This window comes from Canis lupus, chromosome 8 (assembly GCF_011100685.1).
Source record: "Canis lupus familiaris isolate Mischka breed German Shepherd chromosome 8, alternate assembly UU_Cfam_GSD_1.0, whole genome shotgun sequence".
Lineage (NCBI taxonomy): Eukaryota > Metazoa > Chordata > Mammalia > Carnivora > Canidae > Canis > Canis lupus.
Window position 1 is genome coordinate 13,894,605 of NC_049229.1, and position 484,847 is coordinate 14,379,451.

The 484,847-nt window shown below is 38.9% G+C and overlaps 7 protein-coding genes, 5 long non-coding RNA genes and 2 pseudogenes across 25 annotated transcripts; 7 read left to right on the forward strand and 7 right to left on the reverse strand.

The window, feature by feature from the left end:
- Nucleotides 1-28,083: 28,083 nt before the first annotated feature.
- Nucleotides 28,084-35,413, forward strand: LOC119872836. The gene is made up of 3 exons (XR_005363133.1): nucleotides 28,084-28,139; nucleotides 32,865-32,986; nucleotides 35,171-35,413. It is a non-coding gene; the product is annotated as an uncharacterized LOC119872836 (long non-coding RNA).
- LOC608513 lies at nucleotides 34,119-111,961 on the reverse strand. 4 transcript variants are annotated; one of them, XM_038544489.1, is made up of 9 exons: nucleotides 111,766-111,961; nucleotides 85,881-86,056; nucleotides 52,603-52,724; nucleotides 50,855-50,993; nucleotides 47,527-47,648; nucleotides 45,677-45,787; nucleotides 39,648-39,754; nucleotides 36,067-36,157; nucleotides 34,119-34,479 (listed from the first exon to the last, which is right to left on the reverse strand). In XM_038544489.1, exons 3-9 carry the CDS (start codon nucleotides 52,684-52,686, stop codon nucleotides 34,363-34,365), a joined length of 771 nt encoding a protein of 256 aa, XP_038400417.1. In that variant the 5' UTR covers nucleotides 52,687-52,724; nucleotides 85,881-86,056; nucleotides 111,766-111,961; the 3' UTR covers nucleotides 34,119-34,362. The 4 variants fall into 4 exon arrangements, with proteins under 4 accessions (XP_038400417.1, XP_038400415.1, XP_038400414.1 ...); XM_038544487.1 differs by lacking the exons at nucleotides 85,881-86,056; nucleotides 111,766-111,961 and adding exons at nucleotides 63,086-63,295; nucleotides 67,722-67,902; XM_038544486.1 differs by lacking the exons at nucleotides 85,881-86,056; nucleotides 111,766-111,961 and adding an exon at nucleotides 67,722-67,901.
- Nucleotides 68,318-105,251, forward strand: SRP54 (signal recognition particle 54). Its single transcript, NM_001003272.1, is given in 17 exon segments — nucleotides 68,318-68,524; nucleotides 73,410-73,546; nucleotides 77,565-77,675; nucleotides 80,652-80,743; nucleotides 81,673-81,757; nucleotides 85,472-85,576; nucleotides 87,236-87,302; nucleotides 87,381-87,438; nucleotides 91,371-91,521; nucleotides 92,589-92,737; nucleotides 93,263-93,363; nucleotides 93,870-93,956; nucleotides 97,523-97,596; nucleotides 97,812-97,920; nucleotides 100,330-100,500; nucleotides 103,785-103,880; nucleotides 104,753-105,251. Coding segments are annotated over 15 exon segments (1,515 nt in total). The 5' UTR covers nucleotides 68,318-68,524; nucleotides 73,410-73,546; nucleotides 77,565-77,597; the 3' UTR covers nucleotides 104,845-105,251.
- Nucleotides 111,962-112,126: 165 nt separating the features above from the next.
- FAM177A1 (family with sequence similarity 177 member A1) lies at nucleotides 112,127-130,242 on the forward strand. Of its 4 annotated transcripts, none has more exons than XM_038544492.1 (6): nucleotides 112,127-112,254; nucleotides 112,350-112,473; nucleotides 118,164-118,337; nucleotides 124,625-124,691; nucleotides 125,992-126,089; nucleotides 128,195-130,242. In XM_038544492.1, the coding sequence occupies exons 2-6, from the start codon at nucleotides 112,378-112,380 to the stop codon at nucleotides 128,399-128,401; spliced, it is 642 nt and encodes a 213-aa protein (XP_038400420.1). In that variant the 5' UTR covers nucleotides 112,127-112,254; nucleotides 112,350-112,377; the 3' UTR covers nucleotides 128,402-130,242. The 4 variants fall into 4 exon arrangements, with proteins under 4 accessions (XP_038400420.1, XP_038400423.1, XP_038400421.1 ...); XM_038544493.1 differs by lacking the exons at nucleotides 112,127-112,254; nucleotides 112,350-112,473 and adding exons at nucleotides 113,204-113,344; nucleotides 113,763-113,850; XM_038544495.1 differs by lacking the exon at nucleotides 118,164-118,337.
- A 372-nt stretch (nucleotides 130,243-130,614) lies between these two features.
- On the reverse strand, nucleotides 130,615-153,308 carry PPP2R3C (protein phosphatase 2 regulatory subunit B''gamma). 2 transcript variants are annotated; one of them, XM_038544483.1, is made up of 13 exons: nucleotides 152,888-153,299; nucleotides 148,467-148,594; nucleotides 146,149-146,253; nucleotides 145,411-145,523; nucleotides 144,675-144,772; nucleotides 143,127-143,197; nucleotides 140,924-141,056; nucleotides 140,478-140,533; nucleotides 140,325-140,400; nucleotides 139,357-139,493; nucleotides 137,131-137,268; nucleotides 134,584-134,643; nucleotides 130,615-131,229 (listed from the first exon to the last, which is right to left on the reverse strand). In XM_038544483.1, exons 1-13 carry the CDS (start codon nucleotides 152,943-152,945, stop codon nucleotides 131,041-131,043), a joined length of 1,362 nt encoding a protein of 453 aa, XP_038400411.1. In that variant the 5' UTR covers nucleotides 152,946-153,299; the 3' UTR covers nucleotides 130,615-131,040. The 2 variants fall into 2 exon arrangements, with proteins under 2 accessions (XP_038400411.1, XP_038400412.1); XM_038544484.1 differs by lacking the exon at nucleotides 137,131-137,268 and having other exon boundaries at nucleotides 152,888-153,308.
- Nucleotides 152,846-275,035, forward strand: PRORP (protein only RNase P catalytic subunit). Of its 2 annotated transcripts, none has more exons than XM_038544481.1 (8): nucleotides 152,846-153,737; nucleotides 154,101-155,376; nucleotides 156,900-156,947; nucleotides 157,646-157,778; nucleotides 203,523-203,630; nucleotides 270,570-270,718; nucleotides 273,025-273,220; nucleotides 274,717-275,035. In XM_038544481.1, the coding sequence occupies exons 2-8, from the start codon at nucleotides 154,394-154,396 to the stop codon at nucleotides 274,846-274,848; spliced, it is 1,749 nt and encodes a 582-aa protein (XP_038400409.1). In that variant the 5' UTR covers nucleotides 152,846-153,737; nucleotides 154,101-154,393; the 3' UTR covers nucleotides 274,849-275,035. The 2 variants fall into 2 exon arrangements, with proteins under 2 accessions (XP_038400409.1, XP_038400410.1); XM_038544482.1 differs by having other exon boundaries at nucleotides 152,900-153,737; nucleotides 154,101-154,173.
- On the reverse strand, nucleotides 216,037-291,573 carry LOC111096992. 4 transcript variants are annotated; one of them, XR_005363137.1, is made up of 7 exons: nucleotides 290,618-291,573; nucleotides 282,027-282,164; nucleotides 233,544-233,651; nucleotides 229,892-230,059; nucleotides 225,293-225,403; nucleotides 224,312-224,385; nucleotides 216,037-217,518 (listed from the first exon to the last, which is right to left on the reverse strand). It is a non-coding gene; the product is annotated as an uncharacterized LOC111096992 (long non-coding RNA). The 4 variants fall into 4 exon arrangements; XR_005363135.1 differs by lacking the exons at nucleotides 216,037-217,518; nucleotides 224,312-224,385; nucleotides 225,293-225,403; nucleotides 229,892-230,059; nucleotides 233,544-233,651 and adding an exon at nucleotides 275,858-276,846 and having other exon boundaries at nucleotides 290,618-290,662; nucleotides 290,793-291,509; XR_005363136.1 differs by lacking the exons at nucleotides 216,037-217,518; nucleotides 224,312-224,385; nucleotides 225,293-225,403; nucleotides 229,892-230,059; nucleotides 233,544-233,651 and adding exons at nucleotides 276,490-276,529; nucleotides 276,675-276,846 and having other exon boundaries at nucleotides 290,618-291,530.
- LOC100686876 lies at nucleotides 246,652-248,044 on the reverse strand (annotated as a pseudogene).
- Nucleotides 278,709-305,954, forward strand: PSMA6 (proteasome 20S subunit alpha 6). Of its 2 annotated transcripts, none has more exons than XM_038544491.1 (7): nucleotides 278,709-278,858; nucleotides 297,263-297,357; nucleotides 297,860-297,941; nucleotides 298,805-298,960; nucleotides 301,755-301,933; nucleotides 303,683-303,777; nucleotides 305,729-305,954. In XM_038544491.1, the coding sequence occupies exons 1-7, from the start codon at nucleotides 278,840-278,842 to the stop codon at nucleotides 305,784-305,786; spliced, it is 684 nt and encodes a 227-aa protein (XP_038400419.1). In that variant the 5' UTR covers nucleotides 278,709-278,839; the 3' UTR covers nucleotides 305,787-305,954. The 2 variants fall into 2 exon arrangements, with proteins under 2 accessions (XP_038400419.1, XP_038400418.1); XM_038544490.1 differs by lacking the exon at nucleotides 278,709-278,858 and adding an exon at nucleotides 291,059-291,238.
- A 10,965-nt stretch (nucleotides 305,955-316,919) lies between these two features.
- LOC111096993 lies at nucleotides 316,920-323,450 on the reverse strand. Its single transcript, XR_005362833.1, has 4 exons — nucleotides 323,320-323,450; nucleotides 322,020-322,265; nucleotides 317,524-317,578; nucleotides 316,920-317,045 (listed from the first exon to the last, which is right to left on the reverse strand). It is a non-coding gene; the product is annotated as an uncharacterized LOC111096993 (long non-coding RNA).
- A 30,223-nt stretch (nucleotides 323,451-353,673) lies between these two features.
- On the forward strand, nucleotides 353,674-364,617 carry LOC111096994. Of its 2 annotated transcripts, none has more exons than XR_005362835.1 (3): nucleotides 353,674-353,876; nucleotides 359,276-359,463; nucleotides 364,424-364,617. It is a non-coding gene; the product is annotated as an uncharacterized LOC111096994 (long non-coding RNA). The 2 variants fall into 2 exon arrangements; XR_005362834.1 differs by having other exon boundaries at nucleotides 353,676-353,876; nucleotides 359,276-359,415.
- A 3,392-nt stretch (nucleotides 364,618-368,009) lies between these two features.
- NFKBIA (NFKB inhibitor alpha) lies at nucleotides 368,010-371,279 on the reverse strand. The gene is made up of 6 exons (XM_038544496.1): nucleotides 370,925-371,279; nucleotides 370,236-370,344; nucleotides 369,682-369,892; nucleotides 369,308-369,396; nucleotides 368,916-369,176; nucleotides 368,010-368,594 (listed from the first exon to the last, which is right to left on the reverse strand). Exons 1-6 carry the CDS (start codon nucleotides 371,149-371,151, stop codon nucleotides 368,547-368,549), a joined length of 945 nt encoding a protein of 314 aa, XP_038400424.1. The 5' UTR covers nucleotides 371,152-371,279; the 3' UTR covers nucleotides 368,010-368,546.
- A 17,111-nt stretch (nucleotides 371,280-388,390) lies between these two features.
- LOC100688811 lies at nucleotides 388,391-388,868 on the reverse strand (annotated as a pseudogene).
- Nucleotides 388,869-442,918: 54,050 nt separating this feature from the next.
- LOC111097206 lies at nucleotides 442,919-447,458 on the forward strand. The gene is made up of 3 exons (XR_005362836.1): nucleotides 442,919-443,112; nucleotides 446,725-446,990; nucleotides 447,240-447,458. It is a non-coding gene; the product is annotated as an uncharacterized LOC111097206 (long non-coding RNA).
- Nucleotides 447,459-484,847: the final 37,389 nt, after the last annotated feature.

A 484,847-nucleotide genomic window follows, 5' to 3' on the forward strand; every position in this document is an offset into this window, starting at 1 on the left:
TAAACTTAAGATTGTAATGGCTACATCCTATATTAAAAATTATTGTATGTGTTATTATATTGTTAACAAGATAACTACAGCATGGACAATTTAAAAAGCAGATTTAATTCAATAAGACACTTGTTGTTGATTGTATTTCATAGGCTGAGGATACTTTATACCACAGCATTTGTGGGAAAGAGAACTGGACTGGCAGCTGATTTTCAAAAACAAAAAAAGGGGATGTTACCAGGAGGAGCCAGCTCTAAAGAAGAGCGGTGTGCTTCAGCAACGGGTAATGGGGACCACCGATGTCAAGATCCCTGTGCTGGGTTATACCATTAGGGACTTTTATAACTAGGGAGCCTGGGTGGCTCAGTGGTTAAGCGTCTGCTTTCGGCCCAGGGCATGACCCTGGAGACCCAGGATCGAATCCCACGTCGGGCTCCCCGCAGGGAGCCTGCTTCTCCCTCTGCCTGTGTCTCTGCCTCTCTCTATGTGTGTCTCTCATGAATAAATAAATAACATCTTAAAAAAAAAAAAAAGGACATAACAAGAAACTGGAAGAGTCTTCTAAAGCTCTGTGGAATAAAGGCATTCCACAGCAGATTATTTTTGATTTCTGCTTAATGTTAACCCTAGGCCCCTGACCACTCACCCAGGGTAGGTGACGACCCTCCCACTGGGCAGTCAACCAGTCAACGTACCTCCAGCCTGGGTCTGCCGGTATTTTCTCGCATTCTCGGTGCTGGCCACCTGCTGCTCCCCAAGAATCTCCTCCCAGTTCTCACCCGGCTGGTGCCAGCCCTCGGGGTTGTGCCCCTGCCCTGAGGGGAGCTGCCGGCTGGAACAGCCCTTCAGATCTCTTCGGGTCACCATGTATGTTCCAGGACAGGATTTCTGCGGGAAACATGTTGAATGACTCGCAGCAAAAAGAGTAACAAAACACTTGTGAGAAGACTCGAGTTCTAAGTCTGCCTTTCCCACCAGCGGAGCTTCAGAAGGGGCAGGTGGCTGGTAGAGAAAGGAGCTGGGGCCGGGCAGGGGCAGGGCTGCGGGGGAGCCCAGGGCACCTCGCAAGTTTGCACGCCTAGCGCTCGGGAGGTTATGAATGGAGCCGTGGTCAGGCCATTGTGACACACCGAGTGTGACAATTACCTACCTGGTCGCCTACACAATACTGCCTTTGACTGAATGGTACCTTTCCAAAGCAGACGCTCTAGCTACCTCGGTAAATACGTTACATGTGAGGTAGATATCCTAAGTTATAAACCTAAGTGAGAAGTGGACTGATAGTAATTAAAAATTTTAAAAAGTGGAGACTAACCTTCAGATGATTATGCCCAAAAGTCTGCTTACAGACTGGCTAAAATTATTTAAAACATTTTATCTTTTTTAAAAAAAATATTTATTTGACACAGAGAGAGAGCCAGAGAGCACAAGTGGGGTAGGCAGAGGGAGAGGGAGAAGCAGGCTTCCTTGCCCAGCAGGGAACGGGATCAAGGGCTGGATCCCAGGATCCCAGGATCCCAGGATCATGACCTCAGAGGAAGGCAGACACCTAACCGACTGAGCCACCTAGGTGCTCCTGAAATGCATTATCTTCTTGAAGACTCCTAAGGATGGAAATTCTAAAAGCTTATTTAGATAGCTCTTATATGAATGTAAATGAAGCCCTTGTACTAGTGAGGCAGCAGGATGTAATGAGAAAAATCTAGGACTTGGAATTAGGGTTCTGCCTCCTTTTTTTTTCTAAGTTCCACACCCAGGGTGGAGCCCCATGGCAGGCTTGAACTTGTGACCCTGATTCAAGATCTCAGCTGAGATCAAGAGTCAGGTGCTTAACCACTGAGCCACCCCAGGCACCCATCTGCTTCTTTTTAAATGTGTGAACCTAACCTAAGGCAAGTTACCTAACCTTTCCCATTCTTAATTTCCTCATGTTTAAAATAGGAATAATAATAATAGCATCAATGTTATAATAGTGTTATGAGAAATAAATGAGATAGAGTGTATGAAAAGTATATTGTAAAGTGCTATGCAAATGTTAATCTTTCAATAAATTTGTGTTTTGTAAACAACTTGTACAAAAGGTCATCCCTTCTATGGCCATGTATTTCTATTTTTTTCTCTTTATGGTCAACATTGACATCTTTCCTTTTCTCCACATCATTATATTGGTCACTAGACATCACTTTAAAATGGCTATTTCTTGTCATGTTAGATTTAATTTTGGTAAGGCCAACCTTATAAAAATGTATCATTTTCTGTGAGCCATTATATTTATAATTCAGATGCCACCAAGTGGAAGGTGGTGCCTGGTTTATAGTTGCATGGGCTTACTGTTTAGTCTATTCTCTGATTTGGATAAGAGAATATAGAGTAGCATATAACCCAGCCAATTTTTTCTATCATATCTGTTTATTAAGAATAATAGTCTTGGGGAACACCTAAGTGGCTTAGCCATTGAGTGTCTGCCTTAGGCTCAGGATGTGATCCTGGAGCCCCAGGTGGAATAGCGCTTTGGGCTCCCTGAGGGGAGCCTGCCTCTCCCTCTGCCTGTGTCTCTGCCTCTCTCTCTCTCTCTCTCTGTGTGTGTGTCTCTCAGGAATAAATAAATAAAACTCTTAAAAAAAACAATGAATAATAGTCTTGGGGTGCCTGGGTGGCTCAGTTGGTTAAGTGTCTGTCATTGGTTCAGGTCATGATTCTAGAGTCCCATGATGGAGCCAAGAGTCAGGCTCCCTGCTCAGTGAGAAGTCTGCTTCTCCCTCTCCCTCCATACCCCCCACCCCAGCTCGGTTCTCTGTCTCTTATTCACTCTCTCTCTCTCAAAAAAAAAAAAAAAGAATAATAGTCTTAACATGAACAGACATTTCTCCAAAGAAGACATACAGATGTCCAACAGATACATGAAAAGATGCTCAATATCACTCATCATCAGGGAAATACAAATCAAAACTACAATAAGATATCACCTCACACCTATCTGAATGGCTAACATAAGAAATATAAGAAACAAGTGTTACCAAGGATTTGGAGAAAAAGGAACCCTCCTGCACTGTTGGTGGGAATACAAACTGGTACAGCCACTGTGGAAGATAGTGTGGAGATTCCTCAAAAAGCTAAAAATAAAACTACCCTATGATCCAGCAGTCGCACTATATAACACTAATTCAAAGTGTTACATGCACCACTGTGTTTATTGCTGTATTATATACTATAGCTATGGAAGCAGTCGAAGTGTCTATCAATAGAAGAATGGATAAAGATGTGATGGAATATTATTTAGCCATAAAAAGAATGAGATCTTGCCATTTACAACATGGATGGAGCTAGAGAATATAATGCTAAGCAAAATAAGTCAGAGAAGGACAAATACTGTATGATTTCACTCATGTGGGATTTAAGAAACAAATGAGCAAAGGGGAAGAAGAGAGGGAGAGAGACAAACCAAGAAACACATTCTTAACTACAGAGAACAAACTGATGGTTCAGAGGGAAGGGGGTTAGGCATGAGAGAAAGAGTAAGGGGGATTAAGAGTACAACAGAATTATTGAATTACTGTATTGTACAACTGAAACTAATACAACACTGTATGTTAACAAACTGGAATTAAAATTAAAAACTTAATAAAAATAGAATAATAGTCTTCAAGTATGACCTCCGTAATTATTAATGACGTATGTTGAACATCAAATTCAATAAGACTTAGAGAAGCACAAGCACTCATATACAAAATGCTCCCTCAGTTGATTTCAACTCTTTAATAACACCTTGCCAAAACCACCAAAGGTTATTTTGGAGCTAAAATCAGAGCTGGAATGTTGCACCCATTAGGATGGGTGAAAGGTGAAGGCAGCAGAGGGCTGCTGGAGTGGTTCATTCCCAAAAGCCCTGAAGAACAGGTGGGTCAAGTTGCCAAGGTAGAGCACATAGTGTAGGAACCAGAAAGGAATTGTGGTGTTCTCTGAATTAGTCACTGGGATGTCAGGGAGAATATTGACATTAAGTCAGGATCAAAATGAGCCAGGAATTAGGAAACCCAAGAAGATGTCTCACGAGGGCAGGAATTAGGACTAAACTGAGTCAGGCTGCCATGGGGAAAAGCCAATGTATCCTTGGATCAAATCTTGTATGCAAGCATATCCCTCTTGAAAATTAGAATCTCCCTTTGGGTTGGTGGTCAAGAGCTTTCCATAATTATCTTCTTTTTTTAAAAAAATATTTTGTTTATTTGAGAGAGTGAGAGAGAACACAAGTAGGGGGAGTGGGAGAGGGAGAAAAAGACTTCCCACTGAGCAGGGCTCCATCCCAGGACCCTGAGATCATGACATGAGCCGAAGGCAGCCACTTAACTGACTGAGCTCCCGAGGTGCCATATAGTTATCCTCTTTTTAAAAAATCTGATATTTATTGAGCATCTGCTATGTATCATCAGTGTTCTAAGTACTTTGCTTGAATTATCTCTTTTAATTTTTACAACAACTCTATGGAGTAGGTAATCTACTACATGCATTTTATAGAAGAAGAAACTGAGGCAAAGAAGGTTAACCAATCAGCTTGTCCAATGTTACTCATCCATTGAGTAAAGCTATGACTTCATTTTAGACAGGCTGACTCAAGAGCCTGCACTCTAAGCCATCTGAACTCATGTTTATCATTTTGCCATTTCACCAGGCTCAGCATAGTTTTGAGAGAGATGGCTGAAGACATGCATATCAGGTCCAGATACTTTTTAGTCTAATTTTTCTTAAGAAAAATTTTATTTAAGAAAAAACTTAAAGAAGTACAATTTAAGGAAAAACATCTTTATCCCCTTTGAGATTAAAAACCCTCTAGTTTGCTGCACAAAAGCCTTGACATTTTGTCATCAGAATTCTTCATGGCAGATTTTTCTCAATTTTGGATTTGTTCCTTTATTAAAGGGAAGTTGGCCTTATTTTTCCTCCTTAAAGGAAAGACCACATTTACCTCTTTGCTGTTTAAGCCCTCATTCCCTGCATTTTTTTCCTCCCTGGGAGCATACTGGATTTAAAGGGATTTCAGTATGTCCAAATGAATATGTCAGCTAATGTGTGTAATTCGAAGTCAAGAGAAATTAGGACTAGAAATGTGAATTTGGGTATTAATAGTAAAGAGGTTATAGTTGAAGTTATGGGAAATACTTAATTAAGATCTCCCCGGAAAAATATTCAAAAAATGAGAAAAGAGGGCTCAGTCCAGGTAGGAAAGACTTTGTAGATCATTCTAGTCCAATCTTTTACACAAATCTCAACTCCCCAGAATAAAATGATCTGACTTTATTACTGTACCTATGATAATGGAAACTCATTAACCCCCTACATTAGTTTCCCCTTATCACTGCAATAAATTACCACAAATGTAGTGGCTTAAAAAGCACACAAATATAATTTTACAGTCCTGGAGGTCAAATGTCCAAAATGAGTTTCACTAGGTCAAAATCAAGGTGTTGATAGAACTGAATTGCCACCAGAGATTCTAAGGTAGAATCCATTTCCTTGTCTTTTCAGGTTCTAGAGGCTGCTTGCATTCCTTGGCTTATGGCCCTTTCCTCCAGCTTCAAAGCCAGCAACAAAACATCTTCATTTCTCCCTTTTGCTCTGGCCTTCTGCTTCCATCATCACTTCTCCTCTGATTCCTCTCCTTCCCTCTTCCATCTTTTAAAGACCACTGTTATTACATTGGGCTCATCAGGTAATCTCCCTAAATTAAGATTCTTAAATTAATCACCTCTACAAAGTCCATTTTGCCTTGTACAGCAACATATGTGGGTCTTCTGGGGATTAAGATGTAGACATCATTAGTACATCTACCACACCCCCAAAATAGCCCATCACCCTAAAGACTAGAAAGTTCTTATATTGAGCTAAGCTTGGTCTACATGTAGTTTCTGTATATTGACCCTGGTTTTGTTCTCTGAAGTCACAAATCCTAAGTTTAATATCTACCACTTAATTTTCCTTCAGGTATCTGAAAATATATAGACACTTCTCTCCCCTGGACAAAACAATTTCTTCAGCAGTTTCATAAGACATAGGTTCAAATTCCTATTATCCTGCTTGGCTTCCTGTGATACTTTTGATTTATCAATGCTTTTTTGAAACTCTAATGTTGTCTAATCAAGTAAGAATAGATAGGATCAGTGTCCCTCTGGTTCTACACACTGAATTTTAATTAATGAAGCCAATGATTGTAGTCTACCAAAATTCTTAAAAAAAAAAAAAAGATTTTATTTATTCACGAGAGACACAGAGAGAGAGAGGCAGACAGAGGCAAAGGGAGAAGCAGGCTCCATGCAGGGAGCCCAATGTGGGACTTGATCCCAGAACTGCAGGATCATGCCCTGAGCCAAAGGCAGATGCCCAACCACTAAGCCACCGAGGCGTCCCTAGTCTACCAAAATTCTTGTTCTTCCAGATACTGCTGAAAGACATGTTTACTTGAATTATACTTTTAGAGTTTATTTTTAACTGAAATGCTGGCATTTACAATGGCTTATCAAGTAAGTCGTGTCAATGGAACAGTGTGGTGAGATGCCACAGACATTTCTAAAAATTATCCTATTTGTGAAAAATATAAAAATATAGAAAAAATCCATTCTTCAGGTATCTCAATGTTTCTGCATTTGGTTAGATTTTTCAACTTGTTTTTCTAAGTTTTATGACATCTCATATTTCAATAAGAAAAAAATTTAAAACCTCTGGCACTTATAGCACCATGCTTTAAGTTAAAATGCAAAGCTATAGTATTCAAAACAATATGGTACTGGCACAAAAATAGACATACAGATCAATGGAACAGAATGGAGAGCCAGAAATAAACCCATACTTTTTTTTAATTTTTTTAAATTTATTTATGATAGTCACAGAGAGAGAGAGAGAGAGGCAGAGACATAGGCAGAGGGAGAAGCAGGCTCCATGCACCGGGAGCCCGACGTGGGATTCGATCCGGGGTCTCCAGGATCGCGCCCTGGGCCAAAGGCAGGCGCCAAACCGCTGCGCCACCCAGGGATCCCTAAACCCATACTTATACAATCAATCTATGACAAAAGAGTCAAGAATATAAAATGGGGGAAAAGATAATCTCTTCAATAAATGGTGCTTGAAAATTGGACAACTACATGCAAAAGAATGAAACTAGACCACTTTCTTATGCCATACACAAAAATAAACTCAAGATGGATTAAAGACCTAAATATAAGACCTGAAACCATAAAACCCCTAAAAGAACACATAGGTGGTAATATCTTGGACCTCAGCCTTAGCAATATTTTCCTGGATGTTTCTCAGGCAAGGGAAACAAAGGCAAACAAAAACAAAAACAAACAAGTGGGGCCACATCAAGCAAAGAGATTTTTGCATAGTGAAAAAAACCATAAACAAAATGAAAAGACAACCTACTGAATGGGAGAAGATATTTACAAATTATATATGCTTTAAGTGATTAATATCCAAAATACATAAAGAACTCCTACAACTCAACACCAAAAAACCCCAAATAATCTGATTAAAAATGGGCAGAGGACCTGAATGGACATTTCCCTGAAGAAGATATGCAGATGGCCAACAGACACATGAAAAGATGCTCAACATCACTAATCAGAGAGAAAGGCAAATCAAAACACAATGAGATATCACCTCACACCAATCAGAATGGCTAGTATCAAGAAAACAAGTAATAATAAATGTTAGTGAGGATATAGAAAAAAGGGAACACTCATGCACTGTTGGTGGGAATGTTAACTGATGCAGCCACTATGGAAAACAGTATGGAGGTTCCTCAAAAAATTTAAAATAGAGGGGTACTCGGATGGTTCAGTTGGTTAAGTGTCTGACTCTCAGTTTTAGCTCAGGTCATGATCTCAGGGTCCTGGGACCGAGCTTCATGTTGGGTTCTGCCCTGGGCTCTGTGCTATATGTGAAGTCTGCTTGGGATTCTCTGTCTCCCTCTCTGTCTGCCCTTTCCCCAACTCTTTCTGTCTCTGTAAAATAAATAAATACGATCTTTTTAAAAATTTAAAATAGAAATACTATATAATCTAGTAATTCCGCTTTTAGGTATTTACCTAAAGAAAACAAAAACATTAATTCAAAAAAATATATGCACCCCTATGTTTATTGCAGTGTTATTTATAATAGCCGAGATATGGAAGCAACCTAAATATCCATTGATAGATGAATAAAGAAGATGTCATAAATATATACAATGGAATATTAGGGAATATTACTAGCTATTGAAAAAGAATGATATCTTGCCATTTACAACAACATGGGTGGATCTTGAAAGTAATATGCTAGATGAAATAAGTCAGGCAGGAAAGAAAAATACCGTATGATTTCACTTATATGGGAATCTAAAAAATAAAACAAATAGAAACAGCAATAGGCTCATAAATACAGAGAACAAACTGGTGGTTGCCAGAGGAAAGCGGAAATGGGGGGAGCAAAGGGGAAATGGGGGATGAAAGAAATAGGTGAAAGGGATAAGGAGGTACCAACTTCCAGTCATAAAGTAAATAAGTCACTGGGATGAAAAGTACAGCATAGAGAATGTAGTCAATCGTAACATTGTACAGTGACAGAGATGGTGACTAATTGTGGTGAGCATTGAGTAATTATATAGAGTTGTTGAATCACTCTGTTGTACACTTAAATCTAATGTAATATTACATGTCAACTATTCTTCAGTAAAAAAAATGCAAAGACTATTTATTCCCTTATAATGCTAGGTAGATGTGTTCATCAGAACATAAACTCCCTAACTCTGGAAAATAGTACAGATGTTCTTCAAAAAGTTAAAAATAGAACTATCCTACGATCCAGCAATTGTACTACTAGGTATTTACACAAAGAATACAAAAATACTGATTTCAAGGGATACATGCACCCTGATGTTTATAGCAGCATTATCAACAACAGTCAAATTATGGCAAGAGCCCAAATGTCCATTGACCGATGAATGGATAAAGAAGAGGTGGTACATATATACAATGGAATATTACTCAGCCTTCAAAAAGAATGAAATGTTGCATTTTCAATGATGTGGATGGAACTAGAGACTATTATGCCAAGTGAAATAAGTCAGAGAAAGACAGGTACCATATGATTTCACTCATGTGGAATTTAAGAAACAAACAGATGAATATGGGGGAAAGAAAAAAAGAGAGGGAGAGAGAGAGAGAGAGAAAACCAGAAAACAGACTTTTAACTATAGAGAACAAACTGAGGGTTGCTGGAGGGGAGGTGGGTGGGGGCTGGGCTAAATGGATAATGGAGATGAAGGATGGCACTTGTTGGGATGAGCACTGGATGTTGTATGGAAGTGCTGAATCATTATATTGTACACCTGAAACTAATATTACACTGTATATTAACTAACTGGAATTTAATTAAAACTTGGGGAAAAAAAGAACATAAACTCCCTACACACAGAAACGTTGTGCTATTTGTCTTTGTATCCCCAGTACTTGGGCAGAATGAGTTCTGAAAATGTTTATGTAAAAACACACTCTCTTGTAGATCACCTACATGAAGAGAACAGAACGATGGCTCTCTAGCTCTCTATTTTTTTATTCACTTCATTTAGTATATCTACATTTTTACAGATGTTTGTGTTTATTGTCTCAAGGGAGCTTCAGCAATGAAATTAAGAGAATGAAGAACTAAATTCCAGTTCCATGCATTTGATTTGCTCTTAAACCGTAGTCAGTGTTCTTTATATCCCCTCACAACATGGGCCAAGTCAGTTAAGTAAAGTTATTGAGAAGTTTTGAGGGTATGTGAATTCATGAATGTGAATAACTGTTCATTTTATTTATTTTATTTTCCTTAAAGATTTTATTTATTTGAGAGAGAGAGAGAGGGAGAGAGAGCATGCGAGCTATGGGGGTGGATGGGGATAGGGACAAGCAGACTCCATGCTAAGCTTGGAGCCTGACATAGGGCTCCATCTCATGACCCCAAAATCATGACCTGAGCTGAAATCAAGAGTCAGCCAACCGACTGAGCCATCCAGGCGCTCCTAGAACTGTTCATTTTACCAGCTACATTTGTGCACATTTAAGAAAAGAATAGTGCTATGTAAATTTTATATATATATATTATATATATATAGTATATATATATAATTAGTAGATGTCATTTGGTCTATAGCCTTCTAAATGCTTTATTATCGAAGTTACAGTTCGCAATTTGTACCTGTTAATCATTAGTTAATTCAGAATGTGGTCCAGTTAGTCCTTTTGCATGTGTGCATGTTTGTGTGTATGCATTGTGTTTTTGTTCTTAAGTCAGGATTTCCCATTTGTCTCTAGCAATCACAGATAACATTGCTTCACAGAACCACTTTAGACGGCAGTTTTGAATAATTATTTAGATTTATGATCTTGTAAAGCTAGGTTTTTTTGATAGAACATATATAAGAACTTTTCTCATTAAAGTCCTAACAATAGGGAAAAGTGAGTCTTATCTCAATTTTCCACAAAAGACCTGAAAGCCATTGTAGCCCTAAGAGTTTCACTTTTTAAAAGTCCCATTCTTAGTTTAAAAAATTCAGGGACTACTTGAGGATATAGAAATGTTCATTATCTTGATTGTGGTATTGCTACAGGTCTATATGTATGTTAAAACTCATCAAATGTACAGTTTAAAAATATGCGGTTTACATAACCTCAACAAAATTGAAAAAATGTTAAGCTCATGAAAGAATGACCAAACTATAATTCTATAAAGCAATTGTAAATGAATGTCACAAACATAATGTCGAGCAAAGGAAATCAGATACAAAAGGGTACATAATATGTAATTCATGCTGAAGGGAGAGTAATGACTGAAGAAAGGTATGAGGAGGTCTTCCGAAAGGTGGTGATTTTGTTTCTTGAATTGAATTGCATGGATGCATTTACTTCATGAAAATTTACTGAACTGTGCATTTGTGCACAGGAATTTTGTGCTGATGGAACTGTCCTATACCTTGATGATGGCGGTGGTTACACAAATCTATAAAGATGTGATAAAATTGCACAGATTTTGATACACACATACAAGTGAGTGCAGGTAAAGGTGGTGAAATCTGAATAAATTCTATGGGTTTACTGATGTCAGTTTCCTGCTTTTGATATTCTACTACAGTTATGTAAGATGCCACCACTGGGGGAAGCTAGGTGGAACCTCTCTGTACTAATTTTTCAACTTCCTGTGAACCTGTATTATTTCAAAATAGAAAAAATACTATTGTGTTAAGTGAAATTTTAGTGTAAGAATGTCTGTTGGATATTATATAGGACTGGTGAGGGATCCCTGGGTGGCGCAGTGGTTTGGCGCCTGCCTTTGGCCCAGGGCGCGATCCTGGAGACCCGGGATCGAATCCCACATCGGGCTCCCGGTGCATGGAGCCTGCTTCTCCCTCTCCTATGTCTCTGCCTCTCTCTCTCTCTCTCTGTGTGACTATCATAAATAAATAAAAATTAAAAAAAAAAAAAAAGGACTGGTGAATCACTGACCTCTACCTCTGAAACCAATGATACATGTTATGTTAATTGGATTTATTTTTTTAATTAATTAATTAATTTATGATAATCACACAGAGAGAGAGAGAGAGAGAGAGAGGCAGAGACACAGGCAGAGGGAGAAGCAGGCTCCATGCACCGGGAGCCTGACGTGGGATTCGATCCCGGGTCTCCAGGATCGCGCCCTGGGCCAAAGGCAGGCACTAAACCGCTGCGCCACCCAGGGATCCCCTGTTAATTGGACTTAAATAAAATAAAATTAAAAAAAATTTAAAAAGAACATCTACTGGACTTTTACTTATTTCTCATTTCTAGATATTTCTTTCTTTTCCGTCAGAATTGTGGTGAAAGCTGTTGTGTTCAATCTAAGTGGTCCCAAATCTAGATGACGGTTGATTAGTTTAGGGACGGGCATCTGTCCTAATGTGGACCAACTAGAGCCTTTTCCTGGAATATGGCATCTGGACTAAGAGAACTATTTCTTTTTATATGTCTGGACTATAACTTTCATTTTTAAAAATATTTTATTTATTTATTTGATAGAGAGTCAGAGAGAGAGCGACCACTGTCAGGGGGTGCTGCAGAGGGAGAGGGAGAAGCAGACTCCCCACCGAGCAGGGACACTATCCCCCAACACGGGGCTCCATCCCAAGACCTGAGATCATGACCTGAGCTGAAGGCAGATGCTCAACCGACTAAGCCACCCAGGTGCCCCTGGACCATAACTTTTAAATTCAAGAGCTTCCAGGCTGTTCTCTTTTCTACAATGTGGTCAGGGGTAGCAGGAGAACCTGGAAGGTAGAATGAAACAGATGCACAAAGAGAGGGAGAGGTGGGAAAAGGAGAGCGCCTTGGACATTTGCCTTCCTGGTTCCTTATGTGCCATTGAATTTCTTCTGTCCTTGAGTTCTGGGAGATGCCTCTATAATTTATAATAAATTTGCCTTCTCATCAAAATAAAATCCATTTGGATTTCTATTACTTGCAACTCTAAAGAATCTTGACCAATACATCTAGGAAGGTGCAACGTGAGGCTTACACTTAGAGTATTTTTAAAAAATTTTTAGTAGCATGGTTTTACTGTATCTGAGATAAAGATTTCTACTTCTCCATAGTACAATTGCACACAGTGTACTAAAAATCATTTAACCACACATCTCATTTTTGGGTGAGAAAGCTGAAGCCACAGAGTTTAAGGGACTTAGGTAAAATCATACAACCAGTTTCTAGAGGATGCAACCACCACTATATCACCTGCCTCACTTTTATATTACATAGTATCTATAGTATGCTTCCTGGAGGGAAGCACCAGAATGTTCCACTGAAGGTTTTATTTGCTTGTTTTCAGTGTATTAGCTGCATAATTAATGAATCAGAATATGATTAACAAGGACCTATTTGAAATGTCAAATGAATAAGGGATAGGGTATATGGATATAAATAGAGTTATAACTACAGGCAGTGACTACTAAAATTTTAACTTTTACCATTATTAGTCATAGAGATATTCCATTTGTCACTTAGAACAGATATACGTAGTCTTCTGAGAGTCAAAGGAAACAATTTCAGGGCAGATTACTCAAACATTTTAATTCAAATAGTGAGTGTCTGGAATTGAGGGAAAAAATTTAAGCCTCTATTAAACAGGATGTCAATACTCATTTTGACGTAAACTTCCTGAGAAGTGGAGGTTTGCTCTGAAACTTCCTGCTTGGTCATAAAGAGGAACAAGGCAACTGGAACACATTAGTTTTTCTCTCTCAATCTGGTCCAATGTGGTCGATTAAAAATGCTGATTTGGGTTTATTCTTAAAAAACACAAGTTGCCAAAGCACAGCATCGTGTTGACTATTTCAGGAGGCACCTGCAAGGTGAGAAAGAAGTTATTACCCAGTTTTAAATAAAGAGAAGTTTGATAAACACGTGACTTGCTGGAAAGCAAAGCACAGAATAGAAAAAGTGTCATTTGCAGCTTTCAGTTTTATGTTCCCTTAATGGAAGTGGCTGCTCTTACCACGGCCAGGACATTGGATACTTAAAGTTGTAGCTGTCTACTTTTTGTTGAAAGCTGTCTGCCAACTCTCTGTGCTGGGGCTGTGGACGATAATCCAGCCCTCTGTTATGTACACACGTTAACTCTCACTACTCTTGTTCTCCCTTAAACCTGCATAGTGTTTTTGTTTGTTTGTTTGTTTTTAGGAACTCCTTTTATAGAGGGTCACTTTAACACGGATTTCCCAGGAGTGGAGATCCCAGCTCTGTCACCACATCAAGTGCATATGTTGCTGTCCTTGAGTTGTGTTGTTTTGTTTTTGCTGCCAACCCCTACATCCAATAATTGGTCAGTCAATGATGCTGCATGCTGTTTCTTTGTGATCTCTCCCAGCGCCACAGGTGGCCAAGTGCCATTCTTAGTCTTTGGATCTCTTTTTGGCTTTGCATGCTGGTTTGGCTTCCATCTCTCTCTTTCTTTCTTTCTTTCTTTCTTTCTTTCTTTCTTTCTTTCTTTCTTTCTTTCTCTCTCTCTCTCTCTCTCTCTCTCTCTCTCTCTCTCGATAGGTAAAGAGTCTATAACTCTCTAATGACCACCCCCAAAGTTGAGGGCTCCAGGTCCTTGGTCTTCATCTACTGGAGCCAGGGTACCCGCTCATTGACACGCTTGATACTTCAAAATCTTTGAGCTAGGGGGAAAGAAAAAAACTTTTCTTACTACATAGTTGCCAAAAAGTAAATAAATAACTAAAAATAATAGTTGCTAGAAAAAAGAGAAGGAAGGAGCAAAAAGGAAAAAAAGAAAGATCTCTTAGTTCTTAAGATTTTTTTCTGGGGGAGGGGCTCCAACACTTTCATGTTTAGTTGTCTTCCCAATGTTCCCACTCCTTTTTGGAACATTTTCTATTTCTTGCCGGCCTAAAGCATCTTCATAACATTGTTTTGCAAACAAATGTATCATGCCTGTGACTTTGGTATTAATATCTGGCATAATATCAATTTATCCTCTCCCCCTGTGGAAATCCCCATTAACTTGCAGCTCTGTCACATAGGCTAGAGTAACAGAAGGATAAATTTATTTATTTATTTATTTATTTATTTATTTATTTATTTATTTATTTATTTAAAAATATTTTATTTATTTATTCATGAGAGACACACACACACACAGAGAGAGAGAGAGAGAGAGGCAGAGACACAGGCAGAGGGAGAAGCAGGCTCCATGCAGGGAGCCCAACGTGGGACTTGATCCTGGGCCAAAGGCAGGCGCTAAACCACTGAGCCACCCAGGGATCCCCGGATAAATGTATTTAATTTAATTTCACAAATCTTTGTTAAATGGAAAAGTACTTTGAGATCGATTGGAAGCTCATAATCCTATAACTGAAACTCTGATAAGCATCAGTTGATATCACGAAGGTACAGATAGTATATAGACACTCAGAAAGTAATGACAGAAGAGTGATGCCAAATGAGAATAATGGGATTTTAGAAAAGTAGAACTCTGTTAAAAAAATTACTATTCTTTTCTTTGATGACAAAAGGAATACCAGTTTTTCATTCTTAAAAGTTTGAAATAACAGAAAAGTGTGGGGTGCCTGGGTGGTTCAGTTGGTTGTCTGACTGGGTTGGTTTCCACTGGGGTCATGATCTTCTGAGTCATGAGATCAAGCCCCCAGTCGGGCTCTGTGCTCAGTGAGGAGCTGCCTGGAGATTCTCTCCCTCTGCCCCTCCTCTCATGGGCAAGTACTTGCATGCTATGTCTTTCAAATAAATAAATCTTTAAAAAAAAGAAAGAAAAGAAATACACAGAAAAGTGGAAAGAAAGAAAAAAGCCACCTGTGAGATAATCACTGTTTATATCTGGGCATATGCCTCTTAACATTTTAATTCATATATACATTTATACACATCTAACATGCATGTATGTAATTGGAATTTTATTCCATGTAACACTCTGTAATCTCAATTTTTCTGCATTTCAAATCCACTGCATAATCGTTGTGCAAAATACAAATTACAAGCATTCAAGAAGCATTCTTGTTCTGATGTAATGACCTATGAGTAACGATTTCAATAATTTTCAGGCCTGAGGTAATTATTAAGAAATGTCGATGTAGAGTTGTATGCCCTTTAGGAAAGAGTTAGCCAGCTATTCTCTACTGATATCTGTGAAGCTTTCTTTATTGAAACTACATCAACTCATATTCTCTACTTCTATCTATTGCTATTATGAAGATATATCAGTATTTTAATGGATTGGCACTACTTTTTCTTTAAAGACCAATTGGTATAGCATCTATTTATAAAACTCACAATGTTCCTTAGTCATACAGAATACAGAGGAATGATGCCCTAAACACTGATTTCAAGGTAACGATATCAATGTCATAAGTCAACTATGAATAGCATCTCTATTTGATTTTATTCATGTATTGTATATTACATTGTCATTAATCTTCCATGGAAAATTAGATATCCATGAATCCCACCTAATAAAGAAAGGCATTTCATTTCATATAGTTCATGCAGAAACAACCAATCACATGATTTCATATACCCTTGGAATAAATGAATTTCATGAAGTGACTTGAAGTAGAAATATGTTAATATTTGCTAGTCACAAATTTCAGGTAGGGTCAGTGTGAAAAAAAAGCACATATTGAAATTCATGATAACTGTCCAAAAATTTATCCCCTTAATCTTTTGAAGCATAATAGCATATACATTGTTTAAGAGCTTAATTTTGGATTATTCCTTATAATAAGTATTCTGATTTAGAGTAATATCACAAAAGAGTGACTAGCTTTCTGCTATGTGAATTCTGTGACATTTATTGACATCTGATTTTCAACTAAATACATTTCTATATTTTGTAACTTCGTTTTTTAACCTAACAATATACTGTGACTATTTACTCACATCCTTAAATATTTTTCTATACTTGATTGTCATTTTAGAATATAGTAGCTCTGTTTTTAATCTCTATTAAACATTTAGTTTGTTTCCAGTGGGTTTTTTTAAAGATTTTATTTATTTATTTGACAGAGAAAGAGCACAAGCAGGGGGAGTGGCAGAGGCAGAGGAAGAAATAGAATGGGCAAGTACTATACCCCATGGGGCTCCATCCCAGGGCCCCAGAAATACAACCTAAGCCCAAGACAAACACTTAACCGACTGAGCCACCCAGATGCCCCTGTTTCCAGTGTTGAACCATTATAAATAACACTGTGGTAAATTATCATACATAAATAACCTTGTAAATATCAGATTATTTTCTTAAGTTCCTAGAGATGAAACTGCTTAGCCAAGGTATTTAAACATTTTGGGGCTTTTATGACACTCCTATCTACAATATATGAGGGTCTCATATTTTGATGGGTAGAACTTTCCTAGGGGTGACAATATTTCTTGCTTGAAGCTTGATTTGTTTTGAAGATAGAGAAAATTATATAACAGATTTTCCTCCCTGGCATGCCATACCAGGAAAGAGACACAGTGCTCTCTATCTATTCTACTCTGCCAGTTTGGTGCTTGAGTGGAGAAGGGTAAATTTGTGTTTAAGGTGGTGTCATACCTTCAGTGTGTGAGGCCCAGTATATAGATCAAAGAGGAGAAAGCTCCAGGTATTTCTTCTTATTTTCAGTGGGCTCTTGCTAAATGCCTTCCCTGCAATATTAAGCAGTCTACTGCAGGTGTACAGTATATGTCTTTTTTCACCTGAATTTTCTCCCCTTCAAAGGTGAAAACTAATTTTGTTATTTTCATCAAATATTCATGACCTGAAAGATCAGGTCTACTCAAAGATATTTTCTTTTTGTATTTAATGGTAAACTAGGTAATGTTTACAGAAAGAAAGAAAAAGAAAACCAAGTGGCATTAGCTTTGATTTGAGTGTATACATGATGAGAGTTACTCCCTCCCTGTTTTAATGAATATGGCATTAAGTGTATATATCTTGATTTTTAGTGCTGTGCAACCTATCATTGGGAGATTTCAAAGCTGTTATTTAAGATGTTGATTATATAATCTATAGATGTCATAAGTTTGTGGTTTAACCTGTTAAGACACACTTAGAGAACTAAGGAAATGTGAGTATATTATTGTCACTTTATTACAAATCTGCATTAAGATAGATATGTAGTAATGTATAGGTACATATACTATGCTATATAGGTATACACACTACATGATACTATACATGGTATATTTAGTAATCCTTGAATAACAACAGATCATAGGTTATTGAAAAATATTATGCCATACAAAATTTCATTTGGTAATTTATTTCAGTCGCATTCTCCACCTCCACCCCGCCCCCAGTTAAGATTTACACCCCATAAAGACTTTGACCTTGTCTATCTTGTTCACTGCTGCATACCTGTCTTAAACAGTTTCAGATATGTACTGAAAGGTCTATAAATACTTGCTGAATGAATGAAAAATAGAGCCATATTTTAAAGAGAGTAAAAAACAGCATTGAATTTATAAAATGCTATAAACAAATGTTCCAGAGGCATCCAGTTCTAAAACAAACGAGGTTTGCCAATAGAGTTGCAAGTTTAATCTACTTCCAAACTTCATTTTTTGAATTTTTATTTTTTAAAAAGATTGATTTATTTGAGAGAGACAGAGAGAGGAGAGAGAACACAAATGGGAGGAAGGAGCAGACTCCCCACTGAGCAGGGAACCCCATGTGGGGCTCCATCCCAGGGCCCCAGGATCATGACCTGAGCTGAAGGCAGATGCTTAGCCAACTGAGGCACCCAGGTGCTCCTCTAATTCCAAACTTTAAAGGGGTAGCACGCATTACTGGTTCAACGAATGATGTAATTAGATATTAATAGGAATAGTTAAAGCTCAGAGTGAATAATAAAGGCATAGTAGAGTCCATAATACTGGTGCCAAAGGTAGCACTTGGGGTTCTGACTGCACATTTGAGAAAGGGGAGAGATCAGTCCATGCTGGCAGGTGTTTGAGCCTATGGGGGGTGAAAAAGGAGGTAATCATAGGAACAATTTATTTTTTTCTGATTATGTGGCTTCTCTTTAATGTCTAGTCTTTTTACCCTGTATCTTCCAAAATAAGAGGATTCACTAACTTTGGAGGGCCTGATCTTTCGTAAATAGGTAACTTAAAAAATTTTAGGAGAATTAAAGTATGTTGAGCTTAATGAAAGCTTAGAAAGCACATCTTTTTTCAGATGACTACTGTATGCACCCTTTAAAACTTGACTTTTCCCTAAAGTCTTAAATTTCAGAAGATGGCAGAAGCCTTGTTTGATTTTTAACTTTGTTTTTATTATAAAATGTATCATACACACCAAAGAGCATGTAAAACATAGATATAGATTTTGAAGAACTAGAGAAAAATCAGGGTATCCACTAGCTTGAGAATAACTTCTTAACTGCTTATGAGAATTGTCACCTTGATTTTTCTCCCATTGAGCTTTCACAAAATGGTGGCTGTTTATTTAGATAGATACGTCTATTCAAATCCATAGCTCTAATAATTTCCACCACAGAATAGTTATTTCCGGAATAGACCATGGTTACTACAAAGCTAGGAATATATCATTTTTCAGAATAGTGGAAAATTAGGTACTTATGGCTGGTGAAAATAGAACCTTGTAGTTTTTTAATGGAAAAGTATGACTGGAAACTACAATTCTTTAAGATTAATTTCTAAACTCAGAAGTGAGATTATGACACAATCACTTAGCAAGTATCAAAGCTTTTTCTGGGCAATAACTACCTTGAGTGGGTAAAGAATATACTTCTAGATGCCTATCAATTTCTTCTTGAGTGAAATTTGAGTTAGAAGTAAGTTATTATTTGTCATATGGAATCTGTATCAGTTTTCTATTGTTGTACAAGTTACCATTTAGTGGATTAAAGCAATAGACATTGACTATCTTATAGAGTCTATAGTAAGAAAGCGGGACATGGCTTAGTTGGGTCTTCTGGCTCTGGGTCTCTCACAAGGCTGCAGTCAAGGGATACCTGTTGCTGCAGTTTTCTTAATGCTTGACTAGGGATGGATCCATTTCTATCTCACTCAGGAGGATGTTGGTAGGATTTAGTTCCTCTTAATATGTTGTGCTAAGCACCTCAGTTATTTCTCACCAGCTGTTAATTGGAGGCTGCCCTCAGTTCTTTGCCACCTGGACCTATCCATGGAGCAGTTCACAACATGGTAGTTTCCATCACAGTGAGGAAGTGAGAGAGAAAAAAAGAGAGAGAGAAAGATGGAAGTCATAGCTTTTGTAATCTAATCTCAGACATGACTTTCCATCACTTTTACCATATTCTGTTCATTGGAAACAAGTCACTGGGTTCAGTCCACACACAATGGGAGGAAATTACAGAAAGAATATGAAAGCCAGCAGGTGGAGATCATTGGGAGCCTCAAAAAGAAGCAGAAGATGCTGTATTTTTAGGTGATTAGTGGAGGATAATCACCGTATTTCCTGCCCTTTGGCACTCTTACATGCTAACATTTCTACTATGCCTTCCTTTTCATCAGAAATAGCTCTTTGGGCTCATTTCATCCATTTGACAGGAATGCTGACAATACAGCCTTTAGGTGATTACGGTTCCAGAAGCCTGCTGGAGAGATTGCTGTATTAAAAGCCCTTTTCAGTTTGCCATGGCTTTGGTCAGCCCAAAAGTGATGATTTTTTGTTTGGAAAAAGTGAGGTAACTCATCTGAGGTGATTTTTTAAGATCTATTTTTTTTAAGATTTTAAAAATTTTTATTTATTTATTCATGAGACACACACACACACACAGAGGCAGAGACAGGCAGAGAGAGAAGCAGGCTTCATGCAAGGAGCCCGACGTGGGACTCGATCCCGAGTCTCCAGGATCACATCCTGGGCCGAAGGCAGACGCTCAACTGCTGAGCCACCCAGGCGTCCCGTGATTTTCTTTTTTAAGTACTCACAGGGGAGAATATATTTATTACTTCACTTTGAAAGTTTTCTTTTAAAAGTAATTCCTAGGCAGCCCGGGTGGCTCAGGGGTTTAGCGCCGCCTTCAGCCCAGGGCGTGATCCTGGAGACACAGGATCGAGTCCCACGTCGGGCTCCCTGCGTGGAGCTTACTTCTCCCTCTGCCTGTGTCTCTCTGCCTCTCTCTCTCTGTGTCTCTCAGGAATAAGTAAATAAAATCTTAAAAAAAAAAAAAAGTAATTTCTTCTTTCATTCTGTAACTTGTGCTGGGAAATGACCGAACTCATTTTTGGCTTCATTAGAATAACATCTGGCCACTCAAGAATTAAGTTTTATGCTCAATATCTTCCATGATTTAAAGAACATTTTTCAAATTTTACTTACAAGCACAATTGTGGTGGAAGGTAGGTTTTCAAAAAGCTGCCAGTTTAGAATCTGTTTAATACTTGAAGCCATAAAATTGAGATCTAATAAATGATTAAAAGGATTTTTGATATGTTTTCTAAAAGGCTTTAGGGTATTTAATTATTAGCTAGTGCTATGGTGGGGCACCTGGGTGGCTCAGTTGGTTAAGCATCCAACTCTTGATATCAGCTCAGGTCTGGATCTCAGAGTTGTGAGTTCATGCCCTGCATTGGGCAAAAAATTAGCTAGTGCTACATTTTGACAAAGCATCATGATTGTTTTTTTCCATTTCTCAATTGTTCATTTCAGGCTTTTTTGCCTTTCTCACTTTTTAAGCTTCCTCTATCTTGTAAAGCAATTCAAAAAACTTAAATTTGGATTATTTAACTAAGAAAATATTAGGAAATTTAAAAAATTAAAATAATTGTGGCATGATTTCTCCTACCACCAGGAACCAGAATTAGTCTCTTTCCAAAAATAATTTAGAAACTGGACAAAATGTATGAAGGCATGGTTTTCAGGGATCAAACAGCAGGCAGTGCAGGACAGCAATTTTTCAGAGAAGGAACAAACAAGATGAGTCCTGTAATTCTTTTGGCTGCAGGAGATTTTTTCCACACTGCAGCACAGGGAAGAGGAACCCAAGCAAAGCTCTAGCCCCTCTGAACAGAGGAAACAGAGTTGGGAGATCTGGGAGGTTGAAGGCATCAGAATTTCAGAGTGAAAACCACAGGAGGAGCAGCCTAAAAGAAGAGCTTGGAAGAGTTCCCCTTGAGTCTGCAACTGAATACTGATCAGCAAGGCAGGTGAGAAAACTAGTAAGGCTGGAGAAAAAAAAAAATCACTGGAAAAGAATAAGTAGAGCAAAATTTAGAGTCACATGGGACCAAGAAAAATTTTTGTTCCAACCAGATTGAGTGGAAAGACCGTCTACATGTAGGGCATTGAGTAGAGTCTTAAGAAGGTTATTGCCTCAGTCATTGGGTCAATAAGCCCCAAATTAAAGGCCGTTCTGGACCTGCCCAACAAAGCTTAGAAGTAAGACTTGAAAGGATCAAACTGTTTCCAGGTAACATAACCGTATCCCAGAACAAAGCCCCAAAATGTTTAAAGGAATACAAAAAAATCCAGCATGATGGCATGCATTCAAATAAGCAGGAAAATACAACCTATAATGAGAAGAATGTAATCAATAGAAATAGTCCCAGAAATGGCGCAGATGACAGAATTAGTTAAATTAATTAGGAATATTAAAACAGCAATTATAATACTACTCTGTATCTTCAAAAAGGTAGAAGAAAGTGTAAGCATGATAAGAAGAGGTATGTAAAATATAAAAAAGACCTAAATCAAACTTCTAGAGGTGAAAAAGAGAAGCAATGTCTGAAATGAACAATACTCTGAATGGGATTAACAGCAGATTGGACACTGCTGAATAAAAGATTAGTAGAGCGTTTGGGTGTCTTAGTGGTTGAGCATCTGCCTTTGGCTCAGGGCTTGATCCTGGAGTCCCTGAATCGAGTCCCACATCGGGCTCCCTTGCAGGGAGCGTGCTTCTCCCTCTGCCTCTCTCTCTGTGTCTTTCATGAATAAATAAATAAAATCTTAAAAAAAAATAACACACAGCAATTCACATCAAAATGCAATTGTTGAGGACCAGTAATGAAAAGAAAATATTAAAGGCAGCCAGAGAAACAAGATACAAATACAGAGAAACAAAGGTTAAGAATGACAGAAGCAGTGCCAAAGTGCACATAGAACATTCTTAAAGTATGAAAGACAAAGCCATCAACCTAGAATCCTAGGCCCAGCGAAAATCTTTCAGAAATTAAGTCAAAATACATTTTTAGACACATAAAAGCTGAGAGAATTCATCACCAGCAGACCAGTTCTAAAAACGGAAAAGAAAGTTCTTTGAGAACAAGGTAAATGGTAATGGATTGGAAATGTCGATCTATACAAAGAAATGAGGATGACTGGAAATGGTAAATGTGGGGGTAAATATAAAAGATTTTCCCCTTACTTTAAAATATCTTTTCTTTGGGGTGCCTGGGTGGCTCAGTCAGTTAAACAGCTTCCTATGGCTCACGTCATGATCCTGGGATCCTGGGATTGAGACCCATATCAGCTCTCTGCTCAGTGGGGAGTCGGCTTCTACCTCTGTTTTCTCCACTGCCCCTTCCCTGTTGCTTTTGCTTTCTCTCAAATAAATAAATAAAATCTTTTAAAAAATGAAGATAAAAATATCTTTAAAATAATGATCTGAAAAAAAATAATGATCTGTTTAAAGCAAAAAGCAATAACAATGTAGTGTGGGGTCTATAATATACATGGAAGTAAGTATTTATGACAACAATAGCACAAAGGCTGGGTGGGGACAAAGGGAAGTATGTGGTTACGAGGTCTTTATGCTGTATATGGATTAGTATGTTACATAGGGTAGACTGTGATGAATTAAAGATGTATACTGTGAACTCTAGTGAGGTCAGTTATCAAAACAAGATGGATTGCTAATAAGCAGATAAAAGAGATGAAATCATTAAAAGTGTTCTAATTAATCCAAAAGTAGATAGAACAAGAAAAAAAAAAGCAAACAAAGAAGAGATGAGACAGGAGAACCTGGGTGGCTCAGTAGGTTAAGTATCTGCTTTTAGCTCAGGTCATGATCACAGGGTTCTGGGATAGAGCCCTCAGGTCCTCTGTCAACACGTGAAGGCTGTCTGTGTTTATTTCACAATACAACAGGGGAAAAAAAAGCCACCTCTTTCCTTTGCTGGATCTCATATAATCTGAGTCAGCTCCCTGCTCAGTGGGAAGTCTGCTCGTCCCTTCCTCGGCCCCTCCCCCTGCTCCTGCTTTTTCTCTCTCAACTAAAATACAAATAAAATCTTAAAAAAAAAAAAAAAAAGATGAAACAAATAGAAAACAAAAAGAAAAATGGTAAATTTAAACTTAATTATATCAATAATCACAGTAAAAGTAATGATCTAAACACACAATTTAAGGGCAGAAATTGTCAGAGGCAAAGCATTAACCTCACATCAAAACCAGACACCGACATTTCAATGAAACAACAAGAACAACTATAGTCTACACATCACTATCCCTTGTAGACATGGATTTAAAATTTTAGCAAATCAAACCCAACAATTTACAAAAACGGTACTATGTCATGACCAAACAGGATTTATCCCAGGGATGCAAAGTTGATTTAACATTTGAAAATCAAACACTGTAGTTCACATTTTTTACAGACTTAAATCAAACACTGTAGTTCACATTTTTACAGACTTAAACTTTACAGTAATCATATGATCATCTCAATAAGGGCAGCAAAATAATTTGACAAAATCAATATCCACTTATGCTATACATCTCAGCAAACCAGGTATAGAAGGGAACTTCACTTAATTCAAAAAAAGCGTGTACTGAAAACCTATAGCTGGTACCATACAGGTGTAAGACTAAGTGCTTTCCCCCCAGCGGATTGAAAAGAAGATAAGGTCTGTTTTTACCACTTCTGATAAATATTTTGCTGGAAGTCAGATCTACTGCAATAAGGCAAGTAAGGAAATAAAAGTAAATAGACTGGAAGGGAAGAAGTAAAACTTCTGAAGGAATCACCAAGAAACCCACTAGAACTTGTAAGTGAATTTAGCAAGATTACAGAATACAGGTTAATACATAAAAATCAATTGTATTTCTATATAACTAGCAATAATCAGAAATTGAAAATTTGAAAAATACCATTTATTAAAAACATTAAAATATGAAATTCTTAGGAATAAATTTAACCAAAAAAAAAAAAAAAAGGGACAAGACCTGTACACTAAAAGCTGTAAGAAATTGCTGACAAAAAGTAAAGGCCTAAGTAAATGGAAAGATACACCTTGTTCTTGGGTCAGGAAACTCAATATTGTTTGGTTAGGTTTTTTTTAAGATTTTATTTTTAAGTAATCTTGACACTCAATGTGGGGCTCTAACCCGCAATGCTGAGACTGAGAGTCACGTGCTGCAGTGCCTGAGCCCAGAAAACTCAATATTGTTAAGATGTCATTCCTCTCCAAATTGATCTATGAATTCAATGTAATCCTGATGAAAATCCCAGCAGGATTTTCTGTGGAAATTTACAAGTGGATTCTGAAATTTGTATGGAAATACAAAGGACCTGGAATAGCCAAAAAATTTTTGAAAGAAAAAGTTGGAAGACCTACAATGCCTTTCTATCAAGATTTATAGAAAATGGTAGTAAATCTATACCACTGAACACTATTCATCAATAAGAAGGAACAAACTATTGATACATACATGAATGGACATTTAAGTCCTTAGGCCGAATGAGAAAAGCTTGAAAAGGAAGTGTATGCAGTATGGTCCCATTCATGTAAAGCAAATTAATCTATCACAACAGAAATCAAATCAGTGATTTCCTGGGGCAGGGGTCAAGGGAGGGATAGATGACAAAGAAATAAGAGAAAAGCCTAGAAGGGATGGAAATAGTTACCATCTTGATTGTGATAATGGTCTCAAAGGTGTATAAAAAGTCATGGTATACTTACTGCAGTTATTGCTGCTTATTGTGTTTTGTGTGTGTGTGTGTGTGTGTGTGTGTTGTTCATACTTCAATAAAACTGTACGCTTTGATACCAATAGTAATATTAGATGTAGTACTAAGAAGAACTAGTTAGAATTCAAAATGTGTATACTAAAGCCCTGCAAATTGGCTTCTTCAAATAGTTTTATCTGTAAAACTTGTAGTCCTTTTGCAGTAATCAAAGATGTTTTATCTGTGCCACTCCTTTTCTACTCAGCCTTCTGAGAGTTTTCAGCATGTATGCATTTATCGGTTCCAGTATATGTTCAGGAACTCTTACTAAATATAGAGAAAACAGGAGCACCTGGATTGCTCAGGGGTTGAGCATCTACCTCCGGCTCAGGTTGTGATCCCAGGGTCCTGGGACTGAGTCCTACACTGGGGTCCCCGTGGGGAGCCTGCCTCTCCCTCTGCCTATGTCTCTGCTTCTCCCTCTGTGTCTTTCACGAATAAATAAATAAAATAAAATAAATAGATATAGAGAAAAAAGGATGGCATGTGCAATTCCTTTCAGGCCTGCTGCCTCCTTGGTTTTTGGGCAGCTTGCTTTCTTTTATATCTTTTTTTTTTTTTTAAGATTTATTTATTCATAGACACAGAGAGAGAGAGAGAGAGAGGCAGAGACACAGGAAGCAGGCTCCATGCCGGGAGCCTGATGCGGGACTCGATCCCGGGACTCCAGGATCGTGCCCTGGGCCAAAGGCAGGCACCAAACCGATGAGCCACCCAGGGATCCCCCCTTTTATATCTTTGTCAGTGAGACATATTCCAGATCTTGTTTCAGGTCTATAGTCATAAATGTAAAAGTTATTTTCAGTGCTAAAAAATCTATGAAGGCTATGAAAATGCTAGACATCTATCTCCCCAGGGTCCCCAGTGGGCTTGCACCAGAGGAGGAATAGAAAACCTCTGGTTTACCCTCTTTTTAGATAACTTTATGTTCACATCTACCTAAAATAGTATGTAATAGTACTAACATGATTTCATTTCTTCTAACGAATCTACTGGGATTAGCATAATTTTTTACAAGATTTTTTTTTCTAAATTTATTTATTTATTCATGATAGACATAGAGAGAGAGAGAGAGAGAGGCAGAGACACAGGAGGAGGGAGAAGCAGGCTCCATGCAGGGACTCCAGGATCGCGCCCTGGGCCAAAGGCAGGTGCCAAACCGATGAGCCACCCAGGGATCCCCGGGATTAGCATAATTTTAAAAAAGATTTTATTTATTCATGAGAGAGAGAGAGAGAGAGAGAGGCAGAGACACAGACAGAGGGAGAAGCAGGCTCCATGCAGGGAGCCCGAGGAGGGACTCAATCCAGGGTCTCCAGGATCAGGCCTGGGCTGGAGGCGGCGCCAAACCGCCAAGCCCCCTCCTACCCCTCCCCCTCCCCCCCAACCTCCCCTCACCCCCAATGCCCGGATTAGCATAATTTTTAATGTAATTAGTTGTTTTCTGAAAATCAAGCACGTATATGTTAAACTAAGTATAGGTAGTCTTCTCACTTCATTATTTGATAATACAAACACTGCTGTGCTAGTCACCCAACTCTTTCAATGACAAAGCCACAGAGATTGCTTACAACCTAAACTAATTTTGATACCTTATCTTATTTTTTTTTAAGGTTTTGTTTATTTATTCATGAGAGACACAGAGAGAGGCAGAGACATAGGAAGAGGGAGAAGCAGGCTCCCTGCAAGGAGCTTGATGCAGGACTTGATCCTGGATCCTGTGATCACACCTTGAGCTGAAGGCAGACACTCAACTGCTGAGACACCCAGGTGTCCCCTCATTTTATTTTTTTAAACAACTTTATTGAGATGTAATTCACATACAATATACAATTTCATCCATTTAAAGTGTACAGTTCAATGGTTCTTTGCATATTCAGAGTTGTGCAATTATCACCACAATCTAATTCTAGACTATTTTTATCACCCCAAAAAGAAACCCACATCTATTAATAGTCACTTCCTATCTTTCCTCTGCTCCCCTCCCAGCTCTAAGCCACCACTAAGGTACTTTCTGTCTCTATTTGCCTATTCTGGACATGTCATATAAATAGAATTATACAACATGTGATCTTTTTTGACTGGTTTCCCTTAGCATGATGTTTTCAAGATTCATCCATGTCCTAGCATGTATCAATACTTTATTTATTTTTACTCTGAATAAATGCCATGGTATGGAATTATTTATCCACTATTCTTTATTCATTTATTAGTTGATGGATCTTTGTTTCCCCTACCTTGTTTTTTAGATATTATAAATAATGTACTATGAACATTTGTGTACAAATTTTTATGTTGGACATATGTTTTCCTTTTTCTTGGGTATGTATTTAGGAGTGGAATTTGTTAGGTCATATGGTAACTATATGGCTAACATTTTGAGGAACTGCCAAATTGTTTTCCATAGCATCTGTACCACTTTATATTCCCACCAGCAATGCAGGAAGGTTCCAGTTTCTCAACATCAACCTAAAGTTTTTTTTTTTTTTTTTTTTTTTTATTTGAGGGAGAGAGAGAGAACACAAGGTGAGGAGAGCATCGGAGGGAGAGGGAGAAGCAGGCTCTCCCTGAGCGGGGAGTGTGATGCGGAGCATGATCCCAGGACCCTGAGCTCATGACCTGAGCCAAAGGGAAACACTTAACTGACTGAGCTACCCAGGCACCGCCACATGAAGTAATTTCCAAGCTTCATTTTATCCCATAAATTGTATGTTCCATGTTATCAGAATGCAGATCTATTTTAAGGAAGCTGCTTTTCCCCACTTTGCAAAGACACTTCAAATACAATTTTCTTTCTCTAAGAAAAGAAGAGAAAGATACTTTGGTTTATCCTAAAGTATCTTCTAAGTAAAAATCTGTGCTGCTTTCATCTTCCAACAGAAAGAATGGCTCTTCTTATTTGCACCTTGCAGTTTGACCTAAATAATAATGTTTATTTGGCAGAAAAAATAAACAAAGCTGGAGTCCAAAAACTGAGTCATTGTTTTAAGTAAATCATCTATAATCTAGTTACTCTTTCTCCCTGTAAGCCAAAATCTTGGCATGTTTTCTGTCTTCAGTTGCTTTTGAAAATTTCAGGTATTATTTTATAATGTATGAGTAATTTAGTAAATGAGGGGAAAAAAGAAAGAGATTGAACCAATTGTTTATATAGGTAATTTTTTAAAAAAGATTTTATTTATTTATTTGAGAGAGAGCAAGAGAGAGAGAGAGCACGAGCTAGAAGGAAGGGGCAGAGGGAGAGGGAGAAGCAGACTCCTTGCTGAGCCGGGAGCCCCACTCAAGGGCTCCATCTCAGGACCCTGAGATCATGACCTGAGTCGCAGGCGGCCGCTTAACTGATGGAGCCACCCAGGCCTCCCTATAGGTAACTTTCAATGTAAAAACAGTCACATTAATAATTTTGATTTAGGATATTATCATCATAGTATTACTATCAATTATAATGTTAAAGCCATGCTGCACCTCTCTTTCATTCAGAAGCCATACATTTTGAACTATGACCTAGTTGTCACTTTTCCTCTTGGTTTAAGCATCTAACAGATTTATAAATCACAGCTGTAACTGGGTGGGGATATGGGTAAAATAGTTGAGGGGAATTAAGGAATGCACTTGTGGTGAGCACTGGGTGTTATATGAAAGCATGGCATCAGTATATTGTACACCTGAAACTAATATTACACTGTATGTTAACTAACTGGAATTTAATTAGTTAATTATTTTTAAAGATTTTATTTATTTATTTGACAGAGAGCACAAGCAGGGGGAGTGGCAGGAAGAGGGAAAGGAAGAAGCAGACTCCCCACTGAGCAGGGAGCCACATTTGGGGCTCCATTCCAGGCCTGGGATCACAACCTTAGCTGAAGGCAGACACTTAACTGACTGAGCGACCTAGGTGCCCCAACTAACTGGAATTTAAATAAAAACTTTTAAAGAATCACAGCTGCAGCTTATACATTAAACAATTACTCAAGCAATTCTCACATTGATGAAGAATCCAAAGGCAAAATAAGGCGGCTTCTCTCCATTTTAATCTGTTGGTTTTGTGGTTAATATTAGACTACGAAATTTAAAATACAGAGATAGCATAACAAAAGAGCACAGGCTTTGGAGTTTAGGTAGAAAATAGGATTGAATCCTGGCTGTGCCATTTACCAGCTGTAAAACTTTTGGAAAGTTTCCTACCTTCACTAAATAAAACTCAGTTTACTCATCTTAAAACTCATATTAAATAGGATTAATAGCTCCTACTTCATTGGGTTGTTGTCAGGCTCCATAGCTAAAACATCAAGTACAAAATCCATGTCAATGAATTTAGATTTTTTTCTTAATCAGAAAATCTTCCTTAAGCACTCAGGATTTAAATACATATTACCTTCCTGGTCTCTAAGTCTGTCTTTGATTTGTCAGTATGGAAGTATTTTAATAGTATTTAACTATTTCTACTTAAGAACTGATTTCATAGCTTGTGATCTTTTCCTGCCATTAGATTCAGATTTTTCGTATATTTTTTCCTTCTTAGTCTACAGGATTATATTTTCATTTATTCATATTCGATTTATCCTAGGTTACCTTGGGCATATGATTCTTTTCCTCATCTTCCTCAAAGAAAGTAGAAATTTGAGAAAATAAGTTTTGGAGAATTTAACAACCGAGGATTATTCTTGTTAGCAAAAACTAACTTGAAATGAGGATCCTTGATGCAATTATGATGATTATATCTATCAATTTTCATGAACATGTCTTTAGAGAGAGAATAAATCAATTTCAATTTGTATTCTATTTATATGCTTTTCCTTGTGTCTGTCTCAAGGTATTTACCATTCATTTAATGCACATAATACTCCTGTGAAACTCATGGCCCAAAAACATTAATTAACTTAATTTGCAAGTGGGTAAACTACAGCCTAAAGTGGTTGAGTTGCTTTAGCCATCTGGACAAGTCTAGGGAAGTTGATAACTGCCAAACAAGGCCTGTTTAATTATGTCCCAGAATTGAATTCTTCTGAAAAAGAGAAATCTTTTTCTGTGCTAGCATGTCCCCAGTGAAACCCTTAAGTTTGTTGTTGTTTCCTTTTTCCCTAGCTAGATTCTTCATTTATTTACATGAAAAATGTTTGGAACTTTATGCCCCACCCAGATCCTTCTCTTCAATGCTAATTAATATCCTTGTTTACTTTGTGTATGTGTATATGAACACACGCATGCACACACACACACACAGGGGTGTGTTTCATCCTTGGCAGGTTCCTTTTCAAGTTATTGTCTTAATTTTTGCCTCCTAGCATTCATTTTTGGCCATATACTTAGTACTTAACTAATTTTTTTTAAAGATTTTATTTATCTATTTGAGAGGGAGTGAGTGGGAAAGGGAGAAACAGACTCCCCACTGAGCAGGGAGCCCAACATAGGCTTGATCTGGGGACCCTAAGATCATGACCCTAAGCTGAAGGCAGACACTTAACTGACTGTGCCACCCAGGTGCCTCAGTATCTATTTTTTATGCTGATCGTATAAGACTGCATTCAGTAGATTCTTTGCTATTATCTTTTGATTTATTCTGTTGTAATGCCACATTTGATTTTCTTATATATCTTCATAAATGTAATTTTTAAACCCTCTTCATGTCTGGATTTATGTACTCCCTAACAAAGTACTGAGCCCTCCTAGGTACATCTTGACTCCTTTCTTTTCCCTATGTCCCTAGAGTCACTGGACCACAATATGGCTTCTATAATTTTATTCTGATCATATCAACATGCTGCTTAAAATCTTCTAATGGCTCACCCTCAGAATAAAATGTGATCTCCTTTGCTTGGTATACCACTCTCTTCCTGATCTGGCATCTATCTACTTCATGATCCTCGTGTAAATCCTTCCTATCCTGGGCTCTAGTCATACTAAAATACTCACTATCCTCTGCCTCTGCACATGGTGTTCTGTTAACCAGGAACATTTTTCCTTATCCTATATCTAAACTAACGAGTCACCCCTCTCCCTCCTTAGAGTCTGAGTTCTTTCATGGTAGAGCCAAGTGTTTTGTTTTCTCTATCTGTAGAGGCTGGCAGAGTGCCAGATACATAGTGTGAGCTTAATACATGTTTGTGTGATTTGTTTGTGTAATTAATAGCTGCATGGCTTGGAATTCACCATCAATAGAAAATATCTTATGATGACTACTATTAATGAGGTTTTCATGAGATCCTGGAGTGTTTAAACCAAATAGGACCTGGTTTGGACATCAAGGGTGTCTGCATTTAGTAGAAGGGATTGGAAGTTCGGTGAAGGAACAAGATGATCAAACTTGGATAAGCTCTATGGAGTTCAGTAGTTTTAAAGGAGCATCGGCAGAAAAAAAGGTCTAAGAAATAATTTTGTTTTCTATCAATTTAACTCTTTCATCATATTTGTCATGTATTTTATGAGCTAAAGAGCTAAAAAATTTGGACATTTACTATAATCTTAATGTTTTGAGTTGTCTGAGCACTAGTAATGCTATACGAAAAAAGATTTAGTTTTGTGTTATTTTTCATTTGGCTACTAAATACAAAAATATCTTAACTCACTGCCCTTCCTCCCCTGAGCCTTGTAAGACAGAGCAGACACTGAAAGGGCAGGAGGGAGACTGAGGCCAAGGAGTGACAATTGTCAGGATGTCTAGCTCGCTCAGTGAGTAGAACACATGACTCTTGATCTTTGGGTCATGAGTTCAAGCCCCAGGTTGGGTTAGAGATTACCAAATAAATAAATAAATAAATAAATGTTTTTCTGTAACTTTATGCACATATCTATGGAAACCACTGATAATCTGTGCTCTTCGGTGTATTCCACTATTGATAGCTGAATACTTAATTTTTTTTTTTATTAAATTAGGGGCTGGATGATACAAAACTACGTTTACAAAGAGACTTGTTCCTCCATGGTTCAGAGTATTGCTAGTATTATCTCTCCTTCTGTCCTGTCCAGGGCATTCTAGAATGGGAGTTCTGGCATTCACCCAGGGCCATAGCAGCAGATTTTGCTTTAGAGGTTCATGCTTCTGAGAACAGTCAAATAAACACTAGGGCAACTGGGAATCAGAGTTTAGGAAATACAGTTTTTTAAGAATAGGTGCATCATCAAGTGAAATTCAATTTATGTTCTATGTTTATAAGTATGTGCCATATTATTAATAAACTTATTTTTCACGCATGTTTACTGTTTGTATCTTATGTATTTGCTAGTTAGTATTGTACTTGAAATTTTTTTTTTTGTGTACTTGAAATTTAAGTGACTATATGTTATTACAATAAATCAATACATTTAATTATGTATAAAACAATCATATGAATAACAGCCTCAAGTATTTTAAGTATTGAAATATTTTCAAATACTTCAATTAATTTTTCTCCTTTTCCAGAAATCTTTTCAAAATTTCAGAAAATCTGCACAGATTCCTGGAAACATCCAACTGTTACTGAGATGCCAGGATTCTAGTAACTCCGTAACTCTGCTTTAGCTTCTTCTTGGGTGACTAGAATGGTAAGAATATTTAATGAGTTAGCAGGAATAAGTAATGCCTCTGTGACTAAGAAATTAATGGAATTCCAGCATTTATTATTATACCAGATACTAAATATGACAGATAATAATAACAGTAAAAGTTCCAAACTTCTTTTATTTTTAGCACTTTCTTTAGCTATTGAGCAATAATTTCTTGAAAAAACAAACAAAACAAAAAATAAAGGGGTGCCTGGGTGGCTTAGTGAGTTAAGTGTCCAACTCTTGATTGTCCGACTCAAGTCATGATTTTGGGATTTTGAGATTGAGCCCTGAGTCAGCTCCAAGCTGGGTGTGGGGGCTGCTTAAGATTCTCTCTTTCTCTCCCCTCTGCCCCTCCCCTCTGCCTATTAAAAAAAAACAAAAAACCTAAAACATAGATTTCCAAAAAGTTCCACAACTCCAAAATGTAGGTTAAAAAAAAGTAATTTATATATAACACTAAATATGAGATTACTAGAACTAGGTGTTAGGTGTTCTTTTGATGTTTCAGTGTACTTTTATTTATAAAATATTTTATTCATTCATTCGTGAGAGACACACAGAGGCAGAGACATCGAGAGAGAGGCAGCCTCCCCATGGGGAGCCTGATGTGGGACTCGATCCTTTGACTCCAGGACTCTGGGATCACGACCTGAGCCTAAGGCAGATGCTCAACCACTGAGCCACCCAGGTGCCCCTCATTGTATTCTTTTAAAAAAGTTTTGCTTTTCCTGATTTCAAAAGAAATCCATTCATTACAGAAAAAAACTGTAAAATACAGAAAAACATGGAAAAGAAAAAAAAATTATTAGTAACTGTTCCACCTAGACAAAATCTGTATTTATATTTTGGAGGCTACCTTTCTAGTTTGCTTTTTCCTAGCAACTGTGATTATTTTTTATTTTAATCCTTGTGCTAGCCTCTTCACATAAAGCTGGATACAAGGAATCTTACAGGATAGAGATCTAATAAATGGGATACAATGTAGCCTACTTTCCCCTATATCCTTCTCTCATGATAGAAACACCTTTTAATCCTTTTTGTTATATTTGGAATTGGTACACAGAGTTAGTGACTAAAGACATATTTATGTTTTTAAAAAGATAAAAGAAACAGGGGGAAACCAAAAATATTCAGGTAAATATTTTAATTAAATTATCACAGAAATCAAAGTTGTATATAGACACAACTATGTGTCTATACACAACTATGTATATGTACATATACATATACAACTATTTACAAATAGGTAAACATATATATAAGTCTAAAAGAAATATACAGAAGTATGTGTCCAGGTATTGGGGTGATGTTTCTTTTTTATTAATTTGTAATATATTCAACAAAACATTATGCTGAGGTAGGACTATTTTATGTTATAGAATCTTATACAAATGAATTTGTTCAAGAGCTTCTCTGTCAATATGCTTTTCTGGGTATACATCATAGTTCAGTGTTACCTCTTCAACCCAGGAAGATAATTGTATATTAATCTGAAAGAAAAAAGGTTATAAACAAACATGAAAACTGCAGAATGATTCTATTCTCTAAAGCTTCAAGAAATCATGATGAACTAAGTAACTGAACACAACAGATTTTTTTACAACAAGCAGGACTAAATTTATGTGGTTATTACATGAACGATTCTTTGTTACTACATGGTAGGTCTGTGGATTCAGGATTTAATTTATTTTGATTTTGGAATTTGAAAGAATAAAGAAAATACAGAATAGAGTAATTGTTTTAATGTAACTAATTTAATAATTATCATTAAACAATAAAAGATTAAAAAACAATGAGAATACACAGAGGACAGAGAAAACTATTCATAAACACACAGTGATGGTGCTAAGGGGTTAACTTGAGAGGGGCCCATAAATATATATGTATTTATTTTAAAGTGGGCTTCACACCTAGCAGGGAGCCCAACACAAGGCTTGAACTCAAGACCACTGAGATCAAGACCTGAGCTAAGACAAAGAGTCAGATGCTTAACTGACTGAGCCACCCACATGCCTCGTGGAGACCATGTATTTTAAAAGGCATGCTTTTATAAGCATGGAAAAGTATAGTAGGATTATACCACCCATGAGATGGGTCTCTCCTCGAAAAGAATTAAGTGGAGGGAATGGGGAAATTTTTCTTTCTTTCTTTTTTTAAAACATTTTATTTATTTATTCATAGAGACACATACACACACAGAGAGATGCAGAGACACAGGCAGAGGGAGAAGCAGGCTCCACGCAGGGAGCCCGACGCGGGACTTGACTGAAGGCGGCGCTAAACCCGCTGAGCCACCAGGGCTGCCCGAAATTTTTCTTTATATATCTTTTCTTTATATATCTCAGGATTATTTCCCTTGTTAGTTCAAACATGAATTACTTCTGTAATTTAGATGACTGACAAATATTTCTTAAGGAAGTGTTACTGATGATGGTTTAGTTTTCTTTTTTAAAAGGAAGATATAGATGCTTAAATTTGGCAGTGTTTATAGGTAAGAAAAACACCACTAAAGAAAACTATAATAATACTCCATTATTAAGAAATACAACAGTATCTTTCATCTAGGGGTCTCTAAGAACTTTATATATACCCTTTACATAAGGTCAACTGATTGGGCTGAAACCTATTAAATATGAGCCTTACTTTATATGGAGAATCTAAGGAACAAAGAAGCAGTTTGTATAAGATCCCAAACTGTACATAGTACATGGGCTTCCAGTCTACACATCTGATTCTAGAAGCCTTGAGCAACTGTATTCCTTTTGTTCTAATGGGAAAGTTATGATGTGGGTGTTCTAAGCCTCTTACAAACATTTAATAGCATTTGTTAACCTAAAACTGTAACCCTCAGGTGAAAAAACTGGGTAGAGAAGCCAAGAAATCTATATCAAGATAAGAATTACAATTTCAGAGCTCTTGAGGCCAATGAACAAGCCACAAACCAGGTCTTAGGCTTAGTTACTGAATCATCTGTTGCTAGATTCAGACAGAATGTCTCTAGAATATCCAAACAGCTATCAGGAAAAAGGAGGAGAATAGTTTTGACAGTAAAAGTGCTGGGAAAGACGCTTACATACCTGCAGGCGTGAAAGAGAATCTTCAAGACTTGGTACTGTTACTAATAACGATCCTTGTTTCCTTACATTATGGCTGATACATTCCCAGGCTCTGCAACATATTAAAGACTTATATTTTAGGTTTTACCAGACACTAAAACACTTTTTAAACAATGAAAATGACAAGAGAATATGTAGCACAGGCAATACCTACAAATCCAGATGGGCAAAATGTCTGCAGGTAATAGGACTGCAGCAAAATACTAGAAATTGGTAAATTCCTCAGTTCCTGAAGGGGGTGTTGGCAAAATTGTGATGTTACAACACTGAAGAGATTTAACAAGATGGGGATTTGTGTTAATAGCAGGTATTAAGGCTAAAGCTTAGTTTTCAAAACCAACATACAAGTCAAAGCTGGATCAGCAATTAAAGCCCCTTAAACTCTTCTGGGGTTTTTTTTGTGGGGGGAGGGGGAGAGGGAGAGAGAGAGAGTGTGTGCACAAGCATGGTTGAGGAGAGAATCCCAAGCAGGTTCTAAGCCCAGTGTAGAGCCCGCACAGAGCTTGATTCCACAACCCTGAGATCATGATCTGAGTGGAAATCAAGAGTTGAAAGCTTAACTGGTTGAGCCATCCAGGCGGCCCTGAAAGCCACTAAACTCTTGATGAAATGTGTCAAAGCTGGTTCTGCAGAACGGAGAAGGGCTGAGAGGTAGAAGTGGGGAAAAGTCATGCAGAAAGGCCATAGAAACCAGAAACCAAGTAAAGACTTACAATACAGCATAATATGTAGATTACATCTTTTAAAATAACATCAAGACTGAAACTATACTTTATTTGGTGGTCAAAAATATTTAATGGAAAGACTTTTGGACAATATGGCACCTGCGAAGTTGAGTGGGCCAGCCAGGTTGAAAGCACGATGAAATGCCATGTGCACATGTATGTGCCATAGGGCAATGTCTGACCGGTTCTGACTAACTTCAGTGCAGACGTGAACTGGATTTCTGTATCGTGCATGAGTGCTGACAGTATACCCCACTACTGGGAAGCAGTGGGTAAGCAAAGCAGAGATGTGCATCCCTTGCAATGGGCAGGTGGGCAGTGGTGTCATTTCCATTTATTTTAGTTACAGCAATAGTTATTAGGTTTAGTATTCTGGAGTTTATTAGGCAAAATGATACAAATGTTCTTTTTCCCAGGCTATATCTAAAATAATGTAGCAGTGCTTGATAACAGCCACTGTGCTTAGGCTAGAGCTATTGTTTTGATGTGGTTCCTTAAAAATGACATTTTATAAGCTTATTTAATAAGAATGAAGAAGTTAATTAAATTGGCATGACTGGTCATGACTCTCAAAATAGTATTTGCTGTTTCTGGTAAGTTGTCATTGTAGTAGTATCTGCTTCACCTACTCAAAAATGCATTGAGGCACCTTTTAAACTAACAATTACTCTACAAATCTGGGATGTTATTCTGTAATGAGACTGAATTTATTCTGAAGCCTGAGCCTTTCCTGAGTACACATTTTCTATTATTACAAAATATTTGTTTTCTCATATATATTAACTCCTACAGCAATATCATTCAATTTGTCCCAGATTCTAATTAAGACAAGTCTTTAGAGGCTATATGTAGCATCATTTTTGTCACTCAGTACAATACAGAATTAACATAGGTAAATGATCATTTTGACAGAACAATCCCAATGTCAGAATCATTTACTGTCTTCAAAACATTCTCCTAAATATTGTCATTCATGACTAGAACCTATATTTTGAACGCACTGCACTAGATTTAGGAGAAATGACTGAACAAACACATGTGGCCGATACCTATTTGCTGAACAATGTAGAGAGTGTGAATGAATGTACCAAGAAAGCTTTTAAAACAACCCAAACATTCAGTATTTCCGATGTCAAGTTCACCAGTGGCTTTCATCATTCTTTGGCAGTCAAATCTTTCTGTAATGAATCTCCAAAGACTTTATGGTGTTTTTTTCTTTTACCTTCTTAAACAACAGAAACCTGGTAATACTTCATTCTCCAACAATTATGTAATGTTTTGGCTACTGGTCATTAGCTTAAAAAGGTGAAAAGTAAATCGCACTTTGTCCACTGGAAATTAAGTTTAAAGAGGTCTATGATTAAAATTTTGCAAAATAAAACAAAACAATTTTGCTCATGTTCTGTTTCTGGTCTTCAGTCTGTGACCAAAAATTGTCACACATTCTGGCTGAACTTTGTTTTTTTTTTTTTTTTTTTTTTTAAAGATTTTATTTATTTATTCATGACAGACACAGAGAGAGGGAGAGAGAGAGGCAGAGACACAGGCAGAGGGAGAAGCAGGCTCCATGCAGGGAGCCCGATGTGGGACTCGATCCTGGGTTTCCAGGATCCGGCCCTGGGCTGAAGGCGGCGCTAAAGTACTGAGCCACCCAGGCTGCCCCTGGCTGAACTTTGATTATGAGATTAGTTTTCATTGAATTAGTTTCTTTTTAAAATATTTGTTAATTTCATGATGACCTTCACCTACTAGTAATGGGTATGTGCGTGCGTGTGTGTGTATGCATGTGTGACAGAAAATTGGGGGAAGGGCAGAATAAAGAAGATAAAAGGGTAGCAGGATAAAGAGGGTTAGCCATTCAGGATTCTACTCTGTATTAACTATATGGTCTTTACAGCCTGTAGTTATATGATCTTTTTATTTCTCTGTAGTACAAACCTTACTGATGCACTGATCCAAACATTTGTGTAATTCCCTTTCACATACATGGGAAGTTTTCTTGCATCTAGAGTACACATATGCCATTATGAAAAAAACCAGTCAGCAATCCTAACTAGCTAGAAAATCAATGTGTCAGATTATAGACCACAGTGATTTCCTAATTAGAGGAACCTTCTGGCTCTGAGGGTCACAAAGCAACAAATTGTGGCAGAGAAGTCAAAATACTGATCACAGATAAGCTAATTTTTCCATTCCCTGAATAGTGGAATATTTTTAGGAACCTACTATTACCACCTTAATATTTTTGAAGTTTGATAACTACTCACTCTTTTGGTTAATATTCTTATATCACTTACAGAAATTAATTCCCAGGATTTTGTGATAGGATAGTACACAACTTGTTTTTCTTTTTCTTTTCTTTTTTTTTTTTTTTTAACAACTTGTTTTTCAAAGAAAATAAAATGGAGACAGAAAAGAGTAAGTATAAACGCCCATTGGGAATGGTTATCTTATTGCATCCCTGATGGCTAAGCAAATGCCTGGGTCATGATATCATTTAATATATGCCACCCCATTTGGTGTAATATTTTACAAAGCTGGACAATATTTTTGTTTTATACATAACATATTTCAAGATTAACATAATCTTGTTGAGGTTGTTTTAAAAAACAGTTTACTATGAAAATATTTCTACTTTACCATCCCTTTAAAAAAAAAAGATATCTATTTAAGTAATCTTTACATTCATGTGGGGCTTGAATTCACGACCCCCAAGGTCATGCTCTACTGACTGAGCCAACCACCCACCCAACTAATCCCTTTTTATACTTTGCTGATCATATTTTAACAGATTTCTTCCTTGAATAAATAACATACCTGGCCTGTTCTGCTTCATCAAGAAAATATTCGAAGACATTATTCATTATAATAACATCAGCATTTTGCAGAAGTGAACCCTGGGTACAGATGTCTGCATGAAGCACCTAAAGAAGAATGGGTTCATTTTAAGAAAACAAAGATAACCACAGAAGAAATATCTATTGGTTCAATGATACTGTGAGGCAATATGAGAAGTTAACCCTACTTAAAATGGGAGAAGGAACAGTGTATTTAATAGTATCATCTATGGGAGATACCTTTTTTTAATGTAGACTTTAAAAAAAAAAAAGAATTTTATTTATTTACTCACAAGAGACAGAGGGAGGCAGAGGGAAAAGCAGGGAGCCTGATACGGGACTCAAACCCAGGACCCAGGATCATGAGCCAAAGGTAGATGCTTAACCGACTGAGCCACCCAGGTATCCCTCTATGAGAGATACTCAATATCTAATTAAAAACCATAAACTTGTGAAAGTTTTAGATAGATTTATGTACATAGACATATAATTATGGTCTTTCAACTCCGACTTCAGAGCTTCTTCCTCTATGACTGTATCATTAATTTTAAGAGTCAAAGGCCCTAGGTTCAGACTCTTGCTCCATCATCAACTAAATCTGTATGCTTAGGCAGTCAGTGTCCTCATAAATAAAATGGAATAATATCTGTCCTGATCCACAGAATCAACTGGGATCATATAAAAACTATAAAAGTAATTTATATACTATAAAATGTTAATACAATATGTTTATTGGCTTTGTCTGACTTTTCATCTAAAATTTATTTGATTATTTATCCAAAAAAGCAAACAAAACAATTTATTTAAAAAATATATGCCTCACACCCAAAACAACAAAACACCTAGGAATAAACTTAACCAAAGAGGTGAAAAACCTGTACTCTCAAAACTACAAAACACTGATGAAAGAAATTGACGATGACACAAAGAAACATTTTATGCTCATGGATTGGAATAACAAATATTGTAAAAATGTCTACGTTATCTAAAGCAATTTACAGATTTAATGCAATCTCTATTAAGATACCAACAGAATTTTTCACAGAACTAGATAAACAATCCTAAAATTTGTATGTAACTACAGAAGACCCCAAATGGACAAATCTTTAAAAACTGGTCCGCTACACCCAAAAGAATGAAACCTGACCTCTTTCTTATACTGTACACAGAAATACTCAAAATGGAGTAAAGACCTAAATGTAAGACCTGAAACCATAAAAATCCTAGGAGAGCACAGGCAATAATTTCTCTCACATTGGCCATTACGACATCTTTCTAGATATGTCTCCTGAGGTAAGGGAAACAAAAGCAAAAATAAACTACTGGGATTGTATCAAAACAAAAAGTTTCTGCATAGCAAAGGAAACAATCAGTCAAACTGAAAGACAACCTCCTGAATGGGAGATATTTACAAATGACATATCTGATAAAGGGTTAGAACTTGCAAAGCTCAACACCAAAAAAAACAATCCAATTAAAATATGGGCAGAAGACATGAACACATATTTCTCTAAGAAGACATATAGATGGCCAACAGACACATGAAAAGATGCTTAACATCACACATCATCAGAGAAATGCAAATCAAAACTACAATGATATCACCTCACACCTGTCAGAATGGCTAAAAACAAAAACACAAGAAACAAGTGTTGGTGAGGATGTAAAGAAAAAAGGAACCCTCACGCACTGCTGGTGGGGGTGCAAATGGTGCAGCCACTGTATTAGACAATATGGAGGTTTCTCAAAAAGCTAAAAATAAACTACCCTATGATCCAGCAATTGTACCACTGGGTATTTACCCCCAAATACACTAATTCCAAGGGATATATGCACCCCCGTGTTACTGCAGCATTATTTACAATAGCCAAATTATGGAAGCAGTCCAAGTGTCCTTCAACAAATGAATGGATAAAGATGGTGTGTGTGTATGTGTGTGTGTGTGTGTGTGTGTGTGTGTGTATAATGGAATATTATTCAGCCATAAAAAAGAATGAAATCTTGCCATTTGCAAGGATGAGGTTAGAGCTAGAGAGTATAATGCAAAGTGAAATAAACCAATTAGAGAAAGACAAATAACATGATTTCATTCATATGTGGAATTTGAAAAATAAAACAAACATGTACAGGAGAGAAACAAACAAACAAAAAAGTAGAGAGAGACAAACCAAGGAATAGACTCTTAACTATAGAGAACAAACTGATGGCTACCAGAGGGGAGGTGGGTGGGAGATGGGTGAAATAGGTGATGGGGATTAAAGAGTACACTTATGATGAGCACTGAGTAATATACAGAATTGTTGAATCACTATATTGTACACCTGAAACTAATATAACACTATATATTAAAATTAAAAACTTAATAATAAAAATTAAGACTATATACCTCAAAAAATTAACTTGACCACAATCAACAAGTCTTAAGAGTCCAGGCAAGATAATAAGAGAAAACATCTATTTTCTCAAGTGCAAAAGAAACCACTTTTATTTTAAAAAGAAGAGAAAAAGTTTAACTATTTTGTTTTTTTTTTAAATTTTTTTTATTGGAGTTCAATTTGCCAACATATAGCATAACACCCAGTGCTCATCCCACCAAGTGCCCCCCTCAGTGCCCATCACCCAGTCACCCCAACCCCCCGCCCACTTCCCCTTCCGCTACCCCTTGTTCATTTCCCAGAGTTAGGTGTCTCTAATGTACTATTTTGTATTAAATGATCTTTGGTCTTACAAATAAATAGCATTCAGAATGTTGTGGGGTTTATTTTCTTTTTTAAGTAGTAAAAATACTAAGATAATTTAAATTAGGTGGGCCTCTAGTCTCTGAAACACACCTTGGACATGTTCTTGAACACACAGAAAACAGTTAATCACTTTAAACTTTCTAAACATGTTGCTGAGATATGAAATAGGCATGCAAATTAACCTACTGATATATCACAGTTTCCTCTTTTTCCTTCCCATCTCTGTTCCTCTCTCACACCCCACCACACAGGGTAAAAAATAATCTGGCAGATCAATTCATTATGGCAACCAACAGAGTGCCCAGGGAAACCCTCCAAAATGGCTCTGGACAAGCTGGAATGCTAACAACGCAAAGGTCACAAAGCCACTAAATCAATTTAATCAATTTTCATGGGCACCTCCAATATATAAGATACTGTTTGGGGAGATACACCATGACCAATGAGATATAACATCTACACTCAAAAATGTTATATTCTACTAATAGGATGAAACAGCTATGTTGGTAACTCTAAGTGCCATTCAAGGAATAAGTAAGATACGAATAAAGGAAAATTCACCTTTAGCTTAGAGAAGATGGTGGAAAGAATTTAAATCAATGGGTCTTTCAATGTAAGGTAGTGCATAAAACACATGGCATGTATTCTTATTTCCTGAAACCCTATTATAATAACAATATAGGGTTTTTAGAAGAAAAGATGTATACCCACAAGGATGGGAGGAATGGGAAATGAAATAACAGAGATGAAATTTTGTAAGTTAAGAAAAAAAGAGGAATTAATAAGGAATTTAGGAGACCAGAAAAATCTGATTTCTAAGCTAGACAGATAGAAAGCAAAGACCCAGACTTGATTTATACTACAGAATCTCAAAAAAGGCTCACAACTGATGGTACTAGGTATCTCTGGGTGAGGGAGTAGGGAGAAATGCTAAAAATAAGGTAATTTGGTTCAAAGTCAGTTTTAAAAGCACTCAGACCCTTATACAACTTTCACATTTCCCAGCAAAAGAATAGAGACTGATTCTCTGTAAGGGTAAAACAAAAGGTCTCTGGGTCAGGGACACCAGGATAAGTTGAAAGAAAGGCTAATGTACTGTAAACAAGGGAAGTAAGGCAGACAGGATGCTGTGAATCCCTAACATTTCACTTCTTTTACTCTACCACTCTGTCCCCAGGATGTTGCTTGCCATAGCCCAAGAGGAAAGATCTTAAGATATGTCATCAGATATTCCCCTAATTAATGACCCAAACGAGATCACTTGACAGTGAAGCCCACAGTGCTCAGAATCCTCACTTAAGTGCTGAGAACTTCAACCAGCTTTTTTTCTTTTTTCTCTCACTCTCTAAGTATGAACAGACAACCAAGGACTCCTAGACTTCTGAGCAAAGTCCTGCTAAAACAAAGACCAAAAAGAACAAACAAAAAGCAGAGCCCAAGATTTAAAGGCTGATGCATTTCACCAGATAATATAAAAAATAACCCTGGAATTCCTTTCTGTTGCTCTTAAGGCCTCTCAAACACAACAACTGTCTCTCCCATTGCGGAAGGAAACTGTTAAGGTTGCCAAAAAAATGGTATAAAAACAGCTTTCTGTCATTGGGTTACTAATTGCCACCAAAGCCACAGGCCTTGAAAGTATGTGGGGTGGGCATTCATCTATATACTCCTTTGAAAAGCAAGGGGTAAAAATCTTTTAATGTGTAAATAAATGTGTTTTATATACCTTTATCATCATCTTAAAAAAATAACAATAAGTTACATGGTTCTCCCTTATTTATTAAAAGATTTATTTGAGAGAGAGAGAGAAAGAGAGGAGAGAGAGAATCCCAAGCAGACTCCCTGCTGAGCTCAGAGCCCCACACAAGGCTTGATCTCATGACCCCGAGATCATGATCTGAGCCAAAATCAAGAGTTGGATGCTCAACTGACTGAGCCACCTTGGCACTCCTTGGTTGTCCATTTATAAACTATGATTCTTAAGAGGTCAACTTTTAAACCTTAACTTCCAATTAAATTGATATTCTTAGTAGCTATGTGATTCTTATCATGCAAGAGTAACGTGTTCTTGTTCACTAAATATGGGACAGTGAGAAAAATCCATGGATTTATTAATGGACAATAAATTTGTTTCAATCATTTGCCTATTTTTTTTTAAAGATTTTATTTATTTATTCATGAGAGACACAGAGAGAGAGGCAGAGACACAGGCAGAAGAAGAAGCAGGCTCCATGCAGGGAGTCTGATGTGTGACTTGATCCCAGGTCTCCAGGATCACGCCCTGGGCTGAAGGCAGGCGCTAAACTGCTGAGCCACCCGGCTGCCCTCATTTGCCTATTTCTGAGATGAGAGATATATGCAAAGAGAAAAAAGGAAGTCTGGAAGGAGGAAGAAAAAGTTTCCTTCAATAAATAAGGGGAAGACTAGATCTTTAATTCCACCGAGATGTCTTTCAACATCTTAACACCAGAAAGCCTTAGATGCTCAATGTTTCTCTGCATTGCCATTAGAAGTGTAGGATCCTCAGTGGAAGGATAAGAATGAGCACATTAACCAAGAAATGTTCTTTCCCATTCTTGGTTATTTTTCCTCTTACATGTAGAAAAAGAGAAAAGTTTTGTGGTAGCCCAACCCAAGGCATCATTCCCCCTGAACTGCCATTCTGTGGCATCCACAACTCCTCCTGGAAGCTTAGAAAAAGGATAAAGAACTGAAAGCATTAGTTAACCTTTTTGATTACTTTCAACATAAGAGTTTAATTAAGTACATTTATGACCTACATCTAGAGATTCAAAAATGCTGCTACCAAAACTAAACTACAGCAGAGATGAAAGAAATTAAGAAAAATTCTACTTTCTAGTAAAATTGGGGAGGAAGAAAAACAGGAGTGGAAAATAATTATAATTAAATTCACATTTATTCATGTTTTAAAATACTAAGTCAACTTGATCTGTTTCTGCACAACAGCAACCAGGAATAGATTCAAAAAGATTTTCCAACTCCAATCCAGAAGAAACTTAGCTAAATTATGCAATAAAATAGATAACAGAATATATATTTAAAAGGGTATCTTTACTACAGCATAGGGAACATAGTCAATGGTATTGTCATAGCACTGTATGGTGACAGATGGGAGCTACACTTGTGGTGAATAAGCACTGTGTAAGGTATAGACTTGTCAAATCACCATGTTGTGCACCTGAAACTAATTAAACACTGCTTGTCAACTGTACTTCATTAGTAAAAAAATACATAAATAAAAGGGTACCTTTACTCTGTCAGTAAACTGGTATTTTTTTATGACCATTTCCTGCAATTGGCAAAAGTCTCCATTCAATTCTACTCCATATAGCTGCAGTGCTGAACTGTAAAGATAACCCTGAAAGAATGAAGACCTGTTATGATGCAAATGAATGAACTGTGAATTTATGTCTATATAAAATGTAAAAAATCAAACTTTAAAAAACAACTCAATAAAGTGAAAATAAAATGAAAGATAAATAATAATGTGTAATGTATGTAACTCTTAAAACTTCAAGAACTTAGACTCTTACTGATCAAGACCTTGAATGTAATTTATTAATTTCCATTATTTAAAAGTAATTATAGTTTGAAAGATTGATTTCTCACTTCTGACAAAATGGTACATTCAACCAAGTTGGAAATGAGAAAAGTGACCACATATAGAGTCTCTGTTTAATACCCTATTTCTATAATTTCTTGGAAAGTTACAGCAGGGGAAAGCAAGAAAGGAGTTAACCTGGGGGGTGGGGAATATAATGGAAAATCATTCAGAGTCTGACACTAGAGGAAGGTGGCTGGAGATGTGTCTTGTTGGTTTAGGGAAGTCAGTCTGGCGTCTGCAATCTGCCAAATGTAACTGACCAATTAGCTAACAAGGATAATCAAGAACTGACTAGATATTATTATGTATCCATTTTTGGTGGTGATCACAAAAAAATAATATGAAAGGAAAGGTCAAATCATATTCTGAATATCACTTTACATTAACATCCATGTATGAACCAAATTTATGTTTATAGCTAATGATAGATTTTTAGGATATGTTCAATGGAGCATATGCAGGTATTCAAAAATTTTCTGTCAGCTGAATCAGTAACCACTTTAATACAGAGAAAAATAAGAATATTTTTAAACTTATTAATGCTGCCACATACTTGCATAGCCACATTTTTTTCAGCTATATACTTTTCTAACAAATCAAAAAATGGACAAGAGTGGAGCAAATATGGTATACAATCGTAATCTCTACTGTTCTCTAAAAACAACCATTTGACAAACTGTATATTCTATTATGGATATCTTTCCTAATCATAGAATAAAAGCCTTACTACTGAAAAATAAACTAAGCACTAAATAGTTAACTGTTGCCGTTTAGAGCAGGCAATGGATGCTGGGAACTGATAGTGCCTGTTTCTGGCATGAGTCTCTACTGCTGTTGGCCATATGTTTTAACAAGTCTGCTAATAACAACCAGAAACCACATTTAAGTTTTCTGATAAAATCAGTTAAGAGCATTAGAAATACTCATGATTTGAAATTTTTAAAAAGCCACATTGAAGTGATATTTCAGACACAAATGTCCACAAAGTTGAATCATAGAAAATTGGAGCAAGATGTGTCCTCGGATATCATTTAGTTAGCTTACTTACGGGTGAAGAACTTGAAGCCAGGGGTGTTAAGTGACTTTGTTATGGCCACATGCAATTTCGTAAGTCAAGTAAATTTTATAAAAGCTTTAAAAAAATTTTTTTTAAATAAAAGCTTCTATAAAAGCTCTTATCAAGGCTCAGTACACTATTTTAGCACAGTATAAAGAAAATGAAATTAGGAGGTCAAAAACAAAGTGTTATGAAGGTCACCTGCTTCTGCTTTGTTGATACTCCTCCAGCTGTGTCATAGAGACTCAGAAAAGGAAATCAGAGAGCTGGCCTTTGAAATTCCAAGTTCAATATAATATTTTAACCTTATTTATTCTGTTACTCTAATAAATAAAGCCAAGCTGTCACCTTGGATGGTGACAGGCCAAACTGTTGCTAGCAGCAGGAGGAGAAAGTATTTTCCCAATGTTGATTATGTCCACAAGCTGGACTTTACCCCATAAAGGACCGTGCCAAGCCTGGAGCCAACGTCAACCAAGACTTTTCCCGACAGATCAGGGAGTACATGATGATAAATGAACTTCAATTCCACGAGGGAGAAGGAATGAGAAATAAATCCTGGAGGATTAGAACAGAATAAATATCAAATTGTGCTTAGGTATTACACATTCTATTCTGTATTTCTAATTCTTTTATCTATATTTATAAAGCATATTTCATGTTTTTCTCTTCATCAATGAAAGCCATTCAGAAATTGTTTAGAAAAAATTTATGTGATAATCTTGCACTCATTCACCTGAGCTATATTAGAGAAAATAATAATGAAGTCTCCGACATTTATTCATTTTTACTTTTTAAAGATTTATTTATGTACTTGAGAAAGAGAGTGAGAGCATGAGCAGGAGGGGCAGAAGGAGAGGGAGAGAATCCCGAGCAGACTCCACGCTGAGTGCAGAGCCTGATGCAAGCTCAGGGCTCACAACCCTGAGAGCATGACCTGGGCTGAAACCAAGAGTCACATGCCTAAACTGCTGTGCCAGGTGCCCCCAAATCTCTGACATTTAAAAGGCCTCTAGGGAATAGCTGCCCAGCAACCTGTCCCTATCCCTGTGTCCGAAGGTCCTTGGTTAGTCTTTTATTTTCCCATTTTTCCCCCTATGATTGTTATTCTGTGTGATGCTTCCTAACTCCCGTATCATCTGGCTTTCTCACCTTAGTCCAGAGCAACCATAGACTAGCCCCATATTACTGCATACAATATAGACTACCAAATGAATGACCATCTCTGGAGTTGAGCAATGTGGCAGCCCTGACCAACCTAAGATATGTTCTGGAGTGCAGGGAAGGGTGTTATGAAAGGAAGTAAAGATACTCCCAGAAATTATTATTTCCCCTAGTTTAATTGCTACAATTTTTAAATTGCTACAGACTTCCTAGCCCATCTTCTCACTCCACTGTTTCTGTAATCAAGTATCTGGGAGAGCCTGCATGTACTTTTTAAAAACTTCCTATATTATGTCCTACATAATATATTGGTCAGGAAGGGGAGAAACTTTGGCCATATCTAAACGATGATAGATGGTGGCAAAGAAAATGGAAGTAGGCAGGCTAATAATTCCTTGAAAGAAAATAAAAGGGTGTGACTGGGGGTGGGGTGGGTTTTGACCACCATCGTACTGGTCTGCCTAGAATCTTCATCTTCACTACTCTGTCACTTTAGCACTTCTGCTTTGGGTTACAGAGTCATCATTAGTGTGTTATAGCTAGACAAGCCCCATGTCATATATTGGAAGGAAAGTTCCCCAGATGATAGTTTTTTTCAGATTTACTCTACTTATATGGGCTGGCCTACATACCTAGTCACTATTTACAACATGATTTCTATGGGAAAATATATCCTAATCTTCAAAATTTTATTTGTCAAACATATATCTTTAAACTTCAATAAATCAGGGGCACCTAGGTGGCTCAATTGGTTGAGCATCCAACTCTTGATTTTGGCTCAGGTCAGGATCACAGGGTTGTAGGACTGAGGCTCATGACAGGCTCCTCACTCAGAGGAGAGTCTGCTGGAGATTGTCTCTCTCCACTCCCCCAAATTAAATAAATAAATAAATCTAAAAAACCCCCTATAAATCAGATCTGATATGATTCACTTTTTAGTTTTCCTTCTATGATTCTTATCTAAGTCCTTTTCTATTCTGTGAATTTCAACCACCTCCAATGGAAACTATAAGTGCTATCTAAAAATAGAATCTTAAATAGATCAGGAAAGTTTAATTCCCAATTATAATGTAGATACAATATACTTGTATTAGCAGCATATTACAAATTTGGCAGTAGTTAAGTAATATGAACACAAGATTACTTACCTGGAGAGCAGGCCACTCTAAGCCATTAACTCTGCATCTAAGTGACCAGAAATATTGAAATATAGCATGTCTAAAGTAATAGCCTAAGCAATCATATCCAATTTGAACTATATATATATATAAATAAAAAGATTATATAAAAGATTTATAAAAGATTTTATATAAAGATTATATAAAAGATTTTATATATATAAAAGATTTTAAAAGATTTATTTATTTGAGAGAGAAAGCATGCACATGTGTGAGTGGTAGGGAGGGCCAGAGAATCTCAAGTAGACTCCTTGCTGAGTGCAGAGCTTGATCCCACAATCCTGAGACCATGACCTGAGCTGAAATCAAGAGTCTGATGCTCAACCGACTGAGCCACCCAGGTGCCTCTTAAGGAAGAATACAGTAACAGAAGAGTTAACATATTAGCCACATGGGGTCAGTCTAGTTTCCCATTTTGGACACAGGTACTCTATCTAAGGGACAGAGATGCAGAAGACTTTTTGTCACTAGAGTTGTCCTCTGTTACGGACTGGAGATATTCTACTAGGTCAAATTATGGCCTGAATAAACTCTTCCTCAAGATCATCACTGTTTTCTGAATCCATGCCTAATCAACAGTATCTGATTACTATCTGACTTCTCAAGTAGATGCTTTTATAGGGAGAACATTTCAGCCCCCTTGTAGTTACATTTCTGTTTGTGAATTAGCATTATGGTTTATCTATGAATCTCTTTGAAGTAAGGAAAGTATAAGTTGGTTTCCTGGTTCTCAGTCACTTGTGATTAGTTTCTGGACCTGCAAACTCACCTCTGATTAAACAGTTTCTGTGAAAAGCAGAGATACCCTGCTGGGACCCCTGGGCGGCTTAGTGGTTGAGTGTCTTTGGCTCATGTATGATCACTGGGTCCTGGGATCGAGTCCTGCATCAGGCTCCCCCACAGGGAGCCTGCTTCTCCCTCTGCCTCTCTCTCTGTGTCTCTAACGAATAAATAAATGACATCTTTAAAAAATAAAAAAGAAAGAAAAGCAGAGATACCCTCCTCGGAGACATTAAGTGGCCCAGCTTCCCTGGACAATACTGCTGTTTGGTCTCCCTAATCTCAATAATCAGTAATGGCTATGCTACAGGGTTGGCCTTTTCCTTTCAAAAAACACCCAATGGGCAGCCCCGGTGGCGCAGCGGTTTGGCGCTGCCTGCAGCCCAGGGCCTGATCCTGGAGACCCCAGATGGAATCCCACGTCGGGCTCCCTTCATGGTGCCTGCTTCTCCCTCTGCCTGTGTCTCTGCCTCTCTCTCTCTCTCTCTCTCTGTGCCTCTATGAATAAATAAATAAATAAATAAATAAATAAAACAAAAAAACAAAAAAACGAAAAACACCCAATGACTTGGTCAAGAATTTGTGTTCTCAGAACAATGTAAAGTACACACAGTCGTCAGATTTGCACACTTGAGTGCCTACCTAAAGGTGCAGTCTGATGTGAGCCACACACCATACAGTAGTTTCTGCTCATTTTTCCTTCCTCACATAATGAATCAATAAAGTCTTCATCATAAAGGAATGCATCAACGTGAACTGTGGGTTCTGGCTGCTGCTCTATCTGGTGGAGAGAAGAAGAACTTCAAAAGAAACCAAGTACAAAGGAGTCTCTTTTTATTGCTAAATAAGGCAAAACATCAGTGGTTCAGATGCTAAAATTCCGAGAGCAACAACAAGGCACAGAAAGACAAGTTTCACTTATTAAAGAGCAACCCTGCTCTTCCTTCATTCTTTTTTTTTTTTTTTTCCTGAGACACCAGCAACTCTTAATTTGGTCTGTAATGATACAAAGCCTGGCTAGGGGAAATATATAAAATTTGAATTCAAGGAGTATTTATTTTGTGGCCATCTCGTCCATCCTAGGTAGTATATTTTACAAATAAAGAAACCCCCATTCAGAGATTTCTCCAAAGAAATGACCAAAAGAGGGGAAAGAATTGAAACTAATACCAGGTCTCCTGAGTCCCACACATCAGTGACTTAGCAAGTGATCTTTTCCCAGAGGCAAAGTTTTCAAATAATAAAAACATTAGTACAGTTTCATGCTTACAACTAATAGCCCTTTATTAATACTGGTAATACATGATATAATAGCCAGTGGCAACAAAGAGAAAAATGTCTGATTCCTTTTACCTTAACTATAATAATCAACTTATCCACTTAGAGATCTACAAAATTCTATCTACACCTACACACACACATCTATATTGTAAATGTGTAAAACACATGGACATACACAAGAACCAGAAGGAAACAACAGAAGATACAAATAGTTTGTTAGGAGAAGGGATTATGGGTCGACCATTACATTCAAGGAATACTTTTTTGTTGTTTCATATATTTTGGTATATCATGCTACTGATAGGACTGCCTTATGAATAATATCCAAACTATACTACAAACATTTTTGTCAGTTTTTATATTAGCCACTATTTTCCACCTTTGGGAGTACTGTGACTGGATGTTTACTAAGATTTGCTAGTGCTCACAATATGCACAGCACTGTTACAAATGTACATGATTTGGTTCCTCTGCTTAGGAATCTACGTAGTAAAAAACCACATGGAGGGGTGCTGTTTTCAGATTAGTGGGAGAAGACATTATTATTATTATTTTTGCTTTAGGAAACAATATTCTCAGTATATGTACCCGATAAAAGTTGAGGTTTAAAGGGACTTGGATGAGGGGGCGGTCTGTAGAAGAAAAATGAGAACTTATTTTAGGAATGAAGGAACAGGATAAGCAAAAACCATATGGCACAAAAGCAGGAGAAGGAAACAAAGAGATGAACTTCACCTCTGGCAAAAGTGGGGGATGTGGAACAGGAAAGAGAAAACCAGGACAATGATGGAGGCAGGGCCAGATTACCGTTGGGCCTTGTTTTTGTGTGTGTGTGTGTGTGTGTGTGTGGGAGGGGGGAGGACGTGGAGGGAAGGGGGTTGAATGCCTGGCAAACAGGATGCCCTTAAAAAAAAAAAAATTTTTGTCGAATGAATGGGGAGCCAGAGGATTATGGACTCAAAAGAACTGGGGACATCGTTGAAGCACCAAATGAAAAATTGTTTTTAAAGCCAAATTCAGGACTAATTAGACTGGAGAGGCTGCAGGATTAGGGAAGACTAGGAGAACCCTCAAGGAGCAGTAACGGTACATTAATTTAATGTATTTACTTTTCGGAGGGATAGATGTTCTGAGGACAGCATTGTGTCAAGAGGTAAGCAATTCCGAAGGTCCTCCGCTATGTTTTTCAACATAATGTCATTATTGTCTTGAGTGAATTCATCAAAATCTCCTGGAAAAAAAAAAAAGAAATCTCTTTTTTGGTTTTGGTCATACCTAGACTAAGTGAACACAACGGACATATTTTCCATTAGCATCAAATTTGTAGCAATAAATAAACCTTCTAACCAATGAAATATTCGAAGTCTAATGAATGTTCCATTTCAAATATCGAGTTTTTCCTTTTTCTAAACCATCTGAAAATACAAAACATGGGGCACCTGGGTGGCTCAGTAGCTAAGCTTTTGCCTTTGGCTCAGGTCGTGATTCCGGGATCCTGGGATCGAGGCGTGCATTGGGCTTCCTGTGAGAACCCTGTTTCTCTCTCTGCCTCTCTCTCTGTGACTCTCATGAATAAATAAAATATTTTTTTAAAAATACAAAACTTAAAAAAAATAAAAAATAAAAAAATAAAAATATAAAACTTGACTACTTCAGCCTGTTTGAGAAAAACAAAAGCAATTAAAAAATATATAGTATTTTAACTGTTTTTACTCAAGAACAGCACTGCCATTAGTTTGTAGGGTCTTTTTTTTTGTTTGTTTGTAGGGTCTTAAACTCACCAGTAAGTAGTCAAATATTCCTTCTCTGACTATATAGATCTGAGAAGTATAGGACATATCACAGAGATTATTAAAATGATAATTTAGATCTGAGTACCCCTGCCTTCAATAAAATATACCTAAGACTTCAGATAATAAGCACTAACAACGGCTGGCACCAACCATATAATAAACTTCACAATAATCATGTTGCCCTGCTGCATTTGAGCAGCAGATAAATGATCATTAAAATAGCATGTTTCTGGGGGTGCCTGGCTGGCTCAGTTAGTGGAACCTGTGACTCTTAATCTCGGGGTTGTGAGTTTAAGCCCCACATAGGGTGTAAAGATTACTTTAAAGAAAAAAGTGTATTTCTGATGGTTATGGTGTACTTTTGGATGATGTGACAAAGAGGGGAGGGGAATGGGAGGGAGAGAGAGTGTGTAGCAATAAAGATGGAGAAGATCTGGTTAAGAGATTGACAGCTGTTGCATCTAGGTGAGAGTATAAAAGTGGTGTTCATTGTTCTGTTTTTTCTACTTTTCTGTGTGTTTAATTTTTTTGGTTCTAAAACAGTATTATTTCTAAGTGGGCTCATATGTAATTTTAAATAGAATGTGACTTATCTGGAAGTAACATACTCCTAAAGTTAGCTACTGTCTGGGATGTCAAATGTAGACTAGAAAGCTCTACTAATGAAAATATTTTACCTTTCTCTTAAAAGACTTTCTTATATTGAATTTTTGCTAGAATAAAAGCACCTCAAGGGAATTGTTTATTACTCTAAAACAGAGTAAAAAACAGTTCTAAAACAGAAGGAAAACAAGGAGATCCTGAAGGGTAATGTCATCTGTGTCCATATCCCCTGCTCTCAAATCTTTGGTTATTTTTAAGTAGGCTCATGATTTTGTTCTTAAAAAATAATTCTTGTGTTGGTGCAGAATGCTATTTTCATGTCACTATTAACGAAAGTTACAAAGCAGGCCAACAGCAGCACAAGGAAATAAAATGGAGGTTTTCTATTTCTAAATACAAGTGCTCATCTTTTTAGCTATACTACTCTGTGCCCTGTATATGAAGGATCTTTTTCTGCATTAACTTCTCACTGAGCAGTCATAGTTAATACAAAGATTTGGCTCTCTGAACTGATGAGGAAAGGCATTTGAGCCGTTTTATCCTTCTTGCCTATCTAGTATAATGTTCTAAGCTGTTGCTTCAAATTATTTCTAGAAGGAGGCAGAATATAAGTTAGAGTAACAAAAATTCTATTAAAATTCATTCCAAATTGTTTTCAGTGGAACTTAAATAGCATCTGTGATACGTTTTTTTAAAAAAAAAAAAAGGCCTTTTTAACTGTATTTGTAAAATCTAATTAAATCTTCCTAAGGTGCTAATTAAACATTTATTTAAGTAATCTCAACAGTCAACATGGGGCTCAAACTCATGACCCTGAGATCAAGAGATGCATGCTCCTTGGACTGAGCCAGCCAGGCGCCCCTCAAAGTGCTAATTAATACCTAACAACCGCTTAGCTTCCTTCCCTCCATAGATAGAACACTGTCTGGGAGCCTGTGTGACTCACATTTAAGTCTAATAATATCATTCCCACTAGTGATCCTTAGCAGGTTCTCTCAATTTGTAAATGGTGAAACTAGAGGAGCCACTAAAAATCTCATTATGTGAAACTAAGATATTCCCTATCCCAACTTCTTTGGACTTAAGTCTGTAATATAAAGTCATGTTAATGAAACAGTTTTCATGTGGTTCTGCCTTATAAAATGAGTCTTAACAGTGAAAAGGGAACTAGACTATGAACGATTACCAATGGGCCCATCCTTTTACACATCTCCGATATACCTAGGATAGTTGTTTAGTTTTTGCTTGAACACTTTCAGGGCCAGCATTTCTTCCATGTGGTGGAGCCAGGATCTGCCGCTCTGTAACATTAACTCATTTTTCCAGTTTCAGCCTGGGAGGAATCATCGTCTTCAATGTAAACAACATTTACTGAATGAACACTTCTGACATGCTAGACTTGGTGTGGTGCTTTTCACATGACATTTAATCCTAAGCAACCTACAAGTGGTACTATAATCACTTCTATTTTATAACAACAGCACCAAAAAATCTAAGGTCAGAGGTTTAAGTTACTTGCGTCCGGTCATATTGGCCAGAAAGTGGTGAAGCTGGGGATTGAATGCAGGTCTAGACTAAGTTCAGACTAGAACTTTTTTTTAAGGTTTTATTTTTAAGCAAATATGTGAAAGAAAAAAAAAAGTAAATATGTGGAGCTTGAACTCAACCCCGACACTGAGAGTCATATGCTCCTCCGACTGAGCCAGCCAAATGCCCCCTTAGTCTGAACTCTTAATTACTACACCAGACAGTTCTCTAAAGTGGCAAAGAAGGTAGCTGGCTAGTAACAGTTCTCTTACCGCTATCATAGTTTTCTCTTCTCCCCACCTCTGACCACAGTTCTCCATATGACGTGCAGTCGTATCCTTTGCCATTGGCTTCCAGACTTGTTTAACAGAACCCTTTAAATGTGGCCCTGCAACCAACACTAGGCAATCTAGTTCTCTAATCCATGACTATACCTTAGTTTATTCTCTTCTATCACTTTGTAGCATCTAGGGCCCTGATCACTACCACCACAGGGTGATTAGTAGATTTGGAAGGGGGGATGGAGGCAGTGGAGGCCAAAGAGTGTCTCAAAAAGTCATATGTAAAGATTAAGGAAGCTGGAACACTGATAGATAGGAATGGCTGCTAATTTTGAACCATCATAATAGATTTCCAGCTGTCTGAAATAGGTTTGAGAGTCAACATCCTAATTAACATGAGCATCACCAGTCAGGATGAGAGATACTAAGAAACTGTATATTAAATTCAGTCATTCAAAAAAGGTAGTATTACATGAAGACTGCATTAATTTATCTCAATATGAAGGATATCAGGTGAAAGCATGAATTGGCACCCCTTACCCTGGACAATAACTCTGATTCAAACACACTCAAGGGTAAAAAGAGATTTTTTTTCAGTTACAGCAATGATTCTTCACCATGGTTCTAGTCAAAGAGATGGGATTTATGTGATTCATAAAGGGCCTAAAGTTGGATGCTTGGTTGTATACATAAATACGTATACTTTTCTAGGAAGAAAGTTCTTAAGAAATCTTCAATAATTATAGGTAATACTACTGAGCACTCTATGTAAGGCACTGTAGGAATTTTTAGTGCAAGAAGGTTAAGATTAGCTTTAGTATCTGTGGTGGCTGGCAAATAACTTCTGAAAAGAACAGCAAAACATTTCTGCCCTAATAATGGCTGTACAGGTAAAAAAAAGCATGATACGATAGGATATTACTGACATGTGTAAACACATTGTATATTTACTCTGTTATTAAAGTTCAGTTCCTTCAAACATCATTTCTAAAGGCTGTGCAATATTCTAGTATTGTCTATTTACTTAACCATCGGCTCCTTCTAATACACATTTAGATATAGTTAGAATTGTGAAAAATTAAGTACACTGCAACTTACATTTTGGCATCCATCATCTCTTTGCATTTCTGATTATTTCCTTACTATAAATGCCTAGAAGTAGAATTACTTACTATTTTAAAGGCTCTTGCTACATATTGTCAAATTTCTTTCCTGAAAGATTATACCAATTTATCTTAACAGAAAAGAATATGTGTCTCATTAAACCCTTGCAGCATTAAATATTACCATAAAAACAAACTTTGTTGTTTTAATTTGCATTTCTTTAATTACTGGTGAGGCTAACATCTTTTAACATGTGTAATAGCTATTTCAGAATGTGTGGTAACAGTATTATGCTTGGAAAAAGATTAAAGAAAGGTGTTAATCAGTTGCCTGACAGTAAAGTTTTTCTCAAATTACACATGTAGGTGGGAAGGGAGTGGAGGAAGAAAAGCTTCTCTAGAGGCGAAAGTTAATTCTTTCAGAATTTCCTAGTTATTTTTAAGGAAATATATGAGGAAACAGAAACCACCAAAATTGATGGTGTATGAATCAAATCTTACTTTTTTTTAATCTAGTCAGTATCAAGTCCTACTCCCTTTTGCTCGCAAATTCTACTTTCTCTTTATTTCCACTTCAACCACCTCATAACCACAGTCATCACCTCACACTTTGACACCTTACACCATGACAAACTCATAACTAGCTCCTTGATATTGGTCTCCCCCCACTATAAAATATATTGTACATCTATTTTAAACTAATTTCAAAAAAAAAAAAAAACTAATTTCACTTTAACCTCACTTTTTTTTTAAAGATTTTATTTTCAAGTAATCTTTACACCCAACATGGGACTTGAACTTACAACCCCGAGATCAAGAATCACACGCTTCACTGACTGAGCCAGCCAGGTGCCCCAAACCTATCACTCGTTTCCCTTAACAGGTTTTCGATATTTTTCTACATTTTAACCTAGCAAGTCTCACTTTAGATATTTAAGGTCTTCTATATCAGCAGAGTCTACCCATCCTATTTTCCACTCTCATTATCCCCTGACATAATTTCTCCTCAAGACAGGCCAATCTCTCCAGTTGTTTTCCATAGTCTTTCCTGTTTATACTATTCCTTTCAACTGCATGACCTTGTCTTTTGCAACAGGGCCTGCCCAATTTATTTTGTCTCCATGAGGTCTTACCCTCAACCTGTAGCCTTAACTCACCCACATCTTTACCTCTAATGACTTAGAGTGCATAATTAAACTGAGTTACATGTTACCTACTATTCATTCATATCACATATTACTCTGAAGTCCCTATTCAAATTTTAAAAATTTATTGAGGGGGCTTCTCGTCCCGGACAAGATGGCAACTTTCCTCACTTTCCCCTGTTCCTCCCCTATAACTATAACTAAATACCCTGGAAATAATTCAACAGGCAATTATGAAGACTCTGAAAGCTAGAAAGGTCAACTGTCTGGGTGTCTTACGATTAAAGAAAGGCCACTGCAGTGAGTTCCCTGGGTTTTCTTTTTATCTTCCATGTAGCTTAGATTGGGCACCAGAAAGACCTGCATCCCAGAACAACTAACAGACATAGGGGAGAAAAAAATAATTAAGAAAAACTTGCTATCTCTTGCCAAAAACTGGCAAAAAGGGAAGAACAACAAGCGACCTACTGAGAAACCCTAAGCCACACTCCACACGTAGGGCAGTAGCAGACTACCCAGTCTTCAGGCCCTCAACTCGAGGGTATAAACAGACCTAGGTCTGGCATCTACCAGCCATCTGCCCAGTGGTGGAGAACACAGGCCCTGAATTGCTTGTTTCCTTACCCTCACTGGTGGGAGGCAGCTCAGTGAGACAGGGCAGCCCAGAATCTTTCCCCATGCAGGTGACACCAGTATAGATTGAACAAGAACTGTAGCAGTGCCAAAGAATGAAGCAGAACTGAACAGCACTGCAAGGACACTGAAAACTCAATTGTTATCAGGCTAAGAACCAAAAGGTTAAAACTAAGGCAACTGCCTATTAAGATACAAAATCTGAACAGGAACAAGGGTCTTAGCATAATATTCAAAATATCTTGGATACATTCAAAATTATCCTAGCGTAATACCCACAATATACACGATACAATGGAAAATCAATTATCACTCAAAGAACAGGAAAAATAACCACTTGATTCATAATTTGAATCTGACAATCTCTGGATTATTTATCCAATATCCAAATGAATCAGAATTTGGATTATCAGAAAAAGATTTTAAGCAACCATCATAAAAATGCTTTAATAAAGAATTATGAGTTTTCTTGTAACAAGTGAAAAAAAAATCTCGGCAAAGAAATGGAAGTTATAAATAATGAAATGGAAATTACAAAACTGAAAATAATCAATCATCCAAATTAAAAAAAAAGCTTGCTGGAAGGGCTTAATAGCAGAGATGACAGAGGACAGAACCACTGAACTTAAGGACAAGAGATAAAATTTACTCCAACTGAACAACACAGAGAAAAGACTGAATAAAAGGTAGTTGAACAGAGCCTTAGAGGTCTGTGGGTCAATACAAAAAGATGTAACTTTGGTATCAGAGTTGCATACGTGGAAGAAAGAGTGTGGGTCTGAAAAGCATGTGAAGAAATATAGCTAACCACCCTCCCCAAATGTGGTTTGTAAGAAGCTGAGAAACTCCAAAATAGGATAGACCCAAAGAAATACACAGAAAGACATATCATAATTAAACTTCGGAAAATAAAAGACAAGGAACAAATCTTAAAAGCAACCTGAGAAACGATTCATTAACTGTAGGCAAATATCAATTTGAACAACAGCAAATTTTTCATCTGAAACCATAGGAGCCAGAGGGAAGCACAACATTTTTCAAGTGCTGGAGAAAAAGGACTGTAAGCTGTGGAGTTTATATCTTTATGAAATTGTCCTTCAGAAATGAAGGGGAAATAAAGACATCCTCAGATGAGGAAAACTAAGAGAATTTGTTGCCAGCAGATTTACCCTTAAAGAATGGCTATAGGAAGTTCTCCAACAGAAAAGAAAGAGCAGAAGGTTTGGAACTTCAGAAAGGAAAGAACAGAATGGGTAAAACTAGAGTAGAATGGGTAAAAATAGAGTAGGTATGAAAGACTATCTTTTTGTCATTAGTTTCTTACAACATATTTGATGATTTAATAAAAATTTATGAAATCATCTGATATAGTGTTCAATGTATATTGAGGAATACATAAAACAATTCAATTTAAAAAGTGGTAAAGAGACCTAAATGGAAGTAAGATTTCAATACTTCACTCAAGTGATAAGCACTGATACCAGTAGATGGTGATGAGTTATGCGTATGTAACTACAAAGAAGAGCAATCACAAAGAAAACTATATACTCAGAAAAACAAAGAATTCTAAAACTAGTTCTAGTGATCTATAGGAAGGCAGTAACAGATTAACAGAGTAACAGATAACAGGTTATGAAACAGAAGGAACAAGCAGAAAACAAACAATAAGATGCCAGACTTAAGTTCTGACATAGTAATAATTAATTTTTTTAAAAGATTTTATTTATTTATTCATGAGAGACAGAGAGAGAGAGAGAGAGAGAGAGAGAGAGGCAGAGATACAGGCAGAGGGAGAAGCAGGCTCCACGCAGGCAGCCTACACGGGACTCCATCCTGGGTCTCCAGGACCACGCCCCGGGGCTGAAGGCAGGCGCTAAATGCTGAGTCCCCCAGGCTGAGTCCCACAGGCTGCCAGCAATAATTACTTTAAATGTAAATGCTCTAAATGTATCAATTAAAAGACAGAGATTGGCAAAGTAGATTTAAAAACACAACCCAATAGAAACTCACTTCAAACATAATGACATAGGAAGAATGAATATAAAAGGATAGAAAAAATACATTGTGCAAACTTAAAAAAAATGGTAGCGGCTATATTAATATGAGATAAAGTAGACTTGAAAGCAAAGGAAATTATTAGGAACAAATATAAATATTACATATTTATTAAAGGATCAATCTACCAAAGAACCATAGTTATCCTATGTGCATCAGTAAACAATAGCTTCAAAATACATGAAATAAAAACTGATAGATGTGAAGGCAGAAAGAGGCAAATTCACAATTATAGCTGAGGACTTTAAGGCCCCAATCTTAGCAACTGATAAACTACTGCGCAGAAAATTAGCAAAGATGTAAAACTGAAAAATATAATCGACTAACCAGATGTAACAGATATTTATAAAACACTCTACTAAATAAAGTGGAAAACACAGTTTTTTCCATAGAACGTTCACCAGGATAAATTATATCCTGGGTCATAAAACAAATAATAAAAAATTTAAAATAACTGAAGTTATGCAGAGTATCTGTTCTGACCATAATGGAATTAAATTGGAAATCAGTAACAGGTAAATCTCCAAACACTTGGAAATTAAAGAATACACTTTTAAACAATAATAGTTACAGTAATCAAGAGAGTGTGGTATGGTCAGGGAGAGATACGTAAAGCAATAGAATATAATAGAGAACTCAGAAACAGATCCACATAAGAATGCCCAACTGATTTTGATAGCCTTGTCAACAAATGGTGCTGGGAGAAATGGACATCGACACAGGGATAAAAATGAACTTCAACCTAAACTTCACACCTTATGCAAAAGTTAACTTGGATCAAAGAATTAAATGCAAAAGACAAAACCAAAGTTCTCAAAGAAAACTACAACACAGAACTTGACACTAATATAGTGGTGTATAATTTTTAAAGAGGAAAAAAAATGGGAGAAAATCTTTGAGATGTAGAGCTAGACAAAGTTCTTAAAGTTGACTCAAAAAAGGAAAAGTGAGGGGCTCCTGGGTGGCTCAGTGGTTGAGTGTCTGCCTTTGGCTCAGGTTGTGATCCTGGGGTCCTGGGATCGGGTCGCATCTTGCTCCCCGAGGGGAGCCTGCTTCTCCCTCTGTTATATCTCTGCCTCTCTGTGTCTCTCATGAATAAATAAATAAAATCTTTAAAAACAACAAAACAAAAAAGTTAAAGTGAATACATTGGACCTCATCAATATTAAAAACTTCTGCTTTTAAAAACTGTGTTAAGAGGAGGAACAAATTACAGACTGGAAGAAAATATTTGCAAACTACATATATGACAAAGGGCTTATATCTGAAATGTATATAGAACTCTCAAAATGATACAAAAAAATACAATTAAAAAAGGGTAAGAGACATGAACAAGCATTTTATCAAAGAGGATATTCAAATGGCAAATAAACACTTAAACAAAAAAAGGTCAACATCATTAGGGAAATGGAAATTAAAACCCACTACAAAATTAACAGAATGGTTAAATAAAAAAATACTGATAAACAAAATGCTAGTGAGGATGCAGAGAAATTGGATTACTCATATATTGTTTGTATAAATGTAAAATGGTGTAGCAAGTCTGGAAAACAGTTTGGCAGTTTCTGTAAAACTAAAAATGCACTTACCATATGACTCAGCAATTGCACTCTCGAATATTATCACAGAGAAATGAAAACTTATGTTAAACAAAAATCTGCACGTGAATGTTCAAGTATGTTATTTGTAAGAAAGGCTTGACCAGACTAGGCATTTCAGAGGCTTCTTTACTCACATGCCTAATGCCAAGGCTAGGATGGCAAGAACAGTTACAACCTGGTTGGGTATCTTGCTCTCCATAGGATAGGTGGGAATACCTGACAGTTTGACAATCTCAAGGCAAACTGTATACATTTGGTTAGCTTCTTCAGACCAAGCATTCCAAGAAACAGAAAGTCGAAGTTGCCAGTTTCTTAAATCCTGGATCCAAAACTGACAAAGTGTAACTTCTGCTATATTCTATTAGCCAAAGCTTTCACAGAGCACATCCAGATTCAAAGGCTGAGGATACAGATAAGATCTCTCATGGAACAAGGATTAAGGAGCTTGCGGCCATTTCCAAAAGACAGCTTTATAAAAATAGAATTCATATACAATAAACTGTACATATTTAAAGTGTAGAATTACATAAATTTGATGTATGCAGACATGAAACCATCACTTATGATCAAGATAGTGGACATATCTGTCACTCCCAAGTATTTCCTCTTGCCCATCTGTAATCCTTCTCCTCTCCAACCCCTCCACTCACTCAGCTGCCAGAGACCTATTTTCTGTCACTACAGATTAGTTTGCATTTTTTAGTTTTAAATAAATGAAATTATATAGTTTTTTTTAGTATGCTTTCTTTCAGTATAATTTAAACATGCCATTGTGCAAGTAACTTCTTTCCATTTGTTTGCCAAGTAGTATTCTATTATAAAAATATATTACAAATTGTTTCTCCATTTACCTGTTCCTAACTGAAATGCCTCCCTCCTCTTTTTCTTCCGTATTGTACTGGCCAGAAGCTGTATTATGATGCTGGATAGTAGTAATGAGTGCACATTCTTGTCATTTCTGAATTTAGGGGAAAGAACTCAGTCTTTCACCATTAAGTATGAGGTTAGCTGTAGATTTTTCACAGATGCCCATTATCAGGTTGAGAATGTTCTCTTCTAGTCTGATGAGAGTTGTTATCAGGAAGAGATGTTAGATGTTGTCTAATGCTTTTCCTGGTCTATTGAGATAATAATATAGTTTTTTTTTTTTTACTTAACATGGTGAATTACATTGATTTTTAAATGTTAAACCAACAATACATCCTTGGGATAAACCTACTTGTTTATGATGTGCTATTCTTTTTATATATCATCCCCATTTTTAATACACAACAGTATGTTAAAGTACAAAAATACTTTAGAGAAAAGTATAATTGTTTCTTTTTGTTTAATGGAAAAATTTTTAAGAGGTACCAACTAAAAAGAAAAAGAGGTACCAGTACATCTGCTCAGTACATCTTTTTAGTTTTTGAAAAATCAATCTATTTTTGTTGCCTCATATAATTGATAACTTTCATAAATTCACATGGTTTCAATAAAGACTGGAATATCTTTGTTATACTGATACTTCCTCAGTGGTAATGCAATATGGACTGGCACAGTATGCCATCTGACAATGTATCTAGAAACCAGGCGTGGCTTTTTAGATTTGTAGGAATTTCAAAGAACTTCTAAAAGCTCTGTAGCTGCTGCTCACAAATGTATCCAATTTTGGTCAGGGAAGATATACTTAAAATACTTCTAAAAGTATTTTAAAATAGTTTGAAGCTTCTAAAAGCTTCTAGTCACCTACTGTTACCTTTTTTTAAGCATTAAATGATTTTTGATGATTTTATTATTTTTCTTAAAGCAAACCCTAATCTTCTATCTTTTGTAACTTGATTCTTAATAGAAACTCTTATGGGCTGTGGGCCGGACTTCCTCATTTGTATCTGCATGTCCAAGACAAAGTCAGAGGCTTCAGAATAGCATTTGTTAACAGATAGCTGTCCATATATATATATATATATATATATATATATATATATAAAATTTATTTTATTTATTAAATAAATTTAATTATATATATATAATTTATTTATTTTATTTATTTACTTATTTATTTTTTAACTAGGCTCCACGTGCAGTGTGGAGCCTAACATAGGGCATGAACCCATGATCCTGAGATCAAGACCTGAGCTGAGATCAAGAGTTAGTCGCTTAACCAACTGAGCCACCCAGGTGCCCCTCAATATATTTTTTAATATGCTTCTTAGGGATCCCACTTGCAGTTCTGGCTCTTTGCTCTCTTCACTTAATGGATTGCAGTCACTCTCCTACACTTTGAAATCTAGATCAAGAGCCCACTTTATATACATATAGGAAATAGAAGAGAACAGATGTTCTGCCACAAGATCAGAATCAATCAGCTGAGGTCCTGCTGTATTTTACTTTTATTTATTTTTGGGGGTGGGTGGATGGGTATCTTTGCGAGCTTTGCCTCTCAGACTTGATTCATCCTTCCTATATTAATGTTTGTTTCCTCATTTTTGGCCTAAGCTGTATCAAGGTAAAATGTAGCCTCCTGTTTTTATTTCTTCTATATCTTCAGTTTATCAGGCATTGACATGTGCTTGGCTCTGCCCTGGCCCAAGCTTCTGGTTCTAGCAGCCCCATTCTAAATGACCCCAGGTCTTGGTAGGATAATCCCACTATCCCTTCAGAGATCAAGAATATTCTTCTTTTTCTGTATCTAAAATTATTGTGATTTTACCTATAATGCTTTTTAGTTTCAATAAACTCCATAAAACTCAAAACTAAAGTCAAACTCAATGCCTATTGTTGTCTCTTGCTATTCCATTAAATGGTAAAAAAATTCAAGGAGAAGGGAATCCCTGGGTGGTACAGCGGTTTGGCACCTGCCTTTGGCCCAGGGCCCGATCCTGGAGACCTGGGATCAAATCCCATGTCAGGCTCCCGGTGCATGGAGCCTGCTTCTCCCTCTGTCTGTGCCTCTGCCTCTCTCTCTCTCTCTCCCTGTGTGACTATCATAAATAAATAAAATTTTTAAAAAAATTCAAGGAGAATTACAATTATTAAAGGTCTAAGGAAATGTCAGGCAAGTACTTAATACTAGAGATAGAAGATAATTTGTTTTTCATAGAAGGACACTACTTAGGAAAATAACTGGAAGAACTTTTTGTGCCCTATTTAGAGCCACCTCATAAAAAGGTATACTACGGTTCAACTCGGGAAGATGAGAAAGTTGTGGTGATAGTGATGATGGTTGCATAATGTAAATGTATGTAATGCCACTGCACTGTATACTTAAAAACAGCTTAAAATGGGGATCCCTGGGTGGCTCAGCGGTTTAGCGCCTGCCTTTGGCCCAGGGTTCGATCCTGGAGTCCCGGGATAGAGTCCTGCGACGGGCTCCTGGCATGGAGCCTGCTTCTCCCTCTGCCTGTGTCTCTGCCTCTTTCTCTCTATCATAAATAAATAAATAAATAAATAAATAAACAAACAAACAAACAAATAAATAAATCTTTTAAAAAAAACAGCTTAAAATGGTAAATTTTATGCTATGTGTATTTTACCACCTAAAAAATGGTGTACTAATAAGTTGCTTTTTAAGATTTATGTTAAAACACTCTTTTAAGCAAAGGGACACCCTCATTTCTTTTTAGATTACAATTTTTTTTAATTTTTTAAAGATTTTATTTATTCATAAGAGATAGAGAGAGAGGTAGAGACACAGGCAGAGAGAGAAGCAGGCTCCACGCAGAGAGCCGGAAGTGGGACTCAATCCTGGTACTCCAGGATCACATATTTTGAGCCCAAGGCAGACGTTCAACTGCTGAGCCATCCAGGGTCCCGACATCCTCATTTCTGAAAATACTCACGTTAATAAACATTCGCAGAAACTGAGATTATTTCTTTTTTTTTTCTTTTTAAAATTTTATTTATTTATTCATGATAGAAAGAGAGAGAGAGAGAGAGAGAGAGAGAGAGAGGCAGAGGGAGAAGCAGGCTTCACGCAGGGAGCCCGACACGGGACTCAATCCCGGGGCTCCAGGATCACGCCCCGGGCCAAAGGCAGATGGTGAACCGCGGAGCCACCCAGGGATTCCCCTGAGACTTTTTCTAAATCACTTAACAAAATCCATGAACTTCTCGGACTAACGGATATGCTGCAGAAAGAGCTTTTTAAGAAAGTAAAAGGGTACTTTTTAGCCATTGCTATTGGGTCTTGTTACAAAATTATCATCCAAAACATGCTTAGAAGTTTTCCTGATTTTGAAAAATGGAGTTCTTAAATGATGCCTCTAAAACTGGAGATTTTGATTACAAATGGTTCCACAAAACCAAAATCTTGAGGGCAAGGGTATTTTAATAATTGTGCAATTGCCAGAACCAGGCAGTAGGTGGCATTTTTGTAGGTACTCAGCGTTTTTGGAATAAAAGATCCTGAGCTGAGGAATACAGAAAAAAAAAACGGAAATTAGCACGTTTTAAAATCAATTGGGATATGATCAATAAAACTGGCAATACAAGGTTTAAATGAAGAGACAGAAGACTCAGCAATTCCTATCCTGAATCTTGTTATGTTTAAGTATGAAGCTGCCTGTCTGGTTTTCTCTACTTTTCCAGGCTAAACTTCACTATCAGCTGCTCAAGTTAATTTCAGTTTGGCATCTTAGCTAAAATGATTCTCCCCAATGGGTAATAATACCCTAACCTACTGATTGACGCTAACATCATAAAGAAAGAGAGTTCTAGGCAGATGTTTGGAAGTCATTAGCACACAGGAATATTTCAAGTCCTGAGTCTGGAAGAAAATAAACACAAGATTCAACGTTTAGGAATACAGAGGTTCGGCATAGCTCCCAAACAAGGAATACCTTATTTTTTCGTGTTTCACCAGGCCTCAATTTGCCAAAACAGATCTAACCATTCTTCAATAAGCAGACCTAATCGCTACATCTTTTCGACTCTAACTTGTGCTTTTTAGTAACACTTAATAATCAAAGTCTTGTCTCCCCCTTCTCTCTCCCTGGAAAAACTGCTATCAAATTGATGATTCACTTTAAATTTGAGAAAATAAATCCATTAGCTACAGGTGAGCTTGCTTGCAGGGTAAAAGCTTCCTGCTCCACAGACTGAAACTTATTTTGCAATGTGCTTTTTTCAGGTAGTATCTTTACTGAAAATCACAAGCTTGTGGGAGTAATAGGGACCAGGGGGAGGGCCAGGGTGGGGGTGGGGACGAAACACCCCTCTCCTTTTCCTTCGAAAAGGGTTAGGCACAAGGAGCCTCTAGTGGCTTGTCTGAAGTCTGCAGCTCAATCACAAACAACCTAGGGCCAGGTCTTCCCGCACCCAATTCCAAACTGGACTCTGAAGCTGCTACGGTTTGAGATGTGCCCCCCACAACCTCTCCTATAGCCGAGCAGGGACCAGCACAGCGACCCCTAGGAGGCCGAAGCCTCACCCTGTCTTAAGTCCCCAAGGTCAGCGGCCACGGCACATCCTGGCCCCAACCGCCTGCGCCTGGCGCTGGTCGCTTACGGGTAGTTCGCATCCACTCAATCAGCGCTGGGAGGTCTGCCGGAGCCACCGTACGCAGCAGCTGCAGGACTGCTCCCCGAGCCGAGCGGAATTCCATGTTGAAGCACAAAACAGCGCAGGGGAAGGTTCGCAACGCGCACGCGCAGGCAGAGACCGGTCCCCACGCCAGATCCGACGCCGCGGAACCCGCCCCCCCCCCCCCCCCGAGCTGCGAAATCCCTAAGCCCCGCCCCCTCGTCCAGTTCTCAAGTGCTCCTGGGGAGGAATCCCTACTCAATTGCACCATCTCATCCTTCCCCTCTTAGCGGGCAGGGCACAGCGTAACCACTTTTTCTTAAAGTGACTGATGCCGGAACTCTTTCCTGAGATCGCATCCCTAGAGGGCATCCTATCTTGTCACTTTGCTGTCGCAGTGATGGAGCGCTAGGAAACGGAATGTCAGAAAGCTAGTCGAGGCAAAGAAACATCTCAATAAACCTTTTCGGTAAAAGCACTGAAAGAACGCGGCAGGTGCCCCGGAAGCGGAAGTGTATCCTTTTCATGAAAGGCTGGACTTCGCGGAGTGGTGACGTTTCCTCATTGGGCGGAAGGTTCGGTGGCAATCGTCGGTCCTCCAGCTGGTGGGAGTTGGCGTCGCTGTGCTGGGCGCTGGAGCCCTAGTTTGTATAGTTTGGGAAGTCGGGCTTTGGAGTCGCACCTGTCTGTCTGACCCCTGCTTTCCTTGGTTTCCTTCCACGTTGCGGGGGCCTCGCGAAAGACTCCCCGGCCCCTTTGGGCCGCAGCGGTAGCGGTGCTTTTTTGCGGTAAGTGTCTTGCTTTTTCCCGCCCCCGACTAGGGACTGGCAGCTAGGGGCAGCCTCAGCCCTGCTTGGGGGCTAGAGACTCCGGAGAGAGTCGGCCACCGGCTCTCGTCACCGAGACTGAGGTGCATTGGCTCTCTTTCATCTCGCGTGCTTCATCAGAAGTTTTATTAAAAGATGCACCGTGACCCTTTTAAGTTGTTTTTAGGTTTACCCGAGCCAAAGTAGGTGTAGGCAATTAACAGGCCTGACACTCTGCTTTGCTCTTTCGGTCAAGACTTTAGATGCGGCTACTTTTCCGAAAACCTTTCAGCGTGTACCAGATTTTATTTTTCCCGTGTCCCTTGTGCTTAATACATTGCCCTGCGTGTAGTACGCGTTCAGTAAATGAATAAGGGGTATCCGTTCAGTGCCAGTGAGGACTTCACCATTGGCCATTTCTTGAAACTCTTTCTGCTGTTGGCTTTCTTGATGCTCTTCTCACCTAGTTCCTCCATAATGCTTAATTCAACAGAATATTTACTTATTCCTATCTATAAGGATACAGAAACGAATTACACAAACCTTGTCATCGAGGAGCTAACAGTACAGTGAAAGGCACATAAATACACGTTGAAGCACGATGAGTAATGAAAAACTCTAGTAAAGTATAAAGAGCTGGGAGAGCGCTGGGAACATAGATGAGAGTCCTCCTTGGGAGTTTTGGGCCCCTGAGCAAGTTGCTATTCCAGTCCAGCTTCAGTTTCCTCAACTATCTAACAAGCTCATTATGGGGATGAAAGATTAGGGGACCTGTTTCGTGCAGTGCCTAGAATATAGCAATGTTGGTGCCAAAGGAGAAAGGAATTATTTCTCTCAAAACTCTTTCTCTTGATATTTTCATGTGGTCACTTAGTATTTTCTAATTTAATTAAAAATATCTTCAAGCCTTCTTTCTTTTTTTTATTTTTTAAAGATTTATATATTTATGATAGACATAGAGAGAGGAGGGGAGAGGCAGAGACACAGGCAGAGGGAGAAGCAGGCTCCACGCAGGGAGCCCGACGCGGGACCCGATCCTGGGACTCCAGGATCGCGCGCTGGGCCAAAGGCAGGCGCTAAACCGCTGAACCACCCAGGGATTCCCCAAGCCTTCTTTCAAACAGATTATTCCTCTCACTCCACCTAACTGGAAATTCTAGACCTGCCACTGGAATTTAGTAAGATAAATGGTAGCTTAAAAACAAAACTGATTTTCTTCTGTATGCCTTTGGAGAGTGAAAGGAATTAGTAAGGGCTTCTATCCCTCCCCCCCCCTTTTTTTTTTGCCATCCTATGGTCTTTCATAAGCTCTCCTTGAGAATTTTCATCTACATCCATGGTTTCCATAGCATTATCTTTGTATGCTAACCATTTCCAAGCTTCTCTAACTTTTTTTTCCCCTGTAACTTTTGTCTCATAAGTGATATAGTTCTTTAGTTTCTGCAAATTCAATAGGTCCAAACCCAAATTTACTACCTCCACTTTCCTGTTTTTTTTTTCATTATTATATCATACATATGAGTTTTGACTCCTTGTTTCTACCTGAATTTTGTAATATTTGTATGTTCAATTTTAAAACAATAATAAAATGAATGCCTATGTGCTCACTATCCATCTTTAGTAGGACATTACAAGGTATTATAGTAGATGTGCTCAAAATCTCAATTTGGTAGAACATGACAAATACAAGTGCAATATTACAAAACCTTAAAACTTCTTGAACTTTTATTCTGTTAACTCTTTAACTTTCAAACCAGCTTCTCTTTTTTGTCTTCCATTCATTGGTTAATGGTATCCCTGGCCATCTGGTTACTGTTGGAAACCTTGGAGTCACTTTTGCCTTTTGTTTCTCCTTCATTTTCCACAACTATTTAGTCATTGAGTCCAGTAGCTTCTGCTGTCTGGGCTTGACTTGAGCCATTCTGCTTCCCTGGTTCAAGCCCATAGGTCTCCACTAGACTTTGGGAGTATGATTAGTATATGTAGCCTCCTTGCTCCCAAGTTTTTCTCCCTTCAGTGTATTGCTACATTGACTCTAATTTTTAAATTATGGAACAGATTTTTTCTTTCCCTTGTTTCCTTTGAGGAGTATTGCTTCATGCACTGATTATTAAGCCTGGCTGCACTTCAGTATAGCCAGTGAAAATTTCCAAAGTGTAGATGCCTTATTTCACTCTCCTAATCAAGAATGTAGAAGAGGCCACTTCCCCTGAAATCTTTTGATTTTACTATCCTTGGAGATTCTGATTGAATATTTAACTTTCAGCTGATAGGTGTTAGCTACATGTAGCTGAAATAACATATTCCTCCTCTTCCATGTTTTCAGTCTATGTTTTTATCAATTTCTGGACAAACTATTTCCATGGAATTCTTTTGACTTTGTTTTAATCTTGGTAACAGTTTACATAAAGATTCTTGTTATGATTGATCTGATAGCCAATAAAGTATCTTAAATGATTCTCATTGATTTTGAGTTACTACCCTTTGTTGCTAATTGATTTTTTGGTATACCTTTTCTGCTATCAAACTATGAAATGTTGTATTGGTTTTTTTAATACTAAAAGGAGTCTTAAAATTTGGAAACCGATTATTTTAATGAAGAGAGAATTTCCTGATACTTTTTGACATAATTGAGTATAACCTTTGGTGCAAAATTAAAGCAGATAAGTCAGTGGTAGTATGATGTATAATTTTTCTTCTGAAGTTTTTTTTTTTTTTTGTCTTCTGAAGTTAAGAGAGCAGTCTTGCTTGTGTTAAATTGATGTAATTTATTGATTTGGAGTTAGAACTTTTCTCATGCTGGAAAAATTCCTGGAACACAGTAGGTGTTTAATGAATGAATAGCTAAATGAATTCAAGTGGCATTTCCATTTCAGTCCTCAGTAGAATAGCACTGTAATTCTCACAAGGGAGCACTCTGAAAAATAATTTTCCCTTTGATCCAAAAAATAATAGTCTCAGTCATTACCAAAGATTTGGAAATTACAAAACGATATAAATTAAAAAATAAAGTTTACTAGTTGTTCATCATCCAGAAATAACAAATATTATTATTTCCTAATAGTTTTATTGAAATAAAGTTCACGTATCATACAGTTCACCTAAAGCATACAATTCAGTAGTTTTTAGTGTATTTACAGAGTTGTGAACCATCACCACAATCAATTTTAGAACATTTTAATCACTCCATGAAGAAACTCCATACCCATTAACAATCACTCCACATTTTCTCCCAACTCCCATGCCCTAAGCAACTATTAATCCACTTTCTATCTCTATAGATTTACTTCTGGACATTTCATATAAGTGTAATCATAGAGTATGTCACTGGTTTCTTTCATGTAGCATAATGTTTTCAGTATTTGTCCACGTTGTAGCATGTATTAGTACTTCATTGCTTTTTATTATCACATATTCCATTTTATGGATATTTGTGGATGTGTGTCTTACTTTCTCTTGGATGTACCTAGGAGTGGAATTGCTGGGTCATATACAGTAACTCTGTATTTAACATTTTGAAGAATTGCCAAGCTGTTTCCAAAAGGATGTGCCATTTTACATTCCTGCCAGCACTGTATGAGGGTTCTGATTTCTCTACTTCCTTAACATTTGTTATGTCTTTTTAACTATAGCCATTCTAGTGTGTGTGAAGTAATATCTGATTGTGCCTTTGATTTATATTTCCCTGGAGGCTAATGTTATTTTTTGATATTTGTTCATGGGCAAAAATGGATTATACTATATGCAGTTTTGTATTCTGCTTTTTGCACTTAAGCATGTTTTTAGCATTAGCAAGCATATTTACAAAAGAATTTCCCTCATTACTGCTTCCTTTTCACTCTCCCAAATCATAATTTTTGTGAAAACTTGCCTAAATTATATACATAGGAAACAAAATCTATAGGAACGTATACCAAATTGTTACTGATGGTTATCAGGGGACAAGGGTGTGAGATTAGGGGAATTATATTTTCTACCTTTAGTATTTCTGTAATGTTTGGATTTTTACAATGAACATGTATGCTCCTGTAATCACAAAACATAAATTATTATGAATTATTTCCTTGGAGGACTAAGATTCAGAATGAAAAAATATTCATAAATTTAAAAGTCATAATTAATATTATATTGTTATTCAGAAATAATAATTTTAGCAAATGTGTCTAAGCTACTTTGTTAAATAAATTTACTTTTCTGTTATGCTAGACTATGAATACATATACCGTATGGTATTTAAATATATATGCTCTTATTTAGTATTATAGTCAGGAAAGCAAGTATTGGTTTGGGCTATTGATTAGTTTATGGAAAGATATTTAATGTAGAATTTAATTTTCTAAAGGTATTTACTACTAATAATATATTTATTTAGTGTTTTGGTCTAATATTGACCCAATAAGTTAGTTACTGACTTAGAAGGGCTTAGAAGAACTTTTTTTTTTTTTTTAGAAGAACTTTTTTATAAGGCTTTTCCTTGAAATCTCTGGTTATTAGGATCTGTTTATATAACCACAGACCAGGCAAAAAGTTCTGACAGGAATATTTATGATTGTTTATATAGAAGAAAGTGGCTTTTTGGACACTCCAGCTTATGTTGAATAGTAGAATTACAGGTACGTGTAATTGGCACCAAAGATTCCTGGGGTAGCTCCTAGGTAGTGGGACAGAACTTCAGTAGAGTTGTTAAGAAAATTTCCAATTTACTTCAGATAATACTATAGGGAGAGCCAGTTGGTATTATTCAAGAAAGCAAGGGAGTTAATATTGTAGGCGCTTGCAGACAGTTTTATACTTATTGTCTCATTTAACCCTCACAACATCCCTTCAGGGTCACTACCTTGATAATGGTATTATCTCCATTTTGCAGGTGAGGAAAGTAAGGCTCAGAGAGATTAAGTAACTTGCCCAAAGTAACACAGCCAGTATGTAACAGAGCTGGGATTTGAATCCAAGTCTGTCAGACTCCCAAGCCCATGCTCTTTCCAGTACTTCACACTGCAGCAGGTAAGTATGATACTTGGCCTTGTGCTTACCTTATCAGTGCACCATAGACTTGGGCCTGTTTCCATTGCCTCACTATCCAACTCCTCTTAGAGTCCTGTTAGAACATGTGATTTGGACATAGCTCAGTCCTTAGACATCCTGATTGCAATGTCCTTATCAGTTCTTTCTGGACATTGCAACTGTTCTTCCTTGAAGAGAAGTGTGCATTTTTGCTTTCAAAATATAATTTCCTCTCTTGTAATACAGCAATTCGTCCCAGAGTTTGCCAGCAGGGGTATTCAGCCCTATTTTTTAAAGCCTCATTCATACTATAGGAACTGTGACTGTGTAGCCAGGGGACTGTGGAAGTTATTTTGTATTTGTTTTTGTTTTTGGTAGGGAACTCCATTCTCTAACCTGCTTAAATCATAAAATTGTTGTGAGGGTGGAATGAAATAATAGATATTAAACTGTATGAAGTACTATACAGTAATTTACCCTTCAGCCTTTCCAGCAGCCCCATCTAAGTAGAGAGTCCTCTTGTGAAATTCTAGTATACACTGATTTACTTCTGTTAATCTTTTTAGTTGAACAAGAGAATTTTGAGCAAGTGTTCTTGAATTGTAAATTACTCCAATTTGAGATAATAGGGTTAATAATATTAAAAAAGATGTTTTGTATTTTAGTGTGCATATTAGATCAAGGTGTAGTTAATTTTTAAGAATGGCATTGGAATTTTTTTTAGGAAAATTCTAAAAAGTTATAATAAGTAATGGCAAATGGATACTAATTGTACAATATCAATTATCTAGGTCATTGACTTTGCTTTAATTTCATTGGTTTATATTAGTGGTCTTAAAAGATATTTGTAAGGCCTTTCATACTTTGGTTTCTGTCTTGCTTTATTCCTAAAATCTTAAATACATTCATAAAGTTCATTTTTAATAAGGGTTCAGTATATAACTCTGAGGATACGTAAAGCAATGAGCTCACAGGAGAGAGCAAAAGAGGCAGAAGTCCCTGCTCTCATGCAGTTTACATTTCAGTATACTGAATACAGCCACAAACAGTATAAGTAAATCATGTGTTATTTGGTAATGGGACAATGAGAAAAAATAAAGGGAATGGAGGTTGTGATTTTAAACAAGTAATTAGCAAAGGCCTTATTGAGAATCTGCATCTAGACAACAACTGAAGGAGATGAGGGAGGGAACTGTCTTCCTCTTGACAGCCTGGGGAAGATTGTGCTAGCCAATACAAAGGCCCTGAGGTGGTGATGTGCAGCATCAACAGTAAGGAGGTCAATGTGATTAAACTGGAGAGAGAGAGAGAGAGTGTGTGTGTGTGTGTGTGTGTGTGTGTATTTGGGAGTGCTTTACAGTCCATTTTGCATTTTGAGGCCTTTACCTCTCCCTGAAATAGGAAGTCATTGAGGTTTTGAGGAGAATACTAATACCAGAGCTTTCAAAAACCCATCCTTGGAAATTGCACAGAAAATACTGTATAAATAAAGGGTATAATTAGATACCATTATTCCTCTACTGAAATGCAAGTTTTTATAATCAGGCAAATAAAAAAATTTGCTGCCAATAAATACTTATATAAGGAAAAATGTATTAGAAAACTTCACAGAAGTTTTTTTAGTTTAAAGGATCTGGTAAATGTGGGAAAATAGGTTTATTTTTAAGAGTTAACTAGTATAGCTTTTTAATATGGAGGGTGATGTGTTTATGACAGGATCTCTAACAGTAAATTATGGTGTCATAATTAGGATTGTATTGCTCTTGGTAACACAGTGGTAAAGGAGATGAACTGAGACATCTAACTCTTATTTTTTACCTCAAGAATATTTACTTAAGCAATAATAATTTAGTATAATGAGTACGGGATAAGAAAAAAAAGTGCTGGAAGTAGTTCATCTTTCGGGTGAAGTAACCATGTAACTATAAACAATTTATGGTAAGCATATTTTTTTCAATTCCATCAAGTGTTGATAATAATTTTTTAGGTTCTAAATTACCTAGTTTTGCCTGAGTAGAAGTGTAGTGTTAAATTTAGTATATGTGCTGCCGAAGCGAGCACTGTAGTGTTTAATTTAGACTTCATCCTGGAACATCTCTTTATCAGTGATAGGTCCTTGAGTGCATTTACTTTCCTGCTTCTGACTCTCCTCATCCCCTCTTTTTCTATGTTGAATGAGTCAGCAGTTTTGTCCTTCTGTTTCTCTTATTTTTAATCTCCTACATACTTTCTATATAGGAATCTAGTGTAGATTATTTTAGTTGACTAAATTTGGAAGAGTTATTATTAAAATCATTTTGAACAATGAACTTTTCTGCTGGTTTTGCTTATACCAGACAATTGATACTTAACTTGGTTTCAGAGCTCTTTACAACCTGTATTTCCTTTTAATTAGATAGCCTACTGTTCTGCCTAGAATATTTTATTTACTGTCTCCCAAATAATACATACTTGATCATCTCTAAGTCCATACGTAATGTGTATGTAAGGTATAGTATGTCCCAAGCTTTTCTGTCTCCATTTCTGCTAATGCAATATCATCTTCTTCAAAATCCTTTTTGTTGTCTTCTTCACCTATCCACGTTCTACTTCTATTTCAGGATCAAATTCATATTCAGACTTCTCTGTAAAGCCTGTTCTGTCTACTTCAGCCTGTTTTTTCTTCCTCTGAATTTTTACAGAAGTAATCATTGGCAGTTGATCATAAAGTTTTATTGTTAGCTTCAAACTGGTACATAACTGTTATTAGTCAAGGGTCTCCTCAGAAACAGAACAATAGGATACACACATTTATAAAAAATTTATTACAAGGAATTGGTTCATGTGATCATGGAGGCTGACAAATTCCAAGATCCTCCATCTTGGCAAGTTGGGAGACCCAGGAGAACTGAGGGAATGGTGTAGTTCCATTTTGAAGACTGGCAGGCTTGAGACCTTAGGAAGAGCTGATATTTTGTTTGAACCTGAAGGTAGGAAGAAGCTGATGGCCCAGTTTGAAGGCAGTTAGGCAAAAGGAATTCTCTTAGTATTTATTTTGCTGCACATTCATGTACCTTGTCTTGCCAGTTAGTAGATAAGCAATGTGAGGCCAGGGACTATGTGTCATATTTGCTTGCTTACCACCCATACTCCTTGTATGGTACAAGGACTTAGATGTAGTAGGTACATCTACATACTTTATTAAAACCATAACGTTTTAGAGCTAGAAAGGGCCTTTGAGGTTCTCTTGTTTTAAGGGTTGGGGAGTCAAGAACAGCTTTAAATTAGGAAAATTAGTAATATACTCCTTTCCTTGGTGATTGGAAGAGTAAACCAAGGTAATGTAATATGTATGAAAAGTGAAGTGTCTGATTACTTAAAACTTTTTTTTGGCTTAGAGCATGAATCAAAATAGTTTACAAAGTTCTTTTTTTTTTTTTTTAATTTTATTTATTTATGATAGTCACAGAGAGAGAGAGAGAGAGAGGCAGAGACATAGGCAGAGGGAGAAGCAGGCTCCATGCACCGGGAACCCGACATGGGATTCGATCCCGGGTCTCCAGGATCGCGCCCTGGGCCAAAGGCAGGCGCCAAACCGCTGCGCCACCCAGGGATCCCTACAAAGTTCTTTAATGTGATAAATTAGACAATAATTCTGAGTGGAGATTTCACTTTTTTCCTTCTCTTATTCATATTCACACGTATGTCCAAAATGTCCATGTTCACATTCATGTCCAGCTTTGAGGTTATATCAATATTTCCTCAAAGCATATTATTATCTGATCTATTAAATTTGCCAATTTGTATAGAATATTCCAGTTAGGTATTCAAACATAAGGCATCATAATCAAGTGGTAATTTTAGCTTTTGGACATGCCTATATTGAAACTGGAGGTTGAGGTTATATAAGTTGCAGTTACAGTATCTAAACATTAAAGTACTTTAATTTGAACTCAAACCCTCTTCTTTAGAAGTCTTCAATTATGGGAACTGGTATTGATTATTTTCAAATGTTTTTGTTTAATTTTTTTCCTTCTAGATTTTCTTGTAATCACATCTTAAAGCCTTCAAGATGGTACTAGCAGACCTTGGAAGAAAAATAACATCAGCATTACGCTCATTGAGCAATGCCACCATTATCAATGAAGAGGTATGTAAAAATGTGTGAAAGATATGTGATTGCACATCATTACTAGCACTGGGGAGATAAATTTTTAGTAATCTCTACATTTATATTTGTTTGGATGTAGATTTAATAACTAGGTAAAAACTTAAAACTTGATAAAACTAGTGTTTTTTATTGAGTTGACCATGTTACTGTTTAGCTTTCTATAAAGAATTATGAAAAGGGAAACAAAAAAAAAGCCCTGAATCTTAACTAACATGTAAAAATGACATAAATTTTATGTTCTGAAAATGCCTTAGATATGGAGATATACTTTTTCTTTCTCTCTTGACATAGGCCTAAAATGCCAGTGTCCTGCTTCTTACTTTTTGAGTAGGCATGTGTAGGCATCACACATTTTTCTCCTTCACTTTTATTTAGCACTCTCATAAAGGCTAGTATCTTCATGTTGTCTACTTTGATTCATTTTCTCTGAAATCTTCACTCAGTTTTGTTTTGTTTAGATTTTGTAAGCTGACTCCTTATATGGTATCTGAAATACTCTTCCTCCTGGCTTTCTTGTTTTAAATTTAAAATATTTCTTTCTGGGCAGCCCGGTGGCTCAGCAGTTTAGCGCCGCCTTCAGCCCAGGGCGTGATCCTGGAGACCTGGGATCGAGTCCTACGTCGGGCTCCCTGCATGGAGCCTGCTTCTCCCTCTGTCTGTGTCTCTGCCTCCCTCCCTCTCTCTCTCTCTCTCTCTCTCTCTCTCCCTCTCTCCCTCCTGTCTGTGTATTCTCATGAATAAATAAATTAAATCTTTAAAAAATATATATATATATACATATATATTTCTTTCTGAAAAAAATAAAATATTTCTTTGTCATTTTCCCCCCAAAATCTAGTATCTTAATGATTTGTCAATTGAAAAAGTTGAGAGTCCACAAGTATACTTTATATTTTGTGGTTCTAATAGGATAGTACTGTAACTGGTTTTAGAAGACCTTGTTTAGCAACCCACTTAGTAGCTTGTAATAGAAATTTGGGCAAGTCAACTTGGGATTTCTTAATGTATAAAATTAGAAAATAGACTACCTTACAAGATGGTTTTAAGGATCAAATGAAATAATAGTTAAAAGTACTTTCTAGGGACATCTGGGTGGCTCAATTGGTTAAGCATCTGACTCTTGATTTCAGCTCAGGTCATGATGTTAAGGTCATGAGATTAAGCCCTGTGTCAGGCTCTATGCTGGGTGTGGGGCCTGCTTGGGATTCTCTCCCTCTGCCCTCCCCACTCTTCTCTCTCTCTCTCTCTAAGGAAAAAAAAAAAGTACTTTCTAACTTGGAGGTCTGGAAAAAAAATTTTTTTTTTAATTAAAAAAATGTTATTCCAGTGTAGTTAACATACAGTGCTATATTAATTTCAGGTGTACAGTACAGTGATTCAACAGTTCTGTGCATTACTTAGTGCTTACTGAAAAAAATAATGCAGAATTTGTATCAATATTTTTAACAAGCTAAAGGAATTTAATAATTTGGGACCATCTTTGAGTTCAGTTAGTCCAGCCTCTCAGTTAACAGCAAAAGAAAAGTCAGTTTCACACGTTTATTTATCAGAAGAACCAGGATTAGTATCTTTTTTTCTAATTCCCTATCCAGGGCTTTTTCTAATAATTATTATTAATTGATAAATCGTAGCTTAAGCCATTGTATAGTCTTTGGAATTCAGGATAAATAAAACAACGGCTTTCCAAACAGTTTTTTCCTATTGTATAACCTTTATGCTGTTTATGTTTATATTAGAGAAAAAAGAAACCAGGGAGAAGAACTTGGTGGGAAGTAGAGTAATAGCTGTTGCTTGAATTGGCAACTTCTCTGCTCTTAGTACTGTGCTGCTAGGGAATTAATAAGAAGAAATCCCTCTAATGAAAAATCAGTTTTTGTCAGACCCCTTTAAGGAGAGATAGATCTGATAAACTTCTGTAGCATGTATGAAGTGAGTTGAAGATGGAAATTATTCAAGAAATATTCCAGGGCCTACATTTTTTTTTTTTTTTAAGATTTTATTTTTGAGTAACCTCAATACCCAGTGTGGGACTTGAACTCATAACCTAGAGATCAAGATTCACATGCTATTACTGACTGAGCCAGCCAGGTACCTGAGGGCCTACATTTTGCAGACTTTTTGCTGGCACCAGGGATACAGCAGTGACAAAACAGACTAAAATCCCTGCCGTCATGGAGCTTACAATTTAATGTGTAAATACTTACTTACATGAGCAACAGAAGCCTCATTTTTTTTTTTTTTTTTTTTTTTTTTAAGACTTTATGACCTTTTAACCAAAGTCCCGGGGCACCTGGGTGGCTCAGTGGTTGAGCATCTGCCTTTGGCTCAGGGCATGATCCTGGGGGGAGCCTGCCCTCCCCTCTGCTTATGTCTCTGCCTCTCTATCTGCATCTCTCATGAATAAATAAATAAAATCTTTAAAAAAAAAAACACCAAAGTACCTTATAACTCAGCAAATATGTGATGATAGTTATTAAGGGAGGATAGTTTTCTTTTCAACTTTGTTCTTCTGCTCCTGCTCTGAGTGGAAATAGTAAGACTGCTAGGTCAGACCAGGTCATTTTCTTTTGTTAATTTTCTCCTGGTAGTCAAATTAAGCAGATATTGTGAATATAAAGTGCTGTGTATCAGCAACAGAAGGTGTTCAATGGTAACATCCATTGTGTAATAACTTTCTTTGGCTTGCATATTGCCTTTACTGTTGTCACTTCAATATAGGAATAAAATTGTGATAATACATGGTTAAATAAAACTGAGTGTAAGATCTTATTTTGATAAAACGATTAGACATTTGATAAGATTACCTCTCTGAGGCTAATTGAAAAAATTTTTTCTCTAGCAGTGTAGTATTGTTTTTATTAAGCTATGGTAGTATATGATGACTGATCAGCCATTATTTTTATACAATCGAAATGATACACTGGGAGTGTTGAATTTTTATGTATTTATTTGCAGGTATTAAATGCCATGCTAAAAGAAGTATGTACAGCATTACTGGAAGCAGATGTTAATATTAAACTAGTGAAGCAACTAAGAGAAAATGTAAAGTAAGTTAAATTAACCAGGTAAAAAACAGGCAAACTAAACTTAGTTTACTGGGATGAAGAGCTAATTAGAAAAGTCTGCTATATCATGAAAGTTTCTGCTATACAGCATTTGAAAAGAATAGAACTCATGTTGCACGACTGTGTTTATATAGTATATTTCCATAATGATGTTTCAAAGAATAAACTACATGTGGCTTTCATTTAATTATGGATTTCTTTCCATTTTACTACTCTTTTATTTGGATGGATTTAATCATATGCAGTATAGTGTTTTAATATAAAAGCCTTTTAACAGTTCTTCATAGAAAAGTACCTTTTTATCCTCTTCAGGTCTAAAGTGACATTAATCAGCCTCCTTCATTATTGGAGAATTGTATTCATTCTTGTTCTCTTTATGGCTTTTCTGTCCATATTTGAATGAATAAATACTATGTGTCATTTCAGTTATTGTATTCTTTGGGAGAGGTACTGACTGGGGCAGGGCACGTAGAGTAACACAGGCACCTTAATTAACTGCTTGAATCCTAGCCCTTGTCATGTTCAGGCCATTTCTCCTTTTCGTACTGTTAGACTGGGTAATAAATACCTAACTACTAGCATTTAAACATTTACAACTAGAGAAAGTAATCCTATTTTTTTGCTGTGTGTAAAGATGCATAAAATACATATGCTGTAAAAATAAAATTAATACTTTGCAGTGATACAAGGACAAATTAATATTTAGTCTTTCAAAAGAAAGCCTTGAAAACTTAAAACTAACCAAGGTCTTACGTCTAATATTTCATGGTAAATTCTTTATATGCACCTCAATCAGAAGACTATTAGTGTGAATGATCGAATATTTTTACATTCTTTGGAGCAGAAACGTTTTTTCAGAGTGTCTTAACCGGCTTTTCTCTCTCCCACCCACAAAAACCATCACTACAAAGGTCTGCTATTGATCTTGAAGAGATGGCATCTGGTCTTAACAAAAGAAAAATGATTCAGCATGCTGTGTTTAAAGAACTGGTGAAGGTAAAAGTATATCAGGATTGTGCTATGATTCTCTGTAGACTCCAGTGAGTAAAAATACACTAGTCCTGCAACAGGAATACTATTTCAGAATACTTTTTTACATTTTTATAGAATATGCATCTGTATTAAAAAATATTAATTGAAGGGTTATAAACTTTTCCTAAAGGGCCTATTTTTATTATAGACTTTTCTGAATACAAAGTTCTGAATATAGATATGATAGGCCAGTACTACTCCCATAAAAATTCCCAAAGCCAGTTTACAAAAGTAAAACTTCACTACAGATGAATTATTATCGAAGGGCCTACCTTGAGTTTATTCTCTTTAATATCAGGTTTTGCTTTTTGAAGGTTCTAATTTGTACAGAAAGTCATTCTTGACAAGTGTTCTTTCCTGAACTGTTTGTTCATTGTGTACAGAATTTCCTTTGAAAAGACCAAATACCCTGATTCTTGCCTAGATTATGAGCAACTAGTGAAATTTTATTTTGCAAGTAGTAAGTAGAGCCTATTGCCTTGTATCCCTTAGAACTGATATTGCTGCTGGGTCATGAAAATTGTGGTGGAAATATTAGCTTTAAAAAATATGTATGAGTCCAATGGTAAGGGAAAAAAAGGGAAGGAACTAAAAAAATTTTTTGTAGGGCAACATGTCTGCTAGTAGTCTACTGGTATTTTTCCATTTATTGTGTGAATAGTTTACTCCTTTGGTTTCAGCAGAGCTGATTGATACTTTGAAAAAGTCTAGTATCTCAGATGGTTATGTCATTTAATGTAGTCTTGTAGAGTACTTAATAAAAAAAGAAATAAAGACCTAAAAGAGGTCAGAGAATTTATCTAGTCATACTTCTCAGTTTGCAGTTGAGAAAAATTAAATAGCTAGTTAGTGGCAGAGATAGGTCTGATCTGCAAACTCCTTGTAGGACTCCTCACGTTATTTCCAGTTTGCTTTTCATGTAGCCCCTGATCAGCGCAGGATGAGTGAAAATTTCTATTTTTAGGGTTTGGCACCTATAGGCAATTCTGGTGCATTAACTGCTTTGTTAAGAAGCATTTATTGATTACCTGCTTTATTCTAGGCAATTTACTGAGTGCCTGCTTTATTATATGCTGCTGATAGCAGAGATAAATTAGACTGGTCCCTTTACTCAGAAGCATATGGTCTAGAGCAGTAATGTGCAAAAGCAAGGTTAAAACTTTTCATAATAATACTAAGACATTATTTGCCTTTCCTGCCTTTTTTATTGTTTGATATTTGCACTAATGATGCAAAAGCAATGGTGGGCAAAACTCCCTAGCATGAATCAAGACAGTAGTACCAAACTGCACTAGGAGACATTGTACTCTTTACTACTACACCCTTGCAGGGGGAAAAAAAAAAGCCAGTTTTACTTAAGAACGCCCTTGATGGAGCAGAAGTTATTAGTTGTATTAAATCTTAACCCTTGAGTATACATGTCTACGATTTTGTGGGATGAAACAAGAAGTATATAGAATGCTTTTTTGTTGCATATTGAAATTTGATGGTTGTCTTGAGGAAGGCACATATGTGCTTATTTGATTGCAAGCTGAGCTAGCTGCTTCTTTTATAGAACACCATATTTATGTGAACAAACAGATAATCTGTGTTATTCAGACTTGAATAAGATCTTCAAGTAAAGTGAGCCTGTCACTTTAAGGCAAATAATAGTATTGTGGCCAGTGATAAAATTTGAGCTTTCCAGTGAAAACTAGAGACTTGTATCTCCACCATGAGTTTGACAAGATCCCAAAACATTTCTGATGAGATCAGTATTGATAAATAATTTTTTTGATGTTTAGTGAAATGTGTGAGTGACTAATATATGATGTCATAAAATCATGCACCAGCATAAGATCCATTCAAAGTGCAAGATAGAATAACAGATTTTAATGTAATGAAATATGAAAGTTTATATGGTTTCAGATTCTATATTGCGACTAATCTTAAAAACTACTATAATTACAAAGGAGTCCTGGACACCTGGGTGGCTCAGTTGGTAGAAGCATCTGCCTTTGATTCAGGTCATGATCTCAGGGTCCTGGGATTGAGCCCCACACCAGGCTCCCTGCTCAGCGGGGAGTCTGTTTCTCCCTCTGCCTCTCCTCACAGCTTATGTTCTCTCTCTCAAATAAATAAATAGAATCTTTAAAAAAAAATACAGAAGGAAAGGCGTCCTGAAACTGAAAAGTACTGCTGTTCTAGAGTGCAGAAGGAATAAGAGTTAGGTTTGTAAAATAGTCACTAAAATACAGAAGTTCCGAATTTAGGTTCATAGAGAGGTGAGTCCTTCTGCTGTAAGATACTGAGAATGGAGGTGAATGTAGGGTAGCATGAATGTTCTGAAAGGATCTAAGGGAGGGAGAGTGGATTTATGTTTAAGATAGATTTTGCCTATTTCAGAAGTTTCCTTAAGGCTAAGCCTGCGCCTTGGAAAGAGATGACGAAATGTGTTCTCTTTTCCTCCCTTCTCATGGCTTTCCTTGAAATTCAGTTATAATACGGACTATGTGATCTTTATGGTATGGTCTGTCATGAGCTCTAAAAACTTTCTCTTAAGGACTGGATAGTTTAGGCTTTGTGGGCCATATGATTTCTGTTGCAGCTACCTAGCTCTGCTGTTGTAGTATAGAAGTAGTAAATGAATGGGCATGGCTATGTTGCATAAAAACTTTATTCATATGTAGTTTGCTGGTCTCTGGTTTAGGACATTAACTGCAATTATGGCTTTATTATCATGTGGAGATATGTGCTGTCTGCTCTAAACAACTGACTTGCAAATGAATTATTTTTTTAAAATGAACTTTAAAAAGGCTTCATGCTTATTAGTTTGTGGGCTGTCCATATACAAACCTTAATTTCCTACTGACTCATGGAATTGGTGGTTATTTTTTACTAGCCCTCTAAATATAGTAACTTTATAGAATAGTAGGTCTTTGGCATTGGAGAACTTGACATCTGACTGACCTGGAAAGTCTTTCACATGTAATTTGTAATTTTGCTCATACATAAACATTCATTGAACATGAAGATAGGTATTGTCCCAGGGTGGTAGCAGCTAGCCCCATGTAGTTATTGAGCACTTATAATGTGGCTATACACATTATACATTGAGATGTGCTATAAGTATAAAATAGATACCAAATTTGAAGACTTGATATGGGAAAAGGGAATATAAAATATCTCATTTTTAAATGTAGGTTACATGTTGAAATGATAACATTTTAATATACTGGGTTAAATAAAGTATTAAAAATAACATGACTTATTTTCACTTTCTTTTTTTTTATTTTCACTTTCTTTAATGTCATTACTAAAACTTTAAAAGTTCATAGAGTGGTCTGCACATACATTTTTATATTTCTGCAGTGCTGATGTGGATTGCTCCTCTCAAACTTGGTCTCACTATTCACACTCCAGCTTGTTCTAAAAAATGTCTTGAGACCCTTCTCTGAATTAGGTTTGGGAGTATAGGCTTGCTTATGACTTTGCAATACATTATTTTATATTCTTACATTTCACTGTGTGTGTTCAAAGGGAAATAGTAAACATGTAGTAGAATGGTAGGATTATGGTGGTCTTTTATACTAAAATGTCTTTAAATTATTTTTACAATTTAGAAGTTGTGGAGAAAGGGGTTTTGAATGTAAGCATATGTTAACCTGATTTTATTTTTATTTTATTTTTGGTACATAGCTTGTAGACCCTGGAGTTAAAGCATGGACACCGACTAAAGGAAAACAGAATGTGATCATGTTTGTTGGATTGCAAGGGAGTGGTAAAACAACAACATGTTCAAAGGTAAATTATACTTAGTTTTAAAAAAAATCGTAGAGAAGATATGTTTGTATAAATCAAATTATATGTTAAAGCCAGGGTAGTATTGTTGTTTTACAGTTTTGTGTTTTTCAATATATCTGTTATGTTTTTGTAATAGCTTTTTTTACAATAAAAAGAAAGAATCCCAGAGTCTCCCTTGTGATTGTTTTTTGTAAGAATGGCAGACTTTTACATAATTGTGCTATTTCTTTTACCAAAGAGATTGTTTCTGTCCTTTAAAGAAGTGAGCATATGATTTTTGGAGAAGAGAACATGGAAAGCTTACCTTATCTCCTGTGGTTCAAGGCTCCCTTTTTCCAGTGTCCTGCCCAACATAATCCAGATCTTCATTTGCATATCCTTTTACTAATTTTTAATTCGTTATACCATCTCTTTCTCCAGAATTGGGTGCCACAAGCTTCTTACCAGATTTTGTTTCACAAGCCTCAACTATGTTATAACCTAGAAAAAAAGAGAAAAAGATAATTTCTTAGAGGGTTATGTTATTGTTTCTTTTTACTTAATTAACATGAATATTATACATTTTTCACTATGGTCATGTATTGCTTGATCATTTTATATCCTTTGAATGTTACTAGATGGCAGTTAGCTCTCAAGCTTTTTAACATATTTGCTGTATTCAAAAATGTAATACTGGGAGCACCTGGGTGGTTCAATTGGTTAAGTCGCCGACTCTTGATTTTGGCTCAGGTCGTAAGATTGAGACTTTTGTCAGGCCCTGCCCTGGGCATGGAGCTTGCTTAAGATTCTCTCTCTCTCTCCCCACCATCCCCCTGCATGTGCACTCTCTCTCTCTCTCTAAAAAAAAAAAAAAAAAAAAAAAAAAAAAGTAATGAGAGGTGTGTAACTTTAACTTGAATCTAGGAAAATACTATTTTTTCCTAGGAATATTCTTCAGCCATTAAATACCATTTTTATGTGAACAAACAGATAATCTGTGTAATTCAGACTTGAATAAGATTTTCAAGTAAAGTGAGCCTGTCACTTTAAGGCAAATAATAAATATTGTGGCCAGTGATAAAATTTGAGCTTTCCAGTGAAAACTAGAAACTTGTATCTCCACCACGAGTTTGACAAGATCCAAAAACATTTACACACTCACACGGGAATATTATTCAGCCATTAAAAAGAATGAAATCTTGCCATTTGCTACAACATGGAGTATTATGCTGAGTCAAATAAGTCAGAGAAAGACAAATACCATATAATTTCATTCATATATGGAATTTAAGAAACCAGATGAGCAAAAGGGATAAAAAAGACACAAACCAAGAAACAGATTCTTAACTATAGAGAATAACCTGGTTGTTCTATCAGAGAAGTGGGGGCGGGGGAGGGGATGGGTCAAACAAGTGATGGGGATTAAGGAGGGCACTTGCTGTAATGAGTACCAGGTGATGTATTAAAATATTGAATCACTATATGTTACACCTGAAACTAGTGTAATACTATTTGTTAACTAATTAGAATTCAAGTAAAAACTTAAAACAGTGTAATAATAATTACTTTCAGGAGAATGTGAGTTTATTTTAATCTTTAAGTAATAAAGGTAAACAAACAATTATGTGCATAATAATTTGTAGTTATTAATGTTGTATTTTTAAAATATTTCTTTCCCAGTTAGCATATTATTACCAGAGGAAAGGTTGGAAGACCTGTTTGATATGTGCAGACACATTCAGAGCAGGTAATGTGTTGAAATTTGAAAACTTCTCTGTAATTTTTATTTTTAAGTTTGAGGACTCATTAACTCTTTATCTTATAGGAGCTTTTGACCAACTAAAACAGAATGCTACCAAAGCAAGAATTCCATTCTATGGAAGGTGGGTTTCCGGTTTTTATTTTGATACGTATTTATGTGTCTCATCTTGTCTCAGTTTTTATTTTAGGCTGTCTGGTCACATTTTAATATCTACTTAGAAGTTTAAACCTTTCTGGAACAAAGTGGGGTATAATTAATAAAGTGTTCTCTTTTATTATTATAACATGACTCTTCTGATCCAGCCTGATATATCAGAGTGGATGTTGTTTAGTTTATAATCTGCCTATACTTTTCATCCTGCTTTGTATGCTTCTCTATTCTTATTTATTTCTTTTCTTCCTTCCTTCCTTTCTTTCCTTTTCTTTTTTTTTCTTTCCTTTCCTTTCCTTTTCTTCTTTCTTGATTTTGTCTATTTATTCATGAGAGACACAGAAGGAGAGAGGCAGACATAGGCAGAGGGAGAAACAGGCTCCATGCAGGGAGCCTGATGTGGGACTCAATCCCTGGACTCCGGGATCACGCCCTCAGCTGAAGGCAGATGATCAACCACTGAGCCACCCAGGCGTCCCTTATTGTTTCTTTTAAGACCTATCTGAAGCATTCCTTGATAAAACACACGGGTGAATTCCATACTATTTTTTTTTGTAAATAATTTTAGAAAGTTTGATCATCCTAAAAAAGCTTATAATGTATAATTATCTCAGGTAGAGATCATTGCTTTCTTTTATTTGATATAGTAGTTCAGTTAAGTAATTTATATGTTAGAATGATTAATGAAAAGAATTGAGTCTATATTGAATTTAGGACTTTTTGGGAGGATAACATTTTCTTAACATTATTCATATAAATGGTTTCTTAGTAAGGTAAAGAAGCTAAAATTTGAGGTAATTTAATGAATGGTATCATTTTGTTAGTCATGCTTTCTACTTTTTGGGTGGCGAGAAATGCTAATGAACTTTTGGCTTACCATATATTCTTTATTTAAATTTTTTTTCTTTTACTTTTTTATGATTTCATTTCTTTTTTTTAAAAGAATTTATTTATTCATGGGAGACAGGTGCAGAGACATAGGCAGAGGGAGAAGCAGGCTCCCCACAGGGAGCCTGATGTGGGACTTGATTCTAGGACCCCAGGATCACGACCTGAGCCAAAGGCAGACACTCAACCACTGAGCCACACAGGCACCTTAGTTTTTTATGATTTCTAATAGGTAGATTAAAGAATAGCATTAGGAATTTATTTTTAGGATAAGAACTGATTCTAATATGGACTTAAAAATCAAAGGATAAAAAAATATTAAGGGATAACAAACAGTTGTATCCTTTGGTTCAAAATTTGTAAGAAATTTGGCTGATAATTAACTATTGGCTAAAGCCAGAGCATTTTTTAATAGTATTCTCAATACCATTTATGAAATAATCTTTCTTTTACTCATGTAAATTTAAGAAACATAATACATATATGGAGTAAAATGTTAGTGATCATTGTTTTCTCTGGAAGGACTGAAGGGACTGGGACTGAGGAAGAATTTGAACTGCATCTCTGCTGTTAAATTTACATATTAGCATTTATTTTAGGGGTGGCATATACAGAGCTATTTGTTACATAACCATTTGTCCTGTATTTTTTTAAAAATCTATTTTATTTAAGACTTTTATTTTTTTTATTTTTTAATTTATTTTTTAAAGCAGTTCTTTTTTTAAGATTTTATTTATTCTTTTTTTTATTTATTTTTTTTATCTTATTTATTCTTGAGAGAGAGAGAGGCAGAGACACAGGCAGAGGGAGAAGCAGGCTCCATGCAGGGAGCCGGACGTGGGACTCGATCCCGGGTCTCCAGGATCACGTCCTGGGCTGAAGGCGGCACCAAACCACTGAGCCACCCGGGCTGCCCTTTAAGACTTTTAAAGTGAAAGCGCTAAAGATTTCACTTCCCAGTTACCAGTTTTTAGCCTGTCCACCTGTGGTTTATTTCAATGTCCGTGCAAATGAACACACAGATATAGACAGATAATTTTAAATTGAAATGGAGTCTTACAGTGCTTTTTACTTTGTTGTGGTAGTGGGTATATGTAAATTTGTCAGCTCTCATCAAAATGAACACTTAAAATAGTACATCTTACTGTGTGTATCAGTAGACCACTAAGGAGTTGATTACAAATGGGATCTTATGACAAGATAGTGGTTACTCTTGGGAGGGAGTGTGGTGCTGGTTATGTTGTTTCTTGACCTGGATGTGTTCACTTTGTGAAAATTCATTGCATTTATAATTTGTGCAACTTTTCAATGTAAATATATTGTACTTCATTAATACATTCACAAAACAATGAAATCTTTATTCTGAAATAGACCATATACTGTTTAAGTTAATTCCATTTTATGGCATCATTGCATTCCACTGTGTGCATTCCATTCATTCCAATATGAATTCCATCATATTTCTTTGTACATTTATAAATTTTAATTATATCTTTAGCATATTTAAAAATATCTGGTAATGCTGATCCTTTTTTTTTCAACATCCTCTTGCCTGTTTTCATCTGCTTATTTTCCTAGATTAAATTTTGAAATTCCTTATTAAGTTCCCAAAAGATTTTGATTGGAACTACTTTGAAACTAGTTAACTTAGTGAAGAACTGACATCTTTACTATATTGTAGAGTTCAGTTTAGGAACCTATTGTGTTGTTTTTGCTTTAAAAATTTATGTCCTTAAATATTGTAATTTTCTTCATTTAAATCTCACATATTCTTATTAAATGCCTTCATACCTGATTTTTATTGTTGCTCATTTAAGGAGAAAACTTTTTTTTAACATCTGTCTTTTCATTTGACAGTATTGATCTGTATAAAAAATTGCCACTTCTGAAAATAGTGCAGATTACAATGTGATCTCGTTTCTGGATTTTAAAGTTTAAAAGATTTTTGACAATTGTGAAAATGTAGTGAATTAGGAATGAAATTAAACTTTTATGGAAGACGTTTTCCTTTTAGGAACCAAAAGCCTACCCATTAAAATAAATGTAATAACATTCATATTATAAGAGTCTCAGAAAAAGAAGAGGGAAAAGGCAGAAAATTTATTTGAGGAAATAGTAGTTGAAAACTTCCCTAATCTTGGGAAGGAAATGGATCCAAATCTAGGAAGCCCAGAGAACTCCCATCAAAATCAACAAAAAAGAAATCAGAAGCCTAAATTTCAGATCATTTGATCCAATTCAAGCTGTAGGACTGTGTCATAACAATTTTCAAAGAAACAACATTATGAACTCTTTATATTGGCTATATTTTTATTTTTTATTTTTATTTATTTATTTTTTAAGATTTTATTTATTCATGAAAGACAGAGAAGAGGCAGAGACATAGGCAGAGACATAGGCAGAGAGAGAGGCAGGCTTCATGCAGGGAGCCTGACATGGGAATCAATTCCAGGAGTCTGGGATCACACCCTGGGCTGAAGTTAGGCACTAAACTGCTGAGCCACCCAGGCATCCCTGGCTATATTTTTAATACCAAGAAATTAGAAATACTTCAGATGACCAACAATAGGGCATTTATTTAATAAATGATAGCATAACATATGATGGAATATTATTTAGCCTAAAAAGTCATGTTTTACAAGAATATTTAATGGCTTTATAAAATGCTTATGAAAGGGTGTTAAATGGGAAAGCATGTGTATGTATTCTTCAATTATTAAAGAAAATATAAAAAGTATTTGAGGGAAAAAACTCATTCAGATAAGACATGCAGCAGAATCATATAGAATTTTGTAATTGGAAAACTAAATAATGCTTTCTGCTGCTCTAGAAGTGGTTTGCTATCTTTATTTTTAAACTTTTTTGTTTGCTATTTTTAACATTTATTAGATTTTATTTTTCAGAATTGAAATTGTGACTTTTTCAGAATAAAGTTATACTAATAATTGTCAAATTATTAGTATTCGGAAGTTTTGCTCTGTGGTTGTTGTTGAATCATTTGTCCTTGTTAAATAGCTATACAGAAATGGATCCTGTTATCATTGCCTCTGAAGGAGTGGAGAAATTCAAAAATGAAAATTTTGAAATTATTATTGTTGATACAAGTGGACGCCATAAACAGGAAGACTCTTTGTTTGAAGAAATGCTTCAAGTTGCTAACGCTATAGTAAGTAACTTTCAATTTAACAACATGGTAAGGACTTTGGCTAATTTAATTACAACCCCTTATTGAGTTTATGATCTATGTAAGTTATTTTTGGTTGTATAATAGATTCCAAGTAATTTATTTCTTTCTATTTTGGGTATATGTATTTGTATGGTAAGGACTTAATCTTCTCTATACTAGATATGAAATTTTCATGAATAAGTATCAAAAAATTTTCCTTTCTCACTTAATCATCTTATTGTATATATAATAAAAAACATAATTTTAAAATTAACCTTTCATATTGACTTTTCTGTAAATTATTTAAATCAAATTAGGACATTTCCTTTAGCTGAATTTTGAAAGATTTTCAAAATGAAGCATTTAAAAATGTTAATGATCATTTAGTGTCTCTTTAAAATTGTGATGGAAATAATTTAGGGAAAAGAAGCAGCTTCTAGATAATCTGTAGCACATATTTTGCCCATGAACTCAGTTTTGCCTTTGAGGAGTTGGCAGTAATTCTTTAGCTAATCAATGCTAATAAATTTCTTTTTAGCCATGCATTATTTTGACCTGGTTGAGCAGAGCTAAGGGAAATAACCTCACCTCTGTTTTATTCATTTTGGTTTTAATTCATACTTTTCTACTTTTTCCCTCTTACTTACTTTTAGTATTCTCTTGCGTAGAATGTGATTCCTCAGATCATTACATATAAAAAACATTTTTCCTCTTTATTCAGGCCTCATCTCAAATGTTATTCCAGAGAGGCTTCCCCTGGCCGCCCTATCTAAAAAAAGTCTCCCATACCTCATATTGTTGTACATCTGAAATGTTTACTTGCCCATTTATTATCTGTGTCTTCTGACTAGAATATAAGTCTCATAAGGACAAGGATTTTATTTATTTCTTTGTCTCAGGACCTAAATGGTGTCTAATATATAGTACTCCCTCAATAAATATTTATTGATTTGATAATAATAATAAAGATAGCAAATACTTATAATAAATATTTTTCTATAGCTTCTAATGATGAAATTTGCTCAAGAGCAGTAAAAATATGTATCTTTCTTATTTAAATTTTCTAGCAACCTGATAACATTGTTTATGTGATGGATGCCTCCATTGGACAGGCTTGTGAAGCCCAGGCAAAGGCTTTTAAAGATAAAGTAGATGTAGCTTCGGTAATAGTGACAAAACTTGATGGCCATGCAAAAGGAGGTGGTGCACTCAGTGCGTAAGTATTACTGATGCTATTGTTCTAAGGCTTGGGCTTATATGGGGCTTGTGTGTGTGTGTATGTATTTATAGCTTTCTATTGATCATTTAAAATACAGTCCAGGGGCACCTGCATGGCTCAGTGATTGAGCGTCTCTGCCTTTGGCTCCAGTCATGGTCCTGGGGTCATGGGATTGAGTCTCGCATTGGGCTCCCCTCGGGGAGCCTGCTTTTCCCTCTGCCTATGTCTCTGCCTCTCTCTGTGTGTCTCTTGTGAATAAATAAATAAAACCTTTTAAAAAAATAAAATAAAATACAGTCCAGTATATACCCAAATTGAAAAAAAAAAAAGATAAATTCTAGTGGCATACCTAATATGGTCTATAAAAGAATTTTAAATAAAAACAAATTTGGAGTCCTTCTGATATAGTTCTGTTTTAACAAGTGAAAAGAAACTTGAACTGTATATCTTTAATTACTTTGAAATCTGCTGGAAAAAATTTACCTTTTTTAGATTATTTCATCATTTTCCTTTTCTCTGCAGAGTTGCTGCCACAAAAAGTCCAATTATTTTCATTGGTACAGGGGAACACATAGATGATTTTGAACCTTTCAAAACACAGCCTTTTATCAGCAAGCTTCTTGGTATGTACAGTGGTGGGATATAAAAAAATCTCTAAGGAATAGCGTGGCTCTTTAGGACAGATTAGGATTTTAATCCTACTCTCTCATTGACTAATTTAGGAAAATCATTACCTTCTATGATTTATCTTCCTCACCTGTAAAAAATCAGGATGATGGTTTTCTTCTTCTTTTGGTTTGAGTGGTAGAGGATGAAGTATTAGAAAGAGTTCTTTGGAAAAGTTTTAGAGCACAATACAAAAATACGTGGTTTTGGTAATAGCAAGGGTAATGGCAGTAAAACCTTTTGTATCAGGTAATAGAGTTCGAGAGCATGGAGTTTGGAATAAAACCTGGGGCTGGAGTTCCTGCTTTGTTTTAAGTTCTTGAGGTTCAGTTTTCTCACCTCTAAAATATAGTAGGAATATCTGACCTGCTGTCTCACAGGGGTATTATCTATGTGCATGTATTTTATATAATGTAAAGCAGTATATACTGTTGTTAATTTTTTTTTTTTTGGGGTCTTATAGGTATGGGTGACATCGAAGGACTGATAGATAAAGTCAATGAGTTGAAGTTGGATGACAATGAAGCACTTATAGAGAAGTTAAAACATGGTATATGAGAAGCAAAAAGCATTTGCTCTCTGATGTCTTCTCACAATTTCTTTTTGATAAAGCTACTGTTAATTTGTTTGAAATGACAAATCTATTATTAAAGTTCAATTCGTCAAATGTTTATTTTCTACATGATTTATATGCAAATCATTTTAAATCTCAGATAATCTGTAAACAATTGTAGAATTGAGTGTTTTTATTTTCTTTCTTGTAATCAAATTGCCTGAAGGTTAAAATTGAGATTTTCATTGAATTTCATGAAGTAGAACAGGTTAAATGTAAGTTGGAACACTCTTTCTAATCTGTTTATTTACAAATTATGAGTGTGTATGTGTGTGTATATATATATAATATATACACTAAATATAAAAAAATGTAGAAGAATGAGATTAAGCACACATTTGTTTTCACTCCACATTTAAGACCACTCCTATAAAGAATATATGTTGTGATTAAGAGCTCAAATTCTAAAAAAAAAAAAAAAAAGCTCAAATTCTTAAATTTGTCATATTTGAATTTATATTTGATCTATTTTTAGCTGTATAACTTTTTCAAATTACTGAACCTTAATTTCCTTATCTGTAAAAAGTAGGTAACGCTAAGTATCTTCCTTATAAACTTGTGAAGATTAAGTCAGCTGATATATATAAAATCAGAAGTATTCATCGTATATTATTATTGACCATTTCTTTTTTTCCTCCAAATGATCTTACTCTTAGTTTCCATGGTTATATACTATCCTGCCTCTGCTCATTCTCACTTATCTTGTCAGTTACCTAAGCCTTTATCCCTCTCTTAAATGTTGGTATTCTTCAGGGACCAATGCTAGGCCATCTTCTTTCTCTGGAGCTTCAGGTTGATACCTGTTTGTTTACTAGACCATACTTGGATGTTCATAGACATTTCAGATTCAGCGTATCTGTATCTTCCCATCCTAAAGTCTCACCTCATTGTTATCATCAATGAATGCTAATGTCATTTGTCTTATTGCCAGAGGCAGAATCTTGGGTGTTGTCATGGACTCTCTTATTTCTTTCTTGCTCTGCCCATTCCTTTTCCCATCTGTCAGCTTGTCCTAGTAGTTCTACCTCCTAAATATCTTCATTCCATTCCCTTTTCTTGCAGCTCCTGCAATTATGCAAGTTTATCTCTTTAATAGGTTGTTTATTCTAAGTCTCATTTTAACAGATCTTCCTGTTTCTTGGATTCTTCCCCTTGGATCTATTTTTTATACTGCGGCGAAAATGCAAGTCTAATCACATTACTGCCTTTCTTAAAATCTTTCAGTGGCTTCCCATTGCTCTTAGAATCTTGTCAAATGACTATTATTGGGGTACCTGGCTGACTCAGTCAGAGAAGCATGCAATTCTTGATGTCAGAGTTGTAAGTTCGAGCCCCACCTTGGGTGTAGAGATTACTTAAAGTTTTTTTTAAAAAAACCCACGACTCTACCAACTAGCTCACATCTTCCATATCATTTTTTTAAGACTTTTATTTATTTATCCATGAGAGACACACACACACACAGAGGCAGAGACACAGGCAGAGGGAGAAGCTCCATGCAGGGAGCCCGATCTGGGACTCGATCCAGGGTCTCCAGGATCACACCCTGGGCTGAAGGTGGCACTAAACCGCTGGGCCACCTGGGCTGCTCATCTTCCATATCATTTTTGATGCTCTTTTCCTTAACCTTCCATGTGCCAGTCATGTCGAATTTCTCTCAGGTTCTGAAATATATGTCACCTCTGTGCCTTTGCCTGTTAAACAGGTGTTCTCTCTTCTTCATACTTCCACGCCCCTCTCCCCAGCCATAGAGGCTAACTCTTACTCATACTTCAGTCTCTCCTTCTTTAGGGGCATTTTACCTGATCCCTGGACTGAGTTAGAACTCTGCTATATGTTTCCATTGCACCCTGTAATTTTTGTATTATTCATTATAATTATTAGATATATGTCTTCCCTGTTTGAAGGCAAAGGTAAGTTCATAGCTGTGTTCCTTACATTTTATGTTTATAGTACCTAGCATAGTTTCAGGCACTTAGTAGATTTTTAATAAATATCTGTTTAATGAATGAATCTATCCCTCATTGCTGGGTGCTTTTCCCCACCTTTCTTTATACTTGAACAGCTCTACCACTGCTTCTGCCACCAAATTAAACTGGGTAATATATCCCTAGTCAGTCTACTTTTTAACTGTTAGATCTCTCCTTATGCCTGCATTTTGCTTCTGCTCTTAGCATTCTACTCATTTCTAAGGTCACCAAGGGCAAAAGTAGTAGCAGCCTTTTTTTTCCCCCTTGGTTCCCAATATTTGTTACTTTCTTTTGTTTTTGAACTTTTCATGTGGGTTCCATGACAGTGTATTTCCTGTACTATCATGGCTTCAATGGTCACTCCTGTGTAATAGCCAAATATGTATTTCAGCCTTAACTTTTTCTACCACTGTTTAATTTTACATATCTAGCTGCCTGCTATAACATTTCCTTTAAAATATTGTACTGTCGGGCACCCCGGGTGGCTCAGCGGTTTAGCACTGCCTTCTGCCTAGGGCATGATCCTGGAGTCCTGGGATCGAGTCCCGCGTCAGGCTCCCTGCATGGAGCCTGCTTCTCTCTCTGCCTGTGTCTCTGCCTCTTTCTCTCTCTCTCTCTCTCTCTCTCTCTCTCTGTGTCATTCATGAATAAGTAAATAAAAGCTTTAAAATAATATTGTACTGCCACTTAAATTCAGGATGAGTAAAACCAAATGCCTTTTCCAGTTATATCTTTAGGCCATAAATAGAAAATACTCTGGATTGTTTTTTTTTTGGATTGTTGTTGTTGGTTAATTGAAGTTAATTTACATATAATGAAATGCGTGGTTCCTAAGGATATTGTTCCAACAATTTTAACAAATGCACAGAAACACATATCCATCAGGAAATATTTCCATTAACTAGAAAGTTTGCTCATTCTCCTTCCTAGTAAGTACATCATATTGTAGGAATCCTAGTATGTCCCTTTTTCCCTACACCTGGTTTCTTTGACAGCATAATTTTTTTGACATTCATCCATTTAGTTCTATGTACCTGTAGCTTGTTCTTTTATTGCTGAGTAGTATTTCATCCATAGTCTATCATTTTCCTCTTCATGGACAGCCATGTTGTTTAGAAAATGCCAAATAATCTAAAGTGTTTTTGCCGTTTTACATTTTTACCAGTGATCTATGAGAGTTCTGCTTGCTCCATATCTTCTTGAACTTTTGGTGTTGTAAGCCTTTTTCATTTTAGTCATCCTAGTATGGTAGAGTTTGTCTGCCTTGTTTTCACGTTTTTTGTATATTTACTTCTGTCCATTTTTTCTGATAGAGTGTAAGCTTTTCTAGGATAGAATCTGTCTGTGTATCTATAAATTCTCGACTGCATTTACCATATGATCTTGCCCATAGTTAACTGCTCAGGAATATTTATTGATTAGATATTTTGCAAGTATGCTTCAAGATGAATCCATGACTAAGGAAAAGATTAATTTTATTGAATGGAAATGTACATTCTCTAACATACCTGAACCATTTATGTTGTATTTCAGGTCAGTTTACGTTGCGAGACATGTATGAACAATTTCAAAATATCATGAAGATGGGCCCCTTCAGTCAGATCTTGGTTAGTTATCCAAAAAAGTTTTTTTTCTACCTTCTTTTGTTTTTCATTAAAATGTTTAAGAATAGATGCCTTTACTTTCATTATTTTTGCTATTTGGGTAAAAAAATATTTTAAAAATTTAGTGTCAAAATTAAAGCTAGTAGTTAAATGTGAACATTCTGAACAATTTAATCACAAGCTGTTGTTAATTTTATGTTTAAATATATTTGTTTTAGGGTATGATCCCTGGTTTTGGTACAGATTTTATGAGCAAAGGAAATGAACAAGAGTCAATGGCAAGGCTAAAAAAGTTAATGACGATAATGGATAGTATGAATGATCAAGGTAAGATGGCAGATTACTTGATTTAGAGGGCAATGTTCTGAATATTTGCAAGTGGATAGTTTCACTGTGTTCTTGTGGACAAGACTGGAAAAAATGTAGACTGAAAGATTAGGTAGATTTGTAGCTGTTTTGAACTCAGAGTTCTGGTTATTGGATTGACTTCATATAGAGAAATGCGGAGTACAGTGTTTCTCCAAATGAGTTCCGTGGAAAAAACTCTCTTCAGATGATGATAGATATAGCTTGAAAGGAATGTTCTGTAGTCAAATAAATTTGGGGGGAATTGTGGGTTAAAAAAACTAGTAAGTTTATTATATATGTCTCCTCAGAGCTCTCATATGTTAACATGATTTGGGAATCTGTAAGAGAAATAGTTTAAGCAATGCTTACAAAGTTATTTTGTACTGAAACTCTCGAGGCTTCAGTATTTTTTTTAAGAGGGAGAGAGAACACGCACGAGTGGGGGAGGGGTGAGCAGAGGAAGAGACAGAGAGAGTCTTAGGCAGGCCCCACGCTCAGCATGGAGCCCAATGTGAGGCTCCCTGAGCTGAAATCAGGAGTTGGACACTTAACTGACTGAGCCATCCCGGCGCTCCTCAAGGTTTCAGTCTTATTAGAATACTGCTCTCTGTAATCCTGTATTATCACTACCTCCTCCTATACTTCCAGCCCATTAACATTTCTAGTTCCATGACCCCTTTATCTTTTTTCCAGTTTTTAAACACTCTTTCTGATTCAACCCAGCACGTATTCCAAACCTTTATCACCCCCCCCCCACCCTTAGGCTTTCAATTCTACCACTTGACCTCTGACTTTACAAAGAAACACAGGCTTTTGGCATAGAATTCCCTCAGCCTTTGGCTAACTTAGCTATAAGACTGTGACAGTCATGAACCACTCTTCAGGCTTTTTCAAGGACCTTAGATCTCCCTCAATAAAATCCTTTCCTGTCTCCAGTCTTTTCTTACCTCCTGACTTTTATTCCCCTTTCAGCATATAAACATTCTTAAGTTCACATTTTCTGGGCTCATACTTCTCCCTCATGCTTCTTTACTCTTTGTTTAGTCAAACTTCTTGGAAGAACAGTTTGTATTTTTCTCAAACTACTGAAATCTGACTTCTGTCCCTACCACTATGCAGAAATAGAATATACAAAGATTTCCAATAACCTATTGGGCTGCTCCAGTGGATCCTTTTCAGTCTTTTTCTTGACCTTTACAACAGTGGCACTTGTTGATCACCTTTTTGCTTGGCTTCTATTAGTATCGTCTTTCTCCACTTTTACTGTACCTTTCTTGTTAACTCAGTCACTTTTTTAGCCTGTCCCTAAAATGAATATATATACTACAGGTTCTGACCCGGAGTTCCTTGTTGAGCCTGGAATTGGGCTCCCTACTCAGCTGGGAGTCTCCTTCTCCCTCTCCTTTTGCTGCTACCCCTGCTGGTGCTCGCTTCCTCTGTCAAATAGATAAAAATAAAATCTTAAAAAAAAAAGGAGTTCTAAGAGGAATAGTCAAAGGAGTTGGATATTTGTAACCTAGAGGAGATTCACCAGAGACTTGGTAGCTCTCAGATATTTGAAAGCCTTTTTCTTTGTGCCTGGCAAGGAGACATGTATGCAAATAAGAAGTGCCAGGCAAATTTATTTTATTTTAATATGGAAAAGATTTTCCATAATTACAGGTATAATAGAATGGCATAGATTACTATATTTTAGATAGTGTGACATCTGGACTGAGGGTAGCTGACTATTTAATGGGAGATCTTGTAGAGAGAATGCAGATGTATTAGGAATTTTAATTAAAGTCCATTGTATTCTGTCTGAGATCATATGTAGCTAATGCCAGAAGAAATGCACCTTGTATTCTAAGAGTTATAAAAACACTGGAGGGAATTAACTCATTCTTTATCTCACAGAAAAGATTAAAATACTAGTCGAAATTATATAGAAAATATTACCGTTATTCTGTTGATGATAGAACCTACCTACTTCAGTTGCTTAGATGCCTAAATTTATGATTTAAATGTTAATAGTTATTTAGAGCTAAAGCGAGCACTTTTCTTTTTTGAATATACCTTATGCTTCTAGTATATGCTCTGAGGAGCAGTTGGAAATGAGATATGGAAAAGGTACACATAGGCTTCAAAAGTTTTCAGAATGTCCTATTTTACTTAAACTGTGGGGTGAGTACATGTGTATTTGTTTTATTGTTTTTATAGTTTATAAATATTATAGATGTTCTTTTGAATATATTTCATGTTTAAATTTTAAAAATCAGATGCAAACATGGCAGATGATAACATTTGTTAAATCTGGCGGTAATTTTATTTGTGTATAAGATAAATTTGTACATAACTTTTGATAATATTAATTGTATGTAAATGAAAGTAATTAATCCTTGTCTGCAGAACTTGACAGTACTGATGGTGCCAAGGTTTTTAGTAAGCAACCAGGAAGAATCCAGAGAGTAGCAAGAGGATCAGGTGTGTCAACAAGAGATGTTCAAGAACTTTTGACACAATATACCAAATTTGCACAGATGGTAAAAAAGATGGGAGGTATCAAAGGACTTTTCAAAGGTAAGAAAAGTATTAGACTCATCATTATTTAACATAGCGAAAGTAAAGAAAGAAATTGAGAAACTAAAATTAAAGCCAAGTAGTACTGCCAGTACTGGAAAACACATTGCCGAATTTCATGTTATATTCATGTACTTCTTGAATATGATCTGATTTATGTTTTCAGATTCAAGGTAATAAACACTAATATTTATTAAAGATAAACAATGACTTTATCTTTATGAAGATGTAATACATAGTAAAGAAAATTTAGAGAGAATAAGAAAGTATAAGAAAAAAACTTAAAACACCCATCACCTTTTCTCCCCAGGGAATCCTATCAGTCCTATTGCAAAATAGGACTATAACTAGTGAACTACTGCTTTCTTCTGAAACATCATTACTATTATTCCATATCGTCAAATATTCTTCAAGATTTAACTTTTAAGCACTGAATACTCTTCCAGTTATGATTATATCTTTGGTGCAGTGGATATTTAGGCTGATTCATCTGCTTCTGGTTAGCCGGGGATTTTGTCTCTTTTGATCAGATACATAGTTGATGCTGAATGAATTTTATAATAATTTAATTATTTAATATTTTTTTTAAATTTTTTTTATTTTTATTTTTTTATTTTTTATTGGTGTTCAATTTACTAACATACAGAATAACCCCCAGTGCCCGTCACCCATTCACTCCCACCCCCCGCCCTCCTCCCCTTCTACCACCCCTAGTTCGTTTCCCAGAGTTAGCAATCTTTACGTTCTGTCTCCCTTTCTGATATTTCCCACACATTTCTTCTCCCTTCCCTTATATTCCCTTTCACTATTATTTATATTCCCCAAATGAATGAGAACATATAATGTTTGTCCTTCTCCGACTGACTTACTTCACTCAGCATAATACCCTCCAGTTCCATCCACGTTGAAGCAAATGGTGGGTATTTGTCATTTCTAATAGCTGAGTAATATTTTATTTAATATTTTCAATTTAATAATTTCAGTTTAATGATTCAGGATATGTTTTTTAGATTACTACTCAAGTTTAACATCTCTTCATACATTTATTAGTTTGGATTTCCTTTGTGAATCATCTCTTAGGATCCTTTTCATTTGTCTTTTTTTCTCCCGTTGCTTTGTAATCACTCTTTAAAATCCTTGGCTTGGGATCCCTGGGTGGATCAGTGGTTTAGCACCTGCCTTTCGCCCAGGGCCTGATCCTGGAGTCCCGGATTGAGTCCTGCGTTGGGCTCCCTGCATGGGACCTGTTTCTCCCTCTGCCTGCATCTCTGCCTCTCTCTCTCTCTCTCTCTCTCTGTCCCTCATAAATAAATAAAATCTTTAAAAAAAATAAAATAAAATCCTTGGTTTATGTTTACAAATATTTTACCCAGTTTTCATTTGCCTTTTATTTACAGTTTTTAGTGAATGGAAGCTTTCCTTTTTAATGTAGGCAAGCCTATTTATCATTTTTTTTTTAAATTTTCTTATGCTCATAAAAGCCTTCCCCATCTTGATAACCACAGTAGTCACCTACATTTTCTACTTGTTTTGGTTTTATTTTTTAGGTTTTTAAATTTTTATCCCATCTGAAATTTATTTTGCTGTGTATCGAATAAGGTAAAAAGATAAATTTACTTTTCCAGAGTTAGTCAATTGTCCAAGCCCTCGCAAATATTTTTTCTGTATTACAAACACTATTGAAGTGAATTTATTATTTCAAACACATTGATTAGATAATCTCCAAAGATGAAGCAATACTATTGAATAGCTTTCTAAAAAGGATGAATATTTATATAATTTTTTAAATCATCTTTTTTCTTTGATGCTTTATTTTTTTGCTTGTTATATGCTATTTTTTTGTGACAGGAAGAAAAATTAGAAAACATGTTTAAGATGGGTTATAATTTCTCACATCACATGCTATTTCAGATAGTGATTTTTTTTTCAGATAGTGATTATTAAATATGTTTAACATCTTTCCCAAATAACCCTGTTTGTGTTTTGTTTTGTTTTTTGTTTTTAAGGATTTTATTTATTTATTCATGAGAGACACAGAGAAAGTGACAGGCAGAGACACAGACAGAGACACAGACAGAGGGAGAAGCAGGCTCCATGCAGGAAGCCCGATGTGGGACTTGATCCCAGGACTCCAGGATCATGCCTTGAACCAAAGGCAGCTGCTAAACCACTGAGCCACCCAGGAATCCCTATTTATTTATTTTAGAGAGAGAAAGCTGACTATTCTTGATTGAACTACTGTGGACCTGTTTATCTAAGCATTGATAGCATTGATTACTCAATAAAGGCAGAATCAAGATGAAATGGGGAGTGGATGTGACATACATTCTTGTCACACCAAGTTCTTAATATTTTTTAGAAGTTTTAATTCCTCAGAAATAATTTGTCAATGGGCAGAGTATTCACACCTTACACAGATGTATTAATCGTGAAATTTAAAAAAAAATTGTGAAATTTTTTTATCATGTTTTATAAAAAACATCTTTCATTCATATTTCTTAATTCATGTAATCTATTCATTCATGTAATTTATTCAGATTAGCCAGCCTTAATGTTCATTTTCATAATGAGAATTTCTGAGGAAATACCAGAATTAATGTTCCTTTGAAATAATTTTGCCTGAAGCAACTCTACTTGTAGTTGCATTGATGATCTGTTTTGCTTCCTGTCTCTTAAGACCACAGCAGCTTTTCTCTAAAGGATGCTCTTACCTGTTCTGCCTCAGAGTGCATCTCTTTTATTGGCTTCCTTTTTTACTGTGGAGTTTCAATTGAGTGTGTGGAAATTCATTGGTAAATGGAGTTGCATTATTTGTCTTTCCATTCTCTGAAGCCTTTCATTATTTTTAATAGCTTCTTAGATATTTGCAAATCTTCATGTTCTCTGTCTTATTCTTTCATATTAATCTACAAGCAATCCAGGTACTTTCCCTGTGAATCCTTATCTATAGTCAGGTTTTTGTTCAGCATTCTCCCATAGGACTATTAAACAACTGTTATAGCTTCCTATTAATAATCATTGGATACAATTTTTTATTAACAAAAATCATAGCCCTTAAAAAAATCCCTTAAATATCCCTTAATACAGAATTTCACTCGTTCTTTCTCAAAAATATTTAAGTAATTGAGATAAAGATGAGAAGGGAATATGTACAAATAGAAATTATGTGTTAGGGTGATAAGATTAGGAGTGATTTCTAACAAATTTTACTCAGTTCATTAAACTTTCTATACCTTGATTATATTATATTCTACATTGACGCAAAACCTTTTTTTTTTATTCAGGTGGTGACATGTCTAAGAATGTGAGCCAGTCACAGATGGCAAAACTGAATCAACAAATGGCCAAAATGATGGATCCAAGAGTTCTTCATCACATGGGTAAGTACAAAGTTGTTACCAGTTTATAATACACAGTTAATTTATAAGGGTTAAGTTTTAATAAGCCTTCTGTTGTGATATGATGAATATCTGTTCAAAAGATGTATGATTTGAGGGAAATGGTCATCTGAATTCTAAGTTGGATAGTTGTAATAGTGCTATATAATTGAGGTTTTATTCACTCTTCTGCCATCTATGTGATTTTTTAAGCAATATACTTAATCATCTTTTGTTAATGTTTGTTTCAGTGACTATTTGCCCTAGTTTAGAATCTGGGTTATTTTCAATGATAAGACTTTGAAATTATATAAGGATTTTGAAACCCAATTATACTTTTGCTAGTGACCTATGAAAAACGTTCCTTAAACTTTATGAACCTCACTTTCCTCTTTTGTAAAATCACAGATATCTCATCAAGAAATTGTGACAATTAAGTGAGCTAATATACATGAAAGCATTTAGTACAACTTTGAGCATATAGATATTTAATAAATGATGAATTCTTTTCTTCCTGGGAGTCCTTTGAAACAACTCCTCCACTCCCCAGAATTGGTTACTATTTACAACAAGACTCTTTTGGACTTCTCAGAAAAAAATTTTGTTTAGATTTATTAACTCCCTGCTGTGTAACAGGAACTAAGATCTTTTTATATATTATTTATTCCTTCTAACATGATGAGGTAGGTTATTCAATCTCTTTTATAGATAAAGATACTGGTGATAACAGATATTTTTAATTGGTATGTTCTTTAAAGCTGATGACCAAATTGCAGTCAGATCCCAGAAATTTTTTAGAAGTAAAACCATTTATTTGGTAACACCTTTCAAGTTCCACTTAATAATTATCTGATTTTACCCTATTTTTACTCTAGGTGGTATGGCAGGACTTCAGTCCATGATGAGGCAGTTTCAACAGGGTGCTGCTGGCAATATGAAAGGCATGATGGGATTCAATAATATGTAAAGAAGATGCCTTAATTTAAACTGACTCAGTTGATTACATTATTTGCTGAGACCTCAAGAGTTTCCCTCCTTTTTGCAAACAGGAAAAAAAAGTATTTTTCTTGCCTGTCTTGCCCTTTTTCTTTCTCTTCTCATCTTCTTCTTTCCTTCCTACTTCCTTCCCTCCCTTTGATATAAGGGAGGAATATATAGTTTTTGTGGAAATCATTATATTTTTGCTTTAGATTTTCTTTTCTTAGTTTTCACCATCATAATACTTCTTAAGTTAAACAAATCATGATGTAAAATCTAGTACTTAGAAGTTTCTAATTGTCTCAAAGGCCAAGCATTACATTTGTAAACAGTCCTGATCAGTAGTTATATGATGTCTCAATAAAAGTGCTGTAAAATAAACTTCAAACTCATTATAAATTAAGGGGTTGTTAACTTCCTTTATGATTTAAATTTTTCAGTGAATCACATTAAAAGGCAGATAGAAAAACCAATGGCTATATGTTACTTAAAACTAGTCCTATAGGGGCGCCTGGATGCCTGGATAGCTCAGCTGGTTTAGCACCTGACTCTTGATCTCAGGTCTTGATCTCAGGGTCATGAGATCAAGGGTTGGGCTCCATGCTGGGCATAGAGCCTACTTAAAAACAAAACAAAACCAGTCCAACAAGTGTACCTTTAATCAGAAATATGGTAGAATGACTTAACCATTAGTATTGGGAACTTTTGTTTAACTTAGAATAATTATGGTAATTTTGCCATAGAAAATCTCAGGCCTGCCATTTAAATTGAACTTAGTTTATAATAAATGTTTCATATATAGCTTCCATTTTTTTACCTCATATATTTGAAGCCTTAATGGCAATATGTTTCTTTTTTTGAAAAGCCAATTTTGTTGTTTCTTACACATGAAAAAAAAACTGACGAAATTGATGTACTTTGATACTAGTTAATGTATAGACCTCCTAATGGGAAAATGGTTACATATATTAGACTGTCACTACTACATATTAAAAATAATGAGACGATGACAAGGTTGATTTGGTTGTTGGTTACTTTGGATTTTTTATGACTCAAGTGTTTTAAAAAGGTCATATGAGCCAAAATCTCTTTAAAAAAGTAATTATAAAAAAATAAATAAAAATTAAAAAAATAAAAAGTAATTACATAAAGAATGCAGCAGATTTTCTTGTTTACTTGGTCAAAGATTTTATATCCCACTAAATTATTTTTACCAGCTAAAAATTAGCATATCCCTATAGAACACTGTACACCCTATATAAATGATATATTTTGTGTTCTGCAGAAATGTCATCATAAGGTCCAGCTATAGAAATTTGACAATGAGAAAATTTGTTTTCCAAATTAGCTTCTAATTAAATTGATGCATACCACCTTTTCTGGGCAAGGATTTTTGTGATTTCTATCCTCAGGGTACTACTTTTCACTTTGACCAAAGAAGGAAATAAGACCCTTGGCCAAACTTTATGGCTCAGGCACTATTTTTAAGTATTTTTGTATCTGGTGCAAATTATATTTTTCAGAAGCAAAAATAACAGTGGGCAGAGGACACCAGAACACTTATTCAGCTTCCATTTCTCTTTCCTCTTCTGTGAGATGAGGGAATTGGAGATGCTCTTTAAAATTCTGACCGTATCAATTCCTCAATCTGACATTTTTAGTTACAAAAGCTATCCTTCCACCCTTACAGTTTTTGTCAAAGTACTGATGTTTAACCACATAAGTACCCCATATACCAAAATCAAATATTAGACCAAATTTCCTATTTTTCACTATTGTTGAAATTGGTTCCTAAGCTTTTGTTACCTGTTATATAGGCCCTGCTTAGACTACTAGCTAGATCTAATATTGTGTAACATTGGATTCTTCTGGAATTTTATGATATTAATTAAATATGTACAAACATAAAATTAGGTGTAGTTCCTAAGCTTACAATGCTTATATAATTATAAAACAAAAACTCAGAAATTAATTTCAACAAACTATTGCACCAACAAAGGTCAAATTAATGCCATTTTGATGTGATGTCAGTATTCTTCTGGAAGTATATTTGCTGGCATGTAGGATACAAGGTAAGTGTATACAGTTCATTGCAATTTTATAGAGTAATGTTTTGGAAAAAATTAAGTATTTTCTATGTAGTAAAACGAATTTCAAAATGTGTTGTATACATTATTTTGTTCAAATAAATACAGTATATTTTAATGAGAAAAGTTCCTAGGTCTGATATGCAGTAATGTACTAATCTTGAATAGAAGTATAGTGTCACATAGCTAAAAAAGAAATCTAATACTGTCAATAAATACTTATATACAGAGGCAACAAAAGCAGGAAATTTACTAGAACTAAAGTCTCATGCATATTAGTGTAGGTAAAATTAATATTAATACTTTATTGCAGTGAATATAGAGGATTTAAAAAGTAAGCCATAATATAAAAATAAATTGAATCTCTTTTACATATAGCTCTAGAAAATACAAATATTTCAGTAAAAAATGAAACAAAGCATTTAAAATAAATGCAAAAGAATTTTAACTTATACTTGTGTATGTGGTAAAATTTAGTATTTTACAGTTTGTATGAGACAGCAACCAAGGAATCTGAATAAGCTTTAATAAAAACTATGTCAGTGAGACTCATAGCTAAATAACAATAAAATGTAAGTTTTGATATTCCTTAAAACCTAGATATAATTATTAATAAAGCCAAATAAGTTCTATCCAAAACTAGAAATCCATCATCACAGCTCGAATCTAGATGATCTTCATTGCTTGCATACACTAGATTTGAAACAACTGTCATCATCACAGTTTTGCTCTAAAATCCAATTACCATATTCTCAACATTAAGCTTGTTGCATTAAAGTTGAATCTAATATCTTCTTTGTTTTTGAGTCATGAGTTACAGGAATGATGAATTTGTATCTCATATGTTGGGGGGTTAATTCAAATTTAATTTCTAGATAGTTGTGTAGTCTGTGGGTTATTTTTGTTAAGTAGTTGATGTGATGTGAAATTTTGTTATGGTAGTTATTTTCCCACAGTTTGCAGTTAGGTGTAGGTAAGTATTTGTGCTCTGTGTTAAGTAGTTGCTAACCCTAAAATCTAGGCCTTGTCTCCTCTGACCTCTTATCTGTGATACGGGTATGCTGAGTATGAGGTAATTTTCAGATACTTTTAAAGTGAAAATACACCTTGTAAGCTGGTAATTATGGCACATTTCCTTTGATAAGAACTTTGTGCCACAGAAATTCTTTTGAGTTTGGCATGCCTAAGCTAGTGTTTACAATTTTCTCATTTTTCTCTCTCCATTTGAAATTATCATTTCAAAAGCATGTATCTTTTAACTTCTCTTGCCTTACAGAGTGCTTGGAGCCTAAAACAGTGCATTTCTTGGTACCAGTTGGATCTAAATGCAAAATATTCAAGTGATTACACAGCAGTACCTGCCTGTAACAGGGATAAGACTCCTCTGACACTGGGGCATAAATGCTTTACCTTGTCATAAAAAGCAGAAGGGAGTAATAGCCTGTGACTATGGTATGTAGTTAAACAACACATGCTCAAATTTTATGAGTCTCTTTCTAGAGAATGGTTACTTATCTGCAAGTAAGGAGAACATACAGTGTCTATCTATTTGCATATTTTAGGAACCATGCTTGCTTGCTTTTTATTATTTTATAATTGAATAAGAGAAATTTCTTCCTCAGTGACCCAAAAGAGCTGAGAGTTGTTATAGGCTATATTCATGGGCCCATAATTTTTGACTTTGGGAAATCAATTAAGGGGGTCAGAATTTCATTTCTGGCAGAAGGTGGTACAAGAAAATATCTGTCAAATTTTTGACACCCTGTTTCATAGGAAATACAGGAAGTGTGAAATCCTTCAGTTGATGTATGTCTTGATTCTCTGCAATTTCCTCCTTACTGTGTTAAACAATGGATGATCTTGCCCTGAGATAACTGCTATTTATCCCTCTCCAGTTTTCTTGAAAGATAATTGACATATATCACTGTTTAAGGTTTCAGCATGATGGCCTAACATTATCTATTGTGAAATGATTACCACAATAAGTTCAGCTAACATCCATCATCTCATGTCCATAAAATATGAAGAAGAAAAAAAAGGAAAAAAGATTTCTTTTTGTGATGAGAATTTAGGATTTACTCCCTTAAGTTTTCTAAATATTGTATATCAGTGTTAGCTTTAGTCATTGTTACATTAAATGGAAAGGCATCCTTAATTGTGGCAATCCTTATAGCTTTATACTTGTTTTTTAGATTATTGTCAGAAGACTCCTACGTTTCGACAGACTTCAGACTAATATGTTTAGCTTTCAACACTGAGATTGCTGTGCTCAGGCATAATGTACAAAGAAACTGATTTTTTTTATGATTAATGCCATATAAAAAATTCTGCTAGTTGAATATCAATAGTTCATTCCCATGACACAAAAAAAAATTTGACCAAATTCCAATTAAAAGAAATGTACTCACATGGCATCAAGTAAAACATGTTCACTTGGTATTTTCATTTGTTTGTTAAATATAGGTCTTTAAAACTTGCAAATGGCTACCTCATAATAGATTTTAAAAAATATATACTTTGAAAATTTGTATTCAAGTCTTTTCAAATATCACATTCACCTTTGGTGTAGGAATTTTCTGCCCCTAATAGCCTATTTTCTGGCATTTTTTATTCCCAGAGGAGCAGAGTGGCTGGCTAAGAGTATAGGCTCTGGAATCAGACTGCCTGGGTTTAAATCCTTGCTCTGCTGCTTACCAGCTGTATCCATGAGCAAATTTCTTAATCCCTCTGAGTCTTTGTCTCCTCATCTGTAGAATGTAGGTAATTATAATAATGCCTCTATCATAGAGCTGTTGTGAGGAAGACAAGGAAAGTCCTTCGCATAGTACCTGTCATATTGGGCTCCATACATGGAACTGCTACAATTATTTAACAATTTATGCTTAAAATCAGCCTAACGTGCATTTTGTTTTTTTGTTTGTTTGTTTGTTTGTTTTTTCATTTTTAGTTTTACCACCTTATTTTTTCTTATGTATTATTGACAGTTATCCCTTATTTGAGACATGAGGTAATCTTAAAAAGAAACTTTTTATTAAAATAGATATGTAGCTTTGTGAAGACCATAAGAAAATCTTGTTTTTTTATTTGGTGGACATTACTGGTTATTGAATTTTAGTCAGCTCTGTTTTTCCAGCTTTTCAGAGAAATAGGAAGATCTAAATTTACCTTATTTATTTATTTATTTTTATTTATTTATTTTTAAGAATTTTTATTTACTCATTCATAGAGACACAGAGAGAGAGAGAGAGAGGTAGAGACACAGGCAGAGGGAGAAGCAGGCTCCATGCAGGGAGCCCGATGTGGTACTTGATCCTGGGTCTCCAGGATCATACCTCCGGCTGCAGGCGGCGCTAAACCACTGCGCCACAGGGGCTGCCCCTAAATTTACCTTTTTAAAATCTATAATACCATTAAGTGATAAATTTAGACCACAATTATGTCTTCCAAATAGATAAGTTATATTAAAACCTGGATGAAAAAAAAGAACCTGGATGTATTTTTCTCATAGTGTTATACAACTTATACTAACAGGTGAAGAAGGAAAGATTTGATCTATTGCTTTGTTTGCCCACTTTGAGTTATGACACTCTGGAAATACTGACAAAAATATAAATTCCCAAAATAAAACTATTAGATTTTATGCTTTTCTGTTGCTACCAGTCCTTCATTTGTAATAGACTTCTCTTGAACTATTTTTGTTAGAAGTAACTCTTCTTAGGAAATACTTCCAGTTCATGTTGGGATATGACTTGCATTTTGAATTTTCGGTTAACTAACAAATACACGTGTAAACTATGAAAACACATTCTACTTCAGCATTGAAAATTGTAATTTGGTGTTTGTCAATTTGCAAAATAAAATCATGCATTTATAAACAGTCCACAAATTTTTAATACTGTTGATGTCTATAAGAGGAAAGGGATTTTGAATACAAGTAATGTAGAACTGTCCTTGTTTATGAAAACCAAAGCATAAGGTCTTTAACAACTGGCTCTTTATTTTCCTTTTCAATTTATTGCAGAATTTATTTTTGTTGTTTGGGACTGTCTCAATCCCTGCTAGTACTACCAGGCAGCATCAGGTCATATTACTAAAACCTGTTTACCTTAACAACAAGCCAACTTGATTTTTTTTTTTTTACCAGAATATGGATCATGAATTAACAACCAACTACTAAAATGTTGATGGTTTTCAAATAATCAACTTTGGTCTTTAAAAGGTTTTTGTTTTTTTGGGTTATAGTTATATGCAAGATAGAAAGTCTATAAAGACATGAACAGAGAAGAAGGAAAAAATAATTTTTGCACAGGAGAGAAAGGAATATTTAAGGTTGCAGGGGTGTTGGACCTGTTGGTGCCATCTAGAAAAACAAATCTACAAGGCCGTAGCTTTGGGGAGTATTTCTGAATTTTGATTGGCATAAAAATGTAATTAAAAGTTTCATAAAAGGCTCCCTGTGGCCAAAATAATGTATTTTATTTTTCATTTCTACAATTCACAATAACTTGTGTGAAAACTTTCATACTACAACTACAATAAAAGAACATGTACCTGGAAATGCTCCAACTAGTTTAAGTAATACTGTAATCACTGCAATCATGACTAATTTGGATGAACACAGGGAAAAATGGGCAAAGTCTGGCATACCCCTTACACACCACACACACACACACACACACACACACACACACGGCCCTAAAACATAAAATATTTCTCACATTTGCCCAAATGGACCCTTGCTGGTGCCCTTTGTTCTCCTTCAGATCTCACTTAACTTTTTCTACAGTTATAAGGTATTTCAGAGAAGTGTAAACAAAGTTTACCTTTGAGGCTCCTATTTCAAGGGTATTTTTGGCTAGACTGTCATCCATGTTAGGAAGGGCATATGCAGCAGAGCCTTACATCTTAAAATATATTTTCACAAGCCTTTGAAGCACACCACGAGGCTGTTTGATTTCTAAGTGCAGAAACCAAGGTCTGGGAGAGCATCCGCCCAAAACGCAGCGGGTGGCCGGCTGCGCCCAGATCCCGCCTAAGCCAAGCTCCAGGTGCAGGTACGAGGCCTGACGTCACCGGCGGTGCCAGGCGGCGGCTCTGGGAGCCGCGGACGTGGGCTGGGCCGGAAGCGGCGCTGGAGCCGGCCGGCCCTCGTCCCGCCCCACGCAAGCCGGTCGTCGCGCCTCCCAGGCCACGGTCCGCCGAGTGAGGGGCGAGGCGCCTGCCGGCCCCGCCCCTCAGGCCGGCCCCACCCACCAGAGCAGCCCCGCTCCTGCCGTGGCGTGGCCGGGCGCGGCGCGAGGTGGGCGCTGCCGGTAAGTCCCGTCTGTGACGGCCGCTTCGGCCGCACCCGGGTGGGGAGGCGGAGGAGGGAAATGGGCTTATCGGCCATTACGTTCTGTCTCGCTAGCGCCAGCAGCCCTGTGGCGGCGACAACGATGGATCCCGAGTCGGTGAGCCGTGCGGAAGGAGGAGAAGCGGTAGCAGCTTCGGGAGCTGCGGCTGCCGCGACGTTCGGGGAATCGGGTCGGCAGGTAAGTGGGGCCGCGGCGGGAGGCGGCGGCGCGGGGGCTGGCGCTCGGAGAGCCCAGGCTCCTCCTCTCTGCCTCGTCCGCCGGCTGCCCTCTTGGCCTGCCCGGCCTTCCTCCGAGCAGGCCGCCTGCCGAAGGTGCGTTTCGGGTTCCATCTCTCGGCAGCCCCACCCCTGCCCTGAGACACCGGCGTGCGGGAAGCCGACGCCTCCCCACAGCCGGGCGGCCCTGGCCAGCCCTCCGCTTTCGGCGCCGCAGACCCGGGGGCTTCCCGGCAGCTATTCCGGCTTCGGGTCTGCGAGCGGGAGGAGGAAGGCGTGTCCCCCCAGGTGACGGCGGCTTCAGACACTTCTCAGCCTCTCGGGGTGCAAGCGCCTGACTTGGCTTGTGCCCTTTGGTTAGCTGATAGCAACTATGTGCTGAGCGTTTACAGGCTTTATTTCACTTAATCCTAATAACTTCTGCATGATGTGGGCGTTATCCCCATTTCACCCGCGAGGTAGCAAAGGCTCGGAGCTGCCCAACAGAAACGTGATGGGAGTCACACTGTAAATTGTACATTTTCGAGTAGCCGTATTTTTAAAAATAAGATTTTACTTTTTTAATACTATATGTTGGCAAATTGAATTTTAAATACAAAATTTTAAAAATAGAAAAAAATGGATTTTGTGTGTTAATATTTAACAAAATCTTCAATACGTAATTAATGTGAAATTTAACAATTATTTTACAGTCTCTTTGGTACAAGTCTTAGAAATCCTGTGTGTGTTACACCTACTGCGCATCTCAGTTTGAACTATCCTCATTTCAAGGGCTCGTTAGCCACCTGTGGCTTGTGGTTGCTGCGTTGGACCGCATGAGTTTAGAGGGTTAGGTAACGTTCGGAGGTTTGCTTTGTTTTGCATTTGGTAGTCTAAAGTAATAGTGGAGGATCTTTGGCCAAGTAAAACTAATGTAAGTAATTGCTTTAGCTGAAACCAGCTCAGGAGTATACAATTTGGGCCATTTAAAACTTGAGTTTAAAAAAAAAACAAAAAACAAAAAACAAAAAAACTTGAGTTGCTCCTATGTAGAAGCCTTTCCACATTCAGTGAAAATGAAGCTTTTGTATTCGCTTCATTTTTGAGACCACCAGAATGTTAGTAAGACATTCGCCCCAAACTACAGATTCCTAAGGCAATAGTGCCTGAATGTGAGTAGAGCTGTTGTAGTATAAGATGCAGTTGCATGAACAAAAACTTTTTCCACGTGCTAGTTTTTATAAGGAATTTTTTGGTTTTCTACTGCTTAAGGAAAATAACCAGCAAGAAGCAATTCAGTGGAAACACTAATTGATTAGAGAGCCACTTTTCATTTTCAGTTGAGACCTGTTGCTGATAGGTACGTATGAACGGGATGGACCTTTAAGTGCTGGGTGTATTTTCCATGTGATTTTTCATTCTGTTACTGTAATTGTTTTCAACCACTGCTTCAAGGTTTGAATGGCTCTAATAGCAAAGTAAACATACCTGTATTGATTTACCAGCTAAATATTATTTGAAGAGAGCTCTGTTTTAGTGATATTAGGTTATTTTCATATTCTTGGTTGAAAAACTAAACAGTAAAGGAAGCTGTTGAAGAGAAAGTAGAATGTCACAGGAGTACTCCCATCACCAGTATGTCATATTCATGGGAAGTTTGTGTTGTAATTATTCTCGGGTTTCCTATGCATATATAATCTCTTCTTTTGTATTAAACACAAATGGGTTCCTACTATACAGACTATTTTCTAACTTTCCCTTTTTGCTCTCTCACTCACATTCCTGAAGCAGAAACATCTCTGGGACCCCAGACCAATGCTTTTGAGAACAGTAAGAGAAAAGGCCAGTGAGGTGGGGACTTCGATGGAGGGAGAGCTTGCTGTCCTTCATCGGTTTGTCAGAACTGAGAAATTCCAAGTGTAGTGTAAGGAAAGGAGTAAGAAATAGGAGCTTGGCTCTGTTTAGAATTTCACCTCAAACCAGGCTATTCACCTGTTGTGACATTTTATCAGGAAAATTCCCTGACTAGACTTTTAACCCAAATCTGAGCCTCAGTATTACTGAAGTAGTTAAAATGTAAGTACTCATTTATATAGCAGCTCTGCTACCAAGAACTTATGATGTACCAGGAACTATAGGCTATAGGATATAGCAGTGAAGGATACACACTATGCCTATTGCCTATGCTGCCAACTACCTAGTTGGGGAAGGTGATACAGAATAAAATCCATGATGTGTAGTACATGTTTTAAAGAAGTTCTTGGTGCTATGAAACTATATAAAAAGAAGATTGCCATTGAAATCAGGCCTTGAGGAACCAGATAAACATAGTTCAGTCTGGTGATTAGCCATAAAATTTGATAAAATGTGAATTGACAATGCGCATATTAATTTCCTGGTGTTAGGAAGTTTTTTTAGATCTTTGGAATTTGTTAAAATGAAATTTGTAATATTGACAATGAAATTTTTCTTACTAAGAATTTTATTGTTTATCTGTAAAAAAACATTTTCAAAAGTCAGAGAATAACTTTCATTTATAAATTGTCAGAAATTTTTTACGAAATTAATTTTCTGGTTGGTTTTATTCATCAGTGCCTCCCTTCACTGTTCCTCCCTTCTTATTCCCTAAGTAGAGGTTGGAATCACATGCCATAGATTGCCTTTCACAGATTTTTTTGCTTGCCAGCCTGGTTCCTTAAGATGAGGGGTTGACAGAACTATAGACTATGGCCCACCAGCCACTTGTTTATATAAAGTTTTATTTGAACACAGCTATACCTATTTATTATATATTGCCCTTGGCTGCTTTCACATAGTTGAGTAGTTGTGAAAGAAGCTGTAGGGCCTTCAAAATCTAGAATATTTACCATCTGGCTTTTCCTTTTTCTAAGAAAAAGTTTGCTTACTCCTGTTTAAGAGGATAAACCTAAAACTTGGGTTTTACTGTATTAAAAATTAATATTAAATTTTTAAAAGAAAGCCCTTAAGTAAAAGTCTCTAATAAAAATCTTTATATGGGATCCTTGGGTGGCTCAGCTGTTGAGCGTCTGCCTTCAGCCCAGGGCCTGATCCTGGAGTCCTGGGATCGAGTCCCACATCAGGCTCCCTACATGGAACCTGCTTCTCCCTCTGCCTGTGTCTCTACCTCTCTCTCTGTGTCTCTCATGAATAAATGAATAAAATCTTTTTAAAAAAATCTTTATACAAAATGTTACTAGAGCAAATAAAATACCAATTTAAATTCTATATTATGTGTAGAGACTGTTACTCAAAGTTTTGTTTAAATTAACTAACTTTGGCATTGGAATGAAAAATATGAATCATATTTCACCTCTGTAGGTTTTAAAAAAAAATTGGAAATAATATAGCCAAGAGTCAGAGTTAATGGAAATAGTAGCTAAGTTTATACCAATTGTTAGGACCCAGCTGAAATGTTTTGACTCTTTAAAGTTGTCTAAGGATGGTAAAATAGTTGAGTCCATGAGAGACAGTCTTTCTCCTTTGCCTTTGCTTAAGAAAGGAAAAATTGAGCCAGTGAAAAATCGCTAGAAGTAGTAGCAAGAAGCTGCTTCCTGCTCTAATTGGGGTGGTCATAGTGATGAACCTTGAAAGGTCTCAGCTCTATTCACTGACTGGAACTGTTGCTTTGGCATTAGATCCATCCAGATAGTGTGACGACTGGAGATCTACTTCAACTGCTTTGACTTTCTCTTGCTTGTAAAGGGATCCACAGAGCTAGGTAATGGTTCAAAAGGAAATGTTGATGTCAAAACAACCATAAACCAAATTTTATTCAAAGGGGAAAAGTGAGATTGGGTAGGAATGGCTCGCCATGCTTAGGGATCAGGTGAACTTGATGGACCATTTGTTGTCCATTTTGTTTGTGGACATTGTAAATGGGCTGGTCTTCCTCTAATAAAGGCCAGGATGTATGTGAACCCTCAAGGCAGGCAAGGGAGAATTATGGCTTTTTTTTTTTTTTTTTTTCAGGTTAAGCCATTGGTAGCCCATGCTGTTGAGGTTTTTATGATCTCACTTCTCTATACAGCAGTTATAGTTGATGTCAGTCATGTCCTCATGTGTCATGGAGCAAATGTGTGTGTTTTTTAGGTTGGATATACCTGAATGACTAAACTTACCTTTGGGAAGTGAAGAACAAAGAGTCATATATATTTTCTAAGACGGGACTTAGAAGTTTAAGGGGGATATGATACAAAAATGAAGTTACTTATATTTGCATAACTGGGCAATTCTAGTTGCGCTGTCTTTATCAGTATAATTCTATCTTTGCAACAGCAGCTCAAAGAACTATCTTATTGGTTGAACAACATTTGTGGGTTTAAGTTGTTTGGTCATATCTACAAATGTAAGAATCCTTATAGAGGATGAAATTTTTGAACTCTGGACCATCCTAGAAAATCTCACCAATATGAACTCCAATCGTGGCAGTCTTATAGTCCTGTATCACTTTGGTTTAGTTTTAAAATTCTATCAGTAATAGATGAACATATTCTCAGCAAAAACAACAAAATACAAAAAGGAATAACAGACCCCCTTGACTACTCCCTTACCTGTACTTCCTCCTCTGCCTGAGTATGTATCCCTAGGAGTAATACTTGCCGGAATTTTCTTCACAGTTGTACTGTGCCTTTTTGAAGTATTCTAGAAAGGAGGTGAAATAAAGACTTTCTTAGGAGTTTAAACTTGAGGCAAGATGACAGTGAGAAGCTCTTTGTCCTCTCCCACAGTATGCATTTACCCTGAGTTGGGAACATGGGTATATATGTGAGGTAAAATTAGTGTTTCCCTAGGAATGAAATTTGGATGTAATTAGAATTCATAGATTATTGTACTAAAACTTGTAAAATCTTTTTACTATCAGGAAAATTCTGTTGTCACCTATGCATTATTGACTAAGAAATCTGAAAGTTCAGAGATAGAACACTTATGGCTTGCTTTCCACATTTGATCTACAAATGAGTTTTATTTGGACAGCACAGTGCTTTAAAACATTTTTTTCAGTTTGAATGCCTTCATTAGGGATACTTTCTCCACAGGGTCTACTTTGCCTATATAGTTTGCTTATTTTGGTACCATGTGGGCTTAAAAGTGATTTTATTTTGGAACTCCTGTTTTGAGAGAAGGAGAGATGCAAAGTTAAGTTGAACTGGTTTTGTTTAGTCCACACATAGCTAAGCCCAAATCCAAAGATTTAGGAGAGTTCCCTGTCATGACATGTTATCTTATGTCTCTAATATATGTATTTGTGCATCTGTATGATTTTCCTTTGATATTACACAATCTGTAATTAGCATTATTTTTTAAAATGATTGATGTCCTGAGTATCTTCACACATTATATAGCACCAGAATTGCTATGACTTGAAGTATGATGCTTGATTTCTTAGCTGTTGACTTCAAAACAGTTTAATGGGTTAAATTTTATTTTTTACCCTCAGTAGTGAGTATGCAGATGTTCGCTTTATTATTCATTGAGCTCTACATTCATGTTATTGATACTCTTATGTGTGTATATATTTTTTAAAAAAGAAAAAGTTTAAGGAATGGTTTATGTTTCTTTAGTCCCTAAAATAAAGTGACCAATACTTTTTTTTTTGCCATATGAAAGAAAATTAACCTCACTTGAAACTCATTATCTCATTATTGACATTAGATGAATAGTGAAAGAGGCTTTGAAAATGTAGAACTGGGAGTCATAGGAAAGAAGAAGAAAGTCCCGAGGAGAGTTATCCACTTTGTTAGTGGTGAAACAATGGAAGAATACAGCACAGATGAAGATGAAGTTGATGGCCCAGAGAAGAAAGATGTTTTGCCTACTGTTGATCCGGTAGGTTTGATGCTTTTCTCAATAGTTTTTTATGAGACTGACATGCTGCCTACTGCGCTAAGAAGGCACTGGCAATTGTTTTTTAAATTGATTTATTTCTCCTTGAACATTGAATGGAAGGGGTCTTTTGAGGTATAAATCAACAATATTTTGATTATAAAATTCTGCATTGATTTTGGTAGAAAATAGTATTTTTACAAATATGGATGGAAAGATTTCTGGATTTCAGAGTCTAAAATTTCAGTCTAAAATAGCTGAGTGTCAGATTTCTTTGTCCATGTGGCTAGGTTTTTTAAAGCTTTATCTTACTAAACAGAATGTTTGAATTCTAGTCTCTCTGAATTAAGGACTAGGCTACCATAGTAGTTTCCACCTAAAACTCAGAATTTGTCAATTCTTTTTTATATTGCCTCAAGTTTTGATCGGAAGATAGGAGTGTACAGTTCCTTATGTCCATTATTAGCTAAATTTAAGAATTTGTTATACATGGTAAAACTCTAAAATTATAGGACTAGCTACACATTCTTTTTTTTTTTTTTTAAGGATTTTATTTATTTATTCACAAGAGACACAGGCAGAGGGAGAAAGAAGCAGGTTCCATGCAGGAAGCCTGATGTGGGACTCGATCCCGGATCCTGGGATCACGCCCTGAGCCTAAGGCAGACACTCAACCGCTGAGCCACCCAGGCGTCCTGACTAGTTCTACATTCTTAAAAAGGAGTGTTGCCCTAAGTAATCTTTTGAGAATTTAGTTGATCAATATTTACTGACTTTCTAATAGGTACTGTTTTAGGCACTGATGATACAGCAATGGGCAACATAAATTTTTGCTCTTATATGCTAGTGGACAAACAGGCAACATAGGATAATTAACAGACTGAAAAGTGCTATGAGGAAAATAAACCAGGGTACCAGGATAGAGAATAATTAATTTGTGTTTGATTTTAAAAGGTTATTACTAGTATTTCATCAGATTTGGCTTTTGATAGATTTTGGTTATTAAAAAATATCAGATCCAGAGTCTCTACTATAGAATATATTCAAAGGGCCATGCAGTATACTCTGATGACATTTCCAAATGCATACAGAGTATTATAGAGGTGTTTCATGCACTGGGAGAATTATTGGAATAAGTATTTTTCTTTTAAATTACTTTGTAGTGGTTAATTCTTATTTGTATACATTTGTGTCTACCTGTCTGTTTTTAAAATTCATTGTCCCAGTAGTTACTCTCTATTACATGGAAAATGATAATAAAAGCATTTCACAGTGGGGTGCCTGGTGGCTCATTTGGGCATCTGACTCTTGGTTTCGGCTTAGGTCATGATGTCAGGGTCATGGGATTGAGCCCTGTGTTGGGCTCCACATTCAGTGCAGAGTCTGCTTGTCCTCTCTCTCTCTGCTCCTCCCCCCACTCACATGCACTCTCTCTCTCTCTCTCTCTCTCTCTCTCAAATAAATAGTAAATAAATAAGATCTTAAAAAAATAAAGGCATTGTATAGAAAAAAATGCATCCTTACTACTTGACTAAGGATTACTCTTTAAAAAAAAAATTGAGATACAGTTCAGATAGCATATACAATTCAGTGATTTAAAGTTACAGTGATGTGGCTTTTACTATATTCATAGATGTGCACAACCATTACCATAGCCAGTTTTAGTACATTTGAATCACCTCAAAAGAAACTCAGTACCTTTTAGTTATCGTTCCTTATCCTTCATTTCTCTAACTCCTGATAATCACAGTCTATAGATTTCCCTATTATGGACATTTCGTACAATGAAATCCTATAACAAGTGATCTTTTGTAAGTGATCACAAGTGATCACACCCTGGGCCAAAGGTGGTGCTAAACCGCTGAGCCACCCAGACTGCCCAGTATTATTTAAATGTTTGGTAGAGGGATACCTGGGTGGGGATTTGATTTCTTTTTTTTCTTTTTAAGATTTTATTTATTTATTCATGAGAGACACACAGAGAGAGGCAGCGACATAGGCGGAGGGAGAAGTAGGCTCCTCACAGGGAGCCCCATGCGGGACTCGAGCCCTGGAGTGGGATCACACCCTGAGCCAAAGGCAGATGCTCAACCACTGAACCACACAGGTGCCCCTGTTCTTGATTTCTAATTTCACCTCATGTTGTTGAAGAACATACTTGTATTATTTTTGTCCTTTTAAATCTATTGAAGTTTGAAGTTTGTTTTATGGCCTAGTATGCGGTCTCTCTTGGAAAATGTTCTATTTGTATTTGAGAAAAATGTAGATTCTGTTGTTAGGTCACGTGTTCTGTAGATGTCTGTTAGGTCTATTGGTTCATAGGATTTTTCAAGTCTTCTATTTCCTGTTGATCTATCTAGTTGCCCTATTTATTATTGAAAATGGGGTATCAAAGTCTCCAGCTATTATTGAGTGGTCTATTCCCTTCATTTCTGTCAGTTTTTGTTCGGCTGAGCCTCTCCGTGAATTTTTCATTTCGGTTATTGCACTTTTCAACTTGAGAATTTCCATTTGGTTCTTTTTAATACTTTTTTTTTTAAAGATTTACTTATTTATTTTAGGGGGAGAGGGAGAGGGAGAGCGAGAGAAACAGACTCCTCACTGAGTGTGGAGCCCAGCAATGTGGGGCTCGATCTCAGGAACCGAGCTGAAATCAAGAGTCAGATGCTTAACTGATTGAGCCACCCAGGCATCCCTCTCCTAATAATTTTTATCTCTTTTGGTATTCTCTGTTCAATGAAACATTGTTATACCTTCCTTTATTTCTTAATTATGGTTTCCTTAGTTCTTTGAACATACTTATAAAAGTTACTTTGAGGTTTCTTCTGTTAAATCTAACATCTAGTCACTCATGGGTAGTTTCTGTTGCCTGCTTTTCTTCCTGTGTGTAGAACATACTCCTGTTTCTTTGTATGTCTCTTAATTTTTTTTGTGGATTTTAGACACTATATTGCAACTCTGGGTATTACCCTTGCCTTCTCTCCCCCCCCCCCCCCCCCATCTTGTTATTTGCTTTTTTGTTTAGTGACTGCTGTATTATTTTAGTATAGTCTGTCTCCTCCCCACCTCCTGTTCTTTGCTACAAACTAGCTATCCTATAGTTTAGCCTGTATCTTCATAGAATCTAAGAACTTCCTCTCAATTACCTTTCACCACAGTCTCCACTGATTTTGAGAGCACCCTTTGGGCTTGGATTTTTCCAGGTCTGTTGCAAATGAAGTCAGTTCATTTGGGAAGAGATTAGGAGCTATTTTGTGGCTTACTTTTCCTCCTGGACAAAATCTCTTAGAGATCTGAAGTTAAGAATGGGAACAGTGTTGTGTTCCTGTGCAACAGCCCAACTTTAGGTACTGAGTACTTGGTGGAGGTGGGGAGCAGTAGCCTTAGATCTTTTTTACTTTTTTCACTGCCTCAGTGAACTATCCCAGTATCCTCAGTGGCACCATGCCCCTGGTAGAGCCTCCATTACATAAATGGAGGCTGACGAAGAAGGAAGCTCCCAACTGTCAACTGCACTCACGTGAAACAGTCTCAGTGATAGGTGGCTTGTGGCCAGGATCAGAAATACTGATTGATGTTCTGTTGTGCAGTATTTGTCTTTCTTTAACTGGCTTATTTTATTAGCATAATATCCTCAAGGTTCATCTACGTTGTTGCCTACAGTAGGATTCCTTTTTCTAAGACTGAATTTTCCATTATATATATGTGTGTGTGTGTGTGTGTGTGTGCGCGCGCGCGTGCGCGCCACATTTTCTTCATGCATTCATTCATCAATGGACATTTAGGTTGTTTCTACATCCTGGCTATTGTGAATAATGCTACAGTGAAGATGGGAGAGGAAATATCTCTTTGAGATCCTAATTTCATTTCTTTTGGGTAAATACCAATATTGTAAATGGTAAAAACAGCAGGATAGAGAAAGTACAACAATGTTGTAAAAACATACATGCTCAGGAAAAGACTGGGAAAATATACTAAAATGTTAGTGATAATTATATCAAGGTGGTGGAAAATGGGTGACTTAGATTTTCCTTATACTTTGCTCAGTTTTCTAAGTGTTCTACAAATAAGCAATACTTTTATGGTCTAAAAGTAAGTTATTTAAAAACAAAAAAGATAGCAAGTCTGAATAGTTCTTATTAAGGAAGAGGTGGATACTTAATTATTAAGGAAGAGATTGATACTTAAATTTTTGGAGGAAAAAAATGAATCAGCTTGAGTTTGCACCATAAACTGGAAGTCTTAAAGACCAAGATCTAGGGCAGCCCCGGTGGCGCAGCGGTTTAGCGCCGCCTGCAGCCCAGGGTGTGATCCTGGAGACCCAGGATCAAGTCCCACATTGGGCTCCTTGCATGGAGCCTGCTTCTCCCTCTGCCTGTGTCTCAGCCTCTCTGTGTGTCTCTCTCATGAATAAATAAATAAAATCTTAAAAAAAAAAAGACCAAGATCTAGTCCATCTCTCTTATTATTGGAGTGTTGATGGTAATAGTGATAGTGATGCTAACAGTAATGGCAAGGTTCCAATGTAGACTCTTGAGTCATCTGTCCTTTTGATTCAATAAGAACAGTGTCTAAACAAAGAGCCCTATACATTACATTCATTCTGTGTAATTGTGTGTGATAATGATTGTTTTTCAGGGATCTTTATCCAGTTACTCAGTTCTGAAGCAGGTTTGATTTGTTAGTAGTCACTGCATGGATATTAGCAATTGTTCTGTCTAGAAACAAACCCAGGAGAATTGGTCCACTGAGAAATATATGCTTTCCCTTAAAAGGCCTGTTTAATCCTTTTATAAGTAATTTCTTGGCCCTGTCATTATCGTGTGTTACAGAAACTGGTTCCATTCCCTATATTACTGCACTGTCCCATTTGCTGTTAAACTATAAGGTAAACATCATCTCAGTAAGATGAGAGTATCTTAAATGGAATCCCTCAAATAACTCTTATCCCCACATAAGATACATACTTCCAGCTCTGAATATAGAAGATATAGTAGGTTTGATTGAAGGAGTCATAAATATACAGTATTTTTTTAGTTGAATGTATTTGTTTGCTTGGATACTCATTCTTGTGTAAATAGAGATTAAGGAGCTAACTCACTTCTGTCTTTTCAAGAATATGATCACAGAAATTCGCATCCTTACTTTTCATGGGAAGAATTTTATGTGTTACTCCCTTTTCTCTTTAGCCCATCTACCCAGGCTTATAGATAGTCTTGTGTTTGCTGTTTTAATACCCTATAATCATGAACATAATATATAAGCTAAGAAGATTATGTAATTTGATTGTTTTTCTTCTTCCTGAAAACAAGATAATAATACTATTAATAATAATAATTGTCATTTGACTAATGAAGCATGCTTATATTACTGATTTCATCCACAGAAGCAAACTGTCATCTGTGTGCAAGCTTCACAGAAGTATTCTATGGGAATTACAGGACCAAGATTAACAGTGGAGTTGTGCATCATAGATTGCCTTCTGCCATTGGTCTTGCTTTACTATATATACACTGAGCTTGTCTTGGGTTATACAGTCTAGGCCCTTCTTAATCCTTAAACAAAGAACTCACCTTGCAACTTATTGGCTACTTATTTTCCCATTATTGAAAGTTCATTTTATGGGCTCTTACTTAATCCTGCTTACTTTCTCTGAACCTTAATTTCCTTACAATACCATAAGTATATTGTACTGTATGATTTGTTTTTTTCTAAGATCTTACTTATTTGACACAGGGAGAGAACATACACAAGTAGAGAATAGGTTTAGAGGGAAAGGGAGAAGCATATTACCCCATTAGCAGGAAGCTTGACTCGGGGCTCGATCCCAGGACCCCAAGACCATGACCTGAACCAAAGGCAGATGCTTAACCAACTGAGCCACCCAGCACCCCTGTACTATATGATATCTTAAGGTCCCTTTCTATTTACTGCATATTCTGATATTGTGCTTATGAACAATGAAGACAGAAAAGCAAGACCAGAGAAGAGATCCTAGATTGCAGTTCCCATAAATAATCAAGATTATGACTTACCAACTCCATTTTAATGGTGGCTGCTTTCCTTGGTTATTCCACAGGAATAAGGTGGTGGTAGTTATGTGGGCAAATATAAAATGTATTTATGGAATTTTTTATATCAAGTTCTTACATTCTTATTTGGATTGTAGTATATAGTATTATCTATGGAATATTCTATGTGCCAGCCAAATATTTGAACTACTTCATTCTGGCCTAAGTACATAGAATGAGTTTAGGTATGAATGTTCCTAACTTGACTTCTCGTTGCAGACAAAACTTACCTGGGGCCCCTACTTATGGTTTTATATGCTTCGAGCTGCCACATCAACCCTTTCAGGTATGACTTTTCTGTTTGAATATTGCATGACTATTATAATATGCTCTAAGAACAGGAACTTTGCCAAATGGAGTGTTTCCAAAGTGGAGGAGAAACAATAAGGAGTTAGTCACTCTGTTCTCTAGCATTGTAAGATGTTAATCTAACTTTAAAACATTCTTCAGCTTCAAGTTGTGGGGTTTTTTTAAGAACTGAGAAATGGCTTTATTTATTTTATATTAATTTTTATGTTTTTGAACCTTTTCTTTTTTTAAGATTTTTATTTATTCATAGAGACACACACAGAGACAGAAGCAGAGACACAGACAGAGGGAGAAGCAGGCTCCATGCAGAGAGCCTGACGTGGGACTCGATCCATGGTCTCCAGGATCACGCCCTTGGCTGCTGGCGGCGCTAAACCGCTGCGCCACCAGGGCTGCCCCTAATTTTTATGTTTTTGAACCTTTTCTATTAGCTATTTTGCTAGGTGGTTTCCCTACTGATACTGTTCTTTTTCTGTTTTACTATTTATTCTAGAGCCTGTAGTTATGTAATTCATTTATATTTTAATTTCATTAATATTTCATATCTTAAGTTGATCTGTAACTAAGTCATATTTGAAAGAAATGAATTATCAACTTACGACTTACTCATGCTAACTTTAAATATAGGTTTTAAATTATAAGGCTTTCCTCTGTTTCCAATTTTAACTCCCGGATAGCTTCTAGCATTTTCTGCTCTTTAGTAGAGGTAATTTTGAATAATAATTCATTCAAGACACATTTACCAAGCACTCAATATTACTAGATAGTGTGGTGTAATGAAGAGAACATGAGCTTTACATTCAGACCTGGATTACATTGTGGATCTGCTTTGTCAGCCTCTCTGAATGAATCTTTTTTTTTTTTTTTCTCTCTTTTTTTTTTTCTCTCTGAATGAATCTAACCTTTCACAGTGCCTGGCATGTGGCCAGCACTCAGTGAATGTTATAGTACAAGCCATTCCTTCCCTATAGCCCATTGATGACCTCTAAGAGTATATGTTTTTCTTGAAAAAAAGTAGGTATGTAATAGATAATTATAATACATGGTGATACATGTATAATTAGAGGTATGAACAGAGTATTGTTAGGGAACCCAGAAGGAGCTACTAGTGCCTCTTGAGGATATCAAGGAAAATATACAGAAGAGATGTATTGAATGTTCACAATCTCTCTGAGGGCAGGGACTGCAACTTTCTATTCTTGCAGTGCCTTGCACATAGAAAGTGCTCAAGAAATGTTTATGGAATTGTATAAGGCATTTAACTTTTGTGTCTTTAGTGTGTGACTTTCTTGGAGAGAAGATTGCATCTGTTTTGGGCATTAGCACCCCAAAATACCAATATGCCATTGATGAGTATTACCGGATGAAGAAGGAGGTATGTCTCCTTTTTACATTTTTTTATTCACTTAGGTTTACTGGGGACTTCGTGGGTTGTGTAATGAGCATATATGTATATACATGCTCTCTAGCTGCCCAAAAGAGAGCTCCCTTAGGGTAGGCATTTCATTCTAGAGTTATTTATTTATCAAGTTAGATGTTTTAATTTATATATTTTTTAACCCTGAAATTTCCCTAGGATCTTTGTGTGAAACTAAGCTAGATTTCATTGTGCTAGGTGTTATGGAAGGTGCTGTATATATGTTATCTTATTTAAATCTTCATACATCTCTCTTTGAATTATTATTCCAATTTTCAGATGAGGAAATAGGACAGTCTCTACTTAGAACACGTAGACTAGATATATGAGAAGTGGAGGGTTTGATGCACAGAGAATTATGAGTACTAGAAATGTGTAAGAGGGCCAGCTGGTGAGGCAATTTTGTCTGCAAATGTAGTGAGGGCTTAGGGTGGGGGTGAAATGAATTTAGCCTTAAAGAGTGAGAAAAGTTTAGCTCTTAAGGGCATAGGCTGAAGAACCAAAAGGTCTGAATTCAAATTTTGACTCTACCACTTCTAATTTTGTAATCATTGGGCAAGATACTTAACCTTCATCTTTATAATGAGGAAAAGTGTGGCATCCATTTTCAGGGTTGCTCAGGATTTCAGGGTTGTTTCAGGATTAAATGAGTTGATATATAAAATGCTTAGAAAGTACCCAATGTATATTAGTGAACATGAAATAAATATTAGCATCTCTTATTATTCTTCAAGCAAATGTAGCTAAAACTACATTTAGCTACATTAGCTAAAATGTAGAGGCTTGAGGATAAGTTGCATATTTGGAAAAGTGGCAGGAGTGGTACTTTGTCACTGGAGTGGAGTGCAACCAGGGAGTGGCTGATGTGAATCTGGAAAAGGCAGCTGACTTTGTATTTGTTATATGGTTTCAAAAATGTTTTATGAGCAAATGAGTGTTTTTAACACTACCAGCCTTGTTTAGAGCCTCATTACCTCATTTGGACTATTGTAACAGGCTCCTAAATGTCTTTCTTGTTTTCTCTCAAGCAAGCTCTAAATTAATCTTCTTGACAGGTTACTTACTCTCTAACTACTCAGACTGCATCGACCAATACAATTGCCATTTCCTCCATGAACTTAGTAGTTCTGGAACTAGAAAATTTTTTAAAATATTTATTCATGAGAGAGAGAGAGAGAGAGAGAGAGAGAGAGAGAGAGAGAGAGAGAGAAGCAGAGACATAGGCAGAGGGAGAAGCAGGCTCCTTGCAGGGAGCCTGATGCGGGACTCGATCCCAGACCCTTGGATCACACCCTGAGTTGAAGGCAGACACTCAACCTCTGAGTCACCCAGGCTTCCCTGGAACTAGAAATTATTTATTCTAAGTCTCTTGTACTTATTCCTTTCTGTCTTAATATTCTTTTTTAGGTGTTATTACTTCCCTCCTAGGTTGTAAACTCGAGGGCAGCAACTGCCTTACCTATATACTAGCTGCTTAGGGGAACATTAACTATATCAGTTAGTGAATAGACCACCCTATTCCACTGAATAGGCTGATACTCTATAATTGAAGTGATATAGTATTTAGCTATTTTTTATTTAGATTAGAATTAATCTGAAAAGCTACAACCTTTGTCAAAGTTAATTCAGGACCCATCTAAGTAGTACCGTACCATGCTTTAAAAATAACTTTCCTTGGGCAGCCCGGGTGGCTCAGGGGTTTAATGCCACGTTCAGCCCAGGGCCTGATCCTGGGGACCTGGGATCGAGTCCCACATCAGGCTCCCTGCATGGAGCCTGCTTCTCCCTCTGCCTGTGTCTCTGCCTCTTTCTCTCTCTCCTCTCTGCTGTGTTGCTCATAAATAAATAAAATCTTTAAAAAAAAAAACTTTCCTTTATATGTCATAGTTTCCATTTCAGTTTGGGAACAGGGTAGGGATGTATGTCTTGTCTTAATTAGACCAAACTGAATTGGACGTGACACTAATGTTTTAGTTTAGAAAAAAAGGCACAAGCAGTTGAAGTGGGGAACAGATACTGTTCCTTTTGGGCATTTATATTTCAATTATTCTTGATTATTTTAGGAAGAAGAAGAAGAAGAGGAAAACAGGATGCCTGAGGAAGCAGAAAGACAATATAAGCAGAATAAACTGCAGGCTGATCCCATTGTCCAGACAGATCAACCAGAAACAATGGTATCCAGTTCATTTGTGAATCTCAATTTTGAAATGGAGGGAGACTGTGAAGTAATTATGGAAAGCAAACAAAACCCAGTCTCTGTCCCACCATAGAATGACTATCAAACTTCAAATTCTAGGGTTTTTATAATACCAGGAACTTTCACATTCTTTATTCAGTGGGACTTAATACAGTTATTTATATTTTAAATTATTAAGTTATCTGGAAAGGGAAAAATGTTTCTTCATTCTTAGGCTCTATCTAGCAAAAGCCAGATCTGAAATTTGATTATTCGTACTATGCTTTTACTGTGTGTCAAATTAGTGCTTTGGTTTTAGAATGTTCTTTAAAAAAACTAAGGACATTGTAGAGCCCTAATTGCCAAAAATAAGAGTTAAATTATCAAGCTTGTCTGCTGTGTTTGTAAGAAAAAAATAGTTAAATTACTGATTAAGACTAATTGGAGCTGATTTTCCTAGTCTCCGATTAAAATGAGGATTTCCCCCCCTAGATTTCTCATGTTGTCTTACATTTATATATCTAACCATTAATTTCATACTAAGGATGGTTCACTGAGTGTATAATAAAAGGAGCAAGATAAAAGCACTTTGATTTTTCTTTCCTTGAGAATATTTCATGAAAAGGTAATTGAGTTTATAATAACACCAATTCTAAGATGGGTTTCCTTTTTTTGGGGGGTTTCCATTTTTTAATGGTTTCTTACCCTTTTTTTTCCAGCAGTTATTCAAATTAAATAACTAGCTTTGAACATGTTAAAAACACTAGTTATAGGATGTATTTATTAATGTATTTGTATTCAAGTGGTAACACCTAGTGATTATCCACATGGCATCCTGATTTTGTCATTCAGTGGACCCTGAATGCTTCTTGTGGGTCAGCAGTTGGGAGGGAAGTGGGTGGGGTGAGGGACAGATGAAGATTTGACCCTTCAGGGGCATACTGTTCAATACTGTACAAGGTCCAGGGTAGCATAGTAAGGTTTCCAATCATTCTCTTCTTTGAAGTAGCAACAGTAAAAGTGGACAGTTTACTTAACCCAGGTTTGGCCTCTAGAGCCCACTGTGCCATGAGCAAAGCTTACAAAAGTATAATATGAAACTAACTTTGAAAATATTCCTAAATATATGCTTATAATCTTGAGAGATCTGTATGACTTATGACTTTGATTTATAACTAAATGTGGGTAAGGAAGAATGTATGAAATATTTCAGAAATGCTGCTCTTAAAAGCCTAATCACAGATTTAGAGCTTTCAGAGATTAAAGGTTGTTCTAAACAACATTAAGCTGTCAGTCTTAAATATTTTTATATAAAATATGGCTTCAAAGAAACTTATAGGTACAGTGGACCTATTATGAAATCTATTATCAGTGAACATGAACATTTGGCTAAGTTCTTCAACTGAAATCTGAAGGATTTAGGAAACATAATTTTTCATTTGCAATCTTCAGTTACATGGATTTGTGGTACAGTAGTTCATGCATGGTATGTGATGGTAATTTTTTGGTCATGGCTATAAACTCTTTAGTACCTTTAAGGGATTAATCTTCAGATTATGTATTTATGTCACCATAAATAGTTTACCAGTAGCTCTAAAACATGCTAACCTGACCTCTTCCCTCTAATTTGTTTTTAACTTGAGATAGGATTTCCAACTCAGATATTTATTGGGTTATCCAGTGAAGGCATGCATATCTAAAGATCTGAATCCTTTCTCCCTAGATCTGAAAGTTTACCTAGAAACTTTTCTGATTATAGTAGAAGGAAGATTATGAAAATTTTGTTTCTTAAATTTCACTTTCTTTAATTGTCCCAACAGTGGCCAGTTTGTAATGTTTATATAGTTATTCACTGTGCCTTAAATTTTTATACTTTATTTATGCAAATTATAAAATTTCCCAGAAATGAATTAAATGGTTTTGTCTTATTTTTAAGCCTCTTTTACTTTTCCTTCCTTTTCGACCCTTTTTGTAATTACTATTCCCTCTGGATCACTGTTCATATTTTACCCTCTTCTAATCTTTCTTCTCATTAAAAAAATGAAACAGAAGAGTATAATTGAGAACCTTTACACTGAATTAACACATTCTCTAACAAAATTCCTTAACAAACTGGAGTTGAGTCTTATAAAATGTAACCCTAAAAAATAAATAAATAAAATAAATTTGAAGAAAATGTAATACTGGTACTGGTTAAAAAGCTAGACAGATTTTTTTTTTTTGTACCAGTGATTTTAATGTAAAATATTAACTTGAATATTTTTATTGAAACATCCTCCAAAAAGAAATATCATCTTTAAACACATCTAATCCAGAAGTGGCTTTATTCTTACAAATGGGAAGTTTATAATCTATGATACAGATAATACTTTAGAAGACTCAAGGTTAAATGACCACATATAAACTATCCTTCAAGTATTTAAATTCTTAATGTCTAATGTCAGAAATATCCCATGAAAACTTCCTTTATTTCTAAAGATCATACACATTTGAATGGATTCTACCTTTTTGCCATATTTGAGCTAAATGGACCAAGAACTTACTACCTCCTAAAACAATATTTGGTCCTATTGCTTCCAAACTACCACAAGCAAAATTCCAATAACCAGAACATTTGCTGTGTTCTATAGGCATATGGAGTGTTTTATTTAAGCTGTTTCTAAGAATTGTGCTTAAAAGGTTTTACATGGAACATTCAAGCTTATCTTAATGAACAGTCTAGTCTTTGAGAGATCATGTATCATCAAGGTCTGTAGAGTTTTCATTGTCATTTGCAACAAGAGCTTCTCTGTTCTCGTAAGTCCAGAAGCCATTCAGATCAATTAGAATGGTGGTGACTGTGTCTCCTTGATTACTGTTGATTAAATCCTGAAGAGAGATTTTCAGAGGATCCTTTGGTTTAACCATGTCAAAGATTTCATCCTGCAAGAGAGAAAAAAAAAAAAAAAACACAATGAAATCTGTTATCAGGCAGCCCAGGTGGCTCAGCGGTTTAGTGCCGCCTTCAGCCCAGGGCCTGATCCTAGGGACCCGGGATCGACCCCACATCAGGCTTCCTGCATGGAGCCTGCTTCTCCCTCTGCCTGTGACTCTGCCTCTCTCTCTCTGTGTGTTTCTCATGAATAAATAAATAAAATCTTAAAAAAAAAAATCTGGTATCTGACCCACTAAATTTCTACCATATAGTAATGTGAAATTCAACGCTGGCACTTGAGTTTATGTAAAATTTTTTTTGTAGTTTTTTTTCCTGCTAATTCATACACAGGCAGTCTCCTTTTCTCTATGTACAATCACAATTTTATTGGAGGATTCCTTAGGTATTTAATAGCTATCCCTCATCTAAAAAAAGAAACAATGAACTATTGGGACTTCAAGATAAGAAGCGTTTGCACAGCAAAAGAAAAAGTCAACAAAACTGAAAGACAGCCTACAGAATGGGAGAAGATATTTGCAAATGACCTGTCAGATAAAGGGCTAGTATCCAAAATATATAAAGAACTTATTAAACTCAACAGCAAAGAAACCAACAATCCAATCATGAAATGGGCAAAAGACATGAACAGAAATCTCACAGAGGAAGACATAGACATGGCCAACAAGCACATGAGAAACTGCTCTGCCTGCATCACTGGCCATCAGGGAAATACAAATCAAAACCACAATGAGATACCACCTCACACCAGTGAGAATGGAGAAAATTAACAAGACAGGAAACAACAAATGTTGGAGAGGATGTGGATAAAGGGGGAACCCTCTTGCACTGTTGGTGGGAATGTGAACTGGTACAGCCACTCTGGAAAACTGTGTGGAGGTTCCTCAAAGAGTTAAAAATAGATCTGCCCTATGACCCTGCAATTGCACTGCTGGGGATTTACCCCAAAGATACAGATGCAGTGAAACGCCGGGACACCTGCACCCCGATGTTTATAGCAGCAATGTCCACAGTAGCCAAACTGTGGAAGGAGCCTTGGTGTCCATCGAAAGATGAATGGATAAAGAAGATGTGGTCTATGTATACGATGGGATATTACTCAGCCATTAGAAATGACAAATACCCACCATTTGCTTCAATGTGGATGGAACTGGAGGGTATTATGCTGAGTGAAGTAAGTCAATCGGAGAAGGACAAACATATGGTCTCATTCATTTGGGGAATATAAAAAATAGTGAAAGGGAATAAAAGGGAAAGGAGAAAAAATGAGTGGGAAATATCAGAAAGGGAGACAGAATATGAGAGACTCCTAACTCTGGGAAACAAACAAGGGGTGGTGGAAAGGGAGGTGGGTGGGGGTGACTGGGCACTGAGGGGGGCACTTGATGGGATGAGCACTGGGTGTTATGCTATATGTTGGCAAATTGAACTCCAATAAAAAAAAAATTAAAAAAAAAAAAACTGAGGTTCAGAGTTGAATCCAAGCTAGCATAGCTAATTAGTGGCAAAACTAATGCACTGTTCTTTGAATATGTGTTAAGTATCTTAAAACTTTTTTATTGTCTTCTAATTGGTGGTAAAACAAGGTCTTGCTTCCAAAGCCAAGACCGTGACAAAGCTTCATTTCCAATATAGATGTCAACCTTTTATACTCTGGATCTAAAATGGGTGGTTGGTGGGGGAGGTTCAGTTTTAAAGAATTAATCATCCAGAATGACCATGAAATTATGCTAAAATTTACTGGAACGGATGGAAAAACTTCTCTACTTTGAGGTATACTGTAGGAGTATTTATAAGGAATTCGGTATATGTTTTCTAATCTTTTTGTGGTAAAATTACTCAGGATTTAGTAGCATTTAAGGAGGCAAATTATATTTTAAAAAGAACAATTTGGGGTGCCTGGGTGGCTTAGTCAGTTGGGCATCTGACTCTTGATTTCGGCTCAGGTCATGGTCTAAGTGTCATAAGACCAAGCTCTGCACTGAGCACAGAGTTTACTTGTCACTCTCCCTTCCCCTGCTTGTGTATTTTCTCTCAAAAAATAAGTAAAATCTTAAAAAAAAAAAAAAAAAAAAAGATTAAAACAATTAGGTAAATTAAAGGTACAAGCTTTTAGTCTTGTATGTTTATGAAACTTCCTTTTCAAGCTTAGAGGCAATTTAAAATTACTAGTTCTTAGGTTGCCTATTGCATAGCTTCAGATTTGTCTCATTTATATTAAACCATAACAGCCCTTTATCTTACACTTATTTAAAATTAGATGGGTTATTTTATTACATTATTTAACCTAAATCTGTACTGGATACTGTATGTTTTTCACAGCTAGAAGTCTGACTATTAAAATGAAGTATTAGCATGTGTTTCAAATAGTGGTAGTTTTCATATTGTAGGATTGGTATCTCCTTAATAAATAGCAAGCAAGCAAGCAAGACCTTTGAAGTAAATTTAAAAAGTACCCAAACCTAAATACAGCTGACCCTTGCAAACACAGGTCTGAAATGCATGGGTCCAATAAAACATGGATATTTTTGATAAATACAGTATACTGTAAATGCATTTTCTTATAATTTTCTTTCTCAAGCTCTATTTTTAAGAATATAGTATATAAAACATATATAAAATGTGTTGTTAACTATGTTACTGTTTATTTGAGGCTTCCAGTCAACAGCAAGCTATGAGTAACTAGTTTTTGGGAAGTTCTACATGGATTTTCAACAGCATGTGGGTGGTGGTTGCCCCTAATTCTCATGTTGTTTTAAGGGTCAAGTGTAGTTACCAAGATAAAAATGAATTTTACACTGGAATAGGCTGTCAAAGGATGCAGGCTCTACTGATTCTCTTCATTTAAAATCAAAATGAATGAATGCTTCCAATGAAAAATAGTCTGACAATGCTAAAATTATAAACTATACAAATCATTAGTCCAAGTGTGGTCAGCGTTTCTAATGATTTGAATATAGATTCAGAACAAGTAACAGCAAATACTTGATTTGGTTTAGTACTTCATATTCTAGGTTTCTTTCTTACAAAATTTCATTTAATATACATGATTCTATGGTATTGTGTATGTTATTTTTTAAAAGATTTATTTAGAGAGAGTGTGTGTGCATGTGCACATGAAAGGGAAGGGGGGAGCAGATAGAGCCTGATGCAGGCTCAATCCCAGGACCCCAAGATCATGACCTGAGCCATATCAACTGGTGCCCAAACTGGTAGGTATTATGTAAGAAAAGGTAGGGGGTGCCTGGCTGACTCAGTCGGTAGAGCATGCGGTGCCTGATCTTAGGATCGGGAGAGTCCAAAAGCCCCACCCTGGGTGTAGAGCTTAATACTTAAAAGGTAACCTTGACATCTTGAAATGAAACAGGATCTTGTCCATGGATTTTCATTAGTTCCTGTATGGCCTGTATGGGTAAAAATAAGTCTGTAAATAAAAAAATAGAACACAGCCCCCTTCCTGTCCCATGTCCCCTTTCTAGTCCCACTTCCTTTCCTATCAGACCACAAGCCTTATCACTTTGACCACTCTTGCTAATGTTCCCAGCTTCCTTGACCTTGCTTCACATCCAGTTAGCAAAACTTAAACAAAGATCAGTGTGACCATCAACCTTTCTAGATCTTTATCTTGCTATTAAGAATTCCAGAAAAAAGTATACAAGACCGCAGATTATTGCTACTATATAGGAATGGTCTCCACCCCAGATGGGTCTTTACATGGCCTAGCAATTATTTTGTTATGCCCAATTCTTGCATTTTCCAGGAATGTTGTTCATACCTTCACCATTCTTTAAGATACCCAATCTGCCACCTCTGCCTCCCACCCTATACTTTGCCTTGTAGTTGACAGAAAAAGAAGTGGAGGTAAGCCTCCCTCAGACTCTCTTTTATAACCTTTAACAAAAACAACAACAACAAAAAAACACGACACCCCCCTCACCTACCCCTCCCCCCACCAAACAACCCACTAACAGAAGAAACTACTGTGATCCAGTTGGACTAATAAGTATTTTAGGCAAGAGTCATTCACTAGAAAATGTGAAGCTTAAAATTCTTGGTAAATAGTCAAATATGTTGCAGATGCAGCTACTCTGTATGTGGTGCCACTGATATCATTGTGTGCATAGGGAATCTCTTTGAAGTAGGTGAGAATCTGAGTATATACTCACAGCTACTAGTGTAGTAGACCTAGAGATAGGATCTAGAGTGCATGAGCTGGGCCAGCCTTTATCACTGGGATACTGATGTATAAACATTCTATGAACAGCTTATGACTGCAGGACTCAGCACCAGTAAGTCCTTACCTTAATCCATACAATCAGGCCTAAATACTTTGATAAAATAAATTCATGTATAAAATATTTTGAAAACAAAATTTAATATTCTAAGATACTGTAAAGAAATCCTTATATGAGAGGATTGAGTAATTTCCAAAATATATTTGTTTTTTCTAAAACTGAATTTTCATTTAATAGGTCTGCCTAAAGTGGGACATCCATATGATGAGTTGGTATTCTGAGACTGGCCACCGATTGAATTTTTAAAAAATGTATCCTAATACTGTGATTGTAATTTATCCTAATGTTTGTAGTCATTACTACCTAGGAAATCATTTTGGAAGTTTACGGAATTTAACATGAAACTATGAATTTTATATACTATGAAACACAGAAACCAAATAGTTATTTTTAAAATATCCCAAATTTTAATTTTAAAAAATTTTTAAGGTTTTATTTATTTATTTAACAGAAAGAGAGAGTACGTGCGTGCTAGCCAGAGAGCACAAGCAGGGGAAGAGCAGAGGGAGAGGAGGAGCAGGCTCTCCACTGAGCAGGGAGTCCAATGTGGGGCTCAATGCCAGGACCCTGAGATCATGACTTGAGCCGTAGGTAGACGCTTAACCAACTGAACCACTCAGGCACCCCTAAAGCATCCCAGATTTTTAAATGGAAAAGGAAAAGCCTCTGGGGAAAAATGTTTCATGACAAAGATGTGAAAATGTCATTTTTATTGTTTAAAAAAAGCCATTTCTCCCTACTGTTGTGTTAACCATATAAAAATCAGTCTTCTAAAAATTAGCTATAGAAATAAGATGAGAGAGTGAAATACTACCGTATAAAACTATGCCACCAGAGAAGTCACCAGATTTAGGAAATGATTTATCTTAAAAGGGCAGACATTCCTACTTTTATACTTTGTGTATCTGAATGCTTATCAGATAAGATACAGTAAAATTTCCTTCAAGACTCATCATGTTATTCACAAAATAAGCACTTTAGCAAATCTGTTTTCATGCTGAAATGCAGCATGCAATAATTTTAAAATTATTACAATAAGTAATTTTTATTTTGTAGCACAGCGTTTAATAGTACTACCAAAGTCTGCAAAACCTCTACCTTTTCTGAACTGTTTAATTGAAGCTTCTGAAGGATTTTATATACTAGTTTTGATCACAAAAGCACACTTTCTCATGTATGTCTCAGTCTCCAATGGCCAGTGCCCAACACATATTTTACACTTTTGTGTTCTACAACTAATCAAATCAACTTTTAGTCTATTTATATGTTTTAAAAATAGAAAAAAAAAAGACTTGATTTTCTTCCAAAATCTGCTAGTAAATTGGGGTGCCTATGGGGCTTAGTCAGTTAATTAAGTGTCTGACTCTCGATTTCAGCTCAGGTCTCAATCTCAGGGTTAGGAGTTCAAGCCCCATGTTGGACTCCATGCTGGGCATGCATGGAGCCTCTTAAAAAAATATTAATAATAAAATCTGTTACTAAACCTTTTTATTAAATTTAAACATCACAAGTTGGATAAAATTGCTACTAAGTAGATAAATAAAAAATGTAAGATATCTTAAGGAACAATGACTCATTTACAGAAATGAGACTTACCCTAAAGAAGTAATTAAGTGAAAAGACATTCAGATATCCTTTGTTCTCAATATCAAGTAATTTGAAAATATACTGCAGAGCTGCAGGTTCTTTTCGATTTTCTAACGCAAGAACAAAGTCCAGGTAGGTCTTATAATCCTATAAAGAAAAGAATAGCCTTCTTTGGAATTAACTTTTCAAGTGAATAATGATTTGAAGCTGTATTACAATCAAAGATGGCAATTTTTAAAATATGAAATGAGATACTCATTTGTATACTTAATATTGGTTTCTAAAAATTCTACATAGCAGTTAATCTATACAGGACAGTTCTGGGGATACATTTTCTTATGAGAGAGTTGCTGTCTTAAGGAGTAACTTAATTATGCCTTTGAAATGGACAAGACAGCGACTAAGCTATTATATAATGCCACTAAATTAGTATCTTCATTTCAGTGTGGTCAGTTTGGGGGAAAAAAAGTTCATCTGGAATGAAGAGAATATTTAAATAGTTATTTTGAAATTTATTTAAACATTTTAAAATCAGATGATTTCCAGTAAGAAGCCATCTTAAGACTACCCAACCAATACTCTACAGTGAACTGAAACTTTTCTCACCCAAAAAAAGGCAAAACACAAATGAAAGCTAGAAAGACATGAAGAGAATAGCAAGTTTTCTCTACAAAAATGGGATACTGGGGATCCCTGGGTGGCGCAGCGGTTTGGCGCCTGCCTTTGGCCCAGGGCGCGATCCTGGAGACCCGGGATCGAATCCCACGTCAGGCTCCCGGTGCATGGAGCCTGCTTCTCCCTCTGCCTGTGTCTCTGCCTCTCTCTCTCTCTCTCTGTGTGACTGTCATAAATAAATAAATAAATAAATATTTTTAAAAAATGGGATACTCAGATGACTTTTTTTGCATAGTGAAAAGAACACTGGAGATTCCACTAAGAAAAAATTTTATATTCTTGTATTTTTTTAGGCTAACATTAAGAATTCCTTTTTGCATAAATTGCAGTATAAAGAGCTAAAGAGATAAAGGCTCATCATGGTCTAGGTCCATCCAAAGTTGTAGCTGTACAGTTGTGACTGTATTCGCCAGAAGTCATTAGCATACTACAAGTTCCTCATTGTTGACTATAGACAGCTATAGGAGTCACAAAGCAGAATTTCTGCACCTGTTCCCTCTTTTCCTATACTGCTGGCTAAAAATGGTGTTCTTTAGAAAATGGCTGTTCAAACCAAGTGATAAAACATAAAACCCCAATTCTTTTCTGACAATATGACCATTTCTTACATATCACTGGTTTGGCAATTTATCACATCTTTTTTTTTTAATATTTTATTTATTCATGAGAGAGAGAGAGAGGTAGAGGTAGAGGTAGAGGTAGAGACAGAGGGGGGGAAGCAGGCTTCATGCAGGGAGCCTGACTCGGAACTTGATCTCCTAGATCAGGCCCTGGGCTGAAGGCGGAGGTAAACTGCTGAGCCACCCAGGCTGCCTAATTTATCACATCTTTAACACGTTTTTAATAACAAGGATGGTGATTTTAAAATGCTATTTAGAATTTCCTTAACTATAGTAGCATTGTTGTGATAAAAGGACAAGTGCATGTTAATCAGCAGCTGCTAATATAACCACTTTCAGAAAGTAATACAACCTGATTCTTAGATTTAAATCACAGCATCTGTGGTCAGATAGTGTACCTATCCTGAAAACAGTCGAGGATTTGCCAACTTCAGATTTCACACACACCCCTCTTCCCCCCACAATCCATACTTCTTAGAGGAGGTGGGCAGGGGAGATGGGCTAAATGAGTGATGGGCATTAAGAAGAGTACTTGTTGGGATGAGCCCTGGGTTACAGTTGTATTAAGTGATGAATCATTAAGTTCTATACCTGAAACTAATATTATATGTTAACTAACTGGAATTTAAATAAAACTTGAAAAATAAATAAATAAATAAATAAATAAAACTTGAAACATTAAAAAAAGAGATACACTGATAATGAAATGAACAAAATATACAAATTTTATATTTGTCCTGAGACTATGTTTTTAAGTAAATTTACCTTAAGATCAAGGACTCCAAAACTCACAATTTGATTAGTTCAGGCTTTTAAAGATACTGGTATAAAAAAACGCTGATATAAAAAAGATACTGGTATAAAATCACATCAAGAAAAAAGTTTGTGGAAACTGTGGGAGCCTAAATTTTTAAAACTTAGCAGAGATTTAAACTACTACCATTTCTCCATCATAAGTGAGACACTCCTGGAAAACGCGATCTAAGAAGACGTTGGTCATGGTTGCTGTTCCATAGCGGGAGAGTTCTTCTTTACTGAGCATACCATTGTGATCCTTATCAAGATTCAAATACTGGCCTTGGGAAGAAAAATGGTAAAAAGATATTTATGACCAAAATAAAATTCTAATTAGAGGACAAATGAATAAATACAAAAAGTTCTTTTTATTGGTTAATACTTTGGTTTTCAAACTATATTAGGGTAGTGCCCTAAGATCAGTTATCCCTGTACTCTCTATCACAACACCCCTTAAGCTTTGCAAAGCCATGACCTTTGGGGCTATTTCCATCATTATTTGTTTTCAGTTTGCAACCTTTTAGTACTTTCCTAGGTTTCAAAATTAAACAGGAGTCAATAAAAAGCACTGAAATGCTGGCTCTTGAGAGATGAAGGATGCCAAGATGAGTCAGAAGGCCACCCAACATAAGAATGTAGCACTCTAATAAAATTAAAGGAAAAAGGAAACAATCCTTAGAATACCTGCCACTGTGGACACTGATAGCAGTGGCATTTTATCACAATGCAAGATAATTACATTCTGTATGTTCTATTAAAGAGTAAGAAAATGACAAGTAAATTTTAGTAATCTAAAATATTAGCTCTTGGGCAGCCCTGGTGGCTTAGTGGTTTAGCGCCGCCTTCAGCCCAGGGTGTGATCCTGGAGTCCCGGGATCGAGTCCCATGTCGGGCTCCCTGCATGGAGCCTGCTTCTCCCTTCTCCTGTCTCTCTCTCTCTCTCTGTCTCTCATGAATAAATAAAATAATAAAATAAAATAAAATATTAGCTCTTAAGGTAATTAGAATACTTTCATCCTAAGGTAAACTAGCTTATGTATAAAACTGTCCTTTGAATACTAATTAACTGAGGAATGGATCATTCAAATTTTAGAATTATGACAGGAACCATACCATATACCCTTAGGGCAGAAGGTGCAGAAAACCAATTAGTTTCTTGACTCTCCTTGGACAGTTCCTCATCCCTTAACTAAATAAACACAGAGATATAATTAGAAGACAGTAACTGTCAAGTAATATAATTAAGTATTTAAAAAACAGACTTACCTCCAATAAATCATCTAGGAAGCTGCATGCTAAAATATCTTGAATTTTAATCTTCCCTTTAAAGAAAAAACACAATTTTAAAAAAAGAGGAAAATTTTATAAAGGTACTATTTTAGAAGAGTAATCACACAATTGACATCTTAAGCCTTCATATTTTTTATCGAGAACAAGTCTCCAGTATATTACATATCAGGGATAACAAATCATATCAGAATAACTGGCTGCTTAGAACTGAAAGGATCCATTGGTTATCCAGTTCGTACATTACTTTAGAGATGAAGAAACTAAGAGGTTAGGTGACATGGCTGGTTCTAGTTGGTGCAAGTAAATCATAAAAGATCTTTACATATTAAAGACGATGTGTTAGAAAAATGACATTTTCAAGACTTTTCACTAGTTATTGAGATTTAAATAATATCTTTTTAATATCTAAGAATTTCTTTTACCTGTTCTCAGAGGGTCTAAAAAGAAGAAGAACTTCCTAACTGCTGTACAAACATAAAAGGAGTAAAAAGACTTTTCCAGCCCATCTAATTGTGGCAAGGTAGGGATAAGTTCCAGTATGTAGTTTTCTAAGTCCTGAAAGAACAAAACAAATCAAGACATTAAAGTGTTAACTGTCTGATCTTGTTTCTTCATTAGATACTCGAATGTTGGATTTCAATCCTAAAAAGTTTCCAGTTATTAATAGTATATTAATGATAAAATCTAACTATTGTTAGTGGTAAAAACTAATATTATGTTTTACCAATTTGCTTTTTATTTCAATTTTAACATTTTTGAATGAGCAATACATTTTACATAATTCCAAATTCAAAAGGAACAAAAAAGGGGTGCCTGGGTGGCTCAGGTCGTGATCCCAGGGTTCTGGGATTGAGGCCATTATTTGGCTCCCTACTCAACAGGGAGCCTACTTCTCCCTCTTCCTCTGCCGCTCCCCCTGCTTGTGCTGTCAAATAAATAAATAAAATCTTTAAAAAAAAAAAAGGACTTCTTTTTTAAAAATAGCTATGTATTATTTCACTGTTTAGATGTACTATAATCCATTTAACTACTCTCCTATTGATGGACATTTAGGTTCTTTCTAATCTTTTGCAATTTTAAAAATAATATTATAAGGGCACCAAGATAATTTTTTATTCATAGATGTTATGAGAGAATATGGATATAATTTTTGTAAGTGATATTGCTAAATCAAAGAATGTGCCTGTTTATAATTCTGACAGGCATTGGCAAACTTCCCACCTCCCCCAAAAAGGCCACCTCCATTTTATACTCCCACCAGCAATGTGAAGGCTAAACCGACAGTTCCCAAATTGTTCCCCAGGAATGCTTCAGTAAACTCATAGGGGTGCAGCAGGATATTTAAAAAACAGTGACATCTGCCAGAGAGTACACAATATATGTTGCCATGAGCTAGAGCTATGAGCTCAAAGTAGTTCACATTTTCTTTTTTTTTTTTTTTTTTATAAATTTTTATTTATTTATGATAGTTACAGAGAGAGAGAGAGAGAGAGGCAGAGACACAGGCAGAGGGAGAAGCAGGCTCCATGCACCAGGAGCCCGACGCGGGACTCGATCCCGGGTCTCCAGGATCGCGCCCTGGGCCAAAGGCAGGCGCCAAACCGCTGCGCCACCCAGGGATCCCGTAGTTCACATTTTCAACACTAATGGAGATATATGCTTTTTTTTTTTTAAGATTTATTTATTCATTCAGAGAGAGTGAAGAGAGAGGCAGAGACACAGGCAGAGGGAGAAGCAGGCTCCATGCAGAAAGCCCGATGTGGGACTCGATCCTGGGTCTCCAGGATCACACCCCGGGCTGCAGGCGGCGCTAAACCGCTGCGCCACTGGGGCTGCCCGAGATATATGCTTTTTGATGACATCAATCTTTGCAAAGCTAGGTTCTTGATGGTTTTGTGACAAAGCAAGTACTACACAAACGTGTGGAACAGGAAGGGAGGATGACTATTCAATCTAACTGCCAGGTTTGACTGGCCATACAGTGTGCCCCCTGGGCACAGATTCCATTAGTATTTGTAATTTAAGAATGAAGCAAAAATATTACTTACTTTCAACTTCTGTGTATTTTTCTTCAAATGGCTAATATAGTAATAATCCTAATGAATATTTACTAAATTGTTTAGAACTAACAAATGGAACTTTTAGGTATTTCTTTTGACTTAGAGCCACTATGCAAAAATTACCGAGATACTAAGGGCCCCATGAATTGAGAGTTTGGGAAATCATGGCCTATTTTATATTCCCTTATTAAGCATTATCAAACTTTCTTTGTCAGCCTGAAAAATTCCTGGCCCTAACATTTATAACACTTATGAGTAACCAATAGTTTTCCTCTGTTTCTTCAATGCTTTTTAATCCTGTTAAAACATTACATTCTTTTTTTTTCTCCTTTGAAAAGCTGTTTTTAAAAGTTGGAGGAAAAATCTAAAAAGGAATTTTTGTGGTCAATATATTTTTTTTGTGGTCAATATACATTTTAAAAGATTTTTAGTAACACATTATTTGTAAAAACAAACAAAAGCAGAGAAACAAAAACTAATAATCACCTGTAATCCCAACAGGCAGTGATAACTACTGTTAAAATTTTGGTGTCTATTGTAGTTACTAAAGTAGGCAAATACTTACAGATTCCCGAAGGTACCCTTGTCCAGCAACATCATATAAACTGAGTCCTATTCTCGTCTGATGAAGCCAAACTGATAATAAAGAAGACGCAATTTTAAGATCTGTCCTTTACCATAAAAGGAGATAAATAGCTAGATTAGTGGGACAAACTAATAACTCTACAAACATACTTCTTCACACACGTTACTTATTCAGTAACCCCAAAGTTATTTGTAACAAAATAGACCAGAGGATTAATGGCAGATATCAATAATTCTACGCTGCCTAAAGTGACAATAAAATTGATGCCCCTGAAAATATTCTTTACCCACTAAACTTGGTGTTCCACCAGAAAGGGACAGTGAATGTAATGTTATGCCTATAAATAAAGGTGCATTTATTCTTACTCTACTGAGGTTAATTACTCTGACCAAAAATTAAAGATGGTACACATTAAGACTTCACAGATCACTATGGAACTTATAGGAATCATAACTCCAGGTTGTTTAATAAAAGCTCCTTGAATCTGATGCTACAATTCTGAGTTTGGAACTATCCTCTCAGGCAACTCAACCTGTAATACAGCTGACCCTTGAACAATACAGGTTTGAACTGTGTGGGTCAACTTATACACGTCCTCCCCCCTCCCATAAGTACAGTATGGTACTGTAAATATATTTTTTCTTCCTTATGAGTTTGTTTGTTTGTTTCTTCCTTCCTTTCTTTTTCTTTTTAAGTAATCTCAACATTCTATGTGGGGCTCAAACTCCGAGCCCCGAGATCAAGAGTTGCATGCTACATTGACTGAGTCAGCCAGGTGCTCCACCTCACAATTTTAATAACTTTCTTTTCTCTTGCTTACTTAATTGTAAGAATATAGTATATAATATGTATAACATATAAAACATGTGTTAATCAACTGTTTATGTTATTCGTAAGACTTCCAGTCAACAACAGGTTATTAAGAGTTTTGGGGGAGTCAAAACTTATACTCAGATTTTCTACTGCACAGGATGTCAGTGTCCCAACCCCTTCAAAGGTCAACTGTATATTGGTAAAATAGAATTACTAGCCAATTACATTAAAACTCTTCAGTTTTTGATATATAGCTCTTAGCTAGTATATTTAGGATACATGTTTTGGTTTTGTAATAATGGTTTAGAATAATGAACCCAAATTTATAGTAGAAAATCTCAGCTCTAGTAAGTTCTAGGACAATCAAAATAATAATAATAAAAAAATCTGGGTCAAAAGATAAATTCTACTATTCAGGGGCTCAGTCAGTTAAGTATCCAACTCCTCATTCTGACTCAGGTTATGATCTCTGGGTTGTGATATCCTTCTGGGCATGGAGCCTGCTTGGGATTCTCCCTCTGTTCCAATACCTCTCCCCATGCTGGGTCATGTGTGCTCTCTCTCAAAAAAAAAAAAAAAAAAAAAAAAAAAATTCTGCTATTTATTCAAACTTACTAAGAGAGTTGTTTCACATAAAAGGAATACTGTAAAAGCATGTACCAAAACTTCCTTGATTCCCAGATTAGAGTTTAAACACAATAAAAATGAAATCACCTTTTCTCATGACATAATTGAAGAACTGCATGATAGAAATTCTTCCATAAGAGTCTGTATGAAGAAGTTTAGCAAAGACTTTTGCTGTGAAAAACTGCCTAAGGAAAGGAAATAAAGATTAATCTGCCAACATAACATAAAAATGACTTCTATACTGAATTAGCAAACAAGAACATGAATTCAAACAATTAAAAATCAAAATGGGGGACGCCCGGGTGGCTCAGCGGTTGAGCGTCTACCTTTGGCTCAGGGCGAGATCCCAGTCTGGGGATCGAGTCCCACACCGGGCTCCCTATGAGGAGCCTGCTTCTCCCTCTGCCTACGTCTCTTCCTCTCTCTCTCTGTCTCTCACGAATAAATAAATAAAATTTAAAAAAAAATCAAAATGAAAAAATTCAAAGTGAGAACCACAGTTCAAAACTTAAAACATTAAGTCATACATTAAGTCATACATCTTCGAATTTTATCATCTAAAGAGCAAAAGGTTAAAAAAATCCAAAAAAGAATAAAAGCATATACTGTTGTGTAATATAAAAACATACTATATTATAAGCTATTGTTTCTTTTCATAACTTCATACCAATGTAATTTTCTTGACTAATTTTATTAAATTTCACTTATAACTCAAATGGACTCAAATTGTCAACACTGTTGACTTATATTTTCATTGACATTTATTTCATGCATTTAGAATGCTTAACATAACATACCCCTTTGTTAATTATACTATTCTTACTTGCATTTTGGTCCAGCTTTTTCACCAACCTTCAAGAAATTTTCATAATTAATCATTGCTTCCTCTCCAATCATAGGTGGTGTCTGGTGCTTATCCAGCAAAAACCATAAGTTCTTAGGAGAATTGCAAAAATGAAGATGTTACAGTTAACAAAACAAAATTTAACATTCGTAAAATGTGTTATTTCCATTAAAATGATAATATTAAATCTCTGCTATCAGACTAAGATGAATCTCATTCCCTATTATCCTTTTGATTACTAATAACATAATACAAATGGCAGGTGTTTATTGAATGACTAAAGTTTTCACATATGGTACCTTTTTAATCCATATATCTATTTGATGCAGATAAATACTGTTATCCATGTAACAGAAGAGAATGGAAGCACAGAAATGTTAAGTCCATTGCCCAAGATCACAGAGCATGGCTAGGATGTGAACCCCTGAAGTTTGAGCCTAGAGTGGTGGTTCTCGACTTTGGCACCTAGGGACTTAACAAAACAAAACAAAACAAAACAAAACAAAACAAAACAAAACAAAACAAAACACAGTATCTTTAGGAGATGGTGCACAGGCAAGCTCTGTAGATGATTTTGGTAGGAATCATTGCACAAGGGCCGGTGCATTCACCCACTCTCCAGTAGTGGCTCCATTAAGACATCCTGAGATCCTCTATGACTTTAGTACAAATAAAGAAATGGCTAACCTCCAAAGCAATCTTTAATCCTATTCTTACCTGTAATTCTTCATTATCTAACAGTTCTCTGCTTTTCCTTTGTAGAAAGACAGCTCTGGATTCCTCTCTTAATTTTTGTAGTAAGACTTCATCTTCGGCTGGCAGCTAAAAATACACTAGAGTTAATTTCTACACTTAAATTCTATACTATTATTGGATCATGTAAAATATATTCTGCCTCATAAAATAACTATATATTGCACTGCCTCAAATTACTTTTCGTATATCAGTTTTGCTTAACTTCAGGTTATCATTCATTTAAAAAGTTCATTTAACTAAAAGAAATCCACAGAGAATTCAATGATCAGCAAGGCCAGATCCCTGCCTGGAAAGAGCCCAAGTTTCACCTTACATTCTTAGAGTACTCTTTTCACTATAACCTTAGACTGACATGGAATTAAGTTAGGACTAACTGAAGATAGATGGTCTTTGCAAATATGGCTTTGAGCTTGAATGACCTTACTTCTTGGAGACAGTCAAGCCAGGGTCTATTATGTTCACCTCCTAGGCAGAGGGTCTGCCCACTGGAGTGATTTCTGTAAACAGGGCTTTAAAATGACTCATTCCAGCTTGACTTCAAATTGCTTCAAGGATTTATTTCTTCTTAGTCTATAGCTCTGTCCTATTAAATGTGACTAGCCACAGTCCAAATTGGTTCTTTCATTTCCAAAACCTAAGAAGCCATCCCTCCCATCAAAAGGAATGGAAAAGAGGAAGCATTAGGAGGTAAGGCTGGAGCTGAGACTGTGATGGTGCTCTGGTGCCTAGTCAACGAGCTAATCAGCCAAGGAGAGACGTGGTAACCAAAGATGGTAGGTGGTTTCTCCAAAGCAGTGGGAAGACAGAAGAAGAAACAGAAAGAACATCCCATAAATCCACCTCTACAGCCAGGAAATCGTGGGATCTGGAAGAGGTCACAAAGAGAAGGAAGAGACGGAAGTGGGGAAAAGGTTGGTACTGGAAGTACAGGAAAGTTGTACAGAAGTACAACTTCTGTACAGAAGTACAGAAATGTCAAGTTGTCAGTCATGTCAACATCTAAGGGCTGTTTCTGGGTTAGTAAGATACTATTTCATAATCCTGATTAAATGAGATCATGAATATAAAGTGCTCTGGAGTACACTGGCACTCAATAAATGTCAATTCCCTTCCTGCTCCCCCAAACTATTAAAAAATTTCAGTTGTTTAGTTGACTTTATAAGAAAATGTGAAACGCATAAAGCAGAAGTACATATGATATGATTCCATTGTTGTTAAATACACACATGCACAGAAGTATGGAGAAGGATTCATTTAGAAATATTTATATCTTTGTGCAATGTTATGGGAAAGTATCAGCTGTTTTTTCTCTTTTCCATGAAAACGTGGATTAGTCATATAATTCTTTTTTTCTTTTAAAGATTTTATTTTTAAGTAATCTCTACACCCAACATGGGCTTGAACTCACAACCCCAAGATCAAGTCACATGTCCTACCGACCTGGGGGCAGCTGGGTGCCCCTGGTCCTGTAATTCTTAAAAGACTGGGAAACGGTATTACAGAAAAGTTTCCAATAAAAATGGTTCATTTGGAAAAGGTTGGTACTTGAAGAAGTAAGTTATAACTATTTAGATAATTCACTTATATCAATACATTGCTCCTAAATGCAAGTAAAACAATGGTTACTTTCTTTGTAAATAATGTTATAATTGAGTTTAGAAGGTAACAAGTTTAAGAGACACTCCTCTAAAATTCCACAGTTAACTTTCCATTCTGGTCACATTTTACATAATACTAAATAGGTCTTATTCTTTTCAGTAGTCTTCAATTTCAGGTTTATGTAAGTAACTTTCTTAAGGTCTTCATGTTCTCTTTTTTTCAAAGACTTCTTTATGGTTTAATTAAAGGAAATATAATTAAGTGTAACTCTTCAAGTTTTCCATTTTAATCTATTTTTCAGTTTAAACTTCAGCAAAATGTATTACACCTTAGAACATGGGTAAAAGACAAAGTTAAAATGGTGATCAGCCAAGTAAACCTGTCTTTTGAAAAGCCTGACACAAAATCCAACAGAATACCTACTACTAATATCTTAAGAAAAATCAGGAAGGAAAGGCCTCTAACTCAAAGGGGGCCAAGTAACAACTTTGTGTTCTTACACTGATTTATATCACAACTTGAGATTTTACCAATTTCAAAACGATAAGATCAACTACAATGAAATATATAAAATTTAAATTATAATCCTCTATTTATTTATATAAAAAGATTCTGATCCCATTTTAAAAGTTACATTTCAGTTATAAACTCTGTGAGACATTTGCTTAGATACCACTTACCCTATAATAAAACCGGGGAATGGTCTTATAGAATTCATTTGTGTTTTTTCTATCTCCTTTCCATTCTGAGTAGTATTTGGTAAACAAATCCATTTCTTCATCTTTTAATTCTTGTTCACTTTTTTTTCCTGGTAACAAAACAAGTTAAAGGGGGAAAAGCATTTTTAAAATCATTATTTTTATTTAGCTTTTTATAGAGAGCAGGGAGGAAGAAAAGCAAAGAGAGAACCTTAAGCAGTCTCCACACCCAGTGCGGAGCCCAATGTGGGCTCCATCTCAAGACCCTGAGATCATGACCTGAACTGAAATCAGGAGTTGGACACCCAACTAAGTGAGCCACCCAGGCGTCCCTTAAAATCAGTATTTTTTTACTATCATGTAATTAAGGTGCAAAAAAGACGTTCAAAATTGTCTTTATACACTGAACATCTATCTTTAAACACCAAGAATCACAAACCTCCCCTGCATCTTCAACCACATCTTAGTTGCTCCCTCCACTTCTTTTTATCTCTATACTTGTCTCTTCCTCAAGTCACTACCTCTCTTACAGACCTCTGGCACATTCATGAATATTCCATCAAAATACTACTAAGTACCTACTATGTATAGAACACTCCTAGGTACTGGGGCTAGCGTGACGAGAAAACAGACATAGGCCTTGACCTCATGAAGTTTCAGCCTTGCAATCACTGTTCCTCTACCTTCCATCTGAAGCATACACCTCAGGATGCTCTTACCCTCCAGCTGGCCTGCTGCTGGCCTACAGCTGTCTCATTTAGTCAGTCCAGTGCACTGGCACACAGTGTTCTTCACCTCAAGGTCCTGCACTCGTCAAGAAAGGATAAACATTTGTGAATAACTGATACCTCAACTCTGAAGAGGGGTCACCTCTGTCACTTGGTTCCATGGCAAGACCACAGGTCTTATCTGCTCCTAAATATACTGAACTTAAATAAAATCTTTTTTTTTTTTTAAGATTTTATTTATTCATGAGAGACACACAGAAAGAGAGAGGCAGAGACCCAGGCAGAGGGAGAAGCAGGCTCCCTGCAGGGAGCCTGACGTGGGACTTGATCCCGGGTCTCCAGGATCAGGCCCTGGGCTGAAGGGGGCGCTAAACCACTGACCCACCCAGGCTGTCCTGAACTTAAATAAAATCTTAAACTCAAATATACTCAGATAATTCTTTTCCCTGGCAATTCAAAACTTGTCATAATAGCTGCACTTCAGCCTCATTGCAATCTTCAATTCTATGACCTATTTTCTTAATAGTTTATTTTCCACTTCCTGGTCTCACTTCCTTCCAACATGCTTATAGCTGTTGCCCTAAACCTCTATTATGCCCACATTTCTGCCACAGTGCCATGTTAATTTTTAACCTTAGGCTGCACTGTTGATTCATTTTCTGGCCATTCCCTTTTTGTTAATCTTTCTTCCTCATTTCAACTTTTGTAGTTTGACTTCTAAGTCCCAAATATATGTCACTACCCCAAACATTGCTTTTTTTTTTTTTTTAATTATTTTTAAAGATTTTATTCACAAGAGACACAGAGAGAGGCAGGCAGAGGGAGAAGCAGGCTCCCTGCGGGGAGCCTGCTGTGGGACTTAATCTCAGGACCCCAGGATCATGACCTGAGCCAAAGGCAGATGCTCAACCACTGAGCCACCCAGGTGCCCCTAGACATTGCTCTTGAACTCTAAACTCATACATTCAAAACAAAAATATTTTCATCCTCACACTCCAACACATCTAACATACATTGCTCACCTTACTACTCTTCTTCTAATTTCGTATTTCTATCCCCAGTTAATTGTATTTATCCAGTCACCCAAGCCCAAATCCCAAGAGCAGTTTTCATGATTTCACTCTTTTCCATCCAACATATTCTAGGGACACACATGTATATGCATGAGTGGATGTGTGCACGTGTCCATACTTACATACAGCTTTCAACAGTGTCAGGGAAAGCCTCACTGAGATGTAGTGGGGCAAAAAAACCGAAGAAGGTAAGGAAGCAGGTGATCCAGGTAAATGGAGAAGTGCATACGTACCAGGCAAGGAAATAGCCAGTGCCAGGATCCTAAGATAGGAGTGTGCCTGGTGTATCCAAGGAAGAAGAAGGCAGCCAGTGTGGCTACAGCAGAATGAGACAGAAGAAAGAGTAGATGAGGGAAGGCAGATAACAGGAGTAAACGTCACTAAGTCATTATAAAGACAGTGGCTTAAAAAAATAAATAAATAAATAAAAAATAAAGACAGTGGCTTTTATTCTGGTGAGGGAGAGAGCAACCAGAAGCAATTTGAAGGCTAAGGCAGTGATCCAGGTGACAGATGGTGGTGGCCTGGACCAGGGTGACTGCAATGAAGTGGTTTGGGAGTAAATACTCTGGTTATATTTTCTTTTAAGTCTCAGGATTTGCAGACACACAGGATGTGGGTATCAGAGAAAAAGAGCAGTTGAGATCTCCAAAGGTTTTGACCTGAGCATATGGGGAAAGCTATGTGTGAGCAAGTTAAAAAGGAGAGCAGGAGTTCAGTTTTGGACAAGTTAAGATTAAGATACCTATTAGAACCAAGTGGCCATGTCAAGTAGGCAATTACGATATATGAATCTGGCATTTGGAAAACAGACAAAAATTTAGGAGACAAAAATAAATATACGGTATTTAAAGCTGTAAGAATGGCTAATTTCACCATGAAGGTGAGTGTAGATAGCTCTTGGGCACTTCAATGCTAAGCTGTTGGGGAGAAGAAAACACAAAGACTGAGAAGAGATGGCTGGCTGGTGGGGTAGGAAGAAAACTAAAGGAGTTAAGTCTCCCAGAAACCAAGAGAGGAAAGGATGTTTAGGAGGAGAGTGAACTACTCAATCCCTGGCAGGGACTGCTGGCTGGTCAAGTAAAGTGAGGACTAAACACCGACCACTGGAACAACAATGGAGATCACTGATGATCCTGACAAAAACAGCACAGATTTAAGCAACAATCCTTTTAACAAAGCATTGGTGTAAGGCGGGGAGCAGGGAAATGAGGCAGAGCTAGAGGCCGAAATAAAGACAAGAAAGTTTCTTTAAGGTGAGAGAAATACCACCATATTCATACACTAACAGGGCTGACTGGGGAAGAAAAATTGATGCAGGAGAGAGGGGACAACTGTAGGAGTATATCTTCAAGTAGGCAAAAAGAGGATCTAGCATACCAATGAAGGAAAAGCCTTAAATACACATTGTACAACCTAAATGATTTACTTACTATTTTATCTCTCCCAACACCAAAGCTTAAGTTCCACAAGGACTTTTGTCTGTTTTGTTTACTGCTATAGCCTAAAAAAGTGCTTGGCATATAACAGGCACAAACATGCTGAGGATTTAAGAGTGAAGAAGAGGAGAGAGTACAAATACACGTGACTTTTTGGATAAGTTTTCCTATAAGGAGTGCAGAAAAATGCAGCAAAAACTGGAGATGTGAAATGAAATGATTTTTTTTTTACATGGAATTATTATAGTTTGTCAGAGCTGATGGAAATGATCCAGTACAGGAGGAAGATTTGATGATACATAAAAGATAACAGTGAAGTCACTGGATAAAAGAAAGGGAACAGTATCTAGTGTTGGAGTGGAGGAATTGTCTCAAACAGGAGTGTGGAAAAGGCAGAGTTTACAGGCATCTATGGTGGTGAAAGGGCTGACAGAAATGGTTACGTGGAACAGGTGAGGGTTTTCTTTGCTTCGACTTTCTCAAATACATACACAAGTTCATCAACTGAAAACAAGGAGCAGGTAGGACATACCGAAGAACTGGAGGTCTGGAAGATGAGAACTGCCTCAGAGTAGAGGAGAATGAATAGGGAAATGTGGAATATGTGTCAATAAAGAAGTGAAACACTTATCTGGTTAGTGGACATGAATTCAAAGTGAGGCAATTTTCCATGGTTCCGTTTTTCTCCAGCCACTTTTGGCTGTCCCAAGGGCACGTGTGGAATGAGAAAGATAGTTTTAACCCGGCTGGTTAACAAGCCAGTGTGAAGGAGAAGGAAAAGAATAAGGAAAAATAAATTATGGAATCTAAAATGGGTAAGGGAAGTGAAAAAAAAAGTGTGAGAGTAAAAAGGCGTAAGACCAATGGATTATAGGTTGTAGTAGGATTGAAGAGTTGTTGGAAGCAGGCTTCTCAATTATTCCTCAAAAGCCGAAGTCAAAGCCACGTGAGCGAGTGGTATGATAGCTCTTCTTCATTCCGGAATCCTCCTCCCGGTAAGGCTGGGTCAAACCTCTCCGTGCCCCTTAGCCACGTCCCATCTGCCTTTGTCAAGGGAGCTTTCACAGAAGCGTAAAGTGGGGCTCCCAGTAGCTTCTCCTCCCGGATCTCCCTCAGGAGTTTACGGCCGGCCTATCTCCCAGAGCAGCCCCTCTCAAACTCACTGTTTGTACGGGTGTTGGGCATCGCTAACCGCCGGCGAAGAATCTCTTTCCAGTCCATGGCTGACTCCCGCGCAGCAGCTCCTGCATTTGCTGTTTACTAACCGCTCCACCCGCTACTAGCTCAGACAGCAATCACTGCCCAGCCCCGTAAAGGTCAGGAACGCTCAACCGCCATCTTGGACATGGGCGGAAGTCGGCTACGAGGCAAGAACCGGTGACAGCCACTGCCGAGAATACGGCCATCACGTTACCCGCAGGGAAAGCCGACTTGAAACAGATGGAAAAAAATGATCTTCTATGAGGCAGGGCCAAACTTCACCAAATCCAATTTTAAAGGTGCAAGATAAGGAAACCCGCGTTTTATTTCTCTAACTTGGGACGTTGGCGCGTGTGTACCACGTGACTCAGAAGTCCTTTGGTGTTTCCGGCCGGATGGAAGAGACTTCTTGCTTCACAATATATTTTCTTTTTCTTTCTTTCTTTCTTTTTTTTTTTTGCAGTTTATTTATTTATTTTATTGGAGTTCAATTTGCCAACATATAGCATATCACCCAGTGCTCATCCCGTCAAGTGCCCTCCTCAGTGACAATTTATTTTCCTTGCTCATTGCGGATCCCTAGAAGTCCTAAAGTTTCCTTGTACGTAGTAGACGTCTTCAACAGCCCTTTCTGTCAAAACCTTCAAAATTGTCTTTTCTTTTTTCTTTTTTTTTTTTTTTTTAAATCGCCATCCGGCCCGGCGGAGCGCCTGCGTGTGGTTCAGCCACTCCCCGGTCGCCGGAGCCCTCGCTGTGCATTGTGGACGCGGTAGTCCCGCGGGGCTTATGGTTGCTTTAAACGTGAGCGCTGAGGTGAGTTGTTGAATGGAGTGAACTTCGTTTGTGATCTGTCCCTACACGGCCGGCAGTGCCCTTCGTGGACCTTCCTTCCTTACTTGAATTACTGGCTCGGCTCTCTCCCCATCTCCCCCGCCCTCATATCCTCACCTGACGCGTTTGGCGGCTTGCTGGGGTTGTTATGCCGGCCCAGGGCCCCTAGATTTTTGGCTTTTGCTGCTGCCCTTGCTCCTAGGTGTGGGGTTGGGGGCGCCGGGTAGGGGTTTTCAACTTTGCGCCCCTCCTTCAGCAAGATCCCATGGGATCCTGCCTCTTTTCAGGGGCAGTCGTGATCCATGAGAATCAAACTGGACGGACCTCCTTGTGCTTTTTCCTCAGGTTCACAGATTAGGATATATCAGGCACCGAAGGATTCCTGCCCTGTCTCCTGGTTCTGGGACTTGCGACCGAGGTCGGATTTATTTCCCCGGCTGGTTATTTAATGGAGAACTCACCAGACTCCGTTGTATTAAGTAGCTCCAAAAGCAGATCCTTGATTTGTGTCTGAGAAACTGAAGATCATCTTTTAAGAAGTTGCTGTGCTTCGATTCTCCACACCTTCACTCCCAATTCCTTAATTATTCTATAGAAATAGGGGCTTTTTGACATCTATCTGGTGCTGGTCTCACTGCATGATGACTTTCTGTTTCACTGGTATTCGAAGCCTTCCTAAGCTTTGGAAGAGCAACCCATACCTTGGCCTAGGCCCAGGACACTCTTTTCTCTCTCTCTTTCTTGAAAACTGTTATGGCATCCGGAACCAACAGAAGTGGTTTTCTCTTAAAACAGTGTCTGCACAGAATACTAAAGCAGTGAATCTGCTGATCGCCAAGGCCAGATATCTTAGAAATGAAGGCAGTAGTAAGCAAGTTTCTTCTGATACCCATCTTTTTGCAGCTGGAGCGGCTAAGAAGAGATCACAGATGAATCCTCATAGGAAAGATGATGCCTTGCCACCTATGAGGAACACTATTCAACTCCCAACAAAACCGTTGAATTCTGAAGAGTGGGATAGACTCAAGGAAGATTTCAAAGGAAGGGCTAATTTTGAAAGTTGGATCATTTCTCAAATGGCTCAATCCTGTAGCTCTGTGGATGTCGCCAAATCTCTGTTAGCCTGGGTAGCTGCAAAAAACAATGGTATTGTAGGCTACGATTTGCTGGTCAAGTATTTGTATCTCTGTGTCGTTCATAAGCAGACATCGGAAATTATTGATGTCTATGAGATCATGAAAGCCAGATACAAGAGATTAGAATCTGGAGGGTATACTCTTCTCATCCAGGGATTAATCCACTCAGACAGATGGAGAGAGGCCTTGCTATTGTTAGAAGATGTCAAAAAAGTCATGATCCCTTCAAAAAAGAACTACAATGATTGTATTGAGGGAGCCCTCCTTCATCAAGACGTAAACCTAGCTTGGAATTTGTACCAGGAATTGTTAGGTTATGATCTTATTCCTATGTTGAAAACTTTAAAAGCATTCTTTGATTTTGGAAAAAACATAAAAGATGATCAGTATTCAAATAAGCTATTTGACATTCTTTTGTATCTAAGAAATAATCATCTATATCCTGAGGAGTCATTTGCACACAGTATAAAGACATGGTTTGAGAGGTAATTTTGATCTTTCTTTATGTGTATGTTTTCATTTTGATATCTCTATCTAAAAGCAGCCACCTCCTTTTTTTGTTGTTGCTGAAAATTACGCTATTCAAATTATACTTTTCCTTCTCTCAGATTTGTTTCCCTTTAGAGACAAAATTTTTTTACTCTTAAAGTGATGACAGAAACAAGTTCTCTTCTCCATCACGTAAAAGAGAAATTGTTGGGCACTTGTATGTTTTCATGGGTTTTTTTTTTTTCTTTGTAGAAGGATCATCAGTTTTTTTCTGAGGTGTTCAATATGATGTAATTACAGATAGCACTTGTGACTGGAGTTCATAGCAAGAAAACTGGAGCTGTTTTGGGATCATATTAGTATTTAAGAAGTTTTTCCTAAACCTAGTAACTGGTATCTGTTTAATCTATGCATTTCATTAACTTGGATGGTTAGAGCAGATAGGGGGACCTTAATCAGACATGATTGATATGCAAGTGTTAAAAATGGAAAGTCTCATTGTTCCAGTTCATTTTGGACCTTTCCATCATCCATTTGCTCTCTCCAAGGCTCTCTGCTTTCCCTTTGCTTTTATTCATGTTACTGGCTCTCTGCCTAATTATTGCTTCAGTCTTTATTTACTTATTTCCTCACTACTAATTTATTCCTTTTCTGTTTTTCTCTTTTCTACTACATATCTTCTTTACAGATCTTTGAAGTAGCAACCATGCTACTTATTATTTTATTTAACAAAGTTATTGTTATTGACTATCACTGAAGGAGCTAAATTGTGAAAATTTTGAATGCCTAGGATTTTAGATTTTATTGTTACCTTGGAGTAGAGTTTTAGAAAAGTAACTGCCTAAACAAAACAAAGGGTTGGAGAGGGATTAAGATTGGAAATAGGGAGATCTATTTGGAGGCAATTATAGGTTTGAATGAGAAATGACGAGGTCTTGAATTAAGAACCAAGGAAGGAGAGAAGGCAAGCGAATCAATAGGAACTGATAGTGTATATAAGAGGAAGGAAAGGATAAGTTGATAAATCAAGTAATTTTGAATTCCTTCAAGGCACTGTGGGTGTTTGGTGATATAAAATCTCTTATGATGGAATTCACAACCTAATTGGGAACATAGTACTTGACAGTTAATAGTAGTGTCTAAGAAGATGGTATAGGGGGAGAGATTACTTTGTGCAGGAAGAATCTCCAGTAGCTTTATGGAGAAGATGAGAACTGAGTTTGATTTAGAGGTTACACTATTAATGTCAGCTTCCGAGTCCCCTGAAGGTAGATTTAGTCTTGAAGATGAGGGTTGGATGACCAGAAAAGTGAAGGGAAGAAGGGGGTCCAGAGTAGGGTACTTTGAGCTTTAGCTCTGTCACAGTGTATCACCCACTCTTCTAATTAAACCATTCTAGGGAAATATCCTAAACTTTTCAGAGCTCTTGCCTACTGGGTTTCTAAATAAAATGCCTATTTTTTGGTTCTGGAGGAATCTGACCTTCAAATGATCTGGTTTTGCAATCTTTTTTTTGTAGTGTTCCTGGAGAACATTGGAAAGGACAGTTCACAACAGTCAAGGAAAGGTAAAGCTCAATATTTAATTTTTAGCTTGCTTGATGCAGGTAGTAAGTTTTGTTGCTACTGATCAAAAAATTTTTGAGAATACATTAGAGATAGGATAATTAAGAGCATACCCCAGAGAAAAGCCATGTTTTGCATGTGGAGAACTTGTAGTGCTCAAAATGTTTTTCTCATAAGGTGGTCGGAACCTTGTGTGAAGCCTCAGAGATCTTTTCCTGTACAGATTTGGGACCTCGTGTTTTGGGAATGACTTTAAAAACTATCTGGATGCCCAGCAGTGTACTTTTTTTTTAAAGTATTTTTTTTAATTTTTATTTATTTATGATAGTCACACAGAGAGAGAGAGAGAGAGAGAGAGAGAGAGAGAGAGGCAGAGACACAGGCAGAGGGAGAAGCAGGCTCCATGCACCGGGAGCCCGACGTGGGATTCGATCCCGGGTCTCCAGGATCGCGCCCTGGGCCAAAGACAGGCGCTAAACCACTGCGCCACCCAGGGATCCCCAGCAGTGTACTTTTTTGGGTTTTCTGGCACACCTAACATGTGTTATCAGGTTTATAAGAAATTGGATGCATGTGATGATCACAAAGATTGTAATGTTCTTTTTTCATTACTTTTCAATTTCCTCTTGTTTAAGGATTATTCACTTTAGAAAAAGTTCTTTTCCGGGATACCATTTAACCCAAATTACTGTAATTACAGTGGTCAGTGTTTGGGCTGTGGAAAAACCATAGAATCTATTCACCTGAGTTCAGAAGAGTATGAATCTCTCAAGGGAAAAATCATGAAGGATGTGATAGATGGAGGTGATCTATACAAAAAGACAACACCTCAGGTGAGTCCTGAACAGGTTTTCTTTTTTGGATTGCTTGTCCAGAGTAGGATTGGCAATTTTTTTCTGTAAAAGACCAAATAGCAAATGTTTGAGGCTTCATGGGTCATATGGTCTCTTGCAACTTTTCGACTCAAAATACATTACATAAGTGAATGAGCATGGCTGTGTTCTATTAAAGCTATATTTATGAAAATAAACTATGGATTGGATTTGGCCTGCTGGCTATAATTGCCAACCTTCAGGAGAGACTGCTTAAGAATTTCTTTTTTTTTTTAAGATTTTATTTATTTATTAGAGACACACAGAGAGAGAGAGAGAGAGAGAGAGAGAGACAGAGACACAGGCAGAGGGAGAAGCAGGCTCCATGCAGGGAGCCTGACATGGGACTCGATCCCGGGTCTCCAGGATCATGCCCTGGGCTGAAGGCAGCACTAAACCGCTGAGCCACCAGGGCTGCCCTAGAATTTAATAGAATAATTGGGGTAGACTATCATCCATCTAATGGAGTCAGTCCTGTTTTATCTAGGCACAGATCCACTGAAGTCAAAGAGATAGGTGCTCATTTTCTAAGTACTTTAGAAAATTGTTCAGTAACTCCCATGAAAACATGGTTTCTCATAACTTTCCTAATCCAGAGTTTAAGGTAGCTTGACAGAATTATTTCCAGATTTTCTTAATATTGAATATGATTCTGTAAGTCATTTTTAGTAGCTTCATTTTTGCTTCAGTACTTTATATTGGTTTACTAAGATTAAGTGAAGAACTAAAATGTTTTTACCTTGGAGAAAGGTTGCTTATCATCTTAGTAAGAGCTTTTTCTTCAGGGTACCAAATAAAAACAAGAAGTGAAAATTGTTCTGCCTTCTTACCTTGACTTAAAATTGTCACAGAATGCCCCTAGATCATATGAAGACCTTTAATCTTCAAAATAAAGTCAAAATATGGTCCATATAAACATTAGCTTCATTTTATGGAGTACCTTTTAGCTGATTTTATTGATGAAATTAGAGTTAAGATGCATGAAGTGATACTAAGTACTTTACATTCATTATCTTATATCTTATTTAATCCTTATAAATGTCCTGTAAGGTACTATTTTATTTCTCTTTTACAGATAGAGTGATTGAGACTTGGGAGGTTAAGTCTGCCCAAGAACACCTCACTAATAAAATCTAGGTCTGACTGACCCCAAAACCTTTGCTGTCATACTCTATTGCTTCTCATTGTGTGAAAAGTTACAGTGACAATCCATAGTTCCTTATGCTGCCCCTCAACCTGTATCTTCTAAGAATAAGAAAATTCTGTAATTAAATATTATTATCAGGTTTCAGAACCTTAGCATTAATTCAGTGTCATTTAATAAAAGGTACATTTTCAAATTTTCCCAGTAGTCCCCCTGAAAAGTTATATTTTATAAATATAGGAATTATAAAAATATTTTATATTTTGTATAAAATATAACTTTTCCCACTCTGATCCAGGATTCAACCAAGACTTACTCATTGCTTTTGGTGGTTATGTGTCTCTAAATTGAGAACAGTGCCTTCCACACTGCCTTTTTAAGTTTTTATGACATTGATTTTTTGGAAAAGTTTAGATATTTTGTCTTGTGCAGGGCTTCTCAAACTTTGTACCTATGAATCACTTGAAAATCTGGTTAAAATATAAATTCTGTCTGAAGTGGGGCCTGAGAGTCTATATTTTGAATAAGCTCTGGGATGAGTGATTCTGGTCTTTAGACCACATTTTGAGCAGTAAGACTGTGGACTAATTGTCTGATTGTTTTCTCCTCCATTAATTCAGCATAAAAGCTTTGGGGTATATTGCACAGGTAATGTATGCTCATTGCATCACTGCAATCATATAATATCAGGTTATTCTCACTATTGATGCTAGGTTCCATCACTTAATTAGGAGGGCAACTGCCAGGTATCTCTATTGTAAAAGTAAATTTTTCCCTTTGTAATTTTTTTTAAAGATTTTTATTTATTTGAGAGAGAGAGAGAGAGCAAGAGCACATGCATAAGTGGGGGGTAGAGGCAAAGAGAGAGGGAAAAACAGACTCCCCACTGAGCAAGGAGCCCAATGCAGGGCTCGATCTCAGGACTCTGAGATCATGACCTGATCCAAAGGCAGATGCTTAACTGATTGAACACCCAGGTGCACCTCCCTTCGTAATTTTTGTAATTAAAATTTAAGTAACCTGTGAAGTAGTACTTCAGGCCTATACAGATGTCCTGTTAACTCTTCACCCAGTGTTTTTTACATCATGGAGATGATTTCTACTTTTGGAGATTGCGAAGAGTGATTTTCTAGTTATTTCATTCCTTCCACATTTTTTAACTGGTGTTATTCTATAAAAGATTTCTCCTTTTTTCTGTTCTAGACCTAAGGACTATTTTTTTTTCTTAATTAATTGTGTTAGGATCCATTATCACCATCATTATTCTTTTTTGATGCTCAAATTGCCCGGGTTTGTCCTTTGGGAGCCCCTTCAAGCCAGTTCCTGTGTCTTTTTGACATTTCCTCCACTATCAGTTTTTGCCCCCCGTTTTTGCACTTCTCTTATTTCTGGCACAAGATGTCCCAGGCTCTCACCTTAAAGTTCTTCTGTCTCAGTTATGGAATCAAATTGAATACTTTGGTTTGACACTTGTCAATGATTAAACATTGCTATAATTCCTTTTTAATGTATATCGCTTTGATTCTATCTTAATAGAAAGAAGATTTTGTTAGTTTTCTCTGTTGGCAAAGACTTAGAACCAAGAGCAAATCTTCTTGGAGAGTCTTATACTGTAAGAGGAGTTGCAGGCTCTAGACTATGGTGAGAATAGCAAAGAGTAGTCATACATTTAATTACTATAACTCACAAAGCAACTGGATATATTCACAGAAGGACTGGAACATTTTCGGTCAAGGGAAATGATTTCCTCTTTTTTTCTTTCTAGATATACTTCCCTTTCCCCTCCTGAGGGTCTCCAATCCTGTATTCCATCTCTTGTCACTGCCTTTCACCTTCAGGCTATTAACATAATAATAATTGCTACCATTTATGAAATAATTGCCACATGTCAGGCACTTCTAGATCTGTTACACTCAAAACAGCCTTGCAAGGATTTCATTATCTGAATATGGGGAAGCTCAAGACAAGCAATGTATCCATGATTAAAGAGCAGTGAAGAAAGACATATGATACAGTTGGATTGTTGAGGATTTGGTTTTTGTAGTATTAGTGAGGTAGAAGGGACAGGGATGGATCCAGAGCACTGCTGGTAGGTTGGAGTAGAAGCAACTCTTTTTCTGGGACTAGAGGGAAGGAAGTTAAGGATAGTGGGTAAGTTAAGTGTTTGGGTGCAGCAAAAATTTGAGAACATATATTCATACCTCTTAATTTCTCTGAAGAGTCTGAGGCAAATTGGTCATTTGAAGTTAAGAGAAAGTGTGAGAGTCTAAGCCTAAGGGACCTTGGGGAGAGTTTTAAGCATTGGAAGTTTGAATTATTTGTGAGAGGATTGGGGAAAGTATTGCTGGGTGATGCTGAAGCCCCAGTTGAGGCCAGAGAACGTAAGTTTGTAATGGCATTGATCTGTGAGACATTTTCAGCAGTCCTGGGCCATCCAGATGTAGGAATGGAGAAGGCAGACAGATGGGGTGATACAGGATTTGCTGGTCTGGTACAGTTGGAAAACGAGTTGAGAGTGTAGATGAGAGGATGGCTCAACTAAGACCATGATATCAAGCTTGATAGGAAGTAAAGATGGGTGGGAGCTCATGGATTAGGAAACAATAGATATAAAATTGGATTGGAGGCTCATGGAGGTTGAAGAGCAAGCATAAAAGGAGAGTGACAAGCAGGAGATTTTGATCAGTGTATATTAGAGTTTTGATTTCAGAGGTAGAATGCTCTGTAATGTAAGAGTGTGAGAGTTAAACAGCTGAAGAAGCTTAGAGCCAAAAGTGCTAGATGGTCATCCACAGATTTATTGAGTGTTTATATGATAATTTTTTTAAATAATAATTACAACCACATTTATAAAATGCTTATCAAAAAAAAAATAAATAAATAAAATGCTTATCAGATGCCAAGTAATGTGCTTTGTTACCCTAGGCTAGTGATGAAGAACTGAATCAGGTAGCAAATTTTTTATAAATGTAGAAGTGCCTGAGATGACACAAGGTGCTAGCAAAGAGGAGGAGTCATCAAACTGGCCTGCAGACCAAATCCAGCTCACCACATGTTTTTATAAATAAAGTTTTATTAGAATACAGCCACAGTGATTCATTTATATATTGTCTGTGGCTGCTTTTGTTGGGTACCTATAAAAGAGATCATGTGGCTCATAAAACCTAAACTGACATCTGGCCCTTAATGGAAAAATTTGCTGGCCCCTGATATAGATGACTATCATATAAACTCCAGTTGAGGTAAGGAGTGGAGATATAGTGACTTTGAAGGAGTAATGCGTACTAGAAGAGGGTCTCTTCTTTCTTTTCAGTCCTATAGCATGTTTTGAGAGAATGGGTTACATAAGAACTAAGTAGCTGAGAAGTTACTGATAACCTCAGGAAGAGCAGTTTCAGTTGTACATTGGGGTCCAGAGCCAACTAAGTTAGAGCAACTCAGTGAATACACATTGAGTGTAAACTATACTTTTGAGGGGTTTAGATGAAAATAACAAGAAACGGGATAGTTGTGGCTGGACGATGGTAGAGTTCAAAGGAGGATATAGGGACATGGGATGGGAGAGACTTGTGCATGTTTAGGAGAAGAAAGGGTGTCAATAAAGATAAAAATGTCGAATTAGCAGGACAGGTAAGAGAGAACGGATTACGAATGAGCAAGGTATAGAAAGAGGGGCTGCCAAAAAGAGCACAAATGGGGAAGTTAGAAATGAGAGTCCTCATTTGAGACTACAGAAAAGAAAGTGAAGATGAGTGCAGATATAAACATATGGGCAGAGGAAGAGAAGTTTGAAGGAAATGACATCTGAGTTAAATGGGTACAAGGTAATAGATTGGAATTAAGTGGAAAGTCTAGTCAACACTAGATGGGAGTCACATCTTTGTCTACTTAAAAACAAAGTATGGTGCTAGCTGACCTCCATAAGCACATAAAATGAGAATTATCAAAATTATTTCAGGCTTAGGGGTGCCTGGGTAGCGCAGTCAGTTAAACACATGCCTTCGGCTCAGGTCATGATCTCAGGGTCCTGGGATCAAGCCCTGCGTCAAGCTCCCTACTCAGCAGGGAGTCTGCTTCTTCCTCTTCCTCTGCCCCTCCCTCTGATCCTGTTCTCTCTTTATCTCTCTCAAATAAATAAAATCTTAGAAAAAATTATTTCAGACTTATGTTTTCATCAAATAGAACTCTTTTGTTCATTTTTTTTTTATTTTTTTTTTAATTTTTATTTATTTATGATAGTCACAGAGAGAGAGAGAGGCAGAGACACAGGCAGAGGGAGAAGCAGGCTCCATGCACCGGGAGCCTGATGTGGGATTCGATCCCGGGTCTCCAGGATCGCACCCTGGGCCAAAGGCAGGCGCCAAACCGCTGCGCCACCCAGGGATCCCCGAACTCTTTTGTTCAAAACAAAGTAAATGAGATGGCACCCTCTGATGAAGTGGTTTTCAACCTTGGCTACTAGTTAGAATAGCTTGGAAGATACCAAAAAATTAGTGATACCTGGACTCTACCCCCTATAGATTTTGATTTTAAGTGTACAGTTCAGTGATATTAAATAATTCAAATTATTGTGTAACCATCACCACCATCCATCCCCATAACTCTTTTCATCTTGTAAAACTGAAACTGTACCTGTTAAACAATAACTCAATTCAAATTATTGTGTAACCATCACCACCATCCATCCCCATAACTCTTTTCATCTTGTAAAACTGAAACTGTACCTGTTAAACAATAACTCACCATTCTCTCCTTCCTCCCAGCCACTGGCAACCACCACAGTACATCCTGTCTTTATGATTTTGACTGCTGCAAGTACCTCATATAAATGGAATCATATAGCATTTGCCTTTTTGACTGGGTTATTTCACTTAGCATAAAGTCCTCAATGTTTATCCATGTTGTAGCATATTGCAGAATTTCCTTCCTTTTTAAGGCTGAATAATATTCCATTGTATGTATTTTTTTAATCCATTCATCTGACAATGAACACTTGAGTTGATTATACAGGTTAGCTATTGTGAATAATGTTTATGAGCATGGGTATACAGATATTTCTTTGAGACTCTGTTTGCAATTCTTTTGGGTATATACCTAGAAATATGATCGCTGCATCATATGCTAAATCTATTTTTAATTTTTTGAGGAACTGTGTTTACAGTGGCTACATCATTTTACATTCATACCAACAGCTCACAAGGGTTCCAATATCCACATCCTTGTCAACATTTACTGTCTTCTGGTTTGTTTGGTTGTTTTATAGTATCTATTCTAATGGGTATGAGGTGGTATCTCATCGTTTTGATTTGTATTTCCGTAATGGTTAGTGATGTTAAGCATCATTTCATGTGCTTATTGACCATTTGTACATCTTTGGAGGAATGTCTGTTCAATTCCTTTGCCCATTTTTGAATTAAGTTTTTGTATTTTGTTGAATTTTAGGTAGTCTCTATATATTCTGAATATTAGTTTCTTATCAGATAATATGATTTACAGATATTTTTCCCCATTCTATGGGTTGTCTCTTTACTCTGTTGTGATAGGGTCTTTTGATATACAAAATTTTTTAAATATTGTGAAGTCCAGTTCATTTATTTTTGTTACTACATGTCTTTGGTGTCATAGCCAAGAAAATCATTGTCAAATTCAATGTCATGCTGCTTTTGTTCTATGTTTTCTTCTAAGAGTTTTGTTCTTTTAGGTTTTATGTTTAGGTCTTTGATTCATTTTAAGTTTCATGTTTGTATAGGGTGTTAGGTAAGGGTCCAGGTTCATTCTTTTTGTATGTCAATATCCAGTTTTCCCAGCACCATTTGTTGAAAAGACTGTCCTTTGCCCATTGAATAGTCTTGGCACCCTTGTTAGAGATCATTTGACCATACATGAGAGGGTCTGGGTTTATGTCTGTTCTCTTGGTCTATATGTCTGTTTTTATGCCAGTACTACACTGTTGTTTTATATGTTTTTTTTTCAAAGATATTATTTATTTATTTATTTGAGACAGGGGGTTGGGGAAGAGCATGAGCAGATGAAAGAGCAGGGGAAAAGAGACAAGCAGACGCCGTGCTGAGCGCGGAGCCTGCTACAGGACTGGATCTCAGGACCCGAAGATCATAACCTGAGTAGGAATCAAAAATTGGATGCTTAACCAACTGAAACACCCAGGCACTTCCAGAACTATATTGTTTTGATTAATGTAGCTTTATAACAAGTTTTAAATTCAGGAAGTGTGAGTTTTGTTCTTTTTTAAGATTGTTTTGATTATTCAGGGTCCCTTGAAATTCCATATCAATTTCAGGATGAGTGTTCCTATTTCTGCAAAAAAAATATTACTTGGATTTTGATAGGGATTGCATTGAATTTGTCGATTGCTTTGGGTAGTATAGATGTTTTAACAATAGTAAGTCTTCCAGTCCACGAACATGGGTTGTGTTTCCATTTATTTATGTCTTTAATTTCTTTTAGCAATGTCTAGTAGTCTTCACTGTAATGTTTTTTAGCTTCTTGGTTAAGTTACATCCTAATTATTTAATTCTTTTTGATGCTATTGTAAATAGAATTGTTTTTGTCATTTATTTTTTAGATTGTTCATTGTTAATAGAAATGCAACCCAATTTTTGTATGTTGACTTTGTAATCTACTTTGCTGAATTGATTTATTCTAGCAATGTTTTTTGGTGTGGAATCTAGGATTTTCTGGATAAAAGATCAAATCATCTGCAAAGATAATTTTACATCTTCCTTTCTAGTTTGGATGCGTTTTATTTCTTTTACTTGCTTAAATTGCTTTGGATAGAACTTCCAGTATATATTTAAATAGAAGGGGTGAAAGCAGGCATCCTTGACTTGTTCCTGATCTTAGAGGAAAAGTTTTCAGTCTTTCGCCATTGAGTATGATGTTTGCTGTGGGTTTCTCATATATGACTTTTACATTGAGATAGTTTCCCTCTATTTCTAGTTTTTGATTTTTTTAATCATGAAAGGGGGCTTTTGTCAAATGCCTTTTCTGCATCAATTGAGATGATCTTGTGTCTTTTTTTCCCTTCATTCTGTTGATGTGGCCTCTTACACTGATTGATTTCGTATGTTGAAATCATCCTTGTGGGATCCCTGGGTGGCGCAGGGGTTTGGCGCCTGCCTTTGGCCCAGGGCGCGATCCTGGAGACCCGGGATCGAATCCCACGTCGGGCTCCCGGTGCATGGAGCCTGCTTCTCCCTCTGCCTATGTCTCTGCCTCTCTCTCTCTCTCTCCCTGTGTGACTATCATAAATAAATAAAGAAAAAATATTTTTAAAAAAAAAAAAAAAAAAGAAATCATCCTTGTATTCCAGAATTAGATCCCACTTATATAGTGTGTAATCCTCTTATTGTACTGCTGAATTTTGCTTGCTAGTATTTTGTTGAGTATTTTTGCATCAGTGTTCATGGAGGATCTTGGTCTATAGTTGTATTGTCTTTCTCCAGCTTCAGTTTCAGTGTAACACCAGCTTCAATGAGTTGGGAAGTAGTGTCTCTCTCAATTTTTTTGGAAAAAGTTTGAGAGGGATTGATATTAATTCTTTAAATGTTCAGTAGAATTCACCAGTGAGCCATCAGATTCAAGGCTTTTTCTTGTTGGGAGATTTTTTACTGATTCTGTTTCCTTATATATACAGATATATTCATATTTCTTCTTATTTGTGATTATGCTTTGTTGCTTGAACCTCTGCTCAAAAGCAGCAATCAGCAGAGCATAGATCCCCAATATTTGGAGAACAGGATCTTTTTTGTCCATCCTGGTTCCCATAATGCATATGCAAGCTGCTTTAGGAACATGGTAGCTGCCTGCCATTTGGCTTGGGATGAGAGATGAGTAGCTGCTGCTGCACTAAGAGCTAAAACTGGACAAAATTAAGGATAGTTTTGCATCCAAGGCTTCCCCTGCAATTTGCAAGCCTTCCACAGACTCCAGAGTTCCAAAATAGTTATATCAGACAGTTTCTGTCAGTGTAATTGTTGTCTAGGTGGGAGAGACAGATTCCTGGCACTTCCATCTCCACCATCTTCCCTTCGGCTTGATGAGTTTTGACACATATATACTCCTGTGGAGCTGTCACCACAGTCAATATAATAATATATTTATTACCACCAAAAGTTTCATCTTGCCACTTTGTAATGGCTCCTGTACCTCATCTTGCCTCCCCCACCCCAGGTAAACAGTCAATATAATAATATATTTATTACCACCAAAAGTTTCATCTTGCCACTTTGTAATGGCTCCTGTACCTCATCTTGCCTCCCCCACCCCAGGTAATCATACTATATATTAGTGGTTTTTGTCTGTTTTTTAAAAATATATATTCAGCATAATAGTTTTGAGATTTCGTTCGTGTCTTGTGTCTCATTTTTATTCCTGAATATTATTCCACTGGGAATAAAATTCCACTGGGATATGCCACAACTTGGAAATTCATTCACCTATTGATTGACATTTGGGTTATTTCCAGTTTGAGCCCCATGTTGGGTGTAGAAATTACTTAAAAGATAAAATCTTTAGGGGCACCTGGGTGGCTCAGTCAGTTAAGCGTCTGCCTTCAGATCAGGTCATGATCTCTGGGTCCTGGGATCAAGCCCCGAGTCCGGCTTTCTACTCAGCAGGGAGTCTGCTTCTCTCTGTCTCTCTCTCTCCCCTCCCCACTTCTGCTCCTCCTCACCATTAGTTTTTTCTCTCTCTCTCAAATAAATAAAATCTTTAAAAAAATCTTTTAAAAAATTGGGTTGCTTATTTTTTAAAAAAGATTTTATTTATTTAAATAAATAAATTTATCTCTCATGAGAGAGAGAGAGAGAGAGAGGGAGAGAGGCAGACACATAGGCAGAGGGAGAAGCAGGCTCCACGCAGGGAGCCCAATGTGGGACTCGATCCCAGGACCAGGATCATGCCTTGAGCCAAAGGCAGAAGCTCAACTGCTCAGCTACCCAGGCATTCCTCTAGATACAATTCCTATGTCAGATATATCTTCTGCAAATATCTTCTCTGTGGCTTGCCTTTCATTTTTATAAAATAGAGGTTCTGATTGAGTTGTTCAGGTTTTGGGGCTTAGACATCAGGATTTTCAAAAGTTCCCAGGTGATTTTAAATGCAGCCCAGGTTTGAGAACCACTGCTTCTAATGTGAGGTTTTGGTCTACAACCATACCACCCTGAACACACGCCATCTTGTCTAATGTGAAGTTTTGAAGAGCCCTAATGATGTATGGCAGTTTTTTTTTCTACAGGATAATTTTGGGAGAAAACCTCAGAGGTAAATTTTTAGCTTTTCTGTTTTAAACCTTTGTTTATTGTACTTAGACATCACAGCCAGCAGATGGCAATAGTATAACATGTAAAAATTATTCTAGGTTTTATAGCCCGATCAATCAGGTTAAAGGATTTGAAAGATTATCTACGTCATTTTTAAGTCTGGTTAGTGATAGTAGGTAAGACAGGATGTGAATTTTAAGTGAACAAAGCAGAAATCCAAATAGTATGTATGTCCTGTGAAACTAATTGAGAGAACAATAATGAAGATCAGAAAGTGCATTCAGAGCTATATGAATACTGTTAGTTTAACATTAATAAGATATTTTCCCCTTATTAACCTTCATTCTTAGCAGTAACATTATGGTACAGATTTTTTTAAAAAATTCAACTGTTAAGGTATGAATTCAATTCTTCCTTGAATCTTTTTATTAGGGAAAATTTCAAACATATGTAAAAGGAGAGGGACTAGTATATCGACCCCCTAGCTCAATGATTATTAACTCATGGCCCCTCTTATTTTATTTATACTTCCACCTGTTGTTCCCTTATCTCTCAGATTATTGTGAAGCAAATCTAATCTTAATCATTTGTCCTATAAATTATAAATTCACTTCACTTGTTTCTTTTTTTTTTTTAATTTTTATTTATTTATGATAGTCACAGAGAGAGAAAGAGGCAGAGACACAGGCAGAGGGAGAAGCAGGCTCCACGCACCGGGACCCCGACGTGGGACTCGATCCAGGGTCTCCAGGATCGTGCCCTGGGCCAAAGGCAGGCGCCAAACCGCTGCGCCACCCAGGGATCCCCACTTATTTCTTTTACCGTTCTCAAACCTGGTAAACCTTTTACTTTTCTTTTACCGATACTTCTTTGTAGAGTGATTTTTCTTAAAGAAATACTTTAGAAGAGGGATCCCTGGGTGGCGCAGCGGTTTAGCGCCTGCCTTTGGCCCAGGGCGTGATCCTGGAGACACGGGATCGAATCCCACATCGGGCTCCCGGTGCATGGAGCCTGCTTCTCCCTCTGCCTGTGTCTCTGCCTCTCTCTCTCTCTCTCTCTCTGTATGACTATCATAAATAAATAAAAATTAAAAAAAAAAAATTGTTTAAAAAGAAATACTTTAGAAGAGCAAAAATCTCTACACTCAATGTAGGGCTTGAACTTACAACCCTGAGACCAAGAATCACACACTCCACTGACTGAGCCAGCCAGGTGTCTTAAGACCCCCTTAAATTCTTAAAAATTAAGGACTTCCTGAGAGCTTTTGTTTATGTAGGATTATATTTATTGATAATTACTGGATTAGAAATGAAAACCAAGAACCTTGGGATACCTGGGTGGCTCAGCGATTGGGCATCTGCCTTTGGCTCAGGTTGTGATCCCGGGATCCAGGATCAAGTCCCGCAGCGGACTTCTGCGAAGAGCCTGCTTCTTTCTCTGCCTATGTCTCTGTCCCCCCGCCCCCCCCCCCCCCCCCCCGCCTCTGTGTCTCTCATGAATAAATAAATAACTCTTAAAAGAAGAAAACCAAGAACCTTTAAAAAATATGTATTAATTTATTTGAAATAACAATATAAAAACTATTACATGTTAATATGACTAACATTTTCTCAGTAATAACTGTCATCCAAAACAAAAACAATTTGTGAAACAGGAGGCATTGTCATATATTTGTAAATGTCTTTATTTACTTGCCATAATAGAAGATAGCTGAATTTTTGTATCTGCTTCTGTACTCTGTTGTGATTTTGGCTGAAGCATATGAAAAAAATGGAGGCTCATTAGAAGTAAACATAGTTAGAAAAGATAAGATTATTTTATTCACATTTTCAGATAATTATGTTTATTCTTTGATATTATATCAAAACTCCTGCATACTTGTGAGCAAATGTGAAAAGGGCAGATAATATGTTAATATTATTATAAAAATAGTTTTTAACTGACAGATTTCCTGAACCACAGTGAGAACCACACTGCTTTAGAAATACTCTACAATAGATATAGTTTCCTTTTTCTCTCTTTGAAAAGTTTCAGTAAAATTTATCTCTCTCAATTATACAAACATTAACAAAAAATGTTAAAAAAAATCTCAATACTCAGCATTTTTTTCAGCATATTTTCTATTTAATGTCTTCTATTCTCTTTTAGTTCTTTTTTTTAAGATTTATTTATTTATTTTAGAGAGAGAGAGAGGAGAGCACTCTAGTGGGAGGGGCAGAGGGAGAGGGAGTCTTAAGTCAGACTCCCTGCTGAGCAAGGACACCCCCCCCCCCCCCCCCAGCCAGGGCTCAATCCCAGGACCATGAAATCATCATGACTTGAGCTGAAATTGAGCATCGGACACTTAATCCACTGTGCCACCCAGCCACCTCTTTTTCACTTTTTTTTTTTTTTTTAAGATTTTATTTATTCATAAGAGAGGCAGAGACACAGGCAGAGGGAGAGGCAGGCTCTCTGCAGGGAGCCCAGGATCAAGCCCCAAGTTGAAGGCAGACCCTCAACCACAGAGCCACCCAGGTGCCCCTATTTTAGTTCTTACTGAAACGAATTTCATCACCATCTGTCACTTCAAAATGGAAGTGTTTTTGTTCAAGGGGATCCCTGGGTGGCTCAGCGGTTTGGCACCTGCCTTTGGCCCAGGGTGTGATCCTGGAGTCCTGGGATCGAGTCCCAGGGATTGAGTCCCACATTGGGCTCCCTGCATGGGGCCTGCTTCTCTCTCTGCCTGTGTCTCTGCGTCTCTCTCTCTCTCTGTCTCTCTCTGTCTCTGTGTGTCTCTCCTGAATAAAAAATCTTAAAAAAAAAAAAAAGGAAATGTTTTGTTCTAATCACAAAATTTTTTTAAATAAAATTAATATTTATTAATTATAAAAAAATTTCAGTCAACATAGATAGGTCTAAAGAGGGAAATAATATGGGGATCCCTGGGTGGCTCAGTGGTTTAGCGCCTGCCTTTGGCCCAAGGCATGATCCTGGAGTCCCGGGATCAAGCCCCACGTCGGGCTCCCAGCATGGAGCCTGCTTCTCCCTCTGCCTGTGTCTCATGGAGCCTGTCTCTCTCTCTCTCTCTCTCTACGTTTATCATGAATAAATAAATAAAATCTTTTTTTTTAAAGGGAAATAATAGCCTACAATGGTCCTCTCATTTTGAGCTTTTAATGAAACTCTTAAACTTTAATCACAGTAGCAGTCCCCCATAAGCCTGTGATTTAAAACTTCTTAAATAAAACTTTAATGACTTGGGATTCTGTTTTCTGAAAAAGAAATTGGAAAAAAGCAAATCACCTGTAGTACATTTAATTGAATTTTGGGGGTTAAGTTTAAATCAAACCATTTGTTCTGCTTGATATCTCTTGAGTTAATTGACAGAGGGAGACCTTCTGGTGTTTCTCAAACTACAGACTTAAGACAGCACATTCACCTGAATGAATGTCAGTATAAGAACCGATCTAATGTAGGTGTTTGTTGTTGTTATTATTATTGTTTTTAGTTTGAACGGCAGTGGCAAACTTGAAAGATGTGAATTGACTAAGCCCTTTGTTACAGTATTCAGAACTTAGCACTCTCATCTTTTCTGGGTTTGAAGCTCAAGTTATCTCTAAGATGAACTATGAGGTTTCCCCCCAGTTTTAAAAAAATGTTGAATGGCAAATGACAAACTTGTGGGGTTTGCTACTTTAAGAAAAAAACCTGAGAAAAAAATGCAATAATATGCTAAGTATAGTTATATGTATATGTATGTATGTATTTTGAAGTCTCTATAAAAGTCCATTAATGAATATAGTCCTTAACTTAGGAACATTTTACCCAATGCATACTTAATTAGCTATTAATGTTATTCCCCATTCTCTCTTCCTTAGCCTTACAATTGAAAACTGGAAAATAGGCATGTCATCCTTAGATCATTCAGGGTGGTGAAAAATCAATGAGTTTTGAAGTACAGGAAGGGTGAAAACATAAAAAGAGAAGCAGATAGATTCTTTGCAGTGGCCTTGTCAATGTCAGATATTTCCCTTATATCTGTATTCTTCTTCATTTTCTCCTATATAGTACTTGCTGAAATTCTTCCAACTGGGATCAAGTCATTTTCATTAGAATTGGCTTTAAGCAGTGTATTTCCTTCTGATCCTTGCTGAATTTTGTTTTACAAGGGAATGGGAATTTTGTGTGGTTGTGGGTGTTTGTTGCCTCTGTTTTAGAGCTGGGTGGGCAATTTTTAGACATGGAGAACAGTTTTCCTGATAGATTTGTAGAGGATGCTAGAATGGGAGGTTTCATGAAGATTACAGTGCCAGAGACAAGGATAATGGCGCTTTTAGGGTGGAGATTTGAATAAGGTGGAAGTGTACAGATGAAAAACTTGAATTATTTTTTTCTCAGGCCAAAGACAAAGTCTGGTCTCTCTTACATCCTATGATCTTTTCTCCCTTAGGTTCAGGGGGGTACTGCTATTATAATGTAGCCCCATTATGTAGTTTGGCATGGAAACCAGGTCATTTCTGATAAATTTGGACTTATGGGAAAAATATTGTGAGTTCTAAATAACCAATTTATAAGTGAAGTTTAGAAATAATGTATTGGAAGTGAGGCACTACCCAGGGTAAGCACACTTTTTGAGTTTTCTTTTCCTTAGGAAATAGATGCCTCAGGTTTCTGATTCAGTTTTTCTTTCACTGTTGAATAAATGTGTCAGTTGTTATTGCCTTTTCACTTGGTCTCCCTGGAGAATAGAATAGGGACTAAGATAGATTAGAAACAATAACAAACTGGTACTGAAGACTGTTTACTTCTGAGGGAAGAGAAAACTCTCAGTGTGAAATGGCAGCAGCAGAAATGTTGAGAATAAGGGCAAAGGTCTCCTTCATTCTCCATGTGGCTCCAAACTCCTAACTCCTGATCTTTGTGAAGATGTCCCTCTAGCCCCCTTTCTTCTCTCAGTTAAATAGAACTTTGTCCTTCTGGATATTCAGATATCAAAATTGTCACTCATTCTGGACTTCCCTCTTTCTTTCCTTCATACCCTACCGCCAGCTACCAGAAAGTCCTGTTGATTTCCTTCAAAGGATTTCTGACCATTTTTCATCACCTTCACTACTACCAAGCTTTTGATCCAAGCTACTGTCATCTCTAGACCAAGCAATTGCAATGGCCTCCTAACTGATTTCCCTGTTTCCCAATGCCCAAGTTTGTTTTCAGTTAGTAATCCTTTTGAATCCATGTTGGGTAATGTCACTTCCCTGCTTAAAACTCTCCAAGAGCTTTCCATGTCACTCAGGCTGAAACTCAGTCTTTACAGTGACCTGCAAGGCCCTTTGCAATCTTGCTCCCCTTTAGCCTCTCAGATCTTACTACATTTCAGCTGTATTGGACTCCTTTGTGTTTCTTTCTTTTCTTTTTCTTTATTTTTCCTTCATATTTCTTGATCCTAGTAGATATGCTCTTACCTCAGGACCTTTGCACTTGCTATTTCCTCTTCCTCCAAATATCTTCATGATTATTCATCTACTTCTTTTAGCTCTTTTTGCATCTGTAACCCCCACACCTCACCCAAGTATTCTGTCCCTGCTTTATTAATTTTTCTCCATAGCACTTATTACCATCTACATACTATATGTTTTGTTAGTTTTTATTATCTTTTTTTTTTCATATTAGGATAGAAGCTCCATAAAATAGGAATTTCTGTGTGTTTGAACTCTGTGGTGGTATCCCCATAACTTAGAACAATGCTTGGCATAAAGATGCTCAATTTGTTGAATTAATAAATAATAGTTACCATTTACTAAATGCTTCCTGTGTATCAGGCACTGTGCTAGATCTTTGTTTTCCCTAATCCTTTTGATAATCCTCTAAAGAAGGCAACATCTCTTATTTGCTAGGCATCAGAGAGGTTAAGTGACTTTGCCAAGCCAAATTTGTTAGTTTAGTAGTAGAGCTAGGGTTAGAACCCAAGTCACTAAAATCTGAGTTCTATTCATTAACCTTACCTATATTTATAATGAAATACTGGGCCACTAAGAAATTTAATAATATTGTTTGGTGTTTTTCATTTGATAAAGGAAAGTAAGCAACATAATTCTAACAACACTTTCTATCTTGAGTTATTTTGACTTTAAAAGATTAAAATGGAATAAAGTTGGGTATTTAAAGGAGCATGCCTTAGTTATCTGGAACACTTATATTCCCTCAAAATGCAAGATAGAAGGGAGTATTTGTATTCTCGAAGAAATTCAAGAGATCTTTTACAATATTCTCTTTAGTTAGTTTTAACTATGCTTTTAAAATATAAAGCATACATTTACGTAAGGCTTATATGCTAGTCACTATTGTGAATACTTTACAACCGTTAACTCATTTAACATCTGTTTGTTTTGTTTTTTCTAGAATTATTTATTTTGTTTTAGATAGAGCTCAAGCAGGAGGGGCAGAGGGAGAGAGAATCCCAAATAGACTCCTGGCTGAGCATAGAGCCTGACTTGGGGCTCAGGCGCCCCTAACATCATCTTTATAATAACCATTAGAAAGTTACTTCATTGCAGTAGTGTTTGCTTATCCACAGTTTCACTTTCTGCAGTTTCCTGTAGTCAGTCATGGTCTGGGAGTAGATGATCCTCCTGATATAATGTCAGAAGGTCAGTAGTAGCCTAACGCTGCATCATAATGCCTGTCATTTACCTCACTTCATCTCATCACATAGGCATCTTATCACCTCACATCATTATAAGAAGGATGAGTACAATCTAATAAAGACATTTTGAGAGAGAGAGACCACATTCACATAACTTTTATATAGTATGTTATTATAATTGTTCTATTTTGTTACTATTGTCATTAATTTCTTACTATGCCTAATTTGCATATTAAATTTTGTCATAGGTATATGTATGTATAGAAAAAAACCCAGTTTATTTGAGTTCAGTGCTATTGATGGCTTCAAGTATTCACTGGGGGGTTTGGAATAAATCCTCTGTGGATAAGGGGGGACTGTTTTCTTGTTCTCCGTTTCGTCATCTTTAAACAGAGCAGATTGAACTGCATAATCTCCAAGGCCCCTTCCAGCTCTGAAATGTTGAGACTTTCTAATTGTTGCCAGGCAACCTAGCTATGTGTTAAGTAAGGTAAGGTCAACTTTTCTAGTGGGAGCAGAGATGAGGGTGGTGCCCTGAAAACGGTACAGAGTAGAAGAGAAAGTTGTGATTTAGGTGCATAAAAATGCAGAATCTGTATCTAGCACAGTGTCAGTCTGGGAAGGAAGAACGGGAGCATCAAATCATTGCTGAGGTTTCAGGGGGTAAGGCTCTTTACCTCTTTGCCTTTCAAAGGCAGAAATTCAAAGTTAAGTCTTGAGCAGAGCACTGCTTATTATTCAGTACTACTTTGTAGCTATATGTTGAAACTTGGCCAATGGTTCTTCTCCCGCTAGCTTTCAAGAAATAAGAGAGAAGAGTTTAAGAATGTGGTATGTGAAAGTATCAAACTTGAATCTGATCAAACATCTAGAGCCAACTACTGATTTACAGGAAATATAGGGAATATGTTACACCTGAAGGCTACAGTCCAAATCTAGTCCATGGGAAACTGTGAGACAACCCAGTATCTTCCAATAAGTCAATTACAAGGAGACAGAGACCAATTTGTATTATATCAATCATTTGCAGGGTATGGACTGTACTGGGCTTTTGTTTAGTTATTTTTGGTATATTTTTTTATCGGGGTTCAGTTTGCCAACATATAGCATAACACCCAGTCCTCATCCCGTCAAGTGATCCACTCAGTGCCCGTCACCCAGTCACCCCAACCCCCTGCCCACCTCCCTTTCCACTATCCCTTGTTCATTTTCCAGAGTTGGGAGTCTCTCATGTTCTGTCACCCTCACTGATATTTCCCACTCATTTTCTCTCCTTTCCCCTTTAATCCCTTTCACTATTTTTTATATTCCCCGAATGAATGAAACCATATAATATTTGTCCTCCAATTGACTTACTTCACTCAGCATTACACTCTCCAGTTCTATCCACGTTGAAGCTAATGGTGGGTATTCATTGTTTCTAATGACTAGTAATGGGCTTTTATTTATTTACATATTTTTTAAAAGATTTTATTTATTTATTCATGAGCGACAGAGAGAGAGAGAGAGAGAGAGAGAGAGAGAGAGAGAGAGAGAGAGAGAGAGGCAGAGGGAGAAGCAGGCTCCATGCAGGGAGCCTGACATGGGACACGATGAGAGAGAGAGAGAGAGAGAGAGAGAGAGAGAGAGAGAGGCAGAGGGAGAAGCAGGCTCCATGCAGGGAGCCTGACATGGGACACGATTCCCGAGTCTCCAGGATCACACCCCGGGCTGCAGGTGGCGCTAAACCGCTGCACCACCGGGGCTGCCCTGGTATGGGCTTTTAATTCCTAATTTGAATGATCAGAGAATTCTGAACACCAATTTGAACAATCAGAGAATTCTGAACATCAGTTGTTGGAAATATTAGGAAATTACTGTTTATTATTTTTTAGGTGTAATAATACTAGTGAGTTATATTTTGAAACTATATTTTAGAGTTACACACTGAAATATTAGGATTGCAGTCTGGGCTGCAGGCGGCGCTAAACCGCTGAGCCACCCAGGCTGCCCCAGGAGAACCATATTGCTTTTGCTTTGCAAAAAGATTAATGTCTGTTCTGGAGTTTTAAAAAGATCCTTTTCCTGTTAATGCATTCTGTAGTGAAAACTATAGCTGTAGTGGCAATCTGGAATGCTCCATTGTGCATCTATCTACCCCTGTCTTTAGTGCAGGTGGCAACTGCAGATTAATTCCAATGTGGTTAGGCCTTCCATGAAGGGAAATTTGAACCTGAGAGCTGATGTTCTCAGCAGTTCTAATTGGAAGATGTGGAGTAAGGGGATTTCCACTCTTTGTTAATAAGATCTCCAGGCGTATTTCCTCTTTGTTTTTGCATTTTCCTGAGCTATGAAGCAGCTGCAGGGTAGTAAAATGTGATTTCCTGCACTTAGGAGTACCGTCTTTACTTTTGGAGACTTATAATTGGAAGAGTGGAATGTTTATGGGTTGAACTACCTACACCGCTGATTTAAATGCTTGTTTTGTTTTGTTTATAAATTCACTGCATTTGTGCCAGTGGTAGGTGTTTGCTCAGTTGATTTGAAGTAGCAGATAACTCAGTTGTCCCAGAGGCAGGCATCCATCTTGATGGACCACTGCTTTTACTAACAGTATGCTTCTTTGTGAACCAGCAGGAAGACTATGAATGATAAAATTGCATTCTGCCATATTAAGAAAAATACTCTATCTCCTTTGCAGATTAATACAATATGCATGCTTGTCTTTGGGGTTGAACTGATTATTTAACCTATAAATTCCCCACAATGAGAAAAGTGAGAAGGGGGTATTTTTCAGGAAAATAGGATTAGGCCCATATGAGGTACTATGCTGGGTGCAAGGTCACTGGGAGATGAAAAGAACTTATTAGTAAAGCGAATGCTCAGGAGCTAGTAAACATAAGGTGAAAGGTAGAAGGCATTATCATAAATTAGCACCTTTTCTGCAGTCAGTATCCCATGGCCTAATAACTGTGATTCATTTTTCCAAAATATATTTAGGGGCCTATACTACATATAAACATGGGCCAGACCTTTGGCTAAAGAAATTTTTGGGGATCCCTGGGTGGCGCAGCGGTTTAGCGCCTGCCTTTGGCCCAGGGCGCGATCCTGGAGACCCGGGATTGAATCCCACGTCGGGCTCCCGGTGCATGGAGTCTGCTTCTCCCTCTGCCTATGTCTCTGCCTCTCTCTCTCTCTCTCTGTGACTATCATAAATAAATTTTTAAAAAAAAGAAAAAAAAATTTTTGAGGTGACCTCTTCCCAAGTTGCTCACTATTGTGGTAATAGTATCAGGCTTCTGTGCAGAGAAACACCAAATGATTATTAGAAAATAATAAGGGATTATTCTTTTTAAATATTTATTTTTCTAATTTTATTGAGATATAAGGGACATACAACATTGTATTAGTTTAAGGTGTACAACGTAGTGATTTGATATATGTAAGGAAATGATTGTCACATAAAGTACCAAAATAACCTGACATCACTTCCAGAAGTAGCAGAGCAGAATAATCAAATCCAAAGCACAGCATGCAGGTTCCTGACCATCAGCCGTGTTATCAGTGAAGTGAAACTAGTATTGAAATCCAAAAGGGTTTACTTTTAATTTAACATTATTGTGTTAGAATAAAACTGTTAAAGTTGAATACTCTTATAAAGGAATGATAGTAGATTTTCAGGGGAGAGGAAAAGGTCATAACTTTGCCTTTTGTTTTGCAATTAACTGGTGGTTTTTAGGTTTTTGTTCCATGGGATTCTGAGCCACCAGAAACTTCAGTAAAATTTTGTGTAAGTATGTGTGCAGTGTTTTAGGTGGGTTTTAGACTGATAGATACCACATATATATTCAAGGTAAAATTAGATTAAATTTCCTGTTTATATATCTAAGGACACCAAACTTTATCTGAAAATGGTCAAAAATGGAAGAAACAAGTGCAGTGTATTTCAGCAGACTTTCTCTAGTTCCCTGGAGTCCCAAATGGGGCTGAACAGCCAGTGACAATGGCCATTCAGGATAGGATCTCCCTATCTTAATTCACATTGCATCACAGATCTTGTAGACTTAGGCTGACACCACTGTTTACAAGGACTTAAACCACTATCTGGATGACTCCCTTAAGAGGACTTTTACGAATATTGGGCTCTCCTGGACTCCATGTCCTCTCCTCACCAGAGGAGAAAACTCATTTCACTACCATGGAATGCATTTTTTTTCTCCTGGAAGAAGACCCAGAGGCATTTTTTTTTCTCCTGGAAGAAGACCCAGAGTCCCAAATGGGATTTTTTTTTCCCACTGAGCTTTAGTGTTCCTTTGTCCAAATGACTCCCAAATTGTCTTCTTTAGTCCTGACTGTTCTTTCAAACATCAGATCAGTGTAATCAACTGTGTGACATTTATCATTTATATGTGATACGCCATTATGAACTCAAAGTCAGTGCGTCACAAATCAAGTTCTTCATAAATGCTTCTTCCCTTTTAGCTTCTGATCACACACCATTGAGTTTGTGTGTGTGTGTGTGTGTGTGTGTGTGTGTGTGTGTGTGTGTGACTTTCCTCTTTGCCACCCGGACTGAAGAGAATAAAACTGCTTTTGACTCCTCTCTTATCCTTAACCTTTGTGTCTAATCAGTCACGAATTCTCTTGTGCACTATTTCTCTTACCTTCCTCTGCTGTTCCATTTCCACTGCTTCCATCCCTCCATTGCTTCCTCAACCTCAGCCTCCCATCTGGTTTTCTAATAACACTCTCCTCCTCCTGTCTTTCTTTCATGCTATTGCCAGATTAGGTTTTTCAAAACACTAATTGAGTTGCTTATTCATTCCCTTGCCCAAAAACCTTTTGCAGTTTCCCATTCCTACCCTAAAAATAACCCCTTCTTTGGCCACAACCCACTTTTCAAGCCTCATCTCTTATTATTCTCTACAAGCAACCACTGCAGCCAGAGCTTACTGCTCACTGGCTCTGGCCCACTTTGCTGCTTTCTTCCTCTACTTTTTCTCCTTCTCTAAAATGTACACTTGTCTCCAAATCCTTTCTTTCTTCAAGGCTTCTCTCAAGTCCCTTTTCAGTCATGAAGACCTCTCTAGTCTGCATTTATCTTTTCTTTTTTTGAACTTGTAGCATTTCTGAACCCTGGCAGACACTTGGCTCCTAACCCTGTACCATATGTTCTCGTTTTAGTGCTTAGTTTTTCACACTGGTATCTATTGTCTCTTCAACCCTATTATAAACTCTTTGAAGGACAGAGTACCCTTCTTTGTATTCCCCACTATGCTTGGGATTTGGGAGGCATGCAGTAAATATTGTTATTTATACATTTCATCCAGTGTTTATTTCTTTTTTTCAATGTTTATATTTCTTCTGTAATAGCTACCATGTACCATGTTAATCAATTATATTGATTACCCTTTACAATAACTTTGAGGAAAGGAGTATGTTGCATACTCTAGAGAAGAGGAAACAGGCTCAGTGAAGTTCACAGTGTTTTAGTCATAAAGTCGGAATTCAAACTCAGATCTTTGGACTCAATTGCACATGCTATTTACCCTTATTAGTAACTCCTTCTTACTAGTTTATGCATATTTTTTCAGAGTGGAAGAGTGCTTAACACGTACCTTGCTATTACTTGCTTAATTAATGTTAGCAGAAAAAGTGTGCAAACATGGATTAGCAGTCATTACTAACAGGGATAATGCAAACAGATGCAATCTGTGCCAAGCAAACTGTGTCAGAGTTCACAGGAAAATAGAATTTCCCCTTAATCTTGTTGGTTACTGGTGGAATGACTCATCTTCCAGTTGTACGTTGTTCTTAAGTTATTCAATATTTGTGTGAGTTGGACACTGGAGGGAAAACCACTGATTAGATATACAAGACACGTCATTTGAGCTTATGAGTGTTCCTGGGATATCCCCAAGATGTCTGCCTGTGCATTCTTGCCTCCAATTTACTTCTGACTCTTTCACCTTTTGGATTTCTTTCAGAGTGAAACCACTTTCCAGTTCCTTTCTGCCTTCCACGTAGACAGCTTCAGTAGGCTACTTTTTATTATTGTGATGCACAAGCCTTTAGTAATGCTTATTTTACTGTAGTCAGATTTACTTTTGTTTACTCAGACACTAAAAATTCCAGGAATTGAAATTTTCCCTTCTCTATTCTCCCTTTTCTATTCTTGATTTTTTTTTCATTAAAAGAGGACAAAAAGACAACCCAAACTGTTTTCTTTTGTAATTAGAAATAAAAAAAGAGTATAGGTGATAGCAAATTCTGCCTCATTGGTAGTGTGAAAATTTTAAGTTTTGATGGCTTTTGCAGATACAATGTTTCTGTTTTATAAACAAAACAAATAGCTTATTCAGCTCAGTAAAGTAATGAGTTAAGTAAGAGTCAGAAATACAAGTTTTGTATTTTTTATGTAGTCATTAACTTGGTATTTTTTTCCTCTGTGTGTCTCAGTTTTCTCACAGTATTGTTTGTTTGGAGGACAAAATCAGAAGATACATGCACATTGTAAAGCATAGTTTTCGAGGATGCATGACAAGCAGTCCCAGTAGAGAACACTTGATTTATGAATCATCTGTACATGTGTACTGCAAGGGCAATCATCTGTACATGTGTACTGCAAGGGATCTAATCTCACAGTTGAGAGCCCTTCTGAAGGAGATGAGCTGAATGGTTTCCTTGGCCCCTGAATCAGAATACTTGGGAAAAAAAGAAGTATAGATATTTGTAGTATTGACTTTTTATAGTTAAATCATTTAATTTTATTGAGTCTTTATGATAGTGCTTCAAAGTAGGTAGGTGGCCCCACTTTATACCGGAGGAACTTTGAGGCCGAGAAAAGTGAACTGCTTGGCCAAAGCCACATAAGATAATGAATGGCCCCACAGAGATGATGCAAATCCAGATAGTTTTATCGCTAGTCTTATCACACTCCACGCTCTTTTAGTATCCTCACAGCTCCTCAGAGGGCTTGTACTTGTATCTGAGAAGGATAATAATAATATGGTATCTGAAAATACTGTTAAAGAAAACATTTTGAGTTTAATCATTTTTTTTAGAGTGGGCAATGAAAAATCTACAAGGATTCTTAGAAAGAGCCTTGGGTAACCCTCTATAATTGCTTTTCTCTGGGAATCTGTCTATTAAGTGCTATAATTGCTTTTCTCTAGAGTTCTGTCTATCAAGTGCTAAATTTTTCTTCAAGATTTTTCTCTCCCTTATTTGAAAAGTGTTTACTTTCTGATTTTGGGGGGGGTGTTTTTCACTGAATTTTAGCTATGCGTATTTTTATTTTGTTCTGTTTTGGGATCATCCAGTGAAAGGACTTAAATTTTCTGTGTGTTTGCTTCCAAGAAAGGAGGGCAGTTTGGCACAGTGTTGGTGCTTTAGAGCTGGTTCCTGGTTGGTTGTGAAGCAGAGGGGATTTCCAGGATATGTGAGCATGGATGAACTCCTTTAACTGAAAGCAGAATTTAAAAAAAAAAAAAAAAAAAAAAAAAGTGGTTAGCAGCATTCCTGGGAGCAGTGTTTATTGCCTTTCTTTGCCTGATTTGTTCCTTTCTAATTTGGGAGCTAGATTCTGCAATTACAAATATATTGCTTTTTTGCCTTTCTTTTAGATGTTCTTTGTAAGTTAGTCAGGAAATGATATTAACAGGAAAGAGAGTGAGATTAAAAAGAATATAGCTTTTTGTTCTCCCTGGAAATTTAATTTCTAAGCTATTTTTAAATTGATCTGAATAAGATCTATTTCCTCAAAGCCCATGCAAGATTTAAGAAATAACTGAACTTGTGAGTAAATACCATTCTGTCTCGGATATATAGTAGAAGAATCTACTTATAAAATATACTTAGCTGCTAGATAATATGTGTTGAACACAACCCAAGGTAAATGTGGACAGTGAAGAACTTTCTAGTCCTTGTTACAAGGAAGGAGACAGAGAGATAGATTCAAAGCACCGCCTCCTTGTAGGGTAAGTACAGGAAGCTTTTATTCAGTGTGTTAGGAAGCGGGGCAGGGACTTTACAGACAACTTGTGGTTCAACTGCACATGCCTAGCATGTCAACATACTAGTGTATACATCATATGTTCAAAAAATGGCAGGAAACTCTGCCCATAGGAGGAGATCTTAGTATTATAATGAGCTTAAAGGTAACTTCAGGTCAGCTTCCAGGGTGCCCTGCATAGATTCTCAACTCCAGTCCAGCTCCAACTGGCTCACGTGTAAGGGGCTACTAGGTAAGACATAGAAAGGGGCTATCAGGTGGAACACCTAATTAGTGCCTCCTTCTCTGGAACTGTTGATTCTGCAAAACAAAACACATTCCTTCCCTACTTCGATCCCTTCTCTTTCTCCTTTCTGTTTAATAGCTTTCAGCCCTCTTAGATTTTAGTAACTTTGCTTTGCATCCTAGCTAACAGAATGACCATAATTTACTTATTTTGTCTTCTATTAAGGGATTTTTAGGTTGTCTAAATTAAGTCTTACGGGATCCCTGGGTGGCGCAGCGGTTTGGCGCCTGCCTTTGGCCCAGGGCGCGATCCTGGAGACCTGGGATCGAATCCCACATCAGGCTCCCGGTGCATGGAGCCTGCTTCTCCCTCTGCTTGTGTCTCTGCCTCTCTCTCTCTCTCTCTGTGACTATCATAAATAAATAAAAATTAAAAAAAATAAAATAAATAAATTAAGTCTTACTATTGCAAAAATGCCACAGTGAATCACCTTACAAATCTGTAATTTCTCACATTTTCTAAGACAGCTGTAACATTGAATTGCCAAGGCAGTGGAAATGTATCCATTTTGATCACCTCCATGGAAATTTATCAGTATATATGCACACTGATCAGTAAAGTAAGAAAATTCTTGTTTCTCTACATCATTGTGTTCCAGTGTGTCATCAAACATTTTGATTTTTGCCTACCTAAAGTGAAAATGGAATCTCAGTATAGGACTAATTTACATTTTTCTTAAGTCATGCATCTTTTTATAGGTTCAAAACCACTGGTATTTCTTTTCTGAAAACTGCTTGCTTCTGTCATTTAGAAAAATCTACTTGTAAATCTATTTGCCTGTGTTGTATTTTAATTGTTTACTTTCCTTCCAAAATACTGGTTGCAACCTGTTAAATTGATTTCATGACCCAGTACTGGGTTGTGACCTGCAGTTGTAAAATACCTCATTAGACTTCTATGCAGGTGAAATCCCTTTTCTCTACAATAGTCATTTTTAGGGTTGAGAGAGGGAGATGAGGGATATCTCATCCTAAACAAACAAACAAACAAACAAACAAAAACAAAGACCACTTCAAAGCAAGTAGGATTTCTCAACAAAAGAACTCAGAAAGGATATTTGCATTTCTCTCCCATTGTTTGCAAGTAGGGGAGGTCATAGCCTTGATTGGCATGCCTTGCATAAGAATATAGACCACTTCTGAATGCAAATTGGTGCAGCCACTGTGGAAAACAGTATGGATGTTCCTCAAAAGGTTAAAAATAGAACTACCCTACAATCCAGCAATTGCACTACTGGATATTTACCCAAAGAATAGAAAAACACTAATTCAAAGGGATATGTGCACCCCTGTGTTTATTGCAGCATTATTTATAACTGCCAAGATCTGGAAGTAGCCCAACAGATGAATGGATAAAAAAGATGTGATGTGATATATATATATATATGTATATATCATATGTATATATATCATGTATATATCATATGTATATATGTATATATATACACATATATATTTCTGTATATATGTATATATATCCACACACAATGGAATATTATTCAGCAATAAAAAGGAGTGAAATCTTGTCATTTGCAACTACATGATTGGAGCTAGAGAGTATAATGCTAAGCAAAGTAAGTCAATCAGAAAAAGACAAATACCATGTGATTTCACTCATATGTGAAATTTAAGAAACAACACATGAGCAAAGGGGAAACAAAAGATAAGTAAACCAAGAAACAGACTTTTAACTATAGAGAAAATGATGGTTACCAAAGGGGAGATAGGTGGAGGGGATGGGTAAACTAGGTGATGGGGATTAAGGAGTGTATTTGTCGTAATGAGCACTGAGTGATTAAAATAAATACTTCTTTAAAAAAAGAACATAGAAAAAAAAAAAAAGAACATAGGCCACGTTTAAAATTAGATCTGGGGTCTTGCTATTGAGTTGTATGAGTTCATTATATATTTTGGATATTAACTCTTTATCAGATATGTGGGTTGGAGATATTTTTTCCTGTTCCATAGTTTGTCTTTTCACTTTATCAATGATTTCTTTTACTGTGCAGAAACTTTTTAGTTTGATGTAGTCCTGCTTGTTCTTTAGTTTATTGCTTTGCTTTAGGTATGATTTCCAAAAAATTATTACTAATACCCATGTCAAGGAGCTTTTTTCCTGTTTTTTTTTTTTTTTCTACAAGTTTCATAGTTTGGGGATTTACATCTAAGTCTTTCACCCAGTTTGAGTTATTTTTTGTGAGTGATATAAGACAGGGGTTAAGTTTCATTTTTTTACATGTGAATATCCACTTTTTCCACCTCATTTATTTATTTATTTTTAAAAGATTTTATTTAAGAGAGAGAAAGTGAGTGGGGAGGAGGGGCAGTGGGAGAGGGAGAAAGAGGTTTTTGTTTTTTTTTTTTCTAATTTTATTTATTAATGGAGACAGAGAGAGAGAAAGAGGCAGAAACACAGGCAGGCTCCATGCAGGGAGTCCGATGCGGGACTTGATCCCAGGACTCCAGGATCACGCCCAGGCCAAAGGCAGGCACTAAACCACTGAGCCACCCAGGGATCCCCGGGAGAAAGAATTTTAAGCAGACTCCACACTGAGTATGGAGCTCTACATGGGGCTCGATCTCATGACTTTGAGATCACAACCTGAGCTGAAACCAAGTGTCAATGCTTAACTGACTCCACCACCCACGCACCCCTCCCAGCTCCATTTATTTAAGACACTATCTTTTCTCCATTGAGTATTCTTGGTTCCCTTGTTAAATATTAGTCAGCTGTATATGCTTGGGTTTATTTCTAGGCTCCTCATTCTGTTTCATTGTCTGTTTTTATGTCAACACCATATTGTTTTAATTACTATAGCTTTATAAGATAGCTTGAAACCAGGAAGTATGATGCCTTGCTCTTTGTTCTTCTATTTTAGGATTTCTTTGGCTATTTGGAATCTTTGTGATTCCATATAAATGTTAGGAGTGTTTTTTCTATTTTTATTTTTAAAATGCTCTTGGAAACTTGATAGGCATTACACTAAATCTATAGATGGCTTTTTGGTAGTATTGACATTTTAACATTAATTCTTCCAATTCACCAATACCTTTTCATTTAGTTGTATCCTCTTAGATTTCTTTCATCATTGTATGAAAAGTGGACAAAGGGCCTGAAGAGACATTTTGCCAAAGGAGATATATTAATGGCTAACAGGTACATGAAAAGATATTCCACATCACTAGTCATTAGGGGAATACAAATTAAAACCACAATGAGATATCACCTCATACCTATTAAAATGGCCATCATCAAAAAGATAAGAGAACAAATGCTAGAGTGGGTATGGAGATAAGGAAACCCTTGTGCATTGTTAGGGGGATCATAAATTGGCAGAGCCACTATGGGAAATAATATGGAATATGGAGGTTCCTCAAAAAATTAAAAATAGAACTACCATATGATCCAGTAATTTGTTCTGGGAATACATCCAAAGGAAATAAAAACACTAACTCAAAAAGATATCTACATCCCCACATTTATAGCTTTATTTACAGTAGCCAACACAGGGAAACAACCTGAGTGTCCCACTGGTGGATGAATGGATAAAGAAGTTGCATTTTATATATATATATAAATATAAATATATATATATATATAATGGGAATATTTTTCAGTCATTAAAAAAACAAGAGAATTTTACCATTTATGAAACATGGATGGACCTTGAAGGTATTATGCTAGATGAAATAAGTCTGATAAAAAATACTGTATAATCTCACTTATCTGTAGAATCTAATTAAAGAAAACCACCAAAGTCAAAGAAAAAAAGATCAGACTTGTGGTTACCAGAGGCAGAAGATGGTGACAAGGAGATTTGGAGGAAGATGGTCAAACGATGCAAAGTTCCTGCTATAAAATAAATAAGTACTAAGTACGTAATGTACAGCATGATGACTGTAGCTAACACTGCTGTAGGACAAATGGGAAAGTTGCTAAGAGAGTAGATCTTTAGAATTCTCCTCACAAGGAGAAAATTTTTTTCCTTTTATTGTTCCTGTAAGAAATGATGTTAACCTTATTGTGGCAATCAGTTCACAATGGATGTAAATTGAACCATCATACTGTACATTTAAAACTTATATAGTGATGTATGCCAGTTATTTTTCAATACAACTGGAAAAAAAGAGCATAGACCATAATTTATTAGTATGTACTGTCCAGGAAGAAGGAAAAACTGTTACAAAGCAGGTGCCAGGGGTTTCAGGCCCACGTGAGGCTACTCTACCATCTTTAGTTGTTTTGTTGTCTTCTGGCTTTTTTGGTTACCAGCTTGATTTTTGTTGCTCTGAGATATTGTGGTGCACATGAGAGCATGACTCCTAGCTTTTGAATCCCAGGGCCACCACTTACTAGTTTGGTGACCTGCTTAACTTCTCTGTGCCTTAGTTTCCTAGTCTGTTCAGTTCCTAACCATTTTTAGGAATGAGTTAATTTTTTTTTTAAAGATTTTATTTATTTATACATGAGAGACAGAGAGGCAGAGACACAGGCAGAGGGAGGAGAAACAGGCTCCATGCTGGGAGCCCTGTGCGGGACCATAAGGCGGGGTCCCAGGATCACGCTCTGAGCCTCCCGGGATCACGCCCTGAGCCAAAGGCAGATGCTCAACTGCTGAGCCACCCAGGCGTCCCGAGAGTTAATACTTGAAAAGCACTTAGAATTCTTGTTTTTCTATATTTGGTGATCTACATGGCACTTAGAAAACACTGTAAAAGTCTTATTATTCTTATTTGGCTCGATGTAAATACAGGATTTCTTTCTTCAACCTCAAAATTAAAAATTTTATGAGAAGAGGAGGACTAGATAAATTTTTTCATTAAGTTTTCCCTGAATCTCATGAATCCTTAAAGATGCAGATTTTTTTTAATATTAGGAAAGTTTGGGGTTTTTTTTAATGATTAGTTCTGATCTTTTTGTTCTGAGTATTCCTCACTGTTGTGAGGTTTAAATTGTCTCTATTGTCTGTCCTTTGTATCTATAATTTTTTTTCTCTTAACATTCTCTTTTAGTTCTTTTCCCCTGCATTATGGTAGAATTTCTCAAGATTTGTGCTGCATTTCACCAAATCCATGTTCTCTAAATTACTTCTAATCTTGACTGCTTTTCATGGAGATTTAAATTCTGCTGGTGCATTTCACTTTCCCTTGCATTGCTATTTTATTTTTGCCAGATCTCTTGTCATTTCTTGCAGTTCTCTCCTTAAAGCTTACTGCTCTTTCTTCACAGATGCAACTGAGTTTGTCCTCAATAGTAAATAAACAATAATTAAAAAATGTCCTCTATCCCCTAATTTTTTATTGTTTCTGAGGGCTTCTTCCTTCTTCTTTTGCTACTCTACCCATTATCTCTGGCCATTTCACCCACACTGGTTTTCTCTAGCACCTGTGCACCAGTGACTCACAGATATATATAGCTGTAACCCTCACATTCTCACTGAACCCCAAACTTCCTGTTGGGCATCTCCCTGAATAACATTATTTCAGTGACAGGATAAGAGTGGTAAACTGTTTTATTCTTTGTCTGTAAATGTCTATTTGAATGATAGTTTAATTATGTAGGATTTAATATTTTCCCTCAACACTTTACAGATAGTATCGCAATATCTTCTGATATCTGTTTTAATTACTGTTGAGATATTTGCTTTCCATCCAGTTTTTTTAAAGTTTTTTATTTAATTAAATAATCTCTACACCCAGCATGGGGCTCAAACTCATGACCCTGAGATCAAGAGTAACATGCTCCTCTGACTGAGCCAGCCAGGTGCCCCATTGGTCCAAGTTTTATTCTGTATATCATTTCTATCCTCCTCATTGCTTTTAAAATGTTTTTTTTTTTTTTTTTTTTTTTTTTTTTACTCCTGTTTCATTATGATGTGTATGTATGAATGTATTTATTTTTCCTGCTTGGGATTCACTGAGCTTCCTGAATCTGAGGTTTCATATCTTGAATCATTTCTGAATAATTCTCAGCCCTTGTATCTTCAGTTATTACTTCTCCTGAAATTCCTATTAGACTTTTGTGGGACTTTATCACTCTTCACCATGTCTCTTACTCTTTCTTTCATATAATTCATCTTGTTATGTTTCTGAATTGCATTCTGGGTAACATCTTTTGATCTATCTTCTAATTCACTATTTTTTACCTCAGATATATCTATTCTCTCTACCCATTCATTTACAGGTTTTTTCCCCACTGTTTCAAAAATTTGCAGGCCACCAAATTCACTATTTTAAGTGTACAGTTCAATGATTTTGAGTAAATTTATATATTTGTGTGGCTATCTCCATGACTTAGTTTTAGAATACTTTTTTCACCCCACAAACTTTCATCATGCCCTTTGGAGAGCATTCCCTGCTCCTATCCCTAACCCTAGAAGTCATTGAGTTGCTATCTATTTCTTTAGTTTTGCCTTTATGATAAATTTCATGTAGATAGAATCATAATCTGTAATTTTTTTGTTTTTTACTTAACATAATATGTATTTGTTTTTAGAATATTTTAGATATAGTTTTAAATATGTTTTTGAGTTTATGTTACATGTATCAGTAGTTCCTTTTCATTACTGATGTATTCCAGTGTATTAGGACCTCACTGTTTTTTTACCACCACCTGACGGACATTTGGATTTTCTCCCATCCATTTAGTATCCATTATTTTAGAATTTTAACTTTAGAACTTCTCTTTCGAATTTTTTTTATTCTTTCATAGTCTATTTTCTTACAGTTTTGATTTTGTTTTTACATTTTAATTATTTTTCATACTTAGTTTATATCATCTCTTAGGTTTCTCTGTTATCATTTATCTTAAATTCTTTGGGCTTTAACCCTTCTGTTGTGCCAGAGGACTCACACGTGACATTGTTTACTCTTGTGTTTCATAATTTTAAATTGGTGACTTCAAAAAAAATAAATAAATAAAAATAAATAAATAAATTGGTGACTTCAGTTTTAGAGGGGCTTGCTCTTTCTGTGAGAATCCCTTTATTGTCTGGATTATTGATAGTGTCTCTCCAGAGAGGTTTTCTGTTTGTTTCTGCCAAGTGTCCAAGAGATATTACTGGATCAGAACCAGTTTTTGTTTTTGTTTTTGTTTTCGTTTTTTTAAGTAAGCTCTACATCCAACATAAAACTTGAACTCATGACCCTGAGATCAAGAGTCACATGTTCTACAAACTGAGCCAGCCAGGCGCCCCTGGATCACAACCAGTTTTTTTGTAATTTCTTGGTGGAGCATCATGAGTTTAGTATCACATAGTTTGTCTACATTTGTACTCCAAACCCATTTAAAACACAAGCCTGGAGTTTCTTTTTGTTCAGGGATGTCTTTTCCCCCTATTTAGATCCCTGGTAGAGATAGAGAAGGTGGTGTATTACGTTTTGACATCAGTGTTCTGTTTGTAAAGGTTCCTCTTTTATTCAGGAGTTCACTTCCAATTTCTCCCTTCATTTGTAGAGTTTGCTATATCTCAAGTTCCCATGGGGATATCAAAAGCCAAGCTCCTGTTTGCTAATACCCATCCCATTTCTTTTCTTCTCTCCTAGAAAACATTAGCATCTAACTTAATCCTTACCATTCCGATTTTCAGATTTGGCTTTATCTCTGGCACTGGGAGATTTCTTTCTTTTTCTTTCTCACAAGTTCAACCACACATAGGTATTTTTGTACAGCTGTATTTTATACAGCTTTTTAGATACCTATAGCGGGTAAGATTTGTTTTATTCTTGTTTTCATCTTACTGGAATCAGAAAAGTCAGATAGTATGATCAGATAAGATTGTAAGTATTTAAATATAAGATAGTATACTATGGTAAGTATAATTACTAAATGAAAAATACCTTCTAAAACATAACTTGCTATTAAATGAGGATAAACTTTCTAAGACTATTAGTTGTTAGATTGCAGTGACGTTTTCCAGACACATACATTAAGGCAATCATTTTAGTGTTTTTATTTAGGATTTATTTGTGCATCATGATTTAAAGAAGGCACACAAAGAAATTTGGCCATCAGAAGCAGAGATAGATTTTTTATTGTGGTTCCCATGTTAAGAGCAGTGCTTCCCACCAAAATAGCTGGTATTCCCCTGTTTTTCCATATCCATTATGACTAAAGCCAGTTGTTTTAATATTCCCTTTCTTCTAATCTTTGGAAAATATAATCTGATTGTTGTAGTACATTGGATATAGTCAACATAAATTCACTGTTTCTTTTATGATGTAAAGTTTCGAGTATAAATTGTTGTAGTCCTCCTGTTTCCCCTGAGTTGCCATTCTGGAGTAGGATGTTAACTCAATAAGATAAGTGACATAGATGTGTTTTGAATTTCCTGGTGAGATTTGTATCAAAGTCTTGGAAGTAAACCACCATAAACATGGATTATCATTAAAAAAATGGAAGATTTTTAACTTCCTCTAAGTGGCAGGGTAAAAAAGAAGTTTTCACATCTCTTTGAGTATCATTTGTTGAGAAAAGTCAGTTGCTTAACCTCTTTGCCTTCTCATCCATAATGTAGGAAGAGTAATAAATAGAAGGGTCAATTTTTACTGCCATGTATGTTTTGAGAGTCACTCTTAATTATGAAGTCAGCTCTTTGATGGCAGGTGCCAGAGTCACCTAGAGACACGTGACACCTCTAGAATTCATGTGTAAGGTATAAGCTGTCCCATTCTTTTATTTCTCTTTTGGTGCACATATTTGGATCATTTTGCTATTCATTTGTGATTAGGTTACAACTACAAAATAATAAATATTAGTTCTGCTTCTTTGTTTCTAATAAGTTGAATAAGGTAGAGAATTGAAAACTTTTGATTAGCTGTTCTAGAATTGTTTTAAACTTATTTACTCTTTCCCATATTGTACTAATAAATATTAAACATGAATTGGCTTTTTAAAATTTAAACTTAAAACATGACTTACAAAGACTTTATCCTTATTCTTTGAGGTTTCAGATTGCTCAGTTGTTCATCCTCAAACATGCAAAGCTCTTTGGTGTTTAACTAAGGGCCTTGGCAGTTCTTCCCTCTGCCTAAAAGGCTCTTCCCTCAGAGGAAGCATGGTTGACTCCTTCACTTCTTTCAAGTGTTTTTTAAATGTAACCTCATTGGAAAGGCCTTTTCCTCTCACCATATCTTAAATAGAAAGGGGCTAGGAAAAGTGGTATTAACACCCTACCCTAATTAACTTGTTTTCAAGGCACTTTTCTCTACCTAAAATTAAGTTTTTATTTGTTCTCTTAGTATTGCTTGTTCCCTCTACTAATATATAAATTTCTTAAGCTCAATGAATTTGTTCACAGTTCTGTTCCTAGGGATAAGAACATTATTTGGGGATGCCTGGGTGGCTCAGTGGTTGAGCATCTGCTTTCAGCTCAGGGTGTGATCCCGGGATCCGGGATCAAGTCCCACATTGGGCTCCTTGCATGGAGCCTGCTTTTCCCTCTGCCTGTGTCTCTGCCTCTCTCTCTCTCTCTCTCTCTCTCTGTCTTTCATGAATAAATAAATAAAATCTTTTAAAAATTATTTGGTGCATAATAGGTGCTTAATGAAAATCTATTGATTGGTCAAGTGAATATACTACAAACTTGTGGTTTGTGGGTTTAATCTAGCTCATCTCCCTTTATAACGAACCTACATTCTCTAGTTTGTCAGTCTTTATCCTTTTCTTTCTTTCTTTTTTAAGATTTTATTTATTTATTCATGAGAGACACAGAGAGAGAAAGGCAGAGAGAGATACAGGCAGAGGGAGAAGCAGGCTCCATTCAGGGAGCCCAACATAGGACTCGATCCCAGGTCTCCAGGATGATACCCTGTGCCAAAGGCAGGCGCTAAACCGCTGAGCCATCCAGGGATTCCACCAGTCTTTATCTCTTTCTATAGAATCTTGGACAGTGAGGCTTATACCATTTGCTATTTATCATTTTGCCTGCTCTGTTATGTTTTCTTAGACTTGGCCCAATTATTTATGTCACCTGCCTGGTCCCTTTAGGCATTTGAGGTAATAACCTCTGTTGCAAGTCATGGTATTTATAATTCCTATGCAGTAACACCTCTCAGATTTAAATTTGAAAGTATAAAATGAGTAAAGATAATAGAAGTTGTGACTGTTATTGAAAGAGCTATACATTGAATTTATAAAACCAATATGTTACAAAAATTAGGAGCTACCTTTAGGCCAATGAGCACATGAAATAAAGCTCAACATCATTAGTCATTTGGGAAATGTACATCAAAACCACAATGAGGTACCACTTCACACCCACAAGCATGACTTTAATAAAAAACACGTACCATAACAAGTATTTATGAGGCTGTGGAGAAATTGGAAGCCTCATACATTGCAGTTGGAAATGTAAAATGGTGCAGCTACTTTGGAAAACAGTCTGGCAGTTCCTCAAAAAGTTAAACATAGAGTTACTGTTATTACATATAGTAAGTAACTCATGACAGTTTCCCTCCTAGATACATACCCAAGAGAAATGAAACATACTTCCATGTAAAACTTGAACACAAATGTTCATAGCAGCATTAGTAACAATAGCCCCAGAGTGAAAATAATCCAAATGTCCATCAACTAATAATGGATAAATAAAATGTGGTATATCCATATAATGCAATATTATCCAGCAATGAAAAGGAGTGAAATACTGATTTATGCTGCAGTGTTAATGAACCTTGAAAATATTAAGTTGAGTGAAAGAAGTCAATTACAAAAGACCACATATTTGTATAATTTGGTTTATATGAAATGTCCGAATAAGTGAATCTACAGACACAGAGATAGTTTACTGGTTGCTTTGTGGTAGGGTAGAGAAATGGGGATTGACTGCTAATGGGTTATAGAATTTCTAGTAGGAAAGCCAGAATATCCTCAAGTTAGATTGTGGTAATATTGCACAACCTATGAATTGTGTACTTCAAAAGAGTGAATTGTATGGTATATGAATTATATATCAATAATTTTTTTTCAAAAGAGCTCCTTTTGTTAATTGAAAGATTGGTGGAGTTTTATACCCCAGATCATTAGTGAATCTGTAATCAAATACAATCTAGCAGCAGTGCTAGAAAGAAATGATTATTTAAATTTACCCTCCATTAAAATAGTTAGGCTTGCATATTTCTTTTGCCCTATATACTATAGTTAGTATGCTATCTCAATTGGTCAGCTCTTTTCTCTGTCATGCCTTATCAGCATGCATGGTCTACTCAGTGGGTTTTTTTTTTTTTTAAGATTGCATGTATTTATTGTTTGTTTGACAGAGGAGTGTGCAAGTGGGGGTTGGGGGGGAGCAAGCCAACTTCTGAGTGCAAAGCCCGACTCTGGGCTTCATCCATCCCACCATTGTGATATCATGACCTGAGCCCAAATCAACAGTCAGACGCTTGGGACACCTGGGTGGCTCAGTGGTTGAGCTCTGACTTCGGCTCAGGACGTGATCCTGGAGTTCCAGGATCGAGTCCCACATCGGGCTCCCTGTAGGAAGCCTGCTTCTCCCTCTGCCTGTGTCTCTGCCTCTCTCTATATATATATATGTCTCTCATGAATAAATAAATAAAATCTTTAAAAAAATAGACACTTAACCAACTGAGCCACGCAGACACCCCTACTCAGTGACTTTTAAGTACAATGATATGAAGTTGTTTAGTTTGAAAACTGGGCATCATGGGGACGCGGGGGCTGTATTACAAAGTAATAAACTTTTACTTCCCAACTAATAACATTAGTAAATGGAGCTTAGTAATAGAGGGAAAAACCCAACTTGACATCTTGAACTTTTCTGTGTATTAGACATGGATCAGGAGGATAATCTTTGGATGGGATTTTATTACACATTCTATGATTGTGCAGAGGCTCCTGAGACTCATCTTTCAAACAAACCATCACAAGTATACCCTTTTCCATTCTACGATTTTAAGGGATTTCCAAGTCTTGTAAAATAGAATATCACAACTGGAAGGGGACTTTATAAATTATTTAGCTTAACTCTTGATTTTTACAGATGTCCATTTTGCCAGTCATAGTGAACCACCTTAGTTTGTCATACTCCTGAGGTGAATATAATGTGGTACTAAGAGCAGCACCACAATGATACATTGGAAATATAGTGGGAAAACCTTTTCCATGTTAATTAGTGGAATCTGAATTTTAGAAATTTAATGCACTTGTTTTGTTTCCCTTGGCTCATTCAGACTGAAACAAAAAAAGGTCATATTGTATGCAATATTTTTAATTCTTCTTGATAGCTTTATTTCCACTTATAAAAAATAGTATTCCTGTTGCAACCAATATTTAGTTTTGATATTAATTGGAACTTTCTAAGCATTTTGTAGAAATATTTTAGAGCAGAGAAATTTTTTTTTTTTTTTTTTTTTAATTCATGATAGGCACACAGTGAGAGAGAGAGAGAGAGGTAGAGACATAGGCAGAGGGAGAAGCAGGCTCCATGCACCGGGAGCCCAACGTGGGATTCGATCCCGGGTCTCTAGGATCGCGCCCTGGGCCAAAGGCAGGCGCCAAACCGCTGCGCCACCCAGGGATCCCAGAGCAGAGAAATTTTTAAAAAGGTGTTTTGCTGAGTAGAAAGGAAAGAGAATAGTTCTATACGGCTGGAGTTGGCAAGGATAGAAAAGCTAATGAAGTCAAATGAGAAATGAAAGGATGCATATGGTCCAGTGCTAATTTTATTTCATTTTTATTTATTTTTAATTGAAGTATAGTTGATATATAATATTATAGTAGTTTCAGGTGGACAACATAGTTATGTGACATTTATACATTATGAAATGCTCACTGAGATAAGTAGTTACCACCAGTCACCATACAAAGCTATTACAATATTATGACTGTATTCCTTATGCTCTACTTTACATCCCTGTGACTTATTGTAAAACTGTAAGTTGATACCTCTTAAAATCCTCACCTATTTAATCCATTCTCCCACTCTCCTCCCCATTTAAAAGCTACCAATTTGTTCTCTATGTATATGAGTCTGTTTCTGATCTGTTTTGTTTGTTCCTTTGTTTTTTAGATTCCACATATAAGTAAAATCATATAGTATTTGTCTTTCTCTGACTTAATTCATTTAGCATGATACCCTCTAGGTCCATTCATGTTGTTGCAAATGGCAAGATTTAATTTTTTTTAGTGGTTGAGTAATATTCTCTTGTAATACTTTCCACACTTCTTTATCTGTTTATCTACTGATGGACACTTAGGTTGTTTCCATGTCTTGGCTATTGTAAATAATGCTGCAATAAACAGGGGTACATATATCTTTTTGAAATTCATGTTTTGGGGGTTTTTTGGGTAAATACCCAGAAGTATAATTACTAGATCACATGATATTTCTATTTTTAATTTTTTGAGGAACCTCTGTACTCTTTTCCATAGTGGCTGCACCTGTTTACATTCCTACCAAGATTACATGAGTGTTCCCTTTTATTCATATCCTCACCAACATTTGTTATTTCTCATTTTTTTTGATACTAACCATTCTTATAGGTGTGAGATGATACCTCACTATGGTTTTGATTTGCAATTCCCTGATAATTAGTGATATTGAGCCTCTTTTTTTTTTAATTTTTTTTTTAATTTTATTTATTTATGATAGTCACATAGAGAGAGAGAGAGAGGCAGAGACATAGGCAGAGGGAGAAGCAGGCTCCATGCACCGGGAGCCTGACGTGGGATTCGATCCCGGGTCTCCAGGATCGCGCCCTGGGCCAAAGGCAGGCGCCAAACCGCTGCGCCACCCAGGGATCCCGATATTGAGCATCTTTTGGCAATCTGTATGTCTTCTTTGGAAAAATATTTATTCAGGTTCTCTGCTCATTTTTAAATTGGATTGTTTTTTTGGTGTTGAGTTATATGAGTTCATTATGTTTTGATCAATGGTTTTTTTAATAAATTAATTTTTTATTGGTGTTCAATTTACCAACATACAGAATAACACCCAGTGCTCATCCCGTCAAGTGTCCCCCTCAGTGCCCGTCACCCATTCACCCCCACCCCCCACCCTCCTCCCCTCCCACCACCGCTAGTTCGTTTCCCAGAGTTAGGAGTCTTTATGTTCTGTCTCCCTTTCTGATATTTCCCACGCATTTCTTCTCCCTTCCCTTATATTCCCTTTCACTATTATTTATATTCCCCAAATGAATGAGAACATACAATGTTTGTCCTTCTCCGATTGACTTACTTCACTCAGCATAATACCCTCCAGTTCCATCCACGTTGAAGCAAATGGTGGGTATTTGTCTTTTCTAATGGCTGAGTAATATTCCATTGTATACATAAACCACATCTTCTTTATCCATTCATCTTTCGATGGACACCGAGGCTCCTTCCACAGTTTGGCTATTGTGGACATTGCTGCTAGAAACATCGGGGTGCAGGTGTCCCGGCGTTTTACTGCATCTGTATCTTTGGGGTAAATCCCCAGGAGTGCAATTGCTGGGTCGTAGGGCAGGTCTATTTTTAACTGTTTGAGGAACCTCCACACAGTTTTCCAGAGTGGCTGCACCAGTTCACATTCCCACCAACAGTGTAAGAGGGTTCCCTTTTCTCCGCATCCTCTCCAACATTTGTGGTTTCCTGCCTTGTTAATTTTCCCCATTCTCACTGGTGTGAGGTGGTATCTCATTGTGGTTTTGATTTGTATTTCCCTGATGGCAAGTGATGCAGAGCATTTTCTCATGTGCATGTTGGCCATGTCTATGTCTTCCTCTGTGAGATTTCTCTTCATATCTTTTGCCCATTTCATGATTGGATTGTTTGTTTCTTTGGTGTTGAGTTTAAGATCAATGGTTATTTTAAAGACAAAACATATGTTAGTATTAGGATTTTTTCTTTTGTTTTTTTAATCAGTTTTATAAAGGTATAATTTACATGTAATAAAGTTTGAAAGTGTACATACAACTCAGTAAGTCTTGACAAATATATACAATTGTGTAATAACCTCCATCATAAAGATTTGAGATAGTGATATCCCCCAAAAGTTCTGTTGCATTTATTGCAGTCATTTCCCCCTCTTCACTTCCTAGAACCATTTATCTACTCTCTGTTGCCAGAGTTTTGCATTAAATTTCATATCTGTGGAATCATACAGTAAGTAACTCTTTGTGTCTGCCTTTTTTTCACTTAGCATAATACTTGAGATTCATCTATGTTTTTGTGTGTATCAGCAGTTGGGGTTTTTTTTTTTTTTTTGAGAGAGAGAGCGTATATGTGTGTGTATATGTGTGTGAGTGGGGGAGGGGCAGAGAGGGTGAGAAAGAATCTTAAGCAGGCTTCATGCTGAGTGCAGAGCCAATTATGAACTGAGTCATAATCGAGTCGGACACTTAACCAACTGAGCTACCCTGGTGCCCTGTCAGCGGTTTCCTTATATTGATAAATAGCATTCCGTTGTCCGGATATACCACATTTTTTTCTGTTCTTTCCCTAGTAAATGGACAGTTGAATTGTTTCCACTTTTGGGCAATTAGGAATAAAGCCATTATTAATATTCATATATAAGTCTTTGGGTGGATGTATGTTTTCATTTATCTTCTTTGAATAACTAGAGGTGAACATTGTTGAGTTGTAGAATAATTGTAGGCTTAACTTTATAAGAAACTGCCCAATTGTTTTCCAGAGTGGTTGTACCATTTTACATTCCTTCCAGCAATGTTTGAAAGTTCCAGTTGCTCCACATACTTCTTATGGTCAGTCTTCAGCCATTCTAGTGATGTATAATGATATCTCACTGTGGTTACAAATTTTCATTTCCCTAATGGTTAATCATTTTGAGTATCTTTTCATGTGCTTATTGGCTTAAAGGGAGGAGTTCATCTCTGTAATACTGATACAATAATATTATCTAATCCATAGCTGATACTCAGGTATTGTCAGTTATGCCAATAATGTCCTTATAAACTTTTCCTTCCCCCATATCCAGTTTTCTCCAACTTTTCCTCCTGTTAACTTTCTTATTTTTCTGTTTCTTTGATTCTGTTCCTTATTATTTTGCTTCTTTGGAATTTCTTTTTTCTAGCTTAATTTTTCTAGCTAAAAATTTAGACCAATGACTTAGAAATTTTTTTTTCATTTGAGGATTTAAAGCTATACATTTTCCTCTAATTATTTACTCTTATGTAGCCCATAAATTCTGATATTTAATATTTACTATGTATCACTTTGTTGAAATATTTTCTAATTTCCTGTATAATTTCTTTATTGACTCCTGAACATTTAGAAGTATTATTTAGAAATATGGGACTTTAGGGGTGCCTGACTGGCTCAGTCAGAAGAGCATGTGCCTCTTGATCTCAGGGTTGTGAGTTCGAGTGCCACGTTGGATGTAAACATTACTTAAAAAATAAAATCTTAAAAAAAAAAAAAAAAGAAATGGTCAGCCAGGTGGCTCAGCAGTTTAGCGCTCTCTTCAGCCCAGGTCCTGATCCTGGAAACCTGGGGTTGAATCCCATGTCGGGCTCCCTGCGTGGAGCCTGCTTCTCCCTCTGCCTGTGTCTCTGCCTCTGTGTGTGTGTGTGTCTCTCTCATGAATAAATAAATAAAATCTTTAAAAAAAAAAAAAGAAATATTGGGACATTTATAGATATTTACTGCTGTTGGTTTCTGGGATTGTGTGTATGTATATGCAAACATACCTTTCAGATTTTAATATTTTGTGTTCCATGTGTATATAAAAAGAATAAATATTTTGCTGTTGGGTGTAGTGTCCTTTAGATATTAAGTCCACGTGGTTAATAGTATAGTTTGTTTTCTCTATCCTCACTGATTTTTTTCTACTTGTTCTATCAGTTATGAAGAGGAATGTTGAAATTGTCATCTATATGGACACCTGTGTAGCTCAGTGGTTGGGCGTTTGCCTTTGGGTCAGGATGTGACCCCGGAGTCCCAGGATCGAGTCCCACATAGGGCTTCCTGCATGGAGCCTACGTCTCCCTCTGCCTGTGTCTCTGCCTCTCTCTCTCTCTGTCTCTCACGAATAAATAAATAAAATCTTTAAGAAAAAAAGAAATTGCCATATATAATTGTAGACTTAACTGTTCCTTGTTTCAAGTTCAGTTAAATTTTGCTTCATATATTTCTAAGCTCTGTTCTTATTTATGAACATGACTTCCTGATATATTGATCTTGTTGTCATTATGCAGTTTCCCGTTTATTTTTTGTAATATTTCTTTTCTGGAAATCCGTTTTATCTAACGTTAATGTTATCCCTGCAACTTTCTTAAGCTTACTGATACATGGTATTTTCCTCCTAATTTTCAGTTTATCTGTACTTCATATTTATAGTATATCTGTTATAAACATTTTTTTTAAAGATTTTATTTATTTATTCATAGAGATGCAGAGAGAGAGAGAGAGAGAGAGAGAGAGAGAGAGAGAGGCAGAGACACAGGCAGAGGGAGAAGCAGGCTCCATGCAGAGAGCCTGACGTGGGACTCCATCCAGGGTCTCCAGATCACGCCCTGGGCTGCAGGCAGCGCTAAACCGCTGCACCACCAAGGCTGCCCTATAAACAACATTTTTGATAGAGTTTAATTTAAATATTTTATTTTGTAATTTATTTCTATTCAAAAAAAATTTTTTTGTCTCTTGTCCTTCCTTTCATGTTCTTTTGGGCTAATCAAGATTTTTTTTTATTATTTCATTTTATTCTTCTGTTCACTTTTTATCTATACCTTTTCTGCATTATTTTTTAATGTATGACTTGGTATTACAATAAGAACCCTTAAGTTAATCCAGTTGACTTAGAGTTTAGTTTAGATTGTACCATTTTGCGTTTTTTGTGAATGGTACCATTAGTACCATTTTTTGCTAGGTACCTAGCAAAAAAAAAAAGAAGAAGAAGTAAGTACCTAGCAGCAATAGAATTCCATTTACCACTTCCTGTCATTTGTGCTGTTGTTGTTATACATACCACATCTGCGTGTTCCATTTACCTATGATTTATCCTGCTTTGTGTTCAGCCTGCTTTGTGTTTGCTGTGCTTCTTGGGTCTGTAAGTTACATTTTTCACCAAATTTGGGGGAAATTTTGGCCTTTATTCAAGTATTTTTTTCTACTCTCTCTTTTTTATCCTCTTTCTAGACTGTAATTACCCATATGTTAGTCTGTTTGACATTATTGCACAGTAGGTTACTAAGGCTTTATCTTTTTCTTTAAATTTTTTTTTCTTTAGATTGTGTAATTTCTATTGCTCTGTGATTCGTGTTCACTGATTCTTACTTCTGCCATCCCTAATCTGCTATTAGGTACATTTTGTGAATATTTTATTTCACACTTGTGCTTTGGGTTCTAGAATGTTCATTTTTATAGTTTACATTTTTCTGTTTTCCCTTCTTTGATTTCGTTAACTGTATTTTCCTTTAAACTCTTGGATATATTTAGATGAGCTACTTTAAAGTTCTTGCCTGATGACTTCAGCATCTAAACATTGGATTGATTTCTGTTTACTTCCTTTTTGTCTTGACCATGGGTCATATTTTCCTATTTCTTCTAATGTTTATTAATCTTTTTAAAATTTTTTATTTATTCATTTGAGAGAGAGAGAGAGAGCACATGATTGGGGGTGGAGAGTAGAGGCAGAGGGAGAGAGAGAAAAGCATACTCCCCATTGAACAGGTAGCTGGACACGGGGCTCCATCCCAAGAGTCAGAGGTCATGATCTGAGCTTAAGGCAGATGCTTAACCATCTGAGTCACCCAGGTGCTCCTGTTTATTAATCTTTTAACTGTATATTGGACATTGTGGGGAACACAATGGAAAGGCAAAAGATTATTTATCTTTTTCCAGAGGTTATTGATTTTTTGCTTTGCCAGGCTATAAAAAAGTTGGTTAGACTCTGACTTCAGACTGTCATCTCTGTAGTAGATAGTAACTGAAATCTCTGCTCAGATCTTTTAAGTCTTTCATCTGTTGCTTTTTTGCTGGGTCCACAGTGTCTTCTCCATGCATGTACAAATAGGAATTAGCCAAGGATTGGAGCAGAATTATGCAAATTTTTATGATTCCTTCCTTTGTAGCATCCCCTTTCTCACTTTCTAGCCTCTCTGACAGCCCTAAATGTGATCTTCTGATTTCTCAAACCAGTAAGTCTGCAGTTTTCTGCTTGATTTCTAGCTACCTCTGCCAACCATGCTAACTGGAGAGTACCCTTTGGGAAAAAGCCATAGACAGGCAAATTTTACCTGGTGCAGTTCCATTCTTTTTTCGTTATCCATAGGTTGATAACAAGCCACCCTAATGTAGTGGCTTTAAACAGAAACATTTATTATTTTTATTATTATCTCTCATGGTTCTTGAGTTTGACTAGACTCATTTGTGCAGCTCTTGCTTGGGTATTCAGCACAAATACCTTTAGCCCCCAAATGGGGGCGGAGGTCATCTTGAAGTCTTCTTTAATTCTCACGAGTCTGATGGTTGTTGCTGGCTGTTGGATGGGACTCAGTTGGACTATTAGGTAGAATCTATACCTGGCTCCTACCTGGACTTTTTAATGATGGTTGGGTTCTAACAGCAAACATCTGGGGAGGGAGAGCCAGATGGAAACTGTACAGCCTTTTATTACCTATCCTTGAAAGTCACGTAGAGTCACTTCTGCCACATTTGTTCATAGAGGCATTCACAGAGTAGAGCTCATATTCAAGTGGAGGGAAGTCAGCTCCACCTTTGGAGTGGGGGGACAGATCTCAAAGAATTTTCAGACATATTTTAAGACCACCACAGTGTCTTTCAAATTTTGCATTCTGTTGAATTTCTACCTGGCTTTTGGTCATTCTCTAGTACCTAGAGAATCTTTAAAAAATAATAAAATAAATAAATAAATCTCCCTGGCTTCAGAGCAGGATATAGAAACTTTGACATTTCATTTTCATCATGACTGCCATGTGAGTCAATTCAACAGGCAATAGCTGGTTACAGATCAAATGCAATAGCATGTGGAAGTACTCTATGAAGTGTAAAGTGCTATGAGGTTATAAAGTATATCAGATAATTACATACAATTGCATGTATTATTCTGGTCTTTTCAGATTTAATTTTTTTTGAAGATTTTATTTATTTATGCATGAGAGACATATACAGAGAGAGGCAGAGACACAGGCAGAGGGAGAAGCAGGCTCCACACAGGGAGCCCGACGTGGGACTTGATCCCGGGTCTCTGAGATCACACCCTGGGCTGCAGGCGGCGCTAAACCGCTGTACCACCGGGGCTGCCCTCAGATTTCATTTTTAAAGTATTTTTGAGTTTGTATATTTTTAAGGGATAAATATTTTTATTTATCAGAACAATAATAAAAGTTACGGCAGTGTGTTTATAGTAAAGTCCTTGCTAAGTTCTTATTAATATTTTATCTGGCTTTTCTTTTTCAGGAACTTGAAAGATTTCAGAACTTTGTAAAATGCTGTCCTCCTTTTGATATCGTCATTGATGGACTCAATGTTGCCAAAACATTTCCTAAAGCTCGTGAATCTCAAGTTGTAAGTATAATTTTATATTGTTATTCCAAATCTCTAGAAATATTGTACTTATTTGTGATCTTCCTTGGATCTCTTAACTCCCCATTTTTCCTTCCTCTAAAAATAAACTCCTAAAGATGTCACAATAACTACTTTCTAAGATTCACTGTTTTCATCTTTGGCAAAGAAGTGGCTATTATAGGCTGGCTAAGAGTGATTAAAAAGTCTACTGGGTGGCTCAGTTGGTTAAGCATCTGACTCTTGATTTCAACTCAGGTCCTGATCTCAGGGTCATGAGTTCAAGGTCTACATAGGGCTCTATGCTGGGTGTAAAGCCTTCCTAAAAAAAAAAAAAAAAAAAAATCCACATAATAAAGGGCCATCTCAACCCTTTTTCTTATATAATTTTTAATTAACCTTCTTCTACACCTCTCCTCTTTCTTTGAGGTTATTCTAACATTTCCCTGTGAGTCACATTCCTCTATTTGAAATTTATCAACATAAACTATCAAGAGACATTAATATTTTTGTTTTTTCCAAACATAGTATGCTCGTAAACGAATCTAAGCAGTTTTCAGTAAGGTAATCATTTGTTCTATCAATTTATAAATGTCTAGTAGTTTCTAGTAGGAATATCATTATTTTTTATAGCAGTAGTGAACAATGATTTTCCTTTTTATAGATTAGAATATTAGAATATTAGAAAAGTGAAAGTGGAGGAATTGTTTACAACACATGTGACAAAGAGCTAATTTTCCTGCTGTAACATTGTCTCTTAATAAGCCTATAAGTAGAAGAGTGATTTAACTTTATTCATGATTATAGGTATACAAATAAAATCCAGATTGGTAGACTTAAAAATTGATAGTATCCAGTATTTTGAATGGTTTGGAGAGGTAGGGAGAAGAGTATCAGTACAGTATTTTTGGGGGGTGATTTGACAATTTTGAATACTTAAAATGTTGAAATGTATGAACTGATACATTGAAACAAACACATAAAGTTACATTTTCAAGCATGTTTGTTAAGCATTATTTGTAAGCAGAAAAGTCTAATCAACCTAAATGTATATCAGCCTAGGTCCATTTTATTTATTTTTTAATTTTAATTCCAGTATAGTTAACATACAGTGTTAAATTAGTTTCAAGTAGGGACGCCTGGGTGGCTTAGCGGTTGAGCTCCTTCCTGCCTTTGGCCCAGGGCATGATCCTGGAGTTCCAGGATCAAGTCCCACATCAGGCTCCCTGCATGGAGCCTGCTTCTCCCTCTGCCTATGTCTCTGCCTCCCCCCCCCCCCCCCCCCCCCCCCCCGTATCTGTCTCTCATGAATAAATAAATAAAATCTTTAAAATAAATAAATAAATAAATGTATGTATCTATGTATGTATGTTTGTTAGATAAGTTTGTATATGCCCAGAAATTTTCTAGAAACTACTCATAAAAACTTAACAGTAATAAGCTTTTTGGAGGTGGAGATAGAGTATAAGAGAATGAGAGGATTTCAGTTTTTCATTTGTTTTTTTCAAATTTTCTTTCACAAGGAATATGTATTATTTTAAAATAAAAAGCAGTCTAGGATCAGGAAAAGAAAGAAGTGAAGAGGCATTCTTGGTAAATATTCTATAATAACTACGTAATACTTTGTATCTCATGGATATTTCACAACTCTAATCATTTCCCTGTTGATCAGCATATTAGATTGTTTCCTGTTTTTCAGAATGGTAAATAATGCTTGGAAGATCTCCATGCAGGTTTCAGATTATTTATTTAAAATAGATTCCCAGAAATAGAAGTCAAAGAGTATGGGTATTTTAAGGTCTCACTACATATTGCCAAATTGCTTTCCAAAATAGTTGTAGCAAGGTATATTCTTAACAAAGCTTCCAAATAGAAGTTCCTTAAAGGTTGCTTATTATATTATTGCCGCAACTATTTAGCTACATTTGTGCAGAATCTATTAAATGGAAAGAACTGGACAATTTCCCCTTCCCCACCCCCCACCCCTGCATTTTTTAGATCAAACATTTAAAACATATGTTAACAAAACTAAATAGTCTAGAAAGGTAATATTCTTGAGTGTCTTATCTGTCCTTTCTATTTCTGTGTGCCTTAAGGTTTTTCATCTTTGTGTGAAGAAGTTTCTGGATATCTTCTGTGGAATCACGCACAGATTATTTATGTTTTTCCCATGAATTCTCTGCATAAAAATTACAAATTCTTGGTCTTTTCCATTAATGGCTAATTATTACATATCCAACAGTGTTCTCTGTAAGTCAGCTCATAGATAAAGAAAGACCAATTTTACCTTCACTATTAAGGGAGTAGCACCATGATTATATATCTTGATCTCAGAGCCTATAGCTTAGGAGTGACAGAGGTCAAGGAGCTAAAAATGTGGCTTATATATAATGTCAGCAGGAACTTGCCAGTTGCTATGTGGAGTTGAGACTTATTGGCAGTTGTCATTGCTAGGGTATGTGCAGCTTTAGCCATACGTATATAACGTGTCTATCTATCCACTCATCACCTCCATTGAGTTAGTTGTATTGGCAGCTCTATGTTGTTTAATATTAACCTTAATCTTAACTTTAGATATTTGTTGAAGGGTTTCTAACAATGCAGTAAAAGGTAGTGATAATTGACACATTTTTCAGAGTAAGGTTCAGAATTTTTAAACAAGGAGAGGTTGTTAAAAACTAATTTTTGTTGGGCAGCCCGGGTGGCTTAGCAGTTTAGCACTGCCTTCGGCCCAGGGTGTGATCCTGAAGACCCGGGATCAAGTCCCACGTCGGGCTCCCTGCATTTAGCCTGCTTCTCCCTCTGCCTGTGTCTCTGCCCCCCCCCACCCCCATGTCTGTCATGTGTCTGTCATGAATAAATAAAATATTTATTAAAAAAACAAAAAACAAAAACCTGATTTTTGCTTTTTGAAAAGCTGTCACTCAGGCTGCAAACTTCTGTCTGCCAAAACCTTCCCATAGACATTCAAGTATATAAACTTACTTGGTAAATAAGAAAATATTGTTTACAACACATGTGACAAAGACAAAGTGGCATAATTCATTGAAAGAAAAAGCAATAATCAATGTGGAATACAGGTAATACCTCAGTATTCTTCAATCTGTCTTTGCTGTTGGTCCTAAAAGTGATATAAGAGTAAAGATGAAGAACACAAATTCTAAGGAAAATGGTATGTAATATATCATCATGAGGATGTACAGAGCTGTTATGGCTTAAAGTGATTCGGAAGAGTGTTTAACTTAGATGTCAAGGTTTATATTTAAATGTTACTGTGATTCTGAAGAACGAATATGGTATGGGAAAGTAAGGGTTAATGTATGATTTTGTTCACGGAAAAAAAACTTTTTTGCTTAAAAGTTACTACTAAATAAATATTTAATTTGTTTTATCTTACAGTTTCTGATGTCTTTACAGTTACAGATACAAGATATAGTAAATGAAAATGGAGTTTGTAAAGCCCCTGACTAGATTTCCCTTTGGGCATAGTTTAGTATCTTGACCAAGTCATACCTCAATTCTTTAATATCTGCATTGGTTTTCTTTTTCTTTTATTGAGATATAATTTATAAACCATAATAGACTTTTAAAGTGTACAGTCCAGGTGCGCCTGCGTGGCTTAGTGGGTTAAGCATCTGACTCTTAATCTCTGCGCAGGTCTTGACCTCAGAGTCATGAGTTCAGGCCTCACGGTAGGCTCTACCCTAGTTGTGGAGCCTACTTGAAAAAAAGTAAACATAACTAAAAACTTAAAATGTATTTAAGTATACAGTCCAACTTGGCCTTTTGGCTAAGATAATGCATCAAGTGTACTATCCAATGGTTTTTAATATATTCCAAAAGTTTTGCAACCATTATCACTATCTAATTCCAGAATATTTTTATTCCCCCAAAGTAATAACTATACCCATTAGTAGACACTTCGAGTTCCTTCTTCCCCTTAGTCCCTTGGCAACTACTAATCTGCATTCCGTCTTCATGGATTTGCCTATTCTGGACACTTCATATTTTCACTTAGTATGATGTTTCCAAAGTTCATCTGTGTTATAACATGAATACCAATTTATTCCTTTTTATTGTAGAATAATATTCTTTTGTATAGATAGGCCACATTTTACTTATCCATTCATAGTTTGTGGACATTTGGGTTGTTTCCACTTTTTGGCTATTGAGAATAGTGTTGCTGGGAACATTTCACATACAGGCTTTTGTGTGGATATGTTTTCTTTCTTTTTTTTTTTTTAAGTTGTCTTTATTTAGACACTGAGGAATTACCTTCCTGAATGGCACCCCCAAGCATGAAGAATTATGCTTATGCTTATGTTTTCTTCTAAGAGTTCTATAAAATTTACTACTAACCTTGTAGATGTTTTTCAAGTGTAAAGTGTAAATTATGCTTATGCTTATGTTTTCTTCTAAGAGTTCTATAAAATTTACTACTAACCTTGTAGATGTTTTTCAAGTGTAAAGTGTATCCTGCTTATAATATATATATATATATATATCCAGCTTATAACATATATAACATATATATGTATATATATAGCATATATATATATATATATAGTTTCAAATTTTCAGAAGAAGGTTCTGGTTTGTATTTTTATTTTGTATTTTTGTTTGTATTTTTTATTTTGAAGAAGAGGGAAGGGTTCTGAATGACCAGCAGATTAATTAGATAGCCTCCATTTTGATAACAGTTAGAGCATCTTATCTGGGAATTACGATGTAGATTCAGTTACTGTTTACTGAACACCTATTCCATGACAGATACTTTTTTAAGATGTGAGGATATGTCTTTAGACCAATAAAAGGTAGGAATTGCTAGGAACATGATTCAACTAATGGTTATATTATCTAAACAAAACATTCGGGGTGCCTGGATGGCTCAGTCAGTTAAATGTCTGCCTTTGGCTCAGGCCGTGATCCCAGCGTCCTGGGATCCAGCTCTGCATTGGGCTCCTTGCTCAGCGGGGAGCCTGCTTCTCCCTCTCCCTCTGACCACTGCTCCCCCTGCTTGTGCACTCTCTGTCTCTGTCAAATAAATAAATAAAATCTTTTTTAAAAATAAAGTAAAAATAAACAAGACATTCATAGTATATTGTGCATGTTGTTGTGTATTAACAGTCATTCTTGTATGTGATTCTTTTCTTAAAAATTTACTAAAAATGTCAGACTAGAGAATAACGTTTACTCAAAATACTTGGATAAGAATTTGTTTTAAATAGGTATTGCAGGGATCCCTGGGTGGCGCAGCGGTTTGGCGCCTGCCTTTGGCCCAGGGCGCGATCCTGGAGACCCGGGATCGAATCCCACGTCGGGCTCCCCGTGCATGGAGCCTGCTTCTCCGTCTGCCTGTGTCTCTGCCTCTCTCTCTCTCTCTCTGTGTGTGACTATCATAAATAAATTAAAAAAAAAAAAAAAAAAAAAAAAAAAAAAATAGGTATTGCAAAACAGTTTTCATAACACTCATTTCTCCAGAATATGTTGTAACTTGGGAGAAACTAAATTTGACTAAATTTTAAATTTTGACTAACTTATTTTACTTATTTTTTAAAGATTTTATTTATTTATTCATGAGAAACACAGAGAGAGAGGCAGAGACACAGGCAGAGGGAGAAGCAGGCTCCATGCAGGAAGCCCGATGCAGGACTCTATCCTGGGACCCTGGGATCACACCCTGAGTCAAAGTGACACTCAACTGCTGAGCTACCCAGGTGTCCCAAATTTTGACTAATTTAAAGTGCCAAGTATGAACTCTTATACCATTGAACCCTTGAGTCAGTCTTTATGTAGCATGTTCATGTTACTTGCTGTAAATTAGAGTATTTTGGATTTTCTTAGGTTGCATTTATTTTCTTTTAATTTAATAAACTTACCGTCTTAGAGCAGTTTTAGGTTCATGAATCTTTTTGTAAACAGCCATTCCCCAACAACATGCTGTTTTGACTCTTACAAATAATTCCAAGGAAAAGCATTGCACAGCCATTTGGGTAGAAATTAAATTGTATTTTTTAAAGCTTAAGTGAGTAGGTAATTAGCACCACCAGCTTCCTAATTGTTTAAGTCAAAAACCAAAGATTCAAGCCTCAATTGTTCTTTTTCACTAGCCCCACATCCAGTTGGCTGGCAAGTTTTATTAGTCATATCCCCCAAGTATCCCATAATCTTATTATTTTTTTCCATCTCCATTAAAATCATTTCTCACTTAAACTCTTATGTGGTTTCCTTCCTTTTTCACCCTTGTTCCAGTGACTTTCACCTATACTTAGAATAAAATCCAAGTTCCTGATCATGGATTATGGTACCTTTCATCATCTGATCTTTCCCTCTCTTTCAGCCCCCTGTTTGTTTTTTTTCTCTCTTTCACTGAATTATGGACACTAGAATTTTTCCTATTCCTCAGATATACCAAACTTATTCCTGCCTCAAGATCTTTGTGCTTGCTATTCCTTCAACTTTTAATATTCTTTCTACATCATCAGCATCTCATAGGTCTTCCCTAGTTCTTCTAAAGTAATCCCAGTCTGCTCTCCTACCTTCTGCCTGTATCTTCAGTCACATCAACCTTATTTACTTTAGTGGTGGATTAAAAATGGCCACAGATTCTTTGCAGTTCGTCTTATCAGGAGATGGAGTCTGTTTCCTCATCTCTTGAATCTGGGCTTGCTTAATGATTTGCTTTGATGAATAGAATGTGGCATAAGTGACATTATGGAAGTTCCAGGCAAGGAGTTCAAGGGGCCATGCAGCTATGCTGTCACTCTCTGGGAACCAGAGCCTTGTAAACAAGCCCGTGTTAGTCTCCTTGAGGATGAGATGCCACATGGAAAGAGAGGGAGAGGGAGAACGAGGACAACCATCCCAGCTAAGGCTCTGACATGTGAGTAAGGTCATCTGGAACCTGCCAACTGACAACACATGGATTGGCCTAACCAATACCATGTAGACCACAGGAACTATCTAGCCGAACCCAATCCAAATTGTCAACCCTTAGTACTGTGAGAAAATAACTGGTTATTTTAACCCAAGTTTTGGGGTAGTTAATTATACAGCAATAGTTAACTTATTAAATACCTTCATAACACTTCAGTGCATGTCTTGTTTACTTTATTAATCTCCATCAGAATATAAATGCCTTAAGATTGAAGATCTTGTGCAGCTTATTCACAGTTACATTCTCAGCACTAAGGAAAGGGCCTCGCACATAATAAATTGCCCAGTAGGTACCTAGTAAATGAATGAAAGAATGAACAAGTGGATATACAGTAAATTGTATAACTTGTCAGAAATAGCATCTATTTTTCAGGATTAATTCTAAAAGACTTCTTGAGTTTCAGTCTTTGTACCCTAGTCCACTTGCTAGTGTCACTTAACCTTCTCATGCCTTATGTAAAGATTAAATCGGGTAATTCTTAAAAAGCACTGATTGCAATACCTGGCATATAGTCCAATTAATTTAAACAGAAAAGAAAAAGAACTACCTTGTGAATCCATTTAGTTGTCTATGGCCTTAAGTTTTTTTTTTTTTAATTTATTTATTTATAGAGACACAGCTAGAGAGAGACACAGAGACACAGCTAGAGAGAGAGGCAGAGACACAGGCAGAGGGAGAAGCAGGCACCATGCAGGGAGCCTGATGTGGGACTCGATCCCGGGTCTCCAGGATCACGCCCTTGGCTGCAGGCAGCACTAAACCGCTGCGCCACCGGGGCTGCCCTGGCCTTAAGTTTCTAGGAACAATAGCATGGTAGTTTTTTGTGATGTGTTTAGTCTCCTAATTTAAATAACTGACAATCTCCTCTTTTAATTTTTTTAGTTTGAGGGTCTTCATTTTTTTTTCAAGATTTTATTTATTTATTCATGAGAGACACACAGAGAGAGACAGAAACACAGGCAGAGGGAGAAGCAGGCTCCATGCAGGGAGCCCAATGTAGGACTCAATCTCCAGACTTGGGATCACACCCTGAGCCAAAGGTAGATGCTCAACCACTGAGCCACCCAGGCGTCCCAAGAGTTCTTTTTTTTTTTTTTTTTTTTTTAACTGATGCTTAGATTCTAAACTTGAGTGTCTAAATTAATGGCTTACTTTTCTATAAAATAATTAAATAAGGAATATATTAACCATATAGAGAAAATAAAAGATTATTAGTATTAGGATATGTTATGCTGCAGTAATAAACCCCAAATTTGGGTGGCTTAAAACAAATTATTTCTTGTACATGCTACATGTTCATTGTGGATCCTCTGTGTCATCATCATTCTTGTCCCCCATGAGACTCAGAATAACTTTCTGAGATATTCCCAGTCACTGTGACAGAGGGAAAAGGGAAGGTGGTAGAGCACACACTGACTCATAAAGCATCTACTCAGATATGATACCTATCACTTCTCATAATTTATTAGCAGCTAATGCAAGCTATGCAGCTACACCTTAGTTCAGTAAGATAAGGGAGGCAATCCTACTACATGTACCCAGAAGGAGAAAGAGAATTAGTATTTTTGAACAGCTCTAATGACGGCTGTACTGGGGTTGGTGATGTCTTGTTTGGTATAATGGTCAAAGTCTAGCCCAGGAGCTAGAAATGAGTTTCAACATGACCATGCAAACTGTCTTTGCCTGGGTTCTTTTTTTTCGATGTCAGTTTCCTTCACCATGGTTTTATGTGGAAAGAACTAATGCGTTTGTTGATCATTTTTTCTAGAATGATCAGGTTGAAATTCTAAAGTCTCCATGACTCATAGTTTACACATACTTTCACAACTTTCATTTTTAAGATGGGTTTTTCTTTTGAGTCACCGAGTCATCATTAATAATTGGCAATGTGAGATTGCCTGGAGAAGACAGAGGCACTTTACTAACCTTTCATCTAAAAAATAAAAGGATATAGGGGATCCCTGGGTGGCTGAGCGGTTTAACGCCTGCCTTTGGCCCCGGCCCGGATTGAGTCCCACATGGGGCTCCCTGCATGGAGCCTGCTTCTCCCTCTGCCTGTGTCTCTGCCTCTCTCTGTCTCTCTCTCTGTCTCTCATGAATTAAAAAAAATAAAAAAATTAAAAAAAAAAGGATATAAAGTGGAAAGCTTCTTATCTCTAGTTTATCTCTGTCTCCACACACACACACACACACACACACACACACACACACACAAACACACACACTCTCCTACCCATAAGTCCTAGTGTCTTTGTTCCTTGCTCCTTTTGCAGCTTGCATTTTGGGCTTTCAGTTGTTCATAAGCTCCTTTAGTAGAGGGGGTATAGGGAAAAAGTACATCATTTTAGATAATCTTACTAGCTGTTCAAAACTCTACTACCAATTTTTGTAGATAACTGAGAATTGGTTAAAATAGCTTCTGCAGAATGAAAATTTATAATGTAATTTAAAAGAATTACGACCAGAGATCAGCATTGAATGCTTTCATTCTTATAGCATGCTTGGGGCATTGAATAGAAAGCAGTTTGATGGAAACACTGCAGAATTTGTTTTGATTGCCATCTCTTAGTTGGTTTTACTACAGTGAGAGAAAAATGGAGACGTGGGTCTTAGCCATTAAAGGTCATTTGGCAGTAGCATTTACTTGGCAATGAGTTTTCTTTTTTTCCTGCCACCCAAGTTATTTTATTTCTTTCTGTTGATTTATATAACCTCTTACAAATGTTTCAATACCATAAAGAACCTAAGATACAGTAAACTATGCTTGGTGGCTTTTTTTGTGTGTGTATATATAAAATCTTGGGCATATTTTTTTTGCCCAAATTGTAGAAATACTGTGGAGTTTAACACCAACTGTGCTTGAAATTATCTTTTAATGATGTTAAAGTAGCAAAGAAACTCTTAAATACTTTACTGTGTTTGCAATGGCAAATGTTAGATTAAGTATTGAAGTATTTTTATTATACCTCTGCAACTTTTAAATACTTTTCTCCATATAATTGCTCCTCCTGCTTAAAGACTAGCTCTTAAGGTCTGGCTTTAGAGGTAGAAGGTCTTGTTCCTTGGTGTCAAAACAAGGATGTCGTGCTGCTACTGTTGCCTTCAAAGAACATGTACTACCCCCATGTTTGCTCTGAGAAGGTGTTTGAGTAATTTTTTTCTATATTGAAATCTAGAATCAAAAACTTGTCATTTTTCCCAGTTTACTTTCGTAAGTTTTATTGATTACTAATGATTGGAAATAAGTGATTGAAGATTATTTCTAAATATTTTCTTAATTTTAGTCAACTGGTTAACAAGTTTCTTTCCAGTGGAATTTAAGGAGTGGTTCTTGGGGCACCTATGTGGCACAGTCAGTTAAGCTACCGATTCTTAGTTTCAGCTCAGGTCAGGATCTCAGGGTAGTGAGATTGAGCTGAGCCCTGCTACAGGCACCATGCTCAGCATGGAGTCTACTTGAGATTCTCTCTCCTTCTCCCTCTTGCCCCTCCTGCTTGTGTTTGCTCTCTTTCTCTAAAATAAATAAATTTAAAAAGTGATTCTTTCAGTGTTTTTAAGGGCAGGAGTTATAGGAACAATTATTAATCCAGTTATTTCTAGGTTAAACTCTAATCCAGGATAGCACATTTTATTTTATCTGAATTACATATTTCTACAAATATTTATTATATTTCTTTAGAAAAAACTAACTTATTCTTAAAGATAAGAAACTTTAAAATAAATATGTAGTATTATAAACTTAACCACTAATGATTCTGCTGTATTTTAGAATATTGATTCTCAGACTTTAGTGAGCCTCAGAATCACTTTGAGGGCTTTTTAAAACAGGATGCTGGCCCTATACACCCAGAGTTCCTGATTCAGAAGGACTCAATTTACATTTCTAAAAAGTTCCTAGGTAGTGCTGATGCTGCTGGTTTGGGGACCACATTTTGAGAACCACTATTATATAAAAGCAGTTTCTCAGAAGTGTGTTCATATTGCTTTACAAAAATAAGCAATTTATAAAAGTCAAACACTCAAAATTATTAGAAGTCTTAATGATTCTTAGATTGGGAATCTCTTTTTTTAACTGACTTTATGAAACTCATTTTAAGGTACTGAAACGGTCCTAAGAATAATATACTTCTTCCACTTTCAAAATAGAAGTTTGTCTTATTTCCATAACCAACTAGTAGTATATATCAAGTACTTGTATTATAAGTATACAATTGTATATTTAAATTTTATATTATTTATAATATATTATAAATTATATATATACTTTATATAATATATACTAATTATAATATTAGAAGTATTATCAAGTAGTTCTATTAGCATTATGATGATTTTAAGGTACCTAGAGTACTCATTACACCTTCTTGACTCGTAAGAGTTCTATTTTGGCATGTGACTGCTGGAATAGTTTATACCACTTAGAATGGTTCTTACATGTACTGACTGCTAATGGGGTGTATGATCAAGTACCACATAAGTGGGTTTTGGGTGAAGTAATCAAGGGAGTAAGTAGAAAGCTGAATGAAGCCAGGCAAAATTTCTATAATGAATTTGACCTTATATCTCTTTCTTTCCAGATATCCCCAAAAGGGTATATTTTGCATGGTGTTTGAAACAAAATTTCCCTGATTGCATTAGTCAGCCAAATGATTGTATGTCTTAGAACAGCATTGTTAGGAATACAGCGTTGCCAGGCTCCCATATCTGTTTTCTCTCTGACAGAATATTAATGGCAAGTTGATTCTTCTCTTGATGTGCCCCTGATAATGTTTGTGTGATAACTACTTGGGGTGTTGTGAGATTGTCTATGTGAATCATTGTGGTATACCTTGCTTCTATGGCAGTATTTTTTTTTTTAAAGCTCCTTAAAGAGCCAGTTTTCTTTTCTTTTTTTTTTTTTTTTAGATTTTATTTATTCGTGAGAGACACAGGGTGGGGGGTGAGGGAGAGAGAGAGAGAGAGAGAGATAGAGGCAGGCAGAGATACAGGCAGAGGGAGAAGCAGGCTCCATGCACGGAGCCTGACGCGGGACTCAATCCCGGGTCTCCAGGATCACGCCCTGGGCTGAAGGCAGCGCTAAACCACTGAGCCACCCGGGCTGCCCTATGGCAGTATTTTAAAACACACTTCTTAGGAATGTGCTAGGTAGAACTACCTGTGAAAATATAATACCCACTTTAACCAAAATTTTAAAATACATATTATTAAATCTGCAAGGTAAACAGCAGTTCCAGAATGAGTAGTAAATTAACTTAACTATGTTTTTGAAGTTTTATAAATTGTTCATACCTAATTATTATGACAGTGGTACTATTTTATTAGTCATTAATTTTGTGTTAAAATATTTATTTCAAAATAACAGGTCTTTTCCCTTTTAAAATAGTTTCTGTTTCAGACTTCTAACTCTTGGAAGGCTGATTTTTCTCTCAATAACAATTAAGATGAATTCAAAGCTTAGATTTTATTGCAGTATTTCACTTAGACATTTTTTTTTTTCAAAATAGTATTAGGAAGAGTATGTAGTTCCTTCAGGTTTATCCTCCCCACTCCAGAGTAGGTACTCTTTATTTTTAGATTATTTCTGTTTTGCTTTGTTCTATGAGATAAAAGATGATTATAATGATGTATGCACTGCAAAAAATAAACTTAAAATAAGTTAAAATAAAGGTAAGATAAGAGCACAAAGGGAAAATAAGTTTAGGAAAAATTAGAAGTTTAAGGTTGGCCCACAAAATTCATACCAATGAAGTGCTCTAGTAATTTAGCTGTAAATTCTATCCACAAACTTGAAGATGAAAACGTGAGTGCCAAAGAGCAGGGATTCATCCTTTTATCTTCCTGCACATCATTCATAAGCACTCCACACTACATTTATAAACACCCTCTTTACCTAAAGAGATTCTCAAAGGGGCCAGGATGGGCTTGAGAAAGAGTTAAGATATATCAGTAAGTGGAGAAGTTTGAAGACACATAATTCTGGTACACTTTCTAAGGAAGTTATTTCCACTGTAAGATTCACTGATTTTGAGGATTCACATAGTTCATCAGATCAAATGGAAACAAACTGTTTAGAGAAAGTACCATTATTCCTAATATTTAAACCAACTAAAACAAAATAAAATAAAATAAAAAACAAAATGAGTTCTGTTGTAGGCCCTTTCAGTACAGGGCATGTGGGCATTGTGAGTGCTCTTTACAGCATCCTTGTTAGGAATAAATGAATGAAAAAAAAAAGGAATAAATGAATGGATTGTGTAAAGGAGTCAGCAGTAAAGGAGTGAGAAACACAGTTATATGAGCTTGAGAGAACAGGCCTCAATAACTCCATATCACTAGTGCTATCTCAGGTTGGTCAGAAGGCCCAGTAGCAGGACTCATGCTTATTGACCTCTTTGGAAAATGGAAAGCTGATTCTTCACTTTGGATTCACAGTAATCCGTAGCAGTACTAGACCTTGTTTTAAAAATTTATAATTTTATTGCAGTTTTAAAAAAATCTGGTCAGGAAGTATATATCCCTAATATACCTCCTATAGAGTAAGCACTCTTAAGATTTAAAGAGATACTCAGGTGGGTTGGAGTATCAGAATTGCCTTTGGTATTTGTTAAGTAATTATGGCAAACATCATTTCTTTAATGTGGGGCGGGGGAGAGCTTGCAAATGCAACATTATTTAGTCAGTAGAGCATTTTTTCACTCTGTTTTGTGTAACTCATAAATGCCTAGAAATTGCTTGTGTATATAAAGTTACAGAATTAATCTAAATTGAAGTTTTCCAGTTATCGTAGATCTCCCTCTCCAGAAAAGATCTACACATCCTATGATATGAATGGCAGGAAAACCTCTTGAAAATTTTCTCATCGGTTTAGGAAAGAGATAACAGGCAATCTTCCTGGGTTTAAGCTTAGAAGATAAATGGAAACAGCACTTCCTCTTCAAATGGACCAAAATAACCCTGCAAAATATACATAAAGTGTTTTATCAATATCAGTCTTTTACCAAAATAAGAACTTGAAAGTGAAAATTGCAAAGCCACATAGTTTCATGGTTGTAAAAACATTCTAAGTTTACCAAATTCTTAATTACTTGCCAGTGTTTTGTTTTATTAATTCCATTTCAATGTCCATCACCTGGTTATCACTCTTGACATGTCATCAGAAAGAAAAAATAACATATAGCTGACAACATCTGTCATAGGATCTCATCCAGAATACCACCTTACATTTAATTCATCATGTCTCATTAGACTCCTCTTCCCTGTGAGTTTCTAAGACTTTATTTTGAAGACCTTGACAGTTTTGAGGAGTGCTGGGCAGTTATTACATAGAATGTCCCTCAACTGGAATTTGTGTGATGTCTTTCTCATGATTAGCCTCAGATTTTAGATTTTGGGGGGAAAGACCATAAAGGTAAAGTACTGGCCCTATAACATCACATAAAAGGTATAGTATCAACATGACTTATCCTTATTGATACTAACTTTGATCACCTGGCTGAGGAAGGGTTTGTCAGGTTTCTCCAATACGAAGTTTTTTTTCCCCTCTTTTCATGCTGTAATCTTTGGAAGGAAGTCAGTGTGCAACCATGCATGGGGTGGGGGGGAATGGTTGTATGCTTTACCTCTTTAGAGGCAGAATATTTACATAAATTATTTTAAATTCCCATGTAGAAATATGGGAAATTTGTATATTCTCTATTTACTTATTTATTTAATCCTTATTTATAATAGTATGTACTCATGGTGTTTTTATTTTATATTTTGGGTTATAATCTAATATTTATTTTGTTCAAATTAGTCTGGCTTTGGCAATTGCAAACTTTTTATTGGCTCCTGTCTCTTTGACATACCCCCATCATTGTGCAGTTTTTTGAGCACTTCTTTGCCGTCTGGCACCACAGTATACCTAATTTGTACAGTGTTCTTTTTTAAAAGCTAAAAACCATAGATAATTAGGTTGGCTGCTTCAATCTTCTTTGAAGGAAAAGTTATCAAGATTATCGGAATTATAAAAAAGACTGGCTAGTATTTTTTTCTACTTTTACTCCATTTTTCAATATCTGATAATATTTGTTTCTGCCACTTAGTCTAACAGTTTTGCCCAGTCACCTTTGATTTTTTCTTCGAGGTTAGTCTTACTTATGGATTGCCTGTTTTGGAGGATCAATGTGTATTTGGGATTTTCTTTTTCCTTTTCTTTTTCCTTAGTAGTGAGTAGGAAATGTACAGCTCAAAGGAGAAATTGAAAAATCAGTATAATCTTGTTCAGAGCAGCTCTCCTATTACTATTCTCAAATAATCAAAAAAGTGGCTGTTACCCAACTGATAAACATTAGTTACTTCCGAAGGGAAAGGTTATATAGAATGTTGGTTTTCTATATTACATATTGCATAGTGTTAGAATTTTTTTAAACAACAAATATATATTTCCTTTATAATCTGGAAAAAATAAAGGTTTATTTTTAGAGTCAGTGGAAATGCAAAGAAAAAAACTTACCCTTTCTGTGGTTTGAAATGCTTTGGAACTTAAAGACTTTTCCCCCACACTGATGTTCTCAAAATTTTTGGTTATTTTTCATTAATATTGTTTACCAGTACCTGTACTAGTGAAATTGGCACATCTGTCCAGTTGTTTTATGTAATTGTAATGCCTGCTTTAGCATTTGACAATTATTTGGGGTTCTCTGACAATTGTTTCAAGTGTGTAAGACTTCTTTTTAACAAATTTTTAAATATATTGTTAGTAAAGACCGCTTTTATGGTATCTTACAAAAAGACATAGAGTTGTTTTGGTGTGTTGCTTTAGAAGGAATAGGTGGGAATCTTTCCCACTCTTTCTTTGTTCTGCTACTTGTCATGCTATCCTGAGATTTTCTTTCTTTCTTTATATCCACGGTGTTTTCTGTTCTGTGCGTGCTGACCCTTACCGCCTGAGATTCCTTCTGGTTTTTTTGTGGGTTTTTTTTTGCTTTTCTCTCTCTCTCCTTTAACCCACCAACTCAAGGACCCTGTCAACTTAAGGAAACCCCTCTCCACATTTTCCCTGGGATATGACATGGTCTCAAAATAAGAATGTCACTGCAGCCAGTAATCTGTATGTTTTCTAGCTCTAGTAGGCAATAGCTTCACTCTCTTTATTGCCTTACTGCCACATTCTACCCCTACCCCTTACCAAGAGCCCTGTGTTTAAATTCTCAATCTAGTTATGCCATTTGGAAAATAAGATATTCTAAGATTTAATAGCAGAAGGAATAAATAAAACCTTGGTAGAGTTTTATTTACATTTCTTTGTGCTACTGTAGAAGCCATAAAATCTTTTTGTCCTCTCCATGTGTTCTTATTTTTATTTCAGTACAACATAAAACAACCAAACATTTGTTTTATGTAACTCCAAACCAGAAGGTTTTCTTTTACTATGTATTTTGTTTGATGGAGTTTAAATACAGCATAGTCGCTTTCTAATAAAATCTACAAATCAACAAAAGTAAATTTAATTATCTGTGCTCAGATTCAGTTTAATAAATATTAAGTGACTATTATGTGGTTCTGGAAATGACCATATGGCTTGCCCTGAGAAAACTCACAGCTCTGAAGTGATAAGACATACACGATTCCGGGGAGGGACGGCATATGAACACCGTCAGTGAGATGTAAATAAGGAGGTTGAGGAAAGACTTCATGAAGAGGGTGGCATTTGAGATAAACTTCCTCAGGCTGAGTTAGTGGAGAGGGTATTCTAAGCAGAGACAGCAGTTTGAGTCATGAGGGTTTAGAGGCAGAAAATAAAGGCATACTTGAAGAATAGTGAGTAGACCCCTAGTAGCTGGAGCATATCTTACTTGTTTGGTAGTAGCGGGACATGAGGTCAAGAATGTTGGTTATGGGGATCCCTGGGTGGCGCAGCGGTTTAGCGCCTGCCTTTGGCCCAGGGCGCGATCCTGGAGACCCGGGATCGAATCCCACATCAGGCTCCCGGTGCATGGAGCCTGCTTCTCCCTCTGCCTATGTCTCTGCCTCTCTCTCTCTCTCTCTCTCTCTCTCTGTGTGACTATCATAAATAAATAAAAATTTATAAAAAAAAAAAAAAAAAAAAGAATGTTGGTTATGGCCCTGGTTTGGAACACCTTAAATATCATATTGTGAAGGGTCCGAATTTTCTTTCAGTTATTCAGCAGCTAGGTTGAGGATACAGTGGTAAATAAAAACAGGCATGATCATTGTCCCCATGGAGTTTTTAGCCTGACGTTATAATAATCCTAGAAATACAGGTAAATATGCAAGTGTGATAAGTGGTACCAAGCAAACAAAAAAAGGTACAAGGTCCTATGAAGACATTTAAGAAAAAAACTTGACCTAGATAAGGAGATCAGGGAAGGTTTCCTTGAAGATATAGCAAGTGAGTTAAGATCAGAGGGATGAATAGGAGTTAACTAGGTAAAGAAAGATAACAAAGAAGGATGAAAAGAGCATTTTGGGTGGAGAGAATAGCATGTGCAAAGGCCCTTACTGGGGGCTGGGTAACAGAAAAATGGAAAGTATGAGAGACTGAAAGGTCAGAATGGTAGCAGAAAGGGTCCAGACCTTGTAACTTCAAGGACTTGGGTCTTTATCCTAAGATTGCTAGAAAACAGGGAATTGACATAATCCAGTTTTCATTTTAAAAGTATAATTCTGGCTACAGTGTGGAAAGTGAATCAGTGATTTCCAATCAAGGTGGTTCCATAAATTCACACTTCGATGTACCACTTCTGCACCAAATACGTATCAATGATAGATGAACTTACAGAAACTGCAAACCAAAAGGATATTGCCAAGCTCAAAAACAAAAGAAAACATAAAGGAAATCTTGAGTAGAGCTAAAACTATTGGCCTGCTTGGTTCTGAGTCCTAGAATAGGCATGGAGACAGGGATTTCAACTCCTTTGGGATAGTAAAGACTAAAAGTGTGCAAGGTGAGATGGGGCAAAGTCAGATTTATTTTTTAGAAGTGGAGCAAGAGTGAGGCTTCTCAAAATGGCAAAAGAATCTAAGGTAAGGAGGGGGAAAAAAACCCTTATAACTACCATTTGAAGTCAATGGCCTGTAACTCTCTCTCAAAACAATAAAAATAAAGTACGTTTTATATGCTCAGATTCAAATTAATATATTCCATTTAAGGCAAACAAGAAAATATTAAATAAAAACAGGCAGAAATGAAACAAGAACCAGATGAATGTTTAAAAGAATCAGTTAGAATTCTTGAATGAAAAATAGTCATTGAAATAATTCAGTGATATGATAAACCCTAGACTGGCCACAATTAAAGAATTTATTAATTGGAAGTTGGTACTGAGAAACTCACCCAGAATAAAGCATAGAAATATAGATTTAGAGAGGCAGAGACTAGTTGGAAATGGATGAATCTTCAGATATTTAGGAAATAAAACTGAGAGAATTTGATAACTGGATGGGAGTATGTGAACTGGAGAAAGAGATCAAGGATGACATCAGCATATGGATTTGTTTAACTGGTTGGAAGGTGATGCCCTTTACTGAGAATTTGAAAGACATTTGGAGGGAAAATTGTGAGTCTGGCTTTGGATGTATCTAGTTTGATGCTTCTAGGGTATCCAAAAGGAGATACTTAATAGATAGTTGGGCATATAGCCCTAGAGTTCAGAAGAGAGGTCTGGGCAGCAGATAGAAATATTTTCAAATGCCTGTGGGTGATAATTAAAATCATATGAAAGGAGAAAGAAATTCTAAGACTGAGCTTTAAGGTATTTTAATATATAACTGTGTAGTAGAGGATACGCTTGCCAGAGGACATGGAAGAGTACCTGCAGAAATTGGAGGTTAACTAGACAAGTATGTTATGGCAGCCAAAGGAAGAGAATGTTTCAAAAGGCAGGCAGAGATTAATATTGTCAAATGTTAACACAACAATCATGGAGAATGAGGATCAGGAAGGGTCACTGAATATAGTGATAAGGAGATGATTGGTTGACTCTAGAGTAAGCTATGGAAGTGGAGGGAAGGGAGAAGCAGCCAAATGGAGTAGCTTGCAGGTTGTATAGGAAAAACACACTATGTGTCTCTCTTTTATCACTGACACAGAACATGACACACTTAAACTCTGTCACCAGATGTTTTCACACATCAGGCAATTATCTGTGATATCAGCTGGTTGTCCTACAATTGAATAAAGTTTTTTGACACTAGGAATTAGTGCCGACTCCATAGGTCAAGGGCTGAGTTCCACAAGACTTCACATCCCCTTCAGACATTAGTTGCAAGTCCCAGGTTGTCACCTGTACTTCTGACTGATTGCTGTAAATTGGAAGTTCCCACGACCCCTCTTTGAGTTTTATCGTTTACTAGAATGGCTCTCAGAACTCGGGGAAACACTTACTTAAGGTTACTAGTTTATTATATAATAAAGGATAATGTAAAGAGTACAGATGAACAGCCAGATGAAGAGATACATAGGGAAAGGTCTAGAGAGGTCCCAAGTATGGGAGCTTCCATACAGAAGGAATTGGGGTGTGCCACCCTCCTGGTATATAGATGTATTGAGCAGCTCTCCAAATCCCATACTTTAGGATTTTTATGGAGGCTTCATCATGTGGGCATGATCATTAATTCCCAGCCCCTCTTCATTTCCTGGAGAGTGGAGGGCTGGAGCTGAAATTTCCAAGCTTCTAATCATGGCTTGGCCTTTCTGGTGACTGTCCCTCATGCTGAAACTATCCAGGAGCCCATCAAGAGTCACCTCATTAGAACAAAAGACACTACTATCACCCAGGAAATTCCAAGGGTTTTAGGAGCTCTGTGCCAGGAATCAGGGGCAGAGACCAATATGTATACTTCCTATATTTCGCAAGTAATGATGGAAATTGAGACAGGAAGCAGGGAGGATAGAAATAGGGCAGTATTTGGAAGGGATAAAGTGAGTGGACAAGTGGGAGAAGATCCAGATAGGGGTTGAAGCTGACTGTGTAAGAGGAAAGGAGCGAGTGATAGTGAATTCAGGAACATAGAAAACGATAGGGTCCAAAGCATAGAGGGAGGAATTAGGCAAAACAACAAATGTGGAGGGAAAGAGATGCAGATATTTTCCAAGAGAAATATACTGTTTGACTATGGAACTTTTTTCACAGAGCATTTTGAAGGACATATTCTTCAAAATACACTTGGGGTAGATTTTGCCTTAAAACATGACTGCCTTCTGAATTTTCTAAGTCATCAAGTACTATTCACTTCTTATATGAGAAGCTATGGCAGATTTTCAAAATTAGTGTTTTTAATGCTTTTTAATCCTTTATTCCAGAATAAATTAAAAGTAATTTTAGATAGCAAAATGTTCTTTACACTTTCTTTTTTTTTGTTGTTCTTTACACTTTCTTAACATTAGTTTGTAATAGCAAAGAAATTGTATATTAATGTAAATTTCAACCTTATTTAACTTTGCTTGATTTTGCCACTAGTAACATCTAGATTTTAGTATAAGGGTGTTCTTTTGATAGAATTGAACATTTTGTTAGTGTGTTGAGACAAATAAATCTGAAAATCCAGCAAGAACATCCTAAAGGTTTTTTTTTTAATTGAATCAGTTAATTAAATTCTGAATAACTAAATACGTACACCTTCTATAGTTACCTTGAGCTTTGTATTTCACAAATGGTATCTCTTATCTCCTTTAATCTGCAACCACAAAAAACTTCCTGCAGAGAAAGAGCTTATATTTTTAGATAATACCCTGTTTACTTACCTTTCTTCTTTTAAATTTTTTTCTTCCACTTTAACATTTGTCAAAGGTGATACTCATGTCACATGGTTGTGTTACTGGAAAGTCACATTGGGAGAAGATTTGTGAAAGAAATGAGAAAATGAATTTCACCTGTGCCAGGAACTGTTCTGAGCATTTAATATGCATTATCTCATTTAGCCCTCATGATAGAGGGCTAAATCTGCTTTGTTTTTTAACAAATACATACATCTGCTTTGTTTTTTAAGATTTATTTATTTATTCATGAGAGACACACACAGAGAGAGAGAGAGAGAGAGAGAGGCAGAGACACAGGCAGAGGAAGAAGCAGACTCCATGCAGGGAGCCCGACGTGGGACTCGATCCTGGGTCTCCAGGATCAGACCCTGGGCTGAAGGCGGCACTAAACTGCTGAGCCACCCGGGCTGCTCCATCTGCTTTATTAATAGAGAAAAGCAGCTTCAGAAGTGAAAGTAAAGCCATCAATGGTATTCATTTATTTTAATTAGATATTGATACGATCTTGAAATAGAAAATGTTCATAGTCTATCAAACAGTTGAGTCTTATATAATATCACCATAGTTTTGTGCCCTTATACATGTAGCTTCATTAGTCTGGCTAATTTTTTCTTTTCCTTCAGGGCTCAGCTTGAGAATCTTCTCCAGGAAGTCTTCCCTAACCCCCTTCCCCACATTCCCTACCTTCACCCAGAGGTCCTCATTCTTCTGGGCACATGGCCCCTTATGTGTGCTTTCTGAGCACCCTGCTCTCATCTATGGCATAGCACCAGTCACCCGATTATAATTATCTAGACTCCTTGATAAGCAGGAACTGTTCTTTTTAGAAATTTCAACATCCAGCACAGTGTCTGATATGTGGTAGGTATACGAAAAAGGTTGAGTGAATGTTTGACCCAAAGTGTATTTTTAGACTTACGGAATGTTTGGTGACTGTGATAGTGGTGCTTATGATAGACAATGTACCTTTTGTTTGGTTCTCCAATCTTTCTGGTGAATAAGGAGTGTTTTTCATATCTCTGAAGTCTTGAAGTCATCAGATGGGAGAGGGGTGAGGAAATGCTGTTGGTGAATTCCCTGAGTAAGGCAGAGGACATTGGTGTTATTTTTCCTTCCCTTCCCAGTGAGAAGGGAGCCAAGTTGTAGAATTAGGGGGAAGATAGTGGCATTCAGATGAAACTTCAGAGTCTATCAGTAGCTTACTATTTACTGGTTAGAACCTCTAATTTAAGTATTGGCTAGGTCTACACTGTTTAGGCCCATAGCTGTTTTATACAACTTTATATTCCCACCAACCAGCACCAGGTTTAAACTTTTGTAAGTCAAGGTGATAGATCATTCCTAAGTGTTCACCCCTAACCTGAAGCCAATGTTTTATTCTCTATCACAAGTCTATCGACTAGCAATATTATCGTGTATCAGAGGGCAGGAAAACTGCACACCGTCCCCATCACCAATGTTTTTTGACTAGATGACCTTAGGTAAGACAGTGAGCTTCTCTGGGCCTTATTCATCTCCTTTCTAAGGTGAGCGCCCAAGTTTTTATGTTCATGAGACCATAGATAACTTGGATTGTCTTTCAAGGTCCATTCCATTTCTATTTTTGGATCCATAATTTATATTAATTATTTAGCAGTGTTCCAGTGCTGCTCACTGAGAAAGTTGATTAGAAGTGTTCTTCTCTGTGGCAGTTACACATTTGCCATTTATCATTCAGCAGCGTTGAAATTTAACACATGAATTTACTGCATTTAATGTATTGATTTTTTTTAACTCCTACAATCTTGATAGTTGATTATTATCATGTGTAGTCCTCGTTTTGAGTTTCTCTTCTCAAGGTAGTTGTGTTTCTTTTATTTTTTCGCTTTAAGGGTAACAGTCTAATACTGCTGAATGAATACTGTCAAGCTATTTACCTACGAACACCAGAGCCTTTTGGGCATGTGCATACATTTATATCAGCATATATGATAAATGCTGGAGTGTTCTTACTGAGGTTCTTTAACTCTCTACTCTCAAAAGAAAGTTTTTGAGTGTAAAATAAAAGACCTTATAATTATTTATTAAAAGCCTTACTTCCAGGGATCCCTGGGTGGCTCAGTGGTTTAGCACCTGCCTTTGGCCCAGGGCATGATCCTGGAATCCCGAAATCGAGTCCCACGTCGGGCTCCCGGCATGGAGCCTGCTTCTCCCTCCTACTGTGTCTCTGCCTCTCTCTCTCTCTATGTCTATCATAAATAAATAAATAAATAAATAAATAAATAAATAAATAAATAAATAAATAAATAAATAAATAAATAAATCTTTTAAAAAAAGCCTTACTTCCTGAAGGCAGAGATCAAATAACAAAAATCAAGAACTGTAGTAGTCAGAAAAAAGTATCTTCTTCAGTATTACTATGAATACATTAATAATTCATTGTCCTATTCTCCACCAACAAAGAAACTGCAAAGTATACATTTTAACAGCAAGGGTATCTGGAGCAGGCCTCCTAATCTCCAGTATAATCCTTATGCTATTCCATACTGATAGAACCTTCCTGTTTCCCCCCTTTTTTTTCAACGTTTTATTATGAAACATTTTTTTAAAGATTTTATTTATTCATGAGAGACACACAGAGAGAGAGAGAGAGGCAGAGACACAGGCAGAGGGAGAAGCAGGCTCCACGCAGGGAACCTGACATGGGACTCGATTCCGGGTCTCCAGGATCATGCCCTGGGCTGAAGGCAGTGCTAAACCACTGGGCCACCGGGGCTGCCCTATTATGAAACATTTTTAAAATACCTGAAAGTTTAAAGAATTTGCAGTGAACATCTGTACACCCATCTCCTTGATTCTACCATTAACATTTTACTACATTTGTTTTATCAGCTGCTTTTCTATTCATTAATTCATGTTGATTTTTTAATGTATTTCAAAGTAGATTGTAGATATAGGTACCTATACCTATTCTCTTTTGATCAATATTTATAATACTTCTGCCTACAGGCATGACCACTGCTGATTGACTGATTTGACTGATGTAGTTCTTTTTTTTTTTTTTTTTTTATGATAGTCACACACAGAGAGAAAGAGAGGCAGAGACCCAGGCAGAGGAAGAAGCAGGCTCAATGCACCGGGAGCCCGAGGTGGGATTCGATCCCGTGGGATTCGATCCTCCAGGATCGTGCCCTGGACCAAAGGCAGGCGCCAAACCACTGCGCCACCCAGGGATCCCCTGATGTAGTTCTTAACCCATTATCACCAGCCTTATTAGTAGAGTGCTGTCAGCCTATACAAAATGGTCTTCACCAGTGACAATCTAGAGTAACATTCTAGATCAGCACTGTCCAATAGAAATATGCTAGATTAAATCTTTTAGTAGCCACATTAAAAAAAAATTAAAAGAAAAAAATTAAAAATTAAAAAAAAAATTAAAAGAAACCGGTGAAATAACTTTATTTATTTATTTATAAAGATTTTATTTTGTTTATTCATGAGAGAGACAGAGAGAGAAAGGCAGAGGAACTCCATGCAGGGAGCCTGATGTGGGAGTCAATCCTGGGTCTCCAGGATCACGCCCTGGGCTGAAGGCAGAGCTAAACCGCTGAGCCACCTAGGCTGCCCAGCAGTCAATTTCTTAATGAATGCAAAAGAAGTAGTGGTATTTGGAGCACTTGGGTGGCTTAGTAAGTTAAGCGTCTGCCTTGGGCTCAGCTCATGATCCCAGGGTCCTGAGGTCAAGCCCTGTGTCCTGCTCCCTGCTCAGTGGGAAATCTGCTTCTCCTTTTCCCTCTGCCATCCTCCCCCTTCCCCGGCCCTGCCCACCTCCCTGCCCCATGCCCCCGACAGCTCATGCTCTTTCTTGCTCTCACTGTCTCTCTCTCAAATAAATGAATAAACTCTTAAAAAAAAAAAAAAAAAAGAAGTAGTGGCATTTATCATAGCAGGCCCTAATTATACCTTTTATGTTGAGGTCATTTTTATTCTTAGTTCCCTGATCAGAAACTTCTTAGTCTCCTCTTATTCCCTTAGGCATTTCTCTTGATTTCTTGGCATCAGTACTTAGAGTTGAATTACATTCCCTATAGCAATATTTAGTGTATTTTATTACTTTTCTGCCATTCTCCACATAGTTTCATGCTGTACCAATTTATCTTCTCCCATTTTTGCTAGAGCAGTCTCTCTAAAACAGATCAGATCTTTACATTTCAATTATAAAAATAAAAAAAATACGTGCTAGTGTTAGGGAGTTTTAACCAGAAGAAAAAAAAAAAGAAAGAAAGATTTCTGGCTGAATAACTAGAACAATGTTCCTATTTATAAAGTATAAATTGAATTTCCTTTAATGATTTGTCAGAAGTCATCTATATTCTTTCATTTTTCACTAACAAAATATTTAATTTTGGATAATGAAGAAGCTGCATCTCATTCTCTGCTTTCAGTTGGTGTATTTTATCCAGAAAATGGATGAGAAAAAGTCAAAAGTTACATAAAATAGATCTGATTTCAGATTATCTTTGGTTTTTATTTTTAACGTTTAGCTCGTCATTCTGAGTCTTGACTAGCCCACAAAGAAGACCTAGACTGGAAACCACCAGAAGGGGCAAGAGTAGCTAGTAATCTGGCAGTGGCAGAATTTCACAAGAGAGGGACACTTGGGTGGCTTGGCGGTTAAGCAGCTGCCTGCAGCCCAGGGCGTGATCCTGGAGTCCCGGGATCGAGTCCCACATCGAGCTCCCTGCATGGAGCCTGCTTCTCCCTCTGCCTGTGTCTCTGCCTCTCTCTCTCTCTTTCTCTCTCTCATGAATAAATAAATAAAATATTAAAAAAAAAAAAGAATTTCACAAGAGGCTTATGTTGATAAGTGCCAGTTATCTTGAAACTCAGCACATGTGACTAGCTAGAAATACCTAAAACATTGCCTAATTTAGATACTGGATAAATAAAGTAATTTAAATATCTGGGATACTAAGATATGCCTGCTAAACTTCCGGAGGAAAAAAGAGCATAGCAGTTCACCTCCTCCAGTAGAGCAAGTCACTATAGGCTCCATGCCCCTGTCAGATAGCATTATAATGGACAATCTATAAAGGATTGATTTGGTTGCCACAGTGATGAACAATTTTTAGTGGGTGTTCAACACTATAAAGATTAATTTTAAGGTTTTCTTTAGGTACTCATTTTACTGTCTTCACATTTCACTATCACCTTGTTCATTTATTTTTTATTTGTTTACTAACAGTTTCCCACTTTACAGGAATGTCCATTCCATGAGAGCAGGAACCTTCCCTCTTTTATTCACTCTTATATTCCCAGCACCTAAAACCATGCCTTCCGGGCCTGGGTGGCTCAGTGGTTGAGCCTCTGCCTTTGCCCCAGGGCGTGATCCCAGAGTCCAGGGATTGAGTCCTACATCGGGCTCTTTGTGTGGAGCCTGCTTCTTCCTCTGCCCATGTCTCTGCCTCTCTCTCTCTCTCTCTCTCTCTCATGAATAAATAAATAAAATCTAAAAAAAAAAAAAAATGCCTTGCAGGTTGGCAGCTCAGTAAACATTTATCAAAAGAATTAATGATGCTTACTTACCTTTACAGATTCATCAATAGACAACTATCAGCCAAGAATAAGTATCATAGCCCCAGTGCAACTACTTCATACTTTGAAGGCTGTTAAAATGCCGCTGATGATAAAAGCCATACATTATTTTATTCATCACTTGTCACAGTGTCCATTTGTTTCTTTTTGTCAATCATCCTTCAAATAAGAGGAAAACACAGGGTATACTTTCAAAGAATACTATCTGTCAGGGAAACAGGTGTAATGTTTAGATCTAGAAGTAGAATGATAAAAGCTAAAATGGCAGTCCTTATGTTATTTATATTTTTGGACAGGAGTTATATACTGTTTCTTTCCCTTTATGAGTGGCCATTCATAAACCAGCCTAAGTAGTGAAAATGTAGGACTTTACTTCAGAATAATATCCCAGTTCTGAGTGCTTTAGCATTTTCTTGAAAAGAAATGAAGAGAGAATCTTACCTTAATTTTATGTTTTCAGACTCCCAACCTTTGAGAACTGGCATCTAATTCCTTAAATTTATAGAGATGAGGTAATATAAACCAATTTTTGATGTTATTGATACTTCTAGAAGCTTTCTTTAATGTTGATTTTTTAAAATCTTGCAAGTAATGTTTCAAGGAAAAAACTTTAAATATACATAATCTCACCCACCTGCATTGAATTCCCCATAGGGAGTTTGCTTCTCCCTCTGCCTATCTCTCTGCCTCTCTCTGTGTGTCTCTCATGAGTAAATAAATAAAATCTTTTTAAAAATTACTCCTTTTAATTTAAAATATTTGGTTTCATGAAAACAATTTAAAGTTATAAAAAACACTTGTGACATATAGTTAAGATTTATTCCTTTGTCTTAGTTGTCTTTTCTCCTTTTTAAATTAACAATGCAAAAAGTTTGAAACTGGAATGTCATTCTTTGTGAGTATTCACATTTCGTAAAAGCTTATGAAGTACTCAGATTTTTAAGCCCATTTTATAAATTAGTAGCTAGGGTAGAGTGATACGGGCCTACAAAGACATTTTTTTTTTCTACAAAGGGACATACAGCATTTATGAAAGCTTGTGACCTACACGTGACATTGTTTTGACACTGAGTACTTGGAAAGTGTTTGGCAGCCACTCAGAAGAGCATACTTCTCCCCTTACCTGCATAATTTGGATTAGCTACCATTCCTTAAGTGCCCATGCGTGACATTTGGATGAAGTCCACATCTAATGGCATTCTACATGTTAGATATAGCTTCATGCATTTGTTAGAGATAAGTTGCTACTGTGAACCTTACAACATCACCAGTTAATTTATTGGTAATTTCAGTATGCCAACTTGATTGCATCAAAATTAACATCCTCTTCTTCATTGCCTAAAGAGTAGAGGTGTCAGTTTCTGAAAAGTTTCTGGAAACATTGCTACCACTTTCCGAAGTGTTAGCTTTCCACATAGACTCTATTTTTCTGTTTTTGTTTTTGTTTTTCCCACTAAGCAGGAAATGACTAGAAACAGATTCCGAGATTTAGAAGTTCTCACAAATCTACTTCTCTAAATTCCCCCTCTCCATATCATGCCACTTTCTCTGTGTCTCTAGGCCGCTCTCCTTCTGTCTCTTATAGAGTCATTGGATTTAGAACTCAGCTGGGTAATCCATGATGATCTCATCTTGGAGATCCTTAACTTGTTTACATCTTAAAAGAGCCTTTTCTCAAACAGGTTCACATTCACAGGTTCCAGACAATAGGACATAGATACATCTTTTCGAGGTTCACTATTCAATATCCCACCCCAGTCTCACTCCACTTGCTGCCAAGTTCACTTTGCAGCACCTTGATAAGGAGCTGCAGGATTCATGGTCAAACGGCACCTTCATCATTTCTCATCTCTACCCATCCTGTTTATGAACAGTCCTAAAGGTTAAAAATTATTCATTCTGTTAAGCCTAAACCTACCCCAGGATAATATTTGACAATGGAATCTAGGTCTCCTACAAAGCTATATGGGATAAGTAAAACTTGTTCCATGACAAGTCCCAGCCTGATGCTGGGCTAAGAATGAAATGTTCATCTCAGCTGCAACATTTAAGGGGATGCCAAAAAATTCAGTAATTAATAAGGATAAATATTTTAATGCAATTTTTAAAACTCACAATTAATGTAGAAAATCCATGATGGGGGTGTCTGGTTGGCTAAGTCAGAAGAGCATGTAACTCTTGATCTCAGGGTTGTGAGTTCAAGCCCCCATTGGGTGTAGAAATTACTTAAATAAACTTAAAAAAACTCATGATGAACAAAATACCAATATTTTAAAGAAAAAAAGGCACACAACACTGTTATTGATTTTCCCTTTTGTCTCAGGTACCAGTATGGCTAGGCGTGGCGCTATTGTTGAACCTTTTTTAAAATTTTTATATTTTGTTCATCATGGATTTTTGTGCATTAATTTTAATTTTGTAAAATACTGCATTGAAACACTATTTATCTTGTCCAGTGAGTTTTTTGGTGCCCTTTTAAATTTTGTGCCTAAGGCAAGGAAGGGTCTTAGTCACCTTATTCTGGTCTCAGCCCTATAACTAAAACAGACACACAAGATCCATACTTAGCCAAGTGGACTCTCCCTCCTGGGACTTTCCCTCCTGGGACTTTGTGGAGGATGTAAAGACGAGGATGTTGTTAGAAACATTTCACAACAACATCAACAGTGGAAGTCAGTATCCTACCCTACTGTAACTGTGGTGTGTTTGTCTGCACACACATGCAAGCCTGTTCACCTGAGGGTCCAGCGGCAGGCCTCAGAGGCAGTGCCTAATTAACCACTCCTGTGGCATAATCTTGATCATATTACTACTCTGGCTTTGCTGGGTCTTACTCCTTTTCTGAGCTGGTGGTCTGGCATTCAAGACTCAATTTGCTTCCTTTTTGAAAATCAGTCATGTTTGTTTATCTCCAAACTTCCATTCTTCCTTACTTCGAGATGTTGCATGATTATATATGTACGTTTTCTTGGTATCTTAGGATGAAAGTCATCCAGGTCTAGAAAAATGAACTCATTTGGAGTATTTTTTTCAGTCATTTTCCTTGTTTTGTATTTCTTTTCTCATTCAGTCTTTTTTCCAAACATTTCGAACTTGAATATAACTTTGAACATTTATTTTTTGTTGTCCATAACTTATAAATTATAATAGTCCCTGGACCTAACTATATGAACTGCAGAGATTAAAGGGTGCCAGACTCAGGGGATCTCACCAAAGAAAAGCACCAGAGGCATCCACGGAGGGAAACAAATAATGTTTACCAAGAAACAGTGCAATATTTAGAGACATCATTCAGTATTCACTAGGCTCAAACTCCAGTCTTTGGGAAGAATGGCCTTTAAAAATTGGCATATATCTAACAACTACAGATTTGGAAGAACTTTAGAGTAGAAAAACAAAGAGCATTTTCAGTAAAAGCAACAAAAAACTCAAAATAACAGTTATCTGAAGGAGAAGTCACAAGAAATATGGGAAATGTGGGTTTACCACCCAGATCCACTGATGGAGCTAGCCCAGTCTGCCTCATTTCTCTAGATCATCTGGAACCCTTAGTCCAAGCCAGCATTTCCTGATTTTAAGATCAGGAAACAGTCCACTCTGTTGGCCATAAAATAGCCTATTTGGGATACTGCCAAGTCCCTACCAGTATTTGTCTTTTTCCCATTTTGGACTTTCAAGTTCTTTTCCCAGGCTGAGGTTCTAATTCTTTGGTCTCCTCACTCCTAGGTAGAATGTAACCAGCAGTTCTGACCTGCAAGAGAAGGGGAGGAGGAAACAGTAAGGTGCTGTGGATAGGAAAAGAAATATTTACCTCCTTCTGGGCATTAACTTTACTGATGTTATTATGGTGAATTTGCACCACTTTTTGTAGTCACCCTCTAATAAATACATCTCTACCTGTTTGTTTGTTTGTTTTTTTTCTTTAATTACTTCTCTCCTTTTTTCCTCATTGGAGTCAATAATATTACAGTTTTGTTTTTTAGGCCTCACCTTCCACCTTTCTTAACTTACACTCCCTTATAGAGTTTCTAGCTTGGAATTACCCCATCCTATATCCAAACACTTTGGAATTTACTCTCGTAGGATCTAGAGTCCTCCCATGTGAAAGGTTTCCTTCCTTTGCTCTTACAAAGTCTGAACTTCCTTTGCGAGGACCATTACTTCTTTTAAAGCTCTTGTCAGGGATCCCTGGGTGGCTCAGCGGTTTGGCGCCTGCCTTTGGCCCAGGGCGCGGTCCTGGAGACCCGGGATCGAGTCCCACGTCAGGCTCCCGGTACATGGAGCCTGCTTCTCCCTCTGCCTGTGTCTCTGCCTCTCTCTCTCTCTCACTGTGTGCCTATCATAAATAAATAAAAATTAAAAAATAAAAATAAAAAAAAAATAAAGCTCTTGTCACTCCTACATCATCTACAGCTTCCTCCTCCTCAGTCTTTATAGTCCTGAATAGCAGTCCTCTTTGTTGTTTCTTCTACTTTCTGAGAAATGAAATTGTCAATATGCTATCAACTTATCAGGTGCTCTACTTTTACCAGAATGAAACCTCTCACCCATGCTGGGAGAGGTGACATTTCCCGTTACTACTGTATATAGTGTCTATATCTATTTTGTTATCTGTATTAGGCCATCACTGTTTGTCGACCACAAGAGCATCATTAGAATAGAACATACCTTGCCAGTGTCACAAGTTTCAGTGATGTTTGCCTCCATGTGTTAATCTTCTAAATTTTCCTTTTCTTATTATCCATGTTCTACAGATTGTTATTAGGAATAAGGCCATTAGCTTTGCTCTCCATCTACCTGATTTTTCACTGATAAATTATTGGAAGGCTCTATTATTCTTTAGGTACCACACCAGCACCTCTGTGTGGAGGCTCTTCTGATTTTACATGATTTATTGAAATTTCAGACCCCACTGTATCATCAGCTTTAATCCATACCATCATATATCTCATAAGGGAAGTGATGTGTGTGTGTATATTCCCTTTAGTTTCTTGTGGCATGTGGCAGATTTGGAGGCAGTGTACTTAAGAACCCTGAGCAAAAGTTATACTATTTCCTAGATAATTATCTTTTAACTAAAATGATAGAAACAGAGTTAAAAAATCACAGGGGAGAAAATGAAGGACAGACAATAAAGTCAAAGCAGGGCTTCTGCAAAAATAGAAAACCTTTCTTTAGGTTATACCGAGTTTCATTACAATAAATACATCTGGAGACCTTCTCATCATGGGAGCCAAACTTTTTTTAAGTCAGATGAACAGCTGATGTATTGAGAACAGATTTTATTTAGCAAACATTCATATAGCACTCACTCTGGAATACAGTTCTCAAGTGCTTTATAAATAATAAATTAGTTTACTAAATTAATCATTTAATCCTCATAACAAATAAATTCATTTTTCAGATGAGGAAACTGAAGCTTAGAGAGGTCAAGTGACATCCCTAAGGTCACAGAACTAGTAAGCAAGAGCTAGAATTTGAATTCAAGAAGTCTGCCTTAAGACAGTACTCTAACCACTACATAATTGCAGTCTCTTCAGTTTATTTTCTTTCTAAAGTTCCAATGAGAAAAATGTTAAAAATGTTAAAACCTATACTGGAAAATGGGCATGAAACATTAATAAAACAACAACAACTAACAACTAACTAAGGACTTTATCAGATGTGAAATACCTTGACCCTCGTAGTTATAACTTAACCAAAAGCTGCTGAATTATAATAATGTTCTCTCCCTATTAATTATTGTCTCCTTGGTTCTCCCCACACTTCCCAACTTTCAAATTACATGGTTAGTATCTGGCTCTTCTTTGACCACAAACTCCTTTTGGTTGGTTGTGATATGTTGTGGGATTCTGGGAAGTTTATTGATTGTTTCCAGGGTCAGACTAATGACATCCTTTCATCTATTTCTCTTTTAGCTTAAGTATAATTTTGCCTGATAATTATTTCTGCCTGTCCATATTCATATATAATCTTCCATATTTGTTTTGCTAGCATCAGAAATTAATTCTTGCATGTGTCTGCATGGATTCTATGTTCTTCTTTTCTGAATATATTGCTCTTGTTTTAAAAGAAACTCTGTTGTAGTTAATTTCACATAATATAGCCTACCACGTACATAAACTTACTAGTAGCTCTGAATTAATCTATGGAGGGCTTCAATACTTGAATACCTTGGTAGGACATCTTTCTACCATAGTGAAGGGAGCCCCAAGTAACTAAATCAGTAAACATAAGGCTAAGGATTCTAATACCTGCCTTTCTTCTCAATATTTTGTATGTTTTAAAATATGTTATGCTTTCCTTTTTGGTAGTTATGACATCTCCCTGGCTGTAGTACAGTCTATCTATAAATTAATGATAAGAGCTTTAGAAGTATTAGCTCCTTGTAAATCACAGGCCCCTAGCCTAATCAAAGCTTTGACAAGTTATAACATTAAGTTGTCACTAGACTGCTGGTGACTTAATGAAACTAATGATTACTCATAAAAACCATGAGCTTAAGTACGTATATTTTACTATAGTTGCCAGAGATTCTAGCTTTCCTTGTCCAAGAAATATTTTTTAAGATTTTATTTATTTGAGAGAGAGGGGGGAAGAGAACATGGGAGGGGGGGAAAAGGAGGAAGGCCAGAGGGATAGGGAGAAGCAGACTCCCTGCTTAGCAGGGAGCTTGACTCACTGTGGGGCTCCAAGTGAGGCTCCACCCCAGGACCCTGAGATCATGACCTGAGCTAAAAGAGGATGCTTAACTAACTGAGTCACCTAGGCACCCCATGTCCAAGAAATATTTGACAAAGACCCTTCTGTTGTTGATCTATGGGCTATGGTATTTCTCAGAAGAATTAATTTGGTTTACTGTGAGCCATGTAAACTTTCAAATGTAAACATACATTATTCATTAAATCTTTGTTGACTTCCTTTTCTATGCCAGGCACAGTGCTAGATATTGTGGCAGATGCAAAGATATATAAGATGCAGTTTTCTCCTTGTCAAGGAGTTTATAATCTAGTAAATACACAAACTGTTAATGTTAGAATATATATAAGGGCCCTAAGAAGTATTTGAGAAAAAAGCTAATAAAAAAATTCGTATTCTAAAAAAAATACTTCTAGCTGGGGAAGAATCAAAGAATACTTAATGGCTAGACATCAGCATTTAACTGGTACCTCATTTTTAGGTTAGGTTTTGATAACTAGAGTTGAGAGGGTGGAAAAGAAGAGGGACTAATTCTATATCCAGACAACACTGTTCAAATAGCACCATGTAACAAAGTAGGACTTTGGAGGTAAAAGGTAAAGGGTGGGGTAAAGTACTAAATATCACCTTTTATTCCTATTGTCAAACATACCACAGGGCTGCTGGGTGGCTCAGTCAGTTAAGCATCCAATTCCTGGTTTTGGCTCAGGTCATGATCTTGTGGGTCGTGATATTGAGCTGTAGGGCTCGCACTCAGTGGGGAGTCTGCCTGAAGAGTCTCCCTTGCCTCTCCCCCCACTCACTTGCATACATTCTTGTTCTTGCATGCTCTCTATCTAAAATAAATTAATTGGGCAGCTCAGGTGGCTCAGCGGTTTAGCGCCACCTTTGGCCCAGGGCAGGATCCTGGAGACCTGGGATCGAATCCTGAGTCGGGCTCCCTGCATTGGAGCCTGCTTCTCCTTCTGCCTGTGTCTCGGCCTCTCTCTCTCTCTTTCTGTCTCTCACGAATAAATAAATAAAATATTTTTAAAAATAAAAATAAATTAAATAAATTAATAAATCTTTCTAAAAATTTAAGAATAAAAAAAGGCCCACATCACATCTTTAATAGGATGAGATTTGAGAAAAAAGATGAAATCTAATACCCAGTTGACAATGGTTGGTTAAACAACCTAGAAAAATTCTCACTGTCTTAATATTATTATCTTTGGTTATCTCCAAAATCAAATTTCTTCTTTTTAATTCTAAAATATAGTTTTAATGGATTCCACTTATTTACCTTAAAGCTGCATTGTGACAACACAACATATTGGTATAATATTCTCTTGGAAGCATGAAGATTACTTGTGTTTTGGAATAACTTCATTTAGGTTTTTCCAGCTTGCACCTATAAATCAGAGTCATGCTGTTCACTTTTGATGTTCTTCCTCCTTTTCCATCCTGTCTGTCCCTAGGCTAGCCCACAGGTCAGTAAAGAGGAATCTCACCAAAAATAAGAGACTCTTCACTTCAAAAAAAGGGACTCTCTTACTTCTCCTTGGAAAGCCCCAATTTGTGTCTTATAGCAAAATGAAATAAATGAGCATTGGAGCATATTAAAAATATTTCTTAAAATTCTAGCTCAAAATTACAAATTACTTCTTTTTTTTCATTATTGATAGTTACATAATATTTAAAGCCTTAAAATCATAAGCTCTAGCTTTACAATATTAATTTTTTTACAATATTAATTTTTAAAAGACAGTAATCAGCCCATTAAGTATTATTACCTTTCAAAATATGTAGAGAAAACATACTATGTAACTTTGATAAATGCGTGTATTTAAAAGGACATAAAGACGTTATCCTATAATATGCTAGGCTTTTCATTTCAGTTATTTCTCCCCTAAAAAAAATAACCATGATTCCTGCATGTACTATAGATGGCAATACTTATATGGAAATGGAAGTTTGAGAATGATTAGCAGATAGAGTCTTAAATGAGTAAGGTTCAGTTGAAATGTTCTTAATTTTTCTCCTTCACTGGATTTTTAAAAAATAATAATAAACTTTCTTTTTCACTCATGATGTTTCCATTCAGTTTTATTTCACCATCACCTGACCTTCTTCCCCCCCTCACCTTTGTTTCAGAAATCACATGTTATACAACCATTTTCTCTTTAGATGGCAGTGATTGGAAACCAAGTGATTATGCACACAGGATCCTATGTAAAGTGCTGTAGAAGTATTTTTTCTCAGGCAGGTTGAATGCCACATGGCCTTGCTGTAAATTCCAATAGGGACAGGGAAAACACTGTCATGTATGTTTCAAATACACCATCATTAAACATCTACAGTTCCAGGGTTGATGAAGTCTATCTTTGCATGGAGGGAAGTAGCTCATTCTCAATAGCTCATAGCTCAATATGGAAAGCTCTCATTCTCCTTAACATTAGGAATTTGGGGACACCTGGGTGGGTTAGTGGTTGGGCACCTCCCTTTGGCCCAGGACGTGATCCTGGAGTCCTGGGATCGAGTCCAATATTGGGCTCCCTGCATGGAGCCTCCTTCTCCCTCTGCCCACGTTTCTGCCTCTCTCTGTGTGTCTTTCATGAATAAATAAATAAAATCTTAAAAAAAAAAAAAAGGAATTTTGCTGTGGGATTCACTCAGTAAATATATATTAAATGATATTACATGTTAGGCCCTGTGCTGGGTAAGCACCTTGCACTATATACATAAAAGAGCATGGTGTCTACCCTCAGACACCCCTTCCAAGCATAATAAAGTATAATAATTCTTATAATAGAGGCATGTAGAAGATAAAGTAAGGCACAAAACAGGAATAAATGGCTGTAGCAGATATTACAAAACATTCACAACATACTTTTTTTTTTTTTAAGATTTTATTTATTCATGAGAGAGAGAGAGGCAGAGACACAGGCAGAGAGAGTAGCAGGCTCCATGCAGGAAGCCCGACGTGGGACTCGATCCCGGGTCTCCAGGATCATGCTGAAGGCGACGCTAAACCACTGAGCCACCCGGGCTGCCCCACAACATACTTTCTAAGCCTACTGGCCTCAGACTCCTTCACAACACAGCTCTTCAGGAAGCTGCTCTTGTTCTATCAAAAACAAAAATAAAAACCCCACATGCAAGAAGAAGCCTTTTGCCTATCATTGGCATAGTGGGAGATGTGTCTACCTAGAAGTGGTATACATTATGCCACCAATTGTGCAAAGAAGGGGAAAGAAAACACACACACTTTCTTGCTTGTTCATGTCTCTTGAGAGGGCTACCCAAGAAGCAGATAGTATTGGTTGCCACTGGGGAGAGGAGCTAGGTGGCTAAGGGATAGGGTGAGAGGGACACTCTTCAATGAATACCCTTTAGTTTCTTTTGACCGTGTGGATTTATTACCCATACAAAAATAAGGCTTTATTCACTTGGTATATCACATTACCACATGAAGAGAATATATATACCAGTTGTCTTTTATTTGGTGCATTCTACAAGTTACTAAACTCCTAAACATATAAACATATAGTAGATAGCAAACAGGTATTGCTAAGGATCATGTAAGTATCTGTAACATTTTTTGTTTTGGTTACAGGGAACTTCCCACTCTATTTTTCACAGCTCTCAACTAGTATATCCTGATAAACATCAAGTGGCTGTGAGTAGGAGTGGTTCCTCCCAGAGAAGCCAACTGTAGATTTTGTATACAGCGAGGAGCTATGTGTTTTGTTTTTGTTTAGTTTTGTTGTTTTAGTGGAAGTTACAGATGGTGTAGGCCAAAACCCATGGCAGAAAACAGATTATGAACAGAAAAATTATGGGTCAGCAAATATCTTTGGTATTGCTCAGAATTTAGAGCAACTTTAGCAGATTTCCTTGATGAGAAGAATTGTTTGTGATATGTCATCAGAAGAATCATTATAGGACATGTAGAGTCATCAGCTCTCTTGAAATAAATTTTTGTAGCTGAAAATTTTCAAAAGTGCTCTAAATGTGTAAAACTCCACAGTTTTACACATTCACTGGGTGGCTTAGTCAGTTGAGCATCTGACTCTTGGTTTTGGCTCAGGTCATGATCCCAGGGACACAAGATCGAGCTCTGCATTAGGCTCCATGCTCACTGAGGAGTCTGCTCAAGATTCTCTCTCTCTCTCCCTTTCCCTCTACCCCTCCCCCATGCATGCTTTCTCTCTGTTTCTTAAAATAAATAAATCTTAAAAAAAAAAAAAAGACACCACAGAAACTCCACAGAAATAGCTATAGCCCATGTCTCCACAGAAATAGCTATAGCCCATGTCCATAGAAATTATATATATATTTATGGGATAAAGATGATAGAGAATTTTAAGGAAACAGAATTTTAGGTCTTGTTGAAGACTGATCAATAGAACAGAATGAAAATCAAGTATACATAAGGAATACATATTACCTATTTTGTATACATGCATATATGCTAAAGTTCAGAATATAGTCAGTAGACATTAATTGACTGGTTAATCTTTATGAACTCTATTTCTTTAACTTTGATAATAAAAAATAGCTAACACTATGGTAGCATATAACAATTTAGAGATCACTTCTGCAGTGTTTATATTACTTGATCATGTGTTCAAGAATTTGTTTGGGGGAGGGTTCATATTTTAGTGAAAATCCTCTTTTCTTCTGACTTCCACCTCCTTGTATGGTTATGGACACGTAGATACTTCTGATTTAAAAAGAAAAAAAAAAAGCAGTTGAGGGACACCTGGGTGGCTCAGCGGTTGAGCATTTGCCTTTGGCTCAGGTCATGATGCCAGGATCCAGGGACTGAATCAAGCATCAGGCTCCCCATGGAGAGCCTGCTTCTCCCTCTGCCTGTGTCTCTGCCTCTCTCTGTGTGCCTCTCATGAATAAATAAATAAAATCTTTTAAAAAAGAAAAAAGCAATTAAGTGAACTTTTCTTGACATACTTAGCCTGTTAACTAAGAAGAAAATCTCCCATCTATGCTATAAAATGGTCTTTCCACCCTTCATTACATAATTTTTGCTTGACCCTTCATAAGTCCTTGAGCAAAATAAAACTTGGCAAGACAGTTCAAAACTGGCTCTATCATCCCTTCTTTCTCCTCCTTTGTAACAGGTAAGAATTCCTTTCCAAGTTTCTGGATTTTTTACTTGGTCTGTTTCTTCCAGTTGTAAGGAATCCTTTCCTAACATATACTTCCCCTCTGCTCTCAAACTTCCATTTCCCCTTTTCTTTCATTCATTAGCACATTCACTCATGCAGCACATTTTAATTGATCATCTGAAACATCAGGCCCTGTTCTTTGTGCCAGGGATACTGTGATCAAAACAGAAAAAACTCCCTGCCCTCTTGGAGCTCAAATTGTTTTTAATATATATGTGCCATCAGGGGTGCCCCTCACATTTTGGTCTGTGAATGTTGCCCTAGAGTCGTTCAGTGCACAGCCACCTCAATTCCACATGGTGGCCTTGTCTACTAAGCTTAATTTGGATGTTTGTCAAAATTAATTTCCTATAATAAAGTCAGTTGCCACATTCCATTGTTGCCAGAGAGCAACCCTTTGCTTTAAGGAAAGCATGCAGTCATCTCCATGGGGGTGGAAGAAGATTTTGTGGAGAAACCAACCTTTGTCTTTCTTTGTCTGTCTTTTAACACAGACTAACTGTGTTAAAGCTGCTCTAAAATTCACTTACCACTTTTTTCTTCACCTAAAGTAGTAATTGGAGGATATTTTTAGTTGCCTTTAAGGAGTTCTCTAATTATTTTCTTTCTTCCTTTCTTCCTTTCCTCCCTCCCTCCCTCCATTCTTTCTTTTTTTCTTTCTTTTTGTACAGCAAAACATGGGACTTTTTTTCTAGTTTTCTTTCCCTCTCAATCATCACAGCATCTTTTTTTTTCTTTTTCTTTTTTTCTGAGCTATGTAGTGATTCTTCTACCTTGATTTGTGATCAGTAAATGACCACAGAAGTCTGTGCCCTGAAATGTGAAGACAAAGTTGCATTTCTTGTATTTATTAGGGAGAGATATTTGGAAATAGAATTGCATTGGATTCCGTTTTACTATTATCTTGCCTTGTGAGTCTGGACAGTTCTAAATTCTTTAAACCTTAGGTTTTCCTTGTAATCAACATATGAAGCTGAGCATACTTATTGATAATTTCACACACACATGCCTCCCCCTCCCTGAAATAACTCTGAATTTATCTAAGAAAGCTATAATGTCAAGACTCATTACTAGAACAAACTGTGTATTTGAAGAATAATTCTTTGTGCATGTAGGGTTGGAAACATTGAGAAGTGTGTTTGCACATCTATTATAGTTAGAATCAGATGGAAAGGTTTAGAGATTGTGCAATTAGAGAATGTTTTCTACCCACAAATTCCCTAGTTGTGTGCTTCATATTCATTAACAGGCCCAAGGATGCTTGAGCTCAAATCTACTTTGGAAACTAATTTTCCTAAATATTTTGTTTCCTAGATCTTTGCTAAAATGATCAACAGCATCAGGTATCAGTTCCATCAAAACTTTACTCCATGAAGTGGCTTGTTTGTCCTGTGATCTTTTCCATGTCCAGCATCCTACAGCTCCCATCTCTGTTGCAAATTGCATCCTTTGAAGACCAGTAAGGGACCTCTATTTCAAATAACTCAGGGACATATGCTAATCATGTGTAAGACATGAGGGCTCCCCGGCCTCACTTCCCTCTTGGCATTTTATTTGCTTCATTCTTTTTTAGACTTCAGACAAGATTAGCTCTCTCAAATCCCTTTCCTCTTTCAATTCTTGTTCCCTATTTTTAGTATTTCATAACTGAATGTCTTTACCTGGGGCAGGCAGCTTTCCATCATCTTCACCGCTTAATTGAAATGACACTCTTCAGTGTTACCAGTGACTACTGGGGGGCATTGGGAGCTGGTATTTGTTCAGTATGTTCAGTGGAGCAAGCAGAAGGTGCCTGTGTGAGACACTTAAATGCAGCATCTCATTTAATTTCCACAACAGTTCCACAGATAGTGGTATTTCTTTCTTAAGGATGAAGGAACTATGGCTCAGAAAGGGTTAAGTAACTTGTCTCATAGCTAGTAGGTGGTAAAGTCACAGAATTAGATACACTTCCTTCCAAAACCCATATTCTTTCATCTGTAACAGATCTATTTATCCCTTCCTTCTTGAAATACTACTCTGGGCTCTTTGTGTCATGCTTTTTTGATTCTTTGGATCTCCATTGCTTTTTTTGTTGTTGTTAAGATTTATTTATTTATTTGTTTATTTGAGAGAGAGAGAAAACAAGTGGAGGGAGGGGCAGAGGGAGTGGGAGAAAGAATCCTCAAGCAGACTCCTTGCTGAGCATGGAGCCTGATGTGGCGCTCGATCCCAGGATCTTGAGATCATGACCTGAGCTGAAATCAAGAGTTAGATGTTTAACGACTGAGCTGCCCAGGCACCCCTGGATCTCCCTTGCTTTAATCAGTAACTCATACAGCTGGCTTGCTCTAGCTTCTCTCTTCCTCATCTAAATTTCTCAAAAGACTGGTATACAATTTATTTCTTGCTACCCATTTACTCCCTAACCCCTAAGGGATGGCTTACCCCCATCACTTCATTGAAACTGTTCCCACTTGGGCCATTGTAATTTCCTAATTGCCAATTCCAGTGGACATATTTTAGTCCTTGTAGTAGTCTGTTTGAGCTGCTGTAGTAATACCATAAATTGATAAATAGCAAACATTTATTTCTCACAGTTCTGGATGCTGAGAAGTCAAGTTAATGTTACTGCAGATTCAGTGTCTAGTGAGGGTCTGACTCTGTGTTCATAGATAGCCATCTTTTCACTGTGTCCTCAAATGGCAGAAGGGGAAAGGAGATCTCTCTAGCCTCTTTTAGAAGGGTACTAATCCCATTCAGGAGGGACCTGCCCTCATAACCTAATCACCTCCCATCTCCAAATAATATCACATGAAGAGTTAGGTTTCAACATGTGAATTTAGTAGGGAGATACAAATACTCAGACCTTTTCTCTTTTATTTGGTACTTTATTTTTTCTTCTTGAAACTGTGAATTCTGTGAGTCCATACTCATTCTTCTCCTTGTCCTCTGACCGTTCTTTGTCATCTCTTATTGAGCTCCTCTTCCCCCTTAAATGTTGATATTCTAAGGCTTCACCGTGATTGATCTCATCTACTTTGTGTGCTGTCAGGCTCCAAATCTATATCTCTACCTTAGACAAGTACTTCGAACTAAATATGTCCAAAACTGAACCTTTTCTCCTACGGATACGATTGTTCTTCAAGCCAACCAACCCAAAACCCTGGAAGTGATCTCTGACTTCTCCCTCTCTATAATCCTCAAATCCAGTCATTCAACAAGTCTTGCCAATTTCACTTTCTAGTTATTTCTCAAATCAGTTCTCTTCCTTCCCTCTATTCCATAGCCTTCTTTAAAAAAAAAAAAAAAAAAGATTTTATTTATTAGAAAGAGAGACAGTGCAGGGGGAGGGGCAAAGGGCAAGAGAGAAGCAGGGCAGGGCAGAGCTTGATCCCAGGGCACTGGGATCCGGACCTGAGTGGAAGGCAAATGCCCAACCCACTGAGCCACCCAGGTGCAACCCCAGGATGGATCTTCATAAGGTCAACCTGTGTAGGCCCCAATGGTCCAGTTAAAAGAGAAGGCTGCCTCTTTTAGAACATGTTTGCTCCCTGTCCTTCTACTTTAGTTACATACACATTTCCTGCTGAGGCTCTAGGGAGGAGCTGGCAAATTTACTTCCTGAGAATTATAATGTTTCGTGTTTTTTGCAACATTATACAGTCTTCAGATCATTATTAGCATCTGCTTAAATATCTACCATATCCTCCTTGTGGTTTCTCATCTCCAGTTTTGTTTCTTTCAAGTTCATCCTATTTTACAGGCAGAAATGACCACGTAACTCTCAAGCTTAATTTACAGTTTAACCGTAGATTTACATTTGTTGTCTTGACCAGGGAGATATCTGAATATTTCAAAAGACTTATTTGGGGAAAAGATGTGAACTGTGTTAGTAAGTTTGTTCCCCTTTCCAGTGTAGTTTTTATCTTCTCAAACTTTAGATATAATACCTGCTTACTAAGTGGAACAAATCAAACTCTAAATATACAATGCACATAACCTTTTTCTCATTAACATTTTCTTTTTCTGCCTGTTTTATATGAAGGGATAGAAACTAAAACACACTAATGAAGTTAGACACTGTGCTTAAGTAACCCTATGAAGTAAGCGTTTCCATTTTACAAACTGAAGTACAATTAAATCATTTCCTGGAATAAATAGATATAAGAAACAGGTCCAGAATTCAAATGCCAATCTAACTCCAAAGTCCATGCTCTTCCCTCAAATGCTAACAATTTGTTATGTTGTTCTCTGTTACAATTTCCAAACCGTGTATCTAGCCCTCCCCTCACTAGGTAGCTCTGAATTTGTTCATGCCTACATGTTAGGATAGCCTACTAATCCCAGAAATTGGGATGAATCCCAGAAAGTGGGATGAATAGGAAAATGATAATAGAAAGCAATGTTGCAGGAAAAGTAACCTGGCAATGGTCCATGAGAAACCTGTTTGCAAAACCAACCAGCAGACCTAATGGCATCTTGAACTAAAGTGATGACAGTCAAACTAAGAAAGAAGAAATGAATGTACTTAAATCAAGGAAGTTAAGACTCTTTGAAAATAAATATGTCTACTCTATTTTAATGAAAACAATTCTCTTAACATCTTAATCATTTAAGGTCTGTCAAACCTATATATTAACATATCACAATTTTGTGCTTTCATAGCCTAACAAAAACAATATGTAGTCTTTTTTTTTTTTACATGGCAAAATCAGAGCTTTTATATTTGAGTTTATTCTTCATTTAACTTTTAAAACATTACTATAGTTGAATATCAAAACAAAACAAAACAAAAAAAGAATATCAAAACAAAAACAATTGCAAGTAGTGAACTATTATTATAGTCCTTCACTTATTCACTACTGCATATAAAATGCCAACAGTGTTATTCACTGGCCCCCATTAAGAGGTCTGACACTGAACACCACCCCTAGGATGATGTTCACCATCCTCATATCCTTCTCCATTGTAATGGCGCCATTTTTCCTGATTGGGATCAAAGTCCACTAGTTCTACCTGGTTCATTTCATCAGTTCTTCTACTTCTTTCTCTCAAGTAGGAATTTTTCCAGCAAAGAAAGTTTATCAGAAGAGAGAAAGCCATTCTCAGGGAAGTTTACCTTAAATTCAATGATTAGGCGACCCTTCTCATGTGGTCAACGATAAATTGACAAGCCTTCATTTAGCACACACTTGATATCCCCATGCTTGACAATCTGACCTGGATGAGAGGTGATGACATTGGTTCAGTTGTCAAGAGTAGATACTGGCTTTTGAAAGCTGTGCAAGGCTTCAACCAGCTATATGTCCATACATATGAAAAGGTCTGCTCCTCATCAAGTAAAAATAACATGATCCTTCTGATCTAAAACAATGATAGTATTTCCTGGTTCCAGTCCTGGCTCTTGGTCTCCTTCACCATGGAACGTTATCTTCTGGCCATCTTTCATGCCTTTGTCAAAATGCACTTCTAGAATCTTCTCTTGTACTATCTTCTTTCCATTGCAGCTTTTACATCTATCTTTATGACTGATCCATTCCCCAGGTCCTGGCACTCCATTCACACAGATTGAATTTGCTGAACCATTCCAGGTCCTATCTGATGAATTCTTTTTTTTTTTAAGATTTTTTATTTATTTATTCATGAGAGACAGAGAAGAGAGAGAGAGAGAGAGAGAGAGACAGGCAGAGGGAGAAGCAGGCTCCATGCAGGGAGCCCAATGTGGGACTCAATCCTGGGACTCCAGGATCAGGCCCTGGGCTGAAGGCAGGTGCTAAACCGCTGAGCCACCCAGGAGGATCCCCTACCTGATTAATTCTTATTTGCATTCCAGTACCTCAGCAATTGGGACAACATTCAACTGCTCCTTTCTTACTACCTAGGCCTTCACATTTATCACAGATCAGTTTCTTTTGCAGAGCTAGTTTTCTTGTTGTACCATCATATAAATCTTCTAAGGTTACTGAGAGCTAATGCACATTTATACCTCTCCTTTCTCTCTGCATCCTTCCTCCTCCTCCAAAAAACATATCAAACATGTCTGTGGGGGAGCCAAAACCACCACCAGCTCCACCTTCTTTAATTGCCTGTTCTCCTTTGTCATATTAATTCTCTTTTCTTTGCATCAGAGAGTACTTCATAAGCTTGAGAAATCTGTTTAAACTTCTCTCCTTCATTTGGATTCTTATCAGGGTGGTACTTCAAGGCCACTTTCCTGTAAGCCTTTTTCAATTCCTCCTGGGTGGCATTGGGTTTGACCCCCCAAAACATCATAGTAAGTGGTTTCTTTGATCATTTTCTACAGCCCCTGAGAGGGCTGAGGCCCGTGTCGGGGGAGTGGGAAGGAGCGCATTGCTGGGCACAGCTCCGGCAGCCAAGCTTCTCTCTGTCTCACCAAAGGTTCTGGAAATTTCCCCAATATGTATTCTTTTAAAACGTACTGAGTCCTTTTATAGATATTATCTGATTTTATTCTCACATGTTTCTTTGGCGTAAGTAGTTGTATTTTTGTCATGTTACATATGAGGAAACTGGCTCAGAAGCTAAGTGACTTGCCCAGGGGTTAACAGCTCTCTAGTACTACACTGAATCCACAGTCTGTGCTTTTTTTTTTTTTTTTTTTTTTTTCAGAAATGTCGTTTCCCTGAAAACAAACAATTTTTTTTTCAAATCAAATGATCACATTCTCAGCGTCTAAATACCAGCTTAGCAGCATATTATGAGTTGGTTAGATCAGGCATTGAGTAGATGAAGAACAGAAACAGATGATCTGATTCATGCCATGGGCTGAATTGTATACCCCTGCCAAATTCACGTGTTGAAGCCCGAACCACCAATGTTTAGGTTTAGATGAGGTCATGGTGGAGGGGTCCTCACGGGGAGATTAGTGTGCTTATGAGAAGAGGAAGAGACAGAGTTCTCTCTCTCTGCCATGCCAAGGACACAGTGAAAAAGCAGCTCTTTGCAGGCCAGGAAGAAACCCATTACCAGAACTTGACCACACTGACATCCTGATCTCAGACTTCCCAGCCTCCAGAACTGTGAGAAATACACTTCTGTTGTTTAAGCCACCCAGTCTATGATCTTTTGTTATGGCAACCGAAGCGGATTAGGATAGTTCATAAAATTATTTTCTTGTGATGACTCCCAACTGCAGTATTTTGTAGAATTAGATACTTGCCTGGTCTACATCTTACAAGCAGGATTCTTGTTCCCTTTGACAGGTGGCAGATACTAGGCACGTTTTTTATTCTGCATTTCATACATTTCCAGTAAATGAAGCCATACTATTGCTATGTCAACTCACATTCATATGGCATGTCACATTCAAACAAGTTTCTCATTCACATGAATTATCCTGCCTTGTCTACCTATGGAAAATCAAGGGCCTTCTGCTCTGTTCTCTATTTAAAAACTTAGAAAAAAAAATTAGAAAAGTTATAAAATCTTTAAAAAAAAAAAAAAAGGGGGCAGCCCCGGTGGCTTCACACAGGCAGAGGGAGAAGCAGGCTCCATGCACTGGGAGCCCGACGTGGGATTCGATCCCGGGTCTCCAGGATCGCGCCCTGGGCCAAAGGCAGGCGCCAAACCACTGCGCCACCCAGGGATCCCTCTTAGTAATTTTCTATTAGGTTATTTGTAAAAATTAATATCTTCACCTATAGTATGAATATAATTTTGATGAAATCTTAAAGTCCCACTTCTAGGCTAGGTGTATATATTTACAAAGTAGGATAAAATACCTTACAAATTATATTTTTTATGTTAGATTTTTAAAATTATGAACATTTAAAAAAATCTCTTACTATCTTCAAAAATATTGACAATTATGGCTATACTATTAGTGCAAGAAATTATTAATTTGGAAATCGAATGTACTGCCTCACATACTTGGGGGTTTTTAGTTTTAGTTTTTTGGTTTGTTTTTAGACACATAGCAGTGTGAAGGTATTTCATATTGAATGAAAATAAAGGAAGACTTTGACCTCCCATGCCATATCCTTCTTTTTTGTCAAATCCTCCCTCAGAGGAATCTTTAGAAAAGACTGGGTGCATCAGAGAGATCCAGATCAGAATTCTGTGCTATCATGTGCTAGTGAGGTCATCTTGGGCAAATAACTTCATTGCTTAGTTAACACTCTAAAACCAAACTTTCTGTCCCTTCCCCTCTCAGACCTAGTCTTCTTTCTGTATCCTCTATTTGGTTTGCCAGTACCACTCTCCATCCAGTTATCTAAGCCAGCAATTCCAGGTTTTTCTACCTTTTTATTGTCCACTAAGTTAACAAATCCTGCCAATATCGCCTCCTAAATTAACCCTTCCAGTCCTGCACTAATATGGTAGCCATGAGCCAGTGGGGCTGTTGACCACTTGCGATGTGGCTGACCATATTGAGAATTGCTGTAAGTGTGAAATACACACCAGATTTTTAAGATTTAGTATAAAAAAGGGATAGATACTATAGTGAGTTTTACATTAATTTCATATTGAAATAATATTTTTGGTATTGTGGGTTAAGTAAAATATATTACTAATATTTATCTCGTGTTTATTTTTGTTTTTTAATGTTGCTACCAAACTTTTATTTGTGGCTTATGTTCTATTTCACAAGGCCAGTACTTCTCTTGTTTACTTTGTCCTATGTTAGTTAGACTCTTCATCTCTCACTACTGTCAAAGTCTAGTAACGGACCTCCCTACATTCTGAAGCTCAGTGAGAATGCTCTTTCTGAAATGAACATCTGAAAGTATCACTGCTCTGCTACTATAGCTCTTCAGAGGCTTGTCATCACATAAACCCAAGGTACTGGGCAGTGCACAGTCTTGATTGTTTGACTTCTGTGTCCCTTTCAGCCTCTCACCTTCTCAGCACCTCCTTCCCCCTACCCTGCACTATACGCTCCAGCAGTCCTCAAATTTCTGTCTTGCCCTAAACACATCATGCTGTTTCATTCATCTGTGCCTTTACATATCCAATTCTTTAATGTAGAATGCTCGCCCCCATACCTCCCCCATCTTACTGGGGAGTTGCATTTTAACCTTTAACAACTTTCCAGAGGCCCCTCTTTTCTCCCTCCCTTGTAGAGATTCTACCAAACCTTTATTTACTCCCGCTGAGCTCTGAGCTCCTTGAGGGTCGGGGCCATGTCTTATTCATCCTTATGTCCATCTGTGCTTGGGACAGTACCTGGAGCACAAGTTACATTCATTTGGTAAGTTTTTGTATTAGTTATGTTGCATTAAAATCATATATATTACAGTGATTTGTTTACATGTCTGTCTCCCTGCTATGGAGTGAACTCTTGGAAGAAAAGAAGTGAATTTTATTGATACATAAAAATCCAAATATCCCAGCACCTCAAGTAGTGCCTGTGAGAGTGGACGCCATATTTGTTCAATTGAATTAAATAAATTCAGGTAGGACCTACTCTGAAATCTGCTGACTTTCAGGCTCAATCATTCAGAGGGCTATTGACTTGGAAGATCCCTAGGAATCCTTTTTTATCTTTAGTTTTTGGGATTATTTTGTGTGCTATTATTACTGTTTTTCCCTTCAGGTTTATTGAGATATAATTAACATAGAACATTGTGTAAGTTTGAAGTGTATAGCATAATGATTTTATATATATACATGTTCATATGTTTATGTATATATTTGATATATACATAGTGAAATGCTTACCACACAAAATTTAGTGAACATTTCCATCACCTCACATAGATATAATTTTTTTCTTGTGATGAAAACTTTTAAAATCTACTCTTCTAGCAACTTTCAGATATATAATACAGTATTGTTAACTGAGGTCACCATGCTGTACATTACATCCCCAGAACTTATGTACCTTATAAACTGCAAGTTTATACCTTTTGACAACCTTCATCCATTTCCCCCACCTTCTTGTTGCTGTTTTTTTTAACCTTTAGATGTTTTTCATCCTATTTTATAAAGGTAGAATACATGTTGACTGGGGGGAAAAAAAGTCAAATAATATCAAATGATGGAAATTGAATATTCTCTCAGTCCTGCTTCCCAGAGGAAACCACTGATAAGAGTTAAGTGTGTGTCTTTCAAGACTGTTTTTACACATACACACATAATTATTTTTTTCAAAAATAATGTCACTGAGTACAAAGTTTTGTAAGTGTATTTCAACAGTCAGATTAGGGTCATGTTCCATGTCATAACTTTGTTCCTGGGCTGGGCAAAGTGCTGTTCTTAGCTGACTTATTTTACAATCCAGTGCGCAGTCCTCACACTGCTTGCAAAGAAGAAAGAGCTCCTATACCCACAGGGGTTGGAATATATGACCCTGCTGCAAGTAGAAAATATCTTTGGAGTCTTATTTGTTTTGTCTTAAAAGATGGTGTAGGGGCCCCTGGGTGACTCTGTCAATTAAGTGCCTGCCTTTGGCTCAGGTCATGATCCCAGGGTCCTGGGATGGAGCCCTGTGTCAGGGTCCCTGCTCAGCGGGGAGTCTGCTTCTCCCTCTCCCCATCTGCCCTTTCCCCACCTCATGTGTGCTCTCTCTTGCTCTCGCTCTCTCTCTCAAATAAATCAATTTAAAAATCCTTAAAGAAAAAGTTAGTATAGATCTTGCTTTTGAAGATACATCTCTGTTTTCAAATAAAAAACAAAGAAATCCTAAACAAACAAACAAACTTAAAGTAAAATTGTCAGTCCAGGAGGATATGCCTATTTGTCCTCTGGGCTTCAGGGTAGCCCCAATATATTGCCAAGTACTGTTTGTGTATACTCCAGTGTAAGAAATACAGTGTTAGGCTTTCAAATAAAAGTAGCTAGGGATTTCCCACAACTTAGGAAGGAGGGAGCAATAGATGGTACTGGAAAAATCATTTTCACAGTTAGCTACAGAATAAGGGACAGGATTAGGAAAGGAACATTTTGAAAAGAAAGGAGTTAGAATAGAGAGGTATTATTATAAGAGGGTTACTGATTAAGAGAATGGGTTTGAGGTTAGAATTAACATAGGTTTGAAACCTGGCTCTGCTGTTTACTGGCCTGTGACCTTGAACTATTTCTTTAACCTTACTGAGCATCAGTTACCTCATTTGTAAAAGGGCATTAGGAATAGGATAGCAATAATGGTGCCAAAATCATAGGACATCTATGAGGATGAAATGATGATGTATATAAAGACATTTAAAGTGCTTCTGACCTGTCAGAATTGCTCAATAAATTATAGCTAAAGGGGGGAAAGTAGAAGATTCTTCTTTTTAGTTTACATGAATTTTTAACCTATATCTTGGAAAAAGAGCCTCAGATAGGTCTTCTATCAAGAACCAACTCAGTCCACCCATATCTCTGCCTTGATGAGAGAATAATGAGCACACTTGTCTCATTTAATATCTAATTCCTCCTCTCACACCTCTCCCTCAAATCACATCCTCATTATTACTTCCTGTCATTTCCAGTTTCTGTGCCCCCATTTCTGCTAAGAAAAGCAGAAGTGAGGGAAATATGAGGGTTTGGGGATTTCTAAAAACTGTTCCTAAGTTCTCGTTGTTACCTTATATTGAACTGTAGCTCTGTGAATATAACATTTGCTGGATCTTTTCTCTGGGAAACAAAGGAATTTCCCCATTAGCTTTGCATTTTAACTTTTTAGAGGATGAAAATTATTGTATTAGGCACATACAGTATGAGAGTTATGCAGATCCAAGAGTTCATTACATCAAAGAAATTCTCTGTTGTTTTATTTTTCACTCTGCATTGTGCAAATGGGGAGACTCAGGCTGTTGACTTGCCTCAAGGGTGCAGGTACATTGCTGACCCTGAACTGCTAGTTGTTGTTGTTTAAGATTGTGTGTATAGGGATCCCTGGGTGGCACAGCGGTTTGGCGCCTGCCTTTGGCCCAGGGCGTGATCCTGGAGACCCGGGATCGAGTCCCACATCAGGCTCCCGGTGCATGGAGCCTGCTTCTCCCTCTGCCTGTGTCTCTGCCTCTCTCTCTCTCTGTGACTATCATAAATAAATAAAAATTTAAAAAATATTAAAAAAAAAAAAAAAAAAAAAGATTGTGTGTATATATTTGAGAAAAAAGAGATTGTATGTGAGCAGGGAGGGGCAGAGGGAAGGGATTAAGAATCTCAAGCAGACTCCATACTAAGCCGGAGCCCCACTCAGAGCTTGATCCCAGGACCACAAGATCATGACCAGAGCCAAAACCAAGAGTCAGACACTCACCCAACTGAGCCATCCGGGCGCCCCCTGAACTGTTAGTTTTAAACATTTGAGGTTGCTCTTTTGTACCTCAAAAATGATAGAATATGAAGACCTTCATATGATTCATATTACAAAGCCTTTGTGTGCATGTGTGTGTAACATATCATAAAGAACACTTTAAGCGTAGATATATAGTGTACACAATAATGATAAAACTAACTCTCCTGTGCCTACCAGTCAAATTAAGCTGCTGTCTGTGTGCCCTAACTTATTTTTCTTCCTCCTACTAACCTCTTCTTCCCCCATGCCCATAGCCTGAGTATGGTGTAAATAATTTCCTTGCTTTTCTCTATTTAGGTTTGAAAAACTGAATAGCAAGTTCAACCCTAGCTGTGTAAGGAAAGAGCAGTATTGCCACTATTAGATGACAAGTCCCCAGAGAAGGTGAACAGAATCTTTGGTTCATGGCTTCTCTGAGCTTGTAAGAGCCCTTTCTGGGGAAGTAAAGGCTTAAGGTTATGCACAAGCATTAGGAAACAGAGGTTTTACCTCAGTGAGGGCATCTGGCAGAGTTGTAGTTTGGATCAGTTTCACAGCATTTGACAGAAATATGGTCAAACACAACAGGCTGCTGTTTACTACCTCTAAACTCGCGTGGCTTTCCTCCAGATTTTAGGAGTAGATCAAAACAAAAGCTTCATGCATTTTCAGTAAAATGCAAGTCTTCACTGCAGCAGGGCATGGAGTGGGAGTATAGTAACTCCAGACCATGGTTAAGACAGTATAAGATCATGCAGGCATTCTATGCTTAAATAAAAATGATGATGTGATGGCAGTGGGGATCGTGGTGATGACTGTCCCAGTGTGGCTCTCGCTTGAGTCACTTTCCAATCTGGATTGTTTGCCCTCCGAATCTGATACACAGCCATTATCCTGGAATCTCTCTTCATCATCATCCTCCACTTCCCACTGTTTCCTGTCTTCCTCTTTCTTGGGCTAGTGTCTTTAGTGGAAAACATTCTCCAGGAGCTTCTTAAGGAAGGATGCCTGGGAGGTAAAATTTCGGAGCGCTTTCATGTCTAAAAATGTCTTTATATTATTCTTATATCTGAAGAGTGGCTGAAAATAGATCTCTAGGTTAGAAATAACATTGCTTTGTTTCCAATGTTGGAAATCTGAAAACTTCTTTTTAAACTTTTTTTGCATTTATTTTATGCAGAATTTACTCCTGGGCCGTAAGTTTTTGTTTCCTCTAGGATATCTTTTTCTTCTGTGTAACATCCTCTTCTGGCTTAGGGACAGTCTGCTCTTTTTCAGTAAGGATGATCTCAGTATGGCAAGGAGAGCTCACATATGGGTGAATCTGCCCATGAACCCTGTAAATTCTACACCGCATGTTGGGGGTTTTGTTCACCTGGATGTGCTCAATGACACAGAGACAGAGAACCTACATCTAGACCCTTAAGTTCAGCATTACCCTCTGCATTTTTAAGCATGTGCAGCAGAAATTCAGCACTCTTTTTGGGCCACCGACCCTATCTATATCCAGCTCCACTTTTTGGCCTAGACACACCTACCAACTCCACCATTGTAGCGACAGAATGGTACACATTGCTTCTGCAAAGTGACATTCTTCAGATACTTGGTGGCTTTTCAGATATGCATCCTCTTGATGGCCTGGGCAATTTCACATGTGTTCTTAAAGGAAACATGAAGATTGAACCTCTTGATTTGCATGATTTTGTAGGGTTTTCTGAGTCATGTAAGTAGCAAACCATTTTCAGAGATCATCTCAGGCTGCTTATGGGAAGAGTAGAAATCTGAAGACATTCTGATGCCTGATCTTTTCTGTATGATCTGTTTTTTTCTTTCTGGAAGCTTTTAGAATTATCTTTTTTATCTCCAGTATTCTAAGCTTTTATAGTAGTATGACTTGATATGGTCTGTTTTGCCATTCATTGAGTTGGGTATGCAATGGACTATTTCATTCTAAAAACTCACTATCTTTCTGTTTTGGGAAATGTTCTTTTATTTTCTGGTGACTCCTTCTCTCTGTTTTCCCTGTTTGTTCCCTCCTACCTTCCTCCCTCCCTTCTCCTCTCTCTCTCTCTCTCCCCACCTTGCCCCCTCCCCCTCTCTCTCTTATCCAGATGTTAGCTCTCCCAGGCTGGCCCTCCAAATTTCTTACTTTTTACCTCTTTTCTCCTTTTCTAGGAAGTTTTCTCAGTGTTCTACCCTCTGTTGATATATATTTTTTTTTTTTTTTAATTCATGGTAGCAGCCATGTTTACATGTTCCTAAGAGCCCTTCTTTATTTTCTTCCTTTAGAAAAAAAAGCATAGTGAATATATTGTCTCATGGAATTTTTTTTTTAAGATTTATTTTGAGAGAGAGTGTGCACATACATGTGCAGGGAGAGAGGCAGAGAGAAAGCATCTCAAGCAGACTCCCTGCTTAAAGGGAGCCCCACAGGGGCCTGATCTCATGACCTTGAGATTAAGAGTCAGAGGTTCAACCAACTGAACCACCCAAGTGCCCCATTATCTCATAGGATTATAATGATGGGTTTTTTTTTTTTAACATTTTGTTAATTTATTCATGAGAGACACACAGAGAGAGAGGCAGAGACACAGGCAGAGAGAGAAGCAGGCTCCTTGCAGGGAGCCTGATGTGGGACTTGATCCGAGGACCCCAGGATCATGCCCCGAGCCGAAGGCAGACGCTCAACCACTGAGCCACCCAGGTGTCCCTGATAATAGGTTTTTGTAGGGGTTTTGCCTTCTCCCTTTATAGTCTTTTTTGTTTGTTGGTTTTCCTTATTTGTTTTAGACTCTTCCATTTCACAGGCTCTCCACCCTGTGATAATTCTTTGCTATCTGCTTATGATTAAACATAATCTAACGATGATTACAAGCTCTAAGTGTGTAGGTGGGGTTATTGACTGTTGACTTCATGGTAGGGTGATCTGGGTCAGCCATTTGTTGGGGAATTCCCAGTCAGTATCTCTAGGGTTTTTTTTTTCCTTTGCCCTGGTCAGATCCCCAAAGGAGAGTTTCCAGTCTCTTAACTGCAGGGCAAAGGCCTTACTACTGCCAGTGTTTCTGAGAGCAAGTAAGGAAACAGGTCTGAGTTTCTCTAGGTTCTAATTTCAATATGCATATATTCACATAATCCTTATTTTCAGTATGGTATGCACGCTGTCACATGTGCTTGTTACGCCAGTGTAGAGATCCTTTGATTTACCACATCCACGTAATGAACCTTCAGACTTCCTATCCCCACCTCAGCAGAAGCAATATGGATGTGGGGTGAGAGGGAAAATTTAAGAATCTGATGCTGCTTTAACAGCTTTTACCAGTTCTCCTGAGTTAGAACATATACTTCCATTTAGCCTGCCACCTTTGCTTTTAGTTCTGGAGAAATTAGGTTGGTTCTTAGCTTATCCCTCTTTAAGTTTGACTTTGTTGGATCTGCAAGGTTAGTTGCCACCTGTCCATCTCTTTCCACCTTCCAAATTTTATTTCTGTTATCTCCTCTCTTGTTCTCCAAGTTCTTGTGGGTTTGTCATTTTAGAAGGTTGTATATTACAGTTTTACTGGGATTTCAAGTGGGATTAATATCAGATGCATGTATTCCTTTTGTCTTCTTAACCTGAAAGCTTATGTTCTGCTCTTAACAAGTGCTGACAGAGAGATTAACATAAAAATCACCCAAGTCTGTGATAATACCAAAAGAATCTCTTTCTTTTTTTTTTTTCAGTTTTTTTTTTAAGATTTTATTTATTTATTCATGAGAGACACAGAGAGAGAGAAAGGCAGAGACATAGGCAGAGGGAGAAGCAGGCTCCGTGCAGAGAGCCTGACGTGGGACTCGATCCTGAGTCTCCAGGATCATGCCCTGGACTGAGGCAGCGCTAAACCGCTGAGCCACCCGGGCTGCCCCATTTTTTTTTTTCAGTTTTGATTCTCTTTCCTTTTTAGTTTTTTTCGGGGAGATGGGGTGGTGGTGGATGGATACAGTGAGGTTTGGGAGGTCTAAATGTACTAATCCAGCCTGTACTGTCTAATAATATCTAGTATTATTCAGTTCTTTTCCATATACTTTGTAGCTACGTTAATCCTCATAATAATCCAGTTTGTATCTCCATTCTACCAATGATGAAACAGAGGCCCAAAGAGGAAATGTAAACTTCCCAAAGTCACACAGTTCTGACATAGTGGAACCAGAATTTGAATCCAGGTAGCCTGATATCAAAGCTTGTTGCTTTAATTACTATACTATCAAATACTAGGTATAAATTGGAAAAGTCTCTTTTATGCCTTTTATGTTTAGTTTCTTTTATGTTCAGTTTCATTTACTATATAAGCCTCTCTTACTGCAGAAGTGTATAACTGACATGAAGCATCTATACAAGGGGTCTTTTTATATTCTTAGGTCTTTTGTATATTTTGAACTGACAGGATTACTCCAGAAAACAAAATCAATAGCCAAAGTGTACAGTTGTATGTGGCTCGTACTAAAACAGAAGCTATATGAATCAGTGCGGCCATGGAAAGGCTACACAAATTTTCAAGCCTCCACAGCCCCCTCATCTTATTCTTTCTCTTCTAGTTATTAAAGAGTGTCTATGATCCTGAAAGTATTTACATACTTTCCCAGTGTGAGCAGATTATTCCCTGTACATGAACTGGAACCCTGGTGGAAATTTTTAATAAATTTTTGAAAATGGAAATTAAAATGCATCAGAGTAAGTTAATTTAATCTTCCTGAAATTAGTTTTCAATCTTCAAAATACTGTCCTTTTTTACCTCACAGTGATAAAGGAAACACAAATATAGAGAAATTAAAAAGACCAAAGAATGCATGTAAATGTTTGGAGAAAAGTCATACTATGAGTCAGGAGCCAATCTTCTGTCTTCTAGACAGTGCTGATTGTCAGCTAGATGGGGAAATCCATCTTGGCCAATTTTAATCATTCTCTAAAAGGCTGGACAACTGTGTGGGTGCTAATGGCATTGGAGAGACATGGTACGCAGGAAAAACATCCCACACTTGACAGGATGTTCCCAAGTCAGGAAGGGCATTTCTCTTCCTCCGTAGACTGTTTCATTGACTAAAGACAACATGAGATCATTGAAATCTCCCCAAAATACCAAAGACTGACGAAAGCAGGATATAGGACATGGTGAGTCTAATGTAAACCAGTGGGATCATTTACGACATCATAATAAAGTTGATAGTATTTTATGTATCTGCTTTCTTCCAAGAGACTTAAAGAGCTTTATAGAGTCAGTCAGTCATCAGATTTTTAAATCTTCGGTGTTCAGAGTACATGGTCCCAAGGATAGGAGTAGGACTCTGCTTCAGTCTCAGCATCTCCTCCCTGGAACTCCACTACCAGGCTTTTGAAGCTTCCACTTCTTGAGTACCACCCAGTGAAGTTTCCCTCCCCCTCCTCACCCCAGCTTCTGCTGCTTCTCTAAAACATTTCCTTTTTTCATCTTCTTCCAATTCATTTTCATCAAGTGTTAATCTGTGTCATATGTGGTATTTGGTTCCTGAACAGTTCTAGCAATAAAATGTCATTAATCTTATTTAAGTAAAGAATGATCTCTCTCTCTCTCTCTCTCTCTCATTCTGTGTAAGCAGCAACAGCTATTCTAGGTAGAACTAAGGCTAAGACCACACCAGTAAGTAGTTGGCAAATGAAAACGTGATGAGAAGCCTTGAGCCACAACTTTGATGGATTTCCTGCACTCCTTCCTTGGTGGCATTTTCAGAGGTGCACAGAAAAATACTGAATCTAGCAGTCACCTGAGGACTGTCTCTAGGGCAGGAATTCTCTTCCCTATACTTAGCTTGAGAGAATAATGAGAGTTACAAAGACAAAGAAGAGAATGAAACTGGGTATGAGCTTACCCACAGCTAGTAGGAACACAGAAACAAGTAGAAAACTCCATTGCTCTAGTGTAAGTTATGACTTGCCTTGTTTTTTTCTGCTGCAAACTTTGTGGAGAGCACAGTGTGTCAATTTATAACACTGTGTAGTCTTCTGAGTCTGAGAACATTGTCTCTATAGAGTTCATCAATCATTATATCTCTAAAGTTACTTCATGTTCTCTTGGGAACATGGGAAATAATTGTCAAAATTAATTAATGCACATGAAAGAAAAGGATCCAAAGAATCTTTATTCACTTTTCTTGCTTTCTCTTGTCTGCCTTTAACATAAACCCATTGTATCCTAAAACCCAGCCAAATTCAAATAGGAACCCTCCACCTCCCATCCATCCTAGTTCAAGCCTGGAGTTACCATGAGGTTGTCTTGAGTGAAGCAATAGCATAAAAAGTAGATGTGTATTTCCTGGCTTTAGTGTCCAAAAAAAAAAAAAAAAAAACTATGTAACTGATCTTAGAAATTGGTATTCTTTTATGTTGAAGCCAGATGTAGGCAGTTTGTGATTATTTTAAGAATTTCTGTTTCTTATGGAATTTTAAGTCTCTCCACTTAGAAATAATGGAAAATAATCTCTTTAACATCAACATTCTCTTTTTAAAGATTTTATTTGTTTATTTGAGAGAGAGAGAGAGCAGGCATGAGTTGGGAGGAGGGGTAGAGAGAGAGGGAGAAGAAGACTACCCACTGAACAGGGAGCCCAACGCAGGGTTCGATCCCAGGACCCTAAGATCATGACTTGAGCCTTAAGATATTAAGCCACCCAGGCACTCCTCAACATTCTATTTAAAATTAACCTGCTTTCCTTTTGCAGCTCAGGTGCTGAACTTAATAGCTGTGTATATGTATAAAGAGGAGACAGGTCAAGGACAAAATCACTTCACATCTTCCTCAGTGTGAGCACTATTTACATGGTTTCATCTGAGAAAAATGAGGCCTCCAAAAACTTAGACCACTCAAGTACACAATGCCTTGTTCCTCAAACACCCCATCTGATCACTGTTTGCACCTATAACAGCTACTGACCGTTTTCAGAGAGAACAATTGCTACTTTAATCAAGCTCCTCTTCTGCATCAGGTCCTTTAAAGAAAACTGTCCACAGCTAAATGTAGGAATCTTTGGCCTTCCCATTTCACACCTCGAATACCAGCATCAGAAGCTGCCAGAGAATGACACAGGATGCCTTATTCACTGGGTACTGTGGGCTCTGACTAGCTGGATAGAATTGGGGAAGGAACTGCCCAGAGATAAGGCTAAGATAAGTAAATACAGCTTCTCCTCACTGTTCGACTGATGCATTAAAAGGAGAGAGATTGGACCGAAGAAGGTAGAGAGGTAGGTTGAGGAAGAGAACATACTTCAACACTAACCTGCAGCCTCCCAGGGCCACCTTACCAATTGGTTGGTTCCAGAAGTCATTAGAAAAGGGAGACATTGCCAGAGAGAGCATGCCCTGAAAGCCACATGGTTTTGAGATACTTTCTCCAATGAGCTTTTCATATAGGAATTGTATGTGGCTGTGATGTCATTTTACATTTTTGTTGATGACTTGACAGATAAATGTTCATAATACTGTTAAGGATAGTCGGGGAGAGGAAAGAGGAGAGGGGGAGGGTACCTTATTTCACATTTAAAACGTAAAGCAATCTGAGCAAATAAATAAAATAGGAATTTGGAATTCCTGACAAAGACCTGGATCCTGACTTAGATCCAAACCACAGATCCTATATTGATCTAAATTTGGAATGGTATCTTCAGTAGGATATAGGGAGAGTGATATTAGATGAGTGATGTTTTGATTATGGTTCCACCTGAAAGTGCCTTTTGACCAAATGTTAGTGTGGAACAAGGAATGATCATTACTCACACTGGCCTTCTTACTCAGCCAGGACGCTGAGTGCTGAAAATCTCCCTACTGTGCAGACTGCTGCTGCCTCTAGGCACTCCTGGCTTCCACCGTCTTCTGGGTCTTTACACTGATTGGCCTGATCTGTGCATCTACAACCGGCTTCCACTTCCAGCCGTACACCAGCTGCATCTCCTCCCTGCCTCTGCCCTTGAGCCTCCAGCTCCTCGCCACCACCACCCCTTTGCCAGTGACTCACACAGAAAATAGAAGCTGTTAGGAGGAGCCACCTCTTGTTTCGACATAACACACCACACACACACACCACAGTCAAACTAGTTTATCTCTGCTCAAATCCGCCTCTGTGCTAGAGTTCTCTCTCCCACCTCTTCTCTAGAGTCTCTTGCTGCTTTCTCCCAAAACCAGTTCCAGCAATCATCCCCTCTATGCCTGTACCTTCAGCCACTTTATCTGATCAGAATATGAATACTGTCAGGTTTCTTCCATCTTTAAAAAAAAAAAAATCAACCACCTACTCCCTTCATAACGAAGCTTCTGGAGGTTGGAAGTTTTGAAGAGGACATACGACACAGTTTCTGAAACGAAAAAGCGGAATTGATTGATATCTTTGGTGAGCAAAATAGAGCTATGCTCGTAAGACACAGTCTCTCCAGATAAAGCAAACTGTAACCATATGTAGTTTAGGAAACTGACTGAAATCTCACTCTTGTCACCATGGTATTGTCAAAGTGACTCCTCCAAGTTGCAGGCCGCACTTTGGTGTCTCTAAGCACTGATACTTAACCTCTCCTTTCTTCTAGAAATGCTTTTATAGTCTTTCTGAGAGACTTCTGTCTCTTGGTTTTGCTTTCATCTCTGGCCATTCCCCAAGTTTATATTAAATTCTTTTCTTATTCTTGTCTTCAAAAAGTAGTATTCCTCGTGTTTCATCCTCAGCTTTATTCCTTTCTAAGTCTGTATCCTTCCTGTGATACCTCATCTACTCCCTGATGGCTCCAAATCTTTATCTCTGGCCCAGACTCCTCTGCTAAATAGTGGAGTCAAAAAACTGGCTGCCCATTGGAAATCTCCCACCTGGGGATATCATGAGCTTTTCTTCTCATAGATCTTGTCTTGGTAGCATCATTTGTCCAGTTGTCCCAGTCTTCCTGGATTTTCCCTCTCTTCATATCCCACATGTGATCAATGATTAAGCCCGATCAGTTCTGCTTTTCTCCTGACTCTCAGAGGGCTCTCTTCTCTCCATCTTTACTACCAGGTCTCATCTCTTACTTGGATTACCACAGAAGCCCCCTACTTGATCTCCTTGTCTAGCTTTCTTGCAGTTTACAATTTTGGTCTCTAAATTGGTAGTCATGTCATGCTCCTGTTTTCAATCCTTTGTTTTCCCCCCATTGCTTTGAGGTGGGGAAAGATTCCATATCACAGCTTACACAAGGACCTTTGTGATCTGACCTCTACATTCATTTCCAGCATCATTTCTGGCATTCATCACTGTCGTCCCACACTTTGGCTTGAAACACATTTGACAGCTTGCAGTTTCTCGAATTCAGTGTACTTAATAGAGAGCTTCCACCTTCAACATGCTATTCCTTGTCCTTGGAAACTCCCATTCCTTGCCTGGATAATTCATCTGAAACTTCAGGTGTTTGCTTCCTCAGTGGAGACTTTCATGACCACCCTCCCCACCTCCAGTTTGATTTAAGTGTCCATCCTTTGTGCTCCCTCTCAGCAGTTAATAAATTATAATCATTTGACCGCAAATACCTGGAGGTTAGGGATAACTGTATCTTTAGATCTATATCTCCAGGAACCTCTCCTTATTGACTGACAGAGAAGTGCTCATTAATACTTGATGAATGGGGATCCCTGGGTGGCGCAGCGGTTTGGCGCCTGCCTTTGGCCCAGGGCGCGATCCTGGAGACCCGGGATCGAATCCCACGTCGGGCTCCCGGTGCATGGAGCCTGCTTCTCCCTCTGCCTGTGTCTCTGCCTCTCTCTCTCTCTCTCTCTCTCTGTGTGACTATCATAAATTAAAAAAAAATACTTGATGAATGGAGTTTTCACCTAATCAGAGCCACGGTTTTGAGTACACACATGTACACACATGCACATATACATACATAAGTGCACATCCAAGAAATCCTTGAATCTGATCAAGTGTTTAGATGCAGCTACCAATTTATAAGAAAAACAGACAACTGGAGAGTATGTTATATGGGGATGCAGTCAGCAAAATCTAAGTGTGGGAAATTCTGTCAGACAAACAGCTATGTTTCTTTAACTGCAATCAAGCAATTGCAATATATGAAGCTTTTTTAGATCCTGATTTTTTTGAAAACTGTTTAAAAAAACCATGACTCAAGGAACACTGTATATTTGATATTATGGAAGTGTTAAATTTTTAGACCTGATAATAGCGTTGTGCTTTTTTTTTAAAAGATTCCTTATGTCTAGATGTACGTACTGACATATTTACAGACGAAATGATCTGATGTTGGATTTGTTTCAAGATAATCTGAGAGGGAGAATAATCTGGGTGGGGATATAGATGAAATTGAATTGGCCATCAGGTGATAATTATTGAAGCTGATGACAGACACACAGCAGTTTATTATGCTATTTTACCTACTTTTGTTTATATTTTTAGATTTCAATAATAAAACTTTAATTGTTTTATTGAAATATACATAATGTAAAATTTATTTTAACCATTTTTTTGTAGTTTCTAGTTTTTATTTAAATTCCAGTTAACAAATAGTATAATATTAGTTTCAGGAGTAGAAGTTAATAATTCATCACTTACATTATAACCCACTGTTTTAACTGCTTTTAAGTATACAGTTCAATGGCATTAAGTACTTCACATTGTTGTACAGCTGTCATCACCATTCATCTCTAGAACCTTTTCACCTTCCCAAACTGAAATTCTGTATCCATTAAATAATATCTCCTCATTCCTCCCACTCCTACCCCTTGCAATTATTATATTTTCTTTCTCTATGAATTTGACTACTCTAGGTACATCATATAAGTGGAATCATACAATATTGGTTCTTTTGTGTCTGGTTTAATGCCTTAACATAATGTTAACATAAATGTCTTCTAGGTTTATCCATGTTGTAGCATGTATCAGAATGTTATTCCTTTTTAAGGCTGAATAATATTCTGCTTTATGCCTTTACACATTTTGTTGTCCAGCTGTTGTTAGACATTTGGGTTGCTTCCAAAACTTTTTCCAGACTGTATCTGATAATGAGTATTTTAATATAGGGTATACTAATTATAGGTATCCTGCTGAAGAACTGGCATGAAACTAATTTCTATAGACATCAGATCCCAAAGGCTTTTGAAGATCTACAGTCCACACAACCCAGGAAGTGCCAGACACTGCAGGCAGTGGGGTAACAAGTTAAGAATAGGGAAAGGAAGTTACACTTGCTGTTTAGGATTACTCAGAAAAGCTCTTGCTCTCATTGGCCTCTACCACCTCCTGGGCAGCTTTTCTACTGCCTGAGTATCCCTACGCAGTTATTTATAACACATGTAGCCATGCCAAATGTATTTTTACCCTAAGCTCAGGAACTACCTTTCAGCATTTTTATGCCAAAAATAAGTGTGTCGGGCAGCCTGGGTGGCTCAGTGGCTTAGCGCCGCCTTCAGCCCAGGGTGTGATCCTGGAGACATGAGATCAAGTCCCACGTCGGGCTCTCTTCATGGAGCCTGCTTCTCCCTCTGCCTGTGTCTCTGCCTCTCCCTCTCTCTCTCTCTCTCTCTCTCTGTCTCTCATGAATAAATAAAAATAAAAAATCTTTAAAAAAAAATAAGTGTGTCACTTACAAGTAAAAACAAAACAAAACAAAAACCTTTTATCTGTTCCTGCAGGAGATAAAGCAAATTAGAATGGAAGCTTAAACCAGAAAATGTTTGCATTAAATATTAGTCTGAAATCTGTTCTTACTCTTCTGGTTTTTGGAAAATTATCCTTTAGACATATTAAGGAGCAGTAGGGGGGTGAGGAGGGGGCAGTTAACCTTTAGGTACCCAGAGAAGTTCCGGAATCAATTTGGAATTTTAGATATTCTCTTAAAAGGAGCCAAACTATTTAGTGTGTTCCACTATGTGGCTCAGATTCTAGACTCCTTACATAAGCCCAGAACTGTTCCTATAAGCCCATAAACCCATTCATGGTTTCCCAAGTAAGAACAGTCCAGAGTGGGGATGCCTGGGTGGCTCAGCGGTTGAGCATCTGCCTTTGGCTCAGGGCATGATCCCGGAGTCCCAGGATCAAATCCCACATTGGGCTTCCTGCATGGAGCTTGCTTCTCCCTCTGCCTATATATCTGCCTCTCTCTCTCTCTCTCTCTTTCATGAATAAATAAACAAAATCTTTAAAAAACAGAAATTAAATAAGTAAATAATAAATAATAAAATAAAACAAAACAGTCCAGAGTGGATTGTGGCTTTTATGGTCAGGACTGCCCTGAGCTCAAGAAAATTCTTCATCTTTCTCATCTAAACCTATTTCCTGCTTATAGTCTCAGGAGAAGATTGCCTTTTATATCTTATATTAACCATCCAGCATGGATTGGATATTTGTCACAGACCCCTTTGTCCTTAGAACCTCCAGTTTGTTTGGCTTAGAGGTTTTGTTTTTTGTTTTGTTTTGGCTTTTTTGTTTACTTTTTATTTTGAGGTCATCGTAGATTCATATGCAGATATAAGACATAATGCACAGGGATCCCATGTATCTTTTACCCACTTTCCTCCAATGGTAGTATCTTGCCAAACTGTATTATCACAATCAGGATATTGACCTTGATAGAGTCAAGATAGAAAAATTTCCATCACCACAAGGATCCCTCCTGTTGCCCTGTTATAGCCACACCTACTTCCTGCCTGACCTCACCTCCAACTTAGCCTCCAGTTGCCACTAATCTATTCTCAATTTTTAGGATTTTCTCATTTCAGAAATGTTATATAAGGGGAATCGCAAGTACATAACCCTGTTTGGCTTTTTTCACACAACATAATTCTGTGAAGATCAATCCAGGTTGTTGCAGTATCAATACTTTGTTCCTTTTTATTGTCAATTAATATTCCATGATCTAGATGTACCAGTTTGTTTAACTATTCACCTATTAAAGGACATCTGGATTGTTTCCAGATATTGGCTATTAAGAATAAACATAAGTAGTTGTCTGTACCCATCGGCATTTTGGGGTTTCTGGCTCCAAGTCTAGGATATATGAGGCAAAATGGAAATCTAGGGAACTCACTGCCATGTCATTCTTCATGCCCCCAGTACTCTAGCCAGTCTGGTTTTTTCTCTTTACCTTTCATGGTCTTCTTTTTCTTAATTTCTGATTTTTTTTCTTTATTTGGAAAATAGGCATAAATTTCATTTTATGCCATATTTTTGTTTTGTTTTGTTTTTTGTTTTTTTTTATGCCATATTTTTTAAAGCAATATCCACAACCAACATGGGGCTTAAACTTAAAACCTCAAGATCAAGAGTCTCATGTTCCACGACTGAGCCAGCCAGGTGTCCCTATACTGTAGTTTATATCTTAAACGTGTTTGATTTTTGGAAACATCAAACTTTCAAAGTCTTTCTGGGTTTGTTTTGTATAATATCTGGGGGTTTTAGTTGTACTTAGTGGCAGAGATAGGAAAATGTAGATTTACTCCCATCTTCCCAGAAGTGGAAATCCCTCCCATTTTTATTTTTGTTCTAATATAGAATTAATGTAAATTTTCTTTTTCTTTACTGTTCTGAGTATACCTATGACTCTGACCTAGCCCACTGGATCCAGCCTTGGAATTTACCTCAAAGGAAGTTGACTCATAGCTAGACTGTCAATAGTTTCAGGCCAGTGCTTTTTTCTGTATACTCTTCTTTCTTTCCTGTGTCTTTCATTTATTCTCCTTTGTTTGCATTGTTTCAGAGAGAGAGCTGCTGCTAGTCGACACCTCTAAGCCACAAGATGGTGCCCCAGAGCAGTTCAAGTTAATCCTTTTCTGTTCTCTGGGCCCCTGTTTTTAACATGGTATTAGTAAACTTAAGGCCATTTATCTAAACCAGAGTATAGCTCTGAAGACTCAGTTGTATTTTTCTTTAAGCCATGTACGGAAGCCAGTTGCGTGGAAATTTAAGCAATCAATATCAAAATGTTTTTGTTTGATTAGGGGGGGCATCTTTTAATTTGGTAGGAATTCATATGGAAAATTTTAAAAGTAATTGTAATTTATCTTCAAGAATCCAGTTGCTATTTTGTAATTGGGCTCACTGAAAATAATCTGTAATTTCAACATAGCTTTAGGAAAGGACCGTTATAGAGGTGCCTGGGTGGCTCCATCTGCTAAGCAGTTAAGTGTCTGACTTGGGCTCAGGTCATGATCTCAGTGTCCTGGAATTGAGCCATGCATTGGGTCCTGCCTCGTGCTCAGCAGGGAGTCTGCTTGTCCCTCCCCCCTGCTCATGCTTTCCCTCTCTCGAATAAATAAAATCTTTAAAAATACATAATAAAGTAAGTAGATAGAAAGAAAAAGGAAGAAAAGAATGTTACAAGTACTTTCTGAAGGAGATGCACCTCTGAGTATCTTTTGAGGTATTTGGATCGATGAGCCAAACTTTCTTATAGTGTAGATGTTTGTTTTTGATTGCTAGCCTTAACTTTTAAAATGCTGGCTTAAAAAAATAAATAAATAAAATGATGGCAGGGCTTCCTGGGTGGCTTAGTGGTTTAGCGCTGCCTTCAGCCCCAGGGTGTGATCCTGGAGACCTGGGATCGAGTCCCACGTTGGGCTCCATGCATGGAGCCTGCTTCTCCCTCTGCCTGTGTCTTTGCCTCTCTCTCTGTGTCTCTCATGAATAAATAAATAAAATATTAAAAATTAAATTAAATTAAATGATGGCTTATAAGCTTATAAGATTATATAAAAATGTACGGAATAAAACCACTGTTAAATACATGTTAACAGTCTTTGGGTGGTAAGATTTTAAAGAGAGAGAGATTTTATTTATAGGAGAGAAAAAGAGAACAGGGTAGGCAGAGGGAAAGGGAGAAGCAGGCTCCCTGCTGAGCAGGGAGCCCGCTTAACCCACTGAGCCACCCAGGTACCCCAGAGACCAAGTATCTTAAAATTTTGTAGGTTGAGATACCTACCATGTGCCTTATAATTAGAGAAATCTGGGAAATAACTGTTGAATGAACACAGAAGCCACTATCCCTAGCTTTGAAGGAAAGAATCATATTTTACTAGTTTTAAGCTTTGGGTTTAGAGGCTTTACACTGACTGGTCTTGGTATACTTTTCTGCTTAAGTATTAGCACACATTCAGTGGGCAAGTTGTGTCCATTCTGTCTTAATTCTAGAACTACTAATTAGAGATAATAAAGCCATCTGCAATTTCCTAAAATAAGATTAGTAATGGAGTAGGATGGACAATGTAAATCCAAAGCATTAAGCAGTAATACTAAAAATTTGGCCCTTGCTAAATTTATTCTTAAACTGTTAGAGAATCTACATAGATATTATACTAACAGTGCTAAAACTATATTTGACAACTGACCAAATAAACAAATGAAGTTTTATTGATTAAGGAATTTTAAATAATATTCTAAAAATCTACAGGGGAAGAAATTATGAGTGAAGAGAAGCTAGATTAAAATCAGTGCCCTTGGGATCTCTGGGTGGCGCAGCGATTTGGCACCTGCCTTTGGCCCAGGGCACGATCCTGGAGACCCAGGATCGAATCCCACGTCGGGTTCCCGGTGCATGGAGCCTGCTTCTCCTTCTGCCTGTGTCTCTGCCTCTCTCTCTCTCTGTGTGACTATCATAAATAAATAAATAAATAAATAAATAAATAAATAAATAAATAATAAAAATAAAATAAAATCAGTGCCCTTTCCAACCATGACTCAAGAAAATTAATTTCTTCGTGACTTTTAACGCATGATTTTCATAGGCTCAGCAATTATTATAAATAACTTTTATATTTCTGATATTGTATAACAATTTACAATTTTTCATTAACTTCTTTTTTTAGTAATATCCATTGATAACTTAGTTTAGTACATTGTAAACAAAAGTAATCTATAGACTTCTTAGGAAAGGTTGAATGTAGGCAAGCTTACCAAAGTACCAGATTTGCTAAAAATCCAGACTTTTGAGAAGTGGTCATGTGCACACAAGATGAGTGGGAAGTAGAGAAAATGGGAGTAAATTCACTGAAAAGGAGACTAGAGAATAGAAACTGACAGAGCTTTGAGTGGAAAAAAAGATTTCAGTGAAAGGTAGCAGTCTTAACAAAATCATGACACAGAAAAGTTGGCTGAAAAGACGCTTTATAGACTAGTCATATACAAATTTAAAAAAAAAGAAGTAGAACCCTTTATTCAAATGGAAACTTATGCAGAGTACTGATATGTAAGTATATAAAAGCTGAGCTGTTTTGGTTGAAACAGGTTGGGGACTAAAACCCATCCTTGAACCTTCCTATATCTATCCCAGTGTGCTCTGTGAAATAGACATTAAAAACAACTCATCTTGTCTGGGCTTAGAGAACCCCTCCCTAGACCGATTGAAAAGTAGCCTGACCAGTAGGCAGGTATTAGTTAGACTTTAATTTGTAATAAGGAAGCATTTTCTTCAGGCTTACAAAGATGGAAAATTATTTTAAGGAATGTTTTCTCACCCCTTACCAGGAAAGAGTATTTTACCATTGAATCTACTAGCTGGAAGAATCACTCCACTTACTTGAGATTCTTCCCTTGGCCTTCTTGGGCACTGGTTTTGTGTTTTTTAGCTCTTGGATGTGGTCTCTCAACTAGCCAAGCAGAATCTGGAACTGCTGGTCCTGGGCCGAAAGCACATGCTAACACAGCACTCCAGGTGGAGAAAGGATGAGATGAAAATGGTGCAAAAACAAGCCAGCTGCTTCTTTGCTGACAACATGTAAGTACTGAAAGTTCTAGGTGAATTACACTAGGCCTAAGTCATCTGCTTGTTAGTTACCTATATTCACCATTTTTAAAGTGTATGTGTAATGAATCCAAAAAAAGATTTGAGGCAGCTTATAAAAATATATTTCCTACACAGGATAAATTTAAATAGATGAAATCAGGAGAAAGGAGAAGTAGGATGAAGATAAAGTCAGAAGTGAGATGAGTACACAGAATGCATGCCATTTAGGTCCTACCTAAATCATTAAGCAAATATTATATAAAGATGAAAACCTTCTGTGTTCTTGGAAAACAACAGTTCACCAAGTCCCTGCCTTCATGGGATTTAAACAGGTAAACAAATTAAAAAGTAATGTAATTCTAGGCAGTGATCAAGGCTAAAGACAATAAAGCAGAATAAATAGGTAAAAAAGGATAAGGGAAGGGGTAGGATTTGGTGGTCAGGAATAGCACATATGCTTTCTATGTATTTGGTGCCCTGCCACAGTTTTATATGTATCAGGGCACCAAGTACATAGAAAGTATATATGTAGTGCTCTCATCATCACTATTATATTTCTTAGGTAGAAGAATTGGATAAATGCAGCAATAAAACCAAAAAGCCTGTTGGAAATTGGTCTCATACTTGGTTTGAGACTTGTACTTATTGCGTCCATTAAAGTGACCTTCTATGGCTTCAGATTTGAATACTTAAGTTTTAACATTAATTCTATTTTCCACCAACGTGCCAAAGAAGTCTTTTCAGACGTACATTACAGAGAATAGTATAGTGAATCCCCATGTAACTGTCACCCAGCTCCAACAATTACCATCATTTTTCTAATCTTGTTCCATTTAATCCCCTATGTTTTTTTCTTTTTTTCTTTCCCTCTCTCTTTTTCCTGGAGATTTTTTTTTTAAAGATTTATTTATTTATTTATGATAGACACAGAGAGAGAAAGAGGCAGAGACACAGGAGGAGGGAGAAGCAGGCTCCACGCCAGGAGCCCGACGTGGGACTCAAACCCGGGACCCCAGGATCGCGCCCTGGGCCAAAGGCAGGCACTAAACCGCTGAGCCACCCAGGGATCCCCTTTCCTGGAGATTTTTAAGGCAGACAGATTCCAGTCATTTATCATTTCATTCCAAATAGTTTAGTATAAAATAAACACTAGGGATCCCTGGGTGGCGCAGCGGTTTGGCACCTGCCTTTGACCCAGGGCGCGATCCTGGAGACCCGGGATCGAATCCCACGTCGGGCTCCCAGTGCATGGAGCCTGCTTCTCTCTCTGCCTGTGTCTCTGCCTCTCTCTCTCTCTCTCTCTCTGTGTGACTATCATAAGTAAATAAAAATTTTTTTAAAATAAATAAATAAATAAACACTAAAATGTCCTACTTTGGGTCATTTGGATCAAGGCAAAAGACCTATCACATGCTGAAGTCCTAATCTGAGTCAAGGCAGCTACTACTGTTCTTACAGCACACAGTACTCCAGTGGTAAGTGCCGAAGTTGAGGGTCCATTGGAGACTCTGAGTCACTGACTCTTCTCAAAGCAGGAGATGCCTTCGGGTGCTGATCTGGGTGACTTCCCAGAAGCTACTTTGAGATACCAATTTTAGCTTTGAGGGCAGCCCATTATTTTTGGTAACTTGCAAGCAAGTGTCATCCTGCCCTGTTACTATTATGAACATTTTTTTAGTTTGAGTGAGGAAAGCGGGGGAAGGGTGTGCTCTGTGGTGGATAAGGCAAATAGGAACAGCATCTGGGGCACACAGAGACCAACTTTTGAATGAGAAGAGAGGATAATTGTTAGAATTCTCCATTTTAGTGGAAGAGCCCAATTGAGCCAAGGTGAATATTTGCATTCCCTTCCCTTTAGCTTTCATTCTGTATTCTAGATAGTGCTGTCAAATAGCAAAGGACTTGGAGGTGGTTAGTTTATAAGCATCACTGAAATCATGTCAGTTAAGAATGCAGAGCATCAGGGTGCCTGCCTGGGTGGCTCAGTCAGTTAAACGTCTGCCTTCAGCTCGGGTCATGATTTTAGGGTCCTGGGATCAATTCCTGCATTGGGCTCCCTGCTCAGTGGGGAGTCTGCTGCTGCTTCTCCTTTTGCCCCTCCCCCAGCTGGTGTTCTCTCTTTCTGTCTCTTAAGTAAGTAAATAAAATCTTTTAAAAAAAAAAAAGGGAAAGAAAAGAAAAGAATGCGGAGCACCTCTAAAGAAAGTAGAATAAGAAGTAAAAAGCATGGTAAAGAATTCTGTACTCTGCTTCCTTGGGGTTATGTTTGATTGTATTCTTTCTTATGCCTGGCTCAGCTCAGAGGACGATCCATTCCTTCTCTATGCCACGCTGCACTCGGGGAACCACTGCAAGTTTATCACCAAAGATCTGATGCGGGACCACAAGGCCTGTCTACACAATGCCAAGACCCAGCACCTCTTCTTTAAGTGGCAGCGGGGACATCAGCTAGCAATTCTTAATAGGCTTCCAGGATCAAAAATAATCTTTCAGGTATGTTATTTGTTCTCTACTTAATGTCAACAGAATCCAGAATATAATAAAAATGTGGCATAGTAAAAGAATGTTGCAATTAGTTGAAGGTTCTGAATGCTTTATTTTTCTCAGCTGCAGTTTGGTATTTGGAATTAGCCAGTTCCTGGAAACAGAAAGTCAGCCAGGGCAAAAGTTTTCATAGACCAGCCCCACATTAATTGATACATTGAAAACATCTGAGATGTCATCAGTTGTGACTTCAATTATGTTACCAATTATAACTCCTCATACATATTTTTTAATTTTCCTATTTATTTGCAATAGCTGAAAATTCCTTATCCCTTGTGGTCCATGAATACCTCTGCTAAGGAATTCCTTTTTCCTGTTAATCCACTTCAGCAGCACAGACTCAACTGAGTTCTCCTTTGATTCCAGTTTATATTCCTACAAATACAAGGAATGTCTCTTGTGTGAAAGCAAAGGGAGAAAATCCAAAGGAGAGTTATTATAGAAAAATACATTAGCCAGTAGTAAATATGGCTCAATGGTCAAAAAACATACAAAACAAGTCTGTATGAAAAATCAAGACTTTGGGAAATGATACAGAACAACTGACTTGGTTTTCTCAACAACAAAAAATTACAAGAAAAATAGAGATGAGAAGTAAAGGTCTAATTAAAATTAAGAAATAATTCAGTCATGATGTAACAACCTAATTTCAATGCCTATTCAAAGAAATCAACTGTAAAATATATGCATGCACATGTAACAATTGGAGAATATGAACAGTAGACATGATAAGGAATTATTAACTCTTAAGTGTAATAATAGTATTGAACTTATATTCACAAAATAGACCCTTATCTTTTAAGGGTACATACTAGGGATCCCTGGGTGGCGCAGCGGTTTAGCGCCTGCCTTTGGCCCAGGGCGCGATCCTGGAGACCCGGGATCGAATCCCACATCAGGCTCCCGGTGCATGGAGCCTGCTTCTCCCTCTGCCTATGTCTCTGCCTCTCTCTCTCTCTCTGTGTGACTATCATAAATAAATGAAAAAAAAAATTAAGGGTACATACTGAATATTACAGAAGTAATATAATGTCTGAGATTTGTTTCACAATAATCTTGAGGGGTGGTATGGATGAAACAAAATTAGCCACGTGTTGATAATGGTTGAAGCTGGGGCGGGTGGCTGGGAGTTCATTTTACTATTTCTCTACTTTTATATATATATGAAATTTTTGTCTCACTGATAAAGGCAAGAAAAGGGATACTATAGCCTATAAATGTGATGTTCCTATAGAGAGCGTTTAACCTTAAAAATGAAACCCCCCCCCAAAAAAAGGAACCCCTAATACTAGGGTTTATCTTCACAGAGCTAGCTGCTCTTTGAAAATTCATTAAGTCAAAGAGAATACTCCTGAAGCAAACTGAGAAGTTGTCAGAAAAGAAAGGGAAATGGCCAGGTAACCCCTTAGTGTTCTCAATGTTTGGTTCCCTTTTTAATTCAACAGAATATTCCCAGTTATGACACAGTGGTGCAAACAACTGGAGACTCATGGCACATACCATATGATGACGACATGGTGGAAAGATATTCCTATGAAGTGCCAACCAAATGGCTTTGTCTTCACCGAAAGACATAAGGATTCTACTCTGCCCCATGCCAAACTTGTGTTTGGGGGCCCTTCTGGTTGGCATCAGAGCTCTTCAGTCAATGCTTGTTTAGAGCATTGCTCCTGTGTGATCAAGTTTGTCCTGTTTGGTCCAGTTGGTTTGCATGTCAACAAATTGATTTTTTTAAATTAAATAAAATATAAAATCTTTTCATAACAAGTTGCATTTGTTTCCGGAGACTTACCCAGAGTTGGGGAACTCAAGGTAGAATGAAGCCTGTTTCTCCTGTTGGGCCAGATATCCCACTTACTTGGGCAATAAGTGCTCTGATATCCATTTTGCTACTCCTGACCTCACCTTTCAGGTCCTGCAATAGTGGAACCAATGCATCTAGGCCTAGGCCGCTCATGTTGTATCTAAACGCCTTCTCCCATTTCCGGTATCTTCTCATCCTGTAAAGATTATCTCCCACTCACACTAAATCACTTAATGACCTCTGATAAATGGGCCAAGATATCAGAAGCTTCTTAGAGGATGCCTGGGTGGTTCAGCAGTTGAACATCTGTCTTCAGTTCAGGGCGTGATCCTGGAGTTCTGGGATTGAGTCTCACATCAGGCTCCCTGCATGGAGCCTGCTTCTCCCTCTGCCTATGGCTCTGCCTCTCTCTCACTCTCTCTGTCTTTCATGAATAAATAGATAAAATCTTTAAAAAACAAGAAAAAAAGCTGGAATGCCTGGGTGGCTCAGCGGTTGAGCATCTGCCTTTGGCTCAGGATGTGATCCTGGATTCCTGGGATTGAGTCCCACATCGGGCTCCTTGCATGGAGCCTGCTTCTCCTCCCTCTGCCTGTGTCTCTGCCTCTCTTTCTGTGTCTCTCATGAATAATAAATAAAATCTTAAAAATAATTACTCTAAAAATAATAAATAAAAAAATTTAAAATTTAAAATTTAAAAAAAAGCTATTAGCTACTTTTACTTAACCACCCAATGATTTGGGTTGAAGAGAAAGGAGCAGTGCATTCTCTTTAGCCTCTGGTCATTTGTTCTTCATTCTACAATGCCTTTATTCAGATTGATTCAAAATTTTATGAACACTATTAATTCCATCCCTTAGTATATGAGGGCTTTTTGAAGGATACAATTTTTTTTCCATTTAATCAAGTTTGACTTAGTTTAACAAAGTGATTAACTTTTCATATTTGCCTCTGTTTTACCTGCCTTCCAGCCAACTTACACCTCACTGGACCTTAATTTTAGCTGGAAATATTCATGTTCCAATACTTAATGTTCTTTACTTATTTGTACATACTGTATGATTTAATATTCAAGAATAGGCCAAGTCAATCTATGATAATAAAAATCACAATAGTAGTGCCTGAGGCAAGGGCACAAGAGAACTTTCTGGAGGGTGATAGAAAGTTCTATGTATTGATATGGGTGATGCCAACTTAGGTGTATGTGTATATTAGTCAAAATTTATCACACTAAACACTTTAAAATAGATGCATTTATAACAACGTATCCAAAAATGTTAACATCAAAAAGATAATTATTTAGGGGTGCCTGGGTGGCTTGGTCAGTTGAACGTCTGGCTCCTGGTTTTGGCTCAGGTCATGATCTCCTAGGTGGTGGAATGGAGCCCTGCATCAAGGAGTCTGCTTGAAGATTCTCTCTTCCTCTTCCTCTGCCCCTTCCATTCATGCTCTTTCTCTCAAATAAATGCATAGATACATAAAACCCTGGGACAACTGGCTGGCTCAGTCAGAAGAACATGAGACTAAATCTCAGGGTTGTGAGTTCAAGCCCCACATTGGGTGTAGAGATAACTAAAAAATTAGAATTAAATAAAATACCAATTTCTACTTGACAGGAATTGAAGTACATCTGTTCTTTGTCCAGGAGTTGGGGAAATCTAGGGCTGCTTAGGTAAATCACAGTGACACAGGACCCTGGGGAATGCAGAGATCTTCTGAAGGAAGGCGGCTTGCCCCAAACACATAGACTGCCCTTTTGTATTCTGATCACCTGAGTGGAAGAAAAAAACTACCTGTCAAGCAAGGTCCAAGACAGTGAGAAGAGGAATTCTTTTAAAAGTCGTACTCAGGGGGATCCCTGGGTGGCTCAGCGGTTTGGCGCCTGCCCTTGGCCCGGGGCGCGGCCCTGGAGTCCCCGGATCTAGTCCCGCGTGGGACTCCCCGCATGGAGCCTGCTTCTCCCTCCTCCAGGGTCTCTGCCTCTCTCTCTCAATGTCTATCATAAATAAATAAATAAATCTTATAAATAAATAAATAAATAAAAAGTCGTGCTCTGGGGCATCCCTGGGTGGTTCAGTGGTTTAGCGCCTGCCTTCGGCCCAGGGCGTGATCCTCGAGTTCCGGGTCGGGTCCCACGTCGGGTTCCCTGCATGGAGCCTGCTTCTCCCTCTGTCTACGTCTCTGCCTCTCTCTGTGTGTCTCTCATGAATAAATAAATAAAATCTTAAAAAAAATAAAGCAGGAATGGAAAGAGTGTGTTATGTGGGCACCTGAATTCTGGTCCATCATGGTGAGTTTTATATTCATTTGCTAAAAATTAATATTATCAGGGTAATTGAGGGCAAAGTTCAGATCTGGTATTTTGGCCATCCTTCAGTAATTTGGAATTCTTAGAGTGAAAAACATCTAAGGGAGCCCTTGTGGGAATGACAGAGTACAGGAACAAAGACAACTATGATGAAATGAACTTAGATTTAGGTATTCTTTCAGGCTGGGACCTAAGCAGATAGAGTTCTCAATAAGAGGGACCAGGCAGCTATTAGGGCCCCTGGTAACCCACAGCGTTGAGAGGAGTGTCTCCAGGTAAAACGGGACTACAAGTTAAATTTGAATTCCAGATAAATAACATTTTTTTTTAAGTAAAAATATATCTCAAGTATTGCAGGGACAGACTTACACTAAAAGTATGAGCTATCTGAAATTCACATTTAACAGGTCACTCTGTATTTTTATTTGCTACATCTGACAATCCTAGGTGAGAATTACATGGGAGTGTGAGCGATAGTGGGGAATGAAGCATCTGATAGTCCAGCAGTCCTACAGGAGGCAGGAAGGGATGAGTAAGAGGCACCTGGGTGGGGAAAGAAAGATGAGAAGACCAGCTTTTCCTTGCTTTGTCCCAGCCGGTGACAAGCAGTCTGCTTGAAGATATATTCTATAGAAGCAAAGGGACTTCCATTTAGAGATCTAAAGAAAGCCATAGAAAACAGTGAAATGAAAAAATACAGGAGAATACCAATGAGTAAATGCAGTAAATCTTGAGAAAAATCTTGAATTTCCTCTTATCATATCTATTTCATGGTATTTCAAAATTCCCTAAAGCTCTCTCTCCTGAGGTTTGTTCTTTGTTGGCAATTTTCCATCTGATGGGTGCTTCCAGAGATCCCACATTCACAACTTGCATTCAACCAGGAATTGATATAAACAGGAAGACAATTATCTAGTCACTGATGGCAGCTAAAAATAGTTTGTGTTGCTATCAGAGTATTGTCAGTACACTCTTATCAAATGAATTGTTATTAAGGTAACCATGATAATTTGTAGATAACAGTATCATATGAAGGGTTTTCAGTAGTTTCTGACAAGAAATGTGATGTAAAATTCAACCACATAAAAATAATTACCCCTGTCTGCTCTTAAGTTAAAATACAGCTCAAAGAGCAAATACTTGAGAAATCACTAAGGACTTTAATTTCTAATACAGTAGAGACATTAATTCATTTGTAAGAGACCAGGTCGGCTGGACTAAAACATTACTTGGTATCAAGTTTAGTTCATATTCAAAATACTTAAAATTGATTATTAAAACAGATTTCTTTTGCTTTCTATGACTGCATCAGAACAGAGAATGTCATTGTTAGGTGCCAGTGGAATTCTCTGACAATTCTGCTGTTCATATGACTGGCTGGGGCAGAGTGGCGTCCCAGCCTGGGGGAATAGAATGGGCCTCCACCTCCATGAAATAGGTTCCTTTGCAAGTGGTGATGGCAGGTCTTCCCAAAGGTAAGTCCCCTGCCCAGACTTGTTGCTTAAGATGTACTGTATTAGTCTTTTTTTTTTTTAAACCCCAAGATCAAGATGCATGCTTTACCAACTGAGCCGGCTAAGCACCCCTTTTACTAGGTCTTTAAAGGTAAATTATTCTTATAGTTTCTTCCTGTTTTCAGTGACCTTATCTTCAAATCCAAAGCTGCATTTTTTTCTATCCTCTGCTCCAGACCTGAGCTGTCAATTGCTATTATGTTTTTATTCATATATATATGCCTATTACATAGATAAATATTTTTATATACAATTTTTTTAAAGTATCATTCTCTGCAAGCTCTTTTGTAACTTTTTTCACCTGACAGAAAATGAAAACTTCTTTGTGTGGTCTTCTACATCTTCCTGGTGTACTCTAAATCATAATAATGTAAATTCATAAAGAGAGGTAGCCAAGTTAAGCTACAGCATGGTTGTATACCATAAAATACTACTTGCAGAGCTGTATACTCATGAACTCCTCCAGGCTTCCTTGTGTTCAGAAGGAAATTTGTGTTCCAGGAAGCTGTCACTCTGATAATATCTATTGGCTCAAATTAGTGGTTATGTCCTTTGGCATTTAGTCTTGTTTTGGCTGGCATGATCAGATCTTTGAAGAAGTGGGTCTTTTCCAAGTTAGGCCCTCTAATACCCAACTACTAAAGAAATAAACTGTAGTCAGACCAAGTTTTTGAAGAGAGTCTCAGGAAGGATTGCTGCTTTACACAGATAAAGAGCTTTTTATCTTTTAAAGCAAATCACATGACTCCTTTTGTTCGTTGACACACCAGGGGAAGTTTATATGAGGATATGAGTGTCAAACAGTTGGTGCTTTTTAAGCTGTCAGTAGACTTTTTATTCCCACCCACTGCCATTGTCCCCAGAGTGTCCAACACCATGCATGTTTTGGTTTCGTTTCTAAACCTCTTTTTTTTTTTTTAAGATTTTATTTATTTATTCATGACAGACAGAGAGAGAGAAAGGCAGAGACACAGCCAGAGGGAGAAGCAGGCTCCATGCAGGGAGCCTGACGTGGGACTATCCCAGGTTCCCAGGATCATACCCCGGGCTGAAGGCGGTGCCAAACCGCTGGGCCATCGGGGCTGGCCCTCTTAACCTCTTAAACTTGGATCTTTTTCGCCCCCTGTGAGATGGCCAACCTAGGCCTTTTAAATTACTAAAAGTGTTCCACCTTCAGGATTGCAAACTTTCAAGTTCTTCATTTTGATCACAACTCTTTACCTGCCCCACTCTTTCATCCCAACTACCAGCTCCTTGGTGTGTTCTTAGACCCATCCCTTATTCACCTAAAGGCCTCTATTCCTCATCCTCATCTGGGTTTGCTTACCTTCCTCCCCATCCCACTCTTTTTTTTTTTTTTAAAGATCTATTTTATTTATTTATTTGAGAGAGAAAGAAAGAGAGAGAGCAGGGGGAGGGGCAGAGAGAGAGGATCTCAAACAGACTCTGCATTGAGCAAGGAGCCCAATGTCAGGCTCAATCTCACGACCCTGAGATCGAAATCAAGAGTTAGATACTTCATTTCCTGAACCACTCAGGTGCTACATCCCTCCATCCCACTCTTAAAGCATTCATCTTAGAGATGGGTTTCAATAACACTGCAGATTCTTTCTTTCCTTTCATCTCCTGCAGTGCCTCATATAAACCTCATTTTGAATAGCCCCAAACTATTCCACTTCATTCCAACACACAAGTATTGCTAGAAAAGTCATGAAATTTTACAGCTAGAACTTCAATTGAAGATTCATGATTTCATCTTTCATTGAATTCCCATTAATTTCCTGAAGGACTTCTCTCAACGTTTGCAATCTGAACTTGAAAAATAGTTTATCTCTTGGAACTTCCATTTCCTTTTCTGTTAAGTGAGGAAGATGGGCTACAGCAGTACTTCTCAAACTTTAATAGGTATAGAATCATCTGTGATGTTGTTTAAAATGTAGATTCTCATTGGGTCTGGTGTATCTAGTGATGCAATGCTGCAGACCATATTTTGAATAGTATTTTAAGTAGCAGCAAATGAGCTGAAGCTTACTTTAAAAAAATAATACAACAACCCTCATGAGTCTTAATCCTGAGTCATAACTTCGCCATTCTCACTGTCAGCAGATGACTTAACCAGGATCTACAAGCCATCTGTAATGAGCCTCTTCCTCAATTTTTGCCCTTTCCAGTAACTTTTCTGTCCTGACCCTTTCTCTCTTTTCTTTTCTAGGTTCTTTTTCTACTTGCCTCTATTCTGTCATTCTATCCCTTCTTGGTGACTTGAGACCTTGTTCTCTTCAGTTAATTAATCCCTCTCCACTGGCTCTTTTCCCATCTGACTGCAAATACTTTTAGGCTGGTAGCCTGACAAAACCATGCCTTGTTGGGGTTAGTTTAACAGACAAGTATCTCAAAGGAAGGTGCCATCTCTACCCTTGGTTTCTTTCCAATTCCATATATGTAGCTGGCATTTCTACCTGGGTGGCTGGCAGACCCTCAAACCCAAGCACTTTAGAAACCACTCATCTTCACCCCAACAGAGCAAATTCTCACCATACTTTGTTATTTTTTCTTATTCCTTCCCCCCTCTTACTTGCATACGTATACAATTAGCAAATTGTGTTGATTTTTACCTTCAAAATATCTATTTGGGTTAGCCCATTCTTGACTGCCTTTCCAAAGGAAAAGTTCTTTTTTAAAAAAGCTTTGTACTGAAGATATTCATAACAGTGCTATTGATAATAATAACAAAATTGTAAATAAATGCTCAAAACAAGGAAATGAAGAAGTAGGTGTAATTTTAAATGTTACAGAATGTTAAATTTCTATTTTAAAGATATAACATTTTGCTGAATCCAAAATGTCAGTAGATATTTCTGGGTGTTAGAATTGTGGATGATTTTTACTTTCTTCTTTTCATCTTCTACATAGTCTGAAACTGTTACAATGTATGTGCCACATTCCACAGAAGCACAAATGTACTAGATATAAAGATTCCCAGATGAGGGTGAGGCACATACCACATAGGCAGATTTTACAAAGAGAATGAAGGAGAATCTGCCTCACAACCTCAGGCCCCTTAGCCAGGCCAAAGATATAAAAGAGTCAGAGGAGGGAAAAAGATAAAGAAGTTTCTTTGGAGAGTACCTGTGCTCTGAGTTCCTTGGGTGTCCTCTGACCCCAGAACCCCAAGAATGATGCCTTAGTAGAAGGACTTGGAAGATCCTCCTGCAGTATGGCTGACCCAGAGTGCTGGTGCCTGGGAAAGCTGAAGCTTGAGTCTGCCTGCAAATATAGATGACAGAAGGGTTGACAAGGGGCATTGGAAAGGAAACCGGAGAGGATTCTGGCTTGGAAGATCTGATGGGGGCCAGATATGGGAAAGAGAGGGTTGTTTTGGACTAGAGGGGAACTTCTGGATGTCTAGGAGGTTCAAGAAGGAGCTGCAATTGGCCACCTACATATAAAGATAAATGGACCCAGCAGAGAACCATTGATGGACCCTGAAGAGTGGCCAAGAGAAGCAGCATCAGCTTTAACCATCTGTCAGGCTCGCCAGAAACACCAGCTTTAAACATCTGCTAGGCCTACAAAGTATTAAGCCACTCATTTTTACCTACCCTCTCTATTCTAGCCCTCCACTGCCCATCCTCCACCTTGGCTAGGGACAATTTTGAGCGAGGAGTGATTAGGAGGAAAAGCCAACCATGCTCCCAACCCCTTTCCACTAGAGGCTTTAACCTGAAACCAGCTTAAGCTTGGCGGATTAGAAGTGATGCAGTGATTAGAAATGGTTCAGTGCTGTTTGGAATTTTTATCGTTTTAGAACTGGATATTCTAATTTCTGGAGTGAGAATGCATTTGTTATTTAAAGTGACCATAGCAGTGCATATCATCTAAGGAACAGAGAAGCAATAAGACCTGTCAGAATTTTCAAGTAGGGGCAAGAAATAGTGGGAGAGGAAGAATCATATTGTAGTTTTACCACAATCTGTTCATCATGCCTGTTACCAGAACCCAGATGCCTGCTTCCATCATTTTTTGCCCCCACAAAGGTAACCACTATCTAATCTTCTAGCAGTATAGATCCATTTTGCCTGGTTTTATACCTTATAAAAATAGAATCATTCAAGTTGTACTCTTTTCTGCCTGGCTTCTTCCTTTCGGTAGTAGGTGAGGTCCATGCATAGTGTTGCATGTAATTGTAGTTCATTCATTTTCATTATTATACGATGTTCTGTAGTGTTAATATGCCACAAATTATTGATTGTACTGTTGACAGGCATTTAAATAGCTTCCAGTTTTTGCCTATTACAAGTAGCACTGCTTTGAATAGTATATTACTTTCAACAATTGAGGGAGAGTGATTAAAAAAATCTCTTGCAAATATTCTTTCTCTTCAATTCTCATTACTACCACCCCAGTTCAGGATTTCAGAAACGTCTTCTTGGACTATTAGCAACAGCCTCCTGATTGATATCCCCATGTGTAGTTCATCATAAACACTGCCACCAGGTTTATAGTTCCAGAACATAATTCTAATCATGCTGCTTCCCTAACTCAAAAACATTGTATATCTCCCCATTGCCTTTCAACCAGAGCCTAAGTTCCTTAGCTTTGGCATTCAAGGCCTCCTCCCTGCATTTGTATCCTAATCTAGAATATTTGTGAGTCTTAGTCAAGCTAGGCCATTGCCATGTCCTAAAGACAGGCTCTTTTTTTTTATTTCCCCTGCTTCTTTTCATGCCACTCCCACTCCATGTTGCATCGTGGTACCACTCACGCTGCTCATAACTAACATGCCTCTCAGAGTTCTTGCCCTCCTAAGCTGAGCACAGATAGACTTCTTCCAGCAGGCAGCTTACCTTTCCTATGACCCAAGGTAATTTCCCATTTACAGTGGTCTGTTGGACTCTACCTTATGTATCATGAACTGCCTCATGTTAGTATGGCTTTTTTTTTTTTTTTTTTTTAAAGATTTTGAGAAAGAGAGAGCACAAGCAGGGGTAGCAGCAGAGGGAGAGGGAGAATCTGGATCCCTGCTGAGCAGAGAGCCCGATGCCAAGCTCAATCCCAGGACCCTGTGATCACGACCTGAGCCTAAGGCAGACGTTTAACCGACTGAGCCACCCAGGTGCTCCTGTTAGTATTGGTTTTATTCATGTTTCATCTTCCCCACTGTGGTGGGACCCCTATCTGGTTCATCTGTGTGTGTCCTAGAGCAGCCAGACATCTTCTTACCCATAGAAGGGGCTCAATACATGTTTGTTGAATGACTTTGGAGAAGTTGTTTGAAAATGTCTTCCTGATTTTTACCTCTGATTCCCACTTTTTTTTTTTGTATTTAAACTTTAATTATTTATTTCCTTTATTTTAAATAATAAATTTATTTTTTATTGGTGTTCAATTTGCCAACATACAGAATAACACCCAGTGCTCATCCCGTCAAGTGCCCCCCTCAGTGCCCGTCATCCATTCACCCCCACCCCCTCCCCCCGCCCTCCTCCCCTTCCACCACCCCTAGTTCGTTTCCCAGAGTTAGGAGTCTTTATGTTCTGTCTCCCTTTCTGATATTTCCTACCCATTTCTTCTCCCTTCCCTTCTATTCCCTTTCACTATTACTTATATTCCCCAAATGAATGAGTGATTCCCACTTCTTTGAGTGAATTCCCCTCAGGCTCCCTGGTAATTTGAGCTGGCTAGCTCAAGAATATAGTCTTTGGTGTCTGATGCTTTGATTCTCAAGAAATAATAATTTCTCAATGCCACCCTCTGTAATCATTACTATTTAGACCCCCCTGTGTCTAAAATATTTATGTATTAGGCATGTATTGTTCTATGAACTGTGATGACTAGAATGAAATTTGCTATACCCCTGTAGGACATCATTCCAGAATTTTTAATCTTTTTTTTTTTAAGATTTTATTTATTCATGAGACACAGAGAGAGAGAGAGAGAGAGAGGCAGAGACACAGGCAGAAGGAGAAGCAGACCCCATGCAGGGAGCACGACAGGGGACTCGATCCCAGGTCTCCAGAATCAGGCCCTGGGCCAAAGGTGGCGCTAAACCGCTGAGCCACCCAGGCTGCCCCAGAAATGTTAATCTTGAAAATGTTTTAGATCTGTTGTCTGGTTGATTTTTGAAAGTTGCCTTTGTTTCATCACTGTGGACAATTGCACTCTGGGTGAAGTTTGGGGATCTCAGCTAAGGTCCGTCATGTCATTTCAAAGGAGAAAATCAGACTGGAGCACTCTCTTGCTTTCCCATTGATAACTGGCTTCTCAAGAACTAGTTCCTAAATTAGTGACTGAAGATATTGCTTATAATGATCAGAAATCTCATTCGTTTGTTCTCTTCCCCATTACCCCACGAGAGCCTGGTTCATTCTGAGCATCAGAGATGACTTACTTTTGTGGTAAGAAAATAGGAATTAGTGGAAGCCAATTAGGAAACCTCAAGGAAGAGGAAGTGTCTCTAGGCTAAAGGGAAGGCTGTTGAGTCTTATTTCCTCTCTGTTCTTAACTCACTGTCTTGGTGCTTAGCCAACTTCTATAACTCCCTTTCCCCACCTGAGCAGGGGGCTGGAATAAGGGTAAGGGGGAGGGTGATGAGCAGAGTGAAAAATTAAATAACATTCATAAGGACCCCAATATGATAGGCATGAAAATTTTACCAATGAACTGATTGTTGCTTACAGTTGCCATCCCCCTGTCCACAGCTGTGGGTGAGACTGAGTGTGTGTGGGACAAGGTGGGTAAGAACTGGCTGCTCTCCAAGTTAAGAAAATAGACTTTCACTTCTGAACAATAGCGGAGTGCAGTGCAGCTTGGTGTAATACTTGGTTTCCTTCTGTACTAGGGAAAGATTGAAGCAAAATAGCCAACAGCCAATCCTAACTCACCAGTGGCCCCCACCTTCACAGAGAGAGAAGCTGAGTTCAAGTCTACTAGGTAGCTTATTTTCACTGTAGTGGTTAATATTTTTTTCTCTGTGCCTTAAAGGTGGGTACACCATGCTTACCTGATTGAGAAAAGAAACCAAGGTCATGGTCATCAGACAGTCTGTGGCAAGGCTCAGATTGTAATTCAGTGTTTCTGACACTCAGAGCAGAGCCTAACCATGTTTAAGACTCCAACCCCTCCCTTCCCCTTCTGATTTTTCACTGGAACATTGCAGTTCTCTCAAGCTATGAAGGGCTTCCTGTGTTATCATGCCTAAGGGGAAGTTGTATGTTAAAAACCACCAACGGTTAAGCCCAAGCCAGCTGGGGTCTTCCATTGCTTCTTCCAGTATTCTGAGGAGACCCATGAGAACTCTTGATGTTTCTCAAGATCCTAGGGTTCCAGAAACAAGAGATCAGTTGAGCGCTCGGTCTTCATTTCAGTGGAGTTTGGGAAAACAAGAGAAACATGAAATATTATAAGAGGGTACTACTGAGGTTGTTATAGCTAAAAATCAAGGGTGAACTGAAAACTAAAGATTCTGGCTCTAAAAAAAAAAGGATTTGCTCTACAGAATTGCGGGGGGGGGGGGGGTTCCTGGGTAGTTTTAATTAAATGTCCTTTGGGTTAGGCGGATTCAAGTTAATTCCCTTTCAAATCAAAGGACAGTATTCTCATTACTGGTGATGATTTAATGGAATCCAGGCACAGAATTATACTGACTGGTAAGGAAAGAAGGGAGCATAAGGGAAATGACAGTTGTGTCATTGCTCTGCTCTGTTGACAGACATCATGTTGTACCCACCACTGGTACTAAAGAAGAGAGAACCACACTAGATGTTATGGGCAAGGAGGCAGGGGAGTGTTGCTTTGTTGGCATCTGATCAGGTAAAGGATTTGAAGGGCTTTCACACATGCTTCATGTAAGTAACAGAAGCACACTTCACCCCATGTTTGATGCTGTATTTGTCCTCTTTTGCCCATAAAGTATAGAACTGGGGTACAGAGAAATCACTCTTCTCTTCCTCAGAGCCTCAGCCAGAATGACCATTCCCAGACAGACAGCCATAGCTACTGGGGTGCAGGAAAAGCTGCAGCACTGAGAATACTGTGAGAAAGGTACAAATAGGTAAAGCTACAAATTCAGCCAGGTTCTTTCCCTCAGCCCCCTGAGGAGCACTTGACTGGTAAATGTGGCCAGGGAGCTGGGCAGAGATCTACTTCCCTCCTACTGTTCACCCAAGCTGTTATATCCCTAGCCCCATCCTGGCCACTGTTGACCCCTGGGGTCAAGAAATCCTAACTCTCCTAAAGTACTATATTACCAGTGTTTATGGCTAACTCAGGGCATTGTGTTTCAACATCCACTAATACCACATGGAAACACAGACAAGCTTCATTTTTTATATTCCTTGGCTCACTGAACTGCCAGCAGAGCAATTTAAGCTTAGGGCTAAATTCTTATCTTGCCTTCAAACACCATGTGATTCAGCATGCCTGCAGTCACTGGGAATCTACGCTGCCACTTTTTACCTTTGCCTTGTGGGTAACCCCAACCTTCCACCTACCTCCACCCCCAGGGGAGAATGTGGGCCTTGCCAAATGGAGGCCCCCAGGAGATTTTCCAAGACTCACAAGATGTCAAGTCATCTCTAAAATTTTTCAAAAAACCAGAAAGTCATTTCAAAAAGTCTACCTTGGTGGCCCCACAGAGAGGAAGATGAAACTTTCCACACAGACACAGCAAGTCTGCCCCCATAGGCCTGTATTAAAGCTGCAAGAGCATTGACGACTCTGGTGAAAGCTCCCCAACCCAGGGGGAAGTCCACCTGGTGAGTAGGTTAGCTGCTGCTTCCTACCCAGTGGCACATATTCAGTCTGCTTCCAGGGGATTTCCCTCAGCAGTGGCATCAGCAAGGGGTTTGTCTTTCTGAAAGATTTCCCAGAGGAATTCATATGCCTATATGGAAAAATATCAAATTCTAATATAAAATCTCTGGACTTTTAGGTTTTTGAAATTTGGATTTCTCATTTATTCACAAATCTCTTCAAATAAAGAAAGATAAGCATAACAGAAAACTCAAGTCATGAGCCTGCATATTCACTGAGTGCTGCTAGACATTGTTTGGCATTGAGGACACACGGGAGAGCAACACAGATGTGACTACTGCCCTCAAGGAGTCTGATGTTATCATTGTTTTCCAGTTTGTTTGAAAAATGAGGCTGATTCTTTCCAGCAAATATCCTTAAGAGTATTAAAATGCATATACCATCCAAAGCCCAATGACTCTTTGGGGCCCAGTTTAAATGCAACCTCAAAAGGGGATCAGGATTTCTCTGAACATGTGAAATTCTCATGGCCTACAATGTGTATGATTTTAAATATCCCATCACTGCATGGCAGTGAATACTGAGAGGTGCCTATGGCAGTCATATCTACATGGGAAGGAAAGTATTGTGGCTATGAAAACATTTCTGTTATTCCCTTTCTTTTTACAGTTTTCTGTTCAATTTAACAGTCATTTACTGAACTTGAATGAGCCAAGCCTCTTACCAGAGGTGTTAGAAGATACAGAGATGAAAAGTACCCAGCCTCTGTTCTGCTAATCTTTGGTGAAGTCTAGACACACAACTCTTTAAGTTAAATCATATAATTACCAATATTTGACCATTTTGACCTATAAACATGGCTGTTCCATTTGGTTCAGGCTAATAAAAGATTCAAATTATGTGCATTGGACATATAGAGAGGAAGAGATCAATTGGTGGACTTAAACTTCTTAAAAGAGGGGATAGGGAGGGGGATCCCTGGGTGACTCAGCGGTTTAGTGGCTCAGCGGTTTAGCGCCTGCCTTTGGCCCAGGGCGCAATCCTGGAGTCCCGGGATCGAGTCCCACGTCGGGCTCCCTGGTGCATGGAGCCTGCTTCTCCCTCTGCCTCTGTCTCTGCCTCTCTCTCTCTCTCTCTCTGTGTGTGACTATCATAAATAAATAAAAACTAAAAATAAATAAATAAGAAAGATCAGTATTATACAGGGACAGAATAAGTTTTGGAGAATTGAAGACTGCATCAAGGTTTTGGCTCTGAGGACTTAAGTTGGTACATGGGACAGGAACTGGCTTGGTGTGAAAGAGATGAAATGGTGAGCTTGGTTCTTGTGTTTCAACAATTTTATTTTTTTGAAAGTGAGAAAGCATGCGTAGGGATGAGAAAAAGCAGCAGACTCCCCACAGCAGAGAGCCCAAGGCAGGGCTCAATCCTAAGACCCTGAGATCATGACCAAGGAGAAGGCAGACACTTAACCAACTGAGCCACACATCAACTAACTGATGAGCTCTGTTTTAAACACAATGGGTTTTAAGGTACCATGTGTCTCAATGTAAAAAAAAAACAGACAACTAGATAAGACTGTGCTCCATGGGGCACCTGGGTGGCTCAATCAGTGGAGCGTCTGACTTGATTTAGCCTTGGGGATCAGATTTAGCCTTGGGTCATGATCCCCGGGGTCTCTGGGTGTTAGGATTGAGTCTTGCATCCGGCTCCACCCTCAGCAAGGAGTCTGCTTGGGATTCTCCCTCTCCCTCTGCCCCTCCTTCACACTCTCTCCAATCAATCAATCAATCAATCAATCTTTTAAAAAGAGAACGTGCGGGACACCTGAGTGGCTCAGTGGTTGAGCATTTGCCTTTGGCTCAGGTCATAATCCCAGAGTCCTGGGATCAAGTCCCACATCGGGCTCCCTGCATGAAGCCTGCTTCTCCCTCTGCCTATGTCTCTGCCTCATTCTCTGTGTGTCTCTCATGAATAGATAAATAAAATCTTTAAAAGCAAATAAATAAAAATAAAAAATAAAAAGAGAGAATGCTCCAGAGAAGGATCCAGTTAGAGACCTAGGTTTGGGACACACCAGCATAGGGGGGGCTGTTGAGGCAGTCCATCCTCCTTAGCAGCCTTACAGAGAACTCTTTATTATTATTCAGGCAACGTCTGGAAATTACAATATACCAGGGTAAGTCAGAGTGTGAGAGGGGAAAAAAGCACTGAAAATGTCAGGAGGAGGTGGTCCTGAGGGTAGGGATCTGAATCAGAAGCAAGGGACAACTTTTATCAGTACGCTTGGAAATTAGCTAGAGCTGGAAGGTACCCGGTGTGCCAGAGATGCTGTTTGCATTTAGCATTTTCTTTAAGTTCTGGATTTTTTTTTCAGGTTGATAAAATAGAAGTTTATTTTTAAAAAAACATTCTTGAAAATTGGAGCTTCCTTAAACTCAAGAGGTTCTTACACATTTTCCCCCCTCTATATGCAAAATGAGTTTAGGAAAAAGTATGTTGAAAAGGTAAGAATCCCTACTTCGATATTACTTACAGCAGGCACTGAAGTGCCAGAAACATTGGCATAACTGGCCCTCCTAGTGCACAAACTCTAAGGGGGGAAGGGGGGAATGACACCGGCCTACAGTCATGTTTTGCATTTTTTATTGGTTAAATAGAAGTGTGCCTTGGGGAAAAGTCAAAATAGGCAATTTTACAATTTGAAAAGCCACCTGCTGTGCTCCCGGGGCTACCCAGTTCGCTTGGAATTACTCCCATCAATTCATTCAACAACAGCCTCCTATACGCCCCGTCCCTTCTGTTCATTATCGATCAAGGCAACTTAACCTCCTATTCCTCCATTACACCCATATTTCCTGTTCCATTTCTAAGACAAACTGTTGGGGCTGCTGGCCAAAAGGGTCTTGCCTGGCCAGACAACCCTGCTCTTTGCAGTGCCTACCAGAACCCGCTCCCTTCCGTACCTAAAATGAGCGGTTACTGCCGCAGTCGCTGCAACTCCTTTTCCCCTGTGGTAGGAAGGAAAAGTGGGTGAGTACAGAGCAGATTAGGAACGACGCCAGCAATCTAGACCCAAGCTGGATTTACACGTCCCAAAACTAACGACAGACTTAAATACGCCATCCATTTAAGTCCCACCGGTAGGCCGATCACTAGTCTGGGCGCCCAGAAAGGGTCTTAGTCCTCGCCTCGGGCAATTCACTCGCCAGATGAAAGCTCTAAACTGCCTCAACGCCAGTTCCACGGGGCTTCTGCACAGCGCTCAGCCCAGGGGCCGGCGCAAGCGCACACCGAAGGCCTCCCGGCCCTCCCCACCCCCAACGAGGGGCGGGGCCTCGGAGAGCTCTCCGCGCCCGCCTGACGCTGGAGCCCGGAGTTCGGCGCGCAGGAGCGGATGCAGCTCGCCGGTGCCCCGGAAGCAGTCGTTGAAACTTCCGGGGGGATTTGTACGCCTGGTGTGGGAGCTACGGGGCTCAGAGACAGTGCTTGAAGTAGTGGGTTCGCCAACATGTCCCGTGGTTCCAGCGCTGGGTTTGACCGTCACATTACCATTTTTTCACCCGAGGGCCGGCTCTACCAAGTAGGTGAGTGAACCGAGTCCGCCTTTGGTCCACAGGAATTGCTCTGTCATGGTATGGCCTGGAGCAGGGAGACGCGGCCGGAGTGTAGTCCGCGAACGAGGCATGGCCGGAGCTGGGACGGGAGAAAGGCCGAGGCAGGGTCCAGCCTCACGGTGTTCCCACCCCTCTCGGGAGGCGGGGACTGGCGGCCCGTTGGCAGAAGGCCTCGGGCTCTTCGGGGCTAGCGGCCGCAACGCCTAGACACAATAAAGAGTAAAGGTAGGTAGGACTGCAATTCCTGACTGTGGCTTCCAGATGCCTCTTCGCTTGTTACATTTTGGCCTGGGTGGGCCCAACGTCTGTACTTCTCTAGAGGATAATTGGCTCCTTAACCTTGCCATTGAAACGCTTCTCTCCGTTTTCCTTTGTTTGCAGCATGCACTTCCTTATCGTAGTTAATTCCACACTTTTATGTGCCAGACACTGCTGGTCCTGCGGCGTGCAAAGATGTCACACACTCTCCTGTACTGTAGCACACAGCTTACAGGGAGTGATAGATATGTAAACGGATGAAAAGAAAAGATGTCAAATTACAAGTATCTACGTCTTTGGAAAATTGACAGTGAATGAGTGGTTGTCAATTCTAGAGGTGTTGTTGAAACTAGCATGCCCTTTTAACCCACATCTGACCGTTTCTAAATAGTTCAAAAGCTGGTTCTGACTTGTAGGTGAGGTACGGTGAACTAGCTGTTTCCTGAAAGAACAGCTTTAGTGGAAATAAGCCCAAAATTAGTTATTCACTCAGTGTAACAATGTATTTTGTTGGATCGAAGTGGTGTCAGGGCTTAGGTTATAATTACAACCCGGATCCTTAACCTCCTGCCATAGGAGATCTGGAGAATGTGATTTACATCTGGTCCTGTGATCCTTTGATTTGGGGGGAGGAAAGTAATATCTGTACTTAGAAATCATAAGGAGAGAATTGGCCTATAAATGAGATTCTCTTCACCTGTGTATTTTAGAAATCGGATTAAAAAATAACTGGGAATGAAATTTACCCAGTATATGGCTGCATACTGTATATAATGTAGCAAGAAACCAAGGTAATTCAGTAACCCTTTTAACTTATCCCCCCGATTGAAAAATAAGATCAAAGAAGAGAGATAACTGTATCCTTAAGAAGGTTTCATCTATAGTTTCTTTCCCGAGTTTTAAAGAATTTTTCTATGTTGGACCACTGCTTTAAATGTTCTGTCATTCTTAATATGTGAACAGGAAAAGTCAGAACTACACTTTGCTTTCCCATACTATGTTTTGAAATCCAGCCATAAAACATAGTCTTTAATGCTTCCCAGATTTGGTGAGTAGAAAGGCTAGATATTGTGTCAGTTAAATAATTTTTTAAAATTTGGAATAAAACATGTAGTCAAAAACAAGCTTAATATATAGACAGGATGACTTGAAGTTCTGCCTTGTTGAATAACATATTGTCTCTACTATTCAGGGTGCTAATAAGACATTGCTAGGAGAAGGAAAGTGAAAGAATAGTATGATCAAGCAGTATAGTGGTGAAGAGTTCAGGCCCTGGAGCCATACCTGGATTCAGATCCCTGGGTGCTCCATACTAGCCAAGGTGGGCAAGTGATACACAATGTTAGCTTTAGTTTCTTTTTTGCAAAGTTGAGTTAATAATTGCTTCTTGTGTGGTTGTTTTGAGGATTAAATAAAATGATATATGTAGGCTGCTTAGCATAATATTAAGTGTTCAATAAGTGTTATTAGATACCTATTTGATTCTTTTGCTTTTTTTTTTTTTTTTGTCTATTAGATTAGTAGCTCTGTAGACATGGAGTATTTTCTTTATTATGGTCCATCCATGCTTGGTTCTCTAGTGATTTATACATCATGATAACATTGTAAATGCTATTTATGAGTTTATAAACTTCAGAATCCACCAGAGACAAAGCATACAAGAATTAAGAGTGCAGGGCAGCTCCGGTCGCGCAGCGGTTTAGCGCCGCCTGCAGCCCAGGTCGTGATCCTGGAGACCCTGGATCGAGTCCCATGTCAGGCTCTCTGCATAGTGCCTGCTTCTCTCTCTGCCTGTGTCTGCATCTCTCTCTCTCTCTCTCTCTCTCTCTCTCTCTCTCTCTCTCTCTCTGTCTCTATGAATAAATAAATAAAGTCTTTAAAAAAATTATGAGTGCAAATTGTTAACCTTGATAATGGAAAAATAATATAGCAAAAATGGAGAGATAACAGGAAAGAAAGATTAATGGAAAGGTGAGTGTATGCTCCTCATCTTCCATAGTTGGTACTCAAAAGATAAATGTAATCTAAAGTTGATAAATCATAAGATAGAGGTCTAAATTTAAAGTTACAATGCTAACCTTAATTATAAGCAAACTGTTGACAGTGCTTGCTCCCAGGGAATAAGAGAAAGAATTTTGATTGTCATTTGTGCATTTGTACTCTTTAGTAACTATGGACAGATTTATTTTAATGAATGTATTCAAGGGGTGGGTGTGTGGGTGTGTGTGTGTGTAGAAAAACTGTAGAGCTATACACGGAGCATCTAGCTTTGAAATCTAATTTCAGAAATTACCCAAGTTATCAGTGGGGAAACTAAGGCCCAGGTGGGACAAAATAAACCTGATTACTTTCGGGCTCTTCTCTTCTGGTTGCTGATCCTTTGCTGGATGGGTCTGGCAAGGGAGGAGAGGAGTATCACTTGAATTTGCCCAGTAGGTGAATATGAGCATTGCTTAGTTGCATCTAAGGGAGCATACTGATGAGGAACAGGGGGAAAAAATGGACTGGTAGAAATAGATTGAAGACAACAGTTTTCTAATCTAGAAATACCGATCTGGTCTTGGCATAGAAGCCAAGATTCCTGGGTTCAAGTCCCTGCTCCACACCAACTATGAGAACTTTCTTCATTTGTAAAATAGAAATAAAGGGCTTACAGAGCTCTAAGGATTTTTTTTTTAACATTTTGTTTATTCATGAGAGAGAGGCAGAGACACAGGCAGAGGGAGAAGCAGGCTCCATGCAGGGAGCCCAACGTGGGACTCGATCCCAGGTCTCCAGGATCATGCTCTGGGCTGAAGGCAGGCGCCAAACCGCTGAGCCACCCAGGGATCCCCGAGCTCTAAGGATCTAAGCTCTAAGGGGGACTTAATACATGTAATGTACTTAGAACAGTATCTGTCACATAGTAAGTGCTCAGTGGCTGAGAATCAAGAGTTTTATAAATAAATGGACTGAGAAGTACTTAACTGTTTGCATCTTTTGCTATTAAAAAGATACTCGTTTTAAAGTAGTATTTCTGAACCCAGACTTCTCATGCCTTCCTTGAGTTAGATTTGCAAGTAAACATATGTGTATATATAAATACATATGTATGATTTTTTAAAGATTTTATTTAAGAGAGAGAGAAAGCACAGAGGGAGAGGGAGAAGCAGACTCCCCACTGAGCAGAGAGCCCAATGCAGGGCTGGATCCCAGGACCCTGAGATCGTGACCTTAGCTGAAAGCAGATGCTTAACAGACTGCTTAACCAACTGAGCCACCCAGGTGCCCCAATACATACATAACTACTCAAAAAAGTAATGAGATCAAACACTGCTATGTTTTCAAACCTCATATTCACCCCCCACCCCTGTCCCATGCTGGTGCCAAGATTTCTGAATATCCCACCTGCTAAAAGATCATGATGGGGCTTAGGGTTTGTTTTTTGTTTTTTGTGTTTTTTTTAAGATTTTATTTATTTGAGAGAGAGTGTGTGTGTGTGTTGGGGGGTGGTGCATGTGCTCAGGCATGTGAGCAGAGGCAGGGACATAGACAGAAAATCTCAAGCAGACATGATGCAGAGCATGGGGCCTGTTGTGGGACTCCATCTCACAACCCTTAGATCATGTCCTGAGCTGAAACAAAGAGTCAAACATTTAACCTACTGAGCCACCCAGGCACCCCCAGATCATGGTTGTAGAGAGGATAATATTAGGTGGCATTACAAAATGAAGCATATGTTTGTCTTGCTTTTTTATCCATTCCGACAGTTTCTGCTTTTAATTGGAGTGTTTTGTCCATTACATATATGTTTAATAAGTTGTTGACATGATTCTGCTGTATTCCTCCAAAGAATGTTGATTCATTCTAGCAGGCAGTTACTTTGGGTGGCAGCTCAAATCTCACTTTCTTTTACCCTTAGCTAAGCTGCCTGGAGTCTGTCTTACGCGTTTGTGGTTGGGGCTTTCCCTCTCCGGCTCTCACCCTTCTTTCCCTTATTTTCCAGCAGCTGTAGTTACCTTCAAATTGTTCTCTAGATCTTCATGCCAAAAAGACTGAATTTTCTATAGGTGTTTAGCCCTGACCAGAGCCTGCACTCAGTTTGTAAGCCATGAAAACGGGAAACTCACTTTATGCCATTCCTTTCTTCCAAGCATTGTCTCCCCACCTAGAATCTGCCTACTTTGGGCCACTTTCTGGTGTCTTTCAAGTGATTGTTCTGTGTAGAGTTTATAATGTTTAGCTGTGGAAGTTTGATCTGGTAGAAGCTTTTTGGCCATATGAGAAATAGCACTGAGAAGCATTTTGAAACACTGTACTTTAGAAGTTATTTGTGGTGTAATGGGATGATAAAAATAAACTTGTAATATAATTAAATCTAGGTTAGATTGAGGATTTCCCCTAAAGGTAGAGTCGTTTTACTCTACTTTCCTGTCTTCAATATATAGCCACTTAGAAATATTTGATAAGAGGTCTTTATTATAGTTCCTATTAAAGGAAATTCTGTGGCACAAGTAGTATCTTTTTCAGCTGGTCCTCATTACCATTTGGCTTTTTAAAGAGATGAGGCCAGGCTTCAGACCCATTGCGCAAAGTTGTACTTGACAGAATTTTTAAAACGTTCATATGTCAAAATGTAGATGATTGGAGTTAGAAGTAATTTTTTTCTTTTACGTTATCTTCTGTATTCCCCATATTTTCTACAGTGAACATATATTGTTACTGTTTTTGTAATTACAAAATATATATTTATATTAGATTTAAATGTTGTAGAAATACCATACCATTGAAAGGAGTAGTCTTATCTGTAATTATTTCTGCAGAGGCAGTCATTGTCAACTAAACTGCAGGGTGCCCAAGTAGTTTGTTTTCATGCTACCACTTTGATTCATCTGTTTTAATCTAGGGGATGTTTTTTTTTTAATATATAAATTTATTTTTTATTGGTGTTCAATTTGCCAACATATAGAATAACACCCAGTGCTCATCCCATCAAGTGTCCCCCTCAGTGCCCATCACCCAGTCACTCCCACCGCCCACCCACCTCCCTTTCTACCACCCCTAGTTCGTTTCCCAGAGTTAGGAGTTTCTCATGTTCTGTCTCTCTTTCTGATATTTCCCACTCACTTTTTTCTCCTTTCCCCTTTATTCCCTTTCACTATTTTTTATATTCCAGTCTAGGGGATGGTTTGACAGCAGCTGGAAGTGCACAAGCCGAAAATGGTTTTAGACAAACTAAAGAATCCTTGTTTTAGGTATGAAAATTGGAAAAACCGTGATCCAGAAAATTTCAACTTAGCGGGGAGAAAGAAAACAATGGAGAATAATCTAACAGCAATTAAAATTGCATATAGTCAAACTAGTTACTGGCCAAAATTAACAGAAGTAGTAAATCTTGAGAAAATTTAGAGGAACTAAATTTGACTCAGGAAAACTGGACATGGTAAAAATAATGGCCACAAAACAAACTTTTGAAAGATGTGATTGATAATGACTTATACGACAAATTCATTAAATCTTTATTGGAAATTTGGTACTTGAGCCTAATGAAAATAATTACAGGAAACTAAGATGGAATGAAATGGAGTTGGTTTAACAATGATTTGTAATTATTATTATTTTGACTTTGCATATCTTGGGCAACATTTCATGTTAGTTCATAGAGCTCTAGCTCATTCTTTTTAAAGACTGCTTTTATGCTATTGCATGAATCTAATAATTTATTCTACCTTTTAAAAACACTATTCTGTTTTCCAGAATATGCTTTTAAGGCTATTAACCAGGGTGGCCTTACATCGGTAGCTGTCAGAGGGAAAGACTGTGCAGTAATTGTCACACAGAAGAAAGTACCTGTAAGTAATACTGCCTGGGGGCGGGAAATAATGCTGCCTGGATAGCCAATTGTTACGGAACATAATGTAAGAAGTCTTTACAAGTTGGTACAAAGGTATATTACTACTTATATACATTGACATTATTCTTGCTTTGCCTCTGCTTTCCAGTTTCATTCAAGAAGTATTTACTGAGCAGGTATGAATGGTTTAGCTGAGAAGACAGAATTAATGTATTGGACTTTGTGGTATGATTATAAGCACAATGGGAATTCTAGGTCTTTCATCTTTAGGAGCCTTGAAACAGCTTTTTGTGAGCTATAGTTCTTACCCACAAGAAACTTGTCATCTGAAAAAGGAAGACTGAATCTCCTTCCCGCCTTTTTTAAAAACTGGTTTTAACTATAAAATGAACAGAAAACATTTTTTACATAGTTTATCACTATAATTTTATAGTATTTTTTATTGCTGCACAGAAACCTCTGATTATTACGAAATTATCTTGATTTATTTTGTTCATTAGGACAAATTATTGGATTCCAGCACAGTGACTCACTTATTCAAGATAACTGAAAACATTGGCTGTGTGATGACAGGAATGACAGGTAATTGGCTTGATGTCTACTTAGATTTGTTATTCAAATTATTTTTGAGTTTTGTATTTTAAAAGGCTCTTTTTAGCGCATTTGCAAGTGATTGGAATACATTTGCAGTCTTCCAAAGTTAATATCAGTATATTCAGAGTATTTTTAGCTTTTTTGAAATAGTAAGTCTAATAGAATTAGATCTCTATGCTGTTGCTGTCAGGAAACTGAGCTGAGGCTCCTCTCATAGAAGACTTGTTTCATATATAGGTAATAGTTTAAGGAGATACAAGTCAGTATATTTGAAACCTGGTAACAATGACCCTATTAGAAACAAGTGAGAATTATAAAAATTACTTCAGGTTTCTATTTTCTGAAATCAAGGGAAAATTCAAGCCTAAAGAAAAGATTAAGAGAAACATTCTCTCTCCTTAAAACTTGTTCTTTTGGGAATTATTAGACACCTGTAGAAACTATTTTGACAGCTGGTGAGGGCTCAGCATGAAAATACAGTGCTGTGTGTAGAACTTCTATCTTTTAATTTTTTTTCCTTTTTTTTGTCATGTCCTTGTTGCTGAGTCCTTGACTGTTCATGAGTGGTAGAAAAAGCCATAGTGGACCACTTCTACTTTTGTTAAGTTGTAGTGGAGATTTTATATATATATAAAACACACACATGTGAATTTATATATATATATATATACACACACACACACACACACACATAAATATATACATACACAAACACACACACATGAATTTTCTACACACACATACACACACACATATATATATATATATACACATATTATATATATTGAAAATTGATTTTCAGGTTCACTCTTTCCTATAAAGAAGTAAACTTATGTTTTTTATGCTCTAAGCTGACAGCAGATCCCAGGTACAGAGGGCACGCTATGAGGCAGCTAATTGGAAATACAAGTATGGGTATGAGATTCCTGTGGACATGCTGTGCAAAAGAATTGCTGATATTTCTCAGGTCTACACACAGAATGCTGAAATGAGGCCTCTCGGTTGTTGTAAGTATACTAAGAAGTCTCCCAAAGAATTGATGAATTACATGTTTTATTTTAGAGAATATGAATAAAGTTATTGCAGTCACATTTGGGTTCTGAACATGTGGTTTGGAAATTATATAAGGTGAGGAACCCTTCATAATAAATCAGCAATGAAGGGTAAGTTTCACAGCAGTATTTTAGGCATTATGTTTTAAATTATTATTTTTTTTTTTTTTTTTAAGATTTTATTTATTTATCCACGAGAGGCAGAGACACGGGCAGAGGGAGAAGCAGGCTCTGTGCAGGGAACCTGATATGTGGGACTTGATATCCTGGGTCTCCAGGATCACAGCCTGGGCTGAAGGCAGCGCTAAACCACTGAGCCACCTGGGCTGCCCTATATTTTTAGAATACATTACATTTTTTAAAAATAAGTAAGATTCTCTCAGAGAGATGAGTTTACTGATTTTAGATTTAATGTAACATATTAGTCTAAAAAATTCACATCTCTTTCTGATATTGTGTCATTTATGAGAATTAAAGCAATCAGTGTAATGATTTTTCTTCATCTGACCCTGTTTTTGAACTCTCATTTAAGAATGTTCCCTCAGACAGAACATAAAGACTCCTAACTCTGGGAAACGAACTAGGGGTGGTGGAAGGGGAGGAGGGCGGGGGGTGGGGGTGAATGGGTGACGGGCACTGAGGGGGCCACTTGACGGGATGAGCACTGGATGTTATTCTGTATGTTGGTAAATTGAACACCAATAAAAAAATAAATTTATTTTTAAAAAAAAAGAATATTCCCTCAGTTTCTTCAGTGGTACTCTTCCTAACTTTCCTTAGCTCATCCTCTTCCACTTTTCCTTTAAATATTTTTGCTCACTGGGTTTTCTCTGTGGTCATTCTCTCCCCTTTGGTTCTGTCTAGGTAATCTCACCCTCAGGTTCATGCTTTCATTTACTATGTGTATATAGTCAGTCATTGTTACATTAGTATTAGCCCTGTCCCTTACTCCATGCCCCACAGATACTTCAGGCTTGAAATCATTGCTGTTTTCCTACTTTAATCCTCAGCCTCTCTTTCCTACACTCACCTCACTTTCCCGGGTCATCTGGTTAGTCATTGCACCTCACCTCAGATATGTGTTCCTTCTTCATCATCTCTTGCTTTGCCACCTAGTTTACTTGTGTCTTCTCTTCTCATTCTTTCCTCATCTGTCTTCTGTTACTATGTGAGTTACCATTTTAAAATCAAATTTTGATTTTTGCTCCCTAGAAAAACTGATTCCTCTTCAGATCTGGTGTAAAATTCTAAACTCCTTAGTATGATGTGCAAGTCCCTGATAGTTTATTCCCAAGCAACCTCTTTCATGTACTGCTTTCTTTCCTTCCTCACCAGAAGTCCCAGTAGTACTTGGGTCTTTTGTCATCACCTGGTATACCATTACCTTTCATGTCTTTATACCTTTGTGCATGTTGTTCCTTTTGCCTTGATGATTGCCCTTCATGTCCTTATGACCTGTTAAACCCTGTTCATCTTGCAAGATTCTGAAGTAGAGAAGAGTTGTGTCCCCCCAAGCAGTAAGTGGATACCTCTCTTGTGTGGTCGTGTACTTTGTGTATATCAAGTAAAACATGTAAAGAAAATTATGGGGTGACATAACTTTTGAATAAAACAGATACCTGATCACTATCATAGTGTTTATCAAATAAAGTTGAAAATTTCTCATTAATAGACTGTAAAACATCTATAAATGTGAATAAAGTAATTTCTTAATACTGAAACTTAAAAGAGAGGACAGTAGAAGCACACCTTTGGAGATATTGCAGGTTCAGGAGAATAGTTAACATGCTATTGTATATTATTTTCTCTAAAAGAAAATATATGAAAAATATACTTTACAAATTTATTTGCCAGTACCATCTCAAAGGAACATGTTTTGGATAGTAGCAAGGATTAGAAAATTGCTTGTTAAGTTACACTTTTTGATAATTCAAATTTTAAAAACATCTGTGATAAACCTTTGGTGAAATGGAATTTTTCTTTTTAATAAAAAAAAAGATTTTATTTATTTATTCATGAGAGACACACAGAGAGAGGGGCACAGACACAGGGAGAAGCAGGCTCCAAGCAGGGAGCCCAACGTGGGACTCGATCCCGGGTTTCCAGGATCACACCCTCGGCCGAATGTGGCGCTAAACCGCTGAGCCACCTGGCTGCCCCATGAAATGGAAATTTCTTGATTACCTAATTTATCTGAAGTAGTAACCTAATAACCAGTTTCTTTTGGGGGGTGGGGTGGGAGGGTATTTTTGTTTGTTCTTATTGAAGTTCGATTTGCCAGCATATAGTATAACACCCAGTGCTCATCCCATCAAATGCCCTCCTCAGTGCCGGTCACCCAGTTACCCCATCCCCCTGCCCGCCTCCCCTTTCACTACCCTTTGTTCGTTTCCCAGAGTTAGACTCTCATATTTTGTCACTCTCCCTAATTTTTCCCACTCATTTTCCCTCCTTTCCCTTATAATCCCTTTCACTATTTCTTAAATTCCTTGTATGAGTAAAACCTAATAATCAGTTTCTTAAAGCAAAATACATACCCTAAAATACATGGACAGAATAATGATTAACAACGGCTTTTTGACGATACTAAGAGAAAAGAAATTGTGTTGTACAAAGGTATAAAATATTTATTTTAAGATATTTAAATATATATTAATGTTAATATTTAATGTATATGATTATATATTATATAATTCCATACAATACATATTTAAATAAATTTAATAATTAATATTTAATGTCTTTCTAGGTATGATTTTAATTGGTATAGATGAAGAACAAGGCCCTCAGGTGTACAAGTGTGATCCTGCAGGTTACTACTGTGGGTTTAAAGCCACTGCAGCAGGAGTTAAACAAACGGAGTCAACCAGCTTCCTTGAAAAAAAAGTGAAGAAGAAATTTGATTGGACATTTGAACAGACAGTGGAAGTAAGTTGGCCAAAAGGAGCTTTTTTTTTTTTTTTAATGCTATGTAGAATAGTGAAGATCATTGTATAATTGGCAGTTTATAAAGGCTCTTCCTCAGGTTTATCACAAGAACCAGGTTTGTCAGCTGGTAAAAGTGGTGTCATTCAGCTGACACGGGAAGAATGAGGACTGCTTTTATTTATTATTATTCTAAAGATCTTACTTATGAGAGAGAGCGTGCAAGCACAAATGCAAGGAGGGGTAAAGGAAGAAGGAGAAGTCAGCTCCCCGCTGAGTAGGGAGCCCAATGTGGGACTCTATCCCAGAACCCTGGGATCATGACCTGAGCCGCCCAGGTGCCCCTGAGGACTGCTTTTATTCACTTCATTACCTGTCTCATTTCATAATGTATTTAAGACTGCTTTCAACAAAACACATAGAGAATGACAAGATGTAACTAAAAATAAGAATCAAGACTAGGGTCTAAGGGACCTACATGGTTGTGACTCAAATTAGGCTAAGCTTCCTGGTAACAAAAGTGAAAAAATATGGTCAGTAATGTTACTCTTAAAGCCCTAAAGGAAAAACAGCTACATACCAAATTCTCGGGAAACAAACATCTTGGTAAAAGAATATATGCTCATAGGATAACTTGGCAGAGAAATTTTGCTATCCAGGATGCAAAAGTAAAGCTAGCTTAATGCAGAGATATTAAGAAAATTTTTCAGTATGATTGGGACATTTTGACACAATAAGCTAAAATTCTTATACAAATATTTAGTAACCTTAGTCTAAGGAAGCCTCTTATTTACTACTGCTAAGAAGTTAAAAACAAAAAGTTTAATAGATTTTGGAAAGGAGAGTCTGAGATATAGCCATTCTAAAGACTAACACTGTGATTCTGAGAAATGACAAATGAAAAATGCCATCTAATACTTTCATGTTTGGTTGGCAGTATTATTTATGCAAGAGATATAAGCTAGTTCTCATCTGGGAGGTACTGTGCCCTATTTGATGTTTCCAAAAAGTCTTCACTTGCAGTTCATAATTAACGTTAAGTAATTCATTATGTCAGATACAAAGCCACTTAAATACATTCTTAGGGCACCTGGGTGGCTCAGTTGGTTAAGTGTCTGCCTTTGACTCAGGTTATGATCCTAGGGTCCTAGGATTGAGGCCCGCATCAGGCTCCCTGCTCAGGGGAGCCTGCTTCTCCCTCTCCCTCTGACTGCTGTTCTAACTGCTTGTGCGCTCTTATTGCTCACTCGCTCTGTCAAATAATAATTAAATAAAATCTTTAAAAAATATATATTCTTAAAAATGTATAAACAAATAAAAATAAAAAATATATATTCTTAAATTGTTATTACTGCAGATTTTCCTTGAAGGAAGACTGTATCATTCATGTTTATCCTCTTCTTCCTTCTCACCCCAAGTGCTAAGCATAGTCCCCAGCATGTAGTAGTCATCAAACAGACTGTTGTGTGTTTATTACCTGTTCTGTTTGATGGACCCCTTTCATTTATGACTTGAATTTGTTTTTTTTTTTTTTATGACTTGAATTTGTATAAGCAAGTTTCTTCTCGTTGGTAGGCAACACATTAGAATTAAGCAATCCACTAGTAACACATGGCTATAGAGCTGCATCACTGAAACATGAAGCAAAAATGAATAGCTAGCTTGTGGTTAAGTCATGATTTGAATAAGCTTGGAATTAGAAAATCGTGGGATCGCTGAAAAATACTATTTTACTGTTGCTACTTTTTTCAGACTGCAATTACTTGCCTATCAACTGTTCTATCGATTGATTTCAAACCTTCAGAAATAGAAGTTGGAGTAGTTACAGTTGAAAATCCTAAATTCAGGTGAGTTATATTGCCAGCCATGTGCTTAAAGAAGTTTGCCAAGAGATAAATTGCAGTCTAGAAAGGTAAAGGTGTGTGGGTCCATTTGTCCTACAACTTACTGGATTTTTTTTTTTTTTAACTACATTTATAGTTTTTTCCTGAGAGATCTATTTTAAAACTTACTGGAATTCCCTTTATTTTTATTTTTTTTTTAATTTTTATTTATTTATGATAGTCACAGAGAGAGAAAGAGAGAGAGGCAGAGACATAGGCAGAGGGAGAAGCAGGCTTCATGCACCGGAAGCCCAATGTGGGATTCGATCCCGGGTCTCCAGGATCGGGCCCTGGGCCAAAGGCAGGCGCCAAGCCGCTGCGCCACCCAGGGATCCCTGGAATTCCCTTTAAAAAGCCAGACATAACTGCTTTTCTTCTCATTTCAGAGTGATTTTATATCTATATCAGAGGCAACATAAAATAACCTTCTCTATATTAGAAGTAAAGTAAGCATAGATGTTTTCTCTTTTTCAGCCTAAGGCCAATAGAAATTCATTTCCCAGAGTAGTATTTTTTAGTTTTTTCAGGTGGAGCTTTGATTATTTCGGTTAGTTAAGTGGAGCTTTGAAAAGCAGTATAAAATTCTCATCTACATCAGAGCCTATCTGGAGATCTTTGGAAACCCCAAATTTTGAATACAGCTAATTGAATTGCAGATGCTGGATGCTTGTCTGTTCTTACTAAGTGACTAACTCCGCAAATCAACCTTATGGCTTCCATGAGTCAAATCTATACTGGGTGCTTAACATATATGTTACTCATTTAATCCTCCCAGAACACTGTGAGGTGGTTTACTTACCATGAACCTGGATGTGCTTGTAAAAATACCTCAGGTAAATCCACAGATACAAGGAAGTGCTGGGAGGCACGTTAACTATTATTTGTATCTACTCTTAGGTCACAGTTATACGGACACATGTCATGGTTAGAGGTGGGGTATTAAGGTGGTAAATTAAGCTTAACTGGGCCTTGAAGAGTTTCTTGTTACTATCCTTTTTTCCCCCTAATTTACTTTTTGTTGCCTACAGGTAAGTGATTTAAACATGAATGATTTAAGAAAAATTCATAGAAAATTTTTGAATCCTCTCCCCCTCTCCCCCTTAGGAAAAAGTTGTGGTCTTATTTTATTTTAGCAGTACTATTTTAGCAGGAGCAATTTATAAATCTTAAAGAGCCTGCAAGTTCTTTTTTCTTTTCTGAGACCCTCTTACAGCTTTTAACATTTTTATTTCTATTAAGAAACCAAAGAACCTGTATCTTCAAAAAGTTCTGGTATGATTTATAAATTTAGTGATAGTAAGTATGCTACTACAATATATAACATAAGCATCAACAACCACATATAAACTACTTATATTGCCCCAGTCTACACTAAAAAATGTCACTTTGACAAATTTCACCGTTTAGAAATCAAGCAGTAATAGGTCCTATTAAGGTTGCCAACCAGTTGATTTCTTTGGAGAAAATACCATGTGTTCATCAGGAAGTGCCTTATATCTTTTAGCTGATACAAACTTGAGTTATACTAGGTGTAAAGGTATTTTGACATAGGAGCTAAAATATAGTTAGCTTTATATTTAATTTAAGCACTATTATAGCTGCAATTGAAAGGACTTGTCTTCAGAAGACCAGATTTCTTGATCTGATGTCAAAAAAGTAGATGCTTTTGTGTATAGGTGAAGTTGATAGAATATTTGGGAATTATTTCAAAATAATCTGAAGGGATGAGTGGTGGATATACAGATTTTTAAAATATTAGCTATAAATTATTGATAATTGTTGAAGTTGGGTGTTTAGGTACTCAGGAATTCATCACTATCTATTCTATTTTCTTTAATGTGTATTTGGAATTTTACATAATAAAAAGTTTTCAAAAAGTAAAATGGTTGTGGATTTTTTCTCCCTTGCCTTCTAGGATTCTTTCAGAAGCAGAGATTGACGCTCACCTTGTTGCCCTAGCAGAGAGAGACTAAACATTGTAGTTAGTTTACCAAATCCATGACGCCACTTGCCTGTGTCTGGTAGCAACAGACCAACATCATGGAGGCCCCTGGATTGAAAAAGGAACCTCTCCCACTCCTCCTGCCACTGTGAAGTGGTTAGGACTCTGTATAAATAAAAACAGTGCTTTTGGAAAATAATCGCATCCTGTTTTACTTTCATCTCTAGCTTTAAGTAGTAAGCTTCTGGTGCATGCAGACTGTTAAAAGTTCACCATCCCCACATTGTACCTTTACTCATTTTGTTGATGGAGATCCAAGTTTCTTTGGCCTCAGGAGCTTAACAGTTTAACTATAGCTATATGGCCTAACTAATAAATGGCATACTAAAAACTCTGGTTTCAAAACTTGCTCTGACTCTAAGCTGGTATGTAATAAGGCAAGGCCTTTATTTTGCAGTTTTTCATTTAAGTGGGATATTTCTGAACCTAGATTCCCAAGTTCTGTCGGAGGTTTTAACTATAGTGAAAAGATTGGCATTATTATTCAGTGGTTTTGAGATACATATTTAATCTCTACTACGTAAGATCCAGTATTTTTAAGAACAAAAATCGCAGTTCTCTCTGAGAAACAATAGGGCTATAAAAGTAGAATATGTGTGTTTTCTATGCTGCCTTAAAATTACTTAAAGCCGACTTTAAGGAATTGTTCTATGACAGAGATACCAGTATAAACAATATTAAGGGGAAAAGGAGAGTAAATTATATTCAGAATAATTATTAATGGATGGGATTAAGGTTTTTAAATATTTTTAAAAGATTTTGTTATTTTAAAGGGTGCATGGGAGGAGGGGTAGAGGGAAAGACTCTTAAAGCACCCCCTCCTCTGAGCCTCATGTTGGCTTGATCTCAAGGCCCATGAGATTATGACCTAAGCCAAAACTTAGAGATACTTAACCAGCTGAAACAGCCAGGTGCCCCTGAATTAATTTTTTTTTTTAATCCCCATGGTGATTCTTGTGACCTGAAATACTAATTGTTGTAAGATGATCCAAAAATCTTGTGATTTCTAAGGTTGATAACATTTCACGTCATCATTTGTTCTGGGTGAGATGGGCTATCACCTCACACAGGTGAATGTGGCTGGTGGTCTAATAGAAATCCCTGGAGCCAGTTGCTCCTGTTTCTATAGCCACTAGCCCCACAAAAAGGGAGGCCATGTGAACTTGTGACCACGAAAAGCAGGAAACTTCACCAACCACATCCTCTTCAGAGCTGAGTCATTAATTGTAGTAAAGTGTCTTAAAGGGGAAGCAAGGTTCTTCCAATCCGTCTGTGGGTCAGATTACCCATCCATATCCACTAGGTTCTGTAAAGTTACTGCCATTTTGAAAGTGGAGTCTGTAGATTCCAGGCCTACTCCCCTGAATAGACAACTATACCTTGGAGCGTTGACACTTAGCTCTTCTGGAATCATGGATGACAGGTTACCAAATAACTTGGTTTTTCTGCAAACAAATGCCTTCTAGTGAAAAAATGAAAATTGCCTCATTTGTTAGAAAAATAACTTTTTACATTATGCAAAATCTAGATGAATAGTTCAAGGAATTTTATTTTTAAGTAATCTCTACCCAACGTGGAGCTCAAACTCACAACCCCAAGAGTCACATGCTGTTACCGACTGAGTCAGCGAAGGGCCCCAAATATAAAATAGTTCTAAGTAAGTTTGTTAGATTGGTTAAGTATGCTTAAAAGTACTGGAAAAAATGGAAATAATTTAAGTATGACTTAGGTCACCAATACTGTTTGTGTGTGTGTGGTTTTGTTGTGTTTTTAAGATTTTATTTATTCAGGAGAGACAGAGACATAGGCAGAGGGAGAAGCAGGCTTCCTGCAGAGGGCCCTATGCAGGGCTCTCAAGACCCCAGGATCATGACCAAGCCAAAGGCAGATGTTCAACCACTGAGCCACCCAGGTGCCCCTTTGTGTGTGTGTGTTTTAACACAGTCTAGGATAGGTAAGAGTTAATGCAGAAATCTTGCACAAATGCTAATTAAAATATGTTAAAAGGCATTTTGGAAACTAGTAAATGAACACCGGTGAATATTGATATTTAAAGGGATATGGTGCGACATTCATGAATGTGAAGCTATTTGGATAGATACCCACTTTCTCTTGGTACCCATTTTCTTTTTTTTTTTTTTTAATTTTTATTTATTTATGATAGGCACACAGTGAGAGAGAGAGAGGCAGAGACACAGGCAGAGGGAGAAGCAGGCTCCATGCACCGGTAGCCCGACGTGGGATTCGATCCCGCATCTCCAGGATCACGCCCTGGGCCAAAGGCAGGCGCCAAACCGCTGCGCCACCCAGGGATCCCTCTTGGTACCCATTTTCAATGAAGAAGCAGCTTTGAACCATTTAGGTTATAAGGGAACAACAAACGAGGTACTTATCGCCTTCATTAGATCGCAAACCTAAGATTCAGATTTGTGCCACAACCAAATTACCACATTAAGGATATTCAGGATCTCCCTTAAAAAGAAATGCGCAGAGTTAATATGTTCTGATCTGCTAATGCATTTCCAAAACAAGAAAACCTTAACAGCCAATATAATGGTGAATTACGGTTAGGCACTTACACTGAAATCAGATGTGATCCAAGAATGACTTTTTTTTTTCCATTTATTTTACATTTCAGAAAATTCAGCTAACACAAATGAATTAAAAGTTACCAGAAAGGAGATAGAATTATAATTTGCTATTTAGACTGTTCACCCAAAAAGAAGGCAAGAGAATTGCCTAATGAAGTATTAGCCTGTATTGAAGCAGGTCCTATCTTCCATATAATATCCCTGAGTTGAGGCCTCTCGTGTGCCCACAAATTTAGGAACTTGTTAAAACTCATTTAGCTCAAAATTTGGCCCAAACTATTGTGAGGCCATTTATACTCACACTGCAGAGATATCTCTGTAGAAATTTTAATATGTTTAAATTATAAGGTACTACTAGACTCCAGTGGGAGAGTTATGTAATATAGTACCATATTACCTTCCTAAAATCCCAAACAATAAACTCCAAATTGAATGTCCCAAGGCTTCTGGATAAAGAATCACAGACCTATACTATTATAGTCCCCTACTGCAAGTGCAAAAACTAAGCTCAGTAAATTAATTTGTCCAGGATCACAAAAACATTGATGACAGTAGACCTACAGCTCTGAACCCAAGACATGTTTGTCAGGGCATTAGATGAAACCTACAATCACTTTTGTCAAGTTCTCCCCTCCTCACCAATGGTAAGGTAGCTAGATTCAGAATTCTAAAAAATATTCTATGCCAAGAATAACTGCTTCAAAAATAGAATATATATATATATGTTCTTTATATACCCTCTCTATAATATATATAATAGAATATATGCAGATCAACAGAGGGAATATTCTCTATTTTTTTGTTGCTGCTGCTGTTGTGACTATAGCTTTCTCAGAAATAGTTGTCACAACAGCAACAAAAAAATTAAAATCCCTAGGAATAATTCTAATTGGGAATACTGAACCTATATGATGCAACTAAACTTGACTGAGGGACATCCTATTCCTGAATGGGAGTACTGGGTATTAAGAAGTCAATTCTTTTTCCAAAGTAACATACAGGTTTTAAGTAATTTGAGTCAAAATGCTAAAGGAAAGTTTCCTGAAACTTGTAATTGCCTAGAAACAGATTTTAGCATATATGAGAATCTAATATATGATAAAATTAGCACCACACGCTGATGAGGAAACAGTGGGGGTGTGAAGATGAGGAATGACTATATTGGGGAAAAAATGTTCCTCATCTTACATCAGAATAAAATCGGAGTGATTTAGAGAATTTACATACACACAGGGAAAAAAAATATGTATATATATATATATTTAGCCAACTACACCCAGCATGGGGCTTGAATACATGACCCCAAGATCAAAAGTTGCATATTCTATGACTGAGCTGGCAAGATGACTAGAGATCATTTTTTTTTAATCTTTTAAAGAGAAAAGAAGGAAAAAGTGTAGGTTAAAAAGGATCTCCAGATGGTAAAATACTTTCTAAGCAGAAATAATAGATAAAATCACGAAGGGAAAAAAATCTGTATATTTTGCTACATACAAATTTAAAGTTTTACTAACAACAAAACATCCACCATAAAGTTCAAATAGTAAGATACCAAGAAAAATATAAAAATAGTAACAACAGGTCATAAAAATGTTCTAGTCAATAGACTAAAAAAAATGGTTAAATTTTAAAATGCAAAAGATAACCATATTTTCTATCAAATTAGTAAACCGTCTACATTCACTATAATACATAATGTACTTGGTACATTTCAAGTACTCAAAAACTTTTTGTTGCATGAAGGAATGATGATAGTATGTTAAAAGTTTGTTACTCATTCTGCTGATGGAAGGATTAAACATTGAATCTTTCTGGAGGGCTACTTCGAATATGCATCAAGAACAAAAAAAATATATACTTGTAAGAATTTATCCTGGGGCCTTTTTAGAGATGCAGAATTATGTTACAGCAATAAATTACATTGCATCTAGTATTGTGGAATATTGTGCAGCCATTAAAATCCCTGTCTTGAAGAGTAATGATATGGAAAACATTTACAAAGTAATATTATGTAAGAAACAGGACACAAACTATCCAATGTGATCCCTGCAGCAGACACTTCTTGTACCCAAAACAAGAAGGAGTGTTATGACTCCTGCCAACAATACCCCCCCTCACTGCTTCTCCCTCTGTCTCAGGAGCTTCTCTGAAGCCTTAGGCCTTCTGCAAAGTCAGGAAAGCCTGCTCAGCCTGTGCAGGCCTAACACAATCCGAAAGTGTGGCATAAATCATGCCAACTGAAGCTGGTTGATAAATGTCCCAGCCTTTTTGTTGTTAATTGCAGGGCCTGAATCAGGGACAAGGTCCCTGCTCACCTACAACAGGAGGTCAATGAGCTGCACCTGTGCTGGTAACCTGGTAGTCAAAGAGCCTGTAGCTCAGGATAGATGAGGAGGCTGCCCCAGAAGAAAAGGATGAGTAGGAGGAAGCGGGAGGATAGCCCTCACCCTGGCGTCACTGGAGGCAGGCAAGGAGGTTGGGGTAGGGTGCCAGAAGGGGATGCACACTTGGTACATGTACATGTAACCATCCAACACCTCCTCCCCGAGGGCAGCCATAAGTGTGGCCCTGTTCCAGCCTCTTGTGGGACATTTCTAGGATGGGCCATAGAGCCCTCTAGAACTCTGAAACTATGCAAAATTTAGTGCATGTCTTAATTTCCTGGGATAGACCCACAGCTTTCATCAGATATTCAAAGAAAGCTATTGCCCAAGAAAAGAGAACCACTGGCAGAAAAAAATAGTAGAAAGAAAACAATAGAATGTGAACTGTAGTTATTTCTGGTGGAAATTAACCTGGTTATTTATGGTAGAATTATGAGCACATTTCATTTTTGTCTTTATACTCTTCTGTATTTTATTTTATTTTATTTTTATTTTTTTTAAAGATTTTATTTATTTATTCATGATAGCCACACAGAGAGAGACAGAGAGGCAGAGACACAGGCAGAGGGAGAAGCAGGCTCCATGCAGGGAGCCCGACATGGGATTCGATCCCGGGTCTCCAGGATCGCGCCCCGGGCCAAAGGCAGGCGCCAAACCGCTGTGCCACCCAGGGATCCCTCTTCTGTATTTTAATGTGTTAACTAATGTATTAGCTAATCATAGCTCCTAAAATGTTTTGCTGCCATTAAAAGTGTTTTAAAAATTTTAAATGACACTGAAAAATGCTTATGACATAGCTGAGGGAAAAAAACAGGATATAAGATTGTTTACAAAATCTGTGACCTCAGCAATATAAACAATGAATGAAGAAAAAACTTCTGGAATTAATATGTGTTTATAGGAAGGTTGCAGATATGGTTTAATATACAAAAGTCAGTTGCCTTCCTATACACCAGCAATGAACAATTGGAATTTGAAATTAAAAACACAACGGGTGCCTGTATGACTCTGTTAGTTAACTGTCTGACTCATGATTTCAGCTCAGGCCTCAATCTCAGGGTTTGAGTTCAAATCCTGAGTTGGACTCCACATTGGACGTGGAACCTACTTAAAACACCACACACACACATAACACTACAACAGTACCATTTACATTAACACCCTCAAAAATGAAATACTTAGACAGAAATCTAACAAAATGTGTTCTAGAGCCATAACTATAAAACTCTGGGAAGATTTAAATAAATGGAAAGGAAGAGTCAATATTGTCAAAATGTCAATTCTTCCCAACTTAATCTATAGATTGCACATAATTCCAATCAAAACCCCAGCAAGTAATTTTATGGATATTGACACTAATTCTAAAGCTTATATGGAAGGGCAAAAGACCCAGAATAGCCAACAATACCAAAGAAGAACAAAGTCAAAGGACTGATACTATCTGACTTCAAGACTTAACTACCTAAAGTAGTGAAGACAGTATGGTATTGGTGAAAGAATGGATATACTGATTAATAGAACAGAATGGAAATCCCAGAAATGGACTCCCATACATATAATCAACTGATCTTTGAGAAAAGGAAAAGCAATTTGATGGAGAAAAAATAGGTTTTTTGGTAAATGGTGCTGTAATAACTGGACATTCACATGCAAAACATGAATCTAGACACAGATCTTCACCTATCACAAAAAGTAAATCCAAATAGATCATAGACTTGATGTGAAACATCAAAATATAAAACTTTTAGATAATAACATAAGACAAAATCCAAGTGATCTTGGGTTACAACTTTTGGATACGACACCAAAAGCATAATTCACTGAAGAAAACATTGATAAACCAAACTTCATTACAATTGAAAACTTCTGCTCTGTGAAGACACTTCAGAGAATGAAAAGACAAGCCACAGACTGGGGGAAATATTTGCCCACTCATAGATGGTAAAGAACTGGTATCCAGGGGTGCCTGTGTGGCTCAGTCAGTTAAGTGTCTGCCTTTGGCTCAGGTCATGGTCCTGGGGTCCTGGGATCGAGTCTCATATTGGGCTCCCTGCTTGGCATTAGCAAAGCCAAGCTAATTGGCTTAAATTCTTAAAACTCAACAGGAAGAAGGGCACCTGGGTAGCTCAGCCAGTTAAGCATCAGATTCTTGTTTTTGGCTCAGGTCATGATCTCAGGGTTGTGAGATCAAGCCCCAAATCATGCTCCATGCTCCTCTGCTCTCCCCCTAAAAAAACACAAAATGCAACAACTCAACAATAAGAAAACAGTTTAAAAATCTGCAAAAGATCTTAATAGACACCTCACCAAAGAAGAGATATACAGATAGCAAATAAGCATATGAAAAGTTGTCCAATATCCTCTATCATCAGGAGTTGCAAATTAAAACAACAATGTGATACCACTACACATCTATTAGAATGGTTTAAAACAAATTGACAATACAAAATGCTGGTGAGGATGCAGAGAAGCAGAAACTGTGAGAATGACTTTGGAAGACAGTTTGGCAGTTTCTTATAAAAGTAAATGCCATCTTACTGTAAGATCCAGCTTATGCCCACACAAAAAGCTACACATGAATGTTTTTAGCAGCTTCATTCATAATTGCCCAAAACTGGAAGCAAGATGCCCTTCAATAAGTGAATGGAAAATAAACTGTGGTACATCCAGACAATGGAATATTATTCAGCTCTAAAAAGAAATGAGCTATGGAGTTTGGAAAGACATGGAGGAACCTTAAATGCATATTCTAAGTGAAAGAAGCCAATTTGGAAAGACTAAGACATTCTGGAAAAGGCAAAACTATGGAGACTGTAAAAAGATCAGTGGTTACTGGGAATTTGGAATGGGGGTGAGAGAGTGGAGGAGGGTAGGGATCAATGACTAGAGCAGCACAGGTTTAGGGTGGTCAAGCTGTTGTTTGATATGGTAATGGCGGGTGCATGACATTCTGCATTTGTCAAAACCCCTAGAATTGTGCAACATAAAGGGTGAATCTCTATATTAACCATGGACTTTAGTTCGTAATAATGTATCAATATTAGTTCATTAATTGTAATAAATTTACCACACTAATGCAAAGATATTCATAATAGGGAAAGCAGGTATGTGTGTAGGTGGAAAGGGGATTATACGGGAATTCTCAGTAAAATCCACTCCTTCTTTCTGTAAGTCTAAAACTGTTCTCAAAAATGCGTGGGGTGGGATCCCTGGGTGGCGCAGCGGTTTAGCGCCTGCCTTTGGCCCAGGGCGCGATCCTGGAGACCTGGAATCGAATCCCACGTTGGGCTCCTGGTGCATGGAACCTGCTTCTCCCTCTGCCTGTGTCTCTGCCTGTCTCTCTCTCTCTCTGATGTGACTATCATAAATAAATAAAAATTTTTTTAAAATGCATGCGGAAAATTTCAAGAAATGATCCAAAATGTTCATACTGGATATAAATAATTTTTCTCATTTCTTATATTTCAATGTATTTTCCAAATTTTTTGGATGAATTATGTATTACTTATGGAACCAGAAAAAAATTAAGTTCTGAATTCTTTTTTAAGATTTTATTTATTTACTCATGAGAGACACAGAGAGAGAAACAGACTCCCTGTGGGGAGCCTGATGCAGAACTCGATCCCAGGACCCCAGGATCATGACCTGAGCTGAAGGCAGACATTCAACCACTGAGCCACCCAGGTGCCCAAGCTCTGAATTTTAAAAACCTATCCTGGAAAGCATGGATTTTTTTTTTAACCTCATTACAGTTTTCAGTTTTTTAATGAATAAATAGGCCCAAATCTTCCCAATAAAATACCCAAAGTGAAGGTACATGTGTGGTCTTACCCATTTTTGAAGCATTTGCACAGCATACGTATCATTACCCGGAGAGGGGTGTTGCCCAGCTAGTCATGTGCTGGTCAAGATCCCTTGTTCAAACTCTATGTGGTGCACTTGCTTTCCTCAGTTCAGGGCCACAGACACAGTCCAGCCCAGGTGGCGCAAACCCTGAGCATGCGTGAAGTATGTTTATCTTTCCTGGGCAAAGTCATCACTGCTGCACACAGCACACGTGGGGGAAAGCAACCTCCCAAGTTCCCTGGTGCACAGTCTCACCCTGCTCACATGTTATCCATCTGACCTCACCTCCAGCCCTCCGAATGTGCCTCACCTTAGCTTTAGATGAAGCACCGGGGGCTGGTGCAGGCTTCTGTCTAAAGAAGAGCCTCCTGGGTAACGAAAAGCACAATTTGCCCACTGACCTCTCCACCAAGAAGGAAATCGCTGAGCTCAGTGTGGTTTCAAATTCTCTGTATTACCACTTTTCTATGCCCACATCTCATGAGGGTAGCAGCAATATTTTTAAACTGAAATGTCTGAATTAGCCATTCTTAGCCAGGGTTTCACATCAGAACCACCAGGGGAACTTTGTCAAAGAACACAGGCTGGGAAAAAAAAAAAAAAAAAAAAAGAACACAGGCTGGGCCCGCAACCTTGGTCAATCAAATCCGAGGTTCCCAGGATTCTGCTCTGGACGTGTGGATTTTGAGGTGCTCCCCTATAGGCCCGGTGTCTGCCGCCAGTCAAGCAGCAGCTGTAGGTTGTTGCATTACTGTGGTACATCTATATATTGTAGGTGGCATGATTGTGGGCAAGTGTATTTGGGGCTCATCTCCCCTCTACCTTTTTTTTTTTTTTTTTTTTTTTTTGGTCAGTGGGCCACTTACGAGTGTGCTGAGGAGTCAAGAGGGTGTCCAGAAAGTTCCCCCTGTGCCTTAGGTTCATGTCATTTGTGCCTTTGCTGACCTCATCCTTGGGTCCTAAAGCCAGTGAAGGGTACAAAAAATGCAAATGTCTAACAATAATGAACCCTTTTCGGCTGCCCAGCTTGCAGCAACCACATCCTGGGGCTCCACTGGCAAGGGCTCCAGATCCACAGGGATATGAAGGGAATACATGGAAATACCCATTTAGGAGGAGAGAATGTGTCCTTGTTCCTTGTTGCTGCAGAAGCTCTGCTGATGCTCTGGATGCCCCTCTGGAGAAGCTACCACCAGAAGACTGTCTGCGTTCAATGGCTTCCACACAGAAAGCAGCATCTGGCCTGCTTGATCTGCAAACCTCAGAAGGAACCCGATCACGTAAGTTTTACCCAGAGCTACAGAGATTAAGCCTCCACTCGAGACTGGAATGAAGATGAAAAGGAGAAGCAGAAGAAGAACAGGAAAGAGCTGGTTTCCCTGGGCAGAGTAGGGATGAATTGGGGGGAGCCCCGGCTAACAGCCACAGGGTGCCCGCCTGGCTGGGGTTTTCCAGGGATAGAGCAGAGCCTTGGTTATCAACTGGCCATAGCTCTCCAGCTGATAACCACTATCAGAGCTGTGTTTGCCTGGGTCGGTGTAACCAGAGCCATCCTGCCTGGGCTATCTCCAGGGGTCCGGTGGACACAGGTTTCTGGGAACTTATGTAAATTCTCACCAAGAGGGAAGGCAGAAAAGCTTCTGTATGGAAGGCCATGCTGGCGTTTCTTAGGTGATGGTGGTTAAGCTCTAACCACCATGTGTTTTGGATGGACACAATGGGACAAAATCAAAATTACCCCCTCCAAAAATAGCTCACTGATGCTACTAGAAGGACTGTAGAGACTTGCAGAGTGACTGAGAGCAGCCTGCCAGCTTTTCTGTGCCTCTGCGTCCAGCACCTGAGAACCATGCTCCAGGAGGCCTCGGGGAGAACCGCTGCACAGGGCTCGTGACATTGCACCGTCTCCTGGCAATGCAGGAAAAGTTGTCTTAGTTCTTATTTATCAGCAAATATTTTTGACCCCTTCTACAAGGCAGACCCAGCTTTCAGGCCTGGGGACACAGAGATGAACAAGGCAACCTGGGCTAACTCTCTCTCCAGGGGCCAAGGGTATGGGCCCTTGCTTCTCTCACAGGGCTGCTCCTGCAAGGGAGCTCTGGCTGAGATATTTGTGGCAGCTTCACATCCTGTCTCCATCCAGCAGGGTACGGGTTTGCCCCTTCACAGAGGCAGATCGGGCACGAAGGCATCTTGTGCCAAGCCAGCCTCTGGGCCCCCTTCCAGATGGGCTTTGTTGAGGCCACCCCCCCCACCCTACCCCCCAGGACCAGCAGCAACTTGCCCATGATGGGTGAGAAGATGCATCTGAAAACTCTCATTTGTCATAAGCTTAGTGTGCTCCTTTCTTGCCACAAACTACGTGGAGATCCCTTCTGGGTTTTTCTTTTTTTTTTCTTTTCTTTTTCTCTGTGTTCTCAAAAAACAAAACATCATTGTAAAACAGAGCATTGTGCAGTTTTCTTCTAAAGCAGGAAGGGGTGCAGGTGCTCAAGGCTGATTTCACATTTCTGAAAAACCCCAGTCCCAGGCCTCCCTTACACAAAGTAGGGGGAGCTGACGGCCTTAAAAGGGGGTGCTTTCCATGGAGGGGGTCACCTGAACCCGACACCAGACAGCAAAGCAAAACTGGGTGTGGGGAGGATTCCACTGAAAACACCGTGGCCAGGAGTGCCTGATGGCTACACACCCAGCGTGGAAGTCCCAGCTCTGCATTTGCTCCATTTCAGACTGGGAACCAAGACAAGGACCCAGGTGACAGAGGCAGACTAGAGAGCTGGGGGGAGAGGGCTTCTCTCTGTTGGATTCAAGTGCCAGGGACTTCAACTTGCCAACAGACAGGTTCATTAGGTTCATTGAATTCTTGGCCCACAGCTGAGTAACTTACAGCCTATTTTCTCTTTGGTAAAATGATGTTATCATGGGATCCATTCAAAAGGGACCTGTGAGAATAAACGACATCATGCATTTAAAGTGCTGAAAAGAACAGTAGGTGCTATCAATCAACAGAGTATGGTGTAGTTCTTCCAGAATGGCTCTTAAATGCTTTCAAGTTTCTGAGGCATCCTGGCCTTCCAAAACATGATTTCCTGGGAATGTTTTCACCCAAGTAGTGGGGTGGGCAGGGCAGAAGCCAGCCCGTAGTTAAAAAGCCTCTCTCCTCAGCCAGAGCCCAGCGGGTGTGGCTTATGTAACTTGCAAAGGCTCATGGTTCAGCCTGAGAGCCAACTTCCCACTTCTTTCTGGGTGAAGAGGTTCCTTCCGGGGGACTTCCATTGCTCACTTGCTTATGACATCCACCGGCTGTAAATATTCCCCATGGGGGTCCCTAGCCTTTGGGGCCAGGCTAGAGCCTTCTCGTCCTGGAAGAGCACACAAGATGGCATCAGGAAGCAAGCAGCTCTCCTCCCTCTGAGGGGAACCTGGGCTTGGATCTCCTCCCATCCACCCCCTCTGAGGCCTGCAGAATCCTCCAGAACCCTGATGGTCCTGGTTTAGCTGAACCCCAGCACAAAAGCTGTAGAGACCTTGGCCTGTACCCAGAGCCTGCCTTCCCAGGGGCTCCTCACCCCAGGTAGCCTGAGGATGACAGCAAAACACATGGAGGGAGGCCAGAGGGCAGGTGCCTCACCCAGGGAGTGTGTGAGTCAAGGCCAGTTAGGGAGGGAGAGGCAGAGATGAAGGAGCCCTAGGAGGCCAGAAGAGGGGGAAGGGAAAACAGAAATCCTCCTATGCTACCAAGTTCTCCCTGTAGCTTTGGGCCATGCTAGGGGCTCCTGATGCGAGCCAGCCCCTAAAGAACCAGGGTGCTTCCACTTCTCTTCATATCCTTGTGGAAAAAGCATGGCCTCTTGAAGCCTGCATGTGTGGGAGGGATTTTGCAACCTCCTAGGGGCTTTATCACCTATAGAAAACTACAGGTTAGCCCACAAACCAACTTGCTTATCAGGTGATTGGAGCCAGATTGTAGACCTTGAGGTGGGGAAGTCCTATCTTGCATGGCTTCCTTCCTTCTTCCCTTGGCTGGGTCTCAAGTAGCCTCCCCACAGTGGGGACACACCCCCTGTCACCTAGATCCTTCTCATCTTCCTGGAGTACAGAGGACACGAGGCGCCCACTTGGGGGACTGGACAGAAAACCCCTCACACCCAGGGCCTTGGAATAGCCTGCTCTAGCCTGGTTTCTTGGGGGAAACAGCGCACTGGTCAGGAGCATTTCTATGTGGCTCTGTACTGCATCAAGCATATCCTCCTGCTTACGGGGCCCTTAACTACCAAGGACCACCGAATGAGAGACTACGTGAACGTGTCACCACACAGCAGGTGTCCCGTGGCTGTTTTTCCTCAAGGCCCAAGGCCCAGAAAAGCCTGATATTTATCACTATGGGCTGAACCTTAGAGTGTCTGCATCTGACCTTAAGTAGTGATTTATATGCTTGTGGAATCCTGATCGATCCATTTTTTTAAACCCATATGGCCTGGGCGTTTTGTTTTGTTTTGTTTTCAGATTCTCAGCCTATGTTGGACCATTGCTGGACCTTCTTTCTATTCAGAAAACAAGATGTGTCTTCTATCATTTCCTAATGGCCTCCCCTTCCTACTGGCACACACAAACGACAAGGCCAGAGTCAGGCCAGTTCCCAGGACACAGGAACAAAGAGGAAGGTCTAGGGCCAGGTCTCTCTTCCCTTCCCCTTATAGTTGTTCAGCAGCTGCTGCACCCGGGGCCACCCTGCTCACCCCAAGGTTGGGCTCCTTCCCCTTGCAGTGAGAGCCAGGGGGAGAGGGGGTGGACATGACACTCACTCTCCCCACCCTGGCTGCCACCTCCTGTGCAGGAGCACTGTGGGGATTTTCCATCCTACAGCCTGACTGACTCCTCTTCAGATAGATCATCACCTGCTACTGACATAGGCCTGGGTTGGGCCAGCTTTCCTACAGGTCAGCATGGCTGGTAGAGGCAGCGCCTGGGCCTGCTCAGGAGCTGGCTGGCATCTCCCTCTGTGGCTCAGAAGAGTGGAGGAGGGGTTCAGGGCCCCAGCCATCCATCCCTCAGCCCCGTGCTCAGGCCAAGCTGCATTTCCCCCTGACTGCCTGCAGCCTCTGCCTCTGCCCAGGCCTGTTTCTCTCTGGCCTCTCGCTCTCCTGTTTCCTTCAGCTTTCTCTCTGGAAGGCTCCCAGCTCTTCTAAAAACCCCCTCCAGGAAATTTGCTTGTTGCCACAAAATAATGCAAATGTGTTCCCGGGATTGCTCAGGCAACTGCAATGTCTGTCTCCAAGAGACCTGGGAAAGGAGGAGGGGACAGGCCTGTGTCTCTCCCCTCTGAGCCACCCCCACAGGGCCAGCAACTCTCAGCAGGGTCACATGGGGGCCAGACAAAGCTTGGCTCTGCTAAAGGGACACAGCCTGAACCAGAGAAGGGCCACACAAAACCCTCAGATGTTCTGAGGTCATTTCTGTTTAATATAGAAACATGGTTTGCATTAAGTTTGTGTTCATGTTTAGCCTTTATCTCTGTTTAATTTAAACTCGCCCCATCCAGAGCAGAAAGTAAAGACCTGTGTGCAGACAGGTAGTAACTAATGCAGGGACACACAGGAGGGCTGGCTGTATGGCTGTCTGCGGGCCAGGGCCAGGCCCTTGTGTGGGCTGCACAGTCAAAGAGGCCAACTCTTCTGCTCTTGCTGCTGCCACCTCTCAAGATCAGGTCATGAGTGCTCAGGAGAGGAATGGAGTCCTAGGGGCACTCACTCCTAATTAAGGCAAGGTGGCAGGAACACCCACTGACTAATTCCTGAGAACTGGGCTCTTAGATGAGCGCTTAGAGTGAACACTAACTCCACTGACTGACGGTCTCGAGACCAATCCTACGAGGTAGATGTGATCATGCCTATTTGACAGATGGGATTCTGAGGCTCACAAGGATTTGTGACTTGCTCAGGGTCACAGAGGTAGTAGGCGATGATTCAAAGCCAGGTCTGTTTAGAATTCAAAGGCCATGGAGTCTTTCCTGGTTACACAGGGAGCTGCTGCTCAGAACATGCAGCCTTATCTTGTTTTGTTTTTAATATTTATTTATTTATTTGTTTATTTATTTATTTATTTATTTATTTATGAGAGACACAGAGAGAGACAGAGACACAGGCAGAGGGAGAAGCAGGAGCCCTGTGGGTAACCCGATGCGGGACTTGGTTCCAGGACTCTGAGATCACGTCCTGAGCCAACTGGTTGCAGGTGACACTCAACCACTGAGCCTCCCAGGCGTCCCAGCCTTGTCTTGTGAAAACCAGCACAGTTCATCCTGTTCTCACTCAGCTCCCAACTTCAAGTCTCACAGCACCAGGCACCTGCAAAAGGGAGCCCTGAACCTCCCCCGAGGCCCATAGAAGACATGGGTATGAATTGGCTCGGCTTTCTGGAATGGCCTGGGATTGCCAGGTGGGAGCAAGCAAACAGTGAAGAATAAGGCAGGAAAAGCTTTCCCATTTTCACTCTGAGCCCTCCAAATTAGGATGTAGACTAAATGAGGTAGAAGACCTAGTAAGAAGCAAGTCAAAGTAAGCTTGCCGGCAGCCTCGGTGGCTCAGCGGTTTAGCGCCGCCTTCAGCCCAGGGCCTGATCCTGGAGACCCAGGATCGAGTCCTATGTCGGGCTCCCTGTGTGGAGTCTGCTTCTCCCTCTGCCTCTCTCTGTATCTCTCATAAATAAATTAAAATTAAAAAAAAAAAAAAGCTTGCCTTGTGATTGCAAAGTGGAATTTGCTCTTGTTGGATGGTAGTCGGCAGCTCTATTATTCACTGTGGACAGCGATCTGGATCTCACCAGGCAGAAGCCAGGGAGGACTTTGGGATTCTGGGGCTGAGCCTGTGGGCCTATCTCCTATTTGGGCAGGGCAGCCCCTCTCAATCCCCTACTTGGCAGCTCTCATGGGATGAAAAGCCACAGGCCAGGACTGGGGCTGGGAAGGGGAGAGAATTATTAGGACAAAAGCTCTGCCTCCCACAAAGGATACTGAAACACTGATACAGTTTGGTAAGTCCTAACATAGACCTCATTCTTCCCGGCCTCCCAGCAAGGGCCTTCAGGGCAGCTCCCCAGTCCAGGCACCGCCCCCCTCCCAGGTTTGCAGTTCAGGACTTAGAAAACAATGAGTTGCAGGTGACTAAGAATCTTAATTGAGGCCCTAAAGTTTATGCAATGAGGCCCATCTGCTCCCCAGCAAGCACCACATGCCTCTGCCTCCTCAGCCTCTGCCCCTGGACAGGGTGGCAAGTTGAGAGCAACATCCTTGACCCGCCTGAGGTCCTCCTGGGGTCTCCTCATCCCCTCTGACCTTCCCACCAGCCAGGATGCTCACACCTGCCTGCGGCGTCTGTAACCTACCAGCGTGGGGTTGGGCAGCGAAGTAATGCCTTGATGCCTCTGGGTTCTTAGCAGCTGTGAGCTCTTTGTTGCTTGGTGGTTTCAAGCCTTTCTTGTGGACTATTTATCTTGTGGACAACATCACCATCCACTGTGAGTGCTGGACTGTGAGCTGAGGACTTAGTGAAGGCAAAATGCATCTCAGGTTTGGAGTCCCAGACCGGGGCCACCACAAATCCTCACGTTTGCTTTGTCCAAGCTGTTTTTCTGGTGGGAAAGACATTATTGAAAATATGGGGGAGGGGGCCCTGGAGCCTCTAGTGTGGCTTTGGTGGCGCACAGATGGAGCAGGTGGGAATGCCAGTGAGAAGACCCCCTTCTGAGACCTAGTGGTGGAATGGGGTGGAGGGACTGGAACAGACCAAAGGAAACATCCTGGGGTCTCTGGAGCTGCCACGCCCCATAGTGAGCCACTGATTCCCAGCCTTCCTGGTGGCTTCTGTGCCATATAGACCCAGTTTCCAGGGCTCCGGACCCACTGGCTGCCTGCATCAGAATTGCCTGGATACTTCTTCAAATTGCATGTTCATGGGTACCCTCCTAGACATTCTGATCTCAAAGGAGAGGAAGAAGGATGGGAGTCTTCATGCCAACAGGACCCTCTGCCCCCCAGGCTACTTTTGTACCCTCAGGTTGGAGAACCACTGCCCTGCATCCTCAGACCAGACACAGGCCTGTAGCACCTCTAAATGAAGCCTGTTTCCTCTTCCCTCACCAGCTCCTTCCTCCCTCAATTTGTGTTAACAGTCAGGAACTCAGTAAAGGCAGCATTTCTCCATATCCTGGTGCTCTCTGCAGAGGAATGAGTGGCCAGGCCTGAGGAGAAGCAGCCTGTCCTGAGGGGCGGGGTAGGGAAGGGGGGGGCGGGGGCTGGGGCCTCCCAGAGAGGCCCCTCCCTAGGGTCCCCCCCCATTTCACCCCTCCCGGACTTTGCCCTATGGGACTCTGGCCAGGCTGACAGCCTGGGAAAACCCCATGGGAGCCACTGCTGAGGCGGCAGGAGGGGGAGGTACCATAGAGGCCTGGGGATGCGTCCTTTCCCTGGGTGCTATCTGACCCCCCGGGGGGTGCCCACTGCACTCCACTGCACCCACCTCCTCCCCTTCCCTCCTCTGCATCTCCCACACCAGCCTGCAAATTTGAATTCATCTTTCAAAACCCACCTCATCTCCCCCACCTTTTCTATGAATCCTTCCCACCACCGTGACAGAGCCCCATCCCTCCCTCTCCCGTGGTGCCTGCGGGGCGGCACATCTCTCACGTCTGTGGTCACGTCCCTCCTGTCTGTGAGCCCTCCTGTCAGCACGCACAGGCTCCCTGCAGGCCTCTCCTCTGTGAACGGCTGCAGGGTGGACTAGGTGTTCAGGGAAGTCGGTTCTTCCAGCTTGGCTCTGTGGTCTTTTTTTTTTTTTTTTTTTTAAGATTTTATTTATTTATTCATGAGAGACACACAGAGAGGCAGAGACAGGCAGAGGAAGAAGCAGGCTCCATGCAGGGGGCCCAAAGTGGGGCTTGATCCTGGGACTCCAGGATCATGCCCTGAGCCAAAGGCAGATGCTCAACCACTGAGCCACCCAGGCGTCCCTGGCTCTGTGGTCTGATGGTCCTTCAGGGTTTGTTTTCCCTGGACAGTGATTTGGGTGGGTTTTCTATGGTCTTTCAGAAGTGAAGCAAGACCAGCTCCGTTACACTTTCAACACTCATGGAGGCCTGTCGCTCTCCGTGTTAGCGTGCTGTTTGTTCCCTAGTGCTTGTTGCAATTTGCAATTATTTTGTTCGTTATGTTCTTGCTTTTTGGGGGGCTATCTTACCCGCTAGAATGTGAGTGCCAATGTGCAACTGCTTCCTTACTGAGTCTTCAGAAACAATGCTGAGGGAGACCCAGGAGGTGTTCGATTAATGTTTCCTGATCGAGTGAATAGGGCTTTGAGATTCGTTTTTGCAAATCTGAACATTCCTGTGAATGATGTAATAGATATGAAGCTAAATCGTTGGTCCTGCCCCAAGGTACTCACTTGACAGGTAATTTAGTCTTGTGGTCTATGTTTTTCAGATCAAATGCAAGTACCACGCTGATTCCTGGCCTCCGCTTCCATGGGGTCACTCCTCATTCTGCTCCTGCATGACTCAAGCCACTGGTGATGAAATTTGGTTCAGGGGTGACTCTGCCACAGTGGCAAAAGTTAGGACCTAGGGGAGGATGTGGAAGCAGAGAGTCTGGGGAGGAAGGAAGGGGTCTGGTCTTTGTCAGTCAGGAGCCTCAGGCTACTCTGCAGACCTCGGGTCACCTCCTGGGCTGAGAGCTCCCCCAGGAGCCTGAAGCACTGATGTACCAGGTCAGATGTGCTGGCCTGAAAGTGGCACCCCTCCTCTGGGGAAGGGCTCACAAAGCTAGCAGCTATCCCCAGTGTACACAGGACTAATCTCTCATAAACAGCTCCTTTCTGACCCTGGCCTGGTGAGCACCAGATACCAGTCCACATAGGGCCTCAGTTGATGTGGAAAAGGGTGACCCAGCAATCAGATGGACACAACCCAGCACCATCTGGGTTAGCCCCCACCCATGCCTCAGCCCACACCTGCACGCTTGTGCAAAGTAGCCCTGACCCTAGGAAAGTCCCCAAGATTTGTAGGAAAAGGAAAGGCAGACACAGTACATTCTCCACCAGACCCCTTCTCTGGGCCTTCCCCAAGCATTCCATCCCCTTTTCGTTCTACCATGTCCCAGCTGGGCAAAACTTAGACTCCCTCCCTAGGCCCCTGGACCCTGGGGGCTCCGAGCTGGCCCCACATCCGGGGATTCTAAGTCAGGTTCCCAGCTGGAGCCAGCATTGGCTGGGCTGGCCCACCTGGCTCCCCTTCAAGGCCTGACTTGGGCTCCTGCCCACACCTCCCGCCCTCTGTCCCCACACCTCCCTGCAGTGTTTACCACACAGAAGGAGGCGAGGCAAGCAAGCCGGGAAACTCCCAGCCGCTGCTGCCGCCAGCTGAGGATAATTAGCCCCGCTGCTCCCACAGAGGCGACACTGTGTGCCTGCCAAGCCCCTGCCTTCTGCAGCTTGTTGGCAGCTCCTCGGGGCAGTCGAGCCTCCCAGCCCTGCCTTCACTGGGGGAAAGGCCAGAGCTGCAGACGGGAGAGGAGGGGAATAGAGCCAAGATGGGGAGGCTGGGTCCCAGAGCACAGGGGGGCCTTGGAGTGCTGTCTCCCCAGAGGCGCCTCCTTGTCCCTTGGCCACTAAGCTCCTTGCCCTCAGCCATCCTGGGCTCTGTGCAGGGGTGTGGCAGGAGAGGCCTCTCTGGGCATCTCCACTCAGCAGCTGCCCTTGCTGGCTGGGGCTTTCCACAACACAAACCTCCTGAGCTGTTGGGGGCTGGCCACAGGGGCCTCAGCTGTCCCACACGATGTGTTTCAAGTGGTTTTGCTTTTGAGGAACCTACTGCCCCATGCCTGTCCCAAGGCCTCCACTGGCCATAGCCCCATTCCCCGCCACCCGCCTGGCTTCCATCTATTTGCTGCTGGTCTTGGGCTCCTGGGGCCAAAGAGAGTAGGGCAGACATTTGAAAATACATCAGCCTTGCCCCTGGACTGATTCCAGGCTCTGCTGGAACTCTGGAAGGCAGACAGAACCAGGATGTGCTCCATAAATATGTGTTGAATGAAGGAAATGCCAGAGGTGCCAACGTGTCTTTGAGTCAATGGCCTAGCCCTGTCCTCTCCACCAGGGAGAGGCATGGATCACTCAGAGGAGTTTCATTTGAAAATTTGAAAATGACCATTTGACTCCAGAGAGGGTCTTTTACCACCGAGGATGTTTCGGGGTTTGACCCCTATCCCTCCTCTTACCCTGGCGTGAGGAGCAGCCTGGGGCCTCTAGGCATCATAAGTCATCCATGTGACATTACAAGAGGCCGCTCACTACTGGATCTACATTCTTATTGATAAAGATCCCATCTGCCCAGCACTGGCCTTGCAGACAAGAATCAGAAACTTCCGGTCTGTGGTGCCTTGGCCTCCTCACCAGGATGCCTTTCTGCGTACATGAATGGGAGGGGCCGCCACTTCCTTTTTTTGTCTTCTCCCTTATGTCCAGTTCAGTCTGAACTTTGATATTCAAGGCAGGACTAGAAAAAGCATGGGAGAGATCGTCTAGAATCATCTGTTCTTGTGTTCTCAGCACAGACAGACGGTCTCAGGTGGTTGAGAAGTCATCCACTGGGTATCCTGAACATACACTGAGGCATATATAAGCACGTCTGGATGAATATTCTGGCCAGGGTCTGCCCACAAGGGAGAAGTCTCAAAGACTATGATGAAGGATCCAATGCTTCCCATTAGCCACTCAAGTAGAGGTCAGAACCTCGTCTCAGAAACAGGGCCCAGGGCACCTGGGTGACCCAGTTGATTAAGTTTCGGAGTCTGGGTTTCAGCTCAGGTCATGATCTCAGGGTCGTGAGATTGAGACCCGAGTCAGGCTCTGCACTCAGCACAGAGTCTGCTTAAGATTCTCTCTCTCTCTCCCTCTCCCTCTGCCCCTTCCCTCCACCCCCATGTGTGCATATGAACCCTGTCTCTCAAATCAATCAATCAATCTTAAAAAAAAAAAAAAAAAACACAAAACCAGGGCCAGAATCAGAGGATCAGAGTTGGTGTGGTACTGTGGCCTTGGTGTCCTCCATACTGGGCATGAGGAAGATGTTAAGCCTCTGACACAAGTCTTGATTTAAAAATGAGTCTCAATATCACCCCTGCTCGTGGGAGGCAGGTGGTATAACTATAATGCAGAGACAAAAGCCTTCCTCCCCACTGCTTGACTTCTCTGGTGGTACCGAAGGATCCAGCTTCTCTCCACCCCTCCTTGTCCTGGCACTCAGTCTGGGCACCCACCAGATCCTCCCAAAGATGCTGTCACCTTGAGCCCCCAAATGGTGACCCTGACTGACATTAGTCGCTTCTCTAACCTCCCCTTACTCCTTGGTGAGATAATTCTCCTTAAAGCCCGAGTCCCATCACTTTCCTGCCTCAAGCCTCAATGGCACTGTACCGCCTCTTGGGTAAAATCTTTTTTTCAGCCTTGTGGCAAACTGGCTTCCCAAGCTCATCACCAGCACCTCTTTTCATTGGTCTGTTTGTCCTTCAAATGTACCATTTGCCCATCAATGCATTCATTCATTTATGTTTTCCATGAATAAATTTACTGATATTTACTGATAGGGATAAAAATCATCTTTCATTTTGTGAAGGGACAGGGAGCAAGGAGGTGATCCAGATGCTAACATGTGGGGTGGCCTTGGACTTTTAAATTCTTTTAAGTATTGTTTGACAAATTTATTTGTACACTTACAAAATAATGCACTTAGGGATCCCTGGTTGGCACAGCGGTTTGGCGCCTGCCTTTGGCCCAGGGCGCGATCCCGGAGACCCGGGATCGAATCCCACGTCGGGCTCCCGGTGCATGGAGCCTGCTTCTCCCTCTGCCTGTGTCTCTGCCTCTCTCTCTTTCTCTCTGTGTGACTATCATAAATAAATAAAAATTAAAAAAAATAATAATGCACTTAAAAACTATTTTCAAAAATAAAATTATTTTAAAAGATAACATGTACATCAGAGCAAATACGAAACTTATTTATATTAATTATCCCAATATTTAAAAATAAGAAACAAAAACAAAAAACAAAAAAAAAAACCCATATTATTCTTGGTACTATAATCACTTCATTGCTCTTGTACCTCAATCACTTTCTTACCCGAATCTGTCTCTAAATATCATACCATTGATATTTTTTCAGAAAGAAACGCAGTGCTTTCAACCCAGCCTTATTTTTTATTTCTCATAAAATTGCCTGCAATCGGGCAGCCCCGGTTTAGCGCCGCCTTCGGTCCAGGGTGGGATCCCGGAGACCCGGGGTCGAGTCCCATGTCGGGCTCCCTGCATTGAGTTTGCTTCTCCCTCTGCCTGTGTCTCTGCCTCTCTCTCTCTCTCTCTCAGTGTCTCTCATAAATAAATTAAAAAAAAAAAAAGTTGCCTGCAATCCCTTTGAAAAGTTGCTTTTTAAAGTCAATAAATTTGACACTTTTTGCACTCTTGACTCTTCTCCACTGCCTCTACTACTTTTTTTTTTTTTTAATTTTATTTTTTTATTCATGATAGTCACACAGAGAGAGGCTCCATGCACCGGGAGCCCGACGTGGGACTCGATGGGTCGCGCCCTGGGCCGAAGGCAGGCGCCAAACCGCTGCGCCACCCCCGGATCCTGCCCCAACTACTTTTCAACGAGATTTTGCCCTCTGTGTAAGTGCTGAGACGCTCAGAGAGATTCCGTAAAGAGGGGTTATTTTTAATTCTGATCTTTCTGTGCTGCACTCTGAATCCTGGGCTGAGCCTCCGCGGAACACTCGGCAGCTGGGAAGCCCGTGGCGGTGGCTGCCGGCTCGGAGTCACCGTCCGTAGCTGTGTGGCCTTGCACGGGGGCTTCCCCTCCGGAGCTGCAGGCTTCCCTGGGCTCTAAGGCGGGAAGATTCCACCCAGCTGCCCGGTGAGCCGAGGCTCCCACGACAAAGGACGCGGCGGGCCCAGCCCAGGGCCGCGGCCGCGAGACGCCGCCTCAGGGCGCCTGAGAGCTGCTCGCAGGCGCCGGCCTCCCCGCGGCCGCCCCTCAGAACGCGCCTGCGCAGTCGCGTGGGGCCGCGGGAGGCTCCCAGGCAAGCTTTGCGCGTCGCGGGGAGGCTGCCCCGAGCCCGAAGAACCGCGCGAGGCACGAGGCCCGGGCCCACCGCGGGCGCCGCGCTCTCCTGAGCGCTTTCGGGAGAAGTCAGCAAACTGAATCCTGACAGGTCTAGGGGAGCTACGGTGGCCACCCGTGTTCCAGGCCCGCACACCTGAGGACGCCCCGGTGGTAGGGGCTCGAGCTGGGCGCCCGCCGCCAGCAGCCTGCAGCGACGGCCCCTGATCTCACCAGACGGTCCCCTCACCCGTCGCCCCCTGCACTGTGTCCAGGGGAGGCGGACCCACGCGACTGCTCCTGCCTCCAGGGGGGAGCCCAGGAGGGATGAAAGGGAGGGAAAAGGGCAGCCCGGGTTGCTCAGCGGTTTAGCGCCGCCTTCGGCCCAGGGCGTGACCCCGGGGTCCGGGGATCGAGTCCCGCGTCGGGCTCCCTGCGGAGCCTGCCTCTCCCTCGGCCTGTGTCTCTGCCTCTCTGTGTGTGTCTCTCCTGAGTAAATAAGTAAAATCTAGATGATAGATAGATGACAGATAGATAGATGATAAAGGGAGGGAGGGAGGGGAAAGGTGGAAGTCCGCTAACTCCAGGCGGTCTCCTCAGTGGGTCTCTGCTTCCGATTCCAGGAAGCGGGACGAGTGCGGTTCTCTGGACCCGAGCCGCTGCACTGTCCCTCTGCTCTCCTTTCCCCCTTTACATCTGTGTAGGTTGTTCCTTCTGGAAACGAATCACCCACGACCCTGCACTGCCTCACGAGTATCCATCCATCCAGCGAGGCTTAGCTTGTCTTTGGGCCTTTTTAGTCTGCTGCTGCTGCTGCTTTTATTCTTTATTTTTCTTATTTTTTGAAAAAATATAAATGGGTACAAAAGGATGTCTAGCAAAAAGTTCCCCTTCCTCTCTCTCTCAAAAACCTTGCTCTCCCCACAGGCAATTCATGAAATGTTTGGGGGTGTTTTTATTGTGGTTAAAGATGCATAATATGAGATTTACCCCTTTAATCATTTTTAAGTGTACAGTTCTGTGGCATTAAGTACATTCAGATTTTGTGCAGCTATCACCACCATCCATCTCCAGAGCTTTTTTCATCTATCTGGACTGAAACTCTGTACCCATTAAACATGAGGTCCTTGAGGGGCACCTGGGTGGCTCAGTGGTTGAGCCTCTGCCTTTGGCTCAGAGTGTGATCCCAGGGTCCCAGGATGGAGCCCCACATTGGGCTCCCTGCATGGAGCCTGCTTCTCCCTTTGCCTATGTCTCTGTCTCTCTCTCTCTTTGTCTCTCATAAATAAAGAAATAAAAAATCTTAAAAAACAACAACATGAACTCCTTGAAATGTTTTTGTTTTTGTTTTTGGTGAATTTCTCCAGAGACATTTTATACATATTCAAGCAAATACATATAAATAAAAACACAAATGATAAGCTTATTTTGTACACTGTTTGGATCTTGCTTTTTTCACCTAGAAATAGATCTTGGATACCATTTTGTGTCAGGAAATAATGCAATTCTCATCCTTCTGTTCAGCCTTTCCTATATTCCCTGGTTTGGATATTCCCAGCCTTCCCACGTTGATGGAAACTGTGGGTGTGTTCAGTGTTTTGCTGGCCAGATAGCTACGGTTTCTTCTAGCCTCCTGTCTCCCTTCTTGGCTCACTCCCCTGCATCTCCATCTCTGCATCCCTACAAGGGAGACCAACCACCACTGTGACTTCAGGGCCTGCCAGTCCTCTGGGTTCCCAACTTGCCGTCCCTTCCCATGAGACCATGTTCCTTCACCTCTGGCCCTGCAGGGACCCCGGCCCGTGTCTCTGGGCCCAGCACCCTCCCTGGTGGCCTCTGTTCCAGATGTGTCACAAAGTGATGGAAGAGGCCGTCAGTGGCCCCATGGCATCCATGGGTGGGGTTGCTTTCCTAACACAGACCCGTGGGGAGCACCCACATTGCACCTGCAGGGCCGAGGGGCCTCACTGGCACCTGCAGAGGTGAGGAGCTCAGCACTAGGTTTCCAAACTTGAATCCATCCCAGCTGAATTTGCTGGCACCTACTCTTGGGGACGTGGCCGCTGAGAGCCTATTTATCTTTCCACCTACACCCAGTTCTGCTTTTCCTCCCTGGCGCTGCCACTGCCACCTCTGCCTCCACCTTCTAGTTAAAAAAGGAACTGTAGCAAAAGGAAAAAGAAAATGGTAGAGAAACACATCCTCCTCCAAAAAAATACAAGACTCAAGATTTACGCTAGATGGGCCTGGGTCAATCACGAAAAATGCTTTGCACGTTACCCTACTAACAGCACACGTTTTAGAAATATACACTGATGTCTGTGGAGCCCTCACCACCCTGTGATGTAAGTACCGTTTTGTTTTCCACCATTTTTCTGATGAAGGAGGCTCAGGGAAGTCAAGGGACCAGCCAGTAGATATCAGAGGTGGGGCTGGACCCTCCTCCCAACCCCAAATCTCCATTACTGTGTACATTTCCCATAATTCGGCCTGTCGTCCCGAGGTAAGCTTGCAGGTGGATAGTGTTGCTCAGAGAAGCCACTGAGGAGAAGATTAATTACCACAAAAGAGCCAGAGGCAGTGAGGCCCCGGCGGTAACGGGCACAGATGTGGGGTAACAGGGTCAGCAAAACTAGGTCAGATTGCAGGCTGGAGGATGTAGGAGGGGACAATTAAAATGGCTGGAAGGCTGGAAGACCAGAGAGCTGGCTCTACCCAGGAAAGAGAAAGAGAAGGAGGAGCAGAGTGAGGGTGTTCTGAGCTGGGAGGACCTCACAGAAAGGACCTTTTCCCTGTGAACAGAAGCCTTAGAGATGGAGCTTTTATTTAGCTGGAGGCAAAGTAAAGATGGAACCGGGGGTGCAGTAGGGATGGGATGAAAACAGCATGAGGAATGAGTTCATTGTGTTCACTGAGGCGCACAATGGCACCTCTGCTCCAGCTCTTCCCTCCAGCATCCCTTCCTGAGGGCCCGAGGTCTGTGGTCATGTCACCCTATCCAGCCCCCGAGCCTGAGGGAGAGCCAGCAAAGCAAGGATGGAAGCTAGGGAAGACAGACTTGGGTGGGGGGCCTCACCTGCAGACAGTGCTCTCTGGAGAAAACCTTTCTTTCCTTGGCTTCTTGGGGTCGGCTGAGGAAAGCTTTCAGGAGAAAGCAGAAGCTGAGGAGGCCATCTGGGGGGCACCCGAAGAAAGCCCCTCACTGATGCCCCACCTTCCTGGCCTTCTTGGAGAGCACCAAGGACAAGGACAGGCTGGCTTCTTAAAACCAGCAGGTGCTTCCCTGCCATACATCCTGACGAAGTGCCCAGATATGCAAGGCCCAGGGGTCTAGATGCCACAGAGGAGGGCGAGATGGGCCAGCCTCCAGCCACAAAGGGGGCACAGGCACATACTCAACCCATAACAGCCTCAGATGGTATCAGGAGGGCCTGAGAGGGGACAGGCCCCCAGTAGTGAGGAGTGTGACTGAAAATTGCTGGGAGAGGCTTGGGAAGTTCACAGAGTTTAACGCCTGGCTGCTTTCCTCCTGGGGTTCCTGAGAAACTTTGGCCTCTCCCTCCCCAAGAACTACACACACACACACACACACACACACACACACCCATATCTGGCCATTCTATGTGCACTGCCTCAGGGAAGGGATGTGAGCACAGAAAGAGAAAAAAAGTATAGAAAGAAAGTCTTCCTGACCTCTGAGCAACAGAATTACAACTCCTCCGAAAAATGGAAGACATAGGAATAGAGGTGAGAGCTCCCTGACAAGGGGGAACGAGGTTTGTCAGTCTCTCCAACCAGATGGAGTCCCTGGGCTTTGGAAGAGGGCAGAGGTGAGGGTGTCTTTAGATGTATGTGGATGTTGGTGGGGTCCTGAGAAAGAAGCTCTGCCCGAGTTTCCTAGGATGAACTCAAGAGAAACTGGCAAAGGTCTAGATTAGAAATGGCCATGGTGTGTTAGGCCAATGGGCCTCTGCATCACTGTGGTCAGCAGAAAGAGTCCTGTGTACTTGGTAGTGCAGGGGCATGGAGGAGAGAACAGCCATGGAGGGATCTTGTGGACAAGAAGTGACAGCCCAAAGTGACCAGACAGAAAATTTCAGTAGACGCCAGATGGACAGCTGGCCTGAAGGACTGAAGGGGCTCCAATGTCCACTCATGTACTGAGTCAGCTCACCTGAACTCAGGATCATTCCAGGAACTTTGGGAGGGACCGGCTGACCTCTGAATTGAGGAGACAAAGTGTCTGTCACCTTAGAGGAATGGGAGCTGAAATATAGAAATGATGATGAGATATAAAAAATCAATTCTTGCACACCCAAATGTGTGTATTGAAATTCTAACCTTCTATAGGACAGAATCTGTAAGGGCAATACGTATATAATAAAAGCCCACAAACAAAAGATACCACAAACTGGGGGATATTATTATACCATACATAACAGAAGTACCAATTTCCTTCATATGTGAAGAACTATTACTTTATCAGTAAGATAAAGACTGGCAAACAATAGGATAGTTCATAAAGGATCTAAATAGTTCACAGAAAAATATTAATGTCTTGCTAACATGTGAAATACATCTCCCTAGACCATAATGAGAGAAATGAAAATTAAAATTACAATGAGATGCCATTTTCACCTCTCAGGTGTGAGGAGCTTTATATGTGTAACAAAGCTGGATGTTGGTGAGAGAGGACAGAGAAATATACCCTCTTTCAGTGAGTGCTGACAGGAGGGTAAATTGGCACAGCCCCTTCAAGAGAGCAAGTTGGCAATATCTATCAGAGTTAAAGTACATATTTTCTTTGACCTGCAATTCCAGTTCTAGGAATTTACAGTTGCATATCCCCACGGATCCACAAGGATGTTTATTTAAGGATGTTCGTTGTATTGTTGTTTGTAGTGGCAAGAACAAGAAAAAGAAAAAAAAAAAACAACCCAAATGTCTATTGATAGGGGACTGGATAGATAAATAAATAATAACACATCAATGGAATACTATGTGGCCATCCAAAATGAAATAGATCTGTATGTGCTCATATGGAAAGATCTTGAAAATACATTGCTAATTAAAAATAAAAGCAAGGTGCAGAACGCTGTGTATAGTTGTCTGCCAGTTTCAATTTTTAAACAAAGAATCTATATGCAAATAGATGCATATTTATGCGTGGGTATTTCAAAAGATGCGCAGAAGCTAAACAAATATCCATGTATTTTCACAGGGTCATTTTGTACTGTTGGAATAGTTTGTGTCTGTGGATGTTTCACTTGTATAATAGCATTGAGTTAGAGGGGTGAGCAGGAGCAGAGGAGCAGTGGGGCGAAGGCTCAGCCAGACTTCTGCGGGCCCCAGGCTGAGGAGGGCAGGTTTGTGCCAGAGAATGAGTGCTTTCCAGGTGGACAGCCTCTGATGTCAGGGACTGGAGCTGAGTCACAGCCACCGTGGAAACTGTGACAAAAGTCCATGACAGGCAGGCTTTGCTGACGAGTTCTAGAACAGTTTATCCTCAAGGAAGGAGCGCTGGAGGGGCCGGGAAGGTGTCTGTGAGGAGAGGTGGAAAATGAGTCTGCTTGGGATCCCTGGGTGGCGCAGCGGTTTGGCGCCTGCCTTTGGCCCAGGGCGCGATCCTGGAGACCCGGGATCGAATCCCACGTCGGGCTCCCGGTGCATGGAGCCTGCTTCTCCCTCTGCCTGTGTCTCTGCTTCTCTCTTTCTCTCTCTGTGACTATCATAAATAAATAAAAAATAAAAATAAAAAAAATAAAAAAGAAAATGAGTCTGCTTGTCCCCAGCTGGGCTGTTGTCACTCCGCCACCAGAGCGCCTGTTTCTCAGCAAAATCTACCTAAGCTCAAAGGTGAGATCAGCGAAGAGTTGTAAAAAGTCATTTTAGATTATTAGGAAGCATGCAAATGCTTGCACAAGATAAAAGAAGAAATTCAAAGTCTAGTAACAGATGGACAATGGGAAAACTAGGAACATCAATTCAAAAAAAGTCCATTCAAATTCAGACAGGGAGAACCCATTTTCCACTCATCAGATTAGTAAAGATGTTAAGGATTGCTTCTATTCAGTATTGGTGAGACTGTGGGGAAACAGGTGCTTTTAAGCACCATCCAGTCTTTTTGGAGGACAGTTAGGCAGTAACAATAGGTTTAATGTGGATTCACTCTGATCCAGAAATTTCATTTATGGAAATCCACCCCCGGTGCAGGCTAGTAACCACACATATGTCTTTTTTTTTTTTTTGTCTCTCCTGAGAGCCTGAGGAAAGACACCCTCATAGGAATAAGCACACCGAGCACCCAAATCTTGATTTCTGGAACCATTATCCAATAACAGGGCTCCTTGGAGAACAGAGTCGAGAACTGAGGAAGGTGAGCCTGGAGCATCTTGGAGTACTAGAAAGTAAGGAAGCACTTACAAACACATTGACAAGTGTGTGTCAAAGGGCCGTACAACCAAATGAAAGAGTTCTCAATGGCCTAAGTGGGAAGATTTTGAGCAATACAATTAAGGGTAATATAACCCAAAATATAAAATGAGTCCATATTGACATAAAGAAATGATTAAATAAATTAATATATGAAGGGAGATGTGTCTTCTGTGCAGAGTTATTTAAAAACAGAAATGCATGCCTAAGTCCAGAAATGCTCAAGACAGTGTCTTGGCATTTTCAGGGGAAAAAAAGTATACAACTTGTATTACCTGTTTATAAATATTTTGCTTAATATTTGAACCTCAGGCTTCAAAAAATCTGCAATACAATTTGCAAATGTATACATATATGTATTTATGACATACATATATATACATTTACAAGTTTAAATGCTGTAAAAATATATGTATACACATATACATATACATATGCTGTAACACCTCAATTCTGGCAAAGTTGCAAGAAACTTAGTATTCGCATCCACTGCCGCAAGCAATGTTAAGTTCACACATGCCTTTTGGACAACACCTTGGCAATTACCTGTTAAGAACTAGAAAAGAATTCAAACCCCTAAACGTGGTATTTCTCTCTTTCCTGGGAATTAATTATAAGCAAATTTAAATCCGAAGGGAAAGACAGCAAAGAAAGCAAACTGCACTTTTGCAATTTGTGGCTATCACATTTAAATGAACAAAACTGGAAACTAAATGTCCCACAGAAGGTAAACAAAATGATACAGTCACTTGGAGGAGTATTAGTTGATTACCAAAAAGAATGATATGAGGACTATGTAGGAACATGGAAAATGCTTATGAACATTTATGAGAAAGTGGCATGAAGCAAAACATGCAAGTATACTGTAATTCCAACTTTATAAAAGTGCACACGCAGGGGCTTGAGACCCGGGGAACTGAGCAGCTGGACTGTTGGCACCTGGACCCTTACCCTCCCTTGTCCCACACCCACCCCTCCTCTCTGTCCTTCAGGGTTCCATGGCAGCCAGCTGCACTCTTGGCCTGTGTACTCCAGGCACAGAGAGGGTGCTCAACACATATTTCTGGAAGGAATGTTTTGGTAGTGTTGCCACGATGTTCTGGGGTGCCGCTTTAAAATTTCTAAAGGCTAACTGGTGAACCTGGATTCAAACTAGAACAGTGCCTGTCAATGCCTAGTCCCCACTTGAGGCCTGACCAAAACCTCCCACGACTCCCACATCCTATTCAAAGTTTCCATTGCTATCACACAGCCACCTACTGGCTCTCTCAGCCCAGCCCAAGAAAGCCCCTGTGTGCCCTCCCTTCGAAGCAGAGGATTTTAAAAGGTCAAAAATGACTGCTTGAAACTCTGCTTGGCTCTTATCTGGTGAATCTAAGAATCAAAACATCTCACATCTGGGCTGGTTGACTCTCAGTCCAGGGAAAGGGGCAGAGCAGAGGACCTCTACGCTTTGGTGGGCACTAGACATGGGGCTGGTGCCCGTGGGCCACCAGGGCAACTATCCGGAGCAGCGCTGCAAGAGAAATGGAGTGTGCCCCAGATGTAACTGTAAATGCTCTAGGAGCCACGTTTTTAAAAGGGGTAAAAAAATAGGTGACATTTGTTTTAATAAATTTTGTTTAATTCCAAATCTCCAAAGTGCTATCATTTCAACATGTAATTGATAACAATTCTTGTTACCTATTTGACATGCCTTTCTACATACTAAATCTAAAATCCAGTGTGTGTTTTATACTTCCAGCATATCTCAATTCCGATCAGCTGTATTTCAAGGGTTCCATAGTCCTATGTGAGCAGAAGCCACCATACTGAAGAATATAGCTCTAGAACTTTTATCTTCTCCTTTCCATTTCTATTCCCTTTCCTTCCCCTCCCTCCTTCCCTCCTTCCTTCTCCCCTTTCCTCCTTCCCTCCTTCTCTCTCCGTTCTTTTTTTTTTGGGGGGGGGGGTTCTTCGTTTCTTCTCTTTCTTAGAAAAACAAATTATTCTTTAGAAACATATGTTAGAGGGATGCCTGGGTGGCTCAGTGGTTGAACACCTGCCTTTGAGTGAGGGCATGATCCCGGGGTCCTAGGATTGAGTCCTGCACTGGGCTTCCTGCAGGGAGCCTGCTTCTCCCTTTGCCTATGTCTCCATGTCTCTCATGAATAAATAAATAAGATCTTTTAAAAAAAAGAAAAGAAACATATGTTAGAGACGTATGTCTACCTGCCTACGGCATTCTCCAGGCAGATATTTCTAGGAAACCTTATTTTCTGGAATTATCTTCTGTCTAGTGGCCCCTGGGAGGAAAAACTCTTGAATCCTTGCAGGATGCATGTGACTGGGTACCTTCTTTGGGTTTTCTGGCAGCTCTCAGGTAGACTCCCCAGCCCCTACACCCCCATCGTCCAAGGTTGTAGGTAACAACGGTGAGCTATGTCTCTGCACAGAGCGATGGGGGCAGGCTCATGCAGGCCCTTTATTCTTTTCTGGCAGTCTTTAGTATTTGGCAAGACTCTCCATGTCTTTTCATAATTGGAGAAAAGACAAAAATTGTGCAATTTCAAAATTGCACTTTGCATTGGAAGTTGGCTAGTGGCCAGAGGCTCTTCTAGCCTGGAGAGTCCCTGCATCCATCTCTGGGCCTGAGGGAAACTTTGGGTCCCAAAGTAGGAAGTCTCACAGAATTAATTACCTTGCCTGTCTCATGTCCCTTTGTGATCCTGGAAAATTGCTGTGGGAAATAAGCTCCTGGAGAAGAGATCTTGATAGGAGGACTTTTGAGGGGATGGGACGAATAGAGAGCAGGAAGTCGTCTTCTAAGCATAATTTTACCAGAAGTCATTACTTTTTTATTTGCATTTCCTTTCATTATCAAAGTTAGAAAAAAAAAAGCGCAATTGCAGTTATGCAATGGTTTATGCAGTTATTATGAGCCTGAAAGTGTTCTTTGGGCTGTGTGTGAGTCGGCACATCCCTGGCTTCCCGCACTCAGGGCAGCAGAAGGCACTGGGAATTTCTCAAATGTTCGCAAGAATGTTGAGAGGGAGTTCTGAGTAATCATAATTCCTTGAAGTTCTTGTGGGAAAATGCAGTCCCAATTTCCTTTTAGAGACAATGGCTGTTGAAAATTACTTGCCACGAGAGCTTTCATTGGTGCAAAGAATGATAGAAATGTGCTTCTGTGGAAGGCCCCAGCAAATGAAAATCCTTCTGCAGGGACAGCACGGCCCTAAGCGTGGAGCAAACTCGCATCCTCCAGCCACCAATGCCTGCTGTGTTTCTGATCCACTCAGCTCTGGTGTTTTGGCCATTAATGGGATCAGCCTAATAAACTTGTCAATGTCCTTCTTGCTGTCCTCTTCTCTGGGAGACCCAAATCTTGGTGTCTCTCGCCTGTCCCTGGTCTCTCCGGCCCTACAGGAATCTCCTGGGCGGTATCTGGAAACCATGTCTCCAGGTTGATCAGCTGGATATGCTTGTCCTGTGGGCAGGCCCAGGAGCTGCTGTCACCCTGTCTTTGCCACTGGGCTCTCATCTCCACTGTAAGTTTCTGTCCAGTGTCGTACCCTCTCTGGTCTCTGGTTTCCACCAGCCAGGCTGACAATTAGACTAAGTAAGGAGACAGCAAAGAAAGAAAAAGGAAGAGAAAAGGATAGAAAAGGAAAGAAAAAACCCTAGCCAACCCAAGCCAAGATGCCTGGGTGGCTCTCTGCAGTGGGGACTAGCTAGGTGGCAGCCGCCCTACACATGGCCCTCCGACTCACAGGTGCAACTGAAGGTAGAGTTCAAGACATGAGGAGATGCCCGGGGCTGATGGAGCCTGCAGTGTGAGGACCTGTCTGCCCAGACCAGCATGGCAGCCTGACCAGGCCCACAGTGGCAGCCCACTCCTCCCAGCCTGCCCGTGCTGGTCTAGCCTGGACTCTCAGCACCTGTCACCAGGCCTTTGTTTTTGTTTTTAAGGAGCAAAATAACTTTTTTTTTTTAAATCCTCTTTTGATGGTCTCAGACAACACAAACTCTTTATAATTCCAGAAGTAGTCCAGATATGAGTGGCCTTATTCCCTCAAGGTGTTTAGGGCCAACCCCTGCCTCCTTGGAGGAATACAGAGAAAGGGTGAGCCCTCGGGGCATGTGGATCTCTTTGCTCCCAGCTGGGCATCTGCTCACTCTGGAGCTTCAGGCTCCCTTGTGGGCATCAGGTGGGCATCACTCCTCCTTGCTAAGCAGCAAGGCAACAGGGAATATATATGTAGGAAAGCATGGGCTTTAGGGTTTTGTGCCAGCTTCACATCATTTTTTCTGTTCACTGAGTCATCTGACAGACATTAATGGAAAGCCAGGGGCTGAGGGAACTGAAGTGAGCACCTACCAGTCCTGGCTCTGAGGGGCACTCCCGTGCTGGAAAAGCTCACCTCCTGTGTCTCCCCATTCTCCCTCCAGGAGGTGAGGGGCTTCCTTGAAAAGTGCCTACGGAGCAGTTTCATCCCTCTGTGAAGGAGCTTTGGCAAGCACATGGCTGAGTCACAGTCTTGGTGACACAGAGCACGTGGCTTTAAATTGCCCAGAAGTATGACTGGCACTTCAGGCTGTGCCTCCCCACCCGGAGGGGTTCTGGATGAGCCACTGTCAGCTCAGAACAAGCGATCCAAAGATAATCCTTCTTGTTTTCTAAAAGCCAGCTGTTGAGTTTCAAAGCCTGTCTGTACATGGTGAATTCCTTGAAGGCAGTTGAAGTAACCACTATTTTTTTTTCTCTTTTTTAAAAATTACCTAAGCTAAGTGCCTTTTTCTGAGAAGAGCAGATTCCCCTGTGGGTCTCCTGAGCTTAAGGGGAGGGTGGAGAATGCTCTTACTTAGGAGTTGAGTGGTGTGATCAGGCCCAGTTCAAACAGCTTGCTGGTGGCAGGCACCTGGGTTCCTGCCCCTGGAAGCTCATGTGACGCTCCCCGGAGCAGCCCCATCTCTCCGCTGCAGGACAGAGCAGAGATGGGAGAAGGCAATGGGCAACTGTCCCAGTGTCCACCAGGCAGGGTGGAAGCCAGGCAGCTGGCAGCTTGCAGCTTATCAGTGACAGGCTGAGGCCTGACTCATGGCCCCGTCACAGCCCTTGGTGGAGGACTGACCCACAAAGGAAATTACACAGCACTCTGTGGCCCACAGTAGAGGCAGGGGCTTTTCCAAGTGCATCAACTGGGAAGCAGCCTTCACCCACGCTGGGACCTGACTTGGGGACCCTCGCTAGCTTCAGGTTGGGCCTGGTGACTGCAGGAATAGGGTGGCTGGTGCAAATCCTTTGTATGGTTCCCCTTTGGCTGGCCGGGCACCCAAATCCCTAACCCATCGGTGACAGAGCTGCTGTGCTCACGGAGCTAGCCTTCCACACACTGTTCCCCAGGCTGCAGCGCCTACTTGAGCCACAGCCATTCACCCAGAATCTGCACTGGCCCTGGAAGCTTGCTGAGGGACCCTCAGTCTGAACAGACAGTGCTTCCAGTGGAACCGGATGCCACGCCCCTCAGATAGTGTGTGACTCTGGATAACTAAATCCGACTTGCTCTATCTCAGTTACCTCCTCTGTGAAACGTGTGTGGAACGCCTACCTCTCAAAGTTGTGTGAGAATGACATGAGAATACGTGCAAAGGGCCTGGCCCATAGTAGCTGCTCTGTACAAGTTCCTTGTTCTAAACCTCCTCAGAGGCCCAGCTCAAACTGGTACCAACTAGCACCCAGCGCTCAACTCTCAGTTATCCCTTTCTGTCCCCCATATCCAATCCCCAACTTTTATGCAAATGTGTGGCTGGAGGAGACAAGCTCTGTCACCATCATTGCCATCGTCATTGAAATTGAGGAGTTGATTCTCCGGGCAGTGTGAAAGGTGGGCCTAGCTTGAGATACCCACCCAAGGGGCAGACCTTTGAAGAAGATTCTTTTTCACCCTCCTCCTCCCAGCTTTGGATCTGACACCCCAGGACCACCCTCCAGGGAACCAGATATGGAGGGGAGGGGACTGGCTACCTGCTCCCAAAGTCAGGGGTGGGTGGGAGGAAGTGATGGGTGGCCCACGGGCCTTGCACCTGGAGTTAGTTCCAGGAACCGCCTCTGGGAAGACCTTCAGCTCCATGAGGACTATGACGGGGTAGGATTCTCCTGGAACCCAGAGGATAGGACTCTGTTGTAGACTCTTCCAGTCTACCTGTGCCATCATCTGGGGCTAGGGCTGCACTCCTATCCCCTTCTATGACAGGGGTCCCGTGCTGGGATGACTGTGTGCCAGTTGTGCAGAGGGCTGTAAAGGTGGGCAGCCAAGGTCCTGCCCTCCAGGAAGTACCAAAGCATAAATCAAGTAGGTATGTAACAAGAAAATATCAGCCCAGGGCCTTCCCTCTGCCTAACCCATGCTCCACGGTCCCCCACATCCTGCTGTGCCTGCTGTGCCTGCTGTCCCCTCAGCCTGGAGGTCCAGCTTCTAGCACTCCCAGCTCTGGAGCACCACCCAGGGCTCCTGTTAGGGCTCCAATTCTCTCCTGGCCTTCAGTATGTCTCAACCACCAAACTGGCAGCTCCCCTAGGTCAAAGCCAGCCCTGGAGCCTGGTCCCCTGAACTTGCACAGTGCCCACCACGTAGGAGACACATTTGCTGAAAGTTTTGTGGTGAAGCCAAATGGAGTTGTGCATGAATGTGCATGTACATGAGGGGAACAAATTCACTGTGTGCCCATGAGGCTCCGCGAAGCTCTGGGCCAGCGCCACACCCTGCACTCCTGGCATCTCCTTTCATTGGTGTAATTTGTGTGGTTGCTTCTGTGTGAGTTCGGGGTGGCTTTTATGCAGACATTCCTCAATAAGGCAAGCCCTATCTCTCTTTTTATTTCCCCCATTGGAGGATGCTCTGACCACAGGGCCCCTGAGCTTCCCTGTGCTTTCCATTACCCTCAGCTGCAATTAAGAGCTTTAGGTTTGCAAAGGGTTTGTTTAGGTTTGCTTCACATCCAGTCCCCCCGCCTCTCTGAGCCCTGCTGGCCCCAAGGCTTGGGCCACCTTCTCCAGAAGATGGACCTTCATCCCCCAGGCTCCAGCCTGGGCTGCTCGGCGACAAGAGCCCTGCTTCCTCCTGGAACTGCCCACAGCATTTCAAGGACTCACTTGGGCTAATGGCCTCCTCCCCCTAGCAGCCTGGGAGTGGGGGCAGACCGAAACCCCTGTGTGGCTAAGGGACTCCCCTGAGGCCTCGGCATACGTATCAAGGTTGGCTTATTTTAATCCATTCCACCCCCAGCTGAGCTTTAGAGAGTGCTGTTTGGGTTTGAAGGCACAGTGGAGACTCATGATGTTACATCTAGGAAGAACTTAGAGTTATTCTGCATTTGGTCTTTAAAACCACCCTGCATGTGGGTAGGTGAGGAGGGCAATTATTATCTCTAACAGACAGGAACCCTGAGGCCCGGCGATTAAGGTCACTCAGCTGCTACACTGAGTATCTTCTGAATCCTAACTCAGGGCTACTTTCCTCTAAGTGCCCCAGGGATAGGTCCAAGTGCCGGGCTTTGCGCCTAGATAGAGAGTTCTAGAGACCTCTCTCCCCAGGGAAGGAAGGTCAGGAGAGCCATGACTCCACTTAATGGCTGGCTGGCCCTGGGTGTTGAGGAAGCCCTGAAGCTGTAGTCTCAAAAACAGAGAATGGATCTGTCCTCTGGTCTGGCATGTGACGTGATCATAGCTGATATGACACTGAACAACCATTTTTCTGTGCACCAGACACCATCCATATACTTTACCAAGATGGACTCATTTAATCCTCACAAAACCCTAAGAGGTGATACGATTATTCCCATTTTACAGATAAAAAGTTGGGGGACACACAGGGGTTAAGAAACTTATCCACGTTTACATAGTTGGGAAGTATCCATTAAATGTCATTTTTCATCAACTCTTTGGAATTTTTAAACAAGACCCGCACCTAAAGCCGTGCCCTGGACATGAGATCAAGTGTCCCCAATCTATTTGTCATTCCTCTACTTCCCCTACAAAGGTATGCTTTTGCTTGGTGCGTACAAGTGTGGGCAGTTTATTGTATTTTGTAAAAATGAAACTCCTCTTCATGTTCTATGTTGTTGGGATAAGAAGCATATTTTCATTTTTAAGTCACTTGCAGTCGCTGGTGCTTTCCTTCAGCTGGGATTCTGCACAAGAGTGGCCCAGAGAAGGGACAGTAACTGGGCTGCTGGAATTTCTAAGTGGTCTCTGGGGTGCACCATGTGATGCAGGGACTTTTCTGGACAGGGGACCTGAGCTTACTGGTGACAGTGACTGTCAGGCAGAAGAGCACGTGCCTGGGGCCAGTGCCGCAGAGAGCTCACCCCTCTCACCCAAGGATGTCTGTCCTCCTTGAATGGGCCCCAGCACACAAACCCAGCCTGAAACCAGTCCCTTGGGGGGTGTCTGAGTTTGAGTCTTGAGACATCTGTATGCAGCTATTTTTATAGGGTTATCTCTAAACTTCAAAGACAAAACACAGCCACTTAAACATTAGCTCGCAGTGCCAGACAGTTGTCCCCCCACCCCCACCCCCGCTCCTCTCGCCGGCCCCCTCGCTGCCCCGCGCAGGGCTCGCACTCCGCACTCCGGGCTCAGCACCCCTGGCAGCGGCAGGAGGGCGGGGAGGCTGGGCGCATCCCCCCCCCCCCCCCCCGCCACCTCCCTGAGGCCTCTCTCAGGGCTCGGCCTCGCCGCCCTCTTCCCGCCAGGCCTCTGGGGTCCCCAGGGACACCGTCCCCCCCAGCCTCCTGCGCCCCCCAGGGCACACACCCTGCCTCTGCCTTTCCCCACAGCTCTTTCCTCAGCTCTGTGCGGTGACGCTTCCACCAGTGAGGTGCACAACACACATCTCGACCCTCTCCGCATCCACTCCTCCCTCCCACTGTAGCCCGTCGAAATGACCTCCGTGAATGCCACCCTCCACGCGGGACGCCCAGAGCCTGGAAGGTCCTGGCTGGATGTAGTTAAAGTCACCGATGGGCTTGGCGTCTGGAAGGTGACTACATCCTGGAGGGAGGGCCCGCAGGGAACCAGCAGCCGGCTGTGCTCGGGCCTGCAGCGCCTGGCCGCGCCGGGCCGTCCGACCCCCACGCGGCCGAGCGAGGCCTCCGGTGCCGCCAGCGCCGCGCCCCGACAGAGCCTCCGGGCCCGAGCGAAGCCGGCGGGGCCACCGCGAGGACAGGCGGCCGCCTCGGGGCTCCCGGGACAGCCGGGGGGGGGGGGGGGGGGCCGCAGCGCCGGGCGCTTCAGGAGATGCTCTTTTTTTGGCCTGCGCTGCTCCCGGGATGCTGGGCCCGTGAGCCTTCGGAGAAACAGGAAACGCTCACAACTGGTCCACCCTTGGCCCTCTCGGTTTTTTCCAGGTCCAGAGAGCAACATGAAACGCATCCTGTTACGGTAACATGAGTCAGCTGAATCCTGCTGGGGCTTCTTCCCCAGGTGCACAGATGCACGGCTGGAGTGGGGGGCAGGGACCGGAGCGCAAAGGCCCTTAGACTCCGCAAGCCCGGAGAGAGGTTGTGGAGCTTCTGGCCCACTTCCTAATCACTCTAATTACACAGACAAGGAAGGGGCCTGGGTGGCAGAGGGGGGCCAGAACCCAGGAATCCCAGCTTGGAACAGCTCCCTTCCGGCCAACCCTGCTCTCGTCTGGCCCTGAGCTGTCTTCTGAGCCATTTTTCTAAATCCTTTGCTAAAGGCCTAGAGGCTCAGCTCAAAGATGCTTCGTGAAACCTGGTCGTTCAGAAGTGGGAGAAGGGTGATCTGACAAATTAAGGAAAGTAAATGCTGCCTCCCGAAGCCTTTCTTCATATTCCCTCCTGGAGTGATGGTTCCTTTCCCTGAGATCCTGTTTCTCAGAATCTCCCGAAGTAGACTGCGAACATTAACGTTCATCTCTATGTAATGTCAATGCTTTTTTCTCCTGCACAGTACACAGATTCCTAGGCAATTTTACACCTCCCCCTTCATGCCCATCCTGAGCAGTGTGTGTTGAATTTGAGTGAACAAGTCATCCAAGGACAGAAGCCACAGAAATCCAGGGACTGAGACTCAAGCAGGTCTGATTGCTGATGGCTGGGACGTTCCAGTTAGCAGAAGACCTTCTGTAGCACAAGCAGGGGTGGGGATGAGGGTTGGTGCCAGATTAACAGGAACCAATTGGGATTGTTCTTTGGACCAGAGCAGATAAAAAGACAGTTCTCCCCATTGCCTTACAGCTAACAGTAATGGTTGTATTCTTGAGAGCTTACCATGGCATTTGGGTTATTCCTTTCAACCCTATGGATAGGAACAACCCCAATTTAAATATGAGAAAACTGAGGCACAGAAAGGTTAAATGAGCTCCAAACCTCATGGCTGAGAAGTGGTGAGGCCAGGAGGCCACCATTAACCACTATGTTCTACTGTCCCCTCCCCCTGAAGTGATTTGGTGGTGGTCTCCTTGCCTTTGATGGGGCATTGAAGGGTCCTCTGAGCAGAGAGTCACAGAGGCTGCTCAGGCAATGTGGGTTCCAAGATCAAGGAGCTCATTCTTTGCCAGGTCACCACGAGGACTCCAGTAGTTCCATGACCTTTCAACTGTGACATGTCCTTGCCCAGCTCCTGCCCTTGGGTGCCCAGTGGGCCTCTCAGGCAAAGGGTGGGCACAGAAAGAACCCCATGAGGAATAAGCCCAGCCTGACCCTGGCCCCACCTCTGGTGCTGCCTGCTGGAGGGTGGGTCATGGAACCCTCACCAGAGAGCCTGGTTATTCAAACAAACTGAAACAATACAGTTAGAAACCAAGCCAAGATGCTGGGCTAAGAAGCCAGAAAAAATAGGAAAGGTGCCTCCCCTTATCAAGATCACAGAGGCCTGGTCGACTGAGCACTGGGAACAAAAGGTTCCAATTAGAACACAGAGCTGTTATTGAAGGAGACATTTGGGAGGAAAACCAACACTGTGTAACCAGTCCACTCCTTTCCCGGGATAGGGGCTCAGCAATCTTTCCTGCATCTGTGAATGGAGCTCTCGGCAAACAGAAAGGCATGTCCGGCTTCCCGTTTCCTGATCCTGAAGCAGTCCTAGCTGTTAACACCAGGGTCTTTCTACCTTCTGTGACATTTACTAGGCTACTCATTATACTAATTTCTTAATCAAGGAAAAATAAAGTAAAAAATCTTGGGAAATCTAGGAAGCTCAATGCAGGCATACCTCATAAAGGTGACTCAGTACTTCTTTATTTCACAAAGGGAACCAGAAGTTTCACAAGACCAACGTTGTTCCCATTAACGTAGTCTGAACCAGGATTTCCTGACTCCTAAACTTTTTGCTGATGGCCCTGGGCTCAGTTACAAGATTTGTGCTTGGCAGGAATAGCGCTCTCACCTTTTCAGAAATGGTTGAGTCTCGAATGGCTAAATGAGTTGTGCTTCTGCAAAGCATCACAGACTGGTTCAGCCCTGGAAGCCAGGGTGTCCTTCTGGAACACTGAGAAATACCGAACTAGAATCCATCTCATGAACCAAAAGCAACATTGTCAACAGAAAATTTGCCTATGAATGAGACATGAAATCAAAAGTAGGTGTCCAAAAAAAGCTTTCACTAACAGCACGATCAGTGGTTTCTGATTTTTTCATTAATATCCATTTTCTCTTATAAATGTATTTTTTATAAATGTATTTTGTAAATATATGTGGACATTTACTGTAATTAGTCAAGAAATCAGAAGGATGGAGGTAAAATTTTATGTTTTGGTAGTTTCTTGTTTTGCAAAGTTACTTGTTTATTTTTACAAAGTACTTTTCCAGATATCATGCCCTCCTTACCAATACTATAATTTTCCTAATTTTGCATGAATTCAGTTGACTTTAGAACATCTCATGTCGTGTCATCTGCTTGCTGATGGCAACCACAGCATGGTTTGGTCTGAAGCTGACTGAAAGAGTTGAGAGAGTTCAAGACTTGTCAGTGAGTCCCAGGAAGGTCCTTGAGCCTGGGGACTGAGCCCTGCATTGCCAAAACCACAGCGCCTCAGGATGGGGCAGGGACAGAGGAGGTTCTGAGGCTAGATTACTTTTTGCTTGTGTGTACATGCACACACACATTCACATGCACACATACACAATCATTTTGTTTTGATAGTGGCACTTCTTCCTTACCGAGCTACCTTTCCACAAAAAGTGGATGTCAGTTGCTTCTCCTGAGAGCCTTATTGGCCTTCTACTGACCCCAGAACTTCTTCCATTCAGCCAGTCTCTCTCTGGGCTGGGAGCCACAAGTATTGTTCCCAAGAGCTGCCTGGCACTACTACAAGAACTTCTAGTCCTTGAGAACAGGAGCCATGATAGACTTTTTGAAATTCCTTGTAGCACTTTCAAAGAGATATACACTTAAAAAATAACCTAATGAACACTTGGGCTGTTTCCATAATTTGGCCACTGTAGATAATGTTGCTCTAACCATTGGGGTGCATATATCCCTTTGAATGAGTACTTTTGTATTCTTTGAGTAAATATCTAGTAGTGCAATTGCTGGATTGTAGGGTAATTCTATTTTTAACTTTTTGAGGAGGCTCCAGAGTGTTTTCCACAGTGGCTGCACCAGTTTGCATTCCCATCAATAGTGCAAGAGGATTCCTCTTTCTCCACATCTCTCCAACGCCTGTTGTTTCTTGTGTTGTTGGGTTTAGCCATTCTGACAGGTGTGAGTTTATATCTCATTGTAGTTTTGATTTGCATTTCCCCAATGATGAGTGATTTTGAGCATCTTTTCGGTGTCTTTTGGCCATCTGTAGATCTTTTTTTGGAAAAATGTCCATTCATGTCTTCTGCCTGTTTTTTAATTGGATTATTCATTTTTCCAGTATTGAATTTTATAAGGTCTTTATCTATTTTGGATGCCAATCTTTTATCAGATACATCATTTGCAAATATCTTTTTCTATTCTGTAGATTGCCTTTTAGTTTTGTTGATTGTTTCCTTTGCTGTGCTTATGTTTTTTATTTTGAGGTAGTCCCAATAGTTTATTTTTGCTTTTATTTCCCTTGCCTCAGGAGACAGATCTAGAAAGAAGTTGCTATGGTCAATGTCAAAGAAGATACTGCCTTTGTTCTCTTCAAGGATTGTTATGGTTTCAGGTCTCACATTTAGAACTTTAATCCATTTTGAATTTATTTTTTTTAAGTTTACTTTTTTTAGCAGTCTCTACACCCAATGTGGGGCTCAAACTCATGACCCTGAGAAGAGCTGCATATTCCACCAACTGAGCCAGCCAGCCACCTCATTTTGATTTTTGTGTATGATGTAAGCAAGCTTAGTTTCATTCTTTTGCATGTTGCTGTCCAGTTTTCCCAACGCCATTTGTTGAAGAGACTTTTTTCCCATGGGATATTCTAGAGTCGTGAGTGCATTTCTCGGTTTTCTATTCCATTTCATTGATCTATGTGTCTATTTTTGTGCCAGTACCATACTGTCTTGATGACTACAGCTTTGTACTATCATTTCAAGTCCAAGATTGTGATGCTTCCAGCTTTGCTTTTCTTTTTCAAGGTTGCTTTGGCTATTTGGGGTTTTCTGTGTTTCCATACAAACTTTAGGATTGTTTGTTGTAGCTCTGTCAAAAATGATGTTAGTATTTTGATAGCAATTGCATTAAAATGAATGGATAAAGATGTAATATATATATGTATGTGTGTGTGTGTGTGTGTGTTCATTACTCAGCCATAGAAAAAGAATGAAATCTTGCCATTGGATGGACCTAGAGTATTATGCTAACTAAAATAAGTCAGAGAAAGACAAACACCCTATGATTTCACACATATGTGGAATTTAAGAAAAAAAAAAAAAACAAATGAGGAAAGGGAAGAAAAGAGAAAGGCAAACCAAGAAACAGACAACTACAGAGAACAAACTGATGTGGGAGGTGGGTGAGGGAATGGGTTAAATAGCCGATGGGGATTAAGGAGTGCATGTGTTGTGATGAGGAACAGGTGTTGTATGGAAGTGCTGAATTGCTGTATTGTACACCTGAAACTAATATTACACTGTATGTTAACTAACTGGAATTTAAATAAAAAACTTTTAAAAAATGAAAAAAAAACTTAAAAAAATGAACCTAATAAGCAGCAAACACTTTTAGGAATTTTAAAGTGGCTTTTAGTACTGGTTTTAATTTATTTTTTTTAATTTTTATTTATTTATGATAGTCACACAGAGAGAGAAAGAGGCAGAGACCTAGGCAGAGGGAGAAGCAGGTTCCATGCACCGGGAGCCCGACGTGGGATTCGATCCCGGGTCTCCAGGATCGCGCCCTGGGCCAAAGGCAGGCGCTAAACCACTGCGCCACCGAGGGATCCCTACTGGTTTTATTATAGGCATACATTTTTACATAGACTTGATGACTGTGTGTCTCCTTTTGTATTTTACTCTGACCTAACATCCTACAGTATATACTGCATATATATTTCCATGTATTCAATTATCTTTTACTGTTTAACAAACTACCCCTGAATGTAGTGGCTTAAAAACTACCTTATTACTTTTCATGAGCCTGTGGTTGTTTGTTGTTTGGGAGGTTCTTCTGCTCCACATGGTGTTACTCAGGGGGCCGCATTCAGCTGGGAGCTCAGCTGGGCATCTCTGCTCTTCTCCATGAGCTGTCTCAATTCTCACAGACATCTCCATGCTCCCACTGGCTAGCCAGGACTTCCTTAAAGCATGGCAGCTGGGTTCTAAGAGGGCATAGTACAAGAGGACAGACCTAAAGCACAGGCACTCATCAAGGCTGTTCTTGTCCCATGCCTCCTTCAAGTCCCATTGACCAAACCCAGACGCATGCCTAAGGCCAGGGCTGAAGTGGGAGGGAGTGCACAAAGACATGGATTCCAGGAAGCTTGCTTTCTGGGAGGGCACAGTCTACTGCAATGTAACAGCCACAATTCCTACTTTTCCAGAATACTAGTAATAGTTAGGGATTTGGCATTCTTAGGCTCAATTATTTGAGAGCAAACCTGATGTCAGGATTGTGATTTTGCAAGGACGCATTAGAGTTGTGTCTCCAGGCCAGGGCTGAAGTGAGAATCACTTACCTCTGAGTGAGCCTGGCTGTCTCAACACCTGAATTGTCAAGGCTTAGATGGCCTCCACTCATCTTGGCTACAGGGTAGTTCTTGCAAAGTGTGTGGTGGGGGCAGGGGGATTCAACAGTTTTCCTTTGTGGAAACAAAAAGGACATCACCTGAAGATAACTAGTGGTGGTTGAAAAGATGCAAGAATAAGTAAAAGATACATAGGGACTCTATGAAGACATGATTCAGCAGGCAAGGAGCTGGATGTTTCCTTATGTACATATTTGGGGATTAGCAAAGTTTTTGAAATATATTCATTACAAATGTCAGGAGCTACTTACTATATTAATTAATGTAATAAATCTTTTGTTGCTGACATTAATAGAATTTAAATATGAAGGAAAAATAATTCACCCAGAGGCACCCCTCCCATCTCCAGATCCACTTTCTGAATACCTTTCAAGAAAGGGACAAACAGCCAGGGGCCACCCCCTGCCCATCCACAATCAGTAATTTACTCACAACCCTACCACTTGTGTCTTTTTCCCAGACTGTGGTCTTATTCTTGCATGATTATATGTAAGTGTAAGCATACAGTAGGTACATTTTGTATTCTTTTAAAAATTCATCATATATACCTTTCCTTCTCCTATTCCATGTCATGGTTTGCTTAATTCTTCCTCTGCAAGTAGATATCTGGGCGTTCTACACTGTTGCTATTATAAATAGTGCTGCTATTAACATCTTTGCAAATCTTTTACTTTGAATTATTTCCTTGGAGGTATACCTCTAAAGTGGGTAACAGAGTATAAATAGCTTTTGCTGTCTATGTCCAATTGTTCCTAGATTTACCCCACCAAAATAAATTCCAGATGGATTGAGGTTAGATATTAAAAGAATAAATGAATAACCCCTCCCCCAATCTAAAAGAAAACAAAAGAAAGTAAGTAATATAATCATTGGAGATGGGACTTTCTAAGTTTAAAAGAGAAATAATCAGGAGAGCCTGGGTGGTGCAATGGGTTGAGCATCTGACTCTCTGTCAGGGTCACAAGAACAAGCCCTGCATTGTTCAAGCCCCATTAGTCCTAAGCCTAAGGACTCTGCTTAGCGTGGAGACTGCTTGAGATTCTCTCCCTCTCTTTCTACGCTCTTCCCTCACACACACACAATACCTCTCTCTCTAAAATAAACAAATCCCTGAAAGAGAAATAATCATACAAGAAAAGACTGATAGGTTTGATTCAAAAACATTTTAAGCCACACTGAGCTGAGTAAAGACTATTTCCTGTGGCAGTGAGGGAAGTACACCCCTAGGCAGGGCTATGGTCTCTGCAACCCAATAAAATGTAGATAGTGAAATCCTTTCCCAGAAATAGCACAGAAGTAGCAGGTACCTTGTGGGACAAAATATATATTGCTTGGAAAACAGCATGAGAAAACACACAGCCAATACTATATTATAGAATTCTTAAAAATTAAAAGAAAGTCTAGTAAAAGATACTGGTAGGCAGGACGCCTGGGTGGCTCAGCGGTTAAGCGTGTCTGCCTTCGGCTCAGGGCATGATCCTGGAGTTCTGGGCTGAGTTCCACATTGGGCTCCCTGTGGGGAGCCTGATTCTCCCTCTGCCTGTGTCTCTGCCTCTCTCTTTCTGTGTCTCTCATGAATAAATAAATAAATAAATATCTTTAAGAAAAGATATTGATAGGCAAGGTGACAATGTGTTAAAATTCTTACAGTATATCAAATGGGAAAGAAAAATAATACTATCCAGGATAGAGCATATGAGTAGACAAATCACAGTAGAAAAGCACAATATTATTAACCAATTGAAAAGGTGTAATAATCAAATATTTACACTTAAAATAGGATATATTTTTCCATCTATCAAATTAGATGACTTTTAAAATGTATAACATTGGGGCAGCCTTGGTGGCTCAGTGGTTTAGCACTGCCTTCAGCCCAGGGCCTGATCCTGGAGACCTGGGATCAAGTCCCATGTCAGGCTCCCTGCATGGAGCCTGCTTCTCTCACTGCCTGTGTCTCTGCCTCTCTCTCTGGGTCTCTCATGAATAAATAAATAAAATCTTTAAAAACATAAAATAAAATGTATAACATTCTTACACACTGCTGGAAGGAGGAAGGCTTGCTTTCAAAGTGCACTGATTTAGCAATGCTGTAAAGAGCCAGAGTAAACCCGTGCCCTTTAGCCCAATACATGCTCTTAGGAAATGCCATCCTAAAGATAAAACCCTAAATACTCAAGAAGCTCTGTAGTCAACATTCTTTCCAGTATAAATAAATAAATAAATAAATAAATAAATAAATAAATGGAAATAAAGATCTAATATTCGAGATTTGGTATTAATCTAATATTAGTGATTTGGTAAATTACAGTAATTACTTGTTGGATATTATTCAACCATTAAAACTTAATGTTTAAATAGCATATAATATGGAAACTGCTTACAGCATGTTACATTTTAAAACAGATTACAAAAGTATATATACACAAGTATATAAAGAAAAAATGGCATAGAGTCAGGAAAGAAATCTTTTATGGGCAGCCCCGGTGGTCCAGCGGTTTAGCGCCTTCAGCCCAGGGCAGGATCCTGGAGATCCGGGATCGAGTCCCACGTCAGGCTCCCTGCATGGAGCCTGCTTCTCCCTCTGCCTGTGTCTCTCATGAATAAATAAATAAGATCTTCTTTTTTAAAAAAAATTTTTTTAAAGAAATCTTTCAAAATAGCAATTTTGAGAGCTACTCGGTAGCTGAGTTTGTATTTGGGTAAGGAAGGTCTCGTTAAGTTAGTTGAATTTTTTTTCTTTTAAGAAGCATGCATTTCCTTTGTAATAAAAAAAGAACTCTCTCCCTGTTAGCGGGGATTCCGGCATCTGATGTATCCCCGCAGGCTGAGAGGGCGGTACACTTACAATCATTTGATTTTGTATTTCTCAAACTTCTACTCAAAAGCTCTCCACAAGATCAGGAGAACTGAAGGTGTTATATGGGGGAATTAAGGGGTTACAGGGAGGGCGCAGGAGGAGGGTCCAAGTGGATCTAATACCGAGAACCGAGAGCAATGAGAACCTGAGGGAGCCGGGCAAGATGGGAAAGGACGCATCGGCCGTGACTTTACGGTCTCAGTAGAAATACTGAAAATAACTCTTGAGCCAGATCCACATTCATCTGTCTATTTAAAAATACTTACTGAGCACCTAACTGGAAGTACAGACGGGGAAACCTAAAGGGCGGGCCTCCAAGGGTACACACACAGCGAGAACCAAACGGCGGCGTCACAGCCCGGGCGGCGCCATGACGACGCCGAGTAGGGCGCGGAGCGACGCCTGGAGCGTGACGACACTGACGTAAACGAGCGTAAAATCAGCGCTGCCTGACGCCCGTACAGGCGCCGCTGGTGGATAAATAGAAGTGTCCAGACGTAGCTGAACTGGATGTGGAGGCTACGCGGCGGCTGTCAGAGGCGAGGGGAAGGCGGAGAATGGAGCCAGGCGTGATAGTTTAAAAAGGACTTAAAAGAAACGATATGTCAAGTCCCCTTTGTTAGTGACGTGGGAAAAGCATTGCAAGTAAATATCACGGAGTGTGGTAATTCTAGGGGCTGGGGTGGGGAAGTGCTTTGGTTGAGATCCGTACCAACATGATAGGATGGAAGAAGGAGGGTTTAGGAATGCTGGGGAGATCGGGGAAGGGCTTCTGCAGGCTGAAGAGTCAGCCAGCGCCAGCCAGACCTGGGGCTGGGGGTGAGGAACAGAGGTCTTCCTGCAGGGCGACCAGCGGAGGCGAGGACATACGGAATGTGGCAAGTGTGTGTGGCTGATAGGGAGGCCGCGCGGGCACTACCAGGGCCTTGGGGCCTCAGCGCCCTCAAAGGACCTTAGCTTCATCTTGGGGGTGCTGGAAGGCCTGTGTCCACGCGAACTGGAGGAGGAAGTTACCCTAGAAGACAGGGACCATCCTGAGGTGTTCTGGAAGCCCAGTGGTCACCCCACCACTCACGCATTCACCCATGGGCAGGCGCTGTTTGTCATTGCAGGAACATCAAATGCAGCACAAAAGTCAAGGAACACAGGATATTTGAGTGGCCCTTACAAGGGTGGAGAGCAGCTTCGGAGGGGAATAGTTGTGGTCAGAGATCTCAGCAACCTGGGGAATCAGCGGGATGGAAGCAAGGGCCAGGTGGTAGCTAGTTGTCATTTTTGGGGTGCCCAACACCCATTATGAGCATTCTAACCTTTGGGGAGATTGCATCATCTCTACTTCCCTTAACAAAGAGGGTGAAAGAGAGCCGAGGGAGCCAGATCCTCTCCACTCCACCCCCTTCCTTGCCCAGTCAGGACAGGAATGTGGTCTCCACCTGGCCAATGGATATTCTTGCCTAGGGTTTCAGATGCTGAACAAGTGAGCTGAGGACAGTGAGTGGTTAGAGGTCATTTACAAAAGCAGGTGCAGCGGGGTGCTGCAGTCTTGGTGCACTGGCCATGACCTTTTTCTGGCTTTCTAGAGCCCTCAATTTTTGACTCTCCTGAGCCCGGTCTTCCCAATCTCTTGTCTATTCTGTGAGCTCTCCACTCCCCAGGGGTTTCTATCAACTTCCCCTTTGCTTAAAATTAGCTGTGTCTGGTTTACGGCTCATGGACACATGCATCAGCCTGAGACAAGCACTCATCTGACAGGTGGCAATGGGGAGTCAGAGTATCCCACACTCTTCTCTTCACAATATATCTTGTTTCTAATTCATCCCCCCCGACCTGCATCTAGATCTGGTTTTCTCACTCCTGGATAACTGCAGCTTCTTGCCCGCTGGTCTCCATTACAGCTCACTCTGCATCCTAAGCACTGGAGCCCTTCTATGACCTCCCTGCTCAGGAACCTAATGTGACTCCTTGTTGCCCGTAGGTCAAATCTAGACATCCATACCCTCTTTTTATCTGGTGCCATCCCTGCTGTCTGACCAGAGAAGCCCTGTGTACTCCTTCAGGGGCTCCAAGTGGACACCTGCCTTGGCACTTCCCCTGCTTGTAAGCCTGTCCTTTCTTGTCCAAACTGTGGCAAGAATTTGGCTCTCTGAATCTGGCTCAGTGTTCCTAGGAACTTGTCTAGGGTTGGGGCAGTTACTGACCCTCCCTAGGAGCTGCTGCTGTTCTCTGTAGAGAACAGGTCAGATGGTCGGTCACTGAAGGTTCCTTACAGTTTCCAACTGAACCAATACTATACAAAGCCACCCTCCCTACACTGTTATTCACCCCTTTCCTTCATGAGGCTCCAGGCCCAGGAGAGATCATGGAGGGACCATCCAAAGGCCTCCCTTTTTCTGACTCCATCCTTCATCATTACAGTCCTACAATCTGGGTGGGTGCAGTTGGCCCTGCACTGTTGCACTCCAGAAAAAAGGAGACCAATATTGAACCCAGGCTCTCAAAGACACAGAGCTCACTGTTGGCCTCAGTCGCGTGGACCACAGCCTGTCTGGTGTGCAGTCTGGGATTTGGTCATGTTGTCTACAGGACTCTCCCCTGTGGGTGCTGCTGCCTAGGCCACCACCCGGCCCTGTGTCATGCTGCTCCATATGGCTTTCTAACCAGTGTCAGCACTGGGACTTCTCTCTGAAACCAAGCTTAATGCCAGCACAGACCTCTTGTGAGATAGGCACCCACTAGGCTGGCTCTCCAACTCACAGTGGCCCTCCTGGTCATTGATCTATCTAAATTCATTCAGGGATTCAGTGCCTGCTCTCAAGATTTGACAGGTGTAAACATGCCCCACTTTTGGGATATGATTAGTCTGAGTTGTCTCCCTGGAAGTGTATGTGGGGCAGGGGTGTGACTATATGTATGTAAATGTGTAAGTATGAACGTGTATGCTAAGAGTGTGGATGTGTGTAAATGTGTGTGTAAGAAAAGAGCAAGATTCACTGAGGGGTTGGCCTGTCTCCATTCCATGCCAATCACCAGTGAGCTTGGCAGCCACAGCCAGGCTCTTCTGACATGTGACAGGACACACAGAGAGAAAACCGGCAGAGCTACTGCTTGGAGAGGAGCGCAGGTGGAGGCCAGGTGATTTCTCATGGCTTCACCACTTCAGTGAGCTTCCATAGCCCTGGCTCCAGGGGCATCCGTTTCTTGTGACACAAACCATGACCATTGTCACCTTGGCTTATGCTTCTGGATCCCTGACTGTGGCCTTTCTCAGACTGGGTTTGTGAGGCATGCTCAACTGTAGTTAATGTTTTTTAGAACAAATTAAATATGAGAATAGCTTTATTTCCCCCCTGATAATTAAAGTAATAGAGAAATACAGAAAGAAGATAATTTTTTAAATCTCTCTGAATTATTATTTTATTTTAGGTATGATAATGGCATTAAAGTTACACATTTAAAATATAGTTCTAGGGCACCTGGGTGGCTCAGTTGGTTAAGTGTCTGACTCTTGATCTCAGCTCAGATCTTGATCTCAGGGTTGTGGGTTTGAGCCCCATGTTGGGTATAGAGATTACTTAAAATCTTAATAAAATATTAATTAATTTATTTAAGAGATACAGAGAGAGAGAGAGAGAGCAGGGAGAGAGTAGGAGGTATGTGCCAGAGGGAGAGGGAGAGAGAGAGAGAGTCCTAAGCTAGAGATGCCAGTTCATTTTATTTTTTTTTTAAGAATTTTTTAAACATTTTATTTATTTATTCATAGAGACACAGAGAGAGAGAGAGGCAGAGACACAGGCAGAGGGAGAAGCAGGCTCCAAGCAGGGAGCCTGACGTGGGATCTCCGGGATCAAGCCCTGGGCTGGAGGCGGCGCTAAACCCACCGAGCCACCAGGGCTGCCCTCATTTTAATATTCTTTCTGCATATGTGTGTGTTTGAAATTCTCCACAGTAAGTCACAAAAAAATAAAAAACAGGGATCCCTGGGTGGTGCAGCGGTTTGGCGCCTGCGTTTGGCCCAGGGCACGATCCTGGAGAACCGGGATCGAATCCCACGTCGGGCTCCCTGCATGGAGCCTGCTTCTCCCTCTGCCTGTGTCTCTGCCTTTCTCTCTCTCTGTGTGTGACTATCATGAATGGATAAATAAAATCTTTAAAAAAAAACAATACCTTATTAATTAGTCCAATTACCCAGAAATAACCACTGTTAACATCTTGGGTATTTGTCACTCAAGTTTGTCATCCAAAGCCACTTACTATGTTGTTTGGAGGAGATGCCCTAACTTAAAGCAAAAACTCCAGTCACTCACGTTCCCAGTCTCCCTTCTCAGGCACATCACGGAGGATTCAGCAATCACACCCTCTGCCTACACCTTGAATCAGAGGCTAATAATGGGAGGACACATTGGGTCAACCCAATGTGGGCCAGAGTGTGGCAGCCTAGACTGCAGTGGTGAGGTCACTAGCTCTTCTCTTTGGCTCTCCAGCCCTCCTGCAGATTCTGAGGGCTCCCCAAAATCCTTCTCACAAATCTTTTCTGCTTAAATTATCCAGAATTAATTTCTTTTGTTCAAACTAAAGTCCCAGTCGGCAGAACATAGTATAGTTTTTTCCTTACTGACAAGATAATACTATGCAAACCACTCTGTGAGGTGCTTTTTTTTCTTCCACTTCATAGCACGAGGAAGGCATCTTTAAAGGCATACAGACCTTCTCCCTCTTTTCTGTTCAAATGCTATTAATGCTCCTACAAGAATGAGAGTGCTCTCTTTCCCTGCCTTTCCCACAAGTGGGCTGGGAGAAGGAAAGGAAGGGTCTCCATAATAAAAATTCACTTTCTCCTGATGAGGCAGGGTGGGGGACCCTGAATGGCCTGAGGGTATGCCCAACCAGCTGTCCCCTCACAGTGGGCTCCCAGCAAGGCCCCAGGAGAGGGATGTGCATCATAGTCCATAAGCAGTTTGTACTTCTCCACTGAGACTCGTCCCCTGAGCAGCCTGCAGCCCGGCCCGCTGCTAATCGCCAGAGCAGAGGGTGCACCTTCCAAGGCTTTACAGGACTGTCACGGGTCATGAGCCTTCAGGCTTGACCCCTGGGGCCCGGACCCACAGCAACCTTCAGTTTCCCACCGTTAGTCAGGCACCTCATTGATCCCATCTCTTAGTCCAGCCCTGTGGCAACTCCTGGATGTCAGGTATAGGCCGAAAGGGCTCCCCCATCAGGAGACCACATATGGAGGCTAAAATGGCCTGGTTGAAGGTGGAGCCCTGGGGCAAAGCACAAGGTCAGGGAAGCTGTAGGTAAGCTCCTTGCCCCAGTTTGTACTTAGAGAATCTGGTTCCACAGGTCCTGGAGGGCTTCCCTGAGAGGCAGAAGAAGGAGTGCTACTTGGAAGGAATGGCATGCCAAAGGAAGGGTTGTCACCTGCCTCAACCTTACTAATGTGAATAATCCTAACAGCAGGAGCTGTCATCTACTTAGCTTCTACATGCGTGGGCACTTTGCCAGAGGTAAACTTTGCCAGAGCCCCAACTATGAGTGATAGTTAAGCATCACAGCAATGGCAAGAGAGCTGTACCATCTTGCTTTACAGATGAGAAACTGAGAAGCCCAGGGTCACACAGTGGCACAGATTGGGGCCCAGAGTGGGACCCAGGTTGGCATACCCTTAGGTCTGCCTCATTAGGAGGAGAGTGAACTTTTATTATGGAGACCCTTCCTTTCCTTCCACCAGCCCACTCGTGGGAAAGGCTGGGAAAGAGAGCACCCTCATTCTTATAGCAAATTAATAGTGTTTGAGAAAATGAAGGAGGAAAGAGGTCTTTATACCTACAAAAGGACACCCCCACACGCTATTAACTGAACAGTCCTTCTGGAAGTTGCTTCTGTCATGATAGTCACCAGGGGTGGTGCCCCTTAAAACAGCCTTTGCTCAGTACCGTCACCCCCTCAGAAGGTCAGCTGAATGTGGTCTAAACTTAATCACAAATGACCTTGGGCAGAGTTTCCGAGCAGGCGCAGAGGAGGTGAGTTTTGTCTCCCCTTTGCAGGTGGGTTCCTACCAGTTGCTCTGAAAAACCCTCCCACGACACCCTGCTGACCTGAGACCAGAAATTCTGGAGCCTCTCTGCCTGCAGCGGAGACCTCTCACTGAAGCCCTGGGGGCCGGGACTGTTTCCACAGCTATGCAGTGAGTTCATAGGAAACTGTGAGTTTCCCCAGCACTTGTAGCAACTCCGTGAGTTACCTTCCTTTTTTTTTTTTTTTTAAAGTTCGTAGAATGTATGTATGTAATCTCTATTCCCAATATGGGGCTTATACTCACGACCCCCAAGATGAAGAGTCACATGCTCTTCTGACAGAGCCAGCCAGGCGCCCCTATATCAGTTACCCTTCAAACACTCCTGTGAGGTACTTTTCCAACTTTTCCGATGAGGAAACTTTATAAAATAGAATTAGTAGTAAATGGCTTCTCAGAGTAAAATGGGTTTGTGTGGCAGCCAGAGCAATGGGAGGTTACCATCTGCAGTAGTGGAAAAAGACAGTTGTGAGGTGCTTCAAACCTCTTCAGCAGATGAGGAGGCTCACCCGGGGCCAGCCTGATGAGCAGGGGGGCCCAAGAGGCAGGTTCCAATCCCAGCACTTCCACTTTCCCTGGCTGCATCACCTCAGACAAGTTGCTAAACCTCTCTGAACCTCCGTAAAATGGGGATCATGATGCCACTTCTGCCTTGTAGCGATCACAGCTGTAAAGTGGCTGATATATAGCCACTGTCTGAGAAAGGATGCCTACTGTTATAATTCCCCAGTAGCTGGATTACCTGGGTCCATGGTGGTGTGAATTTGTGATGTGGATTAATGCTTTGAAAAGACAGAAATTGTAGCTAAGGCTCGTCAATCACAGGTGAAATTCTAGAACACATAAACTTCTTCTCTGATCCTTGCCTCACTTGCTCCGTGCTCCCTTTGTAGAGTTTCCTCTGCTTACCCCTACCCCCACCCCTCATTGCTTGTAGGTTTATGTCCTGAATTTTTAATCAGTTTAATTGATCAAACTGTTTCTATCATGTGTCCTCATATTCCTCAGGCCCTTACTCCAGGCCTAGTGACTAGTCAGACCGGGGACAAATCTACCCCCTCCTGCCCCTCGTTTTCTGCCTACATTAATGTGACTTTTCATCATCTCATTAACTTCACTATTCCAAGCTGCTCTTGCCTAGGCAAATAACTTGATTATTCATTACAGGAATTTCCTGAAAAACCTATTAACCCTTTAGAGGAAGCATCAACAGACAGTTCAGGCCTGAGAAACCCCTTTCCTTAAAAATCTCACCTTGCTGTTTCCAGTCCAAAACTGCTATATTGTAAAATTTCGCTAGTCAAGCCTTACCCGCACTGAAAGACCCACTTAACCCAAACTCCAGATTCTCACGGAGATTTGACCTTGCCCCCCACCCCCCCACACCACCCCCGGATGCTTTGGCGACCATGGGTGGAGGCCTTCGTTCATAGAGCTCCTCTTGCCCATCCCTGTCGTACATATTTCAGACCTGGAAAGTACTGCATACACCCCAGACAGACTCCTCTGTGGTGAATCTGCTGGTGGTACAGTTATTCCCAGTTCTAGCCTCAAAAAGGTGAAAGCTTTCTACTCCATTTGACTTGTAAGTTATGGGATATTTACATATTGATGGTTTAGGCCTCCCCTTCAAACCAGAGGCTTACTCTGTGTTTTGTGGAGAGTAACCGAGCTAAGTGTATATACACGGAAAAGTTTTTGGAGCCCAGTCCTTCCTTCCCACCCCAACCCCCCATCCCCCCTGCAGGCCGCACACTGTGGGCCAGGTGGCAAGGTCCTGCCCTGGCAACTGGCCTCCCAATGATGGGGTGTGAAGGTGTGAAAGGAGAACTTTAAAACACAACTAAAATTGAATCAACACTAGAACATTTCACCTGAAAGAAGCTCATTCATTAGTCCTTAAAACTTGCATTTGCTTGTTTGTTTTGGGCTTCCCTGGAGATGAATATTAAAATACTGCAAAGGTCTAAGACGTCTGACCAAAATGTTTAATGTGGTGACTTTGGGTACACGTAGCCTCAATTAGAAGTGAACATAGACCACACAACTGGAAACTCCTGGAAGGAGAGATGTATGTGCCTCACTTCCTTTTATTTAGCACCACATGAAACTTGACACTAAACATTCAGAGGCGCTGAATACTGGTCCCACACTATTGTTCAATTTACTGAGGTTCCCTGAGGTCTTATGTCTTGCAGCCTCTGCATTATTACATAGTTTCTGTGAGACACTCTTCCTTTAACAAGACACATCAGGAAATCAAACCATCCTTAGTAATACTTATCCAATTTCGATAGCATATCAGTAATGAATGTGTGAGAACCAGATTCAGAATTGATGAGCTGCCATAATTTTAGTTAGCGGGAATCCCATGCATGCTTTGAAGTGGCTTTATATTTAGAGGTTGGTAATGTGGCTCTGGAGCCCACCCAAGCGTGGCGTTGCCACCCACTAACTGTGTGACCAGGCTGAGTTTCTTAAATTGACTGTGCTTTAGTTTCCTTATAAAAAATATGAAAATAATAATAGTACCTCCTCACAGGGTAGTTTGAGGATTACAGGAATTCATACTTGCAAACCACTTAGAATAGTGCCTGGCACATAGGAAGCACTATGTACATGTTTAATAAATAAAAAGTGAATTTATGATTTTATTCCATGGTATATCTTATCAGATCAGGTAACACTTTGAAAAAAGTATTGTATAAACTGAAAATATGGTAATTTAAAAGACCTTAAAAATGTATCTTTAAATAGTTGAGTGCTTTCTGGGCACCTGGGTGGCTCAGTCGGTTAAGTGTCTAATTATTAATTTTGGCTCAAGTCATTATCTCAGGGTCATGAGTTTGAGCCCCAAATGGGGCTCTGCACTGGATATGGAGCCTGTGTAAGATCCTCTCTTCCCCCCTCCCTCTGCCCCTACCCTACCTCCATAAACAAACAAATAAATAAATAGTTGAATGTTTTCCATATAGACTATATTCCATAAATTTTTTAAACTTTAATTCCAGTATAATTAATGTACAGCATTGTATTAGTTTCAGGTGTACAATATTCAATAACTCCCTATATTACTCAGTGCTCACCAAGGTAAGTATACTCATGGGGTACCTGGCTGGCTCAGTCTGTGGAGCATGCAACTCTTGATGTCAGGGTTGTAAGTTTAAGCTCCATGTTGGTTATAGACATTGCTTAAAAATAAAGTCTTTTTTTTGAAAAAAGAAAAAGATAGGTGTACTCTTAATCCCCTTCATCTATTTTACCCATCCTCCCACCACCTCTCTGGTAACTGTTTTCTATAGGTAAGAGTCTGTTTCTTGGTTTCTCTCTCTCTCTCTTTTTCCCTTTGTCCATTTTTTTTTTTTGTTTCTTAAATTCCACATATGAGTGAAATCATATGACATTTGTCTTTTTCTGGCTTATTTCATTTATACTCTCTAGATTCATCCATTATTGGCTCCTAGGATCTTTCTACTTTGATTTTTTTTGAGAAACTTCCATAGTGTCTTCCACAGTAGCTGCACCAGTTTGCATTCCCACCAATAGTACATGAGTTCCTTTTTTTTCTACATCCTCACCAATACTTCTTTCTTGTGTTTTTGCTTTTAGCCATTCTGACGGGTGTGAGTTTATATCTTGTTGTTGTTTTGATTTGCATTTCCCTGATGATGAGTGATGTGAGCATCTTTTCATGTGTCTGTTGGCCATTTCTATGTCTTCTTCGGAAAAATCTGTTCATGTTTTCTGCTCATTTTTTTTTTTTTTTAAGAGAGAGAGCAGGAGTGCAAGTAGGGGGGAAGGACAGAGGAAGAGGGAGAAAAATAATCTTAAGTAGGCTCCACAATCCACATGGACTCTGATGTGGGCCTTGAACCAAAATCAAGAGTCAGATGCTCAACTGACTCTTCTGCCCTTTTTTTTTTTTTTTTAAGTGATTTATTTGGGATTTTTTGGTGTTGAGTTATTTAAGTTTTTTGTATATTTTGGATATTAACTCTTCATTATATATGTCATTTGCAAATATCTTCTCCCATTCATTAGGCTTTTAGTTTTTTTATTTGTTTCCTTCACTGTGCAGAAGTTTTTATTTTGATGCAGTCCCAATAATTGACTTTTGCTTGTTTCCCTTGCCTCAGGAGACACATCTGGAAAGATGTTGTCATGGCCAATGTCAGAGAAATTACTGCCTGTGCTCTCTTCTAGGATTTTTATGGTTTCAGGTCTCACATTTAGGTCTTCAATACATTTTGAGTTTCTTTTCGTGTATGGTGTTAGAAAGTGGTCCAGTTTCATTCTTTTGCATGTAGCTGTCCAGTTTTCCCAACACCATTCGTTGAAGAGACTTTTTCCCATTGCATACTCTAGCCTCCTTTGTTGAAGATTAATTGACCATATAATTGTGGGTTTATATCTGGGCTCTGTATTCTGTTCTGTTGATCTATGTATTTGTTTTTGTGCCAGTACCAGACAGTTTTGATGACTACAGCTTTGTATAGATTCAATAAATTTTTAAAATTAGGAAATATGAAATGATGGCAACATTTAAGGGAAGTTATTCTTTGCTTAAGATTTTCCCCAATATAGCTTAGTAAACTGCTGGCTAAGGCTTCTCATATTCTGATAAGGATAGTAGGGACTTTGTCATAGGGAAGCAGCTCTCTCCCCTCTTTCCAGGTTAACGCCTGGTCAGGGCCCCTCCTATATGCCATACCAACCCCATACAAAGGTACAAAAAACTCATTTTAAAAGCCAACTTGTCAACTTCTTAATTAACAAGTCATCCCTTGGGGATGCTGGGGTGGCTCAGTGGTTTAGCGCCTGCCTTTGGCCCAGGGTGTGGTCCTGGAGTCCCAGGATCAAGTCCCAGGATCAAGTCCCAGGATCAAGTCCCGGCATCAAGTCCCGCACCAGGCTCCCTGCATGGAGCCTGCTTCTCCCTCTGCCTGTGTCTCTGCCTTTCTGTGTGTCTCTCATGAATAAATAAATAAAAAAATCTTTAAAAAACAAAACAAAACAAAAACCAAGTCATCCTTCAAATGCATTTCCCTCATGATTTTTTTCCTTTCTTAGCCTGTATTGTGTCACCCTCCTTCCTTATTACATTTACTTGTTTTGGCAGATTTGTTGGCCTTGGCCAACAGCACTCGGGATCCTGCCCTACTTTCCAGAAGGCTCGTGTTGCCTGATGCTGGATCATCCTCATATGTGACTGCAGAGGCGCTTGTCCTGATTTGTAGCAGTATGGGACGGGGGCTCTGTGTGTGTGTGTGTGTGTGTGTGTGTGTGTGTGTGTGTGTGTGTGTGCCAGCAAGCATGGACCTTAAATAAATAACATTTTATTCAAAATATTATTCAGAATGATCTTCAGATCATTCTGGATCAGTAGCCCAGGCCTTGTCTGGGAACTTGTTAAAAATGTAAGTGTCGGACCAGCTGGGGACTGACTGAATCAGAAATTGCATTTCTACACCATCTCTAGGCCAACACACCCAGTTAGAGAAGCTCTGGTCTAAGGCATGCACATCATTTGCCATCAATTCAAAGGCTGGTAGCAAATTGTAGGCTCAGCTTTGGAATCCAGGATGACACATAGATGTAAAAATGAATAGCCTATCCCAGTTCATAAGTTCTGAGTATGGCTGTGTTCCCTGATACTTGTCAAAAGGATGCCATCAGTCACTTGGGAAATGGAATGAGAATAGATAGTACTGGCCTGGGGGGCAAATAGCTAACAGGGGTGTAATCCCTTGTAAAGAGTAGTGCTAGGACTCCAGGAGGGTACTGCTTTGTGCAGAGCTGCGAAGTTGAGATCATCTCATCTGCCTGCACTCAGTGTTGGAGGCCCCTGACCTGAGCTCACAGCACACTCTATGCTTTATTTTGCCCTCCTGTCTTACATGTGCTTATTCAGTTCCCTTTCCAACCTAAGCAAGGTGTTTTTGGAGGCAGAGGCTGTGGCTGGCTCCTCTGGGGGCTCTGGTCCCTGGCACAGGTCCTGGGGAATAACGGTGCTTCATAACGGGAATGAATGAATGAGTCTGAGAGTTCCACTTCTCTAGGAGGAAAACACACGGGGTGTGTGGGTTTACTCTATGTAATGCTCCCTTTAAATGGGGAGCCGACCTGGGATATTCTTGTCCAAGGACCAGGGTTGGGGAATGTTTCTTGGGCCTGTTTCTGACTGGCGTTCCACTCTGACCCTTCTTGCTGAAGGAAACTTCAACTGCACCTAAGGCAAGCGGATGAAAGGGGGGGAGTAAGGAGGGGGGTGTGAAGGAAGAACCCATCTCACTGACTCAGTTCTCACCCTCAGCACTTAATCACTTCCAGTAGCACCTGAGGTTTCCCTGCAAATACCTCCAAGCACCCAGCCTCCCGCGCTTCCAGGCCCCACAGGGCTGCCCTCCAGTTGCTCAGACTGGAGTTTGTTTCCCTCTTTAAAGAAAAACCCTTCCTTATGGGAGGGACTTGGTACATGTGACCTATAAAGGAAATTTGTCCTGGGGATGAGGCAGGCAGAAGGAATCAAGGAACTAAATTCGAGGAAGTTGCTGACGTGACTTTTTATTTCCCCCCTTCTGCCATTTCCCTCTTTCCCAAGGCTCCCTTACTCCTACCTGTCCTGACAGGACCTTTGGCTTCTTGGAAGAAATCTGAGGGCAGAAAAGGCTCTCGGGCTGCTGCACTGTTTTCTTTGAAAACGTTTGTTCTTGTTTGCTTAGAAATCTTCCCAAGACTGACTCTGCAGATTAGAGTGTTTCGGTTCTAAAATTTTTCTTTAGGGAATTCCAGGCTCCAGTCACCCAACTAGTGGCATGAAGGAAAGAAAATAGGTTTCAGATAAAAAAAAGAGAAAGAAAGAAAGAAAGAAAGGAGGTGAAGAAACAGGAAGACCCCAAGAGTAAGAAAATGGGCCCAGCGTTCTTGAGAGATTTATGGTGATAATGGAATCCACCCTTAAGGTGGAGGTCCTGATAAGCAGAAAAGCTGAGGCCTAGAAATGTGGGAGAGGCTGGGCCCAAATGGGTCAGAAGAGGCCCCTCCCTGCCATGACCATGGAAGGTGTCACCTCTACACCAAAGCCAGTTGCCAAGGAGCCTGAGGAAACCAGTGGGCCACATCCCTTTGCCCCATTTTTCCAAACTTCTCACAGAGCTGGAGTAAGGGTGACAAACAACTTGGCACAAATTCAGTACCATAGAGGAGAGAGAGATATGTGTGACTGTGAAGTGCTAAGGGCATCACTCCAAATTTGGAAGCCAAGTTTCCAACCTGTGTTCGTTTGAATATGAGGTGATGGTTCTTCCCCCCACCACCCCTCTTACCTACCTCTTCTACCCATCAGCTGACAGAGCCGAACCTGGTCAACATTCATGTGTTAGATCACATAGCACCTGTGTTCATGGGCTCTGGGGTGCACGGGGAATTTCTGTGATGGGCCTGGAGCACTTTGAGAGAAGACAAAGCTGGTAGCGGGGCCACCACAGTGCTCGGCTCCAATGACTGAGGCTGCAGGAGGAAGACAGGGATGGCTTTGATGGGTCACTCCAATCTACAATCAATATACGCTTTATATATTAAAAGAGCCACTACGTATTGGCTCCTCTTTGGTCTGAGAGGAAGGTGATCATCATGCTCACTGGATTTTGACAGCATTTATGGATCCGGAAAGGGATAATGTAATGGCAATGTTTTCTTAGGTGTAAGCCAAAGTACATGGATTGCATTTATATGCCATTCTGTATTTTATATAATGCCATGAACTTGGCTATACTACTCTTTCTACCTAGGCAAGAAATGTCTTTTAGGGATGAAAACGTCAATACAGAGCATTTAAACTCAAATTTCACAAGTTCTTGACTTCTGTTAGATTCAGTAGAATTAGCAGATGGACCGAGCTGGGGAAAAGACTCTTTAGGCCTTTAGTATCACTCACTACAGCTGGTAACAATAGGTTGATTTAGAGGTGGAATGCAGTTAAAAGATATTAATCACCTGGAAACAAGGGCTGGAAGTTAACCACCTGCCTTTCCTGCAAGGTGACCCCAGACTGGACATTCTCTCTGGACTGGTTTCTTCCCCTTTGAAATACAGGATGTTGTGCAGTAGCTTGCATTTCTCTCTAGCACCATGTGCCTAGCACTCTGCTATGCTGCTTTAGACGTGTGTTATCTTGTACAATCTTTAGAACAGCCCAGTTTATAAATTAAGAAATGAAGGCTCAAAGGTGGGTACCTGCTAATGTTAGTGTGTTCCATTTCTGAGCTCATTCCTTAGGAACTTCCAGTATTATAGTTAAGAACTTTCCCAGTAATATAAAATGTGATTTAAGCATATTTCTCTTCATCAAAATAATTCCCTAAAGTGGAAGAGTCCTGGCATGCTTAAACCAAGATGAAAGCAGATGACAATGGAGGATTCCAGCTGTAGGCCAAGAAGCCCCCCACCCCTACCCCACCCCCACCACCTAAGAATGGTGGTTTCCTATCATCTTGCTAGAGCCTCCTCTCCCACGCATAGGGCCCTGGGGCTGCCGGCGAAGCCTGGCGGGGAGGCTGGCTTACACAGCGTGAGAAGCTGCTCTCTGAAAGGGCTTTGTAGCTAGCTGTGGTAAGCACTCCCACACAGCTCTACACCTCCCCAGAGGATCGGATGACTCTCAGGTTGGGAGCCCCATGGCAGCCCAAAGAGAATGATCACGATAATTCTGTTTGTAAAAATCTGTTTAATAAATACATGTCTTAGAAGTACCAAAATAATTACCAACAAAATACACAATGTACATCATTTACAGGGGGGTAAACACAAACCTTGACAGGTAGTGACTTTTAACCCCACACCGCCCCCCCCCCCCAAGGTTTAATGACACACCAGGTCATTACACCTGGTTGTCACGCATCCCACACTGGGCACAGCCACTGAATCTATGGTGATTCAATCAAAAAGCACAATGCGATGTAGTCCTTTTGTCACATTTTGCATAACCTCCTTCAGAAACCCCACAAAGGCAACTTCTGAACAAGGTTTTCTTTGAATTCCATTGATCTTGTCCTCCTTCCAAAGTTCACAAAAAATAACAAGGGCTGATCCACCATAGTAAATGTTTCTGGCTAGGGAATGTGAAGTGTGGTTTTAAGTACCCCCTTTTGATTTTTTTCTTTTTTTTTCTTTTTTTTAGAAAAATAAAACTCTCTTTTTGTACAAATATACAAGTCCGTGTTCTTTTAGATATGTTTTGAAGCTCATAACGTCAAGCGCTGGCCTCCAAGCACACAGTCATCATAGGGCAGCTAAAAACAAGAGAAAAAAAAGCCATGTTAAGCTTCCAGTTTTGTCAAAGGTACTGGGATAAGGGTGAGGGCCATTATCAAGTACTCTTGGATTCCATTCTCCATAACCCAAGTATAAATTAACCTCAGGGGCTAAGGAAGTTTTTCTTTAATGCTCCTCTCCTTTAAAAAGAGCAAAAAACAAAGACACACTTTTGGGAGACTCCTGGTCATGAACACTAAAGTGGGAGAACTTCATTGCATTGAGCTCTTTGGATAAAGAGGAGCTCTAGAGACCTGGGAGGGTACTGCTTTGTGCAGAGCGATGGAGTTGACACTCACCTCGTCCTCTGTGAACTCTGACTCTGTGTCATAGCTCTCCTCATCCTCACTCTCTGGCAGCATCTGAAGGTTTTCTAGGGTCAGCTGGCCCAGCTGCTGCTGTATCCGTGTGCTTGGGCGGCCCCACGTGAGCTGGTACGGGGAGTAGCCCTGGTAGGTAACTCTGTTGACATCAGCCCCACACTTCAACAAAAGCGACACAAGGTCAGAATTCTGCAGGTCCACTGCAAGATGGAGGGCGGTTCGGCCATTACAGGGCTCCTGAAACCAAAAGGAATTTGAGATGTTTATGGTTGAGTTTGGAATTTCTACTTGCAACAAGAACATGTGAGGTCTTATTGAGGAGGGCCTGGAGCCCTGATGCGTTCCATCTGGAGACATGAAGAACTCACCTGAGCATTGACATCAGCACCCAAAGACACCAGAAGCTCCACAATGCCCAAATAGCCATGGATAGAAGCTAAATGTAGACATGTGTGACCTAGAAGAACAATGAAGCAAATATAACCACTTGCTTCAACCCTCAGATCTCAAGCAGAACTTTCTGTCTATTCTTATAGGGAATAAATTCTGAATTTGGAGAACCCAGAATCTGGGCTCTGAATGAACTTTATCAAGGCATGAAACAGACCTTTTGCATGCATATTTTCTCAACCTTTCAAGTATTCAGAGTTTCAGCTCTTGCCTGGACTCCTAACATTGGCCTACCTCTCCCTTCTCCATGTCACCTGCCTTCTGATGGGCAGGGTAGGGCAGGCAGACATACCATTGTAGTTGGTGGCCTGGAGGATGGAGTAGAGGTGCTGGGTCCTGCAAGTCTGAGTCAGGACTCCCACGCTGGCCAGGCAGCCTTGCTCACAGGCAAGGTGTAGGGGGGTATTTCCTCGAAAGTCTCGGAGCTCAGGATCACAGCCAGCTTCCAGAAGTGCCTCAGCAATTTCTGGTTGGTTGGTGATCACAGCCAAGTGGAGTGGAGTCTACAAACACAAGAGGGAATAGAAAGAGGGTAAGCCATGGCCCAAACTCAAGAGTCTGTCTTCCCTTGAACTCCGGAGATCTACTGGTTGTGGGTGCTGCTCCTCCTCCCAGACAGGTATGAAGGGCAAGATAAATGCCAGAGGCCGCAGGTGGGCTTTCATCATAGGCCTCACCAAATCAATAGAATTTTCTTTATTCTCTAGGACGTTGGCCGATTCCAATGTAAAAAGGTCAAGGTACATAATGCCCAGTGATTATTAATTTAGAAAGGATTGGGAGCAACTGAGCTAGATCCAACTTCATCACTGGGTCAGAGGCACAGGGCTGGGCGAGCCGGCGCACCTGCTGCAGGTTGTTCTGGAAGTTGAGGAAGGCCAGGTCGCCCTTCACTTGGCGGACCACTTCCATGGTCAGGGCCTTCTCTTCATGGATGATGGCCAAGTGCAGGAACCTAAGGGGAAGAGAGGGAAAAACCCCCAGGGCTGGTGAGTGCATCGCGTGGGGCCCAGGGAGGCGCGGGCTGCGGGGGATTGCGCAAGGCCGGGGTTTCTGGAGGCCGAGGCCGCGGTGTTTTCCGCGAGGTTATTATGAGCTGAGTGTTCCTGGCAGGCGCCCAGGGACTTTCCGGGCCCCCTCCCTCCTCGGCGGGCGCCGGCCAGACCGCCCCGCCCTCCCGCCGGGCCGGAACGCCCTGTACTTCCCCTCCCGGCCCCCCGGCGCCCGCCCGCGGGGCAGGAGCTCCCGCCCCCCTTGTGCAAGCGGGGACTTCGCGTCCCCGCCGCCGCCCCGCCCCCGCCGGCAGGACCGGCTCCGGACCGGGGCTGGGGGGTGGGGGTGCGCGCTGCAGCGCAGGGCTGCTGCACCGCCAGCCCGGGATCCGACCCTCCTCTGCTGCCCGCAGCGCAGCCGGCAGCTTTGCGCGGTCCCGGGGCCAGGGGTGTACGGGGGATCGGTGCCCACACCCCGGTCGGCTGCCGCCCCTCGGCCTCGCGCTGCAGGCGCGGCGTCCCCGCCCGCCCCGAGACACCTACGAGTCTCCGTCCTCGGTGAGCTGCTGCTTCCAGGGCTCGGCGCCGCGCGGCGCCTCCTGCGGCTCGAGACGGATCTCCCGCAGCTCCTTCACCAGCTGCTCGTACTCCTCGTCCTTCATGGAGTCCAGGCCGCTGTCGTGGCGGTCGTCCAGCAGCCGCTCCTTCTTGAGCGCGTCCCGGGGACCCTCCATGGCCCAGTCCTGGGCGTGCTCGGCTTGCTGCAGCATGGCGCGGGAAGGCTCGGCGCTGCTGCCCAGGTGCGCTCGGCCGCGGGCTGCGCGCTCGCCGCCTCGCCTCGCCTCGCCTCGCAGGGTCACGGACGCAGGACCGCTGGCTGCGACTCTTGTGGGCTCGCCAGCGCCGCCGCGGCGCCCTATAAACGCTGGCAGGGGATTTCTCCGGGGCGGGGTCAGGCGCGGGGAATTTCCAAGCCAGTCAGACCAGAAAAGAGAACTGGCCCCGTCCTCTGCTCGGGAGGGGGAGGAAGGGGGAGAAGCCTAAACCCTGAGCCGGGTTCATCAGAGAAACTCCCGGCGATGAGCCACTGGGGTCATGTACAGGGAACTTTTTGATGAACGCTGAGCGGCTGGAAAGTCCTCCCGACCGAGGCCCCCTCCCCCGGTACTTCCCTGCAGCTTGCACTCGGTAATCCTGTCCCTCTGCAAGCGGCCTTCTTTCCCTGGGGTTTCCCACGATCGATTCGACTTGGGGTCGTCGGCTGCTGAGATCCCAATGAACGCAGACCCGCCAGGCAGTTCCTCCTTGGGGTTTGCCAACCTTTCCGTTTCTTGATCTTTTGAAAACTCGGGTGGAAATGATGGCTGGACGTAGGGATTTGCTTCCCCAAACTTCTGCGGGGAAGGACGCACTGGCGGGTTAGAAGGTCGCCGGCTGCCTCTGCCACCCTGCCAATGCCAGGCTCTTTGTGGCGCGGGGACACACGTAGCACTCCCTCGAGGCCCCCCCCCCCCCCCAACCAGGTAAAAGTTGTGCATGCTTTGGCATTAAAAGCCAAAAAGCTTTTGGCATTTTTTGGCATTGAAATGCTTGGAGAACCCTCAAATCATTTCCTCGGGATTAACATTCCTGTTGACTGGTGGAGAGGCAAGCACTCTGCCCTGTGTTCAGCGAAAACGCTGAACAGGACCATACTTTTTTTCAGGTAAAGCAAGGTGTTAATCTTTGTAGTAGAGGTTGTAGCTAGCTGCCCTGCACGAACAAAATAATTATTGAGGTCATGTTTCCTGATTTGCACTGTGCTGCTGCAGAGCCTACTTCTGGGTACCCAGCCGGTGTCTTTCCAGAAGCATTTGGAAGAGGCTGAAGAATAGGTTGAGAAGTGCCTTACCCAAGATTGGGCCTTAAGGATGGTTTAGATTGCAAAGCATCCTACAGAAGGCCACCCTCCCGCCAACCTAACATTACCCTCTTGCTGGCTCCCTGCTCTCCTGCCCTGGAGAGGGCAGCAGTTGGACCTCTCCAGGCGCTGTGTATAGCCCCTATGGGCTCCTCATCCTTTGGTTTCACCTGCAGAAATATAACTTACGTTCCCCACCCTACCCCCATTCTCCTAGCCAACCAGCCTCTAACAGAATTTTTCTATCTCTAGAATTGGTCCAGGCAAAATGAAGCAACTCAGGTCAGAGTTTTTCAGAACTAGCTCCAGGAGGCTTTATAATTTTGCAGAAATTTCTGGTGATTATATTGCAATCATCTTAACTTGACTGGCCATATACTAACCAACCCTTTGCTCATCTCTTCTCCCTCCACTCCTCCCGACTATCTGAATTTAGGGAACCGGGGTCGGGGGAGTGAGATAAAAAAAATATAAGGGGGGATAAAAGCCCTAAAATCAAGAAATAAAACCTTCAGGATAGGGACGCCCGGGTGGCTCAGCTGTTGGATGCCTGCCTTCAGCTCAGGTCGTGATCCCGGGATCTGGGATCGAGTCCCACATCAGGCTCCTTGCAAGGAGCCTGCTTCTCCCTCTGTCTGTGTCTCTGCCTCTCCCTCTCAGTCTGTGTCTCTCATGAATAAATAATCTTAAAAACAACAACAACAACCTTCAGGATAGTAATGATCACATGTTATAATGAAAACTTCCAAAGATAGACTCCATTGTCTCTGCAGGCATATAATATACAAACTATACAATTATTGAGGCAGGGCACAACAGCTATAAATAAATCTCAATTGCAGGCTCTACCTCTAATTAATTACATATTAATTTGGAGAGATCAGTTAACTTTGCTGTGGTGTACCGGCTTTTATAATAACATTGGATTTAACGTCATTTAAGGTTTCTCTCCAGCTTAAAAATTTTATTACTTGTCCACAGATACATAATAACTGCCTCAGGGTGACCATGTCTCTTAGAAATATCACAGTATGTTTTTAGAAGGATTCCCAACACTTACTGCAATACACTGTTAGTTCTCAGAACTCCTCTTGTTAGGTATAGTTCCTACTTTCCCCAAAAGAGACTGAAATGCAAAGAAATTTACCGAGGCACCCGATGGCAGTTTATCTAATTTCTATTCCAACGTATCAATCATTGGGCCAAAGCAGTTGTAGTATTAACACTTTTGAAAACACATCGTAGAAATGAGGCTGAATGCACTGTAATCTTTGAAGACGATACTCAAAATATTTTCTACTCCAAGCATTAGGTAAAATAGAGGGTTGATGTTCCCCTATCTGGGAATATTCGTGTCTGGGGGGGGGGGAGAAGAAGAAAGAAGGAAAAGTTGTATTTTAAAGGCCCCACTTATCTACCTTAGAAGAGGATTTTTAGCTGCAGGTTTAAAAATGACCATTAAGAAAGAAAATCATGCATGAATAAAAATATCTATTTCAATAGCTTTTTTCCTTTTTTTGCTTCAGGTTCCTGATGGGTCTTTATTCCTCATTGTGTAGTGTGACACCTAGTGGTAAGAGTCAGGCCCAGGCATTTCCTGATTTGTCATGAGGCTTTTGGAAATTTTGGGAGGCGCTGAGAGGCTTGATGACCTGTCCCTGTGGTAGGGATTCCCAAGGAGGTACCATATGATTTTCTGCCACCTAGGAGGCAGTTTTGAATGTGACCCAACGTGTTTTCCTCACTACCACATAGAGCTCTATGTGGTTTAAATCAACAAACGTTACAATTTGGATGATAAAGAACATACTTGGAAATTGGAAAACATGAGCAGCTGGGGCAAAAGAAGGCAGCTAAACTGATGATTGGTTTAGAAAGACATTTATGGACTCTTGGACATTTAGAGTTTGCCCGCCGACATTGTGAAGTTGTTAAAATCTTAGATGACTCATTTTTAAAATGTCATTTGGCTTTTTTTCTTTTTCATGCAAGAGACAGAAGAAAGAGTACATTAACCTCAAAGGGGTTTTATATTTTCGCTCAGGATGTAGCCATAAGGAATGACAGGATGGCCAGTGATGCTCAGTGGGCTTCACTCTGGGCAGGAGCACCCCTGTCGGGGAAGGAGCATTATCAGAGGCCTGAGGGAATGCAGGCCCTTCACACAACCCTCCTGAGAGGGAAATGCACAGTGTGGACTATACCTACTGTCTGAAGTGCCCAACGGCCTAGCAGCAGGGTACATGGGCCAATATATTTGGCTTAACATCATGGACAGGGTGTCCTGTGCCAGTTGTCCTGGCCAATTAAACTAACATTATTTTAGCCCCAGCAACTTAAACTCCTGGAAAGGGCTACCTGTTGCCTGATAAAGCCAGGCGGGGGAAAAGGGAGCCATGGCACAGTCCTGAAGTCAAGTACACCACTGACAGCCCCACGGTGAAATTCTGCATTTATATTCTGCTTTTGATCCCAGGCCCTGTCTTTTTTCCTCCTCTGGTTATTAGCAAGCACCTCCATCCATCCCTTTCAGAACTTGGAGCCCCCAAGCTCTGGATCTCTCCTGAAGAAAGACCATTAGGACTTTCATTTGTCATGCCTTAAAAGGAACACTGTCAAAGCCTTCATGTGTTTCTTTTGCTACAAATTCTGCAAATTTAACGGGGGATTAAAGCTTTAAAGGGTCTTAAGCGCAAATATCTACCTTTTAGGGGGCAGGCGGGCTCCACAATGGAATGAGGCCAGCCAAAGGAACGAGTCCAAGGGGAGTTGGTGGCCTCTCTAACAGACTAGACCCAGGCGAGCATGTCCCTCACACTCAGCTCAAACGATTGTTGTCAAGCAGCATTTGAAATTCGGTACTGATAGTCCACTGTTAAAAAAAAAAATTCAGAAAGTGGATTTTGATGTGAAAATTGTAAAACATGAGAATCAAACAAAGTGCAGTTCTGCATCTTCTGGCTAAACTGAGCCCCCGGGCTTTGAGTTTACAACCTCTCTTTCAGCTGACATATGATGTCTTTTTGGTGCTTTGGGGCAAGGCCCCAGCCTTTGGCTCCCTTGGTATTCCAGGGTCTCTGTTCCTCTGTGGAACTGGAGGGGGCACCGAAGTGGTCTGTCCAGAAGGTTTGGCTTGCTCCTGGCAGGCAGGATTGCAATCAGAAGCTCTAAGCCCTGAAAAGAGTAGTTCTCTGCCCCTCAAAAGAACTTTCAAGCATTACACTGTCAAGCAAGTATAACCAATTTGACAAAGTTCTGATTTTTCCCACAAAGACTGTTAAGGTTTTTTTTTTTTAATTATTTATTTTAAACTCCTTTTAATAAACATTTTGCTGGATTCCTGCTCTACTCCTGCCCCAACCACGTGCCCAGTCTGCCTGTTGGGTAACTGGCTGTCAGAGGGAGGCCTGCTCATGTCACTCTGGCCCAGATTCCTGGCTCTCCCTTTTCCTTTGTTTGTTGGCAGTAACCAAGCAATATCTATAGGTGTGTGGGGTTGTTCGTGTTCTGCTGTGTTCAGGGCGGAGTAGTTGGAGCAGGGAGATGGGGGTGGAAGCTTAACAGCACACTGCCTCCTTGGCATGCCAGTATATTTGCTATTTCGTCTGGGGTATAAATTCATTCTGAGTTTAGTCAGGGTATGAGGACGCTCAGCACTAGGGCAGTTCCATAGAAGAGCCTGGTACTTAGCAGGACATGGGACATGAATGTTAGGTGCTCCCTGTTCTCAGGCTCTAGAAGCAGGTGCAGGGCTCATGATCCCTCTCAGCATCAGAATTAAAATCTGCCACCAGAAACTATATGTGCACATTTTCCCCTCTCTGTGGTCTAAGGTCTTGGAAATGGTTTAGGACAGAGGTAAACAAGAGCCGTAGTCGCTAAAAGATGTGCTTCAGATTACAAATAGTTAAGAACTTTTATCCTCAGCCCCTTCTCGTAATCATGAGATAATATCTTTCCCAAGCCTCCTTTTAGAGCAGAGCCCCAGATTATGTGGCTAAGTATCAGAAATTGAGGTGAGTCTTGGAGGCTTATTTCTGAGGCTGTTAATGGGGGAGACCTAGAAAAATACTGATTCTGAAAGTTATTTTTAGGCTGATTTTTTAAGTACTCAAAGCAGATGAGAGAGTAGGAAGGGTCACAAGCAGAAGCTGTGAGAAGGGAGAGAGGGGGAAATTGGCCTGGAACCTTTTTTCCTTTACTCCAGGTCCCCGCTGTCAGGGTCTAGTCTCATGACTGTGACATGTCCCTCTGGATAAGTCACTTAGCTTGGCTCAGGAATGCTCATTATTTCCTATATCCTAGGGCTGTTTGTAGGCTACAGTTTAGGGATGATTTTACCATGAACACTAGTATTTTCAGAAAGCAAGGTTGATTAATGCATCACCGAATCTTTAAATGTTAATACCTGAAAATTGGGCCAATTTAGAGGAGCAGTTAAATAGCAGGGAGACAGAGAGTAGGGGTGCCCCGAAATTCACTAATGAAAACCCAGGAGGCTAGGGCCTGTGGGTGGGGGTGACAGCACGACTGCAGGACTTGGTTAATCATCCACATGAACACAATGATGGGGAACGAACAGGGAAGGCCGAGTTCAGGCCAATCACAGCGATGGCCCTGCTGCCTTAAAGGACCCGGATCCACCCCCACGTGGTGGGGGCATCGGGACAGGGAGGTACCGGGAAGGACAAGGACGCACAGGAGAAAGAGGGGGCTATGTCACAGGTCAGGAGCGTGGAGGAGGGGAGTTAGGGAGCCACGGTGGGGGGTTTCCTTCAGGAAAGGCAGCATCCTGACCCCCCCCCCCCAGCAGAGGTGCTGTGGATGGTACTGTCTCCAGCGACACCTTCAGGCCATCTGTGGAATAACTACTCCCTCGGGAGCCCAATTTGCTTGAGGGGATTTTAGGAAAGTGGGATTAAAGACGTGCACCGAGACTGGATATTTAGGTGGGACGATAGTCCATCATTTATCGCAGTCCCGAGGGGAGCTGCGAGTGTTCCTTCTGAAACCCCTGTGGCTGATCAGTTCGTTCATCCTGCTTTCGCAATGACCCCAGCCTGCCCTTCCCGTTCGCAGCCCTCCGGGATGAGCGGGATGAGCGGAGGCCCAGTTTTACCACTGGAGCCTCTCGTTTATGTAGGCGTTTGCTGAACACTTAACAGGGTCGGCTCTTGGTGTGCTTTATCCTGTTTAATCTTCACAACCATTCTGTTAGGTGGCTGTCATTATTTTTGTTTGAAAAAGGAGTTGGAGGGGCACCTGGGTCGCTCAGTAGTTGGGTGTCTTGCCTTCCGCTCAGGTCATGAACCCGGGGTCCTGGGATCAAGTCCCGCATCAGGCTCCCCACAGGGAGCCTGCTTCTCCCTCTGCCTATGTCTCTGCATCTCTCTCTCTGTCTCTCATGAATAAATGAATTTTAAAAATCTAAAAAAACAAAACAAAGGAGTTTGAGGCTTAGAAGGGGTAAGCCACTCACTCACTCAGAAGGCGGAAGTCAGTTGCAAACCTCTCACCCCACACTGCCCCTCCTACTCTTGCTTTTCACCCTCTACAAATGTTGCCTGTTTCTATTTTAAACATCTGCAAAGCTATTGACATAAATCATACTTTTCTATGGTGTTAACATTAATTTTTAAATTGAAACATAACACTTGCACATGACTAAAAATTTGAGTAATATAAAAGGGTTGCAATTATATAATTACATCCTTTTTCAGCACTATTTCTTTTTTCTTTAAGATTTTATTTGTTTATTTGACAGAGAGATATCCAGAGAGCACAAGTTAGGGGAATGGCAGAGGGAGAGGGAGAAGCAAGCTTCCTGCTGAGCAGAGAGCTGGATGCTGGGTTCAATCCCGGGCTCCTGGAATCATGTCCTGAACCCAAGGCAGATGCTCTAACCAACTGAGCCACTCAGGCACCCCTTGGCTACTGTTTCTAATGCACATTTTCATCACATTATTTCCTGTGACAGAGCCTCTAGAAACCTACCATGGCCTGCAGCATGGAGTCTGAATTCCTCAGCCTGAATTAAAAACCCTCCAGAGTCAGACTCTGCCCAGCTTGGTCACTCCTGATCTCCATTTCTCCCCAGCACCAACACTGTTCCAGCTGCTCTGGGCTTCCCTGGGCTATGTCCTTTGCTCCCACACACAATCCAAGGATCAACCTCTTTCTGCTTCCTTGCCAAGGCCTGCCCTTTCCAAGAGTCCTTCCCTGTCCTTCTTTCCCTAGAGAACTCTGTTCTCTTCTGAACCCTCCTAATTCTTATCATCTGTCTTACATACTGGGCTTGTGGTCACGTGTTGCCCTGCAGTGCATAATTATTGCTCATGTCCTGCTTTTGACTCCAGTTAGACACTTAAGAATGTGGAAGAATGTGGAGTGTAATGGTTACTTGCTGAGTGGGGAGGAACACATTCATCTCTTCTGTGTCTCCTTTGTTCACTCCCCTGTTTAAGGCACCGAGTATCCTCTTTTCTTCAGACCTATCATAATTGATTTTGGACTCTTCTTCTCTGCTAATACTTTCCTCCTCATCCAATCAACTTTTCTCCTCTATCTGGAAATCATCTCAAGAACTGCTCAGGTCCAGCTTCTGCCTTGGAATGCGTAAGGTGTTATTCCCACTTTAGAAAGGGAGGAGGCGCTGTGGAATAAAGGCTATTTGGAGGCCAGGAAGTCCAACCAGAGCCCCCAAGGAACACAGCCCTTTGGGGATTAGCACATTTGGAAGAAGAGTGAAGAGATTATAAATAGACCTAGATAGTGCTCCCCCTTCTCTTTTTTTTCCTCTCTTGATGCCCGAGAGTAACCTCTAGTGGGCCCCAGAGTAAGGCGGAAGCTCCCTCTTCAAGGACCTCATCTATTTCCATACCAAAGGTTTTGAGTCCTGCTTACTGCTTCGCCCAGCTCCCCAGGACAAGACCCCAAAAAGAAAACTAGGGCAGAAGCTCTAGTTTAGAGGAATAATTGATCACTTGTCTACAATATCCCCTGTGTCAAAAATCCTTTAGGGACGTAGAATGAAGGGAAGGGAGCTGAATGGGAATCAGTCTGGTTGATGGAAAGGTTGCCAGGCAGGATGATGCATCATCAGGATTTTCATCAATGGACTGCAAAGCTGAAGGGCCATAGACACGTGTGGCTGGCTGGAGCCAGTGAAGGTGTAGCTGTCAAAGCCCAGCAACTGGTTTTCAGATGAAGATCTCTGATGGCTTTCAGAAGCAGTAGCATTTCCAACAGCAAATATTGTACCTCAAAAGCTTGACCTAGCATAACAAAACATACAGCTGCTAATCTAATTGGAAAATACAGCCCAGTGCAGTCTGACTCAGGTGACACCTAGAACCATTCATTTCTCAGGTAAATTTTCCTTAAAGAGGAATCCTAGGGAGGACTCTAGGTTTTCCAGTGCAGGCTCCACATCTCAGACTGATCACGAATTTCATTCGTATCACATTGCATATGAACATACATGAAACCATTTGATAAAAGTAGCATGGAGTCGGGGGATGGGCTACTAGACATATTAGATGTCAGGGGTCTTTGCAACTTTCCACTGTCCAGGACTTTGCCTTTTCACTGCAAGTCTTTTTTATTCTCACTTTCTTATTCTCTCAATTTGTCAGGCCAACCCTGGGTGATTCATACTGGCAAGAGCAAGATTGAAAGTTGACATAGTGGTGTGTGAGAGGGTTGCTGACTGTAGGGTGTTGAACTGAGGCTAAAAATAGGTGGAGGTTCCTGGGGCAGCCTCCTTTGTGGCCACAGGCACCACAAAAGGAAAACTCACCAAAGAAAACTTCCCACAAGAGAGGACAAAAGCCCCCACCTCTGTCACCCCTATTGCCCCACAGAAAAGACTCGAGGTGATGGTGAATTTGGTACTTTCAAAATGTCACAGCTCCTACAGAGAGGCTCCTACTCCTCACCCCTAGCCCTCAGATTGGAGACTTTCCCTTTGGGTAAATTCACTTTCTTAGTTCCTGCTCTAGGATCAAACACAAATGTCTGTCTCTTACTGCCCAGAGCCACGTTTAGTCAAATTGATTAAAATAATCTGAAACACTGACACACATGGCTAATATGAGGAAAGAAATCTCCAAAGAAAAAAGTACTATATATATATTATATATATATTATAGTTCTATATATATATCCATATATATAGTTATATATATTATATATACATATAAAATCAATGTGTCAATCATTTTTAGTACTTATTTGTGTCAGGTACTGTGTGGGGCTCTGGAGTTACAGAGGAAATAAAATAGGGGTCCTGTTCTCAAGAGTTTATGGGCTGATAGAGAAATAAGTAAATGAGTGATTCTAGTAAAGAGTGATAAGGGCTATGTTTGTGGTAAGAACATGTGCTCTGGGATCCTGGAACAGAGGAAACCAGGGAAGACTGGGACAGTTAGTCAAAGATGGCTTTTGAGGGACAAGTGTGAGTTAGAGAGGGTACGAGGGTATGCCAGAGAAAGTTGAGTCTGTGGCAAAGCATGGAGGTGTGAAACACCTTGGTGTTATATGTGCAGCTTGATGTATGGTAGAGAAAAATGAGAAGATTAGGCAGGAAGAAGATGGTATGTGGCCATGTGACTGAGCAGAGAAGCTGGAACAGCAGCCTGGAAGCCGCTAAGGGAGTTTATATGGTAGCTATCAGTAGTGTGAGTTTCAGAAGGACAGTGTGGCAGACAGGCTGGAGTGTGTGAACCATGAAGCCAGTGACCAGTTAAAGGCATTGATTGAAAAGTGAAGAAGAGAGTTGGGTAAAGAGAGATATAAGAACAAGGGTCTGCCAGTCATGGTGACTGGATGTGAGGGAAGGAGAGAGAAAGCCTCTGGGAGCTCTCAGTTTCTGACCTGGGCTGCTTCGTGGAGAGACAGGAGGCAAAGTGGGATGGGGGAAAGAGGATGAGTTCTGTCTTGGACATGTTGAGTTGAGGGCCTGCTGGAAACAGAACAGATGATTTAGTGTGGGGAGTTCTAAGAGAATGAAATATCTTAAAGTCATCAGCTTATTCGAGAAATAAAGTCAGGGTAAAGACAAAGCCACCCAAGAATTGTGTGTAATTTCAAGATCCAAGACAGGAACACCAGCATATAAGGAGTGGGCTGAGGCTAAGAAGCCAGTAGAGGAAACTGAGAAAGAACATCCAGCAGAAAAAGGGGGAAACAAGGAGAGAGGGCTGTCCCAGATGCTGGGAAAGGCAGCTGGCACAAGAAGATGGTCCTTGTAAAGAATGTTGAGTGTGAATTGCTCACTAATTCAGGCTTTTTTGAGAAGAAAAAAACCAGGATGAAAGAAAGGAAAGTTTCACTTGAGGTATGATGTTTACTTACTTACAAATACACAATTACAAGGCTAAGGGGAACTTCAGGGATGTGAGTTTAAGAATTATCAATAGGATATTGAAAGCATGTAATAAAAATTTAGCATCTCTTTCATTTTGTAGGTGAACAGATGGAAGTAGGTGAAGGAATGAACCAGTCACCCAATTAAATCAGGACTTGAATCCAGATCTCTAGATATTTAGCCCACAGCAATTCCTTTAGATCAGTGGTGGGTTCTCAAATGTCAGCTTGCATTAGAGTCACCTGGAGGGCTTTTAAAACATGGACTGTGTCAGAAAATAAGGAATGAATTTTATTATGTATGTTTGTAGTTTTAATTTAAATTCTAGTTAGTTAATATTTAGTGTAATATTAGTTTCAGGAGTAGAATTTAGTGACTCATTACTTACATGTAACACCCAATGCCTATCACAGCCCATCACCCATTTAGTCCATTCCCCTCACCCACTTCCCCTCCAGCAGGTGTCTGTTCTCTATTGTTAAGAATCTGTTTTATGGGGAAGCCTGGGTGGCTTAGCAGTTGAGCATCTATCTGCCTTTGGCCCAGGGTGTGATCCTGCAGGCTCCATGCAGGGAACCTGACATGGGACCTGATCCTGGGACCCTGGAATCACACCCTGAGCCAAAGGCAGATGCTCAACCACTGAGCCACCCAGGCATCCCTGCCTCCCCAAGATTCTAATCCAGAAGGTCTGGGGTGGTGTTTAAGAATGTATTTCCTACAAGTTCCACGTTGTCTATTTCTTCTGGCCTGGGACCACTTTGAGAATGACTGTGCTATATACATCTTTGTCTCTAAAGCAAGTGCTTGAGGAGTCTAGAAAGAAATTAAGTCTCCTGGGTTGGTTGCTTAATCATTCTTTAACCCTCCTTAGAATATTAATTTGCTCATAAAGAATATTTTCTTTATGTGAATCAGAGTGTCTTTGTGGAAAGTCTGAATATGGAATGGAACTTTACTCAAAACTCTGTTTTGAGCACTCACACTGTTCTAGACACTCTGGTAGGCATCAGAGATACAGTCAGAACTCTGCCCTCAGGGAGAGTCCCTTGTTGTAGGATACATGAATATACTAGATCAATGAGTGAAATATATAATTGGTTAGTGAGAGTGAAGAAAAGAAAAAGTAATTCAGGAAAAAAGGATAGAAATGTCAGGGCAACAGAACATGTTAAAATTGGGGGGGCACCAGTCTGAAGAATGTGAGACTCTTGATCTTTGGGTTGTGGGTTTGAGCCCCATGTTGGGTGTAGAGATTACTAAGAAAAAGCTTATGTTGGTTTTTTGTTTGTTTTTTAAGATTTATTTATTTATTTGACACAGAGAGAGGGCAAGCACAAGCAGGGGGAGTGACAGTGGGAGAGGAAGAAGCAGGCTCCCCACTGAGCAGGGAGCCCAATATGGGGCTCTTGAGCCCAGGACCTTGGGATCTTGACCTGAGCTGAAGGCAGATGCTTAACTGACTGAGCCACCCAGGCGCCAAAAAAATAAATTATTATTAAAAAAAAAAGAGGACTTGTTAATATTTTCCAGAAGGTGGATAGGAGGATGAAAGGATAACATTGACAGGAGCTCTGAAGGATGGGAAAGAATGAGTGGTGTATTTAGGAGAAGAATGGTCTGCATAGTGTTCAGTGAGTGCAAAGGCCCTGAGGTGGGAACACCCTTTGAGGAGCAGCAGGGACTCAGTGTGAGTGACCTAGAGTGAGTCAGGGGAAGAGTAATAGGAAATGAAGTCAGAGATAAATGTTAGGGTCTTAGGGATTGATTTTTCCACAACATTTAGGCAATTCCTCCATAAGGTATCATTCTGTTTCTCTTGTACTAAAATACTATTTCCTTTTGAGGGAACACTGGCTCCCAAACTTGAGCTCTGGCTCTCCCAGTACTGAGATCTCATTAGTGAAATCTCATTAGTGGCTAATGAGTTTGCTCTGCTGCTTGTTTTACCAAAACAATTGAATACAGACCAGTCTGGAAAGACCAGTATAGAAGGAAATATGTTTCTTTGGTTATCTTTTATGTATATCTGTGTACTACCCGATTCTCTCCCTCCCTAAACCACCCCCCGCCCACCCCCACCCCACCCCACTCCACCCCACCCCCTATCTCTTCACTAAATTCCAAGAGAATTGCCCTGGCAATGTCTTCTGCATTTTTTCTGTATTACATGCTACATTGTGTGCACTTCTGGGAAAAGTTGACCCCACCCATATGAGTCGTGGGCGGTGGCTCAGACCTTTAGTTTGTCAGCCTCCACTCTTTTTATGGTCAAGCCTTTTGGGGCTGGCCCATCCCACAACCACCTGTACTGGATGAAAACTATTCCTTAACACATTAAAGGACAGGCTAGCATGTTTGTCTTTCTGGCAGATTACTGAACTAATATTCAAAGAGCGAAATCCTAAAAGTAACAGTTGCCACAGTTAAAGGCAAACCATGAGGCTGGATGGATCACTGTTGTAAAAGTTTTGCATTTTTTAGAAAAAGATTGTATTTATTTATTTGACAGAGAGAGAGAGAGAGCACAAGCAGGGAGAGCAGCAGGCAGAGGGAGAGGGAGAAGCAGGCTCCCCACTGAGCAGGGATCCAGATGTGGGACTTGATCCCAGGACCCTGGGATTGTGAACCAAGCTGAAGAGCTGAAAGCAGACACTTAACTGACTGAGGCACTCAGGTGCCCCAAGTTTTGCATTTTTTTTGTTCTCACAAAAACAATGTGACCTGGCATAGAATTGAATATGAGGCACAGTGAAGCACCTGACTGTCGTCTGCGGAGCCTGGAGCTGGATCCTGCGCAAATACCAGGACTGAAAAGCTGTGGTCCTGGGACCCCTGGTTGGCTCGGTGGTTGAGTGTCTGCCTTTGGCTCAGGGCATGATCCTGGAGTCCGGGGATCGAGTCCCACATTGGGCTCCCTACATGGAGACCGCTTCTTCTTCTGCCTATGTCTCTGCCTCTCTCTGTGTGTGTCTCTCATGAATAAATAAATAAAATCTAAAAACAAAAACAAAAACTATGGTCTTGGCCCCAAAGAGGTGTATGTCCTAAGCCTCTGAGAACAGACGAGATGTTTATGAGGATTCACATTTTCACATCAGCACATGAGAAATATTTTCCAGCAGAACAAAAGCAAATTCTGAGCTTCCCTCACAATTTGGTTTTGAATCTTCAGAGACGACATTTGTTTCCGAAAGCAGAAAAAAGTCTTTTTTTTTAAAAAAAGATTTTATTTATTTATGCCTGAGAGATGAGAGACACAGAGAGAGACAGAGACATAGGCAGAGGGAGAAGCAGGCTCCCTGTGGGGAGCCCGATGTGGGACTTGATCTCAGGACCCTGGGATCATGCCCTGAGCCAAAGGCAGATGTACAACCACTGAGCCACTGAGATGCCCCCAGAAGATAGTCTTGAAGCCATGTTTACTCACGATCAAATTATCTGTGGGTAAAAAAGGATGAAGTATTTGATTGAAAGACACATAGTTTTCATCAATGACTTTTTTCTTTCCAGGTTTGAATTGGCTCTTAGTGGCCCACACAGAGTAGAGGGGTGACTTCTGTAGGTGAGGTTCCCTGCTTCTCTAGAGCAGGGCCCGCACATAGGCTGCTCCTAGGGTCTGAGGGCCTTTTGGGGGAGGGACAATTATTTTGTTGATCCCTAGAATCTTAGATGGTAGGGGCTGAAGTGTCCTTTAAGGTCATTTTGCCAACGACCCCGTCTGTGCTTAAAGCATGCCTCAGTATCCTTACCAAGTGGTCTAGAAACTTTGGTAAAACAACTCTAGGTTTGTACTTAGGAATCGTATTAGGTGAGGCATGAGACCCCAATTTCATTTACTCAGGAAGGCCTTTGTGTAGGAGATAAGTTTTGATGCAGGTTAATCTGTCCAGTTCAAATGTAATTCAGTTCAATTAAACGAGAGGAAGAGGAAACTTGACTAATGCTTCTTTTCTTTTGCCAAATGAAACAATACTGTCGATGGAGAATTAAGAATATCTTTTTGGAAAATAACTAAATGGCAAGCACCTTATATTCGTTTTCCCTCCTGATGAAAAAAACAACCCCAAATGTCTGACCGCAAGATCCTACTAATGCTTTAACAGTGCCCCACACCCCCAAAAGCCATAGTTTCTTGTCTCTACCAACAAAAACAAATTTTATGGCCCAGTCTTTACATGAATCACTCTGTGAAAATGATACCAAATGTAATAACCCCAGACAGCTGCAATTATCTAAATGTTTCCCTGTTAGCCATTTGAATGGCTAAAGCTTAATAATCAAATCAGAGGGAATGCTAATTGAAATCTAATAGAGCTTACATCCATGTGATTAGGTATCAGAGTTTGATTCCAATATTGTTAAATTACAGACAAGGCCCATCAAATCACACTAAAAATAGATATTGTAACCTCAATGGCAAAAGGAGATGGATTGTTTCAATAAACAGAGATCAAACTGGAACCGGTTTATACGGTGTCACCGCCACCTACTGATAACTTAGTGGAACTGCAGAGACCGTCTTTCCTTGGAAGTGGGGCACAGCCGTTTGTTTCTATTTTCCCAACCCAAGAAGTTTCTTGACAATGGAGTATATGAATAATGATCATTTCTGGAAGAAAAGACCAAGAAGATTCCAGCTGTGAGGGTGTATGTTGACAAGAACTAGAGGTAAAGTTGGACGGACTCAGGACCAGATAATGGCCTGCTGCTGACGTATGGCTAGAGAAAGGAGTCCTAATAATCCCTGGGTCCCAGGTCACTTCTTTCCCACTCCCCACCCCCATCCCCAGTTCTGCTCATGGAAGCTTCACTTACTGTTGGTAACACCTCTAGAATAGATAACATTTACTGAATTTCTACTCTAATATGAACACAGTCTGAAAATCCTGCCAAGTAATAGAAATATAAATTGTGATCCCTCCCTCAGGGAGTTTATAATCAGTTCTATGGAGAATTAGAGAGAAACACAGGCGACCATATACCAGCACTTGTGGACTGACTTTTGTCATAGAATAGTCTCCTAAGATAAAATGCGTAGGATGTAAACTTTTGGAGGCTTTGCATGTGCACCAATGCCTTTGTTCCACATTCGTCCTTGAGACAGTTTGCCTAGACAAAGTATACTTTCCTCTCACTTGTTGAATGACTAGGGAAGCTTGATTTGTAAAATATATGCCCCTGGAATGTGAGAGGCAGTAGAGGGAGGGCAAATCAAATTGCTTAATTCACCACACAGAAACTTAAAAACATAAAGACTAAAGTTTACACGTGTGCATACTGGATTTGGCCTAAATTAGCTTTGATCTTTCTTTTTCAAAAATTTTTTGATAAAATACACAAAACATAAAAATTTTCATCTTAATCACGTTTAAGTGTACAGTTCAGTGTATTGATTATGTTCATACTGTTAAGCAACCATCACCACGGTCCCATCTCCAGAACTCTTTTTATTTTGCAAAACTGAAACTGTGTCCCCCTCCCCTCAGTCCCTGGCAACCACCATTCTACTCTTTGTCCCTATGATTTAGACTACTCTAGCTACCTCATGTAAATGGAGTCATATAATATTAGCCTTTTTGTGGATGGCTTATTTCACTCAGCATAATGTTCTCAAGATTCATCCATGTGTAGCGTATGTCAGAATTTCCTTCTTTTTAAAAGCTGAACATTCCACTGTATATGTATACCACATTTTGCTTATTTATCTGCTCATGGGCCCTTGGGTTGCTTCCATGATTCAGTGATTGTGAATTATGCTGCTATGAACATGGGTGCACAAATATATCTTTGAGAATCTGCTTTCAATTCTTTTAGGTATACATTCAGAAGTGGAATTGCGGAATCATATGCTAAATCTGTTTTTAATCTTTTGTGGAACTGCCATAATGTTTTCCACAGTGGCTGCACCATTTTGCATTCATACCAACGGTGCACAAGGGTCCCAATTTCTCCACATACCTGCCAACATTTTTTATATCAAATAATAAAAAAAACCTTTTTAAAGTATGCTCCACTCCCAATGAACCCTGAGATCAAGAATCCCATGTTCTTTTTTTTTTTAAAAAGATTTTATTTATTTATTCATAGAGAGAGAGACACAGGCAGAAGGAGAAGCAGGCATCATACAGAGAGCCCAACATGGGACTCGATCCAGGGTCTCCAGGATCACGCCCTGGGCTGCAGGCGGCGCTAAACCGCTGCACCACCGGGGCTGCCCAAGAATCCCATGTTCTACCAATTAAACCAGCTAAGTACCCCCGCCTTGGATTTTTTTCATAGTAGCTATCCTAATGAATATGAAGTGCTATCTCACTGTGGTTTTGCTTTGCATTTCCCCAATGATTAATAGTGTTATGCTCTTTTCATGTGCTTATTGGCCATTTGAATATCTTCTTTGAAGAAACGTTTAAGTCCTTTGCCCATTTTTGAATCAGCTTATTTCTTTGTTGTTTAGTTTTAGGAGTTCTCTATATATTTTGAGTATTAGTTCCTTATCAGATACATAATTTGCAAATATTTTCTCCCATTCTATGGATGCCTTTTCATTCTGTCACAAAAATCTCTTTTGTGGAGGGGATAACAAATTGCTTTATTTGAAGGAATGGTACAAATGAAAGAACTTAAGTGTTTATTTTGGTAAGACCTATAGAAAAGGTAAAGGTTACCCCAACATGCATGCACTGCCTTGGTGACCAGGGAATTCACCGCCATGTGTGACTCCCTGGTCATACCAGACACTCTACCATGCCAGATTCTTATGTAAGTTGGCTTTGTGGTCATCCAATTCTTTGATGGATTTTACCTGCTAATTCGGGTAATGACTCTCAGTGAAGTCACATAAGTGGGGCTTTTTGCCAGTGGTTAGTTTGGGCAATTCCAGTAGTGACTGATTCACACTTTCCAAGTAGAATGCATACTCCATCGCATTCAGCCTGTTTTCCCAGTCCTCACGGTACGGTTTCTTGATATCCTTGAGGAAGATCTGGTCATTGGTCCTGCAGCTTTGTCAGTTTCTCAGCATGTTGTCTCTCCTCATGAGATTGGTGAAGAAAACATTTGATGAAGTTCTTCAAAGTCACAGCATCAAAGTCAAAGTAGTAAGATGTGGATAGGTAGATGTAGGAGGTGTAGAGCCCCAGGTTGATCTGGCAATTGACAGTGGCCTCTGAGTGCTGGTAGTATTTCCAGCCCACCAATAAGGGAGACTCAGAAGTCATGGTGGGCAGCTGAAGCGAGGCAGCTGCCCCATGCTGAAGTAGAGTGCTGGCCTTCCTGTGAGGAGGTGCTGAGAGCTGGCTCTGTGGAGCCAGTGGGGGTGAAGGGTTAGTGCCTGTTCTCTCTATGCCCTGCTGAAGCAGGAAACTATGGCAACTCTCAGGGAAGACCATTGAAAGTACCCTTGGATGCACAAAAGTTTTACATTTTCATGAAGTCCAACTTGTCTCGTTTTGTCTGTTGTTGCCTGGGCTTTTGGTGTCATATTTAGAAATCATTGTCAAATCTAATGTCATGAAGCTTTTGCTCTGTGGTCTCTCCTAAAAGTTTTGTTTTAGGCTTTAGTTTAGGTTGGTGATCCATTTTGTATACAGTGTTGGGTAAGGGTCTAGTTTTCCCATCACCATTTCCCCCATTGAATGAGGAAAAGGCCTTGGTACTCTGGTCAAGAATCAATTGACCATATAGGAGAGGGTGTATTTCTGGGATCTCTATTCAATTCCATTGGTCTCTTTGTCTACCTTTATGCTTGTACCACGCTGTTTTGATTACTGTAGTTTTGTAGTAAGCTCTGAAATCAGGATGTAGGAGACCTACAACTGTTCTTTTCAAGATTATTTTAGTTATTCTGTGTCCCTTGCAATTCCATATGAATTTTAGGATCAATCTTTTCTATTTCTGCAAAAAATGTCATTGGGATTTTGATAGAGATTGCATTGAATCTATAGATTATTTTGGGTAGTGTGGACATTTTAATAATAAATCTAATTCATGAACATGGGCTTTAGGTTTGAAATGTTTCAATTTATGTTTCAATTTATTTGTACCTTTAATATCTTTCAGCAGTGTTTTTTAGTTTTCATTGTTTAAGACTTTTACCTCCTTAGATAAGATTATTATACTCTTTTTGATGCTATTGTAAGTCTGTTTTTAAAAATTTCCTTTTCAGTTTGTTCAATATTAGTAAATAGAAACTCAACTGATTTTTATATGTTGACTCTATATCCTGTTGTTTTGCTGTATTTATTAATATAATGAATTAGTTTTTGTCAAACTAATAGGTTTTTTGGTATGAAATCTTTATGGTTTTCTACAAATAAAATCACATTACCTGTAAATAGAGATAATTTTATTTCTTTCTTTCTGATTTGGATGTTCTTTTGTTCTTTCTTCTAATTGTTCTGGCTAGAGCTTCTAGTACTATGCTGTGTAGAAGTGGTGAATGCATCATTGCCTTGTTCTTATCTTAGAGAAAAAGCTTTCAGCATTTCACCATTGAATATGATGTCCTCTTGGGTTTTTCATATATGGCTTTTATTATATTGAGGTAGTTTCCTTCTATTCCTAGTTTTTTTTTTTATCATAAAAGAGTGTGGAATTTTTATCAAGTATTTTTGCTGCATCAGTTGAGATTATCTTGAAGGGTTTTTTTCCCTTCATTCTGTTAATATGGTGTATTACACTGATCAATTTTTGTATATTGAACCATCCTTGCATTGCAGGACTAAATTCCACTTGGCAGTGATGTATAATCTTTTAATATGTTGTTGAATTTGGTTTGCTAGTATTTCTTGAAAATGTTTGCATCAGTGTTCATAAAAGATAACAGTCTGTAGTTTTCTTTTTCTGTAGTGTCATTGGCTCACTTTGGTATCACAGAGATGCTGATCTCATAAAATGAGATTGGAAGTATTCCCTCCTCTTCAGTTTTTTGAAGTTTGAGAAGGTTTGGTATTAGATCTTTAAGTGTTTGGTAGAATTCACCACTGAGCAATCGGGTCCAGGGCTCTTAGTTTGAGGGGAAGGTTTTTGATTACTGATGCAATCTCCTCACTTGTTATAGGTTTATTTAGATTTTCTTTTTTTCTTATTTTGACTTGGCAGGTTTTGTGTTTTCTAGGAATTTATCCACTTCATTTAAGTTATCCAATTTGTTGCCATACAATTGTTCATACTATTCTTTTATAATCCTTTTTATATCTGTAGATTTAGTAGTAATGTCCCCACTTTCACTTATTTTAATTTTGTTTTTTAAGTAATTTGTATCTCTTTTGTCCTAGTCAATCTAGCTAAAAGTTTGTCAAAAATTTGATTTTCATTTCCCTGATGATGAACATCTTTTCTTGTGTCTGTTGGACATCTGTGTGTCTTCTTTGGAGAAATGTATGTTCATGTCTTCTGCCCATTTTTAAACTATTTTTAAAGACTTTATTTTCTTATGTGAGAGAGACAGATAATGAGAGAGAACACATGAGTAAAAGGGAGAGGGAGAAGCCCCAATGTGTGTCTTGATCCCAGGACCCTGGGATCATGACCTGAGCTGAAGGCAGATGCTCAACTGACTGAGCCACCCAGGTGCCCCTTTTCTGCCCATTTTTAAAATGGATTATTTGGTTTTTTTTTGGTGTTGAGTTGTATCAGTTCTTTATAGTTTCGGATACTAACCCTTTATCAATATGTCATTTGCCAATGTCTTCTCTCATTCTGTGGGTTGGCTTTTAGTTTTGCTGATTGTTTTCTTCATTGTGTAGAAGCTTTTTATTTCAATATGGTCCCAATAGTTGATGTTTGCTTTTGTTTCCCTTGCCTCAGGAGACATATCTGTTACTATGACTGATGTCAGAGAAATTACTGCCTTTGTCCTCTTCTGGGATTTTGATGGATTCCTATCTCACACTTATGTCCTTAATCCATTTTGAGTTTGTTTCTGTGTATGGTGTAAGACAGTGGTCCAGTTTCATTCTTTTGTGTGAAGCTGACCAGTTTTCCCAACACCATTTGTTGAAGACTTGCTCCAATCTCATATTCTTGCCTCCTTTGTCAAAGATTAATTGATCATATAATTGTTGGCTTATTTCTGAGCTTTCTATTCCATTCTGTTGATCTATGTGTCCGTTTTTGTGCCAGTAACACACTGTTTTGATTACTAGCTTTGTAAGATAACTTGAAGTCTGGAATTGCAATACCTCCAGTTGTTTCTTTTTCTTTTCTTTTCTTTTTTTTTTTAAGATTTTATTTATTTATTTGAGAGAGAGAGAGAGAGAGAGAGAGTGCACAAGTAGGGTGAGAGGCAGAAGGAGAGGGAGGAGCAGACTCCCCACTGAGCAGGGAGCCTGATGCAGTCGGGCAGGACTCAATCCCAGGACCCTGAGATCATGACCTGAGCCCAAGACAGATGCTTAACCAACTGAGCCACCCAGGCACCCCTGTTTTTCTTTTTCAAGATTGCTTTGGCTATTCAGGGTCTTTTGTGGTTCCATGCAAACTTTAAGATTGTTTGTTCTAGTTCTATGAAAAATGCTGTTGGTATTTTGATAGGGATTGCATTAAATATGTAGATTGCTTTGGATAGTATAGACATTTTAACAATATTTGTTCTTTCCACTGTACACTTAACATATTTTATAATTTTGTCAACTATAGTTCAATAAAAATAATAATAAAAATCACTACAAAATAAGCATAATTCTAAAACATTAGTAAAAAAAATTACCTCATGTCCTGAACAATTTTTTTTAATTGTCTTACTACATAAGTGAACTTTATCACATTGAATCATGATAATCAGTGAGTTGGCAGTCAGCCTATGTGTAGATGGCCTTCTACTGTGTAATTTGAACAGCAACAAAAATAATCCTTCTTCAAAAATATCTCCTTTGGTACCAAAATTTGGTATTGCTCTCCATTCCTATGCAAATTAACATCCCACTATAAGGTTTTGGGTAATTGGATACTAATATTGATTGTTTCTCCCAACAGTGGTTCTCAAACTTGAGCATTCCATAACAATGATTGAGAAGGCTGGTTCAAAATGCAGATTCAAAAGGTCAACTATATAGTCCAAGAAACTCAAATTTAAATAACTATCCTAGTTGATTATAATAGCAATCATCCTAGGACATCTCTCTGAAAAATACTGTTAAAAAAGATGAAAAGTTAGCCATTTATTTACCTGGAAATGATCCCAGAGCTCTCCCACCTCTGGGTGCTAGTTGACTTTCTATTGATAGTCTAAGACAAAGTTATAGGAAAATCTCAGAGAGAAAAGGCATCAGAGTGATGACACCTGCCAGGAAGTAGTCTTGAAAGTGCCAGACCAAGGAAGAATACCAGTTGAGTCTCAGGTAGCACTGTCCTGTAGAATTTCCTACAATGATAGAAATGTTTTATATGCTCACTCTACAATATATTAGCCACTAGTCACATGACCTTAAAGCAGTTGAAATATGGCTAGTCTAACTGAATAACTGAATTTTAAATTTTATTTAATTTTAATTTTAATGTATATGGTCACATGTGATAGTGGCTATCATATATATAGCACAGGGCTGGAGCTTGTCTAAGACTAGCTCCGATTTTCTTAAAATTGTAATTTTCTATATTGTAATACAATTCCTAAGCCAATCAAACTGTTAAGAACAAGGCAGGAATATAAACATATGAATGAAAAAGTTTAGAATCAATAGTAAAGGAAAATGTCATCTAAATAAAAAAATGGAAGTCTATGAATATGGCTTACAGCATTATGGCTCTGGCAGGTAGACCAATGCCCTCTTCTCCCCTAGGATGTCCATGTCCTGATCCCCAGATCCTGTGATAATGTGAGGTAACATGGTAAAAGGGAATTAAGGTTGTGAATGGGGTGAAGTTTGCTAATCAAATGACCTTGAGACAAGGAGGTTATCTAGATGGACTTAATCTAATCACAGCGTTCCTTATAAATGGAAGAGAGAGGCAGAAGAGAGAGAAGCAGAGAGGTGGTAATCTGAAAAGGACTCAGCCTGATGTTGCTGGCTTTGAAGATGGGGGGATGAGGCCACAAGCCAAGAAATACAGGCATCCTATAGAAGCTGGAAAGAGGCAAGGAAATGGATTCTCCTCGAGAGCCTCCAGGAAGAATGCAGCCCTGCCAACACCTGGATTTTTGCACAGTGAGACTCATTTTGGATTTCTGGCTTCCACAGCTGTTAGATAATACATTTGTATTGTTTAAACCACTGAATTTGTGGTGATCTGTTCTGGCAGTGGTAGAAGAGGTAATGTATGGGTTGAAAGGAAGAGAAACCAGAAGTGAGGAGGTACAATCAAGGCACTGTTATATAGGAGCAAAAGCAGCAGACATAGGAAATAGACCAGCCAAGGTTCCCAGTTTTGCCAATTACTACCTTGTGTGACTCAGATCAAGTTATTTAACCTCTCTGTGTCTCAATAGTTTCATCAATGAAAAGCAATAATAATTTTACCTCCTTATCTGGCTGTTTTGAGGATGAAATGAGGCAGTGGGTGGGCCTAATATATGTGTGCTGTTGCTCCTGCTGACACTGTTATTGTACTACTGCTGCAGCTTTTGTATATTTATTTTTTTTAGTGATCAGGTGTATATTTACAAATCTACCTCTACAATGCATCTTTAGTTAAAATCCACTTTTTGTGTGAAGTAATATAGATTAAAATTACATTAGAATTTTGTACATAACAAGGTTTAGTTTAACAGATCATTCAATTAAGCCCACTTGCCTGTAACCATATTTCAGGCTAGGTGGGTCCTGCACAGCAGATGGCGCGCCCAGCCCTCTGGAGGGTAAAAACACACCATCGCCATGGAGGCAGTTATTCTGGAAACCTGAATGGTGACTATAGCTCCAGGTTAGTAAAATTAAGTTTGCTGCTTATCAATCATGACTATAAGGTACCGATATAGAGTGTCATTGTTTCATTAAGTTTTTGAAGTGTTTCAGGATGTGTAGATCTACAGAATATGAAATATGGTCCTGATGTTTGCAGGTGAGAATCTTCCCAAAGTAAATTTTCTATTTGATAGTCCTCCGAAATAAAAGCAGTCATGCTTTTATGCTTTTTATTTTGAAATAATTTTGTACTCACAAAAGTTGTGAAACCGGTATAGAGTTCCTGTGTATCTGTTACTCAGCTTCCTCCAATGGTGGCACTATCAAAACTAGTAAATTGACATTGATACAATACTAGCAATAATTACAGATTTTACAGTTTTTATATATACTGATTTTTGTTGGGGGGGGTGCTACATAGTTCTATGAAATTTTATCAGATATATAGATTTGTGTAATTACTGCCACAATCAGGATATAGAACTATTCTGTTGCCACACAAAAACTCCCTTGTATTACCCCTTAGCAACACCCCCTCCCTACCACCAACCCCTGGCAGGGACCGGTCTGTTCTTTATTAATATAACTTTGTCATTTTGCGAATGTTCTATAAATGGAATTCTACGATATGTAAACTTTTGAGATTGACTTTTTCACTAGGTATAATGCTATTGGGACCCATCCAGATTGTTGTAATGTGTTAATAGTTTTTCTCCTTTTTATTAATGAGTAGTATTCCATTATACGGATGTACCGCAGTTTACTGGGGGACACTTGAGTTGTTTCTAGTCTTTGACTCTTACAAATAAAACTGCTCTGAGCATTTATGGTTTTCTGAGCATAGAGGTTTTTATGAATACAAGCTTCACTTCTCTAAGATACCCAGTTTTATAAGATTTTAAGGGTTAAGTAGGATTAATGTTAAAATACTTTGTAAATGGCAATGCTCAATTTAAATTTATGTTATTCTGAGTTATTTTAATAATGGTAAACAGTGACAAAAGGCTGAAACAATTGTAGGGGAAAAAGTGGTAAGAGTTGGTGGCAGAGGATGTGAAGAGGATCCTGTTTTGAAGGTTTTTTTTTTAATTATTATTATTTTTTATTTATGGTAGTCAGAGAGAGAGAGGCAGAGACACAGGCAGAGGGAGAAGCAGGCTCCATGCGCTGGGAGCCCGACATGGGATTCGATCCGGGGTCTCCAGGATGGTGCCCTGGGCCAAAGGCAGGCGCTAAACCGCTGCGCCACCCAGGGATCCCTTTTTTTTTTTTTTTTTTTAGAAAATAAAATGATGTTTGTTAGGTAGCAGAGAGTGTGGGATTCTGGGGTAGTGGACACATGAGGTTGAATTAAAAGCAAAAGATTGAAATGTCTTGGTACATTGGCAGGGCACTAGCATCTGGAGTGTATCAAAATTAATATTAATAGGGAATATTAATAGGAAGAAGAATAGATGAACAGAGGCCATAAGAAAGGTAGATTCATTCACTCACATGTCCCACAAATATTTACTGGCCCTTGCTGTTGGTCGTGTGACATCCTAGGCCCTGGGTGTCCCAGTGATGTTCACTACTAAGACCGCCCCCTGCATTATGAAGCTTTTATGCTGGAGAGCGTGGGAAACAATAAATTAACACATAAGATGACTTTGGGTAGTGATGAATGTTCTAAATTAATGTAATGCTGGGAAAGGAACTGGGGAAAGACTGAAGATGCTATTTTAGGATGAATAGTCAGAAAGGTTTCTTCAGGGCAGCCCCGGTGGCACAGCGGTTTAGCGCTGCCTGCAGCCCAGGGTGTGATCCTGGAGACCCAGGACTGAGTCCCACGTCGGGCTCCCTGCATGGAGCCTGCTTCTCCTTCTGCCTGTGTCTCTGCCTCTCTCTCTCTCTCTGTGTCTCTCATGAATAAATAAATAAAATATTAAAAAAAAGAAAGTTTTCTTCAAAGAGGGAATAGCTTTTTAGGTTTCTGGGGAGCCGAGCTCATAGGAAGGTAACACTGGAGCTACAACTTGGTTCAGAAATTGAAGTTGTCAGAGACATTGTATACACTTGGAGGAGAGGCACATTCTTCCCTCTGCCCTCTTAGGGTTTTTTTTTAGCTGGACCTAAGAATTAAATTGACATAAAACAGATTAACAGGAGGGACACCTGGGTGGCACAGTGGTTGAGTGTCTGCTTTTGGCTCAGGTAATATTCCCGGAGTCCTGGGATCAAGTTCTGCATTGGGCTCTCCACGGGGAGTCTACTTCTCCCTCTGTCTCTGCTTCTCTCTGTGTGTCTCGCATAAATAGATAGATAAAATCTATTTTTTAAAAGATTAACAGGAGAAAAACATACACATAATTTATATTAAGATTTACATGACATGTGAGCCCTTATAAGGAATGAAGGGTCAAAAAATGGCAAAACCTAAATAAGGTTGAACAAAGGCAAGTGTGCAAAAGTGACTAGACTAGGAGTGAGGAGGCTGAAGGAAGACAGTGGTTTTAACAGGGCCTACATGTGTAGAACTCTCTCAACCTCAGCTTCTCATCCTTGATGATGGGAATGTTACTTTCCTTTTGGCATTAAGAAATCATCTGTCACATAGGAATTTCATCTCCTGCTTTTAAGAACAAGGAAGATCAGAGTATTCTTGTATTTGCTGTTTTCCAAGTATCTTTCACGCAAAATAGTCTGTATGCCATGCAGCATATTTTGGGGTAACGTGCTCTGAACTCCTTCACATTCAAGGGAAGAAGAAGATTTTGGGGAGGAGGGTCAGAGCCCAAACCTGTGGTAGTCATATCAGGGTAACTTGCATTGTTCTTTCTTTATTATATAACTCTCTGTTTTCTACTCCCAGTGAAACAAGTCTGAAAATGGAAGGGTACTATAGAAACATAAGTTGGTGTTACTATTGATTTTGTGCCTCTCACTGTGACTCTCACACACCAGGATGATAAAATATATCCATTCTTCTTCTTCTTCTTTTTTTTTTTTTAAAGATCTTATTTATTTATTCATGAGAGATAGAGAGAGAGGCAGAGACACAGACAGAGGGAGAAGCAGGCTCCATGCAGGGAGCCTGACATGGGACTTGATCCCGGGTCTCCAGGATCAGGCTCTGGACCGAAGGTGGCGCTAAACCACTGAGCCACCCAGGCTGCCCAAAATATATTCATTCTCTAAAGAGAGGCATAATCCTTCTAACAAGTGCTAATGTGATTCTGACTTCTTTTTTCCTTTCTTTCTTCTTTCCTCTTCCTCCTTTTTTTTTTTTTTTTCTTTTTTTGTCCATACAGGCAGGTACTGATATCTAAGTTTGTTTGAAATTTCGGGAAAAAAGAGATGAAAACTAGTGAAATAGATGGTTCTCAATCCAGCCTTGTTTTGCTGTGCAGGGAGGAATGCTCCCATTGAACCACCTTTGCAGTTCTCCTCCACACAGGATGGCCGATCTCAGTTTCTCAGCAGCCACCCCTGCTCCTCCGTGGGGTAGGGAGTAGGGAATTGGGAAGGGGTGAGCTCCAGGTAAAAGAAACAAGAGATCATAGATACAGTGAAGCTCCTTTTAAAACCCTTCCTAATCTTAATTTCCTTGACCCCTCACTGATATGTATCCTTCTTATCCACGCTTTTGTACTTTTGGTGCCTGTGAATAGACACATAAACAATAGACTGTTGTTTAAGAGATTTTTGAAAAGATTTTATTTATTCATGAGAGACACACAGAGAGAGGCAGAAACATAGGCAGAGGGAGAAGCAGGCTCCATGTGGGGAGCTTGATGTGGGACTCGATCCCAGGACCCCAGGATCACGCCCTGAGCTGAAGGCAGATGCTCAACCACTGAGCTACTCAGGCATCCCTGTTGTTTAAGATTTACCTTACTGGTATCTTGAATATATTCTTTTACAACTTGTTTTTGCACTCACCATGATGTATGAGAATTATGCATATAGATATATGTCGTTCATTCAACAGTGTTGCTTGATATGTTTATTCAGCCATTTCCTTATTGTTGGTTTCCAGTTTGTCAGGACTGTAGACGAAACTATGGTGAACTTGTCTGTGTCCCCTTAGGTGCATGTATGAGGTTTCTTTGGGGCTGTGATTCTCAAAATGTAGTGCCTGAATCATTAGCAGCAACAGCAGTATTACCTGGAAATTGTTAGAAATGCAAATTCTAGGACTTCCATCTAAGTTTACTCAATCACAAACTGGTGGTGGGACCTCACAAACTATTTTCACAAGTTCCCCAGTGATTCTTATGCAAGCTGAAGTTTGAGAATCACTGTTCCAGCTATGCATTTTACACTAGGATTACTGGGTTATAGAATATGTGTATTTCCAACTTTGAGATGTAGACAAACTGCCTTGAAAGTAATTGTGTGAATTTACATTCCTAAATATCATTTCAGTCTGCTTTTTCTTAACTTTTAAAAATAGTAACTATTGTCATTTAGAAGCTTTATATGTTAATGTAGTTGAATTTATGAATATTTTTTCTTTTCTTTTCTTTTTTTTTAAGATTTTGTTTATTTGGGACACCTAGGTGGCTCCGGGGTTGAGCATCTGCCTTTGGCTCAGGGCCTGATCCCAAGATATGGGATTGGGTCCCACATTGGACTCGCTACAGGGAGCCTGCTTCTCACTCTGTCTCTGTCTCTGCCTCTCTCTCTCTCTGTCTCCAAGATTTTATTTATTTATTCATTAGAGACACACACAGAGAGAGGCAGAAACACAGGCAGAGGGAGAAGCAGGCTCCCTGCGGTGAGCCCAATGTAGAACTCAATCCCAGGACCCCCAGGAACACGACGTGAGCTGAAGACAGATGCTCAACCACTGAGCCACCCAGGTGGCCCTATGAATGTTTTCTCTATGTGTTGTGTTTTGGGTCTTGTTTATGTCTGGATGTCAGAGTCTCCTTAATGGGCTTCTAAACATTTAAGACTTTTGCTTTTCCCATTTAGGTCTTCAAACCATTTGGAATTAATTCAAATATAGTGGTGCTTTTTTCTGATCTACTCTTGCTGAAGAGATAGGGCTCTTGTCAACTTTTAAAAACTTGGGTAGTTCTCTAAAAGATAAAAATATCCTTATAAGTATAGATTTAGTGGGAGGCGGGTAGATGGAGGATGATAATAGAGAATACATGTTCAGGGGGGAAAAAAAAGAAAAAATTAAGAGTCAAAGTGTTTACCATAATGAAAAACACAGATTTATCTGTATCTATTTTTTTTAAAGATTTTATTTATTCATGAGAGAGAGAGAGAGAGAGAGAGAGAGGGAGGCAGAGACATAGGCAGAGGGAGAAGCAGGCTCCATGCAGGTAGCCCGACGTGGGACTTAATCCCAGGACCCCGGGATCACGCCCTGAGTGGAAGGCAGACGCTCAACTGCTGAGCCACCCAGGCATCCCGATTTTTCTGTATTTAAGATTACTTAATACAGATTAAGATTACTTTATTCATAAAGTTGGCACTGTGTTTTCTATGATTGTTTTATTTCTAGTGCAGTGCATTTTGTGAGCTTAGTTATTTGGTACATCATAGATGCCTTTGCACATGGGTCCTATTACACACACACAGAGGCTGTGAACATTGCACTATATTAAAATACATTGGTTTATGTCTACATTTGGATATTTTGCCCTCAATTAGCCCCCTAAATTAGTGTGGATTAATAATCAACTCATGTACTTGATCAAGTTCTCTTGATAGGAAGTTCTTACTAAAAATTCAAAGCAAATAGAGGATTTGGGGATAATCTGTATTTCATTGGGAAATAGTCTTCCTCTACTTTTAGCTGATCCTGTAACCAGAGCACAGGGGTGCCAGAGCACTGGGCTCCAGGGGTCCCAAGTAGACCAGGTTTGGCCACTGGCTGCTGACAAAATCCAAAGGCAGAGAGAGAAGGGGTGGGGAAACAAGAAAGGAATTTATTTCAGTGAGGCCAACACTTAGAAGACAGTGAACTAACATCTCAAAGACTATCTCTAAAGCATTGAAAATACTTCTAGATTTATGTAAAGAAAATGTGGGACAATGGTCAGTGGGTATGTGCAGGTGGGCAGTAAAGGTCATTGTGATGGGGTCAATCAAGTGGGATCTTCCTGGCTGAGGGGCAGTTGTTATAGCTTCAGGGGTAGTTATGTTCTCATCACCGGTTGCTTTTCCTCAGGGTCTTTTGCCTGAGTTAAGAGATGAGCTGGAAAGAAGAATTTAGTCTGTTAGAAAGTACAGAATAATGTCAAAATGAAGGTATTTAAATTATTTTTTCAACCTGAGATGAATTTCCATTATAATCCTAGTGCCTGGAACACTGTCTCATGTACACAGTTAAGTATAACTGTTGATTAACTGGTTGATTATAAAAAGTGCTGAACTATCCAAAGTTAAACCTAGAAGTGCTTGCCCTGCAGAAGAAAAGCTTAGCAGAGCAATGAGTTATGAAAACTGCTCACCTGCCATTTTAAGTATTTAAAAATGTCAACAAATATGGTGCTTTGGAAAGATTCATTAGTGCATGATTTGTACATTCATATTGTTAGACCTGTCCTAGGTTTTATTTATTTATTTATTTATTTATTTATTTATTTATTTATTTATTTATTTATTTATTTTTTCTGTCCTAGGTATTAATTTAAATTTCTTTATATTATGTTCAGTTCAAAAAACTATTTTTGTGAACTTACTGGGTGCTGTACCAGAGTCTAATGATAAGTATAGCACAGTTTCTTCCTTAACTTATTCAAAATACCACCTCATACCAATCAGAATGGCTAAAATTAACAACTCAGGAAATAGTAGATGATGGCAAGTATGCAGAGAAAGGGGAACCTTCTTACGCTGTTGGTGGGAATGCAAACTAGTACAGCCTCCCTGAAAAATAATATGGAGGTGCCTCAAAAAGTTAAAAATAGAACTACCCTACAACCCAGCAATTGCACTACTAGGTATTTATCCAAAGGATACAAAAATAGTGATTTAAAGGAGCACCTGTGTACCCCAGTGTTTAGAGCAGCAATGTCCACAATAGCTAAAATATGGAGAGAACCCAGATGCCCATTGACAGATGAACGGATACAGAAGATGTGGTATATATGCACAATGGAATATTACTCAGCCATCAAAAGAATGAAATCTTACCATTTGCAACAACACGGTTGGAACTAGAGTATGTTATGCTAAGTGAAATAAGTCAGTCAGCAAAATACAAATACCATATGACTGCATTCATATGTGGAGTTTAAGAAACAAAACAGATGAACATAGGGGAAGGGAAGGAAAAATAAAATAGATTAAAAACAGAGAGGGAGACAAACCATGAGAGACACTTAACTCTAGGGAACAAACTGAGGGTCACTGGAGGGGAGGTGGGTGGGGGGATGGGGTAACTGAATGATGAACATTAAGGAGGGCACGTGATGTAAGCATTGGGTATTATATACAACTCATGAATTACTGCATTCTACCCCTGAAACAAATGATATACTATATGTGAACTAACTTGACTTTAAATGAAACCAAACAAAAACACCCAAGCCTGGAAGAATTTTCCTGACTGGGGAGTGGTGTTGCAGGGCTCTCTCATCAACTAGTAACTGAAATGTGTCTGCTAGGGTAGCCATGGGCATCTTTGGTGTGCACCAGTACCTTCCACTCACCACCCAATTCTCATTGTACTTTATCTGTTTTGCATTGCCTGGCTCAATTCAGGGCCTTGCAATATAATGCCAAGAGATTCAGTTTTGTCACTGTAGCAATCAAATGAGCCTAGAGGTTATTTGGTTTTAATGATCATTCATTAAAACAATCAATGTAGAAGATTTAGTCATTCAAATGGTTAATGGTGGGACATTTAGGTAATTACAACTGTTGAATGTTCTCTCTTCTGCTAATTGTTTTTATTGAACAAGATTTATATCTAGGTCTTGAAAAGAAGTGGTTAAAGCTATGGATAACTCAAGCCAACATTTTGGGAGGAAGAGGTAGAGGGAGATCTTTTGGGTCCTACGCCCTTACTCCCCACTTTGGCTTTAATCTCTTCATATTCCAAAGAATAGATGTACAGTAAATAATCCCTTGAGGGTCAGGGAAAAGACCCAAGTCAGATTCTGTCTATATTTGGATACTTGTGCCCTCAAGTAGTCCCCTAAATTAGTCAGCACTACTTAATAATTAATCCATGTACTTGATATCATGTTTCCTTTGGTAAACAGCATTAGCTTTTATGTAGCTCTCCCTTTCTCAAATATTCTTCTCCATCCTTTCTAGTAATCCATATCTTACCCTTTCTTCACAGGCTGGTTCCAGAACCATTCAATTGTTCAAGTTCATTCACTCCTTAGTCATTCATTCAAATTTATTGTTTTAACCAACCAATCATCTGCTAGGTCCTGTAGTTGGCCCTGGAAATAACAATGAGAAGTTGAAAATTTTTTTAAACTTGTTTCCTGACACCACCTATGCTTTTATTTATTGTTAAAAATTCTTCGATGACACTGGTGTTTGAGTTATTATGATTTGAATACTACCTGGTCTTTGTCTACAGCTATCAAACATAAGGTGATGATAACTGTACCCAAATAAAATCCTTAAAAGTACTGATAATAGCTGAGATTAGAAGTAAGATAAATTAAGTATGAAATTTGGCTAAGATACTGAAAGGAAATAGCTCACAGAGACTATGCTGAAAGAACTGTAAAGACTGACCATTTTAAAGTCTCTTGTATTTCTGTGTGGTATTCTGCCCAGGTTTGGCCATTACAGACATAGGCTTTATTGTTCTTGATACTCAGTTTCCTTGCTCCCTATCACCACATCTCCTATATCACCATGTCAGGGAATCTCATAAATTTTACTTCCTAAATGTCTTTTTGAAACAGTTAACCTCTCCCATTCTTCCTTGGGGGCACTTCCTGGAGTATCCCACCCTATCTCCCAAGAACCAACTGGCTGATTTAGGTGGTCCAGTAAGTCCTAGAACTTATCACTATAACACTGTATTGTAAATGTTTGGCCATTACTACTATTTTTTTTTTTGTATTTTATTATACTTTTATTTCATTGAGAGAAAGAGAGTATATGTGGTAGGGGGGTGGAGCACAGAGACAGGGAGGGAGAGAATCTTAAGCAGGCTCCTCCTTGTTTGGTGTGGAGTTGCACACAGAGCTCCATCACAGGGCCCTGAGATCATGATCTGAAGTGAAATCAAAAGTCGGCCATGAGCCACCCGGCACCCCCATTGCTAGCCTTTATTAATCTGAGTTCCTTAAGAGTAGGCATCATGACTTATTTGTATATTCTCCTTACCAATAGACTGCCTGGCACACTATAAACAATAATAAATGTTTGCTGAGTTAAAAAATGAATTTAATAAGCCAAGTAACAGTTTCCCTAAAACTCACAAGGGGGCAGCAAGGAATAGAATTTTTCCTATTGTCTGTAAAATCACTTATCTTTAGAACTAGGAGAAACATTCACTTCATTGAGCGAACTTCTCATCTTCTTGGAATGCTCAAATATTTCTTTAGAGAAGGACTTCATGGTGCTCATAGGAATTGCTCTGATAGGTGCCTCGCTTCCAGGCTTTTAAGATGTCATGGAAGCTTCCAGTCTGTTGGCCATCCTCCCTTGACAGACTCCCTTAAGATTATATAAAATAATAGGCATTGCCCTAAATGGGATTTTCTGAGGGTAGTATTTGTTTTTGGCTTCTTGATGTCTCATATAATCACATAATTTTACCACTCTAAGTATTTAGCGCTCTCTCCCCATTTTTAGAGGTGAGAAAATGAAGTTCTAGAGTAGTTAAAGGATTTGCCTTTATTCACACAGCAAATCAGTGGCGGATTTGCTGATCTGAAACCAGAATCCCAATCTTCTGACCCTGAGTCTTATATTTCCTTTCATTGTCTGAAGGTCGGCAGAGGCTTTGGTTTGGAAACCAAAGCATAATTCACTTTGGTACATAGACTTTGGTACCCAATTCCTTCTAGATAAATGAGTGTTTACATTTCAGTCCTAATGAAGGTTAGATTGTAGCATCTAACTATCATGAACAAGAGTTTTGCACACATTTCTTTTTCTTTATTAGGAAATGCAAGAAAAACAATATTTACAATCTTACAATTCTGAAATAATACAATTCTATTATAGGGAAGGAAAGCAGTTTTCTTCTACCCTCTGAGGGTCCCTGACTGGGTCTGAAAATTAAGCTGATAAAGACAGATTAATAGGAGAAAAGCATAGAAAATTTTATTAAATTTTTTCATGTAGATGGGAGCCTTCACAAGAGAATGGAGACCCAAAAAATAGACTGGAACAGGATGTTTTTATGCTTTTTAGATGAAGAAAAAATAAATTTGTGAAGAACTGATAAGACAAAGAAGTTTGGGTTAGGGGGTAGTAAATGGTGAAGTAGAAACTAGGAAGGAAGGGATCCCCGGGTGGCTCAGTGGTTTGGCACCTGCCTTTGGCCCAGGGTGTGATCCTGGAGTCCTGGGATTGACTCCCACATCAGGCTTCCTGCGTGGAGCCTGCTTCTCCCTCTGCCTGTGTCCCTGCCTCCCCCGCCCCACCCCCAACTCTGTGTCTCTCATGAATAAATGAAAAAAATCTTAAAAAAAAAAAAAAAGAAACTGGGAAGGTTGGCTCCAAATTTCCTGTATCTGGTTATAAAAATGTCTTCTTCCCTCCTGGTACAGGGAGGGTTCTTTCCACAAGGGAGTTTTATGACCTGTTTCAAGGGGAGAAGGGTGAGGGGGGCAGAGGTCAGAGTGATCTTCTTGCTTTTGCTGTTTAAAAATTCCTTCAGCTTAAGATATTTAAAATGACAAGTTACCATATTTGGGGGTAGCATGTCCTAAGCCCATCATCATTGAAATAGATGTTTTGAAGTATCTTAGAAGAAATTTAAAAATTTTTTTTAAATTTTGAAAACTTATTCATGAGAGACACACAGAGAGAGGCAGAGACTTAGGTAGAGGGAGAAGCAGGCTCCCTATAGTGAGCCTGATGTGGGACTCGATCCCAGGACTCCAGGGTCACAAGCTGAGCTGAAGCCTGACTCTCAACTACTGAGCCACCCAGGAGTCTCAGGAATTTTTAAAATTACTTGTTCTCAGACATTTGTTCTCTAAAAAGGGTATATACTTTAAATGATTTAGTATATTTTTTTCTGAATATGAAAGTTATGAATGTTCTTTTACTAAAAATTCAAACATTAGAGGCCTATGCAACATGAATATTAATATATACCATTATATGGGGTGCCTGGTTGGCTCAGTTGGTAGAGCATGACTCCAGATCTTGGGGTTGTGAGTTTGAGCCCCGCATGTGTGTAGAGTTTACTTAAAAAAAAAATAGTATACCATATCTATCACTGTCAAAGATAATCACTATCAATTATTTGGTATATATCTCTCCAGATTTTTTTCAATGCAAACCCGAATAGATATTGTTTTCCCCACAAAGAATGGGATCATGTTATTCACATTATTTTTTTTAATTGAGGTAAAATTCACAACCCAAAACTGACCATTTTAACTATTTTGTTATTTGCTTTAAAGATTTTATTTATTTTATTAGGAAAAAAAAAGATTTTATTTATTTTAGAGAACATGTGTACATAGCGGGACAGGGAGGGGCAGAGGGAGAGGAGAGAGAGAGAACTTCAAGCAGACTCCCTGCTGATCATGGAGCCTGATAGAGGACTCAATCCCATCCTGAGATCATGACCTGAGCCACAACCCAGAGTCTGACATTCAGCCAGCTGAGCCACCCAAGCGCCCCATTAACCATTTTAAATTGTACAGTTTGGTGGCTTTTAGTACATTCAAAGTGTTATGTAACCATCACCACTATCTAACTATACAACATTTTCATCACCCCATAAAGAAACCTTGTACCCTATTCACACTGGTTGCAACTTGCTTTCTTACTTAATGCAGGCTTCTACTTAGAGAAATGTCTCATTCTTTTTTTTTTTTTTTAAGATTTTATTTATTTATTTCTGAGACACACAGAGAGAAAGGCAGAGACATAGGCAGAGGAAGAAGCAGGCTCCCCAGGGGGAGCCTGATGTTGGACTTGATCCCAGGACCCTGGGATCATGTCCGGAGCCAAAGGCAAACGTTCAGCCACTGAGCCACCCAGGTGCTCCTGTCTCATTCTTTTTAATAACTTTGTAGTACTTCACTGTAAGTACCATAGTTATTTATCAATCTCAATTAGTGGATAGTTAGGTTATTTTGGAATTTTAAATTTTAAAATATTGCAAACAGTGCTATACTGAATGTCCTTGCATACTTGTACACTTCTGTGAGACACATTATTAGAAATAGAACTGTTGAGGGGCACCTGGGTGGCTCAGTTGGTTAAGCATTTGTCTTCAGCTCAGGTCATGATCTCAGGGTCCTGGGATCAAGCCCTGTGTCAGGCTCCCTGCTCAGCGGGGAGTCTGCTTGTCCCCCTCTCTCTGTCCCTCCCCTTTGTTTGTGTGTGCATGCTTGCTTGCTCTCTCTCTCCTTTCTGAAATAAGTAAATAAAATCTTAAAAAAAAAAAGTGACTGACTCTTGGTTTTGGCTTGGTCATGATCTCATGGCTGTGGGATCAATCCCCACATTGAGCTCTGTGCTCAGATTTCCTCTGTCTCCCACTCACTCTTTCTCTCTCTCAAAAAAAAAAAAAAAAAAAAAAAAAAGCAATGTTGGGAAAACAAAGAAATAAAAATGTTGAGTTAAAGGAGGTAACATTAAAAATGTAATAAAAATTTCTGTATTTCCCTCCAAAAAAGTTGTACTAATTAACAATTCCAACAAGAGTATATCCCCATTACATTTTCCTACCCTCTTGCCAACACTGAATATCACCAATCTTTAAATATTCTCCAATCCAATAGATAGAAATAATCACGTTATTGTTTTAATTTTTGTTTGGTTAATTATAAGGGAAGTTGAGTATCTTTTAATGCTAGAAGCCATTTTTTTGTGTGTTTGTGACTTGCCTGTTCATGATATTTGCCCACAGTTACATTGAAGTGTTTTTCTTTTTCCTATTGATTTTTAGATAATTAATAAAGTTTTTTGAAAGACTTCTTGCATTCTCATTTTGAGTAAACTTTTTTCCTTCCCTGCCCAGGAAACATGTTCTCTTTGTGTGTCTCTCATCTGTGTTAAGAACTACCAGGCCATTTGGTTAATGTAACCTTTTCCTCTGAAGAGAGAGGGCTTGGTCTGTGATCATCAGAAAGATCTTAATATCCTATTTCCGTTTCCTTTAGAGCCACCATCCTCTTTTTCTCTCACATTAATTGGTTTGTGTTCTCTATGCTTGATGCATTTGACCTTAGTTTTTCATGTAGTTCTTTTTGCTAATATCCAGCTGCACTATATCAGAGGAAAATTAATTCCTTTGGAGTTTTGAGGACATTATATAAGGAAACTCCATTGCATTAGTATTTCTTTCAAGATGTGTCAACTTTTTGTCTCAACCAAAGATTACCCCAGGGCTTACACATTAGTCTTTGGAGTCTACCTATTCTAAATGCTTTTTAGATTGTCAGAGTGAGGTCCTCACCTCAAAGCCAATGGCGATAGACATTATTTCTTTGTCAAGGTGAGAATGTCTGACTAAATCCCAGGTTAAGTGGTCATAGGCAATTTCATGGAGCTCTCCTATCGTGGGAATGCTTTTCTTTTTTTTTTTTTTTTTTAATTTAAATGACTACCCTGGGTTCCTATGTGCTATCAGATGGGGCTTTGCCCCAAAGCAGCAGCAATGACCTCTGGGGCTAGCTTGAGAAATTAATGAAACTTTGTGGGATCCTTTGCAAAGGAAGAGTTGGGATAAATGGGACGTATGTTCTATACAGTTCTCAGGGAAGTGGGAACAAACCAAGGATGAAAAAATGCTGCCACAGCTGCTCTATTGCCTGTGAGTAATGTGAGGGTGATGTGTTGACAACACACTGATCCCCAGAGAAAACATGGGAGTGAGATGGTCACAATACCACAGTGTTTTTTTTTTCATAGTTTTAGCATTGATTTTCAAATGACACATTCACTTAAAGTCCAACCTGACCACTGTGTGATGTGGGATGAGTTGGTTATACAAGGCTCATGGCACCTTTCTCATCTCTCCCACCAAGCATCAGTGTGGGAACAAATCGGATTCTAAGTCCTTTTTACCCCCAGCCCATAAATAAGCTTTATTTAGCAATAGACTGAGAGGGACAAGCCAACAAGAATTTTTCCTTCCATGCCTTTGACAATGAATAGAATGAAGTTTTGTTCTGTTTTGTTTTTATGAGTATGTACTGATATTATTCAGTCACCTCCCCTGACCCACCACCATTCCAAAGGGAGAGCCCCTGTACTCACCTAGGTAGCTCTTTTACATGGTTACTTATGCCACTGGTACCTTTAGAAACACTTAGTGCCCACCCTTTATGGCTTCCTGAATGTTATGAAGATCTTTAATCGGTAGAACCTAAGAGTCTTACTATTATTTATTATGCAATTAATTTTTCTTCATTTATATATATTTTTTCCTTCACATATATATTTTTTCTTCATTTATATATGTATATATTTGTATATTTCCTTAATTATATATATGTGTATATATATATATATATATATATATAGTACATGTTGCTGATAGAAAATTTGGCAAATATAGCAAAATGTGAAAAAAAGTTAAAATCAACCACATTCTTATTAAAATTTTTTCTTATTAATATCTTGATATATGTCCTTCCATGTTGCATATGCTCATACAGTTTTCATTTTTTGAGGAAATTATGTTCTTTTTTAAAAGATTTTATTTATTTGTAAGAAACACAGAGAGAAGGCAGAGACATAGGCATAGAGAGAATCAGGCTCCTCACAGGGAGACCGATGTGGGACTTGATCCCCAGACTCCAGGATTACGCCTGGATGCTCCAGGATGCTCAACCACTGAGCCAACCAGGCGTCCCAGGAAATTATGTTCTATATAAAGTCACAGCAAATAATGAATTTGTGAATACCAAACCATGAGCCCTGAACCAGAAGTATGGGGCTTAGGTTCCTATGAGCTTCTCATTACAATATTTTTATCAATTGATCAACACATGACTTTGTTTTATGTGTGTTTTAGTTTGAAGACAGTTTATTCATTCATTTGTTCATTCATTCATTCATTCATGAGAGACACAGAGAGAGTGGCAGAGACACAAGCAGAGGGAGAAGCAGGCTCCATGCAGGGAGCCCGATGTGGGACTCGGTTCCAGGACTCTGGGATCATGACCAGACACTCAAACACTGAGCCACCCAGGTGTCCCTGAAGACAGTGTATTTAATATGTATTGTTAATCAGTTACTGTTGAACTCATGGCCAACAGCACTAAAGTTCCTGCCCAAATTCACTTTATCCAACACAGGTATTTTCTCCATGAAGCATACCATAGCCTTGCACGTAGGAACATTAGGCCACACTTCAACACTAGGTTTGAAATCAACAAAAAGCACAGAAATGTGAACTACACAGCAGTAAATAGACTATGAAAAGAACCCATGAAACAAGGGAGCAGGATTGCCTTGCTCAACCACAGCTGAGAATGTGCTTGTTGGGAGACTCAAATTTTTTGCCACTTTGTAGAAGTCCACAAATGACTGCAAAAACATGGAGATTATTGATTTGAGGATTACAAATAAATTTCAGAGAATAGATGAATTCACAAACACAGAATCCACAAATAATAAGGGTTGATTACGTATTGTAACATTTCTAAAAAAAAAAGAAAGATTTATTTTTTTGACATGCACAGAGAGGATAAGCAGGTGGAGCAGCAGGCAGAGGGAGAAGGAGAAACAGGCTCCCCACAGAGTAGGGAGCTGGATGTGGGACTCAATCCCAGGACCCTAGGATCATGACCTGAGGTGAAGGCAGATGCTTAACTGACTGAGCCACCCAGATGCCCCATAACATGTTTTATTCACTTAAAAATATCTGGATTTCAATGGATCTATAGTAGTCCAAGATATGAATGTACCATGATTTGACCATTTTTCTAGTCTTGGACATTTAGTTCGTTTTCAAAATTTTGTTCTTTTTTTTTCTTATTCTTCAATGTAGATCTTTATTCACATCTGTTATTGTATATATTTCTGTAAGAGGAATTGTGATTCTAGTCTTTATTATTATTTTTAAAAGATTTTATTTATTTATTCATGACAGACACACAGAGAGAGAGAGAGAGGCAGAGACATAGGCAGAGGGAGAAGCAGGCTCTATGCAGGGAGCCTGACGTGGGACTCGATTCCGAGTCTCCAGGACCATACCCCAGACTGAAGGCCCGCCAAACCGCTGGGCCATCAAGGCTGCCCAATTCTAGTCTGTCTGTCTGTCTGTCTGTCTGCATTTATTTATTTATTTTAGATTTTTAAAATTTATTTATTCATGATAGACATAGAGAGAGAGAGAGAGAGACAGAGACACAGGCAGAGGGAAAAGCAGGCTCCATGTCGAGCCCGATGCGGGACTCAATCCTGGGACTCCAGGCTCATGCCCTGGGCCAAAGGCAGGTGCTAAACCGCTGAGCCACCCAGGGATCCCTGATTCTAGTCTTTAAAACAGAGTGATCTGTGGTTATGTTTTGTATACATAATCTAATCTGTAGGCCATATTTTTATGTGTGTGTGTGCAGTAAAGGGTTAACTCAGCAGGCATAGGTGTTTAAATCCTGTATATTCTAACAGTCTTTGGAATTGGCCTTTGACAAGCTCTTGGGAGACAGCCTGTTAACCCTTGGAATATCCTGCTTTTAAGGGAATCTGTGTATGGTGAGCATAGGCCATGCCAGATAACTTACATTAGCAATGTGATTTCTGGTGAACATCTGTTTGAGTTTACATGGGGCCTTGGGCCATATGGTATCAGCCCTTTGGGGGTCTAGAGATTGACTAGCTAAGGTCAGTTATATAGGTGCTTCACACCTATGTGGTTGAGTCCTTATAAAAACCTTGGACACCAAGGCTCGGTGAGTTTCCCTGATTCACCATACTTCCTACATGGTGTCACACATTGTTACTGGGAGAGTACTGTCTATGTGACCTTGCTGAGAGAGGGCAATTCAATGCTACTCTATGAAAATTTTCCCTTGCAGTAATTAAACCATCACAATTACAGCAGTTTTTCTGAGTTCTGTGAGTCCCAGGGAATCACTGAAACAGAAGGTGGTCTTGGGGACTCCCCCCAATGCAATCCATTATATGTTTATGCATACATGTAGCATTCTGTCCTTGAAATCCTGTGTACTGCATTTCATGGGAGGTTTAAGAGGTTTTCAAGGTAATTGGATGTACTATACTTGATTTTTGCTTACATTCTATTTTTAGAAATCAATCGTTATCAGCTATAGTTCCACTATTGAACATCTTTTCAAATACTTATTGGCCACTTGGATTTCTTCCTCTGTGAGTTGTCTGTTCAGATTCTTTTTCTTGGTTGAGCCATTCTTGAATTTAGAAAACAGTAAGTATATTTACATAGACACAAAGGAAAGAAAATTTTATTTCCTTATTGGTTTATGGAGCTTGGTGCTTTCTATGTAGTTTGTGAGTAATCCCTAAGATTGCTTATTTCTCAGGAATACCAGCTTTTTCCAATATTTAATTTTCGTATGCCCTGCCTTAATTTTAGATCATGTCAGGCCCATTGACAGGCTCCCTTAGGCCTTCTCTGGGCAAAAGTTTTACTCACTGAATTTGTTATTTTTCTTTTCCAGGGCCTCTAAAATATGATTCTTCCTTTATGTCACCAAGTTTAGGCTTTTAGACTCTCCTGTTTGGTGATTATAACCTTCTCATGATTTCCTCAACTTCTTTAAAATCCATCCTGCAGATGTCAGATTAACTTTCTCAGTGTACAACTTCATCACACCTCTCTTTTGCTCAAAATCTTCCAAGACTTTCTTTAGGTTCTCTTCCCAGACATGGAGACTTCTGAATGTGCTGAATCCTGTCCATTAGGTTTATGTCTAAAATCAACTTCCGGTAGAAAGGTCCTGCAGTAGGCCTATTTCTGTGTGGTTGGTTGAGACATCCTGAGCCAGGAAGACACGTTGTGACCTAGGAGATTGAACTGGTGGGAGATGTCAAAGGTGTTAAAGCACCTTATGCTAAAGCAATTAGGCTATTTGCTGATTGGATCAAGCTTGATGCAGGCTGAGAAGAGGGTGATCCGTGAGAACAAGACTGTATGAAATGGATGCCACGTCCTAACTGCAGCATGTTTTTGTTTGCTCTTTGCTTCTAGGGGTCTCATGCCATTCTCTGCTTTTAGTGTTTTCTGTGAATAGGGGTAGACTCTGGATTTCTCCAAGTTCTTTTAAGGGAAGCCTGCCAAAGGATTAGGAAGATACATAAGGCATTACCCTCAGGGATCTACCCATTCCTGTCTGTCTATATTTCACCTGGTCACACATGTAAAGACCCTGAAATTAGTGGAATGTTGTGGAATACAGGGGTTAATAGGAGAACTGGTGGACCAAGTATGCCCCCATAACCTCAGTCCAGACTGTAGTCTGAACTTTAACAGCTTAATAAAAAAAACAATGTTGCTGCTACAAGAGGCCTTAGCAGCCCATAGAATCATATTGCCACAGAATCAGATGTCACATTCCTGTGACATCTCTGGATGTGGGGATCCTTGATTTTATTTTCTAATCCACTTCTGGGGGAAGACCCATTTGCCAAGCTGAGTGCTTCCTTCAGAAAAAGATTTGAGACTATATCAGTTAGGATAACCAGGAGAACAGAGCCAACTGTGTCTCTTCTGACTCTACTTACAGGAAGCCCACAGCCATTGGAAGTGTCTCAGATGTGATATGTCCCTGGCTTTCCTGGGTAGTATTAAAGGAAGTCATCACTGTAGCAACTCTTTCACCCAAATGAGTTGGACTTAGTGGTTAGACAGAGGAATGCATTTATAGAAGTACCTTTCAGCTGTAAGAGCATTTGTCTAGAGTAGATTTCTCTTCCCTGGAAATTATAATTGTTGATCTAGGTTTGGGCCCAGGAATCTGAGATTCTTTCTCAGGGTGCCTTGGAAAGAATTGGCATTAAGTTCATTTGTTAAAAAATAGCCCTGAGGTCAGAAGTGTTGGAATGGGCATCTTGGGTTTGAAGGAGGTTAACATTGTAGCATAGGTGGAGTTTCTTTAATTTGCTGAATAACTTGGACTTATCCATGCAGGAACTGAATGAATAATAGTCCCCCTTGAATAGATTCATCCACAGGGTAATCACACTGATGAAATGTGGAATGAACCCAAGGAATATACTTGATATTTGGGGAGAGGAATGCCACATTAGGACTGTGGAGATTTTTGTTGGGATCAATCATCTGAACTTCTTGGGTTAGGAGACAATAAACCCTAAGGGCTTGATCTCAGTAGGCTCCTATAATCATTTCTTTAAGTGTGTAATCCCCAGAAAGAACAACCCTGGGTAGTATCAGCTGAGGGTTTTGTAAAAGGTCAGATGTGGAGAGTAAATATATCATCCAGAGGGGACAGTACAGGGCGTGTGTGTGTGTGTGTGTGTGGGGGGTGTATGTGTGTGTGTCTCTCTCTCTATAGATATAGATATAGATAGATATCCAAAAAACTTCACATGTAATTTTGATGTTCTGGTAAAGAATTCTTGCTTAGAGGAATCTGTGGCCTCGGTTTAAGATTTATTATAACCTGGCTACAGACTCAGCCTTCCCTGCCTGTCCCATAATAATTCTCTAGTTTGATCAGTCTGATTTCCCCAATGTTTTAGCAGTCTGGCATCTGAATTGAATAGATTCTCTGACTCATGTCCTTCATCCACTATGACTTGCATGGGATTTTCTGATATTTCATAATTTGGGGTTGACAATCCTGCTATGATTTACTCTCGCAAGCAAACTTGTCTAGAGCAGCATCCTAGGCTTTCTCCCATTCTATTCCAGTCACAGGAAGCCAGGTCCTAGAGGGTTAAACTGACATTCAAAGCTTTCATCAGATCCTAATTTACCTTTTTAAGTTTCTCTCCCACCAATCTCTCATGAGAACGCTTGATATCAGACTGGCTCAGTTATGGCACCCAGACTATATTTAGCTTGTTATGCTGTATTACAGCTACTGACCTCACCCTATACTTTGCTCAACGCATTCCATACACTTGTAATGCCCCTTTCCTGCTTCTTAATCTATCTGAACTCCTCTGGTTTTCATAATAAACTTTTTTTTTCTGATTGCAGAATTAATACATGTTTACTGTAGATAATTTGAAAAATATGATAAAATATTCCACAGAAAAGGTAATCTATTATTGTTTCTTCCAACCTCTTTTTTTTCTTATGTACACAAGTACCCATATGGGATTAACAGTTATTGATAATATAAATAGTTTTGTATTGGGGCATCTGGGTGGTTCAGTGGTTGAGCATCTGCCTTCAGCTCAGGTCTCATGATCCCAGGGTCCAGGTCCCGCAGGGAGCCTCTGTTTCTCCCTCTGCCTATGTCTCTGCCTCTCTCTGTGTGTCTCTCATGAATAAATAAATAATATTAAAAAAATAAATAGCTTTGTATTTATGTGTTCTGTTTTCTGCTTAATAGTTCTTTACTTTTTACCCCCTTACTTTCTCTTTCTAGAACAAAAAATTTCTCAATCTAATACCATGAGGCCCCATCTTCTATTTCCAATACTTTGCAAAGGAAGTTTGTATTTTAAAATATTAAAATACTGCTAGTAATTAAAATACTAAAATACTGCCACACTGCTAGAGTGTGGGTGTCTGTCAGTTGAGCCTCTGGCTCTTGATTTAGGCTCAGGTCATGAGATTGGGGTCATGGAATTGAGCCTCCCTTTGGGCTCCCTGCTCGGTGGGGAGTCTGCCTAGGATTCTCTCTCTCCTTCTGCCCTCCCCCCACTCTCTCTCTCACTCCTCTCTCTCTCTTAAATTAGATAAATAAGTCTTGAAAAGAAAATTCTGATTCTAGCTCTCAAGAGAATCATAAACTTTATCTTGTAATAAGAGTATAGATAAGATAAGTGATGCATGATCAGCACGGGAGTTTTGACCTGCTCTGTTTCCAACAGTTCATCCGTCTTTAGGCAACCTGATGGTCCCCCACCCCCATCCTGCACCACTCCTGGAAGGTCACCATATTGATGCTGAATTTAGTGTGCACTCCTGATCAGCAGAGTACACTATAGCCTAACACTCGGGCTCAAAATACCATCAGCTTTTTACACAGAGCTGCAACAAATAATCCTAAAATGTGTATGGAACCAGAAAAGACTCCAAATAGCCAAAGAAATGTTTAGAAAGAAAACCAAAGCTGGAGGCATCATAATCCTGGACTTCAAGCTCAATTACAAAGCTGTAATCGTCAAGACAGTATGGTACTGGGACAAACAGAGGATTGCTGGAGGGGATGGGGATAGGGATTTTTTTTTAGAGAGAGAGAGAAAGAGAGAGAGCACAAGCAGGGGATGCTATGGGCAGAGGGAGAGGAAGAAGCAGGCTCCTCATTCCAGGGTCCTGGAATCATGACCTGAGCTAAAGACAGACTGAGTGACTCAGGCACTCCTGTTTCTTAAATTCCATATATGAATGAGACATGATAATTGTCTTTCTCCAATTGACTTATTTCGCTTAGCATAATATGCTCTATTCCATCTGTGTCATTGCAAATAGCAAGATTTCATTTCTTTGATGGCTGAGTAGTATTCCATTGGGTTATATATACATCTTTATTTTTATTTTTTAGATTTTATTTAAATTCAATTCATTCATATATAATGTATTATTATTACCTTCAGAGGTAGAGGTACCCCAATAAATAAAATCTTAAAAAGAAAAAGAGGATCACAGGGGAAGAGACGAAAAAATAAAGAGGGAATCAGAGAGGGAGAAACCATAAAAGACCCTCAGTCAGAGGAAACAAACTGAGGGTCCCTGGAGGGGAGGGGGATAGGGGGATGGGGTAACTGGGTGATGGGCATTAAGAAGGATATGTGATGTAATGAGCACTGGGTGTTATATGACTGATGAATCACTGACCTCTACCTCCACCAATAATACATTATATGTTAATTAGTTGAATTTAATTAAAAAAATAAAGTGATGCATGTTTTAAAAAATATTTTTGATTATAAAATAATTGCATATTCATTAGGGTTGGTGGTCAATGTTTTGATGTGAGGGAGAAGAAAAGGAAGGAAAAATCTGTAAATGATCAAAATTTTCAAACTATAGGAAAGTTTATACTGCATCTAGTCCAAGATTCCAGAAATGTAGTTAATGTTCCACAGTCTTTTCTTATATACATTTAAAAAGTCAAATTGTATGGGATCCCTGGGTGGCGCAGTGGTTTGGCGCCTGCCTTTGGCCCAGGGTTCGATCCGGGAGACCCTGGATCGAATCCCATGTCAGGCTCCCGGTGCATGGAGCCTGTTTCTCCCTCTGCCTGTGTCTCTGCCCCTCTCTCTCTCTCTCTCTGTGACTATCATAAATAAATAAAAATTAAAAAAAGAAAAAAAAAGTCGAATTGTATTCTTATCACATAGTTTGTATCCTTTTTTATTACTACTATGTCACTAAAATTAAGTAATCTTTAAAAATGTAAACATAATTTATGTATATATTATTTAAGTACTAAATATAATTTTTTACTGTGGATTTTAGTTATACTCAGGCTTGTTAACATATAGTGTAGTATTAGTTTTAGAGATAGAATCTAGTGATTCATCAGTTGCATATAACACCCAGTGCTCATTACATCAAGTGCCCTCCTTAATGCCCATCACCCAATTACCCCATCCCCTCAAATACCCACGACCCCTCTAGCAACCCTCATTTGTTCCCTAGAGTTAAGAGTCTCTTATGGTTTGTCAAGTACTAAATCAAAGATGGATTTTTAACAATGTAACAGTATCTGAATAAGCCATTTATTCTCTTTTCACCTCTCCTCTCTCAACAGTTGATCTCTCCAAATTGTTTCAATCCCATTCTGTTTTTCTTACCTTTGTCAAATGTAAGTATATATGGTTGAATGATATGAAATGGTGATGCTTGATAAACTTTGACTACAAAATGCCAACTTCATCCTCGTATGCATATACACAGAATTGTTTAGTGTTTATTCTGCATCTTGCAGCTCCAAAGGTTCTTTAAGAGAAGGATTTTTCATTTGTTAGTCAGCCCATGCCTCAAATTATTTTTTTAAGTGATGCTACTGCATGGTTGATGTACCCTTTATACCACCTCTCACATGTTGCCCTTCTGGCACTCTCTCTTAGTCCTCATCATGAACTTAGCTCTTCATAAGAGGTGCTGGTGGAGAGGAGGGGCGAATGGTTGGGGGAGTTGGATAAACTTCCTGAAGCAGGCAGCCTTTGTGCTATGGTCTGCTGTCACTCTGCATTTGCTCACTTGCATTTTCTGATGATAACCCTGACTGGCTTAGAAATGTCAGAGGCAGCTGTGGTTGAATCAAACTAAATAGTGAGGCCCCTCTCAATGGCCTCTGTTTCTTGCTTTCCTCTGGGGAGACACACTTTAAATGTGCCTGAATTGCATTTTTTGGCAGATTGTTACAGTAGAATATTGACTCTCTGATCTGAAGCCAGGCTTGTCCCAGGGATTGTCTGCTTTTCTAAGAGCTAATAATGAGAATTGATCAATGGTGCTGGTGGGGGGTGGGGAGGGATTAGAGGTGGAAGGAGGAAGAACAGACCGGATAACTGTTCAGAGAACACTGAATTCTGAAACTGGCAATTTATCTCTATTATTTTTGCATTATTTTTTTCTTGTCAGAAATGAAACAAATTCTAATAGACATTATATAACCGAATTAAAGCAAAATGAAGCAAGCAGAGCAAATCTCCATGCTGTCCTCTTCTTTCTGTTAATTTCCCTATCTTTCAGTCCTCATCCCCACCATATCCATATAGGTCAAGTCTGATTACAACTAACCCCGGGGGGAATTACATCATTTTCAATGTAATGGAATTTCATTATTGCAGTAGGAAGCCTGGGAAGATAGAGGATCAGTTCGGATTCACCCCCTTGGGAAAGAAAGATAAATACCTACCCTTCTGATTAATCATTATTCCTCATTCTCAAAACAAACTGCCAAAGGAAATCCATCTGCATGAGAGGGAACTGAGTGGTGGAGAGGTAAGGCCAATAATGATTTCTTTTTTAAGTTGAAACTTCCTTGTTTTTGGTAAGTGATCTCATTCCTGATAGTTTGGCCAGTTTTACTTTCTTATAAAGCACTATTTTTCTGTCGTGTTCAACTCAAGCTCCTTTGTTAAAGGTCCCTGTCTCATCCGGCCTCTGCAGATTCTGATAGGACTCATTAAGGGGGCACATCCCTCGTGGGGAAACCTGTCACCCTGAGGCCTTAGACTTTTCTTGAGCTTTACTTTCTTTGTTTGCATTATGTGAACAGTAGGTATTTTTCCCCCAGATATGAAAGTATATTATGGTATTGGTGATCCATTGTTTTCCAAATTTGATGTGTTTCTCTCCCTTCTAGTCTTCCACACCCTAAAGTGAAGATAGGCTCTTCATGATACTTCTCAGAGAAAAATACTGACCTGAAAGAAACTTTTCTTTTGTTTCAGTATATTTATTTGTGTATGGCTTGTAGACAAAGTTTCTGTTTTTATACTTTTTGTTTTCGTTTAATTTTAAAAATCAAGATATAGGGGCACCTGGGTTGCCTGGGGCTCAGTTGGTTGAGCATCTGCCTTCAGCTCAGGTCATGATCTCAGAGTCCTGGGATGGAACCCCCCCCCCCCCCCCCAGCACCAATGGGCTCCCAGCACAGCGGGGAGTCTGCTTCTCTCTTTCCCTCTGCCTGCCACTCACCCTGCTTGTGCTTTCTCTCTCTCTCTCTCTCTCTGTCAAATAAATAAATAAAATCTTTTTTTTAAAATGAAAATCAAGATATAATTGACATATAACTTTTGTTTCAGGTGTAAAACATAATGGCTCAATGTTTGTCTATATTGTGAAATGATCATCACACATGGTTACAAATTTCTTTCTTGTAAATCTTAAAGATTGACTCTCATCGTGACTTTGAAATATACAATTCAGTATTATTGACTAGAGTCACCATGCTGTACGTTACATCCCCATGACTTGAGTATTTTATAACTAGAAGTTTGTACGTTTTGACCTTCTCCACCCATTTTCCCCCTGCCCTCACCTCTGCCTCTGGCAATCACCAATCTGTTCTCTGTGACCATGAGTCCAGTTTTTTGTTTGTTTCTTTTTTAGATTCCACATATAAGTGAGATCATATGCTATTTGTCTTTCTCTCTTTTTTTTTTCTCTGACTTATTTTACTTAGCATAATGTCCTCAAGTTCCCTTCATGTTCTCACAAATGGCAAGGTTTCCTTCTTTTATATGGCTGAGTAGTATTTCATTTTATACAAACACACACACACACACACACACACACACACACACACACACCCCACATCTTCTGTATCCATTCATCCATCAACGAACACTTTGATTGCTTCCATATCTTGACTATTGTAAATAATGCTGCAATAAGCATGGGGGGGCAGATATCTTTTCAGGTTAGTATTTTCACATCATTTGGATAAATATCCGGAAGTGGAATTGCTGGATTATATGGTAGTTCTATTTTTAATTTCATAAGGAATCTTCATACTGTTTTTCACAGTGACTGCACCAATTTACATTCTTACCAACAGTGCACAAGGGTTCTCTTTTCCTTACATCTTCACCCAACGCTTGTTAGAATGGAATAATAGCCATTCTAACATGTGTGAGGTGATACCTTATTGTGGTTTTGATTTGTATTTCCCTGGTGATTACTGATGTTGAGCATCTTTTCATGTGCCTGTACTTGTTGGCTCTCTGTCTCCTTTAGAAAAATATTCTGATCCTTTGCCAATTTTTTAACTGGATTGTTCATTTTTTAGTGAGTTAAAGTGAGTTGTATGAGTTCTTTATATATTTTGGATGTTATCCCTTATCAGATATATGATTTGCAAATATTTCATTGCATTTGGTAGATTGCTGTTTTATTTTCTTGATGATTTCCTTTGCTGTGCAGAAGCTTCTTAGTTTGATGTGGTCCTGCTTGTTTATTTTTGCTTTTGTTGACTTTGCCTTTGATGTCAAATCCAAAAACTCATCGCCAAGACTGATGTCAAGGAGCTTATGTTTTCTTCCAGGAGTTTTATAGGTTTCAGGTCTTACGTTCAAGTCTTTAATCCATTTTGAGGGTTTTTTTGCTGTATGGTGTAAGAAAGTGGTCCAGTTTCATTCTTTGGCATGTAGCTTTCAAGTTTCCCCAGAGTCATTTGTTGAAGAGACTGTTGTTTCCCTGTGTATACTCTTGGGCCACACTTTCTATGTGCAGCTCTAAATGATTTTTCCTCAGAACCATTCTATAAGGTAGTAGGTACTATTATTATCTTTATCTTTTTTTAAAAAAATATTTTCTTTATTTATTCCGGAGACATACAGAGAGAGGCAGAGAGAGGCAGAGAGGCAGAGACACAGGCAGACAGGACCCTGGGATCATGCCCTGAGCCAAAGGCAGACAAGCAACTACTAAGCCACCAGGTACCCTATTATCTGCATCTTAAGGTGAAAAAACAGAGGCACTCAGAGGTGACATCAGTTGCCTATGGTCATATAATTAGTGTGTGAATCAGGATGCCTGGGTGGCTCAGTGGTTGCATGTCTGCCTTTGGCTCAGGATGCGATTTCAGGGTTTGGGATTGAGTCCCACATCAGGTTCCCTGTTAGGCACCTGCTTCTCCCTCTGCCTGTGTCTCTGCCTCTCTCTGTGTCTATCATGAATAAACAGATAAAATCTTAAAAAAAAAAAAAAACAATTAGTGTGTGAATCCACATGAACACAGATAGTCTGAGCCTAGAGTCTGTGCTTTTGACCTCTCTGCTAGGTTGGGTGGTCCAAGACTGGTGAAAAACACATTGTGCCGACATCAATAATATGGATCAAATCCAGTAGCACAAGTAATATTAAATAAAAAATTTCCTTCTGGCCACCTACTTTAAGCTTCAGTTGTTGGCTAAAATATTTTGAGCAATTTTAATTACATATGCCTGGTATAGGAAATATAGTAAAATAGATGTCTCTTGGAATTTCCTATAATGGAATTTGGCTGTATGAATTACATTGTAATACTATTTACAAAAAGAAAAAAAAAGCTTATCTGTAACATAACAAACTTTTAAAAAGATCTAATTATAGTAAAATTATCTGTATTCTTTTTTTTTTTTTTAAAGACCAAAGTATTCAGCATTATGGCATTTACTCTAATGGAAATTTTTTAAATGAATCTTTTAAGCCTAGACCCCTTAAAAATTTGAAAAATGAACAATTATTTTGGATTTAAATTTTAAGAGTTAAAGATTTATAGATGATAAAATGATCATCAGAGTTTATTAATGTTTCTAACTCCATGGTTAAGTGGTAGAAATGATCACAGAGAACATATGCACATATGGCTGAAGATTAAAAGGTACACGTTAGGGATCCCTGGGTGACTCAGCAGTTTGGCGCCTGCCTTCGGCCCAGGGCATGATCCTGAAGTCCCGGATCAAGTCCTGCATCGGGCTCCCTGCATGGAGCCTGCTTCTCCCTCTGCCTGTATCTCTGCCTCTCTCTCTGTGTCTCCCATGAATAAATAAATAAAATCTTAAAAAAAATAAAATAAAAGGTACACGTTAAAGAGTCACATTTTAGAGATAGAAGTACACCTCCTGTATATGGAACCATCTGCCTGGTTCCCATTTCCCACTACAATCACTGTTGATAGTTTCTTCTGAGTCTTTCCAGAGTTTCTACATATAGAAGTAGTTATGAATATGCATTCTTCTTTTTTACACAAAAGATAGCACTATTCTATGCTTTAAAAAAATCCTAGTATCCTGAAGATTTTTTCCCTTATAGATGTATAGAACTTTCTCATTGCTTTTATATATCTGCAAAATATTCTAATATATAGATATACCATGGTTTAATTAGCTAATTCCCTGTAGATTGTTTTTCAGTCAGTGTTTCAGTGAATAACTTATACAAGTATATCTGTAAGATAAACTCACAAATTGCTAAGTTGAAGGATATACACATTTGTAATTTGGATAGATATTACAAATATCCCTCCATAAGAGTTTTATTAATTTACACTTCTACCAGCAATATAAGAGAGAGGCTGTTTCCTCAGTTTTGCCAACAATGTGTATTCTCAAACTTTTGGATTTTTGCCAATTTAATAGCTGAGAAATGGTATCTCAGTATAGTTTAAATTTGCATTTCTCTTAAGTGAGGTTAGGTATCTTTTCCTGTGTTCAGAAAATGTTTTAATTTCCTTTTCTGTGAACTGTTCTTTAGCTCATTTTACTGTTGAATTGGGTTGATGGTCTTTTTCTTATTTTTGTTTATAAGAGCTCCTTCTAGATAATTTGCATTTTATCCGCAGAATTACAGAATTACAAACATTTTCCTCCAATTTGTAATTTTTCTTTTGATATCACACATAGTTGTGGGTTTGTTTTTTGCCATGCCAAATTAAAAAAAAATTTTTTATGTTGTTAAATACCTCTATATTTTCTTTCTTTTTTTTTTTTTTTTACCTCTATATTTTCTTTAATGACATCTGGCTTTCGAGTCAGTTAGAAAGATCTTTCCCTACACCAAGGTTATAAAGAAATTCTCCTCTCGGGGATCCCTGGGTGGCGCAGTGGTTTGGCGCCTGCCTTTGGCCCAGGGCGCGATCCTGGAGACTTGGGATCGAATCCCACGTCGGGCTCCTGGTGCATGGAACCTGCTTCTCCCTCTGCCTGTGTCTCTGCCTCTCTCTCTCTCTCTGTGTGACTATCATAAATAAATAAAGAAAAAAAAAAAAGAAATTCTCCTCTCTTTTCATACTTCTATGGCTGGCCTCTCTCTCTCTTTTTCTCTCTTTCGTTTAGATCTGTAATGTACTTGGAATATTCCTAGTATACAGTATGACGTATTGATAATATTTTGAGATGTTAATTTGTTTTTGTATTGATGCATTTTTTTTTATTTCTCTCATTTTAAGTAAATACCCTGTTTAGGGTCTCTGTAGGGCAGAAAGCAGGGGTATTATGCAAGAATTTTTTGTTTTTGTTTCCCAAAGCCTAAGCTCTTCAGAAAATTTAGTTTGTGGAGAAGGAACAAGGGACAAGGAGATTTTTGGTAGAGATAACTGTCATGGAGAAAATGGGGCTCCTCCCAAACTCTAGGCTTAGGGGAGTTTTGAGGAAGATTCCAAGTCCTAAATACATCCATGAAATAGAAGAGAACCACTGATAATGGAGGCACCATTAAGACAAGACTGTGGAAGACCCAGTGGCAACTTCTGTACAAAGGTGATTGATTGCTGGAACCAGTTGCACCCCAATTTGCCCCACCTCAAATGCAAAAGATCAGAATCTTGATACAACTCAGTAGAGATGAGGGAAAGTCTCTAAAAATTAATCTTAATTCTTCTACTAATCCAGGAGATCAGGGGGCTGAAGTCAGAAATTAGGTGTTTACATAAAATAAAGTGATATTCCTTACTATCTGGACTTTTTTTTTTTTATCATACCTACTACATATACTTTAATTTAGATATACATTATTTATTATCTCTCATAACTCATACCTTACAACTCATCACAAAACCTACCAAAATTTAAAATAAAAGAGAATTCCAACCTTCAAGAAGTCATGAGTTTAGTTCCAGCCTTGTGGAACTATTTGAACTAAGGTCTCCTTGAATCTTTGAATGCCACTGGGCCATAGGATTTCATTTCATTTTGTTTTGGTTTTGGTAGGGGTTGTTGGCATCAAGGCTCAGGTACACAGAATAGTTCAAACTCCCCAGTACTTGGCACACAATTATTATTCAGTGCAAAATCACATTCCTATTCTGTTTTGTTATTTTTCCCCATTTATTCCCCATCTTAACCCCCTTGTCTTCAAAGGCATCCAATCTAGAGGCTTTTCCCATGGTCACCCATAATGGTTTGGGATGGGCCAAGTGTCTCTGTAAAAACCAATTCCTATTGACTAATGGAGTGGAACAAGCAACAACATTATAACAAGCAAGTTGTAAAAGGAGCATAACTGGATTGGATAATAATCTAGTGGACTTTCTTTATCTGTAAAAATGAGGTTAATCATAACCTGCTCCATATCTAACATAGAAGAATACAATAAAGAAAAATAAAACATGATCATGGAATGTTTATGATTTTGAAGAGAATAGTTATGTGTTAGGGAGCTTTCAAATATTGAATAAGCTAAATAAAGCAACAGCAGAAATCTTTGAGTACTAATGGGAAATCTCAGAAGTCTTTATTTATTGGTATGTCAAGTACTCTAAGATGGTGAGGGTAACTCACTGACCTGAAAGAAACACCTTTTAAACCAGTGTGAGATGTGGCTAATTGACTAATCAGAGAAAGAAAGACCCAGCTGACTTTTTAAAATAATTCAGATCAGAGTGACTATTGACAGGGCAGATGGTGAATGGCACTGAAAGACAGATTTAATTTATTTACTCTTTGTTTTCTAGTTTCTGTAATTTTAATTAAAGTGAGTAAAAACAAAATCTTGTCTAAGCATTTTTCTTCCCAATATGAAAGGTGTTGACACATCATATCATTGAGTTGGGAAGATAAAGACAAGGGCAAGGATTGGAATTTGGTGTGAATTAACATATCACAGGGCTCTTGTGTCTGTAAAAGGTGAGGAAACAAACACATGTGTTAATGTAATTCCAACTGTAAAGGAAGGCTGTCAAGGCATGTGTGTGTGCTTGGCCAAGTGCTGTTGATTCCAGAAATGTAATTTCATTTGATGGATTTTATTGTAATTAACATAGGGAGTTGCACTAACTCAGAACTCTTAACTTTATTATCTTGGGAGAAGAACTATGAAATGTGTGCACTTATGAAATAGGATTCATATTTTGCAGAAGGTTTTTAATGCTAATAGGTCTTGGGAACCTTCTGGGATTATGTCTTCAAACTTGCAATAAGGGTTTCTGTTTTGCAATCTGAAGTGTGGTTTACCTGGAGCATTTCATCTTAAATGGTATTTAATAGAACTTGGGAGCTCTTCAGGGTAGAGACTTGGATTTTGTTGTTATTGCCTATTGCAAAGCACTAGGTTCACTGCTAGAGAAAACTAGTAGTCACTTCTTATGGGCACATTTGATTACTTAAAAAAATCTGGTAGAGATCATCTCTAACAATTCACAAGTACATAAAGTTTACATGAATACATTAACTTGTATAGAGGGGTCGCCATCTATTTTAATAATTAAAAATCTTTGACCTGTATGAGGATAAGATAGAATAAATCAAAGGAAAACTAAATCATGGATTTTTTTTACATAGTAGATAGGAATAGCTCATTTCCTGAGGTCCCTGGAATAAATTTTAGTTTTGGAAAGGAACTACCTGGAAATAGTAAAGCTCAAGTTCTAGGATGGGATCTACCTTCAGATCTGAATTCAACTAACAATTTGGATACTGTCAAATCAGTCTGCCCTTCCAAACCTCTCTTTGGGAAACTAATTAGCAGAATAATAAAAAGGCAAGATCAGCTCTTGTCTTCCTTGTTGGGGATATAAAAAACAGTAGTTCTAATTAGCAATAATTAAAATTTAATTAAGAAGCTCTTTGCAGTCCTCCTTCCCCCTCCCTCAACGGGTGCCTGCCAGCTCTTGGTTGTGGAGCTGTTTTTATCCCTGTGGTGCTGAATCACGACTTAATCACAAAGCCTTAGATCACAGCTTACCCAGCCATAAGAACTAATCACCACTGCCTTCCAAGAGTGACAAGTACATTTCTAGATTTTAATAACATGAGCAATTACTTTCTCCAATTTTGTAATTATAAATTGTGATTCTTCTTTCCTCTTTATCAACTGATTATAGATGCTATTGCACTTTTTTTTACTTTATATTTGTTCCCCAAGTTTTACCCCTTGTTGAGAAAAGAGGACAATAGGCATCCAAGAATATTAAATATTTGAACCCAAAATTCAACTTCTGTGCTTTAAAGTAAAGTAGAAACTTGGCCTATGAACAAAAGGCACATTGGTAAATCACATGTTTAAAAAATCAAAGTATTTGACTATTAAAAAATAAAACATCACACTGCAGATAAGGATTAAGGAAAGCAAGTACAGTACTTGATGCTCACCACAAGTTTGGTAGAGTCATCTATGTATTAATTTGAATTTAGAATATTTCAAAGTATAAAAAGGAACTCCTCAGAATTGTATGCTTCAATATGGTTACAATGAATTTTTGTGTTATGTGAATTTTATCTCAAGAGAAAAAGGAAACCAAACTCTGACTTGTCCTAGTTTTGGGAATGAGTATTAATCACATAGCTTGCAGAGATGGGGGAAAAAACCCAAAGATTTGATAGATCATTATGAGCAAAAGAAAAAGGAAATAATCAAGAACAGAGGGAAATTAGTTTTTAAAAAGCCATCGGACTAAGAAATATAACCCCAGTTCTTTAATTTTTAAAGGGAAGGGCTCTGAATCTGTGCCATTATCTTAATTATGTTTCTGGAGCAAACATTATTTCAATGTGATAAAAGATGACATGACACTAAAGGTAAAGCCAGAGCAGATGTTACATGAGTAACAAGCCAATAGGCCCACATTCTGGTAATTTCTTCCCCACTAGACATGTTCTCATTAATCTGTGATTAATAGGATTTGAGTATAGTAAATGATGATGATCTATTGTCTGTCTTTGTCGAGTACCATGGAGAGAGTAATTTGTCAGCTCAGCTTTTGTGTGACTATTTAATAGCAAAGAGGGAGAGAGAAAAGACGCTAATCTTCTAATTGGCATCTATAGAGAAGGTCTAGGAGAATACTGCCCGTATGGAAATAGCCCAGAATAATTCCTATGCCTGAGGAAAGCAAATGTGGACTCTATGTATCTTTTATGTAATTGTGCCTTCTATAGAAAAAAAAGGCAGAGGGGGTGGGGATAAAGAAAAACACTAATGAAATCATCTTAAGAGATTATAGGCTAACATTTACTAGCCTATTTATGAACCTTTGTCAACTGAAGTGACTTGCTAAAAAGTGACAAAAATTTAAAAAATCATTTTTTGTTTAAAAATAGTTGTCCAGAGGGACCAAAAAGACAATATATAAAATAAAAAGCCACCATCATAATTACCATCATTACCATCATTACCACCACCACCACCACCAAATGCCCTGAAGTTATGATTGGAAAGATATTAATAAATCAGTTAATCAGATATTTTGAATTAAAATGGTTTGATGATTAGTCCTATCAAATCTGTTGTGGAACCTTCTTCAAATGCCTACACCTCAGTCAGAACAAGGTGTTTACTCTTTCCCTCCTTCTCTCATCTTCCTTTTTATCTTTAAAAACTGCACATTTTTTCTGTATTTTAGATTTTTCCTAAAGAATATTCTGGTGGCTGGAAATGGATAAGACTAGGTCTCACACAGGAAAAGATATTTATGATGCATAACAGCAACAAATGATCAGTATATGCCGACTCTATAAAGAACTAGTGATCAACCTTTGAGAGAAATTGGCAAAGAAGAAGAAATCCAGTATGGGCAATGAACATACGAACAGGTGCTCAATATAAAGAGTAATCAAGGAAATTCGACTCCAAACAATAAGATCCCATCCATACCCAACAGATTGGCTGAAGTTAAAATGCACAAGTAGACCAAATACGGACTCAAACTGTGGTGGGAATAAAAATCGGGCCACCACTTTAGAGAGCAAATTGTCAATATCTAATTCAGTTTTTAATTTGTCAATATTTATAGCAATTTGACTCTAGAGCTATATTCCAAAGATATTCTTGCACATGTGTACAAAGAGACCTGTAGAAGAATATTCATGGCAGCATTATTTAGAGAACACAGTGGGAGTAGTGTAGTAGTTTGGCATTTTTGTGTGTGGCAAAACTAGAGAGACTAGACTCCAGCTTTTAAGGACAGTAAAAACATTAGACAAGCTTCTTGTCTCTCTAAACTTATTGTTTTCATATACTTTAGAAATTAATTTCTGGGACACCTGGGTGGCTCAGTGGTTTAGTGCCTGCCTTCGGCCCAGGACATGATCCTGGAGTTCTGGGATCGAGTCCCATGTCAGGCTCCCTGCATGGAGCCTGCTTCTCCCTCTGCCTATGTCTCTGACTCTCTCTCTCTTTCTCTCTTCCTCTCTTTCTCCCTCTCTCTCTGTCTCTCATGAATAAATAAATAAAATTTTTAAAAAAATAAATAGAAATTAATTTCTTTGTGCCTCAGTTTCTTTATCTGTAAAAAAAAAAAAAAGGAAATTGGATAGAGAACATTTTAAGGCTCCTTTCAGTTCTAATGTTTAAAGATTCTATTTTTATGGGTACCTGGCCAGCTCAGTTGGAGAAGCATGCAACTCTTGAGCTCAGGGTTGTGAGTTTGAGCCCCATGTTGAGTGTAGAGATTACTTAAAAAATAAAATCTTTTAAAAAATTAAAAAAATATTCTATTTTTATTTTGAAACAGTAATCCTGATTTATATGAAACCAAAACAGATGAGCAAGAATTTTTTCCCCAAGTTAGTAATAAAAGTGCATTTATTCATGAAATATTATAGCTGTTATCAAAAGGCAAAGGAATGCTTTCCATCATGAAATTGGAAGCAAACCATTCTTGATGGGAGCTATATATACATATATATATTTTTTGTATATATATATGTAAATATTTACATACATATTTTATATAAATATATTCTTCAGGGAGGGCTTGGAAAAGAGAGTTGGAGAGAGATGAAGCAGATTTTAGACAGTAAGGTCTTCAGATGTAAGTTTTTGTAATAGGGATGTCTGAGACAAGTAGAAACATTTTGTCTTATATATTAAATTTCTGAACCTAATAGGATTCTGCTTCAAGGGTGATTATTTTCAGATCAGACAATGAGTTGAACTTCTTCGATCCCACATGCTGAGCTGCAAATACACTAGTGACTTCCTATCTTGTAAGTTATTCTGCAAAGTATTCTCCTGCTTTCCTATTATACTAACCCAACATGTACAACATGAAGGGACCAGAAAGCAAAAATGTAGCTGTGTATATTAATTATAAGGCTTTGTGGTAATAATCCATTTGATAGTAAGTCCTTGATATCTCCCAATCCTGGATTTGTAGGATATTCATTCCTGGTTGAAAAATGAATTCTCCTAGAAGACAATGAGTTAGAAAAAGGCAGGGAAACTTTCATTTATATTCCTCTTGCAATCAGTTTCAACAAATCAGACATTAAGGTATAGTACCTCCAAAATCTCTTCAAACTGTATTTGCTTTTGTTTGTTGCAGCTTAGAGAAACCTTCCTTTATTCCAAAGCCTTTTCCATATTGATTGGTATAGATTATAATGTTAAGAAACATTGTGGAATATAATATGGAATCGACTATGGATTATTTGGGTTTAGTTGGAAGAAGATTCTAATCACCATGCATTTCCTTCCTTTTTTTCTTTGTTGATATATGATTGAAACATCACATTGTATTAGTTTCAGTGTACAATGTAATGATTTGGTATTAGTATATACTATAAAATGATTACCACAATAAGTCTAGTTAACATCCTGTACCATATATAGTTATAATTTTTTCTTGTGATGAGAACATTTAAGAACTACTTTCTTAGCAACTTTTAAATATGCAATGTAGTATTATTAACTATAGTCAGCAAGCTGTACATTATACCCCCCATGGCTTGCTTATTTTATAACTGGAAATGTGTATCTTTTGATTCCCTTCATGCATTTTATTACCCCCCAGCCTCCCCGCTCTGGTAACCACCAATCTTTTCTCTGTGTCCAATCAGCTTGGCATTTGTTTTATTTTTTTTAAGATTCTGCATATAAGGGGCACCTGGTTGAGCTCAGTGGTTGAGCATCTGCTTTTGGCTCAGGGCGTGATTCTGGGGTCCTGGGATCCAGTCCTGCATCGAGCTCACTGCCGGGAGTCTGCTTCTCCCTCTGCCTATGTCTCTGCCTTCTCTGTGTCTCTCATGAATAAATAAAATCTTAAAAAAAAGATTCTGCATGTAAGTGAAATAAGTCTTTCTCTGACTTATTTCACTTAGTATGATGTCCTTATGGTCCATCAATATGGTCATAAATAACTAGTTTTCATTCTATTTTATGATTTAAAAATATTCCATTGTGTATGTATAGCATTTCCTTCTTTAATCTCTTATTTTTTGGCTTTTGTCTTCACCACTCTGCAGAAAATATTCTAAAATTAACCGCTTCTGGATTGCAAACCATATATTCTGTAAGGAGTTAATATCCAAAATATACAGGAACTCACACACTTAATAGCAAAAAAGCAAAGAACCCAATTTTAAAATGGGTAAAAGACCCGTACAGACATTTTTCTAAAGAAGATATACAAATGGCCAACAGGTGCTCAACATCACTCTTCATCAGGGAAATATAAATCAAAACCACAATGATATTTCACTTCATACATGTTAGAATGACTACTATCAAAAAGACAAAAGATAACAAAAGTGAACCCTTGTGCATTGTTGATAAGAACATAAATTCATGCAGCCACTATGGAAAACAGTATGGAAGTTCTTCAAGAAATTAAAAATAGAACTACTGGGCAGCCTGGGTGGCTCAGCAGTTTAGCGCCAACTTCAGCCCAGGGCATGATCCTGGAGACCCAGGATTGAGTCCCACATTGGGCTCCCTGCATGGAGCCTGGTTCTCTCTCTGCCTTTGTCTCTGCCTCTCTCTCCCCCCGCGTCTGTCTCTCATGAATAAATAAATAAAATCTTTTTAAAAATAAAAAATAAAAATAGAACTACCATATGAACTAGCAATCCTTCTTCGGGATATACATTCAAAGGAAATGAAATCACTATTCCCAAAGAGATATCTGCATTCCCATGTTCATAGCAGCATTGTTCACAATAGCCAACAACCTAAATGCCCATCAACAGATTAATTAATTAAGACAATGTGGTACATATACACAATGGAATATTACTCAGCCTAAGAAAAGAAGGAAAGTATCATTTGTAACAACATGGATGAAACTGGAGAGCATTATGCCAAATGAAGTAAGTCAGAGGATGACAAATATCACATAGTATCTATTATATGTGGAATCTTTAAAAAGAAGTTGAACTCATAGAAACAGAGTAGAAAAGTGGTTGCCAGGGATTGAGAATTAGGGAAAATAGGGATATGGTTGGGAAAAGCGTAAAAACCTATAAATAAGGTCTGAGGATCTAATGTATAACATGGTGAATATAGTTGATAACACTGTATTAATTGAAATTTTCTATGAGAGTAAGACTGAAATGTTCTCACCAGAAAAAAAAAAAGATAACTGTGTGAGGTGATGCATGTGTTAATTAACTTGATGGTGAGAATCTTTTCACATTATACGTATATCGGATTATCATGTTGTATACTTCAAATATCTTAAAATTTAATTTAATTATACCTCAATAAAGCCAGAAATAAATTAGCTGCTCCTGGATAAACCTAGCATTCTTTTGTCCCTTGGCACAGCTTTTATCCCCCACTTTATTTCAAAATAATTATAGATTCATGGGACTAGTAGCAAAAACTAGTAGAGAGAGATCCTGTGTGCCTTTTACCCAGTTTTCCTCTAATAGTAGCATTTTATATAATGATGTTATATCATCCTGCGTAATGAAATTGAGGTTTTCCCAGTTTTATATGCAGTGATTTGTGTATGTGTACATGTATATGTGTAATTGTATGCAATTTTATCACATATGTACGTTTGTGTTATGATCACAGTTAAGATACAGAACTAATCCATCATCACAAAGATCCTTTATGTTATCCCTTTATAGTAATTTATACTTCCTTCATTTTCCATAGCCCCTGGTAAGCCCTAATATGTTCACCATCTCCATAATTTTATCATTTTGGGAACATAATATAAATGTAATAATAGAAATATGTAACCTTTCGAGATTGGATTTAGTCACCCAGGATAATTCTCTGAGATCTATCCAGGCCTTTGCATGTATCACTAGCTCATTCCTTTTTATTGCTGAGTAATATTCCATGGTATGAATGCACCACAGCTTGTTTAGCCATGTAGCAGGTGAAGGACATTTGGGTTGTTTTCAGTTCTAGGCTTTTATGAATAAAGCTGGTGTCAGCTTTCATGTACAGATTTTTTTGTGATAAATACTTTTTAAAAATCTTGAATTCTTCTATTTTCGCCATCCTCCTCCTCCTTTGGTTTATCTAGTTGAAGATCTTTAATAAAGATAAAATTGGAAGCTAGAAAGATTAAATAATTTGCCCATTTTCTTCTTCCAATCCAGAGTTCTGGGTTCGTTCATCCATCCTTCCTCCTTTCCTTTCCTTTTCCTTTCCTTTTTTGCAATACAGTGTAGAGAAATATTTTATTTTTATTATTTATTTATTTTGGTTGGGGGGTTAATATTTTTATTTATATTCAATTAACATATAATGTATTATTAGTTTCAGAGGTAGAGGTCAGTGATTTATCAGTCTTATGTAACACCCAGTGCTCATTACATCACATGCCCTCCTTAATGTCCATCACCCAGTTACCCTGTCCCCCCATCCCCTTCACCATACTACAAAACAAAACCAGAAAAGACCCTCATTTGGATGCTTATTTTTGTTAGCTGTTTCTCTTTAGCTCATAGCTGATGCTCATAGCTGATGCTATGTGACCTGCACCTGCAGTCCTTCAAGGCTTAGACTTTGGTCTGCATAGGGCTGCTGATTTCTAGGAAGGTTCACACACTCTCATGGCTTCAAATGCCATTTTTTTTGGTGCCTTAAGAGTTCTACATCTCTGGACAACTAGCTGTCCTTATTGTTGCTTGTGTATTATACTAGCACCAAAATGTTTATTGGTCCCAAACTAAATTTTTATCTATTGCTTACATCCTGAGAGCCTTCCTGGTCTCACCATTCTTCTGGCTGCCTAGTATTATAGTCCTGAAATTGTTTTGACTCATCCTTTAATTCAGCCCCTCACATTCAATCATGTATCAGGTTCTGATTATTTTTTCTCTGCGTCTCACATTTTATTCTCTTTTCCCTTTTTCTTTTTCAATTCTCAAGCCATTGTTTTCGTCTTTGGTCTTCTTATATCTGTATTATTACAGTATACTCAGTGGCTACTCCTTTTGGTTTTTATTTCTGTCTACTTGAACCCCTCATATACAATCATAATCAGAAGGGGGTCTATCTTTCCTGGAGCATCATTGTAATCCTCCCTGTTAAAGAACCTACATTAGTTCACTAGGTTCTATTACAGATACTTTGCAGTTATGTCATCTTCCTAGTTCAGTTATGCTGGTCTTCTACCTTCCTTACACAGATAATTTTCTTTGTTATTTCTGTACTCATACTGTATTTCCAGTGGAATTTCCTTGTATGTCTTCTGTACATGTTTTAAAATAGTTTTTATTATAAATGTAATACACGTTCTACATTTATTAGAGAAAATTTGTAGAATACATAAAAACATAATATCCATAATACCAACTCCTAGATTAATAGTATGCTATATTATATATAGAATATAATAATAACAATCTTGGTTTATTTTCTTCAAGTCATGATTATTTTTAAGGGCTTAAGACACGTCTCATCTCATTTCCTAAGTGCTTTGCATAGTTTTCTGGGGTGTGTGTGTATGTGTAGTTATGTTTACTATCTGATTTTACATGTGAAGTTTTGCCTCCCCCCCCCCCCCCCCCGGCAAGATCATAAGAGCATTAGGAACACTGGGAAGAATCATGGGGCATCTTCCAGTTAAATTCTAGGAGCCATTCCTGAGTCCTAGGCCAATTTTGTGTTTAGCTCTTCTTTCTTACATAGTCCTTTGAAGTGGTCTGGTTTCTAAATTTTGCCACATATAAGTCCAGAAGAATTCTTCCTATCAGGAAGGCTATGAAGCAGGATAAAATTTACTAAATTTTCCTCCACTGGACTATTTTAAACATACATTGTATTTAAACATACAAATTCCTTTTTATTTTTAAGTTTTAAAAATTGTTTTTTAAAAATATATTTTTTAAAGATTTTATTTATTTATTCATGAGAGACACAGAGAGAGGCAGAGACACAGGCAGAGGGAGAAGCAGGCTCCTTGAAGGGAACACAATGCGGGATCTGATCCCGGGACCCCCAGATGATGCCCTGAGCCCTGAGCTGAAGGCAGATGCGCTCAACCGCTGAGCCATCCAGGCATCCCAAATCTTTTCTCTTTTCTTTTTTTTTTTTTTTAAACTACTAGTAACTTTATACAACCAAACAGGAAGCAGTAATAATGCTAACAAACTACGTTTCTTCCTTCCAGTCACCTTGGGAGAAGTAGAGTTACAAAAAAATTTAAATAATATTATTACTTCAGTTTCATTGAGATACAGTTGAATATTGTCTATTTTCCCAGAGTCAAGCGAGACTTGTTTGAAGTTTCTACTTCCACTAATTTCAATGTTCTTCCTAACTAACATATAGAAAAACAATCCAAGATATCCTTTGAGAATCAGTGTGTGACTCTGGAGTCAGATAGGATAGTTTTATATGTATGTAGGTATGTATATATGTATTTACATTTATTTTTTAAAGTAATCTCTTTACCAGTGAGGGGCTCGAACTCGCAACCTCGAGATCAAGAATCTCATGCTCCATCAACTGAGCCATCTGGGTGCCCTCACCACTCTTACTTACTAACTCACTGTCCTTGGGCAATTGACCTGATTTCTCTGAGTTTTGGCTTTTTCCTCTATAAAACGTAGATAGCAAAACTTAGCTCCTAGGGTTATTGAAATAATTAAATGAAATATCACAGGTAAAGGGCTAGAGGCTGGCAGAGAGTAGACCCTCAACAAATACAACTTTACACACCCTCTCTCTTTCTTCTTAGAGTAACTTGAATGTTACTTCTACACATATGGGGACATTTAATTGCTTACTTAATGAATGTGTGAAGGTTTTCTTTATTCCTAGATAGAAATTTCCTTTCCTCCAATTTCTTCTTTTCTTCATTGGTGACTTGAATGCAACACAGTAAGCCTTATACTTTTCATTAAGTTTTTATATTAGATAAATAGTAGTTTGTACATTATTGTATTCTCTGGAAGATTGGGAACCATATTATGAGCAATGTTAGAGTAAAAAAATGATTGAATAAATTCAATATTTTATAGCTACAGTGAATGAAGCAATGTAAGGGTATGGGATTGGAAAAACATCATTAAAGTATCCCTAAAAAGGGCAGAAAAGTTCAGACTGTTATAAAATTATTTTAAGTTCAGACAGGCATAAAATTATATGGAGATAGATTTCTAGTTATTGGTAAGTGAAGAAGTTGACAAATCCTCTGCCCCTAAATCAACTATAAAATTGTACAGAATTTTCAAAATCAATCATATATAGGGCTCAGGAAAGCTGCAGTGTTCAGGCAAACAACAAATTGAAAACCATATATTCATTAAAAACTGCTGAAGAGGGGTGCCTGTGTAGTTCAGTTAAGCATCTGCCTTTGGCTCAGGTCATGATCCCAGGGTCCTAGGATTGAGCCCAGCATCTTCTCTGCTCGGAGTCTGCTTCTCCCTCTCCCTCTCCCTGCCACTCTGCCTACTTGTGCATGTACTCTCTCTGTCAAATGAAAAAATAATAAAAATAAAAACTGCTGAAGAATAGGAGGCTTCACTAGAAGAGTAAGTGTCCTTGCCAGGGGCCATCTCATATGCTATCCTAGTGTGTTGGGGCTGGTACTGACTCTGAAAACCGGTAGCTGGAAGAGGCTAACCTGATTTGGAGTTGAGGGTGGAAGACCTACATTTGGCAAACAGGAAAATCATGCAGCTCTCTCTTGGTCCTTAGGTCTTGGTTGAAGCAAAAGGCAGGTAGAAGGACCATCCAGAAATTTAACAGAGAGACCTTAGCAATAAGATAACTCTTTTCAAGTCCATTTTTACTGAGATATAATTGACATACATCACTGTGTAAGTTTAAAGTATATAGCATAATGGTTTGACTTATATACATTGTGAAATGATCACAACAATAAGTTTAGTTAGCATCCATTATTGATATAGATATAATAAAAAAAAACAAAAAACAAAATTTTTTTCCTTGTGTTGAGAACTCTTAGGATTTACTCTTTTGACAACTTTCCTATAGATCATATAGCAGTGTTAACTATGATCATGTTGTCCATTACATCTCTAGTTCTTGTTTATTTTACATGCAGAAGTCTGTATTTTTTACTTTCTTTTTTCAACTTCTCCTCCCCTAAACCCCTGTCTTCGGTAACCACATGTCTGATCTCTTTTTTTATGAGTTTGATTTGTTTTGTTTTCTAATATTCTACATAAAAGTGAAATCATACAGTATTTATATTTCTCTGTCAGAATTATTTTAATTGCATCATGATGTCATGGTCCATCCATGTTGTTGAAAATGGCAAGATTTCCTCATTTTTCATGACTGAATAATATCTCATTATATACAATATTATATATCACATATATAATAGATATATGTGTATATACCACAACTTATTTATCCATTCATCTGTCAATGGGCACTTAGGTTGTTTCCATGTCTCAACTGTTACACATAATGGCAATGAGATAAATCTTGATTAGAATGCCAAACATCTCTGGCTGTCTAGGAGCCTGAGAGCATATGCTGTGAAGACCAAGAGGGCCTCCACAGAAAGTGAAAGTGTGGGCACACTTGAAAACTGCTAAAACTTTAAGTGCATCACTAAAGCAAGTGCAGATCTACCATCAAAGAATGGAAGTTTTGAGTTAGAAGTGTTTGAATATCTCTGACTAATCATTGCCTCACCACCAAGCTATATAACCACAGAGATAATTGCTAGGAAGTCGGGCTAAAATATAAAAGTGAGAATTAAAAAATTCTGAGCAGTGACATCAGTGACCACATACACTGGGGGTAAGATATTCTTCAGTTTAACTCCAGGCAAGTTACTGAAAACAACAACAGCAACAACAACGACGACATAAAGCCAGCAATAGCAAAAATCCTAGGAAGGAAAAAGAAATTCAGAATCCAGAACTGCTACAAAATATTACCTAAAGTGTTCAGATTTTCTAAAAAAGTTACAAGGCATGCAAAAGAAAAGAAAAAAAAGAAAAGATGATACATACTGGGGGGGGGGGGGAATATAGTCAATGGAAACTGCCTCTGAATAGTCCCAGATGTTGGATTTAGCAAAGTCTTCAGAGCAGTTATAAATATGTTACAGGAATTATTGTATATTATAAATTTGTCCAAGGAAAAATTGTATTTAACCAAATATAGACCACAATAATGAAGTTAAATTTCTGTCTGACATGATACAATTTTCTTGCGTATAGCTGAAAGACAGTAACCCTTTCCCCAGAAGTTCTTAGGTGATGTTTACTTTTCTCCTGGAATAACCTACAACTTAAATACTATAAAGTAAACTATTATTAATACATCTTACATGTTACATGATAAGGGGTTAAGAGTAGGAAGAAAAACATGTTAACTGTGTATATATACACATACATATTTATAACAAAAGAAGTATTCATAACAATTTCAGTCCTCTGGGACTGGTCATGTGGTCATAGCTAGTATTTATGAGTGTATAATCTGGCTCCTCAGGTATGGGAATTGATTGAGGAAAGATGACTCTGTTTTGATGATTCAAGTTAGAGCATTACAGGATGCTGGGGCTCCTTTTATAAATTTGTTTCTCATAATCATGGTGAAAGGTGTGTGGTCTAAAGCCTTCTGGGGTGAGTGACCAGGTCTTACACAATAACTCTAACATTTTAATCTCTCTAAGCCTTTGGGTATCTTTCTGTATAGTATACCAATGCAGTTCTGGAATTTCTATTAATTTATTGTAGGTAACTTATTGATCTATGTTTTAGCCAACCAACTAGATAAACTATTATAGTTCTTTCTAATCCTTTGGGTTAAAACACTGAATCTAGAATTTCAGTTTAGTGGCCTCATATCAATAAACTTGACCTGCTCGAATTTTGTATTCTATCATTATCAACACTTTTATTTTATTTTTATTTTTATTTTTTTTAGATTGTATTTATTCATGAGAGACAGAGAGAGAGAGAGAGAGAGAGAGGCAGAGATACAGGCAGAGGGAGAAGTAGGCTCCATAGAGGGAGCCCGACGTGGACTCGATCCCAGGTCTCCAGGATCACACCCTGAGCTGAAGGCGGTGCTAAACCGCTGAGCCACCCGGGCTGCCCTATCAACACTTTTAATATCCATTCCCACATATATTCTCCATATTTCTGCATGCATAAATTTAAAAAAGTATGCAGTCCTTTTGTATAGTATATCTACTCACGGGTCATGCTTTGTATGGGACTTGAATCTAGATCTGGAAACAAAGAGAGTAGGTTCTGAGGAAACTCAGTGGTGTCTTTTAAGGCAACTACTGAAGGGATGGCCATTACAGATTCTTCAGGAAAAGCAGGGTTAGCTTCCTCAGACAGGGATGGAAGGCCTGTTTATACTGGGAAAGAAACTAAGCAGAATTTAGAATTTCAAATTTTTTTTTAAGTTTTTTATTTATTTATGATAGGCACACAGTGAGAGAGAGAGAGGCAGAGACACAGGCAGAGGGAGAAGCAGGCTCCATGCACTGGGAGCCCGACGTGGGATTCGATCCCGGGTCTCCAGGATCGCGCCCTGGGCCAAAGGCAGGCGCCAAACAGCTGCGCCACCCAGGGATCCCCTTTTTTTTAAATTTTTTTTTTAAGTTTTTTATTTATTTATGATAGGCACACAGTGAGAGAGAGAGAGAGAATTTAGAATTTCAATGTCATCAGCATCTTCTCATATATCTCCATTCTAGTTTTCAGAAGTTACTTTTTATTTACCTAAACATTCTGTACATTTTACTTTAGAATTTTTATACTTCTTGATTGTATTTTAATTAGATAGTATTATAATACTTTGAAACTAGATTAGAATTTAATATGTAAATAACCAAATATGAAAACATTCCTAGTCATACAACTTGATAAAAACTGGATTTAGTTATTAATCTAGACAAAATGGGAATGTGAAGGCTTTTGAGGCTCATAGTCTATGTGGGCATAGCAATCCATGATTAAGCCATTCATTCAATGTCCAGTGAACAGTTTAATGAACACTTCCTAGATGTTTGGCCCTGTGCTTATTACTGGAGATATAAATACAACTAAAACATAATTTCTACACTCAAGAAGTATACAGTCTAATGATATAAAAAGTCTAAGTCAATGCCTAGTCTTACTAGATTCCCTGTTGTATGGTAAAAGTCATCAATCAATAACAATCAGGACACCACCTGATAACCATATGTGCCCTAAAACTTGCCCAGCTTGCCCACTTGAACTCTCTTGAGTGTAAAATAGGAACAATAATACCTGTATTAAATGGTATGGGGGGCTTGATAAGGTGCAAAGTAGCACAGAGTTAAACACTTGATAAATAATAGCTTTTATGGGTTGATATGAAATATATCCTGAAACAAAATCAAAGAGCAAGTGGTATTTGCACCACTGAACAGTCATAAGGATTTGGGTATCTGAGACTCAATTCCTCTATATTCTCTTAAGAGAAAAGGTTGGAGACTTAAAATGAACTTGACGGAATTCTTCTTTAGTTACTGCATGAAAGAGTACCTCTTCTTCCTTTACATTCCTCTGTTCCACATTCTCATAGATGTGTTTCCTTTTCTTCTTAGCAATTATCTCAATTTGTAATTAGATATTGATGAGTATCATGACTTCAACATGTCAGTCTTTCCCACTAGACTAAGAGCTCTGTGACTACAGGGACATGTTTGGTTTAGCTTATCATCAGATCTTTAGAGTAGCACAATGCCTTGCACATGGTAGACAGTTAATGAGCAGAATAAATGAATCAGTCAATCAAGGATCAATTAAGGGTAAAACACTAAAAGGATTTCTATTAATGTTATAAATAAGTATTTACTATTGGTTAATACTATTCAATGAGTTGGAAGTGATGCCATTAAACAAGAGAAGAAAATAGGAAAAATATGAGAAAGTAGGAGAAGATATAATTATTTACAGTTGGTGGTTCTGTATATAATTGCATCAAGGCACCTGGCTCACTTAGTTGGTAGAGCATGTAACTCTTGATTTTAGGGTTCTGCATTCAAGCCCCATGCTGGGTATAGAGCCTACTTTAAAAAACAAAACAAACAGACTCTATATAATTGTATCAAATACATCATCTAAAATCTATAAGTGATAAGTTTTAGTAATCAGAGTAGGTTGAAAATAAATTTATTAGAATCAATAGCTTTCTTGTATACCAACAAAAATTAGAAAATATAATGGGAAAAATATCATTCATAAGAGCAACAAAAGAATGTAAGATACTTGAGGGAAAGTCTAACAATGTTTTCAGTACCTGTATAAAGAAATCTATAAAACTCTACTCTGGGGCATAGAAGAAGTCTTAGAATAAACAAAAAGGCAATCTTTCTTTAATATAGGAATATTTTATATTATGCAAGTAACATGAATGTCCTGGTGCAACAGATTCAAATAATACAGATAAACACAGCAAAAGAGGGATCCCTGGGTGGCGCAGCAGTTTGGCGCCTGCCTTTGGCCCAGGGCGCGATCCTGGAGACCCGGGATCGAATCCCATGTCGGGCTCCCGGTGCATGGAGCCTGCTTCTCCCTCTGCCTGTGTCTCTGCCTCTCTCTCTCTCTCTCTCTCTCTCTCTGTGACTATCATAAATAAATAAAAATTAAAAAAATAAAAAATAAATAAATTAAAAAAAAAACACAGCAAAAGATAAAATCTCCCCCTTATCAACCTTCAACTCCATTCTCTCTCCCTAAATGTAAAACCTCTAGGCCCTTTTCTATGAGTTTACTTACAAGTAAGTGTGTGTATGATTGCGTGCACACATTTTGTTTTCACAAATAGAGTTGTATCATATGTTTTACTCTGTAACTTTTTTCCTAAGTATTTTCTCTCTTTTCTTCATATTAATTTCTAGTTCTGTCTTCCAGTTCATTGGTTCTTTCCTCTGTCCCCTCTATTTTTTCTTTTTTTAGATTTTATTTTATTTATTCATGAGAGACAGAGAGAGAGAGACAGAGACATAGGCAGAGGGAGAAGCAGGCTCCCCAAGGGGAGTCTGATGCGGAACTCGATCCCAGGACTCCAGGATCACAATCTGAGCCAAAGGCAGACACTCAACCACTGAGTCACTCAGGTGCCCTGTCCCCTCTATTCTGTTGTGGAGCCCACCCACTGAGCTTTTTATTTCAGTTATTGCATTTTCAGTTCTAAAATTTCCATTTGGCTCTTATATTTTCTGTTTCTTTGATGAGACTTTCTATTTCTTTGCTGAGGCTTCTTGTTTTTTCGTTTGTTTCAAGTAAGTTCATAATTGCCCACTGAAGCATTTTTATCATGGTTGCTTTAAAATTGTGGATAATTCTAATATCTCTATCATATCAGTATTAGCCTCTTTTGCCTCTTTTGGTTGTCTTTTTTTTTTTTTTTTTTTTTGTCATCCATTTTGAGATCTTCCAGTTCTTGATATGATGAATGATTTTTTAAATTGAAACCTGGACATTTTTGTCCTAAATTATAAGACTCTAGTTCTTATTTAAACCTCTATTTAAACTGGCTTTCTCCGATACCTCTCTAGCCATGGAAGGTGGGGTAAGGGCACTGCCTTGTTACTGCCAGATGAATGTACAAGTCCTAGTTCCCCAGGTTGGTCTCCACTGAAACCTGAGGGGTTGCTCCTTGTACTGCTAGGTAGAAGTGGAAGTTCTGGTCCTTGCAGTCTCCACTGACACTGTGATGGAGGTGGCATCTTTACTACTGGGCAATGGTGAAAGTCCTGACCCTCCACTAGGCCTTCTCTGATACCACCCTGGAGAAGATATTGGGTCACATCATTGAAGCTTACTGAGACCACGTGGAAGTCTAGTCTTTCTACTAGGACTTTTTTTTTTTTTTTTTTTGGCATTAGTGCAGGTGGGGATCGCAGATTTTCCTGCAGTGTTTGGCTGGAGTACAGCATTATTGTCTACACGTTTTCTTTTTCTTTTTCCTTTTTTTTTTTTTAAGGATTTTATTTATTTATTCATGAGAGAGACAGAGGCAGAGACACAGGCAGAGGGAGAAGCAGGCTCCATGCAGGAAGCCCAATGTGGGACTCGATCCTGGGACTCCGGGATCACACCCTGAGCCAAAGGCAAATGCTCAACTGCTGAGCCACCCAGGCGTCCCTTGTCTACACGTTTTCTATCTTACTAAACTTCTATGGTTTTGATGCCCTAACTACAGGAAAGCTTTTGTTGTTTTTTTTGTTTGTTTGTTTGTTTGCAGCTGTTGGCATTTTCAGACTGCCAACTTCTTCAGCTTCATCTCTGGGATATATGAAGCAAAAGAATATCCATGGAACTCATCATGTCAAGATCCCAAGTCAGTTTACCTCTGTGCACCTTTCTGACTTCTTACGTTTGTTTAATATTTAATGTCCTGGGTCTCCAGTTATACTTAGAGGTGGGGAGAGGGATAAGTATGACTATTCCATCTTATCAAAGCAAAATTCCTGAGACTTGTTTTGGAAAAACTGAACCATATCTTATCCATTCTTCCATGTAACTGTTTATGATTGTTTATGGTTTCTGTAAGTATAGATTAATGTAATTTATATAACCACTACTTGTAAATATGTGTTTTCTAGGTTCAGTATTATAGAAGCTAATTCTCCCTAACAATTCAGAACTCCAGTAGTATCTGTATGAGTTGACAATGTGAATTTAATAATGGAAATTTACATAAAAGAAAAGTGATAAGGGAGTACTTAACTGCCAAATAGTAAACATAAAAGTACTATAAAAATTACAGTAGTGTGATATTGATATAGGTATAGACAGATGAGTAATTGAGATGAGAAAATGCAGAAATAGATGAAAGCATATATGAAAATTCAGTATGTGATAAAAATGGCCTATTTAATTAATGGCCTTATGGCAACATTTTCCAAGTGAGCGACTGAGGCAAAAAATAATAACTTGATTTCTGATTGTTAAAAATAATAATGATAATAAACCAAATTCCAGATTGTCAAAGGAGCAAATCTTAAAAAAGAGACCATAGAGGTCTCACAGAAAAAACTTGGATGGGGATCCCTGGGTGGCGCAGCGGTTTAGTGCCTGCCTTTGGCCCAGGGCGCGATCCTGGAGACCCGGGATCGAATCCCACGTTGGGCTCCCGGTGCATGGAGCCTGCTTCTCCCTCTGCCTGTGTCTCTGCCTCTCTCTCTCTCTCTCTCTCTCTGATGTGACTATCATAAATAAAAAAAAAAAAAAAAAAAAAAATTAAAAAAAAAAAAAAAAAAAAAAGAAAAAACTTGGATGAATTTTTTTTAAAGATTTTATTTATTCGTAAGAGACACAGAGAGAGGGCAGAGACATAGGCAGAGGGAGAAGCAGCCTCCCTATGGGGAATCTGATGCAGGACTCGATCCTAAGATTCTGGGATCATGATCTGAGCCAAAGGCAGATGCTCAACCACTGAGCTACCCAAGTGTCCCTGGTTGAATATTTTTATAATCTAGGGGTGGGGAAGGCCTTTCTAAGCATGACAGAAAAGTACAGAAGAAAAGACTCATAAATTTGATTATTAAAAGTAAAAAATTCTTCTGAGAAGTAAAAACCATCTTGAACAAGGCCAAATACACATAAAGAAGGTGAAAATATCTGCAACATGTGTAAAAGAAAACCATAAAACATTTCTATAAATTGATAAAAAAGAATATATCTCTGAAAAAATTTGAGAACCATATAAGGGGAAATAAAAAATGAAGAAATTAAATAGGCCAAAACATAATAAAATATGTTTAATTTCACTAGTTATCAAAATTATGCAAATAAAAAATAAGGTATTTTTCATCTTTCAGAATGGAAAAGATAAAAGTCGTTTGACAAACCTGTCACCGAGAGTATGGGGAAATGTACCCTTAATTACTGTCAACATGAGTACAGATCAGAGCACTCCACGAGGGTGCTATAGCAATATATATATTACTTTAAATTGGAATACCCTCTGAATCAGTAATATTCTCAGAAATGTATCCCAAATTTTCATCATAATGTAGTTTACAGTAGAAAAATAAGAAGTGGATATAGCTTAGAAGTTCATCAATAGAGGATTAAATGAAAAAAAAAAAAAAAGGTACGTCCATACACTATATACTCTCAACAGTTAAAATAGTTAAGGATCTCATGTACTGACATGAAAAAACATTTAAGATGTTGAATAAAGAATGCCAGGTAGCTTTTTTTTATAATGCTGTGTATATAGAGTTCTGTGTGTGTGCACACGCATGCGCTTTGAGAGATTCTAAAAGGAGCAGAGGTTTACTCCAGGTGCTGGGATTGCAGGTATATACTTTGTTCTTTATTGTTTTCTGTACAATTAGAGTGAGAATATGTATCATTTTTAGAATCGGAAAAAAGCTATTTTCATTAAGTCTCAACTGCAGCCATCATTAAAGAACATCTCAAAATTGTTCTCAGTACATACTACTCTATACAAATTGCATCAATGCCTATGCAGGGCAACAACTGATGCCATCTTTTGGTCAGCTAAATAATACACAAGCACTTTGGTGTATGCTCAGGCACTGCTTTGTGTGGTACTAGTTTCATGACCAGATGACCCGGGAATGTTGCCCTGAAGTACTCTTGTTGGAGTTTGTTTTTTTTTTTTAAGATTTTATTTATTTATTCATAAGAGACACACACAGAGAAGCAGAGACATAGGCAGAGAAGCCAGCTCCCCGTGGGGAGCCCAATGTGGGACTGGATCCCAGGACCCCGGGATCATGTCCTGAGCCAAAGGCAAACACTCAACCACTGAGCCATGCAGGCATCCCTCTTGGAGTTTTATTACCATAAAATGAAATGATGCAGTAGTGTCAGTTCTAGGTCTCTCTGGCTGGGAAATCGTAGGCAAGTTAGTTAGGCTCCGAGTCTCAGCTTCTTCTGTAAAAATATCTTCACTTTCTGTTTTGCAGAATTGTAAGGATCAAGAGATGATGTGTATGAAAACATTTTCTAAACTCTGAAATGCAAGTGTAGTTGCTATTCCTATAATCATGTTTATTAAAATAAGGAAAAGTGGCATCAACAATGCGGAAGATAGATTATTATCAAAATTAAAATGATGACTGATGGTGAGCAGTGAGCTTTGGGAAGAATAAGCCTTCCATCTAGAATTAGAATCAAACTTCAACTGTGGCATCTTTCTGCTGAAATTATGGGATAACATTTCGACACTTTGAAGGAAACAAAACACAGAAGCAATTGTTACATGGTGATAGGTAAAGGAAAGAACATGTAATTCAATCCACTAGGAAGATATTTATCCAAAATGAAACTGTTTTCTCTCCTTGCTAGTCAGGCAGAAATCTAATTACTTATGTTTGATCTACTATGGAGAGGCAAACCTGAGAAAATGATAGATTATAGACAATTTTATTGAATTTAATCTTAGAAATCGACAAATGAAGGTTTTGCACTTTGCACATAATTACTTAGCTGATGTTAAAAATAAAATCTGGTCAATAGTAATAACTTCTGTTTTACTGTGATCTGTTCTAATTTCAGTTGTGGATTAGGCTATTTCCTGGTCCCTTTCTTTGTGTGAATGCTTTAAAGATAACTTCTCTCTGGTTGAGGGTTTAGTGCAGAGCTATTTTTTTCATATCATATAATGTTTCAGAAACAAAAAGAGAATAAAGGAAACTTAAAGACAAGCCTGGAAGCATAAAGAAAGAAGAACTGATGGGGCACCTGGGTGGCTCAGTGGTTGAGTGGCTGCCTTCGGCTTAGGGCATGATCCCGGGGTCCTGGGATCGAGTCCTACATTGGGCTCCCTGTGCGGAGCCTGCTTCTCCCTCTGACTACGTCTCTGCTTCTCTCTCTGTTTCTCATGAATGAATAAATAAAATCTTCAGGGGGGGGAAAAAAAAAGAAAATGAACTTTGTCTTTAAGTTGTGTCTATCCTCACTACCCTTTGACTAGTTCGGTCCAATGAGACATGGAGATGACAACAGACGGAAGTACACAGCAGGTGTAAAGCAGGATACTCTCTTCCCTACTGCCTTTGCACAGTAGGGCAGTCAGACAACCTGGGTTCTGGACGCAGATCTGGCCCGTATGAGCTGAGTGACCTGATGAAGGCTGGCACAGCAAGGAGCTGGGAGCTACTGTCAGCGTCCCTTCACCCCGGGCATGGTGCCAATCACTTGACACACGCTTCCTTTTTATCCTCACAACAATTCTGTAAAGTAAGTGGTACGATCCCTGTTTGATCCCTGTTTGACCGTTAAGGGGACTAAACTTGGGAGAGTTCTGCAGCTTGGCCCAGGCTACACAGGAAAGAAGTAGCTTGATGATCAGATGAAATAATGTTTAACGTTTAAGAAAATGCTTTGAAAATTGTAAAATGCGATACAGATTTTAATTTTTGTTATTGTTGTTATATTCGTCCTTGGCAAGTAAGTAAAACTCTGTTCTTTCCTCGTGCTCTTTTCCAGAGGTTTCCACCTATTCTGCATGAATACAGCAGCTGCTTCCGGTGCCAGAAAGGGCGAGATTAGTATTCCAGTGGCCCTGCGGGTTCCAACGGCCCTGCTGGCACAACTCGCAGAGACAAGTATTTTGCAAAGATGATGACGGGTCCGGGAGGAAAACAAAAGGAAATGTATTTTCCTCACTACTCTGTGAGGATCGAATAAAATCCCACCACCAGAGTACAATAGTGAATTTTATCATGTGTGTGGGAATGATCGGGCTGATAACGGCCTCGCGTCCTAATCGGTCTCCTAGGATGGGTCACTCTTCGCTCTTAGGTTTTAGCGTCTTGTCTCCCTTTGTTCACCAGAGCAGCGCACGCCCAGCCGGTTTGTCAGCTTCGCACGCACTGGGCTGTAAGCGGCAGCAACCCTCGGAGCATCTGGAGAGCCGGTGTGTCCTGGGAGATAAGACTGTGGCACCCCGGCTGTCGCGCTCCTGAGAGGCTGCAGCCCTCTCTGTCTGCCTCGTGCAAAGGTTATCTGGATGCGCGCCATTCAACTCGGTTTTCCCTTGTGGTTATAACCACTATTACAACAATTAACCTTCCCATGGGGATATACCACCAAACCGCAGGGAAAAAGAAGCAAAACATTCTGACTAGGACTATGTGGTCTGTTACATTTTTTCTCAGCCCAGGGTTGCTCATGGTATTTCTAGCCTGTTTCGCTTCTCAGGGGTCAAATCATCAAATGGAACATTTTGTTAGTTCTAAGGATCCTGGAGCATTACGATCTTCATTTATTGAGTTGGGAAGACCGAGGGAATTTTCAGAAGGCCTGGTTAGGAAGTGCCAGGAAAAGTCCTGGACTGAGAAACCTGATTACGTGACACTCTACCTTACTGTCTTGCACGTCACACCAAGGGACTTCATTTAGTGCCACGGGTTTCATTCTGCATGATAAGAGACTTTGCCTTTTAGGGATTTAAAGAAGATGAATGAAATATATCTAAGATTGTATTGGTGATCCATACTGACTCAACATACCAACAGATTTTCTCCTCTTAAAACCCTCTTTTTAAACTCTGGTGGGCATTGACAACTACTTTTAGGGCTGGCTGATCCCATTTCTGGGCCCTGGGTCTTGCTCACTTTTAACTTAAAAAAACTCGAGAGCAGAGCCTGATGAATTCTCAAAGTCATAGAGCAATCTTTTTCTCTGAAGTCAGAACAGGGAGCCAATTCAAAATTTGGAGGGATCCCTGGGTGGCGCAGCGGTTTGGTGCCTGCCTTTGGCCCGGGGCGCGATCCTGGAGACCCGGGATCGAATCCCACATCAGGCTCCCGGTGCATGGAGCCTGCTTCTCCCTCTGCCTGTGTCTCTGCCTCTCTCTCTCTCTCTCTCTCTCTCTCTGTGACTATCATAAAAAAAAAAAAAAAATTTGGAGGAAGCCCAGATGGGTTGTCAGGGTAGCCTTCTGGACATGGTTAGTTAACTTGTCTGACTATCCATTATAGATTGTAGAATTAATTCTAGCTAACCCTCCCTCCCTCTCTCTCTCCTCCCTCCCTCCCTCCCTCCCTCCCTCCCTCCCTCCCTCCCTTCCTTCCTTCCTTCTTCTTAAAGATTATTTACTTATTCATGAGAGACACAGAGAGAGAGAGGCAGAGATACAGGCAGAGGGAGAGGCAGGATCTCTGCGGGGAGCCTAATGTGGGACTCAATCCCAGAACCCTGGATCGCGCTCTGAGCCAAAGGCAGATGCTTAACCACTGAGCCACCCAGGCACCCATAGCCAACCATTTCTTAAATGTGTACTACAGGTCACATGATGTATCATATAAGGAGAGTGAATGAGTTGAGAAATGAGTGGTAAGACTTATTACTCCTTTGGTCATATTATGTTTTTTGCCTTTTTAGAGAAACCACTTACTGAGTGCAAGAATGGTGGCTTTGCGTGTTTAATCCTCATGACAACTCAGTGAGATATGTACTATTATCCCTACTTTACATATAAGCAAACCAAGAGAGGTCAAGGATTTGTCCAAGATCAAATAACTCCTGAGTAGCAGGACTGGAAATCAGTGGTACAGCTGTGGATCTACCAAAGTTTGGACCTTGAATGGGCATCCTATATTTTATTCTTTGATATAGGTTTATTATTCAAAGTTGTAAGGAAATCACATTTTTAAATACCATATAATAACTTAAATTCAGGGATCCCTGGGTGGCGCAGTGGTTTGGCGCCTGCCTTTGGCCCAGGGCGCGATCCTGGAGACCTGGGATCGAATCCCACGTCGGGCTCCCGGTGCATGGAGCCTGATTCTCCCTCTGCCTGTGTCTCTGCCTCTCTCTCTCTCTGTGTGTGTGTGACTATCATAAATAAATAAAAATTAAAAAAAAAATAACTTACATTCACCAAAAGAGCTTCTTTTGTATAAGAATTCTTTTTTTTTTTTTTAAAGATTTTATTTATTTATTCATGAGAGACAAAGAGTACGAGAGAGAGAGGCAGAGACACAAGCAGAGGGAGAAGCAGGCTCCATGCAGGGAGCCCGACGTGGGACTTGATTCCGGGTCTCCAGGATCACACCCTCGGCTGAAGGTGGCGCTAAACTGCTGAGCCACCCGGACTGCCCTGTGTAAGAATTCTATTGTAAAATCTGTTATAAGGTAAATATCACCTCCCAGATTTATTTATCTGAAATCAGGTTTTCTTAGACATTAAATTTTCTTATGATGATAGCCATGAGTTCTTTTTTTTTTTTTTTAAGATTTTATTTATTTGACAGAGATAAAGAGCACAAGCAGGGACAGTGGCAGGAAGAGGCAGAGGGTGAAGCAGGCTCCCCGTGGAGCTGGGAGCCCAATGTGGGTCTTGATCCCAGGACCCTCAGATGATGACCTGAGCCAAAGGCAGACACTTTATTGGCTGAGCCACCCAGGCACCCCCAGCCTGAGTTTTTTTTTTTTTTTTTAAGATATATTTATTTATCAGAGAGAGAGAGGGCGGGGCCAAGGATGAGGGAGGTGGGGCATTGGGAGAGGGAGAGAGAAATCTCAAGTAGACTCTCCACTGAGCATAGAGCCTTATGTGGGCCTTGATCTCACAATCTTGAGATCATGACCTGAGCTGAAACCAAGAGTTGGATTATGTTCAACCAACTGAGCCACTCAGGTGCCCCGAAAGCCATGAGTTTTTAAAAAGTCAGCTAATATCAAGCACCTCTCATGTGCCAGATATTGGGGATAGGATAGTGGGTAAATTGTATACAGTTTTTAACCTTTTGGAACTTGTATGGTGTCGTATGTTGTGTGTAGGATGCACTGGGAATCCATATCTGACCATCTCCTTGGGTTTAAGTATATTTCTGTGTGCTTCTGAAATACCCTGCTTTTATTATAATATGCAAGATTATAATGTTGTGCAACTATCACCACTATCTAGTCTCTAAAACTATCACCACAGAAACACTGTAACGGGGCAGCCCAGGTGGCTCAGCGGTTTAGCGCCACCTTCAGCCCAGGGCATGATCCTGGAGACCAAGGATCGAGTCCCACGTCAGGCTCCCTGTGTGGAGCCTGCTTCTCCCTCTGCCTGTGTCTCTGCCTCTCTCTCTCTCTCTCTCTCTCTCTTTCTCTCTCTGTGTGTCTCATGAGTAAATAAATAAAATCTTAAAACAAAACTCTGTAACCATTAAGAGATAACTCCCTATCCACTGCCCCCCCACACACACCCAGTTCCTGGTATTCAAGAATACTTCTACTTTCTATTCTATTTCTAGAATAGAAATCTATTAGAATCTATTCTAGATTCTGTTCTAGAATCTACTTTCTGTTTCTACGAATTTGGTCATTTTAGACAACCACCTACACACACTGGATAAAAAAATAGGGCTGACGGGGCACTTGAGTGGCTTAGTGGTGGAGAATCTGCCTTTGGCTCAGGGCGTGATCCTGGGGTCCTGGGATCGAATCCTGCCTGGGGCTCCCGTCAGGGAGCCTGCTTCTCCCTCTGCCTATGTCTCAGCCTCTCTCTGTGTCCCTTATGAATAAATAAATAAAATATTTTTTTAAAAAATAGGGCTGGGTCAACTAGATAACATTTGGAAAGGATCATCTTTTTTTTTCAGTTTTATTGAGAATAATTGACACATTACATTGTATTAAAGTGTATAAAGTAATGATTTGATATATGTATATGTTGTGAAATGATTACAACATCCATCACCTCACAGGCACACGTTTTTTTCTTGTGATGAGAACTTTTAAGATCTATTCTTTTAGCAACTTTCAAGTAATCCAAGACAGTAATGTCAACTATAGTAGCGATGCTGTACATCACATCCCCAGAATTTATTTATCTTATAACTAGAAGTTTGTACCTTATGGCCACCTTCACCCATTATGGCCTGGCAACTACAAATCTTACCTCTGTTCCTGTGAGTTTGGGTTTTTTAGAGTCCATATGTAAGTGAGATGATACAGTGTTTGTCTTTCTTTGTCTGACTTACTTCACTTAACATAGTGCCCCAAGGTTCAGGCATGCTATTGTAGATGGCAGAATTCCCCCCTTTTTTTTTTTAGAGCTGAATAATATTCCATTGTGTATATATACCACATTTTCTTTCCTTTTCCTCTGGTTTTATTGAGAAATAATTAACATACATCACTATTAATTTCAGGCATATAGCATGATAGTTTGATTTACATGTATTGTGAAATAATTACCACAATTGATTCAGCTGAAATCCATCATCTCCTACAGATAAAATAAAATAGAAAAGGAAAAAGAAAAAAAAAAAGCCATTTTCCTTGGGGTGAGAATTTTTAGGATTTACTCCCTTAACAACTTTCCTGTATATCCTACAGTGGTGTTAGCTACAGTCATCATGTTATATTACATCCCTTATACTTGTTTATCTTATAACTGGAAGTTTGTACCTTTTGACCACCTTGCTCCAGTTCCTACCTCCCCTACCCTCTACTTCTGGTAACCACAAATCTGATCCCTTTTTCTAGGAGTTCATTTTGTTTCTTTGTTTTTTGTTTTTTAGATTCCACATATAAGTCAGATCATACAGTATTTACCTTTTTCTGTTTGACTATTAAACTTAGCATAATGTCCTTGAAGTCCATCTAGTTGTCACAAATGGCAGGCTTTTCTCGTATTTTAATGGCTGAATAATATTCTATTGTATATGTAGACCACACCTTCTTTACCCATTCATCCATTTGTGGACACTTAAGCAGTATCCACGTCTTGGCTATTGTAAATAATGCCACAATTAACATTGTGGTGCAGATATTTCTTCGAGATAGTGATTTAATTTTCTTGGATATATATGCAAAAATGGGATCACTGGTTCACGTGATAGTTCTATTTTTAATATTTTGAGGAACCTCCATATTGTTTTCTATAGCGGCTGCATCAATTTACATTTCCACCAGCAGTGCACAAGCGTTCCCTTTATTCACATCCTACCCAACAATTGGTATCTCTTGTCTTTTTGATGATTGCCATCTAACATGTATGAGTAATATGTCATTGTGGTTTTTATTTGCATTTCCCTGATGGTTAGTGATGTTGAGCAGTTTTTCAAGTACCTGTTGGCCATTTAAATGTTTTATATAAAAAAAATACTAAATCTTTTATATAGGTGGAAAAACATTTTGTCTTTTTGTGTCTGGCTTATTTTACTTAATGTTTTCAAGTTTTATCCATGTTGCAGCATGTTTCAGAATTTAATTCCTTTTTAAGGCTAAAAAACATCGCATTGTATGTATATAATACATTTTGTTTATCCACTCATCTATTGATGGAACTTAGGTTGTTGCCATCTTTTGACTATTGTGAATAATACTACAATCAAATCAATATTGGTGTGTAAATATCTGTTTCAATTCTTTGGGGATATATGTCTAGAATGCAATTGCTGGGTCATTTGGTAATTGTATTTTAGCTTTCTGAGGAACTGTCAAACTGTTTTCCATAGCAGCTGTACCATTTTATATTCCCACCAGCAAGGTGCAAGGGTTCTGAAATTTTCACATCCTTAATAATGCCTATTTTCCATGAAAAAAATTACAGCTATTCTAGTAGGCATGAAATGTTATTTCACTATAGTTTTGATACGCATTTCTCTAATGACTAATGATGTTGAGCATCTTTTCATGCACTTATTGGCCATTTATCTATCTTCTTTGGAGAAATATCTATTCAAGTCCTTTGCCCATTTTTGAATTGTGTTTTCTTTTTTTTTTTAATTTTATTTATTTATTTATTTATGATAGTCACACAGAGAGAGAGAGAGAGAGAGAGAGAGAGAGGCAGAGACATAGGCAGAGGGAGAAGCAGGCTCCATGCACCGGGAGCCCGACGTGGGATTCGATCCCGGGTCTCCAGGATCGCGCCCTGGGCCAAAGGCAGGCGCTAAACCGCTGCACCACCCAGGGATCCCATGAATTATGTTTTCTTTATGTTGTTGAGTTGTAGAAGCTCTTTATATTTTCTGGATAATAAATCCTTATCAGATAGATGACTTGCAAATAATTCTACCATGCTGTAGGATTTTTCACTTCTTTGATAATGTCTTTTGATGCACAAAAATTTTGATGTAGTCCTATATATTTTAAAAATTTTGATGTCATTGCCAAATCCAAGATCATGAGAATTAACGCCTATGTTTTGATGTAAGAGTTTTATGGTTTTAGCTCTTATATTTATTTTAGGTCATTGATCCACTTTGAGTTAATTTTTGCACATGGTGCAAGATAACAGTCTGTCTTCACTCTTTTGCATGTAGAAATCCAGTTGTCTTAACACTATTTGTTGAAAAGACTATGGTTTCCCCCATTGAATGGGCTTGGCACCCTTGTAATAATTCATTTGGCTATAAATTGTATGAGTTTATCTCTGGATATTCAAATCTATTCCATTGGTTTATGTATCTGGCCTTATGCCAGTATCACATTATTTTGATTATTGTGCTTTGTAGTGAGTTTTAAAATTGGGATGTGTGAGTCTTCCAATTTTGTTCTTCTTTTTCAAGATTGCTTAGGCTATTCAGTGTTCCTTTCAATTCCACATAAATTTAAAGATAAATCTTTCCTTATCTGCAAAAAAGGCTGTTGAAATTTTGATGCTGATAACACTAAATCTGTAGATCACTTTGGGTGGTATTGACATTTTAATAATAATAAGTATTCTTACCCAAGACCACATGATGTATTTCTCTTTATTTGGGTCTTCTTTAATTTTCTTCACAATGTTTTATATTTCTCAGATTTTTATGATCTCATTGGTTAAACTTATTCCTAGGCATTTATTCCAGTGGGTGCTATTGGCAGTGTAATTGCTTTTTTAATTTTCTTTTTTTTTTTTTTTTGGATTGTTCATTACAGGTATATAGAAACATAACTGATCTTTGTGTATTGACATACCCTGTAAATTTGTTGAATTCTTTTATTAGCTTTAGTAGCTTCCTTGTGGATTCTTTGGAATTTTCTTTATATTGGACCATGTTACCTGCAAATAGAGATAGTTTTACTTTTTCCTCTCCAACCTAGGTGTCTTTTCTTTTCTTCTCTAACTACTTTGGCTGGAACTTCCTGTACAATGTTGAATAAGTGATAAAAGTGGGCATCCCTGTCTTGTTCCTGATCTTAAGGAGAAGGCCTTAAGTTCCTTTACCATTGAGTATGATGTTATCATAAATGACCTTTATCATGTTGAGGAAATTCCCTTCTATTCCTAGTTTTCTAATTTTTTTTTTATCATGAAAGAGTGTTGGATTTTATCACAAAAGGTTTCAAATGCCTTTTCTGCATCAATTAAGATGGTCATGTGTGTTTTTTTCCCTTCATCCTATTAATGTGATTTATTACATTGGTTGGTTTTCTTAGCAATTGCTATTGCATTCTTAGGTTAAGTCCCACTTGGTCATAATGTATTTTCATTATAATATGCTGTTGGATTAGGTTTCTTTTCTTTTGTTGAGTACTTTAGCATCTACATTCATAAGGAATTTTGGACCTTTCTTTGTTTATCCTTTCCTTGTTTATGTCTTTATGTAGCATTGGTATCAGGAGAATGTTGGCCTCATAGAATGAGTCTGAAAGTGTTTCCTCCTCTTCAGTTTTTTGAAAGAGTTTGAAAAGAATTCTTGGTGTTTAAATGTTTTTGTAATTACCAGCAAAGCCATCTGGCTCTGAACTTGCTTTTGTCTTTGTTGTATTTGGGAAGTTTTCTGTCATTGTTTCTTCAAATAATCTTTCTACCCCTTTCTATCTCTTTTCTTCCTCTGGAACTTCCATAATACATGTTGGCCCACTTGTTGGTGCCCCACATGTCCCTTAGACTCTGTTCAGTTTTCTTCTTTTTTTCTTTTTCTGTTTCTTAAGCTTGATAAGCTGAGTTATTCTATCTTCAAGGTCACTGACTTTTTTCTTTTGCATGCTTAGGTCTGATATTGAACACCTCTAGTGAATTTTTCACTTTATTGTACTTTTCAGATCCAAAATTTATCTTTCATTTCTTTTTTATAATTTCTGTCCCTTTATTGATATTGTCGTTCCTACATTGTTTTCCTGATTTCCTTTTGTTCTTTGTTCATGTTTCCCTTTAGCAATTTGATATTTAAGATAGTTGTTTAAAGTCTTCGTCTAGGAAGTCCAGTGTCTATACTTCCTCAAGGATGGTTTTGGCCAATTTATTTTGTTTCTTTATTTGGGCCATACTTTCCTGTTTTTTTTTATGCTTTGTGATGTTTGTTAAAAACTGGGCATTTAAAAAAAAACTGGGCATTTAAATATTATAACATGGGAACTCTGGAAATTGGATCCTTCCCCTTCTCTAGGGTTTGTTTTATTTTTTGATTGTTGAAGGCTGTAGCAATCTGTCATTTAGTGACTTTTCCAAACTATTTTTGCAAAGACTGTATATCTTATCATCTGTGGTTCTTGAAGTTGCTATTCCTTTAGAGGTTTCCTTGAAGGCCAGATGATAAAAGAAGGAAAATGACTTAAAAGTGACATTGGTCCCCCAGTAAAAAAGGAAAAAGCAGACAAGAAAAAAAACCCCACCCATCAAACACCTGTCCCAGTCTTTGTGGATTGACTTCATTCTGGTGTGCTCCAACACTTAAATGGGCTCACATTAAGCCAATGAGTCATCCTGAGATGCAAACTTGAGATCCTCTCACATCTTTCTTGAGCATATGTCTCGCCCTGGACAAAAACAAAACAAAACAAAACAAAAAAAAACAAAACAAAAAAAACCCTTGTGCATATTTTAAATTCCCCTGAATATTCCTTATTCCTTGTCTGCATGGGTACTTTTGAATCTTCTAACTTCCCAAATAATCTCCCTCAGTTTTTCCTCAGTTTCCCAGGCCTCAGGTGGTCTATTATATGTCTGGGTCTTAATCTCTTGTCCAGGCATCTGTGGGTTGTTAGTTTGCTTGCTTTGCATCTTTTTTGAACAATGCATTCAGCTTTTCTGGCCTGAGTACTACTGAGTTGGTCTAAACAGAGACAAGTACTTGAGCCAGTCCTTCAGGTAACCCTACACAGGTTAGAATAGACATATACAATAATTTGCAAATAAAGTCTGCTCCTTCCCCTTGGAATCAAGGACCAGGGTCTACACTGGGAACACTGGCTGCTGCTGCTTTACTATGGCCACCATGACAGGGTGGAGGTGAGATAAGAGCAAGTAAAAATGCCACATAGCTTTCCTGCCATTTTCAAGTTATCTTTTTTTCTGGGTTGTTTACTTGGTTGCTATAAACCTGTGTTTTCCAGAGTTCTAACAAAGTTGGTTCTGACAATATTTGCTTGTTTTTCAGTGTTTCTGTCAGGGAACAAGAGCTTGGAACTGTCTACTCCATCATTTTACTGACATCATTGCCATTATCATTTAATACACTAGAACTTTTATTTACAAAGCACCTCTAATTTCTGTACTGACTCTGTTGCTGGAGTAGTTTGAGGCCTACTTATATGTCCCATTTATTTCTGCTCTTAATGAAAGATGTTGTTCCCAATTATGACCATAATCTCTACATTCGGGCTCCCCTAAATTCACAGTTTTCTATCCTGGCTGCACATCACACTGACCTATGGAGTTTTTTAGAAAACAGGTTCCTCTTCAAACTTAGAGAAGCAGAAACTCTGAGCGTGAGTTGCAAAGTGAACAAATGCAACTAGAGTTGTCTTTAGAATTCTCTTACGAAGGATAATAATATATTTTTGACATTTAGTAAAGCACCTGAACATCATTATACTAAAGTGTAATATAAGGGTGACTGGGTGGCTCAGTCAGTTAAGTATCTGCCTTCAGCTCAGGCCATGGTCCCGAGGGTCCTGGGATAGAGTCCATCTTGGGCTCCTTGCTCTCAGCAGGGAGCCCACTTCTCCTTCTCCTCCCTACTTGTGCTATCTCTGCTGCTCTCTCTCAAATAAATAAATAAAATCTTTTTTAAAAAGTATAATATAACTCATTCAGTAATGAAATTAAAATTTACTTATGGAAATTCCAACATTTTTAAAAAGATTTATTTACTTATTTGAGAGAGAGAGAGAGTGCAAGTGAGCAGGGGGAGAGCAGAGGGAGAGAGAGAACCCTGAAACAGACTCCCGCTGGGGGCAGAGCCCAACTCAGGGCTCGATCCCAGAAGAGCATGACCTGAGCCAAAATCAAGAGTTGGACACTCAACTGACTAAGCCACCCAGATGCCTGAAGAAATTCTAATATTTTTAATCTCAAGTATTTTGCTTCCATAAAGGCAGAATATCCTATTTAAAGTTAACAAATGATTAATTTTAACAATAATAATATACACACCTGAATTAGTTTTTGTAATTGTGTACCTATTACGTATATGCATATATATTTATTTCTGTACTATACATAATCAGGTAGTTATTCTGAAAAATAGAATCTTTAAAGAATTTATTGTAATGTTTAACTTTTCATAATTATACCTTAATAAGTAAAAAGGAACAATAAACCCTATCTTTAAATATATGGTTCCACAACCAGTAGTATTATTTATGTACAGAGACTTAATCTGTTTAGGACTTTTAACTTTCAGAAAATATCAGTCTAGAAGGGATCATTCATTCCAGAATGATGAAGATTTTTCAGAGAAAAGAGACATTAGTCACAAGCTCTCAAACCATCCCTCCAAACCTTCCTAATATTGCTCTCTGCACTGTTTTTTTTTATTTCTTTGCCCCCCCCCCCTTAAAAAGATTTTATTTACTTATTCATGACAGACACAGAGAGAGAGGCAGGGACGTAGGCAGAGGGAGAAGCAGGCTCCTCCTAGCAGGGAGCCTGATTGAGGACTCGATCCCAGAACCCTGGGATCACGACCTAAGCCAAAAGCAGACACTCAACCACTGAGCCACCCAGGTGCCCCTCTCATCTCCTTTGCTAAAATCAAGAGCTCTTCAGACCCTCCCTCCTTAGTTTAGTCTCCAAGGGAAAAGTGTTGGCTCATTTATTAAGACTATTAAGCTTCTCTCTCTCCCACCAAAAAAAATAAAAAATAAAAAAAGTCTATTCTTTTTTAATGGCTTGGACAGAAATGAGAAAACTTTACACTAGTTTTTCAACCCAGACACATTGCTATATCTTTCCTTCAGGAAGAATTTCAAAGAGAAATGCCCCAGGGCAGTTTAAACCAGTGTCATAAATGCTTCCTTTAAGTAAAAGAAACCTGAAATAATGCTGTCCTCTAAAGGGTCATCTAATAGTTTTGTTGCTGTTCTCTTATTTCTAATATCTTTGTATTATCACTGTGGTGGAAATCATTGGAGAAATTAGTGCTGTACACAGAATCTCTGTACTGGGGTCAGCTTGCCTCAAGCCCACCTTTCATGCCAGTACTCAGTGATATTCTCTGTGCGTGTTTGTGTTTTAACTTTCTCTACCTGATTTATTGTTCTGTTTATTGGGTGGAGCTCTGATTGGCTTACTATATGACAAATATTCACTATATTTTTAGAAGCTCAAGTTTTCTCCCCCTTTTTTTTCACGTCGGTTAGAGGGGCAGGGATCAAAGCACAGAACTGGGGCAGTCACTGCTTATGTTTGTGCTTTATCTCATTAAGTGCTGATCACCAGGAAAGCAAACAGCCTGTCATGAAATTTGCCTTGCAAACAATATAACAAAGAAATCTTACGAAAAGAGGCCGAACAGAAGGTGTGTTTAATCTGTTGTCGTGTAGCTCCAGTTTCAGACTAAGAGCGATGATACTTGGAAAAAAAATTGGGAGTCTGCCTGCGGGCAACATTTACCCCTGATGTTGAGATTGCTACAGAAACCTAACCGTTGGAAGTTTTCAACATACAAATCAGGATTTATTAAAGGAATTAATATCTTTGAAGGCTCACAAAGCAATCCTGTTTTCCTGCAAGATGGATGAAAGGCAGAGATTTCAAAACATTTGCTAGAAAACATCAATAGCCAATCCTGCTGATTTAATTTTTTCAGTCCCTCAGGCATCAAAAGAAGTTGCGACTTGTCCACATTTGCTTCGGAAGCAAAGCAATATTGTAAATTAAAAATGGCTGGAGCTTAGCTGGCTGCATTTCATTTTTAATTAGTTGGAGCTTCATAATATTTATCAACATTTCTTAAGCTCAGAAGCTAAGGAACTTCCTCCTTACATTTGTTGTGAAGAGGTTACAGAGAGTGTTGGGTGGCATTCACTTACACACCAAGGAAAAAGTCCTTAGAATTAGCTATCCATCACAAATACGAACAGAACACGAATACGAAAAGAAATGGTATTTGGTCAGCTCCCTCTCTCTTCTCTTTTATTTTGAGCAAGCAATAGGAATTTCCTATTCCTTTTAACCTGTTGGGAACTCACAAAATATAAACTCTTCAGAGATTGGTGCTAAAAATCAAAACAAATTCTGACAACAGTAACATGCCCATCACAAACAGGTAACAAAAGCAACTGATTTTGCTTGAGGCGGGTGGCGAATCCATGGGGGGCAACAGCAATGTAGACCAGATTTTGGAATTAGGGTTTCCCTCAGAGAATGGTCATGTGCTACATGAGACTAATCACTGATCCTGTTCATTCACAATATATTTATTGATTACTCTTTTATGTCTGGCACTATCTTAAGTACCTGGGATAAAGTGGTGAACAGAAGGGCAAGATCCCTGATATCATAAAGCTCACATTCATTTGTAGAAATATTCAGCCCTACATACCACTCTGTAAATGGGTAGGTGAATTCTGGGAGCTCTCAAATGCTATGCTATCCAAGGTGATAACTGTATTTGCAAGGAAATGTGACTGTATATCTAAATCTGTAATCTTATCAGTTATATTTAATCTTACCTAAAGAAGCCTTTAAAAAAAAAGGAGAAATCATCCTCTTGATTTCGTTACAGCATTGGGCAAGGGGCTCTAACCAGCAGCTTCCAGCACCCTTGGCAAGTCTACCTCCACAGTTGAGATGGATGCAGCAGACTAACTTGATGCCATCAGGTCATCCAGGTATGTCCACGGCTTGATTCCAAGGTGATCAAGCAACTTTCTTTTATAATGTGGCTTCCCATTTGGGTTTTCCTACATGGAGAACACGCGCACTCTACAGCTTCAAGAACTCCAGTCCTTTTAGAGTTATAGCTCTCACTGTAAATAAATCAGTATTCTGGTTTATGTTTAGATATTTTGGGAATTGGGTTATCATGAATCTGAACATCTTTTGGTATTCTTACAAAGTTGGATTTCTTGAAGCAGAAACTCATATTCACGAGTAGCATTTCTCCAAGGGTGGTTTTAAAATTTCTGGCATGAGAATCACCTAAGGGGCTTGTTAGCCATACAGATTCCTGGACTCACGCTGTATTCATGCTGATTCGGAATCTCTGAGGGTGGAGCTCGAGATCTGCATTTTACTGAGGTCTCCAAATGATTCTAATGCATAATAAAGCTTTAGAGTCAGAGCCTGAGGAGCCGGGATCACCGCCAATAAAGCTCTATTAGGGCATCTAGCCAGTTTCCTAGATAACATCTTCATCTTTATAATTGCTACAAAGTATTTTAGCGAATTCTTATCAAGGCTTGGTGACTTTCACAATGTGGCCTCCTTTGTCTCCCAGGCTCATTGCTCACCTCTCCTCTGAATCATTTGAAGCTTCAACACTCTAAGTGACTCTCATGGCTCTATGCTTGTACATTCAAGTTGGGGTTTTTGTGGGGAAGAAGATAAATAGCATCCCAAACCCCTGAGTCCCATGCCAAAGGATAAAGATAAACATAAAGGAGGTGGTTTAAGAGCAAAATATTACTTTTATTACTAATGATGGCTAGATTGAAGAATGTGGCTTAGGTATGGAAAATAAGGGGCTTCTTAATTCTGAATTCTAGAAGTAACACGCTGACTCATCTTGTCGCAGGAAGAATGGGATAACTACTGGCCTCTTCTCTCAAGGCCAGCCAATATCTCCTAAGCTTGCTTGAGGCCAAGAGCAGACTACGGGGATCAGAAAGAGGAGGGAGGAAGAAGGTGGCTGAGCTAAGCACATCAAGTTCTTGGTCCCTCAGTAATCATGTTAAGTCATACCTTTTCCCCTGCTGAGGAATGAGTGAAGGAGGGGAAGGAAGGAATCCAGGAATGGTACTCTAACAGATATTCCTTGACATGAAGAGAAACATCAGGAACAAGGCTTGGGGCAAATGCTCCTCTGACACCATGCACTGTTCTTAGTGCCTGGGATATCCTGTGCTCCCCAATGTCCTCCCCCCATTTTGAATGCCTACTCTTTTTTTTTTTTTTTGAATGCCTACTCTTACTCATCTTTCAAGATACAGCTCCTCTGTGAAGCTTGAGGGAATCGAGGGGAACATTCCCATTTTATGGGACTTTGAACAACTTTTATTAATGGTACTTGTAATGTTTTCTTTCCCTTGTGAGTTCAGCCACTGTGGTTTATAGGTCTTTGTATTTCCATAGTAGGTATTTATAGTAGGTGTGAGTTTTTGCTGACTGATTGTAAAACTCAAATATTTCTCAATATTTGTAAACTATTATTTTTAAATCTGTATGTTAGCACCAAGATCAATATGAAGACTATCAATTATTTTCCTTTATAGGATTTATCTATCTTCCAATAATTTCTTCACAAACTTCTGGTCAAGGAAGATACTGTCTGGGGGCTCCTGGGTGGCACAGTTGGTTGGTTAAGCAAGTGACTCTTGGTTTTGGCTCAGGTCATAATCTCAGGGTCCTATGATTGAGCCCCGCATTGGGCTCCATGCTCAGTGTGGAGCCTGCTTGAGATTCTCTCTCGTACTGCTCCTCTGGCCCTCCAGTTCATGCTCTCTCTCTAAAAAGATAAGTAAATAAATCTTTTTTTTTTTTTAAAGGAAGATACTATCTGTTCAAACCTGATCTTTGAAATTCTGTTGGCATCATCTTTTTTTTTTTAGAGATTTTATTTTACTAATTATTTATGAAAGACACACAGAGAGAGACAGAGACATAGGCAGAGAGAGAAGCAGGCTCCCTGCGGGGAGCCTGATGTAGAACTCGATCCCAGGACCCCAGGATCATGACCTGAGCCAAAGGCAGAGGCTCAACCACTGAGCTACCCAGGTGCCCCCTGTTGGCATCATCTTATTATAATGGTCCATATGACTGATAATCCGATCCTAAAAGATGTCCTCTTCTAGTTACTGTAATAGCACCAGCTCACAATTAAAATAAACTACTAGGTAATAAAGAATCCCTTTTATTTTTTATTTTTTAAGATTTATTTATTTGAGAGAGAGAGAAAGCATGAGCAGGGGGAGGAGCAGAAGGAGAAAGAGAATCCTCAAGCAGACTCCCTGCTGAGTGCAGAGCTCGAAGTGGAACTCCATCTCAGGACCCTGAAAGCATATCCTGTACCAAAATCAAGAGTCCGTCGCTTAAGTGACTAAGCCCCCAGGTGCCCCAAGAATTTTCACCCCCCATTTAAAAAAGATTTTATTTATTTATTCATGAGAGACACAGAGAGAGAGAGAGAGGCAGAGACACAGGCAGAGGGAGAAGCAGGCTCTTCGCAGGAAGCCCGATGTGGGACTTGATCCCTGGACCCAGGATCACACCCTGAGCTGAAAGCAGACACTCAGCTGCTGAGCTACCCAGGCATCCCCAAGAATTCCTTTTTTTTTAAAATAAAAGCGCCCATGAAGTAGAAACTACTAATAGAGTAGTTAGTTCAGGTAAAACTTGAAATTTCAAAAGTCAGTTATTTTAGAGTATTTATATTACAATTAGTGATTTGCAGGTATATTATGAGAAAATTACTTTTTTCCTTCTCTCCATATTTACATATTTTGTCCAATTGTGCAAAGAAAGGATAAAAGGTATTTTGGTCTGAAAGTTCAAACACTGTATGTCTTTATAGCAGGGATGGTATATGGTTACAAAACAATAATTTCATAAAGTTACAGATATAAGATTTCCACCTTCAATATGTAAAATCAATTTGTAGATACTCGTAAAAGAGAAACAAAATGTTATTTTTGGGGTACCATCTTAATTTCAAGATGAATATTTGCTATTAGAAAATCTGTCACCTGTTCTAACTCTGGTTTCATCTGACACTTAGTTTTTGTTTCAATTATTAGTTGTGGTAAGCCTCCCAACTGATTGGTAAATAGCACTCAGTAAGTGGTAAAATATGCTGAGCTAGTATGGTTCAAGACTAAAACTCTCCCTGCTGTTTAAGCCTTAACAAGGCAAAACTCCCAAGAAAAGAAAGCTACTCCAAACAGTGGTACACACCCTCCCACTATCCTGGCAAGAGCCATGTTTGCCACTTTCTCTTAAGAGAACGTGGGAGCATGTGGGACGATCAAGCCATTTCAAAATAAGTCTCTAATGTCATTCTATTGCTGTAATCCCAGACATTCTCTAATTCTATTTCAAACAGGTGTCTGTTCGTGTATTTTTTTCTGTTTAGGACCTTCTGTAAACTTTCAGAATTGAGCCATTTTGTCAATCAGCATCCGCTAAACCCTGGGCTTACATAATATCAGTAAATGTGCTTCTATTTAACTCTCTATTTACAGTCATAAGAGAAATAAACATATAAAATAAATGCATCTCAATGCATAGCTGTGCAGGAGTACAGATGTTTTATTAATGAAAATGAATCTAGCTTTTTGTAAGTCATGGCAGCAATATAACATTTCATTGTTTGGTTCTGTGCTAGACAGTCCCTGCTGTTTCTACATAGAAATTCCTGTAATGCTTAATGGACATCTGGAAGAATTCAGCCAATTAATCGAATTCATGTAGGAGCTAGGCTAATGGCTGTCTGAAAGGCAGATTACATTAAATCAAACTTGCAATATGAATGAAAGCACTTAATCATACATGCAACATTCATTAGATGCGACACAGCAAGTGTTTTGATTACTTTAATAAAAGATCAGGTAAAGTGCATCAGCTGAACAGATTGAAAAGACAGCATGCTTACAAATGTTTGATTATGCTGAATATCAACAGAAACAGTGCCAGTAATTTATAGCAAAACATATTTGTAGGCGTCTAGAGCTGGTGAACTCAGTGAAATTCGGGGCCTTCACTCGAGACAATAATTAATATAAGATAACACTTTAATCAGATGTCAGGAAAAGAGATTGCTGGAAGTTTAGTAATTTTATGGTTATTGGGCATCTTCATGGTTTGAGCAACCTGAAGTCTCCTTGAACCCCAATTTCATTCACTTTGAGGTACAGTTTTCCCCTGGCTTTATTGAGATATAATTGACACATAATACCATGTGAGTTTGAGGTGCAGAGCATGATCAATAGATGTATACATTGTGAAATGAATAACCTAGCAAGGTTAGGCAATACATCCATCTCCTCATGGAGGTACTTTGTGTGTGTGTGTGTGTGTGTGTAGTGAGAATATTTAATGCCTACTCTGAGGCGCACAGTTCTTGAGGGAGGAGGTGTTGCTAAACTAAAAACATTGTAGTCAAAGGTCAACTTCATATGTTGGCCTTTAAAAAAATCTCATGCCAGAAATTAAAATGCTATCCTTAATAGTTGTTCCCGCCTTCTAGAATCATGAATATCTGCCCCCTTCTCTTCACGAATTGTCTCATTGATTTTTTCCCTGATACTTTGCAAAATGAAACCTTATAAGGTATATTTCCTACACAATATTAATGTAGCAAATGCCACTTGCAGTTTTTTGGATAAAATCAACAAAGATGAAGGATTTTTGTATTTATATATGTACACCTCTATAAAGAATTTTCCTGTGGGTGAGTACTTTTAATATTAGACAGGACTGCCTTTAGAGGTGGTAGAAACCACTTCTTTCTGGCACTTAACAAAAGGACTCATTGTGTCTCTCTAGACTGATGTGTGATCCTGAAGACAGAAATAGACATAGGACCTTTAAAGTTCTTTATAAACATTTTATTCAGTTCAAGCCATTGAATGCGTAGTAAATACTACACTGTTTTAGATTCTGTGGGTTACGTCAAGATGTGAAAGATATGGGTCATCACAGCCACAAGGAATTAAATTAATCTATCCACAAAAAGATGCAAAAAAAAAAAAAAAAAACAAAAAACCCTAGAGCAATAGCAATAACAAATGAGAACAACACAATCCAGAATATATTCCAGCAGAAGGTAAGGTACAGATTTATAAATTTTGTAGAAAATCAGAGAGAGCTAATTCTAACACAAACAGGAAGTTTGCGTTAAAATTGCCTCATTCACTTGAGAAGAGATATAATTTAAGAGAACTACATGAATCCACAATTAAGCATTACAGAAAAATCTATGAATACTGTTTTGCTTTTTTACAGAGACTCAAGAAACTCTCCAGATACTTTTCAAATATCAAATTGCACAACAAATTTTTAGACTTGATGGGTTGATTGTTTTTATGGCAGGCTAGAAATTCCTCCTCTTCTTAATTTTCTCCCATCACGTACACATTCATGAAAAGGGAGAAAGGAACTGGTTGGCCCAGAATATAATCAGCATTTATATCTACCAGCCAAATTATTATTTTTCTACCTATGACCTCTTGAATTTTAGCAACATACTAAGAATATAACTAGAAGGAAAGCTTACTGTCTTAAGACTTTCCAAAATATTTAGCTCACGTCAGTTATTTCAAAATGTCCACATTGCCAGCTACTTAACCTCCATGTAATAAAAAATGGCATTGTGTTCTGAACTATATGCTTTGCACCATTTATTTACCCAGTCTCTTACTATGAAGGGTCATGTAATCTTAGAGCTCTAAGTTGTCAGTGCTTCTGTTTGGAAAATGTAATAATGATTTGTATTAGCTCAGGTAGGTTGAGACAAACTAAAAGACTTTGTTTCTCCCCACTGGCAAATCTTCACCTATTTATTTGACTGATCAGGAACTGTCACTTCAAATATGTTTTTAATCTCTTCTGAAGCATTAAGTTTGACATCCGTCACCCTAGAGAACCCTCCTATGATGGGATTTCACTAATAATTCCTATCTGTCAGTCTATTACTACCTATATATCCAGCTATCTATCTGTCTGTGTCTTCAATTGTTCTAAAGTGTCTTCTGTGACTTTGTTCTTCAGGCAGTTTTGAGGGGACAAATAAAGCAGCTACACGATCTACTGCTATTGTGATTTGTGGTCATATTTTCCCAACATTTGTGATCATATATTTCTGAGATGCCTGAAAAACTGTTTGCATCTAAAATGTATCCTTTGATATTCCTCCAAATAATTTTTAAAAGATTTATTTATTTATTTTAGAGAAAGAGAGCATGTGCACACATAAGCAGGGGGAAGGGCAGAGAAAGAGGGTGAGAGAATCTCTAGCAGGTTCCTTGCTGAGTGCAGAGCCCTATACAGGGATCGATCTCACCACTCTGAGATCATGATCCCAGCCAAAACCAAGAGTAGGATGCTTAACTCACTGAGTCACCCAGGTGCCCCTCCTCCCCTTCTTTATTAATTTTCTTATAAAGAACCTGGAGGTAGGGCACCTGGGTGGCTCAGTTGGTTGAGTGATCGACTCTTAGTTTCCACTGGGGTCATGATCCCAGGGTTGTGAGATCAGCTCCACATCAGGGTCCATGCCCAGTGCCAAGCCTGCTTAAGATCCTCTCACTCCCTCTGCTCCCCCCCAACCCATTTGCATGCACACTCTCTAAAAAAAAAAAAAAAACAAAAAAAAAAAAAACAAAGCCAATGCAGGGGATGGAGGACGCAGAGTTACTATGCATCCTTTGAACTGTGTCTGAGAAATGCCCTTTCCTCCAGCATTCTGGAAGAAAATGTTACTCTAATTTAGAATTAGTACTCAGTCCTAATTCCTACTCAGAACCTATAGGAATAGGACATGGGAATTCTATAATTAGATCAATTGCTTGTCTTATTGCGTTCCTTCTTTCCTCTTGTATGAAAACTGGCTAGATGACCAAAAGGCTTGTGATATCTAGAGTTCCTCCTTCTGAGGGAGCAACCCTATGAGAAAATTGGAAAGTATTTTATTCAAACCCAGTGGTTTTATATTCTTTTTTTTTTTTTTGGTTTTATATTCTTGATTTGTAATTCTTCCATCAAAGTTTTCATACTGGGGATGCCTGAGTGGCTTAGTTGGTTAAGCAGTGGACTCTTGGTTTCAGTTCCAGTCATGATTTTGGGATTGTGGGATCGAGCCCCCCTGTTTGGCTCCACATTCAGCAAGGAGTCTGCTTGAGATTTTCTCTTTCCTCTTCCTCTGCCCCTACTCCCACACTTGCTCTCTCTTAAATAAATAAGTAAATCTTTAAAAATAGTGTTTCATTCTCTGAACCCAACAAAGGGTGAGATGGGACAGAGAGAAAGTTGTGATTTCCTGCATAATCACTGATAAAGATCCTTTGTTGTTCAGTCTCTGGGGCTTTCTCTAGGGTGATTTTCAGGAGTCAGTGTTTCATTGTTACATTGGTTAAGTGACTCTAGTTGTTCATTTTCATAATTTCCCATGGTGTATTTTCTAAAAATGATGATAATGCCATTTACTAATATTCCACTTAGATCAGGCATACGTTGGTATTATTTATAGTAAAACTGTCTTCACAATTCTTCAAGGAAAATATTATTTTAAGGATGAGGAAACAGGTTCAGAGAGGGTAAGTAAGTCATTCAGTATAGCACAGCTATCAAGGTGCTCAGCCAGGACAGGAAATCAAGTCTCTCCAGCCGAAGGCCTCTCTGGCTAACTAATTTACTCAATATCATCTTTCCATTGTGTACTTTATGTGCTCCTCAATTCACTTCTTATCGTGTTCTTCCATTGTGTACTTTGATGCATTCTAAGAGTACTTTTCCAAAGAAATGGTTGTATAGTAGATAGAAAAGGGGCTCATGCCTTTAAATCCTACAATGGAGTCTTATCAGCAGTTCCAAAGAGAAGACCTCAGTTGGGATTTGGCTAGCAGATACGTAAAAAACAATCCAGATTAACTCCTAGAGCCTTATCAGGCAGGTCTCTACATGTGGATTACTTCAAGTTTGGAAATAATGGACAGCAGCACCTTTAGGCTAGTCCAGTTTCACTCTAAAGACTTCTGCAGTGCGGCTAGCTCAAGAAACGTAAAATCTCTATTTAATTACCTTAAATCATTTATTGAATACCTACTATGAGTAAAACACTGTGCTAGGTATTTTGTAGATAGACCCAGTCAGTTCCCTCAAGGGTGTTCACAATGTAATGAGGGAGATAATACAGTCAATTAGTACAAACACAGGACTTGGGGATAGAGAGCATGAATGGAAGGTCATGTGGCGGCATGTAGTGGTGATGGTGTCCAGTAATGCCATCATGAAGACTTAAGTTATGAATTAGTACTCCAGAGGGTGCTTAGTTGTTAAGATTAGGCCATGTATAGGTGCTCTAGCAATAAAGCAGGTCATATCTGAATCAGTTCTGGGTAGATTCTTAGAAGCAATCTGTGAAACCAGGAGAGGTTTCACTAGGAAAGAAATAGAAGATGGAAGAAAGTTGAAGGTAATCTCAGTAAGCTTCCATATTCACTGGCAAAACAATATTTCTTCCTAACATCCAAACGAAAAAAAAAATAAACAAAAAAGAAAATGGCCAACTTAAGAGGAACCGGGAGAATAGATGGCAATACAATTTTTATTTCCATTAGCTCTCATATCTAAGGTTTCTAAAGTGCTTTACAAAATATTATGCCTCACAATACTTTTACGAGAAGAGGCAAGTGTTGTTATCTCCACATAAAGGTGGGGGAAAAAGGCACGGGGGTTTGCTTCTTTTATGCCAAGTGAGGCCAAATATTTTGTGGAGTATTTGAAATGAGACTTGAAAACAGAGAAGCAAAGAGAGAGAAGGCTGGAAGAATTTGTAATTGAGGGGCATAATTTCCTACCACATAAGTGTCTAGAGAACGTTAATATAGTGAATCTTCATTTCCAGTGAAGTGGAATGAAAGCCTTGAATTGCTTCAATGCACCACATCGTGCAAATAGCAATTTCAGTTTCAGAAAATCCTCCACTCATAGTAGAGTTGTTCAGTGAGAATGGTCATGATGAGGATTTCACACATAATTGTCCAAAAAACATTCGCAGTTGGATGCTACATATATCTCTACAGAGTGTATCTATACAAACGTTCTCAGTTGAAAGATTACATATTTATGGGTGTAGCCTCTTAAAATATACTAATGGATATCCAGTATGTTTCGTCTCCACTCTGTTATTTACACAAATATTGTTTTTTCTTCCCCTCCTTGCTTGTATTCTCTTTCATTTTGGAACTTCTTTTAAGGAGTTCCGCCCAGGGAAGACAGATGCCATAGTTCAGTAAGAATAAATATTGCAGTCCTACCTTCTTCTTTATAAAAAAATATATAAAAGATAAATACATATTAATTCCCTTAATGTAAAAACATGGAGTCTCAACATTCCTGTGAGAAAAACGGGTGTTTACAGTTATTTAGTTATATATATATATACTGTTTATATGTATATATTGCTTATATATATATTTTAAAAATTTTATTTATTTATCATGAGAGACAATGAGAGAGAGAGGCAGAGACATAGGCAGAGGAAGAAGCAGGCTCCCCTGTGGGGAGCCCCATCCCAGGACTCCACCCCAGGATCATGACCTGAGCCACCCAGGTGCCCCTTGGTTTTATATTTTTCAATGGAGTGTTTAAAGTTGAAACATTTAGAAAGTTAGGTTGTCTGTCAATAAGTTTCTCACCATACGAGAAATAAAACCTATTGATCTTAACACCAAGTTAGGACTTTTCAAGCAGTTAGTGCTAATGAATATACTATGTGGCTCTTTAAAAAAAAAAAAAAAAGATTTTATTTATTTATACATGAGAGACACAGAGAGAGAGAGGCAGAGACACAGGCAGAGAGAGAAGCAGGCTCCATACAGGGAGCTATGTGGTTCTTTTTAAAGATTAACCAGCACCCCTATTTCTTGTTCCATAAAAGATTTCAGGTAACAATGCCACTTTCATTGTTAAGCTGGTTTCAAAGGTTTAATCACAATGAACCTTTTGGGGGAGATTTTGGGAATCTCTTTATTCATAATAGATTTGAAATTATTAAAGCTGCTTACATCTGAGTTTCAGCTTTATTTTGAAGTTACAATGTACTATTTAAGGAATTATATTTAAACATAGCTGTAAGTCTTAACTGGTTTAGGGGAGATGCCCTAAGGCATCCATTGTATGTAACAAATGAACTTTTCTCTTGCACATTTAGAATGGCATTAGTTATGTACCATCCTTGGTAGAATTGAGAAAACAGTCAAATAATATACTGCATACTATAACTCAGATGAGGAATCTTAAGTGCAAATGTTAACGTTCTCTGGGTTCAGTCTCTGCATTTCCACCCTCTCTTAACAAGCACCCCACCCCCCACCCCGGCAAAACATTAACAATGCGTAAGTCTTTGGTGAAATTGGAGAGAATAACACTCCTTACATATGAGCACGGTAGTTAAGATGTACCAAGGTAGGTAAAGGTTTTATTAATGACAGACAACTCTGTTAGACAATAGTAGCCAAGCCAATGTTCTAATTATCTCTATGTTAATTCCCTAGGGGAATGTCAAGTAAGTAAAGGTAATGTAGCTAACCCTGAGACATTTTATTCTATTCTCTCACAATAATACTGTCTTCTTTAATAAACATTCCCAACCCTCCCCCCCAACCAAAAAAAAAAAAAAAAAAAAAAACCTACACAGAATATTTAATGTCTTCCACTAAACAAGCATGGTTGATATTTAGGCCATAAAAAATTATAAAAAAAACCCCAAGAAAGATGTTATTATAATTGATCTCATGTGCCATCCTGCTATTAAGTTAAAAAATAAAATCAACGTACCAATAAGAACAATGAAGATTAGAGAATATAATTATTTCATGTTGTGAATATTTAGTCTTTATGCATGTTTCTCCTGGGTTTTGATCAATTCGTTACTGGATAGTGAAACTTTAACTATACTCTTAGTAAAAGAGATACTTTTAGTGAGTAAATAATGATAATTTTCCTATTTATTCTATCTATGCTGCCTTGAAGTGTCTTCTTCTGAACCACTGTTTCATGAGCTATGTGGATTTGGTGCTATCAATGCTGAGCAAAATAGCTTCCGAGTAAAAATCTAGATCTCCCTTCTTTGGATGGGTTAATTATTCCCTGCGAGTTATGACTGAATATTGGAATCTGGGTAGGTTTGTTTGTTTTAAACAAAAGACAACATGTGAGTTCAAGCTAAACTTGTTTGAAGTTAAAATACAGGAACCCCAAAGGGAAGTGGAAGGTTGTTCATCTGTCCTCTTTCTGGAAACCTGCTGCAAACGCAGTGTGTTAGCTTGCCCAGTGCTGCTTTTGATTGTTTCCAAATTAACAAACAGTTTTAGGCAAGTTTCACTTAATGGAGATAAGCCACAGATTTCAAAGTACATCATATACATGTGAGTAAGAGAAATAGATGAATCAATTTATGTTTTACATAATGGCATAGTAAATAATGAATTCTTTGTTCCTTTACCTAGCAATATAGAACTATAAGTTTTTTAAAGCCCAGTGATCTTTCTGCCTTAGTATAACATGTAACAAATTTTCCAATGAAATCATCTCATATCCATTGTATGTCATTATTAACCTCTGATATAAAACTCAATTTCCGCTAACTCTAATTATGTAGCAAGGAATCTAGTGTTATATGTACTGTAAGTACACATGGAAGGAAGACATTCCTTGTTTTGCTACATTTCCTATTGATGTAACACAAAATATTACTTATGACATCTAGTACAATGATTTAGGTAATGTCACCAGTTACAGCTATGACATGGATATAATACATAGTTTCAGTTAGCCTATCAGACACAAATCTTCAGGAAACTAGGCTTTATTGGTTCAGATACTTGCCTGCTTGCTTTACAGAACACTTTGTTAAGTGAAAGGAAGAATAATGTCTCCAATTGAAAAACAGAGGGAGTTTGGGGCTGACAGAATGCAATTGCCCAAGTTAGAGTGAACCAAATTGATCTGAAATCATTTAGATAACAATGTGATGGGCAGCGGACAGCATTTGTTTATGAAGACAGATTATGCCAGGCAAATCTGATTTATTTGGTCTTATAAAATTACTCAACAAGTTTGTGGATAAAGAAAACTCCATGGACAAACAATATATCTAAATGTTTGTAAAAGCTTTTGATGTGGGTCTGCATGAGATTGAGATAATTGAAATGCTCGGAAGATGTTGCCTGGATAACAATGCAATAGTGTGGTTATCAGATTTAAAACACAGTAATCATAAAAAAGAGATCATAATATCTAGCTGATATATTTGGCAGAAGACCATAAAAGAGCTAGTATCTTTATAGATCAATATCGTGGACAAGTATGAAATGATTTAATCCACAAAAATTAGTTTTCTCCTTCTTCAGTAGGTAACATATCATAAATAAAAATTAGCTCAAAATACTTTCTTGCTTGTCCAGAACGAACTATTACTTTATTTTGGCTTCTACTGGCATTTACAAAATTGAAATTTGTGGTGCCTGCCAAAAGCATAAAATGGATAACCATAAGTTTGATAGGGTTCCAGAAAACAGTAAAATTCAATGAAAATCTTATGTCATATTGTGAATAAATTCCTTTATAGATTTTTAAGAGCTGAGAGAATTTGAAGGAAAATAGCTATAGTAATACTAATAATTTTGAGAGAAACAGCAACTAATTATAAAGAAAAGTTATGGAAAAAGGATATGTAAGGAAAAAAGAATACAGTATGGTGTATTTTATTGTTACTATTTTTTAAAGATTTTATTTTTAAGTAACGTTTACACTCAGCGTGGGACTCAAACCTACAACTCCGAGATCAAGAGTCATATGCTCTACCAACTGAGCCAGCCAGCTGCCCCTAGTATGGTGTGTTTTAAAGTTTTATTGTCAAATGGGAAAAATACTTTCAATATATATGCATATGGGTTACATTAAAATATTTAATAGTATTTGTGAAATGGTTACTAACCAATAAGAACTGACTTTGGCCATAGGGCTACAGTAGTGCCCTGAAGACAACTGGTCTGGTAGATACTGACTTTATACTTGATGGATAATGGGGAGAAGATAGGTGGTGATTGGGAGAGGCTGGAGTGACCAGGGGAGTCCAGGTGTGATCATTTGGGAAGGAAGTGGCTATTTGCTAATTGATATGGAAATATTTTAATATTTTTACAACTGAGTAGCTTTTCTGATAGGTAACAGCTTTATGAGAGCCTAAGGATCTAAGAAAACATAAATTTTGAACAGGTTAAATTACAGAAGTGAAATGTAATTTCAATAAACATGTTACTTTTATTGAAACTTCATTAGGAATTAAATAAGCACATATTTATTTTTTTAAAGATTGTATTTATTTATTCAGGAGAGATACAGAGAGACAGAGCAGAGACATAGGTAGAGGGAGAAAGAGGCCCCCCACAGGCAACCCGATGGGGGGGTTGTGGTGCACAGACTCAATCTCAGGGTTCCAGGATCACTCCCTGAGCCAAAGGCAGATACTAAACCACTGAGCCACCCAGGCATCCCCACATATTTATTTTAACAAAACCATATTTTTTACTTATCTAACTGGCAAATTCTTTTTCTTACAAGTGATAGAACCTGGTCAAGGGAAAATGGAAAGTGGCATTTTTAAAGCTGTAGGTAGAAGTATAAATAGGCACAAACGTTCTGAAGGACAGTTCCTCAATATTTATCAAAAATATTTAAAATGCTAGTCTGTCTTAATGGTTCTAGCAGTGTTAGGATAAATTAGATCATTCCTCCCAGTGAAAATAACTAATAGATCTGGGTCTTAAAAATATTCTAAAAGCATAAAAGGATGTCAAAAAGTAGTATGGAATTACCAGACTAACAGTCAAAGAAAAAGGAAATTGAAATATGGAAGCTGCTCTGCTCTGAAGGAAATTGCCAATTGGTAAAAAGTCAGAATCTTCATCTTTTTTTCAAAAAAATTTTTTTATTTATTTGGAGAGAGAGAGAGCACGTGCATGCTTGGGAGCACATAAGCTGTAGGGGAGGAGCAGAGGGAGAATCAAACTCCCTGCTGAGTAGGGAGCCTGACCTAGGGCTCCATCCCAGGATCTGTAGATCAGCCCCTGAACCAAAGGCAGATGCCTACCCAACTGAGTACCCAGGCACCCCCAGAATCCTCATTTTGATAGACATGTAGTGCAAGGGGGATGGACAGCAAAACCCTGTACATAATAAGAAGTCTAATGGGAGATCCTGCCCCACAAGATACTGGGACACCAAAGCCCCTGAGTATTTGTACTCAGGCGCAGCGGTTTGGCGCCTGCCTTTGGCCCGGGGCGCGATCCTGGAGACCTGGGATCGAATCCCGCATTGGGCTCCCGGTGCATGGAGCCTGCTTCTCCCTCTACCTGTGTCTCTGCCTCTCTCTCAATCTCTCTGTGACTATCATAAAAAAAAAAAAATTAAAATAACATTTATAAATAAAATTTTACAAGTATATCTATATTTTGTAAATAAAATTATAAATGAAATTTATAAAAATTTAAAATCCAACAAGATATTAAGTGTAGATTAGCTATACTTTTAAGACTTAGTGAACCTGAAGATATATCAAGAGAAATGTTCCAGAATGCAGGATGGAGAGGCAAAAGGATAAAAAAGGCAGGGGGATATATATATGAGGGTAAAAGACATGGAGATATAGTGAAGATGTCTAACATAGTTTGTCAGGGTTCTGGAGAAGGAAAAGAAAGAGAGAATGAGAAGAAGCAATTATTTGAAGAGTTAACTGCTGAGGAATTTCCAAATTGACAAGACTTCAAGGCACTAATTTTAAGTCTGATGAACCAAAGGCATGATAAATGAAAAGAAAACTATACCTAAGCACATTAAAATAAAATTTCTTAAAACCAAAGACAAAGAACAAATATTAAAAGCAGTCAGAGAAAAAGATAAATTCCTTTAAAAAAGCAGCAATATATAGACAGCTGACTTTTCACTAGCAAAAATGGGAAGGAGAAGACAGTGGAATATTATTTTGAATGTTGAGAGAAAATAATTACCAACCTTGAGTTTTATAGTAGATAAAGACATTTTAGACACACTGCAAATCTACAATGAAGGAAATTTCAAAGCATGTGTTGCAGGCAGGAAAGAAATGATCCCACATGGAAAGTCTGAAATATGAGAAAGTATAAAGAGCAAAGAAATGGAAAACATGGGTATATCTAATGAATTTAAATTGTGTAAAATAATAATTATGTCCTATGGATTTCTTAAAATACAGAATTGAAGTACACAACAATAATAGCATATGCCAAGAAAGAGTAAATGCATTTAAAGTACTCTAACTTCCTTATATTGTCAAAAATAACTCTGATAAAGTAAAAATATCTGGTGTAATTTTAAATTAATAAAAGGATACAAAGTGTATAATTTTAAACTGGTAAAGAGGGGAAGTTGATACATAAAAATCAGAAATCTGAAAGAGAGAAAAAGAATTGTAACAGATCAGGCAAATGGAAAACACTTGTTTTAAAAAAGTAATCCTTATGCCCAATGTGGGGCTCAAACCCACCACCCCCAGATCAAGAGTCATGTGCTCTACGACTAAGCCAGCCAGGTGCCCCAGAAAATACTTTCAAAGTTGGTTAGATTTAATTCCAAATATAGTAGCAATTATACAAATGCAAAGGACTGAATGCTCCAGTTAAAAGTCAAATATTAGTTAAAAAAAAACAAACTATTATTAACAGGTGACACATTTTTAAAAACAGATTTTATTTATTTATGAGAAACATGGAGAGAGCACCAGAGACATAGGCAGAGGGAGAAGCAGGCTCCTGCAGGAAGCCTGATGTGGGACTCGATCCCAGGACCTGAGCCAAAAGCAGACACTCAACCACTGAGCCATGCAGGTGCCCCATGGAGACACATTTTAAAATATAATGATAAAGGTTGAAATTAAAAGAAAAATACATACCTTGCAAGCACCAGCCTAAAGATAGCTGACGTGTGTAGAGAAAATCATCAGACCAAACAGTTTCATCAAAAAGCATTACTACGGATAAAGAGAGATGCTTTATACTGATGAGACATTCAACTAAACAGTGCTTTTTTTTTTTTTAAGATTTAATGTATTTATTTGTGAGAGACACAGAGAGAGATGCAGAGACACAGGCAGAGGGAGAAGCAGGCTCCCTGCGGAGACCCTGATGTGGGACTCGATCCTGGAACTCCAGGGTCATGCCCTGAGCCAAAGGCAGCCGCTCAACTGCTGAGCCACCCAGGCGTCCCACAGATAATGCTTTTAATTCATAGTTACCTATGACCCAGTCTCAAAACATAGAAAGCAAAAATTGAGAGACTACACAAATAATATAATTCACCACATCTATATTGGGAGGGCATACTTATATATTGACATAAATGTATATATATATATTTAATACTTGGTATGTACAACTGCAAAATATGCATTCTTTTCAAGCATATTGATGGAATTTATCTATTAAATATATACATATAAAGATTGATAAGCTTTTTCTCTCCAAGCCACATAGATGACCTTCATTATCCCAGAATGTTCATTTGGAACAGGCGTGCACATTATTCTGTATGGTAAAAAGCGGGTTAGATAGTCTTTATCCTTATCCCTTATGAGTTTATAAGTAATGCCAAATAGACCTACTGATATTGAGCGCTAGTATGAAGGAGTTCTGTAGAGGATATTAGTTTATTTCATTCAATTTAATTCTCATTCTATGATGAAGGTATTGTTAAGCCTAATTAAGAGATAAAGAACTGAGACTCCTGGGGATTAGGTAAATTTCCTAAGATCACCTCCTCAGTAAATGACAGTGCTCAAATTCAATTTTTTTCTAATGAGCAATGAACCAGCCCCAGAAAATAGTTAATGCTTAAGACTGGAAGTAAGGGGGAAAGCATTCTTACAGAATCTCTAAAAATTAGGAAAATGACATCTTGTGTGGCATTGACAGATAGTAAAGAGTCTGCAGTATAAGAGAGTTATATATCGAGCTAAAGCATTGGCTCATATAGTTTGATGAGAGAGTCATCTTAGAAGATGGCCAGCACTCGTGATTAGGAAGGTACAGGCATCTGAGGGGGAACCAGCATGTGCCTGGAATCACAGAAATTAAAATGCCTCTCTGCTATAGCTTCTCAGGCATTGAAAGTCCTTTTCTCTGGCTCCATTTCATTCTTCCAATTGCTTGCAGTTTCTGAAGTGAATCCTGGTTGCAAAAGGATATCTTTTATGACCGTGTAAAAGTCAAGTTGTAAGTTCCCTCTACTGTCAAGTTTCAGAAAGTATAAATCATCTGTTTCACTGCTTAGCATAGGGAGAAAAGCACTCACAGAGATAGTTTAATGTAGTTCGTCAATTATTTCAATCCATTCAATATTTGAATAATTAGGGCCACATAATGTTTTATCAACTATTTTAATATTTAACTACACACACACACATGCACACACACACAAATCCAGCTGAACTGCCTATATTTGTCTCAGCTTGATTGTCCTAACCTCCTCCACCTCAACCCCAGAGCTTTACTCCAACACAGCCATTAGTGTTATTTTTCCAAAACAAAGATTTGATTCTATAACTTAAATGCTTTAGAAAAAAACCAATGGCTTTCTCTGGATCATACCCATGCTCAATTTAGTATGGTATATAACGTTTGCCATGTTGCCCCAATTTATCTTTCCAGCCTCAGCTCCTCTACCCCCTATCATAGCCCCTTACAATAAGCAACAACAGACCTATGACCCATTTATGGAGAATATGTTGTGGTGCCTATATAACAAGAAACTGGGGCCAAAGGGGTTAAATAACCTATCCTCATCCAATTGCAAGTTAGTGGCACCGTCAGGATTCAAACTCAGGCCTGACTCCTTAATCCTATAAACTACATTGTCTTCTGTTCTTTTTTTGTGTGAATTTTTTTTAACCATAGGAAACAATCAATTTTGAGCATACTTAATACTATGCATAATCCATGCTGTCTTATATCCTAAATTGAGCATAAAATATAAGTCAGTCATATAAGTATTCTATTATTTCTGTAGAATTGATAGTTGCCATTAGTGTCACGAGTTTTCCTTCACCCCAGACACTTAGATAGTAATAATAATGCCTTCCGTTCATTTAGAGCTCACTGTGTGCCAAACATGGTGCTAAGCACTTTACATACATAGCAATACTTAGTGATTGAAGCGCTCTGAGACAACTGGTACTCTTCCCATTTTGTGATGAGGAGACTGAGGCTAAATAAGTTGCTTAAGATTGAACAGCTAGTAGTAGAGCTAGAACTGAACTCAAGACTATCTCACTTGGCAGTCTGTGCCCTTGACCACTACACCATGTCCTGTGCCTTTAAAACACCTAGACTGAATTCCTCAATAACTTAGATTCCACCCTCCATGCACCATGCCAGACATGTAGTCTTGCAAGTCTTGTCTTCCCATCTAGCAACAGGCTTCTTTGTTTTCATTCTTCTACTTTCTTGGGCACTGAGGGCCTTAGATTAGTAGCAACTATGGCTTATGAGCAGGGCTTTATTGTTCTCGCTGTAGGGGAATGGCTTTGGAGGAAGGGAATGGGAGTGATCTAAGCCATGGGTCAAGTGGCTGAGGTGGGGAAGAAAAGACTTTTCAAGGGTACACCATGCAAGGAAGACCTTTCTATTTCTCATTATTATTATTATTTTTTTCTGTACCAAGAATCCCAAATGCCTAGAATTGAGCTGCTTATGATTTTATCTTCCCTCTACTGTGTTCAGGAAAAGTGGGTTCTAGGTCCGTAGGTTACAGCAATAAAAAATTCAACAAGAGGGGTGCCTGGTGGCTCAGTTGGTTAAGCATCTGCTTTTAGCTCAGGTCACGATCCCTGGGGTCCTGGGATGGACCTGCACTGGGCTCTCTGCTCAGCAGGGAGCCTGCTTCTCCCTCTCTCTGTGTGCTCTTTCTCTCAAATAAATAAAATGTTTAAAAAATATAAAGAGAAATAGGGCAGCCCCGGTGGTGCAGCGGTTTAGTGCCGCCTGCAGCCCAGGGTGTGATCCTGGAGACCCGGGATCGAGTCCCACATCAGGCTCCTTGCATGGAGCCTGCTTCTCCCTCTGCCTGTGTCTCTGCCTCTCTCTCTCTGTGTTTCTCATGAATAAATAAATAAATAAATCTTTAAAAAATATATAGAGAAATATAAAAAAATTTGTTTTAGTCTCACGAGAGACCATTTGACTTCCAAGTTCTTGGGGGGAGATTAGGCCTCTAGTAGATGCCACTAATGTTAACCTTTTATAGAAGCATGTCTACATGAAGGTAAAGAAGCAGAGAAATAGAAGACATAAAGTTCCTTCTGAGTAATCCTTTGATATTCAAGTGACCAAAAAGTAGGTCAGTCATCTGAGTTTATACTTATGCTATGATTTCAGAGCAAGAAGTTTCTCTCTTCAAAAACTTACTGATTCATATTGTCTTAAAATTTCTGAATTTAAATCAAAGTAATTTATTTCAACTCGAAATAGTAAGCAGGGTGCCTGGGAGTCAATTAAGCATCTGACTCTTGATCTCAGCTCAGGTCTTGATCTCAGGGTTGTGAGTTCAAGCCCTGTTTTGGGCTGAGCATGGAGCCTGCTAACAGAAAAACAAAAACAAAAGCCAAATAAACAAAAAAAGTAAGCTTAAAATGCAAATAGCTTGAGAGAGAATTCAGTATTTATAAGTTTTTATCAAATTAGTGCAGATGAAGTTCCTGAGTGTTAAGAAGGGGGAAAGGATGGGGATACCTGGGTGGCTCAGAGGTTAAGTGCATCTGCTTTTGTCTCAGAGAGTGATCCTGGTGATCGTGGGGTACCAGGATAGAGTCCCACATCAGACTCCCTGCATGGAGCCTGCTTCTCCCTCTGCCTGTGTCTCTGCTTCTCTCTCTTTCTCTCTGTGTCTCTCATGAATAAATAAATAAAATCTAAAAAAAAAGGGGGTGGGGTGGGGGGAAAGGATGTAACTGTCAAGAGAGAAGGTACAGATAAAGAAAGCAAAGATTTCACTCACAATCTTGCTAGGGACCATATTCTTTTATCATAATTTCTAAGTGAAAAAATGGAGAGTGTTCAGACCTTGAAGGATTTACTTAAATTTATACCTAACTGGAGAATACCTACTTAAGTTCTTTGTCTTTCCTACCTTTTAGCCATTTTTCTATCTTCTTTTCTGGGGCCAGAGCTCAAACAGGTGGCTCTGGAGAAGTCTACTTTTCTGTGCAATTCCCATTTCATGTTGCACTGTCACCTCAGACAGTGTCCTAGGGGCGGGGTACTGCATCTAACACCAGAAAGGACTTAAGGTAGCTTTCATAATATTTTTTTTTCTGATTATCAGAGTGATATATGCTTACTGTCAACATTTTTACAAAGTTTAAAAAAATAACAAAAGACTAAAATTCCTATTAACGAGAGGCAAGTCCAACAACATTTTGGCATATTGCTTTGTTTTATTCATTTTGTTGTTTCATAATTGAGTTATTTATTGTACCTGCACCTTTGCACCTTGGTGTTTTTGCTTACCGTTATGGCATACGTATTTGTCCATCATTGCATTTCTATGGCTACCTACTCATCTATAGCATAGCTGACCAAGATTTACTCAAGGTAGTTTCTAATTATTTATAATTATAAATGACGTGATAAATAGTCTTGTGCATAAATCTTTGTCCTTCCTTTAAATAATTTACTAAAAAAGCAATTGGTGAATTAAAGGGTATACATATTTTCAAAAACTTCTGATATACACCTGATTTCCAGAAAGGTTGTTACCAAACTATACTCAGGGTGAGAGAGGTGTGTGGAGAGGGAGAACTTCTGGAATTACTGGATTTCTTAGAAAATACTTGACAGCAATTCTTTTTATTTTTGAAAAAAATTATGCATTTTATTTTGAACACACAGAGGAGAAATGGCTGTGTGTTGTTATAGACTAGCCATTAGTTGCCCTGTTTCATAGTGATAACATAGTACTAACTCAATATTAGATAAGTATTAGCCTATGTGATGGCCAGTGTTACAGAGTATGGAGAATAGCAGCTACATTTGTGCAGTGAAAATCAGGAAACTCCTTTGATGGAGGTTAGACCGTCACTGGATATTGAGAGAACAGGGGAATAGAGAGGAGAGGTCAGAGAACACATTGCCAGGAAGGAGGAGGAGTAAGAAGGGGGTAACAATGCCTCTGGAGGAGAGGAAGTTGTAGGACGAGAGCACAGCAGCACCAGACAGCTTGCCTTTCCTTATACAGGAATGAAGCAGAGCTGGTAAAGGACAGCATTAGAAGTGGACCCTTTCGCATTTGGGGTGATGTTGATGTCCTTCAGGTCAACCAGAGATGTTGGGGGTAAATTTCTGTAAAATGGTGATCAGGAAAAATAACAGCTCCAGGTGGGCCAGGCCCTCCCCTATACAAGTTTGTTTTCCTGAAAATAACAGAGGGGAGATACTTCTTGAACGCTATGTTTCTGAACTTTCACCGAAAGAATACACAGCAATTATTTGATGGGTGATTGAATAGATGTACAATGGAAGACAGAAGGATAGTTGGATGACACATTTGCTGTCCATCTAGCACTATTTATTAAAAAAAATCCATGTATTGAATATCAGATCTCTGACAATCACTTCATTAAATATTCACCCATTATAACTGCCCTTTTGACTTTGTAAGTTTCCTTCATTTGATTTTTTCTAGAAACAGACCCACATTCTCAGTTGGTTAGAAGGAGAAGAACTGAGAGGAGAGTCTTCTATCTATGTTTCCCTTTCTCTCTCTAGCAGAAAGTTAAGCCAAAGATACTTTTCCTCATGTGATTTCAAAAGCAAATGTTACTCCCTCACTTTTAAATTTTGAATGATTCTCAAAAAGACGGGGTGTGGGGATGCCTGGGTGGTTCAGTCGGTTAGGTCTCCAACTTTTGATTTTACCTCAGGTCATGATCTCATGGTCATGGGATTGAGTCCTGCCTTGGGCTCTGTGGGGAGTTGCTTGAGGAATCTTTTCTTCTCTCCCTCTCCCCTTCTGAGCGTGCTCTCTTTCTCTCAAGTAAATAAATCTTAAAAAAAAAAAATAACCAAAACAACCCACAACAACTTTAAATGACTCTCTGTGCCTATCCTGTGTCATAAGGTCCAAATTAAGTGACCTGGTCATTTACATTCTTTTCACAGTCTGATATGCCATGATTTTGCCTTCTGCTTTGTGTGTGAAAAGTCTTTATTGTAAAATATCTGCAACAAAAATGCCCCTTTTAGCAATTTTTGAGTTTGCAAGTCAGTGGCATTGACAATGTTCATAATAAATAATTAAAATAAAATAAAATCAATTACCATTATTTTTTTAGCCATTATTGATTAGTAAAACTTTTTCATCACTCCAAAGTGAAATTATGTAACCATTCCACTGTAAGTTCCCATTTCCCCAACCCCTGATAACCAATAATCTACTTTGTCTCTATGAATTTGCCTATTCTAGATATTTCAATATAAGTGAAACCTTATAATATTTGTCCTTTGTGTCTGGCTCATTTCACTTAGCATAATGTTTTCAAGATTCCCCTATATTGTATGGATCAGCACTTCCTTTTTTTTACGGCTGAATAATACCCTGTCATTTGTATATACATCATTTTGTTTATACACCTATTTTTGGGGGGACAGTGGGTTGTTTCCGTCTTTGGGCTTTTCTGAATGATGCTATGATGGACATTGGTATACAAGTGTGTGCTTCAGTTCCTGTTTTCAATTTTTTTTGTGTGTATTACCTACATGTAGAAATGCTAGGTCATATGGTTGCAATTATGGCAATTCTTCCAAAGTACTACATACACCTGAGGAAAAGCCTCTCTTGGAAAGGGGCTATCTTAAAGTATTAAAATCTTACCTAAAATTTTCGACACCACACAATATGTCCTGGCCATTAAGAGAAAGAGGAAAGGAGGAGTTGAGAAGTTGAGGTAGAAGTCATACATAAACTGATGTGTCAGAAATGATCAATTGGGGAAAGTAAATTTGTGAACACTATTAAAGGACTCAAATATTTTACATAGTGATCCAGAATGATTTTTTTTGTGATCCAGAATGTTAATTTTGATTATAAAGTATCAAGTTTAACTTGGTTTTGTATGATGTCATGCTTTTTAAAGGGAAGCACCATAATGAAAGTGTTTTTCAAACCGTGGGTCCTAATCCATGAGTAAGTTATCAATTTGCTATGATCAGCATTTTTCAAAAGAAAATATAATTGCATAGAAAATATAAGAATGCATTGTACCTAGTTAAACTAAATACTACTCCATGAAATTTCTGTTTCAGTTCCATGTGTGTACCATAAAATATATTTCTCATTGTGGGATGCGACCAGAAAAAAAAAAAATCGTTTGAAGCCACTGGTATGGTGGAAAGAGTCTGAGCTTTGGGATTAGTCAGAACTCAGTTTGAATCTGAGCTCTAGGTGACTTTTGCAAGTTACTTCTCTGACTTCTATGGCTCAATCCCCTCATCAAAAAAAAAAAAAAAAAAAAAAAGGTGAGTAACAGTATCTCTTTTGTTTGATGTGATGTATGAAAAGATTAGAGATTACTTAAGTAGAATGCCTAAAACTTGTTAATGATGAACAAATACCTAATTACAGCCAGGTCTTCTCCAGAATAATGCACTCCGTGTAAAAACACTTCATTCCCTTTGAAGAGAATGTGTAGTACTGGCGACTACATCTGTTATACTGTAGTCTACTTTAAAAACAGATTTAGTCTTTTTCTCCAGTTTGATCTAGTAAGGAGACTCGAGTTCTTTCCCTTTCCTATCCTCACGTTGTATTACAGACTCTTGGCACTTTATTATACATCTGTCATATTTTCTAATTATTTCATAGTTCAGCTATTATTGCAAACTTTCAAATCTGTTCCAGCGCTTAAAACAGTGCTGGGCACATTACAGAGTCCTGGATGAAAATCTCTTAAATCCGGGCCCCAGCACACC

Bases quoted from the DNA above. Each gene is read 5' to 3' on its own strand.
- LOC608513 (XM_038544486.1), bottom strand. From the start codon at position 67,818: ATGGAATTCCGCTCGGCTCGGGGAGCAGTCCTGCAGCTGCTGCGTACG. The intron at 45,788-47,526 runs GTAAAGTCCAGC...TCATTCTTTCAG, and splicing joins TTGGCACGGTCCTTTATGGG to GGTTATCTTTACAGTTCAGC. The intron at 36,158-39,647 runs GTATGTTATTTA...AATATGTTGCAG, and splicing joins GATGAAGCAGAACAGGCCAG to AGCCTGGGAATGTATCAGCC.
- FAM177A1 (XM_038544492.1), top strand. From the start codon at position 112,378: ATGGATCCCGAGTCGGTGAGCCGTGCGGAAGGAGGAGAAGCGGTAGCA. The intron at 124,692-125,991 runs GTATGACTTTTC...TTGTGTCTTTAG, and splicing joins TGCCACATCAACCCTTTCAG to TGTGTGACTTTCTTGGAGAG. The intron at 126,090-128,194 runs GTATGTCTCCTT...TGATTATTTTAG, and splicing joins ATTACCGGATGAAGAAGGAG to GAAGAAGAAGAAGAAGAGGA.
- PPP2R3C (XM_038544483.1), bottom strand. From the start codon at position 152,945: ATGGACTGGAAAGAGATTCTTCGCCGGCGGTTAGCGATGCCCAACACC. The intron at 146,254-148,466 runs GTAAGTGGTATC...GTGTATTTTTAG, and splicing joins TTCCCCGGTTTTATTATAGG to CTGCCAGCCGAAGATGAAGT. The intron at 139,494-140,324 runs GTATGGTTCCTG...TTTCTTCCCAAG, and splicing joins TTCTGCCCTAAGGGTATATG to GCCAGTATTTGAATCTTGAT.
- PRORP (XM_038544481.1), top strand. From the start codon at position 154,394: ATGATGACTTTCTGTTTCACTGGTATTCGAAGCCTTCCTAAGCTTTGG. The intron at 203,631-270,569 runs GTAAGTATAATT...TGTGTTTTTTAG, and splicing joins AAGCTCGTGAATCTCAAGTT to CTCTTGGATGTGGTCTCTCA. The intron at 273,221-274,716 runs GTATGTTATTTG...TTAATTCAACAG, and splicing joins GATCAAAAATAATCTTTCAG to AATATTCCCAGTTATGACAC.
- PSMA6 (XM_038544490.1), top strand. From the start codon at position 291,163: ATGTCCCGTGGTTCCAGCGCTGGGTTTGACCGTCACATTACCATTTTT. The intron at 291,239-297,262 runs GTGAGTGAACCG...TCTGTTTTCCAG, and splicing joins GGGCCGGCTCTACCAAGTAG to AATATGCTTTTAAGGCTATT. The intron at 301,934-303,682 runs GTAAGTTGGCCA...TACTTTTTTCAG, and splicing joins CATTTGAACAGACAGTGGAA to ACTGCAATTACTTGCCTATC.
- NFKBIA (XM_038544496.1), bottom strand. From the start codon at position 371,151: ATGCTGCAGCAAGCCGAGCACGCCCAGGACTGGGCCATGGAGGGTCCC. The intron at 369,397-369,681 runs GTATGTCTGCCT...TTGTTCTTCTAG, and splicing joins CCAGGCCACCAACTACAATG to GTCACACATGTCTACATTTA. The intron at 368,595-368,915 runs GTGAGTGTCAAC...TCTTGTTTTTAG, and splicing joins CAGAGTTCACAGAGGACGAG to CTGCCCTATGATGACTGTGT.